Below are 545021 nucleotides of genomic sequence, written 5' to 3'. Positions count from 1 at the left end.
GTGAGGTAATTGAGAATCATCCTATGCTGAACCAGTTCTGTTTTGTAGGCTTGTAACTCTTTCCCAGTGTACCTGAATGTGTCGTCATACATTTCGGTGATATTGTCTAATAAATTTGCAAGCGCAGATATATATTTGTAATTTATCACTCCTCTGGCGGTGCGAGTGATATCTAACGCGAGTAGGAATTGAATCCCGGTGGATTCATGGATCAGATCAGAGGCTGAATGCTCTGTCCTCTCTATCAGGTGCCGTTTAACGACGTGCTCGTAATGAGTGTGAGTATAAGGAGCTTGGGCACTGCGGTGAATATCTTTCATTTTGTTATGGGTTACAGTCATTACTTCAGGCAGTACTTTTCCAATATAGCACAATCCCTTTGAATTTGGGGCAAGCCACTTATACGCCTTCCTCCCACATATGAAATATGCATCATCGGGGAGAACATATGGGACGGAGTATGACATTATCATGTTACAAATTTTCCATGTGAAATCTCCTAACCCTAATTCTGCCATCTGTTTAGTACACGTATCAGTTTGTACGATCTGTGCACAGTATCCTGGTGATACTTCTCCAACTCGCATGGTCCTACTTCCTAAGGTGTACCTATACCGGAAAAATTTCCTATGGTCGGCTATCTGGCGTATAAGTTATGTGTCTATGGGCATTCTGTCGGGTCTGTATGAAAAGGTCATGGTTTGATTACTCCATGACACTTCCCAATTTCCCGGCTTTCGGGGATTGGAAATGTTAAAGCATACAAAGGACCTATCCACATGATATTGGTGGAGCTTCAAACTAGGAGGACTAGAGATATTAAACCTCTTGTCCACCGGCCTCCCACCACTTAGCTCAAGTACCTCTCCTACAGTTAAAGGGAATGGTACTAGTCCTGATTTGCTATGACCTTGAGGTACTTGAGAGCATACCCAACAGTCTGTCTGATTTAACACTTTACCCACTAAGGAGTGATAGTCACTCAATGGATGCCGGTCCATGTGGACATTAAAACTGGACTGACATTTCTTTATGCACCCATCCTCAACTATATTGTCACAATGCCTACCAGATCGTTTTCTGATACTCGCCTTTACTCTGTGATTATGTTGTTCTTGGAAATCTACGCCTGCATCCTGGTCATCAGAACCCATTCCCGATCCTTTCTCGACCTCCATGGTACTCTCACCGAAACAGACTGCTCTGGTCAACATCATGGTCAACAGGAAAATCCGGATCACAGTCTCTTGGGGCAAGTCCATCTTAGAGGAGTAAAAGGAGAAAAATAAGAAGGGGGAAAGGAAATAGGAGGGAGGTGGGAACTGGAGAAAATAACAAATGGGAAAAAGAAATCTGGCATGACAAGCTTCCGGTCTTGTTATTCTCAGCGTTCAGGTGTCGTCTCAATCCTCCCTGAACAGACACTCTAGTGATACAACCTCTACCGTCTGTTCTTTATCACGGGACCTCTCTGGGTCAGTGACCTTTTTACAATGAGACGAATGAACCCAAGTCTCTCTCTCGGCAACCTTCAAAGCAGTTGTGCTGGTCAATAAGACTTGATATGGTCCTTCCCATCTGTCAATAAGGCAACCTGAGCGTAGAAAATTCCGTATCATTACATAATCCCCAGGTTCAATGTCATGACAATTACTGTCTGGCAAATCAGGAATCACCAACTTTAGATTATCATTCTGATTCTTCAATTGCTTACTCATCTTAACCAAGTACTTTACAGTTACTTCATTGTTACATTTCAAATCATCCTGGGGGTTAATCATAACATGGGGTTGTCGACCAAACAGAATTTCAAAAGGAGACAGATTAAGAGGGGACCTGGGGGTGGTTCTGATGCTGTATAATACGTTTGGCAAAGCTTCAGGCCATAACAGTCCTGTTTCAGTCATTACCTTGCTCAATTTATTTTTAATAGTGCTGTTAACTCTTTCCACCTTCGCACTCGCCTGGGGGCGGTACGGAGTGTGCAGCTTACTATTAATTCCCATCAACTTGCACATTGTTTGAAAGACTTCACCTGTGAAATGGGTACCCCTATCACTTTCAATTATTCTAGGGATACCGTACCTACACACAAATTCCTGCACAATTTTCTTTGCAGTAAACACAGCGGTATTTGTGGCCGCGGGAAATGCTTCGACCCAATTTGAGAATACATCAATACAGACCAAAACATACTTTAAATTTCTACAAGGTGGTAATTGTATGAAATCAATCTGTATTACCTGGAAAGGGCCATCTGTCGGAGGGATATGGGATGGCTCTGTCGGTATTGCCTTTCCGATATTCTTCCTCAAGCAGGTGAGACATGTCATTGCTCTTTTACCCGCATGGGAGGAAAATCCTGGGGCGCACCAATAAGCTGTTACTAGCTTACACATTCCTTCTTTGCCTAGATGAGTCAGCCCGTGTGCTGCTTCCGCTAGACTTGGAAGGTATGCTCTGGGTGCCACTGGCTTACCATGTCCTGAGGACTCCTGGCCATATCCTTTTGACCTCCAGACTGCCTTTTCCTGTGGGGAACACAAATTTTGCATTTCACACAATTTCTGTGTGTTTACAGTATTAAATACCATCAGTCGTGTACTATCGGTTTGTATGGGGTTACCGGCTGCTGATTTAGCAGCTTCGTCTGCTCGGCTGTTACCAAGTGATACCGGGTCTTGGCTATATGTGTGAGCTTTACACTTGATAACAGCCACTCTGTCGGGTTCCTGTATCGCTGTCAGAAGTCTTTTGATGTGGGCTGCATGCGCTACGGGTGTGCCAGCTGCCGTCATGAAATTTCTGAGGCGCCATAGGGCCCCGAAATCATGGACTACTCCGAAGGCGTACCTAGAATCTGTGTAAATGTTGGCTGATTTGCCCTTAGCCAATTCACATGCTCTGGTTAGGGCAACCAGTTCAGCAACTTGTGCTGAGTGTGGTGGGCCTGGCGGTTCTGCTTCTATGGTACCTTGGTCATCTACGACTGCGTATCCAGTACACAAGTCTCCCGAGTCCGTCTGTCTGTGACAACTACCGTCAGTATAGAAGGTAAAATCTACATCTTCCAGTGGGTTGTCACTGATGTCAGGCCTTGCCGTGAAATTTTGGGTCAAATATTCCATACAATCATGCGTGTCATCCCCTGTATTAAATCCTCCTTCACCATCACTCTCATCCTCCACCCTTTGTGCCTGTCCAGGCACACCTGGGAGATACGTTGCAGGATTTAATGCGCTGCATCTCCTTATGGTGATGTTTACGGGGGCCATCAATGCCAATTCCCATCTTGAAAACCGCGCTGATGAGACGTGTCTGGTTTGGGCAGAATTCAGTAAGGCTGACACTGCATGTGGTGTATGAATTGTGAGGTTGTGTCCTAGCACTACATCTTCGCTTTTTGTGACTAGCAATGCTATTGCTGCAACGCTTCGCAAGCGTGGGGAGGGATCGCGCTACCGTATCTAGCTGAGCGCTGTAGTAGGCTACTGGCCTGCTGGCATCACCATGCTTCTGGGTTAAGACACCTGCTGCGCACCCAGCACTCTCTGTTCCGTACAGCTCAAAGGGTTTCCCATAGTCAGGCATACCTAATGCTGGTGCCTGCGTTAGGCACTGTTTAAGTCTCTCAAATGCCATCTCAGATTCGTCTGTGTGCGAAATCCGATCAGGTTTGTTTGAGGAGACCATCTCCTGCAAAGGTAGGGCTAGTATGGAAAAACCTGGGATCCAGTTACGGCAATACCCACACATTCCTAAAAACGTTCTAATCTGTTGCTGGGTTTGTGGCAGGGTCATGTCACGAATTGCTTGAATTCTATCAGCGGTAAGGTGTCTCAGTCCTTGTGTTAGACAGTGTCCCAAATACTTCACATGGGTCTGGCATAATTGTAACTTGTCCTTGGAAACCTTGTGTCCTGTGTCTGAAAGATGAAACAGGAGTTGTTTCGTATCTCTCAGGGACGCTTCCAGTGAATCTGAGCACAGCAGTAAATCATCCACATACTGTATCAATATTGATCCACTCTCTGGTTGGAAAGACTGTAAACAATCATGCAGGGCCTGTGAGAAAATACTTGGACTGTCTATGAAACCTTGTGGTAATCGAGTCCAAGTGTACTGAACTCCTCTGTATGTGAATGCGAATAAGTATTGACTGTCAGGGTGCAGAGGTACCGAGAAGAAGGCGGAGCAGAGGTCAATCACAGTGAAAAATGTTGCAGTGGGAGGGATTTGCATAAGGATGACAGCTGGATTTGGCACTACAGGGAATTGACTCTCAACTATTTTGTTGATCCCTCTTAGATCCTGCACTAATCTGTAACCCCTCCCCCCACTCTTTTTAACAGAGAAGATGGGACTATTGGCAGTGCTGGACGTTCTTACCAGAATGCCCTGTTGTAGCAAGCGCTCTATTACAGGGAAAACTCCTAACTCCACCTCTGGCTTCAGAGAATATTGTGGGATTTTTGGAGCTATCCTACCATCTTTTACTTGCACAACTACTGGGGCTACGTTTGCCATCAATCCAGTGTCTTGTCCATCCTTGGTCCAAAGTGATTCCGGTATCTGGGAAATCATTTCCTCTACCTTGGACGGACACCTATTTACAACAACAGTGTGTGACATTAATCTTGTTGGGGAGTCTAGCATATCCTGCGCTTCCTGAGCGTGGTTTTCGGGTATGTCCAAGAACACACCTTCAGGAGTACAGTATATGACGCATCCCATTTTGCACAGTAAATCTCTCCCTAGGAGATTAGTCGGAGCCGATGCAGCCAGCAGAAAAGAATGCTTGGTATGCAAAGGCCCTATCGTAATCTCTGCAGGTTTGCTTAAAGGGTAGTGCTGTACTACTCCTGTTACTCCCATGGCTGGAATTGTTTTACCAGTGGTTCTCATGCCCACGGTCGAATTTATCACTGACTTGGCCGCCCCCGTATCTACAAGGAAATTTAGAGATTTACCAGCTGCATCAATTGTGACCTCGGGTTCACTTCCAAGGCTCGCAATTAATTTCACTGGCTGCAGATTACAGGTGTGGCCTCGCCCCTATGGTGCGTGGTGGCCTCCCTGCATTGCGCTGGCAGCTATTACCTGTGAAGGGGGTAAATGGGAACTATCAGTGACTTGCCAGTCTCTTTTTGGGGGATACCTTTTTGTTTCCCCTGCGTGTGGCTCATAACTCCGTCTCTGCGGTCCTTGATCCCAATTTCGTGTGTCATGTCGTTGTCTAGGGGGTTGATATGATTTTTGTGCATTCTTTGATCTACAGTCTCGTGCAAAATGTCCCTCTTTATGACAGTAATAACAAGTTACCATATTTGACTTACCCACAGGGGTCGGAGATTTATACAGAGGTGGCCTTGTGGTCAGGGCCTGTATACTTACGGCCATTAATTTATCACTTTGTGACTCCCTGTGTCTGGTGATATTCCGATCATGATCAATAGCGGCCTCTCTCAAAGTAGCCACCGACAGACCTCGCCAACATGGTTGGGTGGTCTGTACCCTCGTCCTCAATACTTCCTTTAAACCATCCATTAACACAGATACTGCTACTTCTCTATGATTCACATTTGTCTTAATGTCTTCTATGCCTGTATACTTAGCCATTTCCTGTAGTGCCCGATGAAAATAATCAGTAGCTGTTTCTCCCTCTTTCTGTTTGATGGAGAAAATTTTGTTCCATTTGACAACAGCTGGAAAATACTCTTTTAACTGTAAATTTATTCTCTTTACATTATCTTGGTTGTACATATCCGTAAGGGGTACCTCTTCATCTAATTTACAGTCAGCTAAAAATCTTGCTGAGTCGACATTGGAGGGTAAACATGCCCTCAGCAATATCTGCCAGTCTTTGTTATTGGGCTCCACAATATTTCCTAGCTCTCTAATGTATTTCTGGCTTGCAACTAGATCTTTCCTAGGATCAGGGAATTCAGACACCATTGATCTTAATTCCATTCGAGAAAAGGGGCAGTGCATGGCGATGTGTCTGACAGGAGTGACTCCTGAAGTGTCAGTTTTCCCATTTGGCACTGCAATTACCCTAACGGGATTAAGTTCAATAACATCATTCTGAGTAGATTCTCCAGCATGTGGTGAAATGGTTTCAGCATATTGTATGGTGCCGTACTTACCAGTTGATACGACCTCACCTGTCCCTCCACTAGGGGCCTTTGATACTGCTCTTACTGGTTGGGACGTGCCCACTGTTGTTTCTGCTATGGTGGCTGCTAGAGAGAGTGCCGATATTGTTGTTGGCTCATCCTCTTGGTCACAATCCTGGGGAAAGTTTAAAACAGGGTACAGCTTGCACGGGTTAATATTAGCATCAACAATCTTGGTTACATTAATCTTAACATTTATACAGTTACTAAGTGCATGTTTATCATTCACCAGTGTGCCATTCTCTGCAACCACCTTCTCTCCCGTTATGTATGGTGGTGGTGGCGCGGTGGCTATCAGTTTTCTGATAGGGTTATATCCACCCGCTTGAGCCAATCCTCTTTGTATTTCACCTTCCTGTTGCCATAACTGTAAATAATCATAATGTTTGATCCGTCTCTTTGCAGATTTAATGAGACCTATCCTTCTCCTTAGATTCTGTAACACCTCTGGACTAAAACTGCCTACCCGTGGGAACTTTTCCTTATCGTGCACAGTCATTCTTTCCCATTCATCGCACAAAACTTCTGTGTGTGAACCGTATTTCTCACACATTACATACCTTGCCGACCCGATTGGTCGGTTTATTAAGTCAACCCGAACCGAGGTTGATCGCCCCCTACCTGAACAACTGGCCCCCATCTTTGCAGGTGTTGCTTTCACTACCTCTGACCTTCAAATCAGGGCCTTCAGTGAATCCTTACAAAAACCAAGATGTCCGGGGTAGGCCGGCGGCGGAAGTTTACCGAGTACTCCACTCACTCGCCCACGTCGACCAATACGCCCACACACTGCCTTAGCGCTGGCGTACTCGACCTAGGGCCCCTGCGACCTGAACCTCTATTTACTGGAACATGTGGGTATGATCCGCAGAGCACTTAACCCTTTCCAGTAACTATTGGTTGTTGGATAGTTCCCAAGTGACCAGCGAACCTCTCTTAAAATAAAAAAAATTACACAAATCACGTTAGAATGTACAAATAGCGTTTATGACCCCTCTAGCGTACGCAAATGGTACTGGGTCAAGTTACTAACTAATGCACACAATTACGTGCGGTACAATCGTTCTGCACATAAGCAACTAATCTTATGTGCGGAGCGACCAGTGGAATCGAAAAATGTGGCTGCAAATTCCTTCAGCCTGAGCTTAATGGCCTATATGGGTACCGCACCAACCCTTTCTGGTGTTGTGCTCTTTTACTCTTTAGCTATAGCGGACTTCTTAGCCTGCTGTACCTGGACCTCCTGGTCTGTCTGGACCTCCTGGTCTGTGCTACAGTAGACCTCCTGGTCTGCTATACTCTAATGCTCTTTTTTTAAATGTTTAACAAGGGATGACTCCCAAGCCACCGTGCAGTCACTTACACGTATGTACCTCACGAGAACTCAATGATTTCCTGTGGTTCAACCCCAAAAATTAGAAACTTATATATATGTATACACACTTTCACCTCATATACTCTTTTCTTTCGTTTCTGCGCAGAAATCCCTTTCATTCAGTATCGCAGGCTAATCCCGAGGAGTTGCAACTAGAGAAGGATCTATTAGCTTAAAATTTTGGACACTGAGATCGATTTGCGCTATTATCGCGTTGCCTCCTTATCGCCTAACTAAAACAATACTATCGTGTGATTTGTATTATGTGGGCGTACCCAGACGCTCCGTTGCGTAATATACGCTCCGTGCGTCGGCCCTTGCGTCGCGTACGCTAGTCACGCCCTTTGTTAGAGACACGTGTACGCAAGCCAGGTATATCCACAGAAATACAATTAACACGTTTATATCAATGTAGATGATCTTTAACTGTAATCATCTACCGAACACCACACCGAACTTCCTTGTATCTTAGGCAAGCCGTGCGCGTGTTTTACAAATTACTCCTTAACGTATTAATATTACTTTTAACTACCAATAGCAACACCTCTTTCTCAGCACGTTATCAATTGTGACATGGCAAACAGGAAAGTGATATGTGAAAATACACAAATGAAAAGAAATACAGGTGTGTGCGTACGCAAAACAGAAATAAACAGTTTTAAAAGACAATAGCGTATTGTTCTTACCTCCGGTTCCGGATTCCACCAGCACTCCTTCAACGTAGCGAAACAGACGCTTATCTAGCCAGCACTACTGTATCCCGATACGAAGGGATACTGCCTTCCCGCCCTTGCTGACAGATAAAGTCTGTGTTCGCTAGTGCGGATATGTGGAGGACGGACGAGCCGCCAATTGATAAAGCTAACTATTTATCTTATAACATTCACTATAAATGGGTAAGAGACTCAGTACGCAATTGGCGTGTGGGGTACCGTAAGGGTACGCACTTAGCGTAGCATACGCTCGGCCGTGATCGAGACGCACATGCGACACGCTCGCTCACAGCTTAATGCGTGGTGTCGAGCATGCTATAGGCGGCCGACTACCGTAATGCTACGCTACCAGCGTAGCGGACGCTCGAGTCCACGAGGAGAACACGAGCGGTGCAGACGCTCACGGGATGACAATCGGTAAACCTTGAATGTAACACACACAAAGGATACTCTTATACTGTAAACCTTGTACTGAAATACTGTAGCGATGTAACGCTGCTTAACCTTGTTAATGCTAAAGCTGCTTGAGCGTTTGAGATGCTCCTATTACCCTCTGCAATATAATAAACACACGATACCTTGCTAAGGTTCCAACACCTTTACTAACAAGCTTTTAGTTATATCGAAAAGGGGAAACAGTTTACAAGTCATACACTACAAGCTAACATATCATTCTAACAGAATATCTAGACAGAAATATACAATAGCGTCACAATCCTATACTATAACAGAGAGAGAGAGTATGGCCAATACAAACAGAGAACAAGTTGGTTACACAGAATAACTTACACACACTGGGAACGATCGCTGCGCAGCTTCTGGTACCAGCTCCAAGTTAGTCAAGATGAAAACCGTTTGTGGAGAGTGAGAGAGCTGCCCAGGCTGGCTGATCTTATATACACTGCGTACAGTACACTACAAAGGGACCTATAATCTCATTGTTCATTGGACACAGGAATGTCTCCTCGCATCATAACAAAAGGTCATAGGTTAGTTTGAACAGGTGGGCTGTGACTATATCAAACTGCTCAGGTGGGAGGGAATCTGAAGATTCCTGCCGCATGGGTAATGAATCGCAAATATAGTAAATGTCCAGAAAATACTAATGGCCATAACTATACGCAGGAGCGATTAATCTTTACCTAACCAGCACCGGATTGTTTCTAATAAAATGTTCTTTAGTTAGGTACCAGACACAGCTGCTCAAACCCTGTCTGACCCTTCGTACCATGCAAAGAGGAATTCCTCTGTCCAGCGACCCCTTACATTAAACAAACTTAGTCATTATTAAGGGGAACATTATCTATAAAACATACTATTTGGTTTTATTATTTAACGATTGAGTCGCCCGCTAGACGCACACGAACTCTACCGTAAATGCACATACCACGCGCTCGAGCGCATGGCCGAGGAGGCGCCATCACGCAGCTGCGAGTATCCGTACGCACGGGAGAGAATGTGCACGTGCAGCAGGCACGCGCATGGGGTGGATATATGGCAACGTGTAGCATGATATTTTTCCGACTTTGACAAGATGTGTCGTCCTACATCTTGCCTTAATACGCCACGTAGTGGGAGATGTCTGGTGTGAGTTAGCGGACAGGTCCCATGCAACTCCGGTAGCCTCCGGCTTTTTTTTTTTTTTTTTTTCAGAAAATGCGTCTTAGTCGCAATGCATATGAAATGTTACGTTACAGAGTTTTCTAGGATTGCACGTAAAGACCTTCAGTGTTACCGAAGGGCCGTTTAACATACATGGAGGCTAGATGTAACGCGATACATCTGTATATAGAGTTTATAGTTCATTTGTACTTAAATGGCTGAAGTATTTTCTGGACAGGTTTGTTCTGCCTTTATTGCTCTATTTCTTTTACCAGGAAAATGACATTTGACTTGTAGTAACCCTTATGTACTACTACTCCATAAACGGCCACAGAGTTTGAACAATTTATGACAGACTATAAACTTTAATGGAAAAGTATGTTTTATTGCTTGGTATTCCTCTATCATCCATCTGGGGGCCGCTGCGTCATGACCTCTGGGTTAGAGTGTGGGCTATGGAGGTTAGGCACAAAAAACACTAATAGCCGACTCCTCCCACCTCCAGAAGCCTCAGTCTAGTTTTTTGTGCCTTGAAGGAACACTTTTTTTCTGTCTCCTAGATTTTTTAGTTAGGTTTGTTTTCATGATAAGTGGGAGCTTAGTCCCTGCTACAGGTGACAAGCACCACCAGAGGGAATTTACTTAGTTTAGAGAGAGCTTCTGTGAGCTACCCTCTCACTCTGTCCTGCCTCTGGGTGAGTCACTAAACTACTGAGGTCCATTGGTCCCTTTCCCCCTTCCTGGATCATAGGAATCTGAGGAGGCTCTGGTTCAGGTAAAGAACAGCCACATCTTGCTTCAGCAACGCTGGGCTGTTGGCCTTTTCTGTTTCTGTGTGCAAGCTCCCAGCGCTCCTCTACTTCAACAACACTGGGGTCCCGCTTCCTGACGCCGCTAAGCCCCGCCCTGTAATGTGGCACCACCATTTTCTTTCTCTCCCCTGTGTCTTAGCACTGCCCCCCATCTGCTCCCGCGGGCAGGTGTTTCCCCGCTCAGTTTTCTCCAAAGGCAGCATTCTACTAGCTCCGCCCCGGGCAGCCTTTCAGGAACGCAGTTCTCTCTCCTATCCTGCACAGATACAGCACGCTGGGGGAACGCTGCATCATCCTGTGCACACAGGGATACTGAAACAAACAGCAAGTATTGTGGGACTTGTTAGTACTTGGCCCACTGAGTGTAGTTCTTTTTTTTCTTTACACACATATTACACTGCTGTAGTGGGACTCTTACATTATACTGTAGTTAGCCCACAGGTACTGCTTTCTTCACAATCTTCACTGATGATTTGTTAGAAACACTGTTTTGGATACCACCTTATAATTGTTTACAATGTCAGAAAAAGGGTCTAAATCCAAAACAGGCACTGCAGTTTTTCTCTTGTGCACAATGTGCTAAGAAATGACCTAAGAGCTGCACAGACCCAGGTACTCTCTGCTCATCCTGTGCTGTAGCACACAGTGTCTACTCTTGGCATTTCAATAGTACAGTCAGATATGCCTCCATGGGCCAGATTTATGGCAGATGCTATAGCTGAACTACACCAGGCTAGGGGCACTGATGGTGCAACAGCTGCTTCTGGAGTTACACCCTCTGCTGCAGCTGAGGAGCCCCTATGGGCACGTAATATGGGTAAATGTTTATCTGACATGACCACTTCTTTGAACAAAATAGTGGCCTCTTCAGGCGCAGGCCGGCTTCCTCTCCGGTTTCCTTTCCGGGTGATGATCGAAATTCAGATGCCTCCTCACACGAGGAAGACACAGATTGGGAAGATGAGTCTTCTACAGACTCTGGGGTCAAGCTTTTAATTGATGCTGTTCGTCAGATGTTACAGCTCGAGGAAACCTCGGTACTGGAGTCAACTTCCACTTCTTCAAAAGAAGGAAGGCTCAGGTGGCTTTTTTCCCTCCATTTTCACATTTTGATGAAGAATTAAAGGAAGCCTGTTTGAGGCCCAACTTAAAGGTCCATGTCCCCAAAAAGCTTAGGGTGTTATACCCCTTAAGAGACGAGGACACAAAATTTTGGGAGTCTCCGCCTAAAGTGGACGCACCCATCACAAGATTGGCAAAGACGACCGTTATTCCCACTACAAACAGCCACCTTAAAGGATCCAGTGGATAGTGAAGCAGTCTTAATCTATTTTTACTCTGACGGGGGTGACCTTGCGCCCCATCCTGACCAGTGCATGGGTCGTTAAGGCCGTTGAATGGATTACACAGATTGTGTCAGGTGTACAATGTGGGGATCCCACTCAGGTCCTTCCACTGACCACCCAGGTCACGGAGGCCTTGTCTTGTGTTACCAGTGCTTTATTGGATTCTTTTTCCCTACAGGCTTGCATCTCCGCCCTGGCTATTACTGCACATTGCTCTCTGTGGTTGCGTTCTTGGAATACCGATTCGGAATCCAAATGCACTTTGTAGGCATTTCCCTTTGATGGGGAATTCTTATTTGGTACGGAGCTGGAGAAGATTATCAACAAGGCTACTGGTGGAAAGAGTCCTTATCTTCCGGTGCTGAAGCCCAAGTCGAAGCCTTCCAGATTTCAGTACTTTCAGCCTCAGGGCAGGGGCACCTTCTCTTCTTTCCAGTCCTTTCGAGGACATTCCCGCTTCACCCACAGAGTTGCCTTCCGGGGACGAAGCTCCCAGGGTACTTGTCGACCGGGACCTAAGCTGGTTGGTACAGCCTCGGCAAGATTATCTCAGTCATGCCATCAGACCCCAGGTGGTAGGCACGTGCTTACTTTTGTTCCAAGAAGTTTGTCTGAACTCCAAACCGGATCGGTGAGTAAGCGACATTGTATCCAGGGGTTATATTCTGGACATTCAGACTCACATGCCCCACAGATTTTTTGGGACCCCTCTTCCTCAGGACCCGGTCCGAAGACTGGCCTTACTTCAGGCTGTTTCTTCTCTCTCCGAAGCAGGGGTCATAGTGCCGGTTCCGAATCATTAGCGAGGCCTCGGGTTCTACTCAATTCTGTTTCTGGTAGACCAGCCGGACGGCTCGTTTCGCCCAATCCTCAACTTAAAGCTGTTAAACTCTTATCTTCACTTGGACAAGTTCAAGATGGAGTCTAGCCGATCAGTCATCTTGGCCATGGAAGCAAATACATTTTTGGCTTCCGTTGACATAAAGGACGCATACCTCCACATCCCAATTTGGAAGGGACACCAACATCTTCTATGCTTTGCGGTGGGCTCTTACCACTATCAGTTCCAGGCCCTTCCTTTTGGTCTCTCCACGGCTCCCAGAGTGTTCACAAAAATAATGGCTCATGGGATTGCCTTGTTACGAAAGGAGGGCGTCAACATCACCCCTTACCTCGACAACTTGCTACTCAAAGCTCCGTCTGAGACTCTGCTCCGGTCCCACATAGACCTGACATTAGACACGCTCCAATCCCTCGGGTGACTGATCGGTTTTCCCAGGTCAAGACTTCTTTCATCGCAGCAGTTAGTGTTCCTGGGCCTGCTCTTCGACATCAGGATTCAAAGAGTCTTTCTCCCTCAGGACAAGGTGATGGACCTCCAGTCCCGAATACTGATTCTTCACTTGAGTGTTTCAGCCGGTGAAGAGAAAAGCTTTTCCGGTCATTCTCATTGCTCTGGATTGGCCCCGTCTGCATGGTGGCCGAGCCCCCTTACCGCCCTCCACTTCGACCAGACCTCCTCCTTCAAGGGCCATGTCATCACCAAGATTTACCTCGTCTGGCTTTGACGGCGTGGTTCTTGAAACCAACATCTAAAGGTCAAAAGTTTTGTCATCTTCTGTGGTGAATACGATGCTTCATGCTCGGAAGGCAGTCACCAGCAAAATGTATTACCGGATTTGGGGTTTGTACATCTCCTGGTGTGAGCGGAAGGGGCTCTCGGCAAAGGTATTTTGCCTTCCGCACCTCTTTGCTTTTCCCCAAGAGAGGTTGTCAAAAGGACTCCGCTTCTCCTCTCTCAAGGGACAGGTCTCTGCCTTATCGGTTCTTTTCCAGAGACTGTTTGCTAACCTTCCGGATGTCCGCTGTGTTCTTCAAGGTGTTCTGAGAATACAGCCTCCTTATGTTCCACCTGTTCCTCCTTGGGATTTAAATTTGGTCCCTACGGCCCTTCAAAAACCACCATTAGAACCTCTGGAGTCGATGGACATGCGTTTTCTGACTTTAAAGGTGGTATTTCTCTTGGCAATTGCTTCTGCTCGGCGGGTTTCCGAGCTGGTCACCTTGTCTTGCAAGCCACCTCTTCTCACTTTTTTCCTTCTGACCGTATAGGTTTGGAGAACAAAGCCTTCCTTTTTGCCAAAGGTGGTGTCTGCGTTCTGTCATTGTTCTGCCAGCCTTTGCTCCACCTAATTCCTCTTTGCAGGATGCTTCTTTCCTGGCATTGTTGGACGTTGTTCGTGCTTTATCTCGCACAATGTTGTTGCGCCACACGGAGTCTTTTAGTCCTTGTGGATCCCCCTGAGCAGGGTTGGCCAGCTTCCAAAAACACTGTGGCTTGTTGGGTCACGTCAACTATCCATCAGGCTTATGTATCTTCGGATTAGTCTGTTCCGGTTCCACTGAGAGCTCATTTAACTCCCGCTGTTGGGGGCGTATTGGGCGGTTTGCCGTGGTGTGTCCGTGGAACAGCTGTGCAGGGCTGCCACCTAGACGTCTGTGCACACCTTTACTAAATTTGATCAGTTCCATACCTGTGGTTTGGAGGAATCTCGGTTTGATCTTATTGTCTTAGTTGCGGCTACGCCAGATGCCCCCCTCTTTGTTAGTTACAGATGGAGCCACGCTAGTCGTGGCTCTGTTTGTGACTAGACGCGCCCGGACGCTGTGAGCGTGTCCGTCTGGACGGGCGTGTGCGCCCAGAGATGCTTACAATGGGAAGCGGCTCTGTGCACTCCCGGCGTGACTAGGTGGACGGATCAGGCAAGGATAAGGAAGGCTCCATCTGTAGCTTTTGGGATTTCCGCAGTGTCCCCCAGATGGATGATCGAGGAAATGGGATTTTTTACTCACCGTAAAATCTCTTCCTCGGAATCCATCTGGGGGACGCTGCGATCCCTCCCTTCTTGACTGGTTTTCTTACATTTTGTTTTTTGTATGCTTCCTCCATTTGGCTTGGCTAAACGTAGACTGAGGCTTCTTGAGGTGAGAGGAGTTAGAGAGAGAGGAGTCTACTTTTAGTGTTTTTTTGTGCCTAACCTCTATAGCCCTCACTCTAACCCAGAGGTCATGACACATCGTCCCCAAGATGGATTATGAGGAAGAGATTTTATGTATGAATTTGCTGACATACCACGTTGCTCACAATTGTTGCTAAAAATGAGATTGCACCCAACTACAGCCAAAGATTAGGAAAATATGCCCTACAGTAATTTCAGTAATGCCTCTCGTCTTCCCTTCATACCCAACCTGTATATTTTACTTCTCACTAAAGATAAAGCTGACCTATGTATTCCTAAATTATAATTCATAGAAAATTGTCTCTGTACTCACCTGGGTTTTTAACCACTTAACTGGCATGGTCAGATTTCATGCAACTGCGCTGTCCCACCTTTTGATGAGGAGATCCGTTCTGCAGATGTGCATAATATAATGTTTAAATATTTTAAAAAATACTTTTTCAACTTTATTAAATAACATTGTTTTTTAAAATGTATTTTAACACTTTTGAAGGGAAAAATTGTCAGTTAAGTTGTTTTAAGGATCTTGGGACCTAATTCAGAGTTGATCGCAGCAGCAAATTTGTTAGCAGTTGGGCAAAACCTTGTGCACTGCAGGAAGGGGGCAGATATAACATCTGCAGAGAGAGAGTTAGATTTGGGTGGGGTGTGTTCTATCTGAAATCTAAATTGCAGTGTAAAAATAAAGCAGCCAGTATTTACCCTGCACAGAAACAATGTAACCCACCTAAATCTAACTCTCTCTGCACATGTTATATCTGCAACACCTGCAGTGCACATGGGGGGTAATTCCAAGTTGATCGCAGCAGGATTTTTGATAGCAACTGGGCAAAACCATGGCCCTCATTCCGAGTTGTTCGCTCGCAAGCTGCTTTTAGCAGCTTTGCACATGCTAAGCCGCCGCCTACTGGGAGTGAATCTTAGCTTATCAAAATTGCGAACTAAAGATTCGCAATATTGCGAAAAGACTTCTCTGTGCAGTTTCTGAGTAGCTCGAGACTTACTCTGCCAGTGCGATCAGTTCAGTGCTTGTCGTTCCTGGTTTGACGTCACAAACACTCCCAGCGTTCGCTCAGACACTCCTCCGTTTCTCCAGCCACTCCCGTGTTTTTCCCAGAAACGGTAGCGTTTTTTCAAACACACCCATAAAACGGCCAGTTTCCGCCCAGAAACACCCACTTCCTGTCAATCACATTACGATCACCAGAACGAAGAAAAAACCTCGTAATGCCGTGAGTAAAATACCTAATTGCATAGCAAATTTACTTGGCGCAGTCGCACTGCGGACATTACGCATTAGCGACTAATCGCTCCGTTGCGAAAAAAAATAACGAACGAACAACTCGGAATGACCCCCCATGTGCACTGCAGGGGAGGCAGATATAACATGTGCAGAGAGAGTTAGATTTGGGTGTGGTGTGTTCAATCTGCAATCTAATTTGCAGTGTAAAAATAAAGCAGCCAGTATTTACCCTGCACAGAAACAATATAACCCACCCAAATCTAGCTCTTTCTGCACATGTTATATCTGCCTCCCCTGCAGTGCACATGGTTTTGCCCAGTTGCTATCAAAAATCCTGCTGCGATCAACTTGGAATTACCCCCATGGTTTTGCCCAATTGCTAACAAACTTGCTGCTGCGATCAGATCTGAATTACCCCCTTGGCTAAGTGATAGATTTAGTACTTTTCAATGTGGATGTTGTTTAGTCATAACATAGAGGTTCCCAGCTAATCTACCTGTGCACTGCTACCATTTATGTATAAGCCACAAGTAGATGTGCATCAAAGCATCTTCCAGAATCCAGATAATGTCCTTTCTTACATAATTTTCACTCCCTGGTGTGCACCATGGTCCAGTTTTCCACTATGTGTGTCTGAATTTGTCAACATTCAGAATGTCAACATGGACGGGAGGACGGATTTCACACCATCAACATTGACATAATGTTGGCAGGTGGCATATCAACCATGCAGATTTCCATTCTGGAGGTAGGTGCGTCTGATCCTAAACTTAATTGGGAATCCATTATATTGTCACTCCAGGTATATATGCACATGGTGGTTTATGTTCCAGCCAGAAGTTAGGGTATTGGAAAAAAACCTCACTGCGAACATTATTGCCTACAGAATATTGAGACTCGTCCTGCTCTGTCTACATTGCTGTTCTGTTCCAGGTGACACCCTCTACAATTTAATCCCTCATTGTAATGCTTGAACTGTGCGGTCTGTGGAATGCGTATCCTATATACTGTAAATATGAAAATTACCAGGCGCAAATTATAGTTCAAACAAACAAAAAAATGTTGCAAAGAATAAATGTGCAGCTTCCAGTCTGGATTACACGTTCTAGCTAACCCAGTAGTTAATTATAGAGAACTCAAAAGGAATTATTAAAATGTATACAATGCTTTAATATTCAGAATTAATTCACTAAAAGTAAATTAAAGTATAGACCAATGAGATAACTCAAAGATCATTAGTCAATGGGTACCATTGCTATATAGTGAACAGAGATATCCAAATCTGCACAGTTCTTGGTGAGTGATAGTCCTCTTTGACACAGTTCTGACCAATACTGATATAATCCTCTAAAGATGGTGAACAATGAAAGGATAAATAATAGTAGGATCTCACACTTGTATATCCACAGTGCACTATGCTCGACCTCCCCTTTTTAGATTATATTTGGGCTCACCGCAATATGAGTATAGTACACTGTCCTCCAGTAGCGGGATGGCACTCCCTGCCGAGTCCGGCATGCAATGTATAAATTGAAGTCCATGGCTGTGCTATTAGCGATGATATCTCCGCTGCCAGAGACCAGCGATCTAACGGGAGCCCGGAGAGGGAGGGAGGGTGCTGTTGTGGTTGTAGAGATCTCCTTATGTGGTCCTCAGAAAAATAAGTTCGGTGAACTCCGATGTTGGCAATATCAATGGCCCACAGCCTTGACGCGTTTCTCCATTTGTTGTCAAACGGTTTCCTCAGAAGGCAGGAAACCAAGGACCATGCGGATTTGGATATACAAAGTGAAATCTCTGTTCACTATATAGCAATGGTACGCATCAACTAATGATCTTTGAGGTATCTCATTGGTCTATATTTTAATGTACTTTTATTGGATGAATTCTGAATATTAAAGCATTGTATAGGTTTTAATTCCTTTTGCGCTCTCTGTTATTAACAATTGGAATGCATTTCCTGCCTACCTATCCTGGTGGAGAAATGCAGAGAGGGCCTGAGTGCATTCGGTATTTGTCTTGGAACGTTGCTAGGTAAACTAAAAAGGTCTGTAGGTTCCATCATCCACTAACCCTACCAGCTAGAGTCCTAGGAATGTTATAGTTGAGCCAGTGTTGGGGCCTTCCTTGAGTAAAAAGGAAGCCAAAAAGTAGCTATCAGCAGGGTACTTTGACCCTGAAGAATACGGTTCAATCTCAGCGGTGGTAGTTTGGAGCTATTTTATATATCTAGCTATATCTGCAGTATCTATAGCTTTCTCTAAAAAAACATATATATATATATATATATATATATATATAAAAAATGGTGGTGGTTGGCGCTTAATTTCAGTAATCAACACAAATCCAGAACAGTGTTCTCTCATACAATCAGTGAAGTGAATTTTCTTCTCTATAGTGAACTCCCCGGATCTTCCAGTGGCTACCACAGCCAGGTCCTATATTCCAAATAGGTGATGTTTCTGTGGTATAATAAAGGCAAGAGGCACCTCCTAGTGCATTAAAGATCTCATTAATGGGGTTATCCAATTACCCGTGGTAAATGTCCATTAGTAATTGTCTCATCGGGGGCTATCCAATTTGGATAGGCAAAACCAAATCCCTAAGAGCGGCCCCGTTTACCTGCAGTAACCGGGCTGCGGCTGGGGAAAACACAGATTTTACTAAACCTGTGTGTTTTTGTGAGAAAATGTATTGTATTTTATTTTGGGTGATCCTAATAGGATAGTCTGAATTTTTTTTCTGAGAAACACTGGCAAAATTGTGAAAAATAACGTCCGTTTTCTACTCCCAATGTTTTTTCGCAGCTAATTGGATACCCCCCCTTAAAGTGGAAATAGAAAACACACATACCACATAGGTAACTCAAAGAACTACCTTAGGTACATAGCGCTTGTGATAAATAAATACCAGGAACAGATATCAGGGGCACTGGCTTCCCATGATTCTCCAGATCAATTACAGGAGTGAAAAAATATATACAGATGGAGCCTCGCTTATCTGAGGCGGCCCCATTCCAAACGAGCACTCCTGGTATGACTAGGCGATCCATCCGCCTAGTCATGTCAGGAGTGTACAGAGACGCTCCCATTCTTCAGAGACGGAGGCGCTCTCGGCGATAGGCGCGCCCTAGGAAGGGCTAGACTACACACCCTAATTTTAAACATGAGGGTGCTACCTTGTTGAGGCTTGTAGATACCAATACATATAAACGAATGAATATAGACTTGTCAAACTCATATAGGGCCAAATGTAATAGTGTTTCATTTTTATTTTAAAGTGGCAATCGTTTACACTGCAAAACCAAGTTTAACTTGTTGTGTAAATGATTGCCACTTTAAAAAAAAACTGCAAAACCTTACCAAATCTCCCACTTTCTGAAACTCTTAACTCTTTTACATTTGGCCCACTAAGTTTAAACACTCTATGGTTCTAGTATGCCGATATTTTATGCATAGATGTGGACCTGAGTATTGGGATGCATAAGCAACATTTCAGTCAACTGGCAATGCGCAGTTCTTAATAGATGTTACTGTCCATACACGAACGGGAATCAGAATCTCCACTGCGCATATGCTATGAACACCAACTGTCAAACATACAGGGAAATCGATGATTGCTTAGATTTTGATGGAGCGCAAGTCGGGGACTTGCAATTCATCGTGGTTTGGATTTTTATGAATCCTGAGTTGGCAACTTACAGGGTGACTGCAACCCTGCACCAAAAGCGCTACCACAGTATTTTGCAATACCTCCGGTATATACCTGGTTGGTCATGGGTTCATCGTACAGCAATAATGACTCAAACCATACCGCCACAACTTCCCAAACAATTTTTGATTTCCTTTGTAGAAAATACCACACGTTTGGCGATTGTATCTGCGCAAGGTGGCTTCTTTGACGATGGAAGAATGCAGATGACATTTTGTTAAACCAAAAGATATTATGATTGTTCTTCTCTTCAATTGTCTTTCTCCTTCATCTACTAAGGGACACTGGAGTGCACTTTACAGTGAGGATATAGGCGGTACAGCCGGGAGCTGGCACTTTAAATTTTAGAAGTGTGATAACTCTTCCTCTTCTATGTTCCCCATCCAAGTTCACTACTGGGTTTCTCCTCAGGGCTTCTTTATTTATTTAGATTTTTTTTTTAAATTCTAATTGAATTCTTCACACTGAGGACAGACAGGCAGCTTCTGCCACTGCCTGTCTGCGACGTTGGCGCTGCCGGGGGGTCCCTATCGCAGCTGCTGTGTATCCTAGTCTGGATAATGAGCCAGAAGCAGTAGGCAGGCAAGTATTTTCCTTATGATCAGGATCATTAGCTCTCCATATATTCCAGTAGCTGGAGAAATACAGGCAGGTACTCATCCATCATGCAGTACCATCAGGGAGGCTCATCGTACCAATTTTGGGATATGTTGGGATAAATGAGAATCTGGACAATATCTACAGTAGGAGGGAGGGCTTCTTTGTGAAGCCAGTCCACAGTATCAAGAGCAATTCACAGTATCTGGTGGACACTGGACAGCTCATACATGAAGCTCACATAAGCAGCCACAGCAGGGCATGCTGCCCTGCTGTGGCTGCTTATGTGAGCTACCTCCTAGTTTAGATATTGTCCAGATTCTCATTTATCCCAACATATCCCAAAATTGGTATGATGAGCGGTTAAGAGTTTATGGAATGAATATACGAGAAAGAACTACGCCATAGGAAAATAAACCTTTTATGTTCAAGCTAAAGTTATCCATCTCTTTGTATCATCAACACTTGTTGGATACCTCTTGGAAATATAGCGGTGTATAAGGACCACTCATTGTTGTGGCCTGTAAAAGAAACCTTTATGAGCAGGGCCCTACTTCACTTGGGTGTGAGTATGGTACGATAATTTATCCATACGTTTGCCAGTGGAGGAGAAGCCTTCTTTGAGATACCTTTACCTTCTTTTGATTCAACTTTGGTTTTAAACATACTACACAATATTGTTTTGTTTTTTGTCATATGGTACGGAGGAACTTTCGCCTAGAAAATCCAGGAACGTTTGACCACTCCAGAGAGAAGCGCAAGCTCCTTATATCTCTCTAAGTATTCTGTACAGAGACTTCCACATTTTTGGTTCCCCTACTAAGATAATGACACATATACATATATCTAATATATCTATATATACACTGTCAAAGTCGAAAAATATCGTGCTTCACGTTGCCATATACTAACCCCATGCACATGCCCGCTGCTCGTGCATTTAGTCTGCTGTACGTGCACATGTCCGCAAATTGCGCACGCTCGCTCCGGCGATAACGCGCGGTATATGCGTATTTACGGTAGAGTTTATGAGCTTGTAGCGGGCGACTCGTTTATAGCATAGTTAACCTTTATAGTGTGTTTTGTAGATATTAATCCCCTTAATAATGTCTGCAAGTATGTTTAGTGTAAATGGTTCGTGGACATAGGGATTCCTCTTTGCATGATACGAAGGGTCTGACAAAGGTTGAACAGTGGTGTCTAGTACCTAACTGAAGAGTATTTTATTAGAAACAATCCGGTGTTGGTTAGGAAGAGATTAGTCGCTCCTGCGTATGGTTCTGTTTAAAAGAAGTTTATGGACATTTACAGTATTTGCAGTTCATTATCCATGCGGCGGGAATCCTGAGGATTCCTCCCACCTGAGCAGTTTGAAATAGTCACAGCCCACCTGTACGAACCCACCTATGACCTTTTGTTATAATGCAGAGACAAATTCCTGTGTCCAATGAACAATGAGATTATAGGACCATTGTAGTGTACAGTATGCTGTGTATATAAAGACCCCCATAGCCAGACCAGCTCTCACTTCTCTCCACAAGGTTTTTCCCGTGATGACTGAGAGCTGGTTTCCAGATAGCGCATGCGATTCATTCCCAAGTGTGTAAGTTTCTCTGTGGCCATTTCGTTACTCTGTGTGTATGCAATTGTTCTCTTTTGTTATCCTTTAAATGTTTGCCATTTATTCTCTTTCTGTTTATTAGTATTTGCGATCGTTCGCTATTGTGTATATTCCTGTGTAGTTATTCTGTTAGTTATTAATGTTAGGACTGTAGTGTATAAGCTGTTAACTGTACTTTTCCCTTTAACTTACTAAAAATCATCTGGTAAGGTGTTGGAACCTTAACAAGTGTTTGTGTGATTCACCATATAAGTGCTAAGGGTTTCAGAGCATCTCAATTGCTCAAACAGCTTGTATACTCACAAAGGTTCAGTGTTACACCATTATAGTACCACGGTATTAAGGTTTACAGTGTAAGCATATTCTGTGTTTAAAGTTTATAAAGGTTACTGTCTGTGTGTACGCTCGCTGTGTGTATTCCGTACACCCAGCGCAGCGTGTGTACGTAAATTGCGTACCACGTGTGAGGTCTTCGTACGCAAATAGCGTACGAAGTGCGTAGCACGTGCACGTGGTTTAGCGGCCATTACGGCTACACGGTATTAGTAAATAGCTTATGTTAAAAGGTATATAATTAGCTTTGTCAACACATAATATACACTGCTCAAAAAAATAAAGGGAACACTTAAACAACACAATGTAACTCCAAGTCAATCACACTTCTGTGAAATCAAACTGTCCACTTAGGAAGCAACACTGATTGACAATCAATTTCACATGCTGTTGTGCAAATGTAATAGACAACAGGTGGAAATTATAGGCAATTAGCAAGACACCCCCAATAAAGGAGTTGTTCTGCAGGTGGTGACCACAGACCACTTCTCAGCTCCTATGCTTTCTGGCTGATGTTTTCGTCACTTTTGAAAGCTGGCAGTGCTTTCACTCTAGTGGTAGCATGAGACGGAGTCTACAGCCCTCAAAAGTGGCTCAGGTAGTGCAGCTCATCCGGGATGGCACATCAATGCGAGCTGTGGCAAGAAGGTTTGCTGTGTCTGTCAGCGTAGTATCCAGAGCATAAGGGCGCTACCAGGAGACAGGCCAGTACATCAGGAGACGTGTAGGAGGGCAACAACCCAGCAGCAGGACCGCTACCTCCGCCTTTGTGCAAGGAGGAACAGGAGGAGCACTGCCAGAGCCCTGCAAAATGACCTCCAACAAGCCACAAATGTGCATGTGTCTACTCAAACGATCAGAAACAGACTCCATGAGGGTGGTATGAGGGCCCGACGTCCGCAGGTGGGGGTTGTGCTTACAGCCCAACACCATGCAGGACGTTTGGCATTTGCCAGAGAACACCAAGATTGGCAAATTCGCCACTGGCGCCCTGAGCTCTTCACAGATGAAAGCAGGTTCTCACTGAGCACATGTGACAGAGTCTGGAGACACCAAGGAGAACGTTCTGCTGCCTGCAACATCCTCCAGCATGACCGGTTTGGCAGTGGGTCAGTAATGGTGTGGGGTGGCATTTCTTTGGGGGCCGCATAGCCCTCCATGTGCTCGCCAGAGGTAGCCTGACTGCCATTAGGTACCGAGATGAGATCCTCAGACCCCTTGTGAGACCATATGCTGGTGCGGTTGGCCCTGGGTTCCTCCTAATGCTAGACCTCATGTGGCTGGAGTGTGTCAGCAGTTCCTGCAAGAAGAAGGCATTGATGCTATGGACTGGCGTGCCCGTTCCCCAGACCTGAATCCAATTGAGCACATCTGGGACATCATGTCTCGCTCCATCCACCAATGCCACATTGCACCACAGACTGTCCAGGAGTTGGCGGATGCTTTAGTCCAGATCTGGGAGGAGATCCCTCAGGAGACCATCCGCCACCTCATCAGGAGCATGCTCAGGCATTGTAGGGAGGTCATACAGGCACGTGGAGGCCACACACACTACTGAGCCTCATTTTGACTTGTTTTAAGGACATTACATCAAAGTTGGATCAGCCTGTAGTGTGTTTTTCCACTTTAATTTTGAGTGTGACTCCAAATCCAGACCTCCATGGGTTAATAAATTTGATTTCCATTGATAATTTTTGTGTGATTTTGTTGTCAGCACATTCAACTATGTAAAGAACAAGGCATTTAATAAGAATATTTCATTCATTCAGATCTAGGATGTGTTATTTTAGTGTTCCCTTTATTTTTTTTGAGCAGTGTATATTATATATGTAATTATCTCAGTAGGGGACCCAAAAATATGGGATTTTGGATAAGGGATACTCAACCTGTATACATAAAAGCATATATGACCGGCACTCCACATAAACATTGGGGATACCTCGGTGCCCTCCCATGATCCAGAGGGACATTATGTAGGCAATGTCAACGGGCGGCACTCGTTTTTTTATTTTTCAATAAAGCAAAGCCGTTACAACAACATATGTGGTCAACGTTTCAGATGCATTTATTAAGCATCTTTCATCAGGATACAACAGACAATGACATTTTCTTACCTTATATAGCACCAGTGCACACCAAACAAGGCCATGACTTCCCCCACCACTTCCGGGTATGGGCGGCGGCGTGGTGTGTGGCCTGTTACCAAGTGAACCATCACCAAAATAATAACAACATTGGGAGCAGTGTAAGCGCTGTAAGTAATAAAGCATATTATAACTCATGATGCCACATAAACAGCGCAAACTGTGTACATATTAACATCAGTTTTGGTAAGTTTGCAATTAGCGTGAATCACGGAATGCTAACAGGCAACATAAGAACTCTCAACTGCTTCTAAGGACCACGCAATTATATGATAATCCATGCATTAGATAAGACTAAACAAAGCTTATTATATTATTTAGCCATGATTCAAGCTAAAATATTTTCTAACAATGCCATATAAGTACAATATAGAAAACCCGGTGGTCTCAGAAACAAAATCAATATGTAACTGGAAACTATAACCCTCAGCCGTTACCAATGGTAACCGGCTTGTCAACAACGCACAACAGCAAAGCGTTTCTATTAAACCTTGATGGACTACTAATTCAATCATTTATATACATATTTACCTTATCATCTGAAGTGGCATTATAGATCACAAATAGGACACATGAGGTCCTTGACACTATTGTCTAACATACTCGGCAAAACACGCTAAGTAATTGCGAGCGCTTCGCCCGAGACAATACATAACTAAACACTAATACCTGTACTAATCAGATGATCATAAATGCTCCACCAGACTATATACGATCATAAGTTATAATCATATGCCGTTACCCATAGCATGACCGGAGGTGACGCGGCCGGACAGGATGTGTCCGTCGCGTCACTAAGCAACAATAAAAAAATGCCAATGTATGTCCCGCGTTGCCATGGCCACCAAAGATAGTAAACACACAGTAAAAATAACTATTCTAACTGCAAGAAAAAAGCTTCTTTGCTACCATGTATATATCAGGGAGCGGCCCCACAAAAATAATACAATCACACAAAAACAACAAAAAACAAAAAGATAAGAGAACATACTGTCAAAGTCAGAAAAATATCATGCTACACGTTGCCATATATTCACCTCATGCGCTTGCCCGCTGCACATGCACTTTCTCTGGCGTGCGTGCACATATTCACAAGTTGCGTGACGGCGCCCCTACGGGCGTGCGCTTGAGCGCATGGTATGTGCATTTACGGTAGAGTTTGTGTGCGTCTAGCGGGCGACTCAATCATTAAATAATAAAACCAAATAGTATGTTTTATAGATAATGTTCCCCTTAGTGATAACTGTAAGTTTGTTTAATGTGACTTGTTCACGGACTTGGGAATCCCTCTTTATGTGGTACAAAGGTTGAACAGTGGTGTCTGGTACCTAACCGAAGAGTATTTTAATAGCAATAATCCGGTGTTGGTTAGGTAAAGATTAATCGCTCCTGCGTGTAGTTATGGCCATTAGTAGTTTCTGGACATTTCATATATTTGCAGTTCATTATCCATGCGGCGGGAATCCGGCGATTCCCTCCCACCTGAGCAGTTTGTAATAGCCACAGCCCACCTGTTCAAATCCACCTATGACCTTTTGTTACAGTGCAGAGAGACATTCCTGTGTCCAATGAACAATAAGATTGTAGGGCCCTTTGTAGTACACTGTATGTTGTGTATATAAGGGTCACTGTCCCCAGACCGGCCAGTACTCTCACTCTTCAACATTTATCTCAGATAATTGGAGGACTGGATTCCGGTTGCGCTTGCGAGTGTTCCCCGTATGGTATGTTTCTTTGTTACCCGTTTAAATGTTAGTCATTCATTCTTATTTGTTGTATTAGTGTTTGCGATCGTTCGCTATTGTGTATATTTCTGTTTAGTTATTCTGTTAGATTTTAATGTTAGCCTGTAGTGTATGAACTGTTCACTGTTTTCTTTTCCCATTTACTTAGTTAAATATTGTTAGTAAAGGTGTTGGAACCTTAGCCAGGTATTGTGTGTTTATTACATTACTGAGGGTAATCGGAGCATCTCAATCGCTCAAACAACTAGCTTACAAACCAAGGTTAAACAGCATTATATCATTACAGTATCTAACACTAAGATTTACAGTATAAGCATACTCTGTGTAAGGCATAAAAGGTTATTATCTGTGTGTACGCTCGCTGTGAGTTCCGTACACCCAGCGCAGCGTGTGTACGTAACTTGCGTACCACGTGCAAGGTATTCTTACGCAAATAGCGTACGGAGTGCGTGGCACGTGCACGAGGTTCAGCGGCCATTACGGCTTCACGGTATAGATTTAATAGCTTGTGTTGTAGAGTATAAGAATCAGCTTTATCAATTGAGGGCTCGTCCGTCCTCCACATATCCGCACTAACGAAAACAAACGTTATCTGCCAGCAAGGGCGGGAAGGCAGTAGTGCTGGCTAGATAAGCGTCTGTTTCGCTACGTTGTAGGAGTGATGGTGGAATCCGGAACCGGAGGTAAGAACAATACGCTATTATCTTTTAAAACTGTTCATTTCTGTTTTTGCGTACGCACACACGCACGCACACACCTGCATTGTTGCGGCTCACTCTCTTGTTGCCATTAGAAACGTGCTGAGGAAATCTGGTGCTATTTAGTTGAGATTAAAAAGGATAATTTTTTAAGGAAATAATTGTAAAGGACACGCACACAGCATAGCAAATACTGTGTGGTGTACGGTAAGCGATTACAGTTGAACATCGTTTACATTGATAGAAGCGTGTTGGTTGAGTTGCTGTGAGCATATCTGGACTTTGTGCATACGTGACTCGGGCAACGTGCGAGATTACGTACGCAACACAAAGGCATACGCACGTGGCGTGTTTACGCAGCGGAGCGTACGGATACGCCCACCGAGACTCAAATCACACGATAACATTGTTTTAGTGGGGGCGGTATAGTATAGCCACCTGAATAATAGCACAGGTTTGTTCAGTTTTCCAAAAAGTTTAGTTAAAAGAGAACCTTTTTCCATTGCAATACTCAGGGATTGAACTACTGCCTGTATGAAAGGAATTTCTGTACAGAAAGATCAGTGTGTATATGAGTGAGTAGGAGTGTGTGTGGAAATAAAGGTATTATTTTCTGTGAACCCACAAATCGGGATCCCGTCGGAGACCACATCAGGTGAGTGGACACTTGGTGGCGTGGGACTGGCTTGCCCGCGTTAACATTATACAAGGTAAAAGGAGCAAGTAGTATCCGCAGACAAAACGACTGCGAAGGTTTAAGCACAGCCCGGGGGGTTTTGCGTATTACCCATATAGATTGAGCTCCGGCTGAAGGTTTCGCAGCCTAAACAACTGATTCCGTTGGTCGTACAGCGTATAAATATTAAGTTACTTATGCGCAGTGCGACTGGACCGCACGTAATTGTGTGCATTAGTTTGTTACCTTGATACCCATTAAAATTTACTGTGGGATCATAAACGCTATTTGTACATTCTAACGTGATTTGTGTAGGTTTTTGTTATTTTAAGGGAGTTTCGCTGTTCACTCAGGAAATCTCCAACAACCAATACTTACTGGGGAGGGTAGCATACTCCCACGCGCCCCAGTAAATAGAGGTTACAAAAGATCCCACGGATTGGATTGGCCAATTGGGGCGCAGAGTGAGTGAAGGCACTAGTGGAACTTTGACTGTCGCCTTACCGCGGGCAACTTGGTTTGTTTTGTAAGAATTTGCTGAGACAGCAATATCTGCAAACAATGGGGACCAGTTGTTCAAAGAAGGGACGTCCAACAAGGGTTCACGTTGGTAGTTGTTGGCCAAAAGGGTCAGCACGGTACATAATGTGTGAAAAATACGGATCACACACACAGGTATTTTGCAAAGAATGGGAACGAATGACAGAGGATGATGGGGAGCAGTTTCCCGGGTAGGCAGTTTGAACCCTGAGGTATTGCAGAATCTAAGAAAAAGGATAGGTCTAATAAAATCTGCAAAGCATAGGATTAGACATTATGATTGTTTACAGGTATGGCAACAGGAAAGTGAAATACAACAGGAATTAGCTCAGAAAGCAAATTCAAATCCTGGTAGGAGTCTGATAGCAACGGCACCACCACCGTATATAGTAGGGGACAAAGTGGCTGCAGAGAATGACATGCGGGTGTACGATAAGGGTGCACTTAACCAATGTAGTAATGATAAGAGTAAAATGAAAGTTAATGCAAATGTTGAGACTAACGCTAACCCATGCAAGTTGTATCCCATTTTAAACTTCCTCCAGGAATACGACCAGGAAGATGAGCCCACTACGATTTCAGCTCTCTCTCTAGCGGCCACCATAAACGATACTTCAGTGGGCATCACCCAACCAGTAAGATTGGTATCAAAGGCACATAGTTCAGGGACAGGTGAGGTTGTATCTAAAGGTAAGTACGGCACTGTACAATATGCTGAAACTGTTGCACCACCCACTGTAGAATCAACCCAGAGTGAAGTAATTAATATTAATCCTGTTAGAGTGATAGTGTTAGGCGCCGGGGTCCGCTCGTCGGTGCGGCCCGGCGCCTAGCAACCAGGGACACCGTGCGCGTACAGCCGCCGGCTCCCTGGCAACGCTAGACGCCGGGCGCACGGAGCCGCACGGACCCTAGCAACGGGGACGCCACTGGCGGACCGCGTTCCCCGTTGCTGAGTCCATTTAAATTAGTAAGGGCACCTGTTTCCTGGCCGTGCAGCAAGGCAGCTGCACGGCATTCATGCAATCAGCACTGGCAGCAGTTGATTGGAGGGCTTCGGTTTATATGCTCTTGCAGTGCCTCATACAGACGCCGGTAATAGCTTCCTGCATGCTGTATCTGTTTGCTGAGAGTGTTTCCAGTCCTGCTGTATCCGGTCGTTCCTGTCCTCAGTTGTCCTGCACTCGGAAGTCGTCATCTGTTCCTAGAGTCCTGACTGAGCACCGTTAAACATCCAGTGGTGTTCGTGAGTCGCGGCGTAGCCGTGTGTTGCGGCTTGGCCGCTTTATTACTTATTATTTGTGTTTCGGAGCTTTTGCGGAGGATTACGCTCCCACAGATCCACTCTGGTATCCAGCGGTGCTGGGTAGGAGTAATGGACTAGTGGATTTTGGTTGTCCTTTTATCTGGCGGTTTTTCCGCGCATACTTCAAGTTTGGTTAGTTAGCTTGTTGCCCTTGGCCTGTTGTAGTCAGAGGTCCTCTTGTCGTCATCCTGCCTCGGATTTCCCTTTGTCTCTCACTAAGACCGGGGGGCACCGGAGTTGGGCAGACATAATCCGCCTTTCAAACGTGGCTGCCAGGGGCTCAAGAAACCATAGTCTCGCAAGGGATTTCCGATAGCACGGGTGAGACAATAGAGTTAGGGCGCCAGGGGCAACTAGTCTTTCCTGCTCCCGTAACCAGCATTCCCTTCCAGTACTCTGGCCATTGTCATAAGATCTCCTCCGGTCAGGAGTACTGGAATCATAACAGATAGCAGTCCCCAATGGGAAGACCGACACAAATGGGGTCACACCCATCAGGAATATTGCAATGCACTGTCCCTGGTCCCGAGCAGAATTAAGAACAATTTTGTCTGAATTTCCTGATCCCAGAAAAGATTTAGCCGCATGTCAGAGGTTCATTAAGGACCTGGGTAACTCCACTGAACCAAATAACAAAGATTGGCGGACACTACTGAGGGCATGCCTGCCCTCTAGTATTGACCCTGTGAAATTTTTAGCTGACTGTAAATTAGATGAAGAAGTACCCCTTACGGATGAGTATAATCAAGATAATGTAACCAGGATCAATCTGCAGCTGGGAGTATACTTCCCAGCTGTGGTAAAATGGAACAAAATCTTCTCCATCAAACAAATGGAAGGAGAAACTGCCGCTGACTATTTCCACCGGGCACTGGAGGAAATGGCTAAATACACTGGGATCGTGGAAATTGAGGCAAATGTACACCATAGAGAGGTAGCGGTGTCCGTCTTGATGGACGGTTTAAAGGAGGTATTAAGGAATAGGGTACAAACCACTCAACCTAACTGGAGAGGTATGTCGGTGGCCGCCTTAAGAGAGACTGCTGTTGGGCACGACAGGAACATCACAAGACGCAGGGAGTCACAGAGTGATAAACTGATGGCTATAAGTATCCAAGCCCTTACAACAAGGCAGCCTCAGTCTAAATCTCAGACCCCTGGTGGTAAGCCACATACGGTAAAATGTTACAATTGTAATAGGGAAGGTCATTTTGCACGTAACTGCACCAGTAATCCACACAATGCATATAAAAACCCTAGACAACGACATGACATACGAGATTGGAATCAAGGACCGCAGAGACGGAGTTATGAGCCACACGCAGGGGAAACAAGAAGGTATCCCCCAAGAAGAGACTGGCAAGTCTCTGATAATTCCCATTTACCTCCTTCACAGGTAATAGCTGCCAGTGCGATGCAGGGAGGTCACCACGCACCATAGGGGCGGGGCCACACCTGTAGTCTGCAGCAAGTGAAATTAATTGCGAGCCTTGGAAGTGAACCCGAGGTCACAATTGATGTAGCTGGTAAATCTCTAAATTTCCTTGTAGATACGGGGGCGGCCAAGTCAGTGATAAATTCGACCGTGGGCATGAGAACCACTGGTAAAACCATTCCAGCCATGGGAGTAACAGGAGTAGTGCGACAATACCCTTTAAGCAAACCAACAGAGGTTACGATAGGGCCTTTGCAGACCAAGCATTCTTTTCTGCTGGCTGCATCGGCTCCGACTAATCTTTTAGGGAGAGATTTACTGTGCAAAATGGGATGCGTCATATACTGTACTCCTGAAGGTGTGTTCTTGGACATACCCGAAAACCACGCTCAGGAAGCGCAGGATATGCTAGACTCTCCAACAAGATTAATGTCACACACTGTTGTTGTAAATAGGTGTCCGTCCAAGGTAGAGGAAGTGATTTCCCAGATACCGGAATCACTTTGGACCAAGGATGGACAAGACACTGGATTGATGGCAAACGTAGCCCCAGTAGTTGTGCAAGTAAAAGAGGGTAGGATAGCTCCAAAAATCCCACAATATCCTCTGAAGCCAGAGGTGGAGTTAGGAGTTTTCCCTGTAATAGAGCGCTTGCTACAACAGGGCATTCTGGTAAGAATGTCCAGCACTGCCAATAGTCCCATCTTCCCTGTTAAAAAAGAGTGGGGGGAGGGGTTACAGATTAGTGCAGGATCTAAGAGGGATCAACAAAATAGTTGAGAGTCAATTCTCCGTAGTACCAAATCCAGCTGTCATCCTTATGCAAATCCCTCCCACTGTCAAATTTTTCACTGTGATTGACCTCTGCTCCGCTTTCTTCTCGGTACCTCTGCACCCTGACAGTCAATACTTATTCGCATTCACATACAGAGGAGTTCAGTACACTTGGACTCGATTACCACAAGGTTTCATAGACAGTCCAAGTATCTTCTCACAAGCCCTGCATGATTGTTTACAGTATTTCCAACCAGAGAGTGGATCAGTATTGATCCAGTACGTGGACGATTTACTACTGTGTTCAGATTCACTGGAAGCGTCCCTGAGAGATACGAAACAACTCCTGTTTCATCTTTCAGACACAGGACATAAAGTTTCCAAAGATAAGTTACAATTATGCCAGGCCCGGGTGAAGTCTTTGGGACACTGTCTGACACAAGGACTGAGACACCTCACCGCTGATAGAATTCAAGCAATTCGTGACATGACTCTGCCACAAACCCAGCAACAGATTAGAACGTTTTTAGGAATGTGTGGGTATTGCCGTACCTGGATCCCAGGTTTTTCCATACTGGCCTTACCTTTGCAGGAAATGGTTTCATCAAGTAAACCTGATCGGATTTCGCATACAGACGAATCTGAGATGGCATTTGAGAAACTTAAACAGTGCCTAACGCAGGCACCGGCATTGGGTATGCCAGACTATGGGAAACCCTTTGAGCTGTACGGAACAGAGAGTGCTGGGTGCGCAGCAGGTGTCTTAACCCAGAAGCATGGTGATGCCAGCAGGCCGGTAGCCTACTATAGCGCTCAGCTAGATACGGTAGCGCGATCCCTCCCCACATGCTTGCGAAGCGTTGCAGCAATAGCACTGCTAGTTACAAAAAGCGAAGATGTAGTGCTAGGACACAACCTCACAATTCATACACCACATGCAGTGTCAGCCTTACTGAATTCTGCCCAAACCAGACACGTCTCATCAGCGCGGTTTACAAGATGGGAATTGGCATTGATGGCCCCCGTAAACATCACCATAAGGAGATGCAGCGCATTAAATCCTGCAATGTATCTCCCAGGTGTGCCTGGACAGGCACAAAGGGTGGAGGATGAGAGTGATGGTGAAGGAGGATGATAATACAGGGGATGACACGCATGATTGTATGGAATATTTGACTCAAAATTTCACGGCAAGGCCTGACATCAGTGACAACCCACTGGAAGATGTAGATTTTACTTTCTACACTGACGGTAGTTGTCACAGACAGACGGACTCGGGAGACTTGTGTACTGGATACTCAGTCGTAGATGACCAAGGTACCATAGAAGCAGAACCGCTAGGCCCACCACACTCAGCACAAGTTGCTGAACTGGTTGTCCTAACCAGAGCATGTGAATTGGCTAAGGGCAAATCAGCCAACATTTACACAGATTCTAGGTACGCCTTTGGAGTAGTCCATGATTTCTGAGCCCTATGGCGCCTCAGAAATTTCATGACGGCAGCTGGCACACCCGTAGCGCATGCAGCCCACATCAAAAGACTTCTAACAGCGATACAGGAACCCGACAGAGTGGCTGTTATCAAGTGTAAAGCTCACACATATAGCCAAGACCCGGTATCACTTGGTAACAGCCGAGCAGACGAAGCTGCTAAATCAGCAGCCGGTAACCCCATACAAACAGATAGTACACGACTGATGGTATTTAATACTGTAAACACACAGAAATTGTGTGAAATGCAAAATTTGTGTTCCCCACAGGAAAAGGCAGTCTGGAGGTCAAAAGGATATGGCCAGGAGTCCTCTGGACTGATGGACAGGGTAAACCAGTGGCACCCAGAGCATACCTTCCAAGTCTAGCGGAAGCAGCACATGGGCTGACTCATCTAGGCAAAGAAGGGATGTGTAAGTTAGTAAGAGCTTATTGGTGCGCCCCAGGATTTTCCTCCCATGCGGGTAAAAGAGCAATGACATGTCTCACCTGCTTAAGGAAGAATATCGGAAAGGCAATACCGACAGAGCCATCCCATATCCCTCCGACAGATGGTCCTTTCCAGGTAATACAGATTGACTTCATACAATTGCCACCTTGTAGAAATTTAAAATATGTATTGGTCTGTATTGATGTGTTCTCAAATTGGGTTGAAGCATTTCCCGCGGCCACAAATACCGCTGTATTTACTGCAAAGAAAATTGTGCAGGAATTTGTGTGTAGGTACTGTATCCCTAGAATAATTGAAAGTGATAGGGGTACCCATTTCACAGGTGAAGTCTTTCAAACAATGTGTAAGTTGATGGGAATTAATAGTAAGCTGCATACTCCGTACCACCCCCAGGCGAGCGCGAAGGTGGAAAGAGTAAACAGCACTATTAAAAATAAATTGAGTAAGGTAATGACTGAAACAGGACTGTTATGGCCTGAAGCTTTGCCAATCGTATTATACAGCATCAGAACCACACCCAGGTCCCCTCTAAATCTGTCTCCTTTTGAAATTCTGTTTAGTCGACAACCCCATGTTATGATTAACCCCCAGGATGATTTGAAATGTAACAATGAAGTAACCGTAAAGTACTTGGTTAAGATGAGTAAACAATCGAGAAATCAGAATGATAATCTAAAGTTGGTGATTCCTGATTTGCCAGACAGTAATTGTCATGACATTGAACCTGGGGATTATGTAATGATACAGAATTTTCTACGCTCAGGTTGCCTTATTGATAGATGGGAAGGACCATATCAAGTCTTATTAACCAGCACAACAGCATTGAAGGTTGCCGAGAGAGAGACTTGGGTCCATTCGTCTCATTGTAAAAAGGTCACTGACCCAGAGAGGTCCCGTGATAAAGAACAGACGGTAGAGGTTGTATCACTAGAGTGTCTGTTCAGGGAGGATTGAGACGACACCTGAGCGCTGAGAATAACAAGACCGGAAGCATGTCGAGCCAGATTTCTTTTTCCCATTTGTTATTTTCTCCAGTTCCCACCTCCCTCCTATTTCCTTTCCCCCTTCTTATTTTTCTCCTTTTACTCCTCTAAGATGGACTTGCCCCAAGAGACTGTGATCTGGATTTTCCTGTTGACCATGATGTTGACCAGAGCAGTCTGTTTCGGTGAGAGTACCATGGAGGTCGAGAAAGGATCGGGACTGGGTTCTGATGACCAGGATGCAGGCGTAGATTTCCAAGAACAACATAATCTCTGAGTAAAGGTACAAAGACATCCGCTTGGAAGAAGAATTTGACAACCTTTTACACAGACCACTGATGGACAATGCCATAGACCCCCAATATCCCTAGTGACTTTAACTTTTACGATAGCCCAATACTTTAAAGATTGTAAGTCTATGGACATTGAGAAAGCTTTTTGCTCAGCATTTATAGCAAAAGCATCGGTAGACTACAGTCAACATGTACATCGAGACAAGACACAAGACAAGACCTCAATCGTCAAATGTATATTAAACTCACATAGTTTATGACTGCATTTACCATAATTGCTTCTTATCTTCATTTCTACAACCTTCAGGTAATGACACACATAGTCGATAGGGAATATAGACACAGATATCAGCACTCACATATCCCCCCATTCATGTATCATCAACTAAATGTGCTCCCCCATTTGTTGCAAACAAAAGCCGAAAAGAGCTCGGTAAAGTTTGACAGCCCATCCACAGACCCGTCATACGGGATAAGAAGGATTCAAATGTATACTTCGCAATACCTCGAAGCTTGATTTAAAACACATACGGCACGATGATACATGACCCCTCAAACATGGATTCATACATACATGCTTCTACTATCTCACTAGGTCATACCTTTTTCCCACCTTCCTCTCTTCTCCCTTACCCAACCATAGAAATGTATTTACACATGACATATATTTTTCTCTTTTTGAACTGTTTTAGGAAGTGGCAGTTATTGATGACTGCCAAAGGGTGGACTGTCAAAGTCAGAAAAATATCATGCTACACGTTGCCATATATTCACCTCATGCGCTTGCCCGCTGCACATGCACTTTCTCTGGCGTGCGTGCACATATTCGCAAGTTGCGTGACGGCGCCCCTACGGGCGTGCGCTTGAGCGCATGGTATGTGCATTTACGGTAGAGTTTGTGTGCGTCTAGCGGGCGACTCAATCATTAAATAATAAAACCAAATAGTATGTTTTATAGATAATGTTCCCCTTAGTGATAACTGTAAGTTTGTTTAATGTGACTTGTTCACGGACTTGGGAATCCCTCTTTACGTGGTACAAAGGGTCTGATTAAGGTTGAACAGTGGTGTCTGGTACCTAACCGAAGAGTATTTTAATAGCAATAATCCGGTGTTGGTTAGGTAAAGATTAATCGCTCCTGCGTGTAGTTATGGCCATTAGTAGTTTCTGGACATTTCATATATTTGCAGTTCATTATCCATGCGGCGGGAATCCAGCGATTCCCTCCCACCTGAGCAGTTTGTAATAGCCACAGCCCACCTGTTCAAATCCACCTATGACCTTTTGTTACAGTGCAGAGAAACATTCCTGTGTCCAATGAACAATAAGATTGTAGGGCCCTTTGTAGTACACTGTATGTTGTGTATATAAGGGTCACTGTCCCCAGACCGGCCAGTACTCTCACTCTTCAACATTTATCTCAGATAATTGGAGGACTGGATTCCGGTTGCGCTTGCGAGTGTTCCCCGTATGGTATATTTCTCTGTGGCCACTTTGTTACCCGTTTAAATGTTAGTCATTCATTCTTATTTGTTGTATTAGTGTTTGCGATCGTTCGCTATTGTGTATATTTCTGTTTAGTTATTCTGTTAGATTTTAATGTTAGCCTGTAGTGTATGAACTGTTCACTGTTTTCTTTTCCCATTTACTTAGTTAAATATTGTTAGTAAAGGTGTTGGAACCTTAGCCAGGTATTGTGTGTTTATTACATTACTGAGGGTAATCGGAGCATCTCAATCGCTCAAACAACTAGCTTACAAACCAAGGTTAAACAGCATTATATCATTACAGTATCTAACACTAAGATTTACAGTATAAGCATACTCTGTGTAAGGTATAAAAGGTTATTATCTGTGTGTACGCTCGCTGTGAGTTCCGTACACCCAGCGCAGCGTGTGTACGTAACTTGCGTACCACGTGCAAGGTATTCTTACGCAAATAGCGTACGGAGTGCGTGGCACGTGCACGAGGTTCAGCGGCCATTACGGCTTCACGGTATAGATTTAATAGCTTGTGTTGTAGAGTATAAGAATCAGCTTTATCAATCCATACGGGAAGAAGAGCAGCAGTTTACATTACATTAGTATTAGCATACTGACACCACCATCAGGCTCATACAGTGTAGCTATAGAAAACAATTAATGGATTGTGCCTCATTAAGACCATTAGGGCTGACAGCATTAAGTCGATGAATCCACATACATTCCCTTTGTAAGAGGAGTTTATTACGGTACCCCCTCTTCTGAGGGGCGGAACATAATCAATTGGTAAACAACGGAACTCCCTAAATGTACGTTTGTTCAATTGGAAATGTCTTGCCACAGGTGGCGTATTGAAGTCCATTTTAGTCATGGCCTTTTTAATGGACGATCGGTGCATTGAGATCCTCTCTTTAAGTGTACGAATTGTCTTCCCCACGTACACTTTATTGCAGGGGCATATGATGACATATATTATATACCGACTGTCACAGTCCAAATGATGTCTTATGTCATACACCAGGGGTGGGGAACCTCAGGCCCGAGGGCCGTATAAGGCCCTCAAAGCCACTTGATCCGGCCAGGCTCACCTAACCGAGAGGAGATGCTGAGCGCCTGCTAGGATTTTACAACCAACGGGCGCCTGGCTCCTCCGCAGTAGCAGCCGGAGGCAGGAGCTCACTCCTGAGCTCCAGCTTCCGGCTCAGGCAGTGTACATGTGTGGCTTTGCGGCACTATGGGAGAGACGTCATGACATCTATCCCATAGTTCCGAGGAGAGGGAGGGCAGTGGTCCGGAAGCAGGAGCAGGGCTGGTGAGCATTGTGTTTTTTTTTTCTTTTAATGTGTGTGTGTATGCGGCGCTACTGGGGGGCATATCTAATGGGGCATAACTACAGGGGGCATATTTAATGGGGCATAACTACAGGGGGCATATTTAATGGGGCATAACAACTGACGGGGCATATCTAATGGGCCAAAACAACTGACAGTGGGCATGTCTAATGGAGCATAACAATTGACTGGGGGCAAAACTAATCGGGCATAACAAGTGACTGGGGGGCATAACAAGTGACTGGGGGCAGGATAATTTTTAAGTTGATAATTTTTGTATGGCCCTCAAAGGATTTTATAAATATCCAAATGGCCCTTGGTAGAAAAAAGGTTCCCCACCCCTGTCATACACAGTTCCTTGGACAGGATCCACAAACTTATCTCCCAAGCATAAAAATTGGCAATTTACACACCCATGACATCTGTATACTCCATTCTTGGGTTGCAACCAAGTGGTGTTTTTTATAGGCCCAATATCTGATTTGGCCACAATGTCTTTGATATTACGACTCCTTTTATAGCAAAAAAGAGGATTCTTTTGGCAAAAGGGTCCAATTACTTAATCAGACTGGACTATGTGACAATGTCTCAAGACAGTTTCACTAATGTGTTTGGAAGAAATTGAGTATGTGGTAGAAAACACCAATCTGTCCATATTATCATCACATTTATGACATTCCAACACTTGATCTCGTGATAATTCTCTGCAGTATGCAATGGCATTTTGTGTTCTGCATAGCCCCTATCCAGGAATCTCGCACCCATTTCCTCTAATGTTTGTGGAAGTTCATTGACATCTGAGGTAATACGAACCACTTTGAGCAATTGTGATAGTGGTAACCCACGCTTAAGAGGTTCAGGATGGAAGCTGTCAGCCATAAGGAAAGTGTTTTTATCTGTTTCCTTCCTAAATATCCTAGTAGAAAGAACACCATCTCTCAAAAGGACACAAACATCCAAATAATTAATCACAGTATCACTAAATGAAACAGTAAACCTGATGGTGGTATCAAGTGAATTGAGGACATCAATGAACTCTGTGAGGCGGTCAGCCCCACCAGTCCACACCAAAAACAAATCATCTATATATCTTACATAAAAATATATAAATTGCGAAAAAAAAAGGATGTGACATAATATGTTGCTTCTCATATAAATGCATAAAGAGGTTTGCATATGATGGGGCCATATTAGACCCCATCGCTGTCCCCCTCAGCTGCAAATAATAAGAATTTTCAAAAAGATTTTTTTTTTTGTAAAACAACTTCCAAAAGAAGCAACAAAAAAATTAATTTCTCTAACGTCCTAGAGGATGCTGGGACTCCGTAAGGACCATGGGGATAGACGGGCTCCGCAGGAGACATGGGCACTTTAAGAAAGACTTTGACTCTGGGTGTGCATTGGCTCCGCCCTCTATGCCCCTCCTCCAGACCTCAGTTTGATACTGTGCCCAGTGGAGACTGGGTGCATTTCAGGAGCTCTCCTGAGTTTCCTGTAAAGAAAGCATTTTAGTTAGTTTTTTTTATTTTCAGGGAGCCTGCTGGCAACAGACTCCCTGCATTGAGGGACTGAGGAGAGAGAAACAGACCCACTTCTCTGAGTTTCAGGGCTCTGTTTCTTAGGCTACTGGACACCATTAGCTCCAGAGGGATCGGTACGCAGGTCTCACCCTCGCCGTCCGCCCCAGAGCCGCGCCACCGTCCTCCTCGCAGAGCCGGAAGTTAGAAGCCGGGTGAGTATTGAGGAACAGACATCTGAGGCGGCAGAAGACACCTTGATCTTCATTGAGGTAACGCACAGCACTGCAGCTGTGCGCCATTGCTCCCATTCACCTCACACACCTCGGTCACTGTAAGGGTGCAGGGCGCAGGGGGGGGGGCGCCCTGGGCAGCAATATAAACCTCTACTATGGCAAATACACATATATACATGTACAGCTGGGCACTGTACATGTATATAAAGAGCCCCCGCCATGTTAATGGAAAATTTAAGCGGGACAGAAGCCCGCCGCTGAGGGGGCGGGGCTTCTCCCTCAGCACTCACCAGCGCCATTTTTCTCCACAGCACCGCTGAGAGGAAGCTCCCCGGACTCTCCCCTGCTTGACACACGGTGAAAGAAGGGTTTTAAAGTAGAGGGGGGGCACATAATTGGCGCATATACATAACAAAAGCGCTACTGGGTAAACATACTGTGTTTTTTCCTCGGTCATATAGCGCTGGGGTGTGTGCTGGCATACTCTCTCTCTGTCTCTCCAAAGGGCCTGGTGGGGAACCTGTCTTCAGAAAAGAGCTTCCCTGTGTGTGTGGTGTGTCGGTACGCGTGTGTCGACATGTCTGAGTTTGAAGGCTCACCTAAGGAGGAGGGGGAGTGTATGAATGTTAGGTCTCCGTCGGCGGTGCCGACACCTGACTGGATGGATATGTGGAATGTTTTAAGTGCTAATGTTAATTTATTGCACAAAAGATTAGACAAAGCTGAAGCTGGGGTACAGTCAGGGAGTCAACCCATGCCTGTCCCAATGTCGCCTAGACCTTCGGGGTCTCAGAAGTGCCCACTATCCCAAATAGTTGACACAGATACCGACACGGATTCAGACTCCAGTCTCCAGACTTACAGCCAAAGGTGGCTAAATGTATTCGATATATGATTATCGCAATAAAAGATGTTTTGCATATCACTGAGGAACCCCCTGTCCCTGACACGAGGGTACACATGTATATGGGAAAGAATCCTGAGGTCAACTTTCCCTCCTCACATGAGCTGAACGAATTATGCGAAAAAGCGTGGGAAACTCCAGACAAAAGACTGCAGATTCCCAAAAGGATTCTAATAGCGTATCCTTTCCCGTCGCAGGACAGAATACGGTGGGAATCCTCCCCTAGGGTAGACAAAGCTTTGACGTGCTTGTCAAAAAAGATAGCGCTTCCATCCCAAGATACGGCTACCCTCAAGGATCCTGCTGACCGCAAGCAGGAGTTTACCTTGAAGTCCATGTACTCACATTCTAGTACATTACTCAGACCGGCTATTGCGTCGGCCTGGGTTTGTAGTGCTGTAGCAGCATGGATAGATTCCTTGTCAGCGGATATTGAGACCCTTGATAAGGACACCATTTTAATGACCCTAGGGCATATAAAAGATGCTGTCTTATATATGAGGGATGCTCAAAGAGACATTACTTTACTGGGTTCCAGGATAAACGCTATGTCTTTTTCTGCTAGGCATGTCTTATGGACCCGACAGTGGACAGGTGATGCCAACTCCAAGAGGCATATAGAGTTGTTGCCTTACAAGGATGAGGGATTGTTTGGAGAAGGCCTCTCGGACCTCGTCTCCACGGCTACGGCAGGTAAATCGAATTTTTTACCATATGTTCCCTCACAATCTAAGAAAGCGCCTCATTATCAAATGCAGTCCTTTCGTTCCAATAAAAGCAAGAGAGTACGTGGATCGTCCTTTCTGGCCAGAGGTAAGGGCAGAGGGAAAAAGCTGCACAACACAGCCAGTTCCCAAGAACAGAAGTCCTCCCCGACCTCTGCAAAATCCACTGCATGACGCTGGGGCTCCCCTGAGGGAGTACGCTCCAGTGGGGGCACGTCTTCGACTGTTCAGCCGCATCTGGGTTCACTCACAGGTGGATCCCTGGGCAATAGAAATTGTTTCCCAGGGTTACAAGCTGGAATTCGAAGAGGTGCCTCCTCGCCGGTTTTTCAAATCGGCCCTACCAAAATCCCCCCTGGAAAGGGAGATGGTGTTGCATGCGATTCACAAATTGTGTCTTCAACAAGTGGTGGTAGAGGTTCCCCTGCTTCAAAGAGGGAAGGGGTACTACTCAACTCTGTTTGTGGTTCCGAAACCGGACGGTTCGGTCAGACCCATTTTGAATTTAAAATCCCTGAACCTTTACTTGAAACGGTTCAAGTTCAAGATGGAATCGCTCAGAGCGGTCATCGCCAGCCTAGAAGGGGGAGATTTTATGGTGTCTCTGGACATAAAGGATGCATACCTGCATGTTCCCATATATCCTAATCAGGGGTACCTGAGATTTGCAGTACAGGATTGTCATTACCAATTTCAGACGTTGCCGTTTGGGCTTTCCACGGCCCCGAGAATTTTCACCAAGGTAATGGCGGAAATTATGGTGCTCCTGCGCAAGCAGGGTGTCACAATTATCCCATACTTGGACAATCTCCTTATAAAGGCAAGATCACGGGAGAAGTTGCTGAACAGCGTATCACTTTCACTAAATGTGTTACAGCGACACGGCTGGATTCTCAATATTCCAAAGTCGCAGCTAAATCCTACAACTCGTCTGCCTTTCTTGGGCATGATTCTGGACACAGACCAGAAGAGGGTTTTTCTTCCGACGGAAAAAGCGCAGGAACTCATGACTCTTGTCATGAACCTGTTAAAGCCAAAACAAGTATCAGTACATCATTGCACTCAAGTCCTGGGAAAAATGGTGGCGACATACAAAGCCATTCCCTACGGCAGATTCCATGCAAGGACTTTCCAATGGAACCTATTGGACAAATGGTCCGGGTCACATCTGCAGATGCGTCAGCGGATCACCCTGTCCCCCAGGGCCAGAGTATCTCTCCTGTGGTGGCTGAAAAGTGTTCACCTTCTAGAGGGCCGCAGGTTCGGCATTCAGGACTGGATCCTGGTGACCACGGACGCAAGCCTCCGAGGTTGGGGAGCAGTCACATAGGGAAGAAATTTCCAAGGCCTTTGGTCAAGTCAAGAGACTTGTCTTCACATCAACATCCTGGAACTAAGGGCCATATACAACGCCCTACGTCAAGCGGAGATCTTACTTCGCGATCGACCAGTTCTGATCCAGTCAGACAACGTCACCGCAGTAGCTCATGTAAACCGCCAAGGCGGCACAAGGAGCAGGGTGGCGATGGCGGAAGCCACCAGAATTCTTCGCTTGGCGGAGAATCATGTAAGCGCTCTGTCAGCAGTGTTCATTCCGGGAGTGGACAACTGGGAGGCAGACTTCCTCAGCAGACACGACCTGCATCCGGGAGAGTGGGGACTTCATCAGGAAGTCTTCGCACAGATTGCAAGTCGGTGGGGACTGCCCCAAATAGACATGATGGCGTCCCGTCTCAACAAAAAGCTACAAAGGTATTGCGCCAGGTCAAGAGACCCTCAGTCGGTCTATGTGTTTCCTCCTCTTCCTATCATACCCAAGGTGTTGAGGATAATAAGAAAAAGAGAAAGTGAGAACAATTCTCATTGTTCCGGATTGGCCACGAAGGACCTGGTATCCGGATCTGCAAGAAATGCTCACAGAAGATCCGTGGCCTCTTCCTCTAAGGAAAGACCTGTTACAACAAGGTCCCTGTCTGTTCCAAGACTTACCGCGGCTGCGTTTGACGGCATGGCGGTTGAACGCCGGATCCTAGCGAAAAAAGGTATTCCGGAGGAGGTCATTCCTACGCTAATAAAGGCTAGGAAGGACGTGACATCAAAACATTATCACCAAATATGGCGAAAATATGTTTCTTGGTGTGAGGCCAGTAATGCTCCTACGGAAGAATTCCATCTAGGCCGTTTTCTTAACTTCCTACAGACTGGAGTGAATTTGGGCCTAAAATTAGGCTCCATTAAAGTTCAGATTTCGGCCTTATCCATTTTCTTTCAAAAGGAATTGGTCTCTTTACCTGAAGTACAGACTTTTGTGAAGGGAGTACTGCATATTCAGCCTCCTTTTGTACCTCCGGTGGCACCTTGGGACCTTAACGTGGTGTTAAGTTTCCTTAAATCACATTGGTTTGAACCACTTTAAAACAGTGGAGTTGAAATATCTCACTTGGAAAGTGGTCATGTTGTTAGCCTTGGCTTCGGCTAGGCGAGTTTCGGAATTGGCGGCTTTATCACATAAAAGCCCCTATCTGGTTTTCCATATGGATAGAGCGGAGTTGCGGACCCGTCCTCAATTCCTACCTAAGGTGGTCTCATCCTTTCATATGAACCAACCTATTGTCGTGCCTGTGGCTACACGGGACTTGGAGGATTCCGAGTCCCTTGATGTGGTCAGGGCTTTGAAAATTTACGTGGCCAGAACGGCTAGGATCAGAAAAACAGAAGCACTCTTTGTCCTGTATGCAACCAACAAGGTTGGCGGCCCTGCTTCAAAGCAGACTATTGCTCGCTGGATCTGTAACACGATTCAGCAGGCGCATTCTACGGCAGGCTTGCCGTTACCAAAATTGGTTAAGGCCCATTCCACATGGATGGTGGGCTCGTCTTTGGCGGCTGCCCGAGGGGTCTCGGCACTACAGCTGTGCCGAGCTGCTACTTGGTCGGGGTCAAACACTAGAGATGAGCGCCTGAAATTTTTCGGGTTTTGTGTTTTGGTTTTGGGTTCGGTTCCGCGGCCGTGTTTTGGGTTCGAACGCGTTTTGGCAAAACCTCACCGAATTATTTTTGTCGGATTCGGGTGTGTTTTGGATTCGGGTGTTTTTTTCAAAAAACCCTAAAAAACAGCTTAAATCATAGAATTTGGGGGTAATTTTGATCCCAAAGTATTATTAACCTCAAAAAACATAATTTACACTCATTTTCAGCCTATTCTGAACACATCACACCTCACAATATTATTTTTAGTCCTAAAATTTGCACCGAGGTCGCTGTGTGAGTAAGATAAGCGACCCTAGTGGCCGACACAAACACCGGGCCCATCTAGGAGTGGCACTGCAGTGTCACGCAGGATGTCCCTTCCAAAAAACCCTCCCCAAACAGCACATGACGCAAAGAAAAAAAGAGGCGCAATGAGGTAGCTGTGTGAGTAAGATTAGCGACCCTAGTGGCCGACACAAACACCGGGCCCATCTAGGAGTGGCACTGCAGTGTCACGCAGGATGGCCCTTCCAAAAAACCCTCCCCAAACAGCACATGACGCAAAGAAAAAAAGAGGCGCAATGAGGTAGCTGTGTGAGTAAGATTAGCGACCCTAGTGGCCGACACAAACACCGGGCCCATCTAGGAGTGGCACTGCAGTGTCACGCAGGATGGCCCTTCCAAAAAACCCTCCCCAAACAGCACATGACGCAAAGAAAAAAAGAGGCGCAATGAGGTAGCTGACTGTGTGAGTAAGATTAGCGACCCTAGTGGCCGACACAAACACCGGGCACATCTAGGAGTGGCACTGCAGTGTCACGCAGGATGTCCCTTCCAAAAAACCCTCCCCAAACAGCACATGACGCAAAGAAAAAAAGAGGCGCAATGAGGTAGCTGTGTGAGTAAGATTAGCGACCCTAGTGGCCGACACAAACACCGGGCCCATCTAGGAGTGGCACTGCAGTGTCACGCAGGATGTCCCTTCCAAAAAACCCTCCCCAATCAGCACATGATGCAAAGAAAAAGAAAAGAAAAAAGAGGTGCAAGATGGAATTATCCTTGGGCCCTCCCACCCACCCTTATGTTGTATAAACAAAACAGGACATGCACACTTTAACCAACCCATCATTTCAGTGACAGGGTCTGCCACACGACTGTGACTGATATGACGGGTTGGTTTGGACCCCCCCCAAAAAAGAAGCAATTAATCTCTCCTTGCACAAACTGGCTCTACAGAGGCAAGATGTCCACCTCATCTTCACCCTCCGATATATCACCGTGTACATCCCCCTCCTCACAGATTATCAATTCGTCCCCACTGGAATCCACCATCTCAGCTCCCTGTGTACTTTGTGGAGGCAATTGCTGCTGGTCAATGTCTCCGCGGAGGAATTGATTATAATTCATTTTAATGAACATCATCTTCTCCACATTTTCTGGATGTAACCTCGTACGCCGATTGCTGACAAGGTGAGCGGCGGCACTAAACACTCTTTCGGAGTACACACTTGTGGGAGGGCAACTTAGGTAGAATAAAGCCAGTTTGTGCAAGGGCCTCCAAATTGCCTCTTTTTCCTGCCAGTATAAGTACGGACTGTGTGACGTGCCTACTTGGATGCGGTCACTCATATAATCCTCCACCATTCTATCAATGTTGAGAGAATCATATGCAGTGACAGTAGACGACATGTCCGTAATCGTTGTCAGGTCCTTCAGTCCGGACCAGATGTCAGCATCAGCAGTCGCTCCAGACTGCCCTGCATCACCGCCAGCGGGTGGGCTCGGAATTCTGAGCCTTTTCCTCGCACCCCCAGTTGCGGGAGAATGTGAAGGAGGAGATGTTGACAGGTCGCGTTCCGCTTGACTTGACAATTTTGTCACCAGCAGGTCTTTCAACCCCAGCAGACCTGTGTCTGCCGGAAAGAGAGATCCAAGGTAGGCTTTAAATCTAGGATCGAGCACGGTGGCCAAAATGTAGTGCTCTGATTTCAACAGATTGACCACCCGTGAATCCTTGTTAAGCGAATTAAGGGCTGCATCCACAAGTCCCACATGCCTAGCGGAATCGCTCCGTGTTAGCTCCTTCTTCAATGCCTCCAGCTTCTTCTGCAAAAGCCTGATGAGGGGAATGACCTGACTCAGGCTGGCAGTGTCTGAACTGACTTCACGTGTGGCAAGTTCAAAGGGCATCAGAACCTTGCACAACGTTGAAATCATTCTCCACTGCACTTGAGACAGGTGCATTCCATCTCCTATATCATGCTCAATTGTATAGGCTTGAATGGCCTTTTGCTGCTCCTCCAACCTCTGAAGCATATAGAGGGTTGAATTCCACCTCGTTACCACTTCTTGCTTCAGATGATGGCAGGGCAGGTTCAGTAGTTTTTGGTGGTGCTCCAGTCTTCTGTACGTGGTGCCTGTACGCCGAAAGTGTCCCGCACTTTTTCTGGCCACCGACAGCATCTCTTGCACGCCCCTGTCGTTTTTTAAAAAATTCTGCACCACCAAATTCAAGGTATGTGCAAAACATGGGACGTGCTGGAATTTGCCCATATTTAATGCACACACAATATTGCTGGCGTTGTCCGATGCCACAAATCCACAGGAGAGTCCAATTGGGGTAAGCCATTCCGCGATGATCTTCCTCAGTTGCCGTAAGAGGTTTTCAGCTGTGTGCGTATTCTGGAAAGCGGTGATACAAAGCGTAGCCTGCCTAGGAAAGAGTTGGCGTTTGCGAGATGCTGCTACTGGTGCCGCCGCTGCTGTTCTTGCGGCGGGAGTCCATACATCTACCCAGTGGGCTGTCACAGTCATATAGTCCTGACCCTGCCCTGCTCCACTTGTCCACATGTCCGTGGTTAAGTGGACATTGGGTACAACTGCATTTTTTAGGACACTGGTGAGTCTTTTTCTGACGTCCGTGTACATTCTCGGTATCGCCTGCCTAGAGAAGTGGAACCTAGATGGTATTTGGTAACGGGGGCCACTGCCTCAATAAATTGTCTAGTTCCCTGTGAACTAACGGCGGATACCGGACGCACGTCTAACACCAACATAGTTGTCAAGGACTCAGTTATCCGCTTTGCAGTAGGATGACTGCTGTGATATTTCATCTTCCTCGCAAAGGACTGTTGAACAGTCAATTGCTTACTGGAAGTAGTACAAGTGGGCTTACGACTTCCCCTCTGGGATGACCATCGACTCCCAGCGGCAACAACAGCAGCGCCAGCAGCAGTAGGCGTTACACGCAAGGATGCATCGGAGGAATCCCAGGCAGGAAAGGACTCGTCAGACTTGCCAGTGACATGGCCTGCAGGACTATTGGCATTCCTGGGGAAGGAGGAAATTGACACTGAGGGAGTTGGTGGGGTGGTTTGCGTGAGCTTGGTTACAAGAGGAAGGGATTTACTGGTCAGTGGACTGCTTCCGCTGTCACCCAAAGTTTTTGAACGTGTCACTGACTTATTATGAATGCGCTGCAGGTGACGTATAAGGGAGGATGTTCCGAGGTGGTTAACGTCCTTACCCCTACTTATTACAGCTTGACAAAGGGAACACACGGCTTGACACCTGTTGTCCGCATTTCTGGTGAAATACCTCCACACCGAAGAGCTGATTTTTTTGGTATTTTCACCTGGCATGTCAACGGCCATATTCCTCCCACGGACAACAGGTGTCTCCCCGGGTGCCTGACTTAAACAAACCACCTCACCATCAGAATCCTCCTGGTCAATTTCCTCCCCAGCGCCAGCAACACCCATATCCTCCTCATCCTGGTGTACTTCAACACTGACATCTTCAATCTGACTATCAGGAACTGGACTGCGGGTGCTCCTTCCAGCACTTGCAGGGGGCATGCAAATAGTGGAAGGCGCATGCTCTTCACGTCCAGTGTTGGGAAGGTCAGGCATCGCAAACGACACAATTGGACTCTCCTTGTGGATTTGGGATTTCAAAGAACGCACAGTTCTTTGCGGTGCTTTTGCCAGCTTGAGTCTTTTCAGTTTTCTAGCGAGAGGCTGAGTGCTTCCATCCTCATGTGAAGCTGAACCACTAGCCATGAACATAGGCCAGGGCCTCAGCCGTTCCTTGCCACTCCGTGTGGTAAATGGCATATTGGCAAGTTTACGCTTCTCCTCCGACAATTTTATTTTAGGTTTTGGAGTCCTTTTTTTTCTGATATTTGGTGTTTTGGATTTGACATGCTCTGTACTATGACATTGGGCATCGGCCTTGGCAGACGACGTTGCTGGCATTTCATCGTCTCGGCCATGACTAGTGGCAGCAGCTTCAGCACGAGGTGGAAGTGGATCTTGATCTTTCCCTAATTTTGGAACCTCAACTTTTTTGTTCTCCATATTTTATAGGCAGAACTAAAAGGCACCTCAGGTAAACAATGGAGATGGATGGATTGGATAGTTTACTAGTATACAATTATGGACGGACTGCCACGGTTAGGTGGTATAAAAAAACCACGGTTAGGTGGTATATATTATAATAATAATACAATTATGGATGGACGGACTGCCTGCCGACTGCCGACACAGAGGTAGCCACAGCCGTGAACTACCGCACTGTACACTGGTTGATAAAGAGATAGTAGTATACTCGTAACAACTAGTATGACACTATGACGACGGTATAAAGAATGGAAAAAAAACCACGGTTAGGTGGTATATATTATAATAATAATACAATTATGGATGGACGGACTGCCTGCCGACTGCCGACACAGAGGTAGCCACAGCCGTGAACTACCGCACTGTACACTGGTTGATAAAGAGATAGTAGTATACTCGTAACAACTAGTATGACACTATGACGACGGTATAAAGAATGGGAAAAAAACCACGGTTAGGTGGTATATATTATAATAATAATACAATTATGGATGGACGGACTGCCTGCCGACTGCCGACACAGAGGTAGCCACAGCCGTGAACTACCGCACTGTACACTGGTTGATAAAGAGATAGTAGTATACTCGTAACAACTAGTATGACACTATGACGACGGTATAAAGAATGGAAAAAAAACCACGGTTAGGTGGTATATATTATAATAATAATACAATTATGGATGGACGGACTGCCTGCCGACTGCCGACACAGAGGTAGCCACAGCCGTGAACTACCGCACTGTACACTGGTTGATAAAGAGATAGTAGTATACTCGTAACAACTAGTATGACACTATGACGACGGTATAAAGAATGGAAAAAAAACCACGGTTAGGTGGTATATATTATAATAATAATACAATTATGGATGGACGGACTGCCTGCCGACTGCCGACACAGAGGTAGCCACAGCCGTGAACTACCGCACTGTACACTGGTTGATAAAGAGATAGTAGTATACTCGTAACAACTAGTATGACACTATGACGACGGTATAAAGAATGGAAAAAAAACCACGGTTAGGTGGTATATATTATAATAATAATACAATTATGGATGGACGGACTGACTGCCGACACAGAGGTAGCCACAGCCGTGAACTACCGCACTGTACACTGGTTGATAAAGAGATAGTAGTATACTCGTAACAACTAGTATGACACTATGACGACGGTATAAAGAATGGAAAAAAAACCACGGTTAGGTGGTATATATTATAATAATAATACAATTATGGATGGACGGACTGCCTGCCGACTGCCGACACAGAGGTAGCCACAGCCGTGAACTACCGCACTGTACACTGGTTGATAAAGAGATAGTAGTATACTCGTAACAACTAGTATGACACTATGACGACGGTATAAAGAATGGAAAAAAAACCACGGTTAGGTGGTATATATTATAATAATAATACAATTATGGATGGACGGACTGCCTGCCGACTGCCGACACAGAGGTAGCCACAGCCGTGAACTACCGCACTGTACACTGGTTGATAAAGAGATAGTAGTATACTCGTAACAACTAGTATGACACTATGACGACGGTATAAAGAATGGAAAAAAAACCACGGTTAGGTGGTATATATTATAATAATAATACAATTATGGATGGACGGACTGCCTGCCGACTGCCGACACAGAGGTAGCCACAGCCGTGAACTACCGCACTGTACACTGGTTGATAAAGAGATAGTAGTATACTCGTAACAACTAGTATGACACTATGACGGTATAAAGAAAGAAAAAAAAATACCACGGTTAGGTGGTATATATTGTAATACAATTATGGATGGACGGACTGCCTGCCGAGTTCCGACTGCCGACACAGAGGTAGCCACAGCCGTGAACTACCGCACTGTACTGTGTCTGCTGCTAATATAGACTGGTTGATAAAGAGATAGTATACAATACATACAACAATGAATATACTACTATACTGGTGGTCAGGCACTGGTCACCACTAGTCACACTGGCAGTGGCACTCCTGCAGCAAAAGTGTGCACTGTTTAATTTTAAATTAATATAATATTATGTACTCCTGGGGGCTCCTGCTATAACAACCTGCAGTGCTCCCCAGTCTCCCCCACAATTATTATAAGCTTTGCCTTTTATACATTGATGTGCAGCACACTGGGCTGAGCTGAGTGCACACAGACTGAGTCACACTGTGTGACTGGCTGCTGCTGTGTATCGTTTTTTTTCAGGCAGAGAACGGATATAGCAGAGAACGGATATATATTAAAATAAATAAAAGTTAACTAACAACAACTGCACTGGTCACTGTGGTAAACTCTGTCTGACTCTGCACAATCTCTCTCTCTCTTCTAATCTAATTTCTAATGGAGAGGACGCCAGCCACGTCCTCTCCCTATCAATCTCAATGCACGTGTGAAAATGGCGGCGACGCGCGGCTCCTTATATAGAATCCGAGTCTCGCGAGAATCCGACAGCGTCATGATGACGTTCGGGCGCGCTCGGGTTAACCGAGCAAGGCGGGAGGATCCGAGTCTGCTCGGACCCGTGAAAAAAACATGAAGTTCGTGCGGGTTCGGTTTCAGAGAAACCGAACCCGCTCATCTCTTTGACACCCTGGCTGAGGAGGACCTCCTGTTTGCTCAATCGGTGCTGCAGAGTCATCCGCACTCTCCCGCCCGTTTGGGAGCTTTGGTATAATCCCCATGGTCCTTACGGAGTCCCAGCATCCTCTAGGACGTTAGGGAAAATAAGATTTTAAACCTGCCGGTAAATCTTTTTCTCGTAGTCCGTAGAGGATGCTGGGCGCCCGTCATAAGGGTTATGTTATCGTTTCACCGGTTTTGGACCGATGCTATGTTGGTTTTTCATACTGTTAACTAGATAGTATATCACAAGTTATACGGTGTGATTGGTGTGGCTGGTATGGATCTTGCCCTTGGATTAACAAAAATCCTTTCCTCGTACTGTCCGTCTCGTCTGGGCACAGTTTCTCTAACTGAGGTCTGGAGGAGGGGCAAAGAGGGAGGAGCCAGTGCACACCCAGAGTCAAAGTCTTTCTTAAAGTGCCCATGTCTCCTGCGGAGCCCATCTATCCCCATGGTTCTTACGGAGTCCCAGCATCCTCTACGGACTACGAGAAAAAGATTTACCGGTAGGTTTAAAATCTTATTATTAAGACCTCTATAGTGTGGACTAGCGGAGACAAGCTCCCTCACAGAGTCCAGACCATCATTGTGTTTAATATTAGTGTACAAACTGGTTATGTTAAGGGTTACCAACAAACAAGATTTCGGTAATGTGCCAAGTGCATTCAATTTGCAGATGAAATCTGACATATCCTTTAGGAAATAACTCATATTCTGTACTACCGGTTGTATCCAAAAATCTATGTACTGCGAAAGGGGTTGGCAAAGTGAGCCACAAGATGAAATAATAGGCCTACCAGGTGGCCGTATCTTTGGCAGTAAATAGATCAACGGTGTTCTAGGATGAGTTTGAGTCAAAAACTGTGAGGTAGGTTCATCAATCCATCTGTTAGCTAATCCCAAATTGATAATAGCATCTATCTCCTTCTTATAGGCATAAGTGGGATCATATGTCAACATCCTATAACATTCTGTCAGCAAGCTGTCTTTTTATCTCAGAAACATAAACTGCTCTATTAATTAACACTATTCTGCTCCCTTTATCAGAGGGAAGGATAATCAACTCCTTATTGTCTCATAATGAATTAACCACCAAGTTCTCTTTCTTGGTTAAATTAGAGTAGGAGATTTTTTGTTTAGAGATAAATGAAGAACAGTCGCGTTTAACTAGCCTAGTAAAGGTCTCAATGGAAGGGTTACTGACCGGAGGGTCGAATGTACTCTTAGGTTTGAATTCAATCCTGTTAGTATTTGTAGAATTCTGTTTAGCAAAAAAATCCTTTAATTTTAACAACCTATGAAATTTATATAACTCTACTTCAAAATCAAAGGCATCCTGTCTGTGTGTCCTAACAAAGGACAAGCCCTTAGATAGAACTGACATCTCATCAATGGTAGGAGCATAAGAAGATAGATTAAAAATAATCACTTATTTTTGTTCCTTGAATTTTTTCTTATTGAGTCTAGCTCCTCCCCTTCTAGAGGGTTTCCTTCTTTTGTACCTTTGTATTTGCTCCTGGTAACACTCCCCTTTTAAAAAGAAGTAGAAGCAAACTGTCTCTGGCCTTGGTCAGAGTCACTGGCCGAGGTGTTAGTATCGACTTCAGAAAAATTCCTATTAGCACGATTTCTTCTATACTTATTGGCTGTTCTCCACGAAAACTTAGGATCACCACCCTGTAACCCACTGTACACACGTAAATCTTTATAGTCCTCTTTCACCACCTTATACTTTTTCTTTTTAAAAGACAATAATTCACTATGGAATAGGTTTAGACTACTCTAAATCTTAGACACCCAATCAACAGAGGTGTCACCCTTGAGTGTGTCTAAACCAGTTAATTAACAAGCTGCTATCTCTTTCTCAAGCAAATCTAGATCGACATTAACTTGCTCTATCACCAATATCATTAGCTGATTCTAACAGCTCGACAGCTGTTTCGGTGCCTCAATAGCACCTTAGTCATGAGCATACCAAACCATTATGGAGCCATTCCCTATATACACATGGAGCAATCAAATCAGTAAACTCATCTGTGTCTAATGGATTACACCTGCATTCACCTGTGACACCTCTGTTGATTGGGTGTCTAAGATTGAGAGTAGTCTAAACCTATTCCATAGTGAATTATTGTCTTTTAAAAAGAAAAAGTATAAGGTGGTGAAAGAGGACTATAAAGATTTACGTGTGTACAGCTGGTTACAGGGTGGTGACTCTAAGTTTTCGTGGAGAACAGCCAATAAGTATAGAAGAAATCGTGCTAATAGGAATTTTTCTGAAGTTGATACTAACACCTCGGCCAGTGACTCTGACCAAGGCCAGAGACAGTTTGCTTCTACTTCTTTTTTTAAAGGGGAGTGTTACCAGGAGCAAATACAAAGGTACAAAAGAAGGAAACCCTCTAGAAGGGGAGGAGCTAGACTCAATAAGAAAAAATTCAAGGAACAAAAAGAAGTGATTATTTTTAATCTATCTTCTTATGCTCCTACCATTGATGAGATGTCAGTTCTATCTAAGGGCTTGTCCTTTGTTAGGACACACAGACAGGATGTCTTTGATTTTGAAGTAGAGTTATATAAATTTCATAGGTTGTTAAAATTAAAGGATTTTTTTGCTAAACAAAATTCTACCAATACTAACAGGATTGAATTCAAACCTAAGAGTACATTCGACCCTCCGGTCAGTAACCCTTCCATTGAGACCTTTATTAGGCTAGTTAAACGCGACTGTTCTTCATTTATCTCTAAACAAAAAATCTCCTACTCTAATTTAACCAAGAAAGAGAACTTGGCGGTTAATTCATTACGAGACAATAAGGAGTTGATTATCCGTCCCTCTGATAAAGGGGGCGGAATAGTGTTACTTAATAGAGCAGATTATGTTTCTGAGATAAAAGACAGGATTAGCTAACAGATGGATTGATGAACCTACTTCACAGTTTTTCACTCAAACTCATCCTAGAACTCCGTTGATCTATGTACTGCCAAAGATTCATAAGACCTTAATACGGCCACCTGGTAGGCCTATTATTTCATCTTGTGGCTCACTTTGCCAACCCCTTTCGCAGTACATAGATTTTTGGTTACAACCGGTAGTACAGAATATGAGTTATTTCCTAAAGGATACGTCAGATTTCATCTGCAAATTTAATGCACTTGGCACTTTACCGAAATCTTGTTTGTTGGTAACCCTTGACATAACCAGTTTTTACACTAATATTAAACACAATGATGGTCTGGACTCTGTGAGGGCGCTTGTCTCCGCTAGTCCACACTATAGAGGTCCTAATATTGATTTTTTTGTTGCTTCTTTTGGAAGTTGTTTTACAAAAAAATTATTTTCTTTTTGAAAAGTCTTATTATTTGCAGCTGAGGGGGACCGCGATGGTGTCTAATATGGCCCCATCGTATGCGAACCTCTTTATGCATTCATATGAGAAGCATCATATTATGTCACATCGTTTTTTTTCGCAATTTATATATTTTTATGTAAGATATATAGATGATTTGTTTTTGGTGTGGACTGGCGGGGCTGACCGCCTCACAGAGTTTATTGATATCCTCAATTCACTTGATACTACCATCAGGTTCACTGTTTCATTTAGTGATACTGTGATTAATTATTTGGATGTTTGTGTCCTTTTGAGAGATGGTGTTCTTTCTACTAGGATATTTAGGAAGGAAACAGATAAAAACACTTTCCTTATGGCTGACAGCTTCCATTCTGAACCTCTTAAGCGTGGGTTACCACTATCACAATTGCTCAGAGTGGTTCGTATTACCTCAGATGTTAATGAACTTCCACAAACATTAGAGGAAATGGGTGCAAGATTCCTGGATAGGGGCTATGCAAAACACGAAATACAAAATGCCATTGCATACTGCAGAGAATTATCACGAGATCAAGTGTTGGAATGTCATAAATGTGATGATAATATGGACAGATTGGTGTTTTCTACCACATACTCAATTTCTTCCAAACACATTAGTGAAACTATCTTGAGACATTGGCACATAGTCCAGTCTGATGAAGTAATTGGACCCTTTTGCCAAAAGAATCCTCTTTTTTGCTATAAAAGGAGTCGTAATATCAAAGACATTGTGGCCAAATCAGATATTGGGCCTATAAAAAACACCACTTGGTTGCAACCCAAGAATGGAGTATACAGATGTCATGGGTGTGTAAATTGCCAATTTTTATGCTTGGGAGATAAGTTTGTGGATCCTGTCCAAGGAACTGTGTATGACATAAGACATCATTTGGACTGTGACAGTCGGTATATAACATATGTCATCATATGCCCCTGCAATAAAGTGTACGTGGGGAAGACAATTCGTACACTTAAAGAGAGGATCTCAATGCACCGATCGTCCATTAAAAAGGCCATGACTAAAATGGACTCCAATACGCCACCTGTGGCAAGACATTTCCAATTGAACAAACATACATTTAGGGAGTTCCATTGTTTACCAATTGATCATGTTCCCCCCCTCAGAAGAGGGGAGACCGTAATAAACTCCTCTTACAAAGGGAATGTATGTGGATTCATCGACTTAATGCTGTCAGCCCTAATGGTCTTAATGAGGCACAATCCCTTAATTGTTTTCTATAGCTACACTGTATGAGCCTGATGGTGGTGTCAGCTAATACTAATATAATGTAAACTGCTGCTCTTCTGGATGTTCTCTTATCTTTTTGTTTTTTGTTGTTTCTGTGTGTTTGTATTATTTTTGTGGGGCCGCTCCCTGATATATACATGGTAGTAAAGAAGCTTTTTTTCTTGCAGTTAGAATAGTTATTTTTACTGTGTGTTTACTATCTTTGGTGGCCATGGCAACGCGGGACATACATTGGCCTTTTTTTATTGTTGCTTAGTGACGCGACGGACACATCCTGTCCTGCCGCGTCACCTCCGGTCATGCGGGAACCGCATATGTGGGTGGTTGCCTAGGCAACGCGGAAGTTGTATTGGTCGCTCCCTTTTTTTCTGTTCAGTGACGCGGCGGGTATATCCTGTATGGCCGCGTCACTTCCTGTCATGCGGAACCTGCGGTGTTATGTTTCTATGGCTACATTAGACCTGTGTGTGCATTTCCGGTCACGCAGAGACGTGAATACAGGTGTAATCCATTAGACACAGATGAGTTTACTGATTTGATTGCTCCATGTGTATATAGGGAATGGCTCCATAATGGTTTGGTATGCTCATGACTAAGGTGCTATTGAGGCACCGAAACAGCCGTTGAGCTGTTAGAACCTTGTGGGATGACTGGCTCTGTTTTACCACCCTGACATCTGCTGGATAAATACTCCTGTTTCAATTATGCTGCTAATTTGTGATTTAATCCAGTCTCCCATATTTTTCATGCACTTTATTTGAAAATGCATTGCACTTTTTCATTGCTATATGCAATAAATAATAAGATTTTACTTACCGGTAAACCTATTTCTCGTAGTCCGTAGTGGATGCTGGGGACTCCGTAAGGACCATGGGGAATAGACGGGCTCCGCAGGAGACATGGGCACTTTAAGAAAGAATTTAGATTCTGGTGTGCTCTGGCTCCTCCCTCTATGCCCCTCCTCCAGACCTCAGTTAGAGAAACTGTGCCCGGAAGAGCTGACAGTACAAGGAAAGGATTTTGGGATTCCAGGGTAAGACTCATACCAGCCACACCAATCACACCGTATAACTTGTGATAACTTTACCCAGTTAACAGTATGAACAATCACAGAGCATCAGAGAAACCCTGATGCAACTATAACATAACCCTTATTTAAGCAATAACTATATACAAGCATTGCAGAAGAAGTCCGCACTTGGGACGGGCGCCCAGCATCCACTACGGACTACGAGAAATAGATTTACCGGTAAGTAAAATCTTATTTTCTCTAACGTCCTAGTGGATGCTGGGGACTCCGTAAGGACCATGGGGATTATACCAAAGCTCCCAAACGGGTGGGAGAGTGCGGATGACTCTGCAGCACCGAATGAGCAAACACAAGTTCCTCCTCAGCCAGGGTATCAAACTTGTAGAACTTTGCAAAGGTGTTTGAACCTGACCAAGTAGCCGCTCGGCAAAGCTGTAATGCCGAGACCCCTCGGGCAGCCGCCCAAGAAGAGCCCACCTTCCTTGTAGAATGGGCCTTAACTGATTTAGGCAGCGGCAACCCAGCCGCAGAATGAGCCTGCTGAATCGTGTTACAGATCCAGCAAGCAATAGTTTGCTTTGAAGCAGGCGCCCCAAACTTGTTGGAAGCATACAGGATAAACAAAGATTCTGTATTCCTGACTTTAGCCGTTCTGGCTACATACACCTTCAAAGCCCTGACCACATCCAGTGACTCGGAATCCTCCAAGTCAGTAGTAGCCACAGGCACCACAATAGGTTGGTTTATATGAAAGGATGAAACCACTTTCGGCAGAAATTGTGGGCGGGTCCGCAATTATGCTCTATCCGCATGGAAAACCAGATAAGGGCTTTTATGTGACAAAGCCGCCAATTCTGACACACGCCTAGCCGAAGCCAAGACTAATAGCATGACCACCTTCCACGTGAGATATTTTACTTCCACCGTTCTGAGTGGTTCAAACCAGTGTGATTTCAGGAAACTCAACACCACGTTAAGATCCCCAAGGTGCCACTGGAGGCACAAAAAGGAGGGCTGAATATGCAGCACTCCCTTTACAAACGTCTGAACTTCAGGCAGAGAAGCCAGTTCTTTTTGAAAGAAAATGGATAAGGCCGAAATCTGAACCTTAATGGAACCCAGTTGAAGGCCCAAAGTCACTCCCGACTGTAGGAAGTGAAGGAAACAGCCCAGCTGGAATTCCTCCGTAGGGGCATTCCTGGCCTCACACCAAGCCACATATTTTCGCCATATACGGTGATAATGTTGAGCCGTCACATCCTTCCTAGCCACTATCAGCGTAGGAATGACCTCATCCGGAATGCCTTTTTCTGCTAGGATCCGGCGTTCAACCGCCCTGCCATCAAACGCAGCCGCGGTAAGTCTTGGAACAGACAGGGCCCCTGTTGCACAAGTCCTGTCTTAGAGGCAGAGGCCACGGGTCCTCTGTGAGCATTTCTTGCAGATCTGGATACCAAGTCCTTCTTGGCCAATCCGGAACAATGAGTATTGTTCTCACTCCTCTTTTTCTTATGATTTTCAGCACCTTGGGTATGAGAGGAAGAGGAGGAAATAGATAGACCGACTGGAACACCCACGGTGTCATCAGTGCGTCCACAGCTATCGCCTGAGGGTCCCTTGACCTGGCGCAATATCTCTGCAGCTTTTTGTTGAGGCGGGATGCCATCATGTCCACCTGTGGCAGTTCCCACCGACTTGCAATCTGCGTGAAGACTTCTTGATGAAGTCCCCACTCTCCTGGGTGGAGGTCGTGCCTGCTGAGGAAGTCTGCTTCCCAGTTGTCCACTCCCGGAATGAACACTGCTGACAGTGCGCTTACGTGATTCTCCGCCCAGCGAAGAATTCTGGTGGCTTCTACCCTGCTCCTTGTGCCGCCTTGGCGGTTTACATGAGCCACTGCGGTGATGTTGTCTGACTGAATCAGAACCGGTTGGTCGCGAAGCAGGGACTCCGCTTGACGTAGGGCGTTGTATATGGCCCTTAGTTCCAGGATGTTGATGTGAAAGCAAGTCTCCTGACTTGACCACAGCCCTTGGAAATTTCTTCCCTGTGTGACTGCCCCCCACCCTCGGAGGCTTGCATCCGTGGTCACCAGGACCCAGTCCTGAATGCCGAATCTACGACCTTCGAGAAGGTGAGCAGTCCCACCACAGGAGAGACACCCTGGCCCTGGGGGATAGGGTGATTAACCGATGCATCTGAAGATGTGATCCGGACCACTTGTCCAGTAAGTCCCATTGGAAGGTCCTCGCATGGAACCTGCCGAAGGGAATGGCCTCGTATGATGCCACCATCCTTCCCAGGACTCGAGTGCAGTGATGCACTGACACCTGTTTTGGTTTTAATAGATTCCTGACCAGTGTCATGAGCTCCTGAGCTCTCTCTATCGGGAGTTAAACCCTTTTCTGGTTTGTGTCTGGGATCATGCCTAAGAGAGGCAGATGAGCTGTAGGAACCAACTGCGACTTTGGAATATATAGAATCCAGCCGTGTTGCCGTTACACTTCCAGAGAAAGTGATACGCTGTTCAGCAACTGCTCTCTTGATCTCGCTTTATGAGGAGATCGTCCAAGTAAGGGATAATAGTGACACCTTGCTTCCGCAGGAGCACCATCATTTCCGCCATAACCTTGATGATATTCTCAGGGCCGTGGAGAGACCAAACGGCAACGTCTGAAATTGGTAATGACAATCCCGTACCGCAATTCTGAGGTACGCCTGATGAGGTGGATAAATGGGGACATGAAGGTATGCATCCTTTATGTCCAGAGTCACCTTAAATTCAATATGGGTCTGACCGAACCGTCCGGTTTCGGGACTACAACATGGTCGAATAATAACCCCCTCCTTGTTGAAGGAGGAGAACGTTGACCACCACCTGTTGAAGATACAATTTGTGAATTGCAGTTAACACTGTTTCCCTCTCGTGGGGGGAAGCCGGCAGGGCCGTCGGTGAGGGGGCATCTCCTCAAAGTCCAGCTTGTATCCATGAAACACAATATCTATTGCCCAGGGATCTAGCAGGGAGTGAACCCACTTGTGGCTGAACTTACGAAGGCGTGCCCCCACGGGCCTAGCTCCGCCTGTGGAGCCCCAGCGACATGCGGTGGATTTTGTAGAGGCCGGGGAGGACTTCTGTTCCTGGGAACTAGCTGTGTTGTGCAGCTTCTTTCCTCTGCCCCTGCCTCTGGCAAGAAAGGACGCATCTCGGACTTTCTTGTTTCTTTGTTCGAAAGGCTGCATTTGATAATGTCGTGCTTTCCTAGGCTGTGCAGGAATATAAGGCAAAATATCAGAATTACCAGCTATAGCTGTGGAGACCAGGTCCGAGAACCCTTCTCCACACAATCCTCAGCCTTCCATATGCCTCTTAAGTCGGCATCATCTGTCCATTGCATATTCTATAGGACACGTCAAGCAGAAATCGACATAGCTTTGACTCTAGGACCCAGTAGACTCATGTCTCTTTGGGCATGTTTTATATATATATATCTCTTAAGACAGCATCTTTTCTATATATACATATATATATATATACATACTAGGGTCTCAATCCCTGCTGATAAGGTACCCGTCCACGCTGCCACAGCGCTATAAACCCATGCCGACACAATCGCCGGTCTGAGTAGTGTACCAGAATGTGCACGCTATCTGCAGGATCCCTGAGGATAGCTGTTACATCAGGGCTACCTTTTGGGCAAACGTGACACCCTAGGGGAAGATTCTCATCGTATCCTGGCCCTAGTAGGGAAGGATACTCCCTGAGAATTCTTTGTGGGAAACTGCAGTCTCTTGACTGGAGATTCCCGCTCTTTTTCATCATGAGAGGAGGGAAATTTACCTCAGCTTTCTTCCCCTTAAACATGTGTACCCTTGTGTCAGGGACAGATGAGTCATCAGTGATATGCAAATCATCTTTTATTACAATAATCATATATTGAATACTTTTCTGCTATTTTGGCTGTAACTGTGCATTATCGTAGTCGACACTGAAGTCAGACTCCGTGTCGATATCAGTGTCTATTATTTTGGATAGTGATCATTGAAAGACTCTGAAGGTCTCTGCGACATAGGGACAGACATGGGTAGATTCCCTGTCTGTTCTCTAATCTTTTGTGCAATAAATTCACCTTAGCACTTAATTACACATATCCAAACAGGTGTCGGCGTTGTCGACGGAGACACCCTCTCACACACATATTTGCTCCATCTCCTCCTTAGGGGAGCCTTTTACCTCAGACATGTCGACACACCACACACTCAGGGAATGCTCATCTGAAGACAATTCCCCCATAAGGCCCTTTGGAGAGACAGAAAGAGAGTATGCCAGCACACACCCCAGCGCTATTAACCCAGGAATAACACAGTAACTTAATGTTAACCCAGTAGCTGCTGTTTATATTGATTTTTGCGCCTAATTATGTGCCCCCCCCCCTCTCTTTTTACCCTCTTCTACCGTGTAGCTGCAGGGGAGAGGCTGGGGAGCTTCCTCTCAGCGGTGCTGTGGAGAAAAAACATGGCGCTGGTGAGTGCTGAGGAAGAAGCCCCGGCCCCTCGATGGCGGGCTTCTGTCCTGCTTTCATGTACAATTTTGGCGGGGGCTCATACATATATACAGTGCCCAACTGTATATATGCAAACTTTTGCCAAAGAGGTCTCTAATTGCTGCCCAGGGCCCCCCCCCCCCCTGCGCCCTGCACCCTTACAGTGACCGGAGTATGTGGGTGTAGTGTGGGAGCAATGGCGCACAGCTGCAGTGCTGTGCGCTACCTCAGTGAAGACAGGAGTCTTCTGCCGCCGATTTCGAAGTCTTCTTGCTTCTTTCACCCGGCTTCTGTCTTCCGGCTCTGCGAGGGGGACGGCGGCGCGGCTCCGGGATCGGACGACGAGGTTGAGATCCTGTGTACGATCCCTCTGGAGCTAATGGTGTCCAGTAGCCTAAGAAGCAGGACCTATCTGCAGAGAGTAGGGCTGCTTCTCTCCCCTCAGTCCCACGATGCAGGGAGTCTGTTGCCAGCAGAGCTCCCTGAAAATAAAAAAACCTAACAAAATACTTTCTTATAGCAAGCTCAGGAGAGCTCACTGAACAGCAACCAGCTCGTCCGGGCACAGATTCAAACTGAGGTCTGGAGGAGGGACATAGAGGGAGGAGCCAGAGCACACCAGTATCCAAATTCTTTCTTAAAGTGCCCATGTCTCCTGCGGAGCCCGTCTATTTCCCATGGTCCTTACGGAGTCCCCAGCATCCACTAGGACGTTAGAGAAATGAAGTAATTTTTTCTAGTTAAAGTGGATGTTGCTGGCTGTGTTTGTCCATATATATATATATATATATATAAAATATGGGAGGGGCACCTGGACCTATTGCACGTTTGATGGAGTGCCAAACATTCACTTTATATATATATATATATATATATATATATATTCAACAGTGTTCGCAAATACGCGCTATAGCGCGTATTTTACCCGGATCTGAAGGTGGGGACTCACTTTTCAAAAATGTGAGGGTTCCCGGGGACACGCTCCGCTGCAGCCAACTCCTTGTAAACTGACGGCGACGGCGCTTCTTGCCCATACAGAGCGGAGGTGGAGCCTTACCACTGGCAGTCTGGCGGTGCCCCCTCCCCCTCCTGGTCACGTGCAGCGGCATCACACGGGGGCCGGGCAGAGAGAGACGACGGCTCTGCGACTGCTGTACGCCTCCAGTGTGCTCTCCCGCGATCTGTGTGAAGGAGAGCAGCGATGACCGGCCAGGAACCTCACCTCCAGCCCCTGCCGTGTTCGCCCACCATACTGCTACCGTGAGAAGAGCGGGCTGCACCATTACCATCAGGTGTCCCCAGCATCCCTTCGGACGCCCAGCTACCGGGCCTGTGACAGGGGAGCCAGTTCCCGAGGTGGCCGCATTGGGTACACCTCCCCCCCCCCCCCTCAAACTTCTCACTTTTATCTGACGGAAGCAGCGGTGACAGCACAGGGCCCTGGTGCGGAAGGTACGTTCCCATATAGCAGGCGGCAGAGGGGGAGTGAGGTGCATGCACAGAACGGAGTCCTAGCTTTCATGTCCATGGGTATGTAACTGAGTTGATCACCTGGAGTAATATGTGCTTTCTACAGTAGTTTTGTAGTAAGTGTGCCCCATGTACAGAGTCTTTAGTATATATAGCATTAAGGTATATGGTCTTCTTTACTGTGCTGCGGCGTGCTCTACCTGGTGCAATGCGTAGAACGTGCTCTACCTGGTGCAATGCGTATAACGGCGTGCTCTACCAGGCGCATTGCGTATAACATGCTCTACCTGGTGCGATGCGTATAACGTGCTCTACCTGGTGCAATGCGTATAACGTGCTCTACCTGGTGCAAAGGAGCTTAGAGCTCCGAAACGTTGGTAACCTTTTTGTGATGATTTAAATACACTTTTCAACCACTTGAAGACCCGGAAGTGCCGACGTTTTTTCTACTTGAGAAAATAAAATAAAATATATATATATATATATAAATCCTTTGTGTGGGCGGCACTCAGAGACTTGCAACCAACGTTTAAAGTGCAAAAAAAGACCCCACTTTTTTTGCACTTTAAACGTTGTTTGCAAGTCTCTGAGTGCCGCCCACACACAGGATTTTTTTTTTTTTTTGTATAATCTGTTTTTATTTATTTAGAACAGCATAGCAGTACAAAGATTGCATCACATTTTAACAGATGAGGAAGAAAATCGTCAGGACACAAATGAAGGTCTAATACATCATAGCCTTAAAAAAAGTAGGGAGGCGCATCATCCCCATTGCTCGGGGGTTAATGTAGGCATTAGCGTAAGTAGGTGTTTCTATAACATTCATCTAGTATCCCTTCGCCATCCATCCATATTATGGTGTAATTGCAATCTTAAATGGCATTGTATAGAAGCTGTAGAGAGAAGAGAAGAAAGAAATGAGGGGGATAGAAGGGAGAAAACATAGTGTGACCAAGCTAGGTGGGACAGTTGAATTGGGGAGGGGATGCGGTACATTCGATCGATTGTGCTTTAAGATCATTTGACGGCATAAACATAGTCCTTGTAATCTCTAGAGGACATATACTCTATCCAGGGCATCCACATGGTCATGAACTCCGAGAGTTTATCTCTGGAGACCAGGAGAATGTTTTCCATATTCATATAATGATTAATTCTGTTAAACCATAGTTTCCTAGTGGGTGGGAGTTGTGATCTCCATAGTGTGGGAATGACCGCCCTCGCTGCATTGGACAGGTGTCGAAGTAACGACGTGTTATGTTGAGCCAGTGAGATTGAGGAATGGGAAAGTAACCAGAATGCTGGGTCTGTGGGGACTGGTGTGTGAAGTATATCTTGAGAAGTAGATATAACATCCTTCCAGAATGGTTTTAGTAGGGGGCAATTCCACCAGATATGCATCAGGGAGCCTGTAGCGCTGAGGCATCTCCAACATCTGTCCGTCACCCCAGGATACATGTAGTGGAGGAGAGAGGGATGCCTGTACCATCTCATTAAGAGCTTATATTGGGTTTCCCTGACTTGTATGCAGACTGAGCTTTTGTGGGATTTGAGAAATATCGTCTGCCAGTCTTTGTCTATCAGGGAGATCCCAAGATCTCTTTCCCAGGCCAGCTTGAAGGGTATGGGCGTCTGGGCGTTTGGGGTCTGTAGTAGTTTATAAAGTGAGGAAATAGTGTGCTGGGGGGGGCATGTGGTGACACACATCCTCTCAAACTGTGTTAACTCGCGTGAGGCTCGGAGATACCTACGCTCTGAGTGTAAAAAGTGTCTAAGCTGTAGGTATTTCCAAAAGTCACGTTGCGGGACTTCCCATTTTAACCGTATTTCTGAGAATTGTTTAACGCCTGTGGAGGTTGTCATCTGGCCTACTCTAAAGAGGCCTTCGAGGGCCCAGTCACGGAAGTGGGAGGGAGCCAAACCGGGCTGAAAGTCGGGGTTTGCTAAAAAAGAGGTCAATGGGCCAAAATCGGAAGAGAGAAAGGGCCAGCGGCGCGCCTTTTTTCAAAACGATAGGGTCGCCGTAATAGTTGGGTGGGGGGAAGGGGGTTTAGGCAGGGAGGGGAGCCAGGGAAAGATCTCTGGGAATTGTTGCATATATAGCCCCTCTATATCCACCCATTGCTTTGTTTCTCTACTCCTCGTCCAGTCCAGAACCCTATTGAGCATTATTGCCCAGTAGTAGCCTCTGATGTCAGGCAATTGGAAACCGCCATTTCGGGTGGAGCGGATCATAATGGATCGGCTTATTCTTGGCCGTCTCCGAGACCAGATAAATTGTTGTATTGACAGTTGGATGGATCTGAACCAGGAGTCTGGGATCTGTATGGGAAGGGTCTGTAGTTTGTAGAGTAGTTTGGGGAGGGTATTCATCTTTACGACGTTCACCCTTCCCAGCCAAGAGAGTGGTTTGAGGTACCATCTGCTATAGTCAGCCCTGAGTGTTCGAAGGAGGGGGGTAAAGTTTAAGGCGTATAGGCGAGATAGGTCGTTTGGCAACTGTATTCCTAGGTAAGACAGATGAGAAGTGTTCCAATTAAAGGGGAAGGATCGTTTAAGTGTAGCGACGGTGTCGGGGGGAGAAGAAATGTTTAAGGCGCATGATTTGGACATGTTGATTTTAAAGTTGGAGAGTGAACCGAAGTAGGATAGCTCTCGCATAAAATGGGGGAGGAAGGAGATCGGGTGTGTTATTGTGGCTAGCAGGTCATCCGCGAACAGGGAAAGTTTGTGTTCCGTATCGCCTATCATCAAGCCCGTAATGCCGTCATTGGCTCTGATGGCTCTAGCGAAAGCTTCGATACAGAGAACAAATAGTAGAGGGGATAGTGGGCAGCCCTGCCGTGTCCCATTGCCTATGGGGAAGGAATCAGATAAGGATCCGTTTACGCGGACCCGCGCTGTGGGGGATCTATAAAGGCCCATTATCCTGTTAAGCATCCGGGGGCCCAATCCGATATGCTCCAGCACAGACCTCATAAAGCCCCAGCCGACCCGGTCAAAAGCCTTTTCGGCATCAGTGGATAATAACACTGTGGGTGGGCCGCCCCGGGACGCGATATGAATCAAGCTCAGTACCTTAGTGGTATTATCTTTGGCCTCGAGGCCCGGGACAAACCCCACCTGATCGCTATGGACCAGGGAAGGCAGGAATGCGTTCAGTCTGTTTGCCATTAATTTTGCAAAGAGCTTGACATCGACGTTTAGGAGAGATATGGGTCTGTAGCTGGAGCACACCGAGGGATCTTTGCCGGGCTTAGGCAACACGGAGATATGCGCCTCTAAGGATTGGTTGGAGAAATGAGTGTTTGCGGATATTGAATTAAAGGCCTGGAGGAGATAGGGGGATGTGAGGTCCTTGAATTGTTTATAATAGGTGAGGGTGAAGCCATCTGGTCCTGGGCTCTTACCAGGCGGGGTCGAGGCCAGGGCATTCTCCAGTTCTTGTTGGGTGAAGGGTTGTTCCAAAGCCTCCCTGTCCAAAGGTGACAGGACGGGGTAGGACACTTTTTCTAGGTACGCCTTTGCCCGTGATAAGTCACATGGAGAAGCGGTATTGTCCAGTCGATTTTCTAGATTATATAAAAAGGAGTAGTACTGTTTGAAGCTTGCCGCAATTTCAGGGGTTTTGAATCGGAGGATATTCCCAAGATTTTTTACAGCGTTAATATACAGGGAGGAACGCTGGGCTTTGAGGGCCTGGGCCAGAAGGCGACCAGGTTTGTTACCCCACTGGTAGTATTTAGAGTTACATTTTCGGACAGATAGTTGGATACTATCAGTAAGGGTTTTCTTTAGTTGGGCCCGTGTATCTAGTAGAGCTAGGTAATCAGTCTCCGAAAGGGTCGATTTGTGTAGGGACTCGAGGTGGTGTAGTTGGTCTAATAATTTAGTGATTAGTGCTGACTTCTGTTTCTTCATAAATGTCCCCAATTGTATGAGTTTACCTCGTATGGTGCATTTATGCGCTTCCCATAGGGTAATTTTTGAGACGTCCGCAGTGTCATTTATGGAGAAGAACTCAGCCAGAGCTTTTTCTATTTCACCCCTGCAATACTGGTCTTGCAACAATGATTCATTGAGACGCCAGGTCCATTGACCTGGGGTAGTCTGCGGGGTCGAGAGTGTCATGTGTACAGGGGCATGGTCGGACCAGGTTATCGGGCCGATGGAGGAGTCTATCAATAAGGGGAGATGTCTGTGACCCAGAAATAAATAATCGAGACGGGAGTATGCTTTGTGTGGTGGGGAGTAAAAGGAGTAGTCTCTGGTTGAGGGGTGGAGAACCCGCCAGGAGTCAGCCAGTTGGAGATCATGAAACAATCGTCTAACCTGTCGGTACTGGCGTTGAGAGGTCCGGGGGGCGTTGGAAGATGAGTCCAATGATGGATCCATTATCCAGTTCAGGTCACCTCCAAGAACAGTCACACCTGAAATCAGGATTTTGGTACTTACCGATAAATCCCTTTCTCCGATTCCACAGGGGCCACTGGAGCGCAGTTACAATGGGGAAATAGTAGGCAGTAATTGGGAGCTGGCACTTTAAAAATTCCAACACTGTGGCTAGCTCCTCCCCTACTGTCTCCCCTCCAAGCCAGTCTACGTAAAACTGTGCCCGAGGAGAGCTGTAACAAACAAACTTGAAGGTAGAGGAGGTCAACTCCGCCATGTAAACTTGGATAACACAAAAACAAATCTGGAACTTAACGTAACCAAAAGGTTAAACTGAACCAAACAAACAGTCACATAGTGATCTGCAAACCCGGTAAGCCAAAAACAAAATAGGAGGAAACAGCGCTGGGTGGGCGTCCAGTGGTCCCTGTGGAATCGGAGAAAGGGATTTATCGGTAAGTACCAAAATCCTGATTTCTCCTTCATCCACTAGGGGCCACTGGAGCGCAGTTACAATGGGGACGTCTCAGAGCTCCCAAAACGGGTGGGAGAGCGCTGAGAGTCCTGTAAAACCGCTCGGCCAAACTGCGATGCAGAGGCCGCAAACGTGTCAAACTTGTAGAATTTGACAAACGTATGTCGGCCCGACCAAGTAGCCGCCCGACATAAAGTAGTGATGGAGACCCCCCGGGCAGCCGCCCACGAAGGTCCCACAGAGCGCGTAGAGTGCGCCGAAATTGAAGATAGAGGTTCCCGAGAAGCTGCCAAATAAGCTTGTCTGATGGTCAGTCGAATCCATCGAGACAAAGTCTGCTTAGAAGCCGGCCAACCCCGGCGAGCAGCATCGTAGAGAACAAATAAGGAATCTGACTTTCGAATAGCTGAAGTCCTATCCACATAGATCCTGAGCGCCCTGACAACGTCCAATGATCTCGAATCCGGAGAGTCCCCCGAGAGGGCCGGGACCACAAGCGGCTGATTGATGTGAAAATCAGACACCACCTTAGGTAGAAAAGACATACGAGTACGAAGCTCAGCCCCATCCGTATGAAACACCAGGTAAGGAGACCTACAAGAGAGAGCCCCAAGTTCCGACACTCGTCTAGCTGAAGCCAGTGCCAGGAGAAGAACCACCTTCCAAGTGAGATATTTGATCTCCACTGATTCCAGGGGCTCAAACAATGAGGACTGCAGAAAGGAGAGGACCAGATTGAGGTCCCACGGTGCTGTCGGATGGCGGAAGGGAGGCTGTATTCGAAGAACTCCCTGAAAGAACGTCTGAACTTCCGGCATCAGGGCTAACTTTTTCTGGAAGAAAACCGAAAGAGCAGAGACCTGCACTTTTAGCGAACCCAGTCGTAAGCCTGCTGAAAAACCTGCCTGCAAAAATCGGAGAAGGCGGGCTAAGCAAAACACAGAAGGAGAAAATTCTCGATGTTCACACCAGGCTACATAAGCCTTCCAAATGCGGTAGTAGTGAGAAGATGTGACTGACTTTCTAGCCCGAAGCATAGTAGGTATAACCGTACGAGGAATCCCCTTCCTTTTCAAGATGGCTTTCTCAACAGCCACGCCGTCAAACGTAGCCTGCGTAAGTCTGGATAAAGAAAAGGACCCTGTTGTAAAAGATCGTCTCGTAGTGGCAGGGGCCAAGGCTCGGCTACTGACAACAGGTGCAGGGTGGAGTACCAAACCCTGCGTGGCCAATCCGGAGCCACCAGGAGGACCAGAGCGTCTTCTCTCTTGATGCGCTGCAGAACCCGCGGCAACAGTGGGAAAGGAGGAAAGAGGTAAACGAACTGGAAATTCCAAGGAGCCGTGAGAGCATCCACACCCGCTGCGGCCGGATCCCTCGTCCAAGAGTAATAAAGAGGCAACTGATGGTTCAGGCGGGACGCCATGAGGTCGATCTGTGGTTTTCCCCACCGGCGGACCAGTTGCCAAAACACCTGGGGATGTAGTGACCATTCTCCCGGGTGCATGTCCTGCCGGCTGAGATAGTCGGCTTCCCAATTGTCCACTCCCGGAATGAATATCGCCGAGAAGGACAGAGCATACCTTTCTGCCCAGAGGAGGATGTTGATGACCTCCCTCATCGCTGCTCGGCTGCGAGTGCCACCCTGACGGTTGATGTACGCCACCGTCGTGGCGTTGTCGCACTGAACTCTGACTGCTCGACCGCGGAGTAGGTGATGCGCCTGAAGCAGAGCATTGTACACCGCCCTTAGTTCGAGAATGTTTATGGGGAGAGCGGATTCGTGTATTGACCAGCGCCCCTGAAACCGATGTTCCAGGGTCACTGCCCCCCAGCCTCGCAGTCTGGCGTCCGTGGTGAGGAGAGTCCAATCCCATACCCCGAACCGCCTTCCTTCCAACAGATGCGTCGACTGGAGCCACCAGAGAAGCGACGACCGGGCCTTTGGAGATAGCGTCACCCTTTGATGAAGGAACAGATGAGATCCTGACCACTGATGTAGAAGACACAGTTGAAACGGTCGAGAGTGGAAGCGACCGTACGGAAGAGCTTCGAACGCTGCTACCATTTTTCCCAGAAGGCGAATGCACAGATACACTGACACCCGACGGTGTCGAAGAACCGACCTTACCAGTGTCTGCAGAGACAGGATCTTGTCCTGAGGAAGGAAAACCTTCTGACGGACCGTGTCGAGAATCATCCCCAGAAACAACAGCCGTTGCGAGGGGCACAATTGAGACTTCGGGAAATTCAGGATCCACCCGTGTCGAAGCAGAAGGTCCTGCATCAGCCGGATATTCCGAAGCAACAGTTCTGTCGAGCTTGCTTTTATTAGCAAATCGTCCAGATAGGGAACAATCGTCACACCCTGCTTCCGAAGCAGGGCCATCATGACCGCCATGACCTTTGTGAACACTCTGGGAGCCGAAGAGAGACCGAAAGGAAGGGCCTGGAACTGGAAATGAGTGTCCTGTATTGCAAACCGGAGAAAAGCCTGGTGAGGAGGCCAAATGGGAACATGTAAGTATGCATCCTTGATATCTAAGGATGCCAGAAACTCGTTTCTTTCCAACCCCGCAATAACAGACTGGAGGGACTCCATCTTGAACTTGAATACTCTCAAATGTGGATTGAGATCCTTCAAGTTCAGGATTGGCCTGACCGAGCCGTCCGGCTTCGGTACGAGAAACAGGCTTGAGTAATAGCCCTGTTTCCGATGATGAGAGGGAACAGGGATCACCACCCTTGCGGATAGAAGCTTCTGGACCGCTGCCTGCAAGGCACTTCTTCGGTTGTTGGAAACTGGCAAACCCGTGGTAAAAAAACGCTGGGGCGGTTGTTCCTGAAAATCGAGCTTGTAACCGCAAGTGATTAGATCCCGGACCCAAGCGTCTGGACAGGACTGTACCGAGATCTCCTTGAATTCCCACAGACGAGCACCCACTCTGTGATCTCCCAGGTGGGAGGGGAGCCCGTCATGCGGTGGTAGTGGTAGAGGACTTACCCTCTGAGTGGGCTGAGGCTGCGGAACCTCTACCCCTGCCGCTGCCTCTACCTCTATGGCCACGGAAGGTAGAAGTTCCTCCCCTGGCCTGGCCTCGAAACCTGGAAGGGGCACGAAAGGATCGAAAGGAGGGACCCCTATATGGCCTGCGAGTGGCTGGAGCAGCCGAGGGAAGATAAGTCTACTTACCACCGGTGGCCTGAGAGATCCAGGCATCCAGATCCTTACCAAATAGAACCTCACCCGTAAAGGGCAACGCCTCTGCTGCCCTTTTGGATTCCGTATCCGCTTGCCACTGCCGGAGCCAGAGAGCTCTGCGGGCCGCAATTGCTAAAGCGGAAATCCTAGCTCCGAGTATACATATGTCCTTGGACGCTTCGCAGAGATAAAGGGCTGATTCACGGATGTGTTCCGCCCACTGTATCAACTGATCCGCCGGCAATTCGTCACGAATTCCAGCGGACAATTGCTCCGCCCAAGCTTCGATCGCCTTGTTGACCCAACAACCTACCTGCGCCGGGCGATGCAATACCCCCGCCGCCGAGTAAATAGTCTTCAAGGTGGATTCCAACTTCCGATCCGACGCCTCCTTAAGCGAAGTTGCCGCCGGAACCAGTAGGACCGTCTTTTTGGACAGATGAGACACCGAAGGATCCACAATCGGAGAGGTCTCATAACGTTTCCTGCTATCTGCTGGAAAAGGATAGGAAGACAACAGTTTTCTTGATACCTGAAATTTTGCGTCTGGATGCTTCCAGGCTGCCGTGATGAGCGCATCCAGCTCCTCCGAAACTGGAAAAGTCACCGGCAGGCATTGGTTGGTGCCAAACCTTGAAGGGCGTAAGGCATCCTGCTCTGTGTCCTCCACCTGTAATACTGAACGAATAGCAGTAATAAGAGCCTCTATACCCTGAGCTACTGGTTCAGAGTCCCCGTATACCTGATCGTTATCAGTATCCTGTATATCAACATCCTGTACATCCTGTACATCTAACCCCGCCTCATCTAATTGAGGCATATCATCGTCCAAGTCCTGTAACACAGAGGCTAGCAATCTCTTTTTAGAAGCCTGTTGAGAGGGACTAAAGGACGGGGCTTGGGAAGGGATTACAGCCCTAGAGAGCCCTTCTACTGACTTTGCCAAAGAGACCGCCCATGCAGGTTCTGGCTCCGGTACCGGGACAAGCTGTCGGAACCGGGCCTCCTCTCTATCTTCCCGAGAGGCTTTCAGTTCCCTAGTCAGCAAAGACATAACTTCTGAGAGTTGTGTCGTCCATGCAGGGGCGCTCTGGGGTTCTGAGGAGGGCTGAGCAGATGGCTCTGACTCCTCACATACAATATGAACCTGTTTTTGTGTTGCCCTGGAGCCTTTATTGGCCATGGCAGCACCAACCACTGTGACCCTCCCCCACAGGAAACAGCAATAAGCAGAAGTGGAGGGAAGGGAGAGAGTAGGGAAAATGCAGCCACAGCAGCCCGATCTATCCTGCCCTATAATGTGCAGTGACAGGCTGTACTAAGGATTTTATGCCCTCCGTGCCCCCTGTCCCCACTGTAACTGTCTCACTGTACAGGCTCCCTCCGTTGCGCTTCTCCATCCCGCGCTGTGAATAGGAAGTGGCCGCCAGCGCGCGCTGTTTCCGGCGGAGCAGAGCGGGACTAAGCTCCGCCCCCTTCCGCAAAGGCGCCAGATTTGAACTTGCTCTGCGCGCTTTGAAGGATCCCCGTAGCGGCTCTGTGAGCCGCGCTGAGCGGGGATCCGAGCGGGAAGGGGGGCAGACGGGAGCGCGGGCGGGAGAAAAGCCGTCTGAGTGCTGTGTCCCTCCCCCATGCAGTAATAAATAAAGTGCATAGCCAGAGCTGCCCAAGCCCCGTGTCACCTCCTAACTCAAACTTGTAGCGAGTGGGGGAAGGGAGGGAGGGAGGGGAAGGAAGGGGGGGCTGGGGGGCTTTCAGCATAATGTGGTAAAGTGACCGTGACACGCGCCGCACGCAGCGGTGTCCGGCCACGTATACTTACCATTGCCGTGCTGCCGGTATCTTCTGCCGACGGAGCGGCCCCGACACGCGCCGCACGCAGCGGTGTCCGGCCAACTCCAGAGAGCTTAGTGTCTCCTTCAGCCAGGGCCCATCCCGAGCCGCACGCAGCTGCGATGGGACCCCGCCGGCAGCCTCCCACGGTGCAGACTGGCAGTGGCAAAGCTGCCAGTCTGTGGATGTAAGTAAGATTTAAAAAAAAAAATTCTTCAGAGAAGACCCAAGTGAACCAGCTCCCTTGGGCACAAATTAAAGACTGGCTTGGAGGGGAGATAGTAGGGGAGGAGCTAGCCACAGTGTTGGAATTTTTAAAGTGCCAGCTCCCAATTACTGCCTACTATTTCCCCATTGTAACTGCGCTCCAGTGGCCCCTAGTGGATGAAGGAGAAAGGAGTGGTTCTATTTGGGAGAGTGCATTGTGGAAGAATGGGACCTGGTCCTTGTTCGGGGCGTAAAGTGCAATAAATGTGTATGGACAGGAACCTATTTTACAACGGACCATCAGAAGACGGCCCGGGACCAATTTATGGACTGACAGGTCTGACAGCTGGAGGGTCCTGGAGAACACTATCGCCACGCCCTTTGATTTAGAGTCTGGGTTGTTATTGTAAAAAGCCTGGGGATAGCGGTAGTTGGTCAAAGGAGGGTTCTTAGCTGAGATTTTAAAATGCGTCTCCTGGACCATTGCTACATCTACTCTATCGGCCCACAGGGACCTCAAAAGGGATGATCTTTTCTCCGGCACATTAAGACTCTTCGCGTTAATCGAAGCGACTTTAATTTTGCCTGCGGACGTCATGGAGGGTAAGTGCTATGGTGGAATGCGTTGAGTCTAGAATGGTCAGTGAAAGGGAAGAAAGAGGGACAGGAAGGAAAAAAAAGGGGACAGGGCATGGAGAAAAAGAGATCAGTAAGAACATTCAAAAAACATTAAAAAAAAACCCGCGTTGGGATAACCATTCCGTCCAGGGGTTGGGTATCCAAGAGGCTGAACAGCCAGGTGCGGGTGTGGGGCGGACAAGGGAGCCACCGCCAAAGGCATAATGAAAATGAGAGAAAACATTATATTAAGCGATATACTTATATAAGCTGAACTGAGTGTACATATTAAACTGTAAACCTTATACCTCGCCAACAAGAGGAAATCTTCAGATAGTGGAAAATGCAGGTAGTCTCGTATTAATTGAACAAGGAATAGTAATGATAGTCAACGACCCAAAACATGTGGGGGAGGTGAGGCCAGAGCCTCTGTTACAGCGGAAGTTCACATGGTAGCTCTTCAGTAGCGTGTAATGATATTGCGCTGTAATCTAAGAACAGTAACACTTTGTAACCTGTAGGGGTATCTAAAGTAGAAGTTAGACAAACAAAGGGTCCAGGATAATCGGTCAGGTGACAGGTGGTTCCTTGTTGGGGGGAGGACTTTTAGTGCCCTTCCCTCCACCTTTCCGTACCACCTGCCAAGGTGGTCCTAGGTTCAGGGGCTGGATAGATGGTAGCTCTGGAATAGGAAAGTCCCAATCGCGTAAATCAGGTTTTGGTATGCCAAGTCCCGTACAGAACTCTGGGAGATCCAAGTAGGAGTTGAGGGTGTGGGTTTTTCCAGCTGAGGAGACCTGGAGGCTGAAGGGGAAGCCCCACCGATATTTCAACTGACGTTTGCGGAATTCTTCCGTCAGGGGTTTAAGGGCTTTTCGTTGTTGTAATGTGTGCCAAGACAGGTCTTGATAAATTTGTATCACGGAGCCGTTCATCAAGTTGGCGAACTTTGCGCATGATATCCTCTTTTTGGGAGAAATAATGCAACCTGCATATGACATCACGTGGTCTATCCGCGGAGAGGCCTCTTGGTTTCAAGGCGCGATGGGCCCTGTCAAAGGTGATGATATCATTGGGGTCGTTGCCCAGGATCTCGTTAAAGATCTTCGTGAGGGCATCGATCAGCCCTGTTGGAGGAACCTCTTCCGGTAGGCCCCGCACGCGGATATTGTTTCGTCTCCCTCTGTTGTCCAAATCTCGGATCTCCGATGATTGGGTTTCGATTACCGTCGTCAATGATTTTAGAATTGTATCAGAGGAGGTTTGATGGTCTTCCAGGCTCGATACTCGGTCAGAAATGTGTGAAATGTCCTGTCTCATGGCAGCCAGCTCGCGTCTCACCGTGTCTTGTAAATCTTGTTTAGTGGGTAGGGTCTTCATATAAGCCAATATGTCTTGTAGATCCTTGCCACCCGATGAGAGGGCTTGCGATGCATTCGCATTTGGGGAAGATGGGTGAGGGGCTAGTGAGAGAGAGGGGGAGGTTGTTGCAGGGGGGTTGTCGGTTGGAGCGGGAGAAGTAGGTTGTAGGAAGTGCCTCATTGCAGATTGCGACATGTTCCCCCGAAGAGTCGGTTTGCTAGTCTTCTGAGAAGATTTCTTGTTCTTGGGCATCACTTAAGTAGCTTAATTTCCCTGTATCGTGTTGACGAGGTGAGATATGATCACATGTTTAGCATAAGAGTGCCTTCAGCGGTATGGCTCCCCATGGGTTGACTTCAGCAGCACATTACGGCATCAATGGCCACGGTAGCCAATTCAGGTGCATATCTTATAGCGTCATAGGCTCTGAGATAGCGAGGTGAGACCATTTAATATCTTTTGTGTAAGCAGAGATATATTTCCCCAGTAATTTGCCCCGGGTTAACCACTAGAGGGAGCCTGTGGCTTGGGCTATACTATGGAGCCTGTGGTTTGATGGGCCCTGATGTCTGTCGGGCAGAATGTGTGAAGGGATTCTGGATGGGAGCTAGGCCGTGGCCTGCAGGAAGGCGGTGGGGATCTCTTCCAGCTCTGAGATCACGACCCCAGAGGTAGAGGGGTAATTAGACCCCTTTAACGGCTGTGCGGGAGTATGGTAGTGGGGAGAGAGCGTGCTCTCATATGTCCGACGGAGCAGTGATCCCCGGCCGGGACCCTCCAAAGGCAGGTGTCCAGGAGTGCAGCGGGCCCCGAGGTCTGTGCGGCGTGTAGCTGGTGAGGACGATGCGTCTCCCCTCCGAGGCAGTCAGGCGGTTCGGGCGGGTGAAGCCGCCGCGTCTCGGGGCTGCAAGCGGGAATCAGCCAGCACACGAGAGTCCCAGCGGCTCGGTGTAGACAGCCGGCGCGGTGGTCGCGGGGCGAGCTCCAGCTATGAAGCAAACTCACCGCTGTGGGGGGGTCCGTCTCCAGGTCCCGTGAGCAGGTCCCGATGGGTGCGGGAAGGGAAGCCCGGTCTCAGCAGGGTGTCCGTGTCCGTGTGCGCCGGGCGGGTTCGTCCAGCCTCCGCTCTACTCCAGGCCCCGGCTTCCGTTTGGGGAGGTAGGCCGCAGTCCGCAGGAGCGCTGAAAAGCGCTCCCCGACTCCGCGGGCTCCCCAGGTGCCGGCAGCAGGGTCAGGCAAGCTTCAGGAGTGTCTTTTGGCTGGTTGGGGATATAGGGAGTTATGAGGCTTTATGAGTGCCGTTTGGGGAGAGCTGAGCTGCCGCACTTCTTCTCCAGTTGCCAGCCAAGCCACGCCCCCCACACAAAGGATTTATACACAGACGTTGATCTGCAGGGAAGGCACCGGAGCAAGGTGAACGCAAGTCCGGAGTGCCAGGGACCCCAATTACATGGACATATATATATATATATATATATATACAGTGGTCGAATTGGGGTGGTATACGGCGGTATGGCATACCGCCACTTCTTCCACTGACTCGGAAGTTTTTTTTTTACATTTTATTAAATGAAAGAGTGTGCAAGAGAAGTGGCCATTCTGCTGCACATGGTGCTCCCGTCCCTGCTCGGCGGCTGTGTAGAGCGCTGGACTAGCTCACAGCTGCTCACCGCCGCCAACAACAAATGATGGTCAGAGGGACCTCACTGCACCAAAGGCCTCCTTATCACTGCCGCTGCCCATGGGTGCCTCCGCCGACCACAGTCAGGTAATGTTCCCCTACTGCCCTGCTGTCACTCTCCCTGTCGTTACTCTCCCTGTCCCTGCTGTCACTCTCTCTCTGTCCCTGCTGTCACTGTCTCTGTCCCTGCTGTCACTCTCTCTGTCCCTGCTCTGACTCTTTCCCTGTCATTACTCTCCCTTTTCCTGCTGTCACTCTCTCCCTGTCCCTACTGTCGCTCTTTCTCTCTCCCTGCTGTCACTCTGGCTGTCCCTGCTGTCACTCTGGCTGTCCCTGAATTTCAGCTCATTCAGTGTGCTATAATGTGAATTTCGTCTCATTCAGTGTGCTTTAATGTGAATTTCGGCTCATTCAGTGTGCTATAATATGAATTTCGGCTTATTCAGTGTGCTAAAATGTGAATTTTCGGCTTATTCGGTGTGCTATAATGTGAATTTCGGCTCGTACCGTGTGCCATAATGTGAATTTCGGCTTATTCAGTGTGCTATAATGGGAATTTCGGCTTGTACCGCATGCTATAATGTGAATTTCGGCTTGTGCCGTGTGCTCTAATGTGAATTTCGGCTCGTACCATGTCCAATAAGGTGAAAGGGGCACCAGTACTAGATAGTATAAGGGGTTCTACTACACTGGACCCTTTTGAGTGACCACGCCCCCTTTTTCTGGAGCACGCGCATAATTATATCCTTAACTTTTCCATACCCCCACTTCAAAATTTCCACTTCGACCACTGTATATGTGTGTATATATATATATATATATATATATATATAAAAGCTCTACAGCAGCACACCACTGGAGCCACAGCTGGATACAACACAGAGTAGATAAGGTAGCTCACTGGCTGGCACTGCCGCTGGTGGAGACTACTGGCAGTGGGGGCCCAAGTAATCTCCCCACTAGATCACCAGGGCAGCTTCCAGGCTACAGGGCTACTTGTGGCGGCCATTGCCCTGGTGTCCTTGCAGAAAGCGGAGGCAGGCTTTCCCTGTTAGCCCCTCCCCCACCCTTTGGTGCATTCTCTTGCTGCAGGCTTCCTGCCGAAGGGCTCACTCCTCTCATAGCTGAGCAGCCATTTTATGCACTGCCTGCCACAGCACCTCTTCAGAGCGATGCACAGGCTCCTGGTCTCCCTGTATACCTCACTCTCCTGGTCTGGTTGTACGGGATGCAGTTAAGTTCCTGACAGTCGGGATCCCGGCGGTCGAAATCCCGGCACCGGAATCTTGATAAGTCAAAGTGCCAGCGGTCGAAATCCCGACCACCGCCTGGTATTCCTACTAGGGTGCTGGTCCACATACTACCCGAGAAACATAAGAGTGTGGTGAGCTAAACTTGCCGAGCCCCAAGCGTGGTGAGCGCAGCGAGCCCACGAGGGGCCACGCTGCGCTTGATGTTGGGATTTTTACTGTCAGGATTCCAACATCGGTATTTCAACCGCCGGGATCCCGACTGTTGGGAAATCATACTGAATGTGGTTGTACACTCAGCTCCTTCCTCCTCCGCTGGGGTTGGTCTGTTGAGCACTATTTGCCCATTATTTCATTGCATTGAACGTTCTGTGTGTCTGTAGCATGTGTATAGGAGTCCTTTTATTTTCTCTCTACACTGTCTCCTTATTTCTCAAATACTGTGTTTACCTCTGTTGTTTTTCTTATCAGAATAAATACTACTGATACTGGTTGCCCTTGAGTGACCACAATTTATCTGTTGGGATTCACAAACCTCATATCATCACTTTCTACATAGTGCCACTTATTTGTATATTGTGGCACTTTAAACATTCATTGCACTACCCCTTACTAACACAGTACTGTTTGGCAACTTTTGTGTGTGGGGCATTCTTGGAGTTTTATTATCATGTCTTCCAAGGGTAAAGCACCCAGGGAGGTGGGTGCTCCTGTGTTGTGCAACTGTGGGACCTGTGCAAAAGTGCTTTCTCCTCAGGTTCAGGACCACGATGGCCTCTGTGTCCAGTGTTTCACAGCTACGCAGCGGAAAGGTCCCTTTGGCCACAGCTTCCAATCAGGAACCTGCATGAGCTTCCAATCTTTCACAGGTAATGTTGCCGTTAATCAGCTCACAATGTATATCGGCTAGTGTGTACCCAGCATAAGTTAGATGCCCCTGTGTTTAAATTGCAGAAAAAGGTGGCTGCTGACTTCCCTTCTGCTCAACTTGAGCACCTTCTAGCGGAGGTATGTGCTCACCCTAACAAACGCTTCCATGTCATTGGGCGTAATTCAGAGTTGATCGCAGCAGCAAATTGTTAACAGTTGGGCAAAACCATGTGCACTGCAGGTGTGGTAGACAACATTTGCAGAGTTAAATTTGGGTGGGTTATTTTGTTACCGTGCAGGTTAAATACTGGCTGCTTTATTTTTACACTGCAATTTAGATTTCAGATTGAACACACCACACCCAATTCTAACTCTCTCTGCACATGTTATATCTGCTCCCCCTTGCAGTGCACATAGGGGGTAATTCCAAGTTGATCGCAGCAGGAATTTTGTTAGCAGTTGGGCAAAACTATGTGCACTGCAGGGGAGGCAGATTTACCATGTGCAGAGAGAGTTAGATTTGGGTGTGGTGTGTTCAATCTGCAATATAATTTGCAGTGTAAAAATAAAGCAGCCAGTATTTACCCTGCACAGAAATAAAATAACCCACCCAAATCTATCTCTTTCTGCACATGTTATTTCTGCCTCCCCTGCAGTGCACATGGGCCCTCATTCCGAGTTGTTCGCTTGCTAGCTGCTTTTAGCAGCATTGCACACGCTAAGCCGCCGCCCTCTGGGAGTGTATCTTAGCATAGCAGAATTGCGAATGAAAGATTCGCATAATTGCGAATAGAAATTTTTTTGCAGTTTCTGAGTAGCTCGGAACTTACTCTGCCACTGCGATCAGTTCAGTCAGTTTCGTTCCTGGTTTGACGTCACAAACACACCCAGCGTTCGCCCAGACACTCCCCCGTTTCTCCAGCCACTCCTGCGTTTTTCCCAGAAACTGCAGCGTTTTTCCGCACACACCCATAAAACGGCCAGTTTCCGCCCAGAAACACCCACTTCCTGTCAATCACACTCCAATCACCAGAACGATAAAAAATCCTTGTTATGCCGTGAGTAAAATACCTAACTTTTGAGTAAAATAACTACCCGCATGCGCTCTGCGAACCTTGCGCATGCGCAGTAAGCGACTAATCGCAATATAGCGAAACTCGGCAACGAGCGAACAACTCGGAATGAGGGCCATGGTTTTGCCCAACTGCTAACAAAATTACTGCTGCGATCAACTTGGAATTACCCCCATAGTTTTGCCCAACTGCTAACAAATTTGCTGCTGCGATCAACTCTGAATTAGGCCCATAGTTACTTTTTATCCTCCCCCAGTTGCGGATATGGCTAAGTGGGATTCCTCTCCCCCAGTGTATGCTCACATCGCCCATCTGGTCAAATCCAGTACTCTTCCTATCTCTAACACAGCCTCCCTTAATTATCTAATTGATAGAAATTTAGTGAACTTACTTAAAGCAATTTTCTATAATGCATAACTATTGCATACCCGGCCATTGCATCCATTTAGGTGGCTAAGACCAGCTAGCACTGAGCGGATTGCCTAGAAGTCTCCGTTCTGATGTCCACAGAATGGAGTTGTCTATGGTGGAAACATCAATAAAGCAGGCTATCTAGGTGTTGTGGCCATTGTCCCCAGAAGTCTAACCTCTAAGGTGTTAGCTTCTGGTTTGACAGCTAGTACATCCCTACGTCTTTGTACCTGGCGCGCCAATGCTGACTCTAAAAAGGCCCTTGGAGCTCTCCCTTTTCAGAGGATGTTCTTTGACCAAGAGTTGGACAAGACTGTGGCTATGGTAGCCGTACCCAAGATTTCTTTCCTTCCATCTGCAGCAGCACTAGGCCGCTTCTTTCGTCCGCAGGGTAAGGCCAAGCTTCAGTATTTCTCCAGGTTCCAAGATTCTTCCACCAAGGGCTCCAAGTCTAGTGGAAAACAGACCTGGTCTACCAGACATCCTGATCCCAAGCCCTCAATCCTGATGGGGTGGGCCTCACATGCTGGCATTCTTTAGAGATTTGCTACTTCTTGCCAAGTTACCGGACATGCTAAAGGATCACATCCGTCTTACAATAGAACTACTCCAGTCTTGTGGGTGGATCATCAACTGGCGAAAATCCACCTTGACTCCGTCTCAGGAGATGCTACCTATGAAAGTCTGACTGGATTCCAGACTCCAGCGAGTATTCCTTCCCTTGGACAAACTTGGGTCCTTATAGACCAAGATTCACAAATTTTTAGGTGACTTTTGGGTGTCCATACACTCTTGCATGCAGATCCTGGGCTCTCTTGTCTCCACCTTCAACATGGAGTATGCCCAGTTTCACTCCTGTTCTTTACAGTTGGAAATTATGTCTAGGTGGAACAAGTCCCATTGGAATCTCAAGTTACAGGTGATCATTCTCTATCAAAAAGTCTGTCACGCCTTCTTGTGGTGGTTCTACCAGTCCCACCTGAACAAGGTCCATCCCTTTTGGATCAAGGACTGGGTCCTGCTCACTACCGACGCAAGTTTCAGGGGTGGTGGCAGTGATGGGTCATCAATCTTTTCAGGATCGTTGGACAGGTAGAAGAGTCGGCTACCTAGTAATGTTCTGGAGCTCAGCAGTGTACAGGCTTTGCCTAGAATAGCCATTTTTCTAGCATCGCCTGGACAAGGTGCAGTCAGACATTGCGACAGCTGACACTTATATAAACCATCAGGGTGGCAGTAGCTGTGAATGAAGGAGGTGAGCCGCATTCTCCAGTGGGCAGAGCATCATTTCCAACTCTCCGCAGTCTGCATCTCCGGGTCCAACATTTCAGACTACCTAAGCCACCAGGAAGTTCACTTGTGCAAATGGCTTCTACACCTGGACAACGTTTAGCTCCTGGGACTTGCCGAATATCGACAAGATGGCGTCTCAGCACAACTTCAAGCTACCCGAGGTACTACTTGCGTACTGGGAATACAGAAGCTCTTTTAGTGGACGCCTTAGCAGTTCGGTGGACCCATCTTCCCCCCAATCTCAATGATTCCATATGTCCTCCGCAAGTTGACGTTGGAGGGAGGCACAGTAATCCTCAAGGCTCCAGATTTGGTGCATAGGGCTTGGAACTCGGATCTACTAGGTTTCTCCAGCGACACTCTGCTGCATCTTTCTCTACAGCCGGATCTACTGTCTTAGGGCCCATGCTTCCACCCAGATCTAGCCCATCTCACTTTGATGAGGTGGATCTTGAGACATCCTTCCTGAGAGCTAAGGAGTTCTCACAGTTGGTCATTCGTACCATGCCTAATTCCCAGTAGCCTTCTGCCAGAATTTATCACCATGTTTGGAAAACATACTTTGATTGGCGTTTGACTCGCAGTTTTAACCCCATATTTTTCAGTCTCTTGCGAGTACTGTCTTTCTTGCAGGAGGGTCTGGATTTGGGCACAATTAGGATATCTCCCAAAATCTGTTTCCAGGTTTCACATCAACAAGGATATACTTTCTTCCAAGTACCAGATTCTTCCCTGGAGCAGGCCTCCTTGGATGTCGTGCGGGTCTTCCGGATATCTGTGGATAGGACGAGTGATCTCCATAAAACAGATTATTTGTTCTAAATGATTTTAAAAAAACAGGGCTTGCCAGCTATTAAGCAGACTTTGGCCAGATGGCTCAGTTTGACTATACACTATGCTTATTCTGTTGACAATCCTGACCCTGCTGCGGTGCAGGCTCATTCCACCCAGTCAGTGGGCACAGGGACGGATCCAGAAGAATATAAAAGGGGGGCACCATGATAGGGGAACAGTAATAGTTATATTTACATGCACCTAAGGCAGGCGTGCTCCCAGATAAGAGTGGTATCACAGGGGGCGTGTCCTCACAGAATACGCCATCAGGTAATGATTGGCTGTAGGAGCGCATCCTGGTTTATTGCCAATGTTTCACCCTGATGAAAAGGCTGATTGGGCCTTGAAAGGTTGGTCACCTGTTCCATTAGTTATGGGAGTCTGGAAGGCACCCCAGCACAATATAATTATTATAGTTTTTAGTTGGGGGTGGCAGGTGCAGCATACCTTGTTTTGGGCACTGCAGTGAGACTCAGACTGCAGGACAGGAACTGCCCATCTTTGATTAGCAGAAGCAGCCAGCTGGATCTCCAACAAGCAGCATAAGACTTCTGCAGAACAGCCCTGTCACAATCACACGGGCCACCTTCTCAAAGCTGTGCTGAGTTTGACTGCACCTAGCATGGTGGTAAAGAAAGTGCTGGGAAACTGTGTGGTGCAGAGAGGGCTAATGAAGCCTTCTGCGCCGTCATAAGTAACAGTCTTACTCGATGCTGGCATTTGAAACCCGCGCCTGGGCTGGACCAAGGCTGGCTGGCAGTGGGGGAAGTAGGTTGCAGTGTGAGCAGGGGGAGACTGGAGCTGCAGCTCCAGCATCCCCATTGGTTACCACACAGACTTGCTGTTAGAGCAACGGCGGGTCCTAGTGCCTGCCGGCTCTTTTATCAAATCTGACGTAAATAGCAGTATTGCTGCTGCTGTTCTCGTTTAAAAAAGTAGAAGAAGTCAGAAACGACGGGGGGGGGGGGTAAATCGGGCATGGATCCACCTATGCCGAACATGAATATGATGATGCTGGAGGAGTGGTGGAGTTAAACAGAGAGCTCTGAAGACTGCCTGGGTCTTAATGTTAATCGGTAACACTCACATACAATCAAATTGGCATACATATATTAAGAAATGCTTTTATCCAGTCAACCTGACTTTTACACCAGGAATGAGACTGAACATACTCCACACTGTCGATAGGGGTAGATTATCTGCATGCCAGAGTGTATTGACACTCGGCAGTGATGCAAGAATAGAGGAAATCTTATTTGTAAAACCTTAAGTCTGTCCTGCCGAACCCTGGAACCCACAAGGCCCCCCTAAATATGACATCTCCTGAGACGCAGTCAAAAAGAATATATTCCAAATGACGATCCGTCCTTGGAACTGGAGATCGATCGTGAGACGGATGTGATCCCGAAGAATATCTGGTGACTAGGCCAGGATAAGCAGGTCGAGAGGAGCTGCCATGACTGACATGACATTCGTGAAAAACACAAGGAGATATAGACAATCCATAATGGTAATGCTGGAAACAACGTGATTCTCTTGTGTCACAAGCTGAGGAAGCGCAGAGGTGTGACTTGGATGGGAATATGTAATTAAGCATCCTGGATGTCTAAGAATGTCATATCCCCTGGTTCGAAAACCAGAATGATGGAGCGAAAAGACTCCCTGCAGAACCTCAGGTACCTGCTAGTGGCTTGAGAATGAGCTTGAGCTGTCTGGTCTCTGGACCAGGAAGAGGTTGGCATAGAAATCCGTACCTCCTGAGACGGGACCAGGGTGATAACCCTTGAGGCCAGAAGCGAGCAAACAGGCTCTCTAAGATCTCCTGCTCCTTCTAGAAGTGCTTGGGAAACTACAGGGCTTGGCATCTCTTGTGCTGGCTTGGCATCTCTTGTGCTCCCCTTATCTTGGATAAACACAGAAACCAGCAACCCACTCTGGGATCACCCAGTAGCCTTCTGCCACACACACACTTCCTTATCATGTGGCAGGCCTATTGGCTTTCTCTGGACCAAGGTTACCTACCTCAGGACCTAGAGCCCATAGAGGAGGAACCTTAGAATCTAGAAAGGTACTAACCTCTAGCCTTTCCTTGACTACAAACTGAATGAAAAGTAGATGTTTTGGACCTGGGAGGTGCTACAGGAGGAAGGAAATCTGTCCTGGATGCTGCAACCGTAGCAACTATATTGTCCAACTGCAGACCAAAGTGGACCTCCTCTGAATAAGGAATAGCCTCTAAACTTTCTCAGAGTCCATGTCAGCACACCAGGATCGCAGCCAGAAGGCTCTCCTGGAACCCATGGCCGATGTTGAAACCCCACCTCCTTAGACCTAGAATGCTCAACATGCGGCTCTCCAACTGTTGTGAAACTACACATCTTATCATGCCCAGTCATAGTTTTGCTATTGTGTACCCCTGCCTTAGACTGCACCACCATCAGTATGGGTTTTATGTACACTTTAGAACCCTGTATACTCACTTTGTTTCCCGTGAGTGGCTGCACAGGAGTTTGGTGATTTTTCTGCCAAGGCCGAACTCTGCATCTATTAAATTATGCATGGCCACTGTTGTAATGCACCTGCAGCCTACAGGAAGATCCATTCTTCTGAAGAACTGCGGGCAATATCTTTCTGGTATGCTGCACATGGCTCACTATCTATGGGAGACCAGTGCTTGAAGAGTTTGTGGCTGGATCACAATATTGTTATGCTATAAAGAGGATCAGGGACCCCTGCTTTGAATCAGCAGGAAGTCACCAGCCTTCTAACAAGTGGGATAGTCTAAGACTGCCTGACTGCTGCATGGATAGAATATAGGCCCCAATAGCCACAGATCAGTGGCAAAACTACCAACCCCAGGTTCAAATAAATAAAAAAAATACCACATGATCTATTAACCAACAGCTACTGTAGGCAGGGCATTTCCAACCTCAGTCCTCAAGGATACTAACAGTGCAGGTTTTAGTGATATCCAGGCTTTAGCACAGATGGTTAAATCAAAATAATGGAGGTACTAATTAAATCACCTGTGCTCAAGCATGGATATCACTAAAACCTGGACTGTTAGTGTGCCTTGAGGACCGATGTTGGGAATGCCTAAACTAGGCCATACACTAACCACATCCATTCTACTACCGGATTTCACTTGAATACAAATACTATCGGTGAAGCAGCACTTACTTAGGGATCCCATCTGATTACAAAAACTGCTGAAGCAGACACATATATAAGCATATCTGTAATCTACTGTAGTTCAGGAGTTTCCCACACTGAAGTCTGAGAAAACAATCAACATATAACAAGAGCTTCATGGGGAGCCTTAAATTACAGTAAGTATTTCACAAGGCAAGCTAGTTTCCACTAGTAAATCGGTCACCTGTGCGGGCCTCCAAGCCTGTACCATCTGAAGAGGCCTACAGAACACTGTCAAGCTCTTGTACCTGAACATGAAAGCCATCCCCCAGTCTTCAAAATTGATTGTGGAATCTAGTTGCTAGCAGTGATAACACAACCCAGCTGCAGTGAACAGACTAAAGGGGCCACAATACAGTTAAGTTCCCTTTAGAAAACAGCAGAAATGATTCAAATTGAGATCACATCACTGTGGGAAATCTAGCAAGAGCAATCTGTCTGACAGGTGCAGAGACCTAATATAACCTCATTTTGAGTCTGAAGCCACCTACTGTTACAACATACTCCTATGTTTGTGCCATAACATCAGTAACCGTCATGAGACAAGTCGCTCTAAACCTACAGATCTTTTGCTGCACTGGCCACTTCCTCTACACTGTGACCTCCTGGTCAAAACTGGTTACAGCTGTCTGTACAATGAGCTCCAGGCAAAACTGTTCAGAATAATGCAGGTATAACAATCTTATATTTTAGCAGTCCAGACAGGTACAAAAGATAAACCAAACTCACTCAGTGGCCACACAAATAAGGGCTAGTCCTACGTATTGAGATCAGATTATTAGGCATAGGCAGTATAATATATGCTCGATTTTGTCCCACCCAGTACCTGGTCGGTCTTTGTCTGAAACTTCTTTTTAAAGAGTGTTACATAGGTGTTGTATTAGTAAAAATAAGTTGAGGCGCGGTGGCCCACTGAACTGGCGTGGTGAGCTGCTTTGGGGTGGCACGTTATAAAACTTAATTTAGCACTTTTTTTTAACACTTTCACATTTTCACTAATACAACACTTTTTAGTATTAATATCTGTCACCTATGTAACACTCTTTAACACACAGCTTTTGCTTCTTCCTTATTAACACGTACTAACACCTTAGCCTCTCACTAGTGTGCTGCCCTGGGGTGTCTGGCCTTTGCCGGCTTGGTGGGGTTTCACACCCCGGACTTAAACTTCGTATTAAGGATCCACCTAAGACAAATTCACCACCTAAGACAAATTCACCTGGATATTGGTTGGTGGGCCAGTATTTTTTGGCCAAAAAGTATGCCAAGCAGCTCAATTTTGCTCGGTGTTAGTAATTGACTTAATATAGCACTTTCAAATAATTTTTACTAATACTACACTTTTTAATATTTTAATTAATATCTTTCATCTATGTAACCCTCTTTAATACACACAGCTTTTGCTTCTTCACTTATTAACACCTTAGCCTCTTACAAGTGTGCTGCCCTGGGGTGGCTGGCCTTTGCCAGCTTGATGGGGTTCCGCATCTTGGTATTAAACTTAGTATTAGGGACCCTCCAGAGAGGAGGTCACCTGGACGTTGGTTGGTGAACCGGTATTTTTTGGCCAAAATGTATGCCAAGCACCTCGATTTTGCTATATGTTAGATTTTGCAGAGTTTATTATAATTATTCTGATTAGCAGTGCTTGGTACTATAGAGTATGCATCAGCATTATATTTTCTCTTATTTTGTGCCTGCACCAAGATATTTTTTTTTTTGAGGAATTCCAAGATTTTAATCTTCACTTTCTGTTCCACCGTCAGTACCACAACCAATGTACACAATTACAATTCCAGGTCTGACTTAGGGCATACTGGAAGTATCCTCCTGTTTCTCCCATTGATCAAACTTATTTTAGTGATGAGTTTGATCCTGTTTAAAACAATAATGATATTGTGAAAAATTGTCAGTTTGCCCAGAACTATGTATGTAAAGAAAATAAGAATTTACTTACCGATAATTCTATTTCTCGTAGTCCGTAGTGGATGCTGGGAACTCCGTAAGGACCATGGGGAATAGCGGCTCCGCAGGAGACTGGGCACAAAAGTAAAGCTTTAGGACTACCTGGTGTGCACTGGCTCCTCCCCCCATGACCCTCCTCCAAGCCTCAGTTAGGATACTGTGCCCGGACGAGCGTACACAATAAGGAAGGATTTATGAATCCCGGGTAAGACTCATACCAGCCACACCAATCACACCGTACAACCTGTGATCTGAACCCAGTTAACAGCATGATAACAGAGGAGCCTCTGGATAGATGGCTCACAACAACAATAACCCGATTTAGTTAACAATAACTATGTACAAGTATTGCAGACTATCCGCACTTGGGATGGGCGCCCAGCATCCACTACGGACTACGAGAAATAGAATTATCGGTAAGTAAATTCTTATTTTCTCTGACGTCCTAGTGGATGCTGGGAACTCCGTAAGGACCATGGGGATTATACCAAAGCTCCCAAACGGGCGGGAGAGTGCGGATGACTCTGCAGCACCGAATGAGAGAACTCCAGGTCCTCCTCAGCCAGGGTATCAAATTTGTAGAATTTAGCAAACGTATTTGCCCGACTAAATAGCTGCTCGGCAAAGTTGTAAAGCCGAGACCCCTCGGGCAGCCGCCCAAGATGAGCCCACCTTCCTTGTGGAATGGGCTTTTACAGATTTTGGCTGTGGCAGGCCTGCCACAGAATGTGCAAGCTGAATTGTATTACAAATCCAACGAGCAATAGTCTGCTTAGAAGCAGGAGCACCCAGCTTGTTGGGTGCATACAGGATAAACAGCGAGTCAGATTTTCTGACTCCAGCCGTCCTGGAAACATATATTTTCAGGGCCATGACTATGTCCAACAACTTGGAGTCCTCCAAGTCACTAGTAGCCGCAGGTACCACAATAGGTTGGTCAAGATGAAACGTTGAAACCACCTTAGGGAGAAAATGAGGACGAGTCCTCAATTCCGCCCTGTCTGAATGGAAGATCAGATAAGGGCTTTTACAGGATAAAGCCGCCAATTCTGACACGCGCCTGGCCTAGGCCAGGGCCAACAGCATGACCACTTTCCATGTGAGATATTTTAACTCCACAGATTCAAGTGGTTCAAACCATTGTGACTTTAGGAACCCCAAAACTACATTGAGATCCCAAGGTGCCACTGGAGGCACAAAAGGAGGCTGTATATGCAGTACCCCTTTTACAAACGTCTGAACTTCAGGAACTGAAGCTAGTTCTTTCTGGAAGAAAATTGACAGGGCCGAAATTTGAACCTTAATGGACCCCAATTTTAGGCCCATAGACACTCCTGTTTGCAGGAAATGCAGGAATCGACCTAGTTGAAATTCCTCCATCGGGGCCTTACTGGCCTCGCACCACGCAACATATTTTCGCCTAATGCGGTGATAATGCTTTGCGGTTACATCCTTCCTGGCTTTGATCAGGGTAGGGATGACTTCATCCGGAATGCCTTTTTCCTTCAGGATCCGGCGTTCAACCGCCCTGTCGTCAAACGCAGCCGCGGTAAGTCTTGGAATAGATAGGGTCCTTGATGGAGCAGGTCCCTTCTTAGAGGTAGAGGCCACGGGTCCTCCGTGAGCATCTCTTGAAGTTCCGGGTACCAAGTCCTTCTTGGCCAATCCGGAGCCACGAGTATAGTTCTTACTCCCCTCCGTCTTCTAATTCTCAATACTTTTGGTAAGAGAGGAAGAGGAGGGAACCCATACACTGACTGGTACACCCACGGTGTTACCAGAGCGTCCACAGCTATTGCCTGAGGGTCCCTTGACCTGGCGCAATACCTGTCCAATTTTTTATTTAGGCGGGACGCCATCATGTCCACCTTTGGTTTTTCCCCAACGGTTTACAATCATGTGGAAGACTTCTGCTGAGGAAGTCTGTTTCCCAGTTGTCCACTCCCGGAATGAACACTGCTGACAATGCTATCACATGATTTTCCGCCCAGCGAAAAATCCTTGCAGCTTCTCTACGTGGGCGACTGCCGTGATGTTGTCCGACTGGATCAGCACCGGCTGACCTTGAAGCAGAGGTCTTGCTTGGCTTAGGGCATTGTAAATGGCCCTTAGCTCCAAGATATTTATGTGAAGTGATGTCTCCAGGCTTGACCACAAGCCCTGGAAATTTCTTCCCTGTGTGACTGCTCCCCAGCCTCGCAGGCTGGCATCCGTGGTCACCAGGACCCAGTCCTGAATGCCGAATCTGCGCCCTCTAGAAGATGAGCACTCTGCAACCACCACAGGAGAGACACCCTTGTCTTTGGTGACAGGGTTATCCGCTGATGCATCTGAAGATGCGATCCGGACCACTTTTCCAGCAGGTCCCACTGGAAAGTTCTTGCGTGGAATCTGCCGAATGGAATTGCTTCGTAGGAAGCCACCATTTTCCCCAGGACCCTTGTGCACTGCTGCACTGACACTTGGCCTGGTTTTAGGAGGTTTCTGACTAGTTCGGATAACTCCCTGGCTTTCTCCTCCTGGAGAAACACCTTTTTCTGGACTGTGTCCAGGATCATCCTTAGGAATAGAAGACGTGTCGTCGGGATCAGCTGCGATTTTGGAATATTAAGAATCCAACCGTGCTGCCGCAACACTACTTGAGATAGTGCTATCCCGACTACCAACCGTTCCCTGGATCTTGCCCTTATCCGGAGATCGTCCAAGTAAGGGATAATTAAAACTCCCTTCCTTCGAAGGAGTATCATCATTTCGGCCATTACTTTGGTAAAGACCCGGGGTGCCGTGGACAAACCAAACGGCAGCGTCTGAAACTGATAGTGACAGTTCTGTACCACAAACCTGAGGTACCCTTGGTGAGAAGGGTAAATTGGGACATGGAGATAAGCATCCTTGATGTCCAGAGACACCATATAATCCCCTTCTTCCAGGTTTGCCGTCACCGCTCTGAGTGACTCCATCTTGAATTTGAACCTTTGTATGTAAGTGTTCAAGGATTTCAGATTTAAATTAGGTCTCACCGAGCCGTCCGGCTTCGGTACCACAAACAGCGTGGAATAATACCCCTTTCCCTGTTGTAGGAGGGGTACCTTGATTATCACCTGCTGGGAATACAGCTTGTGAATGGCTTCCCATACCGCCTCCCTGTCGGAGGGAGACGTCAATAAAGCAGACTTTAGGAAAACGGCGAAGGGGAGACGTCTCGAATTCCAATTTGTACCCCTGAGATACCTGAAGGATCCAGGGGTCCCCTGTGAGTGAGCCCACTGCACGCTGAAATTTTTGAGACGGGCCCCCACCGTGCCTGAGTCCGCTTGTAAAGCCCCAGCGTCATGCTGAGGACTTGGCAGAAAACGGGAGAGGGCTTCTGTTCCTGGGAACTGGCTGTTTGCTGCAGCCTTTTTCCTCTCCCTCTGCCACGGGGCAGAAATGAGGAGCCTTTTGCCCGCTTGCCCTTATGGGGCCCAAAGGACTGCGCCTGATAATACGGCGTCTTCTTATGTTGAGAGGCTACCTGGGGTAAAAATGTGGATTTTCCAGCCGTTGCCGTGGCCACCAGGTCTGTTAGACCTACCCCAAATAACTCCTCCCTTTTATAAGGCGATACTTCCATATGCCTTTTGGAATCAGCATCACCTGACCACTGTCTTGTCCATAACCCTCTTCTGGCAGAAATGGACAGCGCACTTACTCTTGATGCCAGTCAGCAAATATCCCTCTGTGCATCACGCATATATAGAAATGCATCTTTTAAATGCTCTATAGTCAGTAATATACTGTCCCTATCTAGGGTATCAATATTGTCAGTCAGGGAATCCGACCAAGCCACCCCAGCACTGCACATCCAGGCTGAGGCGATTGCTGGTCGCAGTATCACACCCGTGTGAGTGTATATACATTTTAGGATATTTTACTGCTTTCTGTCAGCAGGTTCCTTAAGGGCGGCCGTATCCGGGGACGGTAGTGCCACCTGTTTAGACAAGCGTGTGAGCGCTTTATTCACCCTAGGGGGTGTTTCCCAACGTGCCCTATCCTCTGGCGGGAAGGGGTATGATGCTAATAACTTTTTAGGAATTAACAGTTTTTATCGGGGGAAACCCACGCATCATCACACACTTCATTTAATTCCTCAGATGCAGGAAAAACTACAGGCAGTTTTTTCTCACCCAACATAATACCCTTTTTAGTGGTACTGGTATTATCAGAAATGTGTAAAAACATTTTCCATAGCCTCAATCATGTAATGTGTGGTCCTACTGGAAGTCACATTCGTCTCTTAATCGTCGACACTGGAGTCAGTATCCGTGTCGGCGTCTGTATCTGCCATCTGCGGTAACGGGCGTTTTAGAGCCCCTGATGGCTTTTGAGACACCTGGACAGGCACAGGCTGAGTCGCCGGCTGTCTCATGTCATCAATCTTTTGTAAAGAGCTGACTCACATAATTCCTTCCATAAGCTCATCCACTCAGATGTCGACTCCCTAGGGGGTGACATCTCTGTTACAGGCAATTGCTCCGCCTCCACCTCATTTTCCTCCTCATACATGTCGACACAACGTACCGACACACAGCACACACACAGGGAATGCTCTGATAGAGGACAGGACCCCACTAGCCCTTTGGGGAGACAGAGGGAGAGTATGCCAGCACACACCAGAGCGCTATATATATATATATATATATATATATATATATACAGGGATAACCTTATATAAGTGTTTTTCCCCTTATAGCTGCTGTATTGTTATACTGCGCCTAAATAGTGCCCCCCTCTCTTTTTTAACCCCTTTCTGTAGTGTAGTAACTGCAGGGGAGAGCCAGGGAGCTTCCCTCCAACGGAGCTGTGAGAGAAAATGGCGCCAGTGTGCTGAGGAGATAGGCTCCGCCCCCTTCTCGGCGGCCTTTTCTCCCGTTTTTCTGTGGAATCTGGCAGGGGTTAAAATTCATCCATATAGCCCTGGGGGCTATATGTGATGTATTTTCGCCAGCCAAGGTGTTTTTATTGCTGCTCAGGGCGCCCCCCCCTAGCGCCCTGCACCCTCAGTGACCGAAGTGTGAAGTGTGCTGAGGAGCAATGGCGCACAGCTGCAGTGCTGTGCGCTACCTTGGTGAAGACAGGATGTCTTCTGCCGCCGATTTTCCGGATCTCTTCTTGCTTCTGGCTCTGTAAGGGGGCCGGCGGCGCGGCTCTGGGACCGAGCTCCGAGGCTGGGCCTGTGATCGGTCCCTCTGGAGCTAATGGTGTCCAGTAGCCTAAGAAGCCCAATCCACTCTGCACGCAGGTGAGTTCGCTTCTTCTCCCCTTAGTCCCTCGATGCAGTGAGCCTGTTGCCAGCAGGTCTCACTGAAAATAAAAAAAACCTAAAACTAAACTTTCACTAAGAAGCTCAGGAGAGCCCCTAGTGTGCACCCTTTTCGGCCGGGCACAAAAATCTAACTGAGGCTTGGAGGAGGGTCATGGGGGGAGGAGCCAGTGCACACCAGGTAGTCCTAAAGCTTAAAACCATATACCATATAAAATATGTATATTACAAGGAAGCGCATATATATTTTGATCTTTTGATTACAATTATATATTTATTTATTGTTTAATAATCCGATTTCTTGTTAATGCACAACATAAAAATAAATAAAATCTTTAAAACACACCAGGGCTGCAATATTGAAATGTCCAGAACTGTGACTATTACCGTCCAAATAACCCTATACCGCTGGAGCTCCAATATAGATTTTTCTTTAAGCACACAAAGTGCTATTTATATAACTCCCCGGTGAAGAGCTGGTTATTTTGTGACGATGTCCGTTATTACTTTGTATCCACAGACTGAAACAATAAGTTTGGTAGAAACTGCAAGTGTTCACAGTTGTGTCTGCCGCACAACAACTTGTGTCACCCTCTTCTATCCCCACCGCCAATGTTTAATGCTCACCACAGCCGTAGATTGAAACCTCCGTCAGGCTGGATCTTGTGCAGTTGAAGCCGAGGTTTTTCCGGCGGGAGCGGCGGTGTCTGCAGCGTCCACAGGGGAAGGGTGTACACTTTCAAAGTTGGTTTCTGGCAATTTCTCCAAATTGTCCTCTGGCATAGAGGGATTCCGTGCCGCCTGCTGGTGTTTTAAAATTGTTCCTTAACGCGTTTCTCCGTGCTTTCAATCTCACGGTTTCATCAGAAGGTATTGAGGTGCATTCTGTTGTCCGTATTTAAATGCCAGGTACCCAATCAATATAGAGCATTAATTAGCATTAATTAGCACAGGTGTGATGATCTTTTAAACCTGTGTTTTCTTTTTTCATTCTTTCACACATTAAACACTATAATAAATTATAGCATAAGGCAACAATCTATTTATGTTTATTATACAAATATATAAAACCCATTTACTTTGTACTATATAGTCTCCATACTATACATTTATTTATTCATTTGTATTAACACGAGACATAGGAGTTAATTTTCATCTTAAATCTTTTTAAATAATAACTATATTTTTATAACACTCAGAGCAATGTGGAGCCGAGTGGCTCAAGAGGCTAAGGCCCCTGTCTGTAAACAGACAGACCCGGGTTCGAATCACCTCCAAACCCAGGAAGAACAAATTTTTTAAAATTTTTTCTGTTTATTAAATATTTATCTTATATATTAATTATGCTTACTATAGCTATCATAACCAGACGTAACCCGATTCCAAAATATATCACAATTATCTAGACTCTCATAACATGATTATATTACGTATTCCACATATATATAGTGAATTTAACAGTACACATAGAGATCTTTATATGTACATAATTATCACAAACCATGTTATTCGACAGAGGATCAAATTTATCACACTATCCCATACTCTCATAGGATTATCAGAACCTTCAGACATTTGTGATCTAAGCTCCTTTATAATCTCAACATATATATGCACACACACCAGACGTTTTACTCTCCACATTTTTTGTGTGTATGTGTGTATATACATACACAGATACATAGCTCACTTCTTTCGTACTTTCAGGTTCTGTGTTTATTTCTTAATCCTTTGAAAGACATATATGACCTGACAATGTTCCCCAGTGGTTTCTTTCTATACACATTATACATTCAGATTGCTCATTTGGATGTCCTATATATTATTCATCTCAATTGAATCGTTCAAGCCATTCGGAAACAATGTACCCAGGGAGAAGATCCAAAAAGCTTCGCGTTTGCATAGAAGATTGAATCTATCTCCCCCTCTTGTTGTACTTTGAACATGTTCCACTCCTTGTATCCTAATTACTGAGGTGTTGCTATGATGTTTATACTTCACATGTCGTACTAAGCTATGTGTACTGACACCCCGCCTAATGTTATTTTTATGTTCTAAACATCTGATGTGCAACATCCTAGTCGTGCGGCCCACGTATTGTATGCCACACACACATGTGATCACATATATGACATATGTCGTGCGGCAATTAATGCGTTGTTGTATATTAAACGTGGAGCCATTTGAATAGGATGTAACAGTTATACTTTTATCTAGCATAGTATTACAGGTGGTGCATCCTAGTTTTCTACATTTGTAATTCCCCCTTTCTGTATTGAACTTCTGTAACCATGTGTAGTTAGAAACATTTTTTGTAGCTTCATAGTGACTTGGTGCTAAGAAGTTTTTCAAACTAGAAGCCTTTTTAAAGATAACTTGTGGTTTGTCTATTAGTTCTTTAGATAAGATCCTATCAGTTTTTAAAATAGGATAATTCTTATGAATAATACGTTTGATCTCTTTTGAACAGGCATTATATTTTGTTATGAATCTAGGTTGACCATCATTGATGGAGTCCTTCACATCCTCTTTCTTTTTATAGATAAGTAGGGACTCTCTATCACATTTCAAAGCCTCATTAAAAGCATGATCTATAATGTCTATAGGATAATTTTGTTCTTTAAATGCTTGAGTTAATTCTAGAGCTTGAGTTTCAAATTGTTCTATTGTTGAACAGTTTCTACGGAGTCGAAGATACTGACTTTTTGGTATATTATCGAGCCAGGGGCGGTGGTGACTGCTGTGATAATTTAAAAAATTGTTAGTATCGACCGCTTTCTTAAAAGTAGAGGTACTGATAAGATTATCTTCTACTTTGAGGGCGATATCTAAGAAAGTTATTGCTGCACCCTCAGTGACCGAAGTGTGAAGTGTGCTGAGGAGCAATGGCGCACAGCTGCAGTGCTGTGCGCTACCTTGGTGAAGACAGGATGTCTTCTGCCGCCGATTTTCCGGACCTCTTCTTGCTTCTGGCTCTGTAAGGGGGCCGGCGGCGCGGCTCTGGGACCGAGCTCCGAGGCTGGGCCTGTGTTCGGTCCCTCTGGAGCTAATGGTGTCCAGTAGCCTAAGAAGCCCAATCCACTCTGCACGCAGGTGAGTTCGCTTCTTCTCCCCTTAGTCCCTCGATGCAGTGAGCCTGTTGCCAGCAGGTCTCACTGAAAATAAAAAAAACCTAAAACTAAACTTTCACTAAGAAGCTCAGGAGAGCCCCTAGTGTGCACCCTTTTCGTCCGGGCACAAAAATCTAACTGAGGCTTGGAGGAGGGTCATGGGGGGAGGAGCCAGTGCACACCAGGTAGTCCTAAAGCTTTACTTTTGTGCCCAGTCTCCTGCGGAGCCGCTATTCCCCATGGTCCTTACGGAGTTCCCAGCATCCACTAGGACGTCAGAGAAAATGGTTTTGTGTTTCTATTTCTAAATGTTATTTCATCACCAATTTTATCCCATAATCATTGGTAATTTTTCATATTATTAAACTCCATGTAGTAAGGTTCTGTTTTTGTATTGTTAAAGAGCCATATCATTGTTTGTTACAGTATCTCTGATTAATTTAGGTTGTGACTATAATATGAGAGAGGTCATGGAGTAACTGAAACTTCTTACAGTATCAGATCTTGAACTAAATATTGGCAGTGGCAGAGTGGGTGGTTAATAGTGATTTTAGTGATTTTGAGGCAGTCATGGTGTATTTTTTTTTCTTAAAATTTTTTTTTGCATGCTCAAGCGATGCTTATCACGACAACTATAATTTCCAACTTGTCCTCTCTCTAACCCTAAACTCTGGGGCAGATGTATTAAGCCTGGAGAAGTGCAAGGTGATAACGCACCAGCCAATCAGCTCCAATATGTAAATTGACAGGAGCTGAGTGGCTGGTGAGTTATCGCCTTTCCCTTATCACTGCTTTATCAGTTACTCCATGACCTCTCTCATATTATAGTCACAACCTAAATTAATCAGAGACACTGCTTTATCACTTCTCCAAGCTTAATACATCTGCCCCTCTGTCCTCACAGAATTCACATTTTCCAGGTTATCTGGCAGGTGCACACGCGTATTCATTACTCACTGACCCATTTTAAAAGATCCACAGGTGGTGCTAATTATTTCACTAGTGATTCTGTGAAGAGACCTGGAAAACATGCACTCAGGACCTAGTTTGAGAACCTGTGCTCTAGCCCATAGGTTCTCAAACTCGGTCCTCAGGACCCCACACAGTGCATGTTTTGCAGGTCTCCTCACAGAATCACAAGTGAAATAATTAGCTCCACCTGTGGACCTTTTACAATGTGTCAGTGAGTAATTAATACACCTGTGCACCTGCTGGGTTACCTGCAAAACATGCACTGTGTGGGGTCCTGAGGACCGAGTTTGAGAACCTCTGCTCTAGCCTATTTCTAACTTGGCTATTAGATATCTCTCTTTCCTTTAACCTGTGAATCATCTTCTTTGATTTCTTGGTCATTTTACCCGATTTTCTTGACTTGCTTAGAAAGCCTTGTACAATTGTGACATAAAACTAAATGTTTCTGCAGAAGAGTTTTAAGAACTGGCAAATAACTTAATTTATTAATAAATTATTATTCATTTGTATCAACTCATTTCAGATAAAAACTATACAAAACACAGTAAGAAGTTGCATCCTCAGTCCTGTGAGTAGTGCTTTCCAGGAGTGATGACTATAGGCCCATATGGCTCGGTCTGCTCCAGGTGTATAACTTGCTTTGTGCAAAGCGCTGTGGAGAAAAAAAACTGTACACTTAGTACATTTATAGAAGTCCATATAAGTTTAGGAGAAAACTTAGACCGTTATTAGCATCACAATCTTAACAAACCATAATGGAGATTACACGATATTACTTGATGACATTTTGAATATTAATAAAACATGTAACGAGCGCTATAAATATCTTTAAATGTATAGGTCTAAATATATATATATGACTGTATGGTCATACATAGAATGTATACGGAAAGGAGGCATAGAGCTACAGGACATTACCATCTTTCCGGCCCGAACTTCCCGACGCCTAGCGGCAGTGTGACGTCATCGAGCCGCGACCCGACATCAAGCCGCGAACCATCACCGCTGGACGCAGCGGAGCGGAGAAGAAGGATCATCAACATCACCCTCCCAATTGATGCACGGGACCAACTAGGAGGTAGGGACAGTTGGGGCATTCACAAATACACTGTGAAGTTGGAACAGATTGAGCTCAACTCATATACTCCATAAAGGAGTTGTAAACATACCGCACAATAATCAGATTTTTTTCTTCACAGGTGCCACTTTCCGTATACATTCTATATATGACCATGCAGTTATATATATATATATATATTTATTTAGACCTATACATTTAAAGATATTTATAGCACTCGTTACATGTTTTATTAGTACCATTTTTAAACTGAGCAGCTTATTCCCATATACAGCGCAGTTGTCATATATTTCTCGATATTTTGAATATGATGATTTGCAAAATGAAAACCAATAGTAGTCCCTCACCAAGACAAGCAAAGAAGAACCTGGACACCAACAAGCGCGAGAAAGAACGGGGTGTGAGACTGTGAAACTCTGCATGTCCAACACTGTCAATCTGAGAGTATAAATTCCTAAAGTGAGAGCAGAAAAAGCAAATGAGACCACGGAAACCACAAAGGAAAATCACAGGAATACAGGGACACGGACAGTATCTGACACCTTTGTACATCGCTCAGTAATATTTCCTCGGTTTCAGGCATCTCCACAATCAGTTCTGGCATTTCTGAGACCATTGGCAGAACTCTGTCATCCTGGATGGAGACAGCTCTGAAAGACAGCAAAGACTTTCTATGTGACAACAAGTAATGTTTCCTACAGCACTTCATCTTTGATAGCCGTCTTAATTTGACACAAGCATTGTCATTACAAATGTTCCCAGGTTAAGCATAGTAAGATAATCTAGCTTTGATGAGGCATTACATGTTTTTGTTTTAAGATTTCTTTAACCATTGATGCATAAATTAAGTTTATAATGGATACACAATCTACATATAGTCATTGTTTGGAACAAGGAGTCCAATTAGAGAATTCATATAAGCTATGTAGGGAACATACAGGGCCATGTCCTGGATCGCACACTAAGCACTCATAAGTGTAGACGGCCATGGTAGCCAGATTTACTACCTTATGTTAATGAGAGTATCCATATGGCTTCAAGAGGAAAGCAGCACTGCCCACTGTTTTTCCATCCATATTATCGCCACTTGCACCAGTCCCTTGCTGGTTGCGAGAGATCTGTCACCAGCAAGCTTCCCTTTGCTAAACACGCTCCTTAGAATAGCACAAAATGCTGGATACATGTCTGCAACATTCACACAAGTCTGATCTCTTGGGCACTTCTACAATGTTAGTGCTCAGAAATGCCCAGTTCATGGACAGCGTTATCCAAATCCCCCTAAGATATGCCGAAATGTGTCAATCCGCCACTGCAAGGTGTGCAGATCAGAACAAGGCCAACAATTATAATGTATTTTCTAAAATGAAGCTGAGTAATGCCCTAGAACTGTCATTTTAAAGAAAAATGTGCGGGAGGTTATGCCTGATGTATTGATGCAGGGAGTTACTGTATGTCTCTGGTGGAATCGGAGGAAAATATAAAAGGTCTGGATTTTCTATTTTCACACACAGGTGATATTTGCGTGCCTCCCCCTCTTCGGCATTAGTATCCTCACTGCTTCCCCGAATGCCTACCCAGGGAAAAATGTTTGTACACCCTGCAACATTTTGTAACTTTTTTCCGTAAAGCATTGTACATACAGTATTTCTGTTATGTCCTAAAGGATGCTGGGGTCCACATTAGTACCATAGCAACAGCCTAACAGCCTCCCTGCTTCGTGGGACTAAGGGGGGGAGAAGTGTCTGCCCTGCGGTGTCTGAGCCACAATCTCCGCTGACAGGACACTGAGCTCCTAAGGGTGCTGATCGTTAGCCAATCCAGGCGACTGCTCACTCCCGCAGCATGCCGCCACCCCCTTACAGAGCCAGAAGACTTCAGTGGCGAGTGAGTCACCGGCCCCCCTGGCAAGCGGGGAGCCGGTGTGATGATGGCAGCAACAAGGTAGGGAGCGCAGTACTAACTGCGCTCCAGGGCTCAGCGGTACATAATGCGGTGCTGTGAGGGGCGCCCTGAGCCAGCGCCTATACCCTACACTGGTCAGCAAGCCTGTCAGGGTCCCCGGATCGCTGCCAGCAGAAATCCTCAGGCCAGTATAATATAATGAAGAGTGGGAAGTAGCGCCATGTTCGGGGGGCGGAGCTTCTCCTCAGAGCGGACCCAGCAGCGTTCAGCGCCATTTTCCTGCCTGCAGTTCCTGTACAACAGACGCTGACAGGGAGAGCTGTCCCTCCAAACAACTCCAGCTATTCTGTGTGGTACCAGGGGGTTGTAGAAGGATGGGGGAGGCTGTGTAAAGTCTGTGTAGTCTATTAAGGTACACAGACAGCGCTGGTAGTTTCATTAGTTCTACCTCAAAAAGCGCTGTGTGTGTGGGCTGGCTCCAATCTCTGTGGCATACTTGGGGGGAAACTGTGTCTGACATTTCCCTGTGTGTGTGTGTGGGGGTGTTTAATATCTCACATAGCCATGTCTAGGGACTCTGTGTCATATGCTGCAGAAGATGTTTCCTCTCAGGAGGGATCCATTCCATGTACACAGGATTGTAATGCTTTGTCTCAGATCCCTATTGTTGAGCCTGAGTGGTTAACTTCTATCAAAAGAATGATCTCTCAGATCTCTACTAGGGTAGCTAATACTGAGACTGAAACTTAGGTGTTGAAGAAGTCTCTGGCAGTTTGGTCAGGCTCTGTCCCTATTCCTGCAAAATCCCAGAGCATGTTCCCACAGAAACGTGCACTTGCCCAAATTATGCAAGATGACACGAATACCGATTCTGATACTACAGACAGTGATAGGGATGTGCTGAGGGGGGCGGCATCCCTTGCAATGGGGGTGCAGCTCATGATTGAGGCCATTAGAGATATGTTAAACATTAATGACACACCACCTGAGTAGGTTGAGGAGGCTGCAGGCACCCAGGACCAGAGACCTGCTTCTGGTTCCTCAAAATCCTCACCATGACGGTGGACCTCAAAGCCTGGAGGACGGGCTGGTGGGTGCGAGACTCAGACGTTTCAGGCACATCTGGGCCTGGATCCCTGGGTACAGGATATTGTGTCCCAGGGGAACAGACTGGAGTTTCAAGAACTCCCGCCTCACCGATTCTTCAAATCAGGCTTGCCAGCTTTGCTGACAGACAGGGCTATCCTACAGGAAGCCATCGTAAAATTGGAAAAGTCACAGGTCATTGTTCCAGTTCCACCTCATATGCAAAACAAGGGTTATTATTCAAACCTTTTCGTGGAACCGAAACCAGATGGTTCGGTAAGACCAATTTTGAACTTGAAATCGTTGAACTCTTACCTGAGGGTGTTCAAATTCAAAATGGAGTCTCACAGAGCAGTGATTTAATGTCAGGAGAAGGGAGAGTTTCTGGTATCCCTGGATATCAAGGATGCGTACCTCCACATTCCGATTTGGCTGCCTTACCAGGTTTATCTCAGATTTGCACTGTTAGACAGTCACTATCAATTCCAGGCGCTACCATTCGGCCTCTCCACAGCACTGAGGGTGTTCACCAAGGTGATGGCAGAGATGATGGTTCTCCTCCGCAGACAGGGGGTGAACATAATCCCATATCTGGACGATCTGCTGATAAAGGCATCATCCAGGGAGTGGTTGTTGCAGTCCATTGTTCTCACGACTCATCTGCTCGGGGAACACGGTTGGATCCTGAATCTTCCAAAATCACATTTGGAGCCGACCAGGAGGTTGTCTTTTCTGGGAATGATCCTCGACATGGAAGTGCTGAGGGTGTTTCTTCCGGAGGAGAAAGCGTTGGTGATACAAATAATGGTCTGGGATGTCCTGAAGCCAGCCCGGGTTTCGGTTCATTAGTGCATTTGCCTTCTGGGGAAGATGGTGGCCTATTACGAGGCTCTACAGTACAGAAGGTTTCATGTTCGGCCCTTCCAACTGGATCTCCTGGACAAGCGGTTGGGATCTCATCTACACATGCACCAGAGAATACGTCTGTCGCCGAAAGCCAGGATTTCACTCCTCTGGTGGCTACAACTACCTCACCATCTGGAGGGCCGCAGGTTCGGGATTCAGGACTGGATCCTTCTAACCACGGATGCAAGTATCCGGGGCTGGGGCGCAGTCACTCAATGGGAAACCTTCCAAGGAAGGTGGTCAAGCCTGGAATCCAGCCTTCCAATAAACATTCTGGAACTAAGAGCCGTCTACAACGGTCTTCTCCAAGCGGCCCATCTTCTGTGACATCGAGCCATTCAAGTGCGGTCGGACAATGTAACAACGGTGGCTTACATAAACCTGACAGGGCGAAATGAAGAGCAGAGCTGCAATGTCAGAGGTAACAAGAATCATCCTCTGGGCAGAAAAACACGCATTGGCGCTGTCAGCAATCTTCATTCTGGGAGTAGACAACTGGGAAGCGGACTTCCTCAGCAGACACGATCTCCATCCAGGAGAGTGGCGACACCATCCGGAGGTGTTCACGGAGGTAACAGATCTTTGGGGTGTACCTCAAATAGACATGATGGCCTCTCGTTTCAATAAGAAGCTTTGGTGGTATTGTTCCAGGTCGAGGGACCAGCAAGCCGTGGCGATGGACGCCCTAATGACTCCGTAGGTGTTCTAGTCAGTGTACGTGTTTCCTCCGCTTCCACTCATTCCAAGAGTTCTAAAACTCATAAGGAGAACAAGAGTTCAGGCAATCCTCATTGCTCCGGACTAGCCAAGAAGGGCTTAATACGTGGATCTACTGCTAGAAGAGCAGAGGCCACTTCCTCTTCGGGAGGACTGCAGCAGGGCCGTTCACTTATCAAGACTTACGGCGGCTATGTTTGATGGCATGGCAGTTGAACGCCAGATATTAGCTCGGAAGGGCAATCCGAACAAGGTTATTCCTACCCTGATACAGGCTTGGAAAGGAGTAACGTCTAAACATTACCATTGTATTTGGAAAAAATATGTATCTTGGTGTGAGTACAAGAGGTTTCCTATGGTGGAGTTTCAACTGGGATGGTTTCTCCTCTTCCTGCAAGCAGGTGCGGATATGGGCCTGAGGTTGGGGTCCGTAAAGGTCCAGATTTCGTCCCTATCCATTTTCTTCCAGAAACAACTGGCTTCCCTCCCTGAGGTTCAGACTTTCCTGAAAGGAGTTCTGCACATCCAGCCTCCCTTTGTGCCGCCTACGGCGCCCAGGGATCTTAACGTGGTATTACAGTTCCTCCAATCGGATTGGTTCGAATCTCTACCGGAGGTTGAGGTAAAGTTTCTCACGTGGAAGGCTGTCACTTTGTTGGCCTTCAGCTAGATGTATGTCGGAGTTGGGGGCTTTGTCTTGTAAGAACTCCTACTTGATCTTCCATGAAGATAGAGCTGAGCTCCGGACACGTCAGCAGTTCCTTCCGAAAGTTTTGTTGGCATTTCATATCAACCAACCTATTGTGGTGCCAGTTGCCACTGACTCCTCAATTTGAACCCACTTGTGGCTGAACTTACGAAGGCGTGCCCCCACCGGGCCTAGCTCCGCCTGTGGAGCCCCAGCGACATGCGGTGGATCTTTGTAGAGGCCGGGGAGGACTTCTGTTCCTGGGAACTAGCTGTGTTGTGCAGCTTCTTTCCTCTGCCCCCGCTTCTGGCAAGAAAGGACGCACCTCGGACTTTCAAGTTTCTTTATTCGAAAGGCTGCATTTGATAATGTCGTGCTTTTCTAGGCTGTGCAGGAATATAAGGCAAAATATCAGAATTACCAGCTATAGCTGTGGAGACCAGGTCCAAGAACCCTTCTCCACACAATCCTCAGCCTTCCATATGCCTCTTAAGTCGGCATCATCTGTCCATTGCATATTCTACAGGACACGTCAAGCAGAAATCGACATAGCTTTGACTCTAGGACCCAGTATACTCATGTCTCTTTGGGCATGTTTTATATATACAGGTTGAGTATCCCTTATCCAAAATGCTTGGGAGCAGAGGTATTTTGGATATCGTATTTTTCCGTATTTTGGAATAATTACATACCATAATGAGATATCATGGCTATGGGACCTAAGTCTAAGCACAGAATGCATTTATGTTTCATATACACCCTATACACACAGCCTGAAGGTCATTTTAGCCAATATTTTGTATAACTTTGTGCATTAAACAAAGTGTGTCTACATTCACACAATTCATTTATGTTTCATATACACCTTATTCCCACAGCCTGAAGGTCATTTAATACAATATTTTTAATAACTTTGTGTATTAAACAACATTTGTGTACATTGAGCAATCAGAAAACAAAGGTTTCAATATCTCACTCTCACTCAAAAAAGTCCGTATTTCGGAATATTCCGTATTTCGGAATATTTGGATATGGGATACTCGACCTGTATATACATATCTCTTAAGACAGCATCTTTAATATATATATATATATATCTATATATACATATATATATCTATATGCATACTAGGGTCTCAATCTCTGCTGTGAAGGTACCTGTCCACGCTGCCACAGCGCTATAAACCCATGCCGACACAATCGCCGGTCTGAGTAGTGTACCAGAATGTGCACGCTATCTGCAGGATCCCTGAGAATAGCTGTTACGCCAGGGCTACCTTTTGGGCAAACGTGACACCCTAGGGGAAGATTCCCATCATATCCTGGCCCTAGTGGGGAAAGGATACTGCCTGAGAATTCTTTGTGGGAAACTGCAGTCTCTTGTCTGGAGATTCCCGCTCTTTTTCATCATGAGAGGAGGGAAATTTACCTCAGCTTTCTTCCCCTTAAACATGTGTACCCTTGTGTCAGGGACAGATGAGTCATCAGTGATATGCAAATCATCTTTTATTACAATAATCATATATTGAATACTTTTCTGCCATTTTGGCTGTAACTTTGCATTATCGTAGTCGACACTGGAGTCAGACTCCGTGTCGATATCAGTGTCTATTATTTTGGATAGTGATCATTGAAAGACTCTGAAGGTCTCTGCGACATAGGGACAGACATGGGTAGATTCCCTGTCTGTTCTCTAATCTTTTGTGCAATAAATTCACCTTAGCACTTAATTACACATATCCAAACAGGTGTCGGCGTTGTCGACGGAGACACCCTCTCACACACATATTTGCTCCATCTCCTCCTTATGGGAGCCTTTTACCTCAGATATGTCGACACACACGTACCGACACACCACACACTCAGGGAATGCTCATCTGAAGATAATTCCCCATAAGGCCCTTTGGAGAGACAGCGAGAGAGAGTATGCCAGCACACACCCCAGCGCTATTAACCCAGGAATAACACAGTAACTTAATGTTAACCCAGTAGCTGCTGTTTATATTGATTTTTGCGCCTAATTATGTGCCCCCCCTCTCTTTTTACCCTCTTCTACCGTGTAACTGCAGGGGAGAGACTGGGGAGCTTCCTCTCAGCGGTGCTGTGGAGAAAAAACATGGCGCTGGTGAGTGCTGAGGAAGAAGCCCCGGCCCCTCGACGGCGGGCTTCTGTCCCGCTTTCATGTACAATTTTGTCGGGGGCTCATACATATATACAGTGCCCCACTGTATATTATGTAAACTTTTGCCAAGAGGTACCTAATTGCTGCCCAGGGCGCCCCTTCCTGCGCCCTGCACCCTACAGTGACCGGAGTGTGTGGGTTTAGTGTGGGAGCAATGGCGCACAGCTGCAGTGCTGTGCGCTACCTCATATGAAGACTGGAGTCTTCTGCCGCCGATTTCGAAGTCTTCTTGTTTCTGACACCGGCTTCTGTCTTCTGGCTCTGCGAGGGGGACGGCGGCGCGGCTCCGGGATCGGACGACCAAGGGTGCGATCCTGTGTACGATCCCTCTGGAGCTAATGGTGTCCAGTAGCCTAAGAAGCAGGACCTATCTTCAGTGAGTAGGGCTGCTTCTCTCCCCTCAGTCTCACGTAGCAGAGCCTGTTGCCAGCAGATCTCTCTGAAAATAAAAAACCTAACAAAATACTTTCTTTTTAGCAAGCTCAGGAGAGCCCACTAAGTAGCACCCAGCTCATCCAGGCACAGATTCAAACTGAGGTCTGGAGGAGGGACATAGAGGGAGGAGCCAGAACACACCAGAATCCAAATTATTTCTTAAAGTACCCTGTCTCCTGCGGAGCCCGTCTATTCCCCATGGTCCTTACGGAGTCCCCAGCATCCACTAGGACGTTAGAGAAATACGTAATAAAGTATATCTTTGTGAAATCCTATATCAATATAAAACCTGACGCACCAAGCCCCCTCAGGTTATAGAATATAGGGATAGCAGGTTGAGTGAAAGACACGTCATGGACACCACTCAGCTATCAAATGCACACACAAATAGTCACAGTCTGTACAATGCAGAGGTTATTACTAACAATAATACTGCACTGGACTAGCTTACACAGCTATATAACAATAGATATAACAGTACACAGTAAGAACTGGATGTATATCACAGGGTAATTGTACTAGGAAACCCTGACTAAGTGCACTCTTTCTTAACTAACACTGACTAAAAAAGGCAGGTAGAATACTTAAGTGTCTTGCAAAGTCACAGCACTGACAACCAGACGGCTTTACATAGGAGGATTTGCCCAAGCATTCCCAGGAACAGTGAGCTGAGGGATAATGGCGCCGCAGACACTGCCAGGGAGTGAGGGAGAGACAGATATGCAGCTCTAGAGCGGGAACATTTGCAGAAAATGGCGCGCTGGGGGAGGGGCTTCAGGTCCAAGCTCTATCCCCCTGTTGGCAAAACCACCGGGTACTGCGGGCTCTAATAAAATGGTTTATAGGGAAAACCTGACCTGTCCCATGCCCTGGTGATCTAGTGGGATCGCCTGTACTGCCACAGTGTCCACCGCCAGCGCGCGCGGCCCGCCTCCCAAGCAAGCGGGACCCATTTACCACCTCCCGAAGCACGGCCACGCGATCCCGGAGAGCCCCCGTCGTGTGTGCCTGACAAGAAGAAAACCGGAGCCTCCTGCTGTAGTTACCCGGCAACCAGGGCTCGGGAGTGTACAGCACCGCTGGGGAGAGCCGGAGCTGCAGCCGTGAATGTCCACTGACATGTAACACTGCTGCTGCCCTTGAAGTCTTCACTTTTTTCCTCAGAAAAAAAGCTCTTCTTAGGGCGGTCTGGAGCAGCCCGTCTGTTAAGTGCCTGCTACTGCAGCACCAACTACAAAACTGAGATCCTGTGCAGAGAGGCGGGGTGATATAGGAGGCGGCGCTATGCATTCTGGGAACAGTCAAAGCTTTGAGCCTGTTGGTGCCTCGGATCAAGGTCGTACTCTACACCCCATTGTCCATTCATTGTGGAGCCCAGTGTACCCCGCAGCAGAAATCTATGTGGAGAGGACTGCTTGTCACAGAAAATCGCACTCTCTGTTTGTCCTGTATGATCCCAAGGAACTTGGGTGTCCTGCTTCTAAGCAGACGATTTCTCGCTGGATCAAGTTCACTATCCAGCACGGCAGGACTGCTGTGTTCTATGCCTGTTAAGGCCCACTCTACTTGTAAGGTGGGGTCTCCCTGGGCGGCTGCCCAGGGTGTCTTGGCTTTACAGCTTTGCCGAGCGGCTACTTGGTCTGGGTCGAACACGTTTGCAAAGTTCTACAAGTTCGATACTTTGGCCGCTGAGGACCTGAAGTTTGGTCAATCAGTTCTGCAGGAGCCTCCGCTCTCTCCCTCCCGTTCTGGGAGCTTTGGTACATCCCCATGGTACTAATGTGGACCCCAGCATCCTCTAGGACGTAAGAGAAAAATGAGATTTTACTCACTGGTAAATCTATTTCTCGTAGTCCGTAGTGGATGCTGGGACTCCGTAAGGACCATGGGGAATAGCGGCTCCGCAGGAGACTGGGCACAACTAAAGAAAGCTTTAGGACTACCTGGTGTGCACTGGCTCCTCCCACTATGACCCTCCTCCAGACCTCAGTTAGGATACTGTGCCCGGAAGAGCTGACACAATAAGGAAGGATTTTGAATCCCGGGTAAGACTCATACCAGCCACACCAATCACACCGTATAACTTGTGATACTATACCCAGTTAACAGTATGAAATATAACTGAGCCTCTCAACAGATGGCTCAACAATAACCCTTTAGTTAAGCAATAACTATATACAAGTATTGCAGACAATCCGCACTTGGGATGGGCGCCCAGCATCCACTACGGACTACGGGAAATAGATTTACCGGTGAGTAAAATCTTATTTTCTCTGACGTCCTAAGTGGATGCTGGGACTCCGTAAGGACCATGGGGATTATACCAAAGCTCCCAAACGGGCGGGAGAGTGCGGATGACTCTGCAGCCCCGAATGAGCAAACTCTAGGTCCTCCTCAGCCAGGGTATCAAACTTGTAGACTCTTGCAAAAGTGTTTGAACCCGACCAAGTAACAGCTCGGCAAATTTGTAAAGCCGAGACCCCTCGGGCAGCCGCCCAAGAAGAGCCCACTTTCCTCGTGGAATGGGCTTTTACAGATTTAGGGTGCGGCAGTCCAGCCGCAGAATGTGCAAGTTGAATCGTGCTACAGATCCAGCGAGCAATAGTCTGCTTAGAAGCAGGAGCACCCAGCTTGTTGGGTGCATACAGGATAAATAGCGAGTCAGTTTTCCTGACTCTAGCCGTCCTGGAAACATATATTTTTCAGGGCCCTGACTACGTCCAGTAACTTGGAATCCTCCAAGTCCCAAGTAGCCGCAGGCACCACAATAAGTTGGTTCACATGAAAACTGATACCACCTTAGGAAGGAATTGGGAACGAGTCCTCAATTCCGCCTTATCCATATAAAAAAATTAGATAAGGGCTTTTGCATGATAAAGCCGCTAATACTGATACACGCCTGGCCGACGCCAAGGCCAACAGCATGACCACTTTCCACGTGAGGTATTTTAGCTCCACGGATTTAAGTGGCTCAACCCAATGCGACTTCAGGAAATCCAACACCACGTTGAGATCCCACGGTGCCACTGGAGGCACAAACGGGGGCTGACTATGAAGCACTCCCTTAACAAAAGTCTGAACTTCAGGCAGTGAAGTCAGTTCCATTTTGGAAGAAAATCGATAGAGCCGAAATCTGGACCTTAATGGAACCCAATTTTAGGCCCATAGTCACCCCTGACTGTAGGAAGTGCAGAAATCGACCTAGCTGAAATTCCTCCGTTGGGGCCTTCCTGGCCTCACAGCACGCAACATATTTCCGCCATATGCGGTGATAATGGTTTGCGTTCACTTCTTTCCTAGCTTTAATTAGCGTAGGGATAATTTCCTCCGGAATGCCCTTTTCCTTCAGGATCCGGCGTTCAACCGCCATGCCGTCAAACGCAGCCGCGGTACGTCTTGGAACAGACAGGCCCCCTGCTGCAGCAGATCCTGTCTGAGCGGCAGAGGCCATGGGTCCTCTGAGATCATTTCTTGGAGTTCTGGGTACCAAGCTCTTCTTGGCCAATCCGGAACAATGAGTATAGTTCTTACTCCTCTCCTTCTTATTATTCTCATTACCTTGGGTATGAGAGGCAGAGAAGGGAACACATACACCGACTGGTACACCCACGGTGTTACCAGAGCGTCCACAGCTATCGCCTGAGGGTCCCTTGACCTGGCGCAATATCGTTTTAGCTTTTTGTTGAGGCGGGACGCCATCATGTCCACCTGTGGCCTTTCCCAACGGTGTACAATCATTTGGAAGACTTCTGGATGAAGTCCCCACTCTCCCGGGTGGAGGTCGTGTCTGCTGAGAAAGTCTGCTTCCCAGTTGTCCACTCCGGGAATGAACACTGCTGACAGTGCTAACACATGATTTTCCGCCCATCGGAGAATCCTTGTGGCTTCTGCCATCGCCACCCTGCTTCTTGTGCCGCCCTGTCAGTTTACATGAGCGACCGCCGTGATGTTGTCTGACTGGAGCAGCACCGGCCGGTGTTGAAGCAGGGGTCTAGCCTGACTTAGGGCATTGTAAATGGCCCTTAGTTCCAGAATATTAATGTGTAGGGAAGTCTCCTGACTTTTCCATAGTCCTTGGAAGTTTCTTCCCTGTGTGACTGCCCCCCAGCCTCGAAGGCTGGCATCCGTGGTCACCAGGACCCAGTCCTGTATGCCGAATCTGCGGCCCCCTAGAAGATGAGCAATCTGCAGCCACCACAACAGCGACACCCTGGCCCTTGGAGACAGGGTTATCCGCCGATGCATCTGAAGATGCGACCCGGACCACTTGTCCAACAGATCCCACTGGAAGATCCTTGCATGGGACCTGGCGAATGGAATTTCTTCGTAAGAAGCTACCATCTTTCCCAGGGCTCGCGTGCATTGATGCACCGACACCTGTATTTGTATTAGGAGGTCTCTGTCTAGAGACGACAACTCCTTGGACTTCTCCTCAGGGAGAAACCCTTTTTTCCCTGTTCTGTGTCCAGAACCATACCCAGGAACAGTAGACGTGTCGTAGGAACCAGCTGCGACTTTGGAATATTCAGAATCCAGCCGTGCTGTTGTAGCACTTCCCGAGATAGTGCTACTCTGACGAACAACTGCTCCCTGGACCTCGCCTTTATAAGGAGATCGTCCAAGTACGGGATAATTATTTCGGCCATTACCTTGGTAAATACCCTCGGTGCCGGGGACAGACCAACGGCAATGTCTGGAATTGGTAATGACAATCCTGTACCACAATTTTGAGGTACTCCTGGTGAAGAGGGTAAATAGGGATATGCAGGTAAGCATCCTTGATATCCAGTGATACCATGAAAATCTCCAGGCTTGCAATAATCGCCCTGAGCGATTCCATTTTGAACTTGAACCTTCGTATATAAGTGTTCAAGGATTTCAATTTTAGAATGGGTCTCACCGAACCGTCTGGTTTCGGTACCACAACATTCTGGAATAGTAACCCCGGCCTTGTTGAAGGAGGGGTACCTTGATTTCACCTGCTGGAAGTACAGCTTGTGAATTGCCGCCAGTACTACCTCCCTTTCTCCGAGGGCAGCAGGCAAGGCTGATGTGAGGTAACGGCAAGGGGGAGTCGCCTCGAACTCCAGCTTGTATCCCTGTGATACTACTTGCAGAACCTAGGGATCCACCTGTGGGCAAGCCCACTGGTCCCTGAAGTTCCCGAGACGCGCCCCCACCGCACCTGTCTCCACCTGTGGAGCCCCAGCGTCATGCGGTGGACTCAGAGGAAGCGGGGGAAGATTTTTGATCCTGGGAACTGGCTGTCTGGTGCAGCTTTTTCCTTCTTCCCTTGTCTCTGTGCAGAAAGGAAGCGCCTTTGACCTGCTTGCTTTTCTGAAGCCGAAAGGACTATACCTGAAAATACGGTGCTTTCTTAGGCTGTGAGGAAACCTGAGGTAAAAAAATTTCTTCCCAGCTGTTGCTGTGGATACGAGGTCCCAGAGACCATCCCCAAACAATTCCTCACCCTTATAAGGCAGAATCTCCATGTGCCTTTAAAGGCAGCATCACCTGTCCACTGCCGGGTCTCTAATACCCTCCTGGCAGAATGGACATTGCATTAATTCTGGATGCCAGCCGGCAAATATCCCTCTGTGCATCCTTCATATATAAGACGACGTCTTTAATATGCTCTATGTTAGCAAAATATTATCCCTGTCTAGGGTATTAATATTATCTGACAGGGTATCAGACCACGCTGCAGCAGCACTATTTATGCTGAGGCAAATGCAGGTCTCAGTATAGTACCTGAGTGTGTATATACAGACTTCAGGATAGCCTCCTGCTTTTTATCAGCAGGCTCCTTCAAAGTGGCCGTATCCCCAGACGGCAGTGCCACCTTTTTTGACAAACGTGTGAGCGCCTTATCCACCCTAGGGGATATCTCCCAACGTGACCTATCCTCTGGCGGGAAAGGGTACGCTAGCAGTAACTTTTTAGAAATTACCAGTTTCTTATCGGGGGAACCCACGCTTCTTTACACACTTCATTCACTCATCTGATGGGGGAACAAAACACTGGCTGCTTTTTCTCCCTAAACATAAAACCCCTTTTATGTGGTACTTGGGTTAATGTCAGAAATGTGTAACACATTTATCATTGCCGAGATCATGCAACGGATGTTCCTAGTGGATTGTGTATATGTCTCAACCTCGTCGACACTGGAGTCATACTCTGTGTCGACATCTGTGTCTGCCATCTGAGGTAACGGGCGTTTTTTGAGCCCCTGATGGCCTTTGAGACGCCTGGGCAGGCGCGGGCTGAGAAGCCGGCTGTCCCACAGCTGTTACGTCATCCAGCCTTTTATGTAAGGAGTTGACATTGTCGGTTAATACCTTCCACCTATTCATCCACTCTGGTGTCGGTCCCACAGGGGGCGACATCCCATTTATCGGCCTCTGCTCCGCCTCCACGTAACCTTCCTCACCAACATGTCAACACAGCCGTACCGACACACCGCACACACACAGGGAATGCTCTGACTGAGGACAGGACCCCACAAAGTCCTTTGGGGAGACAGAGAGAGAGTATGCCAGCACACACCAGAGCGCTATATAATGCAGGGATTAACACTATAACTGAGTGATTTTCCCCCCAATAGTTGCTTGTATACACATATTGCGCCTAAATTTAGTGCCCCCCCTCTCTTTTTAACCCTTTGAGCCTGAAAACTACAGGGGAGAGCCTGGGGAGCTGTCGTCCAGCTGCACTGTGAAGAAAAAATGGCGCCAGTGTGCTGAGGGAGATAGCCCCGCCCCTTTTTCGGCAGACTTTTCTCCCGCTTTTTTCATGGATTCTGGCAGGGGTAATTTATCACATATATAGCCCTGGGACTATATATTGTGATGATTTGCCAGCCAAGGTGTTTATATTGCCCTCAGGGCGCCCCCCCCCCCCAGCGCCCTGCACCCATCAGTGACCGTAGTGTGAGGTGTGCATGAGGAGCAATGGCGCACAGCTGCAGTGCTGTGCGCTACCTTGTTGAAGACTGAAGTCTTCTGCCGCCGATTTTCCGGAACACGTCTTGCTTCTGGCTCTGTAAGGGGGCCGGCGGCGCGGCTCCGGGAACGAACACCAAGGTCGGGTCCTGCGGTCGATCCCTCTGGAGCTAATGGTGTCCAGTAGCCTAAGAAGCCCAAACTACCACCAGTTAGGTAGGTTCGCTTCTTCTCCCCTTAGTCCCTCGCTGCAGTGAGTCTGTTGCCAGCAGATCTCACTGTAAAATAAAAAACCTAAAATATACTATCTTTCTAGGAGCTCAGGAGAGCCCCTAGTGTGCATCCAGCTCAGCCGGGCACAAGATTCTAACTGAGGTCTGGAGGAGGGTCATAGTGGGAGGAGCCAGTGCACACCAGGTAGTCCTAAAGCTTTCTTTAGTTGTGCCCAGTCTCCTGCGGAGCCGCTATTCCCCATGGTCCTTACAGAGTCCCAGCATCCACTTAGGACGTCAGAGAAATAGGATTTTAATTACCTACCGGTAAATCCTTTTCTCGTAGTCCGTAGAGGATGCTGGGCGCCCGCCCAGCGCTTCGTGATCCTGCAGTGGTTACTTTGTTCAGTACTGCTTAGTTCTTGGTTAGTACTGTTTTGTTACTTGGTTAAGTAATACTGTTCACCCGTTGCTGATGTTTCTAGCTAGTTAGCTTGGTTTGCCTTGTACAGTATGTGTGAGCTGGTGTGAATCTCGCCACTATCTGTGTAAAATCCTTCTCTCGAAGTTGTCCGTCTCCTCTGGCACAGTTTCTAGACTGAGTCTGGTAGGAGGGGCATAGAGGGAGGAGCCAGCCTACACTCTCAAACTCTTAAAGTGCCAGTGGCTCCAAGTGGACCCGTCTATACCCCATGGTACTTATGTGGACCCCAGCATCCTCTACGGACTACGAAAAAAGGATTTACCAGTAGGTAATTAAAATCCTATTTTTTGCGTGTTAACAAATTGTGTTTATTAGTCATTGCACTAGGAGGTATATTTACTAAACAGTGTGTTTTTCAAATCTGCCGATCACTGGCAACTTTGACTGATTTAAAATTGGAATATAACCAAATGATAAATCACACTGCTTAGCATTTATTTCCGTTTCCATTCTAAATCTCTCAATCAAAGCCACCACTTCGATAAAACACTGGTTAGTAATTATATACCACTAAAATTCTGGGCCCTCATTCCGAGTTGTTCGCTCGGTATTTTTCATCGCATCGCAGTGAAAATCCGCTTAGTACGCATGCGCAATGTTCGCACTGCGACTGCGCCAAGTAACTTTACTATGATGAAAGTATTTTTACTCACGGCTTTTTCTTCGCTCCGGCGATCGTAATGTGATTGACAGGAAATGGGTGTTACTGGGCGGAAACACGGCGTTTCAGGGGCGTGTGGCTGAAAACGCTACCGTTTCCGGAAAAAACGCAGGAGTGGCCGGAGAAACGGTGGGAGTGCCTGGGCGAACGCTGGGTGTGTTTGTGACGTCAACCAGGAACGACAAGCACTGAAATGATCGCACAGGCAGAGTAAGTCTGGAGCTACTCTGAAACTGCTAACTCGTTTGTAATCGCAATATTGCGCGTACGTCGGTCGCAATTTTAAGAAGCTAAGATTCACTCCCAGTAGGCGGCGGCTTAGCGTGTGTAACTCTGCTACATTCGCCTTGCGAGCGAACAACTCGGAATGAGGGCCCTAGTCTCTGAGCACAAATAGACCGTTTATGCCAGTGACGTGCAGTCAGGGTAGGCAAGGGAGGTAAAGCTTCCTCACCTGTCATATTCCAAATTATTAGAATAATACAAAGAAGATAATTATAGCTAATAAATATCATCTGTGTGTTATTCTAATCATTTTTATAGTCGAAACTCAAAATATAAAAAAGGTAACAAAGTATATACTGCTGTACCTTTGTATAATGCCCACAAGAACCATCTGGTTCATATACTGTGTGTGTGTGTAAATCTGGCTCTGATACTGGTTTATGCGATAATCATTAATGATGTAGATAGACGCAGAGTTGCGCCCCTTTATAATTAAATGTAATTGGTGAGTTATGGCATGACTACTGGTTTACATTATAATCCTAAGATTTGTGTATCTTAGTATTAGTAAGTGATTACGCTAATAAGCACCCCTACACACAGGAGATCAGGGTGGTCTGTGGTTCGTTACTTTCCTGGGTTGGTAGCAGAGATGTACATTTTTATTTATCTCCTGTGACAGTCATGTTCTATGTAACACAAGCTAGTCACAGGCTGCCAGTCTGCAACTGTATGTCTCAACTGACAATAAAAAACTAAAAACGAATTATTTAATGAGCCTGAGCAGATGCTGCAGGCTACGGTATAATAGCTCCACACCAAATGGTTGACATGCACAAGGTCGATGTGGTCGTCAGATTCAAAAGGTCGGAAATGGTCGACATGAGATTTTCATGGGTTTTTTGGTGTTAAATTTGACCTTGCATCACGTGGAACCCCAATTAGTGTACTGCTTCGCTCGCCATGCTTCGGGCAGGTTACTATTCCCAATCGTAGTCCATGTGGATGGTAAAGTGCGAAAAGTTGAAAAAATGAAAAGAAAAATAAGTTCATGTCGACCATTTGAACCTGTTAACCATGTCAACCATATGCATGTCAACCTACTGACTGTTTTCCTTTTAACTGTTGACCTATCCGGATACTGATGCTGCATGCTACTAGGTACAATAATTACCTGTTTATTGTTTAGTGCATTGCCTGGCACATGAGGTAATACAGCAATACGATTGATAGAAAGGGTGAGAACTGGATGTGATCTAGGCCCGGTCATGGGATGTCTTGGAAATTATTTTATTACGGTATCATGTGATATTCTATTGATGATCTTGCCGGACGACATGTGAGCGGCGAAAAGGCTTTGTGTTATGTCCAGCAGCCAGTGAGTGAAGTTATTCTGGAGAATTGTTACCTTTAACTTATCTCTTAGGTCTCTCTCACCTTCTCTCTTCAGGAGTGAACAAAATGGCCCGAGAGCGCTCCTCTTCAGACACTTCCAAAGAGACTTCTAAAATGAAGATGAAGAAAAAATAAGAATTTACTTACCGATAATTCTATTTCTCATAGTCCGTAGTGGATGCTGGGGACTCCGAAAGGACCATGGGGAATAGCGGCTCCGCAGGAGACTGGGCACAAAAGTAAAAGCTTTAGGACTACCTGGTGTGCACTGGCTCCTCCCCCTATGACCCTCCTCCAAGCCTCAGTTAGGATACTGTGCCCGGACGAGCGTACACAATAAGGAAGGATTTTGAATCCCGGGTAAGACTCATACCAGCCACACCAATCACACCGTACAACTTGTGATCTGAACCCAGTTAACAGCATGATAACAGAAGGAGCCTCTAAAAAGATGGCTCACAACAACAATAACCCGATTTTTGTAACAATAACTATGTACAAGTAATGCAGACAATCCGCACTTGGGATGGGCGCCCAGCATCCACTACGGACTATGAGAAATAGAATTATCGGTAAGTAAATTCTTATTTTCTCTAACGTCCTAGTGGATGCTGGGGACTCCGAAAGGACCATGGGGATTATACCAAAGCTCCCAAACGGGCGGGAGAGTGCGGATGACTCTGCAGCACCGAATGAGAGAACTCCAGGTCCTCCTCAGCCAGGGTATCAAATTTGTAGAATTTAGCAAACGTGTTTGCCCCTGACCAAGTAGCTGCTCGGCAAAGTTGTACAGCCGAGACCCCTCGGGCAGCCGCCCAAGATGAGCCCACTTTCCGTGTGGAATAGGCTTTTACAGATTTTGGCTGTGGCAGGCCTGCCACAGAATGTGCAAGCTGAATTGTACTACAAATCCAACGAGCAATCGTCTGCTTAGAAGCAGGAGCACCCAGCTTGTTGGGTGCATACAGGATAAACAGCGAGTCAGATTTTCTGACTCCAGCCGTCCTGGAAACATATATTTTCAGGGCCCTGACTACGTCCAGCAACTTGGAATCCTCCAAGTCCCTAGTAGCCGCAGGCACCACAATAGGCTGGTTTAAGTGAAATGCTGAAACCACCTTAGGGAGAAATTGAGGACGAGTCCTCAATTCTGCCCTGTCCGTATGAAAAATTAGGTAAGGGCTTTTATAGGATAAAGCCGCCAATTCTGAGACACGCCTGGCTGAAGCCAGGGCCAACAGCATTACCACTTTCCATGTGAGATATTTTAAGTCCACAGTGGTGAGTGGTTCAAACCAATGAGATTTTAGGAATCCCAAAACTACATTGAGATCCCAAGGTGCCACTGGAGGCACAAAAGGAGGCTGTATATGCAGTACTCCCTTGACAAACGTCTGAACTTCAGGAACAGAAGCTAGTTCTTTTTGGAAGAATATTGACAGGGCCGAAATTTGAACCTTAATGGACCCTAATTTGAGGCCCATAGACAGTCCTGTTTGCAGGAAATGCAGGAATCGACCCAGTTGAAATTCCTCTGTAGGGGCCTTCCTGGCCTCGCACCACGCAACATATTTACGCCAAATACGGTGATAATGTTGTACGGTTACATCCTTCCTGGCTTTGATCAGGGTAGGGATGACTTCATCCGGAATGCCTTTTTCCTTCAGGATCCGGCGTTCAACCGCCATGCCGTCAAACGCAGCCGCAGTAAGTCTTGGAACAGACATGGTCCCTGCTGGAGCAGGTCCTTTCTTAGAGGTAGAGGCCACGGGTCTTCCGTGAGCATCTCTTGAATTTCCGGGTACCAAGTCCTTCTTGGCCAATCCGGAGCCACGAGTATAGTTTTTACTCCTCTCCTTCTTATGATTCTCAGTACTTTTGGTATGAGAGGAAGAGGAGGGAACACATACACTGACTGGTACACCCACGGTGTTACCAGAGCGTCCACAGCTATTGCCTGAGGGTCCCTTGACCTGGCGCAATATCTGTCCAGTTTTTTGTTGAGGCGGGACGCCATCATGTCCACCTTTGGTTTTTCCCAACGGTTCACAATCATGTGGAAGACTTCTGGGTGAAGTCCCCACTCCCCCGGGTGAAGATCGTGTCTGCTGAGGAAGTCTGCTTCCCAGTTGTCCACTCCCGGAATGAACACTGCTGACAGTGCTATCACATGATTTTCCGCCCAGCGAAGAATCCTTGCCACTTCCGTCATTGCCCTCCTGCTTCTTGTGCCGCCCTGTCTGTTTACGTGGGCGACTGCCGTGATGTTGTCCGACTGGATCAACACCGGCTGACCCTGAAGCAGAGGTCTTGCCTGACTTAGGGCATTGTAAATGGCCCTTAGTTCCAGGATATTTATGTGAAGTGACGTTTCCATGCTTGACCACAAGCCCTGGAAATTTCTTCCCTGTGTGACTGCTCCCCAGCCTCTCAGGCTGGCATCCGTGGTCACCAGGACCCAATCCTGAATGCCGAATCTGCGGCCCTCTAGGAGATGAGCACTCTGTAACCACCACAGGAGAGACACCCTTGTCCTTGGAGACAGGGTTATCCGCTGATGCATTTGAAGATGCGATCCGGACCATTTGTCCAGCAGATCCCACTGAAAAGTTCTTGCGTGGAATCTGCCGAATGGAATCGCTTCGTAAGAAGCCACCATCTTTCCCAGGACCCTTGTGCATTGATGTACTGACACTTGGCCTGGTCTTAGGAGGTTCCTGACTAGGTCGGATAACTCCCTGGCTTTCTCTTCCGGGAGAAACACCTTTTTCTGTACTGTGTCCAGAATCATTCCTAGGAACAGCAGACGTGTCGTCGGAATCAGCTGCGATTTTGGAATATTTAGAATCCATCCGTGCTGTCGTAGTACTACTTGAGATAGTGCTACTCCGACCTCTAACTGTTCTCTGGACCTTGCCCTTATCAGGAGATCGTCCAAGTAAGGGATAATTAAGACGCCTTTTCTTCGAAGAAGAATCATCATTTCGGCCATTACCTTGGTAAAGACCCGGGGTGCCGTGGACAATCCAAACGGCAGCGTCTGAAACTGATAGTGACAGTTCTGTACCACAAACCTGAGGTACCCTTGGTGAGAAGAGCAAATTGGGACATGGAGGTAAGCATCCTTGATGTCCAGAGACACCATATAGTCCCCTTCTTCCAGGTTCGCTATCACTGCTCTGAGTGACTCCATCTTGAACTTGAACCTTTTTATGTAAGTGTTCAAGGATTTCAGATTTAAAATGGGTCTCACCGAGCCGTCTGGCTTCGGTACCACAAACAGCGTGGAATAATACCCCTTTCCCTGTTGTAGGAGGGGTACCTTGATTATCACTTGCTGGGAATACAGCTTGTGAATGGCTTCCAATACCGCCTCCCTGTCGGGCGGAGACGTTGGTAAAGCAGACTTCAGGAACCGGCGAGGGGGAGACGTCTCGAATTCCAATTTGTACCCCTGAGATACTACCTGCAGGATCCAGGGGTCCACTTGCGAGTGAGCCCACTGCGCGCTGAAATTCTTGAGACGGGCCCCCACCGTGCCTGAGTTCGCTTGTAAGGCCCCAGCGTCATGCTGAGGACTTGGCAGAAGCGGGGGAGGGCTTCTGTTCGTGGGAAGAGGCTGTCTGCTGCAGTCTTTTTCCCCTTCCTCTGCCCCGGGGCAGATATGAGTGGCCTTTTGCCCGCTTGCCCTTATGGGGATGAAAGGACTGAGCCTGAAAAGACGGTATCTTTTTCTGCTGTGAGGTGACTTGGGGTAAAAAGGTGGATTTCCCAGCCGTTGCCGTGGCCACCAGGTCCGATAGACCGACCCCAAATAACTCCTCCCCTTTATACGGCAATACTTCCATATGCCGTTTGGAATCCGCATCACCTGACCACTGTCGCGTCCATAACCCTCTTCTGGCAGAAATGGACATCGCACTTACTCTTGATGCCAGGGTGCAAATATCCCTCTGTGCATCACGCATATATAGAAATGCATCCTTTAAATGCTCTATAGTCAATAATATATTGTCCCTGTCCAGGGTATCAATATTTTCAGTCAGGGAATCCGACCAAGCCACCCCAGCACTGCACACCCAGGCTGAGGCGATTGCTGGTCGCAGTATAATACCAGTATGTGTGTATATACTTTTTAGGATATTTTCCAGCTTCCTATCAGCTGGTTCCTTGAGGGTGGCCGTATCAGGAGACGGTAACGCCACTTGTTTTGATAAGCGTGTGAGCGCCTTATCCACTCTAGGGGGTGTTTCCCAACGCGCCCTAACCTCTGGCGGGAAAGGGTATAATGCCAATAATTTTTTAGAAATTAGCAGTTTTTTATCGGGGGAAACCCACGCTTCATCACACACCTCATTTAATTCATCTGATTCAGGAAAAACTACGGGTAGTTTTTTCACACCCCACATAATACCCTTTTTTGTGGTACTTGTAGTATCAGAAATGTTCAAAACCTCCTTCATTGCCGTGATCATGTAACGTGTGGCCCTACTGGAAAATACGTTTGTTTCCTCACCGTCGACACTGGAGTCAGTGTCCGTGTCAGTGTCTGTATCGACCTGAGGTAACGGGCGTTTTATAGCCCCTGATGGTGTTTGAGACGCCTGTACAGGTATTAACTGATTTGCCGGCTGTCTCATGTCGTCAACAGTCTTTTGTAAAGTGCCGACACTATCACGTAATTCTTTCCATAAGACCATCCAGTCAGGTGTCGACTCCCTAGGGGGTGACATCACTAACACAGGCAATTGCTCCGCCTCCACATCATTTTCCTCCTCATACATGTCGACACAGCGTACCGACACACAGCACACACACAGGGAATGCTCTGATAGAGGACAGGACCCCACTAGCCCTTTGGGGAGACAGAGGGAGAGTTTGCCAGCACACACCAGAGCGCTATATATATACAGGGATAACCTTATATAAGTGTTTTTCCCTAATATAGCTGCTGTATATATTAATATGCCAATTTAGTGCCCCCCCTCTCTTGTTTTACCCTGTTTCTGTAGTGCAGGACTGCAGGGGAGAGTCAGGGAGCCTTCCTCCAATGGAGCTGTGAGGAAAAAATGGCGCCAGTGTGCTGAGGAGATAGGCTCCGCCCCCTTCTCGGCGGCCTTTCTCCCGCTTTTTAATGGAAAAATTGGCAGGGGTTAAATGCATCCATATAGCCCAGGAGCTATATGTGATGTATTTTTTGCCAAAAAAAGGTTTTTTATTGCGTCTCAGGGCGCCCCCCCCAGCGCCCTGCACCCTCAGTGACCGGAGTGTGAAGTGTGCTGAGAGCAATGGCGCACAGCTGCGGTGCTGTGCGCTACCTTATTGAAGACAGGACGTCTTCTGCCGCCGATTTTCCGGACCTCTTCACTCTTCTGGCTCTGTAAGGGGGCCGGCGGCGCGGCTCCGGGACCCATCCATGGCTGGGCCTGTGATCGTCCCTCTGGAGCTAATGTCCAGTAGCCTAAGAAGCCCAATCCACTCTGCACGCAGGTGAGTTCGCTTCTTCTCCCCTTAGTCCCTCGGTGCAGTGAGCCTGTTGCCAGCAGGTCTCACTGAAAATAAAAAACCTACTTTAAACTTTTACACTAAGCAGCTCAGGAGAGCCCCTTAGCCTGCAATCGTCTCGTTCGGGCACAAAAATCTAACTGAGGCTTGGAGGAGGGTCATAGGGGGAGGAGCCAGTGCACACCAGGTAGTCCTAAAGCTTTTACTTTTGTGCCCAGTCTCCTGCGGAGCCGCTATTCCCCATGGTCCTTTCGGAGTCCCCAGCATCCACTAGGACGTTAGAGAAAAGTAATTGAAGCCCTTGGTATGTAAATGTTTGTATGAATATATATATAAGTTGTGAATCTCCCCAATCCATTCTTCCCGTGCTTACCAGGTGATTATGTGTAGCAGTGGGCAGCAGTCACTGCCAAAGCATTTCATATCCAGCAGCCCCTTCCCCTCCAACAGCCCTACATGAGAGACTTCTTAGAAGTCTCCACAACTGGTAAAATGCAGAAAGAATGACGGCCCACCTGAGGACAGCAGTAGACTGACAGCAGATTCTGTGGCTGCACGTACCATCTGAGGAAAAAGACATGACATGTTTCAGCGTCCCTAGTCTTCTGCTACCTACATGTTGTCTCATCCTTATATTTCTTAATATTGAAGTTGATTTTATTACTTTCTGCAATATCTATCAAAAACTGGGCACACACTACACGATTTGACATGTAATTATGGTACCTGCGACCATCGTGTAGTATATACACACAACTCATCGCTTTATGAATTGTGTGGTCGTATATTCCCATCTGATGTGTTGCTGAGATGCGGTGCAGTTACATTTACCATTTAACAATATATCGTGTCACCATACGGCAGACTGCACAATATGTGGACATGATGTATCGATACATCGTATTGGGCCATTGTGAGATTGCTGGATAGTTACAGTGTGTTAAGTTAAGTGTTAAGTGAAACTTACAATCACTGTTTTGTCTTTGTATTGCTGCCAACTCTCACCTCCAGCTCACTCATGGATTCCTCCTCTCTCTCCTGGATATACTGCAGGGGCTCCTGCAAGGCACACCTAGTCCACAGTGCACTCAACTCTGGGGCCATGAACTGCTCTAATACAGAGGAGTAAAAAAGAGGTGCTGCAAATAATATCATTTTAAAGCAATCGTATATGGCATAAAATATACAGACAATAACAAAGAAAAAATTAAGGGAAATAGAAACCTCAGCATTAAGTAGAAACAATCATCAGTTACTATACTCACCATAGGTTGGAGAGGAAAAGAGAGAGGCTGGGGTTCTAGGCTTCATATGTTGCAGTGTCACAGGGACCTGAAGCATTAGAATTATGTAATTCACTATTCAGCCTACGTTACTCTGGGTAAAACTGTAGCTGCATTATGCATTACGCACCCTATGTTACCAGTCCTGAAATACATGTGTTGCCCCCAAGGCCACATTTTCTGTGTCCGCCATATCCTTATTGCCTTACTATTGTCACACTCCAGAAATATATACATTTAAATAACTTATCACATCAGTCTATGGCTAAAAGTTGATGGATAAATAACAATTCCGCTGTCATGGGCCTATGTGGCGATATGTAACCTACATGTGTATAGTTGTCTGTTAGTATATAGAGGTATGTGTATTTGTTAGGTAATTATTAGAGTGTTCCTGCCTACCTAGTGATTTTGAATAATCACTTCCTTTTAGCACTGATGCATGTACCTTAGTGGTTCACAAACATTCTAATATGGTGAAACATCTATCAGCACACCTACCATGTGATGGTTTAGTGAGGCACACCCCTCTTTAATCACTATAGTAAAAAGGGTTGGCAGGAGAGAGGTACATTTTTATTTATACCTCTCTACATTTCTATTTATAGCTCTATACATGAAAATGGATCTATGCATTTAAATCCAAGGCAGTTTGTAGGGGTTGGGGCTGTTTTGCCGGTGGTCAGCATCTACGCCGGGATCCCAGCCGCAGAATGCCAGCAACAGGTTCTATTCCCACTCTATGTCGTGGACACCCACGAGTGGGAATAGTCCCTATTAGTTGGCATACCAACTGTTGGGATTTTCAGTGTGCGGGATGGAGGTGTCGGTATTGTGACTGGCGGTCTCCTGACTACATCCCGCTTGTAGCACAGTTGCATTTTCTGCATAGCCCCTAGATTTCTTTGGGACCTATTCAGTCTGGCGCTAAAAGCTAAATGTCTGGAGTGTTTTGAAGTTTTTGTGTAATCACATACCGCTGCTTGGGTATGAATGTATGGATCCTTTGTTTGCTCTTGCATAATTCTGCTTCCAATCTGTTTATCGCTGTCAATTATTAGACTGCTTCTCCTCACAGAATGCCTGGCAGCGGGGTGATCTGCAGCCTCCTGAGGCAACTCCGCCAGCACTAACTATTCAGAATAGAATAAAAATATAGGATGTATTAGAAAAGGTGGTAGGTAAGCACTGTATAGTCTTATACAAAGCACACATGAAGAAATGCAGAAGGTATGGACAGGAGGAGTTACCTAAGACTATTTATTAAAGTACAATTATTATGTAATATGTTACCCAAACAAATGAATTGCTTTTAGATAATATACACCTGAACTCTTTTACTTGACCTACTGTATATAGAAAATCACATCTGCATTTGTTACACGTGGTTTTGTAAATGGCATTTTCATACGGATTCTTTATTATTTCTGACTAATATATTGTAGAAATTGCTATGAAAACCATACACACAAAATAATTAGGTAACTACAATCAACAATAGATTTTCCACTGCTAAATTGTAGGGTAGGACAAATAACGGCACAATATCCAAACACTGCGACTATTAGCACATGCTAATATGAAAAGAAAGATATTTAATACATTATCCAAGAGTAATGTAACAAAAAAATCAACATAAATATACTGTACTTACTATAATTGTAAGAGATACAGGGCAATTATACAGCTGCTAAATGAGGTCATATGCCTATTAGTAATGCTGCATTACAAATGTATCCCACAGCTGAGAATGTCATAGGGGGTCATTCCGAATTGTTCGCTCGCTGCCGTTTTTCGCAGCATAGCGATCAGGCTAAAAACTGGCTGTTCTGCGCATGCGTTTGGGCCACAGGGCGCACGCACCAAGTAATTTCACACAAAACTAAGCAATTTTACACAGGGGCGACAGACACTTTTCAGTCGCTCTGCTGATCGGTGTGTGATTGACAGGAAGTGGGTGTTTTTGGGCGGAAACTGACCGTTTTCCGGGAGTGTGCTAAAAAATGCAGGCGTGTCAGGCTAAAACCCTGGAGTGGCTGGGGAAACGGGGGAGTGGCTGGCCGAACGCAGGGCGTGTTTGTGACGTCAAAGCAGGAACTAAACAGACTGAGGTGATCGCAGTCTAGGAGTAGGTCTGGAGCTACTCAGAAACTGCAGGAAAAGATTTTCGAACACTTCTGCTAATCTTTCATTCGCACTTCTGCTAAGCTAAGAAACACTCCCAGAGGGCGGCGGCTTAGCGTTTGCACTGCTGCTAAAAGCAGCTAGCGAGCGATCAACTCGGAATGAGGGCCATAGTCACCCCCCCCCCATAACAGCAATAGCTATGCACATCGCATTAATGTCGCATGATGATAGTTAGTGAATATAGGACAGATAGCAGAAACACATTATTATTATTATTATCCTTTATTTATATGGCGCTGCAAGGGATATGCAGCGCCCAATTACAGAGTACATAAACGAATAGTGACTTACAGTTGAAGACAATATAGGACAAGTACAGGGTAAATAAACATAGCTACAGCAGCAGAAGACACTGACCTAAGTATCAGGGTGGCCGAAAACTACGGGACTGGGTGTCGATGAAGATGGTTTAAGTGATACCCCTTTCCCACCGCCTGAGGCGGGTCGCACCAGGGAACCTGACACGGGTGCTCTCAGGGTGAGACCCACCTCAGGCAACCCGCTGCCACTGTCTGCAACACGGCATATTGCCGGGTTGGTAACGTAAACAGTGATGCGGCGGTTGTGGCACTTGGAGATCACATGATCTCCAAGCGCCGCCCGTACACACACAGTGAACGGGAAATGGGTCGCATCAACCCGGCTCCCGTTCACACCGCACAGTGAGTCGGGTTGAACACGAGTTCAACCCTGCTCGCGACCAGAGTTGAAATACCGGGTTGCTCAACCCGGTATTTTTCCCCTGGCACCTTTCAGACCTCACCTGAACACGGGTTATGCACGCTCATATGCCAATGACCCGTATTCATAGGTGGCGGTCTGAAAGGGGTATGAGAGAAGGATAAGCACATGAGGGTTGAGTGCCCTGCTCGTGAGTGCTTACATTCTAAAGGGGAGGGGCAGATAGGGGTGACACAGATTGGGTAGACAGTGAACGTGGAACAGAGGCTTAGGATAAGATTAGGCTGGGTTTGGTGAAGAAGTGGGTCTTGAGAGCCCGTTTTACGTTTTGTAGAGGTGGAGAGTCTGAGGGGGAGAGCTAATGAATTCCGGAGAAAGGGAGCAGCACGTGAGATATCTTGAAGGTAGGAGTGGGAGGAAGTAATCAGTAGGCATGAGAGGCAGCATGCATTAGTGGAGCGAGTAGCATGGGTGGGAGTGTAAAGGGAGATAAGGTCAGCGATGTAAAAGGGAGAGGAGAGGGTGAGAGTTAGTGTAAGTTAGTGTGAGAAGTTTTAATTGGATCCTGAAAGGAAAGGGACACATACAGCAGCCATAGCCTGTGCATCAGAGGCCCGTTGTGACCCACATGGTGTCTATACATATCACTGGATAAATAATCCCCTTCGTCATAATGACTGAAAGTGGGGCCTTCTGGTAACGCTGTCTGACCATCACAGACTGTACCAATGCCAAAATGATGGCGATAAACACTGACCACCATTCATTTACACAGGTGTTCCAGGACCTGTCTAACGGGGGCTATGTTTGTCTCCAGCTTCTAGAACCTTGGACGAGAAGACTGTCAAGGAAATTTCCCCAAACCCTGGAGCCAACAGACCAGGGCAGCACCTCCGCAATGGGAGAAACAGGCCAGGAAAGGAGCAAAAGAAAAAAATATTAACCAAAAATAAGTTATTCACTACTATTTCTCTAACGTCCTAGTGGATGCTGGGGACTCCGTCAGGACCATGGGGATAGCGGCTCCGCAGGAGACAGGGCACAAAAAGTAAGCTTTTAGGATCACATGGTGTGTACTGGCTCCTCCCCCTATGACCCTCCTCCAAGCCTCAGTTAGGTTTTTGTGCCCGTCCGAGCAGGGTGCAATCTAGGTGGCTCTCATAAAGAGCTGCTTAGAAAAAGTTTTTTAGGTTTCTTATTTTCAGTGAGTCCTGCTGGCAACAGGCTCACTGCTACGAGGGACTTAGGGGAGAGAAGTGAACTCACCTGCGTGCAGGATGGATTTGCTTCTTAGGCTACTGGACACCATTAGCTCCAGAGGGATCGAACACAGGCCCAGCCATGGAGTCCGGTCCCGGAGCCGAGCCGCCGACCCCCCTTGCAGATGCCGAAGTTGAAGAGGTCCAGAGGTCCGGAAACAGGCGGCAGAAGACTTTCAGTCTTCATAAGGTAGCGCACAGCACTGCAGCTGTGCGCCATTGTTGTCGGCACACTTCACACCAGCGGTCACTGAGGGTGCAGGGCGCTGGGGGGGGCGCCCTGGGCAGCAATGTATAATACCTTTTTCTATGGCTAAAATACATCACATATAGCCCTTGAGGCTATATGGATGTATTTAACCCCTGCCATATATCGCAAACTCCGGGAGAAGAGCCCGCCGTTTTAGGGGGCGGGGCCTATTCTCCTCAGCACACAGCGCCATTTTCCTGCTCAGCTCCGCTGTGAGGAAGGCTCCCAGGACTCTCCCCTGCACTGCACTACAGAAACAGGGTAAAACAGAGAAGGGGGGCATATTTTGGCGATATTTTTATATATTAAGCGCATATAACAGAAACAACACCTTTTAGGGTTGTTTATATACATTTTTATAGCGCTTTGGTGTGTGCTGGCAAACTCTCCCTCTGTCTCCCCAAAGGGCTAGTGGGGTCCTGTCTTCGATAAGAGCATTCCCTGTGTGTCTGCTGTGTGTCGGTACGTGTGTGTCGACATGTATGAGGACGATGTTGGTGTGGAGGCGGAGCAATTGCCGGTAATGGTGATGTCACCCCCTAGGGAGTCGACACCGGAATGGATGGCTTTAATTATGGAATTACGTGATAATGTTAGCACGCTGCAAAAGTCAGTTGACGACATGAGTCGGCCGGAAAACCAGTTAGTACCTGTCCAGGCGTCTCAGGCACCGTCAGGGGCTGTAAAACGTCCCTTACCTCAGTCAGTCGACACAGGTACCGACACAGATGAATCTAGTGTCGACGGTGAAGAAAGAAACGTATTTTCCAATAGGGCCACACGTTATATGATCACGGCAATGAAGGAGGCTTTGCATATCTCTGATACTGCAGGTACCTCAAAGGGGGGTATTATGTGGGGTGTGAAAAAACTACCTGTAGCTTTTCCAGAATCAGAGGAATTGAATGACGTGTGTGATGAAGCGTGGGTTAACCCCGATAGAAAACTGCTAATTTCAAAGAAGTTATTGGCATTATACCCTTTCCCACCAGAGGTTAGGGCGCGCTGGGAAACACCCCCTAGGGTGGATAAGGCGCTCACACGCTTATCAAAACAAGTGGCGTTACCGTCTCCTGATACGGCCGCCCTCAAGGATCCAGCTGATAGGAGGCTGGAAACTACCCTGAAGAGTATATACACACATACTGGTGTTATACTGCGACCAGCAATAGCCTCAGCCTGGATGTGCAGTGCTGGGGTGGTGTGGTCGGATTCCCTGACTGAAAATATTGATACCCTGAATAGGGACAGTATTTTATTGACTATAGAGCAATTAAAGGATGCTTTTCTTTATATGCGAGATGCTCAGAGGGATATTTGCACTCTGGCATCGAGAGTAAGTGCGATGTCCATATCTGCCAGAAGAAGTTTATGGACGCGACAGTGGTCAGGTGATGCGGATTCCAAACGGCATATGGAAGTATTGCCGTATAAAGGAGAGGAATTATTTGGGGTCGGTCTATCGGATCTGGTGGCCACGGCAACAGCCGGAAAATCCACTTTTTTACCTCAGGTCACCTCCCAACAGAAAAAGACACCGTCTTTTCAGCCGCAGTCCTTTCGTTCCTATAAGAACAAGCGGGCAAAAGGACAGTCATATTTGCCCAGAGGCAAAGGAAGGGGTAAGAGGGTGCAGCAAGCAACTACTTCCCACGAACAGAAGCCCTCCCCGGCTTCTACAAAGCCCTCAGCATGACGCTGGGGCTGTGCAAGCGGACTCAGGGGCGGTGGGGGGTCGACTAAAGATTTTCAGCACACAGTGGGCGCGCTCACAGGTGGACCCTTGGATCCTGCAGGTAGTATCTCAGGGTTACAAGTTGGAATTCGAAAAGTCTCCCCCTCGCCGGTTCCTAAAGTCTGCTTTACCAACGTCTCCCTCAGAAAGGGCGACGGTATTGGAAGCCATTCACAAGCTGTATTCTCAGCAGGTGATAGTCAAGGTACCCCTCCTACAACAGGGAAAGGGGTATTATTCCACACTATTTGTGGTACCGAAGCCGGACGGTTCGGTAAGACCTATTCTAAATCTGAAATCCTTGAACCTGTACATACAGAAATTCAAGTTCAAGATGGAGTCACTCAGAGCAGTGATAGCGAATCTGGAAGAAGGGGACTTCATGGTGTCCCTGGACATAAAAGATGCTTATCTGCATGTCCCAATTTACCCTTCACACCAAGGGTATCTCAGGTTCGTGATACAAAACTGTCATTATCAGTTTCAAACGCTGCCGTTTGGTTTGTCCACGGCACCTCGGGTCTTTACCAAGGTAATGGCCGAAATGATGGTTCTTCTACGAAGAAAAGGCGTATTAATTATCCCTTACTTGGACGATCTCCTGATAAGGGCAAGGTCCAGAGAACAGCTGGAAGTCGGAGTAGCACTAACCCAAGTAGTGCTTCAACAACACGGGTGGATTCTGAATCTTCCAAAATCTCAATTGACCCCGACGACACGTCTGCTGTTCCTGGGAATAATTCTGGACACTGTTCAGAAAAAGGTGTTTCTCCCGGAGGAGAAAGCAAGGGAGTTATCCGAACTTGTCAGGAACCTCCTAAAACCAGGAAATGTGTCAGTACATCAATGCACAAGAGTCCTGGGAAAGATGGTGGCTTCTTACGAAGCAATTCCATTCGGCAGATTCCACGCACGAATATTTCAGTGGGATCTGCTGGACAAATGGTCCGGATCGCATCTGCACATGCATCAGCGGATAACACTGTCACCAAGAACAAGGGTGTCTCTTCTGTGGTGGTTGCAGAGTGCCCATCTGTTAGAGGGCCGCAGATTCGGCATACAGGACTGGGTCCTGGTGACTACGGATGCAGCCTACGAGGCTGGGGAGCAGTCACACAGGGAAGAAACTTCCAGGGCGTGTGGTCAAACCTGGAGACGTCTCTTCACATAAATATACTGGAGCTAAGAGCGATTTACAATGCTCTAAGCCTGGCAAAACCGCTGCTTCAGGGTCAGCCGGTGTTGATCCAGTCGGACAACATCACGGCAGTCGCCCACGTAAACAGACAGGGCGGCACGAGAAGCAGAAGAGCAATGACAGAAGCTGCAAGGATTCTTCGCTGGGCGGAAAATCATGTCATAGCACTGTCAGCAGTGTTCATTCCGGGAGTGGACAACTGGGAAGCAGACTTCCTCAGCAGACACGACCTCCACCCGGGAGAGTGGGGACTTCATCCAGAAGTCTTCCACATGATTGTGAACCGTTGGGAAAAACCAAAGGTGGACATGATGGCGTCCCGCCTCAACAAGAAACTGGACAGATATTGCGCCAGGTCAAGAGACCCTCAGGCAATAGCTGTGGACGCTCTGGTAACACCGTGGGTGTACCAGTCAGTGTATGTGTTTCCTCCTCTGCCTCTCATACCAAAGGTACTGAGAATTATACGGCTACGGGGAGTAAGAACAATACTCGTGGCTCCGGATTGGCCGAGAAGGACTTGGTACCCGGAACTTCAAGAGATGCTCACGGAAGAGCCGTGGCCTCTACCGTTAAGAAGGGATCTGCTTCAGCAGGGACCTTGTATGTTCCAAGACTTACCGCGACTGCGTTTGACGGCATGGCGGTTGAACGCCGGATTCTAAAAGAAAAGGGCATTCCAGAGGAAGTTATTCCTACCTTGATTGAAGCCAGGAAGGAAGTGACCGCACAACATTATCACCGCATTTGGAGAAAATATGTTGCGTGGTGTGAGGCCAAGAAGGCCCCAACGGAGGAATTTCAATTGGGTCGATTCCTACATTTCCTGCAGGCAGGATTGTCTATGGGCCTCAAATTGGGGTCTATTAAGGTTCAAATTTCGGCCTTATCGATTTTCTTCCAGAAAGAATTGGCTTCAGTGCCTGAAGTACAAACCTTTGTCAAAGGTGTACTACATATACAGCCCCCGATTGTGCCTCCAGTGGCACCGTGGGATCTCAACGTAGTTTTGGATTTTCTAAAATCCCATTGGTTTGAGCCGCTCAAATCGGTAGATTTGAAGTATCTTACATGGAAAGTAACCATGCTACTGGCCCTGGCTTCAGCCAGGAGAGTATCAGAGTTGGCGGCTTTATCGTACAAAAGCCCATATCTGATTTTCCATTCGGACAGGGCAGAACTGCGGACGCGTCCTCAGTTTCTGCCTAAGGTGGTTTCGGCTTTTCATTTGAACCAGCCTATTGTGGTGCCTGCGGCTACTAGCGACTTGGAGGACTCCAAGTTGCTGGACGTTGTCAGAGCATTGAAAATATATATTTCAAGGACGGCTGGAGTCAGAAAATCTGACTCGCTGTTTATCCTGTATGCACCCAACAAGATGGGTGCTCCTGCGTCTAAGCAGACGATTGCTCGTTGGATCTGTAGCACAATCCAACTTGCACATTCTGTGGCAGGCCTGCCACAGCCTAAATCTGTAAATGCCCACTCCACAAGGAAGGTGGGCTCATCTTGGGCGGCTGCCCGAGGGGTCTCGGCATTACAACTTTGCCGAGCAGCTACGTGGTCAGGGGAGAACACGTTTGTAAAATTTTACAAATTTGATACTCTGGCTAAGGAGGACCTGGAGTTCTCTCATTCGGTGCTGCAGAGTCATCCGCACTCTCCCGCCCGTTTGGGAGCTTTGGTATAATCCCCATGGTCCTGACTGAGTCCCCAGCATCCACTAGGACGTTAGAGAAAATAAGAATTTACTTACCGATAATTCTATTTCTCATAGTCCGTAGTGGATGCTGGGCGCCCATCCCAAGGATTGTCTGCAATACTTGTACATAGTTATTGTTACAAAAATTGGGTTATTATTGTTGTGAGCCATCTTTTCAGAGGCTTCTTTGTTGTTATCATACTGTTAACTGGGTTCAAATCACAAGTTGTACGGTGTGATTGGTGTGGCTGGTATGAGTCTTACCCGGGATTCAAGATCCTTCCTTATTGTGTACGCTCGTCCGGGCACAGTACCTAACTGAGGCTTGGAGGAGGGTCATAGGGGGAGGAGCCAGTACACACCATGTGATCCTAAAAGCTTACTTTTTGTGCCCTGTCTCCTGCGGAGCCGCTATCCCCATGGTCCTGACGGAGTCCCCAGCATCCACTACGGACTATGAGAAATAGAATTATCGGTAAGTAAATTCTTATTTGTTATGTCATCCTTTTCTGTCACTAAAGTGAGTAATTAGAGGGTGAACTCTGGTAGGGGGTGTGGGGGTGGACATTAGTTATGTGTTTTAGAAATGTCAGACTAAGGGGTCTGTGTACTAAGCCTTGGCGAGACATAAAGTAGACAGAGCTAAACTACCAACCAACCAACCAGCTCCAGTCATTTTTCAAACACAGCCTAATGAATTGTCTGATGTGGATGCCCTTTGTGCAGCATCAACCACAGACCATGCATTTGTGAAGCAGCTGAGATAGAAAAACTAGTCTTTGTCCCAGTCTATTACAGAGCTTTCTCAGCTTGCCGAATGACAGGGATATGTGTAAGTTTATTCATCCTTTCTTTCTCCCCACCAAAGCCTCAGGAGATGACCGTTTGCATGAGAAGTGGTCTTATGGCAAAATGACAATTCAGATACCCAATACAGTATCACTTAAAGGTATAAGAAATGTAAAGGCATTTATATACATTACTGCTGGAAACTATTAGATCCATTAAGTTATGAAGGTATTGGAAATGTGATCAGAACAGCTTTCCAAAGGCACACAGTAAAACAAGGTCTGTGTTGTTAACATTGATAGACCACATCTGGAAAGCACCTTGGTGATGCAGCTTTTGGTGTGGGACTTAATGAATTCAACTTACATTGTCATGGTGTGGCTTAAGACCTGGGAAGCAGACACTGAGTTTAAGAGGACTCTTTAGACAATAATAATTGTAGGTTATGCCTGGCTCGGGCCAGAATTGTATAAAATGATTAGCCAGGCTCCCGAGGGTGAAGAAATTTCCATTCGTGCTGCCAAATCTAGAGGTCCTAGGTTTCTGACTTTTTGGTTTCTCATGTAATACTAGGGGTTCTAATTACAGGGGGCAATTTTCTGTTCCTAAAGGAGGATAACAAAAGGTTTGGTCAGCTATGTGGTCAGCTTTCAATCCCATAAAAAAGGTCATCATGATGTGTAATCTGCCCATTTAGGAGACCACCAACTTCTCCTCCAGGACCGTTTTTTCAGTTTCACATCCGTAATCTGTGTGAGAGGAATCGTAGCTCTTCTGAAGTTACCACCTGGATGGTTTTTGATCATCTGTCTCTTTGAGACAAAACAAAGAGACTTGGTCTGAGGGCGATCATGCAGTATTTTGACAATGTGCTAATTAAGGTGAAATCTTCAACTCTACTTCAGGTCCACATGCAAGTGACAGTGCAGATGGAGTTCCATGCATGGTTGATCAATTACTATAAATCCTGGTCAGTGAATTATTTTTTTCTGGGTTTATTGTTTGACACCAGACAGTAGAAGGTATACTTGCTAGGTGACATATGCCTTTCATTACAGAGACTGAAAAAGTCTCTACTGACTCTCAGAAAGATGTATTTTCTGTTTTGCATAAGAATCTTAGGAAAGATGGTGTCAACCTTTGAGGTGGTGCAATTTTCATAATTCAGCTTAATAGTGTTTTACGATTGACCTAATATCAGATTGAAACCCTTCACACCATAAGTTGACCATCCAGTTCACTAGATTGTCTCAAAGGGCACATCAGGCTCAAGTGGCTTATGGTAGATAACATCAACAGGGGCTGCCTGTTCACCATTTGAGACTAGACAACTGTGGTGATGGATGCCCGCTTTCAGGACTTGGGGCTGTTGCTCTTCAGTATCCTCTTCAGGGCCTTTGGACTCGAGGAGTACAAAGCTCACCACAAATATACTCAAAATTAGAGAGATGTTAAACACTCTTGTCAGAGGACAGCATCTATTTAGAGGAAACCAGTTGTGTGGTCGCAGCACTGACCACATAGTGCGGGGCAGGGTTATCCCGGAGCTCGGCAGTGCTGTGTGTATCCCAGCGTCCTTGCATTTGGCTTCCCTCTCCTTCCAAGCCTGCCCCCAGACTCATATTTGCTAGTTTCACAGGAGTCTGGGGGCAAACTTAGAAGGAGAGTGAAGCCTAATGCTGAGTCCTGGGTGCCGCAGGGTCCGGTTGGATGAATGAGAAATATAGCATTTTTTTTATTTTTTGTACTGATGTTAAATCCTTTTCACTAATTGCATTGGGGGAACTGATGCTTGTACCCATTTATGCTCAAGTTCTTTTGTTTAAAATGTACAGGTTTAAAGCTCAGAATAAGGCCCTAAGTGTCAATCTCTTGCCTAAGTCTCCCCTGAGTCTAGCGCCCCCTAACTGAAACAAAATCAGAAAAATGTTTTATCAAAATAGACCTCTAAACTACATTATGCTAAATAACAATAAATTATATACATTACATCATAAAAGGAGATTTATGGTAGACTTACCATGGTTAAATCTCTTTCTGCGAGGTACACTGGATTGAACAGGGAATAACATTGGAGTGTAGAGTTGGATCTTGATCCGAGGCACCAACAGGCTAAAGCCTTGACTGTTCCCAGGATGCACTGCACCGCCTCCTCTATAGACCCGCCTCCATGCACTGGAGCTCAGTTTCGTTAACCAGTCCAATGCAGTAGCAAGTAAAATAGAGACGGTAGATGTTAGCCACATAGAACCACATTCTCACGACAGGAGAAGGTAACAGCGGCTAATGCCATACAAACCCAAAGAAGCTAAGTGCGTCAGGGTGGGCGCCCTGTGGAATCCAGTGTACCTCGCAGAAAGATTTAACCATGGTAAGTCTACCATAAATCTCCTTTTCTGCAGCGGGGTACACTGGGATTCCACAGGGAGTAACATTGGGGATGTCCTAAAACAGTTCCTCATGGGAAGGGATACACTGTAGCGGGCACAAGAACCCAGCATTCAAAGGAAGCATCCTGGGAGGCGAAAGTATCAAAGGCATAGAACCTGATGAACGTGGACACAGAGGACCACGTAGCCGCCTTGCACAATTGTTCTGCGGACGCGCCAAGACGGGCCGCCCAAGAAGGTCCAACCTACTGAGTAGAATGGGCCTTGATAGCAGCAGGAGCTGGGAGCCCAGTCTGCGCATAAGCTTGTGCAATCACCATTCTAATCCATCTGGTCAAGGTCTGCTTATTCACAGGCCAGCCACGTTTGTGAAAACCAAAAAGTACAAAAAGGGAATCAGACCTCCTGATGGAGGCAGTCCTCTCCACATAAACACGGAGAGCCCGTACCACATCCAAAGATTTTTCTTTGGAGGACAGACCAGAAGAGGTGAAGGCCGGAACCACAATCTCCTGGTTAAGGTGAAAAGATGACACCACCTTAGGCAAATAACCATGGCGAGTTCGAAGAACAGCCCGTTCATGGTGAAAAATCAGAAAGGGTGGACGACAGGATAAAGCGCCTAAGTCCAACACCCTCCTGGCAGAGGCAATAGCCAACAGAAAAAAGACCTTAAGCGTAAGGCATTTAAGGTCCACAGACCCACAGACTCAAGAGGTTCAAATGGAGACTCTTGCCGGGCATTCAATACAACAGAAAGATCCCATGGAGCCACAGGAGGGACATAGGGAGGCTGAATCTGTAGAACACCTTGAGTGAAAGTGTGAACGTCAGGAAGAGACACAATTTTCCTCTGAAACCACACCGACAAGGCAGATATACTGTATGAACCTTGAGGGAGGCCAGACGAAGGCCTAAGTCTAGGCCTTGCTGGAGAAAAGCCAAAAGTCTTGAAGTTTTGAAAGTATACGCATCATAATTCTTAGCAGCACACGAAGTGAAGTAAGAATTCCAGACCCTGTAATAAATCCGAGCCGAAGCTGGTTTACGGGCTTTCAACATAGTTTGATTGACCGCCTCAGAGAATACTTTTGCTCTCAGGAGTGATGCTTCAAGAGCCTCGCTGTCAAAGCCAGTCTGGCCAGGTCTGGGTAGACACAAGGGCCCTGAACGAGGAGGTCTGGTCGTTCAGGAAGTAGAAGAGGACACTCTATCAAGAGACCCCGCAGGTCTGAGAACCAATGCTGTCTGGGCCACGCTGGAGCGACTAGAAGTAGTACTCCTCCTCCTTGCTTGAACTTCCGTATTATCCTGGGCAGGAACACATATGGCAGACGAAAGTTCCATGGAATTGCTAGTGCGTCCACGAACGCCGCTTGTCCTTGCTCCGAAGACCGGAACCTTGTGATTGTGTCGAGATGCCATCAGGTCTACATCTTGTAGGCCACACTTGTTCACTAGGAATTGAAAGACCTCGAGATGAAGACTGCACTCTCCGGCGTGCATGTCTTGACAGCTGAGGAAGTCCGTTTCCCAGTTGAGGACTCCTGGAATGAACACTGCCGATATGGCTGGCAGATGGCATTCCGCCCATTGGAGAATTTTTGACACTTCCATCATTGCCATGCGACTTCAAGTGCCGCCTTGATGATTTATGTACGCCACTGTGGTGGCGTTGTCTGATTGTACTTGAACAGGCCTGTTCTGTACGAGAGGCAGGGCCAGAGTCAACGCATTGAACACTGCCCGCAATTCCAGAATATTTATCGGGAGGATTCCTCCTTGGTTCACCAACCCTGGAGACAGTGTTGCTCCAAACCCGCGCCCCAACCCCGCAGACTGGCGTCCGTTGTTAGGAGGATCCAGTTGGAGATCCAGAAGGGACGGCCCCTGCTCAACTGTTGGTCCTGTAGCCACCAACTCAGTGACAGACGAACCTCCGGAGTCAAGGAGATCATTTGAGACCTGATCCGGTGAGGCAGGCCGTAACACTTGGAAAGGATTAATCATTGCAGAGGGCAGGAATGAAATTAAGCGAACTCTACCATGTCGAATGCTGACACCATGAGGCCTAGTACTTGCATCGCCGAGTGTATTGACACTCTCTGGTGAGAGAGGAAGTATCTGATCCTGTCCTGAAGTTTCAGGACTTTTTCTGGTTGTGTGTGTCCAGCAATGCCCCCAGGTGCACCATGCTCTGAGCAGGAACCAGCGAGGACTTCTTCCAGTTGATGAGCCACCCGTGGGCTTGTAGGAATTGGACCGTCAGTTCCAGATGACTGAGGAGAACCTCTGGGGAGTTCGCCAGGATCAGTAAGTCGTCCCGATACGGCATGATCCTGACACTCTGACGGCGGAGATGAGCCGTCATGACTGCTATGACCTTGGTGAATATCCGAGGATCCGTGGTCAGTCCAAAAGGCAAGGCCTGGAATTGATAATATAGGTTGCCAATAGCAAACCACAGATATTGCTGATGCGACATGGCAATATGTATATGCAGGTAAGCATCCTGTATGCCCAGGGATACCATATAGTCCTTGGGATCCATAACCAGTACAATAGAGCGCAGAGTTTCCATACGGAATTTGGATACCCTCACAAATTTGTTCAAAGATTTGAGGTTGAGTATAGAACCATTTGGTTTCGGGACTAGAAACAGGGATGAATAGTAACCCCTGCCTCTTTGAGACAGAGGTACCGGCACTATCACTCCAGTATCTAGGAGAGATTGTACAACCAAGTGTAGAGTTTGTGCTTTCAGTGGATCCGAAGGGATAACTATTGAACAGAACCGTTGAGGGCGGCGTCTCTTGAAAGAGATCGAGTACCCATGAGAGACAACTTCCCGCACCCAGGCGTCCGAAGTGGTCCTTAACCAGGCCTTGGCAAACTACAGAAGTTGGTCAAGTCAGTCACGATCTTGTTCAGATCCTCCCCAAATAGTATGTCCTCATTAAAAGGGAGTCCAGGTCCACTTTCCAGGACCTTAACCACAAAATCCGGCGAGCCAGGATAGACGTAGCAGACGCCTTGACCGCCATTACACCGGCATCAGAGGCTGCCTCCTGAATATAGTGAGAGGCTATGGTAATATACGACAGATATTGTCTGGTAGTGTCAAAAAAATTTGAGGTAGCTCATCCTCAATTGCTTGAACCCATGCTTCAATAGCTTTTGCTGCCCAAGAGGCTGCCATAGTGGATTTATATACAGCACCGGTAAGTGTGTAGATAGACTTCAGACATCCCTCCACACGCTTATCCGTCGGTTCCTTCAGTGAAGTGACAGTGGTGACAGGCAGAGTAGAAGACAGGACTAGACATGAGAGTCCATCGGCGGTGGAGATTCCCACTTGTTACTCAACTCCGCAGGGATAGGATAACGAGCCAACATCCTATTAGACAGGGAAAATGTATTTCCTGGAGATGACCAGGCTTCCTGGCATATGTCAATTAAGTGGTCAGAATGAGGTAAAATTAATTTAGCAACCTTCTGACATTTAAACTTATCAGGTTTCTTAGACATAGCAGGAGGTTCAATCTCATCATCAATTTGGAGAATCAGCTTGATAGCCTCCACTAGTTCAGGAACAACAAACTGAGTTGTAGATTCCTCATCAGAAACAACTGTATCAGTATCTGAAGGATCAGTATAATCCCTATCCTCATCGGAAGAATCATCCGAAATATTAGTGGATTGTGAGGAAGAAATGGCCCACTTAGAGGACCCTTTGGTCCCAGTAGGGCGAGGGTTAGGTTTGTGTTTAACCAAGGACTGATTTAATTGCTGTGACTGATTTAATTGCTGTAACTGGGTTGACAGAGTATCCGCCCATGGCGGATTAACTACAGGGACAATATGTAGCTGTAATGGCACAGGAGGTCCCACAGGGGTCGTGGTACAAGCGTAGTCAACATATTTGAAAATGCAGCCCAAGGTGGATCCTTATTTGCCACAGGAGCTGCGGGCAGACTCTAAAGTGCAGAGCACCCAGTACCTGAACTCTCAACTGAAATTCTTTCCTTAGGTAAATCCGTGGCGCCAGCACTGCATGATGCAGGAGCGTCTGCGGATTTCCCGCCCTGTGTAGCAGACATTATTGGGAATGTAGTCTTAGGGCGTTTCAGTACAATATAGCCAGACAAAACACAATACCTGACAAAAAACCCCTGTGTTATGTGACCGCAAATGCAGAGCACAAACAGAGGATTTAAGCAGTATGAGGTGACTGAAACACACAGTGAAAAATACAAAACAGTATATCCTGTGGAACACTATGTGGTATATGAGACCCTGACGCACTTAGCCCCCCAGGGTACAGAATATAGTGAAAGCAATATGTGTGATACACAGAACAGAAACCACACAGCAGCTATAGGCACACACAGTCACAGGTACAATGCAGAAATTATTACAAATAACCAATAAAACTGCACTGGACTAGTAATACAGGTTGAATATCCCATATCCACATATTCCGAAATACAGAATATTCCGAAATACGGACTTTTTTGAGTGAGAGTGAGATAGTGAAACCTTTGTTTTCTGATGGCTCAATGTACACAAACTTTGTTTAATACACAAAGTTATTAAAAATATTGTATTAAATGACCTTCAGGCTGTGTGAATAAGGTGTATATGATACATGCATGAATTGTGTGAATGTACACACACTTTGTTTAATGTACAAAGTTATTAAAAATATTGGCTAAAATGACCTTCAGGCTGTTTATATAAGGTGTATATGAAACATAAATGCATTCTGTGCTTAGACTTGGGTCCTATCGCCATGATATCTCATTATGGTATGCAATTATTCCAAAATACGGAAAAATCCGATATTCAAATTACTTCTGGTCCCAAGCATTTTGGATAAGGGATACTCAACCTGTACTACATATAGAGATGTATGTATACAGCTATAACAATGCACAGTAAACACTGGATGTATATCACAGAATACTTGTACTAAATATTCATATAGTAGTGCATTTGTTCTTAACTAACGCTGTCTAAACGACATGTAGAATACTTAAGTGTCCTGTAAATGCACAGCGTTGATGAGGTAGGCAGCTTTACAGAGGAGACAGTGCCCAGCAGTCCCAGGATCAGAGCAGCTATGTGAAATGGCGCCCAAATGCTGACAGGGAGTGAGGGAGAGAGAGAAATGCAGCTCCAGGTCGGGAACACCTGCTGTAGATGGCGCCTGGAGCTGGGGGAGGGGCTACAGGTCAGCACCTTATCCCCTCTGCTGGACTTCACCACCGGGTACTATGGAGCCTATAACAATAGGATTTTTGTAAATCCGACCTGTGCTCCCTTCCCTATTGGATATAGTGGGGTCCCTGCACGGCCACAGTGTCCACGCCAGCGGCTCGGTCCATCTCCTGGGACCGCGACCGGATCGCAGTTTACCGTTGGGTCCCACCTGGGGGACCATCTTACCTCCTCCCTGAAGTGCGGCCACGCGATCCAGGAGAGCAGCAGCGGTGATGTGTGCCTGATGACCGGAGCACCTCCGCTGTAAGTACCCAGGAACCAGGCCGTGGGAGTATACAGCACCGCTGAGAGAGGTGATGGAGCTGGAGCAGAGAATGTCAACATGACATACACTGCAACTAGTGCTTGTGCTGTGGCCCTTGAAGTCTTCTAAAAAAATCCCTTTTCAGGGCTCCCTAGCGCAACCCCCCGTTAGTGACCCAACTTACAAACTGAGCTCCAGTGCCTAGAGGCGGGTCTGTAGAGGAGGCGGTGCAGTGCATCCTGGGAACAGTCAAAGCTTTAGCCTGTTGGTGCCTTGGATCAAGATCCAACTCTACACCCCGACGTTATTCCCTGTGGAATCCCAGTGTACCCCGCTGCAGAAACTTCTCTAATAGCTATTTTCTTCACTCCCCCTCTCCCCCCCCACACACACACAGAAAGAAATAGCCAAGTAGATTCTGATATAAAATAAGTAAAAAAGGGAAACAGTGGGTATAGCCTTGAGGGGAGAGAGTCTGGGCATCACGTAGTTAGTTATGTTCACCCAGCATGCCAGTACTCGGTCTCCACTTTATCGCGCCTCCAGCCACTGGTATAGTAAGCCTGATCCAGCGAGAAATAGACTGCTTTGAAGTAGGACACCCAATCTTATTGGGATCATAGAGCACAAACAGCGAGTCAGACTTTCTGTAACAAGCCGTCTGTTGTACATAAATTTTCAAAGCCCTCACAACATCCAAGGACTTTGAAGAAGCAGAGGTGTCAGTAAGCACCGGAACCACAATAGGTTGGTTGATGTGAAATGCAGACACCACCTTCGGAAGAAACTGCTGACAAGTTCTGATCTCAGCACGATACTCATGAAAAATCAAGTAGGGCTCTTGTGAGACAATGCCCCCAGCTCCGACACTCGCCTGGCCGAAGCCAGGGCCAACAGTGTAACTGTCTTCAACGTAAGAAACTTAACGTCCACTGCCTGTAAGGGCTCAAACTAATCCGACTGGAGGAAGTGCAACACAACATTGAGATCCCAAGGTGCCGTAGGAGGCACAAAGGGCGATTGAATGCGTAGAACACCTTTCAAAAAGGTCTGAACCTATGGAAGAGACGCCAATTGTTTCTGGAAGAAAATGGACAAGGCCGAAATCTGGACTTTTAAGGAGCCCAAACGTAGGCCCACATCCACTCCAGAAAAAGAAGAAAACGCCCCATCTTAAATTCTGCCCTAGGAATTTTCCTGGTCTCACACCAAGAGACGCACTTCTTCCAAATACGGTGGTAATGCTTAGACGTTACCCCCTTTCTGGCTTGGATCAAAGTAGGAATCACCCTATCCGGAATCCCTTTCCGGGCTAGAATCTGACGCTCAACCTCCATGCCGTCAAACATAGCCGCTGTAAGTCTTGATAGACGAACGACCCTTGTTGAAGAAGGTCCTCTCGAAGAGGAAGAGGCTACCAGGGTCCTCCAGGAGCAACTCCCGTAGATCCGCGTACCAGGCCCTTCTTGGCCAGTCCGGAGCAATGAGAATTGCTTGCACCTTTTCCCTTTTTATTCTTTTGAGAACCCTTGGGATCAACGGAAGAGGCGGAAACACGTACACCATCTGGTAGACCCATGGAGTCACACCTGCGGGTGAAGTCCCCACTCTCCTGGATGGAGGTCGTGTCTGCTGTGGAAGTCTGCTTCCCAGTTGTCCACTCCCGAAATGAAGATCGCCGACAACGCCACCGCGTGCCTTTCCGACCAGAGGAGGATTCTTGTTACCTCTGACATGGCTGCTCTGCTCTTTGTTACGCCCTGTCGGTTTATGTAAGACGCCGCCGTCACGTTGTCTGACTGGACTTCAACGGCTCGATCTCGAAGAAGATGGGAAGCTTGGAGAAGGGCGTTGCATATTGCCCTTAGTTCCAGAATGTTGATCAGAAGGACGGCTTCCTGACATGACCACTTTCCTTGAAACTGCTCCCCTTGGGTGACTGCTCCCCAACCTCTGAGGCTTGCGTCTATGGTTAGCAGAATCCAATCTTGAATCCCGAGCCTTCGGTCAGGTGAGACGTCTGAAGCCACCACAAAAGGGAGATCCTGGCCTTTGGCGACAGACGTATCCTCTGGTGCATGTGAAGATGCGATCCGGACCACTTGTCCAACAGACCATCTTTCCTAGGAGGCGAATGCAAAGATGCACTGATATCCAAGACGGTCTTAGGATGTCCCGCACCACTGACTGGATCACCAATGCCTTTTCCATTGGAAGGAATACCCTCTGTGCCTCAGTATCCAGAATCATTCTCAAAAACGGAAGCCTCCGTGATGGTTCCAGGTGAAATTTTGGCAGATTCAGAATCCAACCGTGATCCTGGAGCAATCGAGTTGATAGGGCGATGCTGTGCAACAGCTTCTCTCTGGACGGCGCCTTGATCAGCAGGTCGTCCAGGTACGGTATTATGTTTACTCCCTGCATGCAGAGGAGAAACATCATCTCTGCCATTACCTTGGTGAATACCCTTGGTGCTGTGGAGAGGCCAAATGGCAGGACCTGGAACTGGTAGTGACAGTCCTGTAATGCAATCCTTAGATAAGCCTGATGAGGCGGCCAGATCGGAATATGAAGGTACGCATCCTTGATGTCCATAGACATCAGGAATTCCCCTTCATCCAGACCTGAGATCACCACTCTCAGATACTCCATCTTGAACTTGAATACCCGTAAATACGGGTTCGGCAACTTGAGGTTTAAAATGGGCCTTACCGAACCATCCGGCTTCGACACTACAAACAGGCTGGAATAATAACCTTTCGTTGTGTAGGTGAATCGGAACTGGAACAATGACCTGAGTTTGTACCAGTTTTTGAATTGCTGCCTGTAAGATCAAACTTGCTTCTGGAGAAGCTGGCAAGCCTGATTTGAAGAATCTGGGAGGTGGGAGTTCTCGAAACTCCAGTCTGTATCCCTGTGTGATAAGATCTTTTACCCAGGGATCCTGGCAAGATGTTGCCCAAATGTGACTGAAATAACGTAATCGAGCTCCCACCTGCCTGTCTTCCAGGCAGTGTGCGCCACCATCATGCTGAGGGCTTTGAAGAAGCAGACCAGGAGGCCTGATCCTGAGAACCTGCAGCAGCGGGTTTTCTGGGTTTACCTCTATTCCCTTTGAAGGTTGTAGAAGAACCCTTGGATTTGCCTTTAAATTTCCCTGTCCGAAAGGACTGCAGAGTTGGACCAGAATAGGTTTTCCTAGCAGGTGCCGCTGCGGAGGGAAGGTATGTAGACTTACCCGCTGTAGCCTTGGATATCCACTTATCCAGTTCATCTCCAAACAGAGCCTCACCCGTGAAAGGAAGACTTTCCACGCCTTTTCTGGAATCCGTGTCTGCAGTCCACTGGCGTAGCCATAAGCCCCTGCGTACTGACACTGCCATGGCAGTGGTGCATGCGTTGAGTAGACTAATTTCTTTGATGGCTTCAACCATAAAGTTAGCAGAATCCTGGATATGCTGCAAGAGTAAAACAATATCATCCCTTGGTAAGGACTCTAAATCATTTATTAGAATACCTGACCATTTAGCAATGGCCCTAGTGATCCATGCACAAGCAATAGTGGGTCTCTGGGCCACCCCAGCCGACGTGTATAAAGACTTGAGGGTGGTCTCAATCTTGCGGTCAGCAGCGTCCTTTAAGGAGGCTGCCCCAGGGACCGGTAAGACTATCCTACGTGATAACCTGGATACCAATGCATCCACAATCGGCGGGATTTCCCATTTCTACCTATCCTCTGCAGGAAAGGGAAAGAAAGAAATCAATCTCTTAGGGATCTGAAACTTTTTATCAGGGTTAACCCACGCTTCTTCAAAGAGCGGGCATTTAATTCCTTTGAAGCGGGGAAATTAACAGAGGATTTCTTTTTTGTATTAAAATAAGATTCCTCCTCAGCCTCCTCTGACTTGTCAGGGATATGTAGGACAGTTCTGACAGCTACAATGAGGGCCTGAATTCCCTGTGACAGGATGGTATCCCCCCCCCCCCCCCCCACTCGCATCAACTCCCCCCTCTTCTTGATCTGATGTATCAGGCTCCATGTCAGCCTGCATGATTTGGGCCAGGGTACGTTTTTGTGGGCAAATGGCGAGAGCCTGGGGTACAGGTATGGGAGCTGTATCTCTATGTATTAGGTCATCCATAGACTGCCTCAAGAATTGTGTTTCCTTTTCATTATTAGACAGTTTAGTTGAAATATTTGAAATCATCCCTTTAATGGAAGCCAACCACGGGGGTTCAGCCCCACTGGACTGGGAGTAAACACTATCCTGAGTACAGGGTAGTGAGTCCCCAGTGGATGAGAGCTGTACAATAAACACAGGGGTAAATTTACTAAGATGGGAGTTCTATTTAAGATGGGATGTTGCCTATAGCAACCATTCAGATTCTGAGTCACATTTATCTAGCACCTTCTAGAAAACAATACCTAGAATCTGATTGGTTGCTATAGGCAACATCCCATCTTAAATAGAACTCCCATCTTAGTAAATTTAACTCAGTCCCTGGACATTGTAAAGGGACACCTATACACACACACAACGGTGAAAACACAGTACATGTAGGCAGAGTCTCAGAGAGACACAGAGTTCAGAGCCAGCCACACAGCACCCCTATAAGCAGTAGTAAAACTGAGCTGGGTCGCAATAAACAAGCACCTGTATAGTGTTTATAACAGTTACACTGCTCTTTCCCCTCACTAAGACCCACTGGTACCACAGTGGAGATTTGGGGTCCTGTCAGAGGAGCTGCGCGTCCCTTGTATTGCTGCCTTGTCAGAACAGCAGAGGGAAATGGCGCCGGAGAGGCGCTGGACCCGCTCAGTGGGAAGCTCCGCCCCCTAAAATGGCGCACGGCTTCCCGCACTTTATTCTTTATACTGGCCCTGAGGATTTGTAAGATTGTGCGAACTAGCTGTAAAAACCTCTGTTAGCTGTGTGGCCAGTGTGGGTAAGATGGGAGGCCCAGCGCGGCCCTCACGGCGGGACCCGCCGCAGCGTGTGTCCGTCTGAGCCTCCCTGGAGCGCAGCCTGTAAGTAGAGCTGCGCTCCTACCCTAGTGCCGCCATTCCCGCTGTAAGCGGGTCGCCGGCATTGTACTCACCACTCTTCAGGCTCTGTTAGGGGGTGGCGGCTTGCGGCGGGAGGGTACGCTACACCATGGTGTGGCTTGCGAATAGCTCCCTCAGGAGCTCAGTGTCCTGCCAGCAGAGAAACGGGACCATTAACTCTATAGGAAGTTGGGCCGTTCTCCCCCCTAAGTCCCACGAAGCAGTCAGGCTGTTGCCTAAACAGTCCTGACTGAAAACAAACAATAAAAATAAAAGTAGAAAACTCTTCAGGAGCTCTCCAAAGAGTGACCGGCTCCTCCGGGCACATTTTCTAAACTGAGTCTGGTGGTAGAAGGGGCATAGAGGGAGGAGCCAGCCCACACTATTAATTTCTTAAAGTGCCCATGGCTCCTAGTGGACCCGTCTATACCCCATGGTACTAATGTGGACCGCAGTATTCTCTAGGACGTAAGAGAAATCTTGTTTTCTTCTTACTCCACTAGGGGGAACAGGAGGATGATGGGATGTTGGGTGTGGACCACCACCTCTCACCTGAGCAACGCCCCCCCAGACCCCCCCCCCCCCCGAAAAATAGCATCAGTGGTGAGCAGGACTTGGTCCTGGATCCAAAACGGGTCCCTCCCCCCACCCCATTAAGGTGGTAGCCACAAGAGGGTGTGATGAACCCCTCACAAGAGAGTGATCATGTGTGCCTTGAAGGCACATCAAGATTTTAGAGGTCAACACCCCTGTATCAATGGCTCCTTAATGATTCCCAAAATAGACAGTAAGTCTTTTCTGAGTACCAGAGGAGAGATGTTCCTCTAGAGCCTCTGCCCAACAGCCAATGGCCTGAGCCCCCCCATGCCCACGCAAGCTCTGTGTGCACAATAGTACCTGCATTGGCAATCTGAAGAAAGTTTTCTAGTTTTCTCTGCGTGGGATGCCTAAGAAAAGCCATATTTGGAATAGGCAGGGTTGACGATCTAACAAGGCAGCCAACGTGAGCATCAACTGGAGGAGGGGGTCTCCCACTTGGTTCACCCCACAGCTGGCAGCGAGTAAAAACAACTGGAAGCGCCTATTACAGTGAACTCTCAAGTTGTCCAGTAGAGGGGAACTCCGTCGTCTGTTTCTGACGCTTGAATACTGAGGCCATGGACTTAGAAGTCTGCTTGGAATTCTCAACCTCTACTCTCAACATGTACCTGTGAGAGAGAATCCTCAAGCACCAAGGAGGTCTCCACATCAGATGTGAAGCTAGCCTCATGCTCTGAGGAAAACTCAGTCAGAATCGCCATGAGAAGGGCGTAGAGCTCTCCCTTCTAGAAGGCCTGCGCTTGGATGCCCTATTCTTGTCTATGATCTGTTGAAAAGATGCTGACACCTGCGCCACCACTGCACGAACTCAGTAAATGACTGCATCCATTGGGGCTCTACGACAGACAGCTGCGCAGTCTGAGCATTTGGAATGAGTTCCTTGTTTCGCAATGCATCTGCTTTTGTACCAACAAACAATTACATTCCAATGCAAAACTGCCTAGAAAACATTGTTCTCTAGTTAAAACAAAACTGTTCTATTTTCTTAAAAATATATTGTTCAGTTGGAAAGTAAAGGAACATGTTTGGCTGCCGTTTTTTAAATGCAATATGCATTTATTTTGTAATTATTATAAAATATTGTTATACTTGTACCACACTGTTTACTGCCTTTTCTCTATCGTCCTAGTGGATGCTGGGGTTCCTGAAAGGACCATGGGGAATAGCGGCTCCGCAGGAGACAGGGCACAAAAAGTAAAGCTTTTTCCGATCAAGTGGTGTGCACTGGCTCCTCCCCCTATGACCCTCCTCCAGACTCCAGTTAGATTTTTGTGCCCGGCCGAGAAGGGTGCAATCTAGGTGGCTCTCCTAAAGAGCTGCTTAGAAAAAGTTTAGCTAGGTTTTTTATTTTACAGTGATTCCTGCTGGCAACAGGATCACTGCAGCGAGGGACTGAGGGGAGAAGGAGTCAACTCACCTGCGTGCAGGATGGATTGGCTTCTTGGCTACTGGACATCAAGCTCCAGAGGGACGATCACGGGTACAGCCTGGATGGTCACCGGAGCCACGCCGCCGGCCCCCTTGCAGATGCTGAAGACAGAAGAGGTCCAGAATCGGCGGCTGAAGACTCCTGCAGTCTTCAAAAGGTAGCGCACAGCACTGCAGCTGTGCGCCATTTTCCTCTCAGCACACTTCACACGGCAGTCACTGAGGGTGCAGGGCGCTGGGAGGGGGGCGCCCTGGGAGGCAAAATGATTACCTATAAAGGCTAAAAATACCTCACATATAGCCCTAGAGGCTATATGGAGATATTTAACCCCTGCCTAATTTCTCTAAATAGCGGGAGACGAGCCCGCCAGAAAAGGGGCGGGGCCTATCTCCTCAGCACACGGCGCCATTTCCTCTCACAGTTCCGCTGGTCAGGACGGCTCCCAAGTCTCTCCCCTGCACTGCACTACAGAAACAGGGTAAAACAGAGAGGGGGGGGCACATTTATGGCGATAATTTGATATAACAAAGCAGCTATAAGGGAGCACTTATTATAAGGCTATCCCTGATATATATATAGCGCTTTTGGTGTGTGCTGGCAAACTCTCCCTCTGTCTCCCCAAAGGGCTAGTGGGTCCTGTCTTCGTTAGGAGCATTCCCTGTGTGTCTGCTGTGTGTCGGTACGTGTGTGTCGACATGTATGAGGACGATATTGGTGTGGAGGCGGAGCAATTGCCAAATATGAGGATGTCACCCCCTAGGGAGTCGACACCGGAATGGATGCCTTTATTTATGGAACTACGGGATAGTGTCAACACGCTAAAGCAGTCGTTTGACGACATGAGGCGGCCGGACAATCAATTAGTGCCTGTCCAGGCGACTCAAACACCGTCAGGGGCTGTGAAACGCCCTTTGCCTCAGTCGGTCGACACAGACCCAGACACAGGCGATGACTCCAGTGGTGACGGTGACGAATCAACCGTATTTTCCAGTAGGGCCACACGTTATATGATTTTGGCAATGAAGGAGGCGTTACATTTAGCTGATACTACAGGTACCACTAAACAGGGTATTATGTGGGGTATGAAAAAACTACCTATAGTTTTTCCTGAATCAGAAGAATTAAATGACGTGTGTAATGAAGCGTGGGTTGCCCCTGATAAAAAACTGATAATTTCAAAGAAATTATTGGCATTATACCCTTTCCCGCCAGAGGTTAGGGAGCGCTGGGAAACACCTCCTAGGGTGGACAAGGCGCTAACACGCTTATCTAAACAAGTGGCGTTACCCTCTCCTGAGACGGCCGCACTTAAAGATCCATCAGATAGGAGGATGGAAAATATCCAAAAAAGTATATACACACATGCAGGTGTTATACTACGACCAGCTGTAGCGACTGCCTGGATGGGCAGTGCTAGGGTAGTTTGGTCAGAGTCCCTGATTGAAAATATTGATACCCTGGACAGGGACAATATTTTACTGTCGTTAGAACAAATAAAGGATGCATTTCTTTATATGCGTGATGCACAGAGGGATATCTGCACACTGGCATCACGGGTAAGTGCTATGTCCATTTCGGCCAGAAGAGCTTTATGGACGCGACAGTGGTCAGGTGATGCGGATTCAAAACGGCATATGGAAGTTTTGCCGTATAAAGGGGAGGAGTTATTTGGAGTCGGTCTATCAGATTTGGTGGCCACGGCTACAGCCGGGAAATCCACCTTTCTACCTCAAGTCACTCCCCCACAGAAAAAGGCACCGACTTTTCAACCGCAGCCCTTTCGTTCCTTTAAAAATAAGAGAGCAAAGGGCTATTCATATCTGCCACGAGGCAAAGGTCGAGGGAAGAGACAGCAACACGCAGCTCCTTCCCAGGAACAGAAGCCCTCCCCGGCTTCTACAAAAGCCTCAGCATGACGCTGGGGCTCCTCAAGCGGACTCGGGGATGGTGGGCGGTCGTCTCAAAAATTACAGCGCGCAGTGGGCTCACTCGCAGGTAGATCCCTGGATCCTGCAGATAATATCTCAAGGGTACAGGTTGGAATTAGAGACGGATCCACCTCGCCGTTTCCTGAAGTCTGCTTTACCAACGTCCCCCTCCGAAAGGGAGACGGTTTTGGAAGCCATTCACAAGCTGTACTCTCAGCAGGTGATAGTCAAGGTACCTCTTCTACAACAAGGGAAGGGGTATTATTCCACTCTTGTTGTGGTACCGAAGCCGGATGGCTCGGTAAGGCCTATTCTAAATCTGAAGTCCTTGAACCTGTACATAAAGAAGTTCAAGTTCAAAATGGAGTCACTCAGAGCAGTGATAGCGAACCTGGAAGAGGGGGACTTTATGGTATCCTTGGACATCAAGGATGCGTATCTCCACGTTCCAATTTACCCCTCACACCAGGGGTACCTCAGGTTCGTTGTACAAAACTGTCACTATCAGTTTCAGACGCTGCCGTTCGGATTGTCCACGGCACCTCGGATCTTTACAAAGGTAATGGCCGAGATGATGATTCTTCTTCGAAGAAAAGGCGTATTAATTATCCCATACTTGGACGATCTCCTAATAAGGGCGAGGTCCAGAGAACAGCTAGAGATGGGATTAGCACTGTCTCAAGAAGTGCTAAAACAGCACGGGTGGATTCTGAATATTCCAAAATCCCAGTTAATGCCGACAACTCGTCTGCTGTTCCTAGGGATGATTCTGGACACGGTTCAGAAAAAGGTTTTTCTCCCGGAGGAAAAAGCCAAGGAGTTATCCGAGCTTGTCAGGAACCTCCTAAAACCAGGAAAGGTGTCTGTACATCAATGCACAAGAGTCCTGGGAAAAATGGTAGCTTCTTACGAAGCAATTCCATTCGGCAGATTCCATGCACGAATTTTCCAGAGGGATCTGTTAGACAAATGGTCAGGGTCGCATCTTCAGATGCACCAGCGGATAACCCTGTCTCCAAGGACAAGGGTGTCTCTTCTGTGGTGGTTGCAGAGTCCTCATCTATTGGAGGGCCGCAGATTCGGCATACAGGATTGGATCCTGGTGACCACGGACGCCAGCCTGAGAGGCTGGGGAGCAGTCACACAAGGAAGAAACTTCCAGGGAGTATGGACGAGCCTGGAAACGTCTCTTCACATAAACATTCTGGAACTAAGAGCAATATACAATGCTCTAAGCCAGGCAGAACCTCTGCTTCAGGGAAAACCGGTGTTGATCCAGTCGGACAACATCACGGCAGTCGCCCATGTGAACAGACAGGGCGGCACAAGAAGCAGGAGTGCAATGGCAGAAGCTGCAAGGATTCTTCGCTGGGCAGAGAATCATGTGATAGCGCTATCAGCAGTGTTCATCCCGGGAGTGGACAACTGGGAAGCAGACTTCCTCAGCAGACACGATCTTCACCCGGGAGAGTGGGGACTTCATCCAGAAGTCTTCCACATGCTGGTAACCCGTTGGGAAAGACCAATGGTGGACATGATGGCGTCTCGCCTCAACAAAAAACTGGACAGGTATTGCGCCAGGTCAAGAGATCCGCAGGCAATAGCTGTGGACGCGCTGGTAACGCCTTGGGTGTACCAGTCGGTGTATGTGTTTCCTCCTCTGCCTCTCATACCAAAAGTATTGAGAATTATACGGCAAAGAGGCGTAAGAACGATACTAGTGGTTCCGGATTGGCCAAGAAGGACTTGGTACCCGGAACTTCAAGAGATGATCACGGAAGATCCGTGGCCTCTACCTCTAAGGAGGGACTTGCTTCAGCAGGGTCCCTGTCTGTTTCAAGACTTACCGCGGCTGCGTTTGACGGCATGGCGGTTGAACGCCGGATCCTAATGGAAAAAGGCATGCCGGAAGAAGTCATTCCTACTTTGATTAAAGCAAGGAAAGAAGTAACCGTGCAACATTATCACCGAATTTGGCGAAAATATGTTGCATGGTGCGAAGATCGGAGTGCTCCGACGGAGGAATTTCAACTGGGTCGATTCCTACATTTCCTGCAATCAGGATTGTCTATGGGTCTCAAATTGGGATCTATTAAGGTTCAAATTTCGGCCCTGTCGATTTTCTTTCAAAAAGAATTGGCTTCAGTCCCTGAAGTCCAGACCTTTGTGAAGGGAGTGCTGCATATACAGCCTCCTGTGGTGCCTCCAGTGGCACCGTGGGATCTCAATGTAGTTTTGGATTTTCTAAAATCTCATTGGTTTGAACCACTAAATAAGGTGGATTTGAAATATCTCACTTGGAAAGTGACCATGCTTCTAGCCCTGGCTTCTGCCAGGAGAGTGTCAGAATTGGCAGCTTTATCTTACAAAAGCCCATATCTGATTTTCCATTCGGACAGGGCAGAACTGCGGACTCGTCCGCATTTTCTCCCTAAGGTGGTGTCAGCATTTCATCTGAACCAGCCTATTGTAGTGCCTGCGGCTACAAGTGACTTGGAGGACTCCAAGTTACTGGACGTTGTCAGAGCATTAAAAATATATATTGCAAGAACAGCTGGAGTCAGAAAATCTGACTCGTTGTTTATATTGTATGCACCCAACAAGATGGGTGCTCCTGCGTCTAAGCAGACGATTGCTCGTTGGATCTGTAGCACAATCCAACTGGCACATTCTGTGGCAGGCCTGCCACAGCCTAAATCTGTAAAGGCCCACTCCACAAGGAAGGTGGGCTCATCTTGGGCGGCTGCTCGAGGGGTCTCGGCATTACAACTTTGCCGAGCAGCTACGTGGTCAGGGGAGAACACGTTTGTAAAATTTTACAAATTTGATACTCTGGCTAAGGAGGACCTGGAGTTCTCTCATTCGGTGCTGCAGAGTCATCCGCACTCTCCCGCCCGTTTGGGAGCTTTGGTATAATCCCCATGGTCCTTTCAGGAACCCCAGCATCCACTAGGACGATAGAGAAAATAAGATTTTACTTACCGATAAATCTATTTCTCGGAGTCCGTAGTGGATGCTGGGCGCCCATCCCAAGTGCGGATTATCTGCATAAATTGTACATAGTTATTGTTAACTTATTCGGGTTATTGTTGTAGGAAGCCATCTTTCAGAGGCTCCGCTGTTATCATACTGTTAACTGGGTTTAGATCACAAGTTGTACGGTGTGATTGGTGTGGCTGGTATGAGTCTTACCCGGGATTCAAAATCCTCCCTTATTGTGTACGCTCGTCCGGGCACAGTACCTAACTGGAGTCTGGAGGAGGGTCATAGGGGGAGGAGCCAGTGCACACCACCTGATCGGAAAAAGCTTTACTTTTTGTGCCCTGTCTCCTGCGGAGCCGCTATTCCCCATGGTCCTTTCAGGAACCCCAGCATCCACTACGGACTCCGAGAAATAGATTTATCGGTAAGTAAAATCTTATTTTCTTGTGCTCTTAGGATGTGATAGACATCACCTTTGAACATGCAAAGCTTTGCACCTACATGCAAAAGGCCCCATCCTGAACACATTTTCATGTGCTTATTGTAAAAACAGAAGCATTTAGGCAAAAATAGAAGCAAGTTGTCACAAAATTGTGAAATGTTTGCAAATTATTCTTTCTATATCATACCTCACAACTTTTGGCTCACTTGAATTGGGACATTTGCTCGCCTTGGCAGAAAAAGGGCGTGGCCTCAGCTGGGTGGGAGTGGCTTCACGGCACGACCCACGACCCTGTTTTCAGGACTTTGGTGTGTGACCATCGCTCCCCAAGTAGCTAGGCAGCCCCCGGCGCACCTCCTTGCACTGTTTAGATGCCGTGCATATGGCATCTATTCATTGATAACTCACAAATTGATAACTGTACAAATAGCAGGACTGTCCCGCTGGAATCGGGACAGTTGGGAGGTATACTATATACTTTCAAATTGCAAAGGGCAGTAGCTCTGCTCAGTCCCTTTAAGCATTTCAGGAGGAACATGCTGTGACTCTTCATATTTACATATTTAAAAACAAAATCACTGCTTTTCAACTGCCACAATCTGTTTGCAAAAGATCAGTGCAATATATAATACTCAGGACTGCAACAAATGAAAAATAAAAACTAGAACAACTAGAAGATATGAAAGAAGGAAAACAGACAACACATATAGTACCTGTGGAGAAGGAATTTGTGGAGATGCATGCAGTACATATTGGATCTCTGAAGAGCCTTCTAAATAGAAACAGAAGTTTGTATAAAAATGTCAAGAAGGCAAGCCAAAATAGAAACAGATTATGCAAATACTTTAAAAATCTAACTACATTAATTACACACAAACATTTATATGACATCAAACACTTTTTGCAGTACAGATTTACTTGTTTATATTTTGTTCATATGAGGTATCTGGTCTGTGTCATTGTATACAGCTATTGGGGGTCATTCCGAGTTGTTCGCTCGTTATTTTTTTCTCGCAACGGAGCGATTAGTCACTAATGCGCCAAGTAAATTTGCTATGCAGTTAGGTATTTTATTCACGGCATTACGAAGTTTTTTCTTCGTTCTGGTGATCGTAATGTGATTGACAGGAAGTGGGTGTTTCTGGGCGGAAACTGGCCGTTTTATGGGTGTGTGCGAAAAAACGCTACCGTTTCTGGGAAAAACGCGGGAGTGGCTGGAGAAACGGAGGAGTGTCTGGGCGAACGCTGGGTGTGTTTGTGACGTCAAACCAGGAACGAAACTGACTGAACTGATCGCAGATGCCGAGTAAGTGTGGAGCTACTCAGAAACTGCTAAGAAGTGTCTATTCGCAATTCTGCTAATCTTTCGTTCGCAATCTTGATAAGCTAAGATTCACTCCCAGTAGGCGGCGGCTTAGCGTGTGCAAAGTTGCTAAAAGCAGCTTGCGAGCGAACAACTCGGAATGACCCCCATTGCTCAGCACTGCAAACTATGTAGCATCTATACATTGATGCTGTACTGTATTAGCATTAGGGGGCAGCATTGCTTCATTTTATGGTTATAGCTAAAGAATACATAAATTAATCTATTGACATGTTCTTGAGGCAACTGTGCTATGACTTAGTCCTAATAATAACCTATCTTTGCATGTCAGTCTGAACAGAACCCATAGGAACAGGCAAAATGTTCTCTTCACATCCTACAACACACAAACATGCAGTCTTATGCTATCAATGTAGGTCTAATGCACTAGTTCTCAACCTTGGTCCGCAAGTATCCCAAACAGTTTGTGTTTTCCAGGTCACCAAGCAGTTGAACAGGTGTATTCATTACTCACTGACACATTTTAAAAGACCCACAGGTGGCGTAAATTATTTCACTTGCAATCCTGTGAGGGGACCTGGAAAATATATACTGTTGTGGGGGGGGGGGGATACTTGAGGACCGCGGTTAGAAACCACTAGTCTAATGAATGTGCATATTGAGTATTTGATGTTGATGATGGGTGTTACAAGAGAGATCCTGGATAATGTGGATTGTGTCCACTAAATGCTATCTAGCCCTATTGACAGCCTCAAATCTCTTCACGTAATGTTATTCACAATTGTCATTAGATGACTGCTAGGGATCACCAAAACTTCAAGCTTCAATTTCTATTCAGTTGCCCTCTTCTTTGGTGGGACACATGAGAAGTAAGATGCTGCCAGAAGATTAATTAAGCTCTGTGAGTGTGTCTTAGGAGAGGAGGCTACTACAGTGAAGTTGCGTGAGGCCTGAGTTTCAAATAGTTGCATGGTCTGCAACCATATAGCAGCTGATTTCATATGTGATTAAGTACTAAGAACCTCCTGGTTCCCCACTAATAATTTAACAGATTTTGCTGGAAGAGCTCTTGGATTGGGATGCAGTCAATTTGCCGGCTGTCAGGATCCCAGCGTTCACAGGATACAGGCACCAAAATCCTGACAGCCGACATTGCCACCAGCCGGAATCCCGGTGCACCAGGGCTATACCCACTTGTGGGTGTCCACGACACCCATAGAGTGGGAATAAATCCTGTGGCGGGCGCAGCGAGCCTGCAAGGGTACTTTTTTTTTTTTTTTATAAACTTTCTTTATTGAAGCAATAAAGGTATATTACAGCAGATACAATCTGATGAGTGTGATTCCATCAGAAAAGGTAGATTACATCAGAATCTGCGGTATGATACATTAAGAGAAAAAATGTACACAAATATTGTATATAAAACATAATGAGGAAAATGAAAAGAAAATACATAAGCGAGGGTACTCTTAGCGCTCGCCCCTCTGCCAGCATTCTGGCGGGCGGGATACAACTGTACGTATATGGACAGCCGCCATCCCGCCTGCCGGTAATACATACCGAACCCCTTGGATTGGCTTTATAGTGATTAATTGTACATAATTTGTTAATTCAAACAGATTATTTTTAACTTCATAATTACTGATTCAAGTACTATATTGTAATCTGTTCTGTTTTCACCGACATCCCCCTCACAGCATTTTTCTCAGATAGTAACACCTGCCATGGTCTCCAGTGGATCACATCTTGCCTGTTTGAATACTGTACTTAAGTCCCTAATCAACAGAGGCATCTTACCAGGAAAGAAAGCAATTGGTTCTCCTGTTACTTCATCCAGAAGTGCTGCAGCATCAAGTTCTGGAACCATTTCTGAAGGGAAACTGCACAGAAAGAGACAGCTGAGATGAAACAAAGACTGATCTGCTTCTACTGAAGAGAAGGTAGCTTGGGGGAATTTTCAAAACTAAATTATGAGTGAGGCTCCCACAAAAGCTCTAGTCAAGAATCTAAGATCATTATTTTATTGTTTATTTCTAATATTGAGTTCAACTACACTTATAATGGCCTTTCACGAATGACAAAATCCGTCTTCAATATGAACAATGATGGTATATAATGTTTTCTATCGCTCTACTTCTCCATTTGTTAACCTGGGGGCATAGGAACCAGAGAGTTGTACCATTATGATGCTTCAGTTTCAGATCCTGTTTTGTAAGTCCAGTCATCATTCCACTTGAAGGGCAAATATCACAGAAAAATTTTAGAAATTGATGAGAGGTTTTCTCATTATACCGTCTGAGTTATTTTTTTTACTGGGAGAATAGGGTACTTGAGAACCTCAGTACCAGTTCTGGGCTCAACATAAGTGTATTTCATGATGACTGGTACCTCCCGAGAGACCAGCCACCTTATTATATATACTGCGGCCTAGGCTGATTCACTCCTCTGTGTAGAACTGACCACCCTCCCCTGGCATCGAGTGTACTGCAGTGTACGGGAGCTCTCCCTGATGCTCCCTTCATCTCTATATAGGAAGTGCAGAGAGTACGTAGTGGAGCAGTAAACCGATCAGGAGAAGGCATCTTTAATAGCCAAGAGATAAGTCAGAGGGAATCAACTAAGCAGGTATGTTACAATATTGATGTAATGGAAGTATTGTAGGGCGATTATATATTAATAGTTACCATCCTGTCAAGATGATGGAACAGCATAACAGTAACTCCAGTGCCTGTGTGTGCCGAACGGACCAACACTTTAATTGCTCCATCGGACGCAATCTAGTGGCCCCGGTGTGCAAACCACTTGAATTACCCCCATAGCGGTGAGGAGCAGTGTTAGCCTTTTCTTATATAGGGTTAACACAATTAATACAATGAGGAGGAGGTGGGGTCAGGTTAGGACTTCTGCTTATTAGCTGTATATACTGTTAAGTTACATTCTGGGCTATTTAGTAGGAAGGAGGCCTAATAATTATACATGGGTGCATTAAGCATGGGTGCCGGATGAACTCCCAGATCTTATTGTTTGCAGCCTGCCTAAGTCTTCTACGTGTCAGCTACTCCTCCATACATATTTCACACACCCCAGCAGACTTAAAGGTGCACTATGAGGAGAGGTGGAAAAATCTTGAAATGCGCACTGTGTAAAAGAGTAAACAGCACATAAAAGTCAAACCTCCTTGCACTGTAGAACAATGTCTTTCATTCAATTTTTCTATTTTTGCTCCAAAACTACTGCTTGGTTTACAGTAGCCTCATTCACAATCATAACAGTGAAAGGAAAGGGGAACTCTGTAAAAGTAAGCCCTCAGTCCACCCAACTCCTCTCCTTGGCCTGCACTATGTTCCTCCACAATCCAACCATCATGCTCTTGTTTTGCTGAATGTCTAGGGGCATATATGCAGATTAAAACGATAGGTAAGGCTCATTCTGCACATCGCCGTGAATGACCTTTTATATTGTTACAAGCCACCTCTGGTGGGTTTGTGTAATTGCAGCCTGACTCCTATGTCTTCTGTGTGCAGTCCAGCTGCTGCATAATTAGGCCATTAGCACTAGGCCTTGTGTCAGGCTGCTCACCTGCAGTGACTCTCCTCATTAAGGGGGCTTGTCCTTTTTGGCTGTTCTGATTGGATATTGTGTCTTTTATTACCCAGCCTGCTTAGGACCTAGGTGCTGGTTATACTCAGTCCTTATCCTGATTCTGTACAACCCTGATCTACTCTATCTTGACAAATCCTGATGAACCCTGAACAGTTTGTGTAATCCTGTCATGCTCTGAGCCTGCTGTTTCCCTGCAAGTGCCTCATCCTGGGTGCTCCAGTCTACACTGTCTCTGTTTAGAGCTTCTGTTTATGTACCTGATACTGTGCACAATCCGGTGTACTCCAGTCTGTATTTGCTCAACTAGAGCTTTAGTTTGTACCCTGTGTTATTACCCGTGTCTTGTCAGACTGGTCCCGCAGTATGTCTTTCTGTGTCACTCGTAGCATCTATTCCACCATCTTATACATGTACCGCTGGTGTCGCTATTAGCGGTCACTTCAGTACTCCAGCCCTGCCTGTTTGTACGTCTGTAGCCGGTGCTGCTCCGCGGTCTGGTCCTGTATTTCTGTCTGCCTGTGCCGGCGATGCTCCGCAGTCCAGTCCCTCAAGTCCATTTGTGAGTTCCTGTATTGCGTGCTATATGGTCCTGTATTTATGTCTGCCTTTATTATATTTAGACGCTACAAGTGATTCCGTGCCAGTCACACACGGTAGTGTGCTGAAGTTATTGTTTGTCCTGTGTGTCTGGTCCTTCCCTTTTGTGTCTCAGTCTGACTCCAGTTCCGTACTTGCCTTGCCCAGCCTCCCACAGCAGCCTTGTCTATCATAAAAACCTGGGGACATCTGAGTACTGGGCGGACCTAATCCTCCCGGGAAAGGTGGCTGCTATAGGCAAAGTCTTTGGCTGCAGGAGGCTAAAGGACTGCTGGGCAAGAGCAACAGCACCACCTAGTACCATCCTGGTGGCACCCCTAACATTTATAGTTTCAGAAGAGCTTTATTTTACCCTGACTTAGGCAACTGTCTGTCGGTTAGGGGTTCTCCTTCTCTTCTGCGTTTGTCATCTACATCCTCTGTGAAAACACAAAATGTTAAATACACACTTATATGTTAATTTAAAAAAATCATGCAAGCAGTCCACAATAATATTGAAGGATATGCAATTTTTATGCAGGATAGATTTTATTTTTCAGAATATTATGTTTTACATTACAATGTACCATGACAAATGTCAATAGTAGGGAATATTTCCCGTTACCTGTAGCCAACAGTCAGCTAGTGCTGAATTGTGCTAATTTTTGCTGCCAAATAATTTTATGAAGTAAGTTACACTGTTGGTAGCTCTTCAATCCGCTCTATGGGAGAGCTTCCATACAGCAGTGTTGTAGATCTATGGATGTAGGGCCTGATCCATAGGTGTACACTATGGGGGTCATTCCGAGTTGTTCGCTCGCAAGCTGCTTTTAGCAGCTTTGCACACGCTAAGCCGCCGCCTACTGGGAGTGAATCTTAGCATAGTAAAATTGCGAACGAAAGATTCTCAAAATTGCGATTACACACCTCTTAGCAGTTTCTGAGTAGCTTCAAACTTACTCGGCATCTGCGATCAGTTCACTGCTTGACGTTCCTGGTTTGACGTCACAAACACACCCAGCGTTCGCCCAGACACTCCTCCGTTTCTTCAGCCACTCCCGCGTTTTTCCCAGAAACTGTAGCGTTTTTTCGCACACACCCATAAAACGGCCTGTTTCCGCCCAGAAACACCCACTTCCTGTCAATCACATTACGATCACCAGAACGAAGAAAAAACCGTGAGTAAAATTCCTAACTGCATAGAAAATTTACTTGGTGCAGTCGCACTGTGGACATTGCGCATGCGCATTCGCGACTAATCGCTCCGTTGCGGAAAAAAAATAACGCGCGAACAACTCGGAATGACCCCCTATGCTGTTTTCGCTTTTGAGCAATTAAACTGTACGTGCACCACTGCCACAATGCGCACACACAGCAATTGATTTGCGATTACGCTTGCAGTGAGGATTCAATCGCAAGTGACTGACAGGAGGCATAGAGAACACAGGGATAGCACAGGGTATATGCTGGTGAACTGGAGTCTGGACACCAGTTATTTATTTTTTATTACCAGTTATTTTTATAGCGCACACATTCCACAGCGCTTTACAGAGAATATTTGGCCACTCACATCAGTCCCTGCCCCAGTGGAGCTTACCATCTTTATTCTCGACCACATGTACACACACACACACACACACACACACACACACACATTCATGCTAGGGTTAATTTTTGTTGGGAGCCGATTAACCTACCAGTATATTTTTGGATTGTGGGAGGAAATCAGAGTACCTGGAGGAAAGCCACGCAAGCACGGGGAGAATATACACACTCCACACAGGGACATGATGGGGAAAAAACCATGACCTCAGTGCTGAGAGCCAGTAATGCTAACTATTACACCATCTGTACTGCCTCATCAGCAGGTTTCTTTCCCAGCAGTCCTGTACCCTATACCCCGCCCCCAGCCACAAGTATCCTGTTTGTTTGATGCCTGGTGGAAAAGGGTGCTCTTTTTACTAGGGCTAATTTTAAGCAGCTTCTTTATAGTTTGTCTTTTACTTTCATTTTTATTTTAACATTTACTTGAGCAGGCATTCAGCGCCGAAGGCTTCCTCACGGCCAATTCAACGATCCTCAGCACTGGTCGCTGCAACATCAGGGACATGTAAGGCGGCTGTCATCGGCAGAGAGAGAGACGAGAGGCGGTGCTGGCAGTGGGGACTCAGGTTGTCTCTGCACCCCCACTAGACCACCAAGGTGATTCTTATGGTAACAGGGCACTGTACAGTGTAGAAGCAGTTACCCTGGGGTCCAGGTCAGACGGAGAAAGGCTTTCCATGTTAGCTTCTTCCCCCACCCCCTTGGCATGTTCCCTTCTGCATACATCCTACCACTGGGTATTCGCCTCCTCTTTCCTTCTTTCATGATACACTGGGCAGCCATTTTCGCACATTGCCTGCTTCGGCACCTCATCAGAGAGAAGAATGACTTCCTGTCTCCCTGTATACCTCACTCTAGCTAGTCAGGTTATACATTTAGCTCCTCCTTTCCCTGTTGGACTTGGATTGTTGAGCACCATAGGCATGCATACGGGGTGTGCCTGATGTGCACAGGCACACCCTAATGTTTGGCACCCGTCTGGATTGGCCTCAACCTACAGTGGGAAGAAACCTGGCGGGGCCGTCTGGTGTGTGGGCCGTCTGTCACCTGTGACCCCAGCCCCATCAATGTGTCAACCGGTCACGGCTTTCTTTCGCAAAAAGAGGCTCCAAGTCCCCCAGCTGGAAGAAAGATACACATGCCACAAACGTCGGTGACGTCGCGCACCTTGGAGGAAGATCGGGTCCGCATCCAGCAAGAAAGGTGAGTTCAACTGCCTCTGCCTCTATCTGCACTGCGCTCCACAAGTTGCCATCAGCCAGTGTGGAAAGAGGAGTGGACACGGATCTGAAATCTAAATTGCAGTGTAAAAATAAAGCAGCCAGTATTTACCCTGCACAGAAACACAAAAACCCACCCGAATATAACTCTCTCTGCACATGTTAGATCTGCTCCACCTGCAGTCCACATGGTTTTATCCAACTGCTAACAAATTTGCTGCTGCGATCAGATCTGAATTACCCCCTTTCTGTGTAGGGATTACTTTATATTTGTACATTCAATTGTGAACACCAGTTTAATTATTGGCATTCACATAGACTTCACTTGTCTGTATAGCCCCACTCATTAATTTATTTGTGGCTCTATAACATTCAGTGCACTACCCCTTTAATGGCTCAGCTCCGTTTGGATAACTTTTGTATGTAGGGGCATTCTTGGAATTGCATTGACATGTATTTTAAGAGCAAAGCACCAAGGGAGGTAGGTGCTCTTGTGTTGCATAACTGTAGGACCTGTGCTGTAGTGCCTTCTCCTCAGTTTCAGGACCACGATAGTCTGCATCTGGTGTTTCACAGCTTTCAGACATTAACCGGCATGGGATTACGCATATTAACAGGTAAGGGCCCTCATTCCGAGTTGTTCGCTCGCAAGGCGAATGTAGCAGAGTTACACACGCTAAGCCGCCGCCTACTGGGAGTGAATCTTAGCTTCTTAAAATTGCGACCGACGTACGCGCAATATTGCGATTACAAACGAGTTAGCAGTTTCAGAGTAGCTCCAGACTTACTCTGCCTGTGCGATCATTTCAGTGCTTGTCGTTCCTGGTTGACGTCACAAACACACCCAGCGTTCGCCCAGGCACTCCCACCGTTTCTCCGGCCACTCCTGCGTTTTTTCCGGAAACGGTAGCGTTTTCAGCCACACGCCCCTGAAACGCCGTGTTTCCGCCCAGTAACACCCATTTCCTGTCAATCACATTACGATCGCCGGAGCGAAGAAAAAGCCGTGAGTAAAAATACTTTCATCATAGTAAAGTTACTTGGCGCAGTCGCAGTGCGAACATTGCGCATGCGTACTAAGCGGATTTTCACTGCGATGCGATGAAAAATACCGAGCGATCAACTCGGAATGAGGGCCAATGTTACAAGTGTACTACCTGTTCAGGGTGATTAGCAGCTGTCTGCTATGAAGCCACCATGGATGCAGTCCTCTAATCAGTCAGTGAGGGGTTGACGCAGGTGTATCTTTCCAGCAGATGATAGAAAAGTACGGCCCATCCAAGCACCAGCCTACTAGGCAAGATAGCTCTACATCCCTGTCTGGTTATGACCGAGACTCAAATCTACTACCCTCTCTATCCCTAATACTGCATCCTATAAGGATCCTAAAGATAGGAGGCTAGAGAACTTCCTCAAGGCAATTTATTCTAATACTGCATGTCCAGCGCTCATGTCCGCTTGGCTGGTTAACGCTATCAGATACTGGGCAGATTCCTTGGAGGGTAGTCTCTGTTCTGGTGCCCACAGGGCAGAGTTATTGTCTCTAGTGGAGCATATCAGTGAGGCAGGCTCCTATCTTGGAGAAGCAGTGATTGACATAAGTATCTTAATCTCTAAGGTGTAGGCTTCTACTGTGGCAGCCAGCAGAGCCTCTGGCTTTGTACCTGGTGCACCAATGCAGACTTTTAAGAAGGACCTTGAAACTCTCCCATTTTTGGAGGAGGTCCTTTTTGGTCCTGAATTGGACAACATCATGGCTACAGTAGTGATATCTGTGGTTGTGAATGTCTAATTTTTGCTCCTTTCATCCGTGGGGGAAATCACAGGGACAGTCTTTTTCCAGATTCCATGGTTCTTCCTCCAAGGACTCTAAGTCCAGGGGTAAACAGACCTAGTCTACCAGACGCCCAGCCACTAAACCAGCTGACAAGCCTGCCTCATTATGGTGCGGACCTCCACCTGAGAAATGCCATCGTGGGAGACGGGCTTCTGCTTTTCTCCGATGGATTGCGACCACGGTGGGCGCCTGGATCAGGGGTGTAGTTTCCCAAGGCTATGACCTAACCTACAGGGAGCATCCTCCAGCCCAATACTTTTCAACAGGCTTTCCAGTAGATCCAGGAAAAGCAGGATAACTGCGCTAGTCCATCCACTCCATTCTGGAGTGGTATGGGCTTCTATACCAACCTCATCCTGGTTCAGAAGCCAGATGGCTTGTTCAGGCCCATCCTCAACCTGAAGTCACTCAGAAGGTACCTTCATGTTCTAAAGTTCCATATGCAGTCTCTTCGCTCCATCATTCTTTCTCCAGAACCAGGGGACTACATCGCATCCTTAGATATCCAGGAACATCAGAGTCAGTCATAAGCACTTCCCCAGGTTTTCAGTACGGGAGGAACACTTCCAGTTACAGGCATTACCATTTGGACTTTTCACAGGTCCTCGTGTTTCCATGACAGTCACAATACGAGAGGAGTCTAAATCCTTCCTTATCAGGATGACCTACTTGTTCTGGCCCAGTCACCGGATGTCCTCAGGGATCACATCCATCTCACGATGAACCTCCTTTAGTCTCACAGGTGGATCGTCAACTGGCAAAAATCCACCTTGATGCTGTCTCCAGAGATGTCCCATTTGGGAGCGTTACTGAATTTAGAGGTCCAGTGGGGGGTTCCTTCAAGTGTCAGTACACTCTTGCATGCAGATTCTGCCTCTCTAGTCTCCACCTTCGACATGGTGGAGTATGCTCAGCTTTACTCCTGTCCTCTGCAAATGGAAAATCTGACTCATTGGAACCAGTCCCATCTGAAGCTAAGGTCACAGATGATCGTTCTCTCTTGAGAGGTTCATCACTCCCTCTTGTGGCGGCTCCACGTGTCCCACCTGGACCAGGGCCTCCACTTTTGGATCCAGGACTGGGTTCCTCCTCACCATGATTCAAGTCTTTGGGGGTGGGGGGGTGATGACTTATCATCAGAGATTTCAAGTTTGGAAATGTCTCAATTTTCTAGAGTTTAAGCAGTCTACAGAGCTCTTTACATAGCTCTGCCACTCCTCCAGCACTGACTGGTCCAGGTGCAGTCCACCAATGTGAAAGCAGCCGCCTACAAAAACCAACAGGCGGTACTCTTAGTCATGTCACCATGAAGGAAGTGAGTTGCATTTACTTCCTAAGTCACCAGTATATTCACTCAGGCGAGTGGGCCCTACACCTGGACGTATTTAAGCTCCTGGTTCTCCGCTGGGATTGTCGGACATCGGCATGATGGTGCCTTGGCACAAGCTGCCAAAGTACTACTCACGCACCAAGGATCCCGAACCTCTCCTGGTGGACGCCCTAATGGTTCAGTGGATTTCCCCCACATGTACATCTTCCTTCCAATCTCACTGACTCTGTGGGGTTTCTGCAATTTGAAATTTGGGGGGGAGGCACAGTGATCCTAGTGGATCAAGACTGTCCGCAACGGGTTTGGTATGCGGATCTTCTTAGCCTCTCCATCAACACTCCACTGTGTTTTCCTTTATAGCTGTTTCTTCTATCTTAGGGCCCATGCTTCCATCCAGGTCTGGCCTGTCTCGCTTTGACCGGGTGACTCTTGGGACATGCATCCTGAGAGCTAAAGTGCTCTCACAGTCGGTCATTCATACCATGTTTAATGCCTGAAAGCCATCTTTGGAGGATTTGAAGGACCTATATTAGCTGGTGTTTGATAGCGATTCCTATCTTTCTTGCAGGTGGGTCTGGATTTGGGCCTCCTACTTTCCTCATTTTAAAAGTATGTTTCAGCCCTTTATGTCCTATTCAACCAGCAGATTGAGCTGTTGCCTGATGTATGGACCTTTTTGCAGGGTATTCTCAATGTGCAACCTCTGTTTGTTCCCCATCCATAGTACTTATCTTTGGTTCTTCAGGCTCTCCAGTTGTCCTCTTTGAGCCTTTGGACACAGTAGACATCTGCTGGCTTATGTGGAATACAGTATTCTTCCTCGCAATCTCATCAACCTGTAGAGTATATGTCAGGAGCACCTCCTCTTGTTGCTAACCTTTTCTTCTTTTTCATTCGGACCAGACTATTCTTAGGATGCGATTAGGCTACTTTCCTAAAGTAGTTTCCAGATTTCACATCAACCAGGAGATCATGGTCCCTTCTTTCCAAGTAGTGGATTCTTCGCCCTCCAGATTTATGTGGACAGGACAAGAGATCTCCGTAAAACGTATTCTCTCTTTGTCCTGTTTGACTTTCCCAAATGGGGCTGGCCAGACTTTTGCCAAACGTATTCTGCTTCGGACCTTCCTGCCCCTGCCGTGGAGAAGGCTCACTCCACCATGTCAGTGGGGACTTCTTGGGCATCATGACTTTGCGCCTCTGTGTAGTATCTTTGTAAAGCAGCCACCCACCTGATCCTCTGCCCATGAATTTATCAGGTTCTGCTCCTTTGAAAGGATGCACCTTTTGAGCTACAGGTTTTTAGTCAGTTTAGGAGCATCCCCTCCTTAGGGAGATTGTCTTGGGACGTTCTAATCTTATCCCTGTGTTTCCGATGGCTGAAGAAAAGTGTGTTCCAGTTTTCCTTCTACTTCCTATTGCTACTTGCCTTGGGCTTGTTAACTTAACTGGATGCAACAGGCTGGGGACAGGGTATAGGGGAGAGGGAGCCTGGGCTGCCGGGAAATAAACCTTAAATGTTTGCTGCCCAGACTCCAGCCTATACACATTGTTATCCCTCTGTTCCCTATGGATTTGAATAAAACTATTTAACAAGCAAGAACATAAATCTCCTTTTTGTGGGAGGTAACAAGTTGTGGCGGAAAAATATAAGTGCGTCGGGACCATTTCAGAGCGTGTATCAGCTGCCGACTGTGATCTTGTACGCAGGAATCACGTCTCTGCCATCTCAGTTGTGGTGGCCATTCTGAGAGAACACAGACTTACAGTACTCTAGGAGTCATTGTTTTCCGGAACTTTGTTGATGCTGTAAATGTGTATGCAGTTTCAGGCAGCTGTGAGGGCTCAGGTGGGTGTCTCAATACAAATCACAGCAACAGTAGCATATTTTCACGCTAAACAGCCCTTGAAGTCGCGTCACCCCGTGTTGGGACTCAGTAGGGCCAAGCATCTTTTTTTTTTTTGTCCGCAAAAATGCATGAAAACACTGTAGCATAGCATTTTGTATGCAAATACAGTTGCAGTCACACACAGAATATAGGAATGCTGCCAATTATTTAAATCAGCAGAAGCTGCTTGTGTGCCCTATTACATTACTGTGTGTCTAAGACGCATTGTCGCAGAAAAAAACACCAAAAAGATGCTCGCGCTACTGAGTCATAAGGCACTCATGCATTAAGTGTACTGCGGCTTGTAGCACATGGAGTAAAGATGTAAGAGTACACATCTGTAGTCCTTCTCGGCTGAGAACCGTAACGCATGCTGAATCTCTACTTAAGGTACTATATGCTGTGGCAAGTTTAGTTATGGGCCTGTCCAAAGTAGACAACTAACTCAAACAGGATTTTTGGTAACCACAGTTAAAGCCATTTCCCCGAGTCTTTCTGAGTGACACTTCTAGACCTTGGGGATGTAGAGGTCACAGTTCCAGGAATAAGAAAATCTTTTATACTAAAATTTTTGTAGGTTGTGTCCTGAATGCAAACACCCAAAGCAGGAAAGTAAAAACAATATAGTGAAACAAAGAGTGGAAACACACTGTCCCCAGAAGGATTTAGAGGAACTGATAACGGTGAGTACCAAAAATCCTATTTTCTCATTATTCCTACAGTATCTGTGGGACATGCCTAAACCTTTGGAACTTTCCAAAGCTGCTCAAAAGCGTGGGTAGACAGAAATGTGTACACAACTTTACACCCAAAACTGGCATCCTTGGCTATAATAACATTACATTTGTAAAACTTCATAAAAGTATGGACGTAGGACAAGGTGGCCACCCTGAATAACTGTCCCAATGAAGCACAGTTCCTCCCAAAGAAGATGCATTCACTGATCTTGTGGAAGGAGCAACAATACAGTCAAGATTAGGGACCTGATCTGAAACATATGCTTGATGAACAGTAGCTGTGATCCATCCATCCGTTTAGTCACCAGCCAAATTCTTTTATGTGCGTCATAAGGGAGCTGATCTATCCACATTTTGTAGATCAAAGCCTGTACCACATCTGGCCTACAGGTATTAAAAGGGGTGTCCTGATTTAAATGGAATCTGGAAACCACATAAAACAAAGGTCTACAGTAATAAGCAAGAGCGCCATATCCTCATGAAAAATCAGCTATGGGGACCTATACAATAGGGTCACCAATTTAGATTAGTTGAAGAAATGACCAGCAAGAATGGCACATTCCAAATTAGGCACAACTGGCTACATATGTACAGCCATGAGCTGCAGAAATGTCTACATTTCAGGAATGCCAGAGTTTTTGCTGAAAATGGAGACTGCTGAAACCTGCACATTCAGAGAAGCCAGCTTCAATTTTCTGTCTAAGCCATACTGCAACTAGAGGTGAACCAACTTGAGCACTGATGTTAGGTTTTCTTCCTTTCACACCAAGAGAATTAAATCCTCTAAACCCTCCAGTATCTTTTTTTTTTACATAGTTTTTTTTTTCTTTACCTTGATCACAGTCTGACTGAACAGGTTAGAAAGCCCCTTAGCCAGGAGGATCTCTATGAGACTGTCTCTGTGGTTGCCCTGCTGCCAGGCCAAGTATGTTGGTCTTTGTGCAGGGTGCACCCTACTCCTATGTGGAGAGATAGGCCGAGCTTCTGATAAGAGCCAACAATTGAGGAATGGAGGTTTTTCCTGCATTGCTTCCTGTACACTAGTGAGGGACAGGGGTGCTGGGCTTGGATGTCTCTTCCCACCATTCATCTTTGGTGGTCATTTCAGTCTAGGTTCCGCAGCAGCACCATGTCTAAACAAACTGGCCTGCCATAAGGGAACACCTACATGTAATTGTATAGCATGCAGTACTATAAAACCCCTCTAAATGGACTCCATCTCAGCAGAGCTGCATGGAGAGATATGATAGGAGACTGATTAACCCTGTGTTGCAGTTGCTCACACAAAACACTGCCTGGTCTGAGGTCACAAGGAGGGCTGGACAGGCCTGAAAGCAAAAAGATTAGCAAATATGTCATATGGTGATGATAATTTTGTTTTACTTCAAGAGCTTCTGAGCAATACACTGAGGAATTTGATGTTAGCACTCGGTGCCACTGTCAGCTCCACTATGACTGATTATAGAGTGGTTATAAACTTTGTAACGTTTTTACACAGTTTATAGGACAAAGCTGTTCGCTTTTGTAAAATACAAGTGCCTGTTGGCAATTCACTTTCACTGTTTTACAGGTCAGCTGATATTCATCTAACAAACAGATCTGAGGGTACTAAATGAATGGTACTGTTTTGATTATATTAATACAATAATAAAAAAAAAAAAACATAATTCTCAATTACATTGAATAGAATGTATTCACAAAAATAATAAAACACATACAGCATCTGTATGATTCTACAGAGAACGTCTTCGGAAATATACAGTTTTACATTCGTTAAATTGTGTGTTTCTTTGTTGGTATGAATTCAACATGCGACACAGAAGTAGAACAATAGATCGACCCAACGCGTTTCGTAACGGAACTTCCTCAGGGGTACTAAATCTAAACAATGAAAAGTTCTGAAAACTTGATATACTACTCTGCTTCAACATTAACTTGTATGTATTTCTGATATACAGGTTGCACAGATCTAGATTAAATATTGTCTTATAGCGTATTTAACACACATTTTGTACTCCCATGCACACGCCCAGCAGCAGTGCCAGCAGCAGCGGATCATAACAGCACACTGATTTTATTTCTTCTTCAAATCGGACTGCAAGTGAGTACCAACACCCAGCAACTGCACCAATCACCCACTAGCTACCAAATATTGCTTGTAAACACTGTCCACAACTGTTTAAATCACTGTACACTGCCCACCTCCAACCAAATCCCTCAACATGTGCATCCTGTTTGTGTGTCCCAGCTTTTCCTAAAGTGTGTATAGAACCTGTTGGTGCCCATCCTCATTACCTACACTCTACTCCTATTGTGGCCCACACTGCTACTGCTCTGCCAAAGTGTTTATAGAACTTGTTGGTGCCCATCACAGAGTAGAGTGTGCCTAGAGTTAAAAATGGCTGCTGTTTACATATGATAATTTTAGCCCATCCCATCAGATCAATCATATGTGAAATTGCAGGAAAAAATGTCTTTTGATATATCGCATGAGATGGATAGCAGTGCGTTAGGTCACATGAGATGAAAAAATAAACTCAAGTAGCAAATCGCAATAGTAGGGCTCCTGGGAAGATGCTGGCCAGATTGCGGGAAAAAAGGATCCAACTCATTGCTGAGCTAAAACTCGCTAGTGGATGGGGGCCTAAAGGTTCAGCTGAAAAATGTACTTCATACAGAAAAGCCTACTCTGTCATCTGACACTGAAGATAAGAGTTATGGTAAAACTTACCTTTGTTAACTCTTTTTCTTTGAGGTTCATAGCATCTATAGGGAATACGCTGGGTGTAATGTTGGATCTGGAGAACTCAGGGCATCAAAGAAAAGCTCCCAAGATGCACTGGTCCCTCCTCCTCTCTCACACCCTGCCCACAGCTCAGGCACTTCAGTTTAGTTAACAGGCCTAATGCAGGAGCTAGAGAAGAGAGAATAGTACACACAAGGAACACTCTCTCACAAACAGGCGACGGAAACTGGTGACCAAGCGAGTAAACCATTGAAGCTAGGTGCATCAGGATGGGTGCCCTGTGGGTGCTATGAACCTAGAAGAAAAAGAATTAGCAAAGGTAAGTTTTACCATAACTCTTATTTTCTTCTTCAGGGTTCATACCCATCCACAGGGAAAATGCTGGGATGTCTCAAATCAGTTGAATAAGGGAGGGGACGTTCCTAAGCTGAGAGGAGAACATTGCATCCAAATGAGGCATCTTGAGAGACAAGCGTATCAAAGACATAGAACCTAAGAAACGTGTGGACAGAGGACCATGTGGCTGCCTTGCATAGCTGTTCAGCATATGCGCCACGAAGTGTTGCCCACGAAAGTCCCACAGAGCGAGTAGAGTGAGCGGAGACTGTATCCGTCACGGGTAGGACAGCTTGTGTGTAAGCCTGTGAGATAGCCATGCAAAGCCATCTGGCCAGACTCTGCTTGTTAGCTGGCCAGCATCACTTATGGAATCCAGAGAGGATGAGAAGTGAATCTGTTCTTCTAATGTCACTAGTATGGACCACGTAGATTTTGAGAGGCCGGACTACATCCAAGAAGGCCTCCCTTACCGAGAGGTTTGGGGACTGGAAAGCTGGCACCACTATTTTCTCATTCAAATGGAAGCTGAAAGCCACCTTTGGAAGGTAACCGCGTTCTGTCTTCAGGACTGCTCTGTCTTGATGAAAAAAACAGAATGGAGACTGACAGGATAGCGCTCCCTAGTCAGATACTCTTCTCACTGAGGCTAAAGCCAAAAGAAAAAGAGTCTTTGCCTTTAACTACTTGAGGTCAACAGAGTCCAGGGGTTCAAATGGTGACTGCTGCAATGCACGTAGAACCAGAGGCAAATCCCCCGCGGCCACTGGAGGCACAAAGGGAGGCTGAATGCGCAGTACTCCCTGTGAAAAGGTACGGTATCTGTCAAGAGAGCTATTCTCTTCTGGAACCAAATAGATAGAGCGGAGACCTGAACCTTGAGGGAAGCAAGGCGGAGGCCTATATCCAAACCTGATTGGGAAAAGGCCAGGATATCCAAAATCTCTGTGAATTATAGTGTCGTTGAGCACACCATTGCCAAATCCGGTAACAGATCCGGGCTGAAGTAGTTTCCGTGCCCGGAACATAGTCTGAACCACCGAACGGGAGAACCCTTTAGATCTTAGGAGAGATGATTCAAGAGCCATGCCTTCAAAGACAGGCGAGCCAGGTGTAGATAGGGCCCTGAGACAAGAAGTCTTGTCATAGAGGAAGTTAACCTGGAACGTCTATGGAAAGACTGTGAAGATCCGTGAACCAATGATGCCTGGGCCAGGCCGGAGTTATCAAGATTACGGTGCTGCCTTCCTGTTTGCACTCTGGAAGGAGGGATACCGTAGAAAAGAGGTATGCCAGATTGAACGGCCACTTGACTGCCAACGCATCCACGATCCCTTGTTCTGGAACCGTACTGAGACAACTTGTAGTTGTGTCTGGAGGCCATGAGGTCTACTTCCGGAAGACCCCATCTGTCCACTAACATCTGAAAGACTTCTGGATTCAGGAAGCACTTTCCAGCATGCACATCCTGGCGACTGAGAAAGTCCGCCCCCCAGTTTTGGACCCTTGGTATAAAGGGGGTAATTCCAAGTTGATCGCAGCAGGATTTTTGTTAGCAGTTGGGCAAAACCATGTGTACTGCAGGGGAGGCAGATATAACGTGCAGTAAGAGTTAGATTTGGGTGGGTTATTTTGTTTCTGTGCAGGGTAAATACTGGCTGCTTTATTTTTACACTGCAAATTAGATTGCAGATTGAACACACCCCACCCAAATCTAACTCTCTCTGCACATGTTATATCTGCCTCCCCTGCAGTGCACATGGTTTTGCCCAACTGCTAACAAAAATCCTGCTGCGATCAACTTGGCATTACCCCCAAAGGTCGCAGAGATTGCTTAAAGATTGCCTTTTGATCTTTGCAACTTGACAGAATTATAGTAATTTCTATGTTGTGTTTAATTATGGTATAATAATGAGACCGTAATAACAAAATCCTTTTTATAACACTTTGCAACTTGACAGAATTGTAATAATTTCTGTGTTGTGTTTACTTATGGTATACTGAGACAGCAATAACAAAGTCCTTCTTTTTATAACACTGTTATTGGTTTAATATTATTTTGGTAACAAAGTGGCATTGTCAGCAAGTGATATACATATTGTCTACCTGTAACGTGTTCAGTGTTGTTTGACAGGTATTTTTGTTTGTTTGTTTGTTTGAAAAATAAATAAAAAGTATTGAATTTTTTCTTTTTCAAGATTGCCTTCAGCCCAGATGAGAATCCGTGTCACCTCTGTCATTGCCAAGACAATGTGAGTGCCTTCTTGGTGATTGAGATAGGCTACTGCCGTGACATTGTCTGACCGAACTTGGACAGGACAACCCTGAAGAATGTTCTCAGCCAGAGTTCGAGCCCTGTAGACAGTCTTTATTTCCAGAATGTTGATTGGCAAGTCTCTTTCTGCTAGAGTCCAACAGGGCTTGAAAGGTGTGACCACCACGAGAGGGACACTCAGATTTTTAGATTTTATCGATCTGGGTTGACCGTTCCATCTGGCCAATATCAGGTGCTGTAGAGGCTTGGAGTGGAACGCAGTATATTCCACCATGTCAAAGTTGGATACGATGGACCCCAGGGTCTGCACTGCTGAGTGAATAGACACTTTGTGACTGTGCAACAGTCTGGGCACCCGAAGGTGCAGTGTCCCAATCTTGTCCTTCGGCAGAACAATTCTTTGTACCTGAGTGTCTAGAAGAGCTCCCAGATGCACCATACTCTATGAGCACTAGAAAGCACTTCCAGTTGATCAGCCAACCCTGTTTCTGTAAGAAGGCTATGGTTACTTGAAGATAGCGAATGAGGATCTCTGGGGAATGTGCCAGGATCAGTAAGACGTCTAAATAAGGGAGTATTCTGATTCCCTGATTGCGAAGGTGAGCCGCCATGAGTTTGGTAAATACTCTCAGTGCTGCAGAAAGACCAAAAGGCAGTACCTGAAACTGGACATGCTGGTGCAGCACTGCAAACCGAAGGTATTGCTGATGACGGTGTTATGAGCACATGTAGATAGGCGTCCTGAATGTCCAGCGAGACCTTTAAGTCGCTAGTCTGCATAGCCAAGACGATAGAGCGTACGGTTTCCATTCCAAACTTGGACACTATGAGATACTTGTTCAACAACTTGAGATTGAGGATGGGCTGGTAGGATCCATTGGGTTTCTGAACTAGGAACAGTGTTGAATAAAAATCCTGGCCACGTTGCGACGTTGGTACAGGAACGATCACGTCACCCTGCTGCAAGGAGTGAATAGCCGTCTGGAGAGCTTGAGCTTTGCCGAGGTATGCGGGAGGGATAATAAGAAAATGTTGTTGGGGGGTCTTCCCCTGAAGGAGAGAGCGTACCTGTGAGAGACTACCTGTTGCACCCATGCGTTTGACGTGATCTGATGCCAATAGTGTGCAAACTGCAGAAGTCGGCCTACCACAATGCCCCCCCCCCTCCCCCCCCCCCCCAGGAGGGACCCGTCCCATCAGGCTGAGATTTTATCCTTGGGCTTGGAAGCCGTGCATGTGGTGGTCTAGGGCTGCTTGCCTTTGGGCTTAGTGGAGTGTGACAGTTTAGGAATGGCCTGCCCTCTGGCCTTACCTTGGCGGCGAAAGGACCGAAGGCAGGAAGGTTGATTTAGAGGCAGCCAGAGTAGTGACAATCTTGTCTAATTCAGGCCCAAATGGTACATCACCCGTATATGGGAGTGCTTCCGGAGCTTTCTTAGAATCCGAGTCGGCTTTCCATGAGCAAAGTCAAATAATGCGGCGGGCCGCTACTGATGAAGTCGAAGCATTGGAGGTTAAGAGGGCTATATCTAGGGCTGCTTCTCCAATATAAAAAGCTGCATCTCTGATATTTGCGATGACAGTTAACTGTTCACGGGTTGCATCAGAGGTGAGACTATTTCCAGGGCATCCGCCCAGCTCTCAATAGCTTTAGCTACCCACACTGTTGCTGTAGCAGGGCGTGAAATATCTCCTGTGAGGGAGTATATAGACATTAGACATGCATCCACTTGTCTATCTGTTGTCTCCATTAAGGAGGATGCAGTAGGAATAAGAAATGTAGAGCTCTTTATCAGACGTGTCACATGGGAATCTACTGCTTTTCCCACTTGGTACAATCCACAGTTGGAATAGGGTAAAAGGAAGTAAGTCTTCTAGGGACATGGAACTGCTTTGGGAGCTTCTGAAAAGCTTAACTGTTTGGTGCCCGGAGTCCTCTGGATCCACCATCACACCCAGCGTATTCCCTGTGGATGGCTATGAACCCTGAAGAAGAAATAGTGTTTTTAATATATTTATATAGCTTTTTAGAAAATCTTGGGTTTTAACTAAAAGCATGTTACTGCATACATCAGTCTTTTTATCTTTTCTTTTCTTACCCTTCTTTTCTGGGCTCAATCTCTCTGTTTTTCTTCTTTTCTCCAACTCCAAAAACTCTTTAAGACGTACAATCTCCTGTTCAGCTTCACTGAGACGTTGTCTATCTCTCTCGCATTCTTGAAGTCGCTCACTCTCCCTTTCCTTTTCTATAATTTGCTGCTTTAATTTTTCAGCCTCCCACTGGCGTTCTTTTTCCTTTTGTAATGCCTTGAGGTGTTCAATTTGTCGTTGTTTTTCGAGGAGGAACTCTTCTTTAGCCCCTGCTCTTTGAAGAAGTTTCAGCTCTCTTACAGTTTTTTTCAAACGCTCCCTTTCTATATCTGCCTCTTGTTGGCGCTTTTTTTCACGTTTCGCTCTCTCCGTTCTCTCCCTTTCTCTTTCAGATTCCTGTTGGAGCTCAGTTTGTCTTTCTTCTTCTCTGAGACGCTGTCTTTCTCTTACCATTTCCTGAAGCTCTCTTCTTTTGCTTTCAATTTCTATAGTGCTCTCTTCTACATCAACTTCTCCCCTCGCATCACGCTGGTATATATTTTCCTCCTGCTCTTGACTTCTTTCTTCATCTTTCTTTTCTTCTGCCCTAGTGAGTGTCTCTTTGGGCTTTTTTGGCTCCTGAGTTGTGTCTTTTCTGCGTTCTCGTCTCTTGCGTGACTCAGGTAAGGTTTCAACATCAGGTAATTGAGGAATATCTGACACAAGTAATTCCAAATCCAGTGCACTTACTTCTGGGAGATCCTGACCAAACTGCAAGTTAAGGAGACATTGTAAGGAAACAGTGAAGGGCACATGCACAGTGGCAACTTATGGTATGTTTAGCATGAGCAACAATTACAAAAATTGTAAATATAGAGACCACTGGTCTGTACAAGAGAACTAATATCTGGGCACACTGACAAACACTAGATCAGTGGTAGCCAACCCTGGTCCTCGAGAGCTACCAACAGTTCACGTGTTCCAGCTTACCTAGCAGGTGCAGAGGTGCAATCATTACTCACTGACACATTTTAAAAGATCCACAGAGCTAATTACTTAACTTGTGATTTTGTGAGGAAACCTGGAAAACCGTTAACTGTTGGTAGCTCTCGAAGACCAGGGTTGGCTACCCCTGCACTAGATAGACCTTGTATACAAAAATCATAATCCCTGGAGGTCTCCTTATCAAGCCAGTTTTTCATAAAATTGTGTAGTAACTGCAGTTTCTACATAATTGTATTATTGTTGCTATATACTAATAGCCTAATACATCAAATTTCACATTATTTCAGTGAAGACTACGGTCTGACCCCTATTTACCAAACACCACAAAGAGTACCTTTTTGGAGTTTGGCCCTATTGGTTAAAGACTTCTTCATAAACCGCTTTATGCCAATGGAGGCATTCTTGCCTCCTACTGGCTCCTGCCACTGGACCTGATTTCAGATTTGGAAGCAAAGCAAAACAAGAAAGCAAGTAACCTAGCACCTGTGCAAAAACATGTTGCACTGCAGGTGGGGCAGATTTAAAATGTGCAGATAGATTTAGATTTGGGTGGAGTGTGTCCAAACTAAAATCTAAATAGCAGTGTAAAAATAAATCTGTCTAACATTTGTGGGCTACATGCAAAAGCACCCAGTATTTATCCTACACAGAAAAAAATCTAAATGTATTTTCTGCCCTTGCATTGCAACATATACAAAGTTGTTTGCTTTTTTTATGCTTTACTTCCAAATCAGAATCAGGCCCACTATGAATGTGAAGTGTCAAACTTAGAGTCTTTCAAAAACATAAAAGACTCCTTCGATACGAAACGGATGTAACTTGTATGGACAGTGTTTATCGCTACTGTTGTGCCTGCATTTTAATACATACAGTAGCAGTGATAATTTAATAAACCGTCCGCAATACTGACTGAGATTATTACTACACAGGCCTCCTAGTCTATAAAGCATTCTAGAAATTTTCAATGACTCAACTAACATTGTATGGTAGAAGGGAACTATGTATTGATGTAGCAAGCTTTAAACAGACAGATGGTGTGTCACACTGGTCCACAGCGTAAAATCAGGATTTTGGTACATACCGATAAATCCCTTTCTCCGATTCCACAGGGGCCACTGGAGCGTAGCTACAATGGGGAAATAGTAGGCAGTAATTGGGAGCTGGCACTTTAAAATTCTCACACTGTGGCTAGCTCCTCCCCTACTATCTCCCCTCCAAGTCAGTCTACGTAAAACTGTGCCCGAGGAGAGCTGGAATAAACAAACCGTAAGGTAGAGGAGGTTAATGAAGCCCTGTAAACCAGGATAACACAAACCAAACCTGGAACAGAACCTAAGAAACAACCGGCTAGCCTGAACCCAACAAGCAGCCATATGGTGATCTGCAAACCGTTAAGCAAAAAACAAGGAGGAACAGCGCTGGGCGGGCGTCCAGTGGCCCCTGTGGAATCGGAGAAAGGGATTTATCGGTAAGTACCAAAATCCTGATTTCTCCTTCATCCACTAGGGGCCACTGGAGCGTAGTTACAATGGGGACGTCCCAGAGCTCCCAAAACGGGTGGGAGAGCGCTGAGAGTCCTGTAAACCGCTCGGCCAAACTGTGATGCAGAGGCCGCAAAAGTGTCAAACTTGTACAATTTGACAAAACGAATGTCGGTCCGACCAAGTAGCCGCCCGACATAAAGTATTCATGGAGACCCCACGGGCAGCTGCCCACGAAGGTCCCACAACGCGCGTAAAGTGCGCTGAAACAGAAAACGGAGGCTCCCGAGCAACCGCCAAGAAGACTGTCTGATGGTCAGATGTATCCAATAGCCCAGCATATGCTGGGACCCCGGCTATTTAGTACGGGAGCATCGTACAGAACAAAGAAGAAAAACACTTCGCCGAATAGCCTAAGACCTCTGTAGAGAGAGTCGACGAGCCCTGACAACAGTCAAAAGAGGACTGAAAAACACTAGTGTCAGATTTATATGAAAAACGGACATCCCCTTTGGAAGAAACGACCGCTGAGGCCAAAGCTCAGCCGGGGGAGTTGCCAATAGAGTACTCTCTGAAAGAGAGCCCGAACTTACGGCTGCCAGGCAAATCTCTTTTGGAAGAAAACCGAAGAAGGCAGAGACCTAAAATTCAGGTCAATGTGGTTTGAAGTGCAGCGGAGCAAAAAACCTCCCAGAGAAACCAAAGATGATGGCTGAATGGTAACTGAAAGAAAGGGAAAAACTCTTTTATCCTTCTTATGTCCCATAAAGTTTTCCAAAAGTGGCAAAAGCGAGAAGAGGTAACAGACTTCTGAAATCGGGGCCCAGTAGGCCTAACCGAACTAGGGAACTCCTCCCTTCTGAGGCCTCGAGAACAGTCACACGGTTAAACGAGACCAGTGTAAGATTGAACAAAGAAAAGGACCCTGTTGAAGTAGACAGTCCAGTCGAGGTAGGAGCCAAGGCTCCTCTACTGACAACAGGTGTAGCTGTATCTTCAAGTCATGCGTGGCCCAACCGGAGCCACCGAGAGGACTAGCACGCATATTCCCCTCCTGTGTTACCGAAAGTAAGGTAGAAATAGAAAAGGAGGCAGGATAGAATAACCAGAAAACTCCAAGGAGCCCTGAGGGCATCCTCGGCTACTACCGCCAGAGCTCACGTCCGAGAGTAGTAAAGGGTTAAAGAGTTAGTCAGAACGCCCTGAGGTCGATCCGAAATCTCCGCCAAAAGCGGACCAGTTGACAAAACTCCAGGGAATGTCCCCTCACCCGGGAGTCTGACCTGGCGGCTTGACCTGTAAAGAAGATGGTTGTCCTCCGCTCAGAGGGGAATGTAGGCGACCACTCATTGCGTCGCAGCTTGACTGAAGAAATAGAGTACCTGGTGCCGAGGAAGGAAAAATCCTCAGACGGACCGTGTTGAGAGATCCGTGTCGAACCAGAAGCTCCTGGATCCTTCGGATATTCAGAAGCCACCTAATGTAAAGAGTGGGATAGTAGCAGTAGATTGTCCCATTAGGGAACCAACGTACTTCCTGCCCTTGAAAAAGAGTTATTCTGTGATCTTCCTGAACCCTGTGGGAGCGGAAGAGAGACCGAATGGAAAGGACTGACAGTGAAAATGAGTATCCTGTAATGCGACTCTGAGAAAAGTCAGATGAGGAAACCCAACGGAAATCAGTAAACAGGCCTCCCTGAAGACAAGGGACACGTAAAACTCCCTATCTTGTACAAAACTAGCAATCACAGACTGAAAGGATTCTAAGGCCAGAATAGGCCTGGCCGAGCCAACTGGCTTCGGAACGTGAAAAGAAAACAAAGGCCTGAGAACTGTCCCGATTCAAATGATATCTGAAAAACAGGGATCAACATCCTTTGCGGTTAGAAGCATATGGAGCGCCGCCTGTAGTATGACTCTCTTGACTCCTGAGACGGTTGTACTCCAAAATCTAGGCTTTAACCGCCTAAGCCTTCTCAGTACTCCCCGTAGGACCACCGACATGCGCCTACCCTGGGACCCTCCAGGTGGTAGGAAGGTCTGACCTGCAGTGGGTGTATAGGATGACCTAAAGTCAGACTGGACCGAGGATGCTGAACCTCTGCTTCAGCCTGTTACCCTGAGATCCCCTGGCGACGGAGATATCGCCCTTGTGGAGTCGAAAGCTTGAAAAGGTCAGAAAGATCTAAAGGAAAGACCGGTAAAGGTCTGTCTTGAAGCTGGGGCAGCAGTAGGAGAAAGAAAAGTAGACTTACCTCCAATGGTTCAAGAAATCCTGCAGAAAGTTCCTTCCCCTGAACCATCTGCCCCGTAGGATTTCATGTTCACCTGTCACTGTCGCAGGCCCAGAGGTCGTCGGGTTAAGACAGCCCAAGATTCCGAGTCTGCAGACGTGGAGACCTCAAAAGAGCCTAAAGCAGAATCGTGATTCTGATCTGACCCAAAGTAGCAATTGATTGTAACCTAGAGGACAATCGTTCCACCACCCACCTTCTCCGGACAAGGTAGAATCCCGCTGCCGTATATATGTCTTCGATGGATACCTGAGCAATGTTGCCTCAGGAAAACGGCAGCTTGTTGGACCGGTGATACCTTGAGGGGTATCCCCTGGAGAGATTCTGATACCATTTCCTTCCGTCTACGGGGAAAGGATAGGAAAACAAACATTGTTTTATACCTGAAATTGTGTATGCGGGTGTCTGCAAGCCGCCTACCGGAGTCTGCCCAGCTCATCCGAAACTGGACCATTTCGTCATCAGCGTCGAACCCTGATGGACCTGACATGACCTCCTCCTTTACCTGCAGTATCAGACGAACTGCTGTATAATGCACCTGGATATTCTGAGACACTGGTTGAGACTGCACCGAAAACCGACATCCTCCATATCCTGGACATCTGTCGCCTCCTCCCAGAGAGGCCTTTCCACTGCCAAGTCGTGTAACATGGGAGGTTAGCAAGGCTCTTTTAGAAACCTGGAGAGGTAAAATGACGTACAAGGTCTCAGGTTAACAGTGACATTACCTGCATAATCTGAGCTGTTCAAACAGGAGCGTCCTGCAGGTGCGTGGAGGGCTATGCAGATGGCTCCACCGCTTACTTCACACCTAAGAGGGAATTCTTTGACTATCCCAGGTGAGACAAACGAAAGGAGAAAAGGTGGGTTAAATAAACACAGCGGTATGTAAGGTCTGCACTATAACGTGTAGTGACCGACACGATTGAAATAAACTTTCTGGTGAACCAGTAACGCTGCGCTGTTCAAACCCTGATCCTCCTGTTCAGATACCCGCTACTAGCGTACTGAGCCGCAGCGCTATTTGTCTGATGCCTTAAAGTATCTGTTGTGGTACTTGAACCCAGGCCTCTGTGGTTGGGTGTTTAGGGGATTAGTGTGCTGAGCCACACTGTTTCATATATACACATTCCCCAAAATACCAATAGCATTAGTACCCATTGACACCAAGGAATAACAAAGGGAAGGCAACACCCCGTCCTGTATGTAGTGTACCTCTAATTTAGGTGCCCCAGATGTTTTCGGAGGTTCCGCTTGTGGCAAGGCGGGGCATTTTGTTATTATAAAACATTGCGAAAGTGGTTTGTTTTACCCCCTATATATGGTATTGTATGCATATATATATATAAATATATATATACATACATCTATACATACACCCCGCACACCTACATATATATATATATTGTGACAAGAACACTGGGATAGTGTTTGAGGGCAGGTATATTTGTCCCAGGTTCTTGTCTTACATGTTTTAGAAAATGTTAACTTCTAGGAAAAATGCTTTTTGTTTTGTCTGAACCTTTTCAGTTTGCTGTAAAAGCTGGGTAAAGGCTCTGAGAGAGAGATAAGGCGAGTTCTAGACATTGGGCCCAGTTCGGGTCTTTGGCCTCACAGAGGGCTAATCAGGGTTTCAGCTGTGTAAGTGTGTTATAGTGCTGCTAACCTGATTAGTATGGGCAGACTGCCTGGGAAGGCTGCAGGATCTGTGTGTGAGAGACACGCTTTCTGATGCAAGTGAGCTATACAGTATGTACTGAAGAACTCTGTGTTTTGTTTAGTGACAGTTAGGAATATCTTATGTTTAGTTAGTGCCGGACAGGCAAGGTATTTTTATTTTGGGGTTTGTTTTATTTTCTGTTTCAATAAAACTGGCCGGGGTCAGTTGTACCAGAAACTGGACTTGTGTTGTTCCTCAGCTGCTGCGTGCCGCCATATTCCCCAGGAAAAGGTGCCTTGCACCCCTACAGTGTTACAACTTGGTGGAGAATGCGAGCAACCCCGTTCTGCGCATAAGTGAAAGCAGCAGCTTTGTGAGGCCTGCAGAAAACGGTGGTTTATGCAGATACAGCCCAGTGTGAAGTTACTGAGACTCACCCCTGAGGGTTTGATATATGTCCTGGGTGAAAGCAGCTACAAAGCCGCCTGAAAAATCTGTCGACATGGAGGATCTGCTTAAAGCCTTGCTGCAAGCTACAGCGGCTCAGCAGGAGGCCAACCGACAGCAGCAGGTGGCAATGGAGGAAAATAGGAGACAACAGCAGGTGGCAATGGAGGAAAATAGGAGACAGCAGCAGGTGGCTATTGACGAACTTTACAGGCAACAGCGTCAGGATAGAGAGGCCTTAACAGAAGTGGTGCAGAGCCTTGCAGCCCGGATTGGAGATGTGGCCGTCAGTGCTCCGACCAGCTCTAGTTCTATACGGGCCAGTCACTTCCTGCAGAAAATGACAGAGGCTGATGATGTGGAGGCCTACTTGACCACGTTTGAAAGGACTGCAGAGCGTGAGAACTGGCCAAAAGCACAATGGGCCAGTCTGCTGGCACCTTTTCTGTCAGGTGAGCCCCAAAAAGCGTACTTTGATTTAAGCCCTGCTGAGGCTCGGGACTATGATAAACTAAAGACTGAGATCCTGACCCGCCTGGGTGTCACGCTGTCAGTACGAGCACAACGGGTGCACCGTTGGGTGTACGCCATGGAGAAGCCTCCGCGCTCTCAGATGCACGACCTTATTCAGCTAACAAAAAAATGGCTACAGCCAGAGACATTAACTGGTCCCCAGATGGTTGAAAGAGTCGTCATGGACCGCTACTTGAGATCTTTGCCCATGGTCCTGCGCAAGTGGGTGAGCCATGGAAACCCGGGTACTGCTGACCAATTAGTGGACATGGTAGAGCGGTATTTGGCAGCAGAGGAACTACTGATGACCACCCAGCAACCCATAGATCCTCGACAGCGCCCTTCAGTAAAGACTGGTAAGACTGTTCCGTGGGAAAACGTTGCTGGGCGGTTAAGAGAACGCAAGGCTGGAGAGACTGTAAACACTGGCCCTGGAGACAGGCCAATGGGGCTAGAACGGTCTATGTTGCCCAAACGGGTTGATAATCGTGTGGTTAAATGTTTTAGATGTGGTATGCCAGGTCATGTTGTTGCCAATTGCCCAGTCATGCAAGAACCCATGCAATGTGATGCTGCCTTTGAATGTCGCAGAATGTCTTTCTTTGCTAGGTTAGCCTGTACTGTGGTACCTTCACCTGAGCTGGAAAAACAAATGTGTGATGTGTTCTTAGAGGGTAACTGGGTAGAGGCCTTGCTAGATTCAGGAAGTTTAGTTACCCTCGTGAAAACTAAGTTAGTGAACCCCTTAAAGGTCCAGCAAATACCTATTGGGGTAACTTGCATACATGGGGATACCCAGTATTATGTCACTGCTGAAGTGAATATAGAAACTTGTTGTGGGTCAGCAATGGTTAAAGTAGGACTGGTCCCCACCTTGGTGCATAACGCCATAATAGGGAGGGATTTTCCTCATTTCTGGAAACTGTGGGAATCACGTTTATCAGCAGATGTGAGAAGTGAAGAGCCAGTTGGTAATACCGGTGATTGTATGGATGTAGGTGTGTCTTCGGAACTTTCTGACCCTTTGCCTTTTGCCAGTTTGGCTGGGGAAGTGACAGATGGGGAGTCCAGTGAGGACCCTCTTGCTGGGAACAGAGACATAGTGGTTAGAAACGAAAGCGTGCCGGACCTGGAAGTAAAAAAGGATCTGTTTGCATCTGAACAGTTAAAGGATCCTACCTTGATAAAGGCTAGAGAGAATGTTAAGATTGTTAATGGGGAGCCTGTGGTACCAGGTGACAGGGTTACGTATCCCCACATGGCCATCTGTAATGAGCTTTTGTACCACATTGTCAAAAAGGGTGAGGATGTGGTAGAACAGCTGGTAGTACCCCAGCCTTATCGGAGAACGGTGCTAGATTTAGCTCATAGTCACGTTACAGCAGGACATTTAGGGGCAGAAAAAACCACTGAAAGAGTTTTACAAAGGTTCTTTTGGCCAGGGGTTTATAAAGAAGTGTCTGAATATTGTTCTTCCTGTCCTGAATGCCAGTATCATGCCCCTAGACCCCATTTCAGGAGCCCACTAGTTCCCATGCCTATTATAGAGGTCCCGTTTGACAGAATAGCCATGGATCTCGTGGGGCCCTTGTTAAAGTCCGCTCGGGGCCATCAGTATATCCTGGTAATAATGGACTATGCCACTCGATATCCTGAGGCTGTCCCTTTACGCACTATCACAACCAAGGCGATAGCTAGGGAGCTGGTGCAGGTTTTTAGTAGAGTGGGAATACCAAAAGAAATTTTAACTGACCAAGGTACTCCATTTATGTCAAAGGTCATGAAAGAATTGTGCAAATTATTTAAGGTCACTCACCTCAGGACGTCCATTTACCATCCCCAAACTGATGGGTTGGTGGAAAGGTTTAATAAAACATTAAAAAGTATGTTAAAAAAGGTGGTTGATAAAGATGGGAAAAATTGGGATTGTTTGTTGCCCTACTTGTTAATGGCCGTCAGAGAAGTTCCTCAGTCCTCTACGGGGTTTTCTCCATTTGATTTGTTGTATGGTAGACACCCCAGAGGGCTGTTGGACGTTGCCAAAGAGACGTGGGAAGGACAGCCCACTCCTTATAGAAGCGTTATTGAACATGTATCACAAATGCAGGATAGGATTGCAGCTGTGGTACCTATTGTCAGAGAGCACATGGAACAGGCCCAAAGTGCTCAACAGAGGGTATACAACCGGAATGCCAAGATACGGGAATTTGCTCCTGGAGATAGAGTTCTTGTTTTGGTACCCACTGTGGAAAGCAAATTCCTAGCTAAATGGCAGGGTCCATTTGAGATTAGGGAAAAAGTGAATGAGGTTAATTACAAAGTATACCAGCCGGGAAAGAGAAAACCCGAACAGATCTACCATGTTAACTTAATCAAACCCTGGAAAGATAGGTTGTCTCTGTCAGCGGAGCCTTGCCCTTCGGTGTCTTCACCCCGGTTGCTTCCCGCAGTGAAGGTGTCAGAGTCATTATCAGCTGATCAGAACCATCAGGTTAAAGAATTTCTCATCCAAAATAGGGAGGTATTTTCTAGAGATGAGCGGGTTCGGTTTTACTCGGTTTTACTCGGTTCTCAAAACGGCATCTAATTGGCTCACGGATGTCACGTGTTTTGGATAGCCAATAAGATTCGGTTTTGAGAACCGAGTAAAACCGAGTAAAACCGAATCCGCTCATCTCTAGTTTTCAGAGCTGCCTGGCCGAACGACCATAATAAAACATGACATTGTCACAGAACCAGGGGTCAGGGTTCATTTAAAGCCATATAGGATTCCTGAAGCTCAGCGAGAAGCTATTTCTAAAGAAGTTAAAACCATGTTAGAACTTGGAGTCATAGAGGAGTCTAACAGTGAGTGGTCCAGTCCCATAGTGCTCATCCCGAAGCCCGACGGTAGCATACGCTTCTGTAATGACTTTCGTAAGTTAAATGAGGTGTCCAAGTTTGACGCATACCCCATGCCCCGTGTAGATGAGCTTGTAGAAAGGCTGGGAACAGCCAGGTTTCTCACCACATTGGACCTGACCAAAGGTTACTGGCAAATACCTTTATCTGATAGCGCCAAAGAAAAAACAGCCTTTTCGGTTCCGGAGGGGCTGTACCAGTATAAGATGTTACCCTTTGGGTTGCATGGGGCTCCAGCAACCTTTCAACGGGCGATGGATACAATTTTGAGGCCCCATAGAAAATATGCAGCTGCCTATTTGGATGATGTGGTAATTCACAGTACAGACTGGGGGTCCCATTTGGTTAAAGTACAAGCAGTACTGGACTCAATCAGAGAGGCAGGGTTAACTGCTAACCCAAAGAAGTGCTGCCTCGCAATGGAGGAGGTCAAATACTTGGGCTTCACCATAGGCAGAGGTCTGATTAGGCCCCAATTGAATAAAGTTGATGCTATTCAAAACTGGCCTCGTCCAGTGAATAAAAAACAGGTAAGGGCTTTTTTGGGAATTACTGGGTACTATAGACGGTTTATTCCCAATTTTGCGACCACAGCGGTGCCGTTGTCAGACCTTACCAAAGGGAAGCAGTCAAATATGGTGAAATGGAACCCTGATGCAGAAAAAGTGTTCCAAGCGTTAAAAGTGGCTTTATGTTCACAACCGGTATTGATAACGCCAGATTTTTCAAAAGAATTTGTGGTACAGACAGATGCCTCAGAGGTAGGGATAGGGGCTGTGCTGTCCCAAACCAGAGATGGGGACGAACACCCTATCATTTATTTGAGTAGGAAACTCAATGAGCATGAAAAAAGGTATGCCATTGTGGAAAAGGAGGCTTTGGCCATTAAGTGGGCACTAGATACCTTGAGATATTACCTCTTGGGTAGACAATTCAGACTAGTGACAGACCATGCCCCTTTAAAATGGATGTATGTAAATAGAGGCAAGAATGCTCGTGTAACTAGATGGTTTCTAGCGTTGCAGGACTTTAAGTTTACTGTCGAACATAGACCGGGAACACAATTGGCCAACGCAGATGCATTGTCTCGCATCTTCTGTTTGGGGGCTACAAGTGTTCCGGCCCCTAGGTCGAAACAGGGGAGGGGGATATGTGACAAGAACACTGGGATAGTGTTTGAGGGCAGGTATATTTGTCCCAGGTTCTTGTCTTACATGTTTTAGAAAATGTTAACTTCTAGGAAAAATGCTTTTTGTTTTGTCTGAACCTTTTCAGTTTGCTGTAAAAGCTGGGTAAAGGCTCTGAGAGAGAGATAAGGCGAGTTCTAGACATTGGGCCCAGTTCGGGTCTTTGGCCTCACAGAGGGCTAATCAGGGTTTCAGCTGTGTAAGTGTGTTATAGTGCTGCTAACCTGATTAGTATGGGCAGACTGCCTGGGAAGGCTGCAGGATCTGTGTGTGAGAGACACGCTTTCTGATGCAAGTGAGCTATACAGTATGTACTGAAGAACTCTGTGTTTTGTTTAGTGACAGTTAGGAATATCTTATGTTTAGTTAGTGCCGGACAGGCAAGGTATTTTTATTTTGGGGTTTGTTTTATTTTCTGTTTCAATAAAACTGGCCGGGGTCAGTTGTACCAGAAACTGGACTTGTGTTGTTCCTCAGCTGCTGCGTGCCGCCATATTCCCCAGGAAAAGGTGCCTTGCACCCCTACAGTGTTACAATATATATATATATATACTATACACACACAATGAACCCAACAGGGTAGATAAATACTGAAATACTGTAGGGTAAATAGATATTGCACACTAGATTTAAATGATTAATGAGCTGAGCCCCAGCTCTGACAATGAGCGCTGCGAGCCGCCGCCGGGAGCCTGCTGAGTCAAGCAGGAATAAGCTTCACCCCCACCTGTTATCTGTAAACTAACTTCATTGCAGCGGCCCCGGGGAGCGGAACTTGTAAGCGGTGCTGTAGCGGCCGGGGAGCGTAGGATTTGTAAGCGGTGCTGTAGCGGCCGGGGAGCGGAGGACTTGTAAGCCGTGCTGTAGCGGCCGGGGAGCAGAGAGCACTGAGCCCGCCGTACAGAGCGGGAGTTAGCTCCGCCCCCCCGCTCTGGCGCCAAGTTCAAAAATTAAACCCGCTGTTGAACTTGAAGCGGGAAGCGCCTTGTATCTCCCCGGCCGCCTGTATGCTGCGGCCGGGGAGCCGAGAGCGTTGATCCCGCCGTACGGAGCGGGAGTTAGCTCCGCCCCCCCGTTCTTCAAAAATGAAAACCCGCTGCTGTAACTGAAGCGGCGGGAAGCGCCCTGTATCTCCCCGGCCGCCTGTATGCTGCGGCCGGGGAGCGGAGAGCACTGAGCCCGCCGTACAGAGCGGGAGTTAGCTCCGCCCCCCCCCGCTCTGGCGCCAAGTTCAAAAATGAAACCCGCTGTTGAACTTGAAGCGGGAAGCGCCTTGTATCTCCCCGGCCGCCTGTATGCTGCGGCCGGGGAGCGGAGAGCGCTGATCCCGCCGTACGGAGAGCATGTATCACCCGGCTGCATGTATACTGCGGCCGGGGAGTGGAGAGCGCTGAGCCCGCTTACAGAGCGGGCTGAAGCTCCCACTAATGTTTAAAATACAAAGTGCGCCCTTCATACGCTCCAGCCTACTGGGGAGTAAAGGGGTCCAAGCACCACATATCCTTAATACTGACAGTGTAAAATAATAAATCAGTCTGGAAGGAGGGGAGGGGGGGGGGATTGTACTCACCGCTGTCCTTCCCGACACACGCCGCACTCAGCGGTGTTTACACTGCTCGACAGAGCGGCCCCGACACGCGCTGCACGCAGCGGTGTCCGGCCCCTGATACTCACCGCTGCCATGCTGCCGGAATCTTCTGCTGGTGGAGCGGCCCCGACACGCGCCGCACGCAGCGGTGTCCGGCCAACTCAGGAGAGCTCAGTGTCTCCCTCAGCCGGGGCCCATCCCGAGCCGCACGCAGCTGCGATGGGACCCCGCCGGCAGCTCCCGCGGTGCAGACTGGCAGTGGCAGAGCTGCCAGTCTGTGTGTGTAAGTAAGAAAAATAAAATAATAAAGAAAAAATAAAAATTTCTTCAGCTAAACCCAAGTGAACCAGCTCCCTTGGGCACTAAACTAAGACTGACTTGGAGGGGAGATAGTAGGGGAGGAGCTAGCCACAGTGTGAGAATTTTAAAGTGCCAGCTCCCAATTACTGCCTACTATTTCTCCATTGTAACTACGCTCCAGTGGCCCCTAGTGGATGAAGGAGAAATGTTTGGTTTGTACTACCACTACTAGCTACTTGGTGAACTCTTGTTGCTCAATACAATATTAAATCCCTTATGAGTCAATTTATTGCTATTTGGAAAATAATCTCTGTACCTTGCTATGTAATAAATAATTAAAAATGGTAAACATGCATGCCTAAAAATCTAAAGCAACTGTAGGCAATCTAAGTGTGTTTCCATTAAAACAGGATGGCAAAAAGCATTGGGTCACCCTAATAAAGTGGAAACCAGCTCCTGGCTAAACTTGCTGATCTGAATCACATATTACAGGGAAAACCACAGCATGGGATTCCCACTGTCCTAATGACTATAATGGATGAATCAGACACAGCATGGTCAGGGTTTGTGAGACAGCTCCCCAATTGCACCCAATGTGTAAATAAGTGAAAACATGCGCATTTGGAAACATAATTAAAAACTAGAGATGTGTGTGGACCCGTGTTCTAGTTATGGTTCTAATTTATCATTGTGTTTTGGAAAAACCACACTCAAGTGTTTTGGTTCAGATTCAGTATTTGTTCCGGATAAAAACTGATTTTAAAAAAGACAATATACATTGGTAAAAACAGCTAAAATCGTAGTTTTGGCAATCCAAAACCCAAAACTCAAGGTTAACTGAGGTCACTCCTGTGGATGACCTCAATTAACCTCACGGTCTACCGCAGACTGCAAAGTTCCTACCATTGACTATAATGGAGGATCGCTATCCTCCATTATAGCCTATGCGCTCCACCTGATTGACAGGCCAGGGGCGCACAGTCAATCAGGAGAGTGCTATGACGTGGTGCTCCCTGATTGACTGGCGGGTCCCCAACTGACAGAAGTCACAAAGGGTCTCGCCATTCGGAGAAGGGATCCATGTGTAAACATGGATCTCCTGTAGTGCATTGGACCGGGTTTTTGCTGTGTTTTTTTATTAAACCGTGGATGCCTACATGGAATGATGGACCGATCTACACCGGATTTTAGGTGAGAATATTGGGATTTTTTTTACAGGTACCCCAATGGATTTTATGTTGACAAGGGGACCGAGGGGCTCCGTGGGACACTAGGTAAGTATGTGTGTGCTTGTATGCGTAATTAAAGTTGTACTTTCACGGTGTATGTGTGCTGTCTTTATTATAATATTTCTTTTGTTGTGGAACTACAGGTACCAGCAGGCCCTTTAATGCCCTGAATGCTGGGACTTGTGGTTCTCCAAGTACCAGCACATAGGGGAGGCTTGCTGGGACCTGTAGTTCCACAGCAATAGACAACATTTATTTTTTTCTTATTTATTACACTTTTTATGGCTATCAGCCCGCCATCCACAGCCCACGGAAGGCAGGGACAGCCTCTGCCTTCATCCCTGGCCCTTGGGTGCCTGGAGGAGGGATCCCTTTATTGCTGGTTTAAAAAATACAGGGGACCCCTACGTCTTTTGTCCCCCATATTTTTGGAACCAGGGCCGGTCCAAGAGCTCGGTTTTGGTTGTATAAATACTGGGGGACCCTACGCAATTTCTCCCCGGTATTTTAACTATTTCACTCACTTTTACACAGAGAAACATGCAGGGATCTCACTGATCCATGCAAGATTCTCCACACACACAAGCCAAAAGCAGGTCTATTTGAAAGTTCTATTTCTGTACGAATTACATGCTTTTGTGGCAGTGTTTGGCTACTGTCGGCAGTGATAGAGAATACGAATTCTTAGTAAATTCCCGTGTTGTATGAAGTGTATGTGAACAAACAACCGCGTTTGGCCGATGGTCTATTAATTCGTATTTGTGTGGACAGCAGTGTATCTCAATATGAATTGCACCTACACTGCTGTGATTTGCGTTTAGTAAATTTCCGAGTCGCATTTTCGGCCGATAAATGCAATCTCGAATCAAATCAGGACATAAGTAAATTTGCACCTCTGTCTCCTCATTTCTCACTCCAGCTGCCATTTGTCTCTCTCTTTCCCTATTCCTCCTATATCTCACTTCCCTCTTTTTGCCATATATCTCTCTTCTATCCATTAACCCCTCCACACCCCAGCTGGGCACTGTACATGTATATAAAGAGCCCCCGCCATGTTATTGAGAAATTTGAGCGGGACAGAAGCCCGCTGCCGAGGGGGCGGGGCTTCTCCCTCAGCACTCACCAGCGCCATTTTTCTCCACAGCACCGCTGAGAGGAAGCTCTCCGGACTCCCCCCTGCTTAACACACTGTGAAAGAAGGGTTTTAAAGTAGAGGGGGGGGGGGGGGCACATAATTGGCGCATATACATAACCTACCTCCTCAAATAGTCCCTATGGTGAATCCGCTATGGGCGAATATTTTGTCTAATCAACTGCAACAACTAAATCAGTCCCTGACTAGACATAAGGCTCCCTCAGGGCACAAACATGTCACTAATCACCCTATGCAGGCCACTTCTTCCTCACAATCCACAATCCTCTCTGATGTCTCATCTGAAGAGGAGGGGAAGCATACAGCTCTATCTGACACAGATTCCTGTGCCGCATATGAAGAAGCTCCTGTTAGTAGATGTCCCTGCCCTTGTGAATGCTATTAAGCATATTCTCGAACTCTCTGAGGAGGAGGAATCCACTACAGTGGCAAAAAATACTGCTGAGTTTAAAAAGCAGAAGGTAGTTAAAACTGAATTACCCCATTCTGATAATTTATTGGACATCCAACGGGAACACTGCACTTCTACAGGCAAGAAAGTTCCCTATCTGTAAAAGGGCTTTAGCTCGTTATCCTCTACCTGCAGAGATTTGTAACAAATGGGAAAATCCGGCGCCGGTGGATTTTCATGTCACCCGTCTCGTGGTGTCATCCACTCTGCCTGTTACTACTGTCACCTCTCTGAGGGAACCGACAGTTAAATGTATTGAAGGCTTCCTGAAATCTATTTACTCCCTTACAGGGACTGTTCATAGACCCACTACAGCTGCTTCATGGGCGGCAAAGGCAATAGAAGCTTGGATAAGATCGTGTCTGCATTGGCAGCTGCCAAGACAGCATTTCTACCCCCCACTAATCCTTCTCAAAAGGCTAAAAGTACCACTTTTCGCTCCTTTCGGCCTCAGGGAAAAGTGAAAGATTAGTCATTCCCTAGACAGATTTGCAACTCCAAATCCTCCAAGCCCAAGGCCACACAGTCCTGGGCGGCTCGTCAGCCTGCCACAAAAACTGACAAGACGGGACAGGCCTCCCTCTGGGGGATCCAAGGGTGGGAGGCCGACTTATGCACTTCACCCAGGTTTGGCACACAACCACTTCTGACGCTTGGGTGCTAGAAGTTGTCTCTCACAGGTACGCCATCTCATTCAAGGGACGTCCCCCTCACCAGTTCTTCACCACGGGCCTTCCATCAGACCCGATAAAGGCACAAAATCGACAAACTGTGGTCAACTCCTTCCTTCACACAGGAGTGATTTTGCCGGTCCCTCCGTCCCAGAGAAGCAGAGGTTATTACTCGACCCTGTTTCTAGTTTCAAAACCCAACGGATCACACCGGCCTATTCTCAACCTCAAAATGTTGAACAAGTTTGTGAGAGTATCCAAGTTTTGCATGGAAACTTTGCACTCAATAGTTCTGGCTATGGAACCGGAGACTATATGGTATCCCTGGATATACAGGATGCATATCTGCATATTCCTATTGCTAAATCGCATCAGCAGTTCCTGCGGTTTGCTATTGGAAACCTACATTATCAATTCAAGGCTCTGCCATTTGGACTAGGACCGGCTCTAGGCATGTTCGACACGTGCGGCCGCGCGGGGCGTCACCCTCAATGGGGCGCGCAGATTTTACACCTCCATATCGTCCCAGTTGCTCATGGTGGTCACCGGCGAATATGAAGTGAAGTGAGTCTGACGACACTACAGGGGGTCTGCTGCCGCTGATAGATGGGATGATCTTGCTGTGTGCTCGGCACAGCCCGGTCCTTACTGTGGATGTGTGAGGATGGGAGCCCTGTGGTCCTGCTCACTGACGGCTGGCCCTGCGGTCTCAGTCTGCTTCCTCTCCCTGCTCCTCCGGCTGCGTGGGCTCAGAATGCCTGGGCTGCCACTGCTGTGAATGTTATCCTTTCCAGCGATGCTCAGGCTGCAGGCAGCGCGCAGAGTATCCCTTATCATTGCGCACTTCCTGGTTCCTGACATGTCATCTACTAGTGGACACGCAGGCCAGCATGCTTCTGGGATGCCGGAGGAGCACTACGGGTGGTGCCGGCAGTGGACTGATCTGGATGACAAGGCTGAACCTGACCTGGGAACCTGGCCAGTTCTCCCATACCCCTACCTTCTCTGTCTCCCCAGTCAAGCCCACACAGGAGGACCGGAGGAGCTAATTGAACAGCCTGGAGCCGTGACCAGAGGAAGAGGATCCCAACAGCATCTTCACCAGGTGCGCGTTGCACAAGGCACCTTTCCCCCCAGCACGCCCATCGTACTGGGGGCATATTTGTATCTGACACTGTGGGGACATATTTTTATCTAGCACTGTGGGGGCATATAATGTGTATCTGACACTGTGAGGGCATATGTGTATTTGGCACTGTGGGGGACATGTGTATCTGGCACTACTGGGGACATATGTGTATTTGGCACTGTGGGGGACATGTGTATCTGGCACTGCTGGGGGCATATAATGTGTATCTGGCACTGCACTGCTGGGGGAATATAATGTATATCTGGCACTGCTGGGGGCATATAATGTGTATCTGACACTATTGGAGGCGTATGTGTATCTGGTACTATTGAAGGCGTATGTGTATCTGACACTATTGGAGGTGTATGTGTATCTGGTACTATTGAATGTATATGTGTATTTGGCACTATTGGGGTCGTATGTGTATCTGGCACTTCTGAGGGCATATGTATATCTGGCACTGCACTACTGGGGATCATTATGTGTATCCGACACTATAGTGGAGGCGTGTAAGGAACACTATTGTGGGCATTATGTATAAGGCTGCTAATTGTGTGTGTAGAGGGGGTGGGGATATATATTTATTTATAGTTTGATAATATAAATTTGCGAGGCCACGCCCACTTTTCCAGGCGCGTGCGTGCCTTCGGCATCAAATTTGTCTCGCTCAAGGTGCTAGTAGCCCTGGAGCCAGCCATGGTTTGGATCTAGGCCTTCGTCTTGCCTCTCTCAAGGTACATATTTCTGCCTTGTCTGTATGGTTCCAACGCAAGGTTGCCTCCATCCCTGATGTACACCGGTTTATTCAGGGTGTTATACATATTCAGCCTCCCTATGTCCCTCCAGTGGCTCCATGGGATCTGTCTATTGTATTGGAGGCTCTTCAAGAAGCCCCGTTTGAGCCTCTGGAATCTGTGGACTTCAAATGGCTCACGGCCAAGGTCCTTTTCTTGCTGGCTATATATCCTCTGTTAGGAGGGTTTCGGACTTGGGGGCAGATGTATTAAGCCTGCAGAAGTGATAAAGCAGTGATAAGTGCAAAGCGATAATGCACCAGCCAATCAGTTCCTAACTGTAAATTAACATATTGGAGATGATTGGTTGGTGTATTATCACCTTGCACTTATCACTGCTTTATCACTTATCCAGGCTTAAAACATCTGCCCTAAGGTGTATTATCCTGTCGTCCACCCTATTTGATATTCCACTGTGACAGGGCAGTCTCTCCGAACTAGGCCTGGTTACTTACCTAAGGTGGTTTCATCTTTCCACCTTAACCAAAAGATTGTAGTTCCGGCTTTTATCTCTCCAGACTTGTCGGCTAAAGATCGTTCTTTGGATGTGGTTAGGGCTCTACGTGTCTATGTGTACCGTACCACTTCCATTAGGTGGTGGGATGCCCTCTTTGTCCTTTTCAGATTTCACAAGCATGGTTGGCCTGCTAACAAACAGACGCTGGGCAGATGGATTAGAATGGTGATTGCACAAGCTTATACTCGAGCCGGTCTTCCAGTTCCAGCTACGATTAATGCTCATTTTGTAGGACCTTTCTTGGCGGCATGCCGTGGGTCGTCCGCTGAATAATTGTGCAAGGCGGCTACGTGGTCTTCAGTGAACATGTTTCTTAGGTTCTATGCCTTTGATACCTTCGACTCCCAGGATGCTTCCTTTGGACGCCGGAGTCTCATATTCGCTCAAGCGCGTACCCTCCCTTGAGGTACTGCTTTGGGGCATCCCCGATGTTTTCCTGTGGAAACCTATGTACCCTTTAATGTGTTTGAGTGAAGCAGAAATCAGAAAGTGACTACAAAATATTAAGATTAATTAATCTCCCGGACCGGATGGACTGCACAAAAGGGTTCTAATAGAGCTAAGCTCAGAGTTAGCTAGGCCATTATACTTAATCTTTCATGCTTAAATAGCAACTGGCATGGTTCCCAGAGACTGGCAAATTGCAGATGTTGTACCACTATTTAAAAAGAGAATGAAATCTAATCCAGGAAATTATAGACCGGTAACCCTGACTTCTGTAGTAGGGAAAATATTGGAAGGTATATTAAGGAATAGCGCTCAGGAGTATCTGAGATCCTCAAATGTAATGTGCGTGAACCAGCATGGCTTTGTAAAAAATAGGTCATGTCAGACTAACTTAATTAGCTTCTACGAGGAAGTGAGTGCAAACTTAGACATGGGTAATGTTGTGAATGTGGTCTTTCTAGATTTTGTGAAAGCCTTCGACACAGTTCCTCACATGAGATTGTGTCTTAAATTAAGGGAACTTGGGCTTGGTGATAACATTTGTACTTGGATCAAAAATTGGTTGGCAAATAGGGAACAGCGAGTGGTAGTCAATGGAACATTTTCAGGTTGGACTGAGGTATTAAGTGGTGTACCACAAGGATCTGTGCTGGGACCTTTACTGTTTAACATATTTATAAATTACATAGGGGGTAATTCCAAATTGATCGCAGCAGGATTTTTGATAGCAATTGGTCAAAACCATGTGCACTGCAGGGGAGGCAGATATAACATGTGCAGAGAGAGTTAGATTTGGGTGGGTTATTTTATTTCTGTGCAGGGTAAATACTGCCTGCTTTATTTTTACACTGCAAATTAGATTGCAGATTGAACACACCCCACCCAAATCTAACTCTCTCTGCACATGTTATATCTGCCTCCCCTGCAGTGCACATGGTTTTGCCCAATTGCTATCAAAAATCCTGCTGCGATCAACTTGGAATTACCCCCATAGTGAATGGTATCGAGAGTAACGTATCAATTTTTGCAGATGATACTAAGCTCTGTAGGATAATTAGATCAGATCAGGATGTTGTCTCTCTTCAAAGCGACTTAAATAAACTGGGGGTTTGGGCAGCCAAGTGGAGTATGAGGTTTAATATAGAGAAATGTAAAATAATGCATTTCGGGTTCAGAAACAAACAGGCAACCTATACATTGAATGGGGTAATTCTTGGAAAATCAGTAATGGAGAAGGATTTGGGGGTGATAATAGCCTTAGCAGTAGTGCCGAATGTCAGGATGCTGCAGTAAAGGCAAATAGGGTATTACCATGCATAAAACGGGGAATAGAGACTAGAGATGGAAGCGTAATCCTGCCATTGTATAAATCATTGGTACGGCCCCATCTAGAATACTGTGTACAGTTCTGGGCTCCCGATCGCATTAAAGGAGAAAGGGAAAAGGGGAATTTGTTGCACAGGAGACTCAGATAAACTTGATTTTATTTAGAGTTACAAAGTATATAGTTGAGAAAAACCCCTGTTATTAATTTTTCTATTATATGAATATATAGATAGGGGGTGCTACCACAGATCATATCATTATTGTAAACAAAAGAGAGAGAAGAGAGAAAGGGATCTGTTTCCGGTGCACATAAGTTTTTTTGTGTAAAAATTAACTTTTATTATCTCCTTAAAATAATTGGAAAGAATCTACTATTGCATCCAAAATTTCTTGGATGCACTAATGCGAAATATTAAAACAAAACAAAGAATAAAGTGATATAAGAATAGACAAGACTGTGTGTGATAGAAAGAAACAAAAATAAATCGGTTAAAAACTCAGCTGGGCGTCTTTTTTGTGTCTATTAGCTGATATGTACTGTCTTATCTGACTAATAACAGTATATTCTGATACAATAGTGCTACAGTGATATTTATATAAAGGAACAAATATTTGCTTCTGGGTTTCTCTAAAATGTTACATAGATGTTACTCTTTAATTCTCCCAGACTGATAAATGTAACAATGTTGTTATATTGGCTCATCTAAAGGATTCTGGCTCACTGCCCAGATTGTTATAATAGATGTTTGCAAGTGACTGCTAGTTTACCTCCAGAGGGTTACAGGAAAATATTGTTAAATCATATAATATATTCTTATATTGCCAGTGATATTATAATTATAAGAGTGAATCAGCCTTCCAGAGATATTTCTTTGATATAATCTCAATATTCACGGCAAACCAGGTTATTCCTAGATGAATAATTTGTATGTCAATATACAGTAGTTGATTAGTGACATAATATTTCCATTTATTAGTTGGTATTTAATCCTCTGGGTTTAGCAGGAATATAATTTTATATCTATAGCAATATAGAGAGGGAAACAGCATCCACCTGTGATCTATATTAGATGTTATTTTGCTTAATCAATTATATGAACATATATATATTATATTGATCTTACAGGTGGCTAAATAGAGAAAGGTGGTCAAAGTATATGTATTAAGTAGCCCTTAAATGCATATACATAAAGGCTTAACATATGTCAGCATAGATAAGTGATAGTAAGAATTATATGTATACTGATGCCGTGGGCCTACTTAATTAGTATAATGCCGCAAGTCACTCTCAAAGTGTATGTGTGCTATAATCACCAATGAATATTCATTTGCACATTAATTAGTACTGATGGCTAGCAGGCATATATACACATCAGATTCTATGTTATCATATCTTTGCATAGATAAATTATATGCACGTGTGGTTATTGAAGAATCTCCATAGCCATAGTTATTTTGTTGGATTTATCACTCGCTTGTATATATAGGTGCCTTTAGTATCTAATATATAGGTGCCGCCAGATTTAATAAGAAAATACCACATTAATTGTCACTCTTAGATATAAAATAAATATATTCTGTATACAGTGATTAAATTAGTAGTCACACATACACACTATGTAGTACAGAACAGAGCGCTAATGATTACAGCGTGTGTGCCGTCCTGTATGTGATTAGCTAGCGCTAGCTAATCACAGAACGGCACACACGCTGTAATCATTAGCGCTCTGTTCTGTACTACATAGTGTGTATGTGTGACTACTAATTTAATCACTGTATACAGAATATATTTATTTTATATCTAAGAGTGACAATTAATGTGGTATTTTCTTATTAAATCTGGCGGCACCTATATATTAGATACTAAAGGCACCTATATATACAAGCGAGTGATAAATCCAACAAAATAACTATGGCTATGGAGATTCTTCAATAACCACACGTGCATATAATTTATCTATGCAAAGATATGATAACATAGAATCTGATGTGTATATATGCCTGCTAGCCATCAGTACTAATTAATGTGCAAATGAATATTCATTGGTGATTATAGCACACATACACTTTGAGAGTGACTTGCGGCATTATACTAATTAAGTAGGCCCACGGCATCAGTATACATATAATTCTTACTATCACTTATCTATGCTGACATATGTTAAGCCTTTATGTATATGCATTTAAGGGCTACTTAATACATATACTTTGACCACCTTTCTCTATTTAGCCACCTGTAAGATCAATATAATATATATATATATGTTCATATAATTGATTAAGCAAAATAACATCTAATATAGATCACAGGTGGATGCTGTTTCCCTCTCTATATTGCTATAGATATAAAATTATATTCCTGCTAAACCCAGAGGATTAAATACCAACTAATAAATGGAAATATTATGTCACTAATCAACTACTGTATATTGACATACAAATTATTCATCTAGGAATAACCTGGTTTGCCGTGAATATTGAGATTATATCAAATAAATATCTCTGGAAGGCTGATTCACTCTTATAATTATAATATCACTGGCAATATAAGAATATATTATATGATTTAACAATATTTTCCTGTAACCCTCTGGAGGTAAACTAGCAGTCACTTGCAAACATCTATTATAACAATCTGGGCAGTGAGCCAGAATCCTTTAGATGAGCCAATATAACAACATTGTTACATTTATCAGTCTGGGAGAATTAAAGAGTAACATCTATGTAACATTTTAGAGAAACCCAGAAGCAAATATTTGTTCCTTTATATAAATATCACTGTAGCACTATTGTATCAGAATATACTGTTATTAGTCAGATAAGACAGTACATATCAGCTAATAGACACAAAAAAAGACGCCCAGCTGAGTTTTTAACCGATTTATTTTTGTTTCTTTCTATCACACACAGTCTTGTCTATTCTTATATCACTTTATTCTTTGTTTTGTTTTAATATTTCGCATTAGTGCATCCAAGAAATTTTGGATGCAATAGTAGATTCTTTCCAATTATTTTAAGGAGATAATAAAAGTTAATTTTTACACAAAAAAACTTATGTGCACCGGAAACAGATCCCTTTCTCTCTTCTCTCTCTTTTGTCTACAGTTCTGGGCTCCTCATTATAAAAAAGACATGGTAGAACTAGAAAAGGTGCAGAGGTTTAGAGTCCTTGGAATATGAGGAAAGGTTAGTTAAGTTGGGAATGTATACACTAGAAAAAAGGCTTCTGAGAGGGGATATCATTAATATCTTCAAGTACATGAAGGGACCTTATAGTGATCTTTCGGGTGATTTACTTATCGAGAGATCTGTACACAGGACACGAGGTCACCCTTTAAGGTTGGTGGAGAGGGAGTTCAACACCAAACGTAGGAAGGGTTTCTTTACCGTACGGGCTATAAGATTATGGAACACACTGCCGGAGAAAGTGGTAATGTCTGAATCTATCGAGGTGTTCAAAAAAGGTTTAGATACACCTTTAGCCAAACATAGCATCCAAGGATATCATCTGTAAACAGATGTAACTCGGTAGAATAGCACTATAGGTTGAACTCGATGGACAATGGTCTTTTTTCAACCTTAACAACTATGGGGGTCATTCTGACCTGATCACACGCTGCCGTTTTTCGCAGCGCAGCGATCAGGTCACTACTGCACATGCGTATGTACCGCAATGCACAGGCGCGTCGTAGGGGTACAAAACGGATCGTTGCGGGGCAATGGATTTAACGAAGAATCCATTTGCACAGCCGATCGCAGGAAGATTGACAGGAAGAAGGCGTTTATGGGTGTCAACTGACCATTTTCAGGGAGTGGTTGGAAAAACGCAGGCATGTCCAAGCGTTTGCAGGGCGGGTGTCTGACATCAATTCCGGGACCAGACAGGCTGAAGTGATCGCAGCGGCTAAGTAAGTTCAGACCTACTCAGAAACTGCACAAACTATTTTTGTAGTGCTCAGCTACACAGGCGTTCGCACACTTGCAAAGCTAAAATACACTCCCCAGTGGGCGGCGACTATGCGTTTGCACGGCTGCAAAAAGTAGCTAGCGAGCGATCAACTCGGAATGACCCCCTATGTTACCCTGCTGATGAAAGTAAGAGTTATGGTAGACTTACCATTGTTAACGCTCTTTCTACAATGTACATAGGTTCCACTGGGCACCCACCCTGACAAACCTAGCTTCTTTGGGTTTTTATGGCATTGGCCTCTGGTTCCTTCTCCTGTTGGTGAGATTGTGTTCTTATGTGCCTAACATCTTCCTTTTCTCTCTTGCCTGCTTCCTGCATTGGACTGGTTAACAAAACTGAGCTCACAGTGCCTGGAGGCGGGGTTATAGAGGAGGGACCCGATGCATACTGGGACCGCTAAAGCTTTACCTGTTGGTGCCTGGATCCAGATCCATCTCTGCACCCCGATGTTTCTCTGTGGAACCTATGTACTTTGCAGAAAGAGAGTTAACAATGGTAAATCTACCATAACTCTTAAGGCCCATACACACTTGCTGAGAAAATGAGTGACGTCACTCATTTTCTCCCTTCCTGAGCGACGTCGCTCATTTACTCCGCAAGTGTGTATGCCGCCAGCGACAACTGATGCGCAGCCCCGCAGGTCGGCAACGATCGCTGCTGTCGGCAGTGCATGCATGCTCTATCTGGACTATCGTCCACGAGCTGAATGCATAGCAGGCCACTGCATGACGTCACTGAGCGCTCAGTGTGTACGGGCAGCCCTGGAGGGGAAACACTAGACGACGTCGCTCGTAGAGCAACATCGTCTAGTGTGTATGGACCTTTACTTTTTCATTATTATTATTATTATTAATAATTATCATCATCAACAGGGGAAACATTTAATCATTTACAATGGAAGCACCACTTAAAGTGCACACTTGTGGCATTGCAAGTATGTACAAGTCAGCATGGGCCAGTACCCTCTAGGGTAGGATGACTTAATTATTTTTTCTCCTCCCCACTCAACAGAACTGCATCCAATGCTGAGCAGGTTGGTCTGCTAGCCTCACTCTGCTACCTGTAATCTGGAGTAGAGCTGAGAAGGTGCCACCTCCCACTGCTTCCTGCACCTAGTATGGAGCTTTTGCAGGAGAACTGCTGCAACCATCACAGGCAGTGACTAAGGGGTACATGTACTAAGCAGTGATAAAAGTGGAGAAGTGAGCCAGTGGAGAAGCTGCCCATGGCAACCAATCAGCTGCTCTGTATATGTTTACAGTATGCAAATTATAAATGTTACGTCAGTGCTGATTGGTTGCCATGGGCAACTTCTTCACTGGCTCACTTCTCCACTTTTATCACTGCTTAGTACACGTCCCCCAAAGAATCTATTCCATCACACTGGTGATGTTGCTACAGTGCCCAGCAACGCACCAGAGAAGTGTTTATTAGGAAAGTTACTCCTGATCAGCCTGCAGTGCAGTGCCCAGCAGCACTAGTGAGGTTGCCACTGCCTAACAGGCAGCTTTACGTTATCCACTAGTTAGCTGAAGGGGTGTAGTATGGCTGACCGGCGGTCTCCTGACCGCCGGTCAGTTTACCAACGCCGGGATCCCGGCAGCATACCGAAGCCGGGATCCCGGCGGGGAGGGGCGAGTGCAGCAAGCCCCTTGCGGGCTCGGTGGCTACCTGCGGTCGCCACGGGTTCTATTCCCACTCTATGGGTGTCGTGGGGCTAGGATTCTGCATGTCCCCAATTTGACCACTCAATATATTTTTTATGTAATGAAAAATACTCGCCTAGAGTAATTCAGGAGGGATTCCAATGGCAGAGGCCAAATATACTGCAGCAGGGAAGTAACAATCATTAATGTTAGCATCAGAGAAGTTGTGGATGTGGTTAGACAAGAATATATATACAGTATATATACTATACAGTTGTAGCAATGCTCATTCTTGAAGTTGAGGAGGTGGCTTCTGAGTGTAAAGCTGGGTACACACTACAAGATTTATCGTGCATTTTGGCTACCCAAATCCATGCGACCCACGGACCTCCGCCTTCTCCCCTCAACTCGAGCCACCCTACAGGTCTGGGATAAACTGACCATCGGCTTATCATCTCCCCTCCATACAGTCCCACGAATTTCCCTACGCACAGTAACCGCCCTAATTCCTAATCTTAATTTGTCAGGTTGGCGTTCTGGGGGGATCGGCCTACTGGGAGACCTGTTCAATGGGCCTGTGCTCAGCTCCTTCTCCACCATACAAGAACGCTTTGCTTTGCCTGAATCTGAGAGGCTCAGATTCTATCAAATACAACATTGGTGGAATAGTCTAAACCTTACCCATTCCCCAATGCACCCAACTATGTCTCAGGCCCTGGGTCGTCTTTCTGGGGACACCTCGGCGGGTGAGATCTCCTTTTGGTACAAGACACTACTAGCATTAGTTCCCGTTCTCAAAACTAGAGCCCAAATCAGGTGGGAGGTAGATATTGGCTGTACACTTACCGAACCTCAATGGCAACACATTTTTATGTCATCCTTTAATATGTCCAAATGCTTAAATCATTCCGAGATGCACGTCAAGTTATTGCACAGGTTATACCTCACACCTGATAGGCTGCACACGATTTGGCCTACATGCTCGAAGTTTTGCTGGCGTCTCTGCGGTGAGGTGGGCCATCTTTTTCACATTTTTTGGACCTGCCCCTCTATCAAGTTGTATTGGGTCGAGGTGTTTGGGCTAATTAACAAAGTACTTGGACTCACTCTATCCCCCACCCCCCTTATCGCTTTGCTAAATGTCTACCCGCGCTCCGTGGGTGTTAATTTACAATACGTTTTAGGCCACATTTGCCTTGCAGCCCGTGCGGCCTTGGCTCAGAATTGGAAACAATCTATACCCCCCCCCTTAATGAAAGTCGTACATAAAATCCAGAAGCAATTCTTGATGGAGACTGAGTATATGCCTTGCTCCCTCTCTGCCAAGTCCCCTCTAATGCGTTGGAAGCCTTGGCTGCTCTTTACCACGGAGGGTGAGGGAGCCAACCTGGTAAGGCGGTCTTCCTCCCCGGACACTCACCCCCACACCCCTCCCCTAGATGGAGACACCCCCTCTCCCTGAGCCTGAGATTGCTCGAGGCTCTTGGTTGCAACTTGCATTATTGTGGATCCAATGTTTCTTTTTCTTTTTGCCTTCATTCTGTACGCCCCATTGCATTACGTCCATTGTACTCCTTCTGATACATGTCTGATCAATTTTGAAAAGTATGTATAAGTATACAAATTGTCTCTCCTATGTATTTACTGCTCCCCCCTTCCCCTCCTCCCCTTTTCTTCTTTCTGTACCCCTGTTTTGCATAACAAAAAATCTGAATAAAAATCATTGATGGAAAAAAAAAAAAAGATTTATCGTGCAATCATGATCCCTACGACCACTCTGCACAGCCATTAATCATTTAGTGAGATGTGTGGTCTAATTTTCCCATCTGATGTACTGCACTGCAAATGGGACAATGCAATGTACAATGCGGTAGCGTTCTGTGCACACAATATATTGTGTCATCATACAGCGAATTGTGCAGGCTGACACAATATATCGGTGAACCGGGCGGTGGTGGATCAGCTGATCTTTCAAGTATGTATCCAGCTTCTGGCAGGTAGGCCAAAAGCGTAAGTTCTTTTGGGTCCTGTTGTTGCTGGTAATGTTAGAATCAGGTGTCAAAATGTGTGTGTGGGCTAGATTTAGTTTCTTTTTCATCCACTAGAGGTCACTGGAGTACTCTTGGGATATGGACGGCTTCCACAGGAAGTAGGCACTGAATAAATTAATTTTGAAACTACACCTCCCCTCCATATTCCTGAGTACCTCAGTGTTTTTTCTGTGCTCGACACAGTTAGTAGGCTTGTGGCTTTGCTGCCACAGAGGTCCACATTTCATTGGAATTTTTTCTAAGTTTTTTCTTTTTTCAACGATTTACCACATCCCTTCCCCCCTTCCAATAGGCGTGGGTCCGGGATAGTGAAGGCTGCTTTAGCAGCTGTGGGTGTCGGACCTCTCTAAAAAGAGCTCCCTCACTACCACGTGCAGGACTAAAACCTGCAGTAAAGGCTGGACGGAACTTACAGAGAAGCCCCGTCATAGCCCTCACCACAGGGTCCAGGTATGTTGAACGGGGCGGTCAGCTCACGCTGCCGCCCCACTGTGTGGGATACTGTGTGTGTGTGTGTGGTCCCCCGCCGCTCTGAGCTGCGTCAGCCACATGGTTTTATGCACAGGCCGCTCCATGAGTAACTTTGCTGCCACAGTGATGTTCCCTGCACACAGAAATGTCAGGGTCACTGGATAAAAGATCATGATTCAACTCTTATTGATAAAGGGAATACAGCAGCGCTGCATATGTGTTACAAAAGGCTATGAAGTCTTTGTTAAAACAGGATACAAGTTACATGTGCAGGTTTGAGTGCAACATAAGATGTTTATTAAATCTGCCTACATAATTATAAGTCGGCACTTTGTGTTATACTGTGAGCATGGGGACATATTAACCATGCTTCCTGTTGTTTTCCTGTTGTATTTCCAGAATTTCCTGTGTTACATCTCTCCTCCATTGAAGGCGCAGGGGTGTTAAGGGGAATTTGGGATCAGGCATATTGCTGGCGTGCACTGCACTTGGCCAGATATATATTTATAGAGACACCTTAGTGCTATTTACTGAGTCGTGCAAGTTGTCTGTCTTTGTTTGTTTTGTTTTTTGTATTGTCTGTCTGCATTAGTAAGACACCAGCAATTACTAATAAGCAGTTTCCTTGCCATGTCTAAAACATGGGTATACACTTACTAATTATTTATTTCATAAACTGTTTATAATGATCCTAAAGACTGCAAATCTGAATCATGGCTGTGGCAGCCAAATACTGGCTTTGTTCACTATTGTAAAGTAAGATATGTTATATCAATTGGCCAGCACATGGTGCTTATAAAACAGTATCTGTGGAGCACTGCAAAGCCTGCAGCAGCTTTGGCTTAATTCACTTGGCCACACCACACTGGATACGCCCAATCTCATCTGATTTTGGAAGCTAAGCAGTGTTGGGCCTGATTAGCCACCTGGGAGTACAAGGTGCTGTAGGTATTTTTAATCTACAGCCACACCACTCTGGATACGCCCAAACTCATCTGAGCTTGGAAGCTAGGCAATGTGCATAGTGTTTTGCCATCTAGGGGAAACTGGTGATCCAACTAGATTGCATACTAATACATGCTAGTTCAAACTGTTAAAAATAGCTCAGTTGGGGCTTACACTATCAATATAAACCTACCATAGGTTTAACAGTCAGGATAGCTCTCCAGAGGCTGCTCCCAAGAGCGCGCTCCCGGCGCCGGCCACTAGATAGGGCCCATTAACTAAGCTGTGGTTAAGCAGCAGTCATCTCAGGTTTTAAGCCTGTGTGAGGTCACATTTAGTTTCAGACTTCTAAAAAATGTATTATACCTCTGTATCAGGATATATCTGGATATTGTATATGGGTATATAACATACCTCCCAACATGACCCTCTCCAGGAGGGACAGAATGCTCTGCTCCTGGACTTTCCAATTAATTTATTGTTGCCCTCACCTGTGCTGAAACACCTTTCCTATCCATTAACCTGTTCAACACAGGTGATGGCAATCATACATTAAGAGAAAAGTCCAGAAGCAGAGCATTCTGTCCCTCCTGGAGAGGGTCATGTTGGGAGGTATGATATAATATATATGTGTATGTATGCATATATGGAATATATATATATATATATATATATATATATATATATATATATATTAAGGTCTGAGTATGTGTGAATATACATTGTTGTATGTATGTGTAGATATATATATATATATATATATATATATAATATGCTGACATTAAAAATCTATTTTGCAGTAAGCAAGACTAATTGGTCAGCACACAGTGCTTATTAAACAGTATCTGTTGAGCACGGCAAACATGGTGAGTTCAGGCCTCATCTGCAGCAGCTTTGCTTATTGTTTTTACAGGTGGCTCTGTAGCTAAGTGGTTAGGCTTTCCGGCCACAGTGAACACTGTGATTGCATGGACACTGGTTCAGATCCTGGTTTAACAGGTGTTAAAAAGAAAAAGAAAAAAAAGAAAAACATGGTAGGACACCATTTTCTTTTTACGTTCCTTCCTGGTTCTTTCCCGGAGGTTGCTGCTCTACAACACTTAGCATCTGGAGGAGCGGGGTGTTGTTAGGAGTTTAATTTATTAATTGTTTTTTGTACAGCATGACTCTACAGGAAGATTCACTATTGCTGGTAACCACATGCATGGTAATGCAGGTTAATACACACGTTACTTCCGTGGTGTACTCACTGGTTGGAGTACATGATCACTAAGTCTAATGCATAGTCAAACAAGCAGCTTCGCTGCAAAGTCGGTCACACAGTGTGTCGGACAAATACGAATCTGGGCCAGTGGCGAAATGTATAACGCATCTGACTATAGATAACAAGATTGTAGGTTCGTCTCCTACCTGACTCGTTTAAGTTGTCGTGAACGTATAGTGGTTAGTGCTCTGCGTAAAAACTGCACAGACAGACCCTTACCGGTCCTCTTTTGGGGGAATGCGGGGGCATGTACTGCCTGAGGGGGGGGGGGGGGGGGGATTTTTTTATTTTTTTTTACTGTTTCAGTTAGATTGTTGCTGTCGATTTACCGCCAGCCCTCATAGCACCAGGCCAGTACGTCAGGTTCTCAGCGAAGGCTGAACAATTTCCAATGAGAGACAATTACAATTATTGGGTGTTTTACTACCTATCGGAGTGTACCCTACACAGCAGTAGGGCTGTTGCTTCGCCCTGCTTTGGTAAGGGTTTTGAGGTAACAAGGCTGTAGGGGCAGGGCACTCCAGTTCAGGTTTGCCCTAAATAAAGACCACCTTACACTTCTTGCTACCTACAGCTTCTTTGGACGTTGGCAGTTGGTTCTTGCGTTTTCAGCTTCGCTAGTGGCGCATAACGTCCACTTTGGCTACGTTCCTAACAGGCGGAGTCGGATTCCAAACGAGATAGATCGCAGACCAAGTGGGGGGGGAAATCTGATTTCCTACCATTGTCTACGCGAATTCCTGAATGATTCCGTCTCAACGACTTCAATTCCTAGGCATGATTCTCGATACGGTAAATCAAAGAATTTACCTACCCGAACAGAAAGTACAGGTCATTCGTCATCTGGTACAATTAGTGCTCAAGCCACGCACAGTCTCGGTTCATTTGTGCATTCGCCTATTAGACACAATAGTGGCGGCTTTCGAAGCGCTTTGGTTCGGAGGACTTCACTCACGTCCTTTTCAATTGGATGTGCTCGCACAGTGGTCGGGCTCGCATCTGCAGATTTACCGCAGGGTGAGGTTGTCTCCAAGGGCCAGAGTGTCTTTACTCTGGTGGCTCAAAGTACAGAATCTAACCGCAGGGAAACGGTTCGGTGCCTGGAATTGGATAATTCTCACGGCGGACGCGAGTCTCAGAGGTTGGGGAGCTGTAGTTCAAAATTATCAGCTCCAGGGTCTCTGGGCGGTTCACGAAAGATTGCTGTCTATAAATGTCCTGGAACTCCGGGCAATTTACAATGCGCTACGACAAGCAGTGCACAGGCTGCAGGCTCAGGCTGTTCAGGTGCAGTCAGACAATGCGACGGCGGTCGCATACATCAACAAACAAGAAGGAACGAAAAGCCGTATGGCAATGCGGGAAGTAGCTTGAATCCTCTATTGGGCCGAGTATCACCAAATGATATTGTCGGCAGTAGTCATTCCGGGAGTGGACAACTGGGAGGCGGATTATCTCAGCCGTCTGAATTTTCAAGGAGAATGGGCATTAAATCCAGAAGTATTTCACATGCTGGTCCAGAAATGGAGTTACCCGCAGGTGGACCTGATGGCATCTCGCCACAATCATCAAACGCCCCAGGTCGTGTCCAGAACGAGAGATCCAAAGGCAGTGGCGGTGGATGCTCTCACAATCACGTGGCCATACAGTCTCGTGTATCTGTTTCCACCGTTTCCACTGCTCCCTCTGTGGCTAAAACGGATCAAAGGAGAGTCCGTCACAGTTATACTAGTGGCGCTTCTTTGGCCTCGGAGAGCTTGGTTCTCGGATCTCGGCGGTCTACTCGCAGTCGGTCTTTGGCCGCTCCCACTACGTTCTGACCTGTTACAGCAGGGTCCGTTCCTTTACCCCGATTTAGCGCGGCCGCGTTTGACGGGGTGGCTGTTGAGACAGCCCTCTTAAGAAGAGAAGGCATTCCAGAATCTGTTATACCAACCATGTTACGAGCTAGGAAGCCGGTTACGGCAGCTCATTATTACAGAATTTGGCGTGCCTATGTAGGTTGGTGTGAAGCTCGGAAGTTTCCAACATCATCTTTTAAGTTATCCCGTCTTTTGTTATTTCTACAGATGGGGTTAGATAGAGGTCTGAGTTTATCCACACTTAAAGTGCAGATATCGGCGTTGTCCATTTATTTTCATAGTAGATTGGCCCTATTGCCATCGGTTCACACCTTTATGCAGGGTGTCCTAAGAGTTCAGCCTCCATTCACTCCACCTACTGCGCCATAAGACTTGAATCTGGTTTTTAGATTTCTTAGTCTTTTTATTATGAACCCTTACAACAAGTGGATATTAAATTTCTCAATTGGGAAAACAATTTTTCTTTTAGCCTTAGCGTCAGCAAGGCGTGTTTCAGATTTGGGTGCCTTGTCGTGCAAGCCACCGTATTTAGTGTTTCATGATGACAGAGCGGAACTCCGGACGAATTCCGCTTTTCTACCAAAGGTAGTGTCATCTTTTCACATCAATCAACCAATAGTAGTTCCTGTGTTACAGGAGACTCTGGTAGGTTGGATGTGGTACGCGCATTACGCATTTATGTATCCCGAACGTCGACCGTTCGTAAGACGGATACGTTGTTTGCTCTCTATGATGCTGCCAAGATGAGTTGGCCAGCTTCTAGGCAGACCTTATCCAGTTGGATTAAACTGACCATACGTCAGGCTTACCTTCATGCTAGGTTACAGCCGCTTACATCAGTAACAGCTCATTCCACACGGGCTGTGGGAACATCATGGGCAGCGAGTCGTGGAGCTTCTACGACACAGCTTTGCCGGGCGGCTACATGGTCTTCGGTGCACACGTTTGTGCGCCTCTACAAGTTTGATACGTTGGCGGCATCAGCATCTAGCTTTGGCCGCCTAGTGTTACAGGTGCCAAACAGCTCTCCCGCCCACGGGGGAAACTTTGGTACGTCCCAAGAGTACTCCAGTGACCCCTAGTGGATGAAAAAGAAAATAGGATTTTGGTACTTACCAGGTAAATCCTTTTCTTTGAATCCATAGGGGGCACTGGACGCCCACCCAGAGCAGTTTACCTGGTTTGGGGTAGGTTCAGTAGATCTTATGGTAACACATTTTCACCGACTGGTTTAGATTAACAAGTTATGGTGTCAACTGTTTAGTTGTCAGTAATGTTGTGTCAACTTTATTGTTGTCCGTTATGTTATATGTAATTCTACATTGTCAACCTCTCTATCGCTCCTGTTCGGCTCAGTAAAAAACACTGAGGTACTCAGGAATATGGAGGGGAGGTGTAGTTTCAAAATTAATTTATTCAGTGCCTACTTCCTGTGGAAGCCGTCCATATCCCAAGAGTACTCCAGTGCCCCCTATGGATTCAAAGAAAAGGATTTACCTGGTAAGTACCAAAATCCTATTATTGCTTGGTTTCTCAGAACTGCCAAAGATTGTGGTTTTCACTGATAGATTTAAAGCGGCAACATAAATAAATGCTAGGCAAGGCTGGAATAGCATTTATCTCTTGATGCCTTTGATCTATCACTCAAAGCCGTTGATCGCCTGCAGCTTTGTCAAATCGTGGAATAGTGAATCTATCCCTCCAACTCATTTATAAGCATCAAGATAACTCTAATGGCGGTCATAGACTCCCTGACGAAGACCCTGGCAGGCCGATACGTGTAGGAGCATACTAAACATACTGAAGAGACAACCAACGTTTACTACTTAATTAAATTTTAGAACAACTTGATTCAGAGCCTCTATTACATTCTACAGAGAAGGACAGGAGGATTAACAGACGCGCACGCAGCCCAGGTCACGTGACCGGCAAGGCCGGAACCAGGAAGTGAGAGAGGACATCAGGATACAGCAACGACCGCGGGTCGCGCGGTGAAGACAAACGCAGGCGGAAGAGAGGAGACAGAGCAGGAGATACAGGTAAGACTCTGTAGGAGAGGTTGGAGCACGGCGGACAGCCCTTACGGGTCTAGAAGCAGTAATCCATACCCACTCCAAGACTGTGACTGGCTCTCAGTTGCTCTGGCAACCGTGAAGCGCTAAAACCTAGTGTCATCCTGGTCATTCAGGCCACTGGTGAGGACGGTCAGTCCGGAGTCATATACTTGAATATGAGCATCTTGATCCCCCCGCCAGCGGTACATAGGGTTACCCCGCAATGTAAAGATCATCAACATTGTTTCTCTTACGTCCTAGAGGATGCTGGGGTCCACATTAGTACCATGAGGTGTAGACGGGTCCACCAGGAGCCACTGGCACTTTAAGAGTTTGAGAGTGTGGGCTGGCTCCTACCTCTATGCCCCTCCTACCAGACTCAGTTTAGAAAATGTACCCGGAGGAGCCGGTCACAGCTAGGGGAGCTCTCCAGAGTTTCTCTAGTGAAATATATTTTTAGAGTTTATTATTTTACAGGGAGGCTGCTGGCAACAGCCTCCCTGCTTCGTGGGACTAAGGGGGGGAGTAGTGTCCGCCCTGCGGGGTCTGAGCCACTATCTCCGGTGACTGGACACTGAGCTCCAGAGGGGATAGATCGTTCCCCACCACAGGGATCGCTCACCCCAGCAGCATGCCGCCACCCCCTTACAGAGCTGAAGATCGTTGGCGAGTAAGTCACTGACCGCCCTAGCAAGCGTGGGGCCGGTGTGAAGATGGCAGCATTAGGGTAGGAGCGCAGTATTAACTGCGCTCCGGAGGCTCAGTGGTACATAGTGCGGCGCTGTGAGGGGCGCCCTGAGCTAGCAGCTACACCCTACACTGGTCACACAGCCTGTCGGGGTCCTGGGATCTCAGCCAGCATAAATCCTCAGGCCAGTATAATCCATTTTCCTGCCTGCACAACGCTGACAGTGAAGAGCAAGTCCCTCCACAGCAACTCCAGCTATCTCTCACGGTACCAGGGGGTTGTAGAAGGGGGAAGGGGGGGAGGCTGCAAAACGACTGTGTATCCTATTAAGGTGCACAGTCAGCGCTGATAGGGGCTCTCCCTTTATATTAAAAGCGCTGTGTGTGGGTTAGCTCCAATCTCTGTGTCTCTCTTGCCATTCTTGGGGGGGGGGGGGGGGGGAACTCCCCTGTGTGTGTGTGTGGAGTGTCTGTGGTCTCCATTAAGCAATGTCCAGGGACTCTGTGTCATATGCTGCAGAGGATATGTCCCCTCAGGATTATCCCATTCCATGTAATCAGGATTGCACTGGTTTAGCACAGATACCAGCAAGGGAGCCTGAGTGGTTATCCTCTATCAAATCTATGATTTCTCAGATTTCTAACAAGGTTGCACAAAATGAATCTGCAACTCAGGCTTTACAGAACTCTATGGCAGTCTGGCCCAGTTCCGGTACATCAGGACTCCCCGCTGTATATTCACATAAACGTGCTCTTGCACAGATCATGCAGGATGATACCGATACCGATTCTGATACTACAGACGGTGATGGGGATGTGTTGCGGGGGGCAGCATCTCTTGCGAAAGGGGTGCCGTTGTTGATAGAGGCTATTAGAGATGTGTTGAATATTGCTGATACAACACCTGAGCAGGTTGAGGAGGCTTACTTCACTGAAAATAAGAAAGCCTCGCTAACCTTCCATGCATCAAAGGAATTAAATGCTATATTTGAAAAGGCTTGGGAAAACCCGGATAAAAAAATCCAGATACCCAAGAGGGTTCTGGTAGCGTTTCCTTTCCCGGTAGAGGATAGGAAAAAATGGGAAAACCCGCCTATTGTTGAAATATGGGAAAACCCGCCTATTGTTGATGCGTCAGTATCCAGACTCTCAAAAAAGGTGGTTTTACCTGTTCCAGGATCTACCGCCTTGAAAGAGCCAGCTGATCGTAAAATTGATAATACGCTCAAATCTATGTACACGGCTTCTGGGGCAATACTACGTCCCACTATTGCCAGTGCTTGGATTGTTAAAGCTATAGTAAAGTGGTCAGGCATGTTACTTGAGGACTTGGATACTATGGAGAAATGTGATGTTGAATTGTTTTTACGTAACATTCAGGATTCGGCAGGATTTCTGGTAGAATCCATGAAAGACCTGGGTTCCATGGCTGCTGGAATTTCCTCCATGTCAGTATCAGCTCGTCGAGGACTATGGTTGCGCCAGTGGTCTGCCGACGCGGAATCCAGAAGAAGTGTGGAGACCTTACCCTACACAGGTCAGGCTCTCTTTGGGGAAGCGTTAGATGCGTGGATCTCCACGGCTACGGCTGGTAAGTCACCCTTTCTTCCCTCAGCTATACCTGCTCCGAAGAAACCCTTTTCTTCAGTTACATCACAGCCCTTTCGGTTTACCAAGCCCAGAAAGGCCAAGCCGTCCAACACCTTCTTTCGGGGAAGTCGGCCCAAGTTCAAGAAACTTGCGGCTGCAGGTTTCCAGGAACAGAAACCTGCTTCAGGTACACCAAAGTCCTCCGCATGACGGTGGACTGCACGCCCCGGAGGTGGGGCCGGTGGGAGCAAGACTCAGACAATTCAGTCATGTCTGGGTGTCCTCCGGCCTGGACCCCTGGTTGCAAGATATTGTGTCCCAGGGGTACAGGCTGGAATTTCAAAATGTTCCCACTCACCGATTTTTCAGATCAGGCTTGCCAGCTCTGCTGGCAGATAGGACTGTCCTGCAAGAGGCCGTCCAGAAGTTGGTGGAGGCACAGGTCATTGTGCCAGTACCACCTCATATGCAAAGCAAAGGTTACTATTCGAACGTTTTCGTGGTACCGAAACCGGATAGTTCGGTCAGGCCCATTCTGAACTTAAAATCACTAAGCCCCTTTCTGAGGGAGTTCAAGTTCAAAATGGAGTCTCTAAGGGCAGTGATATCAGGTCGGGAGGAGAGGGAATTCCTAGTATCCCTGGATATCAAAGATGTGTACCTCCACATTCCGATTTGGCTGCCGCATCAAGCGTATCTTCGATTCGCACTGCTGGACTGTCACTTTCAGTTCTAGGCCCTCCCATTCGGCCTCTCCACAGCGCCGAGGGTATTCACCAAGGTGATAGCGGAAATGATGATTCTCCTTCGCAGACAGGGGTTGACCATAATTCCGTATCTGGATGATCTGCTGATATAGGCATCGTCCAAGGAGAAGCTGTTATGGTCCATAGCACTCACGACCCAGCTTCTCAGGGAACATGGTTGGATCCTGAATCTTCCAAAATCACATTTGGGACCAACCAGGAGGTTGTCCTTTCTGGGAATGATCCTCGACACGGAGGTGCAGAGGGTGTTTCTCCCAAAGGAAAAGGCATTAGTGATTCAAACAATGGTCCGGGATGTCCTGAAGCCAGCCCGGGTGTCAGTTCATCAGTGCATTCGCCTTCTGGGGAAGATGGTGGCCTCTTACGAGGATCTACAATACGGGAGGTTTCACGCTCTGTCCTTCCAACTGGATCTCCTGGACAAGTGGTCGGGATCCCATCTACACATGCTCCAGAGAATACGTCTGTCGCCAAAGGCCAGGATTTCACTCCTCTGGTGGCTGCAATTAGCTCACCTTCTAGAGGGACGCAGGTTCGGTATTCAGGACTGGATCCTTCTAACCACGGATGCAAGTCTCCGGGGCTGGGGTGCAGTCACTCAAGGGGTAACCTTCCAAGGAAGGTGGTCAAGTCTGGACGCCGGCCTGCCGATAAACATTCTGGAACTAAGAGCCGTCTACAACAGCATTCTCCAAGCAGCCCATCTTCTGAGAAATCTGGCCATTCAAGTGCAGTCGGACAATGTGAGAACAGTGGCTTACATAAACCGACAGGGTGGAATGAAAAGCAGAGCTGCAATGGCAGAGGTAACCAGAATCATCCTTTGGGCAGAAAAGCACGCGTTGGCGCTGTCAGCAATCTTCATTCCGGGAGTAGACAACTGGGAAGCGGACTTCCTCAGCAGACACGATCTCCATCCAGGGGAGTGGGGTCTCCATCCGGAGGTGTTCAAGGAGGTAACAGATCTTTGGGGTGTACCCCAGAACAACATGATGGCCTCTCGTCTCAACAAGAAGCTTCGGCGGTATTGTTCCAGGTCGAGGGACCCGCAAGCAGTGGCGGTGGATGCCCTAGTGACTCCGTGAGTGTTCCAGTCGGTGTACGTGCTTCCTCCACTTCCACTCATCCCAAGAATTCTAAAGCTCATATGGAGAACAAGGGTTCAAGCGATCCTCATTGCTCCAGACTGGCCAAGAAGGGCTTGGTACGCGGATCTACTGCAAGAAGAGCCGAGGCCTCTTCCTCTTCGGGAGGACCTGCTGCAGCAGGAGCCGTTTGCCTATCAAGACTTACCGCGGCTACGTTTGACGGCATGGAGGTTGAACGCCTGATACTAGTTTGGAAGGGCATTCCGAACAAAGTTATTCCTACCCTGGTACAGGCTAGGAAAGGAGTAACGTCGAAACATTACCATTGAATTTGGAAAAAATATGTATCTTGGTGTGAGTCCAAGAAATTTCTTGCAGTGGAGTTTCAACTGGGACGGTTTCTCCTCTTCCTACAAGCTGGTGTGGATATGGGCCTGAAGTTGGGATCTGTGAAGGTCCAGATTTCGGCCCTGTCCATTTTCTTCCAGAAACAATTGGCTGCCCTCCCTGAGGTTCAGACCTTTTTAAAGGGAGTTCTGCACATCCATCCTCCTTTTGTACCGCATACAGCGCCATGGGATCTTAACGTGGTGTTGCAGTTTCTCCAATCTGACTGGTTCGAGCCTCTACAGGAGGTCGAAGTCAAGTTTCTTACGTGGAAGGCTGTCACTTTATTGGCTTTAATTTCTGCTAGTCGTGTGTCGGAGTTGGGGGCTTTGTCCTGTAAAAGCCCAATATTGATCTTCCACGAAGATAGGGCTGAGCTCCGGACACGTCAGTAGTTTTTTCCGAAGGTTGTGTCGGCATTTCATATCAACCAACCTATTGTGGTGCCAGTGGCTACTGACTCCTCAATTTCATCAAAGTCCTTGGATGTTGTAAGGGCTCTGAAAATCTATGTGAAGAGGACTGCTTCTCACAGAAAATCGGACTCTCTGTTTGTCCTGTATGATCCCAAGAAAATTGGGTGTCCTGCTTCTAAGCAGACGATCTCTCGCTGGATTAGGTTCACTATCCAGCATGCGTATTCTACGGCAGGATTGCAATGTCCTACATCTGTCAAGTCCCACTCTACTCGTAAGGTGGGGTCCTCCTGGGCGGCTGCCCGGGGTGTCTCGGCTTTACAACTTTGCCGAGCTGCAACTTGGTCTGGGTCGAACACGTTTGCAAAGTACTACAAGTTCGATACTTTGGTCTCTGATGATCTGAAGTTCAGTAAATCAGTTCTGCAGGAACCTCCGCGCTCTCCCTCCCGTTCTGGGAGCTTTGGTACATCCCCATGGTACTAATGTGGACCCCAGCATCCTCTAGGACGTAAGAGAAAATAGGATTTTGGTTACCTACCGGTAAATCCTTTTCTCGTAGTCCGTAGAGGATGCTGGGCGCCCACCCAGCGCTTGGTTTTTCCTGCTATTGTTATTTGGTTCAGTATAACTTCGTTTTAGTTGAGTACTGCATTGTTACTTGGTAAGTAATGTTTCAGCAGTTGCTGAGTTTTCAAGCTACGTTAGCTTGATGTGCCTTGTATGTGTGAGCTGGTATGAATCTCACCACTATCTGTGTTAAATCCTTCTCTCGAAGATCTCCGTCTCCTCGGGCACAGTTTCTAGACTGAGTCTGGTAGGATGGGCATAGAGGGAGGAGCCAGCCCACACTCCCAAACTCTTAAAGTGCCAATGGCTCCTGGTGGACCCGTCTATACCCCATGGTACTAATGTGGACCCCAGCATCCTCTACGGACTACTAGAAAAGGATTTACCGGTAGGTAACCAAAATCCTATATTTTTCTACAAGATCTTGTTCACCCTCCTATCATCTCAGATCAGTTACAAACAATACTGGGCTTTGGCTATTATTGATATAAGACACTACCCAATTGACAGAGTGGTGGGATGCCACCCTCTGAATGGACTCATTCATTAAAGTTTAGTTGAACACCAAAAATAATATAAATATATACACAGTAATCTGCATCAATTAAGTAAAGTGTCAAATGCTTCCACTTGGTTTAGAACTAGTTCCAGTCACCTCTACTAACTGCAGAAGAACAGGCTCCACTTCTCGCATTGTTATAATCTCTGGAGATGTCAGGTGATCAGTGTCTAATGACAAGGAAAAAAGATATAAGAACAAAATCTAAAAATGAAAATAGTGAATCACAGCACCTTAAATAATAAAATAAGAATTTACTTACCGATAATTCTATTTCTCGGAGTCCGTAGTGGATGCTGGGGTTCCTGAAAGGACCATGGGGAATAGCGGCTCCGCAGGAGACAGGGCACAAAAGTTAAGCTTTAGGATCAGGTGGTGTGCACTGGCTCCTCCCCCTATGACCCTCCTCCAAGCCTCAGTTAGGATACTGTGCCCGGACGAGCGTACATAATAAGGAAGGATTTTGAATCCCGGGTAAGACTCATACCAGCCACACCAATCACACTGTACAACCTGTGATCTGAACCCAGTTAACAGTATGAGAACAGAGGAGCCTCTGAAAGATGGCTCACTACAACAATAACCCGATTTAGTTAACAATAACTATGTACAAGTATTGCAGATAATCCGCACTTGGGATGGGCGCCCAGCATCCACTACGGACTCCGAGAAATAGAATTATCGGTAAGTAAATTCTTATTTTCTCTATCGTCCTAGTGGATGCTGGGGTTCCTGAAAGGACCATGGGGATTATACCAAAGCTCCCAAACGGGCGGGAGAGTGCGGATGACTCTGCAGCACCGAATGAGAGAACTCCAGGTCCTCCTTAGCCAGGGTATCAAATTTGTAGGATTTTACAAACGTGTTCTCCCCCGACCACGTAGCCGCTCGGCAAAGTTGTAAAGCCGAGACCCCTCGGGCAGCCGCCCAAGATGAGCCCACCTTCCTTGTGGAATGGGCATTTACATATTTTTGGCTGTGGCAAGCCTGCCACAGAAAGTGCAAGCTGAATTGTACTACAAATCCAACGAGCAATAGTCTGCTTAGAAGCAGGGGCACCCAGCTTGTTGGGTGCATACAGGATAAAACAGCAAGTCAGATTTCCTGACTCCAGCCGACCTGGAAAACTATATTTTCAGGGCCCTGACAACATCCAGCAACTTGGAGTCCTCCAAGTCCCTAGTAGCCGCAGGTACCACAATAAGCTGGTTCAGGTAAAACGCTGACACCACCTTAGGGATAAACTGGGGACGAGTCCGCAGCTTTGCTCTGTCCGAATGGACAATCAGATATGGCTTTGTGAGACAAAGCCGCCAATTTTGACACTCGCCTGGCCGAGGCCAGGACCAACCGCATGTTCACTTTCCATGTGAGATATATCAAATCCACAGATTTGAGTGGTTTAAACCAATGTGATTTTTGAAATCCCCAAAACTACGTTGAGATCCCCCAGTGCCACTGGAGACATCAAAAGGGGTTGTATATGCAGTACTCCCTTGACAAACTTCTGGACTTCAGGAACTGAAGCCAATTCTTTCTGGAAGAAAATCGACAGGCCGAAATTTGAACCTTAATGGACCCCAATTTGAGGCCCATAGACACTCCTGTTTGCAGGAAATATAGGAATTAACCTAGTTGAAATTCTTCCGTGGAGCCTTCCTGGCCTCACACCATGGAACATATTTTCACCTAAACTGTGATAATGTTGTGCGGTCACCTCCTTCCTGGCTCTGACCAGGGTAGGGATGACCTCTTCCGGAATGCCTTTTTCCCTTAGGATCCGGCGTTCACCCGCCCCTGCGTCAACGCAGCTGCGGTAAGTCTTGGAACAGACATGATTCTTGCTGAATCAAGACCCTTCTTATCTCTTGAAGTTCCGGTTACCAAGTCCTTCTTGGCCAAACCGGAGCCACGAGTATAATTCTTACTCCTCTCCTTCCTATAATTCTCAATACCCTGGGTATGAGAGGCAGAGGAGGGAACACATACCCGACTGGTACACCCACGGTGTTACCAGAGCGACCCAGCTATTGCCTGAGGGTCTCTTGACCTGGCGCTTCAGGTGGGACGCCATCTTATGACCACCTTTGGTCTTTCCCACGGTTTACAATCATGTGGAAACTTCCAGATGAAGTTCCCACTTTTCCGAGTGGAATTCATTCCTGCTGAGGAAATTCAGTTTTCCACTCCCGGAATGAACACTGCTGACAGTGTTATCACATGATTTTTTGCTCAGCGAAAAGTTCTTGCTGTCATTGCCCTCCTGCTTCTTGTGCCGCCCCGTCTGTTTACGTGGGCGACTGCCATGATGATGTCCGACCAGATCAGCACCGACTGACTTTGAAGCAGAGGTCTTCCTAGGCTCAGAGCATTGGAAATTGCTCTTAGCTCCAGTATATTCATGTGGAGAAAAGTCTCCAGACTTGACCACATTCCTTGGAAATTTCTTCCCTGTGTGACTGCTTCCCAGCCTCTCAGGCTGGCATCCGTGGTCACCAGAACACAGTCCTGAATGCTGAATGTGCTGTCCTCTAGAAGATGAGCACTCTGCAGCCCCCACAGAAGAGACACCCTTGTCCTTGGAGACAGGATTATCTGCTGATGCATCTGAAGATGCGATCCGGACCATTCGTCCAGCAAATCCCCCTGAAATTTTTTTGCGTGAGATCTGCCGAATGGAATTGCTTCGTAAGAAGCCACCATTTTTCCCAGGACTCCTGTGCATTGATGCACTGATACTTGGCCTGGTTTTAGGAGGTTTCTGACTAGTTCGGATAGCTCCCTGGCTTTCTCCTCCAGGAGAAACACCTTTTTCTGGACTATGCCCAGAATCATTCCTAGGAACAGCAGACGTATCGTCGGAAAAACGCTGCGATTTTTGGAATATTTAGAATCCACTCGTGCTGTCATAGAACTACTTTAGATAGTGCTATTCCGACCTCCAACTGTTCTCTGGACCTTTCCCTTTTCAGGATATCGTCCAAGTAAGGGATAATTAAGATGCCCTTTTCTTTGAAGAGAATCATCTTTTCGGCCATTACCTTGGTAAAGGCCCGGGGTGCCGTGGATAATTCAACGGCAGCGTCAGAAACTGATATTGACAGTTCTGTACCACGAACCATAGGTACCCTTGTTGAGAAGGGCAAATTTGGACATGGAGGTAATCCTTGATGTCCAGGGACACCATATAGTCCCCTTTTTTCCGGTTCGCTATCACTGTCTGAGTGACTCCATCTTGATTTGAACCTTTGTATGTAAGTGTTCAAAAATTTCAGATTTAGAATATGTCTCACCAAGCCGTCTGGCTTCAGTACCACAATACAGTGTGGAAGACTAATACCCTTTTCCTTGATTGTAGGAGGGGTACTTTGATTATCACCTGCTGGAAATACAGCTTGTGAATTTTTTTCCAATACTGCCTCCCTGTCGGAGGGAGCCTTTGGTAAAGCAGACTTCAGGAACCTGCGAGGAAAAGATGTCTCGAATCTCCAAACTGTACCCCTGGGATAATACTTTGTACGATCTAGGGGTCAACTTGCGAGTGATCCCACTGCACGCTGAGACTCTTGAGACGACCCCCCACCTCACCTGAGTCAGCTTGCACGGCCCCAGCGTCCTGCTGAGGACTTGGCAGACTCGGTGGAGGGCTTCTGTTCCTGGAAAGGGGCTGCCTTCTGCAGTCTACTTCCCTTTCCTCTATGTCTGGGCAGATATGACTGGCCTTTTGCCCGCATGCCCTTATGGGAACGGAAGGATTGAGGCTGAAAAGACAGTGTCTTTTTCTGCTGAGATGTGACTTGGGGTAAAAAGGTTGGATTTCCCAGCTGTTGCCGTGGCCCCCAGGTCCGATGGACCGACCCCAAGTACCTACTCTCCTTTATACGACCATACTTTCATGTGCCGTATGGGATCTGCATCACCTGACCACTGTCGTGTCCATAACATCTTCTGGCAGATATGGACAACGCACTTATCTTGATGCCAGAGTGCAAATATCCCTCTGTGCATCTCGCATATATATATATATATATATAGACTGCATCCTATTAAATGCTCTATATCACTAAAATATTTTCAGTCAGGGAATCCGACCAAGCCAACCCAGCACTGCATTTCCAGGCTGAGGCGATCGCTGGTCGCAGTATAACCACCGTATGTGTGTATATACTTTTTAGGATATTACTCCAGCTTCATATCAGCTGGCTCCTTGAGGGCGGCTTTTATCTGATTCAGGAAAAACTACGGTAGTTTTTTCACTGCCACATAATACCCATCTTTGTGGTACTTGTAGTATCAGAAATATGTAACACCTCCTTCATTGCCCTTAACGTGTGGCCCTAATGAGGAATACGTTTGTTTATTCACCGTCGACACTGGATTCAGTGTCCGTGTCTGTGTCGACCGACTAAGGTAAACGGGCGTTTTAAACCCCTGACGGTGTTTTTGAGACGTCTGGACCGGTACTAATTGTTTGTCGGCCGTCTCATGTCGTCAACCGACCTTGCAGCGTGTTGACATTATCACGTAATTCCCTAAATAAGCCATCCATTCCGGTGTCGACTCCCTAGAGAGTGACATCACCATTACAGGCAATTGCTCCGCCTCCTCACCAACATCGTCCTCATACATGTCGACACACACGTACCGACACACAGCACACACACAGGGAATGCTCTGATAGAGGACAGGACCCACTAGCCCTTTGGAGAGACAGAGGGAGAGTTTGCCAGCACACACCAAAAACGCTATAATTATATAGGGACAACCTTATATAAGTGTTTTCCCTTATAGCATCTTTATATATATGTCTAACGCCAAATTAGTGCCCCCCCTCTCTGTTTTAACCCTGTTTCTGTAGTGCAGTGCAGGGGAGAGCCTGGGAGCCTTCCCTCCAGCCTTTCTGTGAGGGAAAATGGCGCTGTGTGCTGAGGAGATAGGCCACGCCCCCTTTTCGGCGGGCTCGTCTCCCGCTCTTCAACGGATTCTGGCAGGGGTTAAATATCTCCATATAGCTCCCGGAGGCTATATGTGAGGTATTTTTTGCCAAATAACAGGTTTCCATTGCTGCCCAGGGCGCCCCCCCCCCAGCGCCCTGCACCCTCAGTGACTGCCGTGTGAAGTGTGCTGAGAGCAATGGCGCACAGCTGCAGTGCTGTGCGCTACCTTAAGAAGACTGAAGAGTCTTCTGCCGCCGATTTCTGGACCTCTTCTCTTTTCGGCATCTGCAAGGGGGCCGGCGGCGCGGCTCCGGTGACCCATCCAGGCTGTACCTGTGATCGTCCCTCTGGAGCTAATGTCCAGTAGCCTAAGAAGCCAATCCATCCTGCACGCAGGTGAGTTCACTTCTTCTCCCCTAAGTCCCTCGATGCAGTGATCCTGTTGCCAGCAGGACTCACTGTAAAATAAAAAACCTAAAACTAAACTTTTCTAAGCAGCTCTTTAGGAGAGCCACCTAGATTGCACCCTTCTCGGCCGGGCACAAAAACCTAACTGAGGCTTGGAGGAGGGTCATAGGGGGAGGAGCCAGTGCACACCACCTGATCCTAAAGCTTAACTTTTGTGCCCTGTCTCCTGCGGAGCCGCTATTCCCCATGGTCCTTTCAGGAACCCCAGCATCCACTAGGACGATGGAGAAAATGGGTTATGGGTGAGTGCATAAATCAGAGGAATTATTGATATGACCTACTGGTGTAGAACCTGGATGGATTCACTAGCGGAAAGTGAAACAGAGGTTAGTCCATACAGAAGGTACTTAACTAGACTTGCAGGTTTATCAGTAACAGCGGTAACACACAGTGATACAGGGTAACAGAGATAATGGCTGTGTAAGTGGTAATGCAGGGTAACAGATCTCACCTGGAGGAGCTAAGTACTGCAAATGTGTGCAGTAGTGTGTCACGCTAATATAGTAGTATGTTCCAGGTCATGAATGCGCACTGATGTAATCCCACCAGGGTCACTGCTCAGAGAGAGGAGGAAACAGTGCAGGAGCGCACTACACTCTCTAACAAGAATGAGTGGTTCCATCTGGGAAAAGTCTATGTACGCAAAATGAAAGCGATGCAAGTGCTTGTGAATACTAATGTAAATACTGCTAAATGCCATTTTTTTTAATTACTAGGATTAATGAGTGAAATACCATCATATGAAAAATAAGATTTTACTCACCGGTAAATCTATTTCTCGTAGTCCGTAGTGGATGCTGGGGACTCCGTAAGGACCATAGGGAATAGACGGGCTCTGCAGAAGACTGGGCACTCTAAGAAAAATTTAGTACTACTGGTGTGCACTGGCTCCTCCCTCTATGCCCCTCCTCCAGACCTCAGTTAAGGAAACTGTGCCCGGAAGAGCTGACATTACAAGGAAAGGATTTTGGAATCCAGGGTAAGACTCATACTAGCCACACCAATCACACCGTATAACTTGTGATAACATACCCAGTTAACAGTATGAACAACAACAGAGCATCAACCACGGATGCCAACATAACATAACCCTTTATTAAGCAATAACTATATACACGTATTGCAGAAAGTCCGCACTTGGGACGGGCGCCCAGCATCCACTACGGACTACGAGAAATAGATTTACCGGTGAGTAAAATCTTATTTTCTCTAACGTCTTAGTGGATGCTGGGGACTCCGTAAGGACCATGGGGATTATACCAAAGCTCCCAAACGGGCGGGAGAGTGCGGATGACTCTGCAGCACCGAATGGGCAAACACAAGGTCCTCCTCAGCCAGGGTATCAAACTTGTAGAAGTTTGCAAAGGTGTTTGAACCCGACCAAGTAGCTGCTCGGCAAAGCTGTAATGACGAGACCCCTCGGGCAGCCGCCCAAGAAGAGCCCACTTTCCTTGTGGAATGGGCTTTTACTGATTTTGGATGCGGCAATCCCGCCGCAGAATGAGCCTGCTGAATCGTGTTACAGATCCAGCGAGCAATAGTTTGCTTTGAAGCAGGAGCACCCAGCTTGTTGGATGCATACAGGATAAACAGCGAGTCAGTTTTCCTGACTCCAGCCGTTCTTGCCACATAAATCTTCAAAGCCCTGACTACATCAAGCAACTTGGAATCCTCCAAGTCACGAGTAGCCGCAGGCACCACAATAGGTTGGTTCAAATGAAAAGATGACACCACCTTCGGCAGAAATTGTGGACGAGTCCGTAATTCTGCCCTGTCCATATGGAAAACCAGATAGGGGCTTTTACATGACAAAGCCGCCAATTCTGACACACGCCTAGCCGAAGCTAAGGCCAATAGCATGACCACCTTCCACGTGAGATACTTTAGCTCCACGGTCTTAAGTGGCTCAAACCAGTGGGATTTCAGGAAACCCAACACCACGTTGAGATCCCAAGGTGCCACTGGTGGCACAAAAGGGGGCTGAATATGCAGCACTCCCTTAACAAACGTCTGAACCTCAGGAAGAGAAGCCAGTTCTTTTTGAAAGAAAATGGATAGGGCTGAAATCTGGACCTTTATGGACCCCAATTTCAAGCCCATAGTCACTCCTGACTGTAGGAAGTGCAGGAACAGGCCCAGCTGGAATTCCTCTGTAGGGGCCTTCCTGGCCTCACACCAAGCAACATATTTTCGCCATATACGGTGATAGTGTTTTGCTGTCACGTCCTTCCTAGCCATTATTAGCGTAGGAATAACTTCCTCCGGAATGCCTTTTTCCGCTAGGATCCACGTTCAACCGCCATGCCGTCAAACGCAGCCGCGGTAAGTCTTGGAACAGACAGGGCCCCTGTTGCAACAGGTCCTGTCTTGGCCAATCCGGAACAATGAGTATTGTTCTCACTCCTCTTTTTCTTACGATTCTCAGCACCTTGGGTATGAGAGGAAGAGGAGGAAATACATAGACCGACTGGAACACCCACGGTGTCACTAGTGCGTCCACAGCTATCGCCTGAGGGTCCCTTGACCTGGTGCAATACCTTTTTAGCTTTTTGTTGAGGCGGGATGCCATCATGTCCACCTGTGGCAGTTCCCATCGATTTGTAATCTGCGTGAAGACTTCTTGATGAAGTCCCCACTCTCCCGGGTGGAGGTCGTGCCTGCTGAGGAAGTCTGCTTCCCAGTTGTCCACTCCCGGAATGAACACTGCTGACAGTGCTTGCACGTGATTCTCCGCCCAACGAAGAATCCTGGTGGCTTCCGCCATCGCCACCCTGCTTCTTGTGCCGCCCTGGCGGTTTACATGAGCCACTGCGGTGATGTTGTCTGACTGAATCAGCACCGGTTAGTTGCGAAGCAGAGGCTCCGCTTGACTCAGGGCGTTGTATATAGCTCTTAGTTCCAGGATATTTATGTGCAGACAAGCCTCCTGACTTGACCACAACCCTTGGAAGTTTCTTCCCTTAGGGACTGCCCCCCATCCTCGGAGGCTCGCATCCGTGGTCACCAGGACCCAGTCCTGTATGCCGAACCTGCGGCCCTCGAGAAGGTGAGCACTCTGCAGCCACCACAGAAGAGACACCCTGGCCCTGGAGGGACAGGGTGATCAGCCGATGCATCTGAAGATGCCATCCGGACCACTTGTCCAACAGATCCCACTGAAAGATCCTCGCATGGAACCTGCCGAAGGGAATGGCTTCGTATGATGCCACCATCTTTCCCAGGACTCGCGTGCAGTGATGCACCGACACCTGTTTTGGTTTTAAGAGATCTCTGACTAGAGTCACGAGCTCCTGAGCCTTCTCCGCCGGGAGAAACACCTTCTTCTGGTCTGTGTCCAGAATCATGCCCAGAAAAGGCAGATGCGTCGTAGGAATCAGCTGCGACTTTGGGATATTCAGAATCCAGCCGTGCTGTTGCAACACTTCCTGAGAGTGTGCTACGCTGATCAGCAACTGCTCTCTGGACCTCGCCTTTATGAGGAGATCGTCCAAGTATGGGATAATTGTGACTCCTTGCTTTCGAAGGAGCACAATCATTTCCGCCATTACCTTGGTGAATATTCTCGGTGCCGTGGACAGCCCAAACGGCAACGTCTGGAATTGGTAATGAAAGTCCTGTACCACAAATCTGAGGTACTCCTGATGAGGTGGATAAATGAGGACATGCAAGTAAGAATCCTTGATGTCCAGAGACACCATAAAATCCCCCTCTTCCAGGCTTACAATGACCGCTCTGAGCGATTCCATTTTGAACTTGAATCTTTTCAGATAAATGTTCAGGGACTTTAAATTCAATATGGGTCTGACTGAACCGTCCGGTTTCGGTACCACAAACATTGTGGAATAGTAACCCTTTCCCTGTTGAAGGAGGGGAACCTTTACCACCACCTGCTGGAGATATAACTTGTGAATTGCCACTAACACTACCTCCCTTTCCATGGGGGAAGCTGGCAGGGCCGATTTGAGGTAACGGTGAGGGGGCATCACTTCGAATTCCAGCTTGTATCCCTGAGACACAATCTGTATAGCCCAGGGATCCACCTGTGAGCGAACCCACTGGTGGCTGAAATGTCAGAGACGCGCCCCCACCGCTCCTGGCTCCACCTGTGGAGCCCCAGCGTCATGCGGTGGATTTAGTGGAAGCCGGGGAGGACTTCTATTCCTGGGAACTAGCTGTATGGTGCAGCTTCTTTCCTCTACCCCTGCCTCTGGCAAGAAAGGATGCACCTCTGACTTTCTTGCTTTTTTGTGATCGAAAGGACTGCATTTGGTAATACGGTGCTTTCTTAGGCTGTGAGGGAATATATGGCAAAAAATTTGACTTCCTAGCCGTAGCTGTGGAAACTAGGTCCGAGAGACCGTCCCCAAACAATGCCTCACCCTTGTAAGGTAAAACCTCCATGTGCTTTTTAGAGTCGGCATCACCTGTCCATTGCCGAGTCCACAGGACCCTTCTGGCAGAAATTGACATTGCATTTATTCTAGAGCCCAGTAGGCATATGTCCCTCTGGGCATCCCTCATATATAGGACAGCGTCTTTTATATGCCCCAGGGTCAGTAAAATAGTATCCTTGTCCAAGGTATCCAGTTCCTCAGACAGATTATCTGTCCATGCTGCTACAGCACTACACATCCAGGCCGACGCAATTGCCTGCCTCAGTAGAGTACCTGAATGTGTATAAACAGACTTCAGGATACTTTCCTGCTTCCTATCCGCAGGATCCTTTAGGGAGGCCGTATCCTGTGACGGCAGGGCCACCTTCTTAGATAAGCGTGTCAGAGCTTTGTCTACCCTAGGGGAGGATTCCCAGCGCATCCTGTCCGTTGGCGGGAAAGGGTACGCCATAAGTAACCTTTTGGAAATCAGCACTTTCCTATCAGGAGAATGCCACGCTTTTTCACATAACTCATTTAACTCATGTGAAGGGGGAAAAGTCACCTCTTGCTTTTTCTCCCCAAACATATAAACCCTCTTGTCAGGGACAGGGTTTACCTCTGATATGTGCAATACATCCTTCATTGCTATAATCATGTAGCGGATGGCTTTAGCCATTTTAGGCTGCAATTTTGCATCATCGCCATCGACACTGGAGTCAGAATCCGTGTCGATATCTGTGTCAACAATTTGGGATAGTGGGCGCTTCTGAGACCCTGACGGCCTCTGCGCTGTAGGATCAGGCATGGGCTGAGACCCCGACTGTCCCAAGGTTTCTGCTTTATCCAACCTTTTATGCAAGGAGTTTACATTATCATTTAACACCTTCCACATATCCATCCAATCAGGTGTCGGCGCCGTCGGCGGAGACACCTCATTCATCTGCACCTGCTCTGCCTCCACATAGCCCTCCTCGTCAAACATGTCGACACAAGCGTACCAACACACCACACACACAGGGGATGCTCTATATGAGGACAGGACCCCCACAAGGCCTTTTGGAGAGACAGAGAGAGAGTATGCCAGCACACACCCCAGCGCTATATAACCCAGGAATTACACAGTAACTTAGTGTTTACCCAGTAGCTGCTGTATATATGATTAATGTGCTAAATTTATGTGCCCCCCTCTCTTTTTACCCTCTTTCTACCGTGAGTCTGCAGGGGATAGCCTGGGGAGCTTCCTCTCAGCGGAGCTGTGGAGAGAAATTGGCGCTCGTGAGTGCTGAGGAAGAAGCCCCGCCCCCTCAGCGGCGGGCTTCTGTCCCGCGATTTTGTGTAAAAATAATGGCGGGGGCTCATGCATATTACAGTGCCCAGCTGTATATATGCTGCTTTTTGCCAGGAGGTACTCAATTGCTGCCCCGGGCGCCCTCCCCCCCTGCGCCCTGCACCCTGCACCCTACAGTGACCGGAGTGTGTGGGTTAGTGTGGGAGCAATGGCGCACAGCTGCAGTGCTGTACGCTACCTCATATGAAGCCAGGAGTCTTCTGCCGCCGATTTTGACGTCTTCTTGCATCACCCGCCGGCTTCTGTCTTCTGGCTCTGCGAGGGGGACGGCGGCGCGGCTCCGGGAACGGACGACCAAGGTTAAGTTCCTGTGTTCGATCCCTCTGGAGCTAATTGTGTCCACTAGTCTAAGAAGCGCAACCTAGCCGCAGTTAGTAGGTTTGCTTCTCTCCCCTTAGTCCCACGTAGCAGAGAGTCTGTTGCCAGCAGAAGCTCTCTGAAAATAAAAAACCTAACTAAAATACTTTCTTAATAGCAAGCTCAGGAGAGCTCACTAAAATGCACCCAGCTCCTTCCGGGCACAGATTCTAACTGAGGTCTGGAGGAGGGGCATAGAGGGAGGAGCCAGTGCACACCAGTAGTACTAAATCTTTCTTAGAGTGCCCAGTCTCCTGCGGAGCCCGTCTATTCCCCATGGTCCTTACGGAGTCCCCAGCATCCACTAGGACGTTAGAGAAATGTCTTTTCATTATACTATGCCCAGTTATTTTGTAAAACTACCTATTTGCTTAAAATCACGTGTGCCAAACTTGGATAGTGTGATTCTAATGACCATGTTGCTTCACAATCGCCTTGGCCTCTGACTGGTCAACATTAAAAAAAAAAGAAGTTAAGACTCTTGAGAGCTACCTGATTTTTCACTGTCCTGACTCTTAAAACAAAATACTTTTACTCCATGGTCCTGAGTAAAACCATTAATATCAAACGTTATGGAGGCAGAGCAGAAGGTACTTTTTACTTTCTTCAGCAAAGGACCCCAAATAACCAGGATATACTTTTCAAAATGCACACTCTAGATCCATAGTATTTCCATTTAATTATTGGGCTTGGTATTAGCATATTATGCTATAATATTTTATTCAAATATATCTGCTAGCAAATTAGATCAAATATATAAAATTGAAATATGATCAGAGATCATTGGGACCTAACACACATGGTGCAAATCTACCATCTAAAAGTCACATGGTTGATGTGTCGTACATTAATCACACTTATGCGTCCCTTCATCTCACCGTCTCTGTCTCTTACTCTCCCATGTCTTGGAGGGGTCTTCTCTAATCTGACAATCTCAGGACCTGAAGTCTCCAGAAGCACGCAAATCTGTTTCAAATAAATAGAGGACATCATATATCCTCTGTTCTGACATGTAGCATCGGATTTACATTCTTTCATAAGTAAGACAAACTGGTCCATGAGTGCAGGTATGAATCAAAGCATCCTATGTAATATTACATATATCTAATTATGGAGAATCTGGATATTATTATTATTATTATTATCCTTTATTTATATGGCGCCACAAGGGTTCCGCAGCGCCCAATTACAGAGTACATAAACAAATAATCAAGCAGGAAAACAGCAACTTACAGTTGACGACAATATAGGCCAAGTACAGGGTAAATAAACATAGTTACATCAGCAGATGACACTGGAATAAGTATCAGGTGACAGAAGACTGCTGGATTTGGTGCAGATGAAGATTATTAAAGTAAGAAAAGGATAAGCACATGAGGGAACAGGCACTGCTTGATTGATTATGTTCAATATACATTGATCATTTTGCCATTTATGATAAGTGAATAAAGTTTCTGTTTAAGTGTACATTACTAGGCCATTTACAAACATGTAGCAACAATACTACTGTATATAACAGAGTAATTAACTAAATATGTATATATATATATATATATATATACACAATTGAGTCACATTTTTATGACCACATCCCACGTCGCAGCGCGTAGCCCATGAAGTACGTCACATGTCATGCACTGGTTTGGTGCATATATAAGCTGTGCGATAGGCCATCTGCTTGTTGCTGTCATGGGTAAAAGGGGCAATTTATCCGAGTTGCAAAAATGGATGATTATCGGCTTTCGGGCCAAGAGTGGCAGTATTTCTGAAACAGCGCAGTTTGTGAACTGTCCCCGTGCTGCTGTGGTGAAGGTGACAGGACAAATGGCATCATTGCAAATAACCGATGTGGAAACTGCAGAGCACCATGTGCCATTGATTGAAACAGTACAGTGGAGTAGCTCACCGTCAAAATTAACCCTGGAGCTACAAGACGTGTGTCTAAAACAACAGTTCAGTCCGTTTAGATACTGTCCATGCTGCACATGGGTGGTCATTCCGAGTTGTTCGCTCGCAAGCTGCTTTTAGCAGCTTTGCACACGCTAAGCCGCCGCCTACTGGGAGTGAATCTTCGCTTATCAAAATTGCGAACGAAAGATTAGCAAAATTGCGAATAGACACTTCTTAGCAGTTTCTGAGTAGCTCCACACTTACTCGGCATCTGCGATCAGTTCAGTGCTTGTCGTTCCTGGTTTGACGTCATAAACACACCCAGCGTTCGCCCAGACACTCCTCCGTTTCTCCAGCCACTCCCGCGTTTTTCCCAGAAACGGTAGCGTTTTTTCACACACTCCCATAAAACGGCCAGTTTCCGCCCAGAAACACCCACTTCCTGTCAATCACACTACGATCACCAGAACGAAGAAAAAACCTCGTAATGCCGTGAGTAAAATACCTAACTGCATAGCAAATTTACTTGGCGCAGTCGCAGTGAGAACATTGCGCATGCGCAGTTAGCGGAAAATCGCTGCGATGCGAAGAAAAATACCGAGCGAACAACTCGGAATGACCCCCATGGTGTATATACACTGTACAGATATACATAATATATATATTGACACATTATTACGGCCACCAGCTAAAAGCCAGAATAACAGCCGTGTGCAGTACGGACAGCAGCAAAGAGGGGTTGGGAGTGACTCAGTATGGTGCTGGTAGGTTGGCACAGGTATATTTTGATGGTGTTTGAGAAAAAGGTTTTTACAAAGATGTAAAAACAGAGAGACTATATGCCTATTCCGGGGCACACTTATAAATTAATTTGTTTAAAAATGTACTTTTATTAAATTGTTTTAAAATACTAGGCTTTATGTGACAAATAGGAGTTAATACTGAAACGAGAAATGCATCTAGCATCAAATTGCTTGTACAATAGCGAAAATAATAAGATTTTACTCACCGGTAAATCTATTTCTCGTAGTCCGTAGTGGATGCTGGGTACTCCGTAAGGACCATGGGGAATAGACGGGCTCCGCAGGAGACTGGGTACTTCTTTAAAGAAAAGATTAGGTACTACATCTGGTGTGCACTGGCTCCTCCCTCTATGCCCCTCCTCCAGACCTCAGTTAGGGAAACTGTGCCCGGAAGAGCTGACATTACAAGGAAAGGATTTGGAATCCAGGGTAAGACTCATACCAGCCACACCAATCACACCGTATAACTCGTGATATGATACCCAGTTAACAGTATGAACAACAACTGAGCCTCATTAAACTGATGGCTCAGAACAAAAAACCCTATAGTTAAGCAATAACTATATACAAGTATTGCAGAATTCCGCACTTGGGACGGGCTCCCAGCATCCACTACGGACTACGAGAAATAGATTTACCGGTGAGTAAAAGCTTATTTTCTCTGACGTCCTAGTGGATGCTGGGTACTCCGTAAGGACCATGGGGATTATACCAAAGCTCCCAAACGGGCGGGAGAGTGCGGATGACTCTGCAGCACCGAATGAGCAAACTCAAGGTCCTCCTCAGCCAGGGTATCAAACTTGTAGAATTGTGCAAACGTGTTTGATCCCGACCAGGTAGCAGCTCGGCAAAGTTGTAAAGCCGAGACCCCTCGGGCAGCCGCCCAAGAAGAGCCCACCTTCCTCGTGGAATGGGCTTTGACTGATTTAGGATGCGGAAGTCCAGCCGCAGAATGTGCAAGTTGAATCGTGCTGCAGATCCAGCGAGCAATAGTCTGCTTAGAAGCAGGAGCACCCAGCTTGTTGGGTGCATGCAGGATAAACAGCGAGTCAGTTTTTCTGACTCCAGCCGTCCTGGAAACATAGATTTTCAGGGCCCGGACTACATCCAGCAACTTGGAAGCCTCCAAGTCCCGAGTAGCCGCAGGCACCACAATAGGTTGGTTCAAATGAAACGCTGATACCACCTTAGGGAGAAATTGGGGACGAGTCCTCAATTCTGCCCTGTCCATATGGAAGATCAGATAGGGACTTTTACATGACAAAGCCGCCAATTCTGACACACGCCTAGCCGAAGCCAAGGCCAAAAGCATGACCACTTTCCACGTGAGATATTTCAACTCCACGGTCTGAAGTGGCTCAAACCAATGTGACTTTAGGAAATCCAACACAACGTTGAGATCCCAAGGTGCCACTGGAGGCACAAAAGGGGGCTGAATATGCAGCACTCCCTTAACAAACGTCTGAACTTCAGGCAGTGAAGCCAGTTCTTTTTGTGATAATGTTTTGCTGTCACATCCTTCCTAGCTTTTATCAGCGTAGGAATGACTTCAACCGGAATGCCCTTTTCCATCAGGATCCGGCGTTCAACCGCCATGCCGTCAAACGCAGCCGCGGTAAGTCTTGGAACAGACAGGGCCCCTGCTGTAACAGGTCCTGTCTGAGAGGCAGAGGCCATGGGTCCTCTGAGATCATTTCTTGAAGTTCTGGGTACCAAGTTCTTCTTGGCCAATCCGGAACGATGAGTATAGTTCTTACTCCTCTCTTTCTTACTATCCTCAATACCTTGGGTATGAGAGGAAGAGGAGGGAACACATAAACCGACTGGTACACCCACGGTGTCACTAGTGCGTCCACAGCTATCGCCTGAGGGTCCCTTGACCTGGCGCAATATTTTTTTAGCTTTTTGTTGAGGCGGGACGCCATCATGTCCACCTGTGGCCGTTCCCAACGGTTTACAATCTGCGTGAAGACTTCTGGATGAAGTCCCCACTCTCGCGGGTGGAGGTCGTGCCTTCTGAGGAAGTCTGCTTCCCAGTTGTCCACTCCCGGAATGAACACTGCTGACAGTGCTATCACGTGATTTTCCGCCCATCGGAGAATCCTTGTGGCTTCTGCCATCGCCGTGATGTTGTCTGACTGAATCAGCTGGTTTTGAAGCAGGGGTTTTGCCTGACTTAGGGCATTGTAAATGGCCCTTAGTTCCAGAATATTTATGTGTAGGGAAGCCTCCTGACTCGACCATTGTCCTTGGAAGTTTCTTCCCTGAGTGACTGCCCCCCAACCTCGGAGGCTTGCATCCGTGGTCACCAGGACCCAGTCCTGTATGCCGAATCTGCGGCCCTCGAGAAGATGAGCACTCTGCAGCCACCACAGCAGAGACACCCTGGCCCTCGGGGACAGGTTGATCAGCCGATGCATCTGAAGATGCGATCCGGACCACTTGTCTAACAGATCCCACTGAAAGATCCTTGCATGGAACCTGCCGAATGGAATTGCCTCGTAAGAAGCTACCATCTTTCCCACGACTCGCGTGCAGTGATGCACCGACACCTGTTTTGGTTCCAGGAGGTCTCTGACCAGAGATGACAACTCCTTGGCCTTCTCCTCCGGGAGAAACACCTTCTTCTGTTCTGTGTCCAGAATCATACCCAGGAACAGCAGACGCGTCGTAGGAACCAGCTGCGACTTTGGGATATTCAGAATCCAGCCGTGCTGTTGTAGCACTTCCTGAGATAGTGCTACTCCGACCAACAACTGCTCCATGGACCTCGCCTTTATAAGGAGATCGTCCAAGTACGGGATAATTATAACTCCCTTCTTTCGAAGGAGTATCATCATTTCGGCCATTACTTTGGTAAATACCCTCGGTGCCGTGGACAGACCAAACGGCAACGTCTGGAATTGGTAATGGCAGTCCTGTACCACAAAACGGAGGTACACCTGGTGAGGTGGGTAAATGGGGACATGTAGGTAAGCATCCTTGATGTCCAGTGATACCATGTAATCCCCCTCTTCCAGGCTTGCAATAACCGCCCTGAGCGATTCCATTTTGAACTTGAACTTCCTTATATAAGTGTTCAAGGATTTCAAATTTAGAATGGGTCTCACCGAACCGTCTGGTTTCGGTACCACAAACATTGTGGAATAGTAACCCCGTCCCTGTTGAAGGAGGGGAACTTTGATTATCACCTGCTGGAGGTACAGCTTGTGAATTGCCGCCAGTACTACCTCCCTGTCCTGGGGAGTAGCTGGCAAGGCTGATTTGAGGTAACGGCGAGGGGGAGATGTCTCGAACTCCAGCTTGTATCCCTGAGATACCACTTGTAGAACCCAGAGATCCACCTGTGAGCGAACCCACTGGTCGCTGAAGTTCCGGAGACGGGCCCCCACCGCACCTGGCTCCACATATGGAGCCCCAGCGTCATGCGGTGGACTTAGTGGAAGCAGGGGAAGATTTTTGTTCTTGGGAACTGGCTGTATGGTGCAGCTTTTTCCCTCTACCCCTGCCTCTGGGCAGAAAGGACGCGCCTCTAACCCGCTTGCCTTTCTGAGGCCGAAAGGACTGTAATACGGTGCTTTCTTAGGCTGTGAGGGAACCTGAGGTAAAAAAGTTGACTTCCCAGCTGTTGCTGTGGATACGAGGTCCGAAAGACCGTCCCCAAACAATTCCTCACCCTTATAAGGCAAAATTTCCATGTGCCTTTTAGAATCAGCATCACCTGTCCACTGCTGAGTCCATAATACTCTCCGGGCAGAAATGGACATTGCATTAATTCTAGATGCCAGCCGGCAAATGTCCCTCTGTGCATCCCTCATATATAAGACTACGTCTTTAATATGCTCTATGGTTAGCAATATAGTGTCCCTGTCAAGGGAATCAATGTTATCAGACAGGGAATCAGACCATGCTGCTGCAGCACTACACATCCATGCTGAAGCAATAGCAGGTCTCAGTATAGTACCTGAGTGTGTATACACAGACTTCAGGATAGCCTCCTGATTTCTATCTGCAGGCTCCTTTAAGGCGGCCGTATCCTGAGAAGGTAGTGCCACCTTTTTTGATAAGCGTGTGAGCGCCTTGTCCACCTTAGGGGATGTCTCCCAGCGTAACCTATCCGTTGGCGGGAAAGGGTACGCCATTAGTAACCGCTTAGAAATTACTAGTTTCTTATCTGGGGAACTCCATGCTTCTTCACACAATTCATTTAACTCATCAGATGGGGGAAAAGTCACTGGCTGCTTTTTCTCCCCAAACATAATACCCTTTTTTGTGGTAACTGGGTTAATGTCAGAAATGTGCAACACATTTTTCATTGCCGTAATCTTGCATCGGATGGCCCTAGTGGATTGTACATTTGTCTCATCCTCGTCGACACTGGAGTCAGACTCCGTGTCGACATCTGTGTCTGCAATCTGAGGTAGCGGGCGTTTTTGAGCCCCTGACGGCCTCTGAGATGCCTGGGCAGGCGCGGGCTGAGATGCCGGCTGTCCCAAAGCTGCGTCATCGAACCTTTTATGCAAGGAGTTGACACTGTCGGTTAATACCTTCCACATATCCATCCACTCAGGTGTCGGCCCCGTCGGGGGTGACATCACACTTATCGGCACCTGCTCCGCCTCCACGTAAGCGTCCTCATCAAACATGTCGACACAGCCGTACCGACACACCGCACACACACAGGGAATGCTCTGACTGAGGACAGGACCCCACAAAGTCCTTTGGGGAGACAGAGAGAGAGTATGCCAGCACACACCAGAGCGCTATATAACAGAGGGATATACACTATACACAAAGTGAATTTTCCCCCTATAGCTGCTTATATCACAATTTGCGCCTAAATTTATGTGCCCCCCCCCTCTCTTTTTTTACCCTTTCTGTAGTGTATACTGCAGGGGAGAGCCTGGGGAGCGTCCTTCCAGCGGAGCTGTGAAGAGAAAATGGCGCTGGCTGTGCTGAGGAAGATAGCCCCGCCCCTTCAGCGGCGGGCTTCTCCCGCTTTTTATAACGTTAATGGCGGGGGTTTCTGCACATATACAGTGTTATACACTGTATTATGTGCTTTTTTGTGCCAAAAGGTATACTAATTGCAGCCCAGGGCGCCCCCCCCCCCAGCGCCCTGCACCCACCAGTGACCGGAGCGTGCGGTGTGCTGTGGGAGCAATGGCGCACAGCTGCAGTGCTGTGCGCTACCTTATTGAAGACCGGAGTCTTCAGCCGCCGATTTTCTCCGGTTTCTTCCGTCTTCTGGCTCTGCAAGGGGGACGGCGGCGCGGCTCTGGGAACGGACGATCGAGGTCGGGCCCTGTGTTCGATCCCTCTGGAGCTAATGGTGTCCAGTAGCCTAGAAGCACAAGCTAGCTGCAAGCAGGTAGGTTTGCTTCTCTCCCCTAAGTCCCACGTAGCAGTGAGTCTGTTGCCAGCAGATCTCACTGAAAATACAAAAACCTAACAAATACTTTTCTTTTAGTGAACTCAGGAGAGCCCACTAAGTGCATCCAGCTCAGGCCGGGCACAGATTCTAACTGAGGTCTGGAGGAGGGGCATAGAGGGAGGAGCCAGTGCACACCAGATGTAGTACCTAATCTTTTCTTTAAAGAAGTGCCCAGTCTCCTGCGGAGCCCGTCTATTCCCCATGGTCCTTACGGAGTACCCAGCATCCACTAGGACGTCAGAGAAATAAAGGTTAGGTATCCGGAAAGAAAATTCCCACAAATTCTTCTATCAATAGGTTAGTATAGGGAAATATGGTCACTCTTCTCACCAACTTTATATATGAATATGAAATTAATAAACTTCTTTTATAGGAAGACAATGTTGGAGTTTGTATGTACTCCCTTTTTCAATTTTACCACTTTAAATAGATGTTTAAATAGAAAAGGGGAGTACATACAAACTCCAACCTTGTCTTCTTATATCCGACTGTCGGATTTGAGCGAAATCCGACTGTCGGATTTGGCCGTTCCCGGTGTCCTGTCCTGCTACTGTCAGTGGCTGCCAGGTACGCTGACAGCGGGGAAACATGTCTGCGGCGGCGGGGATGATGTCTGCGGTGGCAGGGGGAGGCGCTGCTGGGAGTGAGGATCCTTGCCGGGGGGACGCCCTGCTCAATCTGACTTTTTTTTAAAGTCGGACTGAGATTGTCAGAAAGGGGGCCCCGATTCTGACAGAAGCATGCGGATCGGCACCTATTCCGCCGATACAAGTGTTTTCCGACAAGTCGGGAATTCCCGACTTGTCGGAAAAAAATGCCCAAATTGAATAGGTCGGAACCCCTGCGATCACCTCTGCCTGTCAATCAGGCAGAGGCGATCGCAGCCAGTGAGATGCTGATAGCATCTCACTGGGCTCCTGGGGTGCGCACGTGCAGTGCGTCTGCTGCGCGTGTGCACTCCACACAGTAATTCAGACTGCGATCGCTGCCGCTGCAGCAATCCACTCTAAATTACCCCCCATGTTATATAACCATGTGGTAGCCTGCCCACAGAGTTGTTTTACTTGGTACAAGTCCCCCACATTTGGGAACTTGTTTATATTACTTTAGATAAAGATAATCACTTCAAAGGTATTGGCGGATTCACCTGTACCTAAGTAATATCATCCTTCATGTTATTTTAAACTTGGCATAAGTATACAGTATAGTATTTGTTTTGTTTTGGTTTTTACATTTCCGGTAACCTTTTTAGTCTTCAGAGAGAACTGGATTCTCTTTAATCACATCACATCCCAGAGTACTTGTGTGTAAAGTTTGAACATAATGGCTGATTCAGATGTGGACGCTAATGGCACCGCCACTGCGTCTTTGTATGCAGCGGCTGTGTGAAAATATAAACACAAGCCACTGTTAGCTTCTCTGATCTGCTGCTGCTGCATCCTAAGATACGGCATTGGATCAACTACATGAAAATGTACTGTACTGTACTCTACATCTGATAAAGCCTCATGCTACTCAGAATGTCCAGGAAACTATGCTGCAGGGGGCCAGAGAAACTGCAACCGACAATGCACCACTGGCTTCAGCACGCCTAGAAAACAGGGTTGACAACCTTCGTTTACTGCAATGCTCCCCCATCCCCAAACGGCTGCAGGGTGGTACTCACCTGACATCTGCCGCAACATTGCGTCCAGCATTGTAGGACCAGATCTGCACATGTGCAGCATGGCTCCTGTGCATGCACAGAACAAAAAATAATCTGAGACTTGGTGAACATAGAATTAGCGCCCAGCTCTGAATCAGCCATGTTTGTGATGGAAAATAGTTCATATTCCACAGAAAAGTCATCTTTATGCTCAGAAAATACAGGCATTCATCTACTTGATACAGGTAATACATACACATAATGAGGGGTATTTTTTTACCTGTGGGATCATCATTGGATCTGGCAGCTCTGGAGGGATTTCCATCATACCAAAAAATGGATCAGGGGCATGCTCCAGCATCTGCATGAGCACCAGACTGTCTGGGATCAGCAGATTTCTGAGAAATGCAGATGGCTAGTATTATACTGTGATCTGGAACTTACAAACACAATACATGCATTCATCTAACAATTTGCAAGCATAAACCTTTTTTATATATAGCGGTTTCATGTGACAATTGTCCTGAAAATGTGTAATACTGATTTATATGTAATGTGCATGTCTAAGCTAAGTTCTACAAATGTAAAAATAAGATTTTACTTACCGATAAATCTATTTCTCGTAGTCCGTAGTGGATGCTGGGACTCCGTCAGGACCATGGGGAATAGCGGCTCCGCAGGAGACAGGGCACAAAATTTAAAAGTTTGACCACTAGGTGGTGTGTACTGGCTCCTCCCCTTATGACCCTCCTCCAAGCCTCAGTTAGGATACTGTGCCCGGACGAGCGTACACAATAAGGAAGGATTTTGAATCCCGGGTAAGACTCATACCAGCCACACCAATCACACCGTACAACTTGTGATCTGAACCCAGTTAACAGTATGACAAACGTAGGAGCCTCTGAACAGACGGCTCACAACAATAACAACCCGATTTTTTTGTGACAATAACTATGTACAAGTATTGCAGACAATCCGCACTTGGGATGGGCGCCCAGCATCCACTACGGACTACGAGAAATAGATTTATCGGTAAGTAAAATCTTATTTTCTCTGACGTCCTAGTGGATGCTGGGACTCCGTCAGGACCATGGGGATTATACCAAAGCTCCCAAACGGGCGGGAGAGTGCGGATGACTCTGCAGCACCGAATGAGAGAACTCCAGGTCCTCCTTAGCCAGGGTATCAAATTTGTAGAATTTTACAAACGTGTTCTCCCCTGACCACGTAGCTGCTCGGCAGAGTTGTAATGCCGAGACCCCTCGGGCAGCCGCCCAAGATGAGCCCACCTTCCTTGTGGAATGGGCCTTGACAGATTTAGGCTGTGGCAGGCCTGCCACAGAATGTGCAAGTTGAATTGTGCTACAAATCCAACGAGCAATCGTCTGCTTAGAAGCAGGAGCACCCAGCTTGTTGGGTGCATACAGTATAAACAGCGAGTCAGATTTTCTGACTCCAGCCGTCCTTGAAATATATATTTTCAATGCTCTGACAACGTCCAGCAACTTGGAATCCTCCAAATCGCTAGTAGCCGCAGGCACCACAATAGGCTGGTTCAGGTGAAACGCTGAAACCACCTTAGGCAGAAAGTGAGGACGCGTCCGCAGTTCTGCCCTGTCCGAATGGAAAATCAGATATGGGCTTTTATACGATAAAGCCGCCAATTCTGACACTCTCCTGGCTGAAGCCAGGGCCAGTAGCATGGTTACTTTCCATGTAAGATATTTCAAATCCACCGATTTGAGTGTCTCAAACCAATGGGATTTGAGAAAATAAGAATTTACTTACCGATAATTCTATTTCTCGGAGTCCGTAGTGGATGCTGGGGTTCCTGAAAGGACCATGGGGAATAGCGGCTCCGCAGGAGACAGGGCACAAAAGTAAAGCTTTCCGATCAGGTGGTGTGCACTGGCTCCTCCCCCTATGACCCTCCTCCAAGCCAGTTAGGTACTGTGCCCGGACGAGCGTACACAATAAGGGAGGAATTTTGAATCCCGGGTAAGACTCATACCAGCCACACCAATCACACCGTACAACTTGTGATCCAAACCAGTTAACAGTATGATAACAGAGGAGCCTCTGAAAGATGGCTTCTTAACAATAACCCGAATTAGTTAACAATAACTATGTACAATTATTGCAGATAATCCGCACTTGGGATGGGCGCCCAGCATCCACTACGGACTCCGAGAAATAGAATTATCGGTAAGTAAATTCTTATTTTCTCTATCGTCCTAGTGGATGCTGGGGTTCCTGAAAGGACCATGGGGATTATACCAAAGCTCCCAAACGGGCGGGAGAGTGCGGATGACTCTGCAGCACCGAATGAGAGAACTCCAGGTCCTCCTTAGCCAGAGTATCAAATTTGTAAAATTTTACAAACGTGTTCTCCCCTGACCACGTAGCTGCTCGGCAAAGTTGTAATGCCGAGACCCCTCGGGCAGCCGCCCAAGATGAGCCCACCTTCCTTGTGGAGTGGGCCTTTACAGATTTAGGCTGTGGCAGGCCTGCCACAGAATGTGCAAGTTGGATTGTGCTACAGATCCAACGAGCAATCGTCTGCTTAGACGCAGGAGCACCCATCTTGTTGGGTGCATACAATATAAACAACGAGTCAGATTTGCTGACTCCAGCTGTCCTTGCAATATATATTTTTAATGCTCTGACAACGTCCAGTAACTTGGAGTCCTCCAAGTCACTTGTAGCCGCAGGCACTACAATAGGCTGGTTCAGATGAAATGCTGACACCACCTTAGGGAGAAAATGCGGACGAGTCCGCAGTTCTGCCCTGTCCGAATGGAAAATCAGATATGGGCTTTTGTAAGATAAAGCTGCCAGTTCTGACACTCTCCTGGCCGAAGCCAGGGCTAGTAACATGGTCACTTTCCATGTGAGATATTTTAAATCCACCTTTTTTAGTGGTTCAAACCAATGAGATTTTAGAAATTCCAAAACCACATTGAGATCCCACGGTGCCACTAGAGGCACCACAGGAGGCTGTATATGCAGCACTCCCTTAACAAAAGTCTGGACTTCAGGAACTGAAGCCAATTCTTTTTGAAAGAAAATCGACAGGGCCGAAATTTGAACCTTAATAGATCCCAATTTGAGACCCATAGACAATCCTGATTGCAGGAAATGTAGGAATCGACCCAGTTGAAATTCCTCCGTCGGAGCACTCCGATCCTCGCACCACGCAACATATCTTCGCCAAATGCGGTGATAGTGTTGCACGGTTACTTCCTTCCTTGCTTTAATCAAAGTAGGAATGACTTCTTCCGGCATGCCTTTTTCCTTTAGGATCCGGCGTTCAACCGCCATGCCGTCAAACGCAGCCGCGGTAAGTCTTGAAACAGACAGGGACCCTGCTGAAGCAAGTCCCTCCTTAGAGGTAGAGGCCACGGATCTTCCGTGATCATCTCTTGAAGTTCCGGGTACCAAGTCCTTCTTGGCCAATCCGGAACCACTAGTATCGTTCTTACGCCTCTTTGCCGTATAATTCTCAATACTTTTGGTATGAGAGGCAGAGGAGGAAACACATACACCGACTGGTACACCCAAGGCGTTACCAGCGCGTCCACAGCTATTGCCTGCGGATCTCTTGACCTGGCGCAATACCTGTCCAGTTTTTTGTTGAGGCGAGACGCCATCATGTCCACCATTGGTCTTTCCCAACGGGTTACCAGCATGTGGAAGACTTCCGGATGAAGTCCCCACTCTCCCGGGTGAAGGTCGTGTCTGCTGAGGAAGTCTGCTTCCCAGTTGTCCACTCCCGGGATGAACACTGCTGACAGTGCTATCACATGATTCTCTGCCCAGCGAAGAATCCTTGCAGCTTCTGCCATTGCACTCCTGCTTCTTGTGCCGCCCTGTCTGTTCACATGGGCGACTGCCGTGATGTTGTCCGACTGGATCAACACCGGTTTTCCTTGAAGCAGAGGTTCTGCCTGGCTTAGAGCATTGTAGATTGCTCTTAGGTCCAGAATGTTTATGTGAAGAGACGTTTCCAGGCTCGTCCACACTCCCTGGAAGTTTCTTCCTTGTGTGACTGCTCCCCAGCCTCTCAGGCTGGCGTCCGTGGTCACCAGGATCCAATCCTGTATGCCGAATCTGCGGCCCTCCAATAGATGAGCACTCTGCAACCACCACAGAAGAGATACCCTTGTCCTTGGAGACAGGGTTATCCGCTGGTGCATCTGAAGATGCGACCCTGACCATTTGTCTAACAGATCCCTCTGGAAAATTCGTGCATGGAATCTGCCGAATGGAATTGCTTCGTAAGAAGCCACCATTTTTCCCAGGACTCTTGTGCATTGATGTACAGACACCTTTCCTGGTTTTAGGAGGTTCCTGACAAGCTCGGACAACTCCTTGGCTTTTTCCTCCGGGAGAAAAACCTTTTTCTGAACCGTGTCCAGAATCATCCCTAGGAACAGCAGACGAGTTGTCGGCATTAACTGGGATTTTGGAATATTCAGAATCCAGCCGTGCTGTTTTAGCACTTCTTGAGACAGTGCTAATCCCCTCTCTAGCTGTTCTCTGGACCTTGCCCTTATTAGGAGATCGTCCAAGTATGGGATAATTAATACGCCTTTTCTTCGAAGAAGAATCATCATCTCGGCCATTACCTTTGTAAAGACCCGAGGTGCCGTGGACAATCCGAACGGCAGCGTCTGAAACTGATAGTGACAGTTTTGTACAACGAACCTGAGGTATCCCTGGTGTGAGGGGTAAATTGGAACGTGGAGGTACGCATCCTTGATGTCAAAGGACACCATAAAGTCCCCTTCTTCCAGGTTCGCTATCACTGCTCTGAGTGACTCCATTTTGAACTTGAACTTCTTTATGTACAGGTTCAAGGACTTCAGATTTAGAATAGGTCTTACCGAGCCGTCCGGCTTCGGTACCACAAATAGAGTGGAATAATACCCCTTTCCCTGTTGTAGAAGAGGTACCTTGACTATCACCTGCTGAGAGTACAGCTTGTGAATGGCTTCCAAAACCGTCTCCCTTTCTGAGGGGGACGTTGGTAAAGCAGACTTCAGGAAACGGCGAGGCGGATCTGTCTCTAGTTCCAACCTGTACCCCTGAGATATTATCTGCAGGATCCAGGGATCTACCTGCGAGTGAGCCCACTGCGCGCTGAAATGCTTGAGACGACCGCCCACCGCCCCCGAGTCCGCTTGAGAAGCCCCAGCGTCATGCTGAGGCTTTTGTAGAAGCGGGGGAGGGCTTCTGTTCCTGGGAAGGAGCTGCCTGTTGGTGTCTCTTCCCCCTTCCTCTGCCTCGTGGCAGATATGAATATCCCTTTGCTCTCTTGTTTTTAAAGGAACGAAAGGACTGCGGTTGAAAAGTCGGTGTCTTTTTCTGTTGGGGAGTAGCTTGAGGTAAAAAGGTGGATTTCCCGGCTGTAGCCGTGGCCACCAAATCTGATAGACCGACTCCAAATAACTCCTCCCCTTTATACGGCAAAACTTCCATATGCCGTTTTGAGTCCGCATCGCCTGACCACTGTCGCGTCCATAAACTTCTTCTGGCCGAAATGGACATAGCACTTACCCGTGATGCCAGTGTGCATATATCCCTCTGTGCATCACGCATATAAAGAAATGCATCCTTTATTTGCTCTAAAGACAGTAAAACATTGTCCCTATCCAGGGTATCAATATTTTCAATCAGGGACTCTGACCAAACTACTCCAGCACTGCACATCCAGGCTGACGCTATAGCTGGTCGTAGTATAACACCTGTATGTGTGTATATACTTTTTTGGATATTTTCCATCCTCCTATCTGTTGGATCTTTAAGTGCGGCCGTCTCAGGAGAGGGTAACGCCACTTGTTTAGATAAGCGTGTGAGCGCCTTATCCACCCTAGGAGGTGTTTCCCAGCGCGCCCTAACCTCTGACGGGAAAGGGTATAAAGCTAATAACTTCTTTGAAATTAGCATCTTTTTATCGGGGGCAACCCACGCTTCATCACATACATCATTTAGTTCTTCTGATTCAGGAAAAACTATAGGTAGTTTTTTCACACCCCACATAATACCCTGTTTAGTGGTACCAGTAGTATCAGCTAAATGTAACGCCTCCTTCATTGCCAAAATCATATAACGTGTGGCCCTACTGGAAAATACGGTTAATTCGTCACCGTCGCCACTGGAATCAGTGCCTGTGTCTGGGTCTGTGTCGACCGACTGAGGCAAAGGGCGTTTTACAGCCCCTGACGGTGTTTGAGGCGCCTGGACAGGCACTAACTGATTGTCCGGCCGTCTCATGTCGACAAACGACTGCTTTAGCGTGTTGACACTATCCCGTAATTCCATAAATAAAGGCATCCATTCTGGTGTCGACCCCCTAGGAGGTGACATCCCCATATTTGGCAATTGCTCCGCCTCCACACCAATATCGTCCTCATACATGTCGACACACACGTACCGACACACAGCAGACACACAGGGAATGCTCTTAACGAAGACAGGACCCCACTAGCCCTTTGGGGAGACAGAGGGAGAGTTTGCCAGCACACACCAAAAGCGCTATATATGACAGGGATAGCCTTATAATAAGTGCTCCCTGTATAGCTGCTTTTATAAAATAATTTTTGCCACTATTTTGCCCCCCCTCTCTTGTTTTACCCTGTTTCTGTAGTGCAGTGCAGGGGAGAGACCTGGGAGCCGTCCTGACCAGCGGAGCTGTGTAAGGAAAATGGCGCTGTGTGCTGAGGAGATAGGCCCCGCCCCTTTTCCGGCGGGCTCGTCTCCCGCTCTTTAGTGTATTCTGGCAGGGGTTAAATATCTCCATATAGCCCCGGAGGCTATATGTGAGGTATTTTTTAGCCAAATAGGTTTTCATTTGCCTCCCAGGGCGCTCCCCTCCCAGCGCCCTGCACCCTCAGTGACTGCCGTGTGAAGTGTGCTGAGAGGAAAATGGCGCACAGCTGCAGTGCTGTGCGCTACCTTTAGAAGACTGAGGAGTCTTCTGCCGCCGATTCTGGACCTCTTCATGTTTCAGCATCTGCAAGGGGGCCGGCGGCGAGGCTCCGGTGACCATCCAGGCTGTACCTGTGATCGTCCCTCTGGAGCTGATGTCCAGTAGCCAAGAAGCCAATCCATCCTGCACGCAGGTGAGTTCACTTCTTCTCCCCTAAGTCCCTCGTTGCAGTGATCCTGTTGCCAGCAGGACTCACTGTAAAATAAAAAACCTAAGCTAAACTTTCTCTAAGCAGCTCTTTAGGAGAGCCACCTAGATTGCACCCTTCTCGGCCGGGCACAAAAATCTAACTGGCTTGGAGGAGGGTCATAGGGGGAGGAGCCAGTGCACACCACCTGATCGGAAAGCTTTACTTTTGTGCCCTGTCTCCTGCGGAGCCGCTATTCCCCATGGTCCTTTCAGGAACCCCAGCATCCACTAGGACGATAGAGAAAATCCAAAACTACATTAAGATCCCACGGTGCCACTGGGGGCACAACCGGGGGCTGTATATGTAGTACTCCTTTTATCGTTCTTACTCCCCTTTGCCGTATAATTCTCAGTACTTTTGGTATGAGAGGCAGAGGAGGAAACACATACACTGACTGGTACACCCATGGTGTTACCAGAGCGTCTACAGCTATTGCCTGAGGGTCTCTTGACCTGGCGCAATACCTGTCCAGTTTTTTGTTGAGGCGGGACGCCATCATGTCCACCATTGGTCTTTCCCAATGGACCACAATCATGTGGAAGACTTCTGGATGAAGTCCCCACTCTCCCGGGTGCAGATCGTGTCTGCTGAGGAAGTCTGCTTCCCAGTTGTCCACTCCCGGGATGAACACAGCTGACAGTGCTAACACATGATTTTCTGCCCAGCGGAGAATCCTTGCAGCTTCTGCCATTGCCCTCCTGCTTCTTGTGCCGCCCTGTCTGTTTACGTGGGCGACTGCCGTGATGTTGTCCGACTGAATCAACACCGGCTGACCCTGAAGCAGAGGTTTTGCCAGGCTTAGAGCATTGTAGATTGCTCTTAGCTCCAGTATATTTATGTGAAGAGACGTCTCCAGGCTTGACCACACGCCCTGGAAGTTTCTTCCCTGTGTGACCGCTCCCCAGCCTCTCAGGCTGGCATCCGTGGTCACTAGGACCCAGTTCTGTATGCCGAATCTGCGGCCCTCTAACAGATGAGCACTCTGCAACCACCATAGCAGAGACACTCTTGTCCTTGTGGACAATTTTATCCGCTGATGCATCTGCAGATGCGATCCGGACCATTTGTCCAGCAGATCCCACTGAAAAGTTCGTGCATGGAATCTGCCGAATGGAATCGCTTCGTAAGAAGCTACCATTTTTCCCAGGACTCTTGTGCATTGATGCACAGATACTTTTCCTGGTTTTAGGAGGTTCCTGACTAGATCGGATAACTCCCTGGTTTTCTCCTCCGGAAGAAATACCTTTTTCTGAACAGTGTCCAGAATCATCCCTAGGAACAACAGACGTGTCGTCGGGATCAGTTGGGATTTTGGAAAATTCAGAATCCACCCGTGTTGTTGGAGCACTACTTGGGTTAGTGCTACTCCGACCTCCAGCTGTTCTCTGGATCTTGCCCTTATCAGGAGATCGTCCAAGTAAGGGATAATTAAGACGCCTTCTCTTCGAAGAAGGATCATCATTTCGGCCATTACCTTGGTAAAGACCCGGGGTGCCGTGGACAATCCAAACGGCAGCGTCTGAAACTGATAATGACAGTTTTGGACCACGAACCTGAGGTACCCTTGGTGTGAAGGACAAATTGGAACATGAAGGTAAGCATCCTTGATGTCCAAGGACACCATAAAATCCCCTTCTTCCAGATTCGCTATCACTGCTCTGAGTGACTCCATCTTGAACTTGAATTTTTTTATGTACAGGTTCAGAGATTTTAGATTTAGAATTGGTCTTACCGAGCCGTCCGGCTTCGGTACCACAAATAGCGTGGAGTAATACCCCTGTCCCTGTTGTAGGAGGGGTACCTTGACTATCACCTGCTGAGAATACAGCTTGTGAATGGCCTCCAATACCGTCGCCCTGTCGGAGGGAGACGTTGGCAAAGCAGACTTTAGGAAACGGCGAGGAGGGGACTTCTCGAATTCCAACCTGTAACCCTGAGATACTACCTGCAGGATCCAGGGGTCCACCTGCGAGTGAGCCCACTGTGCGCTGAAATGTTTGAGGCGACCCCCCACCGCCCCTGAGTCTGCTTGTAAGGTCCCAGCGTCATGCTGACGCCTTTGTAGAAGCCGGGGAGGGCTTCTGCTCCTGGGAAGGAGCTGCTTGTTGCAGTCTCTTACCCTTTCCTTTGCCTCGGGGCAAATAGGAATGTCCTTTTGCTCGTTTGTTCTTATAGGAACGAAAGGACTGCGGCTGAAAAGCCTGCGGCTTTTTCTGCTGGGAGGTGACCTGGGGTAAAAAGGTGGATTTTCCGTCCGTTGCCGTGGCCACCAGATCCGATAGACCGACCCCAAATAATTCCTCCCCCTTATACGGCAATACTTCCATATGTCGTTTGGAATCCGCATCACCTGACCACTGGCGCGTCCATAAACTTCTTCTGGCAGATATGGACATCGCACTTACTCTTGATGCCAGAGTGCAAATATCTCTCTGTGCATCTCGCATATAAAGAAATGCATCCTTTAACTGCTCTATAGTCAGTAAAATACTGTCCCTATCCAGGGTATCAATATTTTCAGACAGTGACTCCGACCAAGCCACGCCAGCACTGCACATCCAGGCTGAGGCGATTGCTGGTCTCAGTATAACACCCGTATGTGTGTATATACTTTTTAATGTATTCTCCAGCCTCCTATCAGCTGGATCCTTGAGGGCGGCCGTATCAGGAGACGGTAACGCCACTTGCTTTGATAAGCGTGTGAGCGCCTTATCCACCCTAGGAGGTGTTTCCCAGCGCGCCCTAACCTCTGGCGGGAAAGGGTATAATGCCAATAACTTCTTTAAAATTAGCAGTATTCTATCTGGGGTAACCCACGCTTCATCACACACTTCATTGAGTTCCTCTGATTCAGGAAAAACTATCGGTAGTTTTTTCACACCCCACATAATACCCCTTTTTGTGGTACTTGCAGTATCAGAGATATGCAAAGCCTCCTTCATTGCCGTGATCATATAACGTGTGGCCCTACTGGAAAATACGTTTGTTTCTTCACCGTCGACACTGGATTCAGTGTCAGTGTCTGGGTCTGTGTCGACCGACTGAGGTAAAGGGCGTTTTACAGCCCCTGACGGTGTCTGAGATGCCTGGACAGGTACTAACTGGTTTGCCGGCTGTCTCATGTCGTCAACCGACTTTTGTAGCGTGCTGACACTATCCCGTAATTCCATAAACAAAGCCATCCATTCTGGTGTCGACTCCCTAGGGGGTGACATCACCATTACAGGCAATTGCTCCGCCTCCACGCCAACATCGTCCTCATACATGTCGACACACACGTACCGACACACAGCAGACACACAGGGAATGCTCTGATAGAAGACAGGACCCCACTAGCCCTTTGGGGAGACAGAGGGAGAGTTTGCCAGCACACACCCAAGCGCTATAAATATATATAGGGACAACCTTAATAAGTGTGTTCCCTTTATAGCAGCTCAAATATTATAAATATCGCCAATAAGTGCCCCCCCTCTCTGTTTTTACCCTGTTTCTGTAGTGCAGTGCAGGGGAGAGTCCTGGGAGCCTTCCTCGCAGCGGAGCTGGGCAGGAAAATGGCGCTGTGTGCTGAGAATAGGCCCCGCCCCCTTTGGGCGGGCTTCTTCTCCCGGTTTTTTTGGAACCTGGCAGGGGTTAAATACATCCATATAGCCCCAGGGGCTATATGTGATATATTTTAGCCAGAATAGGTATATTACATTGCTGCCCAGGGCGCCCCCCCCAGCGCCCTGCACCCTCAGTGACCGCTGGTGTAAAGTGTGCGGAGAGCAATGGTGCACAGCTGCAGTGCTGTGCGCTACCACATGAAGACTGAGACGTCTTCTGCCGCCGGTTTCTGGACCTCTTCTCTATTCGGCATCTGCAAGGGGGTCGGCGGCGCGGCTCCGGTGACCCATCCAGGCTGTACCTGTGATCGTCCCTCTGGAGCTAGTGTCCAGTAGCCTAAGAAGCAAATCCATCCTGCACGCAGGTGAGTTCACTTCTTCTCCCCTAAGTCCCTCGTTGCAGTGAGCCTGTTGCCAGCAGGACTCACTGAAAATAAAAAACCTAACAAACTTTTTCTAAGCAGCCCTTTAGGAGAGCCACCTAGATTGCACCCTGCTCGGACGGGCACAAAAACCTAACTGGGGCTTGGAGGAGGGTCATAGGGGGAGGAGCCAGTACACACCACCTAGTGGTCAAACTTTTAAATTTTGTGCCCTGTCTCCTGCGGAGCCGCTATTCCCCATGGTCCTGACGGAGTCCAAGCATCCACTAGGACGTCAGAGAAATATAAACACACAAAAGTGACACATGTAATATACAGTGGTGGCCAAAATTGCATTTGAATGTTTTTCAACTTTGAATGCTTATGAAAACTGTTTCACTTCACGCAGTGCACTGATTCATATATCAAATGAAAGGAAATTTAATGCTGAATTCAACACAATAAACAGAGGTAAATATTTGCACTACAAGGGAAGTTATGCTACTTTCAGTCAGACAAAGAAGCACAGATGCGTGAGATTCAAGAAGCGGATTGTAGTAACAGCTACTACCAGCCAATCGGAATCGTCGTTGTGAGGACTGTCATTTATGAGCAGGTGCAAGGTCATGTTCAAAGGTGGGAAAGGTCAAGGTGGGAAAGGTCAGTTTGGCTGTTTCATTTTGCAGAATAAAGTTGGTTACTGAAGTGCAATTACTGTTGGATGTTTGTGTGTATTGTTTAGTGCCATTGACGGTGTAAAAAATAAATACAACAATGTCGTCCAGGCAAAGTGGTGACTGGTCACCCAGGAAGAGATCCAGTATTGAGGTGTTACGTGAAAATGGTCTTTCGTATGCAGCAACTGAGAGAGAAGTTGGTGGGAATGTGACAACATTAGGAGTACGAAAGTTTTGTTTACGCTATCAGGAAACACAATCTATACAAAACAAAGAAGGAAAAGGCCGGAAAAAGTGCACAACAGCTGTTGATGATAGGAGAATAAAACAAATTTGCGTCAGGGACAGATGGATGTCATCTGCAGCTATTAGCAATGAACTGAGAGCAACTGGTGTTTTTGTCAGTACAAGAACGGTACGGAGAAGACTAAAGGTGGGTACACACTAATAGATATATCTGCAGATCAATTGATCTGCAGATATATCTATGGACGGATCGGGCAGTGTGCTGTGCATACACACTGCCCGATCCGTCGGGGACTGACGTAATGAACTCGGTGGGCGTGTACACACGCCCGCCCAGTTCAGCTGTCAATCACCGCCAGCCGCCGCAGCATGTGTACGGGCGGACACACACAGCGACGCGCCAATATACCGGTAGATATATTGGCCGTCGGCTGTGCTGCGCAGCCGACGCGATACGTCTGTGAACGACGGAGTTCACAGACGTATCGGCCGTACACACTGGCCGACGGACCCACGATATATCGGCCGTTCAAGAGAACGGCCGATATATCGACCAGTGTGTACGGGCCTTAACAGAGGTTGGCCTAAAAGGTAGGATTCCCTGAAAAAAGCCATTCCTGAATAAAAAGCAGCGGCAGAAACGAATACAGTGGGTTAAAGAACACACTGCATGGACAGAAGGTCAGTGGAAACAAGTGATACGGAGTAACAAAACTAAGATCTCGATATTTGGTAGTAATGGGAGAAAATATGTGAGACGTCGCATCGGGAAGAGGTACATCCAGATTGCATTCAAGCGACAACAAAGAATCCTACAAGAGTTATGATCTGGGCATGTATGACAGCAGATGCTGTAGGCCGCCTTCATGTCATAGATGGCACACTGAACAGCAGAAAGTACATTGACACCATCCTACAACGAAAACTTCTACCGTCTATCAGGGATCTTTTTCCATATAATGCTCCATTTATTTTTCCAGCAGGATTCAGCTTCCTGCCACACTGCACGGATATGCAAACAGTGGTTCACGGAGAATGAAATACAGGTGCTGGGATGGCCAGGAAACAGCCCAGACCTGTACCCCATAGAACATTTGTGGTTACGTCTGAAAAAACTGGTACAGCTGAGGCGTCCATCCAATAAAACATTGGTTGGCTCAATGCCATGTCGCTGTGCTGCTGTCTTAAAAAGTAAAGGCTACCCAACGAAATACTGATAGGACAGTGACATCATAAGTACACAGGGATTTTCACCCTAAGTGTGTTTTCACTGCATAACTTCCCTTGTAATGCAAATATTTGACCTCTGTTTATTGTGTTTGATTCAGCATTAAATTTCCTTTCATTTGATATATGAATCATTGCACTGCGTGAAGCAAAACAGTTTTTATAAGCATTCGCAGTTGAAAAACATTCAAATTTCAAAAAGTGTCCGCAATTTTGGCCACCACTGTACGTAATAAAAATCCAATGTCCTTCCATCTCATAACTTATCAAAACCTATAAATGAGGCTACACCAAGGACAAAAAATAACGATAGAATAGTTAAATTGAGAGACGGGAATAGTCAGCAGTTGTTAGCAAATGCTGTTTCCATCATGTGCATTTCCATTTGGACATGCAATCTAACAATAGTAGATGGTGTTTGGTTTAAGTTCTCAAAATGGCATGTTTGTGACTGCACAACACAGATATTTGTGCAAATAGTAAAACTCTATGCACGCTAGAAGATTTTGAGCTCAAAGCAGCTCACTTTTGGCGTTTTGAGCTCAAAATGTACTGGTGTGTATGGGCGAGCAATGAGCGCTGATGCGCGCTCCCGCATCATCGCCAGCGAGGTGGGAAATCCTGTGTTTTGCACACAATGTTTTGCCCACCTCGCTTCTTGTTCATCCATCATCGCTCAGTGTGTACGGCGCAGAGTGATTATGGATGATGTCCTCGCACCCCGGCCCCGCCCCACTCTCTCCCTCCATCTCTCCAAGCCCCAACTCACGGAGCAGCAGCTCCCTCCCCGCTCCCTCCCCGCCCTGCTCCCTCCCCGCTCCAGCTTCAAGCCCCAACTCGCGCACGGAGCAGCAGCGGCATTGGCAGTCACAATACAGTGAGTCCACTGCCACCAATGATTACAGAATGTATGCCAGTAATAATAGGATTTTAATACCTACCGGTAAATCCTTTTCTCTTAGTCCGTAGAGCAGGCTTTTTCAACCAGTGTGCTGTGGCACACCAGTGTGCCGCGACCAGTTGCAAGGTGTGCCGCGGAGCCAGAGCAGCTTCGTGCACCTTCAGAGAGAACTGTTGGCCCGGGCTCTTCTTAGAGGATCAGTCGTGCTCCGCCCATGACGTATGCCTTGTAGACACGGCGGTGTGATATCATAGGTCATGGCCGCCGCGTCTCACCACCCAGCCAGCCCACCTGCCTGTACACACATCTTCCAGTTCCTGCCTGCATACACAGCTTTCCATAGCCACCCACATCCACACCTGGCCGACCGCCCGCTGCTCAGTATTCTCAGCACTCCACTCCACCGCCACTGAGGGACAGGGAGGAGGACAGCTGACAGGTAGGGGCTAATATTTGTTATTATATTTCTCCTGTGGGGCACAATAGGATTTATGTGGGGAGAATAAGGATTTATGGATTTATGGGGGGGAACAATGTGAATAATTCATGTCTGGGAGCAATAGGATTTATGTGGGGAGCAATGTGATTGTTTTTTCTGCGTAGGCCAATGTATGTGTGGAATTTTTTTTACTATGAGGGCTAATGTGTGTTTTTTGTTTTTTTCTGTGGGGAACTGATGGTGTGCCTTGGCAATTTTAAAATATGGGCCCTCATTCCGAGTTGTTCGCTCGTTCTTTTTCATCGCATAGCAGCGATTTTCCGCAAACTGCGCCTGCGCAATGTTCGCACTGCGGCTGCGCCAAGTAATTTTGCTAAGAAGTTTGGTATTTTACTCACGGCATTACAAGGTTTTTTCTTCGTTCTGGTGATCGTTGTGTGATTGACAGGAAGTGCGTGTTTCTGGGCGGAAACTGGACGTTTTATGGGAGAGTGTGAAAAAATGCTGCAGTTTCTGGGAAAAACGCGGGAGTGGCTGGATAAACGGGGGAGTGTCTGGGCGAACGCTGGGTGTGTTTGTGACGTCAAACCAGGAACGAAACTGACTGAACTGATCGCAGTGGCAGAGTAAGTGTCGAGCTACTCAGAAACTGCTTAGAAATTTCTATTCGCAATTTTGAGAATCTTTCATTCGCAATTTTGCTAAGCTAAGATTCACTCCCAGTAGGCGGCGGCTTAGCGTGTGCAATGCTGCTAAAAGCAGCTTGCGAGCGAACAACTCGGAATGAGGGCCCTTGTTCGGTGTGCCGCGAGTAAAAAAAGGTTGAAAATCACTGCCGTAGAGGATGCTGGGGACTCCAAAAGGTCCATGGGGTATAGACGGGATCCGCAGGAGACATGGGCACTTTAAGACTTCAAATGGGTGTGAACTGGCTCCTCCCTCTATGTCCCTCCTCCAGACCTGTTATAGGAACTGTGCCCAGGGAGACGGACATTTTGAGGAAAAGGATTTTTGTTAACCAAGGGTGAGATACACACCAGCTCACACCACAACACACCGTACAACATGGCATTTAACTAAAACCAGTTAACAGCATGAACCAAAAAATCAGCAACAGGCTGATCGAAACCAAAACACAACCTTTGTGTAACAAAAGCAATAACTATGAACAAGTACTGCAGATAGAGTCCGCACTGGGACGGGCGCCCTGCATCCCCTACGGAATAAGATAAAAGGATTTACCGGTAGGTATTAAAATCCTATTTTCTCCTTCGTCCTAGAGGATGCCGTGGACTCCAAAAGGACCATGGGGTTTATACCAAAGCTCCAGACCGGGCGGGAGGGTGCGGATGACTCTGCAGCACCGATTGAGCAAACATGAGGTCCTCATCAGCCAGGGTATCAAACTTGTAGAATTTTGCAAAAGTGTTTGAACCCGACCAAGTAGCTGCTCGGCAAAGTTGTAGCGCCGAGACTCCCCGGGCAGCCGCCCAAGATGAGCCCACCTTCCTGGTAGAATGGGCCTTCACTGATTTCGGTAACAGCAATCCAGCCGTAGAATGAGCATGCTGAATCGCATTACAGATCCAGCGAGCAATAGTCTGCTTAGAAGCAGGAGCCCCAATCTTGTTGGAAGCGTACAGGACAAACAGAGCCTCCGTTTTCCTAATATGAGCCGTTCTGGCTACATAAATTTTCAAATCTCTGACCACATCGAGAGACTTTGAATCAGCCAAGGCTTCAGTAGCCACAGGTACCACAATAGGATGGTTCATGTGAAACGAAGAAACCACCTTTGGTAGAAATTGTTGACGAGTTCTCAACTCCGCTCTATCCTCGTGGAAAATCAAATAGGGGCTTTTGTGAGACAAAGCCGCTAAATCCGACACCCGCCTTGCGGATGCCAAGGCCAACAGCATGACCACTTTCCAAGTGAGAAATTTCAACTCTACCGTTTGTAAAGGTTCAAACCAATGTGACATAAGGAACTGTAACACCACGTTAAGGTCCCATGGTGCCACTGGGGGCACAAATGGAGGTTGGATGTGCAGCACGCCTTTCACAAAAGTCTGTACTAATTGAAGCGAGGCCAATTCCCTTTGGAAGAAAATTGATAAGGCCGAAATCTGCACTTTAATGGAGTCTAACTTCAGGCCCGCATCCACACCTGCTTGTAAAAAATGGAGAAACCGACCCAGCTGAAATTCTTCCATAGGAGCCTTCTTGGACCCACACCAAGACACATATTTTCTCCAAATATGGTGGTAATGCTTCGCCGTTACCTCCTTCCTAGCTTTCAGTAGAGTGGGGATGACCTCACCGGGAATACCCTTTCGCGTTAGGATTTTGCGTTCAACCATCACGTCGTCAAACGCAACCGCGGTAAGTCTTGGAACATGCACGGCCCTTGCTGTAACAGATCCTCTCTTAGAGGAAGAGGCCAGGGATCTCCTATGAGTAATTCCTGAAGATCCGGATACCAAGCCCTCCGTGGCCAATCTGGAACAACGAGTATCACCTGAACCCTTGTTCTTCTTATGATCCTTATCACCTTTGGGATGAGTGGAAGTGGAGGGAACACATAGACCGACTGATACACCCACGGTGTCACTAGGGCGTCCACTGCTACTGCTTGAGGGTCCCTCGACCTGGAACAATATGTCTGAAGTTTCTTGTTGAGGCGAGACGCCATTATGTCTATTTGAGGAATTCCCCAATGACTTGTCACTTCTGCAAAGACCTCTTGATGAAGACCCCACTCTCCTGGATGGAGATCGTGTCTGCTGAGGAAGTCTGCTTCCCAGTTGTCCACGCCTGGAATGAAGACCGCCGACAGAGCGCTTGCCTGTTTTTCCGCCCAGCGAAGAACTTTTGTGGCCTCCGCCATCGCCGCTCTGCTCCTTGTTCCGCCCTGGCGGTTTATGTGCGCCACTGCCGCTATGTTGTCCGACTGAATCAGGATGTTCTGCTTGTAGAAGGCCGTTGTAGGTGGCCCTTAATTCCAGAATGTTTATGTGCAGACAAGCCTCCTGGCTTGACCATTTTCCCTGGAAATTTTGTCCCTGTGTGACTGCTCCCCAACCTCGGAGTCTTGCATCCATGGTTACTAGGATCCAATCTTGGATCCCGAACCTGCGTCCCTCTAGAAGGTGAGAACTTTGGAGCCACCACAGGAGAGAAATCCTGGCCCTGGGAGATAGGCTTATCTTCCGGTGCATGTGTAGGTGAGACTCGGACCACTTGTCCAACAGGTCCCACTGAAAAACCCTGGCATGGAACCTGCCAAACGGGATGGCCTCGTAGGCTGCCACCATCTTCCCCAGCGCCCGAGTCAATTGATGAATCGACACTCTTGCCGGTTTCAGAATCCCCTTGACCATGTTCTGTATTTCCAGAGCTTTTTCCATCGGGAGAAAAATTCTCTGCAGTTCCGTGTCCAGAATCGTGCCCAAGAACAACAGCCGTGTTGTCGGAATCAACTGTGACTTTGGCAAATTTAGGAGCCAACTATGTTGTTGCAGAACTGTCAGGGAGAGCGCAACATTTTTTAGTAACTGCTCCTTTGATCTCGCCTTTATCAGGAGATCATCCAAGTACGGGATAATTGTGACACCCTGCTTGCGCAGGAGCACCATCATTTCCGCCATTACTTTGGTGAAAATCCTCGGGGCCGTGGAAAGACCAAACGGCAACGTCTGAAATTGGTAATGACAATCTTGAACAGCAAACCTCAGGTAAGCCTGATGTGGGGGATATATGGGGACATGTAAGTAAGCATCCTTTATGTCGACTGACACCATAAAATCCCCCCCTTCCAGACTGGAAATCACTGCTCGGAGATATTCCATCTTGAATTTGAATTTTTTCAAATATAGATTGAGGGATTTTAAGTTCAGAATCGGTCTGACCGAGCCATCTGGCTTCGGGACCACGAACAGGCTTGAATAAAACCCTTCTCCCCGTTGTGACGGGGGTACCGTGACAATGACTTGCTGTTGACACAGATTTTGTATTGCAGCGCACACTACTTCTCTTTCCGGAAGAGAAGCTGGCAAGGCCGATTTGAAAAATCGGGGCACGTCTTGAAACTCCAGTTTGTATCCTTGGGCCACAATTTCCAGCACCCAAGAATCCAGGCCTGAGTGAGCCCAGACCCAACTGAAGAGCTGAAGACGTGCCCCCACTGGTGCGGACTCCCGCAGCGGAGCCCCAGCGTCATGCGGTGGACTTGGTAGAAGCCGGGGAGGACTTCTGTTACTGGGAGCTTGCCACAGCCAGTGATCTTTTTCCCCTTCCCTTACCTCTAGCAGCAAGGAAGGAGGACCCTCGTCCTTTTTTGAATTTACTAGACCGAAAGGACTGCATCTGATACTGAGGCGTTTTCTTTTGCTGTGGAGGGACAAAAGGTAGAAAAGATGACTTACCCATGGTAGCTGTAGATACCAGGTCCGCGAGGCCCTCACCAAACAAAACACCACCTTTATACGGCAGAGCCCTCTTAGAGTCAGCATCACCATTCCATTGATGAGTCCATAATGCTCTCCTAGCCGAGATTGCCATGGCATTGGCCCTTGATCCCAAGAGACCAATATCTCTCGCAGCCTCCCTTAGATAGACTACAGCGTCCCTGATATGACCCAGCGTCAAAAGAACGCTATCCCTATCCAGGGTGTCCAAGTGAGATAATAAGTTATCTGCCCACTTTTCAATTGCACTACTCACCCATGCTGATGCCACTGCAGGTCTGAGCAGTGTACCCGTAGTGACATAAATAGATTTCAAGGTAGTTTCCTGCTTACGATCCGTAGGATCCTTTAGGGCCGCCGTGTCAGGGGACGGGAGCGCCACATTCTTGGACAGCCGTGCTAGAGCCTTGTCCACATTGGGGGTCGACTCCCACTTTTTCCTATCCTCAGAGGGAAACGGGTATGCCATAATAATTCTCTTGGGAATCAGCAATTTCCCAAGCCTTTTCAAAAAGAGTATTCAGTTCATGAGAGGGAGGAAACGTTACCGGAGGTTTCTTTCCTTTAAACATACAGACCCTTGTCTCAGGAACAGCAGGGTCTTCCGTGATATGTAACACTTCTTTTATTGCCACAATCATGTACTGAATACTCTTAGCCAGTTTAGGATTCAACCTGGCATCACCATAGTTGATACTGAAGTCCGAATCCGTGTCAGTATCTGTATCTGCTATCTGGGTAAACGAACATTTCTGTGACCCTGAGGGGGTCTGAGTTTGTGACAAAACATCTTCCATGGATTGTCTCCATGCTTGGTTCTGAGACTCAGATTTGTCTAATCTCTTATGCAACAAAGCCACACTTGCATTTAAGACACTCCACATATCTACCTAATCAGCAGTCGGCGGCGCCGAGAGAGTCACTCCCACATTCTGTTCTGCCCCCACACCAGCCTCCTCCTGGGAAGAGCATCCAGCCTCAGACATGTCGACACACGCGTACCGACACCCACTATCACACTGGGCTATAGGGAACAGACCAACAGTAAGGCCCTTCAGAGAGACAGAGAGGGAGTTTGCCAGCTCACACCCAGCGCCTCACCCGCTCTGAAGGAATATACAATGCCCCAGACCTTGCAGGGCTTTTATATACATATATATTCAACACCAAATATGCTGTGCCCCCCCCTGTTTTTGCACCCTGTTACTTGTGACAGAATTGAAGGGCCAGGACCAGCGTCTCTGCAGCTTGCTGTGAAGAGAAAAGATGGCGCTGATAAGAGCTGGAAGGACGAAGCCCCGCCCCCTAAATGGCGCGCTTGTGTCCCACTTATTTTTATACTGGCAGGGGTCTCTATACAGTGCCTGCGCACTGTGGGGGTAATTCTGAGTTGATCGCAGCAGGAATTTTGTTAGCAGTTGGGCAAAACCATGTGCAGTGCATGGGAGGAAGATATAACATGTGTAGAGAGAGTTAGATTTGGGTGTGGTGTGTTCAATCTGAAATCTAAATTGCAGTGTAAAAATAAAGCAGCCAGTATTTACCCTGCACAGAAACAAAATAACCCACCCAAATCTAACTCTCTCTGCACATGTTATAGCTGCCTCCCCTGCAGTGCACATGGTTTTGCCCAACTGCTAACAAAATTCCTGCTCAACTCAGAATTACCCCCTGTATACCTCTGTGCCAGATCTTAAAAGAGGTTTTATTACTGCCCAGGGCGCCCCCCCTGCGCCCTGCACCCATGTAGTGCCGTTTGTGAGCGGGAGCAATGGCGCGCAGCGCGACCGCTGCGCGGTACCTCCGAGACTAATGTCTTCTGCCGCCTTCATTGAAGTCTTCTTTGCTTCGGTTACTCACCCGGCTTCTCTCTTCTGGCTCTGTGAGGGAGACGGCGGCGCGGTTCCGGGAACGAGCAGCTAGGCTATACCAAGTGATCAGACCCTCTGGAGCTAATGGTGTCCAGTAGCCTAAGAAGCAGAGCCTTTAACTCACAGAAGTAGGTCTGCTTCTCTCCCCTCCGTCCCACGAAGCAGGGAGCCTGTTGCCAGCAGTGCTCCCTGAAAACAATAAACCTAACAGAAAGTGTTTTCTAGAGAAACTCTGTAGAGCTCCCCTAGTGTGTGTCCAGTCTCTCTGGGCACATAATCTAACTGAGGTCTGGAGGAGGAGCATAGAGGGAAGAGCCAGTTCACACCCATTTAAAGTCTTAAAGTGCCCATGTCTCCTGCGGATCCCGTCTATACTCCATGGTCCTTTTGGAGTCCCCAGCATCCTCTAGGACAGAGGTTCTCAAACTCGGTCCTCGGGGGCACACACAGTGCATGTTTTGCAGGTAACCCAGCAGGTGCACAGGTGTATTAATTACTCACTGACACATTTTAAAAGGTCCACAGGTGGAGCTAATTATTTCACTTGCGATTCTGTGAGGAGACCTGCAAAACATGCACTGTGTGTGCCCCCGAGGACCGAGTTTGAGAACCTATGCTCTAGGACGAAGGAGAACTATACATTGCTGGCCTCTGCCAGCAATGTATATATTACTGGCACCACTGGCCACCAATGAACATGACATTGCTGGCAGAGACCAGCAATGTATATGTTCTGGCCACCAATGTTTATGTATAATATATATAAAATGCAGGCAGTGTCCCCATTTATACACATTACGGCAGCAGTGTTCCCCTTTTTTACACATTACGGCAGCAGTTTTCCCATTTATACACATTACGGCAGCAGTGTCCTCCTTTTTTTTTACACATTACGGCAGCAGTGTCCCCATTTATACACATTACGGCAGCAGTGTCCCACTTTTTACACATTACAGCAGCAGTGTCCCCTTTTTTTACACATTACGGCAGCAGTGTCCCCATTTATACACATTACGGCAGCAGTGTCCCCATTTATACACATTACGGCAGCAGTGTCCCCATTTATACACATTACGGCAGCAGTGTTCCCCCTTTTTACACATTACGGCAGCAGTGTCCCCATTTATACACATTACGGCAGCAGTGTCCCCTTTTTTACACATTACGGCAGCAGTTTTCCCATTTATACACATTACAGCAGCAGTGTCCCCCTTTTTTTTACACATTACGGCAGCGGTGTCCCCATTTATACACATTACGGCAGCAGTGTCCATATTTATACACATTACAGCAGCACTGTCCCCCTTTTTACACATTACGGCAGCAGTATCCCCCCTTTTCTACACATTACGGCAGCAGTGTCCCCATTTATACACATTACGGCAACAGTGTTCCCCTTTTATACACATTACGGCAGCAGTGTCCCCATTTATACACATTACGGCAGCAGTGTCCCCCTTTTTACACATTACGGCAGCAGTGTCCCCCTTTTTACACATTACGGCAGCAGTGTCCCCATTTTTACACATTACGGCAGCAGTCCCCCTTTTTACACACATTACGGCAGCAGTCCTCCTTTTTATACACATTACGGCAGCAATCCACCTTTTTGCAAAGGGCCATGCTCCCACCCTTGGAATTCAAACCCAGCCCATTATGTAAATAAAGGAACATATGTATATAAATATATACAGGGAGCGCTAGCACTCCCTGTATATATTTATATACGTATGTTCCTTTGTTTCATTCGAATAGTTGTAGATTATTCATTGGGAGCAGCTTTATTTAAATTACTATTCCTTATACAGAGTACTAATCTGTTTTTATTAGTTAATAGTTGCTTCTGATCGCCTCTTTATTTGACTATATAGAGCATTATTAAACATTATGTAAAACGAGATTTATGGTAAGAACTTACCTTTGTTAAATCTCTTTCTGCGAGGTACACTGGGCTCCACAAGGATAGACATTGGGGTGTAGAGCAGGATCTTGATCCGATGCACCAACAGGCTCAAAGCTTTGACTGTTCCCAGAATGCACAGCGCAGCCTCCTCTATAACCCCGCCTCCCCGCACAGTAGCTCAGTTTTTAGATAACCAGCCCAATGCAGTAGCAGGAAAAGAGACGACAATGGTTAGTAGCCACATACACCACACTCTCACGACAGGAGAAGTGTCAGCGGCTAATGCCATACCAACCCAAAGAAGCTAAGTGCGTCAGGGTGGGCGCCTTGTGGAGCCCAGTGTACCTCGCAGAAAGAGATTTAACAAAGGTAAGTTCTTACCATAAATCTCGTTTTCTGCTGCGGGGTACACTGGGCACCACAAGGATAGACATTGGGGATGTCCTAAAGCAGTTCCTTATGGGAGGGGACGCACTGTAGCGGGCACAAGAACCCGGCGTCCAAAGGAAGCATCCTGGGAAGCGGCAGTATCGAAGGCATAGAACCTTATGAACGTGTTCACTGAAGACCACGTAGCCGCCTTGCACAATTGTTCAAGGGTCGCACTACGGCGGGCCGCCCAAGAAGGTCCAACAGACCTAGTAGAATGGGCCGTAATGTGAGCAAGAGCCGACAGAGCAGCCCTCACATAAGCATGTGCAATCACCATTCTAATCCATCTGGCCAAAGTCTGCTTGTGAGCAGGCCAGCCCCGTTTGTGAAATCCAAACAGTACAAAGAGAGAATCAGATTTCCTAATGGAAGCAGTTCTCTTCACATAGATACAGAGAGCCCGTACCACATCCAAAGACTTCTCTTTGGGGGACAGATCAGGAGAAACAAGTGCCGGAACCACAATCTCCTGGTTAAGGTGGAACGAGGAAACCACCTTAGGTAAATATCCGTGACGAGTCCTAAGAACCGCCCGGTAACGGTGAAATATCAGATATGGGGAACTACAGGACAAGGCACCCAAATCCGACACTCTTCTAGCTGAAGCAATAGCCAGCAGAAACACCACCTTAAGGGAAAGCCACTTAAGATCAGCTGAACCAAGAGGTTCAAACGGAGACTCTTGTAACGCCTCCAAAACCACCGACAAGTCCCAAGGAGCAACAGACGGGACATAGGGAGGTTGGATACGCAACACACCCTGAGTAAAGGTATGCACATCAGGTAAGGTCGTAATTTTTCTCTGAAACCACACCGACAAGGCAGAAATAAGAACCTTGAGGGAGGCCAGACCTAGGCCTAAGTCCAGGCCCTGCTGAAGAAAAGCCAACAACTTGGCTATACTAAACTTGGAAGCGTCATAATCGTTAGATGCGCACCAAACAAAGTAAGAATGCCAGACCCTACAGTAAATCGAGCCGAAGCCGGTTTCCGGGCCCGCAACATAGTTTGAATGACCACCTCAGAAAACCCTTTAGCCCTTAAGACGGAAGCTTCAAGAGCCACGCCGTCAAAGACAGCCGGGCTAGGTCCTGGTAGACACAGGGGCCCTGGACGAGGAGGTCTGGGCGTTGTGGGAGTAGAATTGGACGCTCTGACGATAGGCCTTGCAGGTCTGAGAACCAGAGCTGTCTGGGCCACACTGGAGCTATGAGGAGCAGAATTCCTTTTTCTTGCTTGAACTTCCGAATTACCCTGGGCAGGAGTGGCACCGGAGGGAACACGTACGGCAGCCGAAACCTCCACGGCACCGCCAGCGCATCCACGAATGCTGCTTGAGGATCCCTTGTCCTTGCTCCGAAGACCGGAACCTTGTGATTGTGTCGAGACGCCATCAGATCTACATCTGGAAGACCCCACTTTTCCACTAGGAGTTGAAACACTTCTGGATGGAGGCCCCACTCGCCGGCATGGACGTCCTGACGACTGAGAAAGTCCGCTTCCCAATTCAGGACTCCCGGAATGAAGATTGCAGATATGGCCGGTAGATGGCGTTCCGCCCAATGTAGAATCCGTGAGACTTCCTTCATTGCCAGACGGCTTCGAGTGCCACCTTGATGATTTTTGTAAGCCACTGTGGTGGTGTTGTCCGACTGCACTTGAACAGGACGGTTCTGAATTAAATGCTGGGCTAGGTTCAATGCATTGATGACCGCCCGCAATTCCAGAATGTTGATTGAGAGGAGTGACTCCTCCTTGGTCCACCGACCCTGAAGGGAGTGTTGCTCCAGCACCGCGCCCCAACCTCTTAGACTGGCATCTGTCGTCAACAGGACCCAGATGGATATCCAGAAGGGACGACCCCTGCACAATTGCTGGTCCTGGAGCCACCAGGGCCTCTGGAGGGGGCGAGAATGGAATTGAGCATACTCCACCATGTCGAATGCTGATACCATGAGGCCCAGCACCTGCATCGCCGAATGTATCGACAATTGCGGACGAGAAAGGAAGCAACGAATTCTGTCCTGAAGCTTCAGGACTTTCTCCTGACACAAGAACAACCTCTTGTTGTGAGTGTCCAATAGCGCTCCCAGATGCACCATGCTCTGAGCAGGGATCAGGGAGGATTTCTTCCAGTTGATGAGCCACCCGTGGGCTTGTAGAAACCGGACCGTCATATCTAGATGACGTAAGAGAAGTTCTGGGGAATTTGCCAGGATTAACAAGTCGTCCAGATACGGCAGTATCCTGACCCCTTGACGGCGGAGTACCACCGTCATCACCGCCATAACTTTGGTGAAGACTCGCGGAGCCGTTGTTAAACCAAAAGGTAACGCCCGAAACTGGTAATGGAGGTTGCTAATAGCAAACCTCAGGTATTGCTGATGTGACGCTGCTATAGAAATATGCAGGTAAGCATCCTGTATGTCCAGGGAGACCATGTAGTCCCCAGGTTCCAAGGCCAGAACTATAGAGCGAAGGGTTTCCATACGGACCCATTCGGTTTCGGGACTAGAAACAGCGGAGAATAGTACCCCTGGCCCCTCTGCGCAAGAGGCACCTGTACTACGACTCCTGTATCCAGGAGGGTCTGTACCACCGAATGCAGAGTGTTTGCCTTTGTGTGGTCCAACTGTATGTCTGGCAAAATCGATGAGGGGGTCGGTTTTTGAAGGCTATTGCGTAACCTCGAGTGACGGCTGTCACGATCCGGGTATCTGGACGCCATTACTTACCCTTCAGATGCCTCCTAAGGCTGGCTCAGCGTTCCAGGACCGGATCCCGCTGTTCCTGAGTTTCCACATGCAGAATGTCAGAGTGGTGATTTCATCAGCTGCGGCCTCCGCTGTGCCCGCGTGGTTAAATGTGCGCTTGTCAGTCTGGCGTCTCCTGTCTCCTGTGGCCGGCGTCGCCATTACTGTTTCAATTCTCACATGGATTACAAACCAAACTTCCCTCCAAGTGTCTGCATGGGCGCAGCCATCTTGGATTTTGTCATCTGATTATTTCCACCAATCTGCTGTCTGTATTGTTGATTTGCATAATTGCCTAGCCAACCCCTTCCTTGCTGCAGGTATAAGTATGCTGTGCCTGAGCAAGGAAGGCGTCAGTGCTTTGGTTGTCTAACCTAGTTCCAGTTTGTCTCTCTCCTGTGGTTGTCTTCCAGGTTCCAGCTCCTGTCTCCAGACTTCTGCTATAGAGACCCGCACCAGCATTCCATCTGCGGTGTAGCCTGACTCTCCGATCCATTCTGGACTCACCTGTTTCCAGCTACAACAATCACCTGCTTCCAGCCCAGCTTCCAGCAGTGTACAGCTTCTCTTAAAGGGCCGGTGTCCTTTCTGCAGTTTACCACTCTCCACCGGTATTATTATTTCACCGCTCTCAAACTCAAAACTTCATTATTATTTCATCGCTCTCAAGTTCGTTTATTATTTAACTGGTTCCAGCCAGTATCCACTCCGTACCAACAACAGTCTGGTTCCAGCCAGTATCCACAGCAGCCGTTTTTCCTTCAGCAGCCCAGCCTTTCCTGGAACATCAGCTGGTACGATCCTGGGTTCTCTCCATTGCTACAGTCAGGCCTGGTAAGGACTTTCCAACTAGAAGATTATAAGAACTGTCTCACACTACCAGTGCCTGTGGCCCTTGCCACCCTGTAGTACCCAGGAATTGTATTTATCCTCTGTTGACTTTTATGTTTCCTTTTACTGCTGCTGTGTTACGGAGTTTGTCATAATAAACATCATTGACTTTTATCCTGGTTGTCGTGGTCACGCCTTCGGGCAGTTATTCTACATGTTACTTACATGTCTAGGGGTCTGATACAACCTCCCAGGTTCCGTTACATCTCAGCCCCTACAACTGAGGCTGCCTCCCGTCAGCTCAGGCCCTCAGTTGTGACAGTAAGCACTGACCTAATGAATCCAGCCGGAGACCAGGATCAAGCGGCCAGGCCGATGCAAGAACTGGCAGCCCGACTTGAACATCAGGAGGCTGCACAGGGCCACATCATCCGCTGTCTCCAGGATCTCTCTACACGGCTGGATGGGATTCAAACGACCCTCCGTGGACCTGGCACGTCCGGTGCGTCCACTACAGTAACACCAGCTGTAACCCCACCCACCTTACCCATTTCCAGTCCACATCTTCATCTTCCAACGCCAGCAAAATTTGATGGATCTCCAAGGTTCTGCAGGGGATTTCTCAATCAATGTGAAATCCACTTTGAGCTTCTACCTGGCAATTTCTTCAGTGACCGTACCAAAATTGCCTATATCATCTCCCTTCTCAGTGGCTCAGCCCTTGACTGGGCATCACCTTTATGGGAGAAGTCTGATCCCCTGCTATCCTCCTATACTGACTTTGTAGCTACATTCAGGCGCATCTTCGACGAGCCAGGCCGGATAACATCTGCTTCATCTGAGATTCTCCGTTTACGCCAGGGAACACGTACTGTGGGACAGTATCTTATACAGTTTAAAATCCTGGCATCCGAACTGGCATGGAACGACGAGGCCCTGTATGCTGCATTCTGGCATGGCTTATCAGAACGCATCAAGGATGAGTTAGCTACCAGAGACTTGCCCTCTAAGTTGGATGAGCTAATTTCTCTTTGCACGAAGGTTGATCTACGTTTCAGAGAGAGAGCAACCGAGCGAGGAAGATCATCTACTCCTAAATCTTCTGCTCCTCCTCCTCGTCAACCATCTCCATCCAAGGATGAGCCTATGCAAATTAGTCGTTCCCGTCTATCTCCCGCTGAGCGCCGAAGACGTCTCTCTGAGTCTCTCTGTCTCTACTGTGCAGCTCCGTCGCACACTATCAATGCCTGTCCCAAACGTCCGGGAAACTCCAGATCCTAGCTCGCCAAGGAGAGGGCCGGCTAGGAGTAATGATCTCCTCTCCATCTCCTCATGACTGTAACCTCCCAGTGTCGCTCCAAATTGCTCAACGTTACAGGAACGTCATTGCCCTCCTTGATTCCGGAGCAGCTGGGAATTTCATAACCGAAGCTTATGTTAAACGGTGGTCCCTACCCACCGAGAGACTGTCCTCGTCCATCTCTTTGACTGCCGTGGATGGCAGCAAGATTTTTGACGCAGTCATTTCCTTAAGGACTCTTCCAGTTCGTCTGAGAGTGGGAGTTCTTCATTCTGAGTATATTTCTTTTTTAGTGATTCCAAGAGCCACACATCCAGTGGTTTTAGGCCTTCCATGGCTCCGTCTCCACAACCCATCAATTGACTGGACGACTACGCAAATACTGGCATGGGGTCCCTCCTGTGCTGAGACTTGTTTAGCCAAAGTTCTTCCTGTTTGTTCTTCCTTCCCCAGGTCATCTGATGTTCCGCCTCCTCCATATCAAGACTTCACGGACGTGTTCAGTAAAGCCTCTGCTGATATCCTTCCTCCTCATAGAGAATGGGACTGCCCAATCGACCTCATTCCAGGGAAGGTTCCACCGCGAGGCCGAACTTATCCGTTGTCTCTGCCTGAGACACACTCCATGGAAGAGTACATCAAAGAGAACCTGGCGAAGGGTTTCATCCGACCATCTTCTTCTCCAGCCGGCGCAGGCTTCTTCTTCGTTAAGAAGAAAGACGGTGGTCTGCGTCCGTGCATCGACTACAGAGGTCTGAACGACATTACCGTCAAGAACCGATACCCTTTACCCCTGATTACCGAGCTCTTTGATAGAGTTAGTGGTGCAACTATTTTCACAAAGCTGGACTTGAGGGGTGCCTACAATCTCATCCGAATCCGTGAGGGTGACGAGTGGAAGACCGCCTTTAACACCCGTGACGGACATTATGAGTACCTCGTCATGCCCTTCGGATTGAGCAACGCTCCAGCAGTCTTCCAGCACTTCGTGAATGAGATTTTCAGGGACATCTTGTACCGCCATGTCGTGGTTTATCTAGACGACATCCTCATCTTTGCTAATAATCTCGAAGATCATCGTTTCTGGGTAAAAGAGGTTCTTTCCCGTCTCCGTGTCAATCACCTCTATTGTAAATTGGAGAAGTGTGTGTTTGAAGTTAAAACCATTCCGTTTCTAGGTTACATTGTGTCCGGTTCCGGACTAGAGATGGATCCTGAGAAACTCCAAGCAATCCAGAATTGGCCTATACCCTTAAGCCTCAAAGGGGTCCAGAGGTTCTTAGGGTTCGCCAATTATTATAGAAAATTTATACGAGACTTTTCCACCATCGTGGCGCCTATCACTGCATTAACCAAGAAAGGTGCTAATCCGTCCAAGTGGTCCGAGGAAGCTACACAGGCCTTTCACCTTCTGAAGCAACGGTTCATCTCTGCACCAGTTCTGAAACAGCCCGACACCGACTCTCCTTTTATCTTAGAGGTAGATGCCTCCTCCGTTGGAGTAGGAGCAGTGTTATCCCAGAGGGCCAAAGATGGACATCTACATCCTTGCAGTTTCTTCTCCCGGAAGTTCTCCCCAGCTGAGCGCAACTATGCCATTGGCGATCAGGAGTTGCTAGCCATCAAGCTCGCTCTGGAGGAGTGGAGATACCTGTTGGAGGGAGCTTCCCACTCAATCACCATACTTACCGACCACAAAAATCTTTTATATCTCAAAGGCGCACAATGTCTGAATCCTCGTCAGGCCAGATGGGCACTTTTCTTCTCTAGGTTTGACTTTAAACTCCAGTTCTGTCCGGGTTCTCAGAATCGTAAGGCCGATGCCCTTTCCCGCTCATGGGAGCAAGAAAATGAGTCCGAGTCTGCAGACAAGCATCCTATTATTAATCCGTTGGCATTCTCCACGGTAGGGATGGACTCTACGCCTCCACCAGGGAAAAGTTTTGTTAAGCCAGTTCTAAGGAAGAAGCTCATGCATTGGGCCCATGCTTCCCGTTTTGCTGGACATACAGGCATTCAGAAAACCCTTGAATTTATTTCTAGGTCCTACTGGTGGCCAACTCTGAAGAAGGACGTTATGGAATTTATTGCCTCCTGCCCAAAGTGTGCCCAACACAAAGTCTCCCGCCAGTCGCCTGCGGGGCAACTGGTTCCATTATCTGTTCCCCGTCGACCTTGGACCCATTTGTCGATGGACTTTGTTTCCGATCTACCTATCTGCAACAAGATTAATACCATCTGGGTGGTAGTTGACCGGTTCACCAAGATGGCACATTTCATCCCTCTCACCGGTCTTCCGTCAGCTTCCAAGTTGGCTCAAGTGTTTATACAAGAGATCTTCCGACTTCACGGTCTTCCTGAAGAGATCATCTCGGATCGTGGAGTACAATTTGTAGCCAAATTTTGGCGAAGTTTGTGTCAAGCCCTCCAAGTCAAGTTAAAGTTTTCCACGGCTTACCATCCTCAGACCAATGGTCAAACCGAGAGGGTGAATCAGGACTTGGAGGCCTTCCTCCGTATATATGTGTCTTCCTCTCAAGATGACTGGGTTCAACTCCTTCCTTGGGCCGAGTTCAGCCACAACAATCAATACCATTCCTCATCTTCTTCTACACCATTCTTCATTAATTATGGATTCCACCCTAAAGTCCCAGAATTCCAACCGCTTCCCGCAACTTCTGTTCCAGCAGTGGATGTCACCTTGCGTCAGTTTTCAAATAACTGGAGGAACGTCCGCGCAGCCCTGCTTAAAGCCTCATTCAGGTATAAGAAGTTTGCCGATAGGAAGCGTAGAGCGGTTCCTGCTCTCAAGGTGGGTGATCGTGTGTGGCTGTCCACGAAGAATTTGAGGTTGAGAGTTCCCAGCATGAAATTTGCACCTCGCTACATCGGACCCTTCAAGATTGAACAAGTCATCAATCCTGTTGCCTACAGGTTACAGTTACCATCCTTCTTGAAAATACCCAGGACATTTCATGTTTCTTTGTTGAAACCGCTGATCCTGAATCGGTTTCATTCCGCACTTCCTCCAGCTCCCAAAGTTCAGACTCAACGGGGAGTCGAGTACGAGGTGGCCAAGATTTTGGACTCGCGTTTCCGTTACGGTCAGTTACAATACCTCATTGACTGGAAGGGCTATGGTCCTGAAGAACTCTCTTGGACCAATGCCTCAGACGTCCATGCTCCTGCCTTGGTCCGAAATTTCCACGCAAAGTTTCCTTTAAAGCCTAAGAAGTGTCCTGGGGCCACTCCTAAAGGGGGGGGTGCTGTCACGATCCGGGTATCTGGGCGCCATTACTTACCCTTCAGATGCCTCCTAAGGCTGGCTCAGCGTTCCAGGACCGGATCCCGCTGTTCCTGAGTTTCCACATGCAGAATGTCAGAGTGGTGATTTCATCAGCTGCGGCCTCCGCTGTGCCCGCGTGGTTAAATGTGCGCTTGTCAGTCTGGCGTCTCCTGTGGCCGGCATCGCCATTACTGTTTCAATTCTCACATGGATTACAAACCAAACTTCCCTCCAAGTGTCTGCATGGGCGCAGCCATCTTGGATTTTGTCATCTGATTATTTCCACCAATCTGCTGTCTGTATTGTTGATTTGCATAATTGCCTAGCCAACCCCTTCCTTGCTGCAGGTATAAGTATGCTGTGCCTGAGCAAGGAAGGCGTCAGTGCTTTGGTTGTCTAACCTAGTTCCAGTTTGTCTCTCTCCTGTGGTTGTCTTCCAGGTTCCAGATCCTGTCTCCAGACTTCTGCTATAGAGACCCGCACCAGCATTCCATCTGCGGTGTAGCCTGACTCTCCGATCCATTCTGGACTCACCTGTTTCCAGCTACAACAATCACCTGCTTCCAGCCCAGCTTCCAGCAGTGTACAGCTTCTCTTAAAGGGCCGGTGTCCTTTCTGCAGTTTACCACTCTCCACCGGTATTATTATTTCACCGCTCTCAAACTCAAAACTTCATTATTATTTCATCGCTCTCAAGTTCGTTTATTATTTAACTGGTTCCAGCCAGTATCCACTCCGTACCAACAACAGTCTGGTTCCAGCCAGTATCCACAGCAGCCGTTTTTCCTTCAGCAGCCCAGCCTTTCCTGGAACATCAGCTGGTACGATCCTGGGTTCTCTCCATTGCTACAGTCAGGCCTGGTAAGGACTTTCCAACTAGAAGATTATAAGAACTGTCTCACACTACCAGTGCCTGTGGCCCTTGCCACCCTGTAGTACCCAGGAATTGTATTTATCCTCTGTTGACTTTTATGTTTCCTTTTACTGCTGCTGTGTTACGGAGTTTGTCATAATAAACATCATTGACTTTTATCCTGGTTGTCGTGGTCACGCCTTCGGGCAGTTATTCTACATGTTACTTACATGTCTAGGGGTCTGATACAACCTCCCAGGTTCCGTTACATCTCAGCCCCTACAACTGAGGCTGCCTCCCGTCAGCTCAGGCCCTCAGTTGTGACAACGACTTCCCGTACCCAGGCATCTGAAGTGGTCTTCAACCATTCCTGGGTATACCCTAGAAGCCGGCCCCCCACCCTAAGATCTCCCAGGGGGAGGCCCGCCCCGTCATTCGGCAGGCTTATCGGCCTTGGAAGCTGGCTGACAAGCCGCCCAGGCTCTTTTTGGCTTTGGCTTACCAGGTTTGGAAGTGCGGGCCTGCTTGTTGTACGCCTGACCTTTTGCTTTACCTGAAGGACGAAAGGGGCGAAAGGAAGTACCTTTAGCCTTCGACACAGATGGAGCGGTACTTGGCAGACAGGCAGTTTTGGCAGTAGCCAAGTCAGCCACTATCTTATTTAATTCCTCCCCAAACAGAATATCTCCCTTGAAATGGAGTACCTCCAGGGTTTTTCTAGAGTCCAGATCCACAGACCAGGATCTCAGCCACAATATCCGGCGAGCCAGGACTGACGTAGTAGAGGCCTTGGCTGCTAGGATACCGGCATCAGAAGCCGCCTCTTTAATATAGCGAGAAGCTGTGACAATATATGACAAGCATTGTCTAGCATGGTCAGAGGAGATTTCAGCTTCTAACTCCAAGGCCCATGCTTCAATAGCCTCTGCAGCCCATGTTGCTGCAATAGTGGGCCTTTGTGCAGCACCCGTGAGGGTGTAAATCCCTTTAAGACAACCCTCCACACGTTTATCCGTAGGCTCTTTTAGAGACGTGACGGTAGTGACAGGTAGAGCTGAGGAAACCACAATCCTAGCCACATGTGAGTCTACTGGAGGAGGCGTTTCCCAATTCTTAGACAGCTCTAGTGCGAGGGGATAGCGAGCCAGCATCTTCTTTTGAGGCACAAACTTCGTACCCGGGTTTTCCCAGGGTTCCTGACGTATATCCACTAGGGGATCAGAGTAAGGTAAAACTTGTTTAACCACCTTCTGACGCTTGAACCTATCTGGTTTCTTAGGAGGGATGGATGGCTCAGGATCATCCGTAATCTGTAGAATTAATTTAATAGCCTCCAAAAGATCAGAAACATCCACATGTGAACTACCCTCCCCATCAGCAATATCTGAGTCAGAACCTGTGGGGGTCTTCATCAGACGAGGTCTCAGTGACGGCAGTGGATTGTGAGGAGACAAGCGCTCGCTTAGAGGACCCCTTGGGCTTAGGCGAGCGATGGTCAGACTTTTTAGTAGTCAGGGACTGGTTCAACTTCTTCAATTGAGCAGATAAATCGTACGCCCACAGCGGGTTAGCTGCAGGGACCACATACGGTTGTACCGGCATTGGGGGTCCCATAGGGGGGGTTAGTTTATTAACTAGCGTATGTAGAAGCGTGGAAAAAGCGGCCCACGGTGGGTCATTATGTACCTCCGTTGCCACAGTCCCACTGGGGGGCAAGGAGCCCCCAGAACCCGAGCCTACAGCTGCTATATTCTCCTCATAGGGATCTGTGGCTTCAGCAACACCGGCAGTGTGTTCAGCCCCAGAACCGTTACCCTCAGAAGCAGACATGATATAACTTGCCGTATCAGGTAACACTGTACAATTGGCAGCAGCACAATACCTCTTACCCAAACCCCTGCGCAGTGTAGTCAGAACTAGCAGAGATAAAGGAGAGATATGGTGACTAAATCACAGAGAAAAAAAAAAGAATTTACTCACCGGTAATTCTATTTCTCGTAGTCCGTAGTGGATGCTGGGAACTCCGTAAGGACCATGGGGAATAGACGGGCTCCGCAGGAGACTGGGCACTCTAAAAGAAAGATTAGGTACTATCTGGTGTGCACTGGCTCCTCCCTCTATGCCCCTCCTCCAGACCTCAGTTAAGGAAACTGTGCCCGGAAGAGCTGACACAACAAGGAAAGGATTTGGAATCCAGGGTAAGACTCATACCAGCCACACCAATCACACCGTACAACTCGTGATAACCATACCCAGTTAACAGTATGAACAACAACTGAGCCTCAGTAACAGATGGCTGATAACAATAACCCTTTAGTTAAGCAATAACTATATACAAGTATTGCAGAGAGTCCGCACTTGGGACGGGCGCCCAGCACTACGGACTACGAGAAATAGAATTACCGGTGAGTAAATTCTTATTTTCTCTGACGTCCTAGTGGATGCTGGGAACTCCGTAAGGACCATGGGGATTATACCAAAGCTCCCAAACGGGCGGGAGAGTGCGGATGACTCTGCAGCACCGAATGAGCAAAGGCAAGGTCCTCCTCAGCCAGGGTATCAAACTTGTAGAACTTAGCAAATGTGTTTGAACCCGACCAAGTAGCAGCTCGGCAAAGCTGTAAAGCCGAGACCCCTCGGGCAGCCGCCCAAGAAGAGCCCACCTTCCTTGTGGAATGGGCTTTTACTGATTTAGGATGCGGCAATCCTGCCACAGAATGAGCTTGCTGAATCGTGTTACAGATCCAGCGCGCAATAGTTTGCTTTGAAGCAGGAGCACCCAGCTTGTTGGGTGCATGCAGGATAAACAGCGAGTCAGTTTTCCTGACTCCAGCCGTCCTGGCTACATAGATTTTCAAAGCCCTGACTACATCTAGTAACTTGGAGTCCTCCAAGTCCCGAGTAGTCGCAGGCACCACAATAGGTTGGTTCAAATGAAACGCTGATACCACCTTAGGGAGAAATTGGGGACGAGTCCTCAATTCTGCCCTGTCCATATGGAAGATCAGATAAGGGCTTTTACATGACAAAGCCGCCAATTCTGACACACGCCTAGCCGAAGCTAAGGCCAATAGCATGACCACTTTCCACGTGAGATATTTTAGCTCCACGGTCTTAAGTGGCTCAAACCAGTGGGATTTCAGGAAACCCAACACAACGTTAAGATCCCAAGGTGCCACTGGAGGCACAAAAGGGGGCTAAATATGCAGCACTCCCTTAACAAACGTCTGAACTTCAGGCAGTGAAGCCAGTTCTTTCTGAAAGAAAATAGATAGGGCCGAAATCTGGACCTTTATGGATCCTAATTTTAGACCCATAGTCACTCCTGACTGTAGGAAGTGCAGGAATCGACCCAGCTGGAATTCCTCTGTAGGGGCCTTCCTGGCCTCACACCAAGCAACATATTTTCGCCATATACGGTGATAATGTTGTGCTGTCACGTCTTTCCTAGCCTTTATCAGCGTAGGAATCACTTCATCTGGAATGCCCTTTTTCGTTAGGATCCGGCATTCAACAGCCATGCCGTCAAACGCAGCCGCGGTAAGTCTTGGAACAGACAGGGCCCCTGCTGTAACAGGTCCTGTCTGAGAGGCAGAGGCCATGGGTCCTCTGTGAGCATTTCTTGTAGTTCTGGGTACCAAGTTCTTCTTGGCCAATCCGGAACGATGAGTATAGTTCTTACTCCTCTCTTTCTTACTATCCTCAGTACCTTGGGTATGAGAGGAAGAGGAGGGAACACATAAACCGACTGGTACACCCACGGTGTCACTAGTGCGTCCACAGCTATCGCCTGAGGGTCCCTTGACCTGGCGCAATATTTTTTTAGCTTTTTGTTGAGGCGGGACGCCATCATGTCCACCTGTGGCCGTTCCTAACGGTTTACAATCTGCGTGAAGACTTCTGGATGAAGTCCCCACTCTCCCGGGTGGAGGTCGTGCCTGCTGAGGAAGTCTGCTTCCCAGTTGTCCACTCCCGGAATGAACACTGCTGACAGTGCTAGCACGTGATTTTCCGCCCATCGGAGAATCCTTGTGGCTTCTGCCATCGCCATCCTGCTTCTTGTGCCGCCCTGGCGGTTTACATGGGCGACCGCCGTGATGTTGTCTGACTGAATCAGCACTGGTTGGTTTTGAAGCAGGGGCTCTGCTTGACTCAGGGCGTTGTAAATGGCCCTTAGTTCCAGTATATTTATGTGTAGTGAAGTCTCCTGACTTGACCACAGTCCTTGGAAGTTCCTTCCCTGAGTGACTGCCCCTCATCTTTGGAGGCTTGCGTCCGTGGTCACCAGGACCCAGTCCTGTATGCCGAATCTGCGGCCCTCGAGAAGATGAGCACTCTGCAGTCACCACAGCAGAGACACCCTGGCCCTTGGGGACAGGGTGATCAACCGATGCATCTGAAGATGCGATCCGGACCATTTGTCTAACAGATCCCACTGAAAGATCCTTGCATGGAACCTGCCGAAGGGAATTGCTTCGTAAGAAGCCACCATCTTTCCCAGGACTCGCGTGCAGTGATGCACCGACACCTGTTTTGTTTTCAGGAGGTCCCTGACCAGAGATGACAATTCCTGGGCCTTCTCCACCTTCTTCTGTTCTGTGTCCAGAATCATGCCCAGGAAGAGCATACGCGTCGCAGGAATCAGCTGCCACTTTGGGATATTCAGAATCCAGCCGTGCTGTTGCAACACTTCCAGAGAAAGTGCTACGCTGACTAACAACTGCTCTCTGGACCTCGCCTTTATAAGGAGATCGTCCAAGTATGGGATAATTATAACTCCCTTCTTCCGAAGGAGTATCATCATTTCGGCCATTACCGTGGTAAATACTCTCGGTGCCGTGGACAGACCAAACGGCAACGTCTGGAATTGGTAATGACAATCCTGTACCACAAACCTGAGGTACTCCTGGTGAGGTGGGTAAACGGGGACATGCAAATAAGCATCCTTGATGTCCAGCGACACCATAAAATCCCCCTCTTCCAGGCTTGCAATAACCGCCCTGAGCGATTCCATTTTGAACCTGAACTTCCTTATATAAGTGTTCAAGGATTTTAAATTCAGAATGGGTCTCACTGAACCGTCTGGTTTCGGTACCACAAACATTGTGGAATAGTAACCCCGTCCCTGTTGAAGGAGGGGAACCTTGATTATCACCTGCTGGAGGTACAGCTTGTGAATTGCCGCCAGTACTACCTCCCTTTCCCTGGGAGCAGCTGGCAAGGCTGATTTGAGGTAACGGCGAGGGGGAGTCGCCTCGAACTCCAGCTTGTATCCCTGAGATACAATTTGTACAGCCCAGAGATCCACTTGTGAGCGAACCCACTGGTTGCTGAAGTTTCGGAGACGCGCCCCCACCGCACCCGGCTCCACCTGTGGAGCCCCAGCGTCATGCGGAGGACTTAGAGGAAGCGGGGGAGGATTTTTGTTCCTGGGAACTGGCTGCCTGGTGCAGCTTCTTTCCTCTACCCCTGCCTCTGGGCAGAAAGGATGCGCCTCTGATCCGCTTGCCTTTCTGAGGCCGAAAGGACTGTACATGATAATACGGTGCTTTCTTAGGCTGTGAGGGTGTCACGATCCGGGTATCTGGACGCCATTTCTTACCCATCAGATGCCTCCTAAGGCTGGCTCAGCGCTCCAGGACCGGATCCCATCTGTTATCCTGATGTGTACATTCCTGTATCCTCTCCTGTCACTCTGGGACGCTGTCACAGTAAACGCCATATTACACCTGGCATGGCGTCTCCCGCGGCCTCCGCCGCCGTCCCTGAACTTCTGCATGCAGAGTGTCTGAGTGGCGATTACGTCAGCCGCGGCCTCCGCTGTGTCCGCGTGGTTGGATGTGCATCTGTCAGCCTGGCGCCTCCTGTCTCCGGTGGCCGGCGCCGCCATTACTGTTTTCATTACCACATGGATTACAAACCAAACTTCCCTCCAAGTGTCTGCATGGGCGCAGCCATCTTGGATTCTGTCAGCTGATCATTTCCACCAATCTGTTCTCAGTATTGATAATCTGCATAATTGCCTAGCCAATCCCTTCCTTGCTGCAGGTATAAATACACTGTGCCTGAGCAAGGAAGGCGTCAGTGCTTTGGTTGTCAAACCTAGTTCCTGTTTGTCTCTCTCCTGTGATTGTCTTCCAGGTTCCAGCTCCTGTCTCAAGACTTCCACCATAGAGACCCGCACCAGCATTCCACCTGCGGTGTAGCCTGACTCTTCAATCCATTGTGGATTCATCCGTTTCCAGCTACAACATTACCTGCTTCCAGCTCAGCTTCCAGCAGAGTACAGCTTCCCTTAAAGGGCCGGTGTCCTTTCTACACTTTACCACTCTCCACCGGTATTATTATTTCTCCGCTCTCAAGTTCTACATTTCAGTTCATATTTCATCGCTCCCAAGTTCATTTATTATTTAACTGGTTCCAGCCAGTATCCACTCCGTGCTAACAACAGTCTGGTTCCAGCCAGTATCCACAGCAGCTGTTTTATCTTCAGCAACCCAGCTTTTCCTGGAACACCAGCTGGCACAATCCTGGGTTATCTCCATTGCTACAGTCGGGCCTGGTAAGGACTTTCCATCTAGAAGATCATAAGAACTATCTCACACTACCAGTGCCCTGTGGCTCCTGCCATCCTGTAGTACCCAGGAACTGTATTTATTCTTTGCTGACTTTTACGTTTTCTTTTACTGCTGCTGTGTTGCGGAGTTGTCATAATAAACATCATTGACTTTTATCCAAGTTGTCGTGGTCACGCCTTCGGGCAGTTATTATTCATGTTACTTACATGTCCAGGGGTCTGATACAACCTCCCAGGTTCCGGTACATCTCAGCCCCTACAACTGAGGCTGCCTCCCGTCAGCTCAGGCCCTCAGTTGTGACAGTAAGCACTGACCTAATGAATCCAGCCGGAGACCAGGATCAAGCGGCCAGGCCGATGCAAGAACTGGCAGCCCGACTAGAACATCAGGAGGCTGCACAGGGCCACATCATCCGCTGTCTCCAGGATCTCTCTACTCGGCTGGATGGGATTCAGACAACTCTCCGTGGATCAGGCGCGCCTGGTGCGTCAACCACAGTGACTCCAGCTATAACCCCACCCACCTTACCCATTTCTGCTCCACGTCTTCATCTTCCAACGCCAGCAAAATTTGACGGATCTCCAAGATTCTGCAGGGGATTTCTCAACCAGTGTGAGATTCAGTTTGAGCTACAACCTGGCAATTTTCCCAGTGACCGTACAAAAATTGCCTACATTATTTCTCTTCTCAGTGGCTCAGCCCTTGATTGGGCATCACCGTTATGGGAGAGGTCCGACACCCTGCTATCTTCCTACACTGCCTTCGTGTCAACATTCAGGCGCATCTTCGACGAGCCAGGCCGGGTAACCTCAGCTTCATCCGAGATTCTCCGTTTACGCCAGGGGTCACGTACTGTAGGACAATATCTGATACAGTTCCAGATCCTGGCATCCGAACTGGCATGGAACGACGAGGCCCTGTATGCTGCATTCTGGCATGGCTTATCTGAGCGTATTAAAGATGAGTTAGCTACCAGAGACTTACCTTCTAAGTTAGATGAGCTAATCTCACTCTGCACGAAAGTTGATTTACGTTTCAGAGAGCAACTGAGCGTGGAAGATCATCTGCTCCAAAATCTTCTGCTCCTCCTCCTCGTCAACTGTCACCATCTAAAGATGAGCCCATGCAACTTGGCCGTTCCCGTTTAACTCCTGCTGAGCGCCGAAGACGTCTCTCCGAGTTTCTCTGTCTCTATTGTGCAGCTCCGTCTCACACCATTAATGCCTGTCCCAAACGTCCGGAAAACTCCAAATCCTAGCTCGCCAAGGAGAGGGCCGGCTAGGAGTAATGATCTCCTCTCCATCTCCTCAAGATTGTAATCTCCCAGTCTCGCTTCAAGTTGCTCAACGTTATCGGAACGTCATTGCCCTCCTTGATTCCGGAGCAGCTGGGAACTTTATTACCGAAGCCTATGTTAAACGGTGGTCCCTACCCACCGAGAGACTTCCTTCGTCCATTTCTTTAACTGCCGTGGATGGCAGCAAAATTTTTGATGCAGTTATTTCTTTAAGGACTCTACCAGTTCGTCTGAGAGTGGGAGTTCTTCATTCCGAACTTATTTCTTTTTTAGTGATTCCAAGAGCCACACATCCTGTGGTCCTGGGCCTTCCATGGCTCCGTCTTCACAATCCTACAATTGATTGGACGACTACGCAAATCCTGGCATGGGGTTCCTCCTGTGCTGAGACATGTTTGTTTAAAGTATTGCCTGTCTGTTCTTCCTCCCCCAGGTCGTCTGATGTTCCACCTCCTCCATATCAAGATTTCACGGATGTGTTCAGTAAAGCTTCTGCTGATATCCTTCCTCCTCATAGAGAATGGGACTGTCCGATTGATCTCGTTCCAGGGAAGGTTCCACCTCGAGGCCGAACTTATCCGTTGTCTCTGCCTGAGACGCATTCTATGGAGGAATATATTAAAGAGAACCTAGCAAAGGGGTTCATTCGACCTTCTTCTTCTCCAGCCGGCGCAGGCTTCTTTTTTGTAAAAAAGAAAGATGGTGGTCTGCGGCCGTGCATCGACTACAGAGGTTTGAACGACATTACCATCAAGAACCGTTATCCTTTACCCCTGATTACTGAGCTCTTTGACAGAGTTAGCGGAGCTACCATCTTTACAAAGCTGGACTTGCGAGGTGCATACAATCTCATCCGGATCCGTGAGGGTGACGAGTGGAAGACCGCCTTTAACACCCGTGACGGACATTATGAGTACCTCGTCATGCCCTTCGGATTGAGCAATGCTCCAGCTGTCTTCCAGCATTTTGTCAATGAGATCTTCAGAGACATTCTATACCGTCATGTCGTGGTCTATCTAGACGATATCCTCATTTTTGCCAACGATTTAGAGGAACATCGTTTTTGAGTTAAAGAGGTTCTGTCCCGTCTCCGTGTCAATCATCTCTATTGCAAATTAGAAAAATGCGTCTTTGAAGTCAAGTCCATTCCGTTTCTAGGGTACATTGTGTCCGGTTCCGGACTAGAGATGGATCCTGAGAAACTACAAGCAATCCAAAATTGGCCGGTACCCTTAACCCTCAAAGGGGTCCAGAGGTTCTTAGGGTTCGCCAACTATTACCGAAAGTTTATACGAGACTTTTCCACCATTGTGGCGCCTATTACTGCTTTCACTAAGAAGGGTGCTAACCCGTCCAAGTGGTCTGAAGAAGCCATGCAAGCATTTCATCTTTTAAAACAAAGGTTCATCTCTGCGCCTGTTCTGAAACAGCCTGACATCGACTCTCCTTTCATCTTAGAGGTGGATGCCTCCTCCGTTGGAGTAGGAGCGGTGTTATCTCAGAGGGCTAAAGATGGCCATTTACACCCTTGCAGTTTCTTCTCCCGGAAGTTCTCCCCAGCTGAGCGCAACTATGCCATTGGCGACCAGGAGTTGCTAGCCATCAAGCTCGCTCTAGAAGAGTGGAGGTATCTGTTGGAGGGAGCTTCTCATTTAATCACCATACTTACAGACCACAAGAACCTTTTATACCTGAAGGGCGCACAATGTCTCAACCCTCGTCAGGCCAGATGGGCACTTTTCTTTTCCAGGTTCGACTTTAAACTCCAGTTCTGTCCGGGCTCTCAGAATCGCAAGGCCGATGCCCTTTCCCGCTCATGGGAGCAAGAAAATGAGTCAGAGTCTTCAGACAAGCATCCTATTATAAATCCGTTGGCATTCTCCACGGTAGGGATGGACTCTACGCCCCCATCAGGGAAAAGTTTTGTGAAGCCGATGCTAAGGAAGAAGCTCATGCATTGGGCCCATGCTTCCCGTTTTGCCGGACATACAGGTATCCAAAAAACCCTGGAGTTTATCTCTAGGTCCTATTGGTGGCCAACTCTGAAAAAGGACGTCTTGGAGTTTATTGCATCTTGCCCAAAGTGTGCCCAACATAAAGTATCCCGCCAGTCGCCTGCGGGGCAACTGGTTCCACTATCCGTTCCCCGTCGACCATGGACCCACTTGTCGATGGATTTCATTACAGACTTACCCATGTGCAACAAGTTCAATACCATCTGGGTGGTAGTTGACCGGTTCACCAAGATGGCACACTTCATTCCTCTCACCGGTCTTCCGTCAGCTTCCAAGTTGGCTCAAGTATTCATACAAGAGATCTTCCGACTCCACGGTCTTCCTGAAGAAATTATCTCAGATCGAGGAGTTCAATTCACAGCCAAATTCTGGCGAAGTTTATGTCAAGTCCTCCAAGTCAAGCTAAAGTTTTCCACGGCTTACCATCCTCAGACCAATGGTCAAACCGAGAGGGTGAATCAGGACTTGGAGGCCTTCCTCCGCATCTATGTGTCCTCCTCTCAAGATGACTGGGTTCAATTACTTCCCTGGGCCGAGTTCTGTCATAACAACCAGTATCATTCTTCATCTGCTTCAACACCATTCTTCACTAACTTTGGATTCCACCCTAAAGTCCCTGAGTTCCAACCGCTTCCAGCAACTTCTGTTCCCGCAGTGGATATCACCTTGCATCAGTTTACCAATATCTGGAAGAGCGTACGATCAGCTCTGCTCAAGGCATCGTTCAGGTACAAGAAGTTTGCGGATAAGAAGCGTCGAGCAGTTCCTGCTCTCAAGGTGGGTGATCGGGTATGGTTATCCACGAAGAATTTGAGGTTAAGAGTTCCCAGTATGAAGTTTGCACCTCGCTATATCGGTCCTTTCAAGATTGAACAAGTCATCAATCCTGTTGCTTACAGACTCCAGTTGCCTCCCTTCTTAAAAATACCCAGGACATTCCATGTTTCCCTGTTGAAACCGCTGATCTTGAATCGGTTTCATTCCTCACTTCCTCCAACTCCGAAAGTCCAAACTCAACGAGGCGTTGAGTATGAAGTGGCCAAGATCCTGGACTCACGTCACCGTTACGGTCAACTACAATATCTTATTGACTGGAAGGGTTATGGTCCTGAGGAACGTTCATGGACCAATGCTTCTGATGTCCATGCTCCTGCCTTGGTCCGGAGATTCCATTCCAAGTTTCCTCAAAAGCCAAAGAAGTGTCCTGGGGCCACTCCTAAAGGGGGGGGTGCTGTCACGATCCGGGTATCTGGACGCCATTTCTTACCCATCAGATGCCTCCTAAGGCTGGCTCAGCGCTCCAGGACCGGATCCCATCTGTTATCCTGATGTGTACATTCCTGTATCCTCTCCTGTCACTCTGGGACGCTGTCACAGTAAACGCCATATTACACCTGGCATGGCGTCTCCCGCGGCCTCCGCCGCCGTCCCTGAACTTCTGCATGCAGAGTGTCTGAGTGGCGATTACGTCAGCCGCGGCCTCCGCTGTGTCCGCGTGGTTGGATGTGCATCTGTCAGCCTGGCGCCTCCTGTCTCCGGTGGCCGGCGCCGCCATTACTGTTTTCATTACCAGATGGATTACAAACCAAACTTCCCTCCAAGTGTCTGCATGGGCGCAGCCATCTTGGATTCTGTCAGCTGATCATTTCCACCAATCTGTTCTCAGTATTGATAATCTGCATAATTGCCTAGCCAATCCCTTCCTTGCTGCAGGTATAAATACACTGTGCCTGAGCAAGGAAGGCGTCAGTGCTTTGGTTGTCAAACCTAGTTCCTGTTTGTCTCTCTCCTGTGATTGTCTTCCAGGTTCCAGCTCCTGTCTCAAGACTTCCACCATAGAGACCCGCACCAGCATTCCACCTGCGGTGTAGCCTGACTCTTCAATCCATTGTGGATTCATCCGTTTCCAGCTACAACATTACCTGCTTCCAGCTCAGCTTCCAGCAGAGTACAGCTTCCCTTAAAGGGCCGGTGTCCTTTCTACACTTTACCACTCTCCACCGGTATTATTATTTCTCCGCTCTCAAGTTCTACATTTCAGTTCATATTTCATCGCTCCCAAGTTCATTTATTATTTAACTGGTTCCAGCCAGTATCCACTCCGTGCTAACAACAGTCTGGTTCCAGCCAGTATCCACAGCAGCTGTTTTATCTTCAGCAACCCAGCTTTTCCTGGAACACCAGCTGGCACAATCCTGGGTTATCTCCATTGCTACAGTCGGGCCTGGTAAGGACTTTCCATCTAGAAGATCATAAGAACTATCTCACACTACCAGTGCCCTGTGGCTCCTGCCATCCTGTAGTACCCAGGAACTGTATTTATTCTTTGCTGACTTTTACGTTTTCTTTTACTGCTGCTGTGTTGCGGAGTTGTCATAATAAACATCATTGACTTTTATCCAAGTTGTCGTGGTCACGCCTTCGGGCAGTTATTATTCATGTTACTTACATGTCCAGGGGTCTGATACAACCTCCCAGGTTCCGGTACATCTCAGCCCCTACAACTGAGGCTGCCTCCCGTCAGCTCAGGCCCTCAGTTGTGACAGAGGGAACCTGAGGTAAAAAAGTTGACTTCCCGGCTGTTGCCGTGGATACGAGGTCCGAGAGACCGTCCCCAAACAATTCCTCACCCTTATAAGGCAAAACCTCCATGTGTCTTTTAGAATCAGCATCACCTGTCCACTGCCGAGTCCATAATACTCTCCTGGCAGAAATGGACATTGCATTAATTCTAGATGCCAGCGGGCAAATGTCCCTCTGTGCATCCCGCATATATAAGACGACGTCTTTTATATGTTCTATGGTAAGCAAAATAGTATCCCTGTCGAGGGAATCAATGTTGTCTGACAGGGTATCAGACCATGCGGCTGCAGCACTACACATCCATGCTGAAGCAATAGCAGGTCTCAGTATAGTACCTGAGTGTGTATACACAGACTTCAGGATAGCTTCCTGCTTTCTATCCGCAGGCTCCTTTAAGGCAGCCGTATCCTGAGACGGCAGTGCCACCTTTTTTGATAAGCGTGTGAGCGCCTTGTCCACCCTAGGGGATGTTTCCCAACGTAACCTATCCGTTGGCGGGAAAGGATACGCCATCAGTAACCTCTTAGAAATCACTAGTTTCTTATCGGGGGAACTCCACGCTTCCTCACACAATTCATTTAATTCATCAGATGGGGGAAAAGTCACTGGCTGCTTTTTCTCCCCAAACATAATACCCTTCTTGGTAGTAACCGGGTTAATATCAGAAATGTGCAATACATTTTTCATTGCAGTAATCATGCATCGGATGGCTTTTGTAGACTGTGCATTTGTCTCATTCTCATCTACACTGGAGTCAGACTCCGTGTCGACATCTGTGTCTACCATCTGAGCTAGCGGGCGTTTATGAGCCCCTGATGGCCTCTGAGACGCCTGAGCAGGCGCGGGCTGAGATCCCGGCTGTCCCAAGGCTGCTGCGTCATCGAACCTTTTATGCAAGGAATTGACACTGTCTGTTAAGACCTTCCACATATCCATCCATTTCGGTGTCGGCCCCGTCGGGGGCGACACCACACTTATCTTCCCTTGCTCCGCCTCCACGTAACCCTCCTCATCAAACATGTCGACACAGCCGTACCGACACACCGCACACACACAGGGAATGCTCTGACTGAGGACAGGACCCCACAAAGTCCTTTGGGGAGACAGAGAGAGAGTATGCCAGCACACACCACAGCGCTATATAACACAGGGATTTACACTATAATGAGTGATTTTTCCCAATAGCTGCTTATTATCTTATTTGCGCCTAAATTTATGTGCCCCCCCCTCTCTTTTTTACCCTTCTTGTACAGGATACTTCAGGGGAGAGCCTGGGGAGCGTCCTTCCAGCGGAGCTGTGAAGAGAAAATGGCGCTGGTGTGCTGAGGAAGAAGGCCCCGCCCCCTCAGCGGCGGGCTTCTCCCGCGTTTTGTATATCTTAATGGCGGGGTTTTTTGCACTGATAAAGCTAAATATTTATCTTACTTAAAACCCTTTAAGAGGCCTAAGAACACTGTACGCTATTGACGTCTGGAGTACCGTAAGGGTACGCACGTTGCGTAACAATCGCTTAGCCGTAGTCGAGACGCTCACGCGTTACGTTCGCTCACGGCCAAGAGATCACAGGCAGGCCCGCTATTGGCTGCCGACTAACGTTATGGTTCGCTATAGCGTAGCGGACGCTCGGGACCACGAGAAGATCACCAGCGGCGCGGACGCTCACAACGTTAAACCTTTACATGTAAACCATGAACAATGTTTTATACAGAAAAACCTTAGTGTAATGGTGGGGTGTAGATGCAACACAATGTAACCTTATTAACTTAAAGCTGTTCAAGCGTCTCCGACGCTCTGAGAATATTTAACACTATAAGAAATACACAAATACCGGGCTTAGGGTCTAACGCCTTATATGAATGTTATACTTGCAAAAGAATAATACCATACAAGTCATACACTACCAATATAACATAGACTAACTAACCAGATAACTACACAGGAAATACAATACAATACAAGTACGTTTAAGGGAAAATGAGAGAAAGAGGAGAAGAGAGAGAGAGATATGGCCCACAATACCAATAAAGACAATATGATTGCGGAGAAAACTTACGCACAAGGGAAACAATCGCATGCGCCTCTGGATATCCAGCTCCCGATTATCAGCAATGAGAACCGTTGAAGAGTGAGCTGGATATGATCGGCTTGTCTATTTATGCCCCACACACAATACAATTCAATGGTCCCTACAATCTCATTGGACACAGGAATTCGTCTTCGCATTATAACAAAAGGTCATAGGTTGATTCATACAGGTGGGCTGTGACTATTTCCAACTGCTCAGGTGGGTGGGAAACTAGGTTTCCCGCCGCATGGATAAGTAAGTGCAAATAATAGTAAAAGTACATAATCTTCTTATGTCCATAACTATTCGCTCGAGCGATTAATCTGCTTCAAACCAACACCGGAATATTGCTAATTAAATACTCTTCCGATGGATACTAAACACCACTGTATAACCCTTGTCTGACCCTTCGTATCAAACAAAGAGGGATCTCTCTGTCTATGAACATGCTACCTTAACTAAACTTTCAGATTCTATCAAAGGGACCATAATCTACAAAATACATTATATAGTTAAAATATGTTACGAACGAGTCGCCCGCCAGACGCACATAAACTTTACCGTAAATGCGCACACTGTGCGCCAGCGGGTGCACGCAACAGCGAGTATGCGCACGCACGGCAGGGCTCATGAACGTGCAATAGGCACTCGCATGAGGTGCAAATATGGCAGTGTGTAGCGTGATATTTTTCTGACTTTGACAGTCCTCCCTTTGGCAGTCAACAATAACTGCCACTTCCTAAAACATTTCAAAAAGAGAAAAATATATGTCAAGTGTAAATACATTTCTATGATTGGGTAGGGGAGGAGAGGAGAAGGTAGGAAAAGGGTATGACCTATTGAGATAGCAGAAGCATGTGTGTATGAATCCATGTTTGGGGGGGGTCATGTATCATCGTGCCGTACGTGTTTTAAATCAAGCTTCGAGGTATTGCGAAGTATACATTCGAATTCCTTCTTATCCCGTGGTACGGGTCTGTGGATGGGCTGTCAAACTTTACCGAGCTCTTTTCGGCTGTGGTTGTAACAAAATGGGGGAGCACATTTTAGTTGATGATACATGAATGGGGGAATATGTGATTGCTGATATCTGTGCGGGTATTCCCTATCGACTATGTGTGTAATTACCTGAAGGTTGTAGAGATGAAGATAAGACACAATTATGGTAAATGCAGTGGTATTCTATGTCAGGTTAATGAACATTTGTCGGTTGAAGTCTTGTTCGGTGTCTGTTGAATGCAGTCTTCTTTGGGCTTTTGCCAAAAGGTGTGGGCAAAAAGCTTTGTCAATGTCCATAGACTTACAAAAGTGTTGGGCTAGCGTAATTTTAAAATTTCTAGGGAAACTGGGGGTCTATGGCATAGTTCATCAAATATCTGTGTATAAGGTTGTCAAAACTTCTTCTTTAATACATCAGTTGTCTGTATACAGGGTCATCAAATTCCTCGTCAAAAGTGGGTCTTTTTACCTTGGAAAAACCGGAAAAACAGGTGAAAGAAACGGACCGTATAATCGCATTTTCATCACATCATTGTTTCTACAGTTGGGTCATAAATCAAATCCATTGGAATTACAATTTCCTCACTCCTTAGACTCATTACCCTGGTACTACGTTTGCACTTCATTAAAGCCTGACCGCATCTAAATATCAAGCCAATCGTTATGACAACACCTAAGATACATAGGAGAAACTTCCCTACATCCATTATGACTCCTTGAGCCCATTCTCCTAAACCAGAGAACCAATTTTGCGGGTTCAACCATGACACCCAACCAGTCAGCTCATTACCCACAGCAGCAAGGGTGAGATTGTGTCTCCTGCGAAATTCCCACTTTAATTGGAGAATATCGTCCATCTTTTGGTCTATGACCTCGACCGGATCCTCGGTACTATTCGTTATATATGTGCAGCATTTCACGCCGTACTGCGTTGCCAGTGTGACACAATATCCACCTGTTACTGCTGTGAGATAATTAAGAACCATTCTATGCTGAACCAGTTCTATTTTATAAGCTTGAAGTTCTCTTCCAGTATACCTAAACGTGTCATCATACATTTCTGTGATATTGTCTAACAAATTTGCAAGCGCAGAGATATATCTATAGTTCAGCACTCCTCTAGCGGTGCGAGTGAAATCTAACGCAAGTAGGACCTGAATTCCGGTGGATTCGTGGATCATGTCAGAGGCCAAATGCTCTGTCCTTTCTGTCAGTTGCCTTTTAACTACGTGCTCGTAGTGGGTGTGAGTATAAGGAGCTTGGGCACCACGGTGTATATCTTTCATTTTGGCATGTGATACAGTCATTACTTCAGGCAGTACTTTTCCAATATAACACAATCCTTCAGAGTTTGGGGCAAGCCACTTATACGCCTTCCTCCCGCATATGAAATATGCATCCTCGGGGAGAACATATGGGACGGAGTAGGACATAACCATATTACACATCTTCCATGTGAAATCTCCTAACCCTAATTCTCCCATCTGTCTGGTACACGTATCAGTTTGTACGATATGTGCACAGTATCCTGGTGATACCTCTCCAACTCTCGTAATCCTACTTCCTAGGGTATACCTATATCGGAAAGATTTTTCTCTACTGGCTATGTGGCGTATAAGCTCTGTATCTGTCGGCATTCTATCTGCTCTATATGAAAAGGTCATGGTTTGGTTACTCCATGACACTTCCCAATTTCCCGGCTTTCGGGGATTGGAAATGTTAAAACATATTAGGGATCTATCCACATGATATTGGTGGAGCTTCAAACTAGGAGGACTGGAGATATTAAACCTCCTGTCCACCGGTCTCCCACCCTTTAGCTCAAGTACCTCCCCTACCGTTAAAGGAAATGGTACTAGTCCTGATTTGCTATGACCTTGAGGTACTTGAGAGCATACCCAACAATCTGTTTGATTTAACACACTACCCACTAAGGAGTGATAGTCACTCAAGGGGTGCCGGTCCATGTGAATATTAAAACTGGATTGGCATTTCTTGATGCACCCATCCTCAACTACATTGTCACAGAGCCTACAGATAAAGTTTTCTTCAGCTAACAATCCTTCACAATTCCTTCTATTGTCAATGCTATCGGATCGTTTTCTGATACTCGCCTTTACTTGTTGGTTAAGTTGTTCTTGAAAACTATGCCTCCATCTTTGTCATCAGAACCCATTCCAGAACCTTTCTCGACCTCCATGGTACTCTCGCCGGAACAGACTGCTCTGGTCAACATCATGGTCAACAGGAAAATCCGTATCACAGTCTCTTGGGGCAAGTCCATCTTACAGGGGGAGAAAAGGAGAAATTTGTAATGGGGGTACAGGAAAACAGTTTGAGGGGGAGAGAAACTTGTTACGATAATTAGTTCTCTAGTCTTGTTGTTCTTCTTGTTCTGCTGTCATCTCAAAGGTGCTGTCTCTCAGTCTTCCAACCGAACATTCCGGTGATGTAATATTCCTTCCAAACCAGCGATCTTTCTGTAAGGAGCAAAAATCTTGCATTACTATTTGTCTAACTGATGTGTGACATACCATCTTTAAAACATGAAAACATGAGAAAGAAGAGGGAGAGGAGAAAAAACAACAACAAGAGAGAGAGAGAACCGTTCATATATGTATATATCACATAAATCAACAATAAACAACAGGAAAAAAAACATTTTTCAAACATTTTTTAAAATATTGTCAGATCATCAGGCTGTCATATCTACATGTCCAATGGTTTCCTTGCGCAGTCCCTCCCCCCAGCACCTCCATACTCCACCCTCTGCATCTGGCCAGGATACATTGATGCGGATAGGTCATGCTGGGGTTTGGTAGACTTCTGCAAAGACCAAGCAGATATGCAATGTTTGAGTCCTATCAATAATCGTCAGAGATGGGGAGAGAAGGAAAACCATTTAACAGATACATTTACAACGTTTCACCCGGTCATTCCTGTGTCTTCAGGGAATGACCTCCCATTTTGTTAACAATAGCCTCAGGCTTACCATCAGTCCTAATGATCACCTTTCCTGACTACATATCATGAGTGTGGGCCAAAATTCTTCCTATATGATCCCTGATTATAATTTGGTGTGTCATAGCTTTTGCTCATTTTCATGTCTAGGGGGTCTGACTTTATGTGGGCTGTTGCAGTTGCTGGCATAATGCCCTTCTCTTTTACAAAGATAACAAACCCTGGGTTTCCTCCAAGTGTCAATGACCTGAGGTCTTGGTTGATTTGATGCCTCCTCAAACGCTCGGATGCTCATCACCATCAACCGTTTTCCCTGTACTTCCCTGTTTCCTTGGGTATCATGGTTACGTTGTTGTCTAGGGGGCTGATGTGACTTTTGTCTACTTCCTGATCTACAATCTCTTGCAAAATGACCTTCCTTCTGGCAATTGTAACAGACTTCCACATTTGAATTTCTCGCAGGGGTTTGGGGCTAATGCTGGAGTGGTCTTGTGGTTAGGGCCTGTATACTTGCGGCCATTAACTTATCACTTTGTGACTCCCTGTGTCTGGTGATATTTCGATCATGATCAATAGCGGCCTCTCTTAATGCGGCCACCGAGATATTTCTCCAGTTTGGGTTGGTGGTCTGTACCCTTGTTCTCAATACCTCCTTTAAACCATTCATTAATACCTTAACCGCTATTTCTCTATGCTGTGCGCATGTTTTGATGTCTGTGATCCCAGTGTTCCTAGCCATTACTTGCAGTGCTCGATTGAAATAATTTGAAATACTTTCCCTTTCGTTTTGTCTTATGGAGAAAATTTCATTCCACTTGACAACGGCAGGGAAATATACTTCCAACTGTCGGTTAATCTGCTTAATACATTCCTGATTGTGTTCCTCCGTTTGAGGTACTTCTGTGTTTAATTGACAATCAGTAATAAATTTCGCAGAGTCAACACCGGAGGGCAAACATGCCCTCAGCACTGTCCGCCAATCTTTGTTGGTGGGTTCTGTTGAGTTTCCTAGTTCTTTAATGAACCTTTGACATGCGACTAGATTTTTCCTAGGATCAGGAAATTCAGACATAATTGATCTCAATTCGGTCCGGGACCAGGGACAGCGCATTGCACTGTCCTGGACGGGAATGGTTCCCTGATCGTCAGTCTTCCCATTGGGGGCTGTGATCACCCTGACAGGACTAAACTCAATTACATCACCTTGTTTTGGTCTTACAATATGGGGTACATTTGTTTGTGCGTGATATAAAACATTGTACGTACCTGTGGACACGACCTCACCTGACCCTCCGTTAGGGGGTTTGATTATTGCCTTTACCGATTTGGTCGCGTCCACCTGGATGTCTTGTGTGATGGCTGCTGGAAGAGGTGCCGACATCGTGCTGGGCTCACTTTCTTGTTTGTGTTCCTGAGGGAAGTTTGACATGGGGTGCGACTTGCACGGGTTAACATTTGTAATTTTTACACTTTCATTTTCATAAACATTATTACATTTTACACTTTCATTCTTAATACAGTTACTAAGTGCATTTTTATCGTACAACATTGTGCCTTTCTCCGCAACCATAATCCTCTCCATTGCCATATCTCTCCTCCCAAGATGAGAGTCAGATATGTCAGTTAACTCTCTTTGCATTTCACTTTCCTGTTGCCATAATTTTAAACAATCATAATGTTTGATCCGTCTCTTTGCTGGTTTAATAAGACCTATCCTTCTCCTTAGATTTAGTAACACATCTGGGCTAAAGCTGCCTACTCTTGGGAACTTTTCCCCGTCATGTACAGTCATTCTTTCCCATTCATCACATAAAACCTCTGTGTGTGAACCGTATTTTTCACACATTACATACCTTGCCGACCCGATTGGTCGGTTTACTAAATCAACCCGAACCGAGGTTGATCGCCCCCTACCTGAACAACTGGCCCCCATAACTTGCAGGTGTTGCTTTTCAGCGAACCCTTACAAAAACCAAGATGTCCGGGGCAGGCCGGCGGCGAAGTTTACCGAGTACTCCACTCACTCCTCGCCCACGTTGGCCAGTACTGCAATCACTGTATCCAGAGCTGTTGTACCCAACCTAGGGCCCCTGTGAACCTTTATTTACTGGGGCGTGTTTCCCAGCAAGTATCGGTTGTTGGATAGTTCCTGAGTGACCAGCGAACCTCCCTTAAAATAAAAAATTACACAAATCACGTTAGAATGTACAAATAGCGTTTATGATCCCTTTTCGTACGCAAATGGTACTGGGTCAAATTACTAACTAATGCACACAATTACGTGCGGTACAATCAGTCTGCACATAAGCAACTAATCTTATGTGCGGAGCGACCAGTGGAATCGAAAATTGCGGCTGCGAATTCCTTCAGCATGAGCTTTAATGGCCTATATGGGTTCTGCACCAACCCCCTGGGTTGTGCTCTTTTCTCTATTTATAGCGGACTTCCTTGTCTGCTGTACCTGGACCTCCTGGTCTGTTCTGGACCTCCTGGTCTGTGCTACAGTATGACCTCCTGGTCTGCTATACTCTAATGCTCAGATTTTATGTTTAACAAGGGATGCCTCCCTAGCCACCATGCACGTCACTTACATGTATGTACCCGGCGAGAACTCGACTTCTTGTGGTTCAACCTCAAAAAATTGTATAAACTTATATGTGCAAACACTCACTCACCACATGTACACTTTTGTTTCTATTTCTATTTCTGCGCAGAAATTTCTTTCCTTTAGACCAGATGAGTCGTAAATTTAGAGAAGGATCTATTAAATTAAATTTCAGACACTAAAATTGACTTGCGCTATTTATCGCGTTGCCACCTTTTCGCCTGTTACAATAACACTAGCGTGTGATTTGAGTTACGTGGGCGTACCCGGACGCTCCGTTGTGTAACATACGCTGCGTGCGTCGGCCTTTGAGTTGCGTACGCGAGTCTCATCCTTTGTTAGAGACACGTGTACACAAAGAAAATATCCACCGTAACACAATTTTACACGTTTATCAATGTAGATGATCCTCGATCATCTACCGAACACCACACCAATCTCTCCTTGTATCTTTAGGTAGAGCTGCGTGCGTGCTTTGCAATTTATCCCTTAATGTATTACTTTTATACTTTAACTATGAAATAGCGACAAATCTCTCTTAGCACGTTTATCAATTATAAAATGGCAAACAGGAGAGTGATATATGAAAATACACGAATAAAAAGAAATGCAGATATGCGTGTGTACGTACGCAAGACAGAAAATAAAGTTTTAAAAGACACTAGCGTTTTGTTCTTACCTCCTGTTCCGGATTCCCTCAGCACCCTTTACTAAGCGAAGCAGACGCTTATCCAGACAGCACTACGAGGAATATGATCTCCCGCCCTTTGCTGATGGATAATGTCTGCTGAAATTACCTAGTATAGATATGTGAAGGACGGACGAGCCGCCAATTGATAAAGCTAAATATTTATCTTACTTAAAACACTTTAAGAGGCCTAAGAACACTGTACGCTATTGACGTCTGGAGTACCGTAAGGGTACGCACGTTGCGTAACAATCGCTTAGCCGTAGTCGAGACGCTCACGCGTTACGTTTGCTCACGGCCAAGAGATCACAGGCAGGCCCGCTATTGGCTGCCGACTAACGTTATGGTTCGCTATAGCATAGCGGACGCTCGGGACCACGAGGAGATCACCAGCGGCGCGGACGCTCACAACGTTAAACCTTTACATGTAAACCATGAACAATGTTTTATACAGAAAAACCTTAGTGTAATGGTGGGGTGTAGATGCAACACAATGTAACCTTATTAACTTAAAGCTGTTCAAGCGTCTCCGACGCTCTGAGAATATTTAACACTATAAGAAATACACAAATACCGGGCTTAGGGTCTAACGCCTTATATGAATGTTATACTTGCAAAAGAATAATACCATACAAGTCATACACTACCAATATAACATAGACTAACTAACTAGATAACTACACAGGAAATACAATACAATACAAGTACGTTTAAGGGAAAATGAGAGAAAGAGGAGAAGAGAGAGAGAGAGAGAGAGAGATATGGCCCACAATACCAATAAAGACAATATGATTGCGGAGAAAACTTACGCACAAGGGAAACAATCGCATGCGCCTCTGGATATCCAGCTCCCGATTATCAGCAATGAGAACCGTTGAAGAGTGAGCTGGATATGATCGGCTTGTCTATTTATGCCCCACACACAATACAATTCAATGGTCCCTACAATCTCATTGTTCATTGGACACAGGAATTCGTCTTCGCATTATAACAAAAGGTCATAGGTTGATTCATACAGGTGGGCTGTGACTATTTCCAACTGCTCAGGTGGGTGGGAAACTAGGTTTCCCGCCGCATGGATAAGTAAGTGCAAATAATAGTAAAAGTACATAATCTTCTTATGTCCATAACTATTCGCACGAGCGATTAATCTGCTTCAAACCAACACCGGAATATTGCTAATTAAATACTCTTACGATGGATACTAACCACCACTGTATAACCCTTGTCTGACCCTTCGTATCAAACAAAGAGGGATCTCTCTGTCTATGAACATGCTACCTTAACTAAACTTTCAGATTCTATCAAAGGGACCATAATCTACAAAATACATTATATAGTTAAAATATGTTACGAACGAGTCGCCCGCCAGACGCACATAAACTTTACCGTAAATGCGCACACTGTGCGCCCGCGGGTGCACGCAACAGCGAGTATGCGCACGCACGGCAGGGCTCGTGAACGTGCAACAGGCACTCGCATGAGGTGCAAATATGGCAGTGTGTAGCGTGATATTTTTCTGACTTTGACAGCACATATACAGTTTTCCAGACTGTATTATGTGCATACTGTGCCAAAAGGTATTCTTATTGCTGCCCAGGGCGCCCCCCCCCCCCCCCATCCCCAGCGCCCTGCACCCTACAGTGACCGGAGTGTGTGGTGTGCAGTGGGAGCAATGGCGCACAGCTGCAGTGCTGTGCGCTACCTTAATGAAGACCGGAGTCTTCTGCCGCCGATTTCATCTCCTTCTCTTCTGTCTTCTGGCTCTGCAAGGGGGACGGCGGCGCGGCTCCGGGAACGGACGATCGAGGTCAGGCCCTGTGTTCGAACCCTCTGGAGCTAATGGTGTCCAGTAGCCTAAGAAGCACAAGCTAGCTGCACGCAGGTAGGTTTGCTTCTCTCCCCTCAGTCCCACGTAGCAGTGAGTCTGTTGCCAGCAGATCTCACTGAAAATAAAAAACCTAACAAATACTTTCTTTCTAGCAAGCTCAGGAGAGCCCACTAGGAGCACCCAGCTCTGGCCGGGCACAGATTCTAATTGAGGTCTGGAGGAGGGGCATAGAGGGAGGAGCCAGTGCACACCAGATAGTAACTTATCTTTCTTTTAGAGTGCCCAGTCTCCTGCGGAGCCCGTCTATTCCCCATGGTCCTTACGGAGTTCCCGGCATCCACTAGGACGTCAGAGAAATACGTATTAAAGTATATCTTTGTGAAAATCCTATATCAATATAAAACCTGACGCACCAAGTCCCCTCAGGTTATAGAATATAGGGATAGCAAGTTGAGTGAAAGACACGAAATGGACACCACTCAGCTATCTAATGCACACACAGATAGTCACAGTTTGTACAATGCAGAGGTTATTACTAACAATAATACTGCACTGGACTAGCTTATATACACTGCTCACAAAAATAAAGGGAACACTTAAACAACACATCCTAGATCTGAATGAATGAAATATTCTTATTAAATACTTTGTTCTTTACATAGTTGAATGTGCTGACAACAAAATCACACAAAAATTATCAATGGAAATCAAATTTATTAACCCATGGAGGTCTGGATTTGGAGTCACACTCAAAATTAAAGTGGAAAAACACACTACAGGCTGATCCAACTTTGATGTAATGTCCTTAAAACAAGTCAAAATGAGGCTCAGTAGTGTGTGTGGCCTCCACGTGCCTGTATGACCTCCCTACAACGCCTGGGCATGCTCCTGATGAGGTAGCAGATGGTCTCCTGAGGGATCTTCTCCCAGACCTGGACTAAAGCATCCGCTAACTCCTGGACAGTCTGTGGTGCAACGTGGCGTTGGTGGATGGAGCGAGACATGATGTCCCAGATGTGCTCAATTGGATTCAGGCCTGGGGAACGGGCGGGCCAGTCCATAGCATCAATGCCTTCGTCTTGCAGGAACTGCTGACACACTCCAGCCACATGAGGTCTAGCATTGTCTTGCATTAGGAGGAACCCAGAGCCAACCGCACCAGCATATGGTCTCACAAGGGGTCTGAGGATCTCATCTCGGTACCTAATGGCAGTCAGGCTACCTCTGGCAGTCAGGCTACCTATCTGCGGGACTGATTTGATCTTTATTTGGACTCTAAGTATTCATTGCTTATTGTTATATGTGAAACAACATTGAGCGCTGTTTACCTGTGGATTTTTTCCGTTATTGCTTTTGTTTATAAGGGTTGAGTGGCCCTTTCATCCTCAGGTGGCTGCACAGGTGTGTTTGCGCCTTGGGTAATTGATTATTTTCTTCTTCTGTTTACAGCAAACCTTCTTGCCACAGCTCGCATTGATGTGCCATCCTGGATGAGCTGCACTACCTGAGCCACTTGTGTGGGTTGTAGACTCCGTTTCATGCTACCACTAGAGTGGAAGCACTACCAGCTTTCAAAAGTGACCAAAACGTCAGCCAGAAAGCATAGGAGCTGAGAAGTGGTCTGTGGTCACCATTTGCAGAACAACTCCTTTATTGGGGGTGTCTTGCTAATTGCCTATAATTTCCACCTGTTCTCTATTCCATTTGCACGTGAAATTGATTGTCAATCAGTGTTGCTTCCTAAGTGGACAGGTTGATTTCACAGAAGTGTGATTGACTTGGAGTTACATTGTGTTGTTTAAGTGTTCCCTTTATTTTTTTGAGCAGTGTATATAGCGATATAGTCAATAGATATAACACTGCACAGTAAGAACTGGATGTATATCACAGGGTAATTGTACTAGAAAACCCTGACTAAATGCACTCTTTCTTAACTAGCACTGTCTAAAAAGGCAGGTAGAATACTTAAGTGTCATGTAAAGTCACAGCACTGACAACCAGGTGGCTTTACACAGGAGGATTTGCCCAAGCAGTCCCAGGAACAGTGATATTGGCGCCCAGACACCGACAGGGAGTGAGGGAGAGACAGATATGTAGCTCCAGGGCGGGAACATTTGCGGGAAATGGCGCCCTGGGGCTGGGGGAGGGGCTTCAGGTCTAAGCCTTATCCCCCTGTTGGCAAAACCACCGGGTACTGTGGGCTACTGAAAATGGTTTAGAGAGAAAACCTGACCTGCACCCATGCCCTGGTGATCTAGTGGGATCGCCTGTACTGCCACAGTGTCTACCGCCAGCGCGCACGGCCCGCCTCCCACTGACCGCAACGGTTCGCGATAAAGACCGGGTCCTGCAAGCGGGACCCACTCACCACCTCCCGAAGCGCGGCCACGCGATCCCGGAGAGCCCCCGTCGTGTGTGCCTGACGTGAAGAAAACCAGAGCCTCCTGCTGTAGTTACCCGGCAACCAGGGCTCGGGAGTGTACAGCGCCGCTGGGGAGAGCTGGAGCTGCAGCAGTGAATGTCTTCTGACATTTACCACCGCTGCTGCCCTTGAAGTCTTCACTTTTTTCTTCAAAAAAAGCTCTTCTTAAGGCTGCCTGGAGCAGCCCCTCTGTTATGTGCCTGCTTACTGCAGCACCAACTACAAAACTGAGCTCCTGTGCAGGGAGGCGGAGTTATAGAGGAGGCGGCGCTGTGCATTCTGGGAACAGTCAAAGCTTTGAGCCTGTTGGTGCCTCGGATCAAGATCCTTCTCTACACCCCAATGTCTATCCTTGTGGAGCCCAGTGTACCCCGCAGCAGAAATAACCTTTCTAATGAAAGATTTTCAGCAAACTCTTTCGCCTCCTGAAAAGTATTTTGAAAATAAAATCTACTAGTGTGTATGGACCTTAAGTGTAATTACCCCCTAATGCACCAGAGTGTTAAACATAGTGGGTGCCAATGTAAACATCGATGTGTCATGCTACTGGTGGGTGGTGTTCCCGGTGCAGCCGCTAGAGGAATATGGGCAGTGTTCACACGGGAGAGTAGAGAGGGACAAATGTACCTACTCCTCATATGCAAAAAAGCCTACATCTTTGGATGTCAGGGAACTGGGCAGATACCCAGTGAGCAGGATGTACTTGGAATGCTTGGCTAAACCCAGAGAACATGATATAATAGGATTTTGGTACCTACCGGTAAATCCTTTTCTCGTAGTCCGTAGAGGATGCTGGGGTCCACACTAGTACCATGGGGTATAGACGGGTCCACCAGGAGCCACTGGCACTTTAAGAGTTTGAGAGTGTGGGCTGGCTCCTCCCTCTATGCCCCTCCTACCAGACTCAGTCTAAAAACTGTGCCCGAGGAGACGGACATCTTCGAGAGAAGGATTATACACAGATAGTGGTGAGATTCGTACCAGCTCACACATACAAGGCACGCCAAGCCAACGAAGCTTGAACACTCAGCAACTGCTGAAACATTACTTACCAAGTAACAATGCAGTACTCACTAAAACTAAGTTGTACTGAACCAAATAACGGTTGAAGGAAAACGAAGCGCTGGGCGGGCGCCCAGCATCCTCTACGGACTACGAGAAAAGGATTTACCGGTAGATACCAAAATCCTATTTTCTCTTACGTCTAGAGGATGCTGGGGTCCACATTAGTACCAAGGGGATGTACCAAAGCTCCCAGAACGGGAGGGAGAGCGCGGAGGCTCCTGCAGAACTGATTGACTGAACTTCAGATCAGAGGCCAAAGTATCGAACTTGTAAAACTTTGCAAACGTGTTCAACCCAGACCAAGTCGCAGCTCGGCAAAGTTGCACTGCCGAGACACCCCGGACAGCCACCCAGGAAGACCCCACCTTACGAGTAGAGTGGGCCTTAACAGATCTTGGACACGGCAATCCTGCCGTAGAATAATCGTGCTGTATAGTGAACGTAATCCAGCGAGAAATAGTCTGCTTAGAAGCAGTACACCCAATTTTCTTGGGATCATATAGGACAAACAGAGAGTCCGACTTTCTGTGACGAGAAGTTCTCTTCACATATATCTTCAGAGCCCTTACAACATCCAAGGACTTTGATGTAATTGAGGAGTCAGTAGCCACTGGCACCACAATAGGTTGGTTGATATGAAATGGCGACACAACCTTCGGAAGAAACCGCTGACATGTCCTGAGCTCAGCTCTATCTTCGTGGAAGATCAAGTAAGGGCTTTTACAGGATAAAGCCCCCAATTCAGACACGCGTCTAGCAGCAGCTAAGGCCAACAACGTGACCGCCTTCCATGTAAGAAATTTGACCTCAACTTCCTGTAGAGGCTCAAATCAATCCGACTGGAGGAACTGCAACACCACATTAAAGTCCCAAGGCACCGTAGGCGGTACAAAGGGAGGTTGGATGTGCAGAACTCCCTTCAAAAAAGTCTGAACCTCAGGGAGGGCAGCCAATTTTTTTGGAAAGACAATGGATAGGGCCTAAATCTGGACCTTCACAGATCCTAACCTCAGGCCCATATCAACTCCTGCTTGCAGGAAGAAAAGAAAACGTCCGAGTTGAAACTCCCCCATAGGAAACTTCTTGGACTCACACCAAGAGATAGATTTCTTCCAAATACGATGGTAATGTTTAGATGTTACCCCTTTCCTAGCCTAAATCAGGGTAGGAATGACCTCCTTCGGAATTCCCTCCCGAGCAAGTATCAGGCGCTCAACTTCCATGCCGTCAAACGTAGCCGCGGTAAGTCTTGATAGGCGAACGGCCCCTGCTGCAGCAGGTCCTCCCGAAGAGGAAGAGGCCTCGGCTCTTCTCGAAGAAGATACAGAAGGTCCGCGTACCAAGCCCTTCTTGGCCAGTCTGGGGCAATGAGGATCGCTTGAACCCTTGTTCTCTTTATGAGCTTTAGGATTCTTGGGATGAGTGGTAGTGGCGGAAACACGTACACTGACTGGAACACCCACAGAGACACCAGGGCGTCCACTGCCACTGCCTGTGGGTCTCTCGACCTGGAACAATAACGCAGAAGCTTCTTGTTGAGACGAGAGGCCATCATGTCTATTTGGGGTAAACCCCAAAGGTCTGTTATTTCCTTGAACACCTCCGGATGGAGACCCCACCCTCCTGGAAGGAGATCGTGTCTGCTGAGGAAGTCTGCTCCCCAGTTGTTTATTTCCGGAATGAAGATGGCTGACAGCGCCAACGCGTGCTTTTCTGTCCAGAGGAGTATTCTTGTGACCTCTGACATTGCCGCTCTGCTCTTCGTTCCGCCTTGTCGGTTTATGTAAGCCACTGTTGTTACGTTGTCCGACTGCACTTGAATGAACCGATTTCTTAGAAGAGGGGCCGCCTGAAGAAGACCGCTGTAGACGGCTCTCAGTTCCAGGATGTTGATGGGCAGGCCAGCTTCCAGGCTTGACCACCTTTCTTGGAAGGTTACTCCTTGAGTGACTGCTCCCCAGCCCCGAAGGCTTGCATCCATGGTTAGAAGGACCCAGTCCTGAATCCCGAACCTGCGGCCCTCCAGAAGGTGAGGCAATTGGAGCCACCAGAGGAGTGAGATCCTGGCCCTTGGCGACAGACAAATTCTTTGGTGCATGTGGAGATGAGATCCCGACCACTTGTCCAGGAGATCCAGTTGGAAGGTCCGAGCGGGGAACCTCCCGTACTGGAGAGCCTCGTAAGAGGCCACCATCTTTCCCAAAAGGCGAATGCGTTGATGAACCGACACCCGGGCTAGCTTCAGTACATCCCGGACCATAGCTTGTATCACCAACGCCTTTTCCTGCAGAAGAAACACCTTTTGCACTTCCGTATCCAGGATCATTCCAGAAAGGACAACCTCTGGGTTGATTCCAAATGTGACTTTGGAAGGTTCAGAATCCAACCATGACTCCTGAGGAGGCGTGTTGTGAGAACAATGGATTGCAGCAGCTTCTCCTTGGACGATGCTTTTATCAGCAGATCGTCCAGATATGGAATGATGGTGGTCATTCCGAGTTGTTTGCTCGCTGCCGATTTTCGTAGTGCAGCGATCAAGTGAAAAAACTGCAAAAATGCGCATGGTACGCAGCGCGCATGCGCTAAGTACTTTCACACAAAACTTTGTAGATTTACACAAGCTCGAGCGACATTTTTTCATCGCTCGAGTGATCGTAGTGTGATTGACAGGAAGTGGGTGTTTCTGGGCGGAAACTGGCCGTTTTCAGGGAGTGTGCTAAAAAATGCAGGCGTGCCAGGTAAAAACGCAGGAGTGGCTGGAGAAACGGGGGAGTGGCTGGCTGAACGCAGGGCGTGTTTGTGACGTCAAACCAGGAACTGAACGGACTGAGGTGATCGCAGTCTAGGAGTAGGTCTGGAGCGACTCAGAAACTGCAGGGAATTATTTAGTAGCAGTTCTGCTAATCTTTCGTTCGTTATTCTGCTAAACTAAGATACACTCCCAGAGGGCGGCGGCCTAGCGGTTGCAATGCTGCTAAAAGCAGCTAGCGAGCGAACAACTCGGAATGAGGGCCGATGTTCACACCCTGTTTGCGGAGGAGAACCATAATTTCCGCCATCGCCTTGGTAAACACCCTTGGTGCTGTGGAGAGGCCGAATGGCAGGACCTGGAACTGGAAATGACAGTCCAGCAATGCGAAGCGGAGATAAGCCTGATGCGGCAGCCAGATCGGAATGTGGAGGTATGCATCCTTGATATCCAGCGATACCAGAAATTCTCCCTCTTCCAGACCTGATATCACCGCCCTGAGAGACTCCATCTTGAACTTGAACTCCTTTAGAAAGGGGTTCAATGATTTCAGGTCCAGAATGGGCCTGACCGAACCATCTGGTTTCGGTACCACGAAAAGGTTCGAATAGTAACCTTTGTTCTGCATATGAGGTGGTACTGGCACAATGACCTCCACCAGTTTTTGGACAGCGTCCTGTAGTACAGTGCTGTCTGCCAACAGAGTTGGTAAGCCTGATTTGAAAAAACGATGAGGAGGGAGACTTTGAAATTCCAGCCTGTATCCCTGGGATACAATATCTATCACCCAGGGATCCAGGCCGGACGATACCCAGACGTGACTGAAGTGTCTGACTCCCACTGGCCCCATCTCCAGGTTGCGCGGTCCACCATCATGCGGAGGACTTTGGCGTACCTGAAGCAGGCTTTTGCTCCTGGGAACCTGCAGCTGCAGGTTTCTTGGACTCGACCTCCCCTAAAGAAGGTATTGGACGCTCTGGCCTTTCTAGGCCTGTTAGGCCGAAAGGACTGCGTTGCAGATGAAGAGAAGGATTTCTTCGGAGCAGGTGCAGCTGAGGGAAGAAACAGAGACTTACCCGCTGTAGCCGTGGATATCCACGCATCTAGAGCTTCCCCAAGGAGAGCCTGACCTGTATAGGGTAGGGTCTCCACACTTTTCCTGGATGCCACGTAGGCCGACCACTGCCGCAGCCACAGTCCCCGACGAGCTGAAACAGACATGGAAGATATTCCCGCAGCCATGGAACCCAGGTCTTTCATGGATTCTACCATAAAACCTGCTGAATCATGTATATTGCGTAAATATAATGCAACATCATCCCTATCCATCGCATCCAAATCCTCAAGTAAGGTAGCCGACCACTTTACTATTGCCTTTGCAATCCATGCGGTAGCAATAGTGGGACGTAATATGGCCCCTGAAGGAGTGTACATTGATTTAAGCGTGTTATGAATTTTTCTATCAGCCGGCTCTTTTAAGGCAGTAGATCCTGGAACAGGCAAAACCACCTTCTTTGAGAGTCTGGACACAGATGCGTCAACAATCGGTGGGTTTTCACATTTTTTCCTATCTTCCTCAGGGAAAGGAATCCCCAACTGGACCCTTTTAGGGACCTGGAATTTTTTCTCAGGGTTTACCCATGCTTTTTCAAATATAGCATTTAATTCCTTTGACACAGGGAAGGTTAGCGAGGCTTTTTTATTTTCAGTGAAAAAAGTCTCCTCAACCTGCTCAGGTGTGGTATCATTAACATTCAACACATCCCTGATAGCCTCTATCAACAATTGCACACCATTTGTAAGAGATACGGACTCCCGCAACACATCCCCATCACCGTCTGTGGTGTCAGAATCAGTATCCGTGTCGTCTTGTGTGATCTGCACAAGCGCACGTTTGTGGGGGTATACAGCGGGGCGTCCTGAGGTACCAGAAACTGGCCATACTGCCATAGAGCTCTGTAATACCTGGGTTGCAGATTCATTACTTGCAACCCTGTCAGAAATCTGAGAAATCCAAGATTTGATAGAGGAAAACCACTCCGGTTCCCTCTGTGCTAAACCAGTGCTATCCTGATTACATGGAATGGGATCATACTGGGAGGATAAATCCTCTGCAGCATATGACACAGTGTCCCTGGACATAGCTAAAGGAGACCACCAAACACTCCACACACACACACAGGTGAGGGCAGACAGAGTTTCCCCCCCAAGAATGGCAAGAGAGACACAGAGATTGGAGCCAACCCACACACAGCGCTTTTAGCAAAGGGAGACCCCTTGTCAGCGCTGACTGTGCACCTTAATAGGACACACAGTCTTATTACAGCCTCCCCTCCCTTCTACAACCCCCTGGTACCGCGTACAGATAGCTGGAGTTGCTGGGAAGGGACCTGTTCTTCCTCTCAGCGCTGTGCAGGCAGGAAAATGGTGCTGGAACGCTGCTGGGTCTGCTCTAAGGAGAAGCTCCGCCCCCTTAATGCCGCTGTCTTCCCGCTCTTCATAGATTATACTGGCCTGAGGAAAATGTGCTGGCTGAGATCCGCGGACCCCAACAGGCTTCAGGACCACTGTAGGGGGTAAGCGCTGGCCCAGGGCGCCCCTTACAGCGCCGCACCATGTGCCGCTGAGCCTTCACAGGAGCGCAGTTAATACTGAGCTCCCTCCCCGCTGCCGCCATCTTCACACCGGCCCCCCGCTTGCTAGGGGGTCAGTGTCTCACTCACCACATCTTCAGCTCTGTAAGGGGTTGGCGGCATGGTGCTGGGGCGAGCGGTCCCCTTTGGCGGGAAACGATCCGACCCCTCTGGAGCTCAGTGTCCAGTCAGCGGAGACAGTGGCTCAGACCCCGCAGGGTGGACACTGCTCCCCCCCTTAGTCCCTCGCTGCAGGGAGGCTGTTGCCAGCAGCCTCCCTGTAAAAAAATATACTCTAAAAATAAACTTTTCCAGAAAAGCTCTGTAGAGCTCCCCTACCTGTGACCGGCTCCTCCGGGCACATTTTCTAAACTGAGTCTTGTAGGAGAGGCATAGAGTGAGGAGCCAGCCCACACTCTCAAACTCTTAAAGTGCCAATGGCTCCTGGTGGACCCGTCTATACCCCATGGTACTAATGTGGACCCCAGCATCCTCTAGGACGTAAGAGAAAATAAGAATTTACTTACCGATAATTCTATTTCTCGTAGTCCGTAGTGGATGCTGGGGACTCCGTAAGGACCATGGGGAATAGCGGCTCCGCAGGAGACTGGGCACATCTAAAGAAAGCTTTAGGACTATCTGGTGTGCACTGGCTCCTCCCCCTATGACCCCCCTCCAAGCCTCAGTTAGGATACTGTGCCCGGACGAGCGTACACAATAAGGAAGGATTTTGAATCCCGGGTAAGACTCATACCAGCCACACCAATCACACTGTACAACTTGTGATCTGAACCCAGTTAACAGCATGATAACAGAGGAGCCTCTAGAAAAGATGGCTCACTACAGCAATAACCCGATTTTTTTGGTAACAATAACTATGTACCAGTATTGCAGACAATCCGCACTTGGGATGGGCGCCCAGCATCCACTACGGACTACGAGAAATAGAATTATCGGTAAGTAAATTCTTATTTTCTCTAACGTCCTAAGTGGATGCTGGGGACTCCGTAAGGACCATGGGGATTATACCAAAGCTCCCAAACGGGCGGGAGAGTGCGGATTACTTTGCAGCACCAAATGAGAGAACTCCAGGTCCTCCTCAGCCAGGGTATCAATTTTGTAGAATTTTACAAACGTATTTGCTCCTGACCAAGTAGCTGCTCGGCAAAGTTGTAAAGCCGAGACCCCTCGGGCAGCCGCCCAAGATGAGCCCACCTTCCTTGTGGAGTGGGCATTTACAGATTTTTGGCTGTGGCAGGCCTGCCACAGAATGTGCAAGCTGAATTGTACTACAAATCCAACGAGCAATAGTCTGCTTAGAAGCAGGAGCACCCAGCTTGTTGGGTGCATACAGGATAAACAGCGAGTCAGTTTTCCTGACTCCAGCCGTCCTGGAAACATATATTTTCAGGGCCCTGACAACGTCTAGCAACTTGGAGTCCTCCAAGTCCCTAGTAGCCACAGGCACCACAATAGGTTGGTTCAGGTGAAACGCTGAAACCACCTTAGGGAGAAACTGAGGACGAGTCCTCAATTCCGCCCTGTCCGAATGGAAAATCAGATAAGGGCTTTTACAGGATAAAGCCGCCAATTCTGACACCGCCTGGCCCAGGCCAGGGCCAACAGCATGACCACTTTCCATGTGAGATATTTTAACTCCACAGATTTAAGTGGTTCAAACCAATGTGACTTTTGGAACCCAAAAAACTACATTGAGATCCCAAAGTGCCACTGAAGGCACAAAAGGAGGCTGTATATGCAGTAACCCTTTTACAAACGTCTGAACTTCAGGGACTGAAGCTAGTTCTTTTTGGAAGAAAATTGACAGGGCCGAAATTTTAACCTTAATGGACCCCAATTTCAGGCCCATAGACACTCCTGTTTGCAGGAAATGTAGGAATCGACCCAGTTGAAATTCCTCCGTCGGGCCTTACTGGCCTCGCACCACGCAACATATTTTCGCCAAATGCGGTGATAATGTTTTGCGGTTACATCCTTCCTGGCTTTGATCAGGATAGGGATGACTTCATCCGGAATGCCTTTTTTCCTTCAGGATCCGGCGTTCAACCGCCATGCTGTCAAACGCAGCCGCGGTAAGTCTTGGAACAGACAGGGTCCTTGCTGGAGCAGGTCCCTTCTTAGAGGTAGAGGCCACGGATCCTCCGTGAGCATCTCTTGAAGTTCCGGTTACCAAGTCCTTCTTGGCCAATCCGGAGCCACGAATATAGTGCTTACTCCTCTCCATCTTATCAATCTCAGTACCTTGGGTATGAGAGGCAGAGGAGGGAACACATACACTGACTGGTACACCCACGGTGTTACCAGAGCGTCTACAGCTATTGCCTGAGGGTCCCTTGACCTGGCGCAATACCTGTCGAGTTTTTCCCGACGGTTTATAATCATGTGGAAGACTTCTGGGTGAAGTCTCCACTCTCCCGGGTGGAGGTCGTGCTGAGGAAGTCTGCTTCCCAGTTGTCCACTCCCGGAATGAATACTGCTGACAGTGCTATCACATGATTTTCCGCCCAGCGAAGAATCCTTGCAGCTTCTGCCATTGCCCTCCTGCTTCTTGTGCCACCCTGTCTGTTTACGTGGGTGACTGCCGTGATGTTGTCCAACTGGATCAACACCGGCTGACCTTGAAGCAGAGGTCTTGCTAAGCTTAGAGCATTGTAAATGGCCCTTAGCTTCAGGATATTTATGTGAAGTGATGTCTCCAGGCTTGACCATAAGCCCTGGATATTCCTTCCCTGTGTGACTGCTCCCCAGCCTCGCAGGCTGGCATCCGTGGTCATCAGGACCCAGTACTGAATGCCGAATCTGCGGCCCTCTAGAAGATGAGCACTCTGCAACCACCACCGGAGGGACACCCTTGTCCTTGGTGACAGGGTTATCCGCTGATGCATCTGAAGATGCGACCCGGACCATTTGTCCAGCAGGTCCCACTGGAAAGTTCTTGCGTGGAATCTGCCGAATGGGATTGCTTCGTAGGAAGCCACCATTTTACCCAGAACCCTTGTGTACTGAGACTTGGCTCGGTTTTAGGAGGTTCCTGACTAGCTCGGATAACTCCCTGGCTTTCTCCTCCGGGAGAAACACCTTTTTCTGGACTGTGTCCAGGATCATCCCTAGGAACAGAAGACAAGTCGTCGGAACCAGCTGCGATTTTGGAATATTGAGAATCCAATCGTGCTGCCGCAACACTACCTGAGATAGTGCTACACCGACCTCCAACTGTTCCCTGGATCTTACCCTTATCAGGGAATCGTCCAAGTAAGGGATAACTAAAATTCCCTTCCTTCGAAGGAATATCATCATTTCGGCCATTACCTTGGTAAAGACTCGGGGTGCCGTGGACCATCCATACGGCAGCGTCTGAACTGATAGTGACAGTTCTGTACCATAAACCTGAGGTACCCTTGGTGAGAAGGGTAAATTTTGACATGAAGGTAAGCATCCTTGATGTCCCGAGACACCATGTAGTCCCCTTCTTCCAGGTTCGCAATCACTGCTCTGAGTGACTCAATCTTGAATTTGAACCTCTGTATGTAAGTGTTCAAAGATTTTAGATTTAGAATCGGTCTCACCGAGCCGTCCGGCTTCGGTACCACAACAGTGTGGAATAATACCCCGTTCCCTGTTGCAGGAGGGGTATCTTGATTATCACCTGCTGGGAATACAGCTTGTGAATGGCTTCCAAAACTGTCTCCCTGTCAGAAGGAGACATCAATAAAGCCGACTTTAGGAAACGGCGAGGGGGAGACGTCTCGAATTCTAATTTGTACCCCTGAGATATCACCTGAAGGATCCAGGGGTCTACTTGCGAGTGAGCCCACTGCGCGCTGAAATTCATTGAGACGGGCCCCCCACCGTGCCTGATTCTGCTTGTAAAGCCCCAGCGTCATACTGAGGGCTTGGCAGAGGCGGGAGAGGGTTTCTGTTCCTGGGAACTGGCTGATTTCTGCAGCCTTTTTCCTCTCCCTCTGTCACGGGGCAGAAATGAGGAACCTTTTGCCCGCTTGTCCACGAAAAGACTGCGCCTGATAATACGGCGTCTTCTCATGTTGAGAGGCGACCTGGGGTACAAACGTGGATTTCCCAGCTGTTGCCGTGGCCACCAGGTCTGAAAGACCGACCCCAAATAACTCCTCCCCTTAATAAGGCAATACTTCCAAATGCCGTTTGGAATACGCATCACCTGACCACTGACGTGTCCATAACCCTCTACTGGTAGAAATGGACAACGCACTTAAACTTGATGCCAGTCGGCAAATATTCCGCTGTGCATCACGCATATATAGAAATGCATCTTTTAAATGCTCTATAGGCAAAAATATACTGTCCCTATCTAGGGTATCAATATTTTCAGTCAGGGAATCCGACCACGCCAAGCCAGCACTGCACATCCAGGCTGAGGCGATTGCTGGTCGCAGTATAACACCAGTATGTGTGTAAATACATTTTAGGATACCCTCCTGCTTTCTATCAGCAGGATCCTTAAGGGCGGCCATCTCAGGAGAGGGTAGAGCCCTTACAAGCGTGTGAGCGCTTTATCCACCCTAGGGGGTGTTTCCCAACGCACCCTAACCTCTGGCGGGAAAGGATATAATGCCAATAACATTTTAGAAATTATCAGTTGTTATCGGGGGAAAACCACGCATCATCACACACCTCAATTAATTTCTCAGATTCAGGAAAACTACAGGTAGTTTTTCCTCACCGAACATAATACCCCTTTTTGGTGGTACTCGTATTATCAGAAATGTGTAAAACATTTTTCATTGCCTCAATCATGTAACGTGTGGCCCCACTGGAAGTCACATTTGTCTCTTCACCGTCGACACTGGAGTCAGTATCCGTGTCGGCGTCTATATCTGCCATCTGAGGTAACGGGCGCTTTAGAGCCCCTGACGGCCTATGAGACGTCTGGACAGGCACAAGCTGAGTAGCCGGCTGTCTCATGTCAACCACTGTCTTTTATACAGAGCTGACACTGTCACGTATTCCTTCCAACAGTTCATCCACTCAGGTGTCGACCCCCTAGGGGGTGACATCACTATTACAGGCAATCTGCTCCGTCTCCACATCATTTTTCTCCTCATACATGTCGACACAAACGTACCGACATACAGCACACACACAGGGAATGCTCTGATAGAGGACAGGACCCCACTAGCCCTTTGGGGAGACAGAGGGAGAGTTTGCCAGCACACACCAGAGCGCTATATATATACAGGGATAACCTTATATAAGTGTTTTTCCCTTTATAGCTGCTGTATGTTTAATACTGCGCGTAATTAGTGCCCCCCCTCTCTTTTTTAACCCTTTCTGTAGTGTAGTGACTGCAGGGGAGAGACAGGGAGCTTCCCTCCAACGGAGCTGTGAGGGAAAATGGCGCCAGTGTGCTGAGGAGATAGGCTCCGCCCCCTTATCGGCGGCCTTATCTCCCGTTTTTCTATGTATTCTGGCAGGGGTTAAATGCATCCATATAGCCCAGGAGCTATATGTGATGCATTTTTTGCCATCCAAGGTGTTTTTTTTTTTTTTATTGCTTCTCAGGGCGCCCCCCCCCAGTGCCCTGCACCCTCAGTGACCGGAGTGTGAAGTGTGCTGAGAGCAATGGCGCACAGCTGCAGTGCTGTGCGCTACCTTGTTGAAGACAGGACGTCTTCTGCCGCCGATTTTCCGGACCTCTTCTGCCTTCTGGCTCTGTAAGGGGGCCGGCGGCGCGGCTCCGGGACCCATCCAGGCTGGGCCTGTGATCGTCCCTCTGGAGCTAATGTCCAGTAGCCTAAGAAGCCCAATCCACTCTGCACGCAGGTGAGTTCGCTTCTTCTACCCTTAGTCCCTCGATGCAGTGAGCCTGTTGCCAGCAGGTCTCACTGAAAATAAAAAACCTAAACTAAAACTTTCACTAAGAAGCTCAGGAGAGCCCCTAGTGTGCACCCTTCTCGTTCGGGCACAGAGATCTAACTGAGGCTTGGAGGAGGGTCATAGGGGGAGGAGCCAGTGCACACCAGATAGTCCTAAAGCTTTCTTTAGATGTGCCCAGTCTCCTGCGGAGCCGCTATTCCCCATGGTCCTTACGGAGTCCCCAGCATCCACTTAGGACGTTAGAGAAACCTGGAATACCAGATGTACTGGGCTAAACCCTGATAGCAGATTATGCTGGAATGCGGAGCAGCACCAGCTACAGAGGGAAATGCTGGAATGAGGAGCAGCACCAGCTATACAGGAAATGCTGGAATGCGGAGCAACACTAGCTATACAAGAAATGCTGGAATGCTACGCAGCACCAGCTACACAGATATGCTGGATTGCAGAATTTTTCATGTCTGGGGCAAAGTAATCTAACACCACAAGGATTTTCAATATTATTTTATGCTGCGCTGATGGTGGAGATAAGTAAATGTTGTTGATTTGTGCAACAACACTTTACCATCCTAGAACACAGCAATTGTGACATTTGTGATACAGTTCCTGATCCTTCCAGCAGCAAATACACACATCAGCCATAACCACTAATTGGTGTACCTCTGTAAATATACTGCTAGCAAATAGATGGAAGATTCCATCCATAAGCGGTGAGTGTTCCTTGTTGAAAAAAAAACAAGAATTGAAAAATACAGAGAAAATAAGCATCCAGCCTCTCATTAGAGTGGGCCGAAATTCCAGACGAATTCATTCCAGAAATAGTACTGTTTGGACAGTGGACAGTATAGAGCCCACCACTTTAATGCAGTACTGTACCAAATAAAAAAAACTAGCAAACAAAAAAAATCTTTACAACTGAATCAATGGTTTGTATACAATTACTCAGTAGGTGAAAAGTAAATTGCTTAATATAGGGGTTGTTACCCCAAAGTTGTGATGGAGATACATGACCTCTATACCACTAACTCTTCAGTCATCAGGCCGTGCATGAGCAGTAGTCCACTCTATGAACATCTGCATTGTGTGCAGCTCTGAACCAAGCCCTGTATGTATAAATTTAAAAATAAATAATGGGAAAAACAGAATCTCTGATGAGACCATAGCTTGGCAATTACAGTGGGGCAAAAAAGTATTTGGACAGCCACCGATTGTGCAAGCTGACCCACTTAAAAAGATGAGAGAGGTCTGTAATTTCCATCATAGGTACACTTCAACTGTGAGAGACAGAATCTGAAGAGAAAAAAAAAACAAAAAAAAAAACCAGGAAATCACATTGTATGAAATTTAAACAATTTACTTGTATATTCTTATGGAAAATATATATTTGGACACCTACCAAGCAGCAAGATTTCTGGCTCTCACAGACCTGTTACTTCTTCTTTACGAAGCTCTTCTATCCTCCACTTGTTACCTGTATTAATGGCACCTGTTTGAACTGGTTATCTGTATAAAAGACACCTGTCAACACCCTCCATCAGTCAGACTGCTACCTCTCCACCATGGTCAAGACCAGAGAGCTGTCTAAGGACACCAGGGACAAAATTGTAGAGCTGCACAAGGCTGGGATGAGCTACTCGACAATAGGCAAGCAGCTTGGTGAGAAGAGATCAACTGTTGGCACAATTATTAAAAAATGGAAGAAATACAAGATCACTGACAATCTCCCTCGACCTGGGGCTCCATGCAAGATCTCACCTTGTGGGGTATCAATGATCTTGAGAACGGTGAGGATTCAACCCAGAACTACACGGTATAAACTCCACTCGCCGTGTTTGGAGGGAGAATAATGATGAATGGTATCCCAAGAACACCATACCCACTGTGAAGCATGGGGGTGGATTAAGGAGAGGATGAATGGGGCCATGTATCGTGAGATTTTGGGCAAAAACCTCCTTCCCTCAGTAAGAGCATTGAAGGTGGAACGTGACTGGGTCTTTCAGCATGACAATGACCTCAAACACACTGCCCAGGTAACTAAGGAGTGGCTCTGTAAGAAGCATTTCAAGGTCCTGGAGTGGCCTAGCCAGTCTCCAGACCTCAACCCAATAGAAAATCTGTGGAGGGAGTTGAAAGTCCGTGTTGCCCGGCGACAGCCCCAAAACATGACAGATCTAGAGAAGATCTGCATGGAAGAGTGGGCCAAAATACCTGCTACAGTGTGTGCAAACCTGGTCAAGAACTAGAGGAAACGTTTGACCTCTGTAATTGCCAATCGAGATTATATTACAAAGTATTGAGTTAAACTTTTTGATTGTCCAAATATTTATTTTCCGCAAGATTATACAAATAAATTGTTTAAAAATCATACAATGTGGGGGCGTGGCCTAGCATCTGTGGAGGAGAGACGTGCTTCTTCCCAGCTCCTGACCCTCTTATTCTTTATATTATTTAATTACTTCCCCGAAGCTCCCTTTTCCCTGTTTTTAGCTTCCTGCCTCCCTCCTGTACCTTTTTTGGGTGCCTGCCCGGCTGGTGCTACGGAGCCGGGGAGCGCACTCCGCATTCCCGCAGGTTGTGGCCTGTCCGTGTGCGGGCGCCGGGACCTGGATTTCGGGGCCGTCTGCCGCGGACCTCCGGAGAGACTGCTGTGGGTCTGCGGTGAGACGGAGAGCCGGCCGGACCTCCTGCCCCCCCGAAAGCCCCGGCGCTACCTGCCCTCTGTGTGCCACATCAGCTCCCCCGGGCACTGCTCTCCGCAGCTTGGAGGCTCCTGCTGCGGCTCAGCCCTCCGGATCCCTGCTCGGCGGCGGCCATATTGGGGCTCTCTGCTTCCCACATTACCTCCTGGCCAGGCTGCTCCTCCACCATGCAGGAAGCCTCCAATATATAAAAATAAATATAATTGCAGCCCCTGTTCATCTTCCCTCCCTGCTGGTCCCTGAGGGCTGCTGTGGACTTCTGTCACCCTGATCAGCTATACACTCCAGGACTCTGCCTGCTACTAGGTTGAGGTACTTTGCTATATTGAGGTGACCCCTTTAGCTAGTCCCTCTGTAGCCATGGGCCCCTTTACAACTCTCCCATAAGGTGGTCCTCTGCCAGATGGAGGCTGTCGGCTGACCCGGGTCCTCTGTGGTTGGTCGCCCTGCTCTGCCTCTTAGACACCCGCAGGGGGCGGATGCGGCAATTCGTATACTACATATATCCTCCAGGCGCTGATTTTCTGGATGTAAATTCCCTGTTTATCCCGCTATGGCGGTGTCCTCAGTATGCTCCCAGTTTCTAACAAGAAGGAAATATTGCGATGCTGCAGGAGCCTTCTGATGCGATATAGCTCCACCTCCTCTATGGCTATATTCTTGTCGAACATTTCTCCTATACGAATGCTTTGAAGGGCGGGTGCTTGAGCAGGCCATGTCCCTCCGTCCTACCCCACCCTGAGATTATGGGGATGGCTGCCGCTGGCTGACACCTGGGAACTCACTCTGTATGATTATGCTGATACCTACATTGCGCACATTCCGTGAAGCTACATCACATGACCTCTAAGACGCCCCTCTACATTCTACTACTTTAATGGGAAGAACCAAAAAGGGAAAGCAGCCGTCTGGCTCCAAGCATGCCGCTACCTCCCCTGCTCAATCCAGTTTATACAGATATCTAACTCCTGAGACAGCCACGAGTCCGTCAGACGCTGATTACGCGTCTACTTCTCCTCTGTCAGTAAATACGGCTATGGCGTCGCAGGCCCCCCGTAGCCCAGTTGCTATTGTGGAGCCTACCATGGCGGATATTTTATCTCACCTCCGCTCTCTTCCTACCAAAGACGATCTCCCCACGAAACAGGACTTTGTAGAATTGGAGAAGAAGATAAATGCCGCCATCAAAGTGGAGATCTCTACACTTAAGACAGAACTCTCACACATGTCCAACCGAGTCTTGGATGCAGAGGACCATTTAGAAGAACTCGACTCTTCTCACAGACAGCTCCGAGAATCGGTCTCACTACATGCACAAGAACTGCGGGCCATGCAACGCCGTCTTGATGACCTGGATAATAGGGCAATGCGGAACAACCTCCGCGTGCGTGCTCTTCCTGAGGATGTACAAGGGCCACATATTGCCGATACTCTTACTAAGATCTTCAATGAGATTACCGATGCTCCTCCAGACAACACGATCCAGTTTGATAGGGCACATTGCGCACTACGCCCGAAGGGACTTCCATCTGAGGCACCCAGAGATGTTATCTGTCGCCTCCATTACCACCATGTTAAAGAGGACATTCTCGGCAAGGCCCGTAAACTCGACGAGACTGAATACAATGAAACCAAGATCCAAATATTCCCAGACCTCTCATGGCACACCCTCCAACAGAGGCGCTTGTTAAAACCCCTCACGGACGCTCTCCGGAAAAAGAACATTCGGTTTCGTTGGGGTTTCCCTTTGAACATACAAGCCTCCCACGAAGGCCGCCAACTGGTCTTACAGTCACCTAGTGACCTTGAACAGTTCTGTCTCGCTCTCTCTATACCTAAACCGCATCTAGAAGATTGGACCATGCTTCATACTCGCTTTGAGCCTCCGACTCTGCCCGCTCTGAGACCGCCTTGGACTCCTGTGACGAGACGGAGGGGGAACCCCTCTTCAGCGAGCAGGGGCCCTCCTTCCTCAGTCAATTGATGGACTGTCTCGACGGACATGATCCTTACAAACTTGGCCTGAGGTGCCACTCACGACACTACAGATACGTATACATTCATAATGTTTGATTCATGATTATAATGTTGTTATATGTAACCCTGAAGTATAAAAATCTACCTGCTTCCCTGTTCAAGTTTTAATTGCGTTATGGTTTGCTTCTTCCCTGATCAACTGTCCTTTGGGACTTCTTTCTAGCCTTGATGTTATTTCTTGTGTTTTCAATTTAATGTGCCATGTACCGTTTCTTAATGTTTGCATATGTAGGGTTTCTTCACTTTACACTTTGACAAGCTGTATTCTCACTGAGCTGTGCATATCGGTTCCCGGTAGAGGCTGCGGCTGCCCTTCCCCAGTTGGGCTGTTCCGCAATCCGAGCATGGGGCGATGGTTACGCCCCACATGCTCCAACAGCGGACTATCTTCCTTTGTGCTGGCTAGCACAACATTGTATTTTTATGTTCAGTATTTTCACTATTCTTTCTCTTCTCCTATCGTTATATACGCTTTACCGTTTCATCTTGTTTCCTGTTTTTACTCCCTTTTTCTCTTCTTTTTCTCCACTCTTTACTCCCATGTATCTCACATTGAGGTTGTCTACTCCTCTTACTTTGCCGTGGTTCGGTGTTGTTTCCTATTTGCTATGCTTGTGTATTTTCTTTTCCCATGGCGCCATCTGGCTCAATGACTGTCAAACTATGCTCCTTTAATGTGAAGGGCCTTAATATACCTGAAAAACGATCCACTCTGTTACGAGAACTTCACACAGAGAGAGTGAGTGTAGCGTTCCTACAAGAAACACATTTCAAACAGTCTGCTGCTCCTCGACTCGGTAACCACTACTATCCCCATGTATTTCCCTGGGTAAATCTTTGGGAACAGCGATATTGCTTTCCCGTAGACTTCCGGTAACGGAAATTTCGCACCACGTACTGATTGAAGGTAGATGCCAGCTGTTGAAATGCAAAATATTTAATCAACTGTTTACATTTGTTAATGTGTACTTCCCTAACACAAAACAAAAACAGTTCTTCCTGAAAATATCCCGTCTGGTAGACTCACTGAGAGAGGGTTGTCTGGTTATAGGTGGCGACTTTAATTGGTCTCTTGAGCCCCTGTTGGATTGTTCCTCTGGGTCCTTCCATATCTTAACGAAGGACCATCGTAAAATACGCCAGACATTACATGAACATCAATTGGTAGACGTCTGGAGGATCCAACACCCCGCTGTCAGGGACTACACTTATTTTTCCCCACCCCATTCGGTTTATACACGTATCGACTATTTTCTAATAGACCATAGAAACCTGCAACTTTTTTCTGACACTCATATTGGCAAAATCACATGGTCAGACCACGCCCCCAATTTATGCGACCATAACTCCCCCTGATGCGCCCCCTAGACCGTGGACATGGCGGTTTAATGAGTTTCTTCTGCATGATCCGCATATCACTGCGGAACTTTCTCACGCTATACTAGATTATATTTCTTGGAATGATATCCCTGATACTTCTGCTGTTGCGGTCCGGGAGGCGCCTAAATGTGTGTTGCGGGGTAAGTGTATTCAACTGGGGTCCCAGTTAAAGAAGGAGAGAGAATCCCAACGTAGACAGTTACTGGCTCGCATCCAACAGCTGGAGACACACCATAAGTCTTCACTAAATGAGGTTGTGTTGCGGGAACGCACTGAAACTAGAGCAGCTCTTAATAAGCTTCTCCAAGACAAAACTAAATGGGCCCTACGTAAAAGCCGTCATAAATTCTACCAATGGGGGGATAAACCTGGCTCTATGTTGGCTAGAGCACTGAGAGCCCAAAGATCACAGACATATGTTCGCTCAGTAAAGGTCCCGGGTGGGACCACAGTACATTCCTTTCCACAGATTGCGGCAGCGTTTCAAGACTATTACACTGATCTTTATAACTTGAGGAGAACCCAAACTCCGACTACAGTACCTTCACCCTCAAGGGCGGTTGACAGTTATCTCTCTTCGGTTGCGTTTCCTAGACTTCATGATGAGGACATAGCCTTTCTCGCACAACCGTTCACCATAGAAGAATTGGACTTTGCCCTGTCTTCCACACCTATCGGGAAAAGCCCGGGCCCAGATGGATTCCCAGTGGCATACTACAAGTCATTCCGAGCCCACCTCATGCCCCTTTTCCTGCGAGCCTGCAACACAATCTCTAAAGATACTGCTTTTTCCTCACATTGTCTTGAGGCACATATCACTGTGATCCCTAAAGAAGGTAAGGACCCCTCTTTAGTTACAGGCCGATCTCCCTGTTAAATAATGACATAAAACTCTACGCAAAAATGCTTGCTAATTGGTTGGGCCATCTTCTCCCAAGTTTGATACATGGCAATCAGGTTGGTTTTGTTCAAGGACGGGAAGCAAAGGACAATACCACTAAAATCATAGATCTTATCCACCATGTAACTATGCATGGTACCCACACAATTCTACTCTCTACAGACGCGGAAAAGGCTTTTGACAGGATTGGCGGTTCATGGAAGGCCTTCTCCGACGTTTGGGTTTAGGACCTTTCTGCCTTCACCGCATTTTAGCTCTCTACCAATCCCCTTCTGCTCGAGTACGAGTCAATGGGGCCCTCTCTGATCCTTTTTTAATCAAAAACGGTACGAGACAGGGGTGCGCATTGGCGAGAGCTATACGAGCAAACAATGATATTAAAGGTATATCGCTGGGTCGTCATGTATTCAAACTAGCGTTGTTCGCAGACGATCTTCTCGCCACTATCTCCTCGCCTGTGACTTCCCTTCCTGCCCTGATGCGTGAATTTGATAGGTTCAGCCAAGTCTCCAACTTTAAGATAAACTATTCAAAATCGATTGCCCTGAACATATCATCTCCTCCATCAGTGGTCTCAGGCCTTCAAAGTTCTTTTCCCTTTTCTTGGCACAAGTCCCATCTTAAATACTTGGGAATTATCCTCTCCCCAGACGTCTCGCAACTTTATCAACTCAACTTTCCTCCATTGCTCCTACACATTAAAAGAGACTTTTTGAAGTGGTCATCTTTGAAGATGTCCTGGCTGGGTAAACTTAACACAATTAAAATGAATATCCTGCCCAAAATTTTGTATCTATTTCAAACCTTGCCCATTGCTATACCTATGTCATTCTTTAAAGAGCTACAACGTTTAACACTAAGATTTATATGGGGGTTTATATGGGGTTCTGTTAGACCTCGGATTCCACAATCCACACTAATACTGAGCCGTTCTAGGGGGGCCTTCAGTTACCTCATTTTTTAACATACTACCATGCCACTCATCTAGCCAGGATTGTCGAGATGTCCAGATTACCTGTCTCAAAGCAATGGCCATTGATAGTAAACTACGCAAATGATACTCCATCTCACGTCCTTCCTTGGATTAAACAATGCCTTCGGCTACACTGACGCCCACACTACAAACGTGGAAAAAGTATAGACAACTTCCATTTTTTAGCCCGGGTATTTCGCTCCCTACCCCTCTATTTGAGAACCCTGACTTTCTCCCTGGTTGCTCGACAAATGGGATAACATGCTGGATGTCAGCAGGTATCACCCGAATATCTCACTTGCTCTCTGATGGTGGGGTGCGGGCTTTTGCAGAACTCCAAAAAGACCATGATATTCCTGCCCGCTCCTTTTGGTTCTATCTTCAGGCCCGACATTATGCAGCCTCTCTGTCGGCTGGTACATCTCGTAGGTCTCCTACTAAGTTTGAACTGCTATGTCTGACTGACGCACCTCCGCAACACCTGATCTCCCAATTATATCAATTGTGCTCTGCTGGTGCCTGTTCTCAACTGCCGTCCTATGTGTTAGCCTGGCAGAGGGACCTAGGCAGAGATCTAGAGGAAGACCAATGGGCCCGTATTTACACATACACTTTTGCCAGCTCTTCCTCGCTCCAAGTGCTGGCAACTCAATACAAAATTCTGGCTAGATGGTATAGATGCCCATTGCAGCTACATAAAATGTTCCCATCTGTGCCTGACACCTGCTGGCGTTGCAAACAGGCTAGAGGTACACCCCTTCATATTTGGTGGGAGTGCCCGATATTGATAGTTTTTTGGCAGACTGTCCACAAGGTAACAAGTGATTTGACTAGCTTATCCTTACCTTTCACACCTGAATTTTGGCTGTTCAACTTGATGGATATCCCTCTGTCAATTTATAAGTACTCACTGCTTAGACACCTAATGAATGCTGCCAGGGCAACTATACCATGCTATTGGAAATCCCATTCATGTCCTTCTATCTCTCGTTGGTTCCAGAGGATGGATTATTATATGAGTATGGAAGAACTTAACCAGTCCTTGAAACTTCCAAACCCCAAATATACGTCCACATGGTTTAGCTGGCTAACCTTTAAAGAATCACACACCTATACTACTTATGCCGTCCCTTCCACACCTTAAGTATTGAAATTCACGGAATATCAACCTTAATCCCTTCCTTCTTCTCTGGATCTTTTCCTCTTTCTTCTTTACTTTTATATTCTTGTTTTTATTGGTATATTGATAAGGACAGGTGTATTTTTCTTTCTATATATGCAATGGTCAATGTACGAATGCGTTGAATGTCTTTTCTGCATCATTACATGTACTTTTTCCCCGATTTCCAGATGTCCTGTCCTATACTGTTTGTCAGGGCCGAGTGTTTTTGTGAATCCGTTAACCCTGGACCAACCAAAGGTGTAGGTGCTGGGGTATGATGAAAGCAGGGAGGACGAAGAAAGTTCCGTTTCATATATTTATTAAAGGCAACAATTCCAGTAAGGGGTTAAATGACAAATTATTAATCACCATATATAAACTGACGTATTGCATAGAGTGGTAGAATGATAAGCAGGAACAGTCTTAAAGATACATTGAGGAAATGTTCATAGAACTGAGTTTTAAACAGGCTTGTGAATGAATGATGAATTGTCCAAAAGAAAATAAGAATTTACTTACCGATAATTCTATTTCTCGTAGTCCGTAGTGGATGCTGGGAACTCCGTAAGGACCATGGGGAATAGCGGCTCCGCAGGAGACTGGGCACAAAAGTAAAGCTTTAGGACTACCTGGTGTGCACTGGCTCCTCCCCCTATGACCCTCCTCCAAGCCTCAGTTAGGATACTGTGCCCGGACGAGCGTACACAATAAGGAAGGATTTTGAATCCCGGGTAAGACTCATACCAGCCACACCAATCACACCGTACAACTTGTGATCTGAACCCAGTTAACAGCATGATAACAGAGGAGCCTCTGGAAAGATGGCTCACAACAACAATAACCCGATTTAGTTAACAATAACTATGTACAAGTATTGCAGACAATCCGCACTTGGGATGGGCGCCCAGCATCCACTACGGACTACGAGAAATAGAATTATCGGTAAGTAAATTCTTATTTTCTCTGACGTCCTAGTGGATGCTGGGAACTCCGTAAGGACCATGGGGATTATACCAAAGCTCCCAAACGGGCGGGAGAGTGCGGATGACTCTGCAGCACCGAATGAGAGAACTCCAGGTCCTCCTCAGCCAGAGTATCAAATTTGTAGAATTTAGCAAACGTGTTTGCCCCTGACCAAGTAGCTGCTCGGCAAAGTTGTAAAGCCGAGACCCCTCGGGCAGCCGCCCAAGATGAGCCCCCTTCCTTGTGGAATGGGCTTTTACAGATTTTGGCTGTGGCAGGCCTGCCACAGAATGTGCAAGCTGAATTGTACTACAAATCCAACGAGCAATAGTCTGCTTAGAAGCAGGAGCACCCAGCTTGTTGGGTGCATACAGGATAAACAGGGAGTCAGATTTTCTGACTCCAGCCGTCCTGGAAACATATATTTTCAGGGCCCTGACAACGTCCAGCAACTTGGAGTCCTCCAAGTCCCTAGTAGCCGCAGGTACCACAATAGGCTGGTTCAGGTGAAACGCTGAAACCACCTTAGGGAGAAATTGTGGACGAGTCCTCAATTCTGCCCTGTCCGTATGAAAAAACAGGTAAGGGCTTTTATAAGATAAAGCCGCCAATTCTGACACGCGCCTGGCCGAAGCCAGGGCCAACAGCATGACCACTTTCCATGTGAGATATTTCAAATCCACAGATTTAAGCGGTTCAAACCAATGTGATTTTAGGAACCCCAAAACTACATTGAGATCCCAAGGTGCCACTGGAGGCACAAAAGGAGGCTGTATATGCAGCACCCCCTTGACAACGTCTGAAACTTCAGGAACTGAAGCCAGTTCTTTCTGGAAGAAAATCGACAGGGCCGAAATCTGAACCTTAATGGATCCTAATTTTAGGCCCATAGACACTCCTGTTTGCAGGAAATGCAGGAATCGACCCAGTTGAAATTCCTCCGTTGGGGCCTTCCTGGCCTCGCACCACGCAACATATTTCCGCCAAATGCGGTGATAATGCTTTGCGGTCACATCCTTCCTGGCTTTGATCAGGGTAGGAATGACTTCTTCCGGAATGCCTTTTTCCTTCAGGATCCGGCGTTCAAACGCCATGCCGTCAAACGCAGCCGCGGTAAGTCTTGGAACAGATAGGGTCCTTGCTGGATCAGGTCCCTTCTTAGAGGTAGAGGCCACGGGTCCTCTGTGAGCATCTCTTGAAGTTCCGGGTACCAAGTCCTTCTTGGCCAATCCGGAGCCCCGAGTATAGTTCTTACTCCTCTCCGTCTTATAATTCTCAGTACCTTGGGTATGAGAGGCAGAGGAGGGAAACACATACACTGACTGGTACACCCATGGTGTTACCAGAGCGTCCACAGCTATTGCCTGAGGGTCCCTTGACCTGGCGCAATACCTGTCCAATTTTTTGTTGAGGCGGGGCGCCATCATGTCCACCTTTGGTTTTTTCCAACGGTTTACAATCATGTGGAAGACTTCTGGGTGAAGTCCCCACTCTCCCGGGTGGAGGTCGTGCCTGCTGAGGAAGTCTGCTTCCCAGTTGTCCACTCCCGGAATGAACACTGCTGACAGTGCTATCACATGATTTTCCGCCCAGCGAAGAATCCTTGCAGCTTCTGCCATTGCCCTCCTGCTTCTTGTGCCGCCCTGTCTGTTCATGTGGGCGACTGCCGTGATGTTGTCCGACTGGATCAGCACCGGCTGACCTTAAAGCAGAGGTCTTGCTTGGCTTAGGGTATTGTAAATGGCCCTCAGCTCCAGGATATTTATGTGAAGTGATGTCTCCTGGCTTGACCACAAGCCCTGGAAATTTCTTCCCTGTGTGACTGCTCCCCAGCCTCGCAGGCTGGCATCCGTGGTCACCAGGACCCAGTCCTGAATGCCGAATCTGCGGCCCTCTAGAAGATGAGCACTCTGCAACCACCACAGGAGAGACACCCTTGTCTTTGGTGACAGGGTTATCCGCTGATGCATCTGAAGATGCGATCCGGACCATTTGTCCAGCAGGTCCCACTGGAAAGTTCTTGCGTGGAATCTGCCGAAAGGGATTGCTTCGTAGGAAACCACCATTTTTCCCAGGACCCTTGTGCATTGATGCACTGACACTTGGCCTGGTTTTAGGAGGTTTCTGACTAGTTCGGATAACTCCCTGGCTTTCTCCTCCGGGAGAAACACCTTTTTCTGGACTGTGTCCAGGATCATCCCTAGGAATAGAAGACGTGTCGTCGGGATCAGCTGCGATTTTGGAATATTGAGAATCCAACCGTGCTGCCGCAACACTACTTGAGATAGTGCTACCCCGACTACCAATTGTTCCCTGGATCTTGCCCTTATCAGGAGATCGTCCAAGTACGGGATAACTAAAACTCCCTTCCTTCGAAGGAGTATCATCTTTTCGGCCATTACCTTGGTAAAGACCCGGGGTGCCGTGGACAAACCAAACGGCAGCGTCTGAAACTGATAGTGACAGTTCTGTACCACAAACCTGAGGTATCCTTGGTGAGAAGGGTAAATTGGGACATGGAGGTAAGCCTCCTTGATGTCCAAAGACACCATATAATCTCCTTCTTCCAAGTTCGCAATCACCGCTCTGAGTGACTCCATCTTGAATTTGAACCTGTGTATGTAAGTGTTCAAGGATTTCAGATTTAAAATAGGTCTCACCGAGCCGTCCGGCTTCGGTACCACAAACAGCGTGGAATAATACCCCTGTCCCTGTTGCAGGAGGGGTATCTTGATTATCACCTGCTGGGAATACAGCTTGTGAATGGCTTCCAATACCGCCTCCCTGTCGAGGGGGGGAAATCGGTAAAGCAGACTTTAGGCGAGTGCCTGAGTCCGCTTGTAAAGCCCCAGCGTCATGCTGAGGACTTGGCAGAAACGGGAGAGGGCGTCTGTTCCTGGGAACTGGCTGTTTGCTGCAGCCTTTTTCCTCTCCCTCTGCCACGGGGCAGAAATGAGGAGCCTTTTGCCCGCTTGCCCTTATGGGGCCGAAAGGACTGCGCCTGATAATACGGCGTCTTCTTATGTTGAGAGGCTACCTGGGGTAAAAATGTGGATTTCCCAGCAGTTGCCGTGGCCACCAGGTCTGATAGACCTACCCCAAATAACGCCTCCCCTTTGTAAGGCAATACTTCCATATGCCTTTTGGAATCAGCATCACCTGACCACTGCCTCGTCCATAACCCTCTTCTGGCAGAAATGGACAGCGCACTTACTCTTGATGCCAGTCGGCAAATATCCCTCTGTGCATCCCGCATATATAGAAATGCATCTTTGAAATGCTCTATAGTCAGTAATATACTGTCCCTATCCAGGGTATCAATATTGTCAGTCAGGGAATCCGACCAAGCCACCCCAGCACTGCACATCCAGGCTGAGGCGATTGCTGGTTGCAGTATAACACCCGTGTGAGTGTATATACATTTTAGGATATTCTCCTGCTTTCTGTCAGCAGGTTCCTAAAGGGCGGCCCTATCAGGAGACGGTAGTGCCACCTGTTTTGACAAACGTGTGAGCGCTTTATCCACCTTAGGGGGTGTTTCCCAACGTGCCCTATCCTCTGGCGGGAAGGGGTATGATGCTAATAACCTTTTAGGAATTATCAGTTTTTTATCGGGGGAAACCCACGCTTCATCACACACTTCATTTAATTCCTCAGATGCAGGAAAAACTACAGGCAGTTTTTTCTCACCAAACATAATACCCTTTTTAGTGGTACTTGTATTATCAGAAATATGTAAAACATTTTTCATAGCATCAATCATGTAACGTGTGGCCCTATTTGGAAGTCACATTCGTCTCTTCATCGTCGACACTGGAGTCAGTATCCGTGTCGGCGTCTGTATCTGCCATCTGAGGTAACGGGCGTTTTAGAGCCCCTGATGGCTTTTGAGACGCCTAGACAGGCACGAGCTGAGTAGCCGGCTGTCTCATGTCATCAACCGTCTTTTGTAAAGAGCTGACACTGTCACGTAATTCCTTCCATAAGCTCAGCCACTCAGGTGTCGACTCCCTAGGGGGTGACATCTCCATTACAGGCAATTGCTCCGCCTCCACACCATTTTCCTCCTCATACATGTCGACACAATCGTACCGACACACAGCATACACACAGGGAATGCTCTGATAGAGGACAGGACCCCACTATCCCTTTGGGGAGACAGAGGGAGAGTATGCCAGCACACACCAGAGCGCTATATATATACAGGGATAACCTTATAGAAGTGTTTTTCCCCTTATAGCTGCTGTTTTATTTATACTGCGCCTAATTAGTGCCCCCCTCTCTTGTTTTACCCTTTTCTGTAGTGCAGGACTGCAGGGGAGAGTCAGGGAGACGTCCTTCCAGCGAAGCTGTGAGGGAAAATGGCGCCCGTGTGCTGAGGAGATAGGCTCCGCCCCCTTCTCGGCGGACTTTTCTCCCGCTTTTTGCTGTATTCTGGCAGGGGTTAAAATACATCCATATAGCCCTGGGGGTTATATGTGATGTATTTTCGCCAGCCAAGGTGTTTCTATTGCTGCTCAGGGCGCCCCCCCCCCAGCGCCCTGCACCCTCAGTGACCGGAGTGTGAAGTGTGCCTGAGGAGCAATGGCGCACAGCTGCAGTGCTGTGCGCTACCTTGGTGAAGACTGATGTCTTCTGCCGCCGATTTTCCGGACCTCTTCTTGCTTCTGGCTCTGTAAGGGGGCCGGCGGCGCGGCTCTGAGACCGGACTCCGAGGCTGGGCCTGTGTTCGGTCCCTCTGGAGCTAATGGTGTCCAGTAGCCAAGAAGCCCAAGCTGGCTGCAAGCAGGCAGGTTCGCTTCTTCTCCCCTTAGTCCCTCGATGCAGTGAGCCTGTTGCCAGCAGGTCTTACTGAAAATAAAAAACCTAAAACTAAACTTTTACTAAGAAACTCAGGAGAGCCTCCTAGAATGCACCCTTCTCGGCCGGGCACAAAAATCTAACTGAGGCTTGGAGGAGGGTCATAGGGGGAGGAGCCAGTGCACACCAGGTAGTCCTAAAGCTTTACTTTTGTGCCCAGTCTCCTGCGGAGCCGCTATTCCCCATGGTCCTTACGGAGTTCCCAGCATCCACTAGGACGTCAGAGAAACAATATTTGATGCCAGACTGTAAAGAGTGTTTAACTGGATAATGCAGACATAAATGAGTAACTGTAGAGACTTGTACTGAAGCTTAGAGATTAAACTGAGAGGTTGTGAAGAATTGTCCTTGATTGCAGCAACAAAGAAAATACAATACTGAAATGGGTTACTTGCGAGTTCTGAAGATAACACAGCACTGTGAAACTGCAGCAGACGACAATGGTGATGAATGGGTTAAGTTTAGAGCAGAATAAACGAACAGCTGATGTTAGTAGAATCCTCCAAAGTCTGTGTGATTGAAGCAGGCAGACAGGGTAACCTCTCACAAGACTCTGGAAATCCACTTGTTTGCCACTGGGAGAGTGATTGACTGACAGCACAGCAGGGAGCTGGTGGATCTTTAGCAGTGAAGGCTGCAGGCAGACCTCTGGGAGCGGAGGCGATATCTGGACCACGGGAATGCACGGAGAGAGCACAGAGCTAGGGCATAGAGTAGATACAACAAAGCACTGGCTCAGAGTAACATAATCCCAGCCTACTTAAAGGCAGCACAAGCACGGGATTGGCTAACACTTACCCACAGGTGTTTCACAAGTGCTCTTAGTGCTCATTTGGTCTCCAACATGGCCGCCTCCTATACTGCAGACACACAGCGGTGCCTTTGGCCATTTAGCCCACGCACTCCCAGCTCCCAGATCCTGCATCACCTGTGCCACTGACCACGCCGCGTCCCCACACGGCCGCACAGCACCGCGAGCAACCGCACTGTCAACGGATGGACCCCAGAACCCGCAGAGGTGAGAGATCGGTTTGTGACACTGTTGACTACATGTTTTCTGTAATGACGACATATTGCTATTTTGTTATGCTGAAATTGTCTCAATAAAACATAGATTGTTTAAAAAAAAAAAAAATCATACAATGTGATTTCCTAGTTTTTTTTTTCAGATTCTGTCTCTAACAGTTGTAGTGTACCTATGATGGAAATTACAGACCTCTCTCATCTTTTTAAGTGGGTCAACTTGCACAATCGGTGGCTGTCCAAATACTTTTTTGCCCCACTGTATATGACTGCAGACATGCAAACTGGTTTCTATATTTCAGTGATCTTGAGCATAAATCTGAGAAACTGGGATATAAAAAATAAATATGCTAAAAAGATTAATAAAGTCAGACCATGCATATAAATGTTATAGTACTCACTGTTCAGATTGCAGTAAGTCAATTTTCATCTGCTTCTCTACTTTATGCAAACGTTCTAGAGTGCTATTCATCTCCTCTGAAAAAGTAAGAGATATATATTAATAAGCATAATGGAAAAGACTGGAATTCAGTGGGAAGAAAGCAGGTGAATAAAGGATTACCTGGAGAGGGAGTCTGGGCCCGCAGAGAAAAATTTAGTAACTGTTTGGTGCCCAGACTCTAATCTCTCCAGGCTAGACCCAGTGTCCTTGTGCCCCCTATTGACTCAAAGAAAACAGGTAAGAACATAAATCCTGTTTTTTTTTAAATAGATCTTTCCAGTTTCACCGGTTCCGGTATTATACCCCAACCCCAGCCACCACCAAACCAGTTTGGATAGCAAGCCCACAGCAGGAGCAAGGAGGAGAGGGAGAAAGAAGATCAGCACACACGCAGACACACAACCTCAGAAAAAGCTTTCAGAAAACTGGTAAAGGAATGAACCCGCGCAAGCCAGGTGCATCAGGGTGGGCGTACTGTGCCCCAAGCTGAGCCACCTGGCCAAGGTTTGTTTGGAGGCGAACCAGCCCTGTTTGTGGAAATCATATTAGACAAACAGAGAAACCGACTTATGCAGATCTCTGGTCTAGTCCACATAAATGTGAAGATTCAGAGAAGCTTCATCTAGAGAAGAGCTTGGATAATCGTAAGCTGGTAACTCAATCTTCTGATTGATGTGGAACCGCGATACAACTTTGTGCAGATAGCCCAACCATGGGGGTCATTCCGAGTTGATCGCTCGCTAGCTGTTTTTAGCAGCCATGCAAACGCTAATCCGCCGCCCTCTGGGAGTGTATCTTAGCTTAGCAGAAGTGCGAACGAAAGGATCGCACAGCGACTACAAAAAAAAATTGTGCAGTTTCGGAGTAGCTCCAGACCTGCTCCTAGCTTGCGATCACTTCAGACTGTTTAGTTCCGGATTTGACGTCACAAACACGCCCTGCGTTCGCCCAGCCACACCTGCGTTTTTCTGGACACGCCTCCGTTTTTTCGATCACTCCCTGAAAACGGTCAGTTGACACCCAGAAACGCCCCCTTCCTGTCAATCACTCTGCGGCCAGCAGTGCGACTGAAAATCTTCGCTAGACCGTGTGTGAAACTACATCGGCAGTTGTGAAAGTACGTCACGAGTGCGCATTGCGCCGCATACGCATGCGCAGAAGTGCCGTTTTTTTGCATCAACGCTGCGCAGCGAACATTTTCAGCTAGCGATCAACTCGGAATGACCCGCCCATGTCCAGAGAACAGCCCAATCTGTGTGAAAGATGAGGAAGGGAAAGCGACAAGATAACACGCTCAGGTCAGATACCCACTGGGCTGACGCAATAGCAAGCAAAAAGTTTTCCATGTGAGCCAACGCATATCCACAGTGGTCAAAGGTTCGTAGGGGATGGACTGAAGCACTCGGTGAACCAAGGACAGGTTCCATGGAGCCACCGGAGGGACAAATGGCGGCTGAATGCGGAGGACTCACTGAAAAAAGTCTTAACATCTTGTGAGAGTGAAATCTGTCTCTGAAGCAACACAGAAAGGGCAAAGACCTGTACTTTCAAGGAAGAGAGCCTGATGCCCAAATCCAGGCCTGCCTGTAGAAAAGAAAGGACCTGCAAAAGATAGAAAGACCTGGGGTTGAGACCCCTGGTCGAACACCATGCAAAGTTAGAACACCAAACATGGTGATAAATTCTAGCCAAAGTAGGCTTCTGGGCATTAAGCATGGTGCGAATGACCTTCCTGGAAAACCCTTTTGCCCTCAGGATGGATGTCTCAAAAGCCACCCCGTCAAAGCAAGGCATACCAGATCTTGACGGAGGCACATGGCCTGAAGCATAAGATCCGGCCAGGGAAGGATATGCAGAGGAGCGTCGATGGAGAGACTCTGAAGATCGGCATACCACAACCGTCGCGGCCAATCCGGGGCTACCTGGATCATCGTGCCGGATTCCAGTTTGAATTTGCAAAGAACACTCAGGAGCAACGCAACTGGAGGAAAGACATACAGGGGAGGAAATGTCCATGCCACCACCAGGAAAGCCCTGGGATCCCTGGTTCGGGAACAGTACCTCAGCAGCTGGTGGCTGTGCCGAGAAGCCATCATGTCTATGTCCGGCAGACCCCAGCCATCAACCAAAAGATGATAAAAGAAAATCAGTGGAGTAACTTACGCCTTCTAACTGCAGCTTAGTCCCCACTCACAAGAGCACCATTTATTGAATAGCATGTACAAAATACAAAAGAGTGATCCACAAGCATTGTAAGTTTCAGATGTGGATGTCTCGGTAGAGGTGTCCTGTATACTTAAACACATAACAGAAATAACAAGGAAATTTGGTTACCCAATCATATACGCTGTTCCTTCCTCATGGCAGTAGGAACATCTAAACTCACCTAAACACAGTGAGATACGTTCACATAAAGGTTTCTTTCTCCCTGTGAAACACCCTTCCCAAGTAGCAGATTCTGCACTCTCATTTGGAGACCAGGGGCGTGCAGTCAGGGGAGGCAGAGCCTCTACTATCATACTCTAGGGAAAATGGCACATTTTTCCACTGATCAACGGAATTTGCTGCGCTGTAAAAGAAACTGTTAATAAATAAATAATAATATACACAGATCAGTGTACAAATGGTAGTGTCACTGGAGTATGAAGGTGCTGCACTCTACTGCACACAGACAGACAGAAAAGGCAGGGAGAGATATGCCTCCTTCTGGCAATTGAAATGGCATGGAAATGGGAGGCCGAGCTGGGCGTGGGGCCACACCTCAGGCAGTAGCACTGCAGTGAAAGAAATACCAGGTTGAGGCAGCGCTGACATGCGTGCCTTGCCATGGTTTCAAAGCACGCCCCCTCAGTGATGCAGCTGTAGTAGCTACCTCCCCCTGGTACTAGTAACCATTCCTATTTCCTCCCACTCCAGTTCATCTCCCCTTTCTCACACAAGTCTCTCCTCTCCTCCCACAGCTCCAGCCCCCACCCCGTTCCCCACCACCAGTTCCTCTCTCCTCTCTCAAAAAGTCCTCTCCTCTCCCCTCACAGTTCCAGATCCTCAGCCCAGAGGCCGACAGTTTTAACCACCCAGGCTGAGGCCAGCATGGGACTTGTGATAGCACTCACATTGGAGTAGGCTGTTTAAAGGAAGTTCTCAAGCTTCCGATCTGTGGGATACTTAAGGGAAGATAGATGACCTAACTAGGCAAGTAACTTTTGTGCGTTAACCAGAGGGGTCCCACTTGACCAGATCCTTAACTGGTAGCGGGTTAAAGGAAGCCATTCGCTTAGATAACCGAAAGCGCCTAGTAGGCTGAGCCTATGCCACCTCCAGGAGATCCTGAAGCTGTGCGGAAGCCAAAAACTTCCCGTTTCTGTCACTTGAAGAGAGGGGCTTTGGACCTAGGAGACTGATCGGGATTCTTAACAAGGAGAGCGGATTTAACCACCTTAACTAATGCCTCCACATCTGCCAGGGATAGACAATCCTCATGCACAGAGGAAGTGTTCACCTCTGAGGTGACTGAGGCACTAGCGTTGTGGTATGAGGAAACGTCTGAATCTGACTTATCCGCAGATAAGGGAGTAGAACACTCCCTCCTGGATGTCCCACGCCCAGAAGTCCTATCCCTGTATAGCAACTGCGCCAACCCCTGAATTGACTGCACAAATGACTGCATCCACATAGGCTTCACAGTGGCAACCTGGGTAGCCTGCGTCGATGCAATGCTGTATGCAGGAGGTGACGAAACTACACAGAGACATTATCTGCATCAACACCGAAGCCCAAGCCAGTTCCTGAGTGGATGGAGTGGCTGAAGGGGTCTTCGAAGCGTAGCTGTTAAGCAACGGACACAAACCCATCCTTGTCTGGATCCTAAAAACAGAGAATGTTAGTACAGGCTCTACGAGCGCGTGACACCAGAGCACCAACCTCCTTGGGAGCTTTGTTCTTAGAAGACATAGTAATGCAACCCAAGTGCGACCCCACACACAAAACCCGAAGTTAGACATGTGTACATGAAACAAGGGGGATGCAAAGAGTATCAAGCGCACCCAGATACCAAATAAATGGGTCACCTATAGTTATCTATAAATGCAATATAGATATAAAGTATAACATAGACCTGCAGGTTGTTCCTAGTGTGATCAGTATCAGCAGGACACACATACACAGGGACACTTCACATGCACACCAGAAAACTCAATACATAGAATAAGTGGGGAAATATACTCAACAGTCCAGCTAGAAAAGCAAGAAGGCGTTTGTGTAATACAACCAGACTGCTGAGAGCGAGGTATGCAGGGGACAGGAGCCCAGCTTCTCTCTTGTTCTGAGTTGAGGCAGAAATGCGGATAAAATGGCTGCCCAGCATTCAGGGATAGGAAGTCAACTGGGTGCGAGAGCGCTCAGGCGTGGGGGAGGGGCTAACAGGGGAAGCCCTACCTCCCCCTCTGGTATGGACTACAGGGAAAATGTCCCCACCTCAGTAAGCGGTATCCTGTTCTGTAACAGATCAGGGCCCCCCAGAGCAGTCACTACCAGCACCGACGGTGGTCTTGACGCCTGCGGAGCCGCTCTTTCCTGCAGGAATAACCAGGAGTGGTGTGTGCAGGCCTCCCCAGGCTGCCCGTGAATGAAGTCTCCGACCCCGTCGATGGTGCTGCCAGGTGTTGGAGTAGCAGTGCGGACGCCTGACACTATCCGCTCAAGCTGTAAAAATAAAGAAAATAAATAAAGTTACAAGGGGACTATCTAAAGTAGCCCCCTTAAGAAAATGGTGCCCACAACTGTCGGCACCAAACATAAACTAGCTTGGCTGGGGGCAGGGTATAGCATAGAGGGAGTCTGGGGCTGCTGGGGAAAATGTAATAACTATTTGGTGCCCAGACTCTAACCTCTCCAGGCTATACCCAGTAACTCTGTGCCCCCTAGTGGACGTAGAAGGAAATAATGGTATAGTTGGTGTATTAATTTACAGAAAATCATTGTGTAGTACATGTGGGGACAATGTAACAGGCCCACAAAATGTTTTTTTGTGAACAGTGAACCTATTTATAGTGCACTATGCATGAATTTAAATAACAAATGCAATGATTTGTGAATGTTATATTTATATAAGTAGTTTATGCTTCCAGGCTGTATTGTGTACACAGTACAAGGCTTATTTACCTATGAGCAGATCACATTGCCGGTGGTATACACACACTAATCCATAGCTGAGCTGTGCAGACAGGTACAGAGAGAGCCGAGGTATAGGAGAGCCATGGAATGGAGGCGGTACCTGCTGTAGAATATATTGCACAATCTTCTGACTGAGGAAGAGAAGAGACAGAACAGCGCTAACTTAATATGATAGCTGGTGCCTAATACATATATTTTTAGCAGTATTAATTTGTCTAATTATCTAGCACTATTATGATATTGGGCCTAATTCAGACCTGATTGCTCCTCTGCGAATTTGCAGAGGTTTGTAATCAGATAGTCGCCGCCCAGACAGAGTGAATACCAACCCCTTGCCAGTCTGCGTACACCGTGAAAAAAGCTTTGCAAACGCCGGTCAGCTGCAAATCCGTTCGCAACTCACCATCTAATGTTTTTTCCAGTCTGTGCGTAACCCAGGACTTACTCCTACAGTGTGATAGAAACAGGCTGATCAGGGCGGGAGCTGACGTCACATACCCTCCCTAAAAACTATTGGGAACGGGTGCGTTTTTACTGACACTCCAAGAAAACGGCCAGTTACCAGCCCCAAATGTCCACTTCCTGTCAATCAACTTGTGTACGCCTAGCGATCAAATACATATTTCTTTATTTAAAAAGGTTTGTATGTCACTTCCTTTTAGTACATTTAAAGCCTGCATATAATTATGAAGACCAGACAGCATTATCTTATCTGTCCATTGATGTATTATATAACAATTTTGCTGTAATTCATTAAAATCATTATAAAGGAATCAAGTTCATTAAATATTACATTGTACACAAGTCCTAAAAAAATAACAGAATATTGGATAACTCAGATTTAAGAACAATGGGGGTAATTCAGACCTGATTGCTGTTTAATGAATTTGCGATGCAACCGATTATCGATCGACTGCGCATGTGCATGGATCGTAGTGCACACACACGTTGCCAAACTGCAAATAAATCCAGCGTCTTTTTTTCATGCATGTGAGAGAAATATGTACACAAACAATAGCACAAACCCTCTTTTATTTTTTTAAGTAATTTTATTTAGGACGGTGCAAACAAAAACAACAAAAGCACATTACATTACAAGAAGTACAACAGTATATACAGTAGTGAAATACACAAAGAGAAAAATCCTTTTCTTTGAGTACATAGGGGGCACAGGAGCATTACACTGGGTATAGGTTGGTGAGGGAGCAAGCAGGCACCAAAGGGTTAAACTTTTGTACCCAGCATGCCTCAGTCTCCATATCCCCTATACCCCCGCCCCCTAGCCCAGGCCCGCCAGTTTGGTTAACAAGCCCAGGGCACACACACACACACACACACACACACACAGAAAACGAGTCACAGGAGGACTGGCCACATATTCATCAGTACAGAAAAAGAGCTCACAAGTCAGGGAGGGCGTCCTGTGCCCCTATGGACTCAGAGAAAATGATTTAACAAGGTAAGACCATAAATCCTATTTTCATATTTGTCCACTAAGGGGCACAGAAGCATTACGCTGGGACATCCTATGCTATCCCATAAAGGATGGGGATGCTCATGGACTGCGCGTAAAACCGTTTGGGCATAGGACCATGTGGTCGCCATGCAAAGCTGCACAGTAAAGGCACCACGGCTAGCTGCCCAAGGAGCTCCAACGGAATGAGTTGAGGGAGCTGCGACCCCGGCAGGGATCGGAAGTCTTGTCGCCAAATAGGCCTGGCGAATTGTCAGGAGCCACCTGCCCATGGTCTATTATGAAGCCGGCCAGCCCCAATTGTGGGATTATACAGGACAAACAGAGAATCCGACTTACAAAAATCCCTAGTCCGGTTCACACAAAGTGAAGAGCAACATCCAGAGAAGGCCATCTCCTGGTTAACCGGAAACCTGGAAACCACCTTGGGTAGGTAGCCCCAAAAAGGAGTGCAAAGGACTGCCCTGTCTGAGTGAAAAGACCGGAAAGGGCGAGCACCAGGAAAAGGCACTGAGATCCGACACCCGTTGGACTGAGGAGATGGCTAAAAGGAAAAAGGTTTTCCACGTGAGGCATCAGAAATCTACCATATCCAGAAGTTCAAAAGGGGCTGATTGGAGAGCCCTATGATCAAGGGATAGATTCCATGGAGCAACAGGAGGCGAAAATGGTGGCTAGACATGCAGCAACCCCTGTAAGAAAGTCCAGACGTCTGGTAATTGAGCCAGCTGACGCTGGAACAGTACAGAAAGGGCAAAGCCCTGGACCTTCAATGAGGAAAGTCTGAGACCCAGATCCAGACCTGCCTGGAGAAAGGCTAGTAGGCGGAAAGCCGAAAGGCACCTGGGCTGAACCCTCTGGCAGAGCACCAGGCAAAATAAATCTTCTAAGTCTAATGATAAATCCTGGCCAAGGAAGGTTTTGTGGCTCTGAGCATGATTTGAATGAACCTATTGGAAAAACCACCTTTCCTTAAGATGGATGTCTCAAGAGCCACCCCGTCAACGCTAGGTGGTCCAAATCCAGACGAAGGCAGGGGCCCTGAGATAGGAGATCCAGCCACCCATCCACGACAAGGCCAATCTGGGGTCACCAGTATTATCATGCCGCCTTCTCGTTTGAACTTGCAGAGGACTTGCAGTATTATCTGGCTTGGAGGGAAGACGTAAATGAGTGGGAACGGCCATGGAGCTGTCAGCTCATCTATTAATAAGGCTGTGAGATCCCTTGTGTCGAGCAGTACTTTGGCGCCTGGTGGCTGTGACAAGAAGCCATCATAGCGATTTCCAGGAGGCCACAACGGTGGGCCAGCAACTGAATCACCTCCGGATGCAGGGCCTACACGCCTGAATGCACGGCCTGGCGGCTTAGGAAGTCTGCTACCCAGTTGAGTGCTCCGGGGATTATTACTGCCAAAAGAGAGGGTAGATTATGTTTTACCAAATGGAAGATGTCTCTTCCCATCCTCATGGCACCTCAACTGTGGGTGCCTCCTTTGATTTAAGTGACGCCAATCGTGTTGTCCAATTGTAGCTTGACCGGACCTTGGAGGAGAAGCTGGCCAAGCAAAGCACTCTGAACATCGCCCTGAAGTCTAATATATATTGATAGGGAGCATGGCTAGCCTGAACCGACCAACATCCGTAATACATCTGATTGACACAGACCACCCCCCACCCTCTAAGTCTGGCCTCGGTGGTGATCAGGCCTCAGTCCGGAATCCGACAGGGACGACCCTCGTTCAAGTTGGCCTGGAGCAGCCACCACGTTAGGGAGTGGTATACCACTCGTGAGAGGGCAGTGGACTGTTCCTTGATGAGCAGATAGGATCAATTCCACCTGGCCAGAATCTGCAGTTGTGGTGGACTGGAGTGAAGCTGAGCATACTCCACCATGGCCACCATTGATCCCAGAAGCTGCATACAGGCATGGATGGAAACCCTGTGATGGCTGAGGAATGCTGGAATGGTGGACTGCAGGGTCAGAATCTTGTCCTGTTGGAGGAAAACTTGCTGGAAGCGAGGTCCGGTAACATTTCTAAGTGCAACATCTCCTGTGAAGGTGTTAGATCTACAGCCATGAGACTGTAGAAGAATCACCATAACCTGAATGTGGATCTAAAACTCCCAGCAACTGGGCCATAAGGAAGATCCAAATAAGGTAAGATCCTGACATCCTTGTGATTCAGGTGTGCTGCCATGTTCTTGGTAAATACCAGCGGTGCCGCTGACAAACCGAATGGTAATGCCTGAAATTGGGAATGATTTGTCTGAGAGGTAAATATGAGGAAGCATTGATGGTTGGGCCGAATAGGAATGTACAAATATGCATCCTGAATGTCCAGGGATGTTATAAAGCTCCCCGGGTCCAGAGCCGGAACTATGGAGCAAAGAGACTCCATACAAAACTTGGTGATCTGGAAATACTTGCTCCACGTCTTCAAATTGAGGACAGGGCGTAAGAGCCATTTGGCTACTGTACCAGAAAAAAGGAGATTTATGGTAAGAACTTACCTTTGTTAGATCTCTTTCTGCGAGGTACACTGGGTTCCACAGGGAATAACATCGGGGTGTAGAGTAGGATCTTGATCCGAGGCACCAACAGGCTAAAAGCTTTGACTGTTCCCAGAATGCATAGCGCCGCCTCCTCTATAACCCCGCCTCCGTGCACAGGAGCTCAGTTTTGTTAACCAGTCCAATGCAGTAGCAGGTGAGACGACAACCGTTAGTAGCCACGTTCACCACATTCTCACGACAGGAGAAGAGATCAGCGGCTAATGCCATACAAACCCAAAGAAGCTAAGTGCGTCAGGGCGGGCGCCCTGTGGAACCCAGTGTACCTCGCAGAAAGAGATTTAACAAAGGTAAGTTTTTACCATAAATCTCCTTTTCTGCTGCGGGGTAGACAGGGAATAACATCGGGGATGTCCTAAAGCAGTTCCTCATGGGAGGGGACGCACTGTGGCGGGCACAAGAACCCGGCATCCAAAGGAAGCATTCTGGGAGGCGGAAGTATCGAAGGCATAGAACCTTATGAACATGTTCACTGAGGACCACGTCGCCGCCTTGCACAATTGTTCAAGGGTTGCACCACGGCGGGCCGCCCAAGAAGGTCCAAGTGACCGAGTAGAATGGGCCTTGATAGTAGCAGGAGCTGAACGACCAGCCTGTACAAAAGCGTGTGCAATCACCATTCTTATCCATCTGGCCAGGGTCTGCTTGTGAGCAGGCCAGCCACGTTTGTGAAAACCAAACAGTACAAAGAGAGAATCAGACTTTCTAACAGAAGCTGTCCTCTTCACAGAGATACGGAGAGCCCGTACCACATCCAAAGACCGCTCTTTGGAAGACAATTCAGGAGAGACAAAGGCCGGAACCACAATCTCCTGATTAAGGTGGAAAGAAGACACCACCTTAGGTTGATACCCGGGACATGTCACGGTGAAAAACCAGATAGGGGAACTTACACAACAAGGCACCCAAATCCGATACCCGTCTAGTAGAGGCAATAGCCAGCAGAAACAATACCTTAAGAGAAGGACCCTTAAGGTCTGCAGATTCAAGAGGCTCAAACAGAGACTCTTGCAATGCCTCCAGAACCACCGACAAATCACGAGGAGCCACAGGCGGGACGTAAGGAGGTTGAATCCGTAACACACCCTGAGTGAATGTATGAACATCAGGCAGAGTCGCAATTTTTCTCTGAAACCAAACTGACAAGGCAGAAATATGAACCTTGAGGGAGGCCAGACGAAGGCCTAAGTCCAGGCCCTGTTGTAGAAAGGCCAAAAGTTTGGCCGTACTAAACTTGTAAGCGTCATGATTGTTATCCGCGCACCAAGCAAAGTAGGAATTCCAGACCCTATGGTAAATCCGAGCCGAAGCTGGTTTCCGGGCCTTCAACATGGTTTGAATGACCGCCTCAGAAAATCCTTTGGCCCTTAGAACCGAAGCTTCGGGGGCGTGGTCTGGCCAGCAGGCTGAGTGGAAGTGCTTTTCAGGAGCTCCTACTAGCCTTCCACATAATTAATAAAAAACATATATTACTGGGGGCTCCCACTGACCTCACCGTCTCCTGACACCACTCTTCAACTTACCTGCTCGGGGGGTAGCGACTGCGGAGCCGGGGGACCCTTTTAAGGGTCCTTGCGGGTTGTGGCCTACCCCTCCCTGTGGAGCCGGGGACTGTAGTAGAAGTCTCCCCCCCGGACTCGACACTCGGCTGAGTGTCACATCCCTGCCCTGGAACTCGGGAGCGGAGGCACCTGCACCCACGACTAGCGGCGGCAGCACGAGACGGAAGCTGCGGGACGAGAGCAGCGGCGAGCCCTCCGGTCTTCGCATTAGGGACCTGGCGGTGGAGACGGCGGCCTGGCGGGCCTGCGGACCTGGCGGCTGGTGAGTTCCTCCTGCCTGCTTGTCCCTCACCGCCCGGCGGCTCTGTGGTACGCGCGGCACCTCTCCCCCCGCTGACGCCCGCTCTCAGCGTGACGTCGGCGGCTGCGGCCTCCGCCTGCCTCGCCTGGAAACCGGGGGCTAAAGCTGAGAGGGGACCCGGCCGTGAGTTCCGGGACCGGAACGTAGACACGGCGGGCCCCGACTATATACCCGCAAACGCCTGCCTCACATATGTGAACCCCCCCCCTCCTCACCCGCTGCAGGCCTGATTAGTGGCCATCTCCTAATACCAGCTGCTGGGGATATGTGCTGTGCCTCACCATAGTACATGGACCTGGCGCCTTAATGAATCCCTTCTATACGATGAATATTGCAAATCAGAATTAGATAAGGCGTTATCTGATTATTTTGACATTAACGATACTGGGGAATTATCCGAAATTACGATCTGGGAGGCCCACAAATGTGTTATACGGGGTAAACTGATTCAATTAGGCTCCTTTGTGAAGAAAAACAGACAGGCCTTAATCACCACACTACTGCATAAAATTCATTCCTTAGAGACCCGCCACAAATCCTCCCTGTCCCCATCGGATTTGGTGGAGCTGTCTGAAGCCCGGACGCACCTCCGGTCAACCCTCAATAATAAAACCCAAGCCTCCTTGCGTAAATGTAACAGCAAATACTATAAGTGGGGAAATAAGCCGGGACGCTTGCTGGCACAGGCACTTCGATCCCAGAGATTGGCTTCCTTTATTCCCTCAATGAAAAATAGCGAGGGTTCAGTATGCTTTAAGTCTCCGGAGATAGCAGCATGCTTTAAAAAATAAGAATTTACTCACCGGTAATTCTATTTCTCGTAGTCCGTAGTGGATGCTGGGAACTCCGTAAGGACCATGGGGAATAGCGGGCTCCGAAGGAGGCTGGGCACTCTAGAAAGATCTTAGACTACCTGGTGTGCACTGGCTCCTCCCACTATGACCCTCCTCCAAGCCTCAGTTAGGATACCGTGCCCGGACGAGCGTACACAATAAGGAAGGATTTTGAATCCCGGGTAAGACTCATACCAGCCACACCAATCACACCGTATAACTCGTGATATGAAACCCAGTTAACAGTATGAAACAACTGAGCCTCTCAACAGATGGCTCAACAATAACCCGATTTAGTTAACAATAACTATGTACAAGTATTGCAGATACACCGCACTTGGGACGGGCGCCCAGCATCCACTACGGACTACGAGAAATAGAATTATCGGTAAGTAAATTCTTATTTTCTCTGACGTCCTAGTGGATGCTGGGAACTCCGTAAGGACCATGGGGATTATACCAAAGCTCCCAAACGGGCGGGAGAGTGCGGATGACTCTGCAACACCGAATGAGAGAACTCCAGGTCCTCCTCAGCCAGGGTATCAAATTCATAGAATTTTGCAACCGTGTTTGCCCCTGACCAAGTAGCAGCTCGGCAAAGTTGTAAAGCCGAGACCCCTCGGGCAGCCGCCCAAGATGAGCCCACCTTCCTTGTGGAATGGGCATTGACAGATTTTGGCTGTGGCAGGCCTGCCACAGAATGTGCAAGCTGAATTGTACTACAAATCCAACGAGCAATAGTCTGCTTAGAAGCAGGAGCACCCAGCTTGTTGGGTGCATATAGGATAAACAGCGAGTCAGATTTTCTGACTCCAGCCGTCCTGGAAACATATATTTTCAGGGCCCTGACCACGTCTAACAACTTGGAGTCCTCCAAGTCCCTAGTAGCCGCAGGCACCACAATAGGCTGGTTCAGGTGAAACGCTGACACCACCTTAGGGAGAAACTGGGGACGAGTCCTCAATTCTGCCCTGTCCATATGGAAAATCAGATAAGGGCTTTTCCAGGACAAAGCCGCCAATTCTGATACTCGCCTGGCCGAAGCCAAGGCCAATAGCATGACCACCTTCCACGTGAGATATTTCAGATCCACGGTTTTTAGTGGTTCAAACCAATGTGATTTTAAGAAACTCAACACCACGTTGAGATCCCAAGGTGCCCCAGGGGGCACAAACGGGGGCTGAATATGCAGCACTCCCTTTTAGGGTACCAAGCTCTTCTTGGCCAAACCGGAACCACGAGTATCGTTCTTACTCCTCGCCTTCTTATTATTATTCTCAATACCGATGGTATGAGGGGCAGAGGAGGGAACACATAACCGACTGGTACACCCACGGTGTTACCAGAGCGTCCACAACTATCGCCTGAGGGTCCCTTGACCTGGCGCAATATCTTTTATAGCTTTTTGTTGAGGCGGGACGCCATCATGTCCACCTGTGGCCTTTCCCAAAGGTGTACAATCCTTTGGAAGACTTCTGGATGAAGTCCCCACTCTCCCGGTTGGAGGTCGTGTCTGCTGAGAAGATCTGCTTCCCAGTTGTCCACTCCGGGAATGAACACTGCTGACAGTGCTAACACATGATTTTCCGCCCATCGGAGAATCCTTGTGGCTTCTGCCATCGCCATCCTGCTTCTTGTGTCGCCTTGTTGGTTTACATGGGCGACCGCCGTAATGTTGTCTGATTGGATCAGTACCGGCTGGTTTTGAAGCAGAGGCCTTGCCTGACCCAGGGCATTGTAACTGGCCCTCAGTTCCAGAATATTTTGTGTAGAGAAGTCACCTGACTTGACCAAAGTCCTTGGAAGTTTCTTCCCTGTGTGACTGCCCCCAGCCTCAAAGGCTGGCCTCCATGGTCACTAGGACCTAGTCCAGTATGTCGAACCTGCGGCCCTCCTTAAGATGGGCACTCTGCAGCCACCATTTTAGAGATACCCTGGTCCTTGGAGACAGGGTTATCAGCCGATGCATTTGAAGATGCGATCCGGACCACATGTCCAACAGGTCCCACTGAAAAGTTCTTGCATGGAACCTGCCGAATGGGATTGCTTCGTAGGAAGCTACCATTTTTTTTTCCAGGATTCGCGTGCAATGATGCACCGATACCTGTTTTGGCTTCAGGAGGTCTCTGACTAGAGATGACAGCTCCTAGGTTTCTCCTCCCGGAGAAACACTTATTTCTGGTCTGTGTCCAGAACCATCCCCAGGAACAGTAGATGTGTCATAGGAACCAGCTGTGACTTTGGACTGTTTAGAATCCAACCCTGCTGTTGTAGCACCTTCCAAAATAGTGCTACCCCGACTAGCAACTGCTCCTTGGACCTCGCCCTTATAAGGAGATTGTCCAAGTACGGGATAATTAAAACTCCCTTTTTTCGAAGGAGTATCATCATTTCGGCCATTACCCCGGTAAACACCCTCGGTGCCTTGTACAGTCCTGTCTGGACTTGGTAATGGTAATCCTGTACCACAAATCTGAGGTACTCCTGGCGAGGATGGTAAATGGGGACATGCAGGTAAGCATCCTTGATGTCCCGGGATACCATGTAATCCCCCTCGTCCAGGCTTGCAATAACCGCCCCGAGCGATTCCATCTTGAACTTGAATTTTTTATGTATGTGTTCAAGGATTTTAATATAAATGGGTCACACCGAACCATGCGGTTTCGGTACCCCAACCCGTGTAGAATAGTAACCCCGTCCTTGTTGAAGTAGGGGCACTTGAGTATTACCTGTTGGGAATACTGCTTATTAATTGCCTCTAGTACAGCCTCCCTGCCTGAGGGAGTTGTCGGCAAGCCATAATCTAGGAAACGGCTGGGGGGAGATATCTCGAATTCCAGCTTGTACCCCTGACATACTTCTTGAAAGAAACAGGGATCCACCTGTAAGCGAGCTCACTGATCGCTGAAATTTTTGAGACGGCCCCCCACCGTACCTGGCTACACCTGTGGAGCCCCTGCGTCATGCTGTGGGCTCAGAGGAAGCGAGAGAAGAATTTTGATTCTGGGAGCAGGCTGACTGGTGCAGCTTTTACCCTCTTCCCTTGTCTCTGTACAGAAGGGAAACGCCTTTGACCCGCTTGCTTTTCTGAAGCCGAAAGGACTGTACCTGATAATACAGTGCTTTCTTAGTCTGTGAGGAAACCTGAGGTAAAAATATTTCTTCCCAGCTGTGGCTGTGGATACGAGGTCCCAGAGACCATCCCCAAATAATTCCTCACCCTTATAAGGTAGAATCTTTTTAAAGTCAGCATCACCTGTCCCGTGACAGGTCTCTAATACCCTCCTGACAGAATGGACATTACATTCATTTTGGATGCCAGCCGGCAAAATATCCCTCTGTGCATCCCTCATATATAAGACGACGTCTTTAATATGTTCTCGTTTGACAGGGTCACCGACCACGCTGCAGCAGCACGATCTGCAGGTCTCCGTCTAGTACCTGAGTGTGTAAATACAGACTTCAGGATAGCCTCCTGCTTTTTATCAACAGGTACCTTCAAAGTGGCCGTTCCTAAAACGGCAGTGCCACCTTTTTTGACAACCGTGTGAGCGCCTTATCCACCCTAGGGGATATCTCCCAGCGTAACTTATCCTCCTGGCGGGAAAGGGTACGCCATCAGTAACTTTTTAGAAATTACCAGTTTCTAAACGGGGGAACACACGCTTTTCACACACTTCATTTATTCATCTGATGGGGGAACAAAACACTGCCTGTTTTTTCTCCCCAAACCTAAAAACCCATTTTTAGAGGTGCTTGGGTTAATGTCAGAAATGTGTAACACATTTTTTATTGCCGGGATCAAGTCACGGATGTTCCTAGTGGATTGTGTATATGTCTCAACCTTGTCGACACTGGAGTCAGACTCCGTGTCGACATCTGTGTCTGCCATCTGAGAGAGCGGGCGTTTTTGAGCCCCTGATGGCCTTTGAGACGCCTGGGCAGGCGCAGGCTGAGAAGCCGGCTGTCCCACAGCTGTTACGTCATCCACCCTTTTATGTAAGGAGTTGACACTGTCGGTTAATACCTTTCACCTATCCATCCACTCTGGTGTCGGCCCCACAGGGGGCTACATCACATATATCGGCCTCTGCTCCGTCACCATATAAGCCTCCTCATTCAACATGTCGACACAGCCGTACCGACACACCGCAGACACACAGGGAATGCTCTAAACGAGGACAGGACCCACAAAAGCCCTTTGGGGGGACAGAGTGAGAGTATGCCAGCACACACCAGAGCGCTATATAATGCAGGGACTAACTGAGTTATGTCCCTAATAGCTGCTTTTCATATAATATATGTATATATACTGCCAAATTTAATGCCCCCCCCTCTCTTTTCCCTCTTACTGGTACTGTAGATTGCAGGGAAGAGCCAGGGAGCTTCCCTCCAGCCGAGCTGTGAGGGAAAAATGGCGCCAGTGTGCTGAGGAGATAGGCTCCGCCCCTTTTTCGCGGCCTATTCTCCCGCTTTTTATGGAATTCTGGCAGGGGTATTTTCCTCATATATAGCCCCTGGGGCTATATATTGAGGTATTTTAGCCAGCCAAGGTGTTTTTATTGCTGCCTCAGGGCGCCCCCCCCCCAGCGCCCTGCACCCTCAGTGACCGGAGTGTGAAGTGTGTGAGAGGAGCAATGGCGCACAGCTGCAGTGCTGTGCGCTACCTTGGTGAAGACAGAGTCTTCATGCCGCCGATTTTCCGGACCATCTTCTTGCTTCTGGCTCTGTAAGGGGGACGGCGGCGCGGCTCCGGGACCGAACACCAAGGACTGGGCCTGCGGTCGATCCCTCTGGAGCTAATGGTGTCCAGTAGCCTAAGAAGCCCAATCCGGCTGCAAGCAGGCGAGTTCGCTTCTTCTCCCCTTAGTCCCTCGCTGCAGTGAGCCTGTTGCCAGCAGGTCTCACTGAAAATAAAAAACCTAAGTCTATTCTTTCTAAGAGCTCAGGAGAGCCCCTAGTGTGCATCCAACCTCGGCCGGGCACGAAATCTAACTGAGGCTTGGAGGAGGGTCATAGTGGGAGGAGCCAGTGCACACCAGGTAGTCTAAGATCTTTCTAGAGTGCCCAGCCTCCTTCGGAGCCCGCTATTCCCCATGGTCCTTACGGAGTTCCCAGCATCCACTAGGACGTCAGAGAAATTATTACAATACTTTATACAACCTAGGTGACCCTTCTCAGGCCCATGATCCCCTTTCAAATGTGTTGAGATCCAGGAAATATTTAGCTGACGTGGCGCTCCCTCAGCTGTCAAGCTCTGATCGAGACTCCCTGGAAGCACCTTTCACCTTGACTGAGGTGGAACACGTTATCTCTACCGCACCCCTACGTAAAAGTCCGGGCCCAGACGGCTTTACAGCCACCTATTATAAGACATTTAAGGAGACTCTCGCCCCCAAATTACTACAAGCCTTCAACTCCATCTCCGCTGAAACCCACTTCTCCCGACAATCACTAGAGGCCCACATTACTGTGATCCCTAAACAAGGAAAGGACCCCTCAGTTTGCTCCAGTTACAGGCCAATCTCCCTGCTCAATTTGGATCTCAAATTTTTTGCGAAATTGATGGCTCTTAGATTGAACGAATTTCTCCCATCACTCATCCATAATGACCAGGTAGGCTTTGTCCCCGGCCGTGAAGCAAAAGTTAATACGACAAAAATCCTCAACCTCATACATTTGGCCTCTAGCAGCAAGACATCTACTGTGTTGTTGTCTACAGATGCCGAAAAGGCTTTTGACAGGGTAAATTGGGACTTCATGAGGGCGGTGCTGGAGCATATTGGGTTGGGCCCACGAGCCCTCCATAGAATATTATCACTCTACACACAACCGTCGGCTAAGGTGCGGGTTAATGGGACCCTTTCTGACAACTTCTTCATAAGTAATGGAACGAGGCAGGGCTGCCCCTTGTCCCCCCTGATTTTCGTTCTTTGTATTGAAGCCTTGGCCAGGGCTATTAGAGCGAATGACAAGATTAAGGGGCTACAAATAGGTAACATAGAATACAAACTTGCCTTATTTGCAGATGATCTGCTGACGGCAATTACACACCCTGCTCACTCACTTCCTAACCTGATGGGTGAATTGGACACCTTTGGTTCACTCTCAGGTTTTAAAATCAACACATCTAAATCCTATGCCCTTCATATTTCAACCCCTCAATCGATCTTAACTGGTTTGAAAGCCACATTCCCCTTTAAATGGCGGGACTCCCACATCACATACCTGGGAGTCCAGCTTTCTAGCGATTCATCACGTCTGTTGTCCTTGAACTTTCACCCTATTCTCCAGGCCATTAGAAATGATTATTGCAGATGGCAATACCATAATCTCTCTTGGCTAGGCAGAATTAACGTTGTAAAAATGAACACATTACCCAAATTGCTATATCTCCTCCAGACCTTACCAATTCGAATCCCTGACTCCTGGTTCCGGACTGTAGGATCCTTGATCCAACAATTTATCTGGCGTCGTAAGAGACCCAGAATTGGTAGATCCATCCTGACTCGCCCGCCTCAAAAAGGTGGGTTCCAACTCCCAGATATTAAAACCTATTACCATGCAATCCTCTTAAACAGGGTCTTGGATTGGACCAGGAGCCGGGAGGTTAAACAATGGGTGGTCTTGGAGGGTTTATGCGCACAGCTATACCCGGAAATTCTCCCTTGGCTCCCGACCTTGCCCAAACTCCCGCACCCTCACCCGACTGTTTCTCCTACACTTTCTTTTTGGAAAGGGATAAGACGACGATCGTACATCTCCTCTGTTTTTGGCCCGCTCACCTCCTTTTTGAGCAACCCAACATTCCCACCTGGCCTCTCACTGGGGTATTATCAAAACTGGGCGCTGGAGGGACTTTTTACAGTGGGTCAGCTAGTCCACCCGTCTGGGATTAAGCAGTTCTCGGAGATCCGAGAGAAATGGGAGATCCCACAGGCGGACTTCTGGAAGTTCTTGCAGGTCCGACACTTTCTATACACGGATAATATGTACCGTCAGGCGTCACGGGAGCTGACCGCATTTGAAAAAATGTGTGTGGCCCACCTAAACCCCTTACATACTGTGTCCACCCTGTATAGACTCCTATGTACGTCTGACTCCCCGACCCCCCCTCTTTTCACCCAAAAATGGGAGAGAGATCTGAACATCTCACTCTCAGACAGGGAATGGGATTCTATTTTTCTTAAAGCTCATAAGAGCTCCATATGTATACAGGTCAGAGAAACACAATACAAGATCCTGATGAGATGGTACAGGCACCCTACCCTCCTACATGTCATTTCCCCATCTATCTCACCTGCCTGCTGGAGGTGCCATAGGGACCTAGGCTCTCTGTTGCACATCTGGTGGACCTGTCCCCTCATTAAAAGTTTCTGGGATGATGTAATTTCTATTTCCGGTGATATCCTACATGCTCCTGTCCCATCTGACCCGGCCTTTTGGTTACTAAACCATTCAACCACCCCACTCTCTACTTACAAGTCATCTTTACTACGACACCTTGGCAATGCCGCACGGGCAGTAATCCCCACTTTGTGGAGGTCATCTAGTCCTCCTACACGGCATACCTGGTTTTCCAGACTTGACTATTACATGAATATGGAAGATGTATTATTGAGCGCTGGAGACAGACGCTCAGAGTTTATTGCTATGTGGATACCTTGGATAGAATATAAGACCTCTGAGTCGTATAAGACTTATATTTCCTCTGTGAAATGAAGCGAGTGGTGGGGGTCACTTTGTTGTTCGCTATTTGGCATGGACCCCGGACCAATATGTTTAAATCTATCGGTTCATTACACATATTCTTTCCTCCTTCTCTCAGCATGCTCGGCTCAGTCACCTTTCTCCTCTGTTGTTTTCTTTTTCTCGTTCTATATTTATGTTCTATCATGTTTCTTAGTTCAAAAATGTTAGCGCAGACTTTAGACATATTGAACACTCGGCTACTATTTTGTTTATGCTCAAATTTGTCACTTTATTATGCCGTTGATTGATATTCATACGTGTTAACAAGCTGTTATAAGTCTGTATTCGTTTCAATAAAAACAGATTATACAAAAAAAGAACCGAAGCTTCAAGAGCCACGCCGTCAAAGCCGGGCCAAATCCTGATATACACAAGGGCCCTGAACGAGGAGGTCTGGGCGCTGTGGAAGTAGAAGGGGACGCTCTATCGATAGATCCTGAAGGTCTGAGAACCAATGCCGTCTGGGCCACGCTGGGGCAATCAGAAGCAGGAGTGCTTCTTCATGCTTGAACTTCCATATTACCCTGGGCAGAAGTGACACCGGAGAGAACACGTACGGCAGCCGAAAGTTCCATGGAATCGCCAGTGCGTCCACGAACGCTGCTTGATGATCCCTTGTCCTTGCTCCGAAGACCGGAACCTTGTGATTGTGTCGAGACGCCATCAGGTCTACATCTGGGAGACCCCACTTGTCCACTAGGAGTTGAAAAACTTCTAGATAGAGGCTCCACTCTCCGGCACATACGTCCTGACGACTGAGGAAGTCCGCTTCCCAGTTTAGGACCCCCGGAATGCCGATATGGCTGGCAGATGGCGTTCCGCCCACTGAAGAATCCTTGATAGTTCCCTCATTGCCATGCGGCTTCGAGTGCCGCCTTGATGATTTATGTACGCCACTGTGATGGCGTTGTCCGACTGTACCTGAACAGGCCTGTTCTGTATTAAATGCTGGGCCAGGTTCAGAGCATTGAACACCGCCCACAGTTCCAGAATGTTTATCGGGAGGAGAGACTCCTCCTTGGTCCACCGACCCTGAAGAGAATGTTGCTCCAACACCACGCCCCAACCTCTCAGACTGGCATCCGTCGTCAGGAGGACCCAGCTGGAGTTCCAGAAGGGAAGACCCCTGCTCAAATGACGGTCCTGCAGCCACCAGCTCAGTGACAGACGGACCTCTGGAGACAAGGAGATCATGTGAGACCTGATCCGGTGAGGCAGGCCGTCCCACCTGGCTAGAATCAGTTTCTGTAGAGGGCGGGAATGGAATTGAGCGTACTCCACCATGTTGAAAGGCGACACCATGAGACCTAGCATTTGCATCGCCGAGTGTAGCGACACTTGCGGACGAGTAGGAAGCATCGAATCCTGTCCTGAAGTTTCAGGACCTTCTGCTGAGACAAGAACAACCTCTGGTTGTGAGTGTCCAACAATGCCCCTAGGTGCACCATGCTCTGAGCAGAGACCAGGGAAGACTTCTTCCAGTTGATGAGCCACCCGTGGGCTTGCAGAAACTGGAGCGTTAGATCCAGATGACGTAGGAGAATTTCTGGGGAATTTGCCTGGATCAACAAGTCGTCCAGATACGGGAGGATCCTGACCCCTTGACGGCGAAGTACAGCCGTCATTACCGCAGTGACCTTTGTGAAGACATGCGGGGCCGTGGTCAAACCAAAAGGTAAAGCCCGAAATTGATAATGGAGGTTGCCCACAGCAAACCTCAGGTACTGCTGATGCAACATTGCAATAGGAATATGCAGGTAAGCATCCTGTATGTCCAGGGAGACCATATAATCCCCAGGCTCCAAGGCCAGAACAATAGAGCGAAGAGTTTCCATATACGAAACTTGGAGACTCTCACAAATCTGTTCAGGGACTTGAGGTTGAGAATGGGCCGAGAGGACCTATTCGGTTTCGGGACTAGGAACAGCGGTGAATAGTACCCCTTTCCTCTCTGAGCTAGAGGCACCTGTACTACCACTCCTGTGTCCAGGAGGGACTGTACCACCGAATGAAGAGTTTTTGCCTTTACCTGATCCGAAGGGACATCTGTCAGGCAAAATCGATGAGGGGGACGATTCTTGAAGGATATGGCATATCCGCGAGTGACGGCTTCCCGTACCCAGGCGTCGGAAGTGGTCTTCAACCATTCCTGGGTAAACCCTAGAAGTCGGCCTCCCACTCTGGGATCCCCCAAAGGGAGGCCCGCCCCGTCATGTAAAAAAGATCTATAAAACATCACGCTTATCATATAATTGTATGTTATAACGGTATGACAATAAAAATTAATTTTGAAAAAATGGCTGTGAAGTGGTCAGAAATGAGGCTGGGAGACTGTTTATGAATAATAAAAAATATATACGTTTTATTTTAAACCAAATAATCCATCAAAAATTAAAATAAACATATGTATAGTTTTAGAAAAGCATCGATTTGGTTAATATATTCCAAAATACATGGCTAACTATTATACCAACTCTATTTTAAAAAGCTGTATTAATATTTATATGAATACTAAAATGTCCTCTTTAGAAGCAGTATAGATCAGCAATTGCACTCCTTTAAAAGATCCACACAATTATAGGTGATGACTATAAGTGCCGGCGTCCCGGCTGCAGTTTTTTGTTCAGAATAAACTGAAGACCGTTGCCTGTAAATCTCACAATTGTGGTTGTATAGTCTCTCCTATCCCGGTGGTGAGGCTATCACCGCGCCGGGTATGGTGTAACGTGTGTCCGTATAGCGGAAAAGGACTCACCCGTCTCCCCGCTGAGATGTTTGCTGCCGTCTCTCCGCTCCCGGTGGTGAGGCCGTCACCGCCCCGGGTGATGTAATGGGAGGGTTCGTGATTGATTACCTGCAAAGATCTCGTTGTCTGTACACTGCAGCGTGATGGTAATTAGGTGACGGGTTAACAGGCAGGTTGTTACCAAGTGTATTGCAAGACGGAGTCCTTTGAAGATTTTAGGCAGCGGTATCTCTGCAAGTTTGTTGTCCAAAGCCAAACAGGTTCTATCACGGTGGACTGGTGTGCTGCTGATTATTCAATGGTGTCAACGCGTTTCGTCCCACAATGCCTTGGGACCACCACCGGGATAGGAGAGACTATACAACCACAATTGTGAGATTTACAGGCAACGGTCTTCAGTTTATTCTGAACAAAAAACTGCAGCCGGGACGCCGGCACTTATAGTCATCACCTATAATTGTGTGGATCTTTTAAAGGAGTGCAATTGCTGATCTATACTGCTTCTAAAGAGGACATTTTAGTATTCATATAAATATTAATACAGCTTTTTAAAATAGAGTTGGTATAATAGTTAGCCATGTATTTTGGAATTTATTAACCAAATCGATGCTTTTCTAAAACTATACATATGTTTATTTTAATTTTTGATGGATTATTTGGTTTAAAATAAAACGTATATATTTTTTATTATTCATAAACAGTCTCCCAGCCTAATTTCTGACCACTTCACAGCCATTTTTTCAAAATTAATTTTTATTGTCATACCGTTATAACATACAATTATATGATAAGCGCGATGTTTTATAGATCTTTTTTCGTTTAGTTTATGCTAGAGACTCTAACCAAGCCTCAAAACATACGCTGCTGTCTATCTATATTGGTTATATCCTTAAATAGAAAATTTATATAATTCTATATTTTCTATATATATACATAAGCGCCGGGAGAGTGGGACTGGCATACCACTAGAGATCTGTTTTTTCTCTATATCCTAGTACCGCCCCGTCATGTAGCAGGCTTGTCAGTTTTGGAAGCAGGCTGACGGGCAGCCCAGGCACGTTTAGGCTTGGGCTTAGCGGTTTGGAAAGTGCGAGCCTGTTTCGGGTACACCTGATCTTTGGCTTTACCTGAAGGACGAAAGGTCCACAGACCAGGACCGTAACCATAGGATCCGACGAGCCAAAATGGACGTAGTAGAAGCCTTGGCCGCTAGAACACCAGCATCAGAAGCCACCTCCTTAATGTAATGAGATGCTGTGACAATATACGAGAGACACTGTCTAGCATTATTAGAAAAAAGTTGGAAGGCAGCTCCTCTTCCACCTCCTGAGCCCACGCTTCAATAGCCTCTGCAGCCCATGCCGCTGCAATAGTGGACCGATGCACAGCTCCTGCGAGAGTGTAAATCGCCTTTAAGCATCCCTCCACGCGCTTATCCGTCGGTTGGTTCTTTCAGAGAAGTGACGGTAGGTACAGGCAGAGCTGAGGATACCACCAGCAGCGCCACTTGCGAATCCACTGGCAGGGGTGTTTCCCAATTTTTACTTAGCTCCGCAGCGAGGGGATAGCGAGGTAGCATCTTTTTGTAAGGTGTGAATTTATTTCCTGGATTTTCCCAGGATTCCTGACGTATGTCAACTAAATGGTCAGAGTGAGGTAAAACTTGTTTAACGACCTTCTGACGTTTAAACCTGTCCGGTTTCTTAGAGGTAGCATCAGGCTCTGGGTCATCAGTAATTTGAAGAATCAGTCTGATGGCCTCCAATAAGTCAGGAACATCCACCTGTAAGACAGATTCCCCATCAGAAGTATCTGGATCAGACTCTGTGGGGTCAGTATACACGCCATCCTTATCAGACGAGGTGTCTGGGACGTTGGTGGATTGTGAGGAAGTAATGGCCCGCTTAGAGGACCCATTGGTCTTAGGCGGGCGAGGGTTAGATTTCTGTTTAGTCAATGAGTGGTTCAATTGCTGTAACTGAGTGGACAGTTGATCTGCCCATGGCGGATTAACCACAGGGACAATATACGGTTGTACGGGGCGTAAGTTATACGGGGCGTAACTCTAGTTACCAGCGTACTTAATAATGTGGAGAAAGTAGCCCAAGGCGGGTCATTATGAACCCCCTTTGCTACGGTCCCACTGGAGGGTAGGGAACCCCCAGAACCTGAACTCTCTGCTGCTATGTTTTCCTCTAATGTGTCTGCAGCGTCACCACCACGCATTGTGGGATCAGCCCCAGCTCTGTCGCCCTTTGTAGCTGACATACCTGAAAGCTCAATTCACGGGCAACCCAGTACAATATTAGCAGCCTAATACCTTAACAAGAACCCCCTGTGCAGTGCATTAGCACAAACAAAGAATTCAAGAGGAATATGGTGACTGAAAATCACAGAGAAAAATACTCAATAAGTATATCCTGTGAAACACCTATATGAACTAATACCCCTGACGCACTTAGCCCCCTGCAGGGTACAGAATATAGGGATAGCAATCTGAGTGAGATACACGGAATGGTCACGCAGCAGCTGTATATGCACACACACACAGTCACATGTACAATGCAGAAATTATGACATGCAATAAAACTGCACTGGACTAGCAATACTAAGTAATACTGAGTAAAGCTATACAGATTAATAGATATATCAATGCACAGTAAAACACTGGATGTATATCACAGGCAACTTGTACTACATTACCCTGAATAAATGCACTGTTTCTTAACTAACACTGTCAACAGACATGTAGAATACTTAAGTGTCCTGTAAAATGCACAGCGCTGACATGCAGGCGGCTTTACAGAGGAGGATTTGCCCAAACAGTCCCAGGATCAGCTCAGCATGTGAAGATGGCGCCCAAACGCTGACAGGGAGTGAGGGAGAGAGAGAGATGCAGCTCCAGGGCGGGAACATTTACTCTAAATGGCGCCCTGGGGCTGAGGGAGGGGCTACAGGTCAGAGCCTTATCCCCTTGCTGGACTTCACCACTGGGTACTGTGGGCCATAGACAAACATTTTTTAGTAAAACCGATCTGTGCCCTTGCCCTGGTGGTCTAGTGGGGTCCCTGTACTGCCACAGTGTCCACACCGGCCGCGCCGGATCGCGATTTCTAGCGGGTTCCGCCTGGGGGACCCACTGACCTCCTCCCAAAGTGCGGCCACGTGATCCTGGAGAGCTGCGGTGGTGTGTGTGTGCCTGAAGAAAACCGGAGTATACAGCGCCGCTGGGGGAGGTGATGGAGCTGCAGCAGGAGATGTCTGACTGACATCTAACACTAACAGTGTCTCTGCTGCAGCCCTTGAAGTCTTCAAAATTCACTTAAAAAAGCTCTTCTGAGGGCACCAACTACAAAACTGAGCTCCTGTGCACGGAAGTGGGGTTATAGAGGAGGCGGCGCTATGCATTCTGGGAACAGTCAAAGCTTTTAGCCTGTTGGTGCCTCGGATCAAGATCCTACTCTACACCCCAATGTTATTCCCTGTGGAACCCCAGTGTACCCCGCAGCAGAAAGCTTGGTATAAAAAAACCTGACCCCTCTGATACAGGGGACCGGGATAATGATGTTGGAAGCCAGAATCGAGCACATTGACTCCCATTGAGCCTCAGCCATTCCGGGATCTTCCGGAAGTCTCCTGGCAAAGAATTGCTGAGGTGTACGCTCTCAAAATGTCAGAGCTTAACATTGAGATCTCTGACCGAAGTGTCTGTGTGGTCTCTGGGAGCTGAACTCTGATGACCCAGGTTGTCAAGCGCGAGGCTTTGATGGTAGAGAGGACGCCTGACCTTTACCTCTGCCTTGCCGGCAAAAGGAGTGAAACTGGGCAGTCTTGGGCCCCGCTGGTGCAGCTGAAGGAAGCAAGGCTGTCGTGGACACAGCCAGTGTTGAGACTATGCTGTCCAGGTCCAGTCCAAAAAGTGTGTCCACAGCAAAAGGAAGTTCCTCTAAGGCCTTCTCAGAGTTTGTAAATAAGAAAAGTTTTGGCACTGCGCTAAAAAGCAAAGTAAGTCGACCCTGAAATTTGCTGCTGAAGGGAGTGGGGCTACTACCTAGCTCCACTAAAAAGAGGGCATAGACACAAAAGGATTTTCCCCAGCGCAAAAAACAGAATATGGAAAAGAGGGATAGAGTAAAAAATTATTTTTATTTTTTATTTTATTAGGTGGTAATAATACCAGATCAATAAAAACATGCATAAAACCAAAGTGGTACAATTGTGTTACTACCTATTACCGGTAAACATGGACAGAAGACGTACACACATATAACATATAATAAGATTTTACTTACCGATAAATCTATTTCTCGTAGTCCGTAGTGGATGCTGGGGACTCCGTCAGGACCATGGGGATTAGCGGCTCCGCAGGAGACAGGGCACAAAAATAAAGCTTTAGGATCAGGTGGTGTGCACTGGCTCCTCCCCCTATGACCCTCCTCCAAGCCTCAGTTAGGATACTGTGCCCGGACGAGCGTACACAATAAGGAAGGATTTTGAATCCCGGGTAAGACTCATACCAGCCACACCAATCACACCGTACAACTTGTGATCTGAACCCAGTTAACAGTATGACAAACGTAGGAGCCTCTGAACAGACGGCTCACAACAATAACAACCCGATTTTTTTGTAACAATAACTATGAACAAGTATTGCAGACAATCCGCACTTGGGATGGGCGCCCAGCATCCACTACGGACTACGAGAAATAGATTTATCGGTAAGTAAAATCTTATTTTCTCTGACGTCCTAGTGGATGCTGGGGACTCCGTCAGGACCATGGGGATTATACCAAAGCTCCCAAACGGGCGGGAGAGTGCGGATGACTCTGCAGCACCGAATGAGAGAACTCCAGGTCCTCTTTAGCCAGGGTATCAAATTTGTAGAATTTTACAAACGTGTTCTCCCCCGACCACGTAGCTGCTCGGCAGAGTTGTAATGCCGAGACCCCTCGGGCAGCCGCCCAGGATGAGCCCACCTTCCTTGTGGAATGGGCCTTGACAGATTAAGGCTGTGGCAGGCCTGCCACAGAATGTGCAAGTTGAATTGTGCTACAAATCCAAGGAGCAATCGTCTGCTTAGAAGCAGGAGCACCCAACTTGTTGGGTGCATACAGTATAAACAGCGAGTCAGATTTTCTGACTCCAGCCGTCCTTGAAATATATATTTTCAATGCCCTGACAACGTCCAGCAACTTGGAATCCTCCAAATCGCTAGTAGCCGCAGGCACCACAATAGGCTGGTTCAGGTGAAACGCTGACACCACCTTAGGCAGAAACTGAGGACGCGTCCGCAGTTCTGCCCTGTCCGAATGGAAAATCAGATATGGGCTTTTATACGATAAAGCCGCCAATTCTGACACTCTCCTGGCTGAAGCCAGGGCCAGTAGCATGGTTACTTTCCATGTAAGATATTTCAAATCCACCGATTTGAGTGGCTCAAACCAATGGGATTTGAGAAAATCCAAAACTACATTAAGGTCCCACGGAGCCACTGGGGGCACAACCGGGGGCTGTATATGTAGTACTCCTTTTACAAAAGTCTGGACTTCAGGAACTGAAGCCAATTCTTTCTGGAAGAAAATCGACAGGGCCGAAATTTGAACCTTAATGGACCCCAATTTGAGGCCCATAGACAATCCTGTTTGCAGGAAATGTAGGAATCGACCCAATTGAAATTCCTCCGTGGGGGCCTTCCTGGCCTCACACCACGCAACATATTTTCTCCAAATGCGGTGATAATGTTGTGCAGTCACCTCCTTCCTGGCTTTTACCAGTGTAGGAATGACCTCTTCCGGAATGCCTTTTTCCCTTAGAATTCGGCGTTCAACCGCCATGCCGTCAAACGCAGCCGCGGTAAGTCTTGGAATAGACACGGTCCCTGCTGAAGCAGGTCCCGTCTTAGAGGTAGAGGCCACGGATCTTCCGTGAGCATCTCCTGAAGTTCCGGGTACCAAGTTCTTCTTGGCCAATCCGGAGCCACGAGTATCGTTCTTACTCCCCTTTGCCGTATAATTCTCAGTACTTTTGGTATGAGAGGCAGAGGAGGAAACACATACACTGACTGGAACACCCACGGTGTTACCAGAGCGTCCACAGCTATTGCCTGAGGGTCTCTTGACCTGGCGCAATACCTGTCCAGTTTTTTGTTGAGGCGAGACGCCATCATATCCACCTTTGGTTTTTCACAACGGTTCACAATCATGTGGAAGACTTCTGGATGAAGTCCCCACTCTCCCGGGTGTAGATTGTGTCTGCTGAGGAAGTCTGCTTCCCAGTTGTCCACTCCCGGAATGAACACTGCTGACAGTGCTATCACATGATCTTCCGCCCAGCGAAGAATCCTTGCAGCTTCTGCCATTGCTCTCCTGCTTCTTGTGCCGCCCTGTCTGTTTACGTGGGCGACTGCCGTGATGTTGTCCGACTGGATCAACACCGGCTGACCCTGAAGCAGGGGTTTTGCCAGGCTTAGAGCATTGTAAATCACTCTTAGCTCCAGTATATTTATGTGAAGAGACATCTCCAGGCTTGACCATACTCCCTGGAAGTTTCTTCCCTGTGTGACCGCTCCCCAGCCTCTCAGACTGGCATCCGTGGTCACCAGGACCCAGTCCTGTATGCCGAATCTGCGGCCCTCTAACAGATGAGCACTCTGCAACCACCACAGAAGAGACACCCTTGTCCGTGGCGATAAGGTTATCCGCTGATGCATCTGCAGATGCGATCCGGACCATTTGTCCAGCAGATCCCACTGAAAAGTTCGTGCGTGGAATCTGCCGAATGGAATCGCTTCGTAAGAAGCCACCATCTTTCCCAGGACTCTTGTGCATTGATGCACAGACACTTTCCCTGGTTTTAGGAGGTTCCTGACAAGTTCGGATAACTCCCTGGCTTTCTCCTCCGGAAGAAACACCTTTTTCTGAACCGTGTCCAGAATCATCCCCAGGAACAGCAGACGTGTCGTCGGGGTCAATTGAGATTTTGGAAAATTCAGAATCCACCCGTGCTGTTGCAGCACTACTTGGGTTAGTGCTACTACGTCCCCCAGCTGTTCCCTGGACCTTGCCCTTATCAGGAGATCGTCCAAGTAAGGGATAATTAATACGCCTTTTCTTCGCAGAAGAAACATCATTTCGGCCATTACCTTGGTAAAGACCCGAGGTGCCGTGGACAATCCAAACGGCAGCGTCTGAAACTGATAATGACAGTTTTGCACCACGAACCTGAGGTACCCTTGATGAAGGGCAAATTGGGACATGCAGGTAAGCATCCTTGATGTCCAGGGACACCATAAAGTCCCCTTCTTCCAGATTCGCTATCACTGCTCTGAGTGACTCCATCTTGAACTTGAATTTTTGTATGTACAGGTTCAAAGATTTCAGATTTAGAATAGGTCTTACCGAGCCGTCCGGCTTCGGTACCACAAATAGTGTGGAATAATACCCCTTTTCCTGTTGTAGGAGGGGTACCTTGACTATCACCTGCTGAGAATACAGCTTGTGAATGGCTTCCAATACCGTCGCCCTGTCTGAGGGAGACGTTGGCAGAGCAGACTTTAGGAACCGGCGAGGGGGAGACTTCTCGAATTCCAACCTGTAACCCTGAGATACTATCTGCAGGATCCAGGGGTCCACCTGTGAGTGAGCCCACTGTGCGCTGAAATTCTTGAGTCAACCCCCCACCGCCCCTGAGTCCGCTTGTAAAGCCCCAACGTCATGCTGAGGGCTTTGCAGAAGCCGGGGGGGGCTTCTGCTCCTGGGAAGAAGCTGCTTGGTGCACTCTCTTACCCTTTCCTTTGCCTCGGGGCAAATATGACTGTCCTTTCGCCCGCTTGTTCCTATAGGAACGAAAGGACTGCGGCTGAAAAGACGGTGTCTTTTTCTGTTGGGAGGGGACCTGAGGTAAAAAGGTGGATTTCCCGGCTGTTGCCGTGGCCACCAAATCCGATAGACCGACCCCAAATAATTCCTCCCCCTTATACGGCAATACTTCCATATGCCGTTTGGAATCCGCATCACCTGACCATTGTCGCGTCCATAAACTTCTTCTGGCAGATATGGACATCGCACTTACTCTCGATGCCAGAGTGCAAATATCCCTCTGAGCATCTCGCATATAAAGAAAAGCATCCTTTAATTGCTCTAAAGTCAATAAAATACTGTCCCTATCTAGGGTATCAATATTTTCAGTCAGGGAATCCGACCAAACCACCCCAGCACTGCACATCCAGGCTGAGGCGATGGCTGGTCGCAGTATAACACCAGTATGAGTGTATATACTTTTCAGGGTAGTTTCCAGCCTCCTATCCGCTGGATCCTTGAGGGCGGCCGTTTCAGGAGACGGTAACGCCACTTGTTTTGATAAGCGTGTGAGCGCCTTATCCACCCTAGGGGGTGTTTCCCAGCGCGCCCTAACCTCTGGCGGGAAAGGATATAATGCCAATAACTTCTTTGAAATTAGCAGTTTTCTATCGGGGTTAACCCACGCTTCATCACACACTTCATTCAATTCGTCTGATTCAGGAAAAACTACAGGTAGTTTTTTCAGACCCCACATAATACCCCTTTTTGTGGTACATGCAGTATCAGAGATATGCAAAGCCTCCTTCATTGCCGTGATCATATAACGTGTGGCCCTACTGGAAAATACGTTTGTTTCTTCACCGTCGACACTAGATTCGGTGTCCGTGTCTGGGTCTGTGTCGACCGACTGAGGTAAAGGGCGTTTTACAGCCCCTGACGGTGTCTGAGACGCCTGTACAGGTACTAACTGGTTTGCCGGCCGTCTCATGTCGTCAACTGATTTTTGTAATGTGCTGACATTATCACGTAATTCCATAAACAAAGCCATCCATTCCGGTGTCGACTCCCTAGGGGGTGACATCACCATTACCGGCAATTGCTCCGCCTCCACACCAACATCGTCCTCATACATGTCGACACACACGTACCGACACACAGCAGACACACAGGGAATGCTCTTATCGAAGACAGGACCCCACTAGCCCTTTGGGGAGACAGAGGGAGAGTTTGCCAGCACACACCCAAGCGCTATAAATATATAGGAACAACCCTATAGAAGTGTTGTCTCCCTTATAGCAGCTTAATATATATCAAAAAACGCCAAAAAAGTGCCCCCCCCTCTCTGTTTTACCCTGTTTCTGTAGTGCAGTGCAGGGGAGAGTCCTGGGAGCCTTCCTCGCAGCGGAGCTGAGCAGGAAAATGGCGCTGTGTGCTGAGGAGATAGGCCCCGCCCCCTATTTCGGCGGGCTCTTCTCCGGTGTTTGTGAGACCTGGCAGGGGTTAAATACATCCATATAGCCCCAGGGGCTATATGTGATGTATTTTTTAGCCAGAACAAGGTATTCTCATTGCTGCCCAGGGCGCCCCCCGCAGCGCCCTGCACCCTCCGTGACCGCTGGTGTGAAGTGTGTGACAACAATGGCGCACAGCTGCAGTGCTGTGCGCTACCTCATGAAGACTGAAAAGTCTTCTGCCGCCAGTTTCTGGACCTCTTCACTTTTCGGCATCTGCAAGGGGGTCGGCGGCGCGGCTCCGGGACCGGACTCCATGGCTGGGCCTGTGTTCGATCCCTCTGGAGCTAATGGTGTCCAGTAGCCTAAGAAGCCAATCCATCCTGCACGCAGGTGAGTTCACTTCTTCTCCCCTAAGTCCCTCGTTGCAGTGAGCCTGTTGCCAGCAGGACTCACTGTAAAATAAAAAACCTAAAAACTTTTTCTAAGCAGCTCTTTAGGAGAGCCACCTAGATTGCACCCTGCTCGGACGGGCACAAAAACCTAACTGGGGCTTGGAGGAGGGTCATAGGGGGAGGAGCCAGTGCACACCACCTGATCCTAAAGCTTTATTTTTGTGCCCTGTCTCCTGCGGAGCCGCTAATCCCCATGGTCCTGACGGAGTCCCCAGCATCCACTAGGACGTCAGAGAAATTATAAATCCAGGCAGGAAGATTTATGCAACACAGTCCTTAGAAGGTCCCCAGTATACACAGTCTCTATAAATACCTCTAATAGAGGAGATGCGCTGATTGCAGCTTACTCCCTCTATTTGAAATGGGTCAATCACAGGCGATATTATTAAGGCAGTCTTTATAAACACAATGTTAAGTGTATGAGCCGTACTGATGACGTAATGCAATGCGTCAGCCCGGCCACTGATGGTAAACTTTTTTAGAGTTCCATATTAATAAAGGGTACCTTATGGTGATTTCCCAAAAGCTTTTCTCAGTAGGGAGATCCCTTGCAGGTGGTATCCTCAAGATGAAGAGGTCCGGAGTCCGCCGGCGGAATCCCGTGCAGGCTGCTCTTAGCGCTAAAACAGCATTGCTCGGGATCGATGTGCTCTGCGCTCGACGTGTTTCGCCTATGGTAGGGCTTCGTCAGGATGGCATCTTGGGGATACCACCTGCAAGGGATCTCCCTGCTGAGAAAAGCTTTTGGGAAATCACCATAAGGTACCCCTTATTCATATGGGACTCTAAAAAAGTTTACCATCAGTGGCCGGGCTGACGCATTGCATTACGTCATCAGTGCGGCTCATACACTTAACATTGGTGGTCATTCCGAGTTGATCTCTCGTTGCGCAGCGGTCAAGTGAAAAAACGGCAATTCTGAACATGCGCATGGTACGCAGCGCGCATGCGCTAAGTACTTTCACACAAAAGTTTGTAGTTTTACCCAAGCTCGAGCAACGTTTTTTCATCGCTCGAGTGATCGTAGTGTGATTGACAGGAAGTGGGTGCTTCTGGGCGGCAACTCAGCATTTTCAGGGAGTGTGCTAAAAAACGCAGGCGTGCCAGGTAAAAACGCAGGAGTGGCTGGAGAAACGGGGGAGTGGCTGGCCAAACGCAGGGCATGTTTGTGACGTCAAACCAGGAACTAAACTGACTGAGGTGATCGCAGTCTAGGAGTAGGTCTGGAGCTACTCAGAAACTGCAGGGAATTATTTAGTAGCAGTTCTGCTAACCTTTCGTTCACTATTCTGCTAAGCTAAGATACACTCCCAGAGGGCGGCGGCATAGCGTGTGCAATGCTGCTAAAAGCAGCTAGCGAGCGAACAACTCAGAATGAGGGCCATTGTGTTTATAAAGACTGTTATATGTGTGTACGTCTTCTGTCTACGTTTACCGGTAATAGGTAGTTACACAATTGTACCACTTTGGTTTTATGCATGTTTTTATTGATCTGGTATTATTACCACCTAATAAAACAAAAAATAAAATAAAAAATAATTTTTTACTCTATCCCTCTTTCCCATATTCTGTTTTTTGCGCTGGGGAAAATCCTTTTGTGTCTATGCCTTCTCAGAGTTTGTATCAGCTTGCCAGGAATAGAGTCAAAGGGCCCTCCTGTGTGCTACTGTCGAAGCTGACACTTTAGATGTTAAGACATGCGTGAGCAATACCTTTCTACTAGTACCTGAAAGTTTGTGTTCCAGTGTCTCAGTCCAGGATTCAATGGCTTTGGCAACCCATGCTCATGCCAGGGCTGGCCGAGCAACAGCTGCTGCATGAGAATAAGCTGTTTTCAGAATTTTTTCCAGCTTCCTACCATGAGGGAATAGGTGTCCATAATAGGAAGGACCAAGGATCTGATTTAAGGAAGCAGCATGGAACTGAATTGCAACATAGGCGTCCACTGGAGGTTCAGCTTGCCATGTAGCATGCTCCCTAGGCGGAAGTGGGTAGATAGTTGAAAACGCTTAGTGGACCGAGCCCCTGCTATTTCTAAAATATCTTGTAGCTGAGGATAAAGAGTTAACCGCATTCCCTCTTTTGCTGTTTGAAAAACTGAGCCTTGTCCCGGCGAGACGTGTCCATCTCCTCAATCTGAAGTACAATTCTAACTGCCCTGACAAGCACCTCCACAACAGTAAGAGACAGAGCATCCTCAGATGGATGTAGTTATGTGACCGACAGTCAGGAGACCGACAGTCACATAACCTCTCCCTACATCCCAAACACTGAAAAATAAGAATTTACTCACCAGTAATTCTATTTCTCGTAGTCCGTAGTGGATGCTGGGAACTCCGTAAGGACCATGGGGAATAGCGGGCTCCGAAGGAGACTGGGCACTCTAAGAAAGAATTAGGACTACCTGGTGTGCACTGGCTCCTCCCTCTATGCCCCTGCTCCAGACCTCAGTTAGCGAAACTGTGCCCGGAAGAGCTGACACAATAAGGAAAGGATTTGGAATCCCGGGTAAGACTCATACCAGCCACACCAATCACACCGTACAACTCGTGATACTATACCCAGTTAACAGTATGAACAACAACTGAGCCTCTCGAATAGATGGCTCAAAACAATAACCCTTTAGTTAGGCAATAACTATATACAAGTATTGCAGACAATCCGCACTTGGGATGGGCGCCCAGCATCCACTGCGGACTACGAGAAATAGAATTACCGGTGAGTAAATTCTTATTTTCTCTGACGTCCTAGTGGATGCTGGGAACTCCGTAAGGACCATGGGGATTATACCAAAGCTCCCAAACGGGCGGGAGAGTGCGGATGACTCTGCAGCACCGAATGAGCAAACTCAAGGTCCTCCTCAGCCAGAGTATCAAACTTGTAGAATTTTGCAAACATGTTTGAACCCGACCAAGTAGCAGCTCGGCAAAGTTGTAAAGCCGAGACCCCTCGGGCAGCCGCCCAAGAAGAGCCCACCTTCCTCGTGGAATGGGCTTTTACAGATTTAGGATGTGGCAGTCCAGCCGCCGAATGTGCAAGTTGAATCGTGCTACAGATCAAGCGAGCAATAGTCTGCTTTGAAGCAGGAGCACCCAGCTTTTTGGGTGCATACAGGATAAATAGCGAGTCAGTTTTTCTGACTCTAGCCGTCCTGGAAACAAATATTTTCAGGGCCCTGACTACGTCCAGCAACTTGGAATCCTCCAAGTCCCGAGTAGCCGCAGGCACCACAATAGGTTGGTTCACATGAAAAGCTGATACCACCTTAGGAAGGAATTGGGAACGAGTCCTCAATTCCGCCCTATCCATATGAAAAATCAGATAAGGGCTTTTACATGAGAAAGCCGCCAATTCTGATACTCGCCTGGCCGACGCCAAGGCCAACAGCATGACCACCTTCCACGTGAGGTACTTTATCTCCACGGTTTTAAGTGGCTCAAACCAATGCGACTTTAGGAAATCCAACACCACGTTGAGATCCCAAGGTGCCACTGGTGGCACAAAAGGGGGCTGAATATGCAGCACTCCCTTTACAAAAGTCTGAACTTCAGGCAGTGAAGCCAGTTCTTTTTGGAAGAAAATCGACAGAGCCGAAATCTGGACCTTAATGGAACCCAATTTTAGGCCCATAGTCACCCCTGACTGTAGGAAGTGCAGAAATCTACCTAGCTGAAATTCCTCCGTTGGGGCCATCCTGGCCTCACACCAAGCAACATATTTCCGCCACATGTGGTGATAATGCTTTGCGGTCACATCTTTCCTAGCTTTAATCAGTGTAGGAATGACTTCCTCCGGAATGCCCTTTTCTTTTAGGATCCGGTGTTCAACCGCCATGCCGTCAAACGCAGCCGCGGTAAGTCTTGGAACAGACAGGGCCCCTGCTGCAGCAGGTCCTGTCTGAGCGGCAGAGGCCATGGGTCCTCTGAGATCATTTCTTGAAGTTCTAGGTACCAAGCTCTTCTTGGCCAATCCGGAACCACGAGTATAGTTCTTACTCCTCTCCTTCTTATTATTCTCAGTACCTTGGGTATGAGAGGCAGAGGAGGGAACACATAAACCGACTGGTACACCCACGGTGTCACTAGAGCGTCCACAGCTATCGCCTTAGGGTCCCTTGACCTGGCGCAATATTTTTTTAGTTTTTTGTTGAGGCGGGACGCCATCATGTCCACCTGTGGCCTTTCCCAACGGTTTACAATCATTTTGAAGACTTCTGGATGAAGTCCCCACTCTCCCGGGTGGAGGTCGTGTCTGCTGAGGAAGTCTGCTTCCCAGTTGTCCACTCCCGGAATGAACACTGCTGACAGTGCTATCACGTGATTTTCCGCCCATCGGAGAATCCTTGTGGCTTCTGCCATCGCCAACCTGCTTCTTGTGCCGCCCTGTCGGTTTACATGGGCTACCGCCGTGATGTTGTCTGACTGGATCAGCACCGGCTGGTGTTGAAGCAGGGGTCTTGCCTGACTTAGGGCATTGTAAATGGCCCTTAGTTCCAGAATATTTATGTGTAGGGAAGTCTCCTGGCTTGACCATTGTCCTTGGAAGTTTCTTCCCTGTGTGATTGCCCCACAGCCTCGAAGGCTGGCATCCGTGGTCACCAGGACCCAGTCCTGTATGCCAAATCTGCGGCCCTCTAGAAGATGAGCACTCTGCAGCCACCACAACAGAGACACCCTGGTCCTTGGAGACAGGGTTATCAGCCGATGCATCTGAAGATGCGATCCGGACCACTTGTCCAACAGATCCCACTGAAAGATCCTTGCATGGAACCTGCCAAATGGAATTGCTTCGTAGGAAGCTACCATCTTTCCCAGGACTCGCGTGCAGTGATGCACCGACACCTGTTTTGGTTTCAGGAGGTCTCTGACTAGAGATGACAACTCCTTGGCTTTCTCCTCCGGGAGAAACACTTTTTTCTGGTCTGTGTCCAGAACCATCCCCAGGAATAGTAGACGCGTTGTAGGAACCAGCTGCGACTTTGGAATATTCAGAATCCAGCCGTGCTGTTGTAGCACTTTCCGAGATAGTGCTACGCCGACCAACAACTGCTCCCTGGACCTCGCCTTTATAAGGAGATCGTCCAAGTACGGGATAATTAAAACTCCCTTTTTCCGAAGGAGTATCATCATTTCGGCCATTACCTTGGTAAATACCCTCGGTGCCGTGGACAGACCAAACGGCAACGTCTGGAATTGGTAATGACAGTCCTGTACCACAAATCTGAGGTACTCCTGGTGAGGAGGGTAAATGGGGACATGCAGGTAAGCATCCTTGATGTCCAGTGATACCATGTAATCCCCTTCGTCCAGGCTTGCAATAACCACCCTGAGCGATTCCATTTTGAACTTGAACCTTCTTATATAAGTGTTCAAGGATTTCAAATTTAAAATGGGTCTCACCGAACCGTCCGGTTTCGGTACCACAAACATTGTGGAATAGTAACCCTGTCCTTGTTGAAGGAGGGGTACCTTGATTATCACCTGCTGAGAATACAGCTTGTGAATCGCCTCCAGCACTGCCTCCCTGTCTGGGGGAGCTGTTGGCAAGGCTGATTTGAGGAAACGGCGAGGGGGAGACGTCTCGAATTCCAGCTTGTACCCCTGAGATACCACTTGTAGAATCCAGGGATCCACCCGTGAGCGAGCCCACTGGTCACTGAAGATCCGGAGACGGGCCCCCACCGCACCTGGCTCCGCCTGTGGACCCCCTGCGTCATGCGGTGGACTTAGAGGAAGCGGGAGAGGACTTTTGTTCTTGGGAAGTGGCTGTATGGTGCAGCTTTTTCCCTCCACCTCTGCCTCTGGGCAGAAAGGACGCGCCTTTAACCCGCTTGCCTTTCTGGGGCCGAAAGGACTGTACCTGATAATACGGTGCTTTCTTTGGCTGTGAGGGAACATGGGGTAAAAATGTCGACTTCCCAGCTGTTGCTGTGGAAACGAGGTCCGAGAGACCGTCCCCAAACAATTCCTCACCTTTGTAAGGCAAAACCTCCATGTGCCTTTTAGAATCTGCATCACCTGTCCACTGCCGAGTCCACAATCCTCTCCTGGCAGAAATGGACATTGCATTAATTCTAGATGCCAGCCGGCAAATATCCCTCTGTGCATCTCTCATGTATAAGACTGCGTCTTTAATATGCTCTATGGTTAGCAATATAGTGTCCCTGTCGAGGGTATCAATGTTATCAGACAGGGAATCTGACCACGCAGCTGCAGCATTGCACATCCATGCTGAAGCAATAGCCGGTCTCAGTATAATACCTGAGTGTGTATATACAGACTTCAGGATAGCCTCCTGCTTTCTATCCGCAGGCTCCTTTAAGGCGGCCGTATCCTGAGACGGTAGTGCCACCTTCTTTGACAAGCGTGTGAGCGCTTTATCCACCCTAGGGGATGTCTCCCAACGTATCCTGTCCTCTGGCGGGAAAGGGTACGCCATTAGCAACTTTTTAGAAATCACTAATTTCTTATCGGGGGAAGCCCACGCTTCTTCACACACTTCATTCAACTCATCAGATGGGGGAAAAACCATTGGTTGCTTTTTCTCCCCAAACATAATACCCTTTTTTGTGGTACCTGGGTTAATGTCAGAAATGTGCAACACATTTTTCATTGCCGTAATCATGTAACGGGTGGCTCTGTTGGAATGTACACTAGTCTCATCGTCGTTGACACTGGAGTCAGTATCCGTGTCGACATCTGTGTCAGCCATCTGAGGTAGCGGGCGTTTTTGAGCCCCTGATGGCTTTTGAGACGCCTGGGCAGGCACGGGCTGAGAAGCCGGCTGTCCCACATCTGCTATGTCGTCAAACCTTTTATGTAAGGAGTTGACACTGTCGCGTAATTCCTTCCACATATCCATCCACTCAGGTGTCGACCCCGCAGGGGGTGACATCACATTTATCGGCACCTGCTCCGCCTCCACATAAGCCTCCTCATCAAACATGTCGACACAGCCGTACCGACACACCGCACACACACAGGGAATGCTCTGACTGAGGACAGGACCCCACAAAGTCCTTTGGGGAGACAGAGAGAGAGTATGCCAGCACACACCACAGCGCTATATAATGCAGGGAGTTACACTACACAAGTGATTTACCCTATAGCCGCTATATATATAGTATTTGCGCCTAAATTTAGTGCCCCCCCTCTCTTTTTTACCCTATTGAGCCTGGAAACTGCAGGGGAGAGCCTGGGGAGCGTCCCTCCAGCGGAGCTGTGAGAGGAAATGGCGCCAGTGTGCTGAGGGAGATAGCCCCGCCCCTTTTTCGGCGGACTTCTCCCGCTCTTATAATAATAATGTGGCAGGGGTATTTTACACATATATAGCTTCTTAGGCTATATTATGTGTGATTAGCCACTTTAAGGTACTCTAATTGCTGCCCAGGGCGCCCCCCCCCCCCCCAGCGCCCTGCACCCATCAGTGACCCGAGTATGTGGTGTGCACAGGGAGCAATGGCGCACAGCTGCAGTGCTGTGCGCTACCTTAATGAAGACCGGAGTCTTCAGCCGCCGATTTCCGTGAAGATCTTCATGCTTCTGGCTCTGCAAGGGGGACGGCGGCGCGGCTCCGGGACCGGACGACCGAGGCTTGGCCTGTGTTCGATCCCTCTGGAGCTTATGGTGTCCAGTAGCCTAGAAGCCCAAGCTAGCTGCAAGCAGGTAGGTTCGCTTCTCTCCCCTAAGTCCCTCGTTGCAGTGAGTCTGTTGCCAGCAGATCTCACTGAAAATAAAAAACCTAATAAATACTTTCTTTACTAGAAGCTCAGGAGAGCCCCTAGTGTGCAACCAGCTCGAGCCGGGCACAGATTCTAACTGAGGTCTGGAGGAGGGGCATAGAGGGAGGAGCCAGTGCACACCAGGTAGTCCTAATTCTTTCTGAGTGCCCAGTCTCCTTCGGAGCCCGCTATTCCCCATGGTCCTTACGGAGTTCCCAGCATCCACTAGGACGTCAGAGAAATATAGACAGTCGGTATGCCGACTAGAAGGGACTATGGCCTTCAATCCGAGTTGATCGCTTGCTGCCGTTTTTCGCAGCGCAGCGATCAATTGAAAAAACAGCAATTCTGCACATGCGCAAAACTTTGTAGTTTTACACAAGCTCGAGCGACGTTTTTCAGTCACTCGAGTGTTCGTAGTATGATTGACAGGAAGTGGGTGTTTCTGGGCGGAAATTCTGCGTTTTCAGGGAGTGTGCTAAAAAACGCAGACGTGCCAGGCAAAAACGCAGGAGTGGCTGGCCGAACGCAGGGCGTGTTTGTGACGTCAAACCAGGAACTAAACAGACTACAGTGATCGCAAGATAGGAGTAGGTCTGGAGCTACTCAGAAACGGCATGACATTTTTCCTGTGCAGTTCTGCTAATCTTTCGTTCGCACTTCTGTTAAGCTAAGATACACTCCCAGAGGGCAGCGGCCTAGCGTGTGCAATGCTGCTAAAAACAGCTAGATAGCGATCAACTCGGAATGAGGGCCTATACTCACTCCTGGGTGTCCACGACATCCATAGAGTGGGAATAGAACCTATGGCAAGAATAGTGTGGCTCGCGCAGCGAGCCCACAAGGGGCTTCGTTGCACTCGTCCCCGCTGCCGGCATTCTGCGGCCGGGATCCCGGCGTTGGGATGCTGACCGCCAGGATCCCGGCCATCGATAATGCAGCCCCAACCCTCCTCAGGTACTGAGGAGGATTCCATGCCTTATGTGGCTGAACCACTATCCTCCTGATTTAAAAAAGGTCTCTGGCTCAGATTCGACTACAGAAACCGGGATAGGGCCCTTCAGCACGGGAGGCCTGCATGCAGAAGTCCTATCTCTGTGTAGCAGCTGCTGCACCAAAGTCTACATATCGCTAAGCCCTGTACTGACTGCGCAAAAGACTGCATCCATGGCAGCTGCGCTTTGGACAACTGGGCAGTCTGCGCAGGCCCTGAACTGATGGTAGGCATACAAGATGCCACACTAGCAGGGAAGGCGTATTGTGGAGCAGATAGGTGGTCTATTAATACCCCTCTCACACACAGTATCAACCCGGTATGTTGCCAGGTCGACACGGCTCACTGTGCGGTTTGAAATGGTCATTCCAGAAATCCTGGATCACTTGACCCAGTAATTCAACCCGGGAATAAAGAAGGATTATTACCGGGGTTATTACTGGGTCAGGTGCAGTGTAAACGGGTTACCCGGATCGATGCGACCCGGAACCCGTGCACAGCATAGTAAGAGGCGGAGCGGAGATGATCTCATCTCCCAGCGCCCCCTCTGCACCCGCCCCCGATGCAACCGCTGATATAATTAGCAGTCAATTTTTACTACCCTGTACCACCCTAGTTGAGGAAGGGACAATCCCCAAAACCGCCCACTCCACAGATAAAGGTAAATCATTAAGGAGGTAGGTCATGGCAAAACCATGAACCTGTCTCCAAAAATGAGTTATTAGTGGGCAGTCCTACATGCAATGTAAGAACATGGCATCTGGGGTACAACACTTTAGACAGGCCCCTGATTCAGAAAGACCCATTAAAAACCTTCACAAATTCTTTTTTTTGATAGTGGATGTCAGTACTTAGTACCTCTGTTGTGAGACAGTTTAAAGTGATCTGCAAAAGTACAAAAGATGTATTCTAGTGTAATAAACGAGTTTCAACAGCTATATAATAATAAGGGGCTTAATTCAAAGAAGTTCGCTATTGCACAGCTGCTGCAAATTTGGACAACGCTGCAGGAGGCATCTTATGTAAATAGACACCTACTCATGGCTTCTGATTTGCCCATCTCATTCCAAAGACACAGCAATGGATATCTATGCATGACCATCGGTCATATGAGTAGCCCTCATGTTGCTCAAGATGGCCAGTGTTTTCACTGGTTCTGGTGCGAATGGTCTACCATGGTAAGGTCGACATTCATAAGGTTGACCACTACTGGTCGACATAGACATGGACTAATAAACTGATTTTAGTGTAGTTTTTTCCGTAACAGGACCAGGAACCCCAATTAATGTACCACATCCCTTTGCATGGCTCGCTTCGCTTGCCATGCTGCGGGCAGATTACCGTTCCCAATCGTAGTCCACGTGGATGGTAAAGTATGAATAAGTTAAAAATCAATTTTATTTTTTTAAAAAGCCATGTCGACCTTTCATGTGTTGACCTGTCCTGTGTCAACCAATTTCATGTGTCGACCGTTTATCCATGTCAACCATGTCAATGTCGACCAATAGTGGAGGACCTAATGACTGTCAACCTTAACATGGTCGACCATCCAAACTAATACCATTTTCACTCTGGTGGAGCCAGTGAAGCTGCATGCAAGGATGCAGCCACTGGCCTCAGCATGCCTAGAAAACAAGGACGATGCCCCCATTTTCTGACACCCTGACCGTCACCGCTCATTTCCTGTCCTCAAACGGTATTAAAAAATTCGGCTCATCTGATGTTTTCTCTAGGTCTTCATGTTTATCAGTGCTGTCATCCCTGTCTCCTACAACTGATATGCTGGCTCCTGGCAATTAACATTATTTAACCCCAAAGAGCAAAGTAACAAGAGTGAAAACGATGATTCAGCACCATCTACAGCAGTTGAGGAGGAAAACCACGGGAGGTGAGCAAGAGAACCGTGGGTTTATAAGGGCTTAATTGGACAACCGACGGAAAGTTAAATTCAGATACTGGCCCTCATTCCGAGTTGTTCGCTCGCAAGCTGCTTTTAGCAGCTTTGCACACGCTAAGCCGCCGCCTACTGGGAGTGAATCTTAGCTTATCAAAATTGCGAACGAAAGATTAGCAGAATTGCGAATAGACACTTCTTAGAAGTTTCTGAGTAGCTCCACACTTACTCGGCATCTGCGATCAGTTCAGTCAGTTTCGTTCCTGGTTTGACGTCATAAACACACCCAGCGTTCGCCCAGACACTCCTCCGTTTCTCCAGCCACTCCCGCGTTTTTCCCAGAAACGGTAGCGTTTTTTCGCACACACCCATGAAACGTCCAGTTTCCGCCCAGAAACACCCACTTCCTGTCAATCACATTACGTCACCAGAACGAAGAAAAAACCTTGTAATGCCGTGAGTAAAATACCTAACTGCATAGCAAATTTACTTGGCGCAGTCGCACTGCGGACATTGCGCATGCGCATTAGCGACTAATCGCTCCGTTGCGACAAAAAAATAACGAGCGAACAACTCGGAATGACCCCCAATGTACATTGTTCCCGTCAAAGTGGTGTCTAGCTACAATTTTTTATGCTTACTATGACAGTTATATTTCTTAGTGAGAATACTCATTGGAACAGGATTTTGATACCTACCGGTAAATCCTTTTCTCCTAGTCCGTATAGGATGCTGGGGTCCACTTCATGACCATGGGGTATAGACGGTCCCGCAGGAGCCATGGGCACTCTTAAGACTTTTCAATGGGTGTGAACTGGCTCCTCCCTCTATGCCCCTCCTCCAGACCTCAGTTATATGAACTGTGCCCAGGGAGACGGACATTTCAAGGAAAGGATTTACTTTAATACTAATGGTGAGATACATACCAGCTCACACCTCAACCATGCCGCACAACATGGCATTCAACATAACACACGCCAACAGGCATGAACCAATTACAGCAAACATGCTGAAACTAATAAAACATAACATGTGTAACTCTAATAAACAAAACTGCAGGTAAAGTACGCACTGGGACGGGCGCCCAGCATCCTCTACGGACTAGGAGAAAAGGATTTACCGGTAGGTATCAAAATCCTGTTTTCTCATACGTCCTAGAGGATGCTGGGGTCCACTTCATGACCATGGGGTTTATACCAAAGCTCCAGTACAGGCGGGAGAGTGCGGATGACCCTGCAGCACCGATTGACCGAACTTGAGGTCTTCATCGGCCAAGGTGTCAAACTTGTAGAATTTTGCAAATGTGTTTGACCTCGACCAAGTAGCTGCTCGGCAAAGTTGCAATGCCGAGACCCCCCGGGCAGCCTCCCAGGATGAGCCCACCTTCCTAGTGGAATGGGCCTTCACCAACGTCGGTAACGGCAATCCAGCCGTAGTATGAGCGTGCTGAATCGCACTTCTGATCCAACGCGCAATAGTCTGCTTGGAAGCAGGACACCCAATCTTGTTGGGAGCATACAGGACAAACAAAGACTCTGTTTTCCGTATTCGAGCTGTTCTAGCGACATAAATCTTCAAAGCTCTAACCACATCTAGAGACTTTGACTCAGTGAACGTGTCAGTAACTACTGGCACCACAATAGGTTGGTTTATGTGGAAAGATGAAACCACCTTTGGAAGAAAATGTTGACGAATTCTCAACTCTGCCCTATCTTAATGGAAGATCAGGTAAGGACTCTTGTGAGACAAGGCCCCCAACTCAGACACCCGCCGTGCGGATGCCAATGCCAAAAGCATCACCACTTTCCAAGTGAGAAACTTCAACTCTATCTCTTGTAGAGGCTCAACCAATCCGATTGAAGAAACTGCAACACCACATTAAGGTCCCATGGTGCCACTGGAGGCACAAATGGAGGCTGGATGTGCAGAACCCCTTTCACGAAGGTCTGAACCTCTGGAAGAGAGGCCAATTGTTTTTGGAAGAAAACTGACAGGGCCGAAATCTGGACCTTGATTGACCCCAATCGGAGGCCCGCCTCCACACCAGCCTGCAGAAAATGGAGAAAATGTCCCAACTGAAACTCTTCCGTAGGAGCCTTCTTGGATTCACACCAAGACACATATTTTCTCCAAATACGGTGGTAATGTTTCGACGTTACTCCTTTCCTGGCCTGAATAAGGGTGGGGATGACTTCCTTGGGAATACCCTTACGGGCTAGGATCCGGCGCTCAACAGCCATGCTGTCAAACGTAGCCGCGGTAAGTCTTGATACACGCACGGCTGCAGCATGTCCTCGCGAAGAGGAAGAGGCAGAGGATCTTCTATGAGCAACTCCTGAAGATCTGGGTACCAAGCCCTCCTTGGCCAGTCTGGGGCAATGAAGACTGCTCGAACTCTTGTTTTCCTTATGATCCTGAGCACCTTTGGGATCAGCGGAAGTGGAGGGAAGACATACACCGACCGGAACACCCACTGGGCCGCTAGCGCATCCACTGCTATTGCTTGAGGGTCCCTCGACCTGGAACAATATTTCTGAAGCTTCTTGTTGAGACGAGATGCCATCATTTCTACTTGAGGAACTCCCCAAAGACTTGTCACCTCTGCGAAGACTTCTTGGTGGAGGCCCCACTCTCCTGGATGGAGATTGTGTCTGCTGAGGAAGTCTGCTTCCCAGTTGTCTACTCCCGGAATGAAAATTGCCGACAGAGCCTTTACACGTCTTTCTGCCCAGAGGAGGATCTTCGTCACCTTTGCCATTGCCACTCTGCTTTTCGTTCCGCCCTGCCTGTTTATGTAAACGACTGCTGTTACATTGTCCGACTGGATCTGCACGGAATGATCTTGAAAAAGATGTACCGCTTGTTGAAGGCCGTTGTAAATGGCTCTCAATTCCAGCACGTTTATGTGAAGGCAGGCTTCCTGACTTGACCATTTTCCTTGGAAGCTTTCCCCCTGAGTGACAGCTCCCCAGCCTCGGAGACTTGCATCCGTGTTTACCAGGACCTAGTCCTGAATCCCGAACCTGCGTCCCTCTAGTAGGTGAGAACTGTGTAGCCACCAGAGGAGCGAAATCCTGGCTTTTGACGACAGGATTATCTTCCGGTGCATCTGTAGGTGGGATCCCGACCACTTGTCCAACAGGTCCCACTGGAATACTCTAGCATGGAACCTGCCAAACTGTATGGCCTCGTAGGCCGCCACCATCTTCCCCAACAACCGAATGCACTGATGGATCGACACACTCGATGGTTTCAATATCTGTTTTACCATTTTCTGGATTTCCAGAGTCTTTTCCACTGGAAGAAATACTCTCTGAACTTCTGTGTCCAGAATCATCCAGAGAAAAGACAATCTTGTCGTCGGTTCCAACTGTGACTTTGGATAATTTATGATCCAACCGTATTGTGGAGTATTGACAGGGAGAGTGTGATGTTTTGTAACAACTGTTCCCTGGATCTTGCCTTTATCAGGAGATCGTCTAAATAAGGAATTATATTGACTCCTTTTTTTTTTTTTTTAAATTCTTTATGTATACGTGGTCAGGTACATAGAGAAGGCAATCTAGAAATACATGGGACAGACGGCCAACATAGCCAGTGTCCAAGATAGACCACTAATTTTTCAGATGAATAACAGGGTTAATTGGTGTGGGAAAAACAATCGAATTCAAACATGGGAATCGGGGGGGGGGGGGGGGGGGGGAGAAGAGAAACAGGGGGGGGGGGGGGGATGACCACATTTGTATCCGTACATAATATAAGTCTTGGGAACAACAAGATCATAATAGAGGGGGGGAGGGAAACGGAGAAGAGACGAAGTCAGAGAGGGTAATAGGAAGAAGAGATAATTGAGAAAGATAAGAGATGGGATAAGGAGGAATGTCGGAGAGAGAAGGTGGTAGGTGCCCATGGGTCTACGGGAGGGGCGGAAGCAGATGGAGGGGGCCGGCTAAGCACGTTCAGCGACGAGCCAGGGAGCCCAAACTTGCTCGAAGACGTGGCCCCGGTCGTGGAGGTAATAGGTTATCTTTTCCATTGAGGTGATGTGCCAAATTTTAGCTTTAAGGGATAGTAAGGAGGGTGGTAAGGGGTTCTTCCAGTTGAGGGCGATCAGTGATTTTGCTGCGGCCAGAATGTGTGAGGTCAGCTTTTGGGAGAATTTATTGGGGAGTGGGGGGGGGGGGTAACACAGTAAGGAGACCCAAGGGTCCTTCAGTACAGGGGATTCTAGAAGTGAGTTGAGGAGGGAGTGGACCAGATCCCAGAAGGACACGATAACCGGGCAGGTCCACCATATGTGGAGCATAGTACCTCTATCTCCACAATTCCTCCAGCAGGCCGGAGAGGAGGACGGGAAAAATTTGTTAAGACGGTCGGGGGTGTAGTACCAGCGGTAATAAACTTTGTAGGCCGTTTCCTTAAAGGCGATGGCAATAGAGCTTTTAGCAATCCCTAGTCTCATGTCCTCCCAGTCCTGAGTTTCTGGTGGAGGCCCGAGGTCCCGTTCCCATGCAAGTTCATGGGGCCGGGATAGGGGCAGGGAAGATTCCAGTAGGAGAGAGTAAAGTTGGGAGATTATGCCTTTGGAGGAGTGGGAATTGACACATAGGGATTTAAAGGGAGTAAGGGCCCGAAGTAAGGCGGTGGGAGGGAGGGAGGTTAAAAAGTGGCGTATTTGTAAGAATTGAAAGGGATTGAGTGGTTGTGAGGGGATTTTCTGCTGGAGGTCAGGGAGGGACAGCCATTGGCCTCGATCGGCAAAGTCGATTGGGAATTTAAGGCCCAGAGTTATCCACGTCCGGGATCTCGTAACTGAGAGTCCGGAGGGAAAATAGGATTTTGGTACTTACCAGGTAAATCCTTTTCTTTGAATCCATAGGGGGCACTGGAGTACTCTTGGGATATGGACGGGCTTCCGTAGGAACAGCACTGAATATTTAAATTTAGAACACTCCACCCCTCCATATCCCAGAGTACCTCAGTGTACTACCTCAGTGTTTTTTACTGAGCCGAACAGGAACTATAGAGAGGTTGACAATGGAGAATTCCTATAACATAACGGACAACAACAAAGTTGACACATAACGTTACTGACAACTAAACAGTTGACACCATAACCGATAGACCTTTATAATTTGAACCAATCGGTGAAAATGTGTTACCATAAGCTCCTCTGAGCTTAATACAACCCAGGTAAAACTGCTCTGGGTGGGCGTCCATTGCCCCCTATGGATTCAAAGAAAAGGATTTACCTGGTAAGTACCAAAATCCTATTTTCTTTATCATCCACTAGGGGTCACTGGAGTACTCTTGGGACGTACCAAAGCTTTCCCCGTGGGCGGGAGAGCTGTTTGGCACCTGTAACACTAGGCGGCCAAAGCTAGATGCTGATGCCGCAAACGTATCAAACTTGTAAAAGCGCACAAACGTGTGCACTGAAGACCATGTAGCCGCACGGCAAAGCTGCGTCGTAGAAGTTCCTCGACCAGCTGCCCATGAAGTTCCCACAGAACGTGTGGAATGAGCGGTTACTGATGTAGGTGGTTGTAACCTAGCATGAAGGTAAGCCTGACGTATGGTTAGTTTTATCCATCTGGATAAGGTTTGTTTAGACGCTGGCCAACCCATCTTGGCAGCATCATAGAGAACAAACAACGTATCCGTCTTACGAACTGAAGACGTTCGGGATACATAAACGCGTAATGCGCGTACCACATGCAGAGTTCCAGAATGTGCTGTCAACACAGGAACTACTATTGGTTGATTGATGTGAAAAGATGACACTACCTTTGGTAAGAAAGCGGGATTCGTCCGAAGCTCCGCTCTGTCATCATGAAACACCAAATACGGTGACTTGCATGACAAGGCACCCAAATCCGAAACACGCCTTGCCGAAGCTAAGGCTAGAAGAAAAATTGTTTTCCAAGTGAGAAACTTTATATCCACTTGCTGTAAGGGTTCAAAATATGAAGACTGTAAGAACTCTAAAACCAGATTCAAGTCCCATGGCGCTGTAGGTGGAATGAATGGAGGCTGTACTCTGAGGACACCTTGGAGAAAAGTGCGTATAGACGGCAATAGAGCCAATCGTCTTTGAAAGTAAATTGACAAAGCAGATACCTGCACCTTTAGTGTAGATAAACGCAGTCCTCCATCTAACCCTGTTTGTAGAAACAACAAAAGGCGGGATAACTTGAACGATGATGTCGGAAACTTCCGAGCTTCACACCAACCTATATAGGCACGCCATATTCTGTAATAATGAGCTGCCGTAACCGGCTTCCTAGCTCGTAACATGGTTGGTATAACCGATTCTGGAATGCCCTCTCTTCTTAAGAGGGCGGTCTCAACAGCCACCCCGTCAAATGCAGCCGCGCTAAATCGGGGTAAAGGAACGGACCCTGTTGTAACAGGTCTGGACGTAGTGGGAGCGGCCAAGGATCGTCTGCGAGTAGTCCTCGGAGATCCGAGAACCAAGCTCTCCGAGGCCAATGAGGCGCCACTAGTATGACTGTGACAGACTCTCTTTTGATCCGTTTTAGCACCAGAGGGAGCAACGGAAACGGTGGAAACAGATACACAAGACTGTGCGGCCACGCGACAGTGAGAGCATCCACCGCCACTGCCTTTGGATCTCTTGTTCTGGACACATACTGGAACGTTTGGTGATTGTGTCGAGACGCCATCAGGTCCACCTGAGGATAACCCCATCTCTGAACCAACATGTGAAACACTTCTGGATTTAATGCCCATTCGCCTGGATGAAAATCCCGACGACTGAGATAATCCGCTTCCCAGTTGTCCACTCCCGGAATGAACACGGCCGACAACATCACCTGGTGGCATTCCACCCAATTGAGGATTCGAGCTACTTCCCGCATTGCCATGCGGCTTCTCGTTCCTCCTTGTTTGTTGATGTATGCGCCCGCCGTCGCATTGTCTGACTGCACTTGGACAGGCTGAGAGCGAAGCATGTGCACTGCTTGTCGTAGCGCATTGTAAATTGCGCGGAGTTCCAGGACATTTATAGACAGCAATTTTTCGTGATCCGCCCAGAGACCCTGGAGCTGACAATTTTGAATTACCGCTCCCCAACCTCTGAGACTGGCGTCCGTAGTTAGAATTATCCAATTCCAGCCTCCGAACCGTCTTCCTGCGGTTAAATTGTGTTCCTTAAGCCACCAGAGCAGAGATACTCTTGCCCTTGGCGACAACCTCACCCTGTGGTGAATCTGCAGATGCGAGCCCGACCACTGGGCGAGCACATTCAGTTGAAAAGGACGCGAGTGAAATCTTCCGAACTGAAGCGCTTCGAAAACTGCCACCATTGTGCCTAAGAGGCGAATGCACAAGTGTACAGACACTGTGCGTGGCTTGAGCACTAATTGTACTAGATGGCGTAGAATTTGTACTTTCTGCTGTGGTAGGTAAATTCTTTGATTGACCGTATCGAGAATCATACCTAGGAATTGAAGGCGTTGAGACGGAATTAGATGTGATTTCTTGAAGTTGACAATCCAACCGTGGTGAACCAGTACATCGTATGTTAGCAGCCCATGTTGGAGAAGTATCTGTTGAGACGGTGCTTTGATGAGCAGATCGTCTAAATACGGAACTATTGTCACTCCCAGGGATCTGAGATGAGCTATCATCACAGACATCACTTTGGTGAATACCCGAGGCGCTGATGACAGGCCAAACGGTAGAGCCTGAAACTGGTAATGGTTCTGGCGTATTGCAAACCGTAAGAATCTCTGATGAGGCTGCCAAATTGGAATGTGTAAGTACGCATCCTTGAGATCTAGCGCAATCATAAATTCCTTTGGCTCTAAACCCGCAATCACCGAACGCAGAGACTCCATTTTGAATCTGTAGTAAGTTACGTACTGATTGAGACCCTTTAAGTTCAATATTGGTCTGACTGAGCCATCCGGCTTCGGTACCACAAACAGACTTGAATAATAACCCTGACCCTGTTGGTGTACAGGGACCGGAATCAAAACTGCCGAATCCAGTAGGGACTGAATGGCAATTTGCAGAACCGTCCTCTTGTCGTCCGACAGAGGCAATCCTGTCTTGAAAAACCGCAGAGGCGGAAGACAGTCGAACTCTATTTTGTAACCTTTTAACACTAAATTGCGGATCCACCCATCCGCGGATGTGTGGAACCACGCCAAATGGAACGTCTGAAGGCGTGCTCCCACAATCGGAGAACCGAGATGGGCTGGTAGCCCGTCATGCCACTGGCTTGTCGGTAACCTTAGCGTCCTGGCGAGTTGTGTTGGTTTGTTGGAAACCACGTCCGCGACCACGTCTAGCAGGCGTGGCTGTTCCTCTGCCACGTCCTCGAAAGGACTGATGTCTAACGGATTTGAACGAAGGTCCAGCGTACCTCCTTCTTGATACCGGTGGAGGCAATGGTAAGAAAACAGACCTACCTCCCGTAGCCTCAGCAATCCATGCGTCCAATTCAGGACCAAACAGCTTCTTGCCATCGTAAGGTAACGCCTCTATACCTCGTTTGACCTCTGCCTCCGCATGATAAGCACGCAGCCAGAGTGCTCTTCGTGCCGTAACTAGCGACGATGAAATACGAGAAGTGAGCTGACAGACGTCAGTCGACGCTGTACAGAGATACTCTACAGCCTCACTCATTTGATTTACAAGAAGTATCAGGTTTTCGTCATGTAAAGCAGATTTGAGTTCTGTAAGCCATATTATGAGCGCCTTAGTGACCCAAATGCCAACCAATCCAGGTCTCAGCATCACACCTGCTGCTACATACATGGATTTTAGCATAGTTTCTATCTTGCGATCTGAAGGATCTTTAAGCGTAGTCGCTGCTGGCACTGGTATGGTTTTAGTAAATACGACCTGATCATTTGTGAGAGGCTCCTCAGTTTCAGTAAACTTCAGAGACTGACGTACCGCTCTGATGAGATCATCAATGCCGGAACTGTTAAAATCCTCGCCATCTGACTCCACTTCGCCCTCCTCACCTCATCTTGTTCCGTGAGGTCTGGCATGGAATCGTCAGAATGCAACATAGCAGAAACTGGAAAATCATAAGACATATGAAATTTATCCCGTTTACCTTTGGACCTTACGCAAGGCTGAGCTGCCTCCGGTAGTTCTGGCGGTCTCACCCTAGACTCAGATCTTGCCGTTTCCCGCTCCTGACGAGCGGCGGTCAATTCTGATTGTAACCTATCCAGTACATTTACTAACATACCCCACGGAGGGTCCGGTGAGGACATTGGTTGTAAAACTGGAGCAGAAATGGTATTCTGAACAGAATCCACAAAACATACTGTACATGTGGTAGATCCATCCGGTAACACACTGCTACAGACTTTGCAATTATGCTTTTTAGTTTTTGCTGGTGCCTTACTCATTATGGCGACAGACAATACAATACACAAAAAACAGACACTTGCACGACTCAGTAAAATAGTACGAAGGTGTCTCTATATATATATATCTGGCCAAGTGCAGTACACGTGGCCAGTACTATGAAATGTGATCCCAAATTCCCACTAACACCCCTGCGCCTCCGGTGGAGTAGAGATGTAGTACTGGAACGTTCTGGAATCACAGCAGGAAGACACAGGAAACATGTTAAAATTGCCCCCATGCTAAGCTTACACATATAATCATAGTGCTGGTTACAAACTTACAACTGATTATAACCCTGCAAATACCCCTGCAGCCTAGCATCTGCTGTTGCTGCAGTATTTTCTTATGCCGCTGTATTGCCCCCTTATTTATTGCCCCCCCCCCTCCGTGAGGTAATGCCTGCATGCTCTTTGAGATGCAGAGCAGCGGGCAGCGCAGCGTGTGGGGCCGCCAGCGGGTATCGGCGAGCGGATCGCTGTGCTGTGAGCCGCGGGAGCCGGGTGAACAGCGGGTAAAACACAGCGGTGGGACCCGGAGCAGTGCGAGCGGCCAGAGCAGCAGCGGCGGCCAGCGCAGTGAGCGGGAGAGCAGCGGCGGCCGGAGCCGTGTGAGCGGGGAGAGCAGCGGCGGCCGGAGCCGTGTGAGTGGGGAGAGCAGCGGCGGCCGGAGGCGTGTGCGGCGGCGGCCGGAGCCGTGTGCGGCGGCGGCCGCAGGCAGTCTGCAGAGTCCCCAGTCCCCACACCTCGGGGCGGCAGCGGGAGCTGACCGCCCCGTTCACATACCTTCACTCCTGCAGCTTGTGAGGAGGCTCCGACGGGGCTTCTGTACAAGCGCCGGCCAGCCTGAGCAGGAGGATCTGTGTGTGGCTGTGAGGGAGCTCTTTCAGAGAGGCCCGACACGCCCCTGCTGCTATCAGCAGCTGCACTATCCCTGACCCTGCCTTTTGGAAGGGGGAAAGGGATGTATAGAATAGAAAAATATAAAAATAAAAATTCAAAGTAATTGTGACTCTTAGCCACAGAGCTGTTACTACTTCGAGCACAGAAAAAACACTGAGGTAGTACACTGAGGTACTCTGGGATATGGAGGGGTGGAGTGTTCTAAATTTAAATATTCAGTGCTGTTCCTACGGAAGCCCGTCCATATCCCAAGAGTACTCCAGTGACCCCTAGTGGATGATAAAGAAACATGGGGTTCTGCCAGATGGGGGTCAAGGGTGAGGGTGTAGTAGTGAGACCCCACTTCAGAGAGAGGGTGTCCCAGGTTTTGAGGTTGAATTTGATGGTGGGAAGAAGTTTAGAGGTTGGGGGTCGAGAGGCGGAGGAAAGTCCCCATAAGGGGGTCAGGTCTGGGATGCCGATGAAGGCTGCTTCGATGTCCAACCAGGAAACCGATCCTGGAGGAGCGTAGGAAGTGACAATGTGGGATAAGTGGGAGGCGAGGTAGTATAATTTGACATCGGGAAGGCCTCTGCCTCCCATGGAGGTTGATCTTTTCAGAGTGTTGGCAGCAATGCGGGGAGGTCTGTGGTTCCAAATAAAGCGTATAAGGGCTCGTTGGATAGTGCGGAGAAAGGGGGCCGGGACCGCCACAGGGAGAGTCTGGAAAAGGTAGAGCCATTTGGGGATTATGGTCATTTTAACTGCTATGATCCTGCCCAGCCACGAGATGAAGAGACTGTTCCAAGAGGTCAGGTCGGCTAGTGTGTTGGTGAGAAGGGGTGGGAAGTTTTCCCGGAAGAGGGAGTCGTAACGCGGGGTTAGGTATATCCCTAGGTATTTTATCTTTGTGGGCTGCCATTTAAATTTAAAATTGGCGTGAAGGGACTCAGCCTGGTGTTGGGGGATATGTAGCATCATGGCCTCAGATTTGGAGTAGTTGATCTTATAGCCTGAAATAAGGCTATAGGCTTGTAGAACTGAGAATAGGTTTGGGAGTGAAATAAGGGGCTGGGTCAGGGAGAGTAGGATGTCATCTGCAAAGAGGGAGATTTTGGGATCTGTGGGGCCTACCTGTATTCCGTGTATATCCGGATGTGCTCTAATTTGAGAGGCAAGGGGTTCTATAATGAGGGCAAATATTAGGGGGGAGAGGGGGCAGCCCTGACGTGTGCCATTGAAAATACTAAGTGGGACGGATGGGGTACCATTGATAAGGACGGTGGCAGAGGGGGTGGAGTATAATGCTAGAATGCTAGTGAGGAAGCCACCGGACAGGCCATAGGCCTCCAAGGCGGGTCTCAGGAAATCCCAGGAGATCCGGTCAAATGCTTTTTCGGCATCTAAGGAAAGCATAATGGTGGGGGATCCCCTGGAATTCGAGATATGTATAAGGTCAATGGCACGTCTGGTGTTGTCTCTTGCCTGGCGACCCGGGATAAACCCTACTTGGTCGTAGTGAACAAGGAAAGGGAGGTATGGGTTAAGATGATTGGCCAGGATCTTAGCGAAGATTTTCAGGTCTAGGTTCAGGAGAGATATGGGGCGATAGCTTGCGCAGTTAAGGGGATCCTTGCCTTCTTTGGGGATCACCACAATTCTAGCCTCTAGCATCTCAGGGGGAAAAGGGTCGCCTTGGACAATCTTATTGAACAGAGAGTGTAGGTGGGGGGAGAGAAGGGCAGAGAATTTTTTGTAGTAGAGAGCGGTGAACCCATCCGGGCCCGGAGATTTGCCGATTTTTTGCATGAGTATAGTCTGGGTGATTTCTTCCATCGTAATCTCACCGTTAAGCAGGTCCAAGGCGTCCGGGGGTAGTCTGGGTAGTTTAGAAGCAGAGAGAAAGTGGGAGATAAGGTCGGAACGAGGTTGGGGGGAAGAGCCCGGTAGAGGGGGCGGAAGATTGTATAGATCGGTGTAGTAGGATTGGAAGGCGGCTCTAATGGCTGTGGGATCCTGAACAAGTTGATTGAGAGAATTTCTGATAGTGACAATGTTGGTTTTGGCTCTCGTGGAGCGGAGTCGAGCCGCCAGGATCTTGTCCGCCTTGTCACCCTTCTCATAAAAGGACTGGCGAAGCCACTTAAGATGCTTGGCCACCCGTGTAGTAAGAAGGAGATCGAGTTCCGCCTTAATGGTGCGAAGTTCGGACAAGACCGCCTGGTCGGAGGACGCCTTGTGTTGGGTCTCAAGTGCATGGAGTTTAATGGAGAGCCTGTTGTATTGGGAAAGGGATTGCTTTTTAGCTTTTGAGGCTAGGCTGATGAGGTGTCCTCGAAGGACAGCCTTGTGCACAAGCCAGAGGGTGGATCTGGAAATATCGGGGGAGTCATTGAAGGTGAAATAATCAGAGATCTTGTCTTGGAGATGGGACTTTGTCTCAGGGTTGTGTAGGAGGGAGTCGTTGAGGCGCCATGTCATAGGGCGAGGACGGGAAACCAAACCTGCCAGGTCGCAGGAGATGGGGGCGTGGTCGGACCAAATTAATGGGTGAATATGGGCATCGCGAAGGTTCAAAGCAAGATCATGACTGAGCAGGACCATATCAATGCGGGAGTAGGAGTTATGAGGGGCAGAGTAGAAGGTATAATCGCGGGCAGAGGGATCTTTTATCCTCCAGGAGTCGTAGAGGAGTTGAGATCGCATGAGTCGGAGGAGGGATCTATAGCGGAGGGAGTCCGATGGGGAAGGAGTAGGGGAAGATGTAGAGCGATCTAGCTGTGGGTTGAGGACGGAGTTGAAGTCTCCTGCAAGTATAAGGTCGCCCTGTCGGACTCAAGTGAGGAGATTATCTAGCCTTATAAAGAACCGTTCCTGTCGCTGATTAGGGGCGTAAACGTTAACCAGGGTGCATAGATTATTGTTGAGTTTCCCCACTAGGACAAGGAATCGGCCGTCTTTGTCAGCATGAGAGTCTAGGAGTTCAAAAGACAGGTGGCGGGCAATTAAAATCGCTACTCCACGTTTTTTGGCTAGGTGATCGCAGGCATGAAAGGAGACGGGGAATGGTTTACATTGCAGGGTAGGATGAGGTTCGTGCACGAAGTGAGTTTCCTGTAGGAAGATCAAATCGCCTCTATGGTGTTTAAGGGAAGCAAAGAGCTTACCTCTCTTTTGAGGGCTGTTCAGGCCCTTCACATTATGAGAGAGTACCCGGAGACCCATGGGCAGGCAGCAGCGAGGTAGGCAGATTTGAAAGGGCGGAAGTGGTTGGAGGTGGAGAAGGGGGAGGGGGAGACAGATCGAAGATATATGAAGTGAGAGAAAGTGTGGTCAGAGGAGGGGGGGGAGGGAAAGAAAACCGGAGGGGGTGGGAGGGTGGTTGGTCGTCTGGCGGAGGAGGCCAGGACCGGTAAAGCTGACAAGGGGAAGGAGTACTAGGCGTTGGGGGAGCACCTAGGTCAGCGGTAGGGCCCGGGGCCCTGTGGGGGCGCGGCATGGGGCCCAGATCGCGGATCACGAGCCGCTCGAGAAAGGACAGGAGGCAAGCCTCCCCTGGGGGTACCTGAGGGAGAGAGCTGGAGAGAAGACAGAAGGAGAAAATAGCCGGAGCGCCAGCCCCAAGGGGCGAAGAATAGGAGGGGGGGGGGGGATGGGAGAGAGTAGGTCAAGTATTAGCATGGAAACATAACAGGAGGGTGGCTTTCGAGTATTTAAGCAGTTAGGCATTTAAACTTTCAAACATTGTAACATTTCAACAAGGGAGAACAACAAAGCTATTGTGAAGCAACCAAGGGATCAGGAGGTAAGGTCACGAAGAACCCAAGGTAATGTAGCACTTCAGGTGGGGGGAGACGACCACAAGTGATCGTCCCAATTCAATGTGGGGAGCGGTAGCGTAGAGAGGTGAAAGTTCTCAGGACACTGGAGGTGGAGCTTGGGGGGCCACGGAGGACGGCACCGTGAACCACTCAGAGCGAGGAGATCGAAGCGAGTCCCGCTGTGTCCGTGGTGGGAGGCGTGGAGAATGGACATCTTGGTCAGGAGTGGGGATGCCCAATCTGGAGAGAAGCGTTTGGGCCTCAGGTTGGTCTCTGGCTGTGAGGAGCTTCCCTTGGTGCCACACTAGGATCCGGAAAGGGAAACCCCAACGGTACTTCACGTTGTGACGGGAGAGCAGGGAAGTGATGGGTTTGAAGTCCCTGCGTTTAGCTAGGGTTAGCGGGGATAAATCCTGAAAAATCTGGAGCGGGGTATTTTGGAAAGTCACAGATCCCAGCCGTCGGGCCTCCCTAATGACAGCCTCCTTCGCAGTGAAGTAGTGCATTCGGAGAATGACATCTCTGGGCTGGGAGGAGTCCTGGGAGCGAGGCCGCAAGGCCCGGTGGGCTCGGTCCAGGAGGAGATGTTCCTCAGGGGTGTCAGGCGACAGGTGTGCGAAAAGGCGTTTGAGGTAGAGTTCAAGATGAGACGCCTCGACCTCCTCAGGGATACCACGGATCCTCATATTATTTCTCCTTGCTCTATTGTCTTGGTCCTCGTTCTCCTCCCGGAGGTGGGCAACATCCTGACGGAGTTGGTGAAGCTCGGTCTCTGCTGTTTGCTGGAACGTTACCACCTCCTCGACTCTTCTTTCAAGTTGGTCAGTTCTGGAGCCGATGTCGGCTATATCGGATTTCAGGGAGTGTAGAGCCTGGACTGAGGACTTAATGTCCCGCATCTCCCTAAGGAGGGAGAGGAAGTCCTTGCGGGTGAGGGGCGTGAGATCGTCATCCTCGGCCTCCGATTCGGAGGGACCCTGAGAGGGGCCGGGATTGTCGGGCCTGTTCGTGGCTGGGGTGGCTTTTTTGGTCAGAAATGGTGTGAGATCGGACCCCTGGGATTTTTTTGTTACCCCTGGTCATCTTGGGGGCGTAGGGGGGTAGGTGGAAAGCAGGGTGGGGAATGGGGGTGGCGCTCCCGCAGTGAGGCTCAGGGCCAGGGAAGGTGATTCGGGGGCTTTAAGGAGACATCATGGTGTGGACATCAGCCGAGCCCGGCAGACGGAGCCCGCCCAGGGAGGCTCACGAGAGCAGAGGGAGGGCACCCTGGCCCGGATTGGGGAGTGATAATCCGAAGTCGCAGGAGAGGGGGCCCCGGAGACTATCTCCACCGCTCGGGGACCACAGGGACGTGTCCCGGGCACGGACCAGCCGGTGACCGGGGTAGCCCTGCGGCCGGGACCCGGCGGGGGAGAGGGCCGCGGACAGGTGTGAAAAGGGCCCTCAGGTGAGCTCCAGTGTAGGCCTCAGCGGGATTTAGGTGGATGAAAGCAGAGGGGACCGCGGTCCCAGAGACCCACAAAATGGCCGCCGCTGGAGCGGGCTGCAGAGAGCCGGAGGCCGGGGGTGGTCCGGGCCGGCACTCCCCAAGAGATCGTGTAGGGGCTTCCAGGTGGGTGGCAGAAGTGGAGCAGATCCACTCAGTCCCAGGAGGGGCACAAAGCCAGTCCTTGATTGAGGTCACAGGAGGGGGGGGATGGAGCTGCGTCCAGCCCCTCCAGCGTGTCAAGGCCGCCGGCAGCGGCCGTGCGCGGGCACTGTGCGCTGGGGTTCAGAGGGAGGGATCACCGCAGGGAGATCAGATCAATGAGAGCGGCTCACCTCTTCGCCGGAGGGCTCTCGGGGCTGCACGTCCTCTGCTTCTCTGCCCGGGTCCCGAGGTCCAAGATGGCCGCCGCCGCCGGGACTCCGGGCCTCATGCAGCCGCGTCTGCTCGGGTTCTCCCTCCTCCCGCAGCACCGCCGATCCCCGGTGCCAGGTAAGGGGGGTCCGGCCGCTCAGAGCAGGGGTGGGAGTCTTGAGAGGGCACTCTGGGGTCTCCAGGGGCGGACGCCCTCCGCGACGAGTAGCGCCGGGCCGAAATCGAGGCCCCGGCTTCAGGTGGGTGGACAGGCCGCAGTCCGCAGAAGCCAGTATACCGGCTTCCCGACTCCGCAGCACAGGTCCACCAGTGTGAGGGGGTCCTGGAGGTGCAGTGGATGGTATGGTGATGAGTTCAGGAGGTGAGGGGAGGAAAACAGGGGGATATTTTCCTCAGGGGATAGAGAGCTCCCTGTTTGTGCAGCCACTCTGTTCAGCCTCCAGGCCACGCCCCTATTGACTCCTTTTTGACGCAGGAGAACCATCATCTCCGCCATCACCTTGGTGAATACCCTTGGCGCCGTGGAGAGACCGAAAGGTAACGTCTGGAATTGGTAATGGCAATCCTGAACCGCGAATCTCAGATAAGCCTGGTGAGGAGGATAAATGGGAACATGCAGGTAAGCATCTTTTATTTCTACAGACACCATGTAGTCCCCCTCCTCCAGACTGGAAATCACTGCCCTCAGTGATTCCATTTTGAACTTGAATCGTTTCAAGTAGAGATTCAGATTTTTCAGGTTTAGGATCGGTCTCACTGAGCCGTCCGGCTTCGGAACTACAAATAGGCTTCAATAAAACCCCTCCCCTTGTTGTGACAAAGGTACCAGGACTATGACCTGATCCTGACATAATTTTTGGATTGCCGCTGTTACTGCTTCCCTTTCTGGAAGAGAAGCTGGCAAGGTCGATTTAAAAAATTGGCATGGGGGAACGTCTTGAAACTCCAGCTTGTATCCCTGGGACACTATTTGCAACACCCAGGGATCCAGGCCAGACAGAATCCAACCTTGGCTGAACAGTTTGAGATGTGCCCCCACCCGAGCGGCCTCCCGCAAAGGAGCCCCAGCGTCATGCTGAAGATTTGGCAGAAGTAGGGGTAGACTTTTGCTCCTGGGAACCTGAAGCTGCTGTGGACTTCTTTCCCTTTCCCCTTCACCTACCCGCAAAGAAGTGGGAACCTCTCGCTTTTTTGTATTTGTTGGGCCGAAAGGACTGCATGTGCAGGTGATATGTCTTTTTTGCCGCTGCAGGCGCAGAGGGCAAACATGTCGACTTACCTGCGGTAGCCGCCGAGACTAACGCATCCAGTTCATCGCCAAATAAGGCCTCACCTTTATATGGGAGAGTCTCCATATTTCTTTTGGAATCTGCATCCACGTTCCACTGGCAAATCCACAACGCCCGCCGAGCCGATACTGCCATGGTAGCGGCTTGTGAACTCAAGAGTCCAATATCTTTCATCGCTTCTAGCATGTATGCGGCAGCGTCTTTGATATTCCCTAACTAAAGGAGTATCTCATCTTTATCAATCGTGTCAATTTCTGATGACACGCTATCTGACCATTTTTCAATAGCGCGACTCACCCACGCGCAAGCAATTGTGGGCCTGAGCAGCGTACCATTGGCAACATAAATGGATTTCAATGTAGTTTCCATCTTTCGGTCTGCCGGCTCTTTTAGTGAAGCCGTGCCAGGTGCAGGGAGAATCACCTTCTTTGTCAACCTGGACAGTGCACGGTCTAGCACAGGGGGTGACTCCCATTGTTTCCTGTCATCCACCGGGAAAGGATAAGCTATCTGAATTCTCTTGGGAATACGAAATTTCTTTTCGGGATTCACCCACATCCCTTCAAAGAGTGTATTAAGCTCGTGGGAAGGAGGGAAAGTGACCTTAGATTTATTTTCAGAGAGGCTCAGTAGAGCTCCCCTAGAGTGCATCCAGTCGGCCTGGGCACATTTCTAAAACTGAGGTCTGGAGGAGGGGCATAGAGGGAGGAGCCAGTTCACACCCATTGAAAAGTCTTAAGAGTGCCCATGGCTCCTGCGGGACCGTCTATACCCCATGGTCATGAAGTGGACCCCAGCATCCTCTAGGACGTATGAGAAAATCTAATGAAATAAATATTATTTTTTTATACACTGACAAAATAATTTCAGGTTGATCGGCACAGCTAATTTATTTTTCTTTGTGTTGTTGTGAGGTTGGCATTACCTCTTTTTCAGATTTATACCTGTATATCTAAAATACTAATCAGGCGCTGAGCAGAGGCTGAACTAACGGCGGTGTAGCTGGTGCATTGCACTGAGACCCAACAGCGGCCTCCCCTTTCCTCCCATCGCCTCCTTACTGTCCTCCTCTCTGAAGCTACTGTTGCCAGGGTCCGACACCCCAGCGCAAAAACCAGATGAGAGGAGCCTCAACTCGTTCGTTGGTCCCGTACTTTGATCCTGCTTTGATGGCCAAAGTTACTTGCTGTGGATATGGGCATGTCATGCCTTTGTGTAGGGTCAGTTCTTTATTCACACAAGGGATCTCTCTTTCTCCCTCACTCTCCATCTCCCCCTCCTTCTCCCTTTCTCTCGCTCCCTCCTTCAATCTCTCTCCCCCTCACCTTCCCTGACATATTTCTTCTTCTATCCCTTTACTACATTCTTCCACTAGCATTGTCTTTCTACAGCTCTCATGTTAAAGCTACTTGTTTTTTCTGCCTGTTTCCCCCACTGATACATTCCCTTCATGTTACAGTGAACCGTTTCAAACCCAATTTACCCCCTTTACTTCCCCCTACCGAGTCCTCACATACCCTCTTGCCTCTGCCTCTCCCCTTCACCCTCTCTCCTTTACCCACTGCCTCTTCCTCTCACCCTTTCCCTGTCACCCACTAGCTTTCCCTTTCACCAACTATCTGTCATCCTCTGCCTCTCGTTGTCAATCTCTGATTGTCACCCTCTCTCTACCCCTCACCCTCTGCCTCTCCGTCACTCACTGCCATGTGAAATTTTGTGAACAGTGGAATGCGGACAGGTAGGACATGCACAGACTGTCCCTGTAACCTGTCCTACTAAGTATAAATTAATACATAATTAAAACTAAAATAAATAATCATAGCTCATAACTTGTTTTATTATTTTAGTGAAAATAATGAAATTGGGCAGATTGATCACTTTTGTGTCTAGGCGACCCCTGACCCCTATATCCGCACGTGGGTATAATGGTGTGAGGAATGTCTTCTTGGCACACATCATCTCAAGCTGGTTTCACTAACATGACAATGGGTTTACAGTACTCTAATGGCTTCCGCAATCGACCAGTAGAGTAAGGGAATAGTACATTTGTAGAATGAATGTACAGCCAAGAAATCTGCAACAACTGTATGTTGTTATTATTATATCAATGTGGACCGGAATCTCTAAGAAATATTTTCAGCACCTTGATGAGTCCATTCCACAAATAACATCGGGGGGGGGGAGTGGGGGGGGGGTCAGAGAGAGACTGATCCTATCTTTTTATAGTAACTCTATATTTGCTAAATATGTTAAGTGCACAAACCTTCTTAAAGACATACCATGTTTTGATGACATTGACTTTCAGGTATTCCCGTTTTACAATCTTATTGCCTTTGGTAGCAGCCAACCTAAATGATACAAATTGTAACACATGAACACTGTTTATTATCAGATGATGTTCACTGCTCTGTTTAGTCTGATATTTTTGTAAATGATATAGCCACAGATTATTACATAAAGCCTGAGAATCATTAAAGTTATGACTAATAAGTCTGATTGCCCAGAGACACAAATACAAATGTTTGTCTTTGTGAATATTTTTGTGGGTTAAACGATCAAAATGCAGCCAAATTATATATTCTGTAAATATAACCCACATAATATCTATAAACATTACTTATAGGTTGAGTCTCCCAAATCCGAAATGCTTGTGATCAGAAACATTTTGGATTTTTCCATATTTTTTGTGGGGCTCCAGAGCCGCTGAGGAAGACTTGCGGGTGCCAGAAATGTCACATGCAGCTGCCAGGGTCTGTATCGAGGTACAGGAAAGTCCCAGAGATTTGAACCGGCCGCTGTAGGAATCCAGTGTCATGTGTCATGTCGGCCCTTGAAATAGTTTGGTTTTTGGAATATTTTGGTTTATAGAATAACAGATATGGGAGATTTAACCTGTATATGTATAGATTCTCTAGTAGCATGTATTGAGTTGGTATCTTTTCGTGAAGAACCTTTATCTTCAATGAGACATATGAAGTTCATCTGTCCAACATTAGCTGTTTAAAATAAGCCATTTGTGCTTGTCAGTGACTGAATACCACTTCTGGCCCAATGAAAATCAAGACTTTTCACAAAGAGGTAGCAGTAATATACACTTATGTCGAAAGAAAAGTAGGGACATGACAGAGTGCCTATTATTACGTTAAATTATAACTGTTTTATACCTCTTTGATTTGTCATATTTTTGCCAGATCTGATCATACTCACAGTGAGTATCATACCCTATCCCCAGTGATGTGAACACTTTTTCCTTGCCATTAGGCTATGCTATGTGAGAGGATTACCATACCTCTAAGATTAACAGGAAAGTACTGAGTGGAGATTAACTGAATATTGCGAAAACAATACAAATAATGTATTTTAAAAGAACCATCAATAAATTATGTAAAGTGTTATAAAGTGTCCGTCCCCTTTAGAATGTAAACTCTCATGAGCAGGGCCTTCTTCCTCATGTACTTATCCATCTCTCACTTAAACCATCTTTGACTGCACCAAATCCCGCAGGTTTTCTGCCTCCCTGATACTTATGTCAGTGTCGTCTGCTGACGCAGCTATGTTTATATACCCTGTACTTGTACTATATTGTCTTCAACTGTAATGGTGCCCACACCGGATGCAATTCTCGCATGCTATTTGATCTTTTTAGTTCAAATAGCATTGCGTCTAGTTCTAATCGCACCGTGTGTATTGTTCTTTGCGATGCGATGCGCGCTCCCATCTAGTGCATATCTCAAGGCAAAATAGTAAGTGCAGGCAGGTATTTTTGTACTACATCGCATATAGTACATTGTAGTGTATTCAAAATCAGATATAGCTCAAATAGCATGTAGTTCAAATAGCATACCCACTTAGTCCGAATCGCATAGCACACGTCGTATAGGCTCAAATCGCACCTAGCACAAATAGCACCATGTGTGGGCACCATAAGGCTGTGTACACACGATGTGCTGTACAGCCCGACATTGACTATTGGCCCCGCCGATATAGTCAATATTGGGCTGCCTGCACAGTCTATTTTTCCTTGCGATGCCTATCCCGCGGGACCACGCATCGGCATCGCAAGGACTACACACGGTGCAATATGCACTATATTTTCGGACATTTTGACTATATAGTCAAAATCGAAAGAAATATTGCACCGTGTGTATACAGCCTAAGTCGCTGTTTTCCTGTTTTGCTTATTTGTTTATGTACTGTAATTGGGCGCTGAGGATCCCTTGTGGCGTCATATAAATAAAAGATAATAAGAATAATAACTAGATTTTTTCATACAGGAACCCTTTCATATGTATATTAAGACAAATAAAAATGGGTATGGACTAAAAACTAATTGCGCTAGTGGGGGGGGTCACAAATTAAATTAGAAAGCCGATAATGCCAAGTGAAAATAAATGTAAAAAATATTTTTAAAAGCAATAAAAAAAATCACATAAAAACATGCATTGGAAAGCATGGTAGATACTGATACAATATAAAAGTATCAAGGTGATCATTACAATTCTACAGATAATGTTGCCACATAGTTGCTATCAATTTACCATGTTTTCCAATGTTTTTTATGTGTAGTTTTTTAATGCTATTAAAAATATTATTTTTTTATTTTCACTTGGCATTATCAGCTTTCTTATTTAATTTGTGACCCCACTAGTGCAGTTAGTTTCTTGCCCATTGTCCTTAAATATAAACCACAGTGGTTCTAGTCTAACAACAATTACAAATGTAATCCTATTAACCGTCAAGATAAATGTGGATACATCTGTATTTATTATTCTTTATTTAATATTTATGATCTAAGATATAGAACTATCATAGTTTCGATTTAATTACTGATTATCAACGCCTAAGTTTTTGTCTTTCTTTAAGGGGGCGGGGAATAGAGTTAGAATTCCTTTCAATATTATAAAAAAGGGAAAGTGCAAATAACAAAACAATCACACATTGCAGTGTGAGTGTGCCATTCCTGAATAAAATGAAACAGGAAGTGCCTTTTTGACGTCACCCACAGCTAATCATGGGTATCCAGTTGACTGGGAAGGTGCACCAAGTAGTAAATTACATATAGCCAGAAACATTTAGACTTTAGGAAGCTGTTAGTAGCTGATGTTGTAGAACAATTCATTCTGCACGTAAAAATGCTTTTTCCCTGTGATGAAAATGCTTCGCATGACAAATGCAAACCCTCCAAGTTGACATCTTGACCTGAAGCAGGTTCTGATTCCATACTGCCCCACTCGATTACTGCGATCTGTAGATGTACGACTTTTAGCAGTACCTAGAATCTCCCATAATTCATCTGGGGGTCGAGCTTTTAGTCATGCGGCTCCAACTCTATGGAACTCACTTCCCCAACTATAGAATCCTTCAAAAGTAGACTCAAGAGTTTCCTGTTTACTCAAGCATTTCCATAATGTCCCTTTAATATCTACATGCTTCTGTATTTTATGAAAAACTGTTCTGTACTTCATTGTTTCTGTACTATATTATGCTATGTATCTGTTAAGCACCTTGAGTCCTACTGGAGAAAGAGCGCTATATAAATAAAGGGATCCGGACTGAAAGTCGACAGTAACTAGGTCGACAATGTCTAGGTCGACCACTATTGGTCGACAGCAACTAGGTCGACAGGGTGTCTAGGTCGACAGGGTCTTTATGTCGACATGTTCTAGGTCGACAGGTCAAAAGGTCGACATGAGTTTTTCACAATTTTTATCTTTTTTTGAACCTTTTCATACTTAATGATCCACGTGGACTACGATTGGAACGGTAATCTGTGCCGAGCGAAGCGGTAGCGGAGCGAAGGCACCATGCCCGAAGCATGGCGAGCGAAGCGAGCCATGCGAGGGGACGCGGTGCACTACTTGGGGTTCCCGGTCACTCTACGAAGAAAACGACACCAAAATAACATGAAAAACTCATGTCGACCTTTTGACCTGTCGACCTAGAACATGTCGACATAAAGACCCTGTCGACCTAGACACCCTGTCGACCTAGTTACTGTCGACCAATAGTGGTCGACCTAGACATTGTCGACCTAGTTACTGTCGACTTTCAATACCACACCCATAAATAAAATTAGTATTATTATCCAACCTGTACAAAATGCTCTGCTCCTGCACTTCCCTATTAATTTATGATAACCCTCACCTGTGTTGGACTAGTTAATTGACAGGAAAGGTGATTAAACAGAGTTGTCAGGAACCATAAATTAAAAGGAGGTCCAGGAGCATAGTATTTTGTACCTGATGGAAGAGTCATGTTGGGGGGAAGGCATACCCTCCAACATGACCCGCCCCACTAGGTACAAAATGCTCTGATTCTGGACTTCCTTCTTAATTTATTATTGCCATCACCTGTGAAGAAACAGCTTTCTTATCAAGTAACTAGTTCAACACAGGTGATGGAAATCATAAATTAAGAGGGAAGTCCAGAAACAGAGCATTTTGTACCTAGTGGGGCGGGTCATGTTGGAGGGTCTGGGAAGGTCTGCACTTATCATAAAAACATTCAAAGACAAAATTAGAGCAGCAGCAATGTGTTGTACAAAACTGCTCTGCATGTATAAGATCTGTACAGACACCTCTTAAGTGGGGTACACACGTAGAGATGTGTCCCAGAGATGTGTGCTGAGCGATCTAACACAGATCGCTCAGTACACACCTCTGGACGCTCAGCACAGAGCGATGTGTGCTGACCGAGGGGGGGGATTGAATGGGTGAAGTGAGCGATCTGACTAGATCTGGCATGCATGCAGGCCCATCTAGAGTCAGGCATAGCGAAGCATCACTATCGCTATAGGGTACCGTATACACACGTAGCGATGTGTGCTTAATTTCTAATCAATCTAGTCAGATTGCTTACAATTTAAGCACACATCTCTACTTGTGTATCCCCCTTTAGAATTGGTTTCTATGCTCAGAATGGTGCCATATCTACAAAGCAGAATGTGCTTTTCTATTCCCCTGATTGAAAGATCATTATAATGTGGTGTGATATGTATAAAAAGGTATCAGTTGTGACATAAACCTGAACTTGACCAACACCAGGTCAGATTTGACTTAGAATAAGTGTACAGTACTATTTGGATGACAGGTATAAGATACTGTGCAGTTTTTATAAATGGATGGCATTCTATACATTTGGGGGTAAATATATGAATGGTCGTTATGGGGGAAAAGCAGCATCAGCGCACATTATATGCACCAATACCACTTCTCCTCCATGTATTACTGCGGAGGTGCCGGCACAGTGACAGTGGCGCAATGCGACCCTGACCATATCGGCAATGCTATCTAAAAGATAGCAGGCCGATATGAAGGGGCAATGCTGACCGTTCTGACACCTGCAGATGTCAATTTCAACAGCAGCAGGTGGCGATGCCCATACACCACAGCAAGGACAGAGCTGTCCCTGGCTGTGGCGGGTGCCGGCTCTGGACTGCGCAGGGGATCTCGTGTGAATACCGAGATCCCACGCATGCGCAGAGGAGCTGAACGTCCAGGGAGACACAGCGCATCAGCACTGAGCTGATGCGATGTGTGCTCAGGGGGGCAGCGCCGGAAGGGGGAGCTTCAGCAGACAAGTCGTTTATACATCTTGTCAATGTCCCTTCCTGCTACTTTTTTTTAGTAATGTCCCCAGTGTTTGACAGCTGGATCTTTCCATGGCAAGAAAAATAATTTGCACATATGAAAGACCAAATGCAAAGATACTATTCCTGCAAGGATGTTATTCTTGGTGACTGTGATTATGGCGTATATGTACTTAAGCTGGATACACATTAGAAGATTATCTATCCAATCTTTCTGGTTGGAACGAAAATCTGGTAATGTATGGGAGCAACTGACAATTGACCATTTACTCACAAACACTGGAAAACAGACAAAAATGGACGTTCAGTCAAATTGGTTAAATCCATTTGATTTACCCAACTTACCCGAACTACCATTTTTTTGTCATTTGCTCCCATACATTACCAGATTTTTGCTCCAAACAGAAAGACTGGACAGATCATTTATAGTGTGTATCCAGTTTTAGCCCCGGATATTACCTCCGATAAGCCAGCACGAGCGGTGGCTTATCGGGGGTTACCTGTAGCTGCACCGGGTGCCGGGTCCTGACAGCGCCCAGTGCATCGCTGCACCTCCGGTCACATGACCGCTCCCCCGCCATGTGACCGCTGCCGGGGGCGGAGGAGAGGGGGAATGCGGTCATGGCTCTGCCCCTGCCTCTCTGCTGGGGGTCACCACGCCGAGGACAGCTTCCGAATGCCTGCAGTCCCAGCCTGCTGCTGCTGCCTCAGGCAGAAGAAACCAAATCCCCAGTAACGTGCGACTACCAAAAACACACAGGTTTCACTGAACCTGTGTGTATTCGGGAGAAAGGGCATTTTACAGGCGATCAATCTGGAAATCGCGAAAAACATACGTTTTTGTCCCCAAAGTTTTACCGGGGCTAATAGGCTATCCCCTATAGACCCCAATGTTACTAATGGTTGAATAGGTCAAAATCTACTATACTGAAACTCTCTGAATCATCACAATAATTTGCCTAAGCATTTTTTCCCATATATTTATGTGTGAAAAATGAAAATAAAACACTGATCCTTATGGAACACTATTACAGCACCATTTTTTTATTTCTATAAGTTGTTATCTATGCAGTCACCGATACATACCAGATAGTGGAAAAGCAGCCTGTGTGTCGTTGTAGCACATTGGGGTAATAAAACATGGCCAGTAAAAATTGATGCCCCTTTCAAGCAGTTTCTAACAAAAAAAAAGAACAAAACACAACTTTTTATTTCTTCCTAGTGATTCCGCTGTGCAGCACTACCATATATCTGTACTATCTATGTATATTTGTATTACATTGTATTACCATTCCAAACACAAATTTATACAATAACAAGTAATATTACATTACAATCTCGGCTCTAGTAAATATGAGGCGGAGTACAGGATTCCCACAGTACGAGGCACGCAGGCTTCTGTTCTGTTGCTGACTAGCTGTGGATGCGATGTACAGCGAGTTTAGTAATCGCGTGTGTAAACTGGTAGAGGCACTGTATGCCTCATTAGTATTCATCGGGATTCTGCCAACCACGGACCAGATAGCCATCACCAGCATTGCCGCCCACTGTTCGACGTCAGCGCCTATATACTTTAAACCAATAGGAAAGAGGCGGCTGTGATACAGGAGCACAGTTTAGCGACAGGGACAGATATTGCCACAACTGCAGACAGCCAATAAGAGAGCAGTTACTGAGCACCCGGCAGGTTTCCGGTTTTCCCGCGCTGTAGTGTTGCTGGATTCTAGAACTAATCATGGGGAAGGTCATGACCCGGTGACGTAATATTCTTATTTAATGATAGTGGATAATCCAGCAGCAGTCCCACAGTACAGCTTCTGACATTTGTTTGCGCTGCGTAATTTGACTTTATTGTAGCTGTGCTTTTAGCCCCTCAAATGTGTTGCTAATTTGATTAAAACTGCACTGATTAACCCCTGTCCCTGGGCCATCAATTTACTATCCACATGAATATCTAATGGGAATAGTAACCTGTGGCGAGCGGAGCGAGCCACTGTGCCCAAAGCATGGCGAGCGAAGCAAGCTCACGAGGGTACACTTTTTACTGTTCCAAACAAGTTTATTGATGTTCTGAAGCAGTTTAGTTACGCTGATCCAGGGATCCCATGATCTGAACTTGAACCATAAAAATGTACTTCCAGTTGGCATTTCACTGACATACATTGGGCAGCATAAGTGTATAGAAAGGAAAGTGTACTGACATAGGATCGATGGGACAAGTAGGGCGGAATTCAATTGATATCGTCACCCGATCTCCCGTCTAAAGTGACTAAAGATCACTGGGCGATATTCAAATGATGCTGTTTATCGTGCCCATTAGTGTCAGGTTTAGTTGCGTAAAGCAAATGGGCATGCTCACGAAAAGTGCCATTTGCCTGCCCAAACAGGTCACTTTTCACACATTTGAGCTCGTCGGCGGGGAGGGAGCGGTTGCAAACTGCAATGTGGCGGCCGCGGGCAGAAACAATTGAGTTCGCTCCATAGTGTCCAGAGATCTGTGCACAAGCAGATGATCAACACTGGGGTGGAATGTTGGCGGTCATTCCGACCTGATCGCTCGCTGCAGTTTATCGCAGCGATCGGGTCGGAATTGCGGCGCCGGCCAACATTTAGGGGGCGCGGTCCGGCCAACGCAGGCGTGACCGGACCAGAGGCAGAGGCAGTGACGACCAAAATTCCCGGCCAGCCGCAGGAGCTGTGCTGGCCGGGAGTTACTCCACAAATACAAAAGCATCGCCGCTGTGCGGGGGGGGGGGGGGGGGGGCGGACTGACATTCGGGGTGGACTAGCCCTGTGCTGGGCGTCTCCCCACAAGTCAATGAAGATGATCGTAGCTGTGCTGAATTTGGCACAGCTACGATCAACTCGGAATGACCCCCGTTGTGTCTTACTGCTGTGGAGATAGGGCATCGAAAGCTGACCATTTTTACATTGACACCACACATCAGTGTGCCATCTTTATGATAGCAGCGCCAATAATGACAGGGGCACCCCTGTCACTGGGCACACACTGCAGCTGCCATACATAAGGGGAAAGCAGGATAGCACAGGCTTGAAGACAGCCAGCCACAGAACCTGTGTAATTCATGAGTATCCCAGTTTAAAGGTAAGCATAGCTAGAGGTCAGCGGTCGCCAACCCGTTGCTCGCGAGCGACGCGTAGCTCGCAGCCACAATCCGGGTTGTTCGACTGGTGCTGGCTGCTGCCGCTGCCCAACTTCGGGGGGGAGTCCGCAATTAACTCCCCCCTGGCCGGTTCGTAGCGCCCTTTCGTCATGGAGGAGACAGACACTTGAGGTCATACTTGACCTCTAACATCTGTCAGCCAGCACTGCGCTATAGCTACCCGGAAGTGCTCGGAGCGCTGGTGCTCCCGGCACTTCCATTACACCTAGTGCCAGCATGGCGGGTGGGCTAGGGTGCTGGGGCACAGCAGCATCTGGTGCAGCAATGAGGCACAGAAAACAGAGTGCTGGCAGTGGGTGGTGGTGGTAGGGGGGGACACTGAGCAGTGGCAGGTGCTGCGGGAAAGTATGGGAGACAGAGTAGTGCCAGCTGCGGGAAAGTATGGGAGACAGAGTAGTGACAGCGCAGGTTGAACAGAGTGGTGGCGTGGTGCAGCGTGTACAGCGGTGAGACAGTGGCCTAAAGTGTCACTATGTTAAAATGAAAGATAAATGAACAAACAATCCTCATGGAGGGTCCCGATCACATGGGGACCAGGAGCAGACTTTTTTTCTCCACACCTCTCTCCTTGGGACACCTCTGATTGGCTAGCATGAGAGAAGGGGTGGAGAATGCAGGTAGGAGGCAGGATGGGGAGACAGCAGAGGTTGAAAGTCTTGTCAATCAGCTGCATTGACAGGAGGGAGAGCCACAGCTAGGCTACCTCCTCCAGCGTGGCTGCGGGAGGTGGAGTAACACGGCAGCGCCCTCATCATCTGTCGCTCTATGCAGCCGCGTGCCCGCGTATGCGGTGGGCCGGCTCTGATTAGACCCCTGAAACAAACATTACACCCCTGGCAACAAGACCCCTAACAACAAGCATGACACGCAGAGCATTACATCCATGGCAACAAGCATGACACACAGAGCATTACACCCCTTTAATGAGCATTACACCCCTGGAAACAAGACCCCTGACAACAAGCATTACACGCAGCGCTTTACACCCCTGCCAATGAGCATGACATGCAGAGCATTACACCCCTGGCAACAAGCATGACACGCAAAGAGTTACACCCCTGGCAACGAACATTACACCACTGGCAACAAGACCCCTGGCAATGAGCATAACACACCTGACAACAAGCATGGAACCCAGAGCATGAAAGCCCAGGCAACGGGCATGAGACCCCTGAAAACGAGAAAGTAATTTAAAATGAATTAGAAGCCTTACTGTGAGGCATAATGTGTAATGGGCATTACAGTGTGTGGCATAATGTATAATGGGTATTTTGGTGTGTGATATAATGTGTAATGGGCATTACGGTGTGTGGCATGCTGTATCAAGAGCATTGCGGAGTGTGATATAATGTGTAATGGGCATTACGGTGTGTGGCATAATGTTTCAAGGTCATCGCAGTGTGTGGCATAATGTATCACGGGCATTGCGGTGTGTGACATAATGTGTCAAGGGCATTACGGTATGTGGAATAATGTGTCTGAAGCACTGCGGTGTGTGGCCAGGGCCGGCTCCAGGCATGTTCCAATAGAGCGGCCGAACAGGGCGCCGCACTTTATCGGCGCCGCTAGCTATGGCCGCCATATTGGAGCCTGGAACCGCCCCTACAGCAGTGTCCGTCTCCTAGCAGAGACGCGCACTGCATGCTCCCTCCCCGCTAACTGGCGCCGCCCGTGAGCCAACCAGAGCTCGCGGTCCGGCAGCTGAGGCTCATGATTGGCTGCCGGACCGCGAGCTTTGATTGGCTTGTGGACCGGCGCCAAGTTGAAGCTGACATCGCCGCGGCCGCCGGAGATTGAGAGCTAGAAGAGGCGCACGCTGCGCTCTCCTCCCCGCCCTCAGCTGGGCAACAGAAGCACGGTGAGCAGCACGGAGGGGGGGGGATATCTGGCACTGGGGGTCTTGTCAGGCACTGGAGCTTATGTCTGGCACTGGGGGTCTTGTCTGGCACTGGGGCTCATGTCTGGCACTGGGGGACATGTCTGGCACTGGGGGTCTTGTCTGGCACTGGAGCTCATGTCTGGCACTGGGGGTCATGTCTGGCACTGGGGGGTCATGTCTGGCACTGGGGGGTCTTGTCTGGCACTGGGGGTCATGTCTGGCACTGGGGGTCATGTCTGGCACTGTGGGGTCATGTCTGGCACTGGGGGTCATGTCTGGCACTGGGGGTCATGTCTGGCACTGTGGGGTCATGTCTGGCACTGGGGGTCATGTCTGGCACTGTGGGGTCATGTCTGGCACTGGGGGTCATGTCTGGCATTGGTGGCATATCTGGCACTGTGGGGACAAGTGTATCTGGCATTAGGGGCATATCTGGCACTGTGTGGGGCATATATGTATCTGGAACTGTGGAGACATTTATGTATCTGGCACTGTGGGGGATTTATGTATCTGGCACTGTGGGGGCATTTATGTATCTGGCACTGTGGGGGCATTTATGCATCTGGCACTGTGGAAGTATATCTGCACTGTGGGGGCATTTATGTATCTGGCACTGTGGGGGCATTTATGTATCTGGCACTGTGGGGCATTTATGTATCTGGCACTGTGGGGGCATATCTGCACTGTGGAGGCATTTATGTATCTGGCACTGTGGGGGCATATCTGCACTATGGGGGCATTTATGTATCTGGCACTGTGGGGGCATTTATGTATCTGGCACTGTGGGGGCATATCTGCACTGTGGGGGCATTTATGTATCTGGCACTGTGGGGGCATTTATGTATCTGGCACTGTGGGGGCATATCTGCACTATGGGGGCATTTATGTATCTGGCACTGTGGGGCATTTATGTATCTGCCACTGTGGGGGCATATCTGCACTGTGGGGGCATTTATGTATCTGGCACTGTGGGGGCATTTATGTATCTGGCACTGTGGGGGCATATCTGCACTGTGGGGGCATTTATGTATCTGGCTCTGTGGGGGCATTTATGTATCTGGCACTGTGGGGGCATATCTGCACTGTGGGGGCATTTATGTATCTGGCACTGTGGGGCATTTATGTATCTGGCACTGTGGGGGCATTTATGTATCTGGCACTGTGGGGGCATTTATATATCTGGCACTGTGGGGGCATTTATGTATCTGGCACTGTGGGGGCATATCTGCACTGTGGGGGCATTTATGTATCTGGCACTGCTGGGGAGCATGTCACGTGTATCTGGCACTGCTGGGAGGCATGTCACGTGTATCTGGCACTGCTGGGGGGCATGTCATGTGTATCTGGCAATGCTGGGGGGCATGTCACGTGTATCTGGCACTGCTGGGGGGCATGTCACGTGTATCTGGCACTGCTGGGCGGCATGTCACGTGTAGCTGGCACTGCTGGGGGGCATGTCACGTGTAGCTGGCACTGCTGGGGAGCATGTCACGTGTAGCTGGCACTGCTGCAGGGCATGTCACGTGTAGCTGGCACTGCTGCGGGGCATGTCACGTGTAGCTGGCACTGCTGGGGGGCATATCATGTCTATCTGGCACTGCACATTATGTGTATCTGGCACTATACTGGAGACATTACGTGTATCTGACACTATACTGGAGACATTGGGGGTAATTCCAAGTTGATCGCAGCAGGAAATTTTTTAGCAGTTGGGCAAAACCATGTGCACTGCAGGGGGGGCAGATATAACATTTGCAGAGAGAGTTAGATTTGGGTGGGTTATTTTGTTTCTGTGCAGGGTAAATACTGGCTGCTTTATTTTTACACTGCAATTTAGATTGCAGATTGAACTCACCACACCCAAATCTATCTCTCTCTGCACGTTATATCTGCCTCCCCTGCAGTGCACATGGTTTTGCCCAACTGCATACAAAAATCCTGCTGCGATCAACTTGGAATTACCCCCATTGTGTGTAAGGAACACTACTGTGTGTAAGGCTGCTAATTGTGTGCGTAGAAGGGGTGTGAAAATATATTTATAGTTTGATGATATGAAGGTACGAGGCCATGCCCACTTTCCAGGAGTGCGCATAAGGGGGGATGCGCTTTTAAATTTTCTCGCTCAGGGTGCTAGTAGGCCTGGAGCTGGCCCTGTGTGTGGCATAGTGTGTAACGGGCATTACGTGTGTGGCATATTGTGTAAGTGGCATTAAGGTGTGTGGTATAATGTGTCACGGGCATTGCAGTGTGTAGCATAATGTGTAACCGGCATTACCATAAGGAGGAAAAATTACAAATAATGTAACGGTATGAATCAGGATTTTTTTTCCTGTGGTTACCAATATCTGGGTGTGCAGGTTGCAAAACTGGGGTATAAGGTAGTCATTTCCTGCAATACCACACCCCTTGCAGTGAGACCACACCCTCTTTTTGGAGCATGCACGGCCATGGCACAGGCTAATTCTTTCCTTTTAATATAGCAATGGAAAGGGCGCCATAAACTTTTTTGGCATGAGGGTGCAAAATTTATAGCTACGCCACTACCCAGAGTCTAGTCTAGAGAGCGCCAGCAATCATTAAAGTACAGCATTTTTTTTTTTTTTAAAGTTAGAATTTTTATTGAGAGTGATCGGTAACCAAAACAGTAACAAGGTTGTACAGGTTAGGATATTGAACATGTAGATAAAGAATTTACATACCACATCAGAACGAAATATACAGTTCTATGACAATATAGGCTATCAGGTATTAGCAGTATGCGCCCTGCGTAAATCCAAACGCGTACGTGATCAGTCTCATTTTATTTTTCAGTTATAGTATAGAATCTATACCAAAACAGAGAATAATCCTGTGAAAAGTAAAAGCAAGAATGAGAAAGAGGAGGAAAGGAGAGAAGAAGCAAGAAAACATACATTAATAGAGGGGGAACGTTGAAAAAGTTACATGTAGGGAAGCGAGAGGTTGGTTACAGTCCTCTGTATTGATAACAGAGGGGGAGATAACAGAGGGGGAGATAACAGAGGTATTAGAGATACTAGCAGAGTCCGGGCATCAATAAAGAGCGCGCGAGGTACCATGGAGACCAGATGTTGTGGAATTGGGCCACAGTGTTATTCCTCAGGCTTGTAATATATTCCATACTGGCTATATAATTAATCTTGGTCATCAGTAAAGCCTTGGAGGGTGGTTTATGGTCTTTCCAACATTTAGCGATCAGAGATTTAGCCGCCATGCAGAGTTGCATAGTAAGCTTGTCTTGGGTTTTGGGTAGTGACGATATGCGGGCATGAAGTAAAGCAATTTCAGGGGAGAGATCTAGGTTATGCCCACAGGTTTGAGCAATAAGTGCTCCAACCGTGTTCCAAAAGGGGCGAATAGAGGGGCAAGTCCACCATATGTGGAAAAAGGTGCCCTCCTCTCCACAGAGTCTCCAACACAAATTTGAGGTCGCGGGGAAAATGGAATGAAGTCTGGAGGGGACCAGATACCACCTGGCGTAGACCTTATACCATGTTTCCCTAAGTGCCACACTAATGGAAGCTTTAGCAATGCGCAATCTAATTTCTTCCCATTGTTCATCTTCCAACGGATGGGAGAGATCTGATTCCCAAGCTAGTTCATGGGGTTCACGGGCAGGAGGATCTGGAGTCAAAATAGAGTTGTATATTGTTGAGATATTCTCCTTTTTGCCAATCGAAAGTAAACACATATGTTCAAAGGAGGTGGGTGATCTCAAAGGTGTAGTTTTAAGCTGAGATTTGAGAAAGCTAAGAATTTGAATATAATGGTAATGACACGAGGATGGAATACCGAGGCGCTCTTGAAAATCTCCAAAAGAGGTCGGTGCTGAGTGGCCTTTAACATGGATAAATCTCGTGACACCCTGAGATTGCCATGGGGCCGCTATTTTTCGTTCGCAGCCTGGGGGGAAGGCAGGGTGACCCCAGATAGGTGATAAAGGTGAGGGGTATGAAGATAGATTATGGGTGCTGCGGAGTTTGTCCCACAATCCAAGGGTGAATTTAATCGTGGGGACTGAATAGGCCGATGCTGGTCTGCAGGACCTGGGGAGCCACAAAAGAGAGTCGAGGGGGATACCCTGATATATTGAGTTCTCAATATCGACCCATTTTCTGTTCCCTTGGGGGGAATGCCAGGACACTATGTGGTTAAGGTGACAGGCGTTAAAATAAGCCTGAAGATTAGGATATCCCAAGCCGCCTGAGGTAGCACTTTTAGTCAACAGTGTTCGTCTTAATCGAGATTTACGGTGAGCCCAAATAAATTTGTTGCACAGCGCTTGCAGTGAAGCCAAAGTCACTCGGGGCACCATTATCGGAATGGTCTGGAACAGGTAAAGAATACGGGGAAGGAAATTCATTTTTAGGGCGTTAATCCGTCCAATCCACGAAATGAATAATCGGTCCCATTTATCTAGGTCTTGAGTGAGAGTTTTAATCATAGGAACATAATTAGCCTGGTATAGGCTGGTGTAGGATTTAGTGATAAATATGCCAAGGTATTTGATAGCCGAGGGTCTCCAAAGAAAGGGGAAAGAGGAGGTTAAAATCAAATAAGTATGGGCTGGAATATTAAATGTGAGGGCCTCAGATTTGGTATGGTTTATTTTGTAACCAGAGAGGGAACCATACAGGAGTAATTCTTTCTGTAGATTAGGAAGAGAAATCAGAGGGTTAGAAAGAGTCAAGAGCACGTCATCCGCAAACAAAGATATTTTATACGAGCTCTGCCCCACAGTAACACCCCCAATGTCAGTGTTAAGTCTAATACGGGCCGCAAGAGGTTCAATGCATAAAGCAAAAAGTAGGGGTGAAAGAGGGCAGCCCTGTCGAGTACCGCTCTTCAAACTAAACCGAGGCGAGCTTAATCCATTGGTCAGGACCGTAGATGAGGGGTTAGAATAGAGGGCCGCTATTGCAGTGATGAAATGACCATGGAGGCCAAACGTAGATAAGGTAGAAAACAAAAAGGGCCAAGAGATGCGGTCAAATGCCTTTTCGGCGTCTAGCGCCAAAGCAATCGCTGGTGTTTTCGTTGAGTTTATTTGATGAATCAAATTAACAATACGTCTGGTGTTGTCCGAGGCCTGGCGGCCAGGAACAAATCCCACTTGATCAGGGTCTATTAATGATGGCAACACAGAGTTCAGGCGAGACGTATTTTGGCAAAAAGCTTGAGATCGGTATTTATCAAAGATATGGGTCTATAATTTGAGCAATGCGAGGGATCCTTTACGGGTTTCGGGATTACTATAATGCGGGAAGTCGTGGAGTCAGTGTGAAAAGGCGTACCCTGCAATATTTTATTAAACAAAGAGACCATATGAGGAATGAGTTGAGGGGCGAAGGTTTTGTAGTACACCATCGGATAGCCATCCGGGCCAGGTGCTTTAGAAGGTTTCTGGGTTTTTAGTGCAGCTTCAATTTCCTCAGCAGAAATATCAGCATTGAGAGCAGAGTTAGTTTCCTCGTCTAAACGAGGAAGAGCGCACGAATCTAGATACTGTTGTGCCTGGTCGGCTTGTGCCAAGGGGTCGGACGGGGGATCAAGGTTATAGAGTGTCCTATAATAGTCAAAAAAGATACTATTGATTTTCTTGGGGTCGTAGGTAATGTTACCTGAGGGTTTTCTAATAGTATGGATGCATTGGTTAGCCTTTTTGGCACGTAAGCGATTAGCCAACAAAGTATGTGCTTTGTTACTTTTGTCGTAAAACGATTGGTTAGCCCATCGAAGTGAGCGCTCAATATTCTCCGCCAAAAGAGATTGTAGGTCATCACGTGCTTTAGAAAGTTCGGCTAGAGTTTTCTTAGAGCGTGTGCGTTTGTGCTCCTGATCCAATGTTGCAATGTTGTCTGTTAACAGAGCAATTTGGTTTTCTCGATTTCTCTTACGGCGGGATGCAAATTGGATAATGGATCCTCTGATGACCGCCTTATGGGCTTCCCATATAGTGGCTATACTGCAGTCGTCTTCTACATTAACCGCAAAATATTCCTGAAGCTCAGTTTTAATTAAGTCCTGAAACTTAGGGATCTTCAATAGCGTTTTGTTAAGTCTCCATGTCGGTCTACCGTCAGGGATATCAAATATGTCAAATGTCGCAGCTAAAGCCGCGTGGTCAGTCCAGGTAAGTGGGACTATCGAGGAAGAGCGAGCGGTCCGGGAGAGAGGTGCACAGCTCAAGAACATATCAATGCGAGAGTACACATCATGCGGATTGGAATAAAAAGTGTAGTCCCTGGTGGTCGGATTAAGGAAACGCCATACATCGAACAAACCAGCCTCGGCCATACTTCTGTGTAGTATTGAGGAGTTTGGGGTTTGACTACTATGCATGGGGCCAGACCTGTCCATGCACGTGAGAGCTATATTGAAATCACTACCGACAAGTGTCTTACCTCGTCTATATGAGTAAAGGTCGTGAAAAAACTTGCGAAAGAATTTGGATTGGGCAGTGTTTGGAGAGTACAGATTAGCCAAGGTAACCTCCTCGTGTCCAATTTTTCCTCTCACCATTACATAACGACCTTCATTGTCGCATTTACAGTCTAGGAATTAGAAAGGGACGGATCCTCCTACTAGGATGGCCACCCCATGTCTTTTTGCTGTATTATTGGAGTACCAGGCCATGGGAAATTGTTTAGATGCCAGGGAGGGATGGAAGTCCGATTTCAAGTGTGTCTCCTGTAAAAAAATCACATCACCTTTTACAGTTTTAAGAGACCTGTGGAGATGAGAGCGCTTCTGGGGAGTGTTCAGCCCCTTGACATTAATGGACAGGCATGTTAGCGGCATGGTTGAAGAAAAAAGAGGGAGTAAGTCGCTGGAAATCTCTAGGGTCCCGGACTCTGCTAGAATGGACGAGAGAAACAGAAAGAAAAAATAAAAAGAGAAAAATAGAAATGTATACTTCTATATACGAACAATATTAGATAAGTGGATCTATCTATCTGTGAATACAGAAATGTCAACTTGCAGATGTACTGTAACAGGGGTCTAAGAGAGGAGGAGAACAGGAGAAAGAGAAACAAAAAAGAAAAAAGCAGACGTAGTATCCAATAGGCAGGATACTCGCCTGCCAAGATTGAGCTCTAAAAAAAAAAAAAAGAAAGAAAGAGCTCGCTGGCGGGATACAAATGCAATATAACAGATGAGGGTATTGACCCACTATGTTTGGAAATAACTTTAATCCCTAAAATTCGGGGGAGGAAGTGTCAAGACAGGGCACTGACGCCCCCCACCCGAAACCAATAATAAACAAAAAGGATGGACCGTCGTGTAGCAAATTAAGACCCACCACAGGGGCGGGACAGTCCTAAATACCGAACACTAAAGAAAAAGTGATTATATAACAGACAGTATTAATATAGTAATAACAATAGAGCAAATGGTAAAGTCGCAGGACAGGTCGGTAGCCAGAGACAGGCCCCACGGCATCGGAAAAGGATCCAATCCAGTACCCCATCCATAAGGCGGTGTCTCCGAGCCACCGACCAGGACAGCGAAATAAAAACATAGCAATACGTGGAGTATACAGGTCCGCCAATAAGAACATTCTGATAAGAAAGTAAATGGACATTTGTGTATGAAATGGTACCTAAAACAGGGATTACATAGCAGTTGAGCAAGGCTGAGAACAAAATCAAGTAAACTAAACGTTACAAAAACACAGAATTTAAACGGAAGGAGCTTCACATCTGCGAAGTAGCAGCTGGAGACAGCTGCAACTTTCGAAGCAGCTTGTCATCGTCATCAGGAGAGCGAATGGTGTGAACTTTACCATCAATCTCCACAATGAGGCGAAAAGGAAAACCCCAGCGATATTTGTAACCATTGTTGCGCAATGTTGAGGTAACAGAACGTAGATCGCGTCGTTTAGCAATGGTCACCGGTGACAAGTCTTGGTAGATCTGAATCCGAGAGTCTTCGAATAAAATTGAGGTTGAATTTCTGCACGCCATTGTAATACTATTTTTAATCTTGAAGGACAGAAACCGAAGGATAACATCGCGGGGAGGTTCCGAGTCCTTCGGTTTAGGCCTCAGGGCGTGGTGAGCTCTCTCTATCGAGATGGCAGAATCTGAGAGCGACGGGACCAGGTACAGAAACAGGCGTTGAAGGTATGGTTCCAGTTCGGAAGCTGAGACAGATTCAGGGACATTGCGGATGCGTAGATTATTCCGCCTCTCGCGATTTTCGCTATCCTCAACTTTATCCTTAAGGAGTTCCAACTCGCTGGATAGATAGCTCATGTCCTCACCCAATTGCTTATGGATGTCCTGTTGGGGTTCCACCCGTGATTCCAGCGCGGTTGTGCGGGAATCCAGAGCCGCCATATCAGATTTTAATTCACCAATCGCTGACTGGAGAGCTGTCGTGAAGGAACTCTTAAGGTCTAATATCATATTCTGAAGGGATTGAATGTCCGCCTTGGTTGAGGGTGTATCTGTCGGATCCATGATGGGGGTGGACAGCGGTGAGGATGGAGATGAAGCTTCAGCTGGTTTTTCCCGGCGTGAAAAGTGTTGTGAAATATCTTGTGAAGCTCCTGATTTTTTTGCTCGGGTGTTCGCTCTGCTCATAATATCTGGTGAGATTAAAACGTCCGTTTAGGGAGTGGTAACAAGAATGGTCCACCGGGATGTTACGTGTTCAACAGTTGGTTCGGGTGGGGGGGAAATCAGGCATCCGTGAAATTACATCATTTATAGGACCTATAAAACAGTGAGAGGGATCCACAGGAGAGTGTCCTGATTCACAACACACTTTTCCGTGAGTAGATGAGATGTAGTATAAGAAATAAATAACAGCAGCTGCAGGGTTGAGGTTCTAATTTGATTCCCTGCTGAGATAGGGAGCTCTTTTCCTCACTGCTCCAGCAGGGGCAGCACAATACAGAAAAGAGGAGCCTGTCCTGCCACCTCCAAGATGGCCGCCGTCAGCAAAACTTAACGTGCTCTCCCACAAGCTCTCCCAGCCCTGCAATCAGGGGTTCACAGATCCCCCTGTCCCCCCAGCGCCCCCAGCCAATCCTCCCAGCCAGTCACCGCGGCCAGCGGGCTGATCGTAGCGGTGTAGCGCCTGTGTCCCGTCAGACGCCACACCCAATATGGCCGCCACCACCGGACCTCCGCGATTCAGCTCGGCTCCGGCCCCGTAGTTCCAGGGGCACCCGCTGTCACCTCGGCTTCCCGTCTGGGTCTCCCCAGGTAAGGAGCATTCAGCGGGGCAGCGGGATAGGTCGTGCAGCGATACGCGGCGTCCGGAAGTCGTCCGATCTCGGGCGGGGGTGGTGGCAAATTGAGGCCCCGGCTTCACCACTGAGGGAAGGCCGCAACCTGCAAGCACAGGACAGGCCTGTGCTCCGGCTCCGCAGCTCACTCCCTGAATGCACTGAGTAACAAGGGCTGCTGTGGGATGTTACAGGGGAGAGATAGGTAGGGTTAGGACAGTTTTAAGGGGTTATAGGGGCTTGATCCAGCAGGAGCTCTCCAGGGACACGTCCTCTCAGTCAGGCCACCCCATTGTGCCAAAGTACAGCATTTTTTTTAGAAAAATTTGAGGAAAAAACTTGAGTAGCTCCTCAGGAGGTTTAATTTTTCTCGAGTAGCTCACACCCCAATTAAGGTTGGAGACCACTACTATAGGTCTATAGAATATGTAACTAGGTTGAGACTGAGTGAAAGAGCTGTCCATACAAACAATAATGTTTTTGACCAATTTGACTTACTTGGTCCAAAATATAGCTGACATCTTGGCCATTTGTGTTGCCATCCTATCCTATCAGAATATTATTTAAAACAGTGTTTGTCAGCCGTCAAGTATCCTCAAGCAGTCATGTTTTGATGATTTCTGTCTGTGGAAGCAGGTGGGATAATTACTAACAAGAGCAAAATAGATTAACTCACCTGTGCATGATTAAAGAAATCCACAAAACATGACCTGTTTGTAGTACATGAGGACTGGAGTTAAGAATCCAAAGTTATCAGATTCGATGTAAAGGAGAAAAAAAATCAGTAATCAGCTAGTACGTATCTGTACGGTGTCTCAGCTCATAAGAATAGGAAGCTTCATGTGCCCATGCTAGATCAGACCATTCAGCCAAAACAACTAGGTATGCGGTAGATAAAACCATTGTGTATCATCAAAATTATGCCACTGGTATGATAACCCATCTGAAATGTCCTTTCAATCACGCTTCAATAACAAAGTCTTGGAGGAGTAATAGGTGATTTCTGTAAAGAAGAGAATGCAGTTAATCTATTGTAGTCGGGATCAGTATGATTTACCTACAATCAAAATCCTGACAGTCATAATACAGACAGCAATTGACCGATGGTCAAAATACCGACACTTATAATGTCGACAGCCAAAATACCAACATTTATAATGTCAAAAAGTCGACAAGTTTTTTCAATAAAAAATTTAAATGTCGGTATGTTGACATTTTTAATGTCGTATTTTGACCATCGGTCAATGGTTGTCGGTATTTTAACCGTCGGGATTTTGATTGTAGGTAAATTGACTGCATCCCATGTAGTCTGACACGTCATATCATTTCTAAACGCTGTTTATGCTGCCCTTAGGTGGGCATGTTTTAATTCAAAAACTTTGGAATAAGTCAGTGGTTTTGGTGGTCCAGGAACAATTGAAATTATTTATGGTCAGTGTAACAGACAAAGAGGTCTGTTCATAAGAAAAACAAAAAATGAATTGATACTGATCACTATACTGTTTATCACATCGGTCTGATGCAATATATAGCTGTGATAAGTAGCAATTCATGTATACTCACCCTGCCGGCGAATCGATACAGTATCCCAAGCTCCAGAGACGCTCTCTTCTCCAGCAGTGCTCCTCTGTCGTCTTGAAATTAGCCGGCAGGTGCTTCTGCGCATGCATCGACAGCTGACCTCCCGGAAGGCCGCAGAGGCTGATGTGAAGTCAGGGGGGGCGGAGCCAGTGTTGGGTGCTGACAGATAGCAGGGAAGCATTGAGCTTCCCTCCAGTTACCGCACCACGGTTCAGGTTGTGCCTTCCTGAGATGGCGACCTGAACTCCATGAAGAAGCTTGCTTTCCGCTCCTTCATGAATCACACTCGCCAAAAGTATGTTGATGCGATTCAGGCATGGAGCAGGGGGGCTACTGGAGAAGTCAGGGACTTCTCCACAGCAACGTGCTCCATGAATAGCATGAAGCAGAGAAAAGCCCTGTTTTCCGCAAAGCAGGGCTCTTCTCTGCATTATGAATAGACCCCTTACCAGTGCTGGTGGTTGCCAATCATAAATATGGTACAAATTTTGTACCTCACCACATAACTTAACAGAAAGTAGGGTGACCATAGTATCCCTTTTACCTGGGACGCTCATGGATTACACAGGTTCTGTGGCTGGCTGACTTCAAGCCTACATTTCAGCAGGTTTTAATCAGCCACAGAACCTGTGTAATCCATGGGCGTCCCGGGTTAAAGGGATGCAGAAGATGATGTATAAAGAAAATGCACTTAAGGCCCATACACACTTGACGATAAAATGAACAACGTCGTTCATTTCAGCCCTCATCAACGATGTCGCTTATTATATCGTCAAGTGTGTATGCATCCGACGACCACCGATGCTCGGCCCCGCGGGACGTTAACGACCCTCGCTTATCTGTGGAGCATGTATGCTCAATTTCCACTATGGTCGTTACCGACCAGAGACGTCGTTGAATGTGTATGGTGTGAAAGACCAACGACCAAGCCACTGTTCACTAGCCCTGTTCCCAGCTCATTATTTTAATAAACTGTTCAGCTTGGATGCTTCAACGATGAATGGTCTTTGGTCTTTCGTCTTTGGTCTTTCGTCTTTGGTCGTTGGTAGTGTGTATGCTCATGTCGTTTGCTCAGCTGTTCAAGGGAAGTTCAAGGGAAGTCGTTAACGACGGTCGTTAACGATGTGTGCATCGTCAAGTGTGTATGGGCCTTTAGTTAAATATTTGTTTTCTTAATTTCGCAACAAGAAACTTTTGGCCTAGCAGTGCAGTGATTCAAAAAGGTTTGGGAACCATTTTTTATTTTAATTCTACCCAATGTCATGACTGTTGTACATGCAATTCCATTGTTGTGGAAAGTCTTAGCTTCTCTATTGTTACTAATCTGTACAGAATAATTATATTTTTTTCAGGAACACGCCCTCTGTGGGGAGTTATCTGTACTTTATAGTTTTACAGATCTGCATATATGGTTCCATAAAAAACAGGAGTGATTAATTATAAACTAAACCTAGGATAAAGATGAAAATATTTAAGGGTAAGGTCTCATGATAGGAAAAAACATGCCCTAATGATAATAGCATATTTTCCATCAGTCATTCCTGAAAAACAGCTTCTTTATGTCTGGAATTCGTGATTAAAATGGAACAAGAAATTGGATCTGATGCTGACAAACTGAACTGAATGCTCCCTTCCCATTTCACATAATGCAGGACAGTGGAAGTAATGGATAAATGATACACTGACGTCCCAATAAACACAAGATTTGGGAATCCTGGACAAAAGCAGTGGAGGATGATAGACTTTCACATTTATGTGGGTGAGTAGCTGTAACAATTCCAAGCAAATACTGAAACCACATTTTTTTAATCTATTTATTTATAAAGGTAGATGACACGCAAATAAAAAATAGAGAATGTAATAACAGCATCAACAAGTACAGTCACCTATAGAAAAAAGTACATAAAATAACCACATTTTATTGTACAAGTCCTTCAGTTGCATTCACAGACTATCAACAGTGCCCAATCAAAATAACTTGTAATATGCCCAGCAAGATGCATCTCATTAAAGAGCAGTGACCAGGATATACTACTTCAAACTGTGACCGAGCCAAGTAATGTTTACACAAAATGAGGGCTTGCCACCCAGCCCCGCACATACGATGAATTAAGCAAAGTACACTTTCACGTCTCATATTGTCATTGCAAAATTGACCGTTACATTATACAGATCTCATTTCACAAACCAACCATGACATAAAATCTTTTTTCTTTCATGTCTACTAGGGGGCATAGGAGTAATCACGCTGGGTATAGGCAGGTGAGGGAGCGACCAGACACCAAAGGGTTACATTTTTGTACCCAGCATGCCTCTGTCTCCCTATCCCCTATACTCCGCCCCCCAGCCCAAGCCCACGTTTTTTCTTTGGTGCCGGCAGGAGCGGGCTCCTCTCTCCGGAGCCGAGGTGTAAGCACTGGTGACCGTGTCGGTGACTTACACCGCAGGACGCCAAGGAAGGAGGCACGCACCGCCAGGAGCCCCGCAGCTGCCGCCGGACGGTAAGTAGGACTGGCTCCCTGCTTGCAGCGACCGTACGCGCAGGAGACAGCAAGAGGCAGGCAAAGTGGTGGCCCAGGTCTCTGCATTTATCCACCAGGGAATTTGCTACAGGTCACTGCAGGGTCCCTGAGGGTTTTGGCGCCTGAGGACAGGGTAAGCATAGACTGTAGCACTTCCCCCATCCGAGGCTTGCTTTGAGCTATGTTAACTGCATGCTTCAGGGTATTTCTTCCTCCCTCTTCTCTCAGGCTGACTGTATAGCTCAGTGGGCCAAGCAGCCAGTGAACTGAGACTTGGGATTGTGTCCAACAAAGTCTCTTTTCATTTTTGCATTGATTCATCAGACCAAAGAAGGCTTGGACTCTGTCTCACCTGTACCTTGCTCCAGGAGCCTGGTCATTCGAAAAGCTCTTTCCTGCTACCATAGCTGGAAAGTTAACTTTCATTTCCCACCCCATGTGCATTGACAGTATCTGTGTACCTGTGTCTTTCAGCTGTGTGCTTGTGTAGCTGATAGCAGCTAATATAGCAAGAAACCTGGACTTTTTTAATCTGTCATATAGATATTGTGTAGCTACCACACTGTTTTGGTTCACATTATCATTATAATCAGAGTTTGTGTCAACATTATCTCTCCCCAGGATCCTGACAACAATGACCTGTATGTTCGTTGCTTCCTGGCTCCACCAGGGGAGATGCCTTCAGTTGCAGCAAGCCGGCATGGGCTTATACTGTGACCAAGGTAATGGCGCAGTTTGTTGGTTGCTTGGATTGTCCAGAACCAGCACCCCCATGGGCACCTGCACTCAGTGCCGGCCCTGCGTATATTGCCGTAAAACCTGCATTAGTGTACTCTGTGTGTCAACAGGTACTTGGTAACAGATGCTCACAGCGGAGCCGCAGTGAATAGAGTCTTTTGCGCGATCAGTGCAGGGCTTAAGACAGGTGTCCACGTCCATGCAGGGGAAGCTAAGCAGCTGTTAAGAAGAACATCTGCCATTATACTACACCATCAGTTGATGGTTCGAAGCCACCTCCCCAAATTACGCAGTCCTGTAGCCTAGTGGTTAGAGCTACATACCCGCAAGCACAGGGTCATAGGATCAAGGCCCATTCCATACGCTACTGTGCTTAAATACATATTTAGAACATTCACAATGGGGCATTTCAGCAAAGGCCTCCTGCAAAGGAAAGTTCTACCCTTGTATCAGAGGGTGATTCAGAATCCTCTTTAGACCAAGGGACAGAGGTTCAGCCACTTTATAACTACAGGGTGATTCAAAAGTCACAGTGCACCCTTGTCAAAGTCGCAGTATACCCTTTTGTTTCAAAAACTGCTGGAAATGGGAAAACAGACTTAGATTCAAGATGGCTGATTTCAAGATGGCGCCCATGTTCCGTACATACACTAAAAGATAGCCCACGCCACCCATACCTTACTGGAGTATTCAGTTTTCCATTTCCTGCACAATTTTTGAGACAAAAGGGTGTACTGTGACTTTTGAATCACCCTGTAGAATGCCCCTTGGTAGCATGAGTTCGGACAGTGCTCCAAATTGAGAACACCAATCCAGCTCCTAGGAACAGGGCTACACTTTTTACATAAACATTTTAAAACATTCTAGATTCATGGCCTTGTTCTAACCTCTTCTATCTAAAGCCCATGTTAAGTGGGAAGCTCCGCGACCAGTAGACGCTCAGTTTGCGCATCAACTAGTCTTTGGTCCAACCCATCCCAGATGTTTCTTCCATTAAAGATCCACCTTATGGAGGATAGTGAATTTTCTGTAAACTACGTCTCCATCTGTAATTATTGCTAACCCTGCCCTAGCTTCAGCCTGGGTAACTAAGCCCATAGGCAGCTACAGACAGCCCCAGGGGCCTAGCACATAAGACATCCTAAGCCAGGGATTGTGGGTTCAAGTACAGATCTTTATATAAACATCTCATAACTAGATGTGCTGAACTTTCAAGAGGTGAGCGCCTACCTTGGAGAAGCAGCCTTGGAGTAAGGGGTCTTGGCCTCCATGGTGTCGGCTGCAGCCATGATAACCAGGACTGCCCTGTGACTCCATTCCTAGTGTGTAGACACTAACTCTAAAAAGGGCATTCAAGGGGGCAGGCCTGGAGTAGCTAGGTGTAAGGAGCTTTTGCCGGCTCGCCTGCTTCTATCCTCGAATATATCCTGTTTTTTTTGTAGCTGTTTCTCCCCTGGACTCAGTTTTGCAGTGGTGTATTGTCTACTGATCACTGGAAGCTCCAGGGTGGGATCCTGTGTGCTGCCTTTCTGGTAGTTTTTCAGAGATCTCTGCGGCCGGGCCCTCTCTCACTGCGGCTTGGTGTCTCGGCTCCAGCTTCTGCAGCTATTCTGGGACATTATATTTACCTGAGAGCTGCCTGTTGGTTGTATCCTGTCTCCTGGCTGCGTTATCTGCAATCCTCTGTGCAACTCCTGCAAGTGTCTCCTCTTCGATCTCCGCCTGTTTGCTGCGGTGTTTGGGGAGTGTTGAACGTGGACTGCCGCCATCTTGTTGCTGTCCTCTTCAGCTGCGGCACGGACTTCTTGGACGGTGGATACAGTCCTGCCTGCTCGACATTACTGCGGCTGTGTTCCCTTGTGATCTCCTGCTTCTGCGGTCCTCTGCCTAGTGCCCCCTGCTGCAGGTTTGCTGGTAAGCTCTGGTGGTGTACTAGCCGCCGCCATCTTGCCACTGGTCTCCTGTTTGGCTGGTAGTAACACCTTACTGATGGCTAATTTGGTGCAGCAAATCTTTCAGGCAATTACTGCTTCCACGCAGAGGCTCCTTACTAAGCTAGGAGATGTGATAGATGTAACTTTGGATTCTGTCACTGCAGTCTGCGACCGTGATGTGCCGGCGCGGCTACTGGATTTGTCTTTCCCAAGAGATGCGTTTACTCCTGATGTGGATATTGTCTCAGTCCGTGGATGTCAAGACTCCATTGTGGACTTTCTGAAGATCCGTTCTACTCTTTTGCTGCAGATGGTGAGACCGCAACATAATTTATTACAATACCTCAAGTACTTTTCTAGCCGTCCCTGTATTGGCGGGAGGTTCCTGGACTATTTTATGCCCCGATGTGTGTATACTTGGATAGACAGAGGCGAGACTGATTCTGTAATATTACAAGTGATGGAGGCCTGGCCGGATTTATTCCCATCTTTATTACCAGTATTTTGCTCTAGTTTGTTTGTTTTCATTACCTGTATGTTTGGAAATGGTCAAATATTCTCTTATCTATGCTCTGTATATGTTTATATAATGCTTAGTATACTGTATGGGAGGAACGCTGTATCCTTTTGGGAGAGCCGGATTTATCCTAGTTTAAGTTCATTATTGCTCCTGTTAGTTTTGTGTCCTATTATCCTTCTGAGAGTGGTAGGGAAAAGGGGGTTGTTAGTCAGTGTTGTTTAGGGGGGGGCGGGGGGGTTTAGGGATCCAAGTATACCTGAGTTGTGGGTAGGCTATACAGGGTGGGGGGTTATGGGGAAGGTTGCTTTTGGGGTATTTTTTCTAGATTGTATACTTTGGCGGCTGTGGGTTATTTTACACTGTTTTGATATGCGCTTAGTCCATTTGTGATTTGTAGTGGCAGGATATCTCTGTGATCTCCTCTTGTCTCCTGCATGCACCTTTAACCTTTAGTTATGTATGCCCGAATGGCGCCTTCGGGATCTGGCTATGTTATCGTTGTTTTCAGTGCAGAACTATGCGTATCATGTTTTTGATATTTTATTATAGAGTCTTTACTTCTGTACACTGCCCTACATTACTTTCCATGGCATATCACATTTATTTACTCGTGTCAAGTCATGTATCTCCTGCTGTACCTACTGTATGGTTTTTCTTTGTGCTGGATAAAAACGTAATAAAAATTACAAAAAAAAAAAAAGGGCATTCAAAGCCACTTCGAGGCAGGGATAACCTCTTGGGAAGGCTTTTTTTGCCTTCACCTGCATCCAAGATGACCTTTCGCCCACAGGGCCGAGCTCTAGTTCAGGTATCTTCCTATACCAGGCTCCCTCCAAGAAATCGAAAACCTGTGCTGAGCAGCCCTAGGTTGCCAGACGTCCAGCTCCCAAACCAGCTAACAAACCTGTCGCCTGGTTAAGCGAGCCTCCTCCTGGAGGATCCCAGGATAGGGGCAGTCATATGTCTTTTGCCTGCAATGGACAGAGACCACACTGGATGCTTGGGTCAGAGGTGTAATTTCTCAGGGATACGTCATGATTTTTTACAAGTATCTTTCTCATCTGTTTTTTTTACACGGGACTTGAGGAAGATCCTGGACAGGCAGGGTCATTATGTTGGCCCCCAATCTCTGAGGGGTTGGGGTTTTTCTGCCATCCCTTTTTTCCATTTCAAAAGTGGCACGGCTCCTATCCTCAATTTCCAAGCTTTGAAGAGCCCCATGTTTGTATGGAGTCTCTGCATTCCATCATTATAATTCTACAGCCGGAATATTTCATGGCATCTCTGGACACTCAGAAGGCCTGCCAAAGCGGTTTGTGAAACACATGTAGCGTGCTACCTCGTGCTCACTGTTTTAATATAATATGCACACTTGTACAATGATTTCAGAAGCAATTTTAACATGATATATATATATATATATATTAGTGTACGAGTGTGCTTGTGATGCATTCCTATGTTGATTATAATCGCTGTCACACTATTCAGTATGTATAAGGGGGGATCTTACATGCACAGCTAATGTGCATCATTATATATAAGTATATACTGTCACACTACTATATATGAATAAGAGAGATTCACATGAAGTGTAAGGTGCACCATTACAGATGGATGCAAGAAGATCTTTACATATATCTTCATTCACTGATCTTGTTAGTATATTGGAGAGGGACGCCATACCGTAATTCCCTCTTATTAAGAGAACGTGTTCTTATGAGCATTATAAGCTGCTGTTATGTTTTCAATGAAGATTTGAATAATAACCACAGGGGTCGGTATAGTATACTACATACTTGTCAGTACACTGTGCAGTACGTAACAATTAGGCAATTGGCAACATTTGTATCCAGGCATCATTCTGTGTTTCTACAGAGAAGACAATTGCTACTTTTGTTGTGACATCTGTTTAGGTCAGTCTATACTGATACACAATAGCAATCACCAGTCCTAGGTGAGGTGAGAAGCTGTAACACATAAAGCACAGTAATATTAAATACAGCACTCTAATATTCTCTGATCATACTGAGGACAGCATTGAAAATATTGATGTCCTTTATTTATTCCTAATTCCTAGTGCGAGTACTCATCACTATCGAGATATAAATTCTGATCTATCTAACCAAATATTAAAATTAGTGAATTGGAATTCTTACAAAATATTTATATGCTGAACGTGCTGGATATAGCACTGCTAACAGTAGATATATATGCCACCATTATCAGTTTAAATAAAATAATGATGCACATGTAAATTGAACTGGTATGTAAGGAACTGTATTACAGAGACTGGTACCCTGGATATGTACATTGAACTCATGTAGTCTGCACAATAGACACGACAGTAAGGATCAGTCAGCAGATGATATAACTGCAATTTATTTAGTGTTCGTGTACCACAGTGATATTTATAGTTGAGTTTCTATGTCTGCATAATAGACATGACAGATCGTCATTGTTAGCAGGCGTAGTAATTATAGACTATGGGGCATATCCAATTAGCCCCAGTAATTTACAGGGGCTAATTGTCCCGCCGGGGGCTATCCTATTAGCCCCGATAAGCCAGCACGAGCGGTGGATTATCGGGGTTACCTGTTGCTGCACCGGGTGCCGGCTGGTGACTCACCCGGTTCAGCGCTGCTCCTCCGGTTCCCCCCGGTCACATGGCCACTCCCCCGTCATGTGACCACTGCCGAGGGAGGGTGGGGGGGATGCGGGTCACGGCGCTGCCCCGGCTTCCCCGCAAAGGGGTCGGGGGCTGAGTGGCAGCCATGCCTGCAGCGGGCATGGGAGACTGCAGGTTGTCTGCGGTCATCGGGAATTTTGTTTCGGCCGCCTCAGGCAGGCAAAACCAAATCCCCGGAAACAGCCCACTTTCAGCGAAAACGAGGATGTTTCTACTGAAAACACACAGGTTTCACTGAACCTGTGTGTTTTCAGGAGACAGGGCATTTTTTACAGGCGATCAATCAGGATAGCCTGTGGGGGGAAAAAATAAAAAAAAATTGGTGAAACATCAGGAAAAATCGCGAAAAACATACGTTTTTCGCACCCAGTGTTTTACTGGGGCTAATAGAATATCCCCCTATCTGTGAAATAGACAAGCCTGTCTTGTTATTAACATTGGATTCACATGGAATAACTGTATACTAACTACATATATGCAATCTATGCCATAATCCTAACTGCATGAGAGTGGCAGTTCCCCATATGTGATAATTAACTAAATAGAACACCATCCTTAGCAATATACAGCATATGACCAATTTATGCACAAATCCAGGAAATTCCGAAGGGTTCACATACTTTTTCTTGCAACTGTACATAGGAACAAACAAATATAATTATATATACAATAAATAGAAAACAAAAAAACAGTGAGGCACGAAGTTATAATGGTCACTTTATTTCACATCACTATACTGTATATATGTATGTTTTATTTCACAAAGATGTTTTTAAAGAAAAATGTAATAAAGGTTTTATTTTACATATCAGGGTTGTCTGATCTAAGTACAGTCCAACAAAGTGACTGCAGTCGCTTACATCACCCGTCATGCCAGCACTTGCAGTCAAGGAGCAATGAGGAGGGGGTAAGCCATGTCTTCCGATTGAACACAGTGGCATCTACCCGCTTTGTCAGCGATATTCAATTCCGAAGTACTCATTTAGTAGACAAACTTCTGCCATTCCCAGGATGTACACCCCAGCGAGTGGGTCCTGAATCTGGGGGTGATTCAATTGTTGGTCCGACGTTGGAGCCTTCCAGACATTGACATTATAGCATCTCGCCACAACTACTGGATACCGAAATACTGCTTACGCATGCAGGATACCGCTGCTGTTCTTGTAGGACACATGAACGGCTCCATGAGAGTTTCCTCTAGTGTATGTCTTTCGTCCACTTTCCATGATTCTATGGGTTGCCTGCAGGTTCAACAATGATACTGGTGGCGCTGGTTTGGCCACGCAGAGGGTGGTTAACAGATCTTCAGATTCTCTGAAGTGACAGCTGTTTCTTCATTAGCAGTGGGATCTTCTATTTCTGAGCCCCTGCCTACATCCAAATCTGGGCCATATTGCTCTAACAGTATGGCCCTTGTGAGATCCATCCTGTGAAGAAATGGCCTTGCCGAGGACAATTCTTCAGACTATACTTAGAGAGTCCCAAAATCCTCTTCAGCCTGAATTGATCATAGAGTTTGGAGGGTTTACTTTGCCTAGGGCTCTAGGCCAGGTGTAACCCTTTGGTGCCTGCTCACTCCCTCACCAACCTATACCCAGCATGGTTACTCCTGTGCCCCCTATGGCCTCAAAGAAAAGGATTTAACCTGTTAAGACCATAAATCCTATTTTTTGTGTCCCCTTCTCCACTGTAGTTATGAGGAACATATTGCTGCATGAAAAAAAAAAATGATCATCAGTCACTGCTACAGGTAATATTTGTACATTTCCTCTCAGTGCCTCTCAGCGCTGCCTTGCTATATGCTCACTAACCCAAAGCTGACACCACATGCCTGCACGGTCGAATACTAGTTCAGATCAAATTCACCTACCGGAGCAGGCTCTTAAAGCACTTTACAGTATTTTAAAGTATTGACAAATATCTCTAAAATCTGGCCACTGCAGGCTCACTAGTTGTCTCTTGTGCTGAAAATGTTTGGTGCAAAGAATAAGAACTGAAACCATTTCTAGCAAATAGTATAATGAGCTGAGCCATGCCTAGCAGGTAAGCTGTATCTACTAACAAACATAAAAAGCCAAATCTAAAGTACAGTCTTATATGCTGACCCATGTCTGGTGCCCAGTCTACATACATACAAAAATATATCCAGTGCCAGGTCTAATATGATCATATTGTCATCACTGGCTGACTGACATGAGAACGTTTCCAAGCATACGTAGGTTGGGACTGGCAGTAGATTTTGGTCCGTACACATTACAATTTTTAGCCAACCAAATCTAAAATGATCATAGTGTGTATACCCATTTAGTAGTGTGTCAGAATGTTTTTAGTGGCTCTTTTAGGTAAAGCTAATACAAATTTAGGTTTAGTGGTCAATAAAATTAGTATTTTACAGCAGAATTCCTCAAGCAACATATAAACACAAACTAGAGTGTAAATAAGAATCTTTTACATAAGTATTTAGAACTTTGATATGCACTTCTCTGTATTAAACATTGCCAAGAATAGTGAACGATGAACTTAGTACTTAGTTCAGTAGTAACACAGAACTAGCAGTATTTACCAAAGTAAGCTACAAATTGTATAAAGGAGATTGGTCTGTTGGCAGCCACAAAATGTCTAGTGTACTCACTACAAAAGAGAAGTTACAGAAGCCCCTACAAGAATAATATTCAGCATCTATTATTGGAACATTGCAGTATGCTTAAATCATGAACATTTTCACATAGTAAAATATCCAGAGAGTAATGAGACACTGTACAGGTAGCACAATTATCAGGGTTCAGTTCTCAAAACCAAAGTAAAATGCACATTTTTCTAAATTTCTCAAGGTAACAAAAAGTGGCTAAGTAATTAATACTACTTTAGATACTCAATAGAAAATGTCTAACATAACTATTTGGCCAAGCGCAAGTTCAGGTGATTCATATAATAAGGATGAAAATGGAGCCTGATAGTACATCTTGAAGACTGAACTTATCCACACCTAAAAAAGTATAAGCAGAGTGGTGTTAAGCTTAGAAACAGGGAGTACTTGCTAATAAATGTTATATGGGCACACATTTAATCACATAGATCAGCAGTTGACATATCCACAGGTAGCAGGGGTATCAGAAATGGAGCAGGAGGGTCCTGGAGTGGTTCTCTAGACTGAGCAAGGTGATTCTCAGTTGCTTGTCGCACCAACTCAGAGGCCATAACTTGCTCTATCTGCAGGAAGAAAAGGCGTTAAGCACTGTACCATGAGATACAAGCACATGGTATTAACGTTAAAGTATTTGTTTTGTGTGCTACAATGATAAATACTTAATCATCAACACATATCTATATACTTGATAAGGGGGTGGGTATACCGGACTTGTTGTGTATTATGATGCTCTAATAAACAAGCATTTATTCCGGGGTGCTGTTCCTGTGGTATTATCTTTATCTGGTACCTGAAATTTCATATAAATTTCTACCAGAACTTCCACCTTCTGCAGAGATATATACAGTATATATCATATATAATAAAAGGTTAACGCTGCTTCTCAAGTCTATGGGGGGAATTAAAGCGTTTTGCACGTCGGCGGCCACTAGATGCTCAACTCGGGCGCACACAGCCGCCGGCGCTGACATTACCATTATGTTCCGTCATTTTGACAGGCTGGTAACTAGTATTTTTTATCTATCTATCTATCTATCTATCTATATACAGTGCCGTTTCTAGCGGCGGGCGAGCCGTGCAACTGCACAGGGCGCCCACCGCGGCACTTTGTGTGTCCTTATCTCCTCCCTCTTCCCGAGCGCTCCTGCTCGGGGGGCGGAGTTTCGCGGAATGACGCGTTTGCGTCGTGATGTCACGACGCAAACGCGTCATTCCGCGAAGCCCCGCCCCCCGAGCAGGAGCGCTCGGGAAGAGGGAGGAGAGGAGATAAGCCTGGAAGGAGGAGGCGGCCGGCGCGAGGGACGTGAGGCGGCCGGACCCGAAGAGCGGGAAGATGTAAGTACTATCTCTATCTCTCTCTCTCCCCCTTCCTTCCCCCCACTTGACACCTGCCTGCCGCACTGTGTAAAATGGGGATACCTGCCTGCCGCACTGTGTAAAATGGGGATACCTGCCTGCCGCACTGTGTAAAATGGGGATACCCGTCTGCCGCACTGTGTAAAATGGGGATACCTGCCTGCTGCACTGTGTAAAATAGGGAAACCTGCTTGCCGCACTGTGTAAAATGGGGGCACCTGCCTGCGTACTGTGTAAAATGGGGATATCTGCCTGCCGTACTGTGTATAATGGGGATACCTGCCTGCAGCATTGTGTAAAATGGGGATATCTGCCTGCTGCACTGTGTAAAATGGGGACACCTGCCTGCCGTACTGTGTAAAATGGGGACACCTGCCTGCCGTACTGTGTAAAATGGGGGCACGTGCCTGCCGCGCTATGTAAAATGGGGATACCTGCCTGCCGCACTGTGTAAAATGGGGATACCTGCCTGCCGCGCTGTGTAAAATGGGGACACCTGCCTGCCGCGTTGTGTAAAATGGGGACACTGGCCTGCTGTAATGTGTAAAATGGGGACTTTTTTATTTTTATTCCCCCCCCCCCCCTGTGGTGGGCGTGATGATACCAGACGAGACCACGCCCACTTAATGAGACCACGCCCATTTTAATCAGGCCACACACAGCCTAGCATGCTTTTTTTTTTTTATAGCTATACGGGGGAGGGGGGACGACGACGACGCAATTGTTTTTTTATAGCAATGGGGAGGGGGGGCATTTTTAAATCTCGCACTGGGAGCCAAATTGTCTAGAAACGGCCCTATATATATATATATATATATATATATATATATATATATATATATATACACACACAACCAGCAAACATAGCACTCCTGGTGACTTGTTAAATGAATCTCTTAGATGGGCAGTTTAGTAAAACAACGTTTCAATGCCGTTTTATTATTAAGGCATTTTCCTCAGGTTTTAAGTACATACAGAGCAGTCTTACCTTTAAAGGCTGCTAATCACCCTGTGAACCTGCCGCGTGTAGCCGGCGGGACGCCGCCCGCCCCGTCGGGCGCAGCTGTGGTGACGTCACCCTACGTCACTTCCCACATTAGTGCTCCCCATCACCATGACAACGTATACAAGACAGGCGGATTGCTATGGACATAAGCAAATGGAAATGCAGCAAACGAATGCGGGCAACATGAATCAATACTACCAGCATTCATCTATAAGTACAGTATATAATTGTGGATGGTAGATAATGCCATTATGCCTGCAATTAAACCCGGAACAGCACCTATACATAAATCATGGTGTTTATGATAATAAATTCCTATACAGAGAGAAACAATAATGTGCATCACCCATAAGTACTAGGGACATGTCGAAACAGCATACTTAATCAAAGTATGATGAGCAATAATATCACATAGGACTCAAAGGATGTAAATGTGGGCCCTCAATCTGGTGGCACTACACTGTCCTCCTGTGTACCCCCAGAATAATACAAGTAGAACTATTGTACCGTAGCAAATGGCAGAAACACTTGTGGATTTGCAGGTAACAGAAGTTACAAATCACATAAGGACAGATAATACTACCGGTAAGGACAAACTACACTAGTGGACAATAAGACTAAGATTAATATACTGCTTATAGAAAACAGTTAAGCCCCTGGGACTCGTTGAGTCCCCTTGGGTGGACAGTACCCAGGCGGTAGATCCATCGTGCTTCCAGCCTTAGGAGTTTACCTCCCCGATCGCCACCCCTAATAGAGGCCGGTTTGTGGTCGATCATGCAATATTTCAGCGTGATTAATGGATGTCTACTGAGGGCGAAGTGCCTTGCTACAGGCTGTTCGCTCGATCCCTTGGCAATAGCTAATTTGATTGCAGACCTGTGGGCTGCCATACGTTCCTTGAACATTCGTTCTGTTTTGCCAATATATGACAGCCCACAGGGGCATATAAGCTGGTATATGACAAATTTGGAGGAACATGTAAGCGTGTGATAGATATACATAGTCTTGCCAGATTGGGGGTGTTGAAACGTGTCACTGGGTATCATAAACTGGCACGTAGTGCAGGTACAACGGATACATCCCTTTTTGTTGAACATGGGTTGGGGAGATGCATATTGGGAGACATCTGCTTTGACTAGGATGTCTCTGAGATTTTTATTACGTTTATAGCAAGACATCAATTTGGTATTTTGTAATCTCAACTCAGGATCACCCTGAATGATGGGCCACAGTTTTGGGGAGATCTGGTTGATCCCTGTGCTGGCAGCGTGGTATTGAACCACCCAAGGAATCATCGAACTTCCTACATTGTGGATTTTAGAAGGGCCGATCAGTGTCTCCCGCTCAACCCTCAATACCTTTTCTTTAGCAGCTGTAAGTAAAAACAGAACGAATGTTCAAGGAACGTATGGCAGCCCACAGGTCTGCAATCAAATTAGCTATTGCCAAGGGATCGAGCGAACAGCCTGTAGCAAGGCACTTCGCCCTCAGTAGACATCCATTAATCACGCTGAAATATTGCATGATCGACCACATACCGGCCTCTATTAGGGGTGGCGAACGGGGAGGTAAACTCCTAAGGCTGGAAGCACGATGGATCTACCGCCTGGGTACTGTCCACCCAAGGGGACTCAACGAGTACCAGGGGCTTAACGGTTTTCTATAAGCAGTATATTAATCTTAGTCTTATTGTCCACTAGTGTAGTTTGTCCTTACCGGTAGTATTATCTGTCTTTATGTGATTGTAACTGCTGTTACCTGCAAATCCACGAGTGTTTCTGCCATTTGCTACTGTACAATAGTTCTACTTGTATTATTCTGGGGGTATACAGGAGGACAGTGTAGGGCCACCAGATTGAGGGCCCACATTTACATCCTTTGAGTCCTATGTGATATTATTGCTCATCATACTTTGATTAAGTATGCTGTTTCGGGGGCGTGGCTACGACGGCTGAGGAGTAAGCAGCAGAGCTCGGGAGCTCCCCGGCCACCAAACTCCTGCAACTAATCCTGACCCCCTCTGGTGTCTCTGCCCGGCCGGAATCTTCACCACAGGCTGTGGGCACCGGCGGGCACCTTATTACGCACTCTCCGGGACCCGTGGAGCGGCATTTACCGACATCCGGCCCTGCGGCCTGCACCTCCTCCGGATCCCCGGCCTCGATTTCGGCGACCCCGACCGAGAGTCGCCCGTGGCTCGAACGGCGGGCTGCTGCTGCCGCCGGACGCCACGGAGGGATTGGAAACAGGGGATATCATCTCCTCTGCCTGTCGGGCTGTGGCCTGGGGCCCTGGTAGCCGGAGAAAATACAGGTACTCCTGGGGAAGGGGAAGGGGCACGGCAGCCATCTTAGAAGCTGCTTATATAGGCTGCTGCCCGCGCCTGGACATATGAAGAGCTGCCTGTTGGGATTCTCATGTGCCCTGTGAACTGTCCCTGCACTCTGGGACCTTGCTGCATGCTGCTCTCTCCCATTACTAATCTCTTAACAAATATGATAAAGTTCCACCTGTGATTGGAGGCAAGGTCAGCTACTTCTACTGCACAGCTCTCCTATTATGCCACACAGGAGCTGCATATAGATTGGAACTAATTACACTGCTGTACTGCACTAATATCCTACAGTGTACTACACACCAATATCCTACTGTACCTCCCGGAATTTGATACGGGATATTCCCTCCTCATTACTCTCATCCATATTGTTACTTTTACACAAGCCTGTGCTTCCTATCCATTGATATTTTGACCTACAGACTGGGCACGATTGGTTCCCGCCACTGCTTATACACAACCTTGCTGCTGCCGTCTTCTACTTACACTTCTATACTGCAACCCTGCCCTGGGGTGAGTGTGACTGCTCCTGTCCAATATGATTAAGGGCGGCCAGAGTGCGGCCGCGGCCAAACTAGAAAGATTTGCTAGACAATCCACTCCCCGGGTAACATCGGCTCCTTCTCAGGGAACCTCCCCGACGCACCCGACCTCCCCTTCTGAGTCTGCTGTCAGTTCCCCAGAGGCAGCGGAGGCGCCGTCTATTCAACAGGTGCTGGAGGCTATAGCTGGCAGTGAACAGCGTCTCTCCGATAAGATGGAGAAGGTGCAGTGCGATCTCTCCTTGCTCCGACAAGATGTCCAACGAATCCGTGAGAGAGTGGGTGAGGCGGAGACACGGGTCTCCAACCTGGAAGATATGTGTGGTCCCTTAAAGCAATCCGTATCCACGGTGACCCAGCAGGTTTCCTCCCTCCAGACCAAGCTTTTAGACATGGAGGAGCGGCTGCGCAGAAATAATGTAAGATTTGTAAGCCTGCCTGAAAGAGAAGAGGGTTCGCAGCCGGAGGACTTCCTCGAATCCTGGCTTAAAGAGATATATGGCGCTGAGTCCTTTACGGCCCAATTCACGGTGGAGCGTGCACATAGGATACCATCTCGGCCGCTACCTCCTGGTGCCCCTCCTCGCACCTTCATCGCCAAATTCCTGCATTATAAGGACCGTGACTCGGTTCTCCGCTTAGGTCGTACGAAGGGCCCGTTGGTCCGCAATGGAGTCAAGGTGTCGGCCTTTCCGGACTTTGCTGCAGACGTCCAGAGGGACCGAGCCCAGTTTATGCCTATTAAACGGCGTCTGCGAGACCTCAACATTTCATACTCCATGCTGTTTCCTTCAAGGCTCCGGGTCGTGGCGGATGGGGAGATCAAGTTTTTTAATTCCCCTAGAGAGGCGGCCCAATGGCTGGACAGATTTGCGCCGGGTGCTCGGCAGCTGGCTCCGGACTGACCTCCTGCGTGAGGAGGCTGGGGCCTAGATTGCCGGAGGGAACGATTATGGATCGGGGAGCCCACCCTCCTTTGCATTGGTGGCTCAAGACTTTTAAGACCAAGTGGTGTTGGTTAGAGGTTCAACTGAGAATCTAGGCCTTTTTAGCGCTTGGTAGTTTGGGTTGTTTGTTCGGGATATAAGTATGCCGGAGTTTGGGGTGGTATACGGGGAGGGGAAGGTTAGCTGGGAAGCTGCTAGTTGCGCCTTCTTTTGCTGTTTTCAGTTTTCTTTCTTTAGTTTGTTATTTTTCTTATCTATGTATTTTCTGAAGCAAGGATGTTTAATATTTCAGGTGAAATGGCTTACAACGCAGGGCTTATCTACGTCATGTGCTGCTGTTGTTCATACTGTTGATTCTCAAGATGTATTTTGGGTGATGTATATCCGGGTGGCACATAGAGCTTACATGGGGTCATGCTTAACCTGAAATTTTTGGCATGGAATGTCCGAGGTCTGAATAACAAAATCAAACGATCCTTGGTTCTGAATATGATTAAGAAATATGACCCGGATATTGCTTGCCTTAGTGAGACTCACTTGGAGGGACATAGGTTATTGTCCTTACGACGGGCCTGGGTGGGATGGGCTTACCATGCCTCTCACTCCTCCTTTTCTAGGGGTGTCTCAGTTCTGATTAAGAAGTCAGTGCAATTTGAGCTGTTATCGATTAAAACTGACCCTTATGGAAGATTTGTATTTATGGAGTGTAAGCTGAGTTCCCAGCCCTATTACATTTTGGCGGTATATATCCCCCCTCCTTTTACATATGCTGTGCTGCAACAGGCTGCTTCTTTCATTGCTCCATCTCCTACTACCCCAGTGATTTGCTTGGGCGATTTTAATAACATCCTAGATTTATCCTTAGACCGATGGCACTCCCCGGGGGTTGCGCTGGCGGGTGGTGGTCCTACCAAGTTTGCTGACTTCTTGCATAGTTTGCAGTGGGTGGATGTGTGGAGGCTTCGTCACCCTGCGGCCCGTCAGTTTTCCTGTTTTTCCAGCACTCATGGCTCCTTCTCCAGGATTGACCTGATGTTGGTATCCCCCGCCCTCGTCCCTGGGATTATAGACATCCACTACGAGGCTAGAGGGGTCTCTGACCACTCCCCTCAGTTGATGACTCTTGCTGTGGAAAGTCAGAGGGGGCACTCTTACTGGAAGTTGCATCCCTCTTGGCTAGCCCAGCTGGGTGACTGCAGTGACCTGGAGACTCAGTGGGAGGGTTACTTTAGCGACAATGTAGGGTCTGCCTCGGGTACAATAGTTTGGGATTCATTTAAGGCGTTTTTGAGACGCTCATATATTGGACGTATAGCGGCCCATAAAACGTCCTCACGGGAAAGAGAACGGGCCCTTGAAGGTGACGCTAGGGAACTGGAGTCCCAATATTTATCTGATGGTGCCCCCGCGACAAGGACACGCTGGCTAGTGGCTCAGTCGGCTTGGTTGGCCCACCTGTCTGATAAAAACTCTAGATCCCTCCTCTTTAAGGCTACTAATATTTATATGCAGGCTGATAGGACGGGGGGCCTCCTGGCCCGTCTGATACATTAGGATTGTCCTGGGACTACGATCACCCAAATGTCCGGTGGAGATGGCTCCTTTGTTGACACCACACCGGACATTGCGCAGTTATTCCGATCCTATTACTCTGAGGTTTATAGCTCAAAATTGACATGCTCTACTTTAGATCTTTCACACTACCTGGGGGGTATTCTGCTGCCCACACTCTCCTCTGAGGCCTGTGAGCTGCTGGAGGCGCCTTTGACGCTCGAGGAGGTGACTGCGGCCATTGGTGTGTCCCCTAATGGCAAGGCTCCGGGTTGTGACGGAATTCCCTCCGAGGTATACAAAAATCATGTTGATTTTTTTGGGCCCAGGCTTCATGCCCTATACCTAGATATATTTGCCAATAATGATCTTCCCCCCTCTATGTCAGAGGCAGTTATAATAGTGATCCCAAAGCCCGGTAAGGACCCTGGGTCTCCAGACTCCTATAGACCGATATCCCTGATTCCCACCGATGCTAAGGTCCTGGCAAAGATTTTGGCAGTACGGCTTAACGCAGTGATCGCCTCCCTTGTTCACCCGGACCAGACTGGCTTCATGCCAGGGAAGTCCACGTCTATCAACTTACATAGACTGCATACCGTTTTACAACTCCCACATGACTCCCCTTCTGACTCGGCTGTGGTCTCGTTAGATGCGGCCAAGGCCTTTGACAGCATTGAATGGGCTTATTTATGGGAGGTGATGGCTCGTGTGGGCTTTGGACCTAACTTTATCAAATGGACTAAATTACTGTATCAACATCCGAGTGCCAGGATCTTGGTGAACGGTTATGTATCCCCCTCTTTTCAACTGTCCCGTGGTACTAGACAGGGCTGCCCCCTATCCCCCACGCTGTTTGCCTTGGCCATCGAGCCCCTGGCCTGCTTGATAAGATCACATCCAGATATTGTGGGAATTTCTACGGGTTCACGTGAGGATTGAATAGCTCTTTACGCCGATGACATGTTGTTGTTTTTGCAGGATTACACCAAGTCAATGCCCATTCTGCTGCGTGTGATAGAGAACTTTGGAGATTACTCGGGTCTTAGAATTAACTGGCCTAAATCATACATTATGCCAGTCATAGGCCCCCCTCCTACTGTTTCCAAAATCCCCCTGCCAGTATGTTGGACGTTACAATTTAAATACCTCGGAATCCAAATAACTAACGACCCTTCTGATTTTGTCCCTCTGAACCTAGACCTGACCATGCAGTGGGTCATGGGCAAATCCAAGACTTGGTGTAAGCTTCCACTGACGGTGTCTGGCAGGGTTAACCTCATTAAAATGATTATACTGCCCAAACGCTTATACATTATTCTCCAGTCCCTGGTATATATTTATCCAATATTTTTTAGGAAATTAAATAGCGTTTTATCCTCACTGATTTGGGCTAACAAACGACCTAGGATACAGCTGAAAACCCTCACCAGGCAGCGATCTGACGGTGGCCTGGCTCTGCCTAATTTTCAGATGTATTACTACGCTGCTCAGCTGACTCATATCAGTGTATGGGCGCAAGACTCTGGGGCTGACTCCTTACATTGTGAGTTTATTCGCTGTTACTTTCCCCACCTCTCTCCTATGCAGGTGCTACTGAGTGGGAGCATGGCTCGGTTTCTTCCCCCTATCATTTACCAGGCCTTAAAGATATGGCGGGCCCTGAGAGACCTCTTGAGGTACGATGGCCTGGACCCGGATACCCCCCTCTGGTACTCTGACTGGCTCCCTGAATTACATGCACTTGAGGGGCGGGAGGTATGGGCCCCTAGATCAGTGGTCTCTGTTTCTCAACTCTACCTAGATAATAATCTCAAATCCTTTCAACAAATGAGAGAAGAGTTTGACCTACCTAATTCTTATTTCTTCAGATATCTCCAGCTTCGCCACGCCCTCCAGTCCCAATTTGCTGAATCCCCCCCACGAATCCTCCCATTCCCCATCAAGACCTTTGTGGCTACTTTGGGTCGAGCTAAGAAGGTCTCCCTTGCGTATGGATATCTTCTTACCAAGCTCCATACAGCCCCTTTGACACGTCTCCGTGGAAAGTGGGAGGAGGATATGGGTTTAATAACTGAGGAGGACTGGGTCCTTGCTCTGGAATACCCTGCCAAAGTTACCAAATCTCTCAGATATCAGCAAATTCAATTCTTCATTTTACACAGAACATATATGACTCCAGTTAGGTTGGCTACTTTTGGGACGGGCGGATCTGGCCTTTGTCTTAAGTGCGGGGGGGCGGTGGGAACATTCTGGCATCTGGTGTGGGATTGCCCGAGGTTGAGGGTGTTCTGGTTGGGGGTCAGGTCAATTCTGGAGAGTACGGGAGTGACTGGCGGACTGCTTACCCCACAATTCTGTATTTTGGGGATGGGATGCTCTACTTCTCTTTATGCTCGCAGTGTATGTGCCTTGGCTAAGGTTTGCATTGCGAGGCTATGGATGGCCCCTAGAGGCCCTTTAATATCTGCGCTTAAGACCTTAATTAATGACACAATAATTAAGGAAAGATACATATATATGAAACAAAATGCATCAGCCAAATTTGAAAAGGTTTGGTCTCCATGGCTAGACTCCCCCCATTCTCACCCGGTTCCCCACATATAGTGGGCACTGAAGTGCTAACATATCAAAAACTTGATGCTTACTGTAGTATACTTGAGATGTTTGGCGGTTGAGCCCTGCGTGATTGCCTATTTATATGCATGACTACTGTGGTCCTGAATCAGATGGCTCCTTCTCACTTTGCTTCTCTCTTTTGTTATTTTTCTTACTGTTTAGGTTAAGGGTGTAAATATAAAAGTTAATGGAGACTAATATATTTGGCTACGGATTTTGCAGACCCTAATGGTCCGAATAATAGGAAATCCTTGTATATTCCCTTATGGACTTGGCCTGATATTCCACTGCCGAAAACTTGCTAAAAAATGTGGCTTTGATTCAAAATAATTTGGTGTACTGTTTGTGATATGATGATGCTCTGCAATGTCTGTACCTTCTTCTCCAGACTACTGAATAAAAATTACTTTATTAAAAAAAAAAAAAGTATGCTGTTTCGACATGTCCCTAGTACTTATGGGTGATACACATTATTGTTTCTCTCTGTATAGGAATTTATTATCATAAACACCATGATTTATTTATAGGTGCTGTTCCGGGTTTAATTGCAGGCATAATGGCATTATCTACCATCCACAATTATATACTGTACTTATAGATGAATGCTGGTAGTATTAATTCATGTTGCCCGCATTCGTTTGCTGCATTTCCATTTGCTTATGTCCATAGCAATCCGCCTGTCTTGTATACGTTGTCATGGTGATGGGGAGCACTAATGTGGGAAGTGACGTAGGGTGACGTCACCACAGCTGCGCCCGACGGGGCGGGCGGCGTCCCGCCGGCTACACGCGGCAGGTTCACAGGGTGATTAGCAGCCTTTAAAGGTAAGACTGCTCTGTATGTACTTAAAACCTGAGGAAAATGCCTTAATAATAAAACGGCATTGAAACGTTGTTTTACTAAACTGCCCATCTGAGAGATTCATTTAACAAGTCACCAGGAGTGCTACGTTTGCTGTTTGTGTATGGAATTTATAACGAGGGCACCCGATGCAGCAATTCCCTCAATGGAGAGCCGGAATACATGGACTGTGTGTATGTATATATATATATATGTATATATATATATATATATATATATATATATATATATATATATATATATATATATAAAAATAAGAATTTACTTACCGATAATTCTATTTCTCGGAGTCCGTAGTGGATGCTGGGGTTCCTGAAAGGACCATGGGGAATAGCGGCTCCGCAGGAGACAGGGCACAAAAGTAAAGCTTTCCGATCAGGTGGTGTGCACTGGCTCCTCCCCCTATGACCCTCCTCCAAGCCAGTTAGGTACTGTGCCCGGACGAGCGTACACAATAAGGGAGGAATTTTGAATCCCGGGTAAGACTCATACCAGCCACACCAATCACACCGTACAACTTGTGATCTAAACCCAGTTAACAGTATGATAACAGCGGAGCCTCTGAAAAGATGGCTCACAACAATAATAACCCGATTTTTGTAACTATGTACAAGTATTGCAGATAATCCGCACTTGGGATGGGCGCCCAGCATCCACTACGGACTCCGAGAAATAGAATTATCGGTAAGTAAATTCTTATTTTCTCTATCGTCCTAGTGGATGCTGGGGTTCCTGAAAGGACCATGGGGATTATACCAAAGCTCCCAAACGGGCGGGAGAGTGCGGATGACTCTGCAGCACCGAATGAGAGAACTCCAGGTCCTCCTTAGCCAGGGTATCAAATTTGTAGAATTTAGCAAACGTGTTTGCCCCTGACCAAGTAGCTGCTCGGCAAAGTTGTAAAGCCGAGACCCCTCGGGCAGCCGCCCAAGATGAGCCCACCTTCCTTGTGGAATGGGCATTTACATATTTTGGCTGTGGCAGGCCTGCCACAGAATGTGCAAGCTGAATTGTATTACACATCCAACTAGCAATAGTCTGCTTAGAAGCAAGAGCACCCAGTTTGTTGGGTGCATACAGGATAACAGCAAGTCAGTTTTCCCGACTCCAGCCGTCCTGGAACATATTTTCAGGGCCCTGACAACATCTAGCAACTTGGAGTCCTCCAAGTCCCTAGTAGGTGCAAGGCACCACAATAAGCTGGTTCAGGTGAAACACTGACACCACCTTAGGGAGAGAACTGGGGACGCGTCCGCAGCTCTGCCCTGTCCGAATGGACAAACAGATATGGGCTTTTTTGAGAAAAAAACACCAATTTGACACTCGCCTGGTCCAGGCCAGGGCCAAGAGCATGGTCACTTTTCATGTGAGATGCTTCAAATCCACAGATTTGACTGGTTTTAAACCAATGTGATTTGAGGAATCCCAGAACTACGTTGAGATCCCACAGTGCCACTGGAGGCACAAAAAGGGGGTTGTATATGCAATACTCCCTTGACAAACTTCTGGACTTCAGGAACTGAAGCCAATTCTTTCTGGAAGAAAATCGACAGGGCCGAAATTTGAACCTTAATGGACCCCAATTTGAGGCCCATAGACACTCCTGTTTGCAGGAATTGCAGGAAACGACCGAGTTGAAATTTCTTTGTGGGGCCTTCCTGGCCTCACACCACGCAACATATTTTCGCCACATGTGGTGATAATGTTGTGCGGTCACCTCCTTTCTGGCTTTGACCAGGGTAGGAATGACCTCTTCCGGAATGCCTTTTTCCCTTAGGATCCGGCTTTCCACCGTCATGCCGACAAACGCAGCTGCGGTAAGTCTTGGAACAGACATGGTACTTGCTGAAGCAAGTCCCTTCTTAGCGGCAGAGGCCATAAGACCTCTGTAAGCATCTCTTGAAGTTCCGGGTACCAAGTCCTTCTTGGCCAATCCGGAGCCATGAGTATAGTTCTTACTCCTCTACGTCTTATAATTCTCAGCACCTTAGGTATGAGAAGCAGAGGAGGGAACACATACACCGACTGGTACACCCACGGTGTTACCAGAACGTCCACAGCTATTGCCTGAGGGTCTCTTGACCTGGCGCAATACCTGTCCCGTTTTTTGTTCAGACGGGACGCCATCATGTCCACCTTTGGTATTTCCCAACGGTTTACAATCATGTGGAAAAAACTTCCCGATGAAGTTTCCACTCTCCCGGGTGGAGGTCGTGCCTGCTGAGGAAGTCTGCTTCCCAGTTTCCATTCCCGGGATGAAACACTGCTGACAGTGCTATCACATGATTTTCCGCCCAGCGAAAAGTCCTTGCAGTTTTTGCCATTGCCCTCCTGCTTCTTGTGTCGCCCTGTCTGTTTACGTGGGCGACTGCCGTGATGTTTTTCCCACTGGATCAATACCGGCTGACCTTGAAGCAGAGGTCTTGCTAAGCTTAGAGCATTGTAAATTGCCCTTAGCTCCAGTATATTTATGTGGAGAAAAATCTCCAGACTTGATCACACTCCCTGGAAATTTTTTCCTTGTGTGACTGCTCCCCAGCCTCTCGGGCTGGGCTCCGTGGTCACCAGCATCCAATCCTGAATGCCGAATCTGCGGCCCTCTAGAAGATGAGCACTCTATAACCACCACAGGAGAGACACCCTTGTCCTTGGATATAGGGTTATCCGCTGATGCATCTGAAGATGCGATCCGGACCATTTGTCCAGCAGATCCCACTGACAAGTTCTTGCGTGAAATCTGCCGAATGGAATTGCTTCGTAGGAAGCCACCATTTTTACCAGGACCCTTGTGCAATGATGCACTGTTTTTAGGAGGTTCCTGACTAGCTCGGATAACTCCCTGGCTTTCTCTTCCGGGAGAAACACCTTTTTCTGGACTGTGTCCAGAATCATCCCTAGGCACAGCAGACGTGTCGTCGGGATCAGCTGCGATTTTGGAATATTTAAAATCCACCCGTGCTGTTGTAGCAGTATCCTAGATAGTGCTACTCCGACCTCCAACTGTTCCCTGGACTATGCCCTTATCAGGAGATCGTCCAAGTAAGGGATAATTAAGACGCCTTTTCTTCGAAGAAGAATCATCATTTCGGCCATTACCTTGGTAAAGACCCGGGGTGCCGTGGACAATCCAAACGGCAGCGTCTGAAACTGATAGTGACAGTTCTGCACCACGAACCTGAGGTACCCTTAGTGAGAAGGGCAAATTTGGGACATAGAGGTAAGCATCCCTGATGTCCCGGGACACTATATAGTCCCCTTCTTCCTGGTTCGTTATCACTGCTCTGAGTGACTCCATCTTGATTTGAACCTTTGTAAGTGTTCAAAAAATTTTTTAGAATAAGTCTCACCTAGCCTTCTGGCTTCAGTACCACAATATAGTGTGGAATAATACCCCTTTTCTTGTAGTAGGAGGGGTAATTTAATTATCACCTGCTGGGAATACAGCTTGTGAATTTTTTCCCATACTGCCTCCTTGTCGGAGGGAGACCTTGGTAAAGCAGACTTCAGGAGCCTGCGAAGGGGAAACGTCTCGACATTCCAATCTGTACCCCTGGGATACTACTTGTAGGATCCAGGGGTCCTGTACGGTCTCAGCGCCATGCTGAGACTTGTCAGAAGCGGTGGAACGCTTCTGTTCCTGGGAATGGGCTGCCTGCTGCAGTCTTCTTCCCTTTCCTCTATCCCTGGGCAGATATGATCTTATAGGGACGAAAGGACTGAGGCTGAAAAGACGGTGTCTTTTTCTGCAGAGATGTGACCTAGGGTAAAAACGGTGGATTTTCCAGCAGTTGCCGTGGCCACCAGGTCCGATGGACCGACCCCAAATAACTCCTCTTCCTTTATACGGCAATACAACTTTGTGCCGTTTGGAATCTGCATCACCTGACCACTGTCGTGTCCATAACATCTTCTGGCAGTTATGGACATCGCATTTACTCTTGATGCCAGAGTGCAAATATCCATCTGTGCATCTCGCATATATAGAAATGCATCCTTTAAATGCTCTATAGTCAATAAAATACTGTCCCTGTCAAGGGTATCAATATTTTTAGTCAGGGAATCCGACCAAGCCACCCCAGCTCTGCACATCCAGGCTGAGGCGATCGCTGGTCGCAGTATAACACCAGTATGTGTGTATATACTTTTTATGATATTTTCCAGCCTCCTGTCAGCTGGTCCTTGAGGACGGCCCTATCTATAGACGGTACCGCCACTTGTTTTGATAAGCGTGTGAGCGCCTTATCCACCCTAAGGGGTGTTTCCCAACTCGCCCTAACTTCTGGCGGGAAAGGGTATACCGCCCATAATTTTCTATCGGGGGGAACCCACGCATCATCACACACTTTATTTAATTTATCTGATTCAGGAAAAACTATGGTAGTTTTTTCACATCCCACATAATACCCTCTTTTGTGGTACTTGTAGTATCAGAAATATGTAACACCTCCTTCATTGCCTTTAACGTGTGGCCCTAATAAGGAATACGTTTGTTTATTCACCGTCGACACTGGACTCAGTGTCCCTGTCTGTGTCTACCGACTAAAGTAAACGGGCGTTTTAAAACCCCTGACGGTGTTTTTGAGACGTCTGGACCGGTACTAATTGTTTGTCGGCCGTCTCATGTCGTCAACCGACCTTGCAGCGTGTTGACATTATCACGTAATTCCCTAAATAAGCCATCCATTCCGGTGTCGACTCCCTAGAGAGTGACATCACCATTACAGGCAATTGCTCCGCCTCCTCACCAACATCGTCCTCCTACATGTCGACACACACGTACCGACACACAGCACACACACAGGGAATGCTCTGATAGAGGACAGGACCCACTAGCCCTTTGGAGAGACAGAGGGAGAGTTTGCCAGCACACACCAAAAACGCTATAATTATATAGGGACAACCTTATATAAGTGTTTTCCCTTATAGCATCTTTTTTATATATTTCTAACGCCAAATTAGTGCCCCCCCTCTCTGTTTTAACCCTGTTTCTGTAGTGCAGTGCAGGGGAGAGTCTGGGAGCCTTCCCTCCAGCCTTTCTGTGAGGGAAAATGGCGCTGTGTGCTGAGGAGATAGGCCCCGCCCCTTTTTCGGCGGCCTCGTCTCCCGCTCTTAACGGATTCTGGCAGGGGTTAAATATCTCCATATAGCCTCCGGAGGCTATATGTGAGGTATTTTTAGCCAAAATAGGTATTCATTTGCCTCCCAGGGCGCCCCCCTCCCAGCGCCCTGCACCCTCAGTGACTGCCGTGTGAAGTGTGCTGAGAGGAAAATGGCGCACAGCTGCAGTGCTGTGCGCTACCTTTAGAAGACTGAGGAGTCTTCTGCCGCCGATTCTGGACCTCTTCTTACTTCAGCATCTGCAAGGGGGCCGGCGGCAAGGCTCCGGTGACCATCCAGGCTGTACCTGTGATCGTCCCTCTGGAGCTGATGTCCAGTAGCCAAGAAGCCAATCCATCCTGCACGCAGGTGAGTTCACTTCTTCTCCCCTAAGTCCCTCGTTGCAGTGATCCTGTTGCCAGCAGGACTCACTGTAAAATAAAAAACCTAAGCTAAACTTTTCTAAGCAGCTCTTTAGGAGAGCCACCTAGATTGCACCCTTCTCGGCCGGGCACAAAAATCTAACTGGCTTGGAGGAGGGTCATAGGGGGAGGAGCCAGTGCACACCACCTGATCGGAAAGCTTTACTTTTGTGCCCTGTCTCCTGCGGAGCCGCTATTCCCCATGGTCCTTTCAGGAACCCCAGCATCCACTAGGACGATAGAGAAACGAGATTTATGGTAAGAACTTCCCGTTGTTAAATCTCTTTCTGCGAGGTACACTGGGCTCCACAAGAATTAACATCGGGGTGTAGAGTAGGATCTTTATCGGAGGCACCAACAGGCTCAAAACTTTTGACTGTTCCCAAGATGCACAGCGCCGCCTCCTCTATAACCCCGCATCCGTGCACAGGAGCTCAGTTTAGTTAACCAGCCCAATGCAGTAGCAGGTACCAGAGACGACAATTGCTCGTAGCCAATTACACCACACAGGAGAGGGTGTCAGCGGCTATGCCAATACCAACTCAATGAAGCTAAGTGCGTCAGGGTGCGCCTTGTGGAGCCCAGTGTACCTCGCAGAAAGAGATTTAACAACGGTAAGTTCTTATCATAAATCTCGTTTTCTGCTGCGGGGTACCCTGGGCTCCACAAGGATTAACATCGGGGATGTCCTAAAGCAGTTCCTTATGAGAGGGGATGCACTGTAGCGGGCACAAGAACCCGGCCTCCAAAGGAAGCATCCTGGGAGGCGGAGGTATCGAAGGCATAGAGCCTTATAAACGTGTTCCCTGAAGACCACGTTGCCGCCTTGCACAATTGTTCAAGGGTCGCACCACGGTGGGCCGCCCAAGAAGGTCCAACCGACCGAGTAGAATGGGCTTTAATGGTAGCAGGAACCAGACGACCAGCCTCTACATAAGCATGTGCAATCACCATTCTAATCCATCTGGCCAAAGTCTGCTTGGAAGCAGGCCAGCCACGTTTGTGAAAACCAAACAATACAAAAAGAGAATCAGATTTCCTAATGGAGGAAGTTCTCTTCACATACTGTAGATACGGAGAGCCCGTACCACATCCAAAGACCGCTCTTTGGAAGACAACTCAGGAGAATTAAAGGTCAGAACCACAATCTCCTGGTTAAGGTGGAAGGAAGACACCACCTTATGTAAATAACCTGGCCGCATTCTAAGATCTGCCCGGTCACGGTGAAAAATCAAATAGGGAGACTTACAGGATAAGGCACCCAAGTCCGAGACCCTTCTAGCTGAAGCAATCGCCAGCAAGAATAGGACCTTAAGGGAAAGCCACATAAGGTCAGCAGAGGCAAGAGGCTCAAACGGAGACTCTTGCAAGGCCTCCAAAACCACCGACAAGTCCCAAGGAGCCACAGGTGGCACATAAGGAGGCTGAATCCGCAACACACCCTGAGTTAATGTATGGACATCAGGTAGGGTAGCAATTTTTCTCTGAAACCAAACCGACAAGGCAGAGATGTGAACCTTGAGGGAGGCCAGACACAGGCCCAAGTCCAGGCCCTGTTGAAGAAAGGCCAATAGTGTGGCTGTACTAAACTTGAAAACGTCATGATTGTGAGACGCACACCAAGTAAAGTAAGCATTCCAGACCCTATGGTAGATCCGAGCAGAAGCTGACTTACGGGCCTTTAACATAGTTTGAACGACCGCCTCAGAAAAACCCTTGGCCCTCAGGACGGAAACTTCAAGAGCCATGCCGTCAAAGCCAGACGAGCCAAATCCTGGTAAACACAAGGGCCCTAAACGAGGAGGTCTGGTCGTTGTGGAAGTAGAAGGGGACGATCCCACGAGAGACCCAGGAGAACGGAGAACCAGTGCCGTCTGGGCCATACTGGAGCGACCAGAAATAGGTTTCCTCCTTCTTGCTTGAACTTCCATATTACTCTGGGCAGGAGTGACACCGGAGGGAACATATACGGTAGCTGAAAGTTCCATGGAATTGCCAGAGCGTCCACGAACGCAGTTTGAGGATCCCTTGTTCTTGCTCCGAAGACCGGAACCTTGTGATTGTGTCGAGACGCCATCAGATCCACATCTGGAAGACCCCACATGTCCACGAGAAGTTGAAACACCTCCGGATGGAGGCTCCACTCTCTGGCGTGTACGTCCTGACGACTGAGATAGTCCGCTTCCCAGTTCAGGATGCCCGGAATGAACACTGCGGATATGGCCGGCAGATGGCGCTCCGCCCACTGAAGAATCCCTGATACTTTTCCGACTGTACTTGAACAGGTCTGTTATGTATTAGACGCTGGGCCATTGTCAATGCATTGAACACTGCCCGCAGTTCCAGAATATTGATCGGGAGCAGAGACTCCTCCTTGGTCCACCGACCCTGAAGAGAGTGTTGTTCCAACACCGCGCTCCAACCTCTCAGACTGGCATCCGTCATCAGAAGGACCCAGTTGGATATCCAGAAGGGACGGCCCCTGCTCAATTGTTGGTCCTGAAGCCACCAGCTCAGTGACAGGTGGACCTCCGGAGCCAAAGAGATCATGTGAGATCTGATCCGGTGAGGCAGGCCGTCCCACTTGTTTTAGCAGTAGCCAGATCAGCCACAATCTTATTGAGGTCTTCTCCAAAGAGAATGTCTCCCCTGAAAGGAAGCACCTCCAGGGTTTTCTTGGAATCCATATCCACCGACCAGGATCTCAACCAAAGGATACGTCTGGCCAAGACGGACGTAGTAGCAGCCTTGGCCGCGAGCACCCCGGCATCGGAGGCCACCTCCTTAAGGTACAGAGAAGTCGTGGTAATATACGAGAGACATTGTTGAGCATGCTCAGATGCGTTGGAAGGCAGTTCCGCTTCAAGCTCCTGAGCCCACGCCTCAACAGCTTCAGCAGACCATGTTGCTGCAATGGTTGGCCTATGCACAGCCCCCGTTAGGGTGTAAATCGCTTTCAAACAACCCTCCACACGTCTATCCGTCGTCTCCTTCAGAGAGGTGATGGTAGTTACTGGCAGAGCAGAGGAAACAACCATACGCGCCACATGAGAATCTACAGGCGGAAGAGTTTCCCAATTCTTACATACCTCCGCAGAGAGAGGATAGCGAGCCAACAGTCTCTTATTCCGTGTGAATTTTGTCCCCGGATTTTCCCAGGATTCCTGACGTATGTCAACCAGGTGTTCAGAATGAGGTAAAACTTCTTTAACCACCTTCTTACGTTTAAACCTATCCAGTTTCTTAGAGACAGCCTCAGGCTCAGGAACATCAATCATCAGAGACCTGAAGAATGAGCCTAATTGCTTCAATCAAATCTGGGATATCCACCAATGACTTCTCTTCCCCATCAGAAACATCTGTGTCAGTGTCTGTGGGATCAGTATATGCACCATCTTCCTCAGAGGACGTGTCTGAGATAGTAGTGGATTGGGAGGAGGTAATGGCCCGTTTAGAAGACGACTTAGTCTTAGGCGGGCGAGAGTGACACTTAGATTTAGTCAGTGACCGGTTCAAATGCTGTTACTGAATATAGTTTTGATCTGCCCATGGCGGATTAATAACAGGGACCATAAACTGCTGCATTGGCACAAGTGGTCCCACAGGGGGCACCAGTTTAGTTACAAGCAAATTAAACAGCATGGAAAAGGTAGCCCAAGGTGGGTCATTAGTTGCCCCCGGTGCTACAGACCCACTGGGGGGTAAGGAACCCCCTGAACCTGAACTATCTGCTTCCATATTATCCTCCAAAATGTCTGTGGCATCACCACCAGGCAATGTGGGAGAAGCCCCAGCTGCGTCGCCTCGTGTAGCCGACATAACAGTAAGCACAATATTGGGCGACCTGGTACAATACTTAGCAGCGATATACCTAGCAAGAACTCCCAGTGAAGTGTGACTGTGTCAGCACAAACCGGGAATCCAAGAGATATATGGGGACTATAAATCACAAGGAAAAATACACAGCAAGTATAACTTGTGAAAAACCTATATTATACAGAAAACCTGATACACTTAGCCCCCTCAGGTTATGGAATATAGGAGTAGCACGCTGAGTGAAATACCAGATATGGCAGCCACGCAGCAGCTACATGCACACACACACATATATAGTCACAAACGTACCATGCAGAAATTATGCACCATAAAACTGCACTGGACTAGCAATACAAAGTACTACTCAGTAAAGCTATATGTGTCAACAATAGATAAAACAAAGCACAGTAGATACTGGATGTATATCACAGGGCGTTTGTACCACACAACCCTGAATGTATGCACTCTTTCTTAACTAACACTGTCCCAGTGATAGGTAGAATACTTAAGTGTCCTGTAAAATGCACAGCGCTGGTGATCAGGCGGCTTTACAGAGGAGGATTTGCCCTAACAGTCCCAGGAACAGCTGAGCATCATTTGCAATGGCTGCTGACAGGGAGTGAGGGAGATATATGCATCTCCAGGGCGGGTGCATTCACCAAAATGGCGCCCTGGGGCTGGGGGAGGGGCTACAGACTAGGCCCTCTCCCCCAGCTGGAATCCCCACCGGGCGCTGCGGGCTTTGAAAATGGGGTTAATGTGAGCAGAAACCCCCAAACCTGTACCCAATGTCCCTGGTGGCTAGTGGAGCGGCTGCCCAGTAACAGTGTCCACGGGCGCGCTGGATCGCAGTAAAGTGTGGCCAAAGAGACCCCTTACCTCCCCCGTACCTGCGATCCAGGAGGACATTGGTGTGTGTGTGACTGACTGCTGGAAAGAACCGGAGCCTCCGCTGCAGTGACTCGGCAACCAGGGCGCGGGAGTATACAGCGCCGCTGGGGGTTATGGAGCTGCAGTCAGAAAAGTCTATGTGACTTTACAAACTGCAGCCCTGAAGTCTTGTAAAAATATTATTTTTCAGATTTCTTCAAATAAAGCTATCAATAGGCTGCAAAAAGCAGCCCTCCTGTTATGTGCCGGCTTACTGCATGGCACCAACTTACAAACTGAGCTCCTGTGGACGGAAACGGGAACGGGGTTATAGAGGAGGCGGCACTGTGCATCTTGGGAACAGTCAAAAGCTTTGAGCCTGTTGGGGCCTCAGATCAAGATCCTACTCTACACCCCGATGTTAATCCTTGTGGAGCCCAGTGTACCCCAAAGCAGGATTATTTAATGCATATGTACGATATTCATGATTGTAATTTAGTTTTAAGTTAGAAAAATTTAATATATAAGGGTCGCGCTACAGAACCAATATAAACAGAATAATGCCAGTGGTTCTATAAAAATGACAACAATGTTTATTACAATTCATGCACATAAAAACACACTTTATAAAAGCACATAACTAGATATAACAAACAACGCTGAATAGATACAAAGCTGTGATGGTTGAAGTTGGATGTAGCAATCAGAGGATATTACCTCATTACTGCTACTATGTTGCAGTTCGTTTCATATATGTATCTATGAGCTGGATAAAGACTAATACAGTATAGTCCTAGAATAGACATATGAATTCAAACTGATGCCAAATAAACAGTGACCGATAGGAGACTGGGGTCCGATAAAAAGCATATAATATTAATGTCAATATGCAGAAATCCCGACTTAGAGGCTCATAGTGTTTATAATCACAGGTGATCCCTTATTAGTTACAAATAAGTTTGATGACATTTTTATTATTTTTATGGTTCTTTTTATTTATTTATTTATTGTATAACTATATTAAATTGTATTACAGTTTACTAATATGCTATTTTCTAGTATTGTATCCTGCTTATTATATAATGATTATTATTGCCAGTGGTCTCTTTTATACTGTTTAGCAATGCGCGGTATTAACATCTAAGGGGTATATTCAATTGAAGTCGAAAACTGCCGTCTGTCGAAAAGACGGCAGTTTTCGACTTTTTAAAGGTCGAATCCTGATTCAACCTATTCAATATTTCACAAAATTTTTCGACAAGTCGATGGATTCGACTTGTCGAAAAGCACGTGGTTCGGCGGAATAGCTGCCGATCCACATGCTTGTGTCGAAAACTCTTTTCGACCATCTCAGTCAGACATAAAAAAATGTCGGACTGAGATGAGGGACTAGAGCAGGAGAGGGGGGGAGCCGCAGGGGGACAGCCGCGGGCAGCCAGGGGATATCAGCGCTACAGCACAGCGCTGCAGCAGGATGTCACACAGCCGCGCCGCTCACGGCAGCTTTCACCCGGCTCCAGCAAGTGAGATCACGCTTGCTGGAGTCGGGTGGACACTGCCGTGAGCGGCGCGGCTGTGTGACATCCTGCTGCAGCGCTGATCTCCCCTGGCTGCCCGCGGCTGTCCCCCAGTCTCCCTGCAGCTCCCCCCCTCTCCACCTCTGGGTTCCTCATCTCAATTCGACTTAAAAAGTCGAATTGAGATGGGATAGAATAGTAGTTGTCGGATCCATTACGACAAATGCATGTCGGAATGGTTCCGACGCCAATTGAATATACCCCTAAATTGGTAGCACTATTCTGCATCCGTAACAGGTGTATGGATTTTAGCATATAAAAAGGATTCCGCCAAGCAGGAGCATTACCTATCGAGAAAGTCACAGGAAGTGACGAAAAAGCGTCTAGGACTCCTTGTCTGAACCGACGAGCACCTGTAGATCTCACTAGAGGCTATACCAACGGCTGCTAATCCAGGATGCGACCGCTGATCCCGCTGTCAGCTTCACTAGCCGCCGCTATCATCCTGCTGCCACACCCGGGGATGCCCGGGATTGATCATCTCCTCATACCTTGGAATAGGTCCCACAACATCGGGATAGAGTGAGTAGCCGCACTGTGAACAGCTTGTCATCATCAAACTTATTTGTAACTAATAAGGGATCACCTGTGATTATAAACAATATGAGCCTCTATGTCGGGATTTGCGCATATTGACATTAATATTATATGCTTCTTATCGGACCCCAGTCTCCAATCGTCACTGTTTATTTGGCATCAATTTGAATTCATATGTCTATTCTGGGACTATATTAGTCTTTATCCAGCTCATAGATACATATATGAAACTCTGATTGCTACATCCAACTTCAACAGCTTTGTATTTATTCAGCGTTGTTTGTTATATCTAGTTATGTGCTTTTTTAAAGTGTGTTTTTGTGTGCATGAATTGTAATAAAAATTGTTGTCATTTTTATAGAACCACTGGCATTATTCTGTTTATAATGGTTCCTTAGCGCGACCCTTAAATATTTAATTTTTCTGTTCTTGCATCTGAAGCCTATGCAGATAAGCTTCTAGGGTCGGTAGCAATTGCACCATTGTATCCATTGAATATTTAAGAACTATATATTCGTCTGCAATTAACCACTCGCGCTATCAGGTTAATTGTTTTTTTCTTAGTTTTAAGTTAGCAGTAATTTAGTGAGACCTGTACCAATTGGTTATGCATGCCCAATCTCCCATCTAAAGTGATGGGAGATCGGGAGGTGCCATTTGAGTTTTTTTAACGCAAAGATCACGGCCCTGCAGTGGCGGGTTTAGCCACGTAAAACGTAAAAACTTCACTAAAGTTATGGGCACGACACAAAAAGTGATGCTTTGTGCGCTCAAACTGGTCACTTTTCGCACATTTCTGCTTGCCACCTCAGGAGCAAGCAGAAATGCCAACACAAGCAGATGTTAACTCCTGAATGGAGCAACAATTGAATTGCTCCGCTGGGTGCCCGGCAGTGACAGCCGCCAGCAAAGACAACTGAATTCCTCCCCAAATGTATCAGTTATGTTGAATGAACCACATACAAGACACAATTCCTTCACCTTTGCTGTGATCAGTTTGTCATTTGCAGAGTGAAAGTCTGAGATCTCTTCCCCAAAACACAAGGTGACATGGGAATTAGGGGGTGTCCCTCCTTCAGTTCTGTAGATTTCCAGTGCTAATAAAATACAGAATTAAGTGTTAGATAATGCACAAACAAATAGGGACATATTCCCTCTAGGTCTAGGATTAGTATGTGTCTCGTGTATGTCAATGCTGGCTTTGAACCACAAAAACAGATTTGAATCTGCTGCAGTTTTGTATAACGTTCTGCATTTCAGGAGTTACCAGCTGCCAAGTAAGTTTTGTAAAGTGTGCTCTACATATACATATCTCTGTCACCCATACCTTTGCCTCCATGTCTCTCATAACTATTCTTTCACTGTGTCTAACTTGGGCTCACATTTGGTGGATCAAATATTAAAACTACACATAGTATATACTATATTATCACGATATCATAAAAATTAACTATTGAATGACAAAAAGCCAGAGCCTCCAAAGTGACCTACATCCACTTACCTCTCAGAAACTTGTTGGTATCAAATAGTTGTACATGTTTATCTCTTTCCAGCTTGTTAATAGATTCTTCATTATCCAAACATGACGAAGTCCAGAAAATGCGCCCTCTACACGATTTCTGGCGCTGAGCAAAGATTCCTTTAGGGGTACTGGCCAACATGACACCAGCTTCAAGGAACTTCAGAAGATCCTCTGTATGCTTGCGTATGTCTTCCACAAGCCTGTCATCTGGTGCAGGAAGAAGCACATGCTCCATTCCCCCAGCCAAGCGCTCAGGTACCCTAGCTGATAATTTGCAGTCTCCACTACTGATCATGCACTGTGATACCTCAACGCCACTATATATCACTGTAACTTTCAAGTCTGAAATGGAGAAAGAGAGACTACTGACATACAGAAAATACCTGTGTAAAGCATCTACATTGATCTTTTGTCATTTCACCACAATCTTGGATAGGCAAACACAGAGAGGACATTTAAGTTGGGGGAAAATTCTCAAACACTGAAAAGGATATCCACTTCTGACATTCTTTGATTTATATTGATGGCTTCTGAATTCATGACGGTTTAGTAATGGGATAGTTTTAATCTATCAAATATGAATTATCCATGCTACACAAATCTGCAATGCTTTTATAAATACCCCCCATTGCAGGTCATTAAAACTATGCATTACTTTAACAATAGCAGAGAGAGTGATAAAATATTCTTGCCAGTTCTTCCGTATCTATATCTACAGTGTACAAAATAAAATCATGGAAAAAAACAAAAACAACCATGAAGAAAATAGAATAAAAAAAATAAAAAAAGTTACCTGTATGTGTGATATTTGAAGGTTGTGCTGGGGGATCTATAGAGAGAGAGAGAGAGAGAGAGAGAATTAGAGATGTACAGAGTTAATGAGGGTAGGATAGCAAGGTAGACTATGTCTGCCCTTGGCTTAAATATAAATGCAGAACTCTAGAACAAGGTTATATAGAAGTCTGCATTTGACATCTTGGTATAGCCTAAGAATCTTGGAAGGTGACCTTCCTATCTGTATGTAAAAGGAAGCTATTTGGAAGCTCTTCTTTTTTTTCTTTTTATGTTTTTCTTCTTCTAATTTTTTTAATTCATTTATTTATTTTTAGATTTCACACTTTTTTTTTTGAAGGACACAGGACATGAGTTCTGAAAAATAAAATATGTACTTTAATATATGTTATTACTTAGCATTATTTGAAAACAAGAAACAACTGAAAACCATTTATATTTTGACGGAATGAGGTATTGAATGAAATGAGTAAATAAAACACTGTATTAATGCTAATTTTGTAATTACAAAATGCAAATAAATCAATATCTTTTACTCTGACTGTATTTTGATCCATGGCTTCAATAAAAATAGTTTTGGAAAAAATAATAATATATATATATATATACATATATACATATATATATATATATATATATATATATATATATATATATATATAAAATAAGATTTTAAACCTAAGTCTTTTAGAATTTTATTCAGGAGCTCAGTGCCCCTCCAGCACATTTTTTGAAAAACTGGGGGATGAGGGATGTGAAGGTGGAGGAGCCGGCTGTGCAGATAATGCTAATTTTAGATTGTGCCACACCTCCGGTTGCAAGCTTCACACCCCTACTGTATAAGACTCCAGTGTCCCCTAGTGGCTGAAAGAGAAATAATAAAATGGGTTATGGGTGAGTGCATAAATCAGAGGAATTATTGATATGACCTACTGGTGTAGAACCTGGATGGATTCACTAGCGGAAAGTGAAAATAGGATTTTAATACCTACCAGTAAATAAGATTTTACTCACCGGTAAATCTATTTCTCGTAGTCCGTAGTGGATGCTGGGAACTCCGAAAGGACCATGGGGAATAGCGGCTCCGCAGGAGACTGGGCACAACTAAAAGAAAGCTTTTAGACTACCTGGTGTGCACTGGCTCCTCCCACTATGACCCCCCTCCAAGCCTCAGTTAGGATACTGTGCCCGGAAGAGCTGACACAATAAGGAAGGATTTTGAATCCCGGGTAAGACTCATACCAGCCACACCAATCACACCGTATAACTCGTGATACCATATCCAGTTAACAGTATGAAACATAACTGAGCCTCTCAACAGATGGCTCATAACAATAACCCTTTAGTTAACAATAACTATGTACAAGTATTGCAGACAATCCGCACTTGGGATGGGCGCCCAGCATCCACTACGGACTACGAGAAATAGATTTACCGGTGAGTAAAATCTTATTTTCTCTAACGTCCTAGTGGATGCTGGGAACTCCGAAAGGACCATGGGGATTATACCAAAGCTCCCAAACGGGCGGGAGAGTGCGGATGACTCTGCAGCACTGAATGAGAGAACTCAAGGTCCTCCTCAGCCAGGGTATCAAATTTGTAGAATTTAGCAAACGTGTTTGCCCCTGACCAAGTTGCAGCTCGGCAAAGTTGTAAAGCCGAGACCCCTCGGGCAGCCGCCCAAGATGAGCCCACTTTCCTCGTGGAATGGGCTTTTACTGATTTAGGATGCGGCAATCCAGCCGCAGAATGCTCCCGCTGAATTGTGCTACAAATTCAGTGAGCAATAGTCTGCTTAGAAGCAGGAGCACCTATTTTGTTGGGTGCCTACAGGATAAAAAGCGAGTCAGTTTTCCTGACTCCAGTCGTCCTGGAAATATACATTTTTAAGGCCCTGACTACGTCCAGTAACTTGGAATCTTCCAAGTCCCTAGTAGCCGCAGGCACTACAATAGGTTGGTTCAAGTGAAAAGCTGATACCACCTTAGGGAGAAACTGGGGACGAGTCCTCAATTCTGCCCTATCCATATGGAAAATCAGATAAGGGCTTTTACATGACAAAGCCGCCCATTCTGACACACGCCTGGCCGAAGCCAAGGCCAATAACATGACCACTTTCCACGTGAGATATTTCAAATCCACAGTTTTAAGTGGCTCAAACCAATGTGATTTTAGGAAACTCAACACCACGTTGAGATCCCAAGGTGCCACAGGAGGCACAAAAGGGGGCTGAATATGTAGCACTCCCTTTACAAATGTCTGAACTCCAGGCAGTGAAGCCAGTTCTTTCTGGAAGAAAATCGACAGAGCCGAAATCTGGACCTTAATGGAACCCAAGTTTAGGCCCATAGTCACTCCTGACTGTAGGAAGTGCAGAAAACGACCCAGCTGAAATTCCTCTGTTGGGCCTTCCTGGCCTCACACCACGCAACATATTTTCGCCAAATACGGTGATAATGGTTTGCGGTTACTTCTTTCCTGGCTTTTATCAGCGTAGGAATGACTTCCTCCGGAATGCCCTTTTCCTTTAGGATCCGGAATTCAACCGCCATGCCGTCAAACGCAGCCACGGTAAGTCTTGGAACAGACAGGGCCCCTGCTGTAGCAGATCCTGTCTGAGCGGTAGAGGCCATGGGTCCTCTGATATCATTTCTTGAAGTTCTGGGTACCAAGCTCTTCTTGGCCCATCCGGAACCACGAGTATCGTTCTTACTCCTCGTTTTCTTATTATTCTCAGTACCTTTGGTATGAGAGGCAGAGGAGGGAATACATAAACCGACTGGTACACCCACGGTGTCACTAGAGCGTCCACAGCTATTGCCTGAGGGTCCCTTGACCTGGCGCAATATCTAGTTTTTTGTTTAGGCGGGACGCCATCATGTCCACCTGTGGCCTTTCCCAACGGTTTACCAACAGTTGGAAGACTTCTGGATGAAGTCCCCACTCTCCCGGGTGTAGGTCGTGTCTGCTGAGGAAGTCTGCTTCCCAGTTGTCCACTCCCGGAATGAACACTGCTGACAGTGCTAAAACGTGATTTTCCGCCCATCGGAGAATCCTTGTGGCTTCTGCCATCGGCATCCTGCTTCTTGTGCCGCCCTGTCGGTTTACATGGGCGACTGCCGTGATGTTGTCTGATTGGATCAGTACCGGCTGGTTTTGAAGCAGAGGCCTTGCCAGACTTAGGGCATTGTAAATGTCCCTCAGTTCCGGAATATTTATGTGTAGGGACGACTCCTGACTTGACCAAAGTCCTTGGAAATTTCTTCCCTGTGTGACTGCCCCCCAGCCTCGAAGGCTGGCATCCGTGGTTACCAGGACCCAGTCCTGTATGCCGAATCTGCGGCCCTCTTGAAGATGAGCACTCTGCAGCCACCACAGTAGAGATACCCTGGTCCTTGGAGACAGGGTTATCAGCCGATGCATCTGAAGATGCGATCCCGACCACTTGTCCAAGAGGTCCCACTGAAAGGTTCTTGCATGGAACCTGCCGAATGGAATTTTGCTTCGTAAGAAGCTACCATTTTTCCCAGGACTCGTGTGCAGTGATGCACCGATACCTGTTTTGGTTTCAGGAGGTCTCTGACTAGAGATGACAGCTCCTTGGCTTTCTCCTGCGGGAGAAACACTTTTTTCTGTTCTGTGTCCAGAACCATCCCCAGGAACAGTAGGCGTGTGGTAGGAACCAGCTGTGACTTTGGAATGTATAGAATCCATCCGTGCTGTTGTAGCACTTCCCGAGATAGTGCTACTCCGACCAACAACTGCTCCTTGGACCTCGCCTTTATAAGGAGATCGTCCAAGTACGGGATAATTAAAACTCCCTTTTTTCGAAGGAGTATCATCATTTCTGCCATTACCTTGGTAAAGACCCTCGGTGCCGTGGACAGTCCAAACGGCAGTGTTTGGAATTGGTAATGGCAATCCTGTACCACAAATCTGAGGTACTCCTGGTGAGGATGGTAAATGGGGACATGTAGGTAAGCATCCTTGATGTCCAGGGATACCATGTAATCCCCCTCCTCCAGGCTTGCAATAACCGCCCTGAGCGATTCCATCTTGAACTTGAATTTTTTTATGTATGTGTTCAAGGATTTCAAATTTAAAATGGGTCTCACCGAACCGTCTGGATTCGGTACCACAAACAGTGTGGAATAGTAACCCCGTCCTTGTTGAAGTAGGGGCACCTTGACTATCACCTGCTGGGAATACAGCTTGTGAATTGCCTCTAGCACAGCCTCCCTGCCTGAGGGAGTTGTCGGCAAGGCAGATTTGAGGAAACGGCGGGGGGGAGACGCCTCAAATTCCAGCTTGTACCCCTGAGATACTACTTGAAGGATCCAGGGATCCACCTGTGAGCAAGCCCACTGATCGCTGAAATTTTTGAGGCGGCCCCCCACCGTACCTGGCTACGCCTGTGGAGCCCCCGCGTCATGCGGTGGACTCAGAGGAAGCGGGGGAAGAATTTTGATTCTGGGAACTGGCTGACTGGTGCAGCTTTTTCCCTCTTCCCTCGTCTCTGTGCAGAAAGGAAGCGCCTTTGACCCGCTTGCTTTTCTGAAGCCGAAAGGACTGTACCTGATAATACAGTGCTTTCTTAGGCTGTGAGGAAACCTGAGGTAAAAAAATTTCTTCCCAGCTGTTGCTGTGGATACGAGGTCCCAGAGACCATCCCCAAACAATTCCTCACCCTTATAAGGCTCTATGTGCCTTTTAAAGTCAGCATCACCTGTCCAGTGTCGGGTCTCTAATACCCTCCTGACAGAATGGACATTGCATTAATTCTGGATGCCAGCCGGCAAAATATCCCTCTGTGCATCCCTCAAATATAAGACGACGTCTTTAATATAAGCGAAAGAAAAAAATAATAGGAGTAGGAAATCACAAGGCGCCACCAATTCAGTATATGGTACTATATTAAAATCATACGTCCCTTTTTTGTTGCTGAAATTTAATTTCATGCGTCCAGGTTTTCCCTCTTGTTCATTGGACAGATTTATCCATGGATATATAAAATCAGAGGGGAAAAACCATCATGTGCAGATAACATAACATTTATTTATAACATCATGCAAGATGTGAACAGATAGTAATATGAACAAGTAAAATACAGCAATAACAGCCACAGTGGATCCGCAAAATAATTACCAAATGGTCTGAGAACCCAGAAAAAGTTCTCAAACAAGCTCTTTACATCACCAGTGAACCACCCGGATCTGGAAAACTGGGAACAAGGATCTGGATCTTATTAGGCAGGATCTGCTGGATAAGGCTGGTGTAGATGATCAGATAGCCAACGCGTTTCAACTCCTTCCTGGAGTCTTTTTCAAGGCATAATGAACATAACAATACAGTGTCCTATTTAAATGTGTTAGTGGCCAATCATAATGTCCCATCTCGGTGGGATTATCCACACGATCTTGTTTTCCGTAGTCATGACTACCGCTCGTAGCGGATCGTCATTTCCGGTGTCCCTTCTTGCGGATCGTCACTTCCGGCGCGTCCGTGTACCGCATCCCGTAGTCATGGCTGCAGGGTAGCGTCCGGCGCGTCTGACATCGCTTCCGGTTACTTATCACTTCCGCCAAGTCCCCCGTGCGTAGATGACAAAAAATTCAAAGTCCCGCACTGGATTACCGAGACCCGGAAATCCATTCCATATAGTATAGATGAGGGAATATGTGAAAGGTCCTTTATAAGACTATATCAACAGTTATAGTGCTGTAAAAAAATAAAATAAACAACACACATTTAAAAAACAGAAACGGTGTTCCGTTTCACCATTTAATGATGAAAAGGAAAAAAAAACTAACTTTTAAAACATCTCTAAAAACGACAGATAAAATCCTTATATATAAAAATCACAAACAAAACGATTCTGGAAGGAAAAGAAGGAGAAAAAGACCCCACCAAATTCCTAAATAAACCACTTTAATTCGAAATCTTTGTTCAGACCCATAGGATGAAGAGTATTACATTCATATATGAGTTGCATCTCATTTTTAGCTAGCAGCGTTGCACTGTCTCTCTGACGCTGATTATTTTTCACTATTTTTATAGCTGCGAACTTTACAATTCCTCTAGTAGAACATTCATGTTTAGATTTAAAATGGTTTGACAGTGCGTGTGTGTCAAGGCCTTTTTTAATATTCCTGCAATGTTCACTGAGGCGAATCTTAAGGGGTCGGGTGGTGCGTCCAGTGTAAAAAAGGTTACATTTACACTGGATAAAATATACCACGTTCTTTGTATTACATGTGATGAAATCCAGAATTTTAACTGTATACCCATTGATACAGATAGATTCTAATTTCTTGGATCCATCGCTAGGGATTTCCCTACATCCAATGCAGGCTCCACAGCGATGGAAACCCTGTGTTGCTATTCTTGTATCTCGTTTTTTAGGCGGTAAATAGCTTTTAACCAGTGTCTTTCTCAGGTTAGGAGACTTCTTATAAATGAATCTTGGATGTGCCGGTAGTGATGTTCCTATGATTGGGTCCTTTTTTAATATATCCCAATTTCTTCTCACTGATTTTTCTAGTAATTTGTATTGGGAATTGAAGCTTGTGACAAATGCCCACTCGAACTTTTCCTGGTTCGATTGTCTAGATTTATTTCCTTCTAAAAGGACCTTCCTGTCGATCTTGTCGACCTCCTGTATGGCATGTAGCACTTTCTCTTGGTTGTATCCACTTCTTTCAAGTCTTTCTCGTAGACCGCTGGCTTGTTCTTGGTACATCTCTTCCGTTGTACAATTCCTTTTTAGGCGTTTTAATTGCCCTTGAAGAATGCTGTCTAGCCAGTTGGAGTGGTGGCAACTGTCTATGTGAATATAACTCAGGGAATCCGTATCTTTCGTGAAGGTCTTCGTGTGGAGGCGGTTATTCTCGACGTAGATGGTTAAGTCTAGGAAATTTACTGACTCCTTATCTATAGTGTACGTAAGGTTTATATTCAAGGAATTATTGTTTAGGTAGGAACAGAAAGAATCTAGAGATGACCTGTCTCCCCTCCATATAAATATAATGTCATCGATGTAACGCCTCCAGGACACCAGGTTCGCTCCAAATGGGTTGTTATTAAAAACAAAATCCAATTCCCATTTGCCCATAAAAATGTTGGCATAACTGGGAGCGAACCTGGTGCCCATGGCTGTGCCTACCTTTTGGATATAATAATCGTTCTCTACGATAAAATAGTTATTGGTAAGTATGAACTTGATACCCTCCAAGATGAAATTCTGAGTCTCCTCCTTCAGTGAACTGGTCTCCAAAGAGATTTTAGTTGCCAGGATACCCGCATCATGTTCTATAATAGAGTAGAGTGATTTAACGTCGGCTGTAATTAACACGAAATCCTCTTCCCACTCGATGTTAGACAGAAACAGTAGAGCATCCTTTGTATCTTTGAGGTGGGAGGGGTTATTTAGTACTAGCGGTTGGAGAAAAAAATCAATATATTCTGATAAATTTGCTGTAGCAGAATTAATCCCCGACACTATAGGTCGACCTGGGGGATGTTTTGCATCCTTGTGCACTTTAGGGAGCAGATATAGAGTCGGGACTGTGGGAGTTGAATTTAAAATAAATTATTTTTCTCTGTCTTCTAATACCCCCATGGTATTATATTGCTCCAGTAGAGTTTGTAACTTGGAGACGATCTTTGATGTGGGGTCAGTTCTAAGTTTGGAATATTGGCTTTGATCTTTTACATGTAGATGAGATTAACATCAAAAAACAAGAAAAGATCATGGCAACTTCCGGGGGCGGAGCCAGCTAGCATGGCCGCTTTTTAATGTAGCTCCTCTGACCCGCACGGTGTATCCTTAACAACCATCCCTTTCTGTGGGACCCATTGCCGGAAAACCCCACACCAAATTGTTGCCGAAATTCTCCTGCTTCTGGAGATACCTGTGGTGTGGAGGAGGACCGAGGAGAACGTATATTGCCCCGGAGTCAGGCTCTCAGACGAGACGGCCATCATGTCCGCCAGCATGGCGCTGTTATTGGCGCGAATTCCCCCCTGCCTATAATCACTGAGGTGTGCTGCCGACGCTAGACAAAAGCTGCCTGGGACTCACCGTTCCCGGACTCCACACCCGTCCCCTTGATGTGAAGCGGGCACCTGATTCAGCAGCGGAGTACAGAACTGCAGCGGGAGAGGACGCGCCGTGACGGACGGGAAGCTTTCCGGGACGGAGCCGCGTCTTCAAGAGACGAGGTACAGGCTGAGGCGAGGAATCCCCGTCGGAGCGAGACGCGGAAGCACACCCGCTCTTAATGGTGTCCCTTGCTGGGACTTGAAGTGCGCTGCCCACGGCACCCGACTGACCTCCACACACTGATCCCGTATCCCTGAACTGAAGTGTGGAACCCACATCGGAGCGAGGCGCAGGGAGTCGTGGACGCCCATCCGCTATCGTCAGTGACCCCTGCTGGGACTCGGAGCACGCTGTCCACGAAGCCCGACTGACCGCCGCTCATTGACCCTGCGTCTCTGACTTGTCCTCTGTGCTGAGGCGGAGAGCCCCTGTCGGAACGAGGCGCACACACCCCTTGCAGGGACTCGGAACACATTGTCTAAGGCGCCCGACTGACAGCCGCTCACTGACCTTACTCCCGCAATCGCCTGCAAGCGACAGCGGGGAACCACTGCCGCTCTCGGAGACGCGCCTGAGCCCTGCGTCCCGCAACACCCGTGAAACGGGAGACTTGGCACGGACGACTCTGGAACCCTGCTGCTACACAGCCACTAACCGTGCCCCCTCCACCTTGGTGAGCCTGCTCCTACAGGGACTACATACCAGATTAACCGTGCGAGGTCCCTGGAACCATCTCCACCTTGTGGCTCCTACGGCCTCGTTGGCGGCACCAGCGGAGACCCTACTTACATACACTGGATGATGTGCTCCTTCTTCCCCAGGTACTAATATTGTGTGTCTGCCCCACCCTCTCCCTTTCTTCTTTACTAACAGACCCTGATCCCTTTTCCCCCCACATCTCTGTTCCGTTCCTCCCTATTGTGTTTCCCTACCCCCCAACGCCGTCCTTCCTAGCCCACTCCAATTTTCCCCTCTACTTTGATTTTCTCCCCCCCCCTGCTCATACTCACACCTATACTCTCCTGGTACTGGGGTCTTATCGTGCTCACATCTATAATTACTAGCCGACTGCTAAGTGCCTGTTATTGAGAAGATCTGCCTTTAACTGGACCTTACATTTTTATTTTTTACCCAACCCCCCGGCAATTCCCTGAGGCGAAGAAGTCAGCTACCTTTATTGTGATGACTTTTCACATTTCATTGCCCTAGTTTTCTACTGGACTTCCTTTATTTGCATACTCTGAGCCCTATAATATTCAGGAGCCCTGAAATTCAACTATACACAGCAACAGCCCCATCTTGTGGTTGGATAGTGTAATTTTTTTTTTTTTTTTTTTTTCTTTTCTCTCATTTACTACAGCCCTGTTTTCTTTTGATCTATATATTTCTTCTACTCTTAACTGTGTGGGGTTTAGGAATTGGGGGTGTATGCTCTAACTGTTCTCAGGAACACACTGAGAGAGCTACCATGAACTGCACTGTGTTATAAAAACTCTAGCTGCTGCTTATATTTAACCAAAGAAAGGTATGAACTGTCATATATACTGAAGACACACGTCTTTGTCCCCTTTGGATTGCAGGATTATTACAACCATTGTTACTATTTTATTTTTATTATTTCTCCCCTCTTCCTTCACCCATACATATCTGTACACAGCCGGCATGCTGACATACAGATATTCTCTTCTATGATTGTATTGCCACCTGGTGGCCGGTTTGACAATATTTGTTATAAGATTCACAGTGCTATATTATACTTTTGTAGAAACACATTTATAACATCTGTAACTCACTAGGTATTAGTGCGGATCATATTCCCTAGACCTTAATACTAGTGCTTCAATTACTACTCAGATCCTTGTACAATCTTCTAAACATATTCACTAAAATATTACCTTCAGGACCGCTTTTACTTTAGTATTTACTCCTTGACTTTTTAAAATGTGACCTCGCTAATTCTCAGGAGAGCGGTCTCTCTGCTATTTTGTCATACCAACCCCGGGCCGGAACTACTTCACCCTTAATACCTTGGAGCTGGGACCACTGATCTCCTTACTTGGTGTATGGACAAGTTTCTTAACAAACCATTGTCCTCACTCCCACCCAGAACTACTCGTACTATGGTTAACCCCAAAAAAACGCCAGCGAAGTCTGGCCCCTCCCCGCCTTCACCGCCGGGTAACTCTTCTCCTGCACAATCTATAGGGGAAAGTGGAGGCCCTATTACACCACCCTCGGACGTGGCATCGTCCTTACTCACGGTGTTAATGCCAAAAATCGAGGAGAAATTTGAGTTGCTCATGCCTATGATTGATGAGAAATTCAAAAATTTCCTCCCCAGATTTGAGGCTAAATTTGACCAACTTATGCCTAAAATTGACAAAAGGTTGGACAAACTACAAACATCCTTAGATTCAGCTCTAACCTCCCTAACAGACCACACCAATAGACTGAACACACTAGAACAAAGGGTTAGTGACATTGAAGATGACTTACACGCCACACGGTCGTCCAACTCCTCTACCATTGCCTCCTATCAAACACTTGTCGACAAGGTAGATGACTTGGAAAATCGACACAGGCGGAATAATCTCCGCTTTGTGGGCATCCCCGAACAGGTGAGAGGGTTGGCCTTGACAGATTTCATAAGCACGCGACTGGTTGAGGCGACCTCGGCAGTGACATGGACATCCCTCGCATTGAACGAGCCCATAGATTGGGCCCAGAGCGTGACGGACCTGATAGGAGGCCCCGCCCAGTAATCGCTAAATTTCTGGACTACCGTGACAAAGAGAAGATCCTGACTGCTTTTAAACGGAACCGCGACTTGGTCGTTGAGGACCATCGGATCCTCATCTTTCAGGACTTCTCGGCCACGGTGGCCCAGAAACGCAAAGAGTTCTCACCGCTTTGCAAGTTTTTAGCCGACAATAACAAACGTTTTGCACTGTTGTACCCGGCAAAACTAAAGATCACTGAGAATGGGCAAACATTTATCTTTGACAACCCGACTGAAGCTCGGGCCCATCTGCAACTGACTCGCCAATCTAGGAACTCACCTATCTGACCATAATTAAGAGCCCACCTACGCTAATGAGCCTGCATGGCTCACTGGAATTGAGATGACATGCTCTCCTGACTTCGTGGTAATCGATAGTCTAGGATTTACCACTTCTATGTTAACACCTATAGTTGGTGTAATGTTAATTTTCTATGTTATGTACTGTTTCCATCTATGTTTGCCACCCACTGAAATGTTATTCAGGGGCTGGCGTGGTATTTGTTTGGATGGGAAAAAGTTTGAAAATTTTCTCTCGAAGCTGAAATTTTTATGGTTATATTCACTGAACATGGTTTTATTCTCTATGTTGGGTCCGGGTCTGTGCCTGATACACGCCCTTGGGATTTGCCCTGCTTGCTGGGACAGGGGTGATCCCACATACAATAGATATACCCATAGTCACATACGCCCCCCGACGGGCATAGGATGACATCTCATCACCCTGATCCACACAACCCTACCCAACGATCACCTCGTTCCATTAAAATTACCTCATGGAATGTGGGGGGTCTCAACACCCCAATAAAACGTAAAAAAGTGACATCTGCCCTTAAAAAACTCAAACCTGATATTGTCTATATTCAAGAGACACATTGGAAAAGAGGGGAGGACTCTGCCCTACGTGATGGGTGGATAGGGGATTGCTTTTCTGCGCCTTACCGCACCAAATCACGCGGAGTAGCGATAATCTTGGCGCGACACCTCCCCTACACTATCTTAAACACAAACATGGACCCAGAGGGCCGCTATATTCTCATGGATATTCAAATATATGATGCTAGGTTCACTCTGCTCAATTTGTATGCTCCAAACGTTGATCAACCAGCTTTTTACCAACATATTTCGCAACTGCTCCATAGTAGAAGCAATCACGAGCTCATAATAGGTGGTGATTTTAACACAATCTTAGACCCTCTAATTGACAAATGCCCGACTCCAGCGAACCTGATGGCCCCTCAGTGGCGCCAGATCTCTAGGTTACTCGCGGAACATTCTCTAATCGATCCGTGGAGAATGCTTAACCCCACGGATAGATCTTACACGTTTCACTCGGCGGTCCATGGGTCCTTCTCTCGTATAGATCATATACTGTTGTCTACGCCCCTACTTTCTGACACCATAGATACCCAGATAGGGGACATTGCGGTCTCTGACCACGCACCAGTTTCGATTACGCTTAATGCCCGAGCCATGGGCTCACGCCCATTCTTTTGGCGATTCCCTTCTTACCTCTTCCACTCAGAACAATTCAAAAAATTTCTCAGATTGAAATGGGCGGAGTTCTCGGATGATAACCTGGAACACTGGGACAACCCTGTCTTATTCTGGGAAACATCCAAGGTCGTGATGAGGGGACACATTATATCATATGTAGCGAACAGAAATCGGGTAAACAAGACACAACATGATGACTTATTAAACACCATGCGGACACACCTTACAGCATATATCTCAGATCCTACCTCCATCACCCATAACAATTACATTGAATCACGCCGACTATACGACAGTTTCTTAGTAACACAGGCCCAGCAAAAACTGGACTACACTAAACAAAAATACTTCCGATGGGGAAACAAAACGGGAACTTTGCTGGCAAACATGACCAAAAGCTTTAAGCGACATGGACACATATCCACTATACTCGATAGCCGCACTGACACCTTACACACTAAAGCTGCGGACATTGCACGGACATTCCAGAATTATTTCCGTCAGCTTTATGCACCTACCCCACATGACCCGGTCTTGTCAGATAAACTACTAGATGAGGCAAATCTCCCTTGCATAACACCCTTACAGAGGGAAGAACTCGAGAGAGCAATCACAGAGGAGGAGATCGCTAAGGCAATCTCTTCTATGCACCTTAACAAATCACCAGGACCGGATGGTTACTCTATAGAATACTACAAGCTCTTACACCATGACGCCATCCCAGCAATGCATACCCTATACAGACACATCCAATCAGAATTTCCTACGTACCCTACCTTTAACCAGGCTTTCACAACCCTCCTACCAAAACCCAATAAGAACCTCTCCCTACCATCCTCATACCGACCCATAACACTTTTGAACGTTGACTTCAAAATCCTAGCTAAGATAATGGCAGATAGGCTCCAATCATTTCTAGCATCCATGCTCACAGACCACCAACTGGGCTTCACCAAGGGCAGACACTCAGTAAAAGGAATTCGCACTGCCATAGCTGCAGTAATGGCGGCGAGTCTCCAGACGGATACCCCAAATATGCTCCTAAGCCTAGATGCAACTAAAGCATTTGACATGGTCTCCTGGCCCTACCTACACGATATACTAGAAAGGAGGGGCTTTGGACTAACATTCCAATCTCTAATAAAATTCTTCTATACCCAACCACACACCTCATTATTGATTAATGGGACAAAGGGAGACAAAATTGAGCTCACCAGAGGGACGAGACAGGGTTGCCCCCTTTCGCCCCTACTCTTCAACTTAGCATTAGACCCAATGCTGAGGGTGCTACAGAATTGGTCCCAATTTAAAGGCATCAGTGTCGGAGCGGGGGAGGTAAAAATATCGGCATTCGCCGACGATGTCCTCTTGTTCTTATCGGAACCGCGGAGGACCCTGGGGCCGCTGATGGAACGTATCAGAGAATTTGGAAGAGTATCGGGATTTGAGGTCAATTTTGAAAAATCCACGGCCTTATATTTAAAACCAGGCTATGCGCGCCCAGCCTGGTTCAGAGAGGCTACAGTTGGATGGACAACTAAAGCGATTACCTATCTAGGGGTACAGATCCCAAAAAATTTGACAAACCTATACAACCTCAACCTAAAACAAATCATACGTAGTATGAGGGAGGATACGGATCGCTGGAGACATCTTAAAATATCGTTTTTGGGCAGAGTGAACCTGGTGAAAATGATTTTGTTTCCTAGGCTTCTATACCCTTTGCAATCCCTTCCTATTTTACTCTCTAAAAATGCCACGACAGAAATTAACAAAATAATACGTACATTCATTTGGAATGGTAAACGAGCACGAATTAGTTTGGTAAAATTACAACAGCGTAGACACAATGGAGGTGTAAATCTCCCCAATGTGTTGGAGTACAGCTACGCCTCCCATCTACGCTATCTGAGAGATTGGCTGCATGGAGGGAATACGTACTCCAACACGACCTTAGAGTCTGCCTTCCTGGGTGGTGGTGGCGGTGTGATCTCCTTCTTGCACTTACACGAGGAAGAAATATCTGCCTCGGTCCGAGCGAACCCACTACTAATGTCCACTCGGAAAGTCTGGCATATCTTGCGACATAAATGTTCCCTAAATCCACATACGTCTCTTTTCCTCCCCCTAGTCCACAATAATCGCTTTCAAGATGGCAATGCGAGCCATCCTTTCACACTTTGGGAACCGTATGGTATCACTTCAATACGACAATTCATACACGGTGAGTCAAAAAAAACACTCACATTGGCACAGGCAGTGGAACTCTTTCCAATACTAAACACATTCCCCTTAGCATACCTACAAGCTCAACATTACGTAGCTACTGTCTCTAGAACACTATCCTCACAGGATTATGACAACCCGTTAGATAAACTGTTGCTGGCGGGGAACCCCTCATCCAAGGCTATCTCCACTCTGTACTCATTTTTGCACACACCCTTACAATACACTGATACAACGGCGGGACTAGCGCAATGGATAGATCATTTCCCATCCCTTTCTGTAACGAATTTGCTGAAACACCTCGAGTTGTCCATCAGGCTGATACCTGCTGCATCTTACACTGAACTCTTTTTAAACATATGGCACAGAACATATCTATCACCACACCGTAGACACCTAATGGGTTTATTGGAAAACGCGTCCTGCCTTCGATGTGGTAATCAACGAGCTGAGTTGTTCCACTGTCTATGGGAATGCCCTATAATCCGGAGATTCTGGCTCCAAATATGGAAATATGTTACCCAACACCTAGTAAACTATCTACCGCTCACCCCTGAATGGGCAATATTTGGTATGATGCCGGAAGGCACTAGGATAGCACAGGGTGTTAAAAAGTTATTGATGATGATCTCTGCAGCTGCCAAAAAATGCATCTTACAAATGTGGATACAGCCCTCTGCCCCGCCACTATCACTTTTTCTAGGGAAAATCTTTCATATTTTCAGAATGGAATGGCTGGAGGCTTCCCTACAGAAAGAAAAGTTCACTGAAAGATTTTTTGAAACATGGGAAAGCTACATAGAAACCCTATCCCACCCATTAAAGGAACAAGTGTGGAAATGTTTCCGTAATACTTTATGGTACGAAACTAGAATTTATGAACAGGACCCTCCAATTTCGTTCGTGGCCGATTAGTTTAAAGGGGACTGGGGCACCCTTTCATGGGGGGAGGTGGGTGCGGGCACAGATCCGGACTCATTCTATTCTATTTGTTTTCCATACTTGAAGGAAACTTCGCTATGACATGTATCGTACTATGTCCTAATAATAGACTATTATGTAAACTTGTTTTGAATATATGACAGATCAATGTTCATGTGATGGATTTTATCAACCATGTTTATCACTGTACTTTGCTGTGAATCTTTGATACGCTTCGATTGAAATAAAAAAAGTTTTGGGAAAAAAAAAGAAAAGATCATGGTAGACAGAAAGATCAGAAAATTTCTTAGGGATAAAAAAGAATCCAACATATCCGAGAAGGAGCCAATAGATATTGCTGACATATCAAATAATTATATAGATGACTGTTCTCCTGATAGACAGAGAACACCACAACGAAACATCGAACAAGAGTGGAGGAGGGTAAACTCCCACCAGAGAGGGAGACCCACCAGGAAGGATAAAAGAAGAGAAATTGATACACCAAATTTTAAAGGAGATAGATTTCTACCAAGAATCTACCAAAACAGGCGAGATAAACCAGGGAATTATCCATATCAACAAGGAAGATTTAGAAGGGATGAGGAGAATCGAAATAAGAACTATCAGGAAAGAGAGAAACATGAAGACCATCCCACTACTAGAAGAAATGGCGGGGAAGGACAGAGAGAAGAAAACGACTGGAGAACCAGAGAAGCCAGACCTATACAATGGAGGAATAGATATGGAGCTTTAAACGAAAGAGAGGGAAACCCACGTTTTTTAGACAAACGAGAGAGGACGACAAGGTGGAAGTAGGACATTTCAGGACCCACAGAGGAAAGAGAGGAGGGAAAAAGAAAGAAAGAAGACAATATACAAAAGAGAGACAGAAAAGAAGAAACCAGCTAAACAAAATAAAAAAGAGGGAGAATAAAAAACCTCTACCCATAGAAAATACATTAGGGTCTAATTCTGAGGGAATAGAAGTGGGAAAGGAAATTCAAGGTGTCAAAATCTTCAACATCAGCACACATGTATTAACAAAGCATGAAAAAAGTGTGCTGGAAAAGGGGCTGAAATATGCACCTTCTGCTTCTATTAACAAATTTGAAACATTTGTGGACATACATAAATTTGTCCGTAAACTTTGTATAAAGAAGTTTTTTGCGACTAAATCACTCATAGGAGATTTTGGCAAAGTGGAGATAACTAATCCAACACCATTCAAACCCAAGTCTGCCTTTTTTCCTGCCCATGTAAAGGGCAATTTTATCGAGACTTTCTGTGAGATGGTGCAGGAGGACCTTAGGAATATAAAACCTAGAGGATTCAAATGCAACCTCTCATATAAAGAAAGAACAGCCCTAAAAGAATTAAGATCCAATAAAGATCTAACGATCAAACCAGCCGACAAAGGCGGAGGAGTGGTGGTCATGAATAGTGAGTGGTACAGTAGAGAACTGGATCTACATGTAAAAGATCAAAGCCAATATTCCAAACTTAGAACTGACCCCACATCAAAGATCGTCTCCAAGTTACAAACTCTACTGGAGCAATATAATACCATGGGGGTATTAGAAGACAGAGAAAAAGAATTTATTTTAAATTCAACTCCCACAGTCCCGACTCTATATCTGCTCCCTAAAGTGCACAAGGATGCAAAACATCCCCCAGGTCGACCTATAGTGTCGGGGATTAATTCTGCTACAGCAAATTTATCAGAATATATTGATTTTTTTCTCCAACCGCTAGTACTAAATAACCCCTCCCACCTCAAAGATACAAAGGATGCTCTACTGTTTCTGTCTAACATCGAGTGGGAAGAGGATTTCGTGTTAATTACAGCCGACGTTAAATCACTCTACTCTATTATAGAACATGATGCGGGTATCCTGGCAACTAAAATCTCTTTGGAGACCAGTTCACTGAAGGAGGAGACTCAGAATTTCATCATGGAGGGTATCAAGTTCATACTTACCAATAACTATTTTATCGTAGAGAACGATTATTATATCCAAAAGGTAGGCACAGCCATGGGCACCAGGTTCGCTCCCAGTTATGCCAACATTTTTATGGGCAAATGGGAATCGGATTTTGTTTTTAATAACAACCCATTTGGAGCGAACCTGGTGTCCTGGAGGCGTTACATCGATGACATTATATTTATATGGAGGGGAGACAGGTCATCTCTAGATTCTTTCTGTTCCTACCTAAACAATAATTCCTTGAATATAAACCTTACGTACACTATAGATAAGGAGTCAGTAAATTTCCTAGACTTAACCATCTACGTCGAGAATAACCGCCTCCACACGAAGACCTTCACGAAAGATACGGATTCCCTGAGTTATATTCACATAGACAGTTGCCACCACTCCAACTGGCTAGACAGCATTCCTCAAGGGCAATTAAAACACCTAAAAAGGAATTGTACAACGGAAGAGATGTACCAAGAACAAGCCAGCGGTCTACGAGAAAGACTTGAAAGAAGTGGATACAACCAAGAGAAAGTGCTACATGCCATACAGGAGGTCGACAAGATCGACAGGAAGGTCCTTTTAGAAGGAAATAAATCTAGACAATCGAACCAGGAAAAGTTCGAGTGGGCATTTGTCACAAGCTTCAATTCCCAATACAAATTACTAGAAAAATCAGTGAGAAGAAATTGGGATATATTAAAAAAGGACCCAATCATAGGAACATCACTACCGGCACATCCAAGATTCATTTATAAGAAGGCTCCTAACCTGAGAAAGACACTGGTTAAAAGCTATTTACCGCCTAAAAAACGAGATACAAGAATAGCAACACAGGGTTTCCATCGCTGTGGAGCCTGCATTGGATGTAGGGAAATCCCTAGCGATGGATCCAAGAAATTAGAATCTATCTGTATCAATGGGTATACAGTTAAAATTCTGGATTTCATCACATGTAATACAAAGAACGTGGTATATTTTATCCAGTGTAAATGTAACCTTTTTTACATTGGACGCACCACCCGACCCCTTAAGATTCGCCTCAGTGAACATTGCAGGAATATTAAAAAAGGCCTTGACACACACGCACTGTCAAACCATTTTAAATCTAAACATGAATGTTCTACTAGAGGAATTGTAAAGTTCGCAGCTATAAAAATAGTGAAAAATAATCAGCGTCAGAGAGACAGTGCAACGCTGCTAGCTAAAAATGAGATGCAACTCATATATGAATGTAATACTCTTCATCCTATGGGTCTGAACAAAGATTTCGAATTAAAGTGGTTTATTTAGGAATTTGGTGGGGTCTTTTTCTCCTTCTTTTCCTTCCAGAATCGTTTTGTTTGTGATTTTTATATATAAGGATTTTATCTGTCGTTTTTAGAGATGTTTTAAAAGTTAGTTTTTTTTTCCTTTTCATCATTAAATGGTGAAACGGAACACCGTTTCTGTTTTTTAAATGTGTGTTGTTTATTTTATTTTTTTACAGCACTATAACTGTTGATATAGTCTTATAAAGGACCTTTCACATATTCCCTCATCTATACTATATGGAATGGATTTCCGGGTCTCGGTAATCCAGTGCGGGACTTTGAATTTTTTGTCATCTACGCACGGGGGACTTGGCGGAAGTGATAAGTAACCGGAAGCGATGTCAGACGCGCCGGACGCTACCCTGCAGCCATGACTACGGGATGCGGTACATGGATGCGCCGGAAGTGACGATCCGCAAGAAGGGACACCGGAAATGACGATCCGCTACGAGCGGTAGTCATGACTACGGAAAACAAGATCGTGTGGATAATCCCGCCGAGATGGGACATTATGATTGGCCACTAACACATTTAAATAGGACACTGTATTGTTATGTTCATTATGCCTTGAAAAAGACTCCAGGAAGGAGTTGAAACGCGTTGGCTATCTGATCATCTACACCAGCCTTATCCAGCAGATCCTGCCTAATAAGATCCAGATCCTTGTTCCCAGTTTTCCAGATCCGGGTGGTTCACTGGTGATGTAAAGAGCTTGTTTGAGAACTTTTTCTGGGTTCTCAGACCATTTGGTAATTATTTTGCGGATCCACTGTGGCTGTTATTGCTGTATTTTACTTGTTCATATTACTATCTGTTCACATCTTGCATGATGTTATAAATAAATGTTATGTTATCTGCACATGATGGTTTTTCCCCTCTGATTTTATATATCCATGGATAAATCTGTCCAATGAACAAGAGGGAAAACCTGGACGCATGAAATTAAATTTCAGCAACAAAAAAGGGACGTATGATTTTAATATAGTACCATATACTGAATTGGTGGCGCCTTGTGATTTCCTACTCCTATTATTTTTTTCTTTCGCTTGTATTTGTGGTGTCTGGAGAGAGGCATTTAGACAGGGGTAATTAGTCGTGGGGCGGCCCTCTAACATCTGACATTGTTGCGCTGTGTGTGGTGTACAGGAAATATTTTATTATTCTGACGTCTTTAATATGCTCTTATGTTCGCAAAATAGTATCCCTGTTTGACAGGGTCACAGACCACGCTGCAGCTATCTGCAGGTCTCAGTCTAGTACCTGAGTGTGTAAATACAGACTTCAGAATAGCCTCCTGCTTTTTATCAGCAGGTACCTTCAAAGTGGCCGTATCCTAAGACGGCAGTGCCACCTTTTTTGACAAACGTGTGAGCGCCTTATCCACCCTAGGGGATATCTCCCAGCGTAACTTACCCTCTGGCGGGAAAGGGTACGCCATCAGTAACTTTTTAGAAATTACCAGTTTCTTATCCACGCTTTTTCACACTTCATTCACTCATTTGATGGGGGAACCAAACACTGCCTGCTTTTTCTCCTCAAACATAAAACCCTTTTTTAGTGGTACTTGGGTTAATGTCAGAAATGTGTAACACATTTTTTATTGCCGGGATCATGTAACGGATGTTCCTAGTGGATTGTTTATATGTCTCAACCTCGTCGACACTGGAGTCAGACTCCGTGTCGACATCTGTGTCTGCCATCTGAGGGAGCGGGCGTTTTTGAGCCCCTGATGGCCTTTGAGACGCCTGGGCAGGCGCGGGCTGAGAAGCCGGCTGTCCCACAGCTGTTACGTCATCCAGCCTTTTATGTAAGGAGTTGACACTGTCGGTTTATACCTTCCACCTATCCATCCACTCTGGTGTCGGCCCCACAGGGGGCGACATCACATTTATCGGCATCTGCTCTGCCACCACATAAGCCTCCTCATCAAACGTGTCAACACAGCTGTACCGACACACCGCGCACACACACAGGGAATGCTCTGACTGAGGACAGGACCCCACACAGCCCTTTGGGGAGACAGAGAGAGAGTATGCCAGCACACACCAGAGCGCTATATAATTTAGGGATTAACACTATATTGAGTGAATTTTTCCCAATAGCTGCTTGTATATACAATATTGCGCTTAAATTTAGTGCCCCCCCTCTCTTTTTAACCCTTTGAGCCTGCAAACTACAGGGGAGAGCCTGGGGAGCTGTCTTCCAGCTGCACTGTGAAGAGAAAATGGCGCCAGTGTGCTGAGGGAGATAGCTCCGCCCCTTTTTCGCTGACTTTTCTCCCGCTTTTTTATGGATTCTGGCAGGGGTATTTATCACATATATAGCCTCTGGGGCTATATATTGTGATATATTTGCCAGCCAAGGTGTTTTTATTGCTGCTCAGGGCGCCCCCCCCCCCAGCGCCCTGCACCCTCAGTGACCGGAGTGTGAAGTGTGTATGAGGAGCAATGGCGCACAGCTGCAGTGCTGTGCGCTACCTTGGTGAAGACTGATGTCTTCTGCCGCCGATTTTCCGGACCTCTTCTTGCTTCTGGCTCTGTAAGGGGGACGGCGGCGCGGCTCCGGGAACGAACACCAAGGCCAGTTCCATGCGGTCGATCCCTCTGGAGCTAATGGTGTCCAGTAGCCTAAGAAGCCCAAGCTAGCTGCAAGCAGGTAGGTTCGCTTCTTCTCCCCTTAGTCCCTCGATGCAGTGAGCCTGTTGCCAGCAGGTCTCACTGTAAAATAAAAAACCTAAAATAAACTTTCTTTCTAGGAGCTCAGGAGAGCCCCTAGTGTGCATCCAGCTCGGCCGGGCACAGAAATCTAACTGAGGCTTGGAGGGGGGTCATAGTGGGAGGAGCCAGTGCACACCAGGTAGTCTAAAAGCTTTCTTTTAATTGTGCCCAGTCTCCTGCGGAGCCGCTATTCCCCATGGTCCTTTCGGAGTTCCCAGCATCCACTAGGACGTTAGAGAAAATCCTTTTCTCCTAGTCTGTAGAAGATGCTGGGGACTTCGTAAGGACCATGGGGATAAGACGGGCTCCGCAGGAGGCATGGGCACTAAAAAGAACTTCAGATATGGGTGTGCACTGGCTTCTCCCTCTATGCTCCTCTTCCAGCCCTCAGTTAGAGAAACTGTGCCCAGAGGAGACGGACAGTACGAGGAAAGGATTTTTGTTAAACTAAGGGCAAGATTCATAACGGCCCACACCATCCACACCGTATAACATGGATATATACGAACCAGTCAACAGTATGAAACAAAACAGCATCAGCCCGAGACTGATCAAAACTGTAACATAACCCTTATGTAAGCAGAAACTATATACAAGTCTTGCAGAATTTAGTCCGCACTGGGACGGGCGCCCAGCATCCTCTACGGACTAGGAGAAAAAGATTTACCAGTAGGTTTAAAATCTTATTTTCTCTTACGTCCTAGAGGATGCTGGGGACTCCGTAAGGACCATTATACCAAAGCTCCAAAACGGGCGGGAGAGTGCGGATGACTCTGCAGCACCGATTGAGCAAACATGAGGTCCTCATCAGCCAGGGTATCAAACTTGTAGAACTTTGCAAAGGTGTTTGAACCCGACCAAGTCGCCGCTCGGCAAAGCTGCAATGCCGAGACACCTCGGGCAGCCGCCCAAGAAGAGCCCACCTTCCTAGTGGAATGGGCCTTTACAGAATTTGGTAACGGCAATCTAGCCGTAGAATGAGCCTGTTGAATCGTGTTACAGATCCAGCGAGCAATAGTCTGCTTAGAAGCAGGAGCGCCAACCTTGTTGGCTGCATACAGGACAAACAGTGCCTCTGTTTTCCTAACCCGAGCCGTTCTGGCCACATACATTTTCAATGCCCTGACCACATCCAGGGACTCGGAATCCTTCAAGTCCCGCGTAGCCACAGGCACCACAATAGGTTGGTTCATATGAAAAGATGAAACCACCTTGGGCAAAAATTGAGGACGAGTCCGCAACTCCGCTCTATCCACATGGAAAACCAGATAGGGGCTTTTGTGAGATAAAGCCGCCAATTCCGACACTCGCCTTGCCGATGCCAAGGCCAACAACATGACCACTTTCCAAGTGAGATACTTTAATTCCACCGTTTTAAGAGGCTCAAACCAGTGAGACTTAAGGAACCGCAACACCGCTGCTGCTCCCGCCCGTTCGCGGCGTACTGGTGGGGCGGGCACCGAAGGATGTCCCCCCGCCAGTGAGTACATAACACATAAATATAAATATACTGCCCAGGGTGCTCCCCCCCAGCGCCCTGCACCCCGATGGCGTGCGGGAGCGGGGAGAGCGCAGCGCTACTGCTCCCGCCCGTTCGCGGCGTACTGGCGGGGCGGGCACCGAAGGATGTCCCCCCGCCAGTGAATTACACAATATACATATATACATATATACATACTGCCCAGGGCGCTCCCCCCCGATGGTGTGTGTGGGAGCAGGGAGCGCAGCGCTACCGCTGCTGCTCCCCCCTGTGGCACACTGGCGGGGTGAACATACCCAGTGCCCGGGCACCTAAATATGTCCCCCCGCCAGCTCCTAGACCCTCAGCAACATGCCCCCAGGGTGCTCCCCCCCCCCCCCCAGCGCCCTGCACCCTCCAGAGACGTTGGTGTGTGGGAGCCTGGAGCGCAGCACTACCGCTGCTGTTACCTCCGTTACTGAAGTCTTCTGCCGTCACTGAAGTCTTCTTTTCTTCCAATACTCACCCGGCTTCTTTCTTCAGGCTTCTGTGAGGGGATTGACGGCGTGGCTCCGGGAACAAGCAGCTAGGCGCACCAAGTGATCGAACCCTCTGGAGCTAATGGTGTCCAGTAGCCGAGAAGCAGAGCCCTTAAACTAAGAAGAAGTAGGTCCTGCTTCTCTCCCCTCACTCCCACGCTGCAGGGAGCCTGTAGCCAGCAGGTCTGCCTGAAAATAACAAACCTAACATGGGGGTAATTCCAAGTTGATCGCAGCAGGAAATTTTTTAGCAGTTGGGCAAAACCATGTGCACTGCAGGGGGGGCAGATATAACATTTGCAGAGAGAGTTAGATTTGGGTAGGTTATTTTGTTTCTGTGCAGGGTAAATACTGGCCGATTTATTTTTACACTGCAATTTAGATTGCAGATTGAACTCACCACACCCAAATCTAACTCTCTCTGCAAATGTTGTATCTGCCCCCCTGCAGTGCACATGGTTTTGCCCAACTGCTAAAAAATTTCCTGCTGCGATCAACTTGGAATTACCCCCATAAGTCTTTCAGAGAAACTCAGGAGAGCTCCCCTAGTGTGTGACCCATCACTCCTGGGCACAAAGTCTAACGGAGGTCTGGAGGAGGGGCATAGAGGGAGGAGCCAGTTCACACCCAGAAGTCTTTATAGTGTGCCCAGGCTCCTGCGGATCCGTCTATACCCCATGGTCCTTTTGGAATCCCCAGCATCCTCTAGGACGTATGAGAACAGTTGATTTACCTGCAGTAGCTGTGGAAACCAGGTCCGTGAGACCTTCCCCAAACAATTCCTCACCCTTGTAAGGCAAAACCTCCATATGCCTCTTCAAGTCGGCATCACCCGTCCATTGTAGGGTCCATAGGGCTCGTCTAGCAGAAATCGCCATAGCGTTGGCTCTGGAACCCAGTAGGCCAACGTCTCTCTGAGCATCTCTCATATATAGGACAGCATCTTTAATATGACCCAGGGTCAATAAAATGGTTTCCTTATCCAGCGTATCTATATCAGCAGATAAGGTATCTGTCCACGCTGCTACAGCGCTACAAACCCAAGCCGACGCTATCGCCGGTCTGAGTAATGTACCAGTATATGTGTAAATTGACTTCAAGGTAGTCTCCTGCCTGCGATCAGCAGGATCCTTGAGGGTTGCTGTATCTTGAGATGGCAGCGCTACCTTTTTGGATAAGCGTGTCAATGCTTTATCCACCCTTGGGGAGGATTCCCACCGTATCCTGTCCTTAGCCGGGAAAGGATACGCCATAAGAATCCTTTTGGGAATCTGCAGTTTTTCGTCTGGAGATTCCCAAGCCTTTTCAAATAACTCATTCAGCTCATGAGATGGAGGAAAGGTTACCTCAGGTTTCTTTTCCTTATAAATGCGCACCCTCGTGTCAGGGACGGAGGGGTCATCTGTGATATGCAACACCTCTTTTATTGCAATAATCATATAATGAATACTTTTAGCCAATCTTGGCTGCAACTTAGCATCATCATAGTCGACACTGGAGTCAGAATCCATGTCGGTATCCGTGTCTACAACTTGGGATAGTGGGCGCTTTTGAGACCCCGAAGGTCCCTGCGACATAGTGAAAGGCAGTGCTTGACTCCCTGTACATTCCCTGGACTCAGCTTTGTCCAGCCTTTTGTGTAATAAATTCACATTTGCATTTAAAACATTCCACATATCCAACCAGTCAGGTGTCGGCGTTGCCGACAGACACACCACACTCATTTGCTCCACCTCCTCCCTAGAAGAGCCTTCCGCTTCAGACATGCCGACACACGCGTACCGACACCCCACACACTCAGGGAAATCTCTAATCCGGAGACAATTCCCCCACAAGGCCCCTTGGAGAGACAGAGAGAGAGTATGCCAGCACACACCCAGCGCCAAGGACCCTGGAAAAAATTCTCAGAGATATACAGCGCTTTTATATATGTATTCACTGCGCCAAATATGTCCCGTCCCCCCCTTCTTTAAAACCCTCTATCACCATGTTCAGCAGGGAAGAGTCCGGGGAGCCAGCTTCTCAGCGGTGTGCTGTGGAGAAAATGGCGCTGGTTAGTGCTGAGGGAACAAACTCCGCCCCCTCAGCGGCGGGCTTCGGTCCCGCTCGATTTTTTTCAAAAACTGGCGGGGGTACCTATACAAAGCCATCAGCCTAAATATATATATATATATATATATATATATATATATATATATATATAAATAAGAATTTACTTACCGATAATTCTATTTCTCGGAGTCCGTAGTGGATGCTGGGGTTCCTGAAAGGACCATGGGGAATAGCGGCTCCGCAGGAGACAGGGCACAAAAGTAAAGCTTTTACAGGTCAGGTGGTGTGTACTGGCTCCTCCCCCTATGACCCTCCTCCAGACTCCAGTTAGGTACTGTGCCCGGACGAGCGTACACAATAAGGGAGGATTTTGAATCCCGGGTAAGACTCATACCAGCCACACCAATCACACCGTACAACTTGTGATCTAAACCCAGTTAACAGTATGATAACAGAGGAGCCTCTGAAAGATGGCTTCCTAAACAATAACCCGAATTAGTTAACAATAACTATGTACAAGTATTGCAGATAATCCGCACTTGGGATGGGCGCCCAGCATCCACTACGGACTCCGAGAAATAGAATTATCGGTAAGTAAATTCTTATTTTCTCTATCGTCCTAAGTGGATGCTGGGGTTCCTGAAAGGACCATGGGGATTATACCAAAGCTCCCAAACGGGCGGGAGAGTGCGGATGACTCTGCAGCACCGAATGAGAGAACTCCAGGTCCTCCTTTGCCAGGGTATCAAATTTGTAAAAATTTACAAACGTGTTCTCCCCTGACCACGTAGCTGCTCGGCAGAGTTGTAATGCCGAGACCCCTCGGGCAGCCGCCCAAGATGAGCCCACCTTCCTTGCGGAATGGGCCTTAACAGATTTAGGCTGTGGCAGGCCTGCCACAGAATGTACAAGTTGAATTTTGTTACAAATCCAACGAGCAATCGACTGCTTAGAAGCAGGTGCACCCAACTTGTTGGGTGCATACAGTATAAACAGCGAGTCAGATTTTCTGACTCCAGCCGTCCTTTAAATGTATATTTTTTTAAGGCTCTGACAACGTCCAACAACTTGGAGTCCTTCAAGTCGTCTGTAGCCGCAGGCACTACAAGAGGCTGGTTCAGGTGAAACGCTGATACCACCTTAGGGAGAAAATGCGGACGCGTCCGCAGCTCTGCCCTATGTCGAATGGAAAATTAAATAAGGGCTTTTATAAGACAAAGCCGCCAGTTCAGATACTCTCCCGGCCGAAGCCAGGGCCAGTAACATAGTCACTTTCCATGTGAGATATTTCAAATCCACATTCTTTAGTGGTTCAAACCAATTGGATTTGAGGAAATCTAAAACTACATTTAGATCCCACGGTGCCACCTTAGGCACCACAGGAGGCTGTATATGCAGTACTCCTTTGATAAAAATCTGGACCTCAGGGACTGAGGCCAATTCTTTTTGGAAGAATATTGATAGGGCCGAAATTTGAACCTTAATAGATCCCAATTTGAGACCCATAGACAATCCTGATTGCAGGAAATGTAGGAAAACGACCCAGTTGAAATTCCTCCATCGGAGCACTCCGCTGCTCGCACCACGCAACATATTTTCGCCAAATACGGCGATAATGCTTCGCGGTGACTTCCTTCCTTGCCTTTATCAAGGTAGGAATGACTTCTTCTGGAATGCCTTTTCCTTTTAGGATCTGGCATTCAAACGCCATGCCGTCAAACGCAGCCGCGGTAAGTCTTGAAAAAGACAAGGACCCTGCTGAAGCAGGTCCCTTCTCAGAAGTAGAGGCCACGGATCGTCCGTGACCATCTCTTGAAGTTCCGGGTACCAAGTCCTTCTTGGCCAATCCGGAGCCACTAGTCTTACTCCTCTTTGCCGTATAATCCTCAAAACCTTTGGTATGAGAGGCAGAGGAGGAAACACCTATACCGACTGGTACACCCAATGTGTTACCAGCGCGTCCACAGCTATTTCCTGCGGATCTCTTGACCTGGCGCAATACCTGTCCAGTGTCTTGTTGAGGCGAGACGCCATCATGTCCACCATTGGTTTTACCCAACGGTTTAATAGCATGTGGAAAACTTCTGGATGAAGTCCCCACTCTCCCGGGTGAAGGTCGTGTCTGCTGAGGAAGTCTGCTTCCCAGTTGTCCACGCCCGGGATGAATACTGCTGACAGTGCTATCACGTGATTCTCCGCCCAGCGAAGGATCCTGGCAGCTTCTGCCATTGCCCTCCTGCTTCTTGTGCCGCCCTGTCTGTTTACATGGGCGACTGCCGTGATGTTGTCCGACTGGATCAACACCGGTCTTCCTTGAAGCAGAGGTTTCGCCTGGCTTAGAGCATTGTAGATTGCTCTTAGTTCCAGAATGCTTATGTGAAGAGACTTTTTCAGGCTCGACCACACTCCCTGGAAATTTCTTCCCTGTGTGACTGCTCCCCAGCCTCTCAGGCTGGCATCCGTGGTCACCAGGATCCAATCCTGCATGCCGAATCTGCGGCCCTCCAATAGATGAGCCTCCTGCAACCACCACAGAAGGGATACCCTTGTCCTCGGCGACAGGGTTATCCGCAGGTGCATCTGAAGATGCGACCCTGACCATTTGTCCAACAGATCCCTTTGCATGGAATCTGCCGAAAGGGATTGCTTCGTAAGAAGCTACCATTTTTTCCCAGGACTCTTGTGCATTGATGTACAGACACCTTTCCTGGTTTTAGGAGGTTCCTGACCAGGTCAGATAACTCCTTGGCTTTTTCTTCGGGAAGAAAAACCTTTTTCTGAACTGTGTCCAGAATCATCCCCAGGAACAGCAGACGAGTTGTCGGCATTAATTGGGATTTTGGAATATTCAGAATCCATCCGTGCTGCTTTAGCACCTCTTGAGATAGTGCTAAACCCATCTCTAGCTGTTCTCTGGACCTTGCCCTTATTAGGAGATCGTCCAAGTATGGGATAATTAATACGCCTTTTCTTCGAAGAAGAAATATTATCTCGGCCATTACCTTCGTAAAGACCCGAGATGCCGTGGACAAACCAAACGGCAGCGTCTGAAACTGATAGTGACAGTTTTGTACAACGAACCTGAGGTACCCCTGGTGTGAGGGGTAATTGGAACGTGGAGATACGCATCCTTGATGTCCAAGGATACCATAAAGTCCCCTTCTTCCAGGTTCGCTATCACTGCTCTGAGTGACTCCATCTTGAACTTGAACTTCTTTATGTACAGGTTCAAGGACTTCAGATTTAGAATAGGCCTTACCGAGCCATCCGGCTTCGGTACCACAAAAAGAGTGGAATAATACCCCTTCCCTTGTTGTAGAAGAGGTACCTTGACTATCACCTGCTGAGAATATAGCTTGTGAATGGCTTCCAAAACCGTCTCCCTTTCTGAGGGGGACGTTGGTAAAGCAGACTTCAGGAAACGGCGAGGTGGCTCTGTCTCTAATTTCAACCTGTACCCCTGAGATATTATCTGCAGGATCCAGGGATTTACCTGCGAGTGAGCCCACTGCGCGCTGTAATTCTTGAGACGACCGCCTACCGCCCCCGAGTCCGCTTGCGAAGCCCCAGCGTCATGCTGAGGCTTTTGTAGAAGCCGGGGAGGGCTTCTGTTCCTGGGAAGGAGCTGCCTGTTGCTGTCTCTTCCCTCGTCCTCTGCCTCGTGGCAGATATGAATAGCCCTTTGCTCTCTTATTTTTAAAGGAACGAAAGGGCTGCGGTTGAAAGGTCGGTGCCTTTTTCTGTTGGGGAGTGACTTGAGGTAGAAAGGTGGATTTCCCGGCCGTAGCCGTGGCCACCAAATCCGATAGACCGACCCCAAATAACTCCTCTACGCATCGCCTGTCCACTGTCGTGTCCATAAAGCTCTTCTGGCCGAAATGGACATAGCACTTACCCGTGATGCCAGTGTGCAGATATCTCTCTGTGCATCACGCATATAAAGAAATGCATCCTTTATTTGTTCTAACGACAGTAAAATATTGTCCCTGTCCAGGGTATCAATATTTTCGATCAGGGACTCTGACCAAACTACCCCAGCACTGCACATCCAGGCAGTCGCAATATCTGGTCGTAGTATAACACCTGCATGTGTGTATATACCTTTTTGGATATTTTCCATCCTCATATCTGATGGATCTTTAAGTGCGGCCGTCTCAGGAGAGGGTAACGCCACTTGTTTTGATAAGCGTGTTAGCGCTTTGTCCACCCTAGGAGGTGTTTCCCAGCGCTCCCTAACCTCTGGCGGGAAAGGGTATAAAGCCAATAACTTCTTTGAAATTAGCAGTTTTTTTATCGGGGCACCCCACGCTTCATCACACACGTCATTTAATTCTTCTGATTCGGTAAAAACTACTGGTAGTTTTTTCACACCCCACATAATACCCTGTTTAGTGGTACCTGTAGTATCAGCTAAATGTAACATCTCCTTTATTGCCAAAATCATATAACGTGTGGCCCTACTGGAAAATACGGTTAATTCGTCACCTTCACCACCGGAATCAGTGCCTGTGTCTGGGTCTGTGTCGACCGACTGAGGCAAGGGGCGTTTTACAGCCCCTGACGGTATTTGAGGCGCCTGGACAGGCACTAATTGAGTGTCCGGCCGCCTCATGTCGGCAAACGACTGCTTAAGCGAGTTGACGCTATCCCGTAATTCCACAAATAAAGGCATCCATTCTGGTGTCGACCCCCTAGGAGGTGACATCCTCATATTTGGCAATTGCTCCGCCTCCACACCAATAACGTCCTCATACATGTCGACACACACGTACCGACACACAGCAGACACACAGGGAATGCTCTATACGAAGACAGGACCCACTAGCCCTTTGGGGAGACAGAGGGAGAGTCTGCCAGCACACACCAAAAAGCGCTATATATGACAGGGATAGCCTTATGATTAAGTGCTCCCTTATAGCTGCTTTTATATTAATATATTGCCATTTATTTTGCCCCCCCTCTCTGTTATACCCTGTTTCTGTAGTGCAGTGCAGGGGAGAGACCTGGGAGCCTTCCTGACCAGCGGAGCTGTGACAGAAAATGGCGCCGTGTGCTGAGGAGATAGGCCCCGCCCCTTTTTCGGCGGGCTCGTCTCCCGCTATTTAGTACATTTAGGCAGGGGTAAATATCTCCATATAGCCTCTGGGGCTATATGTGAGGTATTTTTAGCCTTTTTAAAGGTTTTCATTTGCCTCCCAGGGCGCCCCCCCCCAGCGCCCTGCACCCTCAGTGACTGCCGTGTGAAGTGTGCTGAGAGGAAAATGGCGCACAGCTGCAGTGCTGTGCGCTACCTTAAGAAGACTGCAGGAGTCTTCAGCCGCCGATTCTGGACCTCTTCTTGCTTCAGCATCTGTGAGGGGGCCGGCGGCGTGGCTCCGGTGACCATCCAGGCTGTACCTGTGATCGTCCCTCTGGAGCTTCATGTCCAGTAGCCAAGAAGCCAATCCATCCTGCACGCAGGTGAGTTCACTTCTTCTCCCCTCTGTCCCTCGTTGCAGTGATCCTGTTGCCAGCAGGAATCACTGTAAAATAAAAAACCTAAGCTAAACTCTCTAAGCAGCTCTTTATGAGAGCCACCTAGAATTGCACCCTTCTCGGCCGGGCACAAAAATCTAACTGGAGTCTGGAGGAGGGTCATAGGGGGAGGAGCCAGTACACACCACCTGACCTGTAAAAGCTTTACTTTTGTGCCCTGTCTCCTGCGGAGCCGCTATTCCCCATGGTCCTTTCAGGAACCCCAGCATCCACTTAGGACGATAGAGAAATATATATACTTGTGCCAGTCCTAGAGGTGTAAAATTGCTGCCCAGGGCACCCGCCCTGCGCCCTGCACCCATCAGTGCCTGCAGTTTGTTGTTGTGCGCGTTACCTCTGTGAAGATCTGAAGTCTTCTGCCGCCTCTGAAGTCTTCTATCTTCTTATACTCACCCGGCTTCTATCTTCCGGCTCTGTGAGGAGGACGGCGGCGCGGCTCCGGGACAAACTGCAAGGAGAGACCTGCGTTCCGACTCCCTCAGGAGCTAATGGTGTCCAGTAGCCTAAGAAACAGAGCCTAGCATTTAAGTAGGTCTGCTTCTCTCCCCTCAGTCCCACGATGCAGGGAGTCTGTTGCCAGCAGGCTCCCTGAAAATAAAAAACCTAACAAAATACTTTCTTTCAGGGAAACTCAGGAGAGCTCCCTGTAGTGCACCCAGTCCCCTCTGGGCACAGTATCAAACTGAGGTTTGGAAGAGGGGCATAGAGGGAGGAGCCAGTGAACACCCATATCTGAAGTTCTTTTTAGTGCCCATGTCTCCTGCGGAGCCCGTCTATTCCCCATGGTCCTTACGGAGTCCCCAGCATCCTCTAGAACGTAAGATAGATATATATATATATACATACATACACACATTTATATATATATATATATATATATATATATACACACACACACACACACACACACACACACAACTCTAATAAACTTTTCACAAGACAAAAGATATTCTCAAGAACACACACACACACACACACACACACACACACACACACACACACACTCTGTAATGTAAAAATGTTGTTTAAATAAAGCAGCTGATTGGGCAAACTGCAATAACTGTCAATCACAGTACTACCTTTAATTGCTGCTTGAGTCCTGAACACCCTGCAAACGCTCCAGGATGTTGAGTATAGAAAACATAGATTCTATACACAGTACATGTCTGTACCCACTCACCAACCTCTTTAAAACATCAATCTCACCACCATCTAGTCTATTATCTTAACAGATATGCTGCCCCTCACACAAAATAAAAAAAAATCTTGAACTTCAACAATATTCTTATAGCCTACCATATTAATGTTAACAAAGAAACATTTGGTTTTTTTCAAGGTATAGCTGGTTTAAATTACTGTGTGGTATATCTTTATTGTGCTGCCAAGTTAATTTATTATTCAAGGTGTTTTCAAATGAATAATGATAGACTAAATAGGTGATTGTTAGACTAGCAATTTTAAATGCCATGTAGAGAAACAATCTCCTTAAACTAAGCAATACTTCAATTTGCACCTTGTAAATAGGGTACTCAGGATTTTTTTCTTTACAGCAATTAATCCATTAAATTATTCAAATAACATTGCACAAAATCTCTGTTAACGGATTAACCTAATGACATTCAGAAGAGTGAAAATTGTACATATAGCCATATCCTCAACAATTCACAAATTACAGGTACATTAAACTTTAATTGAATACTTACTCAGAGCAACGATATGTGTATTAGGGCTGGATGACTCATAGTTAGGGTTATTCTGGTTGAAATTTGGTATATCAGTGTTGCTTGTGTCACTTCCAATCCCAGAATCCTCTGGAGAAATGGAGCTGGTGACCTCTGAAATGTCATCTTCCTGAAAGAGAATAATATTCAACCACAAAAACAAAAGAAAAAAACAAAATGATGATGAACTATGAACATTAATGAAAGGTTACCAATTTGATCTGAGACTTCCTTTCTACTTGATCTACTTCATCAGATGAGCTGCTCCTTGAATCTGCAGTGCCTTTCCTCTTCCGACCTGTTCTCTCAATAGGTGCAATCACTGGAGTAAGGTTGGACAAAAAAAATTACTAAATTCTCATGAGTCTGTGTGCTTATTTCATAGGTTCTAAGCTTGAGGACATTTGGGTCTGAGAACCTTTGGACCTCAGAAAACAAGCTTATTAAAGCTCTGAGCACTAGTAGATAATTTGAATACTATGTATGTCCCACCTTGTTAAATATTCCTGTATAGCGAGTACAGTAAGAGAGAAGATTGGATTTTTTACTCACAGAAAAATCTCTTTCTCTGAGTCCACCTGGGGGACACTGTGCACTGACTGATGGGTTAGTGTGGGTATGGAGTTTGGCACAGACCTATAAAAAACTAAGGTGTCTATTTACTAAGCCTTGAATGGAGATAAAGTGGACGGAGATAAAGTACCAGCCAATCAGCTCTTGTCACAGGCTGGGTTTGAAAAATGTCAGTTAGGAGCTGGTTGGCTGGTACTTTATCTCTGTGCACTTTATCTCTATCTAAGGCTTAGTAAATAGACCCCTGACTCCTCCCCCCACTAACCCCTCCCATCTACAGAGCCTCCGCAGAACAACCTCAGTTAACATTTAGCAAAGCTGAGAGAGAACAGAAGAACAAAGAACAAATAAACCAGACAAAATAAAGGGAGCGATAGCAGGGTCCCCCAGATGGACTCAGAGAAAGAGATTTTACGGTGAGTAAAAAATCCAATCTACTCTGTCATCCATCTGGGGGACGCTGCACACTGACTGATGTCATATCCCAAAGCAACCTAAGAGGGAGGGGGTTCAGTTGGAAAAGCCACCCATAAAATTTGACATACCAAAAGTATGTAAACGATAAAATTTGGTATTCACGGACGAACAGGTCACCGCTCTACACAGCTGCTTAACAGAGATAGCCTTGCAAACAGCCCAACAGCCCTAGTGGAATGAGCCCGCAGAGGGTCAGGAACAGCAGAAGACACATAAGCTTGATGGATAGCGGATGTAACCCAACGAGCCTCAGTGTTCTTACGGGCCGGCCAACCTCGCTTGAGCGCATCAATGAGAACCAATAAAGAATCCATACGGCGAATGAACTCCGTACGGGACAAGTAAATGCACAAAGCTCGGACAACGTCTAGTAAGGCCAGGTGCCAATCCTCCCCGGACAATGAGTCGCTGCGAACGCAGGCAGCACAATGTCCTGATTTAGATGGAACGCATATACAAGTTTCAGAAGAAAAGAGGACATTGTACGTAAAACCACTCTGTCATCATGGAAAACTAACAAGGGTGGTCTACAGGAAAGAGCTGCCAACTCAGAAACACACAAAGCTGAAGCAATGGCCAAAAAAAAAGACCACCTTAAGAGCCCTTAGGACCAAATTTAAGTCCCAAGGAGGGACAAGAGGTACGTATGGAGGCTGAATCCTCAGAATTCCTTGTAGAAAGGTCTGAACCTCCGGAAGAATAGCCAACTTATTCTGAAACCGTACAGACAAGGCGTAAAGGAGACGGAGGCCCTTAATCAGACCATCCTGAAGGAAAGAAAAGGTGTGACAAGCCAAAATCACCTGGCGGAACCCCACGCTTCTCACACCATGTAATATGATAGATAGATATATATATATTATCCAAAACAGGGCCCCGGCACTCAGGTCTTACGTGTCACCTTGCTCGGGTGCTTCCCATCAGTCCAATTCCTGCTGTATATAATCCATATATTGGGCGGCACTCAGAGACTTTCACACGCTGGTTAAACAGTGAACAAGCCCCGCAGGGCTGCTTTAATGTGACGTTTTGGGGTACAAAGGTCTGAGGAAGGGGATCTTTGTACCCCGAAACGTCACATTAAAGCAGCCCTGCGGGGCTTGTTCACTGTTTAACCAGCGTGTGAAAGTCTCTGAGTGCCGCCCAATATATGGATTATATATATATATATATATATATATATATATATATATCTATATATACACACACACATATACACGCATATATATACATATATACACACACATATATATATATATATATATACATACACACACACACATACATACATACATACATACGCCACACCCTGTGATATATACTGGAACTCACAGGTTTTCTAGCATGGAGCATAGTCTTCACAACAGATCGCAATTAACCCTTTGCTCTTAAGATGCGGGACTCAAGAACCATGGCGTCAAAGCCAGATGAGGTAAATCGTGGTAGCGATAAGGTCATTGAATAAGAAGGTCTGGACGCAGCTGTAGATGGTAAGGCTCCGCAGTCACCATGCTGCGAAGAAGAGTGTACCACTGGTGCAGAGGGCGATCTGACACTACGAGAATAACTGCTAGACCCTTTTGCCAAATACGCTGAAGCAGGTGTGGAATGAGAGGAATCAGTGGAAACATATCCTCCAAGGAGCAGTCACGGTGTCTACTAGAAGTGCTTGAGGATCCATGGATCGAGACCCATACTGAAGAAGTTTCTTGTTGAGACGAGACACCATGAGGTCGATGTCATAATTGCCCCAAAGAGACACCAGGGATAGATAGAGATATATATACACATACATACACACACACACACATCCTGGTGAAACTCCCACTCTCCCAGTTGAACAATGTGGCGACTGAGGAAATCCGCTTCCCAGTTTTCCGCCCCCAAAATATGTACTGCAGAGATGGCTGGAACCCAACGTTCCGCCCAATTGAGGATATGGGAGACTTCTCTCATGGCTCTCCAGCTTGTTGATGTAGGCTACTGCTGTTGCAATGTCTGACTGAGTGCGCACAGGATGGTACTGGACGAGATTCTGCACTTGAAGTAGCGCATACCATGTCGCTCTCAATTCCAGAATGTTGATCTGAAGAGCAGACTCCTGGCTGTCCCACAGATTCTGGAAATGGTGAGACTGAATTACTGCACCCTAACCTGTGAGGCTGGCATCTGTGGTGACAATCATCCAGGACCAAATGGTGAAGGGATCACCTCTGGTCAGATTGGAGACCTGAAGCCACCAAAGGAGAAACTGACGGGTCTGAACCGACAGGCGGAATAACTGTCTGCCTAGATGTGGCCCCGTTCGTGCCCAACATTCCAGGATCTGAGCGTGAATAAGTCTAGCATGAAACCTGGAGTATAGCACTGCTTCAAATGCTGCCACCATGTTGCCCAACACATCATGCACCCGAGAATTGAGACCAGTAGTAACAGAGATCGGATCCCGGACCGTAGATTCTGAACCTTGTCCTGGTACAGAAAAATCATCTGGCACATGGTGTCGAAAAATAGACCTAGAAACATCATCCTCTGAGAAGCAAGAAGGGAAGATTTGGGGAAATTCACTATCCACTCAAAGGACTAAAGTGTGTCCACCGTGAGTTGCAAGTGCTGGTGGAGAAGTGATGCTGAGGAAGCTATCAGCAATAGATTGACTATGTAAGGGGTAATGTTGATTCCCTGACATTTTAGCACAGCAACCATGTGAGCCTTGATCTTTGTGAATACCTGAGGAGCCGTGGAAAGGCCGAATGGAAGAGTCTGAAACTGAAAATGCCAAGGGCTTACAAACCTTAGAAGATGACCCTTGCAGTACAGAGAGTACCTGGGTCCATGCTACTCTTTGGAAGTTTGGAATCACACTTCAAACAGGCAAAGTAAACAACAAAGCCCGCTTTCCCTTTAGCAGATTTGTCTGGCTTACTGGCCATGGTAGGAATAAATGGGAAAAAGGAAACAGACAGTAGAAAACAGAAGTTCCCTTTAACAGTGACACAGTCTTGCTGATTAAGGTATGAACACTGTATATCTGCTATGCAAAGAAACAAAAGAGAGAAAAAGGCTGATGCAGAATCCAGATCTAACCTTATAATACTTGCTGTGTTGATTCCCGCCTGTGTAATGATCAGAGTGAGCCAGCAACTGCCTGGAATGTCCCCAGTGTGCTGCGCACAGTGTCCCCAGTCTGTTACAGCTCAGCTTTGCTAGGGAAAATGGTGCCTGCCTCCCACACAGAATTTAGTAGGTGGAACTAATAAGTGCAGTGACAGCGGGAAAATGCGCTGCGGGAAGGGGTTCTGTGGAAATATTCCCTTATGCTGAAGCACTACTGCGGCATTATAAAACTAAGGGCACAGCAGGATGTGTGAGCGGCAGGCAGGGGAGAAGGTGACGGCGCTACACCCCCACAGCTATCTAGAAAGACCTTACCTGCGCCCGGACTAACAGTGGAGCAGCCCTGAGACAGTGGACCGCTGACTCCGGCCCCTGGTTCGCACGCTGCTCCCACCCACCAAGTGTACCCACCTGTAGCCTGGAACCAGGGGACCTGTGCTGACAACTGCACACAGAGGGAGAGTACGTAGCAAATAGGAGGTCACAGCCCAACGCTTCCTAGGTAGGTTGCGACTGTCCTACCTGACCCAGTGCCTCCTCGGTGCTGTGTCCGGCGGATCAGTCCCAGTGACCTACGCGGTATGGTGACTCCCCAGGGGCTGACCATAGTGAGAACCACGGCTCATAGCAGCCCCTATTCTAACTAACCTCACTCTGAATATGTTTGTCGCCTGTATAGAAAGACTAAGCATAGAAGAAAACCAAAGAAAAAGAAAAAGAAACTTAACTGATAACTATCTGGGGTGAAAAAAAAAAAAAACTGTGCCTGCACTCCAAGTCACAAAACTTAAACTGAGGTTGTTCTGAGGAGAGACTGTAGATGGGAGGGGTTAGAGGGGGGAGGAGTTACTTTTTTTATAGGTTCTGTGCCAAACTCCATACCCACACAATCTAACCCATCAGTCATTGTGCAGCGATGGATGATAGCGATAATCTCATTATTTGGTGGAGGCACACCCAAAAGCAGAAATTAATGATTTATAGAGGTGGAGAGAGACCCTTCAAAAACTGTGTGCAAGTGAACCTATAAGAATTTATGCTGTTTTGAAGGCAATGGGACTGCCTTTGACATTGCTGTCCCCATATGTTTTGGGCTTTTATTTATTTTTATAATGTTTGCAGTGACATGTTTTGCCCATTTTGTCTGGTTTCTGTCAATAGTATGGAAACTTATGTTCCAGAGATATGGATACACTCTACCAGAACAATAAGAGGAGACATCTCCATACGGACAATATCAGTAAAAAACAAAGAATGGCACTAAAAGTGATAAAAGGGTGGAACAATGGGGGTCATTCCGAGTTGTTCGCTCGGTAAAAATCTTCGCATCGCAGCGATTTTCCGCTTAATGCGCATGCGCAATGTCCGCACTGCGACTGCGCCAAGTAAATTTGCTATGCAGTTAGGATTTTTACTCACGGCTTTTTCATCGTTCTGGCGATCGTAATGTGATTGACAGGAAATGGGTGTTACTGGGCGGAAACAGGCCGTTTTATGGGAGTGTGGGAAAAACGCTACCGTTTCCGGAAAAAACGCAGGAGTGGCCGGAGAAACGGAGGAGTGTCTGGGCGTACGCTGGGTGTGTTTGTGACGTCAAACCAGGAACGACAAGCAGTGAAATGATCGCAGATGCCGAGTAAGTCTGGAGCTACTCAGAAACTGCTACGAGGTGTGTAATCGCAATATTGCGAATACATCGTTCGCAATTTTAAGATGCTAAGATTCACTCCCAGTAGGCGGCGGCTTAGCATGAGCAAATCTGCTAAAATCCGCTTGCGAGCGAACAACTCGGAATGACCCCCAATGTCATTACAGCCGTAAGATAAAGGAAGTAATATAGTGATCTGGCCGATTGACAAATATCTCAAAGAGGCACACAGGCATCTAGGAGTATATATTAATCCAACCAATAACTTTTCCATTGTACACAGGAAACGAATTGACAATGCCCTTAAAAATGGGAACAATTACCAAACAAGAACACACGTTCAAGGTGAAAATGTTCTATATGTTAACTGTACCACTGTTTGTCAGAGTCTGTGTTTGAACCTTAGGGGCGTATGCAATTAGTTCCGATTACATTTCTAAGCTAATGAATTCGCCCCACTCGTATTCATTTAGGGCCGTTTTCGGCAGTTTTGAAGGCATTTTCGCGAATGCCTTTCCACCTTCCTTTATTAAGTGAAAAGGAATTTGCGAAAAATGCTGAAAAATCTGCGAAAATGGGCCGCACTTTCGACGGAAAACAAGTGGATTCGCTGATCCACGTGTTTTCCGCCCCGTCACGTTTTTCGCCTAGGCGACAATATTGCATAGGGCGAATCTCCATTCGTCCTAAAAATAGTGAAAAGCTCAGTTTTTTCACCTAGGCGAAAAAACAGCCAATTGCATACGCCCCTTAGTCTTTTTAAGAATTTTAGCTTTGATGCAAGCTCTCACCTTGCTCTTCTGGCGGAACAATCCTATAAACCTTGAAAGGTTCACAAATATCTAATCTGGACTTCTCTGGGCGCTCCTGGAATTCTGGACTCTTGTTCAGAGCACAACGAAGCCTCGTCTTCCATGCAGCTGCATCCACCTTTTCTCCATTTTTGTATTTGTTCTTGTACACAGCCCATGCCTAGTTATAAAGCAAAAATATATAGACTCAAAACACTATACAATATCACATATTCATACCATGTCAATATTAAAGCTGCACCTCCATGTCCAGTTTAATGAAGCTTCTCCTTATTCTAGTTTGAGGCACATGGCTGCACCATACAACTGTTTTAAACACAGAATAATAATAATAATAATAATAATAATAAACTATTCTTCAAACAGTGTTATTTGCACATTTTTAAAAATTACCTCAGTATTAACAGACTACAGAACAACAAGAACCTCACAACAGACACTAAATAAAATAAATATATTTAAATATTGTTTATAGCAGTTTAATTATAAGCTGCAATAAACACTCAAAACATGCTTGTGAAGACGTACAAACTCCCCACCCTATACATGGATGTGGAACAAGGTAATTTTTCTGACAAGAGTGTGCGCTACTTTCATTAACCCCAGTTAAAAACTACCAGAATAATTTTGCAATAAATTTTCTGTTTGAAAAAGCTGCCACATATAGGAGCGAAATGGGTTAGAGAATTTTTGCTGCTGCTACTTAGCTTGTTATTACTGAAAGCTGCCACTGCTAAGGAGGTATTCAACTATCCACTGCTGATTATTGAGGGGTCCCAGCCCGCCTGCAGGAGAAAACCAGTCCGCGTGTTTGGAGCTGCAGCCACACACCGACACTGGGACTCAGGTGGAATCAGAACTGGAACATACCTAGCCACTGTCGTGGCGTGCCTGGGGATCAAATGAGGGGGTCGGCGCTACCTACTACTATATAGTGGTGAGAGAAAGAGCAGTCTCGGATTATGCGTACTATATACTTATACGAATATACATTCATGTTGCAGTGGTGCCACTATATATATCTGTTTCAGGAGGAAAAAAAAATCAATTATCACCTACAATGGGCCCATTATAAATACCTGTGATCCTCAAAACAGGTTATATATTATTGAAAAAGGACACCCCACATTTGCCATCAAAATTGTGCAAAGTATATTAGTAGTATGTTTTTTATGTATGTGTTTTTATTCATGTGATACTCTTGATTATATACATGTGATATTTTCAGAAGAAATATATTACCAGTTTTAAAGAAAAATTATTTTTATTGATAGAAAATTAAAAAAGCAAATTTATTGCAAACCTCATCTGGTGGTTTTTGGTACATATCAGACTGGGGTTAATAAAATTAATGCACACTCTTGTAAAAAAAAAAAAAAAAAGACTACAGGACAAGGTGCTAAGTATTTGGGCTGGTTTTTTTTTTAATAAACATAGTAACATAGTAATTGAGGTTGAATACCCATTGTGTTCAACCTGTATTAAGTTGAGTTGATTATTGTCTGTTGTTTGTCTGTGACCCCTCCCCCTTCCAGCACCTGATATATAATTACCTCCAGGTATGATTGAGCAGCTTCCAAATTGTTTGTCTGCTTGTGTGCATGAGGCATTGAATGGGAGCAGCATTTGGAAGGCATGCTGTTCCTTGTAGTGCCAATGGGAGATCCTGGGGGTGGCTCCCGGGTAAGTTAGCTCTCTCTCTGGAAGTGTTTTAGTAATAGCCTTTATCATGAGGCGTACTGTGACAAATTACATGGCCCTATGTGGGCACTGCTATCAAGTAGAGTTAGGACTGCTGTATCAGAGAAGCCGTGAAGTGGCCAGCAGCTAAACATGTGTTTGCAAATATTTGTGACAAATTCTCTGAATTTTATTACCAGATAGATTCAGGGATGGTTACAGGTAATTTTCAGTGTGCGGAAGGGAATTTGGGGGTGGGGATTTGCACCCCCCTTCCTCTTTGTCTGTTGTTTGATTATAATGTACCTGCTGAAGTAATGTTTTCTGACTAGTTAACAACTATAAATCATGTTACACCCGGATTATCAATGTCAATATTTTGAATATTATAACCTTGGATATCATTTTCATACAGAAATTTATCCAATCCTTTTTTAAATGCATTTACAAAGTCCGCCATTACCACCTTCCCTGGCAGGGAATTCCAAATCCTTATTGCCCTAACAGTGAAGAACCCTTTTCTCCGTTGCGTACGGAAATTTTCTCTCCTCAAATCTCAGCGAGTTCCCACGTGTCCTAAACAGAGTTCTTTTAATAAATAATTCCTCTGATAACTCTTTGTAATGTCCCTTTACATATCTGAAGATATTAAATATGTCTCCTCTTAGACACCTCTTTTCCAATGTATACATATTCAACCTAGTAAGCCTTTCCTCGTAATTCAGTCCCTCTAGCCCTTAAATCAATTTAGTAGCTCGCCTTTGAACCCTTTCGAGTTCACCGATATCTTTTTTTATACAGTGGTGCCCAAAACTGAACACAATATTCCAGGAGCGGACATACCAATGATTTGTAAAGCGGCAGGATTACATCCTCGTCGCTTGTCTCAATTCCCCGTTTTATGCATGCTAGCACCTTACTTGCCTTCTTTACTGCGCTTTGACATTGTATACGGTTATTAAGCCTATTATCAATGAGTACCCCCAAATCTCTTTTTCCAATACTGTTACCCCTAGACTTTCCCCATTTAATATGTAGGATGCAAGTTTGTTTTTAGTCCCAAAATGCATAACCTTGCATTTTTCTATATTGAACCTCATTCTCCATTTAGACGCCCAGAATTAATTACCCTACACAGTTTAGTATCATCTGCAAAGATTGATACTGTGCTTTCCAGGCCTATTTCTAGGTCATTGATAAATATGATGAACAGTAGTGGCTCGAGTACGGACCCTTGTGGTATTCCGCTGACTACTGGGGTCCAACTTGAGGACTTCCTATTGACCACTACTCGCTGTACCCTGTTATCCAGACAGTTACTTATCCATGTACAAACAGTTTTTCCTAGGCCAAGCTCCTTTAATTTGATGATCAGTCTCCTGTGAGGCACTGTATTGAAAGCTTTTGCAAAATCTAAGTAGACCACATCCACTGCTTTTCCCTGGTCAAGATTATCGCTAACTTCCTCTTAGAAGCTAATTAACTTAGTTTGACATGATCTGTCCCTCACAAACCCATGCTGGTTCTTGCTAATAATCTTAGTGGTCTGTAGTACTCCTGTATGCTATCTCTTAGAATTCCTTCAAATATTTTCCCCACTATAGATGTCAAACTAACCGGTCTGTAGTTACCCGGATGATTTTAGGATCCCTTTTTAAATAATGGCACTACCTCAACTATATGCCAATCCTTCGGTACCATGCCTGATCTAACTGAACTATTGAAAATCAAGTATAGGGGTCTTGCTAGTTGTGACCTAAGCTCCATAAGAACCCTTGGGTGAAGTCCATCAGGACCAGGTGATTTATTAATCTTAATTTTGCTTAGTCTCTCCCAGACTACTTCTTTACTTCAACAAGTATCTAACCACGAATCATTACTGTCACTATCGTTATACACTAGTCCCACCATCAGTTCTTCTCTGGTGAACACTAATGAAAAAAATTTGTTCAGTATTTCCGCTTTTATTCCGTCATCATTTATCAATACTCCAAAGTCATCTTTTATTGAACCTATGCTCTCCTTTTTTAACCTTTTATTGTTTATGTATTTAAAAATCTTTTTTAGGAAAGGTTTTACTCTCTATAGCAATTTGCTTTTCATTTTCCATTTTAGCTGCTCTTATTGCTTTTTTGCATTTTTTAATTCCATTTCTTGTAATACTGGAATGACTCCTCCTTTCCATTAGATTTAAATGCTTTGAAAGCACGCTTCTTTTTGTCCATTTCTGCCCTAAAGGGGCTTATAGTTAAATACTTGATTTCTCATGTAAGTCTCAAGTCTGCTTTTGAAGGTTTCTAGAGTAGAGGCCTCTCAAACTTACAAGTTATAGAGCTGCAAAGTAGAAAACTCTACTTCCAAATGAAGTATGCTAAATTCTAGGTACTGCTAATATTCCTTCATCGATTGATGTAAGCAAGTGGGGAAATAAGGAATAAGAAACCGCTTCAAATGGTCATGTTGGGCTCTGAAAGTAAGTAATCAAGCCTATTTTGTAATATATTCTCTGTTTTAGAAAACAGTGAAGGGAATAGAGAACTGATGTTATGGCAGGAACAGGGCTAATTAGGTAACATCCTGGCTGCCGCATTTTGTGCACACTGGACCTGATTCATGTTTGTATGTAAAGCAAAAAACGCAATTAACTTTGTGTCTGGAACAAAATATGCTGCCATGCAAGGGGAGCAAATACATTTATATTTTTTCTGTGTAGGGTAAATACTGGCTGCTTTTGCATTTAGCCCACAAATGTTAGACAGCTTTATTTTTACACAGCAATTTAGCGGCAGTATGTAATGGTGTCTGAGATCACCAGAGGTGCGGGATGCTGGCCAGTCTCTGAGGTTTTTTTAAAGGGGCAATCACTTACAAGTCAAAACAGCTTTGTACGCGACTGCTCCTTTTAAAAAAAAGTCAGAGATTGGTCGGCATCCCACACGCCATTACATCCTGCCACAGTTTTCAGTTTGAACACACCCTACCAACTCCCGCCCACACACACCTTTTGCCATTTAATAATGGTGAACAGAACTGATAAAAATAGATGGATAAAGCAAAGATAACAGGTCACAAAATGTGTCTAAATTAAAAGGACAAAATAAGTGTTTAATAATCACAGTAACGTATGCACCTTAAAGACAGCCGCATCTTCATCATGGCGGAAGTCTTGTTTCCCTGCATGTTTCCATGGGATTCTGAAACTATTTTTCTGCTCGTCTTCCCATTTGAGTCCAAACTTTCCACTTTCAATCTGTTCCACTAGCCATGGTTTCAGTTTCCGCGTTGGGCGTGCACGACGAGAAGCCATCTGCAAATCATCAGATACCATAGTACCTCACACACATTGCTTACACAGTAACTACAGCATCTCAAGGGTGTGGATTAATAAAATCGACAATGTCATGGCAGTCCAAAGGTTGACACCACTTGGTCGAAATGCATTAGGTTGACAGGGTTAAAAGATCACCAGGTACAAAATGTTAACATTGGAATAGTCAACACATTTTTTTTTTTTGTTATGTTTGTCAAAATCTAACCCCAACTCTCCCCCTAGTGCCTAACCCTAACCACCACCTTGGTGCCCAACCGCCCCCTCCAGCAGCCTGACCCTAACCCTCCACCTAGTGCCTAACCGTCCCCTACTGTAGCCTAACCCTACCCCCCCCCCCTTGGTGCCTAACCGTCCCCTCCAGCAGCCTGACCCTAACCCTTCACCTAGTGCCTAACCGTACCTCCGACAGCCTTACCCTAACCACCCCCTTGGTGCCTAAGCATGTTGAAAAAAAAAACATGGAAAAAAATTGCGTCAACCATTTCCATGTTGTCCCAGTGGACCGAATGCATGTCGACCTTTTGATTGTTGACCTATCATCCAGATACCACATCTGTGTGCTTATCTTACTCTGCTTTTCAGTTTTCAGATGGTTAGTACAGACCATGTGGCAAAATAAGAGGAAAACATTGTGGTAATGTGCATATGTTTATGTGTATGTTGTCCAATGAACATGGCCTGATTTACAATGGTTTACCATACTGGGTGGCTTTGTCTGAGCTTTCGCTTTCCCTTCAACTGCAAAGTTTCAATTCAACTACTAATTACAATGACAGAATTTTTTTCTTCTGTTGGAAGATATAATTGGTAAAAATTTTTATTATACTTTACTTATAAATCACCAACACATAACGTAGGGCTACACACTGAGGGAATCATCATACATACATACAAATAACATACAACAAGAAATAGAAGGTAAAGGTGGTCCTGCCCAACTAAGTTTACAATCTAAGAGGAGTGGAGAATAATTTATATATAAAGGTAGTGGAATAACCATTTTACCTGCTAGTGGGGAAAGTGTGTCTGTCTGCTCCTGCATGATAGTGGCATCATTAGCCACCAATCTAATTCCCTCTGTACTGTCTACACATATCCTCACATATTTTATTTTTCTTTAATTTGACATCCTCCTGGCCTCTGACCAACATTGCTGTGTGACCACATCATACAGCCCACCAAGAATCTATGCAAACTGGTTGGACTATTACGCAATAGATATGCATTGATACACAAGGATCGGTACTACTTCTCTATGGATTGTAAGGGTGAAAGCACGGTCTTCCTACCTCTATGTCTGTCTGTTATTACCCAGTTTTGTATTATCACTGTTGTTTACAACCGTAAAGTGCAATGGAATATGCTGTGCTATACAGAGCCAGATTAAGGCCATGGGGGTCCCGGGGCCCTTCAAACAATGGGGCCCCTAATAAAGAAAGGCAGATGAAATATAATATATATATATATATATATATATATATATATATATAAAAATAATAAAGAAATAGAGAATGCGGCGCTTAAATACAGTTTTTGTGATATCTATACCTTATCTAATCAGTTATCACCTTGCAGGAATTACTTAAAAAAACACTTCCCAGTATATTATCTGGGCGGCAGCTTATAATGCGTAATAATGTGTTTGGCAATCACATATGAATAAATACAAGACTAGATGAAACAAGCGCCCACGAGTGTAATTAATATACATGCAGGGAGGAAAGGGTGCAGAAAGATGGTGATATAAACCGGCTTAGAACACGTATCTGAAATAGAGAAGCTTTTTCTCAGGGAGCCCTCTCTTATGGTTTAGTTACATGTAAGAGAAGAAACAGCAAAACAGTGTGTACCGTTTTAAAACTTCAAATTATACCACTGTCTTGTAGGCCTAATTAGGGAATCAGCGTTTTCCCAAATATATGCAATATATAGCCTAGACAGTATAATTTTGTTAAAAACATAAATTTAATACACAAACATAAAATGGCCGAATAAAATGCTTACAAGATAGCAAAATATATAAGGCTTATCTGTTCATATATGGAATGTCAGCAGTCAATTCTATCCAATATGCCATAGAAGAGTAGCCGAATAAAATGTGTAGAAGATAAAAGATGTATGAGGCTTATCTGTCCCTAATAGGAGATGTCTGTAGGTAGTCCCGACGCGTTTCGTCCGTCAGCATCCAGACTTCATCAAGGGGATGGACACACTGAGCAAGCCTGCTCTATTTATAGCAAGAAATGGTAAATGTTCATGGCCATTAGTGATGACATCACTTCCTGTGATCTTATTATAATTTGCCAGAACACTAGAAAATGTATTATATAATAATCTAAATAGCACTCAAATAGTGATATCTAGAATTGCACAGAAAAACGGCTAAAGGAGAAGATGTTTACAGCAGTGAAAGAACGCTGTGCAGCGCCGCCGGCGGAAGTAGCGATGAAACGCATATGGAACGCATCGCTATGATGATGTCATTTCCGGCTAGGCGGAAGACGGTGGAACGCACATGAGGCGCACTGATAACGTTACTTCCGGCTGGCGATAGGGAGTAGAAAGTAGTGTGACTCTAAAGCTAAAAGAGTTAGGTGAGGATTTGTGATATAGAGAGAGGAGAGTAAGATCGCGGTAACACGGCGCGTCAGCCAAATGTCGTCACTTCCGTCCTTTGTCCGGAAGTAAACAGTTAGTTTGTGGAACGCACCGCCATCTTTCATATCGGCGGTGGAACGCAATTACAATATTGAAGTGAAAAGTGTTATAAGTGAAGATGTGAATAATATTACATTAATTCTAACGGGTGGTCTTCAGTATGCCGGCGGTCGGGCTCCCGGCGACCAGCATACCGGCGCCGAGAGCCCGACAGCCGGCATACCGACACTTATTCTCCCTCGTGGGGGTCCACGACCCCCCTGGAGGGAGAATAAAATAGTGTGGTGCGCGCAGCACGCCACCGTGCCCGTAGCGTGGCGAGCTCATTTGCGCTCGCCACACTGTCGGTAAGCCGGCGGCCGGCCTCCCGGCGCCGGTCTGCTGGTCTCCGGGAAGCCGGCCGCCGGCAGATCGTAGTGAACCCAATTCTAACATTATGGTGAATCCTTGTTATAAAGTGATTCCTTATAGGTGAGGATAGTTAATATTTTATATAGAGTGAAGCGTCATTTCAGCGCTGATAGATCTTAAAGAGACAATGTGAATATAGCCAGGTGCATTTGTTTTGAGTGCAATTAGATGAGTTATATCAATTTATAAGGGGAGCACAACGGGACCCCAGAGATTGATGTATGAAGTATATGTTAACTGGCCCAAAACAAATATATTTCTGAAAAAACAAAGGGACATTGTCCAGGATATAGAGTCCAACAATAAGTTCTTGTTATTTCTCTTTATCATGAACCCAGAACATCATGTATGCATTCCTATGCATCACTTGGAGCCTTATTATAGCTGTGTCACGTGTCTCCTTGTTTGGCATTAGCGTCTTGTTTATACATATTAACTGTAAAAAGACCATAAAAACGGCTAATGACATCTGGTATTACGTAATAAATTAATAATGAAGAATAAATAAATATATATATATATATATGTGCAAAAAAGGGGGGGGGGGGGGGAGATAAGTGGTATGTGGTTACAGTTGGAAAGTATTAGGTCAGAGAAATGGAGCGATCTCAAAAGCTTCATTTAGTCCGGATGGTGATAAAGTTTTTAATTCATGTATCCAAAACATTTCTCGTTTGGATAATTTATTTAAGATATCACCAGCTCTTTCTCCAAGTTTTACCAATTCAATTGCTAAGAATGTAATTTCTTCAGGGTTCGATCCATGTTTTTCTACAAAATGTTTGTAGACCGCATGATTTTCTACTTTGTTCTTAATATTTCTGATGTGTTCCTGAATTCGTATTTTCAGAACTCTTTTTGTCTTTCCCACGTATTTGTAGCCACATGTACACTCCAATAGGTATATTACCATGGAAGAATTACAATTTAGGTAATCTTTTATGTTGCATTCCTTGGTGTTGTCATGATTGGAGAATTTTTTCCTATTGGGGTGAAGAAATTTGCAGATGTTGCAGCTTCCACATTTAAAACATCCTTTACAATTAATGCAGTTTTATTTTTGGTTGATAAATGGCTGGGTGCCAAGATGTCTTTTGAGTTGCTAGTTTTTCGAAATACTATATCTGGTTTGGATGGAAGAATTTCTTTTAATATTGGGTCCATCAGAAGGATGTTCCAATGCTTATTGATAGATTTTCTAATAAGGGGTTCCTGATTGCTGAATGTAGTAATAAAAGGAGTGAAATTATCTGGTTTCTTTTGAGCTCTTTTATCGAATAGTTCAGTTCTTTGTTTTTCAGCCGTTTTTTCCAGTGCTTTATTTATCACATGTTGAGGATATTTTCTGTCTTTGAACCTGGTGGCATAAGTTTTAAGTTGATTCTGACAGTCTTGTTCATTACCGCAATTACGTTTAATCATAAAGAACTGAGAGTAGGGGATAATAAGATTTTACTTACCGGTAAATCTATTTCTCGTAGTCCGTAGTGGATGCTGGGGACTCCGTAAGGACCATGGGAATAGACGGGCTCCGCAGGAGACATGGGCACTTTAAGAAAGAATTTAGATTCTGGTGTGCTCTGGCTCCTCCCTCTATGTCCCTCCTCCAGACCTCAGTTAGAGAAACTGTGCCCGGAAGAGCTGACAGTACAAGGAAAGGATTTTGGTAATCCAGGGCACACCAATCACACCGTATAACTTGTGATAAACTTACCCAGTCAACAGTATGAACAACAGAGCATCAGTACAACCCTTATGCAACTATAACATAACCCTTATTGCAGAAATAACTATATACAAGTATTGCAGAAGAAGTCCGCACTTGGGACGGGCGCCCAGCATCCACTACGGACTACGAGAAATAGATTTACCGGTAAGTAAAATCTTATTTTCTCTAACGTCCTAGACGATGCTGGGGACTCCGTAAGGACCATGGGGATTATACCAAAGCTCCCAAACGGGCGGGAGAGTGCGGATGACTCTGCAGCACCGATTGAGCAAACACAAGGTCCTCGTCAGCCAGGGTATCAAACTTATAGAACTTTGCAAAAGTGTTTGAACCTGACCAAGTAGCCGCTCGGCACAGCTGTAATGCCGAGACCCCTCGGGCAGCCGCCCAAGAAGAGCCCACCTTCCTAGTGGAATGGGCCTTAACTGATTTTGGCAGCGGCAATCCAGCCGCAGAATGAGCCTGCTGAATCGTGTTACAGATCCAGCGAGCAATAGTTTGCTTTGAAGCAGGCGCCCCAAGCTTGTTGGAAGCATACAGGATAAACAAAGATTCTGTTTTCCTGACCCTAGCCGTTCTGGCTACATAAACCTTCAAAGCCCTGACCACATCAAGTAACTCGGAATCCTCCAAGTCAGTAGTAGCCACAGGCACCACAATAGGTTGGTTTATATGAAAGGATGAAACCACTTTCGGCAGAAATTGTGGGCGGGTCCGCAATTCTGCTCTATCCGCATGGAAAACCAGATAGGGGCTTTTATGTGACAAAGCCGCCAATTATGACACACGCCTAGCCGAAGCCAAGGCTAGTAGCATGACCACCTTCCACGTGAGATATATCAATTCCACCGTTCTGAGTGGTTCAAACCAGTGTGATTTCAGGAAACTCAACACCACGTTAAGATCCCAAGGTGCCACTGGAGGCACAAAAGGGGGCTGAATATGCAGCACTCCCTTTACAAACGTCTGAACTTCAGGTAGAGAAGCCAGTTCTTTTTGAAAGAAAATGGATAGGGACGAAATCTGGACCTTAATGGAACCCAATTTTAGGCCCAAAGTCACTCCCGACTGTAGGAAGTGAAGGAAACGGCCCAGCTGGAATTCCTCCGTAGGGGCATTCCTGGCCCCACACCAAGCAACATATTTCCACCATATACGGTGATAATGTTGAGCAGTCACGTCCTTCCTAGCCTTTATCAGCGTAGGAATGACCTCATCCGGAGTGCCATTTTCTGCTAGGATCCGGCGTTCAACCGCCATGCCGTCAACGCAGCCGCGGTAAGTCTTGGAACAGACAGGGCCCCTGTTGCAACAAGTCCTGTCTTAGAGGCAGAGGCCACGGTTCCTCTGTGAGCATTTCTTGCAGATCTGGATACAAAGTCCTTCTTGGCCAATCCGGAACAATGAGTATTGTTCTCACTCCTCTTTTTCTTATGATTCTCAGCACCTTGGGTATGAGAGGAAGAGGAGGAAATACATAGACCGACTGGAACACCCACAGTGTCACCAGTGCGTCCACAGCTATCGCCTGAGGGTCTCTTGACCTGGCGCAATACCTCTGTAGCTTTTTGTTGAGGCGGGATGCCATCATGTCCACCTGTGGCAGTTCCCACCGACTTGCAATCTGCGTGAAGACTTCTTGATGAAGTCCCCACTCACCCGGGTGGAGGTCGTGCCTGCTGAGGAAGTCTGCTTCCCAGTTGTCCACTCCCGGGATGAACACTGGTGACAGTGCGCTTACGTGATTCTCCGCCCAGCGAAGAATTCTGGTGGCTTCCACCTTCGCCACCCTGCTCCTTGTGCCGCCTTGTCGGTTTACATGAGCCACAGCGGTGATGTTGTCTGACTGAATCAGAACCGGTTGGTCGCGAAGCAGGGTCTCCGCTTGACGTAGGGTGTGGTTTATAGCCCTTAGTTCCAGGATGTTGATGTGAAGACAAGTCTCCTGACTTGACCACAGACCTTGGAATTTCTTCCCTGTGTGACTGCCCCCCACCCTCGGAGGCTTGCATCCGTGGTCACCAGGACCCAGTCCTGAATGCCGAATCTGCGGCCCTCGAGAAGGTGAGCACTCTGCAGCCACCACAGCAGAGACACCCTGGCCCTGGGGGATAGGGTGATTAACCGATGCATCTGAAGATGTGATCCGGACCATTTGTCCAGTAAGTCCCATTGAAAGGTCCTCGCAAGGAACCTGCCGAAGGGAATGGCCTCGTATGATGCCACCATCTTTCCCAGGACTCGAGTGCAGTGATGCACTGACACCTGTTTTGGTTTTAATAGGTTTCTGACCAGTGTCATGAGTTCCTGAGCTTTCTCTATCGGGAGATAAACCCTTTTCTGGTCTGTGTCCAGAATCATGCCCAGGAAAGGCAGATGAGTCGTAGGAATCAACTGCGACTTTGGAATATTTAGAATCCAGCCGTGTTGCCGTAACACTTCCAGAGAACGTGCTACGCTGATCAGCAACTGCTCTCTTGACCTCGCTTTTATGAGGAGATCGTCCAAGTATGGGATAATTGTGGCCCCTTGCTTCCGCAGGAGCACCATCATTTCCGCAACTACCTTGGTAAATATTCTCGTTGCCGTGGAGAGGCCAAACGGCAACGTCTGAAATTGGTAATGACAATCCTGTACCACAAATCTGAGGTACGCCTGATGCGGTGGATAAATGGGGACATGAAGGTATGCATCCTTTATGTCCAGAGACACCATAAAATCCCACCCTTCCAGGCTTGCGATGACCACTCTGAGCGATTCCATCTTGAACTTGAACCTTTTCAGGTGTATGTTCATGGATTTTAAATTCAATATGGGTCTGATCGAACCGTCCGGTTTCGGTACTACAAACATGGTCGAATAATAACCCCTTCCTTGTTGAAGGAGGGGAACCTTGACCACCACCTGTTGAAGATACAATTTGTGAATTGCAGTTAACACTATTTTCTTCTCGAGGGGGGAAGCTGGCAGGGCCGATTTGAGGTATCGGTGAGGGGGCATCTCTTCGAATTCCAGCTTGTATCCCTGAGACACAATATCTTTTTCCCAGGGATCCAACTGGGAGTGAACCCACTCGTGGCTGAAATTTCGGAGACGCGCCCCCACCGGGCCTAGCTCCGCCTGTGGAGCCCCAGCGTCATGTGGTGGATTTTGTGGAAGCCGGGGAGGACTTCTGTTCCTGGGAACTAGCTGTGTTGTCCAGCTTCTTTCCTCTGCCCCTGCCCCTGGCAAGAAAGGACGCACCTCGGACTTTCTTGCTTTTCTGTGATCGAAAGGACTGCATTTGGTAATACGGTGCTTTCTTAGGTTGTGAGGAAACATATGGCAAAAAATTTGACTTTCCAGCAGTAGCTGTGGAGACCAGGTCCGAGAGACCCTCCCCAAACAATTCCTCACCCTTGTAAGGTAAAACTTCCATGTGCCTTTTTGAGTCGGCATCACCTGTCCATTGCAGAGTCCACAGGACCCTTCTGGCAGAAATCGACATAGCATTTATTCTAGAACCCAGTAGACTAATGTCTCTTTGAGCATCTCTCATATATAGGACAGCGTCTTTTATATGCCCCAGGGTCATCAATATAGTATCCTTGAAAATATGTGAGCGGAACAGAAAATAGCGCTTGGTGGAAACAAAGCAGCCACGGTGTATTCTGGTGACTCCCAATCACCAAAATAGCTAATGGACAACAACTGGTGTTGAATACACCGTTGGCGCTACCACCCTTTAAACAAAAGTCACGTAGTAATCTTGGTGAATAGTCCCAAAATGAATCTTATGTCTCGCTTGCAGTATTCCTCCTTCTAGATGTTAATTCTTCTCCAATTTCAAAATATTTCAAGGTTTCCTTGTATGGAGATGTTGTTCATAAAAAGAAAAAATAGCGCATATAGTGTAGTATTTTAAACAAAGGTGAATTTATTCAATTATAAAATACATAAAAATGTTCTTATCCAATTAAAAGTGACAGCTTCACTCTATGATAAAATTGGAATCGTACCGTGTCGAGCTCCCAGCATGGAGCAATGAAAAGAGTAAAAATGGAAGGTTCCGGAATTCCTTCCTCCTTATAAACAGATGAATTGCTCTGTCTTAAATTGTTTAGTTGGTGGATATACCACTCAATAAGTGGTGGATGTGGCAATCCCTCTATGGATAACAAAATTTATAAAGATCACATGACCGAATTTGCATCACACAGGAAGTAGATTGTAATTGAATGTTACCGATATGCTTGTCTTATAATATTTTACAACAACAGCACCATCTTTTAATTTCTGTAGGTATGAAAGCAAATTTCAATAACCATTGAATATGAATTAACAGGAAGTATGCTTTCACTTCCGGGTCAAATTTAGTATAAAAAAAGGGGATACATGCAGGTATGGATCATTCTGCCCTGAGGAAGAGTTATACACAACTCGAAACGCGTTGGCGGCACCCAGTGATCCACTTACCTGCATCTAGAACAATAGGAGAACCCTGCCAGGTCCAGTGGCCAGCGTTTTGCATGAAGGGAGGAGGGAGGAATTCCGGAACCTTCCATTTTTACTCTGTTCATTGCTCCATGCTGGGAGCTCGACACGGTACGGTTCCAATTTTATCATAGAGTGAAGCTGTCACTTTTAATTGGATAAGAACATTTTTATGTATTTTATAATTGAATAAATTCACCTTTGTTTAAAATACTACACTATATGCGCTATTTTTTCTTTTTATGAACAACATCTCCATACAAGGAAACCTTGAAATATTTTGAAATTGGAGAAGAATTAACATCTAGAAGGAGGAATACTGCAAGCGAGACATAAGATTCATTTTGGGACTATTCACCAAGATTACTACGTGACTTTTGTTTAAAGGGTGGTAGCGCCAACGGTGTATTCAACACCAGTTGTTGTCAATATAGTATCCTTGTCTAAGGTATCAAGTTCCTCAGACAGGGTGTCCGTCCATGCTGCTACAGCACTACACACCCAGGCACGGCCGGCGCCACCATTAGGCAGCTTTAGGCAGCTGTCTATGGGCGGCATCACTTGAAAGGCGGCGCTGGGTGCAGCAAAAAAAAAAAAAAAAAAAAATTGGGATGTCAGGCAACCGCTACCCACTGACTCAGTGTCAGGTAAGCTATCCCTCTCCCTCTTGCGCCGGAGACAACAAAGCTGCTCGAGCGGAGCGGGGCGGGGGCAGGGGGGGGTTCGGCGGTACCTTCACCCGACGTGGAGAGGGCTTCGGCCTTCCCCACCTCCGCCCGCCTCCGTCCGCCTCCCTCCGCCTGTCCTCACCTCGAGTCGCAACTCATCCTCAATCATGCTGCCGAGAAGTGAGTAGCAGTGCAGGGCGGGACGGCCAATCGCTTCCTGGCAGCCGCAGCGTCCAGTGTCTGCTCTCCCTGGCCTGCACCTGTGTCCTCCGTGCAGCCGGGATTGAGCCATACCCTATTAAACCGTGACCGCCGTGTGGGACGTATAGTTTAGGTTAGGTGTAGGCTGTGGGGGGAGGGTTAGGCACACCTGGGGAGGTTTAGGCTGCAGGAAGGGGGTGGTTAGGGTTAGGAGTAAGCTGGGGGGGAGGGGGGACAATTAGGGTCAGGCTGCTGGAAAGGTGTATTAGGGTTTGGGGGTGGGGGGGGGGGTAGGTAAGGGATTAGGGTTAGTTTACTTAATTAGTAAGTGTCAGGATTTTAATCTCTGGGATGCCGCTGACGGTATTTTGGCATCCTAAGTGCCAATATATATGTATTCCATATTTTATATATATATATACATACATATATATATATATATATATATATAATATATATTTTACAATCAGCCCAGCACTCCGTTTTAGATGTTGATTGGCCCCCGGTGCCCTCAGTGAGGAAGATAGTATATTGAATTGATACTGCGGCACTCGGAGTCGTTTAAAACGAGCAAAGTGTAGTCAAAAAAATGTACATAACATAGTCCAACATTTCGGGGTGCCTAACCCCCTTGTCAAGGTGTGAAAAAGGGGTTAGACACCCCAAAACGTTGGACTATGTGATGTACATTTTTTTTTACTACACTTTGCTCTTTTTAAACGACTCCGACTGCCGCAGTATCAATTCTGTTCTATCTATCTATCTATATATATATATATATATATATATTACAGTGCCTGAAGTGGGCCGGTATACTATGGTTTGGTATACCGGCACTTCTTCGAACACTGTCCCCCGCCGCAGCAAGCTGACCGCGGCGCTACTATTTCAAATCTGCCGCAGACCGGCAGCCAATCAGTAGCATCAGCTCCTGATTGGCTGCCGGTCCGCGGCAGATTTGAAATAGTACTGTGCCCGGCACCCGTCCCTGAGCCCTGACAAGTGCGGCTGCAAGGTTCGGCTGCCGCATGCAGCATGATTACGCCAAGGCTCCGGCTCCTGCCCCCCTGACAGCTCCGCTGCCCGGCTTTCTCTTTCTTTGACAACAACTCCGGTGGCCGGCTCCCGCTCCACAGCACAGCTGCCTGGCTTCCGTATGCTGATACCCCCGGCTACCCGGCAACTGGTGAGCAGAGGGTAACTGATGGAGGAGAGTGTCAGGGTAGGGACAGTGTATGTGTGTAAATGTGGCTGTGTGTGTAAATATATTATATATGCGTGTGTGTATACTGTATGTGGCTGTGAGTATGTAGATATGTGTGTGGCATAATGTGAATTTCGGCTCATTCCATGTGGCATAATGTGAATTTCGGCTCATACTGTGTGCTCTAATGTGATTTTCGGCTCATACTGTATGCTCTAATGTGATTTTCGGCTCATACTGTGTGCTCTAATGTGAATTTTGGCTCATACCGTGTGTTCTAATGTGAATTTTGGACTCATACCGTGTGTTCTAATGTGAATTTCGGCTCATGCTGTGTGGTATAATGTGAATTTTGGCTCATACCATGCGCTATAGTGTGAATATCGGCTCATTCTATGTGCTATAATGTGAATTTCGCCTCATACCGTGTGCTATAATGTGAATTTCGCCTCATACCGTGTGCTATAATGTGAATTTCGCCTCATACCGTGTGCTATAATGTGATTTTCGGCTCATACCATGTGCAATAATGTGATTTTCGGCTCATACAGTGTGCTATAATGTGATTTTCGGCTCATACCGTGTGCTATAATGTGATTTTCGGCTCATACCGTGTGCTATAATGTGATTTTCGGCTCACACCGTGTGCTATAATGTGATTTTCGGCTCATACCGTGTACTATAATGTGATTTTCGGCTCATACCGTGTGCTATAATGTGAATTTCGGCTCATACCGTGTGCTATAATGTGATTTTCGGCTCATACCGTGTGCTATAATGTGATTTTCGGCTCATACCGTGTGCTATAATGTGATTTTCGGCTCATACCGTGTGCTATAATGTGATTTTCGGCTCATACCGTGTGGTATAATGTGATTTTCGGCTCATACCGTGTGGTATAATGTGATTTTCGGCTCATACTGTGTGGTATAATGAGATTTTTGGCTCAAAGTGTGTGGTATAATGTGAAAGGGGCACCAGTACTAGACAGTATAAGGGGTCCCACTATTGTGGTGCAAAATGTGTATAAGGGGTGGTAAACTACACTGAAGGCCTGCACACACACTCACGTTTTAAATGTATCCATGCTTGGCCACAGGTGACTTGATTAGCACCTTAGTCAATTTGATTTAACCATCTGTGCTGTGCCATGGATATACCTAAAACCTGGACTGTTGGGGTGCCTTGAGCACCACGTTTGTGATCCTCTGCCTTAACACAAACTGCTAAAACAACCCTAATATCCTATCCCTAAATTTTACCTGAGGGCTCTGTATTTTGGCAGGGGGGGGGGGGTGCTGACTATTTGCCTAGGGTGCTGAGAAACCTTGCACCGGCCCTGCACCCAGGCCGACGCGATCGCTGGACTCAGTAAGGTACCTGAATGTGTATAAATGGACTTCAGGGTACCCTCTTGCTTTCTATTCGCAGCATCTTTGAGGGTAGCCGTATCCTGTGACGGCAGGGCTACCCTCTTGGATAAGCATGTTAAAGCTTTGTCCACCCTAGGGGAGGATTCCCAGCGTAACCTGTCCGTTGGCGGGAAAGGATATGCCATAAGAATCCGTTTGGAAATCTGCAGTTTTTTATCTGGAGATTCCCAAGCCTTTTCACATAACTCATTTAGCTCGTGTGAAGGGGGAAAGGTCACCTCCTGCCTCTTTTCCCCATACATATGAACCCTCTTGTCAGGGACTGGGGTTTCCTCTGTGATGTGCAACACATCCTTAATTGCTATAATCATATAACGGATGGATTTAGCCAATTTTGGCTGTAACTTTGCAACATTGTAATCGACACTGGAATCAGAATCCATGTCGGTATCTGTGTCAACAATTTTGGATAGTGGGCGCTTCTGAGACCCTGACAGCCTCTGCGACATAGGATCAGGCACGGGCTGAGACCCTGACTGTCCTAAGGCTTCAGCTTTTTCCAACCTTTTATGCAAGGAATTAACATTATCATTTAAAACCTTCCACATATCCACCCAATCAGGTGTCGGCGCCGTCAGCGGAGACACCACATTCATTTGCTCCCGCTCTGTTTCCACATAGCCTTCCTCGTCAAACATGTCGACACAAGCGTACCGACACACCACACACACACACAGGGAATGCTCTTTTTGAAGACAGTTCCCCCACAAGGCCCTTTGGAGAGACAGAGAGAGTATGCCAGCACACACCCCAGCGCTATATAACCCAGGAATAACACAGTAACTTAATGTTAACCCAGTAGCCGCTGTTTATATTGATTTTTGCGCCTAATTATGTGCCCCCCCCCTCTCTTTTTACCCTCTTCTACCGTGTATCTGCAGGGGAGAGTCTGGGGAGCTTCCTCTCAGCGGAGCTGTGGAGAAAATTGGCGCTGGTGAGTGCTGAGGAAGAAGCCCCGCCCCCTCAGCGGCGGGCTTCTGTCCCGCTTCAATGTACAATTTTTGGCGGGGGCTCATACATATATATATATATATATAGTGCCCAACTGTATATATGCTAAACTTTTGCCAAAGAGGTCCCAATTGCTGCCCAGGGCGCCCCCCCCCTGCGCCCGGCACCCTTACAGTGACCGGAGTATGTGAGGTGTGTGTGGAAGCAATGGCGCACAGCTGCAGTGCTGTGCGCTACCTCAGTGAAGACCGGAGTCTTCTGCCGCCGATTTCGAAGTCTTCTTGCTTCTCATGCTCACCCGGCTTCTGTCTTCCGGCTCTGCGAGGGGGACGGCGGCGCGGCTCTGGGATCGGACGACGAGGGCGAGATCCTGTGTACAATCCCTCTGGAGCTAATGGTGTCCAGTAGCCGAAGAAGCAGGACCTATCTTCAGAGAGTAGGGCTGCTTCTCTCCCCTCTGTCCCACGATGCAGGGAGTCTGTTGCCAGCAGAGCTCCCTGAAAATAAAAAACCTAACAAAATACTTTCTTACAGCAAGCTCAGGAGAGCTCACTGAACAGCAACCAGCTCGTCCGGGCACAGATTCAAACTGGGGTCTGGAGGAGGGACATAGAGGGAGGAGCCAGAGCACACCAGAATCTAAATTCTTTCTTAAAGTGCCCATGTCTCCTGCGGAGCCCGTCTATCCCCATGGTCCTTACGGAGTCCCCAGCATCCACTAGGACGTTAGAGAAATTAGTTTTTCAATTCCGGGAATGACAGCTCTTGAAGTGAAGGTAGCTGTTTGTATCTACCTCTTTTATGTGATTACTTGTAACGATTCTTGATTCAGTGCTTGATAGAGTTAGATCCAAATAATGTACACTTTCTTTACTTATCTCGTATGTAAACTTCAGATTGTACTCATTAACCGTGAGTGATTGGAAAAAACCCCTAAAGAGCTCTTCATCTCCTTCCCATATAATTAGAATATCGTCTATATAACGTTTATAGACAATCAAATTTTTTCAAATATGGGTTGTTGTTATAGATGCAATCTTCTTCCCAGGAGCCCATTAGTAAATTTGCAAAGCTGGGAGGGAATGATGTACCCATAGCTGTTCCACAGATTTGCAAGAAAAAAATCAGCTGAAATATGAAGTAATTATGGCCCAATATAAATTTCATAAAATCACAGATGGCATTCTTATGGGTTTTTGGTAAATTAAGATCTTTGTCAAGGAATCTTCTACATGCTTCTATCCCCTTCTCATGGACAATGGAGGTATATAGACTTTGTACGTCTATGGTAATCCATAAATAGGAATTCTTCCATTCAACTGAAGACAGAGTGTTGATTACACTGCTGGTATCCTTTAGGAATGATGGTAAAGTAATTACATATTTGCACAGAAAAATATCTACATATTCTGATAGATGGCTTGTAAGGGAATCAATCCCTGCGATAATTGGTCTCCCTGGAGGTTTTGAAAGATTCTTATGTATCTTAGGGAGATAGTAGAATGTCGGAATCACTGGTGTCGTCATCATGAGATACTGGAATTCATTTTTATCAAGAATATTATTATGAAAATAATGTACCAGTATCATTCTGAGTTCTTCTACAAAGGAATTGGTGGGGTCTTGTGGAAGCTGTTTATAAGAAGATGTATCATGTAGAAGTCGGAATGCTTCAAGTTCATATGCTTCACGATCCAAAAGTACAATACCCCCACCTTTATCTGCTTGTTTAATAATGATGTCATGGTTGTCTTGAAGGTTTTTGAGGGCGTCTTTTTCCTTATTCTTCAAATTAGAATATGTAGGTGGTATGGGCTCAATATCGCATAGGTCCTTTCTCACTAGTTCCTGGCATATGATTTCCTTTTGATTCAAGAGGGTAGTATTTCGATTTCCGTTTTAACCCTGATTTTGATGGTTCTATTAGATCCATTGACTGCTCTTTCTTTGCAAAGTGTCGTTTTAGCGTAAGGGATCTTGAGAATTTGTTGAGATCTATAAATGTATCAAATTTGTTGATCTGTTTATTAGGAGCAAATTTGAGGCTCTAACTGAGAAGGGATATTTCTGCTCTGTTGAGGGTATGACTAGATAGATTGAATATGCCTTGTTCCACGGGGTTCTTTATTGGAGATAACGTAGCTTGTTTATTCTTCCTATGCCCGCCCCATGTACCTCTTCTTCTTGGAATACTCTTTTCATCGGAGAATTCCCTTTTAGTCTTTCCCTGAAGAATGTTTTCCTTGTAGAGGACTACTGTCTAGGCTATATATTGCATATATTTGGGAAAATGCCGATTCCCTAATTAGGCCTACAAGACAGTGGTATAATGAAGTTTTAAAATGGTACACACTATGTTTTGCTGTTTCTTCTCTTACATGTAACTAAACCATAAGAGAGGTATCCTGAGAAAAAGCTTCTCTATTTCAGATAAGTGTTCTAAGCCGGTTTATATCACCATCTTTCTGCACCCTTTCCTCCCTGCATGTATATTAATTACACTCGTGGACGCTTGTTTTCATCTATTCTTATTTATATATATATATATATATATATATATAGAGAGAGAGAGAGAGAGACATGCAGCGGCACTCAGAGACTGATCCCAGTTGATAACGTGCAAACAGTAACTTTAATCCATAGGAAACAAAGTGGGGTGACCAACGTTTCGGGGCACTAACGCCCCTTTGTCAAGATGATACAAATGTGCAAAGAAACAACATACCTTTAAATAATATAATAATAATAATACCTTTACATGTATTTAGTTTTACAGATTCTTATACATGTTTATATTGCACTGTATTTCTATGTTCCGCCAGCTGTACCTACGTCTATCCGCCCACTGGTTACTACCAAGCGCTGGTCTCCTAGGCGACCGTGCAAGCTCCGTGTTTCCAGGGAGTGACGGACCACGACACAAGGTCGCGCTGACGTCCCCACACCCGGAAGTGCACTGAACTGACTCCGTTCCCACCCACTTTCCGCCGGCGTGTGTCCCGTTCGCGGGTCTTCATTGCTTATTTAAAGGTATGTTGTTTCTTTGCACATTTGTATCACCTTGACAAAGGGGCGTTAGTGACCCGAAACGTTGGTCACCCCACTTTGTTTCCTATGGATTAAAGTTACTGTTTGCACGTTATCAACTGGGATCAGTCTCTGAGTGCCGCTGCATGTCTCTATCTGCCGTATATTTATCATTCCAGAGGGCACCGGAGCCATATACTTATGGTAAGTGCCAGCTATTCTACGATAGATAGATAGATATATACACACACACACACACACACACACACAGTGGGGCAAAAAAGTATTTGGACAGTCACCGATTTTAAGTGGGTCAACTTGCACAAAGACGAGAGAGGTCTGTAATTTCCATCATAGGTACACTTTAACTGTGAGAGACAGAATCTTGAAAAAAAAAAAAAAAAAAAAGCAGGAAATCACATTGTATGATTTTTAAACAATTTACTTGTATATCCTTGTGGAAAATAAATATTTGGACACCTACCAAGCAGCAAGATTTCTGGCTCTCACAGACCTGGTACTTCTTCTTTAAGAAGCTCTTCTATCCTCCACTTACCTGTATTAATGGCACTTGTTTGAACTGGTTATCTGTATAAAAGACACCTGTCCACACCCTCAAACAGTCAGACTGCTACCTCTCCACCATGGCCAAGACCAGAGAGCTGTCTAAGGACACCAGGGACAAAATTGTAGAGCTGCACAAGGCTGGGATGAGCTACTTGACAATAGGCAAGCAGCTTGGTGAGAAGAGTTCAACTGTTGGCGCAATTATTAAAAAAATGGAAGAAATACAAGATCACTGACAATCTCCCTCGACCTGGGGCACCATGCAAGATCTCACCTCGTGGGGTATCAATGATCTTGAGAACGGTGAGGAATCAGCCCAGAACTACACGGGGGGACCTGGTTAATGACCTCAAGAGAGCTGGGACTACAGTCACAAAGGTTACCATTAGTAACACACTACGTCGTCATGGATTGAAATCCTGTAGTGCCCGAAAGGTCCCCCTGCTTAAGCCAGTTTGCCCAGTGTCCATCTGGATGATCCAGAGGAGGCTTGGGAGAATGTAATGTGGTCAGATGAGAGCAAAATTAAACTTTTCGGTATAAACTCCACTCGCCGTGTATGGCGGTAGAAGAATGATTAATAGCATCCCAAGAACACCATACCCACTGTGAAGCATGGGGGTGGGAACATCATGCTTTGGGGCTGCTTTTCTGCAAAGGGGACAGGACAACTGATCCGTAATAAGGAGAGGATGAATGAGGCCATGTATCGTGAGATTTTGGGCAAAACCTCCTTCCCTCAGTAAGAGCATTGAAGATGGAACGTGGCTGGGTCTTCCAGCATGACAATGACCTCAAACACACCGCCCGAGCAACAAAGGAGTGGCTCCGTAAGAAGCATTTCAAGGTCCTGGAGTGGCCTAGCCAATCTCCAGACCTCAACCCAATAGAAAATCTGTGGAGGGAGTTGAAAGTCTGTGTTGACCGGCGACAGCCCCAAAACATGACAGATCTAGAGAAGATCTGCATGGAAGAGTGGGCCAAAATACCTGCTACAGTGTGAGCAAACCTGGTCAAGAACTAGAGGAAACATTTGAACTCTGTAATTGCCAACCGAGGTTGTATTACAAAGTATTGAGTAAAACTTTGATTGTCCAAATATTTATTTTCCGCAAGAATATACAAATAAATTGTTTAAAAATCATACAATGTGATTTCCTAGTTTTTTTTTTCAGATTCTGTCTCTCACAGTTGAAGTGTACCTATGATGGAAATTACAGACCTCTCATATCTTTTTAATTGGGTCAACTTGCACAATCGGTGGCTGTCCAAATACTTATATATATACACACACACACACACACACACACACACACACCCATACATATATATATGGGTTCAGTATAAGTTGCCGATAGACGGGACGTCGGCGGTCAGTATACCGACAGTGGCATCCCGTCAGCCCACCATTAAGCTCCCTAACCCTCGTCTTTTCCCCAATTCTCCCTTGTGGGTGCCTAACCCTCCCAGGTGGTGCCTAACCCTCCCTTCCCCACTGCCTAAACCCAAACCCTCCCCGCTGTGTGCCTAACCCTAACCTCCCCTTCTATGTGCCTAAACCTAACCCCCGGCGGCAAAACGGCAGTACATCCTGCTGTGCGAACAATCGGAATGCCGGTTGTCGGCATTTTGACGCCGGGTTTGTGTCCTCCCTCGGGATCCCAGCAGTGTGTGTGTGTGTGTGTGTGTGTGTGTGTGTGTGTGTATGTATTATATATATTTATATATACACACATACATACACACACACACACACACACATGCGGCACTCAGAGTCTGGACAAGTGGTGAAGGTAAATAAACTCCATTAAGGTGTGCTATTTACTGTGGGTGACGTTTTCGGGGACTTTTGACGCAGGTAATATGCGATAAGTTAACTACAAAATCCTGTCATTCCATTATTTTATATGCTGCCGAAGGTCCACAAGGACACACAGAGGACTCCGGGTAGACCTATCATCTCAGCCCGGGGGTTTCTGTGTGAACCTGTTGCCATCTTTTTGGATGCCTATTTACAACCATGCATCCAAAGCACCTTCACATCTCAAAGATTCAAGTAGTCTACTTGCCAAATTGGCACTACTATAGGAGGTCCCAGATAACAGCACAAAGGTGATCTCAGATGTTATCAGTTTGTACACAAGCATGCCTCACCAAGCTGGTATTGAGTCAGTGAAACGCTTGATCACGGGAAATCCTCTGTATGAGGGTCCCGACATCGAGTTGTTTCTTACTCTGCTGGAATTTACTTCTACACATAAACAAAAATAAATTAACGGTAAGTTTTACAAGCGGCTAACGGGGTGTGCTATTGGTTCTTCCGTAGCACCCTCGCTCGCTAATTGTTACATGTGGGAGGTTGAAAGGAGACTTTTCTTTGAAAATGTGGACATCCATAAGGCCATGCTCATTTACTACAGATATATAGATGATCTTCTTATCTTTTGGCAGGATGATATTACTAGGCTCCAAGATATCATTGCTGGACAGAATGAGTCAGTCCCATCAAACTGACACTCACATGCAGCAAATTTGAGATTTATCTTGATATTTTCATCAAATTGGAGGATGGCATGATTACCAATTCTTTGTACACAAAGCCGGCCAACCGAAATACGCTACTACACTCCGATAGCTTCCACCCCAAAACGCAGTTCTTAGCTTACCATAGTCACAATTTTTTTACGGGTCATCCGAAGTAACAGTGATCCTAAAACAATGGAGCTGCAATTATACAATATGGTTGAGAAGTTCAGGGAAAGAGGTTATTCAAAAGCAGAGTTGGTCAAAGCTCGTAGGAAGGCCCAATTAGTTTCATTAAGCAAAACCCGTAGGTCTACTTGAACGGACACTAAGGAAGTTATTACATGGGTCAATTAATATAATACCAATAGCCCACTTGCCTTGAAAAAGGTTACGAGCCTATGGAAGATGGTTACGATGGACCCAGACTTAAAATGTTTTCAGAAAAGTGAGTTAAGACCCTACTATTCTCAGGGTAGAAACATTAAAGACCTTGGGGGTAATTCCAAGTTGATCGCAGCAGGATCTTTGTTAGCAATTGGGCAAAACCATGTGCACTGCAGGGGAGGCAGATATAACATGTGCAGAGAGAGTTAGATTTGGGTGGGGTGTGTTCAATCTGCAACCTAATTTGCAGTGTAAAAATAAAGCAGCCAGTATTTACCCTGCACAGAAATAAAATAACCCACCCAAATCTAACTCTTTCTGCACACGTTATATCTGCCCCCCCCCCCCCCCCCCTCCCCCCTGCAGTGCATATGGTTTTGCCCAATTGCTATCAAAAATCCTGCTGCGATCAACTTGGAATTACCCCCCTTATTGTCAAAACAGATGTCACAAGTTTTGATTGTCCCTCTACTCCACAACATTTTCTAAGACGCAAAAATTGTGATTTTCGGTGCCTTGGTTGCACCACATGTTCGTTCATGATTGTTGGGGATACCATCCCACACTCACATACTGGAAAAAGGTTCAGCATCAAGTGGCCACTTACATGTACCACACCTTTCGTGGTCTATGCACTTATCCGTCCATGTGGCCTATACTGTATAGGTAAAACCGAATGCCAACTAAAGGTACGCCTGACACAACACAGATCAGCAAATCAGACAGCATTGTCCTCAGGGTCTAGTGAACAACCAGTAGCCAGACCAGTGGTTTCCAAACTTTTTTGAATCACGGCGCCCTAGAATATCAGAATTTTTTTCTCGGCACCCCTAGGCCAAAAATGTCTTATTGAGAAATTTAGAAAGAAATATTACATTAAGTAGATCGCATTTATATGTCATCCTTAGGGTCAGCTGTGTGGTGAGGAACAAGATTTGCTTCTGTTTGGCCACATATTTTATGACTGGCAGCCACCAGCACTGGTTTTGCCTATTATATTGACCATGAATAATTTGAATTGGTCCTGGACCACCAACCCAGGGCACCCCATGGAGCCACGGCACACAGTTTGGGAACCTCTGCGCCAGACACTTTGCTCACTTTAAACATAACCTGGCCAGTTTGATATAAAAAGCAATTCATCACGTACCAGCATCAAGGAGAGGTGGTGACAGAGGTAGGCTTTTGTTGCAATTGGAATCTAGATGGATTTTTCGTCTAGACTGTTTGGCCCCGAAGGGCTTTAATGAATCATTGAGTTTGATAAATTTTGTGTAAAATTCAGATGGGTAGGTGCCACCAGAGGCACTTATGTACTTTCTTTTTATGCTAACAGTGTCCGTAATCTATGGCGGGCAATGGGATCTCTAGTTACAGTGTGGATTCTCTTTATACTAAGCTAGATTTATGATATGTAGATGATATTGTGTATGCCTACAGTTTCTTTATTCAGGGTTATCTTTGTCTCATTTTGGTGTTTATCACAGGACTTAACTTCGTTTGAGTTTTCCAGATTAGGTGTTATTTTATACACCACTCTTGTTACATTTTTAAAGAAGAGCTGTAAAATTTGATTCCAGGTTGTTGGTAGCTATTACTTATATAACTTGTCCACTAGATGGTATTACTCACTCAGTACCATATTTTTAAGGTTTTCATACACACTTTTGTTGAAGTGCTGGGATAAACAGCATGCTTTGTCGACATATTATACACTATGGGGTATATGCAATTCACGGCGAATCGCGGCAAATTATCGCCGTTTTTTAATTCGACACAATTCGACAGGTGAATTCCGGCAGGTGGCTGCCGGAATTCACCATATTCAATGAAAAACGGATTCGACATTCCCGCGGGCGAAAAACGGCCGATTTGCCGGATTTTGCTGCGATTTTAAAAAACGGGAAAAAACGGGAAAAAATGGCGTGGGGTCCCCCCTCCAAAGCATAACCAGCCTCGGGCTCTTCGAGCTGGTCCTGGTTCTAAAAATGCGGGGAAAAATTTGACAGAGGATCCCCCGTATTTTTAAAACCAGCACCGGGCTCTGCGCCTGATGCTGGTGCAAAAAATACGGGGGACAAAAAGAGTAGGGGTCCCCCGTATTTATCACACCAGCATCGGGCTCCACTAGCTGGACAGATAATGCCACAGCCGGGAGTCACTTTTATACAGTGCCCTGCGGCCGTGGCATTAAATATCCAACTAGTCACCCCTGGCCGGGGTACCCTGGGGGAGTGGGGACCCCTTCAATCAAGGGGTCCCCCCCCCAGCCACCCGAGGGCCAGGGGTGAAGCCCGAGGCTGTCCCCCCCATCCAATGGCTGCGGATGGGAGGCTGATAGCCTTGAGAAAAATTACAAGAATATTGTTTTTCCCAGTAGTACTACAAGTCCCAGCAAGCCTCCCCCGCAAGCTGGTACTTGGAGAACCACAAGTACCAGCATGCGGGAGAAAAACGGGCCCGCTGGTACCTGTAGTACTACTGGAAAAAAAATACCCAAATAAAAACAGGACACACACACCGTGACTTGTACAACTTTATTACATACTGCCGACACACACATACTTACCTATGTTGACACGAAGCAGTCGGTCCTCTTCTCCAAGTAGAATCCACGGATACCTGAAAATAAAAGATAATTATACTCACCTTCCAGCGTCCAGAGATACATCCACGTCCAGAAAATAATCCAGGTACTTGGCAAAAAAACAAAACGCAATGACCCGATCCTGCGGACTGAAAGGGGTCCCATATTCACACATGAGACACCTTTCCCCGATTGTGCCGGGACCCCACGTGACTCCTGTCAGAGGTCTTTTCAGCCAATCAGGAAGCGCTACTATGTGGCGCTCACCTGATTGGCTGTGCGCTGTCTGTGCTGTGACAGCGCATCGCAAAGCCTCTCCATTATATTCAATGGTGGGAACTTTGCCGTCAGCGGGGGGGTTACCCGCGGTCAGCCGCTGACCGGCGGGTGACCCCACCGCTAGCCGCAAAGTTCCCACCATTGAAAGTAATGGAGAGGCTTTGCGATGCGCTGTCAGCTCAGACGCGCACAGAGCCAATCAGCAGAGTGCAAGGACGTTGCACTCGCTCATTGGCTGAAGAGACCTTTCTGTGACAGCTGTCACATAGAGGTCTCTGCATTCGGGGAAAGGTGTCTCATGTGTGAATATGGGACCCCTTTCAGTCCGCTGGCACGGGTATTTGCGTTTTGTTTTTTTGCCAAGTACCTGGATTATTTTCTGGACGTGGATGTATCTCTGGACGCTGGAAGGTGAGTATAATTATCTTTTATTTTCAGGTATCCGTGGATTCTACTTGGAGAAGAGGACCGACTGCTTCGTGTCAACATAGGTAAGTATGTGTGTGTCGGCAGTATGTAATAAAGTTGTACAAGTCACGATGTGTGTGTCCTGTTTTTATTTGGGTATTTTTTTTCCAGTAGTACTACAGGTACCAGCGGTCCCGTTTTTCTCCCGCATGCTGGTACTTGTGGTTCTCCAAGTACCAGCTTGCGGGGGAGGTTTGCTGGGACTTGTAGTACTACTGGGAAAAAACAATATTCTTGTCATTTTTCTCAAGGCTATCAGCCTCCCATCCGCAGCCCTTGAATGGGGGGGGACAGCCTCGGGCTTCACCCCTGGCCCTTGGGTGGCTGGGGGGGGGGACCCCTTGATTGAAGGGGTCCCCACTCCCCCAGGGTACCCCGGCCAGGGGTGACTAGTTGGATATTTAATGCCACGGCCGCAGGGCGCTGTATAAAAGTGACCCCCGGCTGTGGCATTATCTGTCCAGCTAGTGGAGCCCGATGCTGGTGTGAAAAATACGGGGGACCCCTACTCTTTTTGTCCCCCGTATTTTTTGCCCCAGCATCAGGCGCAGAGCCCGGTGCTGGTTTTAAAAATACGGGGGAACCCATGTCAATTTTTTCCCCGCATTTTTAGAACCAGGACCAGCTCAAAGAGCCCGAGGCTGGTTATGCTTTGGAGGGGGGACCCCACGCCATTTTTTTCAGGGATTTTACCATTCCATCCAAAAAAAATAAAAAATAAAAAAAATTATTTTTAAAAATATATAAATAATACTTGTGCCTCCAAAAAAGACAAACCAAGTACCTAATCCCGTCTAATATAAATAGATATAATATTACCAAGAAGAAAAAAACACAAAAAAAACATGTTCTAAATTTTTTTTATTAGTTTCACCCTCCAAAGTGTGTCGGATTGAAAATGACGAATTTACTGTCTAAAAGCACGGTTGTCGAATTTCCAAACTTCCATTGAATAGGCTTTGGTCGAATTGCAGCATGTGTATCATTGCAAAAAAGTCGAATTTGTCAAAAGTCGAATTTCAAAAAGTCGAATTTTGAAAGTCCGTTTTTTTTGTCGGAAAGTACTGAATTGCATTGTCGAATTATTTTTTTTGGCGAAAAATTCCCGAAATTCGACAATTTCGGGAATTCGACCGCAATTACATATACCCCTATGAGACCAAATGACAGGTTTGTGTTCATTAAGGTTTCTATTACCTCCGGGTAAATTTGTTTTATATCTAGATAAACATTTTTTATAAAAATAACAGTATGTCACATTTATGTATTTATGTCAATATTGTTGTTGTTAATGGGCAGCGTCTTATTATGTTTTTGATGTTGAGTGTAACGTTTACACTGCTGACCCAACATCACTGTTTGTTTACAGTGTGTTGCCAGTGTGTGTCCCTGGAGTTGGATGTCTGACGTCACTTCCGGCGCAACGGAGGTGCCACAACTGGAAGTGACCGGCGCAGGGTGCCGGCCCAGCAGGATCACTGAGCACACTGTGGGGGTGTGAGGGAGATAAGTGTCATCCTAATTGTTTTGTCTATTTAAACACACTGTTTGCACTGTATATTGTAAAAGAAGGGGCAAATTCCCGAACCGTCACCTGCATTAAAAAGTACACCCTAAGGAGTTTCATGCATAAGTTCAGCGTTCCGGGGTTCTGCTACCACACACACACACACACACAAATACAGCAAGCCTTACTTTTATTGCTCTGCTGGTGACACAGCCTCCCCGAGCAGCACAAGGCCAGACACCACCCAAACTCCACGATCCACAAGCTGCTAGGGATCCCTCCTTCCCTGTAGCCAGCGCACCAAGCCAATGACCGACCGGCAGGCAGCTTCATTCATACATTAAGCCCCTTTCACATCTCCAATGCCGGATCCCACCCAGGAATTGGAAACGGGTACTTCCCGGGTGGGGTTTCCATAGCGGCGGGGGCGGCGCTAGGAGATGAGCTCATCTCCATGCCACCTCTCCCTATGTAGTGAACGGGTTGTTTACACTGCCACTGACCTGGTATTTAAGCCGGGAATAACCCTTCTTATTACCAGGGTTGAATTACAGAGTCAGACAACCCGGGAATTCTCCATGGGCCCTTTTACATCGCACAGTGACACGTGTCGCCCCGACCATATGCCGGGTCAATACCGGGTCATGCGATGTGAACAGGGTAATATTGGACAGGTGTGCCGTCGCTCAGCTGCCCTGTCTGTGGCTGTGCTCTCTGCTGCGCTTTGCCAGCCGCCGCTGCAGTGAGGCAGGGAGCGCAGCACTGCAGATCGGATCAGAAACGCCAACTATCTACTAAGATTATAAAAAGTTGCATAACATATTTATATATACGCTATCATTTTGATAATTTCATTTTTGTTATTCTATTCATTCTAGGATGTAACAGAATGATGAAACAAAAGATTTCATGCATGTGTGGTTGGCCTGTACGGAACTGATAAACTTCTGCAGTGTAAAACAATGCTTGGCCTAGGAACTCAATACCACCAAAATGCAGGAAGTTGCATGATAAAAAAAAAAAAAATTGATGTAAAATGTTTTGTTGACATACTTTAATAACAAAAAAAAGCATTACATAATGAAGATCTCAACACATATATTATAATACATATATATATATATATATATATATATATATATATATTTATTTTACCCCAGGTGGTGCTGCACTCCTCAAATTAAACTGTAAATCCAAACTAGCTACCTTCCTTGCTGTAAATCCATTCTAGCCAATACACTCAAACAAATGGTGGCATTCAGTCAAAGAAACACACAAGACAGCAGTCCTATTGCCAATGTTTGAATGTCTTTTATGACAATAAGGGGCTATCTGGCGCAAAGTGTATAAGGGGTACTACCTGGCACAACGCAATGTGTATAAGGGGCTCTTTATTGCGCAATGTGTATACGGGGCTCTACCTGGTGTAATGTATATAAAAGGGGCTCTACCTGGCGTAACGTGTATAAGAGGCTCTACCTGGCGTATACAAGGGGTACTTACTAGGTGGTCTAATGTGACTAACAGACACTACTGTGCAGTGTAATGTGAATTGGTAACAGTCTGTGGCCACGCTCCTTCCCACGACACATACTGTCCCTGTTTTGAATTGGGGGGGGCGCAACAAATTCTAGATGAGTGTACCCAGCCTAAGAACAGACTGCCTGCACGCAAACATTACTTAGTGCAGATTGTGAATGTAATGTGCATGACTCAGAATCACCCCAACATGTGCGCACTTTGCGCAACATGTGCGCACTTTGCACGTGGCGCATGTGCAGTACTAAAACACGCTAGAACCATCTGCAAAACTGATTTATGTAGAACTTTGCTTCTGTCCCATCTGCTTTTCCAATTTTAGTATTTTTCTATGGATTCTTCTTCTTCTTCTAACATTAATCACCAACAAAGGGCTACTTTCCTATTGGAGTGTACTTTTGCAGGCATAAACAACAGGAGTATGATCCATTCTCCCCTTCCTTATGGGTAGTATAGCAAATATCACACAGCGCTCCAGCTCTTGCAAAATAAGTAGTCCTAGGAAAGTACAGCACCTACCTGTCTTCCACCTGCGTGTGTTGTGGGATTTCCACTCTCGGAATCACTAGTTTATTTCTGTGTATCTTCTCTTCTCGCCCTCTCGGTCTCAGTCACCGCCGCCCCCAGGTTCTCTATAATAGCTGCTGCTGCTGCTGCTGGTGTCTCTCTCGTTTCCCTGTTATTGCTGCTCAGCTTCCTCCTTTTCCCAGAAATCACGTGACCCGCCCCCCTGCAGCCAGATAGCAGTGCTCTCACGCGTCTGACACCGTGACCACATGGGGTAACACAACAGCAGCACAGCACTGGCTACACGTCTTTGACACTACCAGCTCCTTGGAAGAATAAACTAGTTTTATACTTTTTCTGCGTATTCTATATTCCCAATGCGTTGATAACATGTACTTCCAAAACTCTACCTACAATTGTTGATCGACTAGTCCAACTCCAGAAATGATTAACCCTTAAACCACAGCCCCACATTGATTTAGTAGGAATTACTCGTGTTTCTCTATCGTCCTAAGTGGATGCTGGGGTTCCTGAAAGGACCATGGGGAATAGCGGCTCCGCAGGAGACAGGGCACAAAAAAGTAAAGCTTTACTAGGTCAGGTGGTGTGCACTGGCTCCTCCCCCTATGACCCTCCTCCAGACTCCAGTTAGATTTTGTGCCCGAACGAGAAGGGTGCAATCTAGGTGGCTCTCCTAAAGAGCTGCTTAGAGAAAGTTTAGTTTAGGTTTTTTTCTTTACAGTGAGTCCTGCTGGCAACAGGATCACTGCAACGTGGGACTTAGGGGGAAAGTAGTAAACTCACCTGCATGCAGAGTGGATTTGCTGCTTGGCTACTGGACACCATTAGCTCCAGAGGGATCGAACACAGGCCCAGCCGTGGAGTCCGGTCCCGGAGCCGCGCCGCCGACCCCCTTGCAGATGCTGAAGCGTGAAGAGGTCCGGAAACCGGCGGCTGAAGACTCCTCAGTCTTCATAAGGTAGCGCACAGCACTGCAGCTGTGCGCCATTTTCCTCTCAGCACACTTCACTGGGCAGTCACTGAGGGTGCAGAGCGCTGGGGGGGGGCGCTCTGAGAGGCAAATATAAACCTTATACAAGGCTAAAAATACCTCACATATAGCCCATAGGGGCTATATGGAGATATTTAACCCCTGCCTGACTGGAAAAATAGCGGGAGAAGAACCCGCCGAAAAAGGGGCGGGGCCTATCTCCTCAGCACACGGCGCCATTTTCTGTCACAGCTCCGCTGGTCAGAACGGCTCCCAGGTCTCTCCCCTGCACTGCACTACAGAAACAGGGTAAAACAGAGAGGGGGGGCACATTAATGGCTATATATATATATATTAAAGCAGCTATAAGGGAGCACTTAATATAAGGATATCCCTTGTATATATAGCGCTTTGTGGTGTGTGCTGGCAGACTCTCCCTCTGTCTCCCCAAAAGGGCTAGTGGGTCCTGTCTTCATTAGAGCATTCCCTGTGCGTTTGCGGTGTGTGTCGGTACGTGGTGTCGACATGTATGAGGACGATATTGGTGTGGAGGCGGAGCAATTGCCAAATATGCAGATGTCACCCCCCAGGGGGTCGACACCAGAATGGATGCCTTTATTTGTGGAATTACGTGATGGTTTATCTTCCCTTAAACAGTCAGTTGAGGACATGAGGCGGCCGGACAATCAATTAATGCCTGTCCAGGCGCCTCAAACACCGTCAGGGGCTGTAAAACGCCCTTTGCCTCAGTCGGTCGACACAGACCCAGACACGGGCACTGATTCCAGTGACGACGGTAGAAATTCAAACGTATTTTCCAGTAGGGCCACACGTTATATGATTTTGGCAATGAAGGAGACGTTACATTTAGCTGATACTACAGATACCGTAAAACAGGGTATTATGTATGGTGTGAAAAAACTACAAACAGTTTTTCCTGAATCAGAAGAATTAAATGACGTGTGTGATGAAGCGTGGGTTGCTCCTGATAAAAAGTTGATAATTTCAAAAAAGTTATTGGCATTATACCCTTTCCCGCCAGAGGTTAGGGCGCGCTGGGAAACACCCCCTAAGGTGGACAAGGCGCTCACACGCTTATCCAAACAAGTGGCGTTACCCTCTCCTGAGACGGCCGCACTTAAGGATCCATCAGATAGAAAGATGGAAGTTATTCAAAAGAATATATACACACATGCAGGTGTTATACTACGACCAGCTATAGCAACTGCCTGGATGTGCAGTGCTGGAGTAGTTTGGTCAGAATCCCTGATTGAAAATATTGATACCCTAGATAGGGACAATGTTTTACTGTCGTTAGAACAAATAAAGGATGCATTTATCTATATGCGTGATGCACAGAGGGATATCTGCACACTGGCATCTCGGGTGAGTGCTATGTCCATTTCAGCCAGAAGAGCCTTATGGACACGACAGTGGACAGGCGATGCGGATTCAAAACGTCACATGGAGGTTTTGCCGTATAAAGGGGAGGAGTTATTTGGAGTTGGTCTATCAGACTTGGTGGCCACGGCTACTGCCGGGAAATCCACTTTTTTACCTCAAGTCACTCCCCAACAGAGAAAGGCACCGACCTTTCAACCGCAGCCTTTTCGCTCCTACAAAAATAAGAGAGCAAAGGGCTTGTCGTACCTGCCACGAGGCAGAGGAAGAGGGAAGAGACACCAACAGGCAGCTCCTTCCCAGGAACAGAAGCCCTCCCCGGCTCCTGCAAAAACCTCAGCATGACGCTGGGGCCTCTCAAGCGGACTCGGGGACAGTGGGGGGCCGTCTCAAAAATTACAGCGCGCAGTGGGCTCACTCGCAGGTAGACCCCTGGATCCTGCAGATAATATCTCAGGGGTACAGGTTGGAATTAGAGACGGATCCTCCTCATCGTTTCCTGAAGTCTGCCTTACCAACCGTCTCTTCCGAAAGGGAGAGGGTGTTGGAAGCCATTCACAAGCTGTACGCTCAGCAGGTGATAGTCAAAGTACCCCTATTACAACAAGGAAAGGGGTATTATTCCACTCTATTTGTGGTACCGAAGCCGGATGGCTCGGTAAGGCCTATTCTAAATCTGAAGTCCTTGAACCTCTACATAAAAAAGTTCAAGTTCAAGATGGAGTCACTCAGAGCAGTGATAGCGAACCTGGAAGAAGGGGACTTTATGGTATCCTTGGACATCAAGGATGCGTATCTACACGTTCCGATTTACCCCGCACACCAGGGGTACCTCAGGTTCATTGTTCAAAACTGTCACTATCAGTTTCAGACGCTGCCGTTCGGATTGTCCACGGCGCCTCGGGTCTTTACCAAGGTAATGGCCGAGATGATGATTCTTCTTCGAAGAAAAGGCGTATTAGTTATCCCATACTTGGACGATCTCCTAATAAGGGCAAGGTCCAGAGAACAGCTGGAGACAGCTTTAGCACTATCTCAAGAGGTGCTAAGACAACACGGGTGGATTCTGAATATTCCAAAATCCCATTTAATCCCGACAACTCGTCTGCTGTTCCTAGGAATGATTCTGGACACGGTTCAGAAAAAGGTTTTCCTTCCAGAGGAAAAAGCCAAGGAGTTATCCGATCTGGTCAGGAACCTCCTAAAACCAGGAAAAGTGTCAGTACATCAATGCACAAGAGTCCTGGGAAAAATGGTGGCTTCTTACGAAGCAATTCCATTCGGCAGATTCCATGCAAGAATATTCCAAAGGGATCTGTTGGACAAATGGTCAGGGTCGCATCTGCAGATGCACCTGCAAATAACCCTGTCACCAAAGACAAGGGTGTCACTTCTGTGGTGGTTGCAGAAGGCTCACCTATTAGAAGGCCGCAGATTCGGCATTCAGGATTGGATCCTGGTGACCACGGACGCCAGCCTGAGAGGCTGGGGAGCAGTCACACAAGGAAGAAACTTCCAGGGAGTATGGACGAGTCTGGAAAAGTCTCTTCACATAAACATTCTGGAACTAAGAGCAATCTACAATGCTCTAAGCCAGGCGGAACTTCTCCTGCAAGGAAAGCCGGTGTTGATTCAGTCGGACAACATCACGGCGGTCGCCCATGTAAACAGGCAGGGCGGCACAAGAAGCAGGAGTGCAATGGCAGAAGCTGCCAAGATTCTTCGCTGGGCGGAGAATCACGTGATAGCACTGTCAGCAGTGTTCATCCCGGGCGTGGACAACTGGGAAGCAGACTTCCTCAGCAGACACGATCTTCATCCGGGAGAGTGGGGTCTACATCCAGAAGTCTTCAACATGTTAATAGACCGTTGGGAAAGACCAATTGTAGACATGATGGCGTCTCGCCTCAACAAGAAACTGGACAAATATTGCGCCAGGTCAAGAGATCCACAGGCAATAGCTGTGGACGCACTGGTAACTCCTTGGGTGTACCAGTCAGTGTATGTGTTTCCTCCTCTGCCGCTCATACCAAAGGTATTGAAGATCATACGGCAAAGAAGAGTAAGAACAATACTAGTGGTTCCGGATTGGCCGAGAAGGACTTGGTATCCGGAACTTCAAGAGATGCTCACGGACGAACCGTGGCCTCTACCTCTGAGAAGGGACCTGCTACAGCAGGGTCCCTGTCTTTTTCAAGACTTACCGCGGCTGCGTTTGACGGCATGGCGGTTGAACGCCAGATCCTAAAAGGGAAAGGCATTCCAGAAGAAGTCATTCCTACCTTGATTAAGGCACGGAAGGAAGTCACCGTGAAACATTATCACCGCATTTGGCGAAAATATGTAGCGTGGTGCGAGGATCGGAGGGTTCCGACGGAGGAATTCCAACTGGGTCGTTTCCTACATTTCCTGCAATCAGGATTATCTATGGGTCTCAAATTGGGATCCATTAAGGTTCAAATTTCGGCCCTGTCAATATTCTTCCAAAAAGAATTGGCCTCTGTCCCTGAGGTCCAGACTTTTGTCAAGGGAGTACTGCATATACAGCCTCCTGTGGTGCCTCCGGTGGCACCGTGGGATCTAAATGTAGTTTCTCTATCGTCCTAAGTGGATGCTGGGGTTCCTGAAAGGACCATGGGGAATAGCGGCTCCGCAGGAGACAGGGCACAAAAAAGTAAAGCTTTACTAGGTCAGGTGGTGTGCACTGGCTCCTCCCCCTATGACCCTCCTCCAGACTCCAGTTAGATTTTGTGCCCGAACGAGAAGGGTGCAATCTAGGTGGCTCTCCTAAAGAGCTGCTTAGAGAAAGTTTAGTTTAGGTTTTTTTTCTTTACAGTGAGTCCTGCTGGCAACAGGATCACTGCAACGTGGGACTTAGGGGGAAAGTAGTAAACTCACCTGCATGCAGAGTGGATTTGCTGCTTGGCTACTGGACACCATTAGCTCCAGAGGGATCGAACACAGGCCCAGCCGTGGAGTCCGGTCCCGGAGCCGCGCCGCCGACCCCCTTGCAGATGCTGAAGCGTGAAGAGGTCCGGAAACCGGCGGCTGAAGACTCCTCAGTCTTCATAAGGTAGCGCACAGCACTGCAGCTGTGCGCCATTTTCCTCTCAGCACACTTCACTGGGCAGTCACTGAGGGTGCAGAGCGCTGGGGGGGGGCGCTCTGAGAGGCAAATATAAACCTTATACAAGGCTAAAAATACCTCACATATAGCCCATAGGGGCTATATGGAGATATTTAACCCCTGCCTGACTGGAAAAATAGCGGGAGAAGAACCCGCCGAAAAAGGGGCGGGGCCTATCTCCTCAGCACACGGCGCCATTTTCTGTCACAGCTCCGCTGGTCAGAACGGCTCCCAGGTCTCTCCCCTGCACTGCACTACAGAAACAGGGTAAAACAGAGAGGGGGGGCACATTAATGGCTATATATATATATATATTAAAGCAGCTATAAGGGAGCACTTAATATAAGGATATCCCTTGTATATATAGCGCTTTGTGGTGTGTGCTGGCAGACTCTCCCTCTGTCTCCCCAAAAGGGCTAGTGGGTCCTGTCTTCATTAGAGCATTCCCTGTGAGTTTGCGGTGTGTGTCGGTACGTGGTGTCGACATGTATGAGGACGATATTGGTGTGGAGGCGGAGCAATTGCCAAATATGCAGATGTCACCCCCCAGGGGGTCGACACCAGAATGGATGCCTTTATTTGTGGAATTACGTGATGGTTTATCTTCCCTTAAACAGTCAGTTGAGGACATGAGGCGGCCGGACAATCAATTAATGCCTGTCCAGGCGCCTCAAACACCGTCAGGGGCTGTAAAACGCCCTTTGCCTCAGTCGGTCGACACAGACCCAGACACGGGCACTGATTCCAGTGACGACGGTAGAAATTCAAACGTATTTTCCAGTAGGGCCACACGTTATATGATTTTGGCAATGAAGGAGACGTTACATTTAGCTGATACTACAGATACCGTAAAACAGGGTATTATGTATGGTGTGAAAAAACTACAAACAGTTTTTCCTGAATCAGAAGAATTAAATGACGTGTGTGATGAAGCGTGGGTTGCTCCTGATAAAAAGTTGATAATTTCAAAAAAGTTATTGGCATTATACCCTTTCCCGCCAGAGGTTAGGGCGCGCTGGGAAACACCCCCTAAGGTGGACAAGGCGCTCACACGCTTATCCAAACAAGTGGCGTTACCCTCTCCTGAGACGGCCGCACTTAAGGATCCATCAGATAGAAAGATGGAAGTTATTCAAAAGAATATATACACACATGCAGGTGTTATACTACGACCAGCTATAGCAACTGCCTGGATGTGCAGTGCTGGAGTAGTTTGGTCAGAATCCCTGATTGAAAATATTGATACCCTAGATAGGGACAATGTTTTACTGTCGTTAGAACAAATAAAGGATGCATTTATCTATATGCGTGATGCACAGAGGGATATTTGCACACTGGCATCTCGGGTGAGTGCTATGTCCATTTCAGCCAGAAGAGCCTTATGGACACGACAGTGGACAGGCGATGCGGATTCAAAACGTCACATGGAGGTTTTGCCGTATAAAGGGGAGGAGTTATTTGGAGTTGGTCTATCAGACTTGGTGGCCACGGCTACTGCCGGGAAATCCACTTTTTTACCTCAAGTCACTCCCCAACAGAGAAAGGCACCGACCTTTCAACCGCAGCCTTTTCGCTCCTACAAAAATAAGAGAGCAAAGGGCTTGTCGTACCTGCCACGAGGCAGAGGAAGAGGGAAGAGACACCAACAGGCAGCTCCTTCCCAGGAACAGAAGCCCTCCCCGGCTCCTGCAAAAACCTCAGCATGACGCTGGGGCCTCTCAAGCGGACTCGGGGACAGTGGGGGGCCGTCTCAAAAATTACAGCGCGCAGTGGGCTCACTCGCAGGTAGACCCCTGGATCCTGCAGATAATATCTCAGGGGTACAGGTTGGAATTAGAGACGGATCCTCCTCATCGTTTCCTGAAGTCTGCCTTACCAACCGTCTCTTCCGAAAGGGAGAGGGTGTTGGAAGCCATTCACAAGCTGTACGCTCAGCAGGTGATAGTCAAAGTACCCCTATTACAACAAGGAAAGGGGTATTATTCCACTCTATTTGTGGTACCGAAGCCGGATGGCTCGGTAAGGCCTATTCTAAATCTGAAGTCCTTGAACCTCTACATAAAAAAGTTCAAGTTCAAGATGGAGTCACTCAGAGCAGTGATAGCGAACCTGGAAGAAGGGGACTTTATGGTATCCTTGGACATCAAGGATGCGTATCTACACGTTCCGATTTACCCCGCACACCAGGGGTACCTCAGGTTCATTGTTCAAAACTGTCACTATCAGTTTCAGACGCTGCCGTTCGGATTGTCCACGGCGCCTCGGGTCTTTACCAAGGTAATGGCCGAGATGATGATTCTTCTTCGAAGAAAAGGCGTATTAGTTATCCCATACTTGGACGATCTCCTAATAAGGGCAAGGTCCAGAGAACAGCTGGAGACAGCTTTAGCACTATCTCAAGAGGTGCTAAGACAACACGGGTGGATTCTGAATATTCCAAAATCCCATTTAATCCCGACAACTCGTCTGCTGTTCCTAGGAATGATTCTGGACACGGTTCAGAAAAAGGTTTTCCTTCCAGAGGAAAAAGCCAAGGAGTTATCCGATCTGGTCAGGAACCTCCTAAAACCAGGAAAAGTGTCAGTACATCAATGCACAAGAGTCCTGGGAAAAATGGTGGCTTCTTACGAAGCAATTCCATTCGGCAGATTCCATGCAAGAATATTCCAAAGGGATCTGTTGGACAAATGGTCAGGGTCGCATCTGCAGATGCACCTGCGAATAACCCTGTCACCAAAGACAAGGGTGTCACTTCTGTGGTGGTTGCAGAAGGCTCACCTATTAGAAGGCCGCAGATTCGGCATTCAGGATTGGATCCTGGTGACCACGGACGCCAGCCTGAGAGGCTGGGGAGCAGTCACACAAGGAAGAAACTTCCAGGGAGTATGGACGAGTCTGGAAAAGTCTCTTCACATAAACATTCTGGAACTAAGAGCAATCTACAATGCTCTAAGCCAGGCGGAACTTCTCCTGCAAGGAAAGCCGGTGTTGATTCAGTCGGACAACATCACGGCGGTCGCCCATGTAAACAGGCAGGGCGGCACAAGAAGCAGGAGTGCAATGGCAGAAGCTGCCAAGATTCTTCGCTGGGCGGAGAATCACGTGATAGCACTGTCAGCAGTGTTCATCCCGGGCGTGGACAACTGGGAAGCAGACTTCCTCAGCAGACACGATCTTCATCCGGGAGAGTGGGGTCTACATCCAGAAGTCTTCAACATGTTAATAGACCGTTGGGAAAGACCAATTGTAGACATGATGGCGTCTCGCCTCAACAAGAAACTGGACAAATATTGCGCCAGGTCAAGAGATCCACAGGCAATAGCTGTGGACGCACTGGTAACTCCTTGGGTGTACCAGTCAGTGTATGTGTTTCCTCCTCTGCCGCTCATACCAAAGGTATTGAAGATCATACGGCAAAGAAGAGTAAGAACAATACTAGTGGTTCCGGATTGGCCGAGAAGGACTTGGTATCCGGAACTTCAAGAGATGCTCACGGACGAACCGTGGCCTCTACCTCTGAGAAGGGACCTGCTACAGCAGGGTCCCTGTCTTTTTCAAGACTTACCGCGGCTGCGTTTGACGGCATGGCGGTTGAACGCCAGATCCTAAAAGGGAAAGGCATTCCAGAAGAAGTCATTCCTACCTTGATTAAGGCACGGAAGGAAGTCACCGTGAAACATTATCACCGCATTTGGCGAAAATATGTAGCGTGGTGCGAGGATCGGAGGGTTCCGACGGAGGAATTCCAACTGGGTCGTTTCCTACATTTCCTGCAATCAGGATTATCTATGGGTCTCAAATTGGGATCCATTAAGGTTCAAATTTCGGCCCTGTCAATATTCTTCCAAAAAGAATTGGCCTCTGTCCCTGAGGTCCAGACTTTTGTCAAGGGAGTACTGCATATACAGCCTCCTGTGGTGCCTCCGGTGGCACCGTGGGATCTAAATGTAGTTTTAGATTTCCTCAAATCCCATTGGTTTGAACCATTGAAAAAGGTGGATTTGAAATATCTCACATTGAAAGTGACTATGTTACTAGCCCTGGCCTCTGCCAGGAGAGTATCTGAATTGGCGGCTTTATCTTATAAAAGTCCTTATCTAATCTTCCATTCGGATAGGGCAGAACTGCGGACTCGTCCGCATTTTCTCCCTAAAGTGGTATCAGCATTTCATCTGAACCAACCTATTGTGGTGCCTGCGGCCACTAGCGACTTGGAGGACTCCAAGTTGTTGGACGTTGTCAGAGCCTTAAAAATATACATTGCAAGGACGGCTGGAGTCAGAAAATCTGACTCGCTGTTTATATTGTATGCACCCAACAAGTTGGGCGCACCTGCTTCTAAGCAGTCGATTGCTCGTTGGATTTGTAACACAATTCAACTTGCACATTCTGTGGCAGGCCTGCCACAGCCTAAAACTGTAAAAGCCCACTCCACAAGGAAGGTGGGCTCATCTTGGGCGGCTGCCCGAGGGGTCTCGGCATTACAACTCTGCCGAGCAGCTACGTGGTCGGGGGAGAACACGTTTGTAAAATTTTACAAATTTGATACCCTGGCAAAGGAGGACCTGGAGTTCTCTCATTCGGTGCTGCAGAGTCATCCGCACTCTCCCGCCCGTTTGGGAGCTTTGGTATAATCCCCATGGTCCTTTCAGGAACCCCAGCATCCACTTAGGACGATAGAGAAAATAAGAATTTACTTACCGATAATTCTATTTCTCGGAGTCCGTAGTGGATGCTGGGCGCCCATCCCAAGTGCGGTTTATCTGCAATACTTGTACATAGTTATTGTTAACTAATTCGGGTTATTGTTAAGGAGCCATCTTTAAGAGGCCCTTTCTGTTGTCATACTGTTAACTGGGTTTAGATCACAAGTTGTACGGTGTGATTGGTGTGGCTGGTATGAGTCTTACCCGGGATTCAAAATGCCTCCCTTATTGTGTATGCTCGTCCGGGCACAGTACCTAACTGGAGTCTGGAGGAGGGTCATAGGGGGAGGAGCCAGTGCACACCACCTGACCTAGTAAAGCTTTACTTTTTTGTGCCCTGTCTCCTGCGGAGCCGCTATTCCCCATGGTCCTTTCAGGAACCCCAGCATCCACTACGGACTCCGAGAAATAGAATTATCGGTAAGTAAATTCTTATTTTTAGATTTCCTCAAATCCCATTGGTTTGAACCATTGAAAAAGGTGGATTTGAAATATCTCACATTGAAAGTGACTATGTTACTAGCCCTGGCCTCTGCCAGGAGAGTATCTGAATTGGCGGCTTTATCTTATAAAAGTCCTTATCTAATCTTCCATTCGGATAGGGCAGAACTGCGGACTCGTCCGCATTTTCTCCCTAAAGTGGTATCAGCATTTCATCTGAACCAACCTATTGTGGTGCCTGCGGCCACTAGCGACTTGGAGGACTCCAAGTTGTTGGACGTTGTCAGAGCCTTAAAAATATACATTGCAAGGACGGCTGGAGTCAGAAAATCTGACTCGCTGTTTATATTGTATGCACCCAACAAGTTGGGCGCACCTGCTTCTAAGCAGTCGATTGCTCGTTGGATTTGTAACACAATTCAACTTGCACATTCTGTGGCAGGCCTGCCACAGCCTAAAACTGTAAAAGCCCACTCCACAAGGAAGGTGGGCTCATCTTGGGCGGCTGCCCGAGGGGTCTCGGCATTACAACTCTGCCGAGCAGCTACGTGGTCGGGGGAGAACACGTTTGTAAAATTTTACAAATTTGATACCCTGGCAAAGGAGGACCTGGAGTTCTCTCATTCGGTGCTGCAGAGTCATCCGCACTCTCCCGCCCGTTTGGGAGCTTTGGTATAATCCCCATGGTCCTTTCAGGAACCCCAGCATCCACTTAGGACGATAGAGAAAATAAGAATTTACTTACCGATAATTCTATTTCTCGGAGTCCGTAGTGGATGCTGGGCGCCCATCCCAAGTGCGGATTATCTGCAATACTTGTACATAGTTATTGTTAACTAATTCGGGTTATTGTTAAGGAGCCATCTTTAAGAGGCCCTTTCTGTTGTCATACTGTTAACTGGGTTTAGATCACAAGTTGTACGGTGTGATTGGTGTGGCTGGTATGAGTCTTACCCGGGATTCAAAATGCCTCCCTTATTGTGTATGCTCGTCCGGGCACAGTACCTAACTGGAGTCTGGAGGAGGGTCATAGGGGGAGGAGCCAGTGCACACCACCTGACCTAGTAAAGCTTTACTTTTTTGTGCCCTGTCTCCTGCGGAGCCGCTATTCCCCATGGTCCTTTCAGGAACCCCAGCATCCACTACGGACTCCGAGAAATAGAATTATCGGTAAGTAAATTCTTATTTTTTATCAGATGTCACCGTAAGTCCAGAACAAATATAGACTTTTCTTTTTATTAGGAAAGATCGGGATAGATCAAAGGGTCTCCTGCAATTTTCCATTTATACAGTACCTAATTATCTTTAAGCCAGTGGTTCCCAAACACAGGGGCAGATGTAAGAACAGTCGAAATGGGGGAGCAGTAGCAGCGCTATACCGCTCGCCCACCCCCGTGTATGACAGCTCCTGGGTATGTACAAAGTGAAGGGTGCTATGCGCCCCTGTCATTATCGCCGCTGCTATCTTAAAGATACAGTAGCATGCCGATATGTGTGGGCAATATCGTTTCCGAACCGGCTGCAGCTATTGATTTCAACAGCTGCAGGTGTCGATGCCCCATCTCTACAGCAGGGACAGCACCAGGGGTTAAAGTGAGCCGGAATGGGGCGGAACAGCGTTCCGTCAGTTCCACTTGGAGATGGAACGCAGTTCCGCCTCCTCTGGCTCACCTAACCCGATGTCAGCCTGGCGTCGCTGGAAAATGCTGGGCGCCCGCTGAGATTGTGTTACCAGCGGGTGCCCAGCTCCCTCTGCACAGTGGGCAGCCGGAGGCAGGAGCTCACTACTGAGCTCCGGCTTCCAGCTCTGTCAGTGTACGCAATGGGAGAGACGTCATGACATCTCTCCCATAGTGCTGAGGAGTGGACGCCGGAAGGACTGCAGCAGTCATGGGAGTGGGGCTTAGTGAGTATGGTGGGGAGGGGGGGTTTTCCTATGTGTAGCGGCGCATCTACTGGGAGGCTTTACTACTGGGGGCATTACTACTGGGGGGCTTTACTACTGGGGGCAAACTACAAGGGGGCAAGCTACCGGGGGCATTACTACTGGGGCAAACTAAATGAGGGCATTACTACTGGGGGTATAACTACAGGGGCATTACTACTGGGGGCATAACTACAGGTGCATTACTACTTGGGGGCAAACAATAGGGGGGCTAAACTACTGGGGGCATAAATACAGGGGTTAAACTACTGGGGGCATTACGACTTGGGGGCTAAACTACAAGGGGGGCAAACTACATGGGGGCTAACTACTGGGGGCATTACTTACAGGGGCTAACTACTGGGGGCATTAATAACGGGGGCTAACTACTGGGGGCAAACTACAGGAGGGTACTACTGGGGGCAAACTACAGGAGGGCATTACTACTGGGGGTATAACTACAAGGGCTTTACTACAGGGGGACTAAACTACTGGGGGCATAACTACAGGAGTTAAACTACTGGGGGCATTACTACTCGGGGGCAAACTACAGGAGGGTATTACTACTGGGGGTATAACTACAGGGGTATTACTACTTGGGGGCAAACTACAGAGGGGCTAAACTACTGGGGGCATTCCTACAGGGGTTAAACTACTGGGGGCATTACTACTTGGGGGCCTTACTACTGGGGGGCTAAACTACAAGGGGGCAAACTAAAAAGGGGCATAACTACAGGGTTTAAACTAATGGGGGCATAACTACAGGGGCTGAACTACAAGGGGGCAAACTACAGGGGGGCATTACGACTGGGGGCTTTACTACTGCTACTGGGTGCTAAACTACAAGTGGGAAAACTACTGGGGCTAAACTACTGGGGGCATTACTAACAGGCAAACTACATGGGGGCTAAACTACAGGGGCTAAACAACCGGGGGCTAAATTACTGGGGTCATAACTGCAGGGGCATTACCACTGGGGGCATAACTACTGGGGCTAAACTACATGGGGCTAAACGACTGGGGGCATTACTACAGGCAACATTAATACTGGGGGCAATACTACACAGGGGCATTACTACTGGGGGCACTACTAATGAGGGCATTGTAAAGGGGGCACTTCATAAGGGGCATCACTCCTGGGGACATAAGGAGCACTACTATTGCGGGCATTGCATAAGGGGCACCACTACTATGGGCTCTATGTAAGGGGCACTACCACTGTGGGCACTACCAGTACAGTGGACATTGCATTAGGAGCACTACTACTGTGGGCATTGTATAAGGGGCGCTACTGCTGTGGGCATTATGTATATTACAGGGTGCTACTACTGTGGGCAGTATTACTATTGTGTGAACATGCCCCTTTCTTTTTGAGACCACGCCCCTTTTTTGCACGGCGCGCAATAACTTTATTGCATGGGCGCCTTGGGGAGGGGGGGGTGAGTTCCACCACCTCTCTAGGACCACTTTAAGCACTGGACAGCACTGTTCCTGGCTGTAGCAGGCGGCGGCTCAGGGCCGGATCTAGGCCTTGTGGCGCCCAGGGCGGAAAATAGGGGCGTGGCTTTAGAGAAGGGGCGTGGTCAGTTATGCCCCCTGTAGCTGTGCCCTCAGCAGTTGTGCCCCCAATACTGTGCCCCCAGTAGAGCCGATCACCAAAAAGAAAAAAAAAATACTCACAATCCCCGCTCCTGCTTCCCGACCGCTGCTGTCTTCCGTCTCCGACCACCGGCGCCGCTCCTCGGATCTATGGGAGAGATGTCATGACGTCTCTCCCATAGCACAGCATAGACACTAGAGGTCAATTATGACCCCTAGCGTCTATGTGCCGATCCCACAATGCCATGCAGTGCGCGATGCCGTCATCGCGCACAGCCCAACACCGGGGGGCACTACCAGTAGCGGATCTTGCTACGGGTGGGCGTCTTCCGGATGGTGACGGCGCCCTCCGGAAGGCAGCGCCCCGGGCAAAAATCCTGCGTGCCCGTAGCAAGATCCGCTACTGGGCCGGCTCTGGGCTGCATGTGAGATCTCGCAAGACTTTTGGAATAATTTTGTGGTATGGCAACTGCACTGCCAGTGATAGGGGTGCCATAGAGCGTATTACAAGGACCACAGGTAAAATCATTGGTGTGCGGTTGCCAACTATTCAAGAGCTTTATAGTCTCGGATTTCGAAGAAAGATAGGAAAATTATATTAGATCAGAGTCTTCCATGAGTCTTTTGTTAAACTTCCATCTCAAAAGAGGTTTAAATCACTGTTCTAAACAGGGCATTTGAGAAACAGTTTTTTACCATCTGCTGGTATGTTAAATATATGAATGTATTTATTTATTTATTTATAAATGTATTTTATGTTGTTGTTCCTATACCGTGGATGCTGTCATATTGCTTTTGGGCTGCAGATGTACAAATGTAATTTCATCCGTCAAAGTGTTTGACTGATGACAATAAAATAAGTTTGAACTAGCGAGATCACTAGGCTGATGAGCTGTGGACGCTTGCTGGCATCAACGGATGGGGAAATTTGACATCCCCAAACCCCCCCCCCCCCCCTCGGCAGCTGAAATGTTCATACATCTTGCGCTAGTGCTTCCCGCTTTGCCTCGGTAAAGAGGCGAAGTGGGAAGAGTGATACAGGCACAAAATGTGCCGCTAACATACTTCTACCCCATAGTGCCCACGGCACACCAACAGTCCAGGTTTCAAGGATATCCATGCTTAGGCGTAGGTGCCTTAATTAGTACCTCAGTTTGAATATACCATCTGTGCACGTGCAGGGATATCCCAAAAAAACTGTACTGTTGGGGTGCCTTGAGTACCGCGTTTGGGAACCACTGCAGCAAACTGTAACTACTCTATGTGCTTGGACATAAAAAGATAGTAGATATCAAGGAATGGCCATCGAGCATACTGTACATGGTTTATCACCAATGGTCGATTGTTTTGCCATAGATGGCAGAAAATCAATGTCTCTTCACCATCGGTTGCAGAAATCACTCATTATATCCATGCTTTCGTATTAAGGGGTCAAATCAGATATGGTCTGCACACGCGCACCGGCCGCAGTGCTCGTTCGTGACCCTTTCCTGTGTGGCCGCATCCTGGAAGGATGTGGCCACAAGGTGATTGACAGCGGAGGGCGTTTGGGGGGCGGACTGACCGCTGGCAGGGGTTAACCTCTAATCGCTGTGTCCACAAGGCAGCACTATACATATGCTGGGCGCCTTGCCCTGTGCTGGGCGAGGGCGGCCCCCAGCATGTGAGTAGATGGATGCAGAGCTTGCTGCAGGAAGCAAGATCTGCATCCATCTCTGAATAACCCCTTAAATGTTTTATTAAATTGGCACAAAAATACAGCCAAACCAACTAACCAGTATGAGAAAAGAAAAAAGGCAGAAAACAAATGTCATCACAAGCCACCAGAGAGCATCAAAAAGAAACACATAAACTTAAATATAGGTGAACAACAGTATAAATATAAAAATATAAATCAGTGATTGATTATGCTCAAGACAGACACAACATAAGGGAAGGGGTGAGGGCATGGAACTGACCACTCCAGCAAATGGTGATGTTATTGATGAACAACAGAACTCCTAGCGAGAAAGTTAGGTGAACTACTGGTGTGATGTAGGACACATAAACGACAGCAACGAAAGCAACCAAGACTTAAACCTACAAAGTAGTATAGGTTGCAGAGGACTTCAACTCTAGCCATTGGTCCATGTTTTGTTACTGATCATTAGAGCCAGGAGCAGTTTTATCACTTGCCTGTCATAGTAGCATCAGATGCGACCACACCAGCAATTGCCCTATCTGATCTGGTCGCACACGATGTGACCAGTCAGATAAACAGTGTGTACAGTTGCATGGAAGAGACATTTAATGTAGAAAACACCAATTAAAGTGTTAAAATGAACAATAATCACTATTCTGATGTAATACAGCATCAAATCAGGGTGTATCTCCATGCGGGGAGGCACTCGATATCCCGGCTGTCGGAAACCCGGCGCTCTGTATACCGGCGCTGGGATACCGACAACTATTCTCCCTCTTGGGGTGTCCACGACACCCCTGGAGGGAGAATAAATAGCGTGGCACGTGTGGTGCGCCACCGTGCCAGTAGCGTGGCGAGCGCAGCAAGCTCACAAGGGGCTCTTTTGTGCTCGCACCGCTGCCAGCATTCCAGCGGTTGGGGTGACGGCACCAGTATGCTGGGCGCCAGGATCCCCAGCGACGGTATATCGTAGTACACCCCTCCATATGTTATCTCCTGTGGGCATTTCTTGCTGTTTGGCGGTGTGCTGCCAGGCTGGACTTCAGTATCCAGAGCTGGGATCCATCCATTATTCCATCTGGACAACCAGGACCCCTAAAGCTCAGCTGCTGTTTTTCCTTTATGGAGACATGCTATATGCGCTTTTTACTTCAAACCTATTGTAAGTGCAATGTGTGATTAAACTTGTGGTTTTAAAAGGTTGATCTGCATTAACTTTTGTTCCGTTCTATGTGTCCCCATTTATGAATTGTGCTGCTTATTGTTGAAAAAATAAGGGGGACACGGTTTATTTTCAGATCCATTGATATATGAAATTGGATTCTATTGGAACAGGGAATTAAAATTTTCACCCTGATTTGCTGCTGTATTACATCAGAATGGTGTTTATTGCTCATTTTTTAACACTTTAATTGGTGTTTTCTATGTGAATGTGGTTACCTTAAAAGTGCTTGATCTATGGGGGTCATTCCGAGTTGATCGCTCGCTGCCGATTTTCACAGCGCAGCGATCAGGCAAAAAAACGGCAGTGTGCACGCGCGACGTACGGGTACAAAGCTCTTTGTGGTTGTGCTCAAGTTCTAGCAAAGTTTTCCTTTGCACTGGCGGCCGCAAGAAGATTGACAGGAAGGGGACGTTACTGGGTGTCAACTGACCGGTTTCAGGGAGTGTTTGTAAAAACGCAGGCGTATCTGAAAAAACGCAGGCGTGGCCGGGCGTTCGCTGGGCAGGTGTATGACGTCAAATCCGAACACGGATAGGCTGAAGTGATCTCAAGCGCTGAGTAGGTTCAGAGCTACTCTGAAACTGCACAAACTGTTTTTGTAGAGCTCGGCTGCACATACGTTTGCACTTTTGCTAAGCTAAAATACACTCCCAGTGGGCGGTGGCATAGAGTTTGCACAGCTGCTAAAACTAGCTAGCGAGCGATCAACTCGGAATGACCCCCTATGTGTATATTTCCTTTTCACTATCCGTAACGTTTGGTACATTAGGATGTGTACTTTTATACACTAATTTCAGCTGAAATTGCGCACCCAACCTTACCTTTCACTTAATTTAAGTAAGAGAAATTTCCCGCAGCTGCCATACACAGAGGGACAGTACGGTCCCTCTGCCTCCCTGTACTCTCCCCCAGTGTCTAGCATTCTGTTAATCACTGCTGATCGGTTAGCAAGGCAGGACCCCCGACTTGGCGGCTGCAAAGTTGCAATGTTTCTGATGTTCTAAGGGTGCCGACTGATATTCCTATGTTTGGCGGGATTTTTTTCTTTTATTTTTTTACAAATATTTAAAAAAAATTAGATTTTTTTCTTTCTTTTTTTTTTTTAAATAAAATCATTCTGTGTAAGTTCAAATACATGTTCTTCACTTAGGGGGTCATGGCGAGTTGATCGCACATAGCAACTTTTTGCTGCCCGTGCGATCAACTGGACGCCGCCTATGGGGGTGTGTATTTCTGCATAGCAAGGCTGCGAATGCTTGTGCAGCCCTGCTATGCAAAAAAGTTTCCTGTAAAAGAAGACCAGAGTAAGAGTTACTTACCCTGTGCAATGCAGGTCCCGGAATTGACGTCAGACATCCGCCCTCCAAACCACTGGACACGCCTGCGTTGGACTCACCACTCCCCGAAAACAGTGAGTTGCCGCCCGGATCCACCTTCCTCCTGCCAATCTTCTTGCGGTCGCCGCTGCGACCGCTTTCTTTGCTCGCGGCATCGCTGTCTGGTGACGGCCATTGGCGGGCAATGTCGCGCTTGCGCAATGCGGCTGCTACGCATGCGCAGTTCCGGCCCGATCGCACGGCTGCGAAGAAGTGCAGCGTGCAATCGGGTCAGAATGACCCCCATAATTCACACAAAAAAAACCCGTCAATTTCTGAGCATTTTTTGGGGGGGAGAAAGAACCCATGTGTAGGCTTCATGCGGGTTCTCTCCTCTCTGACAGTGCACTGTGCGCAGTAGAATCTGGCTTTGTGTCATAAGGGGGTATTCAATTATTGCAGGATTTTTTGAAAGAAGTCGAAAAATTAGCAATTATCGGCCGTTTTAAGGGCAAATTAGATTCGCCCTATTCAATGCCTTGTTTTCTAAAAACGATCTATCTATAACTTTATGAATAGCTCCACCCCCAGGCCCGTAGTTCCTGAATCTATTTTGCCAGAAAAATAGTACTGGTAGTCACACACAAAGAACACGGGACGGGGGGGGGGGGGGGGGGGGCGTGGCCTGGAGGCTGACCAGAGTGGCTGCACAAACAGGGAGCTCTCCATCCCCTGAGGGAAATATCCCCCTCTTTTCCTCCCCTCGCCCTCTGAAAGCACCACCACACCATCTACTCCAGCATCAGGACCCCCTCACACTGGTGGACCGGTGCCGCGGAGTCGGGAAGCCGGTTTACTGGCTTCTGCGGACTGCGGCCTGCCCACCCACCTGAAGCCGGGGCCTCGATTTCGGCCCGGCGCTACTCGTCGCGGGAGGCGCCCGCCCCTGGAGACTCCGGAGTGCCTGCTCAAGGCTCCCAGCCCTGCTCTCAGCGGCCGGACCCCCCTTACCTGGCACCGGGGATTGGCGGTGCTGCGGGAGGAGAGAGGCTCCGACCAGACGCGGCTGCAAGAGACCCGGAGTCCCGGCGCCGGCGGCCATCTTGGATCTCGGGACCCGGGCGGAGAGGCGGAGGACGCGCGGCCCGGGGATCCCCCCCAGCGAGGAGGTGAGCCGCTTTCCTCTATTTGGTCCCCCTGCGGTGGTCCCCTCCTCTGACCCCCGGCGCATATTGCACACAGACGGCCGCGGCCGGCGGCCCTGACACGCTGGAGGGGCTGCATGTAACTCCATTCCCCCCCTCCTGTGACCTCAATTAGGGACTGACCTTGTGCCCCTCCTGGCACTGAGCGGCTCCACTTCAACCACTCAGCTGGAAGCCCCTACACATTGTCTCCTGGGCCAGATCCCCCCCAGCCTCCGGCTCATTCCAGCCTGCTCCAGTGGCGGCCATTTTGTGGGTCTCTGGGACTGCAGTCCCCTCTGCCTCCAACCACCTAAATTCCGCTGGGGCCTGCACTGGAGCCCACACGAGGGCCATTTTCACACCTGTCCGCGGCTGCGGGGCTACCCCGGTCACTGGCTGGCCCGTGCCCGGGACGCGTCCCCGTGGTCCCCGAGCGGTGGAGATCGTCTTCGGGACCCTCCTTCCTGCGACTCCGGATTATCAGTCTCCAATCCGGGACAGGGTGCCCTCCCGCTGCCCCCTTGGGCCTCCCTGGGCGGGCTCCATCTACCGGGCTCGACTGATCTCCATGCCATGATGTCTCCTTAAAGCCCCTGTCTCACCTCCCCTGGCCCTGAGCCTCACTGCAAGAGCGCCACCCCCATTTCCCACCCTGCTTTCCACTCACCCCCCCACCCCCCCAAGATGACCAGGGGTAACAAAAAATCCCAGGGGTCCGACCTCACACCTTTTCTGACCAAAAAAGGCACCCCAGCCACGAACAGGCCCGACAACCCCGGCCCCTCCCAGGGTCCCTCCGAATCGGAGGCCGAAGATGACGATCTCACACCTCTTACCCGCAAAGATTTCCTTTCCCTCCTTAAGGAGATGCGGGACATCAAGTCCTCAGTCCAGGCTAAACACTCCCTGAAATCCGATATAGCCGACATCGGCTCCAGAACTGACCAACTTGAAAGAAGAGTCGAGGAGGGGGTAACGTTCCAGCAAACAACAGAGACCGATCTTCATCAACTCCGTCAGGATGTTGCCCGCCTCCAGGAGGAGAACGAGGACCAAGACAATAGAGCAAGGAGAAATAATATGAGGATCCGGGGTATCCCCGAGGAGGTCGAGGCGACTCATCTTGATCTCTACCTCAAACGCCTCTTCGCACACCTGTCGCCTGACACCCCTGAGGAACATCTCCTCCTGGACCGAGCCCACCGGGCCTTGCGACCCCGCTCCCAGGACCCCTCCCAGCCCAGAGATGTCATTCTCCGAATGCACTACTTCACTGCGAAGGAGGCCGTCATGAGGGAGGCCCGACGGCTAGGATCTGTGACTTTCCAAAATACCCCGCTCCAGATTTTTCAGGATCTATCCCCGCTAACCTTAGCCAAACGCAGGGATTTCAAACCCATCACTTCCCTGCTCTCCCGCCACAACGTGAAGTACCGTTGGGGTTTCCCTTTCCGGATCCTGGTGTGGCACCAAGGGAAGCTCCTTACAGCCAGAGATCAACCTGAAGCCCAAACGCTCCTCTCCAGATTGGGCATCTCCGCTCCTGACCACGATGCCCATCCTCCACGCCTCCCACCACAGACACAGCGGGACTCACCTTAATCTCCTCGCTCTGAGTGGTTCACGGTGCCGTCCTCCGCGGCCTCCCGGGCTCCACCTCCAGTTCCCTGAGAACTTTCACCTCTCTACGCTACCGCTCCCCACATTGAATTGGGGCGATCACTTGTGGTCGTATCCCCCCATCTGAGGCGCTACTCTAGGTTCTCCGTAACCTTGCCTCTTGGTCCCTTAGTTGCTTCTCAACTGCTTTGTTGTTATCCCTTGTTGAAATGTTACAATGTTTTGTTAAAAGGAAAAAGTTTAAATCCCTAACTGCTTAAATATTCAAAAGTCACCCTCCTGATATGTCTCCATGCTGACACTTGATTTACCCTCTTTCATCCTCTCCTCCCTCCTATTCCTCGCCCTTTGGGGCTGGCGCTCCGGCCATTTTCTCCCCCTGTCTTCTCTCCAGCTCTCTCCCTCAGGTACCCCCAGGGGAGGCTTACCTCCTGTCCTTTCCCGAGCGGCTCGTGTTCTGCGATCTGGGCCCCATGCCGCGCCCCCACAGGGCCCTGGGCCCTACCGCTGACCTAGGTGTTCCCTCGACGCCTAGTACTCCTTCCCCTTGTCAGCTCTACCGGTCCTGGCCTCCTCCGCCAGACGACCAACCACCCTCCCACCCCCTCCGGTCTTCCTTCCCTCCCTCTCCTCCCCTGACCACACTCTCTCTCACCTCATATATCTCCGATCTGTTTCCCCCTCCCCTTTCTCCACCTTTAACCACCTCTGCCCTTTCAAATCTGCCTGCCTCGTTGTTCCCTGCCCATGGGTCTCCGGGTACTCTCCCATAACGTGAAGGGCCTGAATAGCCCTCAAAAGAGAGGTAAGCTTTTTGCTTCCCTTAAACACCATAGAGGCGATCTGATCTTCCTACAGGAAACCCACTTCGTGCACGGCTCTCACCCTACCCTGCAATGCAAACCATTCCCTGTCTCCTTCCATGCCTGCGATCACCTAGCCAAAAAACGTGGAGTAGTGATCTTATTTGCCCGCCACCTGTCTTTTGAACTCCTAGACTCTCATACTGACAAAGATGGCCGATTCCTTGTCCTAGTGGGGAAACTTAATAATAATCTATGCACCTTGGTTAACGTTTACGCCCCTAATCAGCGACAGGAACGGTTCTTTACAAGACTAGATAATCTCCTCACTCGAGTCCGACAGGGCAACCTTATTCTTGCAGGGGACTTCAACTCCGTCCTCAACCCACACCTAGATCGCTCTACCTCTTCCCCTACTCCCTCCCCATCGGACTCCCTCCGCTCTAGATCCCTCCTCCGACTCATGCGATCTCAACTCCTCTACGACTCATGGAGGATAAAAGATCCCTCTGTCCGCGATTATACCTTCTACTCTGCCCCTCATAACTCCTACTCCCGCATTGATATGGTCATGCTCAGTCATGATCTTGCTTTGAACCTCCGCGACGCCCATATTCACCCATTAATTTTGTCCGACCTTGCCCCCATCTCCTGCGACCTGGCAGGCTTGGTTTCCCGTCCTCGCCCTATGACATGGCGCCTCAACGACTCCCTCCTACACAACCCTGAGATAAGGTCCCATCTCCAAGACAAGATCTCTGATTATTTCACCTTAAATGACTCCCCCGATATCTCCAGATCCACCCTCTGGCTGGCGCACAAGGCTGTCCTTCGTGGACACCTCATCAGCCTAGCCTCAAAAGCTAAAAAGCATTCCCTTTCCCAATACAATAGGCTCTCCATTAAACTCCACGCACTTGAGACCCAACACAAGGCGTCCTCCGACCAGACGGTCTTGTCCGAACTTCGCACCATTAAGGCGGAACTTGATCTCCTTCTTACTACACGGGTGGCCAAACGTCTTAAGTGGCTTCGCCAGTCCTTTTATGAGAAGGGTGACAAGGCGGACAAGATCCTGACGGCTCGACTCCGCTCCACGAGAGCCAAAACCAATATTGTCACCATCAGAAACTCTCTCAACCAACTTGTTCAGGATCCCACTGCCATTAGAGCCGCCTTCCAATCCTACTACAACGATCTATACAATCTTCCGCCCCCTCCATCGGGCTCTTCCCCTCAACCCCGATCCGACCTTATTTCCCACTTTCTCTCTGCTTCTACACTACCCAGACTACCCCAGGACGCCTTGGACCTTCTTAACGGTGAGATTACGGTAGAAGAAATCACTCAGACTATACTCATGCAAAAAAACGGCAAATCCCCGGGCCCGGACGGGTTCACGGCTCTCTATTACAAAAAATTCTCCGCCCTTCTCTCCCCCCACCTACACTCTCTGTTCAATAAGATTGTCCAAGGCGACCCTTTCCCCCCTGAGATGCTAGAGGCTAGGATTGTGGTGATCCCCAAAGAAGGCAAGGATCCCCTTAACTGCGCAAGCTATCGCCCCATATCTCTCCTGAACTTAGACCTGAAAATCTTTGCTAAGATCCTGGCCAATCGTCTTAACCCATACCTCCCTTCCCTTGTTCACTACGACCAAGTGGGGTTTGTCCCAGGCCGCCAGGCGGGAGACAACACTAGACGTGCCATTGACCTTATACATATCTCGAATTCCAGGAGATCCCCCACTATCATGCTCTCCTTAGATGCCGAAAAAGCATTTGACCGGATCTCCTGGGATTTCTTGAAACCCGCCTTGGAGGCCTATGGCCTGTCCGGTGGCTTCCTCACTGGCATCCTGGCGTTATACTCCACCCCCTCTGCCACCGTCCTTATCAATGGTACCCCTTCCGTCCCGCTTAGTATTTCCAATGGCACACGTCAGGGCTGCCCCCTCTCCCCCCTAATATTTGCCCTCATCATAGAACCCCTTGCCTCTCAAATTAGAGCACATCCGGATATACACGGAATACAGGTAGGCCCCACAGATCCCAAAATCTCCCTCTTCGCGGATGACATCTTACTCTCCCTGACCCAGCCCCTTATCTCACTCCCAAACCTATTCTCAGTTCTACAAGCCTATAGCCTTGTTTCAGGCTATAAGATCAACTACTCCAAATCTGAGGCCATGATGCTACATATCCCCCAACACCAGGCTGAGTCCCTTCGCGCCAACTTTAAATTTAAATGGCAGCCCACGAAGATTAAATACCTAGGGATATATTTAACCCCGCGTTACGACTCCCTCTTCCGGGAAAATTTCCCACCCCTCCTCACCAACACACTAGCCGATCTGACCTCTTGGAACAGTCTCTTCATTTCGTGGCTGGGCAGGATCATAGCGGTTAAAATGACCATAATCCCCAAATGGCTCTATCTTTTCCAGACTCTCCCGGTGGCGGTCCCGGCCCCCTTTCTCCGCACTATCCAACGCTTTATTTGGAACCACAGACCTCCCCGCATTGCGGCCAACACTCTGAAAAGATCAACCTCCATGGGAGGCAGAGGCCTTCCCGACGTCAAATTACATTACCTCGCCTCCCACTTATCCCACATTGTCACTTCCTATGCTCCCCCAGGATCGGTATCCTGGTTGGATATCGAAGCAGCCTTCATTGGCATTCCAGACCTGACCCCCTTATGGGGACTTTCCTCCGCCTCTCGACCCCCAACCTCTAAACTGCTTCCCACCATCAAATTCAACCTCAAAACCTGGGACACCCTCTCTCTGAAGTGGGGTCTCACCACTATACCCTCACCCTTGACCCCCATCTGGCAGAACCCCATGTTTCCCTCCGGACTCTCAGTTACGAGATCCCAGACGTGGAAAACACTGGGCCTCAAATTCCCAATCGACTTTGCCGATCGGGGCCAATGGATGTCCCTCCCTGACCTCCAGCTGAAAATCCCCTCACAACCACTCAACCCCTTCCAATTTTTACAAATACGCCACTTTCTAACCTCCCTCCCCCCCACTGCCTTACTTCGTGCCCTTACTCCCTTTGAATCCCTATGTGTCAAATCTCACTCCTCCAAAGGCAAAATCTCCCAACTTTACTCTCTCCTACTGGAATTCTCCCTTCCCTTATCCCGGCCCCATGAACTTGCATGGGAACGGGACCTCGGGCCTCCACCAGACACTGAAGACTGGGAGGACATGAGACTAGGGATTGCCAAATGCTCTATTGCCACCACCTTTAAGGAAACGGCCTACAAAATTTATTACCGCTGGTACTACACCCCCGACCGTCTTAACAAATTTTTCCCGTCCTCCTCTCCGGCCTGCTGGAGGAACTGTGGAGCTAGAGGTACTATGCTCCACATATGGTGGACCTGCCCGGTTATCATGTCCTTCTGGGATCTGGTCCACTCCCTCCTCAACTCACTTTTAGAATCCCCTGTGCTGAAAGACCCTTGGGTCTCCTTACTGTGTTATCCCCCCCCACTCCTCAATAAATTCTCCCAAAAGCTGACCTCACACATACTGGCCGCAGCAAAATCACTGATCGCCCTCAACTGGAAGAGCCCATCACCACCTTCCCTACTATCCCTTAAAGCTAAGATCTGGCACATCGCCTCAATGGAAAAGATAACCTATTACCTCCACGACCGGAGCCACGTCTTCGAGCAAGTCTGGGCTCCCTGGCTCGCCGCTGAACGCGGTTAGCCGGTCCCTTCCATCTGCTTCCGCCCCTCCCGTAGACCCATGGGCACCAATCACCTTCTCTCTCCGATTTCCCTCCTTATCCTATCTCTTATCTTTCTCAATTATCTCTTCTTCCTATTACCCTCTCTGTCTTCGTCCCTCTTCTGCTTCCCTTCCCCCCCTCTATTATACTCTTGCTGTTCTCAAGATATATAATATGTATGGGTACAAATGTGGTTATTCCCCCCCCCCCCCTGTTCCTCTTCCCCTTCCCCCCCCCCCCCCCCTTGACCCCCATGTTTGAACTCGATTGTTTTCCCCACACCAATTAACCCTGCTATTTATCTGAAAAATTGTGGTCTATCTTGGACACTGGCTATGTTGGCCGCTTGTCCCATGTATTTCTAGAATGTCTTCTCATTGTACCTGACCACGTATAAATAAAGAATTTAAAAAAAAAAAAAAGAACACGGGACAAACAGACAGAAAACATAAGGACAAGACAAGGAAAATATAATTTAATAAATTAGACAAAAAATGCAGAAAGACAATAATCGTATTTCCCACTCACCAAACTCCAACAAAACCACCAACAGCACTACTCTCTCACCTATCTCTACATACCAGTGGAGGCTCCAGAGGTGGAACTGCAGCGCAGTCCAAAGTTCAAATAGGAGAACCACACCAACTGCCACCAACTGTCATCTCAAAATGATTCACTGGCAGTTGGTGTGGCTCCGCAATTTAAACTTTGGACTGTGTTGCAGCACCACCCCTGGAGCCACCACTGCTATCTACAAACGCCTTCTAGGCTCTCACTGTGTAATGAGGCAAACCAGGCATATATGTTGTAGGGCTATTGATGTCAAACTCAGGTGACTTGTAATATCCAATGTTTACTATGGAGCGATCTTAAATCTGCCCAATGTAGTGAAACTCGACTGTGGAGTACTGTAGCACGTTTTTTTTGCAGGTAACAGCAGCAGCCAATCCGATTGAAGTTATCAGTGAGTTACATAAGTACCTTGTAACTAGCAGACAACTAATCAGCTGCTCTGTATAATTTTATAGTATGCAAATTTTAAATGTTTCTTCAATGCTGATTTTTTGCCATGGGCAACTTCTCCACTGCTTCTCACTGCTTAGTACATGTCACCCTAATACTGTATATTCAGCGACCTGCTATGCATTCTCGCACCAAAGTCACAGGGAGCCTAGGCAAGAATAATTTACCCCTTAGTCAGGATGGCTAGTCAACAAAGTAGCACTGGCAGCTGCCTAGGGCTCAGCAGCCCTAAATGCACTACAATACATGTGGGATACAGGTTGGTCCGGCCACCAGTGTAGGAGGGGAGTCTGGTCATGAATGGTAGAGAGGATCTTTAATCAGTGGTGTACCAAGGGTGCTTCCGGTGGAGCTCCAGGCGCCAAAACAGTTAGAAGGCGTGGTGCCGCCTGCCATCCCCCCCCCCCGCCAGCCACTTTACTGGCAGCTGCAGAACACAAGGAGGAGAAGCAGAGGAGGAGCACACTGACTTGGGACTCTGACACGGAGAATAGGTAGGGAACACGGCAAGCCAGCTGGAGACACTGACAGCTGGCACATCATTGCCGGAGCTCTGCCCGCCCTCTTTATATGTCTCACTGTCTGCTTGTAGCTGTGCAGCAGGGTTACTTCTGACCTGCAGCACCACTCTCCGCCTTCGCTGCTGCAGCACCTCTCTCTTTCCTGAAATCTGCAGCACGTCTCTATTTCAGGTGCCATAGTGTGATTATCAGGTCTGGGATGGCAGTTCTAGGATATTATTTTCAATGAGGCATTGGGGGATTATCAAACAGGGGGGGGGGCAAATTAGGTGTATTATATGTGAGAGATTGGGGGGTTTCAGGTGTGTGTTGGGGCATCACATTTAGGGCATTATTTTTATTGAGGCATCGGGAGATTACCAGATCTGGGGGGGCTGTTTTCGGGCATTATTTTCATTCATAGATCGGTGGGGTTATCAGGTCTGTAGGGGGGCCACATTTGGGGCGCTTTATTTTCATTGAAGACTTGGGGACTTGTCAGGTCAGTCCGGGCATATATAGTGTTTTTAATTTAATGAATTAAACAAGTAAATAGTTAAAGACAGCTACTTCCATAGCGTCTCTACCATGGTGTAATGTGTATAAGGGGTTCACATAGGCGTAGCCCCCCTCCGCCAGGTAACTGACTACGTCCTCCACCCCTTCCACTGAGACATAAGACTGCTCACCTGGGCCGCCCAGGTAAGCAGTCTATATCCAGGACAGGGGAGGTGAGAGTAAACTATAATGCCACGGAGGGGGTGAAGTCCGGAGCGACACCCGCATGTCGGCGTCTGGGCACGCCTATGAGGGTTCAGCCATAGCATAACATGTATAAGGGGCTCTACTGTGTGGCATAACGTGTATAAGGGTGTGGTGTAATGTGATATAACTACTGTGTGGTGTAATGTGAATAACGAACACTACTGTGCGGTGTAATGTGAATTGCTACTATTCTATGGCCATGCATCTTCCCAATTAAGCCATTATTTATTTATTATTACCAGTTATTTATATAGCGCACACACATTCCGCAGCGCTTTAAAGAGAATATTTTGCCATTCACATCAGTCCCCATAGGAGCTTACAATCTCTGGCCCTGATTCCGAGTTGATCGCTCGCTAGCTGCTTTAAGCAGCAGTGCAAACGCTAAGCCGTCGCCCTCTGGGAGTGTATCTTAGCTTAGCAGAAGTGCAAACGAAAAGGTTAGCAGAATAGTGCTGAAATTTTTTCGAGCAGTTTCAGAGTAGCTGCAGACCTACTCCTTCCTTGCGATCACTTCAGACTGTTTGGTTCCTGGTTTGACGTCACAAACACACCCTGCGTTCGGCCAGCCACTCCCCCGTTTCCCCAGGCACGCCTGCGTTTTTACCTGACAGGCCTGCGTTTTTTAGCACACTCCCGGAAAACGGGCAGTTACCACCCAGAAACACCCCTTTCCTGTCAATCACTCACCGATCAGCAGTGCGACTGAAAAGCGTCGCTAGACCTTGTGTGAAACTGCATAGTTTTGTGTGAAAGTACGTCGCGTGTGCGCACTGCGCCCCATACGCATGCGCAGAAATGCCGATTTTTTTTTAGCCTGA

The 545021-nt window shown here is 47.2% G+C and overlaps 2 protein-coding genes across 5 annotated transcripts; both read right to left on the bottom strand.

The window, feature by feature from the left end:
* Positions 1–97436: 97436 nt before the first annotated feature.
* Positions 97437–393240, bottom strand: REC8 (REC8 meiotic recombination protein). 4 transcript variants are annotated; one of them, XM_063913647.1, is made up of 20 exons: positions 393075–393238; positions 392832–392922; positions 386437–386505; positions 329347–329489; positions 324146–324221; positions 237332–237449; positions 228158–228245; positions 215890–215963; positions 174404–175145; positions 158703–158769; positions 155948–156030; positions 153540–153598; positions 123658–123813; positions 122663–122729; positions 122403–122509; positions 121913–121961; positions 115935–116001; positions 98601–98708; positions 98406–98512; positions 97437–97632 (listed from the first exon to the last, which is right to left on the bottom strand). In XM_063913647.1, exons 2-20 carry the CDS (start codon positions 392885–392887, stop codon positions 97541–97543), a joined length of 2328 nt encoding a protein of 775 aa, XP_063769717.1. In that variant the 5' UTR covers positions 392888–392922; positions 393075–393238; the 3' UTR covers positions 97437–97540. The 4 variants fall into 4 exon arrangements, with proteins under 4 accessions (XP_063769717.1, XP_063769718.1, XP_063769719.1 ...); XM_063913648.1 differs by having other exon boundaries at positions 393080–393238; XM_063913649.1 differs by lacking the exons at positions 392832–392922; positions 393075–393238 and having other exon boundaries at positions 386421–386506.
* Positions 393241–416750: 23510 nt separating this feature from the next.
* On the bottom strand, positions 416751–516347 carry IRF9 (interferon regulatory factor 9). Its single transcript, XM_063913645.1, has 9 exons — positions 516155–516347; positions 488823–488999; positions 483992–484172; positions 477598–477707; positions 477368–477515; positions 444548–444583; positions 443734–444096; positions 443214–443329; positions 416751–419256 (listed from the first exon to the last, which is right to left on the bottom strand). The coding sequence occupies exons 2-9, from the start codon at positions 488997–488999 to the stop codon at positions 419110–419112; spliced, it is 1278 nt and encodes a 425-aa protein (XP_063769715.1). The 5' UTR covers positions 516155–516347; the 3' UTR covers positions 416751–419109.
* Between the last annotated feature and the right edge of the window lie 28674 nt (positions 516348–545021).

This window comes from Pseudophryne corroboree, chromosome 1 (genome assembly GCF_028390025.1).
Source record: "Pseudophryne corroboree isolate aPseCor3 chromosome 1, aPseCor3.hap2, whole genome shotgun sequence".
In the NCBI taxonomy this organism is placed as follows: domain Eukaryota; kingdom Metazoa; phylum Chordata; class Amphibia; order Anura; family Myobatrachidae; genus Pseudophryne; species Pseudophryne corroboree.
This window is presented reverse-complemented; position numbering and strand designations above follow the sequence as displayed.

Coding starts and splice junctions, on each gene's coding strand:
- IRF9 (XM_063913645.1), bottom strand. CDS start 488,999: ATGGCTTCTCGTCGTGCACGCCCAACGCGGAAACTGAAACCATGGCTA. Junction 477,708..483,991: donor TGTTCCGCCAGAAGAGCAAG/GTGAGAGCTTGC, acceptor ACCTTACTCCAG/TGATTGCACCTATTGAGAGA. Junction 444,097..444,547: donor TTCAAATATCACACATACAG/GTAACTTTTTTT, acceptor TCTCCATTTCAG/ACTTGAAAGTTACAGTGATA.
- REC8 (XM_063913647.1), bottom strand. CDS start 392,887: ATGTTTTATTACCCCAATGTGCTACAACGACACACAGGCTGCTTTTCC. Junction 324,222..329,346: donor GCAATGTGATCTGCTCATAG/GTAAATAAGCCT, acceptor TTACTTTTTCAG/AGGAGATGAATAGCACTCTA. Junction 175,146..215,889: donor TTCTTCTGCAGTTAGTAGAG/GTGACTGGAACT, acceptor CTTAACTTGCAG/TTTGGTCAGGATCTCCCAGA.